This window comes from Ranitomeya variabilis, chromosome 2, assembly GCF_051348905.1.
Source record: "Ranitomeya variabilis isolate aRanVar5 chromosome 2, aRanVar5.hap1, whole genome shotgun sequence".
NCBI classification, from domain to species: Eukaryota; Metazoa; Chordata; class Amphibia; order Anura; family Dendrobatidae; genus Ranitomeya; species Ranitomeya variabilis.
The window spans coordinates 723280355-723857070 of NC_135233.1; the positions used below are offsets into that span (position 1 = coordinate 723280355).

At 44.3% G+C, this 576716-nt stretch overlaps 2 protein-coding genes and 1 long non-coding RNA gene across 3 annotated transcripts; 1 reads left to right on the forward strand and 2 right to left on the reverse strand.

The window, feature by feature from the left end:
- The first annotated feature begins 24432 nt into the window (after nucleotides 1-24432).
- Nucleotides 24433-26077, forward strand: LOC143809871 (uncharacterized). Its single transcript, XM_077292853.1, has 2 exons — nucleotides 24433-25450; nucleotides 25638-26077. The coding sequence occupies exons 1-2, from the start codon at nucleotides 24656-24658 to the stop codon at nucleotides 25650-25652; spliced, it is 810 nt and encodes a 269-aa protein (XP_077148968.1). The 5' UTR covers nucleotides 24433-24655; the 3' UTR covers nucleotides 25653-26077.
- Nucleotides 26078-152822: 126745 nt separating this feature from the next.
- On the reverse strand, nucleotides 152823-157888 carry LOC143807705 (uncharacterized). Its single transcript, XR_013221779.1, has 3 exons — nucleotides 156220-157888; nucleotides 155373-155416; nucleotides 152823-154473 (listed from the first exon to the last, which is right to left on the reverse strand). It is a non-coding gene; the product is annotated as an uncharacterized LOC143807705 (long non-coding RNA).
- A 14758-nt stretch (nucleotides 157889-172646) lies between these two features.
- MAN1A1 (mannosidase alpha class 1A member 1) lies at nucleotides 172647-420741 on the reverse strand. The gene is made up of 12 exons (XM_077289550.1): nucleotides 420033-420741; nucleotides 340937-341033; nucleotides 311322-311437; nucleotides 290013-290093; nucleotides 250832-250926; nucleotides 201485-201608; nucleotides 200059-200152; nucleotides 189344-189459; nucleotides 180496-180715; nucleotides 178257-178429; nucleotides 174629-174744; nucleotides 172647-173557 (listed from the first exon to the last, which is right to left on the reverse strand). The coding sequence occupies exons 1-12, from the start codon at nucleotides 420603-420605 to the stop codon at nucleotides 173431-173433; spliced, it is 1932 nt and encodes a 643-aa protein (XP_077145665.1). The 5' UTR covers nucleotides 420606-420741; the 3' UTR covers nucleotides 172647-173430.
- Between the last annotated feature and the right edge of the window lie 155975 nt (nucleotides 420742-576716).

A 576716-nucleotide genomic window follows, 5' to 3' on the forward strand; every position in this document is an offset into this window, starting at 1 on the left:
TAATTGCCATAATTTGGAAAGTTCACAACAAACATTCAATTTGTGTCTGCTATTTCTATTTTGTAGATTATCAGACTGACTTTTAGTTGTATTTTATTTGGTAGAACTCTTGCACTCACTGTAAAATGAAGCAGGAGACAAGGTCACTAAGTAGGTAATACGTTACCTTAAAAATTACTTTGCCAATAGCGGCAATGACAGTGACTTTCTTCTGAAATTTAGATGTGTTGGGTGAGATCCATTTCTTCATTGCCAAAGATATAAAATTCATTATGTGAACTATGAAAGGAATACAGGTGGCAATTTTAGAAAAGCATGTTTCCGAAATGGACTGATACTTGGCTTCCAAAGAGGTTAATTATAGTGTTTAATTCACTTGGAAAGTCATCCGATTTCAGAAATGCCATTCTATTTAGTGCTTGGACATAAGAGATAGTTACACAAATGTGTTTGTGGACCAGGGAGGTTTTCCGGTCTGAATCACATCAAGTTTATTCAATGCGTAAGGAAAAGTAACAACTCTTTATATCTAAGTATTGTACTACATTTTAGTCCCTTTAACCATTTCACAGATATTAAAGCAATGTGGACAACAGGATTTAAATGACATCATTGACAACGATCAAGGTTAACCGATGAGTTGTCTTGGAAGACGGGGTCCTCCTGAAAACCAGTAGGCTGAGCCATAGAAGAATCGCACTTTCACTATATACTACAGTATGTGATCAACCGATCGCAGGTTCACGTCCCCAAAAGGGAATTAATACAGTGAAAAAAAAATTAAAGATAAAAAGTTTTTAAAATGATTAAAAAACAAAATTATAAAAGTTTAATTCACCCTTCCATGTTATTCATGGATAGAACTTGAATCTATTATAGTCTATGAATCTGTTCAAGTTTCTGTGCAATTTTGTGGACTTGGTGGTCCACACTAAATCATGGAGACATGTCTGATTTTGATCACAGTGATAGATCAACCCTGCTAATGCAAGTCTATGGGTTTGTGAAAAAAAATCAGATGGAATTCTGATTCCATTTGTCTGCTGTCCATTTTTAATGGACTGGTGATAGGGTAAGCTTACATACCATATTTTTTCATACCAGAAAAACTGATGAAACTCTGACTAAACTCTGGTAAAAACTAATAAACTTGCAATAAGGGAACCTGTCATTTCCCAAAAATTATTAATCTGCCAATATGAGTTTAATCTGGAGGTTACTAGCATTTTAAAGCCATGGGGATGCCCCACTGATGGGAGGAAATTAACTTTATTCCTCCTAGCAGCCTCCGGGTTACAGTCACTTAGGTTCGGCCTGACAGACTTCAGTCCCTGCTCAGCATATAGTGAGCAATGGCTGAAAATATGCCCCCGGAAGCAGCTGACAGCCACCCTACACATGTGCTGCAGAGCTGGCTGTCAGTCAATGTGCCATTGCATGCTTACAGTAGTCGCTCGCTGTGGACTGAACAGTAACTGAAGCCACACTGACAAGCTTCTATGACTGAAAGCCGGAGGCTGCTGGGAGGAGTAAAGTTTGTTTCCTTTTGGCAGTCAGTGTGGCTTTAACCCCTTAGTGACAGAGCCAATTTGGTACTTAATGACCGAGCCAATTTTTACAATTCTGACCACTGTCACTTTAAGAGGTTATAACTCTGGAACGCTTTATCGGATCCCGCTGATTCTGAGACTGTTTTTTTGTGACATATTGTACTTCAAGTTAGTGGTAACATTTCTTCGATATTACTTGCGATTATTTATGAAAAAAACGGAAATATGGCAAAAAAATTTAAAATTTTGCAATTTTCAAACTTTGTATTTTTATGGCCTTAAATCAGAGAGATATGTCATGAAAAATAGTTAATAAATAACATTTCCCACATGTCTACTTTACATCAGCACAATTTTGGAAACAAAATTTTTTTTTGTTAGGGAGTTATAAGGGTTAAAAGTTGACCAGCAATTTCTCATTTTTACAACACCATGTTTTTTTTTAGGGACCACATCACCTTTGAAGTCATTTTGAGGGGTCTATATGATAGAAAATAACCAAGTGTGACACCATTCTAAAAACTGCACCCCTCAAGCTGCTCAAAACCACATTCAAGAAGTTTATTAACCCTTTACGTACTTCACAGGAACTGAAACAACGTGGAAGAAAAAAATGAACATTTAACTTTTTTTTGCAAACATTTTACTTCAGAACCATTTTTTTTAATTTTCACAAGTGTAAAAACAGAAATTTAACCACAAATTTTGTTGTGCAATTTCTCCTGAGTACGCCGATACCCCACATGTGGAGGTAAACCACTGTTTAGGCGCACCGCAGAGCTTGGAAGAGAAGGAGTGCCGTTTGACTGTTTCAATGCAGAATTGGCTGGAATTGAGATCGGACACCATGTCGCGTTTGGAGAGCCCCTGATGTGCCTAAACAGTGGAAACCCCCCACAAGTGACACCATTTTGGAAACTAGACCCCTTAAGGAACTTATCTAGATGTGTGGTGAGCACTTTGAACCCCCAAGTGCTTCACAGAAGTTTATAATGTAGAGCCGTGAAAATAAAAAATCGCATTTGTTTTCACAAAAATGATTTTTTCGCCCACAAATTCTTATTTTCACAAGGGTAACAGGAGAAATTAGACCACAAAAGTTGTTGTGCAATTTCACCTGAGTACGTCGATACCCCATATGTGGAGGTAAACCACTGTTTGGGCGCACCGCAGAGCTTGGAAGAGAAGGAGTGTCGTTTTACTTTTTCAATGTAGAATTGGCTGGAATTGAGATCGGACGCCATGTCACGTTTGGAGAGCCCCTGTTGTGCCTAAACAGTGGAAACCCCCCACAAGTGACACCATTTTGGAAACTAGACCCCTTAAGGAACTTATCTAGATGTGTGGTGAGCACTTTAAACCTCCAGGTGCTTCACAGAAGTTTATAACGTAGAGCCGTGAAAATAAAAAAATCGCATTTTTTCTACAAAAATGATCTTTTTGCCTCCAAATTTTTATTTTACCAAGGGTAACAGGAGAAAATTGACCCCAGAAGTTGTTGTACAATTTGTCCTGAGTACGCCGACACCCCATATGTGGGGGTAAACCACTGTTTGGGCGCATGGCTGAGCTCGGAAGCAAAGGAGCGCCATTTGACTTTTCAATGCAAAATTGACTGGAATTGAGATCGGACGCCATGTCGCGTTTGGAGAGCCCCTGATGTGCCTAAACAGTAGAAACCCCCCAAAAGTGACCCCATTTTGGAAACTAGACCCCCCATGGAACTTATCTAGATGTGTACTGAGAACTTTGAATGCCCAAGTGCATCACAGAAGTTTATAATGCAGAGTCGTGAAAATAAAAAATATTTTTTTTTTACAAAAAAGATTTTTTAGCCCCCAAGATTTTATTTTCCCAAGGGTAACAAGAGAAATTGGACCCCAAAAGTTGTTGTCCAATTTGTCCTGAGTATGCTGGTACCCCATATGTGGGGTTAAACCACTGTTTGGGCGCATGGCTGAGCTTGGAAGGGAAGGAGCGCCGTTTTGGAATGCAGACTTTGATAGAATTGTCTGCGGGCGTTATGTTGCGTTTGCAGACCCCTAATGTACCTAAACAGTAGAAACCCCCCACAAGTGACCCCATTTTGGAAACTAGACCCCCCAAGGAACTTATCTAGATATGTGGTGAGAACTTTGAATGCCCAGGTGCTTCACAGAAGTTTGTAATGCAGAGTAGTGAAAATAGAAAATATTTTTTTTTCCACAAAAAAGATTTTTTAGCCCCCAAGTTTTTAATTTCACAAGGGTAACAAGAGAAATTGGATGCCATTATTTGTTCTCCAATTTGTCCTGAGTATGCTGGTACCCCATATGTGGGGGTAAACCACTGTTTGGGCACACGGCAGAGCTCGGAAGAGAAGGAGCGCCATTTTGGAATTCAGACTTTGATAGAATTGTCTGTGGGTGTTATGTTGCGTTTGCAGAGCCCCTGATGTACCTAAACAGTAGAAACCCCCCACAAGTGACCAAATTTTGGAAACTAGACCCCCTAAGGAACTTATCTAGATATGTGGTGAGAACTTTTAATGCTCAAGTGCTTCACAGAAGTTTATAATGCAGAGTAGTGAAAATAAAAAAATATTTTTTTTCCCAGAAAAAAGATTTTTAGCCCAAGTTTTTATTTTTACAAGGGTAACAGGAGAAATTGGACCCCAAAAGTTGTTGTCCAATTTATCCAGAGTACGCTAATGCCCCATATGTGGGGGTAAACCACTGTTTGGGCGCACGGCAGAGTTCAGAAGGGAGTGAGCACCATTTGACTTTTTTAGCGCAAAATTGGCTGTCGTGTTTGGAGACCCCCTGATGTACCTAAACAGTGGAAACCCCCCCAATTCTAACTCCAACCCTAACTCCAACACACCCCTAACCCTAATCTCAACACGATCCATAATCCTAATCACAACCCTAATGATAATCACAACCCTAACCCCAAAACAGCCCTAATCTCAACCCTAACCATAACCCTAATCAAAACCCTAAATCCAACACACCCCTAACCCTAATCTCAACCCTAACCTCAAACCTAACCCTAATCCCAATACACCCCTAACCATAATCCCAACCCTAACCTTAACCCTAATCCCAACCCTAACCCTAATCCCAACCCTAATCCCAAACGTAACCCTAATCCCAAACGTAACCCTAATCCCAACCCTAATCCCAAACGTAACCCTAATACCAACCCTAATCCAAACCCTAACCCTAATCCCAACTCTAACCCTAACTTTAGCCCCAACCCTAACCCTAACTTAAGCCCCAACCCTAACCCTAATTTTAGCCCCAACCCTAGTCCTAACCCTAACTTTAGCCCCAACCCTAACCCTAAATTTAACCCTAACCCTAGCCCTAACTTTAGCCCCAACCCTAACCCTAAGGCTACTTTCACACTTGCGTCGTGTGGCATCCGTCGCAATCTGTCGTTTTGGACAAAAAACGGATCCTGCAAATGTGCCCACAGGATGCCTTTTTTGCCCATAGACTTGTATTACCGACGGATGGCCACACGTCGCGTCTAGGGTTGAGCGACTTTCATTTTTTAAAGATCGAGTCGGGTTTTGTGAAACCCGACTTTGTCCAGAGTCGAGTCGAGTGCAGTCGGCCGATTATCGCTAAAAGTCGGGGATCGACCGAAACACGAAACCCAATGCAAGTCAATGGGGAAGCATTGTCGGCAGTGAGTGGAGGCCAGGAAAACACCTACAGTGCCCATTTTAATGCCAAAAACATCCATTCTTGTTTCTGAAGCTTGTCAATCTTAATTAACTTTATAATAATAGTTGTTCAATGGAATTTGGGGGTCATTTGGCAAAAGTTGTGGGGGGTAGGGCTGGTTCAAGGTTTTAGTGGGCCCAGGAATCGTGGACTACGTCACGGCGGTGGAGCAGGGAGAGGTAAGTATTTCAACGTTGCAAGTGCTGTGATCCTGAGCAAGCAGGGGGGCACACTTGTTCGCATTGGCACTGGCACAGGGCCCCTCAAAGTACAGCGGTGTGTTTGCACGGCGGGGGCGCCTCCCACCAGCAGCGACACTTTTGCGTACTCTGAGGGGCCCTGTGCCAGTGACGTCGCCAATGAGTATGCCCCCCCACCTGATGAAGGAACCTGCACTTTAATCTGCACCTTCCTCTTTGTCCCTGTGTAAGGTGGTATAACATGCGGGAAGGGGAACCTTACTTTCAGCAGGGTCAGATTCTGGCTGTGTAGAGTGCAAGGGGAATGTAGTGGTCTAGGTCAATGTACCAGCAGACTCATCTAGCAGTGGCTGGGCAATGGGCAGGATGAGGAGGAAACAGATATAGGGCCAAAGAATAAAGTAGGCTAAATGCAGTTCAAAATTGGTAACAGGACTAAACAGGCGGCATTGCTTTGTTCAGTGGAGTAGCAAACCCAGGAGCAGCAGACACTGTTTTAAGGGCCCAAACACACTAATAGGCCAAATGCAGTTTAATATCTGATACTTTAGGCCAAAAGCCTAAGACTGAAGCTAAGCTTTATTCAGTTGAGGGCAAACACCAGGGAGGGGCAGACACCGTTAGTAGGCCCTAACCACCAATTTTTAAAAACACAGCACTTAATGAGAGCCAGAAGGTTGAAGCTCAGCTTTATTCAGTTGAGGACAAACACCAGGCAGGGGCAGACACCGTTAGTAGGCCGTAACCAGTGTTGAAGGCCAAATGCAGTTTAATATCTGATACTATAGGCCGAAAGCCAGAAGGTGGAAGCTCAGCTTTATTCAGTTGAGGGCAAACACCAGGGAGGGGCAGACACCGTTAGTAGGCCCTAACCACCAATTTTTAAAAACACAGCACTTAATGAGAGCCAGAAGGTTGAAGCTCAGCTTTATTCAGTTGAGGAAAAACACCAGGCAGGGGCAGACACAGTTAGTAGGCCGTAACCAAAGTTGAAGGCCAAATGCAGTTTAATATCTGATACTATAGGCCGAAAGCCAGAAGGTGGAAGCTCCGATTTAGACAGTGGAGGACAATTTGAATTAGGGACTGCAGACAGACTTAGTGGGCTGTCCCCTGTGGACCATGCATCCACCACATTAACCCATTGCGCCGTAATGGACACGTAATCTTCCGTGGCCATGCCTACAGGTCCATGCGTCTGTTGTCAGGTGCACCTTTGTACTCACAGATTGCCAGAGTGCATGGACAATGCGGTCTTTTACATGCTGGTGGAGGGTTGGGATGGCTTTTCTCGCAAAAGAAGTGTCGACTGGTTAGCTTGTAGCGTGGTACAGCGTAGTCCATCATGGCCTTATTAATAGTAAATAAAATATATAACTAGGCTCTATGAACTTTTAAATAGGTTCCAGGGGTACACGGGCAGCATTGGTGTGGTCAGTGGAGGAGTATTGCAAGTAGGGGCCGCAGACAGGCTATCAAAGGCCTAAAATAACAAACAATAGGCAGGCATGGCAGTTTTAAATCGGTTACATGGATACACAGGCAGGCACTCCAGGCAGCTTTGTGGTCAGTGGAGGAGTATTGCAAGTAGGGGCCGCAGACAGGCTATCAAAGGCCTAAAATAACAAACAATAGGCAGGCATGGCAGTTTTAAATCGGCTACATGGATACACAGGCAGGCACTCCAGGCAGCATTGTGGTCAGTGGAGGAGTATTGCAAGTAGGGGCCGCAGACAGGCTATCAAAGGCCTAAAATAACAAACAATAGGCAGGCATGGCAGTTTTAAATTGGTTACATGGATACACAGGCAGGCACTCCAGGCAGCTTTGTGGTCAGTGGAGGAGTATTGCAAGTAGGGGCCGCAGACAGGCTATCAAAGGCCTAAAATAACAAACAATAGGCAGGCATGGCAGTTTTAAATCGGTTACATGGATACACAGGCAGGCAGCATTGTGGTCAGTGGAGGAGTATTGCAAGAAGTGTCTGATACAGTTAGTACTCCCAAAAAATAAATAGATGTTAATGTCTCGCAAAACAACTATAAATAAAAAAAAAGGGTGGCATGCTTAGGTACAGGGGTGGGCTCATCTGCAGAGTTTATGACAAAGTAATTTGGCAGTAAATTAGTATTTACTGGTGTCAATATAGGACACTGACCCAGACTACTTTAACTAGCATCATAGATGTCAACAAATTGGTATTGTTTGTCAGTGCCAGGCATTGAATGATGTCAGCGCATAGACTAAACATTGGTGGAGCTGTGCGAGATAATTTTGCACGTGGTAGAGCACAGTTTGAGCGGGGGGGGGGGGGACTCTCTTGTGGCCGGCGGTACCGCCCCAGGGCCCCTCATGTTACAACGGTGTGTCTGACGTTGGGTGCGCACCACCACCGCCAGAGACACTACATTGTACTATGAGGGACCCCGTGGCAGTGCCGTCGACCAAAAGCGGGCACACCTACCTCTTCAGACAAACAGCACTGTAACGGGTGCTTGCACCAAGTGGTGAGACCACGGCCCCGTGGGGGGAGTTTTCCCATTGGGGGAGGTGTAAACATGTCGTATGCTGGACAAACAGCTGCTGCAAATTAACAGATTGGAACACTCAGTAAGACCAGTCCACAAGCAAGCAATTTTTATAGGAAAGCTAGGTGTCAGCCGGGAAAGGTGGGGCAAAATAATTTGAAATCCAGGAGTGGTTCATTTTAATGAAGGTGAGATAATCCACATTTTGGGTAGCCAGACGAGTCCTTTTTTCGGTTAATATTGAACCAGCAGCACTGAATACTCTTTCTGATAGCACACTAGCTGCTGGGCAAGCAAGCTCCTGCAATGCATATTCTGCCAATTCAGGCCAGGTGTCTAATTTGGATGCCCAGTAATCAAATGGGAATGACGGTTGAGGGAGAACATCGATAAGGGATGAAAAATAGTTAGTAACCATACTGGACAAATGTTGTCTCCTGTCACTTTGAATATATGCTGCAGTACCTGTCCTGTCTGCGGTCATTGCGAAATCACTCCACAACCTGGTCAGAAAACCCCTCTGTCCAACGCCACTTCTGATCTGTGCACCTCTAACACCTCTGCCATGTAGCCCCCTGCAGCTTGTGTGAGAACCATCACCGGCGCTGTGTGCTGGGAATGCCTGAATCAAACGGTCTACAAGAGTAGCTTGTTTGGTTGCTAATATTTGTTCGAGGTTCTCATGTGGCATAATATTTTGCAATTTGCCTTTATAGCGAGGGTCAAGGATGCAGGCCAACCAGTAATCATCATCGCTCATCATTTTTATAATGCGTGTGTCCCTTTTGAGGATACGTAAGTAGTGTTGAGCATTCCGATACTGCAAGTATCGGGTATCGGCCGATACTTGCTGTATCGGAATTTCCGATACCGAGATCCGATACTTTTGTGGTATCGGGTATCGGGTATCGCAACAACATTAATGTAATAATGTGTAAAAAAGAGAATTAAAATAAAAAATATCGCTATACTCACCTGTCCGACGCAGCCGGGACCTCAGCGAGGGAACCGGCAGCGTTGTTTGTTTAAATTTCGCGCTTTTACTTGGTTACGTGAAGTCCCGGCTTGTGATTGGTCAGGGCGGCCATGTTGCCGGGACGCGGACCAATCACAGCAAGCCGTGACGAAATTACGTCACGGCTTGCTGTGATTGGTCCGCATCCCGGCAACATGGCCGCCATTAACCAATCACAAGCCGTGACGTCACGGGAGGCTGGACATGCGCGTATTTTGAAAAGCGCGCGTGTCCAGCCTCCAGTGACGTCCCGGCAACATGGCCGCCATTAACCAATCACAAACTGGGACGTCACGGGAGGCTGGACATGCGCGTGTTTTGAAAAGCGCGCGTGTCCAGCCTCCCGTGACGTCACGGCTTGTGATTGGTTAATGGCGGCCATGTTGCCGGGACGCGGACCAATCACAGCAAGCCGTGACGTAATTTCGTCACGGCTTGCTGTGATTGGTCCGCGTCCCGGCAACATGGCGCCGTGACCAATCATAAGCCGGGACGTCACTGGAGGCTGGACACGCGCGCTTTTCAAAATACGCGCATGTCCAGCCTCCCGTGACGTCACGGCTTGTGATTGGTTAATGGCGGCCATGTTGCCGGGACGCGGACCAATCACAGCAAGCCGTGACGTAATTTCGTCACGGCTTGCTGTGATTGGTCCGCGTCCCGGCAACATGGCCGCCCTGACCAATCACAAGCCGGGACCTCACGTAACCAAGTAAAAGCGCGAATTTTAAACAAACAACGCTGCCGGTTCCCTCGCTGAGGTCCCGGCTGCGTCGGACAGGTGAGTATAGCAATATTTTTTATTTTAATTCTTTCTTTTACACATTAATATGGTTCCCAGGGCCTGAAGGAGAGTTTCCTCTCCTTCAGACCCTGGGAACCATCAGGAATACCGTCCGATACCTGAGTCCCATTGACTTGTATTGGTATCGGGTATCGGTATCGGATTGGATCCGATACTTTGCCGGTATCGGCCGATACTTTCCGATACCGATACTTTCAAGTATCGGACGGTATCGCTCAACACTATACATAAGGCATAATCCGCCATGTGAGCCAAAGTTCCAGTTGTCAAATCTGCGGTTGTGCTGGTTGGAGGGGCAGTTACAGGCAAATCTACGTCACTTGTCTCCCTTAAAAAAACAGAACCCGGCCTTGCAATGCCACTAATTTCTGTTGGCCCAGGAGAAGCTTCCTCATTCAAAAAGTACTCATCCCCATCATCCTCCTCGTCCTCCTCCTCCTCTTCGCCCGCTACCGCATCCTCTACACGGCCCTGACCAGACAATGGCTGACTGTCATCAAGGCTTTCCTCTTCCTCGGCTGCAGACGCCTGCTCCTTTATGTGCGTCAAACTTTGCATCAGCAGACGCATTAGGGGGATGCTCATGCTTATTATGGCGTTGTCTGCACTAACCAGCCGTGTGCATTCCTCAAAACACTGAAGGACTTGACACAGGTCTTGTAGCTTCGACCACTGCACACCTGACAACTCCATGTCTGCCATCCAACTGCCTGCCCGTGTATGTGTATCCTCCCACAAAAACATAACAGCACGCCTCTGTTCGCACAGTCTCTGAAGCATGTGCAGTGTGGAGTTCCACCTTGTTGCAAGGTCGATGATTAGGTGATGCTGGGGAAGGTTCAAAGACCGCTGATAGTTCTACATACGGCTGGAGTGTACGGGCGAACGGCGGATATGCGAGCAAAGTCTGCGCACTTTGAGGAGCAGGTCGGGTAACCCCGGATAACTTTTCAGGAAGCACTGCACCACCAGGTTTAAGGTGTGAGCCAGGCAAGGAATGTGTTTCAGTTGGGAAAGGGCTATGGCAGCCATGAAATTCCTTCCGTCATCACTCACAACCTTGCCCGCCTCAAGATGTACAGTGCCCAGCCATGACTGAGTTTCATTCTGCAAGAACTCGGACAGAACTTCCGCGGTGTGTCTGTTGTCGCCCAAACACTTCATTGCCAATACAGCCTGCTGACGCTTGCCACTAGCTGTCCCATAATGGCACACCTGGTGTGCAACAGTGGCAGCTGCGGATGGAGTGGATGTGCGACTGCGGTCTGTGGACGAGCTCTCGCTTCTGCAGGAGAAGGAGGAGGAAGAGGAGGAGGGGGGGCGAACGCCTACAGCCAACTCTTTCCTTGACCGTGGGCTAGGCAGAACTGTCCCAATATTGCTGTCCCCTGTGGACCCTGCATCTACCACATTCACCCAGTGTGCCGTGATGGACACGTAACGTCCCTGGCCATGCCTACTGGTCCATGCATCTGTTGTCAGGTGCACCTTTGTAGTCACAGACTGCCTGAGTGCATGGACGATGCGGTCTTTAACATGCTGTTGGAAGGCTGGGATGACTTTTCTAGAAAAGAAGTGCCGACTGGGTAGCTCGTAGCGTGGTACAGCGTAGTCCATCAGCGCTTTGAAAGCTTCGCTTTCAACTAACCGGTAGGGCATCATCTCTAATGAGATTAGTCTAGCAATGTGGGCGTTCAAACCCTGTGAACGCGGATGCGAGGATGAGTACTTCCTTTTCCTAACAAGAGTCTCATGTAGGGTGAGCTGGACTGGAGAGCTGGAGATCGTGGAACTAGCGGTGGTGCCGGTGGACATGGGTGAGTGAGAGAGGGTTGGAGATGGTATTCTTGCCGGTGCCCTACATGCAGTGTTTCCTACTACTAACCTGGTGATTCCCTGACTGCTTTGGCCTGGCGACGAAAGCTGCACAGATACTGCAAGTGGCGCGAGAAATGGTGGGCTTACAGGGAGGGAAGGGATGTAGCGTTGCTGACTAGCTTCATTGGCCGAGGGTGCTGCAACCTTTAGGGACGTTTGGTCGTTAGTCCAGGCTTGCAAATGCATGGTGGATAAATGTCTATGCATGCAACTTGTATTTAGACTTTTAAGATTCTGACCTCTGCTTAAGGTAGTTGAACATTTTTGACAGATGACTTTGCGCTGATCATTTGGATGTTGTTTAAAAAAATGCCAGACTGCACTCTTTCTACTATCGGATACCTTTTCAGGCATTGCAGACTGAGCTTCTTTAACTCTTCTTAACTTCTTGGATGGCCACGCTGTCCTCCAACTGGTTTTGGTTTTGCCACGCGTTTTTGGCCAGATACGGGCCCGGTAGATGGAACCTGTTGTGATGTTGATGCCTGCTGCGGCTCCTCCTCCTCCGCTTCAGAACTACTGCCGCCTGCACCCTGTTCCCCCAATGGCTGCCAATCGGGGTCCACAACTGGGTCATTTATGACCTCCTCTTCTATGTTGTGTGCAACTTCGTCTGTGTCACCGTGTAAGCCGGTGGTATTGCGTTCGTGACGGAGCACCATAGTCTCCGCTGGTTTCGATTCTGCCTCAGTACACTGCGAGGGCAATGTTCTGGTCTGAGTCAAAGGAACAGCATAGTAATCTGGCTGTGGCTGTGCATCTGTGCACTCCATGTCCGATTCAACTTCTCATGGGCATAGCCTGTTAACTGTTTCACTGTGTAACCCAGGAACGGTATGTGTAAAGAGCTCCATGGAGTAACCTGTTGTGTCGACTGACGCATCCTTAACTGTTGTTTTTAGTGAAGGACACAAGGAAGCGACTTGTTCCTGACCGGGAGCATCCACTGACGATGCACTGCTCTGACATTTGGCACTTTCTGAGGAGGAGGCGAAAGAGTTAGAGGCAGAGTCAGCAATGAAAGCCAATACTTGTTCCTCCTGCTCCGGCTTCAAAAGTGGTTTTCCTACTCCCAGAAAAGAGAGCGTTCGAGGCCTTGTGTAGCCAGACAACGAACCTGGCTCAACAACTCGAGACTTAGGTGCTGTACTGCTTTTACCACGACCACCTGATGCTCCACCACCACTACCATCATTACCAGCTGACAATGACCGCCCACGGCCACGACCTCTTCCACTAGACTTCCTCATTGTTTGCAAAACGTAACCAAAGTAACACTATTTGTTACTGTAAAACAACTTATCAGGTGAACTCAAACTTCTGTAGGATTTATATATACCTTTATAGGTGCCTGACACTGAAAGGAAAATCAGGCCCAATGTTACACACTAGGTTTTCTGTGCCCCAATAATTTGAGACAGATGGCACACACAGGACCAGCACTCAAGCAGAAATGCCAATCTTAATCTCCCACTATTTTTTTTTTTTTTTTTTTGGGAGAATTTACCCTAAAAAAAAAAAAAATGGCCAAGTATTACGCAGTGTTTTCGGTGGCACACAATGAGAGACAGATACCACACACAGCAATGGCACGGAGGCAGACTTGCCAATATTTATCTCCCACTAATTTTTTTTGGGGGGAAAAGGGAGAATTTAGCAAAAAAAAAAAAAAATGGCCAAGTATTACACAGTGTTTTCGGTGCCACACAATGAGAGACAGATACCACACACAGCAATGGCACGGAGGCAGACTTGCCAATATTTATCTTCCACTAATTTTTTTTTGTGGAAATGGGAGAATGTACCCCCCCCCCCCCAAAAAAAAAGGCCAAGTATTACACAGTGTTTTCGGTGCCACACAATGAGAGACAGATACCACACACAGCAATGGCACGGAGGCAGACTTGCCAATATTTATCTCCCACTAATTTTTTTTTGGGGAAAAGGGAGAATGTACCCAAAAAAAAAAAAAAAAATGGCCAAGTATTACACAGTGTTTTCGGTGGCACACAATGAGAGACAGATATCACACACAGCAATGGCACGGAGGCAGACTTGCCAATATTTATCTCCCACTAATTTTTTTTTTTGGAAAAGGGAGAATTTAGCAAAAAAAAAAAAAAAATGGCCAAGTATTACACAGTGTTTTCGGTGGCACACAATGAGAGACAGATACCACACACAGCAATGGCACGGAGGCAGACTTGCCAATATTTATCTCCCACTAATTTTTTTTTTTGGAAAAGGGAGAATTTAGCAAAAAAAAAAAAAAATGGCCAAGTATTACACAGTGTTTTCGGTGCCACACAATGAGAGACAGATACCACACACAGCAATGGCACGGAGGCAGACTTGCCAATATTTATCTCCCACTAATTTTTTTTTGTGGAAAAGGGAGAATGTACACAAAAAAAAAAAAAAAAAAAAGGCCAAGTATTACGCAGTGTTTTCGGTGGCACACAATGAGAGACAGATACCACACACAGCAATGGCACGGAGGCAGACTTGCCAATATTTATCTCCCACTAATTTTTTTTTGTGGAAAAGGGAGAATGTACCCCCCCCCAAAAAAAAGGCCAAGTATTACACAGTGTTTTCGGTGGCACACAATGAGAGACAGATACCACACACAGCAATGGCACGGAGGCAGACTTGCCAATATTTATCTCCCACTAATTTTTTTGGGGGGAAAAGAGAGAATTTAGCAAAAAAAAAAAAAAATGGCCAAGTATTACACAGTGTTTTCGGTGCCACACAATGAGAGACAGATACCACACACAGCAATGGCACGGAGGCAGACTTGCCAATATTTATCTCCCACTGATTTTTTTGGGGGGAAAAGGGAGAATTTAGCAAAAAAAAAAAAAAATGGCCAAGTATTACACAGTGTTTTCGGTGGCACACAATGAGAGACAGATACCACACACAGCAATGGCACGGAGGCAGACTTGCCAATATTTATCTCCCACTAATTTTTTTTTTTGGAAAAGGGAGAATTTAGCAAAAAAAAAAAAAAATGGCCAAGTATTACACAGTGTTTTCGGTGCCACACAATGAGAGACAGATACCACACACAGCAATGGCACGGAGGCAGACTTGCCAATATTTATCTCCCACTAATTTTTTTTTGTGGAAAAGGGAGAATGTACCCAAAAAAAAAAAAAAAAAAAGGCCAAGTATTACGCAGTGTTTTCGGTGGCACACAATGAGAGACAGATACCACACACAGCAATGGCACGGAGGCAGACTTGCCAATATTTATCTTCCACTAATTTTTTTTTGTGGAAATGGGAGAATGTACCCCCCCCCCAAAAAAAAGGCCAAGTATTACACAGTGTTTTCGGTGCCACACAATGAGAGACAGATACCACACACAGCAATGGCACGGAGGCAGACTTGCCAATATTTATCTCCCACTAATTTTTTTTGGGGGAAAAGGGAGAATTTAGCAAAAAAAAAAAAAAAATGGCCAAGTATTACACAGTGTTTTCGGTGGCACACAATGAGAGACAGATACCACACACAGCAATGGCACGGAGGCAGACTTGCCAATATTTATCTCCCACTAATTTTTTTTTTTGGAAAAGGGAGAATTTAGCAAAAAAAAAAAAAAAATGGCCAAGTATTACACAGTGTTTTCGGTGGCACACAATGAGAGACAGATACCACACACAGCAATGGCACGGAGGCAGACTTGCCAATATTTATCTCCCACTAATTTTTTTTTTTGGAAAAGGGAGAATTTAGCAAAAAAAAAAAAAATGGCCAAGTATTACACAGTGTTTTCGGTGCCACACAATGAGAGACAGATACCACACACAGCAATGGCACGGAGGCAGACTTGCCAATATTTATCTCCCACTGATTTTTTTGGGGGGAAAAGGGAGAATTTAGCAAAAAAAAAAAAAAATGGCCAAGTATTACACAGTGTTTTCGGTGGCACACAATGAGAGACAGATACCACACACAGCAATGGCACGGAGGCAGACTTGCCAATATTTATCTCCCACTAATTTTTTTTTTTGGAAAAGGGAGAATTTAGCAAAAAAAAAAAAAAATGGCCAAGTATTACACAGTGTTTTCGGTGCCACACAATGAGAGACAGATACCACACACAGCAATGGCACGGAGGCAGACTTGCCAATATTTATCTCCCACTAATTTTTTTTTGTGGAAAAGGGAGAATGTACCCAAAAAAAAAAAAAAAAAAAGGCCAAGTATTACGCAGTGTTTTCGGTGGCACACAATGAGAGACAGATACCACACACAGCAATGGCACGGAGGCAGACTTGCCAATATTTATCTTCCACTAATTTTTTTTTGTGGAAATGGGAGAATGTACCCCCCCCCCCAAAAAAAAGGCCAAGTATTACACAGTGTTTTCGGTGCCACACAATGAGAGACAGATACCACACACAGCAATGGCACGGAGGCAGACTTGCCAATATTTATCTCCCACTAATTTTTTTGGGGGGAAAAGGGAGAATTTAGCAAAAAAAAAAAAAAAATGGCCAAGTATTACACAGTGTTTTCGGTGGCACACAATGAGAGACAGATACCACACACAGCAATGGCACGGAGGCAGACTTGCCAATATTTATCTCCCACTAATTTTTTTTTTTGGAAAAGGGAGAATTTAGCAAAAAAAAAAAAAAAATGGCCAAGTATTACACAGTGTTTTCGGTGGCACACAATGAGAGACAGATACCACACACAGCAATGGCACGGAGGCAGACTTGCCAATATTTATCTCCCACTAATTTTTTTTTTTGGAAAAGGGAGAATTTAGCAAAAAAAAAAAAAAATGGCCAAGTATTACACAGTGTTTTCGGTGCCACACAATGAGAGACAGATACCACACACAGCAATGGCACGGAGGCAGACTTGCCAATATTTATCTCCCACTAATTTTTTTTTGTGGAAAAGGGAGAATGTACCCAAAAAAAAAAAAAAAAAAAAAGGCCAAGTATTACACAGTGTTTTCGGTGGCACACAATGAGAGACAGATACCACACACAGCAATGGCACGGAGGCAGACTTGCCAATATTTATCTCCCTGCAGTAATCTCAGAAAAGTATGACAGGCAGGTATAATAAGGACTGCTGCACACAAAAGTGTGGACAAACACACAAGATAGCTGTGCAGAAAGGAAGGAAAAACAGGATTTGTGCTTTGAAAAAAGCAGTTGGTTTGCACAGCGGCGTACACACAGGCACAGCAACGCAGCTATCAGGGTCAGGGAGCCTTCTAGGGCAGCCCAATGAGCGACAGCGCTGAGGAAAAAAAAATGTAGCTTCCACTGTCCCTGCAAACAAAAGGTGGTGTTGGACAGTGGAAATCGCTACAGCACAAGCGGTTTGTAGCTTTATGTACCCTGCCTATCACGAAGAAGCTGCAGCAACCTCTCCCTACGCTCAGAGCAGCAGCAGTAAGATGGCGGTCAGCGGGAACGCCCCTTTATAGCCCCTGTGACGCCGCAGAAAGCAAGCCAATCACTGCAATGCCCTTCTCTAAGATGGTGGGGACTGAGATCTATGTCATCACGCTGCCCACACTCTGCGTCCACCTTCATTGGCTGAGAAATGGCGCTTTTAGCGTCATTGAAACGCGACTTTGGCGCGAAAGTCGCGTACCGCATGGCAGACCCCACACACACAGGGATCGGCTCGGTTTCATGAGACGCCGACTTTGCCAAAAGTCGGCGACTTATGAAAATGAACGATCCGTTTCGCTCAATCCTAGTCGCGTCCATCGTGCACTGGATCCGTTGTGTTTTGGCGGACCGTCGTCACAAAAAATGTTCAATGTAACCTTTTTTTTGTATGTCGCGTCCGCCATTTCCACGCATGCGTGGCCGTAACTCTGCCCCCTCCTCCCCAGGACATAGACTGGGCAGCGGATGCGTTGAAAAACTGCATCCGCTGCCCACGTTGTGCACAATTTTCACAACGTGCGTCGGTACGTCGGGCCAACGCATTGCGACCGCCCCATACCGACGCAAGTGTGAAAGAAGCCTAAGGCTACTTTCACACTAGCATCGTACTCGGCCCATCGCAGTGTGTCGGGCCAACGTACCGACGCTAGCGTTGTAAGCGCTGCACAATGGGTGCAGCGGATGCTGTTTTTTCAACGCATCCGCTGCCCCATTGTGAGGTGCGGGGAGGCGGGGGCGGAGTTCCAGCCGCGCATGCGCGGTCGGAAATGGCGGACACGTCGCACAAAAAAAGTTACATGTAGCTTTTTTTGTGCTGACGGTCCGCCAAAGCACGACGCATCCGTCGCACGACGGATGCGACGTGTGGCAATCCGTCGCAATGTGTCGCTAATGCAAGTCAATGGAGAAAAAATGCATCCTGCAAGCACTTTTGCAGGATGCGTTTTTTCTCCAACAACGCATTGCGACGGAAGCCAAAAAACGCTAGTGTGAAAGTAGCCTAACCCTAACCCTAAATTTAGCCCCAACCCTAACCCTAAATTTAGCCCCAACCCTAACCCTAGCCCTAACCCTAGCCCTAACCCTAACCCTAATTTTAGCCCCAACTCGTCTCTCCTGCCGGCTGGCAGATGGCAACAGATGGCGGGGCGCACTGCGCATGCGCCCGCCATTTTCTTTCCCGAGGAAGAAGCCGGCCGGCAGGAGGAGACGCAGGAGGACCCAGGGACACCAGTAAGTATGATAGGGTCCCCGAATCCCCCTATTTCTCTGTCCTCTGATGTGCGATCACATCAGAGGACAGAGAATTACAGATCGCTTTTTTTTTTTTTGCGGTCGCCGGTAAACAGTTAATTACCGGCGATCGCAAAACAGGGGTCGGTAAAAACCGACCCAGATCATGTTCTTTGGGGTCTCGGCTACCCCCGGCAGCCGAGACCCCAAAGATCTTCCGGGTGCCGGGCGGCGGGCGCACTGCGCATGCGCTCGCCATTTTTTCCCGGAAAAAAGATGGCGGCGCCCATCGGGAGCCACGAGGAGCACCGGGGGAGATAGGTGAGTATTGGGGGGCTATTGTGGGCCATCGGGGACACTATTTCTTTGTCCTCCGATGTGCGATCACATCGGAGGACAGAGAAATTAAATGGCAAATCGCGTTTTTTTTTTTTTTTGTTGCGACTGCCGGTAAACGGTTAATTACCGGCGATCGCAACTTGGGGGTCGGTAAAAACCCCCCGAATCATGTTCTCTGGGGTCTCGGCTACCCTCGGCAACCGAGACCCCAGAGAAAATCCGACTCTGGGGGGCGCTATTCACTTTTTCCACAGCGCCGTTAATTAACGGCGCTGTGATTTAAATACCCTTAGCGGCCGCCGTTAAAAGGCGTGTCGCCGGTCGTTAAGGGGTTAAAATACTATTATGAACCCCATACCTGCACCTTAATAGAAATTATGCTATTATTCCGAAGATGGACCCCATACCTGCACGTTAATAGCAATTTTTGACATAACAGGTTCCTTTTAAAATATGACCAAAAACACTCATGAAGCTCAGACCATTTTTTGCATACCAGAAAAATCATTGACATCAAAATGAGCCCTTTTCCTCAGATTTAGCAGGACACAGGTGCTGAGATGACCTTTTCATTGCCAGCAATGAAGTACATTCTGTTATCAATACAGCTAAAGGCTGGCAAATAGACAGGGGAAACCAAGGAATAAAAGCCGCTTAAACTCTATTTTTTTTACAGGAATGAAAACATATCCACTAATAAAGTATTTTGCAAATTTTCATAGCTTTCAATGCTGAATATATTTATAAAAAACAGTATGTAAATGTTTAGTTACTCTTTAAGGTCTAATTTGGAGATGTACAAAACATTGGCGCTATATAAATACAATTATTATTATTATTGCCCGTCAATTGCTAAGGTTCTAAAATTGAACAATAAAATAAACCCTTCAATACATTTATTAAGTGACTTTGAAAAGTTATTGTGTGGCTGGGGCATTGCTAGGGTCTTAAAAGATCTGGGGCCCCAAGACCCAAAGTACATGTTTCTCCATAAGACCCCAACCTCATCAATATTTAAATTCTCAGAGGAGCATTGCATGTCCTATATGTCTCCTTACACTGGCTTGAAATGTTCCCCCTTAGACTACCAGTCAGAAGCCTCTCACCTAGCCAAATCATATCTCCTGCTTTGAACCGAGGAGGGACAACACCCTAAAATACGCTAAACCAAAAAGAGGGGCATTATATATATATAAACTCTGCCATAAAAGATAGATAGAGGAACCAAAGGAAAATGGACACTGGAGCTAGATAAAAAATACTCTTAGTTTTTACTGCAAAATATTAAAACAAAAATAGATAAATATTATTGAAGACAAAAAAACAATTTTAGGCCATGTTCACACTTTGCGGTTTTTACCGCGGAACTGCGGCGATTTTGATGCTGCGGGTCCGCAGCAGTTTCCATAGCGTTTCCATTTACATGTAAACCCTATGGAAACCGCAAACCGCTGTGCACATGCTGCGGGAAAAACCGCGCAGAAACGCAGCGGTTTACAACCCGCAGCATGTCACTTCTTTGTGCAGAATCGCTGCGATTCTGCACCCATAGGAATGTATTGAACCGCTTACTTCCCGCATGGGGCTGTGCCCACGTTGCGGGAAGTAAGCGGTTAATGTGCGGGTGGTACCCGGGGTGGAGGAGAGGAGACTCTCCTCCAGGCCCTGGGAACCATATTTGGGGTAAAAAAAAGAATAAAAATAAAAAATCATGTTATACTCACCTCTCGGCGCTGCACGCGGCCGGCCGGTCACAGTTGCTGTGCGAACAGGACCTGCGGTGACGTCGCGGTCACATGACCGTGATGACGCCCGGGTCACATGACCGTGACATCACGAAGGGTCCTTCTCTGCACAGCATCTTTGGAACCGGAGCGCCGCGTGCAGCGCCGAGGAGATCCGGACATCGGAGGGTGAGTATAACCAATTTTTTTTATTTTAACATTACTATTGATGCTGCATATTGCTGCATATGCAGCATCAATAGTATAGGAGTAATCCCGCAGCGGAAACCGCGGAACAAACCGCGATAAATCTGCAGGGATAACCGCAGCGGTTTTGCCCTGCAGATTTATCAATTCCGCTGCGGGAGAACCCGCAGAGGGACGCCGCAAAGTGTGAACATGGCCTAAAAGGTGAGGGATGACATCAAAGTGCCACGTTCAGGCAGGAGGTGTTTTGGGAATATAGACAGTGAGCCAATTTGTCAAACTGAACAATATCAATCAAAGTTGATACATGAAGCAAAAGACTAAATACAATCTAGTCAAGTATATGCGAGAAATTATCCTTATAGTGAGGGTTATATACAGAAAATTATTTAATACCTATCAATAGTCCCAATGATATAATTACAAACATAACCTCCTCTACTATAGTTAGGGCATACGTATATACATAGACATGACGGAGGCTCAAAAAATAAATCAAATCACATCAAAGTTAATTAAGCAAGGTAGATATAGTAAAATGCATAGTGCCATAGCGTAGTACACAATGGAACATGGTATGGCCACAGTTGGCTAATACAGTGCACAATCCCTTAGTGGAAAAACATAAAAAGAATGTACACAGAGGTAAAAGGGCCTGGCATTTAGGGAAGCCCTGCAACCCTATGAAAAACCCTGCATTATATGATATGAAATAAAGTGTATATAGTAATTACTAGCATTTTAGACCAACATGCAACGGACGTGGCCATACCATGTTCCATTGTATACTGCTTATTTTTCTCACTTTACCAACTTAGACTATTTAGTGCTGATACAAAAATATTTTAACACGGGTTGCAATATAACAATATAGTTAAAAAGCCATTGGGGTGAATACTTTGACAAGCCACTGAATAACAACTTATAAGACTAAACACCATGGTAACTCATAATATGACAAAAATCTGTACCATAGGTGAAAAAGGACCAACAAGACCTATCATCAAGATAAGCACATGACACAAGAGGGAAACGATGAAAAATGGTCACACACAATAAATAGAAATGCTATAACCTTTATTAATACCAAACCACAATATTAAAACCAGGTGAGCGGAGGGAAGGTAGTAAAGCACAGAAAACACTGTTATGAAGTTAACAGGAAGGGCGCCACCAGAGATAACAGTCCTACAGGCTTATACATTATCAGAGTAAACAAATAAGCAAAAATAGGAAACAAATAGTAAAAAACTAAATAAACCAAAATAATAACTTGATCCTACTGCAGTCAGGGATACCAAGCCAAGTACCAACTGTTTCACATATAAGATAGGTGAGTGCAAGAACCGCTATAATGCTATCCTAATTGAAATCCCATACCTATCAAACCGACACAGTAGATATTAGTAAAGCAAGGTACCCACCGCACAGAGGACTGTAGTACTGGAGGCGCGCTTCCACCCCAACGCGCGTTTCGGCGATCACACCTTCATCAGGGGGCAAAGACAGTGAGTGCACATGGGTTTAAAAAGCTCCCGGACAGGAAATGAGCAGGTGCAGCGACCAAAATGGTCCGTACGGCAACAGGGAAGAGAGAAACAGTGACCGCATCTGCCGGAAGTGAAGGGGCGTGGCTGTCAAATTGATAACGCAGTAACGTGCAAACCATGACGCAGAAGCGTCAAAAAGAGAACGCATTAACATGGAATTCAGAACGCTCCAGCGTCCAAAACCACAACGCTAACAGCGTCCAAAAACCTCCAAGTAATCGCGAAATTTCATGAACACCATAGCGCCGGCTGCGTCCAATGGGGGTCAAAGGGAGCCGAGGACCACTGGGGCCCCAAGTGGACCACAGCACCCAAAGGTCACCACAGGAACGCTCCGGCGCATAGGAATGGCTAAGGCAGCACCCACAGATATAATAACTGCTAGGTGGAGTCACCACAACCACTAAAAATAGCCCCATTTAATTATACATGGACAAACATAAAACCATAAAATATATAAAGACAAAAAGGGCAGATACCAATAAATGACTAGGACACCAACCACAAACTATACATTGCTTAATCACCTCTATTCGCATAGAAGTACAAGAAGCTCACAGTTAATGAAAACTTAATACATAATCTATACATTGCAAACGAAATGGCAATCACATATATAGATAACAATAATAAATATAAAGAAAACATATATATACAAACAACTATGATTATAAAGACAAGGCTTTATCATAGTGGCCGTGGTCCATTAATCATTAATGCCTTCTGAATCCTTTTCTTTCTTTTTTCCTTTGTTCTCTTCTTTTTATTCTCTTTTTTTCTTATTCACACCGTTAAGGAAATGTCCTCTTCATAACATCGTAATACAAAAATATGGAATATGCCACAGGAAACTACCAGGTCAACATGTGCTAAAAACAACGAGGTAAGTAAAAAACAAGATTAAAAACAAAGAACTAACAGCGTAAACATGCAGATACTACAAGCAGGACCGATAGCAGCATATACACTTAGGAGAGGAGCAGTTGTATTGATACCGATTCTTACAAGAAGGGGGCATAGCTAATATTGTCATTGAGGCCGGTTGGCTGAACTGTGCCCAGAGTCCATATCCATCTTGACTCGACACGGGCCAGCCTCTGGAAGGTACCACCCCCGCGGATCCCTACTTCCAGTAAATCAATCCCTCTAGCCCTGAGAAGATCAGGGTTACAGTTGTGAAAGGTCTTGAAGTGGCGTGGTATTGTTTTAAGGGTGGATGTGTCTTCCACAGTAGCCGCTGCGCCGATGCCCAAGACATGTTCCCGGATGCGTGTTTTTAGTTGGCGGGTGGTCATTCCTACGTACATTTTGTCACAAGGGCATGTGACAACATAGATCACATTAGTACTAGTACAGGTTATTTTTTTCTTTATTTTAAATTCGCGTGATCTATCCCAGTTGGCAAATACGCCAATTCTCTCAATGTTTGGGCATGCGACACAGCGGCCACACGGAACACACCCCACCCGAACCGCCATACTATCAAGAAATGTGGTCCTCCTCTCACCGGTATAATGGCTATGCACCAGGGTATCCCTGAGATTCCTGGACCGTCTAACTGCAATCCCAGCCCTCTCAGGGAGATATCGTGCAATAACAGGGTCAGCCCTCAATACATGCCATGATTTTTGTAGGATATTTTTCATCATCGGGAATTGGGAGTGGTACCTAGTAACAAATCTGACAATATCATGCTCTTGTTTAGCATTGCTCTTATATAGTAGTGAATCCCTCGAGGAGTATTTCGCTCTGTTGAACGCTTTTTTGATACTACGTTTACTATGGCCTCTGGACACTAATCTGTTTTTTAAATCTTCAGCCTGTTCGCAGAAATCCGTCTCAGTAGAACAGAGTCTACGTAGACGGAGAAATTGCCCCGTGGGGACTGATTTAATGACATGATCCGGGTGTGAGGAGGAGGCGTGCAACAAGAGATTGGTAGAGGTGGGTTTCCTGTAAATAACTGTCTGCAGGTCACCATGAACATCTCGTTTAGTCATGACATCTAAGAATTCGATGGCATTGCCATCGAATTTATATGTCAATTTGATATTACTGGTGTTATCATTGAGGGACTTGCACTCACCTATCTTATATGTGAAACAGTTGGTACTTGGCTTGGTATCCCTGACTGCAGTAGGATCAAGTTATTATTTTGGTTTATTTAGTTTTTTACTATTTGTTTCCTATTTTTGCTTATTTGTTTACTCTGATAATGTATAAGCCTGTAGGACTGTTATCTCTGGTGGCGCCCTTCCTGTTAACTTCATAACAGTGTTTTCTGTGCTTTACTACCTTCCCTCCGCTCACCTGGTTTTAATATTGTGGTTTGGTATTAATAAAGGTTATAGCATTTCTATTTATTGTGTGTGACCATTTTTCATCGTTTCCCTCTTGTGTCATGTGCTTATCTTGATGATAGGTCTTGTTGGTCCTTTTTCACCTATGGTACAGATTTTTGTCATATTATGAGTTACCATGGTGTTTAGTCTTATAAGTTGTTATTCATTTCTTGCTGTGTTTTGCACAGGGTTGCTTATAGGCATGGACTTCAGAGCCAAGGAAATAGCTTGGCGTTCACATATTGATCAGGTGTTCGGAGGTGATGTTTCCATCACACAGCAGGCTACCGATCGCAGATGGGAGGAACAAGTTATGGAGCTACAAAATATGGTGATAAAACGGACAAAACTTTGGTGGAACTGTAGCTTTTTGGAAGGGTACCAAAATAGAAAAATGATCCCACGTGGCCTTAGAGTTCGGGTTATCCCTACTTTTCCTGTGGAGGATGCGGCCTTCATTTCGGGTTGGGAGGAGGCGTGCAATAATTGTTCTGGTCAACTTATGAAGTTATTGGGAGATTATAATAAAGGTATCATTGAACAGTTGGATGCATCTATTAAAGTGGCAGAGGAGGAATTGAAAAAATGTGGGACTGTGGAACAACTTGACCTATGCAATAAACAAATTGAGAAATCCTTGGAAAATGTGGTTAAAAAAATTCAAGATACCCAGTCATCCAAAATTGGTAGAGATCGTCATGACTACGAGTGTAAAAGGGTGTACCTGTGGAGAAAAAGTAGACAAGGCGATGGACAGATGAGGCGGGCCCAGTCTCAGTCGTCCATCTCTTCTGTAAGTGATACTTCGGAACGATCTACATCGTCAGTGACCACACGGTCAAGAATGACCACACGGAACCAGAGAGATTTTATGTTTCATCCTTACAGACGAGATGATTCCTCCACGGAACCCCGTAAATATAACAACAAGGTAATTAACCTTAGCTCACATGATTTTACTGACATTGATTTAGAACTATTAGAGAAGGGCCTATCTTTTTCACCTGCAGCACCATTTGATGTATTTGAGGCTGTAAAAGATCTTCACCTCTTTGCCAGATCATTAATTTTCAAAAAATACTTCTTTGATGGTAATCTGGCTGCACTCTTCCCCACAGAGGAAGAACAGATAGCCCTTCGTACTTTGGAAGAGTTGGCAGTTGAACACGACACCCCTGAAGGAGGTATGATCCCAACCTCCATTCGTTCTAGATCTAAAAAATTCCCTCCCCTGTCTTCATGTCCAAATGTAGATTTATTTGTACAATTGGTTACCAAAGATTTTCAGGGAATCCCCAAACATATCTATAAAGATAATTTAACAGCTGAGGAGAGGGGGCGTCTTCGTGTCCTTCAAGATCTTGGGGATGTTGTGTTTAAGCCGGCGGACAAGGGGGGTAACGTGGTGGTGTGGCCTAACTCAATGTATGAGAAGGAGGCCTATCGCCAGTTAAACAACAAAGTTTGTTACAAAAAACTCACGTTTAACCCCTTGTCCGCCTTCTCTAAACAACTTGGTGATATTGTGAAACAGGCTAGAGATGCGGGTACCATTACCAATGAATTAGCATCAGCATTATTGACAGGTGATTCTACAATTCCTACATTCTATCTTCTCCCCAAGATACACAAGGACACAAAGACGCCCCCTGGGCGTCCTATAATATCTGGTAGAGGTAATTACCTCGAGAAGGTAAACCAATGGATCGACTCTAAGCTGCAGCCATTGGTTTTAAGTCTTCCGTCGTATCTTAAAGATACGGGTGAATTCCTGAGACTTATGGATGGGGTCAGTCTCGGGGATGAGGAATTATTAGTTACAGCCGACGTCGAGTCGTTGTACACCAGCATTCGACACTCCGATGGCCTTCGAGCGGTCAAGTTCTTCTTAGATGCATCCAACTCTTCAATTGAAATCAAAACACTTATTTGTGATCTCCTGGAATTTTCTTTAACTCATAATTTTTTTGTTTTTAAGGGGTCCTTCTTCCTGCAGCTCCAAGGAACAGCAATGGGTGCCCCTTTTGCCCCTGCCTACGCTAATCTGTTCTTGGGGCTGTGGGAGAGGGGCCTCTCCCTGCCAGATCATCCGGAGTCAATGTGCCGTGTCCTCTTGTGGACACGGTACATTGACGACATTTTTATGATCTGGCGGGGCCCGTCTACCAGTCTGCAGGAATTTATGACATCCCTCAATGATAACACCAGTAATATCAAATTGACATATAAATTCGATGGCAATGCCATCGAATTCTTAGATGTCATGACTAAACGAGATGTTCATGGTGACCTGCAGACAGTTATTTACAGGAAACCCACCTCTACCAATCTCTTGTTGCACGCCTCCTCCTCACACCCGGATCATGTCATTAAATCAGTCCCCACGGGGCAATTTCTCCGTCTACGTAGACTCTGTTCTACTGAGACGGATTTCTGCGAACAGGCTGAAGATTTAAAAAACAGATTAGTGTCCAGAGGCCATAGTAAACGTAGTATCAAAAAAGCGTTCAACAGAGCGAAATACTCCTCGAGGGATTCACTACTATATAAGAGCAATGCTAAACAAGAGCATGATATTGTCAGATTTGTTACTAGGTACCACTCCCAATTCCCGATGATGAAAAATATCCTACAAAAATCATGGCATGTATTGAGGGCTGACCCTGTTATTGCACGATATCTCCCTGAGAGGGCTGGGATTGCAGTTAGACGGTCCAGGAATCTCAGGGATACCCTGGTGCATAGCCATTATACCGGTGAGAGGAGGACCACATTTCTTGATAGTATGGCGGTTCGGGTGGGGTGTGTTCCGTGTGGCCGCTGTGTCGCATGCCCAAACATTGAGAGAATTGGCGTATTTGCCAACTGGGATAGATCACGCGAATTTAAAATAAAGAAAAAAATAACCTGTACTAGTACTAATGTGATCTATGTTGTCACATGCCCTTGTGACAAAATGTACGTAGGAATGACCACCCGCCAACTAAAAACACGCATCCGGGAACATGTCTTGGGCATCGGCGCAGCGGCTACTGTGGAAGACACATCCACCCTTAAAACAATACCACGCCACTTCAAGACCTTTCACAACTGTAACCCTGATCTTCTCAGGGCTAGAGGGATTGATTTACTGGAAGTAGGGATCCGCGGGGGTGGTACCTTCCAGAGGCTGGCCCGTGTCGAGTCAAGATGGATATGGACTCTGGGCACAGTTCAGCCAACCGGCCTCAATGACAATATTAGCTATGCCCCCTTCTTGTAAGAATCGGTATCAATACAACTGCTCCTCTCCTAAGTGTATATGCTGCTATCGGTCCTGCTTGTAGTATCTGCATGTTTACGCTGTTAGTTCTTTGTTTTTAATCTTGTTTTTTACTTACCTCGTTGTTTTTAGCACATGTTGACCTGGTAGTTTCCTGTGGCATATTCCATATTTTTGTATTACGATGTTATGAAGAGGACATTTCCTTAACGGTGTGAATAAGAAAAAAAGAGAATAAAAAGAAGAGAACAAAGGAAAAAAGAAAGAAAAGGATTCAGAAGGCATTAATGATTAATGGACCACGGCCACTATGATAAAGCCTTGTCTTTATAATCATAGTTGTTTGTATATATATGTTTTCTTTATATTTATTATTGTTATCTATATATGTGATTGCCATTTCGTTTGCAATGTATAGATTATGTATTAAGTTTTCATTAACTGTGAGCTTCTTGTACTTCTATGCGAATAGAGGTGATTAAGCAATGTATAGTTTGTGGTTGGTGTCCTAGTCATTTATTGGTATCTGCCCTTTTTGTCTTTATATATTTTATGGTTTTATGTTTGTCCATGTATAATTAAATGGGGCTATTTTTAGTGGTTGTGGTGACTCCACCTAGCAGTTATTATATCTGTGGGTGCTGCCTTAGCCATTCCTATGCGCCGGAGCGTTCCTGTGGTGACCTTTGGGTGCTGTGGTCCACTTGGGGCCCCAGTGGTCCTCGGCTCCCTTTGACCCCCATTGGACGCAGCCGGCGCTATGGTGTTCATGAAATTTCGCGATTACTTGGAGGTTTTTGGACGCTGTTAGCGTTGTGGTTTTGGACGCTGGAGCGTTCTGAATTCCATGTTAATGCGTTCTCTTTTTGACGCTTCTGCGTCATGGTTTGCACGTTACTGCGTTATCAATTTGACAGCCACGCCCCTTCACTTCCGGCAGATGCGGTCACTGTTTCTCTCTTCCCTGTTGCCGTACGGACCATTTTGGTCGCTGCACCTGCTCATTTCCTGTCCGGGAGCTTTTTAAACCCATGTGCACTCACTGTCTTTGCCCCCTGATGAAGGTGTGATCGCCGAAACGCGCGTTGGGGTGGAAGCGCGCCTCCAGTACTACAGTCCTCTGTGCGGTGGGTACCTTGCTTTACTAATATCTACTGTGTCGGTTTGATAGGTATGGGATTTCAATTAGGATAGCATTATAGCGGTTCTTGCACTCACCTATCTTATATGTGAAACAGTTGGTACTTGGCTTGGTATCCCTGACTGCAGTAGGATCAAGTTATTATTTTGGTTTATTTAGTTTTTTACTATTTGTTTCCTATTTTTGCTTATTTGTTTACTCTGATAATGTATAAGCCTGTAGGACTGTTATCTCTGGTGGCGCCCTTCCTGTTAACTTCATAACAGTGTTTTCTGTGCTTTACTACCTTCCCTCCGCTCACCTGGTTTTAATATTGTGGTTTGGTATTAATAAAGGTTATAGCATTTCTATTTATTGTGTGTGACCATTTTTCATCGTTTCCCTCTTGTGTCATTTGACAAGCCACTGTAGTTCTTAAAGGCAGAAGTTCAGAAGACGGCTCCCGGTCATGCACAGTGCACCTCTGAATCCAGAAAGCGTACACCCGGCTACAAAGGTGCAGTCATGCTGTCGAAATGAGCCGCGCGCATGTACGTGATGTGAAGGAGCTGGCAATGGTGCTGGTTAGGGCAAATTATGTCATCATGCCCACAGGGCAAGATAACATGGAAAGAGGGGAAACAAACGCCCCATCGAAATTTTCCCCTTCACTGGCAAATCTTACAATGGCCCTATGAGAAGAAAAATATATTTTTTCTACTAAGAACCCATATTACGAAAAACTACAATGGATGGGAAGATATATTGATGATTTTTTGTTTGTGTGGCGGGGGAGTGGGGAGGAAGCAAAAGCATTTGTACAGTATATGAATACTAATACTTACAATCTGAATTTTACATATACTGTACATAAAATAAGTATAAAATCAACTTTCTAGATGTTACTTTGTCAAGGGTGAAAGACAAGAATAAAGTTCTCATCACCCCCTTTAGGAAAGACACAGCAATACGATTCTCAGAGCAAGTTCATGCCATCCTGCCCATGTAGTGAATAATATGCCCTAAGGAGAATTTATAAGAACAAGGAGAAGTTGCTCAAATACCGCTGCATTAGATAAAGAAATGGATAAAGTGCAAAAACGTTTAGTGGAAAGTAGATATAAACAAAAAACACTAGAAAAAAATAAAAAAAGAAGTGACACTGGCAAATAGAGATAATCTTATTGCCAATAAAACCAAAGAAAAACTGGGAGACAATAAGAATATCACATTTAGTACACAATATAGCACAGAATATAAATGAGATTACAAAAATCATTAAAAAATATGTCCCCATGTTGAACCAAGATGAAAAATTGAGAAAAATCATAGACATGAACACTATTAGATATGTAGCAAAAAAAGCACCCACAATTGACTCCATGATATCACCAAGTCTGTTTGTAAAAAATCAGGATGATAAAAAGCAGACATGGTTAGGTATAAAAGGTTTCTATAGACGTGGACACACAGTGTGTCTGTGTTGTAGCCAGAGGCGTAGCTAGGGTTTTGGTCCGGGGGGGCGAAGCTTCTGAGTGGGTCCCTAACCAGGTAGCCTTGATTACAACTCTGTGACACGCCCTAATACTGGAGGAGAACCTCAGCAGATGACCGCGCTGTTACTGAAGATAATCTATACATATGATTGTCTAAGGGGTACTTCCGTCTGTCTGTCCCAGATATTCATTGGTCGCGGCCTCTGTCTGTCATGGAATCCAAGTCACTGATTGGTCGCACCAGCTGCCTGTCATGGCTGCCATGACCAATCAGCGACGGCCACAGTCCGATTAGTCCCTCCCCTACAGTCACTGCCCGGCGCCCGCTCCATAATCCCCTTCTCGTCCAGTCACCGCTCACACAGGGTTAATGGCAGAGGTAAGGGGCCGCGGTGTAACGCACTCCATTACCACTGCTATTAACCCTGTGTGTCCCCAACTATTTACTATTGACGCTACCTATGCAGAATCAATAGTAAAAATATGTCATGTTAAAAATAATGAAAAAAAATACAAAACCTGCTATACTCACCATCCGCCGCCTTTCGCGCTCCTAGCGACGCTACGGTGACAGCTCCATGCAAGCGGCAGGTTCCGGTCCCAGGATGGTATGCCCGAAGGACCTTCCATGACGTCACGGTCATGTGACCGCGACGTGATCACAGGCCCTGCAAGAAGGACCTTCCATGACGTCGCTGTCACATGACTGTGACGTCATGGAAGGTCCTTCTTGCAGGGCCTGTGATCACGTCGCGGTCACATGACCGTGATGTCATGAAAGGTCCTTCTGGCATACCATCCTGGGACCCCTCATATATTTATACATTAAAATAAGATCACCCCTTAGTCTTCGTTTTTCCAAACTAAATAGCCCCAAGTGTAATAACCTATCTTGGTATTGCAGACCCCCCAGTCCTCTAATAACCTTGGTCGCTCTTCTCTGCACCCGCTCCAGTTCAGCTATGTCTTTCTTATACACCGGAGACCAGAACTGTGCACAGTATTCTAAGTGTGGTCGAACTAGTGACTTGTATAGAGGTAAAATTATGTTCTCCTCATGAGCATCTATGCCTCTTTTAATACATCCCATTATTTTATTTGCCTTTGTAGCAGCTGCCTGACACTGGCCACTGAATATGAGTTTGTCATCCACCCATACACCCAGGTCTTTTTCATTGACGGTTTTGCCCAGAGTTTTAGAATTAAGCACATAGTTATACATCTTATTACTTCTACCCAAGTGCATGACCTTACATTTATCCTCATTAAAGCTCATTTGCCATTTATCAGCCCAAGCTTCTAGTTTACATAAATCATCCTGTAATATAAAATGGTCCTCCCCTGTATTGATTACCCTGCAGAGTTTAGTGTCATCTGCAAATATTGAAATTCTACTCTGAATGCCCCCTACAAGGTCATTAATAAATATGTTAAAAAGAAGAGGGCCCAATACTGACCCCTGTGGTACCCCACTGCTAACCGTGACCCAGTCCGAGTGTGCTCCATTAATAACCACCCTTTGTTTCCTATCCCTGAGCCAGCTCTCAACCCACTTACACATATTTTCCCCTATCCCCATTACTCTCATTTTATGTAACAACCTTTTGTGTGGCACCGTATCAAAAGCTTTGGAAAAGTCCATATATACTACGTCCACTGGGTTCCCTTGGTCCAGTCCGGAACTTACCTCTTCATAGAAGCTGATCAAATTAGTCTGACATGAACGGTCCCTAGTAAACCCGTGCTGATACTGGGTCATGAGGTTATTCTTCTTCAGATACTCCAGCATAGCATCCCTTAGAATGCCCTCCAGGATTTTACCCACAGTGGAGGTTAAGCTTACTGGCCTATAATTACCGAGTTCAGTTTTTGCCCCTTTTTTGAATATTGGCACCACATTTGCTATACGCCAGTCCTGTGGTACAGACCCTGTTATTATGGAGTCTTTAAAGATTAAAAATAATGGTCTATCAATGACTGTACTTAGTTCCTGCAGTACTCGGGGGTGTATCCCATCCGGGCCCGGTGATTTGTCAATTTTAGTTATTTTTAGACGCCGCTGTACTTCCTGCTGGGTTAAGCAGGTGACATTTAATGGGGAATTTTTATCACTAGTCATTTTGTCTGCCATGGGATTTTCTTTTGTAAATACTGATGAAAAAAAGTCATTTAGCATATTGGCTTTTTCCTCATCCTCATCCACCATTTCACCCAGACTATTTTTAAGGGGGCCAACACTGTCATTTTTTAGTTTCTTACTATTTATATAGTTAAAGAATATTTTGGGATTATTTTTACTCTCTCTGGCAATGAGTCTCTCTGTCTCAATCTTTGCTGCCTTGATTTGCTTTTTACAGAATTTATTTAATTTTCTGTATTTATTTAATGCCTCCTCACTACCTACTTCCTTTAATTCTCTAAATGCTTTCTTTTTGTCCCTTATTGCACCCCTTACAGCTCTATTTAGCCATATTGGTTTCCTCCTATTTCTAGTATGTTTATTCCCATACGGTATATACTGTGCACAGGTCCTATCCAGGATGCTAATAAATGTCTCCCATTTTCTTTGTGTATTTTTATGTCTCAGGATATCGTCCCAGTTAATTGCACCAAGATCCTCTCTCATCCGTTGGAAATTTGCCCTCCTGAAGTTTAGTGTCCTTGTCACCCCCCTACTACCCATCTTATTAAAGGTTACATGAAAACTTATTATTTTGTGATCACTATTCCCCAAGTGACCCCCAACCCTTATATTTGATATGCGGTCTGGCCTGTTGGTTAATATTAGGTCTAGCAGTACCCCCCTCCTTGTTGGGTCCTGAACCAGTTGTGAAAGGTAATTGTCTCTCATAGTTGTCAAAAACCGATTACCTTTGCTGGAACTGCAGGTTTCTGTTCCCCAATCTATTTCAGGGTAGTTGAAGTCCCCCATAATAATGACTTCTCCTTGAGTCACAGCTTCATCTATTTGCTTTACGAGGATATTCTCCATTGCTTCCATTTGTTTTGGAGATTTATAACAAACCCCTATCAGTAATTTATTATTTTTTCCCCCTCCCCTTATCTCCACCCACAGGGACTCTACATTTTCATTAAATTCACCTATATTATCACGCAGGATGGGTTTTAAGGAAGATTTTACATATAGACACACCCCTCCCCCTCGCTTATCTGTACGGTCATTTCTGAACAGGCTATAGCCCTGCAAGTTAACAGCCCAGTCATGGCTCTCATCCAGCCACGTCTCAGATATCCCCACCATGTCATAATTATGCTCCAACAACATTAGTTCTAATTCATCCATTTTGTTGGCGAGGCTTCTGGCATTAGTATACATGCACTTGATGTTACTCTCTGTACCTCTATTCTTTCTTAAATTACTAACTGTTCTAACCCCACCCCCCATGCCACCGCCACCCCCAACTTCCTTATTTGTGCCCAGGTCTCTATCTGCACTATCTTCCCCTCCTATAAAATGAATACCCTCCCCCCAATCCCTAGTTTAAACACTCCTCCAACCTTCTAACCATTTTCTCCCCCAGCACAGCTGCACCTTCCCCATTGAGGTGCAGCCCGTCCCTAGCGTAGAGCCTGTAGCCAACTGAGAAGTCGGCCCAGTTCTGCAGGAACCCAAACCCCTCCTTCCTACACCAATTCTTGAGCCACTTATTAACCTCCCTAATCTCCCGTTGCCTCTCTGGCGTGGCACGTGGTACAGGCAGTATTTCGGAAAATACCACGTTGGAGGTCCTTGCTTTCAGCTTGCAGCCTAATTCCCTGAAATCATCTTTAAGGACCTTCCACCTACCTCTAACTTTGTCATTTGTGCCAATGTGCACCATGACCGCTGGGTCCTCACCAGCCCCTCCCAGTAATCTGTCCACCCGATCAGCAATGTGTCGGACTCGAGCGCCAGGTAGGCAGCACACCGTCCGACGATCCCTGTCTTTGTGACAGATTGCCCTATCTGTTCCCCTAATAATTGAGTCCCCCACTACCAGCACCTGTCTGGCCTGCCCTGCTCTCTTATTTCCCTCCTTACTGGAGCAGTCACTCCTCCGGCTTTCAGAGGACATGCCTGGCTGCAGCAGTGCTACCCCTGTACTGGCACCCCCCTCATCTGCTAACTTAGCAAACTTATTGGGGTGTGCCAGATCAGGACTAGCCTCCCTGGCACTCTTCCCTCTACCCCGCCTTCTATCTGTCACCCAGCTAACTGCCACACTGTCCTGCAGCTCCATCCTACCATCCCCCTCCTCATCTATCCCATTGAGCGTCTGCTCTGTGAGCAGAAGACTCCTCTCCATATTGTCTATGGATCTCAGTGTTGCCAGCTGCACATTTAGATCCAGTATCTGGGTTTCCAAATGCACAATGTGCTCACATCTCGCACAGCAGTATGCACCCTCGACCGGCTGGTCAAGGACTGCATACATGTGGCAATATACTACATCACTGGGCAATATACTATGTGACTGGGCAATATACTCCGTGACTGGGCAATATACTACGTGACTGGGCAATATACTACGTCGCTGGGCAATATACTACGTGGCTGGGCAATATACTACGTGGCTGGGCAATATACTATGTTGCTGGGCAATATACTACGTCACTGGGCAATATACTACATCACTGGGCAATATACTACGTCACTGGGCAATATACTATGTGGACATGCATATTCTAGAATACCCGATGCGTTAGAATCGGGCCACCATCTAGTCTACTATATAATTGTCTAAGGGGTACTTTCGTCTTTCTGTCACGGATATTCATTGGTCGCGGCCTCTGTCTGTCATGGAATCCAAGTCGCTGATTGGTCGTGGCAAAACGCCCACGACCATTGCCACGACCAATCAGCGACGCGCACAGTCCAGAAGAAAATGGCCGCTCCTTACTCCCCGCACTCAGTGCCCGGCGCCCGCATACTCCCCTCCGGTCACCGCTCACACAGGGTTAATGCCGGCGGTAACGGACCGCGTTATGCCACGGGTAACGCACTCTGTAACCGCTGCTATTAACCCTGTGTGTCCCCAATTTTTTACTATTGATGCAGCCTTTGCGGCATCTATAGTAAAAAAAATGTAAAATAATAAAAAAACAAAAAACCTGCTATACTCACCCTCGGTAGTCCGCCGAGTCGCTCGCGCCGGCCGCCATCTTCCGTTCCCAGGATGCATTGCGAAATTACCCAGATGACTTAGCGGTCTCGCGAGACCACTAAGTCTTCTGGGTAATTTCGCAATGCATTTGCTATTTTATTTGGGTCCGCTGCACCCTGTTTGTGCATTTGTATTGAGACCCATTTAGACAGGTAAGCATCTCTGCCTGTTTTTGTAAAAATGTAATATACCTGGTGGAATGCTGTATGTGTAATGTCCAATATGTGGAATGTACCTCGGGCCACTTGAAAAAAAAAGAATATGTAGGCATATTTCAGACTCTACAGGCCAGTTGAAACTAAACAGCTCAGCTGTATCTATGCACTTTGCTAATGTCCATGGGGGGATACATCCCACTTGAAATTCTGTGCTATAGAAAAAGTTTTTAAAGCGCAGAGAGGAGGGGATCAAAGGAGAAAAATCCTGAACAGGGAAAGTTTCTGGATCTTTAAACTCAATACAAGGGTGCCTGTAGGGCTTAACATCAGACCGGATATGGTGTTGCAATATGATTAAGAATATAGTCTCTCAGAGAAAACGCTAGGATCATGGTCATATTTGCTATGTGGAGCCCAAAAATGTGGGGTATTTTATATCATCAGTATGGGTTTGAAAGTGATAGGTGACTAATAATACATAGAAATGCTAGGACCACATTCACATTTGCTACACTTAGGCTGGTTTCACATTTGCGGTTGTGTCCTCAGCTTTTCGGCCACATACATCCGCATCCGTCATGTTTTCCTATCTTTAATGTTGTGGATGCAGGTACATGCGTTTGTATGTTTTCGGCCGCGTTTGACTACGCATGCGTTGTTTCGGCTTGTATGGCTGGGCGCGGCTAACGCAACATGTTGCAATTTTGGTGGACGCCGCCGAACGCATGCGGACGCTTGCGGAAGGAATGCGTCGAAACAATGTATTACAGTCTATGGGAACACAGGCGTACGCAAGCACACGCGTTCGCTAGCGTTTTCGTACGCATGTGTTTTTCCAGCATAAACATGTCTAGACACTGATTAGCCACCCCCCACACAAAGATGGATAAAAAGAATGTGTGGGCACTGGCAGTACACTACTCTACAGGCTTGGAAGCAGACAAACTTGGAAGCAGACTGACTTGGAAGCAGACTGGAACCTCTCCAGAAGAATCACAACTTTGGCTAATGTGAGTATAAAAGCGAATGTCTGTCTGTCCTTTTTTCTATCTTTAGTATGTACTAATTTCTGTCTCTTTTTTTCTTGCAGCATTCATAATGTCTTCTTCCTCGTCTTCTGAGGAGCACCCTGGCCCTGAACGTGCTGGATGGGAAAGTGAAGTGAGTACATTCCCTACTGATTGGTAAGTATTCTCTGTCACATATACACATGTGGTCATTTATTTTTTTCTTATCAGACCAGTTCTTCCACTGCAGCGGAGGCAGACCAGGAGCAGCCAGCACAAGATCAGGTGGCAAGATGGCGTGTAAGTATACTTGACTGATTGTATTTTTTTTGTTTCATGACTATACTATTCATGCCTGTTTCTTATTTCTTCACTTTGCTTCTATCTTCCCTTTTTTGCCTTGACTACTATTTTTTTCTTGACTTAACTTATTCTTTCCTGTTTTCTGTATCTCTTGTTTTCGTTCTTTTTCTTATCTTTACAACATTAATGTCTTTCTTTTCTAGGTTCCAGAATGGGACGAAGACCTCCTCGATAATGACCTTCTAATTTTCCTGGTCGAGGAGCGAGTCCCATTGTGGGACACCTGGGTTCAGCAGCACTCGGACAACATGGTCATCCGGCGGCTGTGGAATGAGGTGGCCTGAGCAATGATGGATGGCTGGGACAAAGCCACTCCATGGGTCCACAAGGAATTTTGTAAGTATTTAAATGTTGTGTGATGAGCCATTCACCTTGGCCGGGATCACACAACTGTGTGTGATGCGATTAAACTCCTCCGAGTTTCTTACATCACACACAGTTGTGTGATCCCGACCGAAAGTGCATTGTGTAAAAATGTTTTGTTTTTTTCACAGTGAGCAAAGTCAGAACCCGTTGGCATTCGATGAAGGATCACTTCAACAAGGACCTTCGTCAGGACAGCCAGTTTCGCAGTGGTGCTGAAGCAAGGATCAGAAAGTATAAATATCATTGCATGCTGGTGTTTTTGAGACCGGTCCTTGCCCAGAGAACGTAAGTATTTTTGTGTTGTATTGTATTGTGTTGTATTCCCTAATCTGTTTTTTTCTAGTCCACAGGAGTTGGTGCTTTTACTCTTGTAAATTTTTGGTACTAATATTTTTCTTTTATTTTCACAGAACCTGGAGTAGTACCCTCGAACCTTGATCTGGAGCCAACAACAGCCACGGACTCGTAACAGCCATCCAACAACGAAGCAGCAAGTGGGCCAGCAACACAGACTGGAGACCAGGAAGCTGGTCCATCAGGTGTTCCCCTGTCCCAGTCCCCTGCCTCTTTTTTTTGCGGCTCTTCCTGCCAGTGGCAGAAGGCCTCGGACAGGTCACTCATGCCCGAGTTTCTTCATTGAGCTCGGTCTTCCAGAATGGCTTAAAGGCGCTGGGAGATAGACTGGAAAGTGGTTTGACTCATTAACACACTTTTCCAGGATGTCAACCAGCGCCTTAACCATCTGGAAGCAGACCTCCAGAGACCAGCACATCATTTTTTTAATCAAATTGAACAGAGCATGTCGGAACACCTTACTCCTGATCTCCAGCTCAATGTCATGCAGGCCTGCAATGTTGCTTACATGCAGGCTATGCAGCAGACTCGGTACTTGCAGCAGTCAGTGGGGGTATTTCCACCTCTGCCAACACAGACATGCTTGACCTCAATACTGAGTTCTGCTGCATACCACTGCACGGCCACCACCATTCCAAGCCCTGCTGGACACCACTACAGCGCCCACACAATGCCGAGTGCTGCTGCACAGTCCACTGCGCCACCACCATGCCGAGTGCTGCTCCTGCTTGGATCTTCACCACCACCGACATGCCGCAGCAATCAGACCCTGGCAGGCCGTCCACCAGCAACATGCCACCTCTGCCAACACAGACATGCTTGATCTCAATACTGAGTTCTGCTGCATACCACTGCACGGCCACCACCATTCCAGGCCCACACAATGCCGAGTGCTGCTGCACAGTCCACTGCGCCACCACCATGCCGAGTGCTGCTCCTGCTTGGACCTTCACCACCACCGACATGCCGCAGCAACCAGACCCTGGCAGGCCATCCACTAGCAACATGCCACAGCAGCAGCACCCGTATCCTTCCAGGCCATCCACCCACACCATGCCACAGCAGCAGCAACTGGATACTGCCAGGCTGTCCACCCGCACCATGCCACAGCAGCAGCACCCGGATAATTTTATGCCGTCCACCAGCACAATCCCACCTGAAGACACCACGCCAACGCTCCCCAGAAGCCAGCAGCGCAGAACACTGGGGAAGAAGAAAAAAAAAATCAGTGGACGCTCGCACTCCCTCCCCCCTCACCTCAAAATGTGTCTGTGATGTCGGGTTTGTCTCTCCCTTCCAGTGTGTCTGTACTGTCCCATGCCTCCACTACCATCCCTGACCTTCCTGACCCCACTACTTTCGTCGACCCTTCCCCTGCAACCCCTTCATTGTCTTTACCCAGTCAAACGTCTCAGCTCAACACACCCCAGTTCCGTCACGTTTCCCCAAGTCGCTGTAGTTAATGTAATATTTTTTTTTTTATAAATGTGTTTTTTTTTTGCCCCTACTATTGTTTGGTTCTTTGTGTTCTGCCGCTGAAAACACACACCGTACACTGACTAAACACACTGTGCCATACACTTTGTGTTTTTGCCGCCTCATATCTCCAAGACTGACACAACTTGAACACTGCACTACAGCTTTGCTTCTTGTGTTTGTCATGGAGCTATGAGTTGTCAAAAACAAATATGACTTTCATTTTCTCCAGCATCTCTTCAGTCTGCGTAATCTATTGGACACAGAATGAAGAGACGATGGAGGTAATACAAGGCATATCTATACTCACCTGGCCAGGTGTCAGAAATAGTGAATTCAGGATGCACAAAACCCAGCATCCTGAATTAACTATTTTTGACATCTGGCCTGGTGAGTATAGATATGCCTTGTATTACCTCCATCGTCTCTTCATTCTGCGACCAATAGATACTGCAGACTTAAGAGACGCTGGATTGAGTCAGAAGTCGCCTACCATAGCACTATGAGAGATAAAGGCGTGTGCACTACTACTGATGGTGCCCGGGTAGGATCCCACACCATGTGACACTAAAGAAAAGAACCTGGCACTCAACTTAATGCTTGTGAAGTTTTAATTGTAGTAGCCAAAAACGTTTCGGTCCTATCATCCGGACCTTCATCAGTTACTACAGGCGTGAGTATAAAGAAAAAGACTATTTACAAATATATACATAACAGTAGAGAACAAAATGCAAAAAAGAAAATATATACAAAGTACCAAAAATACACCAAATATACAACATGTAAGGTGTCACTTCCGTGACAAGGGTCGCTATGGTCGTTCTGATAAGCACCCTGAAGAGACCTTAAAGGGAAACTGTCAGGTTCCATATGTCATCCAACCCGGCAACATTCACATACTGTATGTGTGACTAAATTCCCTGCCTAACCAGCCCTAATGCTATTGAATTAAATCAATATTTATATAAAGCATTTATAAGGTCCCCTTTTCTTATGTTATTACTGCTTTGACTAGTCGATTATATATATATATATATATATATATATATATAATATATATATATATATATATATATATATATATATATATATATATATATATATATATATATATAAAATGAGATTGTCAGCTCACCTCCTCCAGTGGTTAATATGTCCTCCAGGCTGCACGGATCCACTGGGTGAAAGTTGATATGAATCAATAGTTAGCATCCACCAGCGCCTCTTTGGACTAATGATCCCAGGAAATCCAAGATTTCTTAAAACATCTATTTATCTCTTCATATTAAAAACAAGTAACAAACAAGGCCAGGCAGTTTGGATACACATGATTAAAAAAAAAAAAAAGGCACAGAGATCAACATGTTTTGACCCAGGCAGGTCTTAATCATGGAGTTGCATCTGAATGTCTGTTTGGAACCGGCACTGCACCCGGCACTCAGGAGTAGTGTTGAGCATTCCGATACTGCAAATATCGGGTACCGGCCGATATTCACTGTATCGGAATTCCGATACCGAGTTCCGTTATTTTTGTGATATCGGAAATCGGAATCGGAAGTTCCTATAAGTTCCCAGGCGTGTGCGGTGCGTATGGTTCCCAGGGTCTGGAGGAGAGGAGACTCTCCTTCAGGCCCTGGGATCCATATTCATGTAAAAAATAAAGAATAAAAATAAAAAATATGGATATACTCACCCCTCCGACAGACCCTGGACCTCAGCGGTGCAACCGGCAGCCTCCGTTCCTAAGAATGCAGTGAGTGTAGGACCTGCGATGACGTCGCGGCTTGTGATTGGTCGCGTGAGCGGTCACATGAGCGGTCACGTGACTAAACACAAGCCGCGATGTCATCGAAGGTCCTTCACTCTGCATTCTTAAGAACGGAGGCAGACGCTTGCAGCGGTGACAGCCAGGGCTCGTCCAAGGGTGAGTATATCCATATTTTTTATTTTTATTCTTTATTTTTTACATGAATATAGATCCCAGGGCCTGAAGGAGAGTTTCCTCTCCTTCAGACCCTGGGAACCATCCAGGATCATTTCCAGTATTTGTGTCCCATTGACTTGTATTGGTATCGGGTATCGGTATCGGCGATATCCGATATTTTTTTGGATATCGGCCAATCCAATCCGATACCGATACTTTCAAATATCGGAAGGTATCGCTCAACACTACTCAGGAGCGAAACGTGCGGCTCCATGTATTCCTATGTGGCCGCACGCTCCGATCTGAGTGCCGGCAGCAGCGCCGGGTATTAACATGCGAGACTCATCCGAGTTTCACGCAAGTGAGTATGAGCCCTTATAAAGAAGTTCAGGCTTCACAGCTTTTTTCCTTTTTCTTCCAGGGAAAAGGAACCACCTCTTTCCCGTCCAATTGAACTCCTCATCACCTGTTTTATTAGTCTCTATTCTGATTAGTTTAGGCAGTCCTCTTATTCTTATACACAGTTTCATATTATTAATGAATCACCTCTGTACAACAATATAGAAACAGAATTATTAACCTTCACACCAGCTGGAGAGCTTTTATTTCAACCTGGATTTGGATCTAAAGCTGTTTCTTGCCTTTGCGTTTGCTTGTGAGCTACAAAGAAACAGAGAAAGACAGAGAACACGGCATCGGCGGTTTTGGATACACCCCATTATCGAAGTCCGGGAGAGCCGTGGAGCCTACCACACCCTATACAGCGAGCTCCATGTCAACCCGGAGAAATTTGTGGACTATACCAGGATGTCTCAAGAGACCTTCCGGGATTTGCTTGGTCGTGTCCAAGGAGCCATCAGGAGACAGGACACCCAGCTCCGTAGAGCGATTCCTGCTGAGGAACATGTCCTGGTCACATTAAGGTACGTAATATTTGAAAACAAACGTTTGTCATTATTATTGTTCTGCCATGTATTATTTGTTTTTTCCTTTATGTGTTTTGCAAAACCCCATAATAAATATTATTGTTCGTAATTTTTTTATTTCTTGTTTTGGCAGATTCCTGGCTACTGGAGAGAGCTTATCATCGCTCCATTTTCACTACCTGCTAGGAATTTCTACCTTGTCTGGAATAGTTAAGGACACCTGCCGTGCTTCGTGGAACGTTCTCCGTGAAGAATTTATCCCCCTACCCAGCGTGGAAATGTGGCAGGAAATTTCTGAAAACTTCTGGCAAGTGTGTAATTTTGTTACGAAACTGCAGCACAGAACTAGGAGAGATGGGGAAAGCTGACTCTGCACTAAGACTAGGCTGAAACCCTACGATGAAGTGGGTGACCCATTCCTTGCAATAAACCAACCGACGATCCTAGTCTAAACTCAGCGAAGACCTATAGATAAGGGAAAGGAGGTCCCTAAAAGATCTAAGGACTGGGTACAAAAAACAGGTCACCTCCTTATAGGAAACACAGAGAAGGCTGCAGAAACAAACTGAAAACAGAAACAAAAGATAGCAGAACCAGAGATCCCAGAACTGCACAATATCAAACACAGAAAGCTGTCTAAGCACCCAGCCAGAACTCTAGCAGATTAACACTGTTGTCCAGCAAGGAATGGGAGGAAGGTGCTAGGTGGTAATAAAGGGTGATACAATCACCTGACCAAGACAACCCAGCACCAGGGGAAAAAGACCAGCAGCCAGAAAACCACAACAAGATGGCGGATGGTCAAAACAAAACAGATTCTAACAAATTTCATATTAACTCTAGAGTTCATATGAGTTTATGCCACCAGGGGGCGCAGCAAGTCAATGAAGCAGCATTCCATTCATTCCCCAGTTTTTACAGCCAAGGGCTGCTGCACTAGCAGGCTCCTGGCTGTAAATTTATCTAACCCCTTCAGATGGATTTACGGTGGACCAGTATGGGATATGGTTGTTTTTTTATTTTCCTTTTTTTCAGAAAAACGAGGGTCGTCAGTTGGATTGAGCGTACAATAAAGATATTAAAACCCCATGTGTTTATTTATTTCATTAAAATACTTTATTCATAATGTGTGTGTATTTTTAACCCTTTATTACTATTGGATTAATAATGTATAGGTGTCTTATTGACATCTCTCCTTTATTAACCAGGCTTAATGTCACCTTACATTAGCAAGGTGACATTAACTCCTTATTACCCCATGGTCCCTCTCTAGGCTATTAATATCTGCCCTCAGTCACTGGCTTTCCCACTTTGGCGGAGAAAATTGCGCGGGAGACCATGCCAGTTCTTTCCGTGATTTTTCCCTTTATTTTAACTTCTAGAGCTCTCAAATTTTGCACACACTACTAACATTATTAGTGAGGAATATGTAAAAATATAACGGATATGAAATGGTTTACTGTATGTAAACCATGTCTCATATCCTGTCGGGTTTGATAAAGAGATAGCAAAAGCCGGCAACTGAATTACTGGCTTTTAAGCTATCTAGCTCTGTATTAAATGTAAATATATACTGTATATATGTATGTGTGTGTCAATTTTAACCTGTCTGTGTGATTTTTCTGTACACCGTACTGAATTACCGGCTTTTCTATAGAACACCGTTGCGTATTTCTCGGAAGTCACACGCATGGTCCGTGTGTAATCCGTATTTTTCTCGCCCCCATAGACTTTTATTGGCTGATTTTTTGAGCAATACGCTGACAAACGCAGCATGCTGCGATTTTCTCAGCCCGTAAAATACAGCCGAGAAATATACGGCTGATGGAAGCTGCCCCATAGAGAAACATTGGTCTTTGTGCAATGCATTGTTTTTTCGCCTCTCCCTCGTTCGTATTCCTCTCTAGTGTGACCCCGGCCTTATGGTTGGGGATGAGGCCTTTCAGATGTGTGAAAACCTACTGAAACCATACTTCAGTCAGGACTTGAACCACACCAAAAAAATTTTTAACTAGAGACTGAGCAGGGCACAAAGAACTGTTGAGTGTAGCTTTGGGATTTTTGTCTCAAAATGGCGCATTCTTGGAACAGCCATTAATCTAAAAATGGAGACAGTCGATGAGGTTGTCAAAGCCTGTGTGGTTCTGCATAACTACATAATGGCTAAAGAGCGACCCAACGTTGAACTTGATGAACCAGTTTCAAACCCCTTGCCAGATTACCATCATCACCCTCTGTGGTCAACAGTAGAAGTTGCCCAAATGAGGGACCAATTAGCTGCCTACTTGGTTTCTGATATCGGACTTGTGGCATGGCAAGATGGAATGGTTTAATAAAATGTCCTGTTGTGTTTGTGTATGTACCTGTAATGTTAAAATGTTCCTGTAATGTTTTGTGTAACTAAAAAACCTGTTTTGAAACCTGTACCGAGTGTCCTCTGTCTTTAATCAACTCAAATCCACTTATGATGTCAGTGCTATGGTAGGCTAAAGAAAAGAACCCGGCACTCAACTTAATGCTTGTGAAGTTTTAATTGTAGTAGCCAAAAACGTTTCGGTCCTATCATCCGGACCTTTATCAGTTACTACAGGCGTGAGTATAAAGAAAAAGACTATTTACAAATATATACATAACAGTAGAGAACAAAATGCAAAAAAGAAAATATATACAAAGTACCAAAAATACACCAAATATACAACATGTAAGGTGTCACTTCCGTGACAAGGGTCGCTATGGTCGTTCTGATAAGAGTGAGAGTAGACGAACTCGTGTGTGGCTGTATGAGACCGCAGGATATCTGACATGATCGGGCGTGAAACGGATAAGGTATAAGGGTAGAACATACCATACTAGTAGTAGAATGATGGAAGAAAATGACAGCAGTGTCAAAAAAAGCACAGCATGGTCTGCGTCTGTGGTGACATGGAGGAGGTGGTTAGAATGGCATAAAGTGCGCATGCACGTGATGTGAAGGGGTGGTACGAAACATACCTGGTATTGCGCTGTTTAGTAATTAGGCACACTGAGAGGACTAGAGGAGAAAAGGTAAAAGGACCTGGCTTTACATTATATGACGTCACTTTTCACACACTCTGCGTAGGTATACCTATTTGGTATACTAAGGTCTCAGCACGGCCCCGTGTCTATTTCAAGCACGCACTTCCACTTCTCTCCAGACAAGCGGGGATTCCGCGTCTGGACACCAGCACAGCCTATACCAGCGTTATAAGGTAACTTCCCACACCCCTGGCTTTACATTATAGGACGCCACTTTTTGCACACTCTGCGTAGGTATACCTATTTGGTATACTAAGGTCCTTTTACCTTTCTCCTCTAGTCCTCTCAGTGTGCCTAATTACTAAACAGCGCAATGCCAGGTATGCTTCGTACCACTCCTTCACATCACGTGCATGCGCACTTTATGCCATTCTAACCACCTCCTCCATCTCACCACAGACGCAGACCATGCTGAGCTTTTTTTGACACAGCTGTAATTTTCTTCCATCATTCTACTACTAGTATGGTATGTTCTACCCTTATACCTTATCCGATTCACGCCCGATCATGTCAGATACCCTGCGGTCTCATACAGCCAGACACGAGTTCGTCTACTCTCACTCTTATCAGGACGACCATAGCGACCCTTGTCACGGAAGTGACACCTTACATGTTGTATATTTGGTGTATTTTTGGTACTTTGTATATATTTTCTTTTTTTGCATTTTGTTCTCTACTGTTATGTATATATTTGTAAATAGTGTTTTTCTTTATACTCACGCCTGTAGTAACTGATGAAGGTCCGGATGATAGGACCGAAACATTTTTGGCTACTACAATTAAAACTTCACAAGCATTAAGTTGAGTGCCGGGTTCTTTTCTTTAGCCTACCATAGCACTGACATCATAAGTGGATTTGAGTTGATTAAAGACAGAGGACACTCGGTACAGGTTTCAAAACAGGTTTTTTAGTTACACAAAACATTACAGGAACATTTTAACATTACAGGTACATACACAAACACAACAGGACATTTTATTAAACCATTCCATCTTGCCATGCCACAAGTCCGATATCAGAAACCAAGTAGGCAGCTAATTGGTCCCTCATTTGGGCAACTTCTACTGTTGACCACAGAGGGTGATGATGGTAATCTGGCAAGGGGTTTGAAACTGGTTCATCAAGTTCAACGTTGGGTCGCTCTTTAGCCATTATGTAGTTATGCAGAACCACACAGGCTTTGACAACCTCATCGACTGTCTCCATTTTTAGATTAATGGCTGTTCCAAGAATGCGCCATTTTGAGACAAAAATCCCAAAGCTACACTCAACAGTTCTTTGTGCCCTGCTCAGTCTGTAGTTAAACATTTTTTTGGTGTGGTTCAAGTCCTGACTGAAGTATGGTTTCAGTAGGTTTTCACACATCTGAAAGGCCTCATCCCCAACCATAAGGCCGGGGTCACACTAGAGAGGAATACGAACGAGGGAGAGGTGAAAAAACAATGCATTGCACAAAGACCAATGTTTCTCTATGGGGCAGCTTCCATCAGCCGTATATTTCTCGGCTGTATTTTACGGGCTGAGAAAATCGCAGCATGCTGCGTTTGTCAGCGTATTGCTCAAAAAATCAGCCAATGAAAGTCTATGGGGGCGAGAAAAATACGGATTACACACGGACCATGCGTGTGACTTCCGAGAAATACGCAACGGTGTTCTATAGAAAAGCCGGTAATTCAGTGCGGTGTACAGAAAAATCACACAGACAGGTTAAAATTGACACACACATACATATATACAGTATATATTTACATTTAATACAGAGCTAGATAGCTTAAAAGCCAGTAATTCAGTTGCCGGCTTTTGCTATCTCTTTATCAAACCCGACAGGATATGAGACATGGTTTACATACAGTAAACCATTTCATATCCCTTATATTTTTACATATTCCTCACTAATAATGTTAGTAGTGTGTGCAAAATTTGAGAGCTCTAGAAGTTAAAATAAAGGGTAAAATCACGGAAAGAACTGGCATGGTCTCCCGCGCAATTTTCTCCGCCAAAGTGGGAAAGCCAGTGACTGAGGGCAGATATTAATAGCCTAGAGAGGGACCATGGGGTAATAAGGAGTTAATATCACCTTGCTAATGTAAGGTGACATTAAGCCTGGTTAATAAAGGAGAGATGTCAATAAGACACCTATACATTATTAATCCAATAGTAATAAAGGGTTAAAAATACACACACATTATGAATAAAGTATTTTAATGAAATAAATAAACACATGGGGTTTTAATATCTTTATTGTACGCTCAATCCAACTGACGACCCTCGTTTTTCTGAAAAAAAGGAAAATAAAAAAACAACCATATCCCATACTGGTCCACCGTAAATCCATCTGAAGGGGTTAGATAAATTTACAACCAGGAGCCTGCTAGTGCAGCAGCCCTTGGCTGTAAAAACTGGGGAATGAATGGAATGCTGCTTCGTTGACTTGCTGCGCCCCCTGGTGGCATAAACTCATATGAACTCTAGAGTTAATATGAAATTTGTTAGAATCTGTTTTGTTTTGACCATCCGCCATCTTGTTGTGGTTTTCTGGCTGCTGGTCTTTTTCCCCTGGTGCTGGGTTGTCTTGGTCAGGTGATTATATCACCCTTTATTACCACCTAGCACCTTCCTCCCATTCCTTGCTGGACAACAGTGTTAATCTGCTAGAGTTCTGGCTGGGTGCTTAGACAGCTTTCTGTGTTTGATATTGTGCAGTTCTGGGATCTCTGGTTCTGCTATCTTTTGTTTCTGTTTTCAGTTTGTTTCTGCAGCCTTCTCTGTGTTTCCTATAAGGAGGTGACCTGTTTTTTGTACCCAGTCCTTAGATCTTTTAGGGACGTCCTTTCCCTTATCTATAGGTCTTCGCTGAGTTTAGACTAGGATCGTCGGTTGGTTTATTGCAAGGAATGGGTCACCCACTTCATCGTAGGGTTTCAGCCTAGTCTTAGTGCAGAGTCAGCTTTCCCCATCTCTCCTAGTTCTGTGCTGCAGTTTCGTAACAAAATTACACACTTGCCAGAAGTTTTCAGAAATTTCCTGCCACATTTCCACGCTGGGTAGGGGGATAAATTCTTCACGGAGAACGTTCCACGAAGCACGGCAGGTGTCCTTAACTATTCCAGACAAGGTAGAAATTCCTAGCAGGTAGTGAAAATGGAGCGATGATAAGCTCTCTCCAGTAGCCAGGAATCTGCCAAAACAAGAAATAAAAAAATTACGAACAATAATATTTATTATGGGGTTTTGCAAAACACATAAAGGAAAAAACAAATAATACATGGCAGAACAATAATAATGACAAACGTTTGTTTTCAAATATTACGTACCTTAATGTGACCAGGAGACGTTCCTCAGCAGGAATCGCTCTACGGAGCTGGGTGTCCTGTCTCCTGATGGCTCCTTGGACACGACCAAGCAAATCCCAGAAGGTCTCTTGAGACATCCTGGTATAGTCCACAAATTTCTCCGGGTTGACATGGAGCTCGCTGTATAGGGTGTGGTAGGCTCCACGGCTCTCCCGGACTTCGATAATGGGGTGTATCCAAAACCGCCGATGCCGTGTTCTCTGTCTTTCTCTGTTTCTTTGTAGCTCACAAGCAAACGCAAAGGCAAGAAACAGCTTTAGATCCAAATCCAGGTTGAAATAAAAGCTCTCCAGCTGGTGTGAAGGTTAATAATTCTGTTTCTATATTGTTGTACAGAGGTGATTCATTTATAATATGAAACTGTGTATAAGAATAAGAGGACTGCCTAAACTAATCAGAATAGAGACTAATAAAACAGGTGATGAGGAGTTCAATTGGACGGGAAAGAGGTGGTTCCTTTTCCCTGGAAGAAAAAGGAAAAAAGCTGTGAAGCCTGAACTTCTTTATAAGGGCTCATACTCACTTGCGTGAAACTCGGATGAGTCTCGCATGTTAATACCCGGCGCTGCTGCCGGCACTCAGATCGGAGCGTGCGGCCACATAGGAATACATGGAGCCGCACGCTTCGCTCCTGAGTAGTGTTGAGCGATACCTTCCGATATTTGAAAGTATCGGTATCGGATTGGATTGGCCGATATCCAAAAAAATATCGGATATCGCCGATACCGATACCCGATACCAATACAAGTCAATGGGACACAAATACCGGAAATGATCCTGGATGGTTCCCAGGGTCTGAAGGAGAGGAAACTCTCCTTCAGGCCCTGGGATCTATATTCATGTAAAAAATAAAGAATAAAAATAAAAAATATGGATATACTCACCCTTGGACGAGCCCTGGCTGTCACCGCTGCAAGCGTCTGCCTCCGTTCTTAAGAATGCAGAGTGAAGGACCTTCGATGACATCGCGGCTTGTGATTAGTCACGTGACCGCTCATGTGACCGCTCACGCGACCAATCACAAGCCGCGACGTCATCGCAGGTCCTACACTCACTGCATTCTTAGGAACGGAGGCTGCCGGTTGCACCGCTGAGGTCCAGGGTCTGTCGGAGGGGTGAGTATATCCATATTTTTTATTTTTATTCTTTATTTTTTACATGAATATGGATCCCAGGGCCTGAAGGAGAGTTTCCTCTCCTCCAGACCCTGGGAACCATACGCACCGCACACGCCTGGGAACTTATAGGAACTTCCGATTCCGATTTCCGATATCACAAAAATAACGGAACTCGGTATCGGAATTCCGATACAGTGAATATCGGCCGGTACCCGATATTTGCAGTATCGGAATGCTCAACACTACTCCTGAGTGCCGGGTGCAGTGCCGGTTCCAAACAGACATTCAGATGCAACTCCATGATTAAGACCTGCCTGGGTCAAAACATGTTGATCTCTGTGCCTTTTTTTTTTTTTAATCATGTGTATCCAAACTGCCTGGCCTTGTTTGTTACTTGTTTTTAATATGAAGAGATAAATAGATGTTTTAAGAAATCTTGGATTTCCTGGGATCATTAGTCCAAAGAGGCGCTGGTGGATGCTAACTATTGATTCATATCAACTTTCACCCAGTGGATCCGTGCAGCCTGGAGGACATATTAACCACTGGAGGAGGTGAGCTGACAATCTCATTTTATATGTATATATATTTATATATATATATATATATATATATATATATATATATATATATATATATATATATATAATCGACTAGTCAAAGCAGTAATTAACATAAGAAAAGGGGACCTTATAAATGCTTTATATAAATATTGATTTAATTCAATAGCATTAGGGCTGGTTAGGCAGGGAATTTAGTCACACATACAGTATGTGAATGTTGCCCGGTTGGATGACATATGGAACCTGACAGTTTCCCTTTAAGGTCTCTTCAGGGTGCTTTCCCACCTTGCTTCATAGGGCTCATTTCCACATGTGAGACATACGTTCGTGTCTCGCAGGTTAAAGGGAACCTGTCACCACGTTTTTGGAAGATGGGATAAAAATAGCGTTAAATAGGGGCAGAGGTGGGCGTTACATTAGTGTGTGTGTTATGCGTTTATTACCCACCTAAGTTGCCGAAATAACTTTGCAAAGTCTCCGTTTTCGCCTGTCAATCAGGCTGGTCAGGTCGCATGGGCGTTGTCTTCCCCCAGATTTGGCGTAGTTTTCCGTTGGTGGCGTAGTGGTGTGCGCATGCCCAAAGTCCGGAATCCTCTTCCAGGGGATTTAAAATAGCGCGGTGTTCGTTATTGCATTGGTGATCGGTGGGCGCGGCCATCTTCCTTTGGCCGCGCGTGCGCAGAAGCGGCGCTCTGCTGGCCGCGGCTTCAGGAAAATGGCCGCCGCGATATCCATCTGCGCACGCGCGGCATCCCGCGGCCATTTTCCTGAAGCCGCGGCCAGCAGAGTGCCGCTTCTGCGCACGCGCGGCCAAAGGAAGATGGCCGCGCCCACCGATCACCAATGCAATAACGAACACCGCGCTATTTTAAATCCCCTGGAAGAGGATTCCGGACTTTGGGCATGCGCACACCACTACGCCACCAACGGAAAACTACGCCAAATCTGGGTGAAGACACCACGCCCATGTGACCTGACCAGCCTGATTGACAGGCGAAAACGGAGACTTTGCAAAGTTATTTCGGCAACTTAGGTGGGTAATAAACGCATAACACACACACTAATGTAACGCCCACCTCTGCCCCTATTTAACGCTATTTTTATCCCATCTTCCAAAAACGTGGTGACAGGTTCCCTTTAAAACCCTCTTCTGGTGCCGGCACTTGGGAGTGGAGCGTGCAGCCGCACAGCAACACATGGAGCTGCACGCTCCGCTCCCAAGTGCCGGCGCTAGAAGAGGGTTTTAACCTGCGAGACACGGACGTATGTCTCACATGTGGAAATGAGCCCTTATACATAAAACCTGGTGGGTCTGCCAGAAGTTACTGGGAATGTGGGACTGCTCTAAATAAACTTCCATCTGGCATAATCCCTGTTTAAGGGAATTACAACATTTAGATTGATTTGGTAAATGGGAAAAACAGGGCTTGAGATATGTATATCAATTGTATCTGGATGGCCATTTCTGCTCTTTTGAACATTTTAAACAGGAACTCAGTCTGGGAAATTTGAATTCTTTAGGTATTTACAATTAAGACACGCATTGATAGTGCAGAAAAACATCTCCGATATCACTATCTTAACATATACTTACCTTGTAATGTTTTCACATCCTGTTCAGTATGGATCCCAGAATTCCAAGCAGCTGAAGTTCACCGACCGCCATTTAGGGACACCCAAGTAATGGGTGTCTCAATATAGAAATTGCTGGTTGTACCAGCCTCTTGCGCAATACCACCAGTGGAACACCATTGCAACACACACACTGTATATGCCGAAAGCAACAAACAGAGACACACACACACAGTATATGCTGTATGCAGCCTCTTGCGCAGTACCACCAGAGGAACACCGTCACGAACACGCCGCCGCCATGATCAGCCAAATAATTCACTGACCGCCGCCACCTTTGTACAGGAGGAGCGCATGCGCAGTTTTAATGTGACCACCGCTATCTGTCTGCACAAAGATGGCGGCGGTCTGATTTACTGCACCTGTGCAAATTCCACGCAGGCGCAGTGAATCATTTGGCTGATCCGGGCAGCAGATGCGCGACATGTCTACAGGCAGAGGAAGCCGGTCACATTAAAGGGGTTTCCTATGAACAAAAGTTCATTTAAAAAATTGTCTGTGTCTGACCGTGTACGGAACATACCACATCTCCTTGGCAGGGGAGGAAACAAAAGACAATACTGACATTACAGCAGGGGATCACAGAGGATTCATTTTGTCGGGTAAAATATTTCACTGAAAACCGTCTGACATGGCTGAACACCAGGTCTGGATATACGCCTTGTAGCCTGCCCAAGGGCCAACGTTGGGGGTTTATGACAGGTACCTCGCATCGTTGCTGCTGTTATATTATTGAATGACTTGAATAATAATTGCACCTTTAAATTTACTACCTCAGTATAGAATGTAAATTGTTATGATTCCAGTGGCTGGGGATCACAGGAAATACTAGCTAAGTAACTAAACATAGACACGAGCTCTAGGGAGGTGGTAACTGGACTGACCGCAAAACCTGATCCTATCCAAACACACTAAAGGTAGCCGGTGAACATGCCTAAAATCCTGGACGTCTCGACGCAGCCTGAGAAACTGACTACCCCTAAAGAGAAAGCAAGACCTCACTTGCCTCAAGAGAAATAACCCCAAAGATATAGGAAGCCCCCAACAAATAATAACAGTGAGGTAAGGAGAAAAGACACACGTAGGAATGAAAACAGATTCAGCAAATGAGGCCCGCTAATACTAGATAGCAGAAGACAGATAGCGAACTGTGCGGTCAGTAAAAAACCCTACCAAAATATCCACGCTGAGAATTCAAGAACCCCCACACCAACTAACGGTGTGGGGGGGAGAAACTCAGCCCCCCAGAGCTACCAGCAAGCTGGGAAATCACATATTAGCAAGCTGGACAAGAAACATATAGAACACTGATGATCAAAAAATGAACAAAACGGAAACTTAGCTTCTCTTGAAGAGACTGGGAGCAAGGTAGTCAGAAGGAATCAGAATAGCACTGAATACATTGACAGCAGGCATAGACTGAGAGTCCAAGTGAGCTTAAATAGAAAACCAGCCCACAGATAACGAGACAGCTGATGCCAGTCACAAACCTGCAGAAAGACAGCACTCACACAGTACCACTTGTGACCACAAGAGGGAGCCCAGAAATAGAGTTCACAACAGTAAATATGTTGCACTTTAAAATGACGAATATCGTAGTTACTTACCGATAACGGTATTTCTCTGATCCCATGACGGCACCACGGAGAGAGAGAGGGATCTGCCCTCAGGGACAGGAAACCTACAGGTGAAAAAGGCAGTACCTCTCTCCCACATCAGTTGGTTTACAGAGCCTTAACAGAACTTCAGCTATAACTTAAATGTTATCAAACAAAAAAACTTTAATTTTACCTTATCAGAGGCACCGCGAGTATTAAGACTAACTCTTCTTTTTAACATATTTATTAATGACCTTGTAGGGGGCATTCAGAGTAGAATTTCAATATTTGCAGATGACACTAAACTCTGCAGGGTAATCAATACAGGGGAGGACAATTTTATATTACAGGATGATTTATGTAAACTAGAAGCTTGGGCTGATAAATGGCAAATGAGCTTTAATGGGGATAAATGTAAGGTCATGCACTTTGGGTAGAAGTAATAAGATGTATAACTATGTGCTTAATTCTAAAACTCTGGGCAAAACCGTCAATGAAAAAGACCTGGGTGTATGGGTGGATGACAAACTCATATTCAGTGGCCAGTGTCAGACAGCTGCTACAAAGGCAAATAAAATAATGGGATGTATTAAAAGAGGCATAGATGCTCATGAGGAGAACATAATTTTACCTCTATACAAGTCACTAGTTCGACCACACTTAGAATACTGTGCACAGTTCTGGTCTCCGGTGTATAAGAAAGACATAGCTAAACTGGAGCGGGTGCAGAGAAGAGCGACCAAGGTTATTAGAGGACTGGGGGGTCTGCAATACCAAGATAGGTTATTACACTTGGGGCTATTTAGTTTGGAAAAACGAAGACTAAGGGGTGATCTTATATTAATGTATAAATATATGAGGGGACAGTACAAAGACCTTTCTGATGATCTTTTTAATCATAGACCTGAGACAGGGACAAGGGGGCATCCTCTACGTCTTGAGGAAAGAAGGTTTAAGCATAATAACAGACGCGGATTCTTTACTGTAAGAGCAGTGAGACTATGGAACTCTCTGCCGTATGATGTTGTAATGAGTGATTCATTAATTAAATTTAAGAGGGGACTGGATACCTTTCTGGAAAAGTATAATGTTACAGGGTATATACACTAGATTCCTTGATAAGGCGTTGATCCAGGGAACTAGTCTGATTGCCGTATGTGGAGTCGGGAAGGAATTTTTTTCCCCATGGTGGAGTTACTCTTTGCCACATGGGGTTTTTTTGCCTTCCCCTGGATCAACATGTTAGGGCATGTTAGGTTAGGCTATGGGTTGAACTAGATGGACTTACAGTCTTCCTTCAACCTTAATAACTATGTAACTATGTAACTATGTTCACAGTCACATGTGAAGGGAATGTACGGGTGCAGTCATGGGATCAGAGAAATACCGTTATCGGTAAGTAACTACAATATTCTCTTACCCCCATGACGGCACCACGGAGAGAATTTCATAGGGAGGGACCACTGCCTCTAGAACCCTTCTGCCAAATGTGAGGTCTGAAGAGGGGGTCAAGTCTAGTTGATAGTGGAAGGAACATGTGGAAGGAGACGACCAAGTGGCCGCCCTACATATCTGTTCAATTGATGCTCCTGCTCTCTCTGCCCAGGAGGTCGCCACCGATCTGGTTGAATGAGCTTTGACTTCCTCTGGAATGGCTTCATTACTTGACGAATACGAGAGGATGATGGTGTCCCTTATCCATCTCGCAAGAGGGGCCTTCGATGCTTTATGCCCTTTATTTGGACCCTGAAAACACACAAACAGAGCCCTATCCTTCTTATAGTTTTTTGTGGCCGCTAGATATTGGACTAAACATCTCTTAATGTCTAGTGTGTGTAGATGTTCCTCTTTCTTATTTCTGGGGTTTGGACAGAAAGAGGGTAGCGAGATCTGCTGTGATCTATGAAAATGTGATGCCACTTTAGGAAGGTAGGATGGATTGATTTTAAGGATTACTCTGTCGTCTAGTATGCGTGTCAGAGGTGGATATGCTGATAGGGCCTGTATGTCACTAATCCTCTGTGCTGACGTTAGTGCCACAAGAAGGAAGGTTTTGAGCGATATTTTTAAAGAGTTTTGGGACAGTGGCTCAAAAGGTGCTTTAGTTAGTGCAGAGAGAACTAAATTTAGATCCCAGGGAGGTGTAGTATGGTGTACCACTGGTCTAGATCTGGTCGAGGCCTTAATGAATCTTTTTATCCAGCGGTTCCCTGCCAAATCACAGTTGTATAGGGTCCCCAATGCTGCTGCCTGGACTTTGAGCATGTCGTTGCTAAGCCTTTTTCTAGCCCCTTCTGAAGAAATTCTAGTGTCAGAACTCATTTTGATTACCTTTTGTGCATTACTGCCCTTTTCCAAGATGGCGTCTTTGGTCTCATGTGCACTGTGTTTTCCTGCTATATAACTCCACCCCAGCCTTTAGTCTGTGCTAGAGTATTCTGCCTTGCATCCAGCTCCTGACGACTCTCTGGCTTTGCACCTGCACCTGCTCCTGTGAACCTGTGTGGAGATCCTGCTACTCAGCTCTGTGTTTCTGCTGCATACATCGGTTTCCAGTAATCCTCCATCTGGCTACTTGTGTTTGTTTCCATCTGCATTTGCTGTACATGTAAGCTGTTGCTGCTCTGCTTAAACCTGAGACTTTTACCCAGGCCTCCCTGGTTGTGCTAAGATATTATTTGAACTGCCTTATAAGCATATCTATCTGTGTTTGGACTACCAAGGACTTATTCGTGTCAAGTATCCTCAAGAATAATTGTGCTTCATAGACTTTCTGCGTGATTGCATTTTCCTCTGAAGTTTCCTATAGACTGTTAAGCTGCGTTTAATATTTACACCAAGTGTTGTGGACTTGAGTTTCTCTCTGCACCTGTTTGAATCACCGTGTGATAATATAGACTTTACCACTTACAAAACTGTGTCTTGTAGTTGTCTTGTTCCATACAAAGAGTCTCCTGAGTTATCCCTTATAATCTTTACATCTAGCACTTTTTGAATTGGGATTTCTCAGATAAACTGGCACCTTATGCTGATAAAAATCTTTGCCAAACCTTCCCATACGTTCTTGTAGTCACTGGTTTTCTACTTAGCAGGAGAGTGGAGACTAGATTTGAAGAGAACCCTCTCTTGATTAGAAGCTTCCTTTCAAATTCCAGGCCGTCATATGCAAGTTCTTTACTTGCGGGTGATTTACCGGCCCCTGATACAGCAGGTTCAGAATTTCTGGAAGAACAGGGATCTTTTACAGACATTATTCTTAGCCATGGAAACCATGCCCTCTTTGGCCAGAAAGGAGCTATCATGATGACTCTCGCTCCGTCCTCTCTGATTTTTTTCAACACTAAAGGAATTAGCGCCATTGGGGGAAACACATAGGCTAGATGAAAATTCCATGGAATTGAAAAGGCATCTAGGGTTACAGAGTTCCCGCACGGGTCTATTGAACAAAAGGCCTGAGTCTTTCGGTTCTGGTGGTTCATAAATAAATCTATTTCTGGGAGACCCCACAATTGTACTATGCGGTTGAAGACTGCCTGATTCAATTCCCACTCTCCCTGTTTGAGTTGTGTTCGGCTTAGAAAATCTGCAGTTTGGTTCTCCGTCCCCTTGATGTGAAGGGCTGACAGTGACAACAGATTGGCTTCTGCTAATAATAGAATGGATTTTGTTACTTCCATCAGTGTACGAGATCTCGTGCCCCCCTGGTGATTTAAGTAGGCCACCACCACCTTGTTGTCCGATAATACCCTCACGTGATGGGAATGGAGGGAGTGTAGGAAGTGGATGAGTGCATATTTTACTGCTAGGAGTTCTTTCATGTTGGAAGAACCCAGTTTTTCTTCCTCCGACCATGGCCCTTGAGCAACCTGGTTGTCTACATGAGCACCCCCAACCCCAAGGACTCGCATCGGTAGTTAGGGTTATAGATGTTGGCCATACCCATGGAACACCCCTGGTTAGATTGTGTGGATCCACCCACCAAGCTAGGGAATGTATTGTTTGCAATGAGATTTTTGAGTGCTTTTCTAAATCCCCTTTTAACATAGAATCTGCTTCTAAGATCTCCCACTCTAGGTCTCTGGTGTGACTCTGGGCCCATTGGACCACTGGAAGACAGACTGTCATCGATCCCAGTATGGACATTGCTTTTCGTAGAGTTACTACTGGAGACTTTCTGAGTTGTTCTATCAGTTGGACCATATTTGAAACTTTCCCCCCTGGAAGGCGGCATTCTTGCCGGTTTGAGTCTATTATTAACCCCAAGTATTGTTGTACTTGGGTTGGAATGATTCTTGACTTTGCTAGGTTCAACATCCAACCTAGATTTGTCAGGGATGTCATTACTTTGTTGAATTGTTGAGTGCAGTGGAGGGGAGTTTTGCCAACTACCAGGAGGTCATCCAAATAAGGAACTATTAATATGTTTTGCTCTCTTATGTGAGCCATGACCTCTACCATCAACTTCGTGAATACCCTCGGGCTATACTGAAGGGAAGGGCCCTGTATTGGTAGTGCTTTAACTCTCCCTGCATTAATACGGCCACTCTGAGAAATTTCTGGTAGTCTGGGTGTATGGGCACATGGTAGTATGCGTCCTTTAGATCGATGACATTCATAAAACAAGACGGATAAAGCGTTCTCACACATGTCTTTATTGTTTCCATCTTGAAACTCTCCATCACTAGGTACTGGACAAATTTTTTTAAATTTATTATTGTCCTGTAAGTTCCATCCGGTTTCATCCGAAGAAACAGAGGAGAAACAGATGGCTTGGGACCTCCTGTAGGACATTCTTTGCTAAAAGCTTTTGTATTTCCTTTTGAAGGCCGAGCTGTTCGGCTTCTGCTTTCCTTTGCGGTGTCATGACAAAGTGACAAGACGGCATTGTATGAAAAATTAGTTTCAGCCCAATTTTTATTATATTTAGGGCCCATAGGCTCCCTGATATCTCTTCCCAGGCTATAAGAAAGTGTGCCAGTCTTCCTCCCACCTGGGTACCACCTTCATTGGGGTTGTTTTTTGGTGTCAGGCTTGTTGAACAAGTAGCCTTTTCCCTTAAATTTTTTATCGTCCCATCCTTCTTTCTGATTTTTTGGGGGCCTTCTACGCATGAATTTCCTGTTCTGAAAGGACTGTTTATATAATTGGTTAGGGAACCCCGGGAAGGCTTTTTTCTTGTCCCCCGCTTTCTCCAGGATATCATCTAAGGTAGGGCCGAATAGGAATTCCCCCTCACAGGGTATGGAACATAATTTGGACTTCGTTTGTAGGTCCCCCGGCCAGGATTTGAGCCATAAAGCCCTCCTAGCTGCATTTGAAAAGGAAGCAGCTCTTGCCGCCAGTCTCACAGTGTGTATAGATGCGTCTGCTAGGAACGCAGCTGCTCCTTTCATTATTGAGATTGAATCTAGTACTGATTCTCTCGGGGATCTATCTTTTCGTTGTGACTGTAAAATGGTCTAACCACACCATTAACGCTCTGGCGGTACATGTGGCGGCTATAGCTGGTTTTTGTCCCCCCCCAGCGGCTTCCCAAGAACCTTTTAGTAATACCTCAGCCTTCTTACCCATAGGGTCCTTTTAGGGTCCCCATATCTTCAAAAGGTAAAGCAAATTTTGTCGACGCCTTTACAATAGCGACGTCCAGTTTTGGAGCTTTACTCCAGGAAGAACAGGCTGGGTCATCAAAAGGATATTTCCTTTTCGGGGTTAAGAGGACTTTTTTGTCTGGTCTTTTCCATTCTTTTTTTATTAGGGCATGTATTTTATCATTTACTGGAAACGCTCTATGTTACCTTTGTTCCAGACCGCTAAACAAAGTCTTGTGCGTTTTTTTTGGATTTAGTCTCTACTACTCCCATGGTAGTTCTTACCGCTTTTACTAAAGCGTCTGTCTCATCAATGGGAAAGCAATAGCGGCCCCCCTCCAAGAAAGAAGAGGATGATAGAGAGGAAAGCGAACTGTCTGAATTAGAGGTATCACTATCTTCTTCACTGGAACTTGGCTCCGGGGACCTATGCTTCTTTTTTAAACCTTTGGCACTTTTTAACGCATCCTCTACCTGGGACTTAATTAATTGTTTTAAGTCGGATGCGAGTCTTGAGGACTCTTCGGAAATAGTATTCTCTATGCATATGGCACAGAGTTTTTTTACCCACGTAGCGGGCAGTTCTACGGAGCAGATCGGGCATACTCTGTGCCTGGTGTTCACTGTACATTTCTTCCCCTAAAGAAAAACACAATAAAACCCCTTTTAGAAACTGAGCATTCACGAAGATCACTTACCCTCCTAATTTAAGGGGGATAACTGGTTCTGGCATAGGAGTAGCTTCCTCGACTTGAACCGTTACTGGTCTGCTGGATCCACCCGAGCCTCTGCTACGTTGAGATCCTGAGCTGCGATGCTGGGAAGGAGTATCATGCTGTCGCCGCTGCTGCTGCTGCTGCTGCTGACGCTGCTACGGTTGACGCTTTTTTGGCGGGGACTGCAGAATTTCTTCTGCCAGTTGCTCTACCTCACTCATGAGACCTTCCTGAGCACCGGACATCTGTTTTCTGCCCTCTTTTATGTATAAGTAGGGCGGCGCCCCGGAAGTGACCCCTATGCCGAGCATTCTGGGACTACCAGAATGCTTTGTGCCCGGTACACGCATGCGCGCATTCTGCCACCATGTTGCCTTCTGGAGGGAGCACGGCCGTTCCGCGATCCACCGGCCCACCTGCAGACCACGCCGGTGGAGGCGACCAGCTTTAGCCCTGGGATCCCGGGCGCACGCCGGCGCCAGTGGAGGGAGCACACTGGACGAGCAACCATCCATCTGCAGAACCGGCGGTAAGGCACCAGGTGACCGCCGTCGCCTATTACCGGCTGCTAGGTTTTCATGGGGAAGAATCAGACTGGGTCTTTCTTCACTGCTTCTCCCCCTGCTCACGCACAAGGCCCGCCGACCCAGGGAACGTGGCCTTCAAGGAGGAATAGCCATCGTATCCGAAGCAGGGCCCCCCGCTGCCAATAACCGCACAGATGGACCCCCGGCATCCCACGACGATCATGCTGCAGGTTCCCCGTCAGGGACAGGAAACCAAACTGATGTGGGAGAGAGGTACCACCTTTTTCACCTGTAGGTTTCCTGTCCCTGAGGGCGGATCCCTCTCTCTCTCCGTGGTGCCGTCATGGGGGTAAGAGAAAATGTTTATTGTTATTAGACTGTGTCAGATAGTCATAATATGTAGTCCAAAAAGTAACCCTGTAAGGGAATCAAGTAGTGTTTTATATGCGAGATAAAATATGCAGATAGTGTTGAATATTATATTGAGAGATAGTAAATGAGAAGTAAAGTTGATGTTTTGCATTTTTATAAAAAAAAAGCCTTAAAGATAGTATACCCGTAAGGGTAGTCAACGTTCTATAGTATATTATAGTAAAGTTCTATATTCTTGAAAAGTTACTTATACCATGTAAATATGTTCCAACAACTTTCAAGTATCAATTATCTCCCATAAAGGGAAGTGCAAGTTTACATTAATTAACCTGTTTTACCTGTTTACATGCATTTAAAAATGTTGTATGTCTTTTATTTCACCTGTAACTGTTTTCTTTTCCCAGTCCGGGAGTACTGGATTTAACAGGGGGGAGTGTAACATCCCAGGGTCCTGGTTGTTACAGTGGCATTACTTTCCTCACGGGGAGAGTGATGTCATGCTTGGAAGCAAAGGAAGATCTCTTTCACCAGGTAAAACAAGCATACGACATGCTCACACTCCAGGCCAGAAGGGGGAGCTCTGATCCAGCCCTGTTGAGGGCAGAGCAAAGTACTGCAGTGCGCAGGCGCCGGGAAAGGTCAGAGAGGCACTGCGCACTGCAGTACACTCTGCCCTTAACAGGGCAGACAAAGTACGCCTGTGCAGGAGCCGTGACAGGAAGCAAAGAGGACGACCTCGCATGAAGATGAGAGACGCTGGACCCGGACTGCGATGCCCATTGGACCGGACCGCACCGGGACCGCCCCTGGGTGAGTATAATATAACTTGTTTTTCTTATCTTTCAGGTTACATTGGGGGTTTATCTACAGCATTACAGAATGCTGTAGATAAGCCCCTGATGGCGGTGGTCGCAGCTTATAGGCTAAAAATGGGGTGACAGATTCCCTTTAAAAAAATGGCCTCTGCAACTTTGGAACAGAGTAAAACCTGATCAAAAAAATTTATTAGCAAAGCCACAAAAAGAGGACTAAAAATCCTCCAAAATTTAAAGAATTAATACCGCAGATAAGGGGCAGCAGTACTTACCTGCCCAGATCTCAGAACTAATGCACTCTCAGGTTGCAGCAAACTCATGTAGTAAAAATGGCAGCAAGACAGGTGCACAATACTAATGAGAGAACCGCTCACAACCTACCAATTCGTGGAGGGGCTGATTGCTTAGTGATTGCACAAAAGCAGCTTGTATAGGATGCTCTTCACACATAGGTAATGCACAGTATCTGGCTTACAGCCTATTAGTGATGTCCATACTATTAGATTAGGCGGGCTGTCCAGCACTTTCTAAATGCATCCCATGAGAACAAACACCTTAGTTTACAAAGCCAAAAATGCTGAGCTTTGGCTGCACCCTAAAAAATTAAATGCAAAAAAAATAAATAAATAATAGAGGTATTGGTGGATATTTTCTCCAAGTTATGCAAGCTCGCAAACCTGCCTCAAGGGTCCCCTCATTTGCGAGTCCTAACACTAGCAAAGCCACAGAAAGAGGACTAAAAATCCACCAAAAATTCATGAATTAATACAGCAAAAAAGGGATACCGAGAGTGAATTAGTTCTGAGACCTGGGTAAGCAAGCACTGCTGCCCCTTTTTTTTTGGCTGTATTGAAGCCTGATCAAACCTTGAAATGTCCACTCACTGATGTCATCTTTTTTCAGGCTTCCTAGGTGTAAGGAAATGGAAGTCGGTCTCATCTCCATGATTTGTCCTGATATCGTTGTCTTCCCTGATCATTTTCTAGCAGGCTGGTCCCTGAGATGAATAACTGTGCTGAGGCACTTCCAGTCAGGTACATATTGGTACCCACACCGGCACTTGGGGAGATTTGGCTTCAAGGCATTATTTGTTTTCGGCTCAAACGGGGGTCTGGGTACCAGCGTTTTCTCTCTTCTGTGGTGTTGATCGAGCTGGCTTCACCTCTATAAATACGAGCTGGGATGGTGGGGTAAGACACTGATGGTGATGCTGTAGTTCGAACTCCGCCTTCTTCTCCCACTTCTCGATCTCTACCCAGGCGGATGACCCCCATGGTATACCAGCTTTTTCTGCACCACACTTTGCAAAACACCACTTTTTTTTCTACTATGTATAAAGACGATAGAGCAGAATATCTGGCTTTACCATTGCCTGGTTCACATAAACATCGTCTCCGGTTCATTTATAAAGCTATATCCCTTAATAAAAAATAAAGCCTAGAACCCGGCCTTCGGTGCACTGTTCTTCAAAAGTGTCTCTCTTCAGTCCTGCCAGCTACTCTTGTGCTAATGCGTCAGCCTGCATCCTCTCTTCCACATCGGGCATCTTCTGCAGCCATCTAATCCTGGAAGGTTATGGCCTATCAAGAATTGGGCAGTCCCACTCCTTATGATCCCATTTAAACCTTTCGGGGAGAGCATGTCTCTAGGGGAACAGGGGCTGGTAGTAGATTTTCCTCCTTCTCTCCTCCCTCAGCCTCTTCCTGCCGGGGGTGGGACAGACAGCTCAGCAGGGATAAACTGACCTGTGATAGGAATGTACTCCAAGGCTGAAATTCAGTCCTCCATGGGTATCCGGCTCCAGTATACCAGCCTGACCTCATGCTGATAGAGGTTCATCTGTGACTGCAGTGTCATCTCCCACTGGATCGCCATCGTCAGTGGCGTCTCCTGCTCCTCGGACTCAATGAGTACCTTTCCGGCTGTAGCAACTGGGGTGGTAAGATAAATAATGTACTCGTCGGATGATGTCTCCATCTCGGCAATAGTGAACTTGCTAGTGTAGTAGTGTACACTGCTCTTCACTGGAGAGGTTTCGTGTAAGATGGCACCTGCCAGTCACTTCCGCGGTGCAGTTCCCTCTCGATTGGCTCAGTTTTTCCGGCAGGCACACCGATAATGCATCCTGCACCTCTGCTATCACTCCCCATGACTCCGCCTCTGGACACACCGTTTCTTGATGTCTTAAATCTTTACATCTTCATCTCTTAGGCTACTTTCACACTAGCGTCGGGAACAACCCGTCGCTGTGCGTCGGGCCGACGTTCCCGACGCTAGCGTGGTCTCCGCCGCACAACGGGGGCAGCGGATGCATTTTTCCCACGCATCCGCTGCCCCATTGTGAGGTGCGGGGAAGTGCGGGGAGGTGGGGGCGGAGTTCCGGCCGCGCATGCGCGGTCGGAAAAAGCGGACCGTCGGGAGCAAAAAACGTTACATGTAACGTTTTTTTCTCCCGACGGTCCGCTACCACACACCCAAGCGTCGCAAAACGGACGCAACGTTTGGCAATGCGTCGCAAATGCGTCGCTAATGTTAGTCTATGACGAAAAAACGTATCCGGCAAGAACTTTTGCTGGATGCGTATTTTCGGCAAAACGACGCATTTGCGACGTATTGCAGTTAACGCTAGTGTGAAAGTAGCCTTACTCGGTAAGCTGTCTGTCTTCCTGAATCGCGCCTCCTTCTTGGATCCGCACACCTACTCCTTGAGGTCATTGCTTCGGTGGGCTGGACACATTGTTTTTGTGCCTTCAGACGCTGACCACTACCATAATGGGCAGGATCTCCCCTTTTTGGATCATCAGTAGTCACCAACTTAAGACTCACGCTGCTGTCTACCATATTGGGAATCGTTCCGCCATCTTGGAGCTTGCGATGCTGTCCAACATCTTGTTTGCCTTTAAGGTATATATAGTTCTACTTTTTGTTTTCTGCATTTGCCAGGGTTTGTTCCTGCTCCCAGCGCCACTAGAAGGGAAGCCCAGGGCCAGTTGATGTTGGCCAGAACTGAGTTCCCTTCATCCTGAAACCCCTCGTCTAAACAGGAGTCTGACTGGTGTGTGCTGTGCTGTAAGATGCATTCTGAACTCACTTATTGTTCGGGATTCCTTGTTACTTCCCCATCCATGGTACCGGATGCAGTTGCTCACATAACAGGAGCCCTTGGGTCCGGTTCAACCGGTTCGGTTTTGCTGTACAGTTCAGGTACATTCAGCTGCTTCATACATTTTGAGACAGAGTCCTCTTTGATTAATATTCCCATTGCCTGGTGTGCTATCACACCTTGCCTGCATTCTCCCCGACCGGCCCCTGCCTTAACAGCTCCTGTTAACCCTAGCGTCTCCCTTTTTGGCAATCCACCCTGAGGCTTGCCATAGTTTCCTCTGACTTTTCCCCAACTGGCCCTTCTTCTTAGGAGATAATGAGACATGCACTTCAATGCCTCCTCTGGGCCATATGCCAATTGTCCTGGGATATACAGCTCTGGCAAAAATTAAGAGACCACTGCATAATTTTCAGTTTGTCTGATTTTTCTCTTTATAGGTATATTTTTGAGTAAAATGTAAATTGTTCTTTAATTCTATAAACTACTGACAACATGTCTCCGAAGTTCCAAGCAATACATTTTGTATTTATTTTCTGAAAATGAGAAATGGTCAAAAAATAACAAAAAATGCATTGCTTGCAGACCTCAAATTATAAAAACATAAGTTCATAATCATTTAGAAACAACAATACTAATGTTTTAACTCAGGAAGAGTTCAGAAATCAATATTTTGTGGAATAACCATGATTTCTCGGTCTCCCATGACAGCACTACGGAGAGAGGGGATCCGCCCTTCAGGGACAGGAAACCTACAGATAAAAGGGCGGTACCTCTCCCTCGCATCAGTTGGCTTCCTGTCCCTGACAGGGAACCTCTTTTTGGTGGTACCTGTAAGAAGACGCTGTATTCAAAGGACCGGGACCGGACAGTCGGGTTCCGGCAGCGAGGAGGCTCCTGCCGCGGCTCGTCCGGTGCCCGAAGCCGCCATCGCTGGAACCAATGGGGTTCTTCAGGGTGTGCGGGAGGAGAATCACCGCCACTCTTAGGAGAGGAAGGGGCGCTGAGACACCCGGTGCTCCTGTGCCGACAAGCGCACACTCCAGGTGTACAAAGATGGCCGCCACTCCGGAAACGCAGCAGGACTTCCGGGTCATCTCCGGGTCATCTCCGTACACATGTGCAGTAGCTTTTTCTCCCCGGGGGACGTGATGTAGGAGCCGGAAATATGCCGAAGGTGGCGCCAGACTCAAATCAACAACCATGCGTGCACAAACTCGCTGGAAACATGGAGGACAGCGACGTGCAGCAAGAACCAGAGCATCAGCCAAGGCAGCAGCACCATAGGAAGCAGACAGACCCTAAGGGTACCAGGAGAAGTGGGTCTAGCAGTCATTCCACGCAGCGCAGCAGATCTGCTGCAGTGACCAACTCTCCTCTTCAAGAGTTTCCTCTACCAGACCCGGGCCCTCCTCCAGAACCGGTACCTACGTCCACGTCTGAATGGTGAGTGACCTCCGAGAAAGTTCATATTTTGTAATGAAGTTCCTTCTTCTCCCTTAATAGGGAAAGAAGAGGTTGGAGAAAAAGAAAAATAGATCCTGTCCCACCTGTAACAAAGCTTTGCCGGTAGCCTGGAACAAAAAGCTTTGTAAATCATGTATTCAACGGTTATTATGTGAAGAGACCCCCAATTTTGCATCTGAGCTAAAAACGATAATTAGATCTGAGGTTCAGAATGCACTTACATCTTTCAAAAAAGTGAAAGATAAGAAAAAAGAGACGGTATATTCCCACTCTGACCAGTCTTCATCTGAGGACACGGATTCTAACAAATCTAATTCCTCCTTATCTTCCTCCGACGAAGATTCGAGCCGTCACTGCTTCCCACTGGAGGAGGTAGATATTCTAGTAAAAGCAGTTAGAGCTACTATGGGGGTAGAGGATCCCTGACCCGATAGAACGGCTCAAGATATAATGTTCGGTGGTTTGGGGCAGAAAAAGCAGAGAACATTTCCCCTAAATTCCAACGTCCAAACACTGATTAAAAAAGAGTGGGAGAAACCTGATAGGAGAAATTCCTCAGTACCCTCGCTTAAAAGGAAGTATCCTTTCAAAGACGAGGCGTCTACTTCCTGGGACAAGGCACCTAAATTGGATGTCGCAGTAGCCAAGGCGTCGAAAAAATTTGCGCTCCCGTTTGAGGATATGGGTACCCTTAAAGACCCTTTAGACAAAAAAGCGGATACTTTTCTTAAGGGGGCATGGGAATCGGCTGGGGGTAGCTTGAGACCTGCGGTTGCTGTGACATGCACCTCCAGATCTTTAATGGTGTGGATTGACCAATTAGAAAAACAGATTAAAGACGGGTCACCCAGGAATAAGATGCTGGATTCAATCCCAGAGCAGCAGCGGCGTTCCTAGCAAATTCCTCAGCAGACTCTGTGCGCTTAACATCCAAGGCTGCTGCCCTCTCCAACACAGCCAGAAGAACTTTATGGCTTAAAAGTTGGCCGGGGGATCTCCAGACGAAACTAAAATTATGCTCTATTCCATGTGAGGGGAATTTCTTGTTTGGGGAAACCTTGGATGATATCCTTCAGAAAGCTGGAGATAAAAAGAAAGGTTTTCCAAATCTGGGTCCAGCTCCATTCAGACAGTCCTTTCGGAACCGGAGATTTTTTCGCCGAAGACCCCCCAGAGAGCAGAATAAATGGGAAGGAAGAAGAAGAGATAGGGGTTACCTTTTTGGCAACACCTCCCATGACAAAAAACCCTCTAAATGACATTTTCCCTACGGTGGGGGGAAGACTCACTTCATTCCTTCCCACCTGGAAGAAAATATCCAACAATACCTGGATTTTAAATCTAATTCACTCCGGTCTAAAAATCGATTTTCTCTCTTTACCCCCCCAAAATTATGTAGTAGCAAAAACAAGGTCTTCAGCAGCAGAGCAAGCCGCACTAGAAAAGGAAATTATTTCCCTATTACAGAAATCTGAAATTCAGGAGAACTCTCCTCAAGAAATAGAGAAGGGATTTTACTCCCCACTATTTCTAGTGCCAAAACCCGACGGATCTTTTCGAACGATAATAAATCTAAAAACCTGAACAAATACGTAAAATCAAAAATTTAAAATGGAAACAATAAAATCTACCATAAAAATCCTTTTCCCGAAATGCTACATGGTCGTGATAGACCTAACCGACGCATATTACCATGTGCCCATCCACAAACAATCCCAAAAATTTCTCAGGTTGGCGGTCTCCATAGAGGGACAAGTAAGAAATTTCCAATACAGAGCCCTCCCGTTTGAAATCTCAATTGCTCCGCGAGTATTCACAAAAATAGTAGCGGAAATGATGGCCCACATAAGGGAACAAAATATATTAATAGTCCCTTAGGCTACTTTCACACTAGCGTCGGGAACAACCCGTCGCTGTGCGTCAGGCCGCCGTTCCCGACGCTAGCGTGGTCTCCGCCGCACAACGGGGGCAGCGGATGCATTTTTCCCACGCATCCGCTGCCCCATTGTGAGGTGCGGGGAGGGGGGGGCGGAGTTCCGGCCGCGCATGCGCGGTCGGAAAAAGCGGACCGTCGGGAGCAAAAAACGTTACATGTAACGTTTTTTTTTCCCGACGGTCCGCTAACACACGCCCAAGCGTCGCAAAACGGACGCGACGTTTTGCAATGCGTCACAAATGCGTCGCTAATGTTAGTCTATGACGAAAAAACGTATCCAGCAAGAACTTTTGCTGGATGCGTATTTTCGGCAAAACGACGCATTTGCAACGTATTGCAGTTAACGCTAGTGTGAAACTAGCCTTACTTAGACGATTTCCTTATTGCAAGCGACTCGGCTCAAAGTTGCAGGGAACAGCGGGACCGAGTGATAACTATTCTGACGGACTTGGGTTGGCTCATAAATATTAAAAAATCAAAGTTGGAACCCTGTCAAATTCAGGAGTTTCTGGGTCTAACTTTAGACTCCCAGGTTCAAGAATGCCGACTCCCAGTTTCCAAAAAGGACAATATATTGACCATGATAGCAAAAATTCTTCACAACCCCTCCATGACTAAGGAGGGCGATGTCGCTACTGGGCTCTCTCTCTTCATGTCTGCCAGCAGTACCTTTCGCACAATTCCACATGAGAGAGCTTGAATGGCATATACTGGAATGGCAGTCAATACTAAAAAACAATTTAGAAGGTCGCATCATTCTAAATTCCTCAGTTATTCATTCCCTTCTCTGGTGGGGAAAGAATCAGAACCTTTCAAAGGGAATTCCTTCGGTACCAAAAATATCTCGGGTAATAACAACCGATGCGAGTCCCAGGGGGTGGGGGGCTCACATGGAAAACAGAGTGGCTCAGGGAAACTGGACAGTTCAGGAACTATCAGCATCCTCGAACCAAAAAGAACTTTGGGCGGTGCATCGAGCTCTTCTATTTTTTCTAACTTACATTCGAGGACATCTTTTCCAAATTTTTTCAGACAACAAAGTGACAGTAGCATATATAAATCACCAGGGAGGAACAAGGTCTCGGTCACTGATGAGTTCCTCCGCAAAAATTATCAGTCTTGCAGAGGAAAATCTACTATACCTTTCTGCGCTACATATTCAGGGGTCAAACAACAAAAAAGCAGATTACTTGAGTCGAACTCAGTTGAAACAAGGCGAGTGGTCCCTAAACCAATCTATCTACAACCAGATTACAGAAATGTGGGGAACCCCAACAATAGATTTATTCGCCAATTCCAAAAACAAAAAAGTAAACAAGTTTTGCTCACTAAACCCGGAAGGGAATCCACAGGCTCTGGATGCCTTTCTGATTCCATGGACCCACAAACTAACATGCTTTTCCTCCGATTGTTCTGATCCCGGCAGTTATTCGGAAAGTCAGAGAGGACAAAACAAAAATGATCCTTATAGCCCCATTCTGGCCAAAAAGGACATGGTTTTCCTGGCTAAGGATGCTATCGGTCTCAGACCCATGGATCCTACCGAACATACCAGACTTACTACAGCAAGGACCGATCTTCCATCCACAGGAGTCGAATTTACATTTAACAGCCTGGATTTTGAATGGAGACTATTAAAAGAAAGGGGGTTTTCGGACAACTTAGTAGCTACGTTGTTGAAAAGTAGAAAACCTATTACTACTAAAGCATATGGGAAAACATGGAGAAAATTCTTATCTACACTCACCGGCCACTTTATTAGGTACACCTGTCCAACTTCTTGTTAACACTTAATTTCTAATCAGCCAATCACATGGCGGCAACTCAGTGCATTTAGGCATGTAGACATGGTCAAGACAATCTCCTGCAGTTCAAACCGAGCATCAGTATGGGGAAGAAAGGTGATTTGAGTGCCTTTGAACGTGGCATGGTTGTTGGTGCCAGAAGGGCTGGTCTGAGTATTTCAGAAACTGCTGATCTACTGGGATTTTCACGCACAACCATCTCTAGGGTTTACAGAGAATGGTCCGAAAAAGAAAAAAAATCCAGTGAGCGGCAGTTCTGTGGGCGGAAATGCCTTGTTGATGCCAGAGGTCAGAGGAGAATGGGCAGACTGGTTCGAGCTGATAGAAAGGCAACAGTGACTCAAATCGCCACCCGTTACAACCAAGGTAGGCCTAAGAGCATCTCTGAACGCACAGTGCGTCGAACTTTGAGGCAGATGGGCTACAGCAGCAGAAGACCACACCGGGTACCACTCCTTTCAGCTAAGAACAGGAAACTGAGGCTACAATTTGTACAAGCTCATCGAAATTGGACAGTAGAAGATTGGAAAAACGTTGCTTGGTCTGATGAGTCTCGATTTCTGCTGCGACATTCGGATGGTAGGGTCAGAATTTGGCGTAAACAACATGAAAGCATGGATCCATCCTGCCTTGTATGGAGCATCTTTGGGATGTGCAGCCGACAAATCTGCGGCAACTGTGTGATGCCATCATGTCAATATGGACCAAAATCTCTGAGGAATGCTTCCAGCACCTTGTTGAATCTATGCCACGAAGAATTGAGGCAGTTCTGAAGGCAAAAGGGGGTCCAACCCGTTACTAGCATGGTGTACCTAATAAAGTGGCCGGTGAGTGTATCTCCAAAGTGAAAGCCCAGGATGGGCCTTCAACTGTTAAAATACTTGAGTTCCTACAAAAAGGTCTGGAACAGGGGTTGGCGGTTAGTACTCTAAAAGTACAGATAGCAGCTCTGGGAGCACTCTATAATCAAAATATTGCGGCCAATCCATGGGTAATAAGATTTATTAAGGCAGTAACAAGATCAAAACCTTTAGTTACTCAAAAAATACCCTCGTGGGACCTAAACTTAGTCCTCTCTGCACTAACGGGTCCTCCATTCGTACCCATAGACACAATTCCCATAAAAACACTATCACTTAAGACTATTCTTCTGGTAGCTTTATCATCGGCGTGCAGAATAAGTGACATTCAAGCCCTGTCCTCTAACCCACCTTTTACAAAAATATTAGATGACAGAGTCATTCTTAGACCCGACCCAGCCTATTTGCCAAAAGTGGCATCAAAATTTCATAGGTCACAAGAAGTATCCCTGCCGTCCTTTTGCCCAAACCCCAAAAATGAGAAAGAGCGAAACTTCCATAATTTTGATGTCAGAAGATGTCTAGTCCAATATTTAGATTCCACCAGGGAGTATAGGAAGGAAGGCTCTTTGTTTGTCTGCTTTCAGGGTCCCAGAAAAGGATTCCGGGCATCCAAAGGTACCTTGGCAAGGTGGATAAAGGAGGCAATAGCCTTGGCATATTCATCCACGGGGAATACGATCCCGGATAGTATAAAAGCGCATTCCACAAGAGCAGTAGCTACCTCATGGGCTGAGAGATCAGAGGTATCAATTGAGCAAATCTGCAAAGCGGCCACCTGGTCATTACCATCAACCTTTTTTAGACACTATAGATTAAATCTAGCCTCTGTATCTGACTTGACCTTCGGGCTAAGGGTTCTCAAGGCTGTGGTCCCTCCCTAAGCTTAATCTCTGTAATTCTCTCCGTAGTGCTGTCATGGGAGACCGAGAAAATCATAGTTACTCACCGATAACGGCGTTTCTTGGAGCCCATGACAGCACCCGCTTATTCCCTCCCATCACGAGTGCGGTGAGCACTTTTCTTACATATAACTTATTACTTAATATAATATAGGCACAGTGTTCCTCTAATAAGCAATGTTATAATATGTTTTCTCTGTTGTAACTAACCTGAAGATCCTCCGATGCTCTGTAAACCAACTGATGCGAGGGAGAGGTACCGCCCTTTTATCTGTAGGTTTCCTGTCCCTGAAGGGCGGATCCCCTCTCTCCGTAGTGCTGTCATGGGCTCCGAGAAACACCGTTATCGGTGAGTAACTATGACTTTTTTAATCACAGCTTTCATGCGTTTTGGCATGCTTTCCACCAGTCTTTCACACGCTTTTAGGTGACCTTATGCCACTCCTGGTACAAAAATTTAAGCAGTTCTTTGTTTGATGGCTTGTGACTATCCATTTTCCTCTTGATTACATTCCAGAGGTTTTCAATGGGTCTGGAGATTGGGCTGTCCATGACCGGGATTTGCTGTGGTGGTCCTTCATCCACACCTTGATTGACCTAGCTGTGTGGCATGGCGCATTGTCCTGCTGGGAAAAAACAGTCCTCAGAGTTGGGGAATATTGCCTGAGCAGAAGGAATCAACTGTTTTTCCAGGATAACCTTGTATGCGGCTCGATTCACATGTCCTTCTCAAAGATTAACCTGCCCAATTCCAGCCTTGCTGAAGCATCCCCAGATCAAAACCTTGTCGTCTAATGGTTTGACGGAGACCTGGAAAGGTGTACAAGCCACAGTGTCTTGCACCCACTGTGAAATTTGGTGGAGGATCCGTGATGATCTGGGGATGCTTCAGCCAGGCTGGAATTGGCCATCTTGAGGGTGGGCAGAGCCAGAAAAGGGCACGCAGCGATGGAGACATAAAAAGAAAAAGCGTGCAAAGCAAGTCAGTCAGGCGCCGGCTCAGAGCAGTGAAGAGGGCAGCATAGGGAGCAGCAAGCAGAATGGTGAGGAGCGCGCTCTGTTTCCCTCATCAGAGTATCGGCGTGGTGATGGGCCGTATAGAAGGAGCCCCCGTCACCTGCAGAGCAGAGCCGTGCCCGCAGAGCAGAGCCATGCCAGGTGCTGCAGCAGCCAGAGAGAGGAGTGCTCCGTCCGGGGAGCATCAGAGCCACACAGACCAATGACCGCTGTCACGCACACACCCCTCCCCCCATCAACAGCAGGGACCAGAGAGAGCGAGAGAGATGGGCTGTGTGTGCCCAGTGACTGTTATAAAGCCAGGTGCCAGATGCTTCAGGATCATGAGTACCGTGCACGTGCCGCCTGAAAGAGACCGGAAGCGTGACCGTTATTTACATCCCGACCGTACTAGTGAATGTTGGCCCAGAGACTTGTGACCTGACTTTGCCAGCATATGTGAACAGAGCCACGCTGAGCTCATACAGGACTGTGGCCCTGACCGTTAAGTAGCCACTACAGTATATGGACTAGGGGCAGTGGAAGGTACCGGAGACCGACCGCTGTCACCAGAAGACAAGGTATTGTTGTTTGCTGAACCCCATTAGTAAAGATACTGCACTAGCCATTGTCGGCGCCATTGAGTCCTCAGTAGAAGTTATAGTGTGCGGAGCTTCTGACAACTTTGTCACAGGAACTGTTGTTACCTGAGCTGTCATTCTTATTATTGGACTATCCTATGTTCATTGTACCCTTGTTATCCTTGTTTAACCCTCTATCTCCCTGCATGGAGTAATCCCCTGTAAATAAACCTGTTAACCCCTGCTCTGCCTCCCGTCCGTCACTGCATCTCGCAAGCTGCTTAAATTTGGCATAGTCGACAGGATGCCAAAGCCGTGCAGTGTGGAAGCGCTGAGTGAAGTGACATTGATGTGACAAGAGAAGAGTTAAGACAAGTACCACGTATCTTCGCAGTGTCTGCTGACACCTTACTAGGTGAGGAAATTGTTAAAGGGACACTGTCACCCCCTCCAGCCGTTATAAACTAAAAGAGCCACCTTGTGCAACAGTAATGCTGCATTCTGACAAGGTGGCTCTTTTAGTTATTGGTGCAGTTAAAGCCAAAATACAGCATTTTACAATTTCGGCAAAATACCTGTCTTTAGACAGGGAGGCAGGTCCTCACCCCCCTGCTTGAAACGCCACACTGCCGTCACTCAAATCTTCAGGGGCGCCGGGCACCGCCCCCTCAGCGCTGTTTTCGCATGAAATCCGGCGCCTGCGCTGTGTAGTACTGTCTGGTGCAGGCACAGTGAGCTCTGGCCGTCTGACGTCACAGCCAGGCTTGCAGACTGCGCCTGTGCGGCCGCCCTGCTTGTGAATCCCAGCCCCGCACTCTGCATAATGCATAACACACTGCGGGGCTGGGATTCACAAGCAGGGCGGCCGCACAGGCGCAGTCTGCAAGCCTGGCTGTGACGTCAGAGGGCCAGAGCTCACTGCGCCTGCACCAGACAGTACTACACAGCGCAGGCGCCGGATTTCATGCGAAAACAGCGCTGAGGGGGCGATGCCCGGCACCCCTGAAGATTTGAGTGACGGCAGTGTGGCGTTTCAAGCAGGGGGGTGAGGACCTGCCTCCCTGTCTAAAGACAGGTATTTTGCCGAAATTATAAAACGCTTTATTTTGGCTTTAACTGCACCAATAACTAAAAGAGCCACCTTGTCAGAATGCAGCATTACTGCTGCACAAGGTGGCTCTTTTAGTTTATAACGGCTGGAGGGGGTGACAGTGTCCCTTTAAGAGAAAAGAGACTGAAATTCTGGATGTGACTACTTTGATGGATGTGACTGAAACTGCGCTTGGGACTGACAGTGAAGATGGCAGTGAAGGACGCCAAGGAAGAGGACGACAATGGTGGCTCCTCCCTTCATGGGTGTGTCATCCTAGAAAGAGCACGAAAGTGACTGCCAACCATTTCTGACCTTACCATGGTGGGTGTGGCTAAAGAAAAGAGGACCTCGCCCTCCCCTATCAAATGCTGCAAATGGGGGGAGCGATTGGAAGCGACCCCACCTATGAATGGGTGGGGCCCAGAAGAAAATCTCCTGTGTAACTGCGGCAGCCTAGGCCACATTGAATGGAGATGGTGACAGATGGAGGAGGAAAAAACCCGACCTGGACGACTGAGAGGAGTCGCACATGAAGTCCAGACCAACCGGTTCCCTGCGTCTGCAGAGAAGTGCTGCCAGCGGCTGCAGGACCCGGAACGTCAACGGGAGGCGGAAGTGAAAGCCGAGTTGGAACTTCAGTCAACACCGGAGTGTGTAGCCGCAACCATGGAAGAATACAGTGGGCCCGGGAAGAGCGGGGTCAGCGACAGCAAGCAGGAGAGGGTGAATGCACCATCACCCTTGACCCTGGATGGATGGTCCCTGCCTCAGCCCGCCGCTGCAGGAGCTGTTGCCCGATCCCTTGCCCCTGATGACTGTTTGGCGTCTCTACCCCATACCTCGGAGGCCGGGCCTACCATCAGCAAGGCCATGTCCCTGGGGGCCTCGCTCTTCCACCACCCAGTGGAGGGCCCCTTTTCATCCCCTGGGCAGGCCGCATGGAGTGCGGAGGATCACCTGGAGTTATATGCGGGCCTGGAGCAGGCGCAACTGGCCCCCTGTTTCCCGGTTAATGAATGGCCGGGCTTTGCCCCTCTCCTGTCATTGGGGTGACAGAAGGACACGACACCTGCGGCTGCAGGGTCGTCTACTGGCACAACTTTGACAAAGGAGGAATGTAATTTTTTTAAAACGGCATCCACTTAACAGCGGCATGTATCTCGTGATGCTCAACTCCACATTTGGCTTTGTGCCTGTACTCCAGTAGACGACCCTGCATCCGCAAGTGTCGTGTCCTCCTGTCGCCCCAATGACAGAAGAGAGGCAAAATCCGGCCCCAGCGCTTCCTCAGGCAGTGCCCGCTCTGGCCGTCACCCATGGCGAAGGTGTGGAGGAGCCTCGTGCAGCTGCAGAGGAGTCCTATGTGCCTACGGATACAGCAAAAAAGAGAAAAGACTAGACTAATGATGGTATGCACACCCGAAAATTATACAAAATCAGAAAACTTTTATTATTACACCTCAAAAAAGACAGACACAAATAAAACCATTTGAAAGGGCCTAAGATATAGGACCGATAGGCGACACCCCTATATATCACAAATAAAGTATAGTACAACCAAAAAAAGTTGTAATTATAAGCAAATATGCATAATATAATAGGCGGGACAGATATAAATAACAAAATGTCTCTTGCTCATAGGTTAAATAAGTCAAGTCTCCTAGTATGTGCCTACGGAGGCCGAGTGGAAACACAATGTGATGGATAATGTTTTCATGTAATGGGGGGCCAGGGCACAGATACACCGGAGTGTTTGGCCATGACTACTGCCCTGGTCCAGCCCCCTACATTAGTCCTTCCAAACAGGTACAGTATTGATGGTAGATGTGCTGTACTATCTCAGGGCACTAGATGCAGGAAGTTTTCTGTCTTCAAGATGTTTCTGGTGCCCCGGTGACAGACTGCAAAAATTTGGCTTTCTTTGACAGCGTGAGCAGCCCTAGATAATCCACCCAGGCAGGATAATATCAATCGGCAGAAGATAGAACCTATGAGAAAAAAATGTTTAAACTAATGGGACTCCATATTAGAGGAGTACTACTGTGGTGTCACTGTGATAGGACAGTAGAGGAATCTTCTCCATACACAGTTACGGGGTCATTGTGAGTTATCATATATGTAAAAATCCCAACACCGACAGATAACATCTGCTCCACATGAACTCTTCTCTCTGACATCATACAACATGGACCTTATTGTCACACCTCACCTACTTTCCCCCTCTCCTACTTTCTGATTTTTGTTGTTTTTCAGTTTTAGTGCAGAATTCCTTCTCTCCTAAACTGGAGATTCTAATCAAAAAGTCAGAAAAAGATGATGATTATAAACTGCTAAAAGATTAGCTTTATATCTTTTATATAGCTATACAAAAGGATTAATATGCACCTGTAGCTTTTCTGGTGTTTCCCAAATGGTCTACGTCCCCATATTAATATGACATTATGTGCAGCAAGTCAAAGTGCTATAATTATATAATCAGTTAGATAAAACTTCAGTGTAATTTTAAAGCAGACATGTCACCAGGTCAAATGTGTCCAGAATTTACTCTTAGTTTATTCCCAGAAATACCCTGAGTATTCTGTTTTCGTTTTTGTTAAAATCACCCCTAATTGTTCCAAAGATAGGGTCATTTTTATTTAGTGCTAATTATTATGGTCTTTACCATGGGGGTGCAGCTCACATGGTAATAATGCAGAGTAGACTAATTCCACACCCATTTAGTAAAAACCATAAAAATTAGCACAAAAAAAAAATCGATTAACTATGGAACTCAGTAGCGTAGCTACTGGGGGGGGGGGGGCAGAGGGGGCCATTGACTCTGGCCTGGTGCTCAGAGGGGGCCCACCCGGAGCTACGCTACTGTAACTGTATTGGCGTGCTCATCGCGCCGATACAGATACATTCTGCAGCAGAGCAGGGAAAATCGATCTCCCTGCTCTGCCGCCTAGCCGCTATGGGGCCCCTGAGCAGGTGGGGGGCCCAGTGCCAGCAGTGGCCCCCCGCCTGTTATAGCAATGTCAGCTGTATTGGCATCTAGCCATTGCAGCTGACTGCACTGATGAGGGAAGGAGCGCTATGCTCCTTCTCCCATCTTCCCCCTGTCAGCGTCTGACGATGCCGACACTGACAGGGGGTGCGATGGCATTACTGCCCGGCGCCCGTGGTCCGGAGGTCAGCGGGAGCATCGCAGGAGCCAGGAAGAAGGTATTTATTGTTTTTCTTTATGCTGGCTGCCTTATACTACAGAGTCTGCCTGTGGGGGGGTGCTACCTTATACTACAGAGTCTGCCTGTGTGGGGGGGTGCTGCCTTATACTACAGAGTGCCTATGGGGTGCTGTCTTATACTGCAGGGTCTGCCTATGGGGTGCTGCCTTATACTACAGAGTCTGCCTATGGGGTGCTGCCTTATAATACAGGGTCTGCTTATGGGGTGCTGCCTTATACTACAGGGTCTGCCTTAAACTACAGAGTCTGCCTATGGGGTGCTGCCTTATACTACAGGGTCTGCCTACTGGTCCTGTCTTATACTACAGGGTCTGCCTATGGGGTCCTGTCTTATACTACAGAGTCTGCCTATGGGGGGCCATCAAACAGTTTGGGGGCTACTAAGGGGCCAGTATACTGTGTGGGTGGTACTATACAGTGAGGGGTCATTATACTGTGTATAGGGGAGCTGTACAGGGAGGACACTCGGGACATGTAAAGTGGGCACTTATTGTTATAGGGGAACTCAGGTTACTGTGACTATCAAAGGGGCACACAGGGCAATATTTCTAGGGGGCAAAATATGGGCATTGTTTTTTCTAGGGCACTTGCACCCAGCATTACTATATTATAGAGGTTTGCTTTAAAATTTAGAGGGCACAGAGAACCACACAGTAGGTGCAGTAATAGGGACACATTCGGCAGCAGCGGCTCAATATTGGAGTATCAGCAGGATGAGGAGGTTGGGAATAGATGGTGATGGCTGAAAATATGTTGTTTTCTCTGCAGCCGAGATGTGGCTGGAAGAAGTTGTCATGTCGGTCTGGACCAGATGGAAAAGACATGAAAAGTGACGATTCAATCAGAAAGAATGTCAACGGTAAGTCATTATCTGTAACTGTGCTGTGTAGGACTGGTATCTAACACTGACCATATGGCGGTAATATCAATATTGGTCTTTATTAGTGTTGAGCATTCCGATACCGCAAGTATCAGGTATCGGCCGATATTTGCGATATCGGAATTCCGATACCGAGATCCGATACTTGCCGCATATCGGATACCGGAATCGGAAGTTCTCAATTCAAACAGCACGAATTCAGCCAATGAGGACTGATTACAAGTGTGGGCACATCCTGTTCAGCATGGTGGGCATGAAACTACTGGCAAGGCTGTGATTGGCTGCTGAAATGATGTCATGCTGCAGTTTAAACGCCATTTTGGGCTCACTCTGCTGTGAATTCAGTTAGGCATAGGATGCTGTGTTCTGACTGAGGGTCAGTTGAGATAGCGATTTGCTTCTTTGTGCTTTTCCCAGGCTAATTTAGCAACCGCTGTGTGTTCACCTTGCTTTTGCCTTGCAGCGCTGTTTTCACAGCGATCTGCAAGGTCTCTGTGTGTGTGTGTGTAAGTGAGTGCAGCCCACTCTGTAGTCTGTGTGCAGCCATAGCTGGTTGTATCCAGCTCAGGGTGGTTCACTGACTCATACAGTTCTATCCATTCCATTGTCCTTTTTTGCAAATAGTGCAGGCTGCTGCACATTTTTTCAAATAATTCCTATTAGTGGCTTTCCACCCGTATCCAGCTAAATTGTGGAAAAACACTACATAGGATAACGTAGAGGAGGTTTTTGGGGCCTTGCAGCACCGTTTACGGCTGTCTGCACGGTCTCCGTGTGAGTGCAGCTCTGTTATGACCCCAATGGCGAGGGTCTCAGAGGAACGTGGTAGTCTGCAGAGTACAAAAATCCAGCTCATAGGGCAGTGGTAACTGGGTTGACCATATATCTACTCCTAACGCCAACACTAGAAGTAGCCGGGGATCATTCCTACGTTGATTCTAGATGACACGCGCCAGCCGGAGAATCTAGCTACCCCTAGTAGAGGAAAACAAAGACCTTTCTTGCCTCCAGAGAAGGGGACCCCAAAGCTGGATAGAAGCCCCCCACAAATAATGACGGTTAGGTAAGAGGAAATGACAAACACAGAAATGAACCAGGTTTAGCACAGAGAGGCCCGCTTACTGATAGCAGAATAAAGAAAGGTAACTTATATGGTCAACAAAAACCCTATCAAAATCCACACTGGAAATTCAAGAACCCCCGAACCGTCTAACGGTCCGGGGGGAGAACACCAGCCCCCCTAGAGCTTCCAGCAAAGGTCAGGATATAGATTTGGAACAAGCTGGACAAAAATACAAAACCAAAACAAATAGCAAAAAGCAAAAGGCAGACTTAGCTGATATAACTGGAACCAGGATCAGTAGACAAGAGCACAGCAGACTAGCTCTGATAACTATGTTGCCAGGCATTGAACTGAAGGTCCAGGGAGCTTATATAGCAACACCCCTAACTAACGACCCAGGTGCGGATAAAAGGAATGACAGAAAAACCAGAGTCAAAAAACTAGCAACCACTAGAGGGAGCAAAAAGCAAATTCACAACAGTACCCCCCCCTTAGTGAGGGGTCACCGAACCCTCACCACGACCACCAGGGCGATCAGGATGAGCGGCATGAAAGGCACGAACTAAATCGGCCGCATGAACATCAGAGGCGACCACCCAGGAATTATCCTCCTGACCATAGCCCTTCCACTTGACCAGGTACTGAAGCCTCCGCCTGGAGAGGCGAGAATCCAAGATCTTCTCCACCACGTACTCCAACTCGCCCTCAACCAACACCGGAGCAGGAGGCTCAACAGAAGGAACTACAGGCACAATGTACCGCCGCAACAAGGACCTATGAAATACATTGTGAATAGCAAACGACACAGGAAGATCCAGACGAAAAGATACAGGATTAAGGATTTCCAATATCTTGTAAGGCCCAATAAAACGAGGTTTAAATTTGGGAGAGGAGACCTTCATAGGAACAAAGCGGGAAGAAAGCCATACCAAATCCCCAACGCGTAGTCGGGGACCCACACCGCGGCGGCGGTTGGCAAAGCGCTGAGCCTTCTCCTGTGACAACTTCAAGTTGTCCACCACATGATTCCAGATCTGCTGCAACCTATCCACCACAGAATCCACCCCAGGACAGTCAGAAGGCTCCACATGACCCGAAGAAAAGCGAGGATGGAAACCAGAGTTGCAGAAAAAAGGCGAAACCAAGGTGGCGGAACTAGCCCGATTATTAAGGGCAAACTCAGCCAACGGCAAGAATGTCACCCAATCGTCCTGATCAGCAGAGACAAAACACCTCAAATAAGCCTCCAAAGTCTGATTGGTTCGCTCCGTCTGTCCATTAGTCTGAGGATGGAAAGCAGACGAAAACGACAAATCAATGCCCATCCTACTACAAAAGGATCGCCAGAACCTGGAAACGAACTGGGATCCTCTGTCTGACACAATATTCTCAGGGATGCCGTGCAAACGAACCACGTTCTGGAAAAACACAGGAACCAGATCGGAAGAGGAAGGCAGCTTAGGCAAAGGAACCAAATGGACCATCTTGGAGAAGCGATCACATATCACCCAGATAACGGACATGCCCTGAGATAGCGGAAGATCAGAAATGAAATCCATGGAGATATGTGTCCAAGGTCTCTTCGGGACAAGCAAGGGCAAGAGCAAACCGCTGGCACGAGAACAGCAAGGCTTAGCTCGAGCACAAGTCCCACAGGACTGCACAAATGACCGCACATCCCTTGACAAGGAAGGCCACCAAAAGGACCTGGCCACCAGATCTCTGGTGCCAAAAATTCCCGGGTGACCTGCCAACACCGAGGAATGAACCTCGGAAATGACTCTGCTGGTCCACTTATCCGGGACAAACAGTCTGTCAGGTGGACAAGACTCAGGCCTATCAGCCTGAAATCTCTGCAACACACATCGCAGATCCGGAGAAATAGCTGACAAGATAACTCCATCTTTAAGAATACCAACAGGATCAGCGACTCCAGGAGCATCAGGCACAAAGCTCCTAGAAAGAGCATCGGCCTTCACATTCTTTGTACCTGGTAAATACGAGACAACAAAATCAAAGCGGGAGAAAAACAATGACCAGCGGGCCTGTCTCGGATTAAGGCGTTTAGCAGACTCGAGATACATCAGATTTTTGTGATCAGTCAAGACCACCACACGATGCTTAGCACCCTCGAGCCAATGACGCCACTCCTCAAATGCCCATTTCATGGCCAACAACTCCCGATTGCCCACATCATAATTTCGCTCGGCAGGCGAAAACTTCCTAGAGAAAAAGGCACAAGGTTTCATAACAGAGCAACCAGGGCCTCTCTGCGACAAAACGGCCCCTGCCCCAATCTCCGAAGCATCCACCTCAACCTGAAAGGGAAGTGAGACGTCAGGCTGGCACAAAACAGGCGCCGAAGTAAACCGGCGTTTCAACTCCTGGAAAGCCTCCACGGCAGCAGGAGCCCAGTTAGCTACATCGGAGCCCTTCTTGGTCATATCCGTCAAAGGTTTCACAATGCTAGAAAAATTAGCGATAAAACGACGGTAGAAGTTAGCGAAGCCCAAGAACTTCTGAAGACTCTTAACTGACGAGGGCTGAGTCCAATCAAGAATAGCTCGGACCTTGACTGGGTCCATCTCCACAGCAGAAGGGGAAAAAATAAACCCCAAAAAGGGAACCTTCTGTACACCAAAGAGACACTTTGAGCCCTTGACAAACAAAGAATTTTCACGCAAAATTTTAAAGACCAACCTGACCTGCTCCACATGCGAATCCCAATTATCAGAAAAAACCAAAATATCATCCAGATAAACAATCAAAAATTTATCCAGATACTTCCGGAAAATGTCATGCATAAAGGACTGAAAAACTGAAGGCGCATTGGAGAGCCCAAAATTCATCACCAAGTACTCAAAATGACCTTCGGGCGTATTGAATGCGGTTTTCCATTCATCACCTTGCTTAATGCGCACAAGGTTGTACGCACCACGAAGGTCTATCTTGGTGAACCACTTGGCACCCTTAATCCGGGCAAACAAGTCAGACAACAGCGGTAAAGGATACTGAAATTTGACAGTGATCTTATTTAAAAGCCGATAATCAATACAAGGTCTCAAAGATCCGTCCTTTTTTGCCACAAAAAAGAATCCCGCACCAAGAGGGGAAGAAGACGGACGAATATGTCCTTTCTCCAGAGACTCCTTGATATATGAACGCATAGCGGTATGTTCAGGTACCGACAGATTAAACAGTCTTCCCTTAGGAAATTTACTGCCTGGGATCAAATCTATAGCACAGTCACAGTCCCTATGAGGAGGCAGTGCACTGGACTCAGACTCACTGAAGACATCCTGATAATCAGACAAATACTCCGGAACTTCCGAAGGCGTAGAAGAAGCAATAGACACAGGCAGGGAATCCCCATGAATACCACGACAGCCCCAACTTGAGACTGACATAGCCTTCCAGTCCAGGACTGGATTATGGGTCTGTAACCATGGCAGCCCTAAAACAACCAAATCATGCATTTTATGTAAAACCAGGAAACGTATCACCTCGCGGTGTTCAGGAGTCATGCACATGGTAACCTGTGTCCAATACTGCGGTTTATTTGCTGCCAATGGTGTAGCATCAATACCCCTAAGAGGAATAGGATTTTCTAATGGTTCAAGAGTAAAACCACAGCGCTTAGCAAATGAGAGATCCATGAGACTCAGGGCAGCACCTGAATCTACAAACGCCATGACAGGATAAGATGACAGTGAGCAAATCAAAGTTACAGACAGAATAAATTTAGGTTGCAAATTACCAACGGTGACAGGACTAACAACCTTAGCTATACGTTTAGAGCATGCTGAGATAACATGTGTAGAATCACCACAGTAGTAGCACAAGCCATTCCGGCGTCTATGAATTTTCCGCTCATTTCTAGTCAGGATTCTATCACATTGCATTAAATCAGGTGTCTGTTCAGACAACACCATGAGGGAATTTGTGGTTTTGCGCTCCCGCAACCGCCGGTCAATTTGAATAGCCAGTGCCATAGTATCATTCAGACCTGTGGGAATGGGAAAACCCACCATAACATTCTTAATGGCTTCAGAAAGGCCATTTCTAAAATTAGCGGCCAGTGCACACTCGTTCCAATGTGTCAGCACGGACCATTTCCGAAATTTTTGGCAATACACTTCAGCCTCGTCCTGCCCCTGAGACATAGCCAGCAAGGCTTTTTCTGCCTGAATCTCAAGATTGGGTTCCTCATAAAGTAAACCGAGCGCCAGAAAAAACGCATCAAGATCAGCCAATGCCGGATCTCCTGGCGCCAGCGAAAAAGCCCAATCCTGAGGGTCGCCCCGTAAGAACGAAATCACAATTTTTACTTGCTGAGCAGAATCTCCAGATGAACAGGGTCTCAGGGACAAAAACAATTTACAATTATTCACGAAATTCCTAAACTTAAACCTGTCTCCGGAAAACAGTTCAGGAATCGGTATTTTAGGTTCTGACCTAGGATTTCTGATAACATAGTCTTGTATGCCCTGCACACGAGTAGCCAGCTGGTCCACACTTGTAATCAAGGTCTGGACATTCATGTCTGCAGCAAGCATAGCCACTCTGAGGTAAAGGGGAAGAAGAAAAAAAAAAAAAAAAACTCAGAATCTTCTTTCTTATAATCCCTCTTCTGCAATGCATTAAACATTTAATACTGGCCTGGCAAACTGTTATGACCCCAATGGCGAGGGTCTCAGAGGAACGTGGTAGTCTGCAGAGTACAAAAATCCAGCTCATAGGGCAGTGGTAACTGGGTTGACCATATATCTACTCCTAACGCCAACACTAGAAGTAGCCGGGGATCATTCCTACGTTGATTCTAGATGACACGCGCCAGCCGGAGAATCTAGCTACCCCTAGTAGAGGAAAACAAAGACCTTTCTTGCCTCCAGAGAAGGGGACCCCAAAGCTGGATAGAAGCCCCCCACAAATAATGACGGTTAGGTAAGAGGAAATGACAAACACAGAAATGAACCAGGTTTAGCACAGAGAGGCCCGCTTACTGATAGCAGAATAAAGAAAGGTAACTTATATGGTCAACAAAAACCCTATCAAAATCCACACTGGAAATTCAAGAACCCCCGAACCGTCTAACGGTCCGGGGGGAGAACACCAGCCCCCCTAGAGCTTCCAGCAAAGGTCAGGATATAGATTTGGAACAAGCTGGACAAAAATACAAAACCAAAACAAATAGCAAAAAGCAAAAGGCAGACTTAGCTGATATAACTGGAACCAGGATCAGTAGACAAGAGCACAGCAGACTAGCTCTGATAACTACGTTGCCAGGCATTGAACTGAAGGTCCAGGGAGCTTATATAGCAACACCCCTAACTAACGACCCAGGTGCGGATAAAAGGAATGACAGAAAAACCAGAGTCAAAAAACTAGCAACCACTAGAGGGAGCAAAAAGCAAATTCACAACACAGCTCGCCCTGTAGTCTGTGTGCAGCCACAGCCGGTTGTATCCAGCTCAGGGTGGTTCACTGACTCATACAGTTCTATCCATTCCATTGTCCTTTTTTGCAAATAGTGCAGCCCGCTGCACATTTTTTCAAATAATTCCTATTAGTGGCTTTCCACCCGTATCCAGCTAAATTGTGGAAAAACACTACATAGGATAACGTAGAGGAGGTTTTTGGGGCCTTGCAGTGCCGTTTACGGCTGTCTGCATGGTCTCCGTGTGAGTGCAGCTTGCCCTGTAGTCTGTGTGCAGCCACAGCCGGTTGTATCCAGCTCAGGGTGGTTCACTGACTCATACAGTTCTATCCATTCCATTGTCCTTTTTTGCAAATAGTGCAGGCCGCTGCACATTTTTTCAAATAATTCTTATTAGTGGCTTTCCACCCGTATCCAGCTAAATTGTGGAAAAACACTACATAGGATAACGTAGAGGAGGTTTTTGGGGCCTTGCAGCGCCGTTTACGGCTGTCTGCATGGTCTCTGTGTGAGTGCAGCTTGCCCTGTAGTCTGTGTGCAGCCACAGCCGGTTGTATCCAGCTCAGGGTGGTTCACTGACTCATACAGTTCTATCCATTCCATTGTCCTTTTTTGCAAATAGTGCAGCCCGCTGCACATTTTTTCAAATAATTCCTATTAGTGGCTTTCCACCCGTATCCAGCTAAATTGTGGAAAAACACTACATAGGATAACGTAGAGAATGTTTATGGGGCCTTGCAGCGCCGTTTACGGCTGTCTGCACGGTCTCCGTGTGAGTGCAGCTCGCCCTGTAGTCTGTGTGCAGCCACAGCCGGTTGTATCCAGCTCAGGGTGCGTCACTGACTCATACAGTTCTATCCATTCCATTGTCCTTTTTTGCAAATAGTGCATTATTGTTATCATCAAACTGCTAATATTACTGATTTTGCCTCATATTGTCTTTGCCTCTGGTATCTCTGCATCGTCTTGCCCCTTGATGGTTTTAATTGTTGTGGCTTTTAGTGTTTTTAATTTATATATTCTTTCCCTTCTTGTAGTGGCGATTTTGTCATCATTTACATGTCCATCATACATCCCCCTATGGTTGTCATCTGCCCGTGTTGTTCCACATGAACATCTCATCAGCATCTTATCTCTGAAAAATACTAAAAAAGCAAAGAAGGCTTATGTCTAAGGATCTGGACGTATTTCCACCATTAAATACCTTGTGGACTTAATTAACTGTTTGCCCACTATTGCCACTCTGGTTTGAGATGGGTTAAATGTGTGTTCTCCATTGTCCGGATAATGTGTTTATTATATTACCAAGCTGCCGATGTGTATTTCTTTGTATTTGTTGATATGCGCGTGCGCATTCCTCTGCCTTGTCCGGCTCTGTTCCGGGTTCTGGGACCGCCCCTGTCTTGCTCGGTTGCGTGGTGACGGCTAGGCGCCGGCCGCCCCACGTGTCCTGGCAGGCGGAGATGTGTCTGAGGACGCGGCGCTCGTCGGCCTGGTGGGGGGAGCGCATGCGCAGTAAGCATATTTTCATTTGCTCATTACGATCATGTGACTGGCAACCTGTGGTATAAAGGGAGAAATTTTGTACCCCATAAGCCACGCCCCTTGAAAAAGGAAAATCCATTTCCGAAACGTGCGTTGGGGAAGGAGCTGCGGCACAACTACCAGGACATCATGATGGGTAATACATTGCTTTAATATCTCCTAATGTTGCTATATTACATATAGGCACCTTTGTAGCTACAATGCTAAGAAGAGAGGGAAGCTCATGTTAGTGGCTACTAGCTGTTACATGCTAATTATACATCTCTCTCTGACTCCACTCTGGGGTGGTTTTTTCTTTGTGCCTTTATATGGGAATTGTGCAATAGGTATACTACTATTTACCTGTGGGATTGCCCCATACACCCTGGTGCTGTGCCTGGCTCCTATTCTATCTTGGACTATCTGTCGCTTACCTGTAACATTTTTATATCTTTGTACTTATTTAATTGCTCTGTCACATTATGGGCCTTTGTCGTGCTCTTCCAAGCCCTAATTTTTAATACATTTTGTGTGAGTTATTTAACTAATAAAAGGTGTTTAATATATTTTCAGTATCTAGCATGACTCTTTTTCTTTGGTGTATCATATAATTGCGAGTCGCTATTTTCACAATATGCAATTTAGCATATAAAGGCATATATATGCCATACAATACGTATTGAGTAATATGTTTTGGGGAATATGTATACAAATAGTGCAGCCCGCTGCACATTTTTTCAAATAATTCCTATTAGTGGCTTTCCACCCGTATCCAGCTAAATTGTGGAAAAACACTACATAGGATAACGTAGAGGAGGTTTTTGGGGCCTTGCAGCGCCGTTTACGGCTGTCTGCACGGTCTCCGTGTGAGTGCAGCTCGCCCTGTTGTCAGTTCAGCCCCCAAAAAATAAATAAATAATAAAGTTCACCAAACACACCACTTTACAGTTGTGTAGGCCACATTAGCTCATATTAAAGTCTAGTCCACACTTTAGAAAATTAGTGTTTCTTATACCTGTTAGGAGCTGTTCAGGAATAAGCACACTAAGCCGTTAGTACTTTTCTGCTTATCTTTATCAGTCAACCAAGATGAAGAAGGCAGGGAGTAAGGCACGTGGGCGTGGGCGCGGAGCACGGAGAGGATGTGGGGATTCTGTGCCTGCTGCGGGCACCGGTGACTCATCATCACCCAGTTTCAGCAGGGAACAGTCCTTTATGCGCAGCTTTGTCGGAGAGCGCCGTACACCGCTGCTGCGTGAAGACCAAATTGAAGCCATTGTCGGATGGATGGCAGCTAACGCATCGACTTCAATTAGTGCCACATCCTCTCAGACACAGAGCACTGGAGAGCACCCATCTGTCTCTTCACCACCTGCCAAATTGCCCAGGCAGACAGAGAGCCCAGGACAGGAGCCGTCTCTACTTCTGTTCTCTGAATCTCTTGGCTTGGAAACAGGGGGCCAGCCAAGCAGCATTGGAGAAATGGAAGAAGAGGCAGTGTGCAGTGATGCCCAACAGCTTTTTCTCTCAGTCTGAAGAGGCGGGTGGGCCAGTGCCTCCGGTCACCACACCGCAGAACGCATCCGCTGATGACACTCAGGTGCCACTTTCTGGTGCGTGCTGTGCTGCTGAGACTACCCAGGAGGAGCAGTTGGTGGCAGAGGGTAGTGTAGATGATGAGGTCCTTGACCCATCTTGGCGTGAGGGACAGGAAGGTGGTGGGAGCAGCTCTGAGGAAGAGATTCCCTGAACGGGCCAAAGAGGGAGAGGGAGGGGGAAGACTGCGGATCCTGTAGCCTCCGCTTTGGCACCCGTTAGGAGCATGTCTCTTCCAACAGCCAAAAAGGGCGCTCCCAAGACTTGCAGTGCCTGGTCCTTTTTTGACACAGTTGCAGATGACATTTGCTATGTCAAATGCAAGGTGTGTCATCATAAAATCAAAAGAGGGAAAAATGTCAGCAACCTCAATACCTCCAACATGTGGAAACATGTGCGGACCAGGCACGCGGCGGAGTTACAAAAACACACTGAAGAGCTAGGCCAACCAACAGCGGCAGCTACCACCTCTTCAGCTCGTGTTGCCTCTTCCTCTAGCTCACACGCAGCTGGCTCGGCTTCCTCCCAGGATCGCCATGGAAGAACCTCTGGCACTGTTGTCCAGAGACCCACTGTAATTCCACTCGCAGCACCACGTTCCCAGTCATCCTCACACTCCCAGCCCAGTCTACAGCCATCGGTAGTACAGGCATGGGAGAAAAGGCGGCCTTTCTCGGCAAACCACCCACGAGCACAGGCTCTGACTGCAGGCATTGCCAAACTTCTGTCACTGGAAATGCTGTCATTCAGGCTGGTGGAGACTGACAGCTTCCGTGACTTGATGTCATTGGCAGTCCCACAGTACAATGTGCCCAGCCGCTTTTATTTCAGCAGGCAAGCCGTCCCCGCCCTGCACAAGCATGTAGAGGGACACATAAAACACGCGCTACTGAACGCCATCAGTAGCAAGGTCCACCTCACCACCGATGCATGGACCAGTCACCATGGACAGGGGCGATACCTTTCCCTCACTGCCCATTGGGTTAATGTTGTTGAGCCGGGTACAGATCGTGCTAGTGGCACAGGACGTGTCCTGCCCACTCCAAGGATTGCAGGAATCCAGTCTGTACGCATTGACTCCTCCTCTTACACAAGTTCCTCAGAATCATCGCTGCAGGAGCCGTCACAGTCCACCTCCACATGGACCCGTGAACGTTTACCTGTTATGACCGACATGAGCACAACCGTGGCCAAACGTCAACAGGCCGTCTTGAAATTAATTTCTTTGGGGAATCGAAGCCACACAGCGCAGGAGCTCTGGAATGCCATCAAGCAGGAGAGCGATGTGTGGTTTGTTGCAGCGAATCTCCAGCCAGGCATGGTAGTGTGTGATAATGGCTGAAATCTGGTGGCAGCTCTGGGCCTCGGCAACCTCACTCACATCCCATGTCTGGCACATGTGCTCAACTTGGTCGTGCAGAGTTTTTTGAGGGACTATCCGGATCTTGATGCACTGCTGCACAAGGTCCGCCTAGAGTGTGCTCACTTGCGGCGTTCCAGCACGGCAAAATCGCGCATTGCGGCTCTGCAGCGCCAATTCCGCCTTCCGGAACATCGCATCATATGTGACCTACCTACCAGGTGGAATTCCACGTTACATATATTGGAGCGGTTGTGTGAGCAGCAGCAAGCAGTAATGGAGTACCAGCTGCATCAGGCGCAAAGAAGTCGCACTCTGCGCCGTTCAGACTTCACAACCACAGAGTGGGCCACTATGAAGGACGTCTGCCAGGTTTTGCATCCCTTCGATTATTCCACGCGGATGGCGAGTGCAGATGATGCACTAGTCAGCATGACTGTCCCCCTTATCTGCCTGCTTGAAAAATCACTGCAAGCGCTAAGGGATGATGTTGTGGAAGAGGTGGAGGATGAGGATTCACCATTTCCATCATCTTCTGGACAGTCAGCACCACGTGGTTCCTCACAAACGCGTAGGCAGGGGACACTTTGTGAGGAGGATGAGGAGGAGTCAATGGAGAAGGAAGACATCGTTCCAGAGGAGGGAGTTACACAATTGTCCAGTAGTCAGTGTTGTACAGTGAGGGTAGGGTGATGACGAGCGGGCAGAGATCACGCCTCAAGCAGGGGACAGAGTTTCTTGGCCAGTTGGCAGTCTGCAGCACATGGTTGATTACATGTTGCAGTGCCTGAGAAACGACCGCCGCATCGCCCACATTCTCAACATGTCTGATTATTGGGTGTTCACCCTCCTCGATCCTTGCTACCGGGACAACGTACAAAGCCTCATCACACCGTTGAACCGGGAGTGTAAAATGCGGGAGTACTAAGACACACTGGTGAATTCCATCATCGTCTCCAGTCCAACTGAGAGAAGTGCTGCTAGTGCTTTACAAAGCAGCTCAGTGCGTCCAGGCAGTGGAGGAGGCTCTGCACAAAGAGGGAGCAGCAGCAGTGCCTCTGCCCAAGGCAAGACCAGTATGGCCCAACTGTGGCACAGTTTTGTGTGCCCGCCACAAATGTCTACACCATCACAGACAGCTCCAGTCAGCAGGAGGCAACGGTTCCGTCAGATGGAGACAGACTACATGTCTTGCCCTCTTGCTGTACTCCCAGACGGCTCTTCCCCTTTCAAGTTTTGGGTCTCTAAGCTGGATACATGGCCAGAGCTAAGCCAGTATGCATTGGAGGTGCTGGCTTGCCCTGCGGCTAGTGTATTATCGGAACGCGTCTTTAGTGCTGCAGGTGGTGTACTAACAGACCGTCGCATGCGACTATCCTCCGATAACGTTGACCGGCTTACTTTCCTGAAAATGAACCAGGCCTGGATCTCGCAGGAATTTGCCACTCCTCTTCCTGATTAAATAATTGGGTGACTGTCTACAGTATCCAGGTCTCCTGTCTCTTTCTACCACCTGATCTGTAATTCCTGGGCTCCAACACCGCCAGTTGAGGCTCAGAAGTGCCGTCTGCACAGTCAAAACATACGACCCAGTGTTATTGGGTGTCAGTAACATCAGCTGATCCCCAGCTGTGTAGCCGGCAATGTGTCCTGCGACCGCCACGCTGACACAACTGAAATGTAAGGGAACCAGTCCCCCCCCCCAAGGCGTTTGTTACTGAAATAGCCACCTTGTGCATCAGTAATGCTGCACAAGGAAAAGGTAACTATTTTTGTTTAGCTCCTTGCACACGCAGAACTTAACACTTTTAAAGTGTGTCCACTGATACCGTAAAACCATCCCGGAGGTGGGACTTTCCTTTGTAATGTGACGCAGCACACCCGTCATTCCTACCCCCTTAGCGCCGCCTCCTCCGCGTTGTTTAATTCTGTCCCGGAGCCAGCGCTGTTATGTTATCCCTTTTCCAGGCACACTTCGCGGTGCCCGTCTTCTGACATCATTTGGTGTCAGGCTGGCTGCGCCTGTGCGGCCGCGCTGGCCGAGATCCTGCCTCGCAGTGTCTTCTGATTTAATCACACTGCGGGCCTGGGATCCATGGGCAAGCGCAGTGCATATCTTCACCTCAGGCTGCTGTCACTCATCTCCCTCCGCCTTCTTCAGACTGGGCGCCACCAGCTGATCCCTAATAGCATGCCACGGCCGTGACACCGCACAGTCTGAAGAAGCCGGAGGGAGGGGAGTGAGAGGCGAGGATATGCACTGTGCATGGCCACGGATCCCAGGCCCGCGGTGGGATTACATTAGACGACACTGTGAGGTGGGATCTGGGCCAGCGCAGCTGCACAGGCGCAGCCAGCCTGACACCAAATGATGTCAGAAGATGGGCAGCTGTTATGACCCCAATGGCGAGGGTCTCAGAGGAACGTGGAAATCTGCAGAATACAAAAATCCAGCTCATAGGGCAGTGGTAACTGGGTTGACCATATATCTACTCCTAACGCCAACACTAGAAGTAGCCGGGGATCATTCCTACGTTGATTCTAGATGACACGCGCCAGCCGGAGAATCTAGCTACCCCTAGTAGAGGAAAACAAAGACCTTTCTTGCCTCCAGAGAAGGGGACCCCAAAGCTGGATAGAAGCCCCCCACAAATAATGACGGTGAGGTAAGAGGAAATGACAAACACAGAAATGAACCAGGTTTAGCACAGAGAGGCCCGCTTACTGATAGCAGAATAAAGAAAGGTAACTTATATGGTCAACAAAAACCCTATTAAAATCCACACTGGAAATTCAAGAACCCCCGAACCGTCTAACGGTCCGGGGGGAGAACACCAGCCCCCCTAGAGCTTCCAGCAAAGGTCAGGATATAGATTTGGAACAAGCTGGACAAAAATACAAAACCAAAACAAATAGCAAAAAGCAAAAGGCAGACTTAGCTGATATAACTGGAACCAGGATCAGTAGACAAGAGCACAGCAGACTAGCTCTGATAACTACGTTGCCAGGCATTGAACTGAAGGTCCAGGGAGCTTATATAGCAACACCCCTAAGTAACGACCCAGGTGCGGATAAAAGGAATGACAGAAAAACCAGAGTCAAAAAACTAGTAACCACTAGAGGGAGCAAAAAGCAAATTCACAACAGTACCCCCCCCCCTTAGTGAGGGGTCACCGAACCCTCACCACGACCACCAGGGCGATCAGGATGAGCGGCATGAAAGGCACGAACTAAATCGGCCGCATGAACATCAGAGGCGACCACCCAGGAATTATCCTCCTGACCATAGCCCTTCCACTTGACCAGGTACTGAAGCCTCCGCCTGGAGAGGCGAGAATCCAAGATCTTCTCCACCACGTACTCCAACTCGCCCTCAACCAACACCGGAGCAGGAGGCTCAGCAGAAGGAACTACAGGCACAATGTACCGCCGCAACAAGGACCTATGAAATACATTGTGAATAGCAAACGACACAGGAAGATCCAGACGAAAAGATACAGGATTAAGGATTTCCAATATCTTGTAAGGCCCAATAAAACGAGGTTTAAATTTGGGAGAGGAGACCTTCATAGGAACAAAGCGGGAAGAAAGTCATACCAAATCCCCAACGCGTAGTCGGGGACCCACACCGCGGCGGCGGTTGGCAAAGCGCTGAGCCTTCTCCTGTGACAACTTCAAGTTGTCCACCACATGATTCCAGATCTGCTGCAACCTATCCACCACAGAATCCACCCCAGGACAGTCAGAAGGCTCCACATGACCCGAAGAAAAGCGAGGATGGAAACCAGAGTTGCAGAAAAAAGGCGAAACCAAGGTGGCGGAACTAGCCCGATTATTAAGGGCAAACTCAGCCAACGGCAAGAATGTCACCCAATCGTCCTGATCAGCAGAGACAAAACACCTCAAATAAGCCTCCAAAGTCTGATTGGTTCGCTCCGTCTGTCCATTAGTCTGAGGATGGAAAGCAGACGAAAACGACAAATCAATGCCCATCCTACTACAAAAGGATCGCCAGAACCTGGAAACGAACTGGGATCCTCTGTTTGACACAATATTCTCAGGGATGCCGTGCAAACGAACCACGTTCTGGAAAAACACAGGAACCAGATCGGAAGAGGAAGGCAGCTTAGGCAAAGGAACCAAATGGACCATCTTGGAGAAGCGATCACATATCACCCAGATAACAGACATGCCCTGAGATAGCGGAAGATCAGAAATGAAATCCATGGAGATATGTGTCCAAGGTCTCTTCGGGACAGGCAAGGGCAAGAGCAAACCGCTGGCACGAGAACAGCAAGGCTTAGCTCGAGCACAAGTCCCACAGGACTGCACAAATGACCGCACATCCCTTGACAAGGAAGGCCACCAAAAGGACCTGGCCACCAGATCTCTGGTGCCAAAAATTCCCGGGTGACCTGCCAACACCGAGGAATGAACCTCGGAAATGACTCTGCTGGTCCACTTATCCGGGACAAACAGTCTGTCAGGTGGACAAGACTCAGGCCTATCAGCCTGAAATCTCTGCAACACACGTCGCAGATCCGGAGAAATAGCTGACAAGATAACTCCATCTTTAAGAATACCAACAGGATCAGCGACTCCAGGAGCATCAGGCACAAAGCTCCTAGAAAGAGCATCGGCCTTCACATTCTTTGAACCTGGTAAATACGAGACAACAAAATCAAAGCGGGAGAAAAACAATGACCAGCGGGCCTGTCTCGGATTAAGGCGTTTAGCAGACTCGAGATACATCAGATTTTTGTGATCAGTCAAGACCACCACACGATGCTTAGCACCCTCGAGCCAATGACGCCACTCCTCAAATGCCCATTTCATGGCCAACAACTCCCGATTGCCCACATCATAATTTCGCTCGGCAGGCGAAAACTTCCTAGAGAAAAAGGCACAAGGTTTCATAACAGAGCAACCAGGGCCTCTCTGCGACAAAACGGCCCCTGCCCCAATCTCCGAAGCATCCACCTCAACCTGAAAGGGAAGTGAGACGTCAGGCTGGCACAAAACAGGCGCCGAAGTAAACCGGCGTTTCAACTCCTGGAAAGCCTCCACGGCAGCAGGAGCCCAGTTAGCTACATCGGAGCCCTTCTTGGTCATATCCGTCAAAGGTTTCACAATGCTAGAAAAATTAGCGATAAAACGACGGTAGAAGTTAGCGAAGCCCAAGAACTTCTGAAGACTCTTAACTGACGACGGCTGAGTCCAATCAAGAATAGCTCGGACCTTGACTGGGTCCATCTCCACAGCAGAAGGGGAAAAAATGAACCCCAAAAAGGGAACCTTCTGCACACCAAAGAGACACTTTGAGCCCTTGACAAACAAAGAATTTTCACGCAAAATTTTAAAGACCAACCTGACCTGCTCCACATGCGAATCCCAATTGTCAGAAAAAACCAAAATATCATCCAGATAAACAATCAAAAATTTATCCAGATACTTCCGGAAAATGTCATGCATAAAGGACTGAAAAACTGAAGGCGCATTGGAGAGCCCAAAAGGCATCACCAAGTACTCAAAATGACCTTCGGGCGTATTGAATGCGGTTTTCCATTCATCACCTTGCTTAATGCGCACAAGGTTGTACGCACCACGAAGGTCTATCTTGGTGAACCACTTGGCACCCTTAATCCGGGCAAACAAGTCAGACAACAGCGGTAAAGGATACTGAAATTTGACAGTGATCTTATTTAAAAGTCGATAATCAATACAAGGTCTCAAAGATCCGTCCTTTTTTGCCACAAAAAAGAATCCCGCACCAAGAGGGGAAGAAGACGGACGAATATGTCCTTTCTCCAGAGACTCTTTGATATATGAACGCATAGCGGTATGTTCAGGTACCGACAGATTAAACAGTCTTCCCTTAGGAAATTTACTGCCTGGGATCAAATCTATAGCACAGTCACAGTCCCTATGAGGAGGCAGTGCACTGGACTCAGACTCACTGAAGACATCCTGATAATCAGACAAATACTCCGGAACTTCCGAAGGCGTAGAAGAAGCAATAGACACAGGCAGGGAATCCCCATGAATACCACGACAGCCCCAACTTGAGACTGACATAGCCTTCCAGTCCAGGACTGGATTATGGGTCTGTAACCATGGCAGCCCTAAAACAACCAAATCATGCATTTTATGTAAAACCAGGAAACGTATCACTTCGCGGTGTTCAGGAGTCATGCACATGGTAACCTGTGTCCAATACTGCGGTTTATTTGCTGCCAATGGTGTAGCATCAATACCCCTAAGAGGAATAGGATTTTCTAATGGTTCAAGAGTAAAACCACAGCGCTTAGCAAATGAGAGATCCATGAGACTCAGGGCAGCACCTGAATCTACAAACGCCATGACAGGATAAGATGACAGTGAGCAAATCAAAGTTACAGACAGAATAAATTTAGGTTGCAAATTACCAACGGTGACAGGACTAACAACCTTAGCTATACGTTTAGAGCATGCTGAGATAACATGTGTAGAATCACCACAGTAGTAGCACAAGCCATTCCGGCGTCTATGAATTTTCCGCTCATTTCTAGTCAGGATTCTATCACATTGCATTAAATCAGGTGTCTGTTCAGACAACACCATGAGGGAATTTGCGGTTTTTCTATCACATTGCACCGAATTAGGTGTCTGTTCAGACAACACCATGAGGGAATTTGCGGTTTTGCGCTCCCGCAACCGCCGGTCAATTTGAATAGCCAGTGCCATAGTATCATTCAGACCTGTGGGAATGGGAAAACCCACCATAACATTCTTAATGGCTTCAGAAAGGCCATTTCTAAAATTAGCGGCCAGTGCACACTCGTTCCAATGTGTCAGCACGGACCATTTCCGAAATTTTTGGCAATACACTTCAGCCTCGTCCTGCCCCTGAGACATAGCCAGCAAGGCCTTTTCTGCCTGAATCTCAAGATTGGGTTCCTCATAAAGTAAACCGAGCGCCAGAAAAAACGCATCAAGATCAGCCAATGCCGGATCTCCTGGCGCCAGCGAAAAAGCCCAATCCTGAGGGTCGCCCCGTAAGAACGAAATAACAATTTTTACTTGCTGAGCAGAATCTCCAGATGAACAGGGTCTCAGGGACAAAAACAATTTACAATTATTCACGAAATTCCTAAACTTAAACCTGTCTCCGGAAAACAGTTCAGGAATCGGTATTTTAGGTTCTGACCTAGGATTTCTGATAACATAGTCTTGTATGCCCTGCACACGAGTAGCCAGCTGGTCCACACTTGTAATCAAGGTCTGGACATTCATGTCTGCAGCAAGCATAGCCACTCTGAGGTAAAGGGGAAGAAAAAAAAAAAAAAAAAAACTCAGAATCTTCTTTCTTATAATCCCTCTTCTGCAATGCATTAAACATTTAATACTGGCCTGGCAAACTGTTATGACCCCAATGGCGAGGGTCTCAGAGGAACGTGGAAATCTGCAGAATACAAAAATCCAGCTCATAGGGCAGTGGTAACTGGGTTGACCATATATCTACTCCTAACGCCAACACTAGAAGTAGCCGGGGATCATTCCTACGTTGATTCTAGATGACACGCGCCAGCCGGAGAATCTAGCTACCCCTAGTAGAGGAAAACAAAGACCTTTCTTGCCTCCAGAGAAGGGGACCCCAAAGCTGGATAGAAGCCCCCACAAATAATGACGGTGAGGTAAGAGGAAATGACAAACACAGAAATGAACCAGGTTTAGCACAGAGAGGCCCGCTTACTGATAGCAGAATAAAGAAAGGTAACTTATATGGTCAACAAAAACCCTATTAAAATCCACACTGGAAATTCAAGAACCCCCGAACCGTCTAACGGTCCGGGGGGAGAACACCAGCCCCCCTAGAGCTTCCAGCAAAGGTCAGGATATAGATTTGGAACAAGCTGGACAAAAATACAAAACCAAAACAAATAGCAAAAAGCAAAAGGCAGACTTAGCTGATATAACTGGAACCAGGATCAGTAGACAAGAGCACAGCAGACTAGCTCTGATAACTACGTTGCCAGGCATTGAACTGAAGGTCCAGGGAGCTTATATAGCAACACCCCTAAGTAACGACCCAGGTGCGGATAAAAGGAATGACAGAAAAACCAGAGTCAAAAAACTAGTAACCACTAGAGGGAGCAAAAAGCAAATTCACAACAGGCAGCGCTAAGTGTGCCTGGCCAAGGGATAACATAACAGCGCAGGCTCCGGGACAGAATCAAACAACGCTGAGGAGGCGGCGCACGGCGCCAAGGCGGTAGGAATGACGGCTGTGCTGTGTCACATTACAAAGGAAAGTCCCACCTCCGGGACGGTTTAACGGTGTGAGGGGACACATTTCATAAGTGTTTAGTTCTGTGTTTGCAAGGAGCATAATGAAAAGAGCCACCTTTTCCTTTGGCATCCTTTGTGATGCAAAAGCTGGCTCTTTCAGCTACAAACGCCTTTTGGGGGGGTTAAAGGTTCCCTTTCGACTTGCTCCAATCAGGCTTCGGCGTAAACGGTGTTGCTCTGCTCCTCCTGCTGTCCCTGGGCTCCAACACCGCTAGTTGGTGCCTGGAAGTGCTGGATGCACAGTCAACAGTCGCTCCTCTGTTATTGGGGTTCAGTAACGTCAGCTGCTCCCCTGCTGTGTGTGCTGCAATACCTCCTATCTGATCCTCCTGCTGTCCCTGGGCTCCAACACCGCTAGTTGGTGCCTGGAAGTGCTGGAGGCACAGTTAACACTTGCTGCCGTGTTATTGGGGTTCAGTGATGTCAGCTGCTCCCCTGCTGTGTGTGCTGCAATACCTCCTATCTGATCCTCCTGCTGTCCCTGGGCTCTAACACCACTAGTTGGTGCCTGGAAGTGCTGTCCGCACAGTCAACACTCGCTCCTCTGTTATTGGGGTTCAGTAACGTCAGCTGCTCCCCTGCTGTGTGTGCTGCAATACCTCCTATCTGATCCTCCTGCTGTCCCTGGGCTCCAACACCGCTAGTTGGTGCCTGGAAGTGCTGGATGCACAGTTAACACTTGCTGCCGTGTTATTGGGGTTCAGTAACGTCAGCTGCTCCCCTGCTGTGTGTGCTGCAATACCTCCTATCTGATCCTCCTGCTGTCCCTGGGCTCCAACACCGCTAGTTGGTGCCTGGAAGTGCTGGATGCACAGTTAACACTTGCTGCCGTGTTATTGGGGTTCAGTAACGTCAGCTGCTCCCCTGCTGTGTGTGCTGCAATACCTCCTGTCTGATCCTCCTGCTGTCCCTGGGCTCTAACACCGCTAGTTGGTGCCTGGAAGTGCTGTCCGCACAGTCAACAGTCGCTCCTCTGTTATTGGGGTTCAGTAATGTCAGCTGCTCCCCTGCTGTGTGTGCTGCAATACCTCCTATCTGATCCTCCTGCTGTCCCTGGGCTCCAACACTGCTAGTTGCTGCCCGGAAGTGCTGTTTGCACAGAGCCAAACACCTCGCCAATGTGTTAGTGGGGTTCAGTACCATCAGCTGCTCCCCTGCTGTGTATCCGCCAACGTGTCATGCAACCGCCACGCTGGCACAACTAAAACTTAAGGTAACCTGCCCACCCCCCCCCAGGTGTTTGTTACTGAAAGAGCCACCTTGTGCAGCAGTAATGCTGCAGAAGGAAAAGGTGGCTCTTTTAATTATGCTCCTTTCAAAGGCTGAACTACACACTTATGAAATGTGTCCCCTCACACCGTTAAACCGTCCCGGAGGTGGGACTTTCCTTTGTAATGTGACGCAGCACAGCTGTCATTCCTACCCCCTTGGCGCAGTGCGCCGCCTCCTCAGCATTGTTTGATTCTGTCCCAGAGCCTGCGCTGTTATGTTATCCCTTGGCCAGGCACACTTAGCGCTGCCCATCTTCTGACATCATTTGGTGTCAGGCTGGCTGCGCCTGTGCGGCCGCGCTGGCCGAGATCCCGCCTCGCAGTGTCTTCTGATTTAATCACACTGCGGGCCTGGGATCCATGGGCATGCGCAGTGCATATCTTCACCTCAGGCTGTCACTCATCTCCCTCCGCCTTCTTCAGACTGCGTGCCGTCAGCTGATCCCTAATAGCATGCCACGGCCGTGACACCGCACAGTCTGAAGAAGTCGGAGGGAGGGGAGTGAGAGGCGAGGATATGCACTGCGCATGGCCACGGATCCCAGGCCCGCGGTGGGATTACATTAGACGACACTGCGAGGCAGGATCTGTCATGATTCTCAATGGCGAGAGAACATAGCCCAGCATACATGAGAACTAGCTCTTGGAAGATGGAAACTATACTGACCATGAACTAAACCTGCCGCACAACTAGAAGTGGCCGGGTAGCATGCCTACGTTTTTTATCCCTAGATGCCCAGCGCCAGCCGGAGAACTACCTAATCCTAGCAGAGGAAAAGACAGTCCTGGCTCACCTCTAGAGAAATTTTCCCAAAAGGCAGACAGAGGCCCCCACATATATTGGCGGTGATTTTAGATGAAATGACAAACGTAGTATGAAAATAGGTTTAGCAAAATCGAGGTCCGCTTACTAGATAGCATGAAGACAGAAAGGGCACTTTCATGGTCAGCAGAAAACCCTATCAAAACACCATCCAGAAATTACTTTAAGACTCTAGCATTAACTCATAACACCAGAGTGGCAATTTCCGCTCACAAGAGCTTTCAGACACAGTAACGAAACAGCAGCTGTGAACAGGAACAAAATGCAAAATCACACAAGGACAAAAGTCCAACTTAGCTGGGAGTTGTCTAGTAGCAGAAACATGCACAGAAAGGCTTCTGATTACATTGTTGACCGGCATGAAACTGACAGAGGAGCAAGGTTATATAGCGACTCCCACATCCTGATAGGAGCAGGTGAACAGAGGGGATGATGCACACAAGTTAAATTCCACAAGTGGCCACCGGGGGAGCCCAGAATCCAATTTCACAACAGTACCCCCCCCTCAAGGAGGGGGCACCGAACCCTCACCAGAACCACCAGGGCGATCAGGATGAGCCCTATGAAAGGCACGGACAAGATCGGAGGCATGAACATCAGAGGCAGTGACCCAAGAATTATCCTCCTGACCGTATCCCTTCCATTTGACCAGATACTGGAGTTTCCGTCTGGAAACACGAGAGTCCAAGATCTTTTCCACAACGTACTCCAACTCACCCTCAACCAACACCGGAGCAGGAGGCTCAACGGAAGGCACAGCTGGTACCTCATACCTGCGCAACAATGACCGATGAAAAACATTATGAATCGAAAAGGATGCAGGGAGGTCCAAACGGAAGGACACAGGGTTAAGAATCTCCAATATCTTGTACGGGCCGATGAACCGAGGCTTAAACTTAGGAGAAGAAACCCTCATAGGGACAAAACGAGAAGACAACCACACCAAGTCCCCAACACAAAGCCGAGGACCAACACGCCGACGGCGGTTGGCAAAAAGCTGAGTCTTCTCCTGGGACAACTTCAAATTGTCCACCACCTGCCCCCAAATCTGATGCAACCTCTCCACCACAGCATCCACTCCAGGACAATCCGAAGATTCCACTTGACCGGAGGAAAATCGAGGATGAAACCCCGAATTACAGAAAAACGGGGACACCAAGGTGGCAGAGCTGGCCCGATTATTGAGGGCGAACTCCGCCAAAGGCAAAAAAGCAACCCAATCATCCTGATCCGCAGACACAAAACACCTCAAATATGTCTCCAAGGTCTGATTAGTCCGCTCGGTCTGGCCATTAGTCTGAGGATGGAAAGCAGACGAAAAAGACAAATCTATGCCCATCCTAGCACAGAATGCCCGCCAAAATCTAGACACGAATTGGGTCCCTCTGTCAGAAACGATATTCTCCGGAATACCATGCAAACGAACAACATTTTGAAAAAACAGAGGAACCAACTCGGAAGAAGAAGGCAACTTAGGCAAGGGAACCAGATGGACCATCTTAGAGAAACGGTCACACACCACCCAGATGACAGACATCTTCTGAGAAACAGGCAGATCCGAAATAAAATCCATCGAGATGTGCGTCCAAGGCCTCTTCGGGATAGGCAAGGGTAACAACAATCCACTAGCCCGAGAACAACAAGGCTTGGCCCGAGCACAAACGTCACAAGACTGCACAAAGCCTCGCACATCTCGTGACAGGGAAGGCCACCAGAAGGACCTTGCCACCAAATCCCTGGTACCAAAGATTCCAGGATGACCTGCCAACGCAGAAGAATGAACCTCAGAGATGACTCTACTGGTCCAATCATCAGGAACAAACAGTCTACCAGGTGGGCAACGATCAGGTCTATCCGCCTGAAACTCCTGCAAGGCCCGCCGCAGGTCTGGAGAAACGGCAGACAATATCACTCCATCTTTAAGGATACCTGTGGGCTCAGAATTACCAGGGGAGTCAGGCTCAAAACTCCTAGAAAGGGCATCCGCCTTAACATTCTTAGAACCCGGTAGGTAAGACACCACAAAATTAAACCGAGAGAAAAACAACGACCAGCGCGCTTGTCTAGGATTCAGGCGCCTGGCAGACTCAAGGTAAATTAAATTTTTGTGGTCAGTCAATACCACCACCTGATGTCTGGCCCCCTCAAGCCAGTGACGCCACTCCTCAAAAGCCCACTTCATGGCCAAAAGCTCCCGATTCCCAATATCATAATTCCGCTCGGCGGGCGAAAATTTACGGGAAAAAAAAGCACAAGGTCTCATCACGGAGCAGTCGGAACTTCTCTGCGACAACACCGCCCCAGCTCCGATTTCAGAAGCGTCGACCTCAACCTGAAAAGGAAGAGCAACATCAGGCTGACGCAACACTGGGGCGGAAGAAAAGCGGCGCTTGAGCTCCCGAAAGGCCTCCACAGCATCAGGGGACCAATCAGCAACATCAGCACCCTTCTTGGTCAAATCAGTCAATGGTTTTACAACATCAGAAAAACCAGCAATAAATCGACGATAAAAGTTAGCAAAGCCCAAAAATTTCTGAAGACTCTTAAGAGAAGAGGGTTGCGTCCAATCACCAATAGCCTGAACCTTGACAGGATCCATCTCGATGGAAGAGGGGGAAAAAATGTATCCCAAGAAGGAAATCTTCTGAACCCCAAAAACACACTTAGAACCCTTCACACACAAGGAATTAGACCGCAAAACCTGAAAAACCCTCCTGACCTGCTGGACATGAGAGTCCCAGTCATCCGAAAAAATCAGAATATCATCCAGATACACAATCATAAATTTATCCAAATAATCGCGGAAAATGTCATGCATAAAGGACTGGAAGACTGAAGGGGCATTTGAAAGACCAAAAGGCATCACCAAATACTCAAAATGGCCCTCGGGCGTATTAAATGCGGTTTTCCACTCATCCCCCTGCTTGATTCGCACCAAATTATACGCCCCACGGAGATCAATCTTAGAGAACCACTTGGCCCCCTTTATACGAGCAAACAAATCAGTAAGCAGTGGTAACGGATATTGATATTTAACCGTGATTTTATTCAAAAGTCGATAATCAATACACGGCCTCAAAGAGCCGTCTTTCTTAGACACAAAGAAAAAACCGGCTCCTAAGGGAGATGACGAAGGACGAATATGTCCCTTTTCCAAGGACTCCTTTATATATTCTCGCATAGCAGCGTGTTCAGGCACAGACAGATTAAATAAACGACCCTTAGGGTATTTACTACCCGGGATCAAGTCTATGGCACAATCGCACTCCCGGTGCGGAGGTAGTGAACCAACCTTGGGTTCTTCAAAAACGTCACGAAAGTCAGACAAGAATTCAGGAATCTCAGAGGGAATAGATGATGAAATGGAAACCAAAGGTACGTCCCCATGAGTTCCTTTACATCCCCAGCTTAACACAGACATAGCTCTCCAGTCGAGGACTGGGTTATGAGATTGCAGCCATGGCAATCCCAGCACCAAAACATCATGTAGATTATACAGCACCAGAAAGCGAATAACCTCCTGGTGATCCGGATTAACACGCATAGTCACTTGTGTCCAGTATTGTGGTTTATTACTAGCCAATGGGGTGGAGTCAATCCCTTTCAGAGGTATCGGAGCCTCCAATGGCTCCAAATCATACCCACAGCGTTTGGCAAAGGACCAATCCATAAGACTCAAAGCAGCGCCAGAGTCGACATAGGCGTCCGCGGTAATAGATGACAAAGAACAAATCAGGGTCACAGATAGAATAAACTTAGACTGTAAAGTGCTAATTGAAACAGACTTGTCAGGCTTCTTAGTACGCTTAAAGCATGCTGATATAACATGAGTTGAATCACCACAATAGAAGCACAACCCATTTTTTCGTCTAAAATTCTGCCGCTCGCTTCTGGACAGAATTCTATCACATTGCATATTTTCTGGCGTTTTCTCAGTAGACACCGCCAAATGGTGCACAGGTTTGCGCTCCCGCAGACGCCTATCGATCTGAATAGCCATCGTCATGGACTCATTCAGACTCGCAGGCACAGGGAACCCCACCATAACATCCTTAATGGCATCAGAGAGACCTTCTCTGAAAATCGCCGCCAGGGCGCACTCATTCCACTGAGTAAGCACAGACCATTTGCGGAATTTTTGGCAGTATATTTCAGCTTCATCTTGCCCCTGAGACAAGGACATCAAGGCCTTTTCCGCCTGAAGCTCTAAATGAGGTTCCTCATAAAGCAACCCCAAGGCCAGAAAAAACGCATCCACATTGAGCAACGCAGGATCCCCTGGTGCCAATGCAAAAGCCCAGTCTTGAGGGTCGCCCCGGAGCAAGGAAATTACAATCCTGACCTGCTGTGCAGGGTCTCCGGCAGAGCGAGACTTCAGGGACAAAAACAATTTGCAATTATTTTTAAAATTTTGAAAGTGAGATCTATTCCCCGAGAAGAATTCAGGCAAAGGAATTCTAGGCTCAGACATAGGTGCATGAACAACAAAATCTTGCAAATTTTGTACCTTTGTGGCGAGATTATTCAAACCTGTAGCTACACTCTGAAGATCCATTTGAAACAGGTGAACACAGAGCCATTCAAGGATTAGAAGGAGAGGAAGAGAGGAAGGCTGCAGCATAGGCAGACTAGCAAGTGATTCAATTAAGAGCACACTCAGAACTAGAGGGAAAAAAAAAAAAAAAAAAAATTGTAGCAGACTTCTTTTTTCTCTCCTTTCTCAGCCAGTAATTTAACCCTTTTTTTGGCCGGTCAAACTGTCATGATTCTCAATGGCGAGAGAACATAGCCCAGCATACATGAGAACTAGCTCTTGGAAGATGGAAACTATACTGACCATGAACTAAACCTGCCGCACAACTAGAAGTGGCCGGGTAGCATGCCTACGTTTTTTATCCCTAGATGCCCAGCGCCAGCCGGAGAACTACCTAATCCTAGCAGAGGAAAAGACAGTCCTGGCTCACCTCTAGAGAAATTTTCCCAAAAGGCAGACAGAGGCCCCCACATATATTGGCGGTGATTTTAGATGAAATGACAAACGTAGTATGAAAATAGGTTTAGCAAAATCGAGGTCCGCTTACTAGATAGCATGAAGACAGAAAGGGCACTTTCATGGTCAGCAGAAAACCCTATCAAAACACCATCCAGAAATTACTTTAAGACTCTAGCATTAACTCATAACACCAGAGTGGCAATTTCCGCTCACAAGAGCTTTCAGACACAGTAACGAAACAGCAGCTGTGAACAGGAACAAAATGCAAAAACACACAAGGACAAAAGTCCAACTTAGCTGGGAGTTGTCTGGTAGCAGGAACATTCACAGAAAGGCTTCTGATTACATTGTTGACCGGCATGAAACTGACAGAGGAGCAAGGTTATATAGCGACTCCCACATCCTGATAGGAGCAGGTGAACAGAGGGGATGATGCACACAAGTTAAATTCCACAAGTGGCCACCGGGTGAGCCCAGAATCCAATTTCACAACAAGGATCTAGGCCAGCGAGGCCGCACAGGCGCAGCCAGCCTGACACCAAATGATGGCAGAAGATGGGCAGCGCTAAGTGTGCCTGGCCAAGGGATAACATAACAGCGCAGGCTCCGGGACAGAATCAAACAACGCTGAGGAGGCGGCGCACGGCGCCAAGGGGGTAGGAATGATGGCTGTGCTGCGTCACTTTACAAAGGAAAGCCCCACCTCCGGGACGGTTTAACGGTGTGAGGGGACACATTTTATAAGTGTGTAGTTCTGTGTTTGCAAGGAGCATAATGAAAAGAGCCACCTTTTCCTTTTGCATCATTAGTGCTGTACAAGATGGCTCTTTTAGCAACAAACACCTGGGGTGGGGGTTAAAGGTTCCCTTTCAACTTTCTCCAGTGCAGGCTTCGGCCTACACTCTGCTCCTCCTGCTGACCCCGGGCTCTAACACCGCCAGTTGGCGCCCGGAAGTGATGGCTGCACAGAGCCAAACACCTCGCCAATGTGTCAGTGGGGTTCAGCAACGCCAGCTGTTCCCCTGCTGTGTAGCCGGCATCGTGTCCTGCAAACGACACGCAGACACAACAGACCTAAAACTGCCTCCAGTGCCGGCTTCGGCCTACACTCTGCTCCCTCTCCTCCTGCTGTCCCTGGGCTCTAACACCGTCAGTTGGTGCCCGGAAGTGCTGGCTGCACAGAGAAAAACAGCAGCCAATGTGTCAGTGGGGTTCAGTAACGCCAGCTGTTCCCCTGCTGTGTAGCCGGCATCGTGTCCTGCAAATGCCACGCAGACACAAAGCTGCCGCCAGTGCAGGCTTCGGCCTACACTCTGCTCCCTCTCCTCCTGCTGTCCCTGGGCTCTAACACCGTCAGTTGGTGCCCGGAAGTGCTGGCTGCACAGAGAAAAACACCAGCCAATGTGTCAGTGGGGTTCAGTAACGCCAGCTGTTCCCCTGCTGTGTAGCCGGCATCGTGTCCTGCAAACGCCACGCAGACACAAAGCTGCCGCTAGTGCAGGCTTCGGCCTACACTCTGCTCCCTCTCCTCCTGCTGTCCCTGGGCTCTAACACCGTCAGTTGGTGCTCGGAAGTGCTGGCTGCACAGAGAAAAACACAAGCCAATGTGTCAGTGGGGTTCAGTAACGCCAGCTGTTCCCCTGCTGTGTAGCCGGCATCGTGTCCTGCAAATGCCACGCAGACACAAGAACTGAAATTGAAGGGAACCTGTCCCCCCCCAGGTGTTTGTATGTATAACAGCCACCTTGTACAGCAGTAATGCTGCATTTGTACAAGGTGGCTCATTAAGTTACTCTCCTTGCACACGCCGAACACAACACGTCTAAAATGTGTCATGTGTCTCCTGATACCATTAAACCATCCCTGAGGTGTGACTTTCCTTTGTAATGACACGCTGCAACCCCCTTGGTAGCGCTGCCTGTCTTCTGACATCATTGTTTGGCTGGCTGTGCCTCTGCGACCGCCCTGCCCGACACAACGCCCCTCGGTGTCTTATTTATTTTGACTGCGAGGTTGTGATTGACGGGCATGAGCAGTGCATATCTTCGCCTGTCACTCATCTCCTTCCACCTTCTTCAGACTGTACGGCTTCATGGCCGTGGCATGCGATAAGGGATCAGCTGACGCCGCACAGTCTGTAGCAGGTGTAAGGACACGAGTGAGAGGCGAACATATTTACTGCGCAAGGCCATGAATCCCAGCCCCACAGTGTGAATTAAGGAAAAGACACTGCAGGGCTGGGATTCATGGTCAACGCGAACCGCACCGGCCGCCATGAAATGATGTCAGAAGACGGGCAGCGCTAACAGCGCATGGCCAAGGTAGGATTTTTGACAGCTGTGCTGCGTCTCATTAAGAAGGAAAGTCACGCCTCCAAGACAGTTTGACTGTATAAGGGGCTAAATGTTATACGTGTTTCATTCAGCATCTGCAAGATTCAAAACTTAAAGAGCAACCTTTGACTTGTGCAGCATTACAGCTGCACAAGGTGTGGCTCTTCTAGTTTGTAACACCTGAGGGGGGGTTAAAGGTTACCTTTAAAATTGGTTCAATTAGGCTTCGGCCTACACTCTGCTCCCTCTCCTCCTGCTGAGCCTGGGCTCTAACACCGCCAGTTGGCGCCCGGAAGTGCTAGCTGCACAGAGAAAAACACCCGCCAATGTGTCAGTGGGGTTCAGCAATGCCAGCTGTTCCCCTGCTGTGTAGCCGGCATCGTGTCCTGCAAACGCCACGCAGACACAAAGCTGCCACCAGTGCAGGCTTCGGCCTACACTCTGCTCCCTCTCCTCCTGCTGTCCCTGGGCTCTAACACAGTCAGTTGGTGCCCGGAAGTGCTGGCTGCACAGAGCCAAACACCTCGCCAATGTGTCAGTGGGGTTCAGCAACGCCAGCTGTTCCCCTGCTGTGTAGCCGGCATCGTGTCCTGCAAATGCCACGCAGACACAACAGACCTCCAAATGCCTCCAGTGCAGGCTTCGGCCTACACTCTGCTCCCCCTGCTGACCCTTTGCTCCAACCCCACTAGTTGGGGCTCTAAGAAGACAAGCTTGAATAGGTCCCCATCCTGGATCCAGTACCGTCAGCTGGTTCCGGGCAGAGCCTTTGGCTTAGGTGCCTCCCTCTGGGTATCCGAGTTCCACCAACGTCAGGTGGTCCTTGGTAGTGCTTTCAGGCACGGGTACCTCCTGCTTAGTAACCGGGTTCCAGTAACGTCAGCTGGTCCTCGGTAGTTCCATTGGCTCTTGGACCTTCGGCTACCCATCCGGGTTCCAGTACCGTCAGCTGGTTCTCGGCAGTGTCTTTTGCTCTTGTACCTTCTGCTCCCCATCCTGGTTCCAGTACCGTCAGCTGGTTCCGGGCAGAGCCTTTGGCTTAGGTGCCTCCCTCTGGGTATCCGAGTTCCACCAACGTCAGGTGGTCCTTGGTAGTGCTTTCAGGCACGGGTACCTCCTGCTTAGTAACCGGGTTCCAGTAACGTCAGCTGGTCCTCGGTAGTTCCATTGGCTCTTGGACCTTCGGGTAGCCATCCAAGTTCCAGTTCCATCAGCTGTTTCTCGGAATTTTCTCAGCCTTCTTGTACCTTCTGCTACATTTCCAAGTTCAAGACCCTAAAGACGATGACCCGGAAGACCACCCCTAAGATGACGACGACACCAGAGACGACAACCACTGAGATGACGACGACCCTGGAGACGACGACGACATGGGAGACCGAGAAGCAGAAGAACAAGAGGCTGCAGAACAAAGAGCAGAAGAACATTAAGAATAACACTAAATATCAGAGCAAAAGATATTATCTAAATTATAAGCAGAAGACGACTAAGCAGTGTATGTGGGTGAGTCCGTTCCGCCTCGTGGTGCCCCTGGATAAAGCCTGATGCTGCAGGCCAAACTGAACGCGGACAAATCTAACTGTTTTGTGACAGGCAGAACGGAAGGTGTAATCTTCAAACTTTTATAGATAACAACTACGGGAATGCCTGTCACAAATAAGAATATGATGAAGAAGTTGAATATGAAGAATAATAGTTAAATAAAAAGAATATGAACAATGTAACAAAAAAAAATTGTAGGTAGAAGATGAAGAAGATGATGAGTAAGGTGAAGAAGAACTTGATGTCAAAGATGCTGATGATGATGAAGAAGAAAGTGTGGGAGAAGTAAAAAAGAGGGTGAAGGGCGTGGAAGTAGTGAAACATCAATATCTGACAAAATAAAAAAAATCTTAACATAGTCAATATCTTTGTAACTCCGAACGTCTTAAAAAAATAATTAAAATTCCTGCTATTCTATTTGATTGGGCTAAACCTCTATGCCTTTAATGTCTCCGCCACCTCCCCAATACATCCTACATTATTCTTAGTTGTTTTCCTTCATGTAGAATGAACCTACAAGGAAAGAAAGGGTTTATTTTAATTCCGATATTTTCACCCCATTGACTTGCATTGGGATCGGGTATCAGTATCGGCGAGATCCGATATTTTGCCGGTATCGGCCGATACTTTCCGATACCGATACTTTCCGATATCGGAGGGTATCGCTCAACACTAGTCTTTATATAGAGATTATTTTCAGTAATAATATCGTTGTTATCTGCTGAGGTCCTCCTCCACTATTAGGGTGTGTCACCCAGTTGTAATCAAGGTTACCTGGTTAGGGGCCCACTCAGAAGCTTCGCCCTCCCCTGAATCAAAACCCTAGCTACGCCTCTGCTGGAACCATATGGTGGATTTTAACAAATCAAAAAATGGAATACTCAGATGGGTAGCTGAAATAAAGTAAGCAATTTTCTCAGCATTCATGTACAGATTCACATTACACTTTTGTATTATAGCTAGTGATGGGTGAGCACTAAAATGCTTGGGTGCTTGTTGCTCCAGGGTAATGACTTGTATATGAGGCAAAATAAATAACCAAAAACAAAAATGCTCCTCCACACCTTGGGCTCACATGTAGTGTTTTTGACCCTTGTTTGAACTTTAGCATTGCTTTCAAGCAAGACAAATGAATTCACTTGGAAATGTCATTTTAACATTTTACAACCTTAGCTGGCCTTGTGGTGTGTGTGTGTGCGTGCGTGTGCGTGCGTGCGTGCGTGACACATCATCAGACACATCCTGTTTCATTTATGAAGGAGGGACCTAAAGTCACAAAGCCTATTTTTATAGGGCCATCAGCTGGCCTTTACTATTCATCCATCAGCCGGCATTGCTTTGTTGTTCCCATTATTAAACAGTGGGTCTCCTCTACTGTTAATGCCTATGCAGTGAGTGGCAGGGCTGCCAAAAATTAGGACGCACCGCAATACCCCTTTGAAGAGATGTACAGGAGGGTCTCCTGAAAACAATTTTCTCGTTATTTTGAAGTGGTTCCCCCATACTGTTTGCCTATGCAGTGAATGGAAGGCCTGGTCAACATTTAGATGCACCCCAATGCCCCTTTGAAGAGACATACAGTAGGGCTACCTGAAAGCAATGATCCCATTATTAGGAAGTTGGTACTCCCATACTGTTTGCCTATGCACTAAATGCAAGGTCTGCCCCAAATTTAGACGCACCCCAATACTCCTTCGAAGAGACCTACAGGAAGGCCACCTGAAAGCAATGTTCCCATTATCAGGAAGTGGGTCTCCCATACTGTTTGCCTATGCAGTGAATTGCAGTGTTGAGGCTGAAGAACCTGCAGTCGAAAATTGCAGTGTTGAGGCTGAAGAATTAGCAGTGTAAAATTGCAGTGTTGAAGCTGAAGAACCGGCTGTGGAGCATTGCAGTGTTGAGGCTGAAGAACCTGCAGTGGAGAATTGCAGTGTTGAGGCTGAAGAACTGGCAGTGGAGAATTGCAGTGTTGAGGCTAAAGAGCCTGCAGTGTAAAATTGCAGTGTTGAGGATGAAGAACCTACAGTGGAGAATTGCGGCGTTGAGGCTGAAGAACCTGCAGTGGAGAATTGCAGTGCTGAGGCTGAAGAACCTGCAGTGGAGCATTGCAGTATTGAGGCTGAAGAACCTGCAGTGGAGAATTGCATTGTTGAAGCTGAACAACGTGCAGTGGAGAACTGCATTGTTGAGGCTGAAGAATCTACAATAGAGAATTGCAATGTAGATGGTTTCCTGACGGTGTTTTAAAGGGTCGCCGAGAGGGAGAAACTGCTGCCAGAGCAGTGGGAACAGGTACTGTTGCCATACTTGATTGGGGAACCTCAGAAAGCATACTATGATTTAGCTTTGCGGGATGCTAAAGAGTATGGCAAGCTAAAAACCTAGATGCTTGCACGCTTGGGGGTAACAATGACTCTCAGAGCACAGCACCGTCGACCGTATTACTGGGACAAAGCACCGCGCTCCCAGATGTTTGACCTGTTGCACTTGGTTCAGAAGTGGCTGCAGACAGAGTCCTCTACGCCTTCGCCGATGGTACAAAGGGTAACGATGGACCATTTGTGCACTCCCTGCCGAGGCCCGTACAGACTTGCATTGTCCAGGGTGATCCCCGGAATGCCGATGAACTGGTCAGACTAGTCGAGAGATACCAGGGGATGGAAGGTTCCGTGGGTAAGCAGTCCACTCCATACTGGGGGTCCCAACAGGTGGATGAGGCCCAAAAGGGGTTGGAGTGCCCATACTGTTTGCTTATGCAGTGAATGCAAGAGCTGCCACAAATTTGGATGCACCCCAAAACCCCTTGGAATAGACGTGGAGAATGGCCTCATAAAACAATTTTCCCAATATTAGGAAGTGGGTTTCCCATAGTGTTTGCCTATGCAGTGAATGAAAGGGCTGCCAAAAAATTCAGGCGCACCCCAGTACCCCTTTGACGAGATGTGGAGGGCTTCATAAAAAATGTTCCCATTAGAAAGGAGCGGGTCTCCTATACTTGTAATGCCCATGCACTAAGTGTATGGGCTGACAAACATTTACCCCTGGGGGTATACATGAACATACTGTATAACCTATTTTTCTGGCACGGGCAACATAAACACCCTTTAAAAAAAATTATGTGGGTGTTGGATCACGGACCACGGTCACCTTGATGATCTGGTGGTGTAGGATGAGGAGGAGGACAACAGCATATAGCCAAAATCAGGAAAAAAATATACCCATGTGTGGGTGTGAAGAGGCGCATGGAAATAGACCTCCCAAAAAACACTGGATTTCAGTTTATGTTATGCTGCTATCATTCGGTGGTGTTGAGAAGTCTGGCCCAATCCAGTCCTTGTTCATTTTTATAAGAGTCAGACTGTCAGCATTTTCAGTTGTCAGGCGGATGTGCTTATCAGTTGTCATACCACCAGCGGCACTAAATACCCGCTCTGACAAAACGCTAGCGGCAGGGCATTCCAGGACCTCAAAGATGTAGAGAGCCATTTTATACCATGTGTCCAGCTTGGATACCCAATAATTATAAGGCACAAAGGAATCACAGAGGCTGTTGGTATGGTCAGCAAGGTACTCCCTCAGCATCTTCCAAAACTTTGCACTCCTTGTGAGAGTATCCCGCGACTCGGGGCCAGTGTGATGGGAGGGCCTGAGAATACTCTTCCAGAACTTTGCCAGTGTTCCCCTGCCTCTGCTGGATTGGAGATGTCTCTCTCGCCTGTACTCCTTGGTTGTCCAATGCACTGTGATCTCTGCCATCAGCATTTTCAGATAGGAATTTTTTTTAATAGTTCCGCAACAAGGGCTCTCTGGTACTGCCCCATTTTAGTAGACATCTGAATCTGGAATAAGAGATAGAAAGTTCTCCTTGCAGCATGGGTCTAGGAGTGTCATCAACCAGTAATGAATGTCACCCAAAACGAGGGTCATGGGAAAAGCAGTGTAACAAACTCAGCCGTGCGTGCCAGACCACTAACAGGCAAGACCTCCTAAAGGACAACTGACCATGCTCTGCTCCTCCTTTTCCTCCTCCCTGTCCTCAAGCCATCCACGCTGAACAGACGGTGTGACAGTTGTGCAGGTAGTACCGTCTATAGCGCATGAAACTAGCTCCTGTTCTTCCTCTTCCTCATTGTCACCCAATCCATGTTGGGATGAGATGAGGCTGGTCTGTGTGTAAGCGCCCTGTATGGTTCTTTGCTCCATCTCATCGTGCTCTGCCTGCAATGCATCCTCTTTGATTGTGAGAAACAAAACCAATCACCAAAGCAACGGATACACCAATGAGACCAGATGGATCAATAATATGCTTTTATTAATATCTAGCAGTGATACAATATATTAAAAATGTTAATATTAAAATACAAAAAAAGTACAAAATATCATAAGAAAGTGTGTGGCATGAACGGTATATATAACAATAAATATCCAAGTACCCACAAGCACAGTAAAAAAATCACATATAAATCTGTGCAAGGTATCCCCAATTTCCTGAGAATTTTAATAAAAAAAACAATAAAAATCAAGTGAAAAAATTAATAAAAACTTCAAATTATTGTGCAATATGTGTAATATGTGCCAAAAAATGCTAAGGTGCCAATAGAAAGGGAAGTTAATATTAAAGAGCAGGGTATATCCTGCCCTGCACAGTGCTAAAACCACAAGGTGCTAAGTGCTTAAAGAAGGATTCCCAGGAAACTCCAAATTATGTGTCTGATCAATATTACCTGGGGTACAGTACCATCCAGCGTACACACACACGCCCGACGCGCGTTTCAGAACTAAATTCCTTCGTCAGGGGGTGGTGTTATAGAGCGCACTACATGTGTTTATATAGTGCGCGCCGAGATCACCCAGTGAATCAGAACATTTCCGGGTCAAAGTTGACCTATGTGACCTTCGCCGATGATGTCAGCCTGGGCAATGTCGGCGCGTGCGCGGCCGGGTGAGTCATGAACCACCAAACCCCCACACCGCGATACCAGACGTACGGGATGGTAACCCGATGTTGCCAAGGTAATCGCACTGCAAGAGGCAGGAGATCCACGACGCGGGCCGCGCATGCGCGCTGACCAGGACATCAACCATGGACGGTGCAGGAATATACAAAGAGATTTTAAACATAACCTCAACTAATTTTAGAACACTACTTATGTCTCAGTAATCATATTGCACATAATTAACGAAGCAGAAAAAAGAAAAAGGAAGAAAAAGTAGTTGGAATCCCAGATTAAATGTACTGTGCTACATAGTGCGCTATAAATAGGATACAGCAATATTAATATCCCTCACTATGTATATCACAAAATCCATAATCCAAAAAGAAGATCTTCTTCTTGTTTTTCACGCAGTTCAATTTTGTTGTCACCTACAGACCGGGGTCTAAAAACACTAAGGCAGATGCTCTGTCCAGGTGTTTTCCGGGGGGAGAACCTCGGGAGGATCCAGTACCCATCCTCCAAAAGGGTGTTGTGGTTTCGGCTCTCACTACCGAGGTGGAGGCTGAGATTGCTGAGGCTCAGGAGGAGGTACCATCTGAGCTTCCTATCAACAAATCTTTTGTACCGCTTCATCTCCGCATAAAGGTTTTGGCGGAGCATCATGATGCTGTCCTGGCTGGCCACTCAGGGGTTAGAGGTACCTTGGAGTTGGTGTCACGTCGGTTTTGGTGGCCCAAGATCCGACAGGACGTGGTCTCATACGTGTCAGCTTGTACCACGTGCGCTAGGGCTAAGACGCTTCGCTCCCGTCCTGTTGGCACACTACTTCCTCTTGAGGTACCTAGTAAGCCATGGACGGAAATCTCCATGGATTTCATCACTGATTTGCCCTCATCAGCTGGAAACACGGTCATCTTGGTGATTGTTGATCGGTTCTCAAAAATGTCGCACTTTGTGTCTTTGCCTTCGTTGCCTAACGCTAAGACTCTGGCGCAGGTATTTGTGCAGGAGGTGGTCAGACTTCATGGAGTTCCGTCTGACATCGTGTCTGATAGGGGGTCTCAGTTTGCGGCAAAATTTTGGAAAGCATTTTGCTCACGGCTGGGGATCAAGTTGTCTCATTCTTCGGCGTTTCATCCTCAGTCAAATGGTCAGACTGAGCGTATGAACCAAAATTTGGAACAGTACTTACGCTGCTTTGTCTCTGACAATCAGGAGGAGTGGTCTACCTTTCTTCCTTTGGCTGAGTTTGCCATCAATAATCATCGCCAGGAGTCATCTGGGGAGTGTCCGTTTTTTTGTGTTTACGGGCTACATCCTCAATTTTGTACTTTGAGTCAAAGGGGTTCTTCCGGCGTTCCGGAGGAGGACCGCTTAGGAGCACAATTGTCGTCAGTCTGGAGGAGAGTTAAACAGCGCCTGTTGAGTGTGGGTGCTAGATACAAACGTGTGGCTGACAGTAGGCGTGTGCCAGGTCTGGACCTGAGTGTGGATGACTGGGTGTGGTTATCCACAAAAAACATAAGACTCAAAATTCCGTCCCTTAAATTGGGTCCACGGTTTATTGGTCCATTTAGGGTCACCACCGTCATTAACCCAGTAGCGTACCGATTGGAGCTCCCTACGGTGTATAAGATACACAACGTGTTCCACAGGTCTCTTCTGAAGAGGGTGGTGGGTTCTGTGGACGCGGCGCCTATGCCATCTCCAGTCTTGGTGGATGGCAACCTGGAATTTGAAGTCTCCAAGGTGGTTGACTCTCGTGTAGTGCGCCACACTTTACAGTACTTGGTACACTGGCATGGTTATGGGCCTGAGGAGAGGTCCTGGGTACCAGCCTCAGACATTCATGCGGATCGGCTGATCAGGTTTTTTCATCGTCGTCATCCGGACAAGCCGGGTCCTATAAGCCGTGAGGGCCCTGGGGTCCCTCGTAGAAGGCGGGGTACTGTCATGTCGGACGCTGTTCAGACCAGGTCATCCGACAGACAGCAGTAGTTCCACTTTTGACCACTATTTGCTCATTGGCGTCGGCTAGATTTTGTCTAGCTGTTCTGGGGTTAATTTACCTGATCCTCGGATTGGAGGCTGGGCCATGCCCATTGCCTTTTTATAGTTCTCCTGATCATTGGGTGTCACCGATTATAGCTTCTGTCTTGCACATTTGTTATCTCGGTCTGGAGTGGAGAGCTGGTCGTTGGAGTATCGTTGCTGGTGGTGTATTTTCCCTTGTCTTATTTACTCCTTCCTATATTTGTGTTTATTTTGCTCTGCACATTTAAAGTGTATTCCTGAGTGACTGCAGCATGATGTATATTTTCCTTTATCCTTGTCTGTGCTAACTGTGGGTACTGGTGTATTGCATTCACTGGGTGGAGGGCGGAGGTTTCCAGCTCAGGGTTGTATCAGGAGGCAGGGTGAGGTTCGAGGCCTGAACATGCACACCATCAGTGTAAACTTCAGGTAGAGGGCCAGTCAGTATTTCCCTACTCTTAGGGAAATTGCAGGGGCCCGGGTTATAAGTCCTCGCCCACCTAGTCTCTCCGTGACAGTACGTGTGTGAGCTCACCGAAGCATATTAGCTTCAGCACAGCCTGTTGCCACTTGGCTGTGGCAGTGCTTCCAGCTTGTGACTGATGTGGTCATTTCTGAGTTGGAGGCTGAAGAGGAGTAGGAGGAGGTGCAGGAGCTATAGACTGTGGGGGCGACCCTGATTGACCTAGGGCCCACAATTCTCGGCATTGGGAGTACGTGTTCCCTCCCATGGTCCGACTGGGTCCTGGCTTCCACTATATTAACAGAGTGTACCGTCAGCGAGATGTAGCTTCCCTGCCCACAAGTACTTGTCCACATGTCTGTGGTTAGGTGCACTGTCCCAGTAATTGCATTGTTGAGGGCACCGCCCACCACACTACTTCTTCCTGCCTGTTGGGGTGCTACGCCTCCCTCCCCCTGTGTGCTACTGTCCTCCCTCTGCATGTTCTCTTGCCAGGTTGGGTCAGTTACTATATCATCCACCACCTCATCTTCCACTTTCGCACCCTGGTCCTCCTCCTGACTTTCTGGCAATTGTATCTCATCCTCGTCCATCTCTTGTGACACTTTCCCATGGTCACCTTTGTGTGACAGTGGATGCTCAAATATTTGTGCATCACCACATGCAATCTCCTCTTGCCCCGCTTCAAGTGAACAGCGCTTCAGATTGTCCAAGTGTGGAATCAGTTGTCTCCGGGCACTCGGCATGGTGACAGGAAGGAGGATCAGGGTGAGGAATATGTGGTCCAAACTCATGGCTACTGAGACTTGACCGTGTGGAAGGCAGGGTGTTGGTGGTGGTAGCAAAGTGACTGGAAGCATTATTCGCTATCCAACCAACAACCTTTTGACACTGCTCTGGGTTCAATAGTGGTGTACTGCAGTCCCCTAGTAATTGGGACAGGAAGGTCTGGCAAGATGTGGGTGTTTGTTGTGGCACAATTTCAGCTTGCCAACGGCCTCGACCTCTGCATGCACCATTGCCATCACATACAGTTCCCTCTCCCTTGCCACGTGCCTTGCCCATTTTAAATGGAGGACAATATTTTCCATGTTCACTACAAATGGCTGAATTTGGAGTGAACTTATGTGATCAATGTGTCGGACAAACCCCAGTTTTAAACATCTGGCCTGCAGGTAACTATTTTTATCAGCAAACTGATGTCAATAACTTCACTAACACATGGCAGAAAAATTTAAATGGAGGCCAGAAATGGCAGAATTTTGAGCACAATTATATGTGATCCATGTGACGGACAAACCACAGTTTTAATGAGATGGATTTTTTGTGCTGTAATATGGAAAGGATCTGGCTGTATTCTGCAGTGCCTACAAGCAAATGCAGCAATAAAACTATGTTCTCAGGATTGCTTTTTAAGCAAATAATCAGGATTAAGATCCAAAAACATTATTCCTGGCCCCTGCTACCTAGGGCTATGTCTATAAATATCTGTCAAAGCAGCAGCAGACAGAACTGGCTCTTGCTATATGCACTGCAGTCTGTCACTTACACTGCCTGCCTGCCTAGCACTGATATCTATGCAGCTGGATTAGTCCTCAGAAGGACTGTTTGTTGAGATGGATATATGCCTAATATATTGTGGTATACCTACACTAACTAAGATACACAAGCAAATCTCTCCCTACATCAGCAGCATCTCTCCCTATACTGCCTGATTCAGGAGTAGACTGTGATGTCCATGGCGGTGCGAGGTCTGATATAGATGCTGATGACGCTGTGCGGCCAGCCAATCACTGCAATGTCATAACCAACATGGCTGCGGCATTACAGTTTTGGCAGACAATCCCTGCATGTTCATTGGCCCTCTAAAGAGCGCCAAACATGCAGGGTGGGGATCCAAGCACCTGCAGAGCAACCTAGGAAATTTCCAGCGAGCTCTGAGCATTTCGAGCAGTGAGATGCTTGTGCGCGTACTGCGTCGTGGCGAGCATGCTTGCTGATCATAAACTGTGAGCCATAACTTTTTTCTGTTAATGGAGTTGTATGTGACCTTATTTCTTACAGGACAAGTTGTAGTTTTCATTGGTACCATTTTGACATACATTCAACTTTTAAATCATCATTTATGTGAGACAAAATTAATGAAAAACAGCTATTCTGTAGTGTACTGAGCAGAATAAACAATGTCAAAGTCATACATCAGGTTATTATAGATGCAGTGACATGCATTCTGTTTTTATGTTTTATTACTTTTTGCACAATAAAAACCCTTTTAAAATATTTATGTATGCATTGCTTATGTTAATTTTATGGTTTGGGTCATTATGGCAATACCAAATATGTCTAGATTATTTATAATTTATCAGTTTTTCCAATAAAATCCAGGGTTTTTAAAAATGTTTGTGTTTTCATATTCTAAAAGTCCTATTTTTTTTCATCAACGGAGATCACAGAGTTTGTTTTTTATTTTTGAATGGACAGTAGATTTTTATTGGAACAATTGGTGGTTTCATGTTGCTTTTTATGCACTTTTTTTTTTTCAGGTGAGAAAAAAAATACAGTTAACCAGGCAGGATAAATGACATATTAAATTTAAGGTTGCATCATTACAGATAATGCAATGCTAAATACATTGCTCAAAAAAATAAAGGGAACACTTAAACAACAGGATATAACTCCAAGTAAATCAAACTTCTGTGAAATCAAACTGTACACTCAAGAAGCAACACTGTTTGACAATCGATTTCACATGCTGTTGTGCAGATGGGATAGACAACAGATGGAAATTATTGGCAATTATCAATAAAGGAGTGGTTCTGTAGGTGGGGACCACAGACCACATCTCAGTACCAATGCTTTCTAGCTGATGTTTTGGTACCTTTTGAATGTTGGATGTGCTTTCAAACTCGTGGTAGCACAAGATGGATTCTACAACCCACACAAGTGGCTCAGGTACTGCAGCTCATTTAGGATGGCACATAAATGCAAGCTGTGGCAAGAAGGTTTGCTGTGTCTGTCAGCGTAGTGTCCAGAGGCTGGAGGTACTACAAGGAGACAGGCCAGTACACCAGGAAATGTGGAGGGGGCCATAAGAGGGCAACAACCCAGCAGCAGGACTGCTACCTCAGCCTTTGTGCAAGGAGGAACAGGAGGAGCACTGCCAGAGCCCTGCAAAATGACATCCGGCAGGCCACAAATGTGCATCTGTCTGCACAAACAGTTAGAAACTGACTACATGAGAATGGTCAGAGTGCTCGACGTGCACAGATGGGGGTTGTGCTCACAGTCCAACACCGTGCAGGAAGCTTGGCATTTGCCACAGAACACCAGGATTGGCAAATTCGCCATTAGCGCCCTGTGCTCTTTACAGATGAAAGCAGGCTCACACTGAGCACATGTGACAGACGTGACTGTCTGGAGATGCCGTGGAGAGCAATCTGCTGCCTGCAACATCCTTGACTGATTTGGCAGTGGGTCAGTAATGGTGTGGGGTGGTGTTTCTTTGGAGGGCCGCACAGCCCTCCATGTGCTCGCCAGAGGTAGCCTGACTGCCATTAGGTACCGAGATGAGATCCTCAGACCCCTTGTGAGACCATATGCTGGAGTGGTTGGCTCTGGGTTCCTTCTAATGCAGGATAATGCCAGACCTCATGTGGATGGAGTGTGTCAGCAATTCCTGCAAGATGAAGGCAATGAAGCTATGGACTGGCCCGCCCGTTCCCCAGACCTGAATCCGATTTAATACATCTGGGACATCATGTCTCGCACCATCCACCAATATCACGTTGCACCACAGACTGTCCGGGAGTTGGCAGATGATTTAGTCCAGGTCTGGGAGGAGATCCCTCAGGAGACCTTCCGCCGCCTCGTCAGGAGCATGCCCAGGCATTCTATGGAGGTCATACAGGCATGTGGAGGCCACACACACACTACTGAGCATCATTTCTTTGTTTTGAGGCATTTCCACTGAAGTTGGATTAGCCTGTAATTTGATTTTTCACTTTGATTTTGAGTATCGTTCCAAATCCAGGTCTCCGAGAGATATTAATTTTGATTTACATTGATAATTTTTATATATTCGTAAAGAAGGAAAGAAGGCACTCATCGATCTGAAATTCCCAAGTTTTTATTACATCTTCATTAGAAATTCTGACTGACCCGTAGAAGCGCAAGCACAGCACGAAACGGCTGTCGTCTGTTTCTGTTCACAACAGCTTTTTCCTCACTCTCCCGGCCATGAATTTTTAATGAAGATGTAATAAAAAGTTGGGAATTTCAGATCGGTGAGTGCCTTCTTTCCTTCTTTATGAATACAAGTGGATTACTATGTTTTTTCTTGAAGAGCACCCGTGACCCTGAAGTACGGCTGGTAACTAAGACTATTGAAAAACACTGGTGATAACAATTCTGATAACCTCAGCATTTCAGGCAGTGCCGTCTATTTCTGTCTCTTTGGGCATTGATAAATTGATCATTTTTAAGTTTTATTGCTCTCAACGCTTTCCAGTATGTAGTGAATAAAGATTTGCAACTGGAATATTTTGTTTAGTGATATCTAGGATGAGGTATTTTAGTGTTCCCTTTATTTATTTGAGCAGTGTATGTATAGTTTTTACTTTTTTTTTTACTATAATAAAGGATTTGTAAAAAAATTATGCCCTTTTCTTTTATTAACTGTTATGTCATGGGATATCAGGTGATATTGACCATTGAATCTAGTGGGTTAAAGGGATGGGATTAATCCCAGGACCAATCCTGGCTGTTACAGTTTACTCGCACTGCTGAAAGTGCTCCTCAGATTACACCATGCAAATGCCATATAACGTATATACTTGTGTATAAGCTGACCCCAGTATAAGCCAAGGCACTTAATTTTGCCTAAAAAAAAGGAAAACTTATTGATAGTTTTGAGCCACCCCCCTAGTGTTCGAGTTCGGTGTGGTTCATCGAATTGGGGTGTGTTCGACGAACACCATCGAACCCCATTGAAGCCAATGGCAGGCAAACACAAACACATACAAACGTCAACATTGACGCGGAACCAAGTACAGTACTATATACTGTACGTCCTTTGATGAGGCAATCAGGCTGGTCAAGAAGTTGGGAAGGGGCACCCTAATGGCCAAAACAGACATTGAGAGGGCTTCCGGTTACTACCTGTGCCTCCGAATAGTGTACGCCTATTGGGCTATTTCTGTGAAGGAGCATACTACATAGATTGCTGTTTGCCCATGGGGTGCTCCATATCCTGCTCACTATTTGAGGCGTTTAGTTGCTTCCTCAAATGGGTCTTCATGGACGTTTCTAAGGGGGCACATATTATCCATTACCTCGACGACTTTTTATACCTGGGCCCAAAAGATTCCCCACAGTGTGAATACACGCGGTAGTCCACCTGTGAGAAGGAGAGAGCTGGAGGGAGAGCGGACACCCCAGAGCCGAGGGGTTAGATTGAGAAAGGAAGAAGGTGGTGTAGCTTGCTTCATGGGTGGGGTACTCTGCTGAGTAGCAGACACTGCTACTAGGCCCAAAGTATTGCTTGGGCTAGATGCAGTTAAAAATTAGTAATTAGATTAACAGGCAGTGTAGCTTGCTTCATGGGTGGGCTACTCTGCTGACTAGCAGACACTGAAGCTTTGGAGCAGACCTCTGTATCCAAGGCCATAGTATGAGTAAACAGCTCTGCAGACTCAACCATCTGTGTTACCCCAAGCCATAGTGTATGTAGTTTCTAAAGGATAAAAGGTGGAGGGGAGCGACCCCATCCACCTGGAATTGACGATGCTAACGTCATATAAAACACAGCAAGGGGACTCCAAAAAGAGTCTCCATTTTTTCCAAAAATTGGGCCACAGACACCACTTAAGTGGCATCAATTTCGCCAGAGTTTCTTAAAATGGTTGGTGAGGTGATTTTCAAAAATCATCAAGCTTTTAGTCTCCCAAGGATGACACAGGGGTAGAAAAGTCCTTGCGGATCCAGGATTTGTTCATCTTGATGAACGTTAGTCTGTCTACATTGTCACTGGACAGCCGCGTTCGCTTATCTGTCAGCACACCACCAGCAGCGCTGAATATACGTTCAAAGAGAATGCTGGCTGCGGGACACAACAAGATCTCCAAGGCGTGAGTGGTGAGCTCAGGCCATTTTTCCAGATTGGAAGCCCAAAATGAGCAAGGGTCCAGTTCCACAGTCATGGCATCGATGTTAACTTGGAGATACTCCTGTATTATCCTCTCTAGGTGTTGGCTATGTGTCAGACTTCTTGTCTCCTGTGGCCTTGCAAAGGATGGTCTAAAAAATTCTTGAAATGATTGGAAAAAATTGCTGTTAGCACCAGATACGATGTTACGGTTACAGTTTGAGTGATGACAGTTTGAGTGATGACTCGACAGTCCCACGGTTGGCACGTTAGAACTCAGATTCACTACGTGCACCACTGGTGTTTTGTGGAAAAGCAGATGTAAGATTCTGTAACAGTCTCTGCTGATACTCCTGCATGTGTGAATCCCTTTCTATGGCAGGAATTATTTCGCCAAATGTACTTTTGTACCGGGGATCTAAGAGTGTGGCAACCCAGTAGTCGGCATTACTTCGGATTCTGACAATCCGAGGGTCATGTTGCAGGTAGTGCAGCAAGAAGGCACTCATGTATCTTGCGCATCCAGGAGGACCAAGTCCTTGTTGTCTTGGTGGCGGCGAGGTGAGAATCATGCTTCCTTCCTCTACCCTCTCCCCCCAACCTCGCACAATAGAAATTTGATCAAGGTCTCCCTCATCTGATGAGTCTTCCATGCCCAGCGCCAGTTTGTCCTCCACTTCTTCCTCGGCTCCTGCACCTTCCTCAACAGTTTGGCTGCTACCATGCGCCCTCGGTAATCCCTCTCCCCCACCCTCCAATGCCAGCCGCCTTGGTGCTGCCGACCATCTGGACCTTGGAGATATGATCCCTTCCACATACGACTCCTCCTGTTCCTCCTCTTGTCCCACCACCTGACTCCGAATACTGTTTAAGGTGTGCTCCAGCATGTAAATGACCGGAATAGTCATGCTGATAATGGCATCGATAGCACTAAACATCTTCGTCGCTATTTCAAAACTGTGCAGAAGGGTGCATAGGTCCCTGATCTGAGACCACTCCTGCAGCGTGATTTGCCCCACCTCTGGATCTCGTTGGCCAAGGCTGTACGTCATAATGTATTGCACCAGGCCTCGTCCGTACTGCCACAGTCGCTGCAACATGTGCAGAGTTGAATTCCACTGTGTGGGCACATCGCATTTAAGCCAGTGAACTGGCAGGCCCAACGACTTCGGTAGAGATGTAAGTCGTTGAGCTGCCGGATGGGAATGGCAGAAGTGAGCACACAGTGACTGTGCCCTCTGCAGAAGCCCATCTAGTCCGGGATAGTGGGATAAAAATTGCTGGACAACCAGGTTCAAAGCTAGCTTCACAGGCGGGCTACTCCGCTGATGTGCAGACACTGCTACGGAGCCCAAAAATATTTACTTGGTTAGGTGCAGTAAAAATTTAGATACACAGGCGGTGTAGCTAGCTTCACAGGCGGGCTACTCTGCTGACGATAAGACACTGCTACTAAGCCCAAAACAATTTACTGGGTTAGATGCAGTAAAAATTTAGATACACAGGCGTTGTAGCCAGCTTCACAGGCGGGCTACTCAGATGACTACCAGACAATGCTACTAGCCCAAAAGGATTGGCTGAGCTAGATTACACCAAATGCTGTGACAAACACTTTTACAGCACTGGCACAGACCTAACTGGCAAAAAGTGCTATGAACTGCTGTAACCCACTCTGAAAAGGGCTGATATTACAACTAGTCCCGACTCCCTAAACCTATCTCTCTCTATCTAACTGCAAATTCGCTAGCAAAAAAACACTCTTAGACTGTATAGCGCTAACAGCAGCAGCGGTGCCGTCTAACACTAAGCTGCAGCAGTGTGGAAATGGTGGCGACAGGGAAAATGGCTGGTTCTTATAGGGCAAGGACATGTGACATACACAGCCAATGACACATGCCCTTGCTTGTGTGCATCACATGCACTTTGCTGTGTGTGTGTGCACTGCTGATAGGCTGAGAGACTGCACCGCCCAACTGTAAATGCGGGAAAGAAAATAAAAAAAAAAGGAGATAGGCATTATTGCAGCACAGATCTATCCCCTGCCCCCCCCCCCCCCCCACACACACACACACTATACACTGAAACAGTCTATTAACATTGATAAACAGTTTTAATGTGAAAATCAAGTTATGCTTTTGGTGAACGAACAGTTATCGAACAAAAAGTCGAACAGCCTAATTTTAAGCAAATTGTTCGAGTTTGTCGAATGACTCGAACACCGCCCAAAACAGCTCGAATTTGAAATTGGCGAACAGTTCGACTCGAACACCGCTCATCTATACTTATTGACTCGAGTATAAGCCGGTTATGCACTGTCCCCTAATTCCTATTTTGGTATGCATGGTACCTCATCTCCATCCTTGTATGCATGTCTTCTTATCCCCTTCCTTGTATGCATGGCTCCTTATTCCCATCCTTGTATGCATGGCTCCTTATTCCCATCCTTGTATGCATGGCACCTTATTCCCATCCTTGTCTGCATGGCTCTTCATCCCCAATCCTTGTATGTATGGCTCGCATGAGAAAAGCATAAAAAAAACAAAACCTCCTACTTACCTTCCCTGTGCGCCCTCACAGCATTTCATACCAGTGCCAGCAACTCCTGTGGCTGAGCAATCACATGTCCCTGCTCATTTAGGTAATGAATATTCACGTCTCCATGCCTATGAGAGTGGAGAGAGGTGAATATTCATTACCTTAATGAGCAGGCAGCCCTGCTGCTGCTTTGAACCCAGCAACTGCTGATGACACTGTGTGTGTGCTATAAGAGAAATTAATGTTCACTGGAAGTGAAGTGAATATTCATTTCTTTTTAGCAGCGAGCACAGCCTTTAGCTGCAGCAGCCGGCTTCTGCCTCCTGTCGCCGCTGCTCCTCCGCTCCCCCTTCCCTGCCATCTTCTGGGACTATTACTTGTGTATAAGCCAAGGGGGGCATTTTCAGCACAAAAAATGTGCTGAAAAACTCAGCTTATACAAAAGTATATACAGTACGGTATGTATGCCACTTTAAGATAACAGCCTGCTTGGAGTACAGAGTAAGAAGGGCTTGAACAGTAATTATACTTTTCTTTTTTCACAAATTAATAGTGGACTAAAAAATAAGAAACTTTGCATGATACCTTGGAGAAAAATGTCTCTTTCCCCACTAATCTGTCCCTTCTTCCTGCACCCCCAACCCTTACACTAATCACATACTCTCAAAAACTGCTCAAATCTTGTCATGGGGTTTCCACAACAGAGAGGACCTAGAATACCATGATGTCTGATTGTTCCCACTCCTGCTTTGAGAACAAGCACTATTTCATTTTAATGTTTATTTCTTCTGGCAAAACAGGGGTTAATCAGCCATGTTGGAGAGCCCTGAGCTCGCAGCTGAGCTCAGTTATCAACTCCCATTCCCTTTATAATCCGGGCTCTGATGCAAATCCTTGTCAGAGCTAGCATTTGCTGCATGGCTTTGGGAGGAAGAGTGTAAATATAAGGAGTGTTGAAGGAGTTATCTGTGACTGTTGCGTGGTTTGTATGTGTGGTAATTCCCTTCCCTTCTTTACTTTTGTCTATTCCCCATTTCCCGGTGCATTCCTCTGTTATATGTGAGTGAATATTTAGTATGCCTGAAGTTTTCTGTTAACCCTTGTTTGTTGGTTTGGTGTACTGCGGTGCACAATAGCATAGCGTGCCTCTTCCCTGGGTGGGGGAAGAGAACAGATGGAGGGATAACTCTGGAGATAAGACAAGGGTGGAGGCCTCAGCATCTTCACCCTCAGAAGTATCCTGGGAAATAGGGTGAGCTAGGGCGCCCCCTAGTGGTATGGTCATGGAAGGAGCCCCTAGTCCCGGGTCACCTGACAGCTGTGTTGTGACAAATCTGTCTTTAGTGAGAAACCAATTTATAGCTGCTGTCTATAAACATCTATGGGGAAAGGAACTAGAGGGAGACAGAAGAACAGATACACACAACATAGGGAAGTTGCTGCATCTTTAGCGACTATTTCACTCTGGGGCACACCCACAACTTATTCTAAAACTGAGAGATGCACATTAACTTAAGAACCTGGTGATTTTTAGATTCTTTGCACTGTTGCTTTTTTCTTCCCTTATTTCAAGACCAATACATTTTTTTTTATCTCTCTTCCAACACAGCCATATTAAGGCTCGTTTTTAGCGGCTCAAGTTGTAGTTTTGAATGGCACCACTGATTTTACCATACCATCGCCTGGAAAATGGAAAGAATTTACAATGACAAGTGCTAAGTCGTAGGAATTACCTGGTACCATGATTTCCTCGGTCAGTACAATTATAGCAATATCAAGCTTTATTTATTTTTTTTTATTGGCAAGGGAAATTGAAAATTCCTAAAAAGAAAAAAATTGCTGGTGTGGCCATTTTTTAGTGACCTGTAAGGGTATGTGTCCACGTTCAGGAAACGCTGCGTTTTTGACGCTGCGTTTTTCCGCAGCGTCAAAAACGCAGCGTCCAGATGTTACAGCATAGTGGAGGGGATTTCATGAAATCCCGACTCCACTATGCGTTAAAAAACGCATGCGTTTTTGCCGCGAAAACGCACATGCGGTGTGTTTTTTCAAAACGCAGCATGTTGCTACAATGAGCAAAACACGCAGGCACACCGCAGGTGACCTGCCAGTGACCTCAGGTGCAGTTTTGGTCAGGATTTTACTTGCATAAAATCCTGACCAAAGCCTGAAGCAAGCCTGAACGTGGACACATACCCTAAGGGTATGTGTCCACGTTCAGGATTGCATCAGGATTTGGTCAGGAATTTTCATCAGTATTTGTAAGCCAAAACCAGGAGTGGAACAATTAGAGGAAAAGTATAACAGAAACATATGCTCCACTTCTGCATTTATCACCCACTCCTGGTTTTGGCTTACAAATACTGATGGAAAATCCTGACCAAATCCTGATGCAATCCTGAACGTGGACACATACCCTAATGGGTTTTTTTTTTAGTTGATTCTACTGTGTGTGAGGGCTTTTTTTTTAGCATGGTTGGGAGAGGGGAGGCTAGGAGCTCACCACACTTATTAGGTGGTGTCCATCCGGTGGGTGCCATATCCGCTGGTGATTACAGCCATAGTGAAAAGAGGAAGAGGAGTTCATTGGCAGAGCCAACCAAATAGTAAAATAGAAACTTTTATTAGATGAAATTAAAAATTGTTAAATACAAGTCCTCGAAACCTGATGTTTCTGGTGTACGACGACACCCTCACTGATAGCATTTGCACTTACCTCCTATGTCCTACCATATATACCAGTCTTCATATGCCAATTAAATCAATTAGGATAATTAGAGATAGTCAGCTGCGCCAGTCTGGTGTAATGAAAAAACAAAATAAAGTGATATCCAACAAGAGGAGTTAAACTGGTCCTAAATAGGTAAAGTTGGAATGGAAAACAAAAAAATTATGCATACTAAAATCTGTAAATATAGATAAACAATAGATGTAATATAGATGTAAAATAAATCATTTCTAATGTTCATACCGTGAGGAAACTTGGTGTCTAAGCGTAGCTTCCAGAAAGCCTCACGTAATGACAAATGTTTCTGCAAATTGCCCCCTATATTGGATAATCAATCCTCTCAATGCAAAAAAAGGAAAGTTGGGAAATGTCACCTTTATGTGTTGTGGTAAAATGTTTTCTCGCACCTGAATAGCCTGCACTATTTTTGCTAACATTGGAAATGTGTTCACCTATTCTATTAATTTCCTCATAGTATATCCTATGTAGTAAAGATTACAACTATTACACTGAATGCAAAAAACTACATGGCTGGATTCACAGTTTATAAAAGAATTGATCCGATATTGTGTGCCTTGAGATAAATGGAATATGTGTTCTGTGTTCCGCTGCATCTGTTATTAGAACATTTAAAGAAACCTGTAATGGAGAGCCACAATGTTGAGGTTTTAGGGCTATAGAGTAGACTGGGAAATAAAATATCACCAAGAGAGCAGCCTTTTCTGGCTCTAAATTTGCACTCTGCTTCATTGATGCTACAAAGGGTATTATCCTGATTCATGAGAGGTAAAAACTTCAAGATTATGTTTTTGATGGTGCTGAATTGGGGACTGTATGCAGTTGAAAAGATAACTGTAGAGGGACACAGACACTGAATGAGATACCTGGTTTTCATTATCTCTTCTATACTACGCCCCCGTAGTGGGGAGATGACCATCTGGATGATCTAGTGGATGCATGGGAGAAGGTCATGTGGAAAGATGAGACCAAAATAGAACTCAAGAAGAAAAAGGATGAGTACAACCCCAAGAACACCATCCCAACCATAAAGCATGGTGAGGGAAACAACAGACTTTGGGGGTGCTTTTTTTGCAAAGGGTACAGGGCTACTGCACCATATTCAAGGGAAAATGGATGGGGTCATGTATCACAATATTTTGGCCAACAACCTCTTTTCCTCAGTAAGAGCATTGAAGATGCCAGTGCAACTAAGGAGTGGCTCTGTAAGAAGCATTTCAAGGTCCTAGAGTGGCCTAGACAGCCTACAGGCCTGAACCCAATAGAAAATCTTTGGAGGGAGCTGAAACTCAATTTTGTACAGCAACAGCCCGGAAACCTGAAAGATCTGCAGAAGATCGGTAGAGAGGTGTGGGCCAAAATCCCTGCTGCAGTGTGTGCAAACTTGGTCAAGAGCTACAGGAAATGTCTGACCTTTGTAATTGCAAACAAAGGTTTCTGTACCAAATATAAAGGTCTGTTTTTCTTTTGTATCAAATACTTATTATATGCAATAAAATGCAAACTAATTATATAAAAATCACACAGTCATTTTCTGGATCTATTTTTTTTAGATTGTCTCACAGTTGAAGTGTACCTGCAATAAAAATTACAGATCTCTCCATTCTTTGAAGGTGGGAAAACTTGCAAAATCAGCAGTGTATCAAACACTTCTTTTCCTCACTGTGTATATGTTTATGGGGAAAAGCCAGGCCGGACTGAGTTAATAGCCCTTCAGGTCTTAATTAGATGCACCTGGCAACCTTTGACTAAAAAACAGGAAATGGGATCATCTCGTGTCAGTGAGCTGAAGGTTGAGCAGAGTGAAATTTGTTAAATCTGGGGAGTGACCAGCCAAAATGTGAGTTGTAGCTGGGAGAGAGACAAGCCAGAGTCTCTGAAAGGAGGCTGCAAGGGTCAGCTATGAAAGCTGAATTCCTACAATAAACTAACAGTCGGTAAAATAAGTATTGCACACATCACCAATTTTCTAAGTACATGGTTTGTGAAAGTATTCAACCCCCCCTTGACTTTTTACCTATTGTGTTACATTACAACCTGTATTTAATATTTTTGTAATCCGATTTGTGTGTGATGCATCAGCACGAAATAGTCTAAGTTGGTGAAATAAAGTGAGTAAAATAAAGGCATAAATTAAACTTATTGGATCAAATAACTAAAAATTGTAATTTGCATATGTATTCACCCCTTTTTGCGATGAAGCCTCTAAAAATTTCTGGTGTAAGCAACTACCTTCATAAGTCACATGCTTAGTGATAGGAAGTCCACCTGTGGGCAATCTAAGTGTCACATGGTCTGTCAGTATATACACACCTTTTCTAAAAGGTCACAGAGGCTGCAACACCATTATACAAGAGGCACCACTACCCAAACTACACCAGGAAGACCAAGGAGATCTCCAAACAAGTCAGGGGCAAAGTTGTTGAGTAGTGCAATCTCTGAAGATACCCGGGAGCTTCATCAAATCCATTATCATCAAATGGAAAAGAACATGGTACCACAACAAACCTGCCAAGAGAGGAACATCAACCAAAACTCTCAGCCTGGGCAAATAGGGCATGAATCAGTGAGGCAGCACAATGACCAAAGGAATCCCTGAAGTAGCTGCAGAGTCCGAAGCAGAAACTAGAGTATTTGTCCATGCAACCACAATAAGCTGTATTCTCCATAGAGCCAAAGAGGTGGCCTTTATGGAAGAGTAAAAGACGTGTGAAACTCCTCAAATGTATGGCGGAAGTGCTGTGGTCAGATAAGAATTTTTTTTAAACTTTTTGGCCATCAAGGTAAATGCTGTATCTGGTGTCAAACCAACACAGCTCATCACGCCAAGAATACCTCCCAATAGTGAAACATGGTGGTGGCAGCATCATGCTGTGGGGATATTTTTCGACAGCAGGGACAGGGAAAATGGTCTGAGTCGAGGGGAAGATGGACGGTGAGAAATACAGGGATGTTATTGAGCAAAATTTGTTTGTCACTGATTTGAGACTGGGTTAGAAGTTCACTTTCCAGTAAGACAATGGCCCAAAGCACACTGCTAAACACACAAATGGTTTAAGGGAAAACATGTAAATGTTTTGGTGTGGCCTAGTCAAAGCCCAGACCTTAATCCAATTGAAAATCTGTGGCCAAACTTGTAGATTGCTATTCACCAGAGGAAACCACCTAATTTGAAGGAGATGGAGCAGTTTTGCCTCGAGGAATGGGCAAAAATACCAGTGGCAAGATGTGGAAAGCGCATAGAGACTTATCCAAAGCAACTTGCAGCTATAATAGCCTCAAAAGAAGGCTCTTTAAAGTACTGAGTTTAGGGAGGCGAATAATTGTGCACAGAAGTTTTCAGTTATTTTGTCCTATGTGTTGTCTGCTTCAAAATAAAAATAAAACCAAAGGCTCATGGTTGTAGGCATGTTCTTTACATGAACTGCAAACCCTCAAAAAAACTGTGAAATTCCAGGTTGTGAGGTAGCAAAACACGAAAAATGTCAAGGGGAGTGAATACTTTTGCAACCCACTGTGTATGACACTTGAATAAGTATAAAACACATGAAGAAAAGGTACAAAAAGCCATGGAAAGTCATGACACAAGCTGAAATCTATCAGAATTAGGAAGCAATCCTGCTATTTAGTGAAAGATAATATCAGCTGGTTCAATTGATAGCCTATAAAATGGTGTCTCATTACCAAGGTGCCACACACGAAAAATAAACATCTAATGATGGGTAAAACGAATGAGCTGTTTCAAGACCCCGAAAGTCACAATCTGGTGGTCATCCAGAGCCCACTCATCTGTGCTTCTTCGTACCATCCAGGACACACATGAAACTGGTCAAAATAGTGGCTCGGCCACATGGTAAGTGAATGGCTAGGCTGCCATTTCCTACCGTTTCCTCTATGTAAGCATTATGCAAGAAGGCAAAGACGGTAAGTACCAGGTGAGCACCGAAGTATGACTTTTTGTGAATTGTAAAGGGTGAGAATTATTTCTTGCATTTATTTAAGGCGGCATAAGGCATGTCAGAAATCACTCCTATTCCCTGGGTACTCCACATAATTTAATAGAGCTAAAGCACCTATCATGTTAATGAATATACTTTGTTACGACAGTGACGGATTCTGTTCACATTAATGGTTTATAACACTTTGTAATTGGTATAAATTGAATTACATATTTTCAGGTTATGAACCCCAGCTTTGGCTGCATGCGACTGCCCATTGGTGGGCTATTTCATTTATTTTATTTTTTATGGTTTATAGTTTCTTTTATTATATCATATTAAAAATAGAGATCAATTTCTAAATTTAATAAAATAGCTCAGGGCTGCCTCAATAGGATACATTTATATTAATATTCTATGAATGATTAATTGTTCTATTAACAGTTCATGGCCCACACTCTGGTGAATCAGAGGTAATAGGTTCAAATCCCATCAGAGGTATCTTCGTTAATTTAGAATTTTAATAGAATTTTAGAATGTATGCATGTCGACATTCATTATGAATAATTCAGATGCAGAAACAAATGAATTAATAATGGTATCGTGCAAAATGACAATGGCAGATCCCTTTAAAAAAAAAAAAAAAAAAAAAAGTCAAATGATCAAAATATTAGTTAAAAAACTAAACTGCCATTTTTAAAACTAATGTCAAAATAATCCCATTTCAATGACCTGCAGATAAATTAAATTGCCATCACAGAGCAAAACAAATTGTTATATATGATCCGTGCTCGCTTTACACAAAGCTTAAAGAAAAAAAAAATCAATGTGACCGAGGCACCAGGTCCAGTTGGGCTATATCCAAAAGTAAAGGAACTCAGTTATTGCTTTGCTGCCCCTATACATAATTGTGATTGTCAGCACAGTTTTACTAAAGTGAGAAGTTGTCAAACTAACCTGATTCGTTTTTATGAAGAGGTGATTAGAAGCCTGGACAGAAGGGTAGCTGTGGATGTAGTGTTTTTGGACTCTGCAAACGAGTTTAAGAGTGTCCCACACAGATGCCTAATGGTAAATTAAGGTCTATAGGTTTAGAAAGTAAGGTTTGTAATTGGATTGAAAACTGGCTGAAAGACCAAACTCAGAAAGTTGTGGTTACTGGCTACTACTCTGAATGGTCTCCGGTTTTATTCTGGGTACGCCAAGGATCAGTGCTTATTTAACTTATTTGTTAATGATATGCAAGACTGGAATAATAAGGTGTTGTTTTTGTAGATAGCACAAAACTTTGTAGTTTAGTGCAGTCTAAGTAGGATGTTCATTATAGGCTGATTCGGACAAACTGTGTTAACATCATCTGCCACATTGTTAAAGAAATGGTTAAAATCTGATCTTCTGAATACATATTGATTTTCCTGTGGTTATCATCTGTGTCTCCATAAGCATTCTTTTCTCTTAAGATTGAGTAGTGGTTGACTTTGGCCGGACGGAGAACTATGGCTGTACAAGGAGACCCCCAGTACATTGTCTTTTTGGGAGGTGTATTCCCCATCCATCTCTTCACACCCAAGGTTATACGCTTCCTGATTTTGGCTATTTCGTGTCCTCCTTCTCCTCATCCTCCACCATCACTAGAACGCCATTTTGAACGTGTTCTGCGATGCTACAGCCAGTCTATTTTTTTCAAGGATGTCTATGAAAGGGGTAGTGGGGTGCGTCCTAATTTTTGGCAGCCCAGACACTCACTGCATAGGCAATAACAGTATAAGAGACCCACTGTTTAATGGCCCTTTAAGAAAATTAGTGCCCCCTGATGCACCTCTAAATATAGGCTCTGTGACTTTAAGAGTCCCTCCTTCATAAATGAAACAAGATGGGTCTGCTTATGTGTCACACACCACATGGCCAGCTAGGAGGGTTAAATGTTACAATGGCAATTCCCAGTGAATGCATTTGTATTGGTTAAAAGCAATGCTAAAGTTGAAAAACTCATCACAAATGCTGTGTCAACATAGCCCAATGTCAACATAGCCCAAGTGGTGGAGGAACATTTTTGTTTGAGGTTAATTATTTTGCCTTATATACAAGTCATTACCCTGGAAAGGATGCACCTTAACATATTTCCCAGCAAAATTCATTTGGGTTTCAGTTTTGTATGTTTTTAGTGCACTTGTAAAAATGGCGTGAAACTCTGACAACATTGCTTACAGCTGTGACCTAGGAGTCAGAAATGCTTCCAGAGACATTTGCCATGATGTTTCCGTGTCATTTGAGCAGTGTTTCCATCATTTTCAGATGGTTTTAGACTTTAAAAGGACCCCCGGGAGGATTGCGGTAAAAATGCTCGGGTCTCCCATAGACTTACATTGGGCTCGTTGTTCTGTCCGAGTACCCGCGTATTACAAATTGTTCGACCCAAGTAACGAGCACCAGAGCCTTAGTGCTCGCTCATCACTACACATCATGTATATCTTCACATGGACATCATACACACACCGTGCATACCATCACAGGGACATCATACACACACTGTGCATACCATCACATGGACATCATACACACACCGTGCATACCATCACATGGACATCATACACACACCGTGCATACCATCACATGGACATCATACACACACCGTGCATACCATCACATGGACATCATACACACACCGTGTACACCAGTAATCGCAGTTCTTTTGAATAGACAGCCTGGCATCATGTCACATGTACATCACACTACAACAATGACATTGTGGCAATCAAGGGGGGAGTTGGGAATGCTGTCAGGTAAGAGGTGGTTCACAGGCGTCCTGTCCAACACAGTACTGTTGTTTTACTAGTAGCTGTATCACCCCTACTCTGGAACCCTCTACCACAACACATCAGACTCTCGCCTACCATCGAAATCTTCAAAAAGAACCTGAAGACCCACCTCTTCCGACAAGCCTACAACCTGCAGTAACCACCGATCGACCAAACCGCTGCATGACCAGCTCTACCCTCACCTACTGTATTCTCACCCATCCCTTGTAGATTGTGAGCCTTCGCGGGCAGGGTCCTCTCTCCTCCTGTACCAGTTATGACTTGTATTGTTTAAGATTATTGTACCTGTTTTTATTATGTATACCCCTCCTCACATGTAAAGCGCCATGGAATAAATGGCGCTATAACAATAAATAATAATAATAATAATAATAATAGTAGCTGAAAGATGGATGATCAGTCCTGGAGGAAAAGTAAGATATATTACAAAGTTTCATGTTTTCAAGTGTACAATTGATTTATAAAGTAAAATATAAAATTACAGTTACTCTTTAAATTTTAATGTAAATGCATGTAGATTTACTGATATCCTTGTGATGAAAATTAAACTTAATCCCTTCACGACATCCACTGTACATGTACGGCGCAAGTCGGAAGCGGATGTATGGAGCGGGCCCGGGATGAGCTTGCCCCATGCTCAGCAGGTAATGGCTGTGTGTTACAGCCAGGACTTGCCTCTTAAATGTTGTTGTCAGACTCTTGACAGTGACATTAACAGCGTGCTGGTATGGGGGCGTGTCATTCTAAGCGTCCATCGAAGCACCCATGATGTGTGGGTCGCTAATGGTTGCTACTAGTGACATTATTTACAAATTACCATAGGCAAATAATTCCTAATATTCCAGAATATAAAAATTAACTTTTGTTTATTCTCTTTATATATGTGGAATTAAGTGATTGATTAAAATCACATATAGTGTGATGGTCAACTTCTCCCTTATTGAAGGAGATACAGATCAAATGAGTATATACCGTATTTTTCGGACTTGAAGACACACCAGACCATAAGACGCACCCCAAATTTGGGGTGAAAATTGCAGAAAAAAAGATTTTTTATAAGATGGGGGTCCGTCTTATTGTCCGAATTTACAGTATCTTACCTGAGGGCCGGCGGTGGCAGAGCAGGGTCACAGGAGGCATGGTGTCGGCAGAGGTGGGGTGATGCAGTACGGTGTGCACCTGAGCAGGGTCCCTTCCAGCTTAGGTGGGCGATGCCACAGCCTGGTGTTCATGGGGGGTTGCAGCAGTGGTGTGGCGACGGCAGAGGTGCGGGGATAATGAGCGGTATAGCGTGAGCAGGGACCCTTTCACAGGTGAGGTGACGCAGGGGCCCGGTATCCAATGTGAGCAGCAGAGCTGGGTTAATTACCGGTTTCTCGGTGGCAGCGGCCATCTTCCTGAGGCCGCGCATGTGCAGATGGAGTGCTCTGCTTCCCGGGGCTTCAGGAAAATGGCCGCAGGAGGCCGCGTGTGCGCAGATGGAGATCGCGGCGGCTATTTTCCTGAAGCCGAGATCTAAATCTGCGAACTCGGCTTCAGGAAAATGGCCACCGCGATCTCCATCTGCGCACGCGCGGCCTCCCGCGGCCATTTTCCTGAAGCCCCGGGAAGCAGAGCACTCCATCTGCGCATGCGCGGCCTCAGGAAGATGGCCGCCACCACCGATAACGGCATGATTCACCCGGCTCTGCTGCTTACCGGGCTGCTTCGTCACCTCAACTGTGGAAGGGACCCCTCTCACGCCATACCCGCTCACTGCGCCTCCTCATCCCCGCACCTCTGCCGCCGCCACACCACTGCCGGTAAGCCTGTATTCCAACTATAAGATGCACCCCCCATTTTCCCCCTTTTTTGGGGGGGAAAAAGCGCGTCTTATAGTTGGAAAAATACGGTACTTCTGAGGAAGATTGGCCCAAAACGCGCATCAAGGGGTAACACTGACGATCTGTGGTTCTGGGTAATTATACTTGCTGCTTACCATGCACTGACAAGATGATCATATGTTTTGCTGGGTACTTTTGGAACATGTTTCCAGCAATGTTCTTGCTAGTAGTTTTTCATGTACATTGATACATAGATTGATATAATTTTAGTCTGTAAGCACTCACCTAGATGAATCTCTTAATACCTCTCAGAATGTATCTGCTTATCCAATGTAGTGGTTTATTTCTCTGTTGCAGACTGTACTGTTACAACTGTCCTTTATAGGAATTTATTTCTTTATTGATATTAGTATATGCAGATCAAACCACTTTTACTTATCATATTATACCTTACTCTAACTGATTGTAATAAATAAGGTTGTACTGTATTTTTTGGACTATAAGATGCATTTTTTTTCCCCAAATTTTTTTGGAAAAATGGGGGTGCGTCTTATAGTCGGAATATACTTAAAAATACTGTGGTGGCAGCAGGAGTCGGGCGATTCTGTGGCAGTCCCGGTCCGACGCTGCCGGTCGATGATCACACTCCCTTCCCAGGCTGGTGCGGCTGTTGCATCAGGTTCGGCGGTGGTGATCTGTGGTGCAGGGGGCTACCCTGGCATTTTGTGAAAGCCCGGAGGGCCCTGCACATCCATTTCCACGATGCGGTGGACTCCAGGAAAATGGCCACCGGGGGCAGAGTATGCTCAAATTGAGATTTCGGCAGCGAGATCTTGTCTCCTGAAATCTCGGGACAAGATCTCAATCTGAACATGCGCTACCCCTGGCGGCCATTTTCCAGGAGGCCACCGCATTGCAGTATTGGATGTGCGGGGGCCTCCAGACTTTCACAAAATGCTGGCAGAGCCCCCTTGCACCAGAGTACCACCGCCAAACCTGCCCACACCAGCAGAGCCTGCCCACACCAGCCTCACCTGCTCTGGATGGGATTTCCCCAGAGGCCTCTGCACCAGCCTGGGATGGGAGTCATATCGCCGGACCACCGAACACCCCTTGTGACCATGCTCCACCAGCGCTGCCGATCCCCCCCGGTAAGCTGAATTCAGACTGTAAGACGGATCCCCATTTGACACATTAATTTTTTTCCCTATTTTCCTTCTGAAAATTTGGGGTGCGTCTTATGGTCCGGTGAGTCTTATAGTCTGAAAAATACGGTATCTACTAAGAAGGATGATTCATACCTTTAGTCAATCACCTATTCCTGTATATGATACAGACATTTCCTGTGTTAGATAGCACATAGATATTTTGATGCACTAATTTGAGCATGGGTTAGATCTAAGTTAACTCCTTACATGCAGCTGTATATGATATTAACCATTTAAAATCTATAGCGAACACATTTCTGATCAGTGTTTTCTTGTTTCTGTCTAGGTAGTTGGCATCTCTATGTAATTTATATGTTTTTATCCTTTTTTGTGTCAATAAAATGTATTCATATATTTTTGAGAAGTTGTTGGAGGACCCTTTTTCCTTGTAGGTTGTTCTAGCTAGTAATGGGCCTCCATGTTACTGCCCAAGGGCATCGTAGGTTCACTTGCATATTTGCGGTCACATGATACCGGTAGTGGAGAATCCTGACAACGCTCGATGTGAGAATTCATAAGTCTCAGGTAAAGTAACTTTTGTGCCAAATCTGGATAACCACTTCAATATATTTGTGCAAATTATATACCTCACTATAGGCACAAACTGTTAACTGAGCTTTGAAAGGCAATGTTTGAAGGGTATCAGTTACTTTTCTGTATTTTTCTTAGGTAATCAGAATAATCTTATAGTTATAAAAGTGATCAATTCCACTGATTCATTCTAACACCTCTACATACCGCAATTTTTAAGTGATGCATGGTTACTGCCCACTTGCTATCTTTACTAAGACCAAAATTAAGGAACCCAGCTAAGAAGTACTTCATGTATACATAAGGGAACAGTAGTTACTATGCAATCTGGCAGTCCATGAGACACGAACAGAAGTGTCACACAGGTTTAATGTGCTGGAAGATAAAGAGACAAATTGCCTTACTCATGCTTCAGCTATTGGAAGAAAGTGTAATGCAACTTTCTGATACATAGCAGGCAACAAAAGGAGCATCACATCACAGAACGTGGACACAGGCAGGAAAACTATGTTCAATATTATGTGGTATAGGAAAAAGGTTGTTGTGTAAGATCAAAGCACAAAGATTATTTTTCATTCATCGGTTTGGCTGCAGACTATCAGTATGACTGAGGGAGCATACTTGTGTGCAGCTTCCTTTTGATGTGAAGTGTATTTCAAGGATATGTTCCCACCACGGGCAGGCACCAACAGCTTGGACCCCCCCCTCCTTTTATTGTGACCAAGCTACAAATTATATATACTGTGTATATTTATTAGTCTCCTCTTATGTACAGTGGCTACGGAAAGTATTCAGACCACTTTAAATTTTTCACTGTTTCATTGCAGCCATTTGGTAATTTCAAAATAGTTCATTTTGTTCTCATTAATGTACACTCTGCACCCCATCTTGACTGGGAAAAAACAAATGTAGTAATTTTGGCAAATTTATTAAAAAAAGAAAAACAAATATCCCATGGTCATAAGTATTCAGACCATTGCTCAGACACTCATTTAAGTTACATGCTGTCCATTTCCTTCTGATCCTCCTTGAGATGGTTCTACTCCTTCATTGGGTTTCCTCCGGGTACTCTGGTTTCCTCCCACATTCCAAAGACATACTGATAGGGAATTTAGATTGTGAGCCCCACTGGGGACAGCAATGATAATGTAAAGCGCTGCGGAATATGTTAGCGCTATATAAAAATAAAGATTATTACAGTGCATGTCAGACCATATGAGAATCATGAGGTCAAAGGAACTGGCCAAGGAGCTCAGAAACAGGCAACAGGCACTCTATTTCTCCTCTAATTTCTCTTTTGTCCTGCTGTAAGTTACCCCAGGGTAAGGGATTGGATTCCACTGTAGCAGCAAGGGCTTCTTTTATGCTCCATATTTCTGCCCTAATTTCCCGCATTTCCTGCCGTAATTCGTGGGCCCACTCTGGCTCTACTGCGGGTAGGGTAGGTACTTAATTGCTCCGTACCATCCCTGCTAGGGCCGCCACCCCCTGTTCCTGCTCTTGCACGAGCGCCTCCGCCCCCACTGCTAAGGTGGTCATATGTGGGCTAGTGCGCAACAATTCTCACAAAGCCTAAGAACCGACAAACTAATCTCTCAAGATCAGGGGGTCCCACTCATGGTGACCACATATTCCCTCTTAGCAATGTGCGCACACACCTCCTGTAACGCATTGATATAATGCGACTCCGTCTCCCCTTCACACTGAACGCAGCCAAACGCATCCGCAGCTCCCCATCAGTGGGGTCCCCATGCATCTCTTCCAGGATCTGCACCACCTTTTCCAGCATTTCCCGCTTATGTGGAGGGTGAAACATAACGGAATACTTGGCCTCATTGTCTAGGGTCATCAACGCTATCTCTGCCTGCAGTGCAGGGGCCATGGGGTGCATCCGCAGCATGCTCTTCACCCTTTCAGTCCAGTCCCACTACATCATGTTGCTCCCCGGGAACTTTGGGAGATTACTAAGCATCGCCCCCAACGGCAAGCTGAACCTGGGGTACGCATAGTGGACTGGTCTACAGGGTCTATGTCCAAGGACTGCATCTTGCGGACTATGCCAAATGTAACACAGGTACTTGGATGCAGTGACAGAAGTGTGGAGCAGGGCTTACTTACTTAATTAACAGTAAAACTCCTCTCCGGGAGATAACAAGGAAAAAGGGATGCAGGGTAAACAGTACAACGGATATTCAACTATACAGTCTTTATATCAGGTTTAACTTATCGTAGCTCCGTTACTCTCTAGAGGTGATGAGATACCGGTGGAGGCCGGTGCAGCATCTTCAGGCGTCCTCGCCCAACACACGGTCTCACTTCTGGTGGCAGGAGGCGGTCACCGATTTTGCCCTCTGAGCCCCTAGTCCATCTAACTGTGAAGCTCTACGCAATATTCCAATCAGCGTATGTGCCTCTGAACAGCCACTGTCACCTGGATGTCCACACTGCAATGCTCTGCCCGGTGTGTGTCTCCCTGCACGCCTGCTGGTACTTGAGTCTTTACTGCACCCTTCCTGGATCTGTGCTCTGCAGTCGGGAGCCTTTCCGAACAAACTCCCGCTCGGCTACGTTCCCCGGGTCCTTACTGCACCCGACCCTTATCGCTGCTCGCGGCGCAGGTTCTCTCTCACTCAGCCCTCCGGCCGGAAGCCTTTCTCTCTTCCAGCACAATCCTCCTTATACTCCCCTGACTCACCACACCCCCTCTCTGCAGGTCATGGGTCTCCATCCTCAATTTCCTTCCCCCCTGCAACGGGAGGTTTGGCCCCAGCAGTTCCGGACCTGGCGCTTCAGCACCACTTGCAACCTGGTTCTCTCTTCTACAAGGGTAGTTTGTTTCTTTTGATGTGCCCAGGTTTCACACAATTGAAGCAGATTGGCTTATGCCTATAGTTCTCATCCGAGGCTGCCTGGAAATTGACTCCTATCCTCTCTGCCCATCTCCCCTTCTATCTTTTGCACTTGCTTGAATGGATTCTACTCCCTTTGCAACTTTTACTAGACCCCCTGGACTCATCCCCCTCCATTCTGGTCGGGACAGTAACAGATCTATCCTGATCCTATTAATGAGTCCATCTATAAATGGTGAAGTCAGTATCTTCGTCTCCAAAGAGTTATGGGCTGAAAATCCCATGTCAGACCAAAACCAACTGTATTGCAGTAAAATATGTTTCAACTGTTTTGTCTTGTGTGTAACGTCAGTCAAAGTCACGGATTGTTCCATCTGTTTTTCTTCCACCCACTTCTCTGGTCAGATTATACCTGATGTAGCCTAGTGTCCAGGAGTTGGCAAGCACTTTACTTAAAATGATGTGTTACATCACGTCTCCTGCCTTTGCTTTAGGGTCCCTTTCCACTTGCGAGAGAAAAAACGGTCTGTAATTTGGACCGAAAATACAGATGTAACGTATGCGATTGTCATGCGAGTGCAACGCGATTTTTAATCGCATCATCCGTTTTTTGTAATCGCATCATCCATATTACTGTCCGATTTTTACGCACCGGTGTCCTTTGAAAAGCCGGCAAATCAGTGCTGTGTACAGTAAAATCACACTGACAGGTTAGAATAGAATAGATATATACACATAGAATGTGTATATATACATACATACATATATATATATATATATATATATATATATATACACATATATATATATATGTCAGTGACACCTATATATGTATATTTATATTTAATGCAGCGCTAGATAGCATAAAAGCCGCTAATTCAATTGCCGGCTTTTGCTCTCTCCTTCACAAACCCGACATGATATGAGACATGGTTTACAGAGGGCGCCTCACCGCAACTCAAGGTAACTACAGGTCACCCAGCTTTCCTTTCAGTACCCGGGGGTTTACAGGCATGAGCGAGTGCATTAGCACTGCTCCTGGCTGTAAAATGATTTAACCCCTTCAGATGGATTTACATCGTGGGACATAACGGAAGGTATGGAATATTGTTGTTTGTTTTTTTTACTTTGTTAAAGAACGAGGGTCTTCAGGTGGATTAAGAGTCTAATAAAATATTACAACACCCTGTGTCTTTATTTCATTAAAATACTTTGTAATAATGTGTGTGTTTTATTAACCATTTAGTACTATTGGATTAATAATGGATAGGTGTCATAATTGACACCTCTCCATTATTAATCTGGCTTAATGTCACCTTACAATAGCAAGGTGACATTAACCCTTCATTACCCCATATCCCACCGCTACACGGGAGTGGGAAGAGAGTGGCCAAGTGCCAGAATAGGCGCATCTTCCACATGTGCCTTTTCTGGGGTGGCTGGGGGCAGATGTTTGTATCCAGGGGGGACCAATAACCATGGACCCTCTCTAGGCTATTAATATCTGCCCTCAGTCACTGGCTTTACCACTCTGGCGGAGAAAATTGCGTGGTAGCCCACGCCAATTTTTTTCCGCCATTTAACCCTTTATTTTAGCAGCTACAGCGGCCAAATTTTGCACATACACACTACTAACATTAGTGTTGTGGAATATGCAAAAAAAAAGGGGATAGGAGATGGTTTACTGTATGTAAACCATGTCTCATATGTCGGGTTTGTGAAGTAGAGAGCATATCATTTTAAGTAAAGTGCTTGCCAACTCCTGGACACTAGGCTACATCAGGTATAATCTGACCAGAGAAGTGGGTGGAAGAAAAACAGATGGAACAATCCGTGACTTTGACTGACGTTACACACAAGACGAAACAGTTGAAAAATATTTTACTGCAATACAGTTGGTTTTGGTCTGACATGGGATTTTCAGCCCATAACTCTTTGGAGACGAAGATACTGACTTCACCATTTATAGATGGACTCATTAATAGGATCAGGATAGAACTGTTACTGTCCTGACCAGAATGGAGGGGGATGAGTCCAGGGGGTCTAGTAAAAGTTGCAAAGGGAGTAGAATCCATTTTTTATCGGATTGCACTCGTCCGTTTTCCTCGCAAGTGGAAAGGGGCCCTTAGTCAAAGCTTCTAAATACCTCCAGGTACAGTCATAGGTCACAGGTATCTGCTGTCGGGCTCCTTTCAGGGTCTGGGAGCTGTTTTAGCATGGCCAGCTGGTCCCCTAGGCTCCATGGACGGTATTCAGTCAATAACCTCCCTTGTGTCACCCCTACCCCACACCAGTTTGAGTATCTCATAAGAGGTCAAGGTCTCACCCTTCATTTTGCCATCATTTGCCAGCTGTCCTGTCTGATCCAGGGTAGTCATTTTTGCAGCACTGGGGGAGGAAGCGTCTAGTCCTGCTGTGGGGAATCTGTTTTTATGACATGGGTCTTCGTGTACAGTGGGTACATGTGGGCAGTACGTTCAGTATTTGTCGGGTATACACCTTTTGCAGTCTTATGTCAAGGACAACTACAGGCAAATCAAGTGTCTCGGCAGTCTGAGTTCTGTTTTCCCCAGTTCAAACATGTCCATCCTGAAGATTCATTGAACGAAGTAGGCACTTGAGGAATTGTGCTGGCAACAAGACTTCTCGAAGTGGTAGTCAGTTGAATTGCTTTTCATACAGATGATAACACTTATCGTCAGTTTTAACTGCTTTGTAACCACTCATCTTCACATCCTTAGAAACTTTCAACCAACTCTAGGTGCGGTCCTCCAAGCCGTGATCTTTCAACTATCCACCATTATTCAGTATAACTCTTTCCCATTTAACATCACTTAGAAAAACACTCAAAAGGCATTTTTGCCCTCCAACAACTTTACACTGCACTTTCTTCTCTGCTCTTAACTATTTGATAGGTGTTCCAACAATTTTATTCTCATCCACATCTTCTTCCTTCTGCAGGTTGTTTCCCATCTTGCTCTGTTCTTTATTTCAGCACGAAATCCTCTACTGAAAACGATTGCACAGTACTATACTCTTATTCCGAATTCTCTACTTAAGCACAGACTCATTTACTAAGCACAATACTCATTTCAGACTCTCAAACAAGGCAAACCACTCCAGGGATATGGTACCCTCTTTCTACCTTTTCTCGTCCTAATATAACTCTAATTCCATCTGGCTCAACAGGGATCGGAAGGAGAAGTTTCTACCCTTAGATCACAACCAATGAATAATTTCTATGGGGTGGGAATCCATAGCTAAGCTATTGTTTTACACACGTTACAGACCATCCACAAAACCAAAACATGCTAGTGGAGTTAAAAACAACACATTCTAACAATAGCAAAGTCCTGGGAGAACAGCGTTATGTACTCACACATCAATTCTCTTTTTATACAGGATAACTAACTGGACTTCATATACAACTCACCCTGTCTTAGTAAACTTCATCAGGAAGGAACAGATAAATTGTAAGAAAAAGTTGCTTACCTTGCTGTTTGTGAGCAGCCGCTTTATCTGTCCATTCTGGAAGACATCAATCAAAAGTAGTCCGGATGGAAGTAGTTGCTGTCCGGTCCCTGTTCTGAGACGCCAAATCTACTGTGGGTGTAACAGGCCCACCATAGTTGATGTGCAAGGCTGGATTAGAGGTGTTGTGACGAACGAGCTTGGAGAATCAATACAGTACACGCACACACGTAGTGTCTATCATAACATTCCACTTTAATTAAATGCAGATGGGGTTTATACACACCTCCCCGGTAGAAAGGGCTTTATGCCAACAAGCAACTGTTTTATGGGATGCAGAGATAGTTGTGTCTGGTTCGATCCACAATCTCAAGGACCTGGAATGTGTAGGGGGAGGTTTCTGTGCAATAGTGCTGCGTGATAGATTTAGAGCATAAAATGGGGACTGTGAAGACAAAATGGATCCAGATTTCCCACAGCCCCATAGTGAATAAATAGAACACCAGTTGAGCATGAACATTGCTGCTTCATTCTAACAAGGGTAGACGTACCCAAATTTGACAATTGTTGGGGGTCTCCACGTTCCACTTTCATTACTTCTTTATACAGGAGTTCTGTATAAAATATAGCATCAGAATATGTGGGTCTACATTTACCACCTATATTGCTTATTTATGTAGAATTATAAAAAAAAATTACAAATATTCCTCCAACAAAAGACAAACCTTTTCATGTAGAATAAAAGACTTTATTCACAATAGAATTTTACAAATATAATTCTTATAAATTGTGCATTTTTATCTATTACATAACCCTAAACTTTTAGATTCATATAAAGGTGAAATGTAAAAAATAAATTTCAATACATAAACATATGGTGCCACTACCAAAAATGATTTGCCAATAAGAAAAAAAAAAATCAATATAAAAAAATGCCTCTTGTAATTTTTGTTTCAAATCGACTTACACATTTATAATGGAACATATCAGATTCATTTCAATAACAGGAATATTGAGGGGGGGAAAAAGTTTTATGAAACAGAGACTAGATCTTAATGCCATTCTGTTGCCAACGTAAAGTTTGAAACAAACGACTAACATACTAGATCTGAAGTTTGACAATTTGCTGGATAAATCGCATTTTACTATTCGGAAATCTTGGCTTTGTACGTGGGAATAATCTGACCTGCAGGTCTGTGGGAAATTTCAGATTTTCGACAACTTACCAATTGCACTTCCATAATCTATTGGAGCATCAGCAGACCCTTCATTAGAAAGTGCATTGAAAGGAGAAGACAACAGCATCAGTACGCCTAACAGTTCCAGCAGTGAGAACATACCATCATGTCCTACGAAGGAATTGCTGCTATATGAACTGTGGCATCAATTTAAAAGATTTGGCCATAATGACGTCCTCGCCACTAGTGATGAGCAAATATACTCGTTACTCGAGATTTCCCCAACACGCTCGGGTGTCCTCCCGAGTATTTTTTTAGTGCTCGGAAATTTAGTTTTTATTGCCGCAGCTGAATGATTTACATCTGTTAGCCAGCATAAGTACATGTGGGGGTTGCCTGGTTGCTAGGGAATCCCCACATGTACTTATGTTGGCTAACAGATGTAAATCATTCAGCTGCGGCGATGAAAACTAAATCTCCGTGCACTACAAAAATACTCGGAGGACCCCTGAACATGCTCGGGAAATCTCGAGTAACGAGTATATTCGCTCATCACTACTCACCACGCTTCATTGTACAGTGAAAAGATACTCCATTATTAATTAGAAATAATAGCTGCTGCTGTTTTAGGATTTTAAAGACTGCTACTTGTTATGCCAGATGATGAAAATAAGGCATTTGTGCTTGCCATTTGGTTTTCTGTTCACGCTGAAGCAAGAAACCCATATTATAGTTGGCTTATACTACACCAAGGCTCGTGGAGAATACAGGGCTGAATGATGGATTTGTATTGTGAAAGGTTTCCCTAATAGGATGGGATTTACTTCTACTAAGTGTGTAAGACAGAGCAATAAAACCGCGGTGTACCACAAACCTGCGGATAAGGGGACACTGATGTCACCTAGGCTTGCGCCACTCATCAGAACTACTGTGAGATGGGACATGAGCAGCTAGTCCATGAGGGTATGCCAGAAAAGCGGGACTGATGTGATCGAAAGCATTCCGCCATTGTAGGAATTAGATTGGTAAATGGGAGCGGTTTTGTAGAAAAAAAATTGTATTTTCCAGCAAAATATCATGCCTGTTTTACAATTAATTGCCACTGGGACAGCACACCGCTGCGGTTTTCCTGGTGCTACACCCGTAATTCACTGCTGTGCCCTCTCGCTTTAACCCTTAGGATATATTCACACATTGGATTTCGGTGCAGAGAAAAAAATGCAGAGTGGTGGCAGAAAAACTGCTGTATACAATACGTGCCTTTGTTTTTTTTGCATAATTTTTACTTGCGATTTTCACATGTTCATTAGAAAAGTGCTGCACAAATACTGAAAGAATTAATGTGCTGCCTATTGGGAAAAAATCAGAAGGGCTCAAAATAAGCATGGGGAAAAAAACCAAAAAGACAGTGTATGTATGATATTTCAGAATTCTCATTGATTATGTTGGTACTGTAATACGCCAAGTATTGTACGCACCAGGTAAGCCGAGTAAAAAAATGCAACGTGTGAACATACCTTTATGGAACCTTCATATATGCTGCTTGTAGGGTCTGGGAATAAAAAGAGGAAAAATAGCTTCTGAGGATATTTTTGTTACATATGAGGTCACACTAAATTTGTCATCTGGACTAGGTCTTAATGAGTATTGAAAGCTTTTTATCTTTTTAAAAAAAAAAAAAAAAGTAATGAAAGAGCAATGCAGAATATTGGAATAAGTATGGCAGGGGTGAATAGTGGAGTACAATCACATACCACTTCCACCAGTCAAAATAAAATGTATGGCATGACAAATGTTTACATGGATGTGTCCACCATTATCTTTTCCCAAATATTGTCATGGACCCTAGTTTCTCACAATACAAAGTAAAGGTAACCAGTGAAAAAACAGTAAAAAAATTACAATCTTAAACCAACACTGGAAAACCCCCACTGTTGATGAATGTATGGCACGATTACACATGCGCCTATATAACAGTGGAGTTTTCTGTTGGTGCAAAATTTTCATGTGGGCCCAATTAAAAGTTTTATCATGACATGACATTAAAGCCCTGAACAGGCTGTAATTCCCATTACAACCACTAGGAGACCATCTATAACAAACGTCCCCTGAATGAGTCTTGACTCTTCAGAAATCATGCGTTTCTTTTTAATGCTGGTCATCTCCTGCCGCTCATTGCTGGGTATGGTGAGCCTAGAGGAAAGGTAAGCAGCCATACAATAACAGCTGGGGTTCCACTTCTGGGGCTGTCACCTGTCGGGAATTGGCGGTCACCTGTTTACACTCCATAGGAAGAAGTGAGGTGGCCAAACATGGATGCAGCAGTCTTCAGTAAAGCAGTGTTTCATAACTGTCATATAGTACTGTGGAAAATACTACACACATGGAGGGTCAGCTCTTCCTGTGGATATGCAATAAATGACATTTTAATAATCCTTTAAAGGAGTACCTTGGTAGAACTTACACGTTAAAGACTGGTGCAGGGCTTGAGGAGAGGGGAATAGGGGCTGCACAGAATGGCTACCCACCCAGGCTGCATGGTTGTGCAGTTACGCTCTGAAGGGATTAACACAAATAACGATATAGTTATACAGTGGGTACGGAAAGTGTTCAGACACCTTTACATTTTTCACTATCTCATTGCAGCCATTTGGTAAATTCAAAAAAGTTCATTTTTTTCACATTGATGTACACACTGATCCCATCTTTACTGAAAAAAAAATGTAGACATTTTTGCAAATTCAATGAAAAAGAAAAACTGAAATATCACATGGTCATAAGTATTCAGACCCTTTGCTCAGACACTCATTTGTCACATGCTGTCCATTTCCTTGTGATTCTCCTTGAGATGGTTCTACTCTTCGTTTGAGTTCAGCTGAAAGGACTTGAATTGGAAAGGCACACACCAGTCTATATAAGACTTCATAGCTAGTGATGAGCGAATATACTCGTTACTCGAGATTTCCAGAGCACGCTCGGGTGTCCTCCGAGTATTTTTTAGTGCTCGGAGTTTTACTTTTTAGCGCCGCAGCTGAATGATTTACATCTGTTAGCCAGCATAAGTACATGTGGGGATTCCCTCGCATCCAGGCAAAAAACACATGAAGGACTCCCAGACTATGAGAAATAAGATTCTCTGGTCTGATGAGACGAAGATAGACCTTTTTGGTGATAATTCTAAGCGGTATGTGTGGCGAAAACCAGGCACTGCTCATCAACTGCCCAATACAATCCCAAAAGTGAAACATGGTGGTGGCAGCAACATGCTATGGGGGTGTTTTTCAGCTGCAGGGACAGGACGACTGGTTGCCATTGAAGGAAACATGAATGCGGCCAAATATAGAGATATCCTGGATGAAAAGCTCTTCCAGAGTGCTCTGGATCTCAGTCTTGGCCGAAGGTTCCCCTTCCAACAAGACAATGACACTAAGCACACAGCTATAATAATAAAGGAGTGACTTCAGAACTACTCTGTGACCATTCTTGACTGACCCAGCCAGAGCCCTGACCTAAACCCATTTGAGCATCTCTGGAGAGACCTAAAAATTGCTGTTCACCAACGTTCACCATCCAACCTGATGGAACTGGAGAGGATCTGCAAGGAAGAATGGCAGAGGATCCTCAAATCAAGGTGTGAAAAACCTGTTGCATCATTCCCAAGACGACTCATGGCTGTACTAGCTCAAAAGGGTGCTTGTACTGAATACTGAGCAAAGGGTCTGAATACTTATGACCATGTGATATTTCAGCTTTTCTTTTTTAATAAATTTGCAAAAATTACAACATTTCTCTTTTTTTCAGTCAAGGTGGGGTGCAGAGTGTACATTAATGAGAAAAAAAATGAACGTTTTTGAATTTACCAAATGCTGCAATGAAACAGAGTGAAAAATTTAAAGGGGTCTGAATACTTTCCGTACCCACTGTATGATGCGATTCGAGCCCTGCTGTAATCTGGCACAGATCACATTTCTGTTTAGAATGCCAAAGGCGAGGGATTGTTACAACTAACGACCAAATAAAGTTCTGAACTTTGTTCAACGACCAGCGATATCACAGCAGGATCCTGATCGCTGCTGCGTGTCAAACTAAATGATATCGCTTAGCCAGGACGCTGCAACGTCACGGATCGCTAGCGATATCGTTTAGTGTGAAGGTACCTTTAGGCCTTATTCAGGCATCAGTCTATTTCTGCATAAATTTGTTTTCTTCATTCATTGAATTTGTGTGTGTGTGAGAAATGTGCCCATGGTTCTTGCACAGCTCAGCTACAACACTTCTTGAGAGAAGACAGACATAGGCAGCTACAATTTACAGATCTATTGCTTTTTCTTTGTATTTTAGATCAGACCTATAAGTGTGATGAACAAGTATTTGATGAAAGACACACTAGTTATGACATTCCAGTGTTGGGCAGATTTCCATGTGTGACCCTCTTCTCCCCCAAAAATTACACTAATTAAAAACAGAACAGATGAGACAAAATATCTGGTCTTTAGACATAAAGGGGATGGGATCTGCACATTTTTTCATGTTAGCAATTAAAGCACTGAAAAATTATTTATAATAGGTTGAAAATGGCTATGATAATGAAAAACCCCAACACAATATCAAGCAAAAAAAAAATGAACGCATAAATGTATCACTGCCTTACAATGGAAGTTGACGTGTGGTTTTAAGTAAGGGTCGGCTACATATACACTCACTGGCCACTTTATTAGGTACACCTGTCCAACTTCTTGTTAACACTTAATTTCTAATCAGCCAATCACATGGCGGCAACTCAGTGCATTTAGGCATGTAGACATGGTCAAGACAATCTCCTGCAGTTCAAACCAAGCATCAGTATGGGGAAGAAAGGTGATTTGAGTGCCTTTGAACGTGGCATGGTTGTTGGTGCCAGAAGGGCTGGTCTGAGTATTTCAGAAACTGCTGATCTACTGGGATTTTCACGCACAACCATCTCTAGGGTTTACAGAGAATGGTCCGAAAAAGAAAAAAAATCCAGTGAGCGGCAGTTCTGTGGGCGGAAATGCCTTGTTGATGCCAGAGGTCAGAGGAGAATGGGCAGACTGGTTCGAGCTGATAGAAAGGCAACAGTGACTCAAATCGCCACCCGTTACAACCAAGGTAGGCCTAAGAGCATCTCTGAACGCACAGTGCGTCGAACTTTGAGGCAGATGGGCTACAGCAGCAGAAGACCACACCGGGTACCACTCCTTTCAGCTAAGAACAGGAAACTGAGGCTACAATTTGTACAAGCTCATCGAAATTGGACAGTAGAAGATTGGAAAAACGTTGCTTGGTCTGATGAGTCTCGATTTCTGCTGCGACATTTGGATGGTAGGGTCAGAATTTGGCGTAAACAACATGAAAGCATGGATCCATCCTGCCTTGTATGGAGCATCTTTGGGATGTGCAGCCGACAAATCTGCGGCAACAGTGTGATGCCATCATGTCAATATGGACCAAAATCTCTGAGGAATGCTTCCAGCACCTTGTTGAATCTATGCCACGAAGAATTGAGGCAGTTCTGAAGGCAAAAGGGGGTCCAACCCATTACTAGCATGGTGTACCTAATAAAGTGGCCGGTGAGTGTATATATACATATATACATACACATATATACATATACTATGTATGTATGTATGTATGTATGTATGTATGTATGTATGTATGTATACATACATACACACACACATATATATACACACACACACATATACATACACCCCATCTTCATCCAGTTGAGTGAGAGGATTTTTCTCACCTCTTATCCGTGTGCTGTCCATATACAATCAGCAGCTAGTAATCTTTTACAGGACCATTTATCGTTTCCTATGCTACAGAATGGTATATGCCGACGGTCCTTTTGGCATCTGATTTTTTTCTCACTCTGTCCAATTTCGGATTGAAATCCTAGCATGCCGAGATTTTTATTCTCATGCCAATTACAGCGGAGAAAACAAAATACTGGGATGTGCACTGGCTCTTTGAACAACATTAGTCCATGTGCAATCCGATAAAAAATCCCAGATATACGCCAGTGTGAGCGAACCCTAAATATGAGGCTCTGAAGCAGCTAGAGATGGTCTCTTACAGAGCTCTTTTTGGAGGGGAAGCCTTTCTGCAATTTTTACAGATGGGGACACTGGTGGAAGAAGCAGGCTGAGGCAGAGAGGGAGAGAAGTTTTTTTTTTTCTTTTTTAAACAACCATTATACTGCAATACTAACACAACAAGGATAAAAGGGCTATATAAAACAACTACAACCAAAAAAAAGTGAATTCACACATGGCGTTTAACAAAAACAAAACATTTTTTCCTATAAAAAAAATGGCAAAAACTGCTAAAGCATTTTAGAGCTTTATTTTGTATTGTATTTGTGGTGGTGGTTTTGATCTCACATTACAAACCATGTGATTATAAGGGGTTTATCCAGATTTTTTTTAATGTGGGCCTAAAAACTGATCAGTAGTTGCTAACAACCTGCCTGTTCTACCTGGCGCAGGCTGGCGATTCAGTTACTCGTTAGATCTGCTCTTCTTCTTCTGGACTGTTCTGTCAAAGGGGCGTAATTGGCGACGTCCTGCTGATTGAAAGCCTGGTCCCTACAGTTAGGCTACTTTCACACTAGCGTCGTGCACTGCACGTCGCTATGCGTCGTTTTGTAGAAAAAACGCATCCTGAAAAAGTGCTTGCAGGATGCGTTTTTTCTCCATTGACTTGCATTAGGGACGCATTGCCACATGTCACAACCATCGTGTTGCGTTGTACCGTCGCCACCAAAAAACGTTGCTTGAAACGTTTTTTGGTGTGTCGTTCCCGTCTTTTCCGACCGCGCATGCGTGGCCGGAACTCCGCCCCCGCCTCCCCGCACCTCACAATGGGGCAGCGGATGCATTGAAAAACAGCATCCGCTGCCCCTGTTGTGTGGCGCATTCACTGCTAGCGTCGGAACTACGCAATTCGTCGTGCGTCGTCCAACGCTAGTGTGAAAGTAGCCTTAGGTAGTGTGGAGCTGGCTGTCAATCAACAGGGTGTGACTGCCAACATCATGCTAACAGAGCGGAGACACTGCTCTGTTGACGTGAGGTCAGCGGAAGCCACTGTTTTGCTGACAGGAGTGGCTTATGACTAGAATTGAGCAAATATGTTTGGAATCGGTCGCTGAATCCGAATTTGCCATATTCGTGCTGAATTTATGTTTCACGATCAATTCCTAACATATTCAGTTATTTTTAACCTCCATTGACTCCAATGATGTTCGCCAAATTTAGCAAAAACAATATTTGCCGACGATCGTAATCGGAACTGAATTTTGAAAAATTAGCTAAACTCTACTTATGAGCGATCAGTGCCAGTGCAGATCGGCGCTGGCACAACAGGCGAGTAGGTAGCAACTAACTGACTGTTCGTACTTAGCTCCACGGTAAAAAATTAAATAGTCCAAGATAACCCCTTAAGCAGAATCTTTAAGTCACACAAATCTATAAAATCACATTACTTGGAATGTAATGTAAAAAAGGCCAACTACACAATGTAGAAAAAAAATGTTTTGTTTTTTTTTTAAATTCCAAAAACATGCGTGCGTTAAGGAAGTCTTGAGGGTATGTGCACATGACTATCATGTTGGCAAACCCACAAGGAAGACACTAAGACATCAGTGGATTTGGGCTTCCCCAAGAGCTTGTTTGCTTCTGACCCTTCTTTTTCAGCTTTTTACACTGTCTTTGGATCATCTTTTGTACTAGTGGTTCCCAGCCTTTTTCCCTTCAAAAGTGAAGAAACCGCTCTCTGTGAAGCTAAAACACTGGAACAACGCTCAAGTCAACACCCAGGCATCTTTTGAGCTTTCCAATTGACTTATATTGTCAGTATACACCATCCGCTAAGTGGACAACTCCTTGAGAATTGTCAGCTCAATTATTTTAGCCGTTTGGCAGGTTTTCAAACCAGAAGTGGTTATAAGATGCTCCAAAGTCTAAACATATGAACGGCAGGTCGTTTTTACATAGAAACGTAGATGTCCATTACTTTGAGTGTTTTCTGAGCTCTAGGACCCACCTGAAAAAAGCCGCATATGCACATACCCATAAGAGTTCAAATGGTGTTTACAGTGTCTGGCTAGACATGGCATGCAGGACGCCTCACAGATGCTTACAGCTTCCAATGTGAAAGTGCTGGTGTAATCAGACAGGCATTTAAAAGCGAATGTTCAACCCAGACCATCAACTTTTTTTTTTTTTATGGGTTCAAACTTTTACATTAATTTCTTAAAGTGGTATTCCAACCCCATAAAACATTTTAAATACTGTTTACGATGGTACAAAGTAACAAAAGGAGCAATACCCATTTTATTAATTAATCAAGGCTGTTCTGGTTGAAACACATCCATGGTACCTTAGTGGAGAGGATACTTGGCTTTATTGATGACATGGCATGTTAAAATGTGGCCGCTGCGCCATTGCTGGCCGTAGTGGTGACCTATCGACACCACTTTCAGTTAGTCTGGTGCGGAGCTTCAAATCCCAGCGCATGTGTTATGTACATGAATTTGGAGCTTCACATAAGAAAAATACAGCAGTGATGGCTTTAAAGATATATTACTGAGAAGATAATCCGCAAAGTATATGAATGCAAACTGCCAAAATAAAGGTGGCATTTCACTCAAAGAGAAGAAAAAGATTATTGCTTAACCCCTCCCTTACATGGTGATTTTCCATTTTTGCACTTTCATTTTTTCTTTTCCTTCCTCCAAGAGCCATAGCTATTTTTATAGCCACACGAGGGCTTATTTTTTGCATGGAGAGTTGTAACTTTGAATGGCATGGTTCATTTTATCATACAATGTACTGGGAAGCGGTGAAAAAGTTCCAAGTTCAGTGAAGTTGCCCAAAAACCACAACGCCACAATGGTTTCTTGGGTTTTGTTTTTATGGCATTGATTGTTGGGTAAAATGACTTGGAAATGTCATTGCTCACCAGGTCAGTACAATTATAGTGCTGTACCGTTTTATGAAGTGTTGAAAATATTTTTGCATGGGTCGCCATTTTTCAGTAAGGGTATGTGCGCACTTTAAGTATTTAATAAAGATATTTCTGCTGAAACGTTGGCAGGAAAAAGGCATAAAATACACTTGTATTTGCCGACTTTTCTCCTCCCATTCCTTAGTATAAGTGAAAAACGCTGCAGATATACACTCACTGGCCACTTTATTAGGTACACCTGTCCAACTTCTTGTTAACACTTAATTTCTAATCAGCCAATCACATGGCGGCAACTCAGTGCATTTAGGCATGTAGACATGGTCAAGACAATCTCCTGCAGTTCAAACCGAGCATCAGTATGGGGAAGAAAGGTGATTTGAGTGCCTTTGAACGTGGCATGGTTGTTGGTGCCAGAAGGGCTGGTCTGAGTATTTCAGAAACTGCTGATCTACTGGGATTTTCACGCACAACCATCTCTAGGGTTTACAGAGAATGGTCCGAAAAAGAAAAAAAATCCAGTGAGCGGCAGTTCTGTGGGCGGAAATGCCTTGTTGATGCCAGAGGTCAGAGGAGAATGGGCAGACTGGTTCGAGCTGATAGAAAGGCAACAGTGACTCAAATCGCCACCCGTTACAACCAAGGTAGGCCTAAGAGCATCTCTGAATGCACAGTGCGTCGAACTTTGAGGCAGATGGGCTACAGCAGCAGAAGACCACACCGGGTACCACTCCTTTCAGCTAAGAACAGGAAACTGAGGCTACAATTTGCACAAGCTCATCGAAATTGGACAGTAGAAGATTGGAAAAACGTTGCTTGGTCTGATGAGTCTCGATTTCTGCTGCGACATTCGGATGGTAGGGTCAGAATTTGGCGTAAACAACATGAAAGCATGGATCCATCCTGCCTTGTATGGAGCATCTTTGGGATGTGCAGCCGACAAATCTGCGGCAACTGTGTGATGCCATCATGTCAATATGGACCAAAATCTCTGAGGAATGCTTCCAGCACCTTGTTGAATCTATGCCACGAAGAATTGAGGCAGTTCTGAAGGCAAAAGGGGGTCCAACCCGTTACTAGCATGGTGTTCCTAATAAAGTGGCCGGTGAGTGTAAAACCGCTTCAAATTTGCAAGGAAAAAATAAGCAATGTGTGTATGAGACTTAAAGGGCCACTGTCACCCCCTCCAGCCGTTATAAACTAAAAGAGCCACCTTGTGCAGCAGTAATGCTGCATTCTAACAAGGTGGCTCTTTTAGTTTTAGGTTCAAGTATACCCCAAATAAAGGGTTTTGATACTTAGCCACAATACCGGTCTTTAGCCAGAGAGGCGGGTCCTCACTCCCCAGCTTGAACCGCTACTCTGCCGTCACTCCAATCTTCATGGGCTTTCGGCGCCGCCCGCTCAGCGCTGTTTACGTTTCAAAACCGGCGCCTGCGCTGTGTAGTACTGTGCTGCGCAGGCAGCTCTGGCCGTCTGTCGTCCCAGCCAGGCTTGCAGACTGCGCCTGTGCGGGCAGTGCGGCCACCCACCTTTGGAATCCCAGCCCCGCAATGTGCATAATGCATAACACAGTGCAGGGCTGGGATTCCAAAGGTGGGTGGCCGCACTGCCCACACAGGCGCAGTCTGCAAGCCTGGCTGGGACGTCAGACGGCCAGAGCTTACAGCGCCTGCGCAGCACAGTAGTACACAGCGCAGGTGCCGGTTTTGAAACGTAAACAGCGCTGAGGGGGCGGTGCCGAAAGCCCATGAAGATTGGAGTGACGGCAGAGTAGCGGTTCAAGCTGGGGAGTGAGGACCCGCCTCCCTGGCTAAAGACCGGTATTGTGGCTAAGTATCAAAACGCTTTATTTTGGGTATACTTGAACCTAAAACTAAAAGAGCCACCTTGTTAGAATGCAGCATTACTGCTGCACAAGGTGGCTCTTTTAGTTTATAACGGCTGGAGGGGGGTGACAGTGGCCCTTTAAGGAATGGCATTCAATTTGCTGGTACTAGAAAATCCCTTAGTTTTTGTGACAACACCACGTGAAAAAAACCCAACAAAAACAGCAATTAACGTTTTGTACATACCCTAACACTTTTACATTGTGGCTGGTGGAGCTGGATTTTGCATGACAAGCTGACTCTTATAGTGATATAATTTTGGGGTAGATATGACATTTTGAGATTTGAGAGCTACTTATTGCATTTTTTTTTGCAGCATTACGGTGACCAACCCACCCCCCCCAACAATTCTTTATTTTATTCTCATTATGGCATTTACCATTTGGATTAATTAATTTTATCAGAAGGGACTCTTACAAGAATAGGAATACAACATGTAATTTGTATTTCTTTAATTTTTAATAGGGGAATTTGTTTCTATTTTATTTTTTACTTTAAGTGGTTAACAGAGGTGGGCAGAGATTGGCTTCACCCGCTGCTATTAGAGGCAGATCCTGGCTTTGTATCACAGTCATTGTCGGACAGCAATGATGCAATCTCAGTTTCTGAACTTGCATCAAAGACTGGGACCCAATTTATGACATAATAGTCATATGTCGGGAAGAGGTTAACTCAGTTTTTAAGCTACTGTAATGTATTTTTTAATTGCCTTTTACTAAAATTCTCCATATCACCATTTAAAAAAAATACAAGAAAACAAAAAAGATCTTTCACACTGGACAATAAGCCAAAGACTAGACCTCTGATTCTGTACAGACACTGTTTAGTATTCATTACCATTACAGACCAGATTAAAATGACAGATTACAGCTCTACGTACAGCTGATAACGCAGCACCACAATATGTGATTGTCACAGCTCACCCTCCCCGCCTCCCTTCACAATGACCTTTGTCCATATCAGAAGTTTCCTACAAAGCGCTTCTGTATCGGTAAATTAATCAAAGTCATTCTATCCTTGCCTATGACCATGTTGCTGCTGAACTTTATAAACGAATCTAATATTAGGGTCAAGTGGCCATTGGGAAATTTGCATTAATTAAAAAAAAAAATATATATATATTTTAAAATGTATTTAACACATAAGGGCTCATTCAGACGTCAACTGATGGAAGGATATAAAGCTACTCGTATAAAACAGAGCACATGGATGGCATCCAAGTGCAGACCAATTTTTTCACAGGCCTATAGACTTGCATTGGTGAGTGCGAACCACAGAGTCTACAAAAATAAATGTTGTGAACAGCAACATAGATTATAATAGGTACAAGTTATATTTGTGAAAAACATGGCTAGAGTTTGTAATATTTGACAAAACTGATGTCTGAATGCTTCCCAAACCCGATTTAAAGAAATCATTTACTAATGATACATTCTTGTTTAAGAGTAGTCAGAAAAATAGAGTTTCAGCTATAGAGAAATGGAATTCAGGTGTTTGGCAAGCGCTCGCTCAGCACCCTGTACTTCCACAACAGGAAAGAGTAGTGGTTTGGTTACATTAACCACCTCAATACTCCAGGTCAAACTTGTGATTTTGCTTTGACATAGTGGAAACCCAGTATCACAGTGAAGCCCTAGCCTTAAAGGGTAACTCTACGTTCAAGTACCTTTTCAGAATTAGCTGTTGTGTGTACATGAGGAATAGTGCTATCTTTGGCCATCTATATATATAATTGTCTAAGGGTTTTTCTGTCTGTCTGTCTGTCTGTCTGTCCTGGAAATCCCGCGTCTCTGACCAATCAGCGACGGGCACAGTATCGACGTAGATGTCATAATGGTTGCCATGGCGACGATGATGTCATAAAGGTTGCCTCGACCAATCAGCGACGGGCACAGTCTGCCGCGAATTCTGGAATCATCATTGTCCATATACTACGGGGACATGCATATTCTAGAATACCCGATGCGTTAGAATCGGGCCACAATCTAGGTATATAATAAGTATGCTCCATCTTGACCAGTTCCCCTCTGCAGGCTCTCTCTCAATTTGCAATTAACCGAGCTGGGAGGAGGCTAGTTGCTATGATCTCTCCCATACACTGCTAAGAGATGGAATTGATCCACTTTTGCTAAGTGTGGAGAAAATTATACTGCAGAACTGAGCAATGTAGATGTGAATCCAGCTGAGCAGTGTAGATGTAAATCCAGCTATGGTGGGAGGTGACAGACTTGACAAGCAGAGGAAACAAAGCTCAGCACAATTTTTCTCTTTTCTTATTTTGCATTGAGAAAGACTGAGTTGAGTTTTTTTTTTTTTTTTTTTTTTTTTACTCCAGAAGGGATGACAAGTTCAGATCTCTCCGACTGTAATATTTCCAACGTTTCGTATAATCACCTATACTATTGATTTATGCAAAATTTGTACACTTTGCCTCATCTGTTTTCATAGACTATGGTGATTTAGTCTATATTATTTTTAAATTAAACACTAGCGGTAACATAACTATTTTTATTGCTTATGCTACCTTCATGTATTATAGAGAAAGGAGGTATAATCCCTGCTTTAGTAGCTGCATCTACCGGTCCAGTCTTTATTTCTATGAAGCATATCAATATCACTTATGCTTACTCAATGACACTAACAAAAGTTAATTGAAAGGAGAAATTTCCTTAAGGCTATGTGCACACGTCTGGAATTTCCGCGGAAATTTCCACGGCAGTTCCGCAACTGTGCTGCGGGTAAAACGCATGCGGAATTGGCATGCGGTTTCCCGCTAAACACTAGTGTTTTACAAGATTAAATTAGCTTGCAGAATGCTAGCGTTTTCCAAGTGATCTGTAGCATCGCTTGGAAAACTGACAGGTTGGTCACACTTGTGAAGCATAGTGTTTGACAAGTGTGACCAACTTTTTACTATTGATGCTGCCTATGCAGCATCAATAGTAAAAAGATCTAATGTTAAAAATAATTAAAAAATAATAAATCGTGATATTCTCACCTTCCGGCGTCCCCGGCAGTCATCCCGTTCCGCGCGATGCTTCGGTTCCCAATAATGCCTTGCGGCAATGACTTCAGACGACGTAGTGGTCTCGTGAGACCCAAGTCATCACAGGTCATTGCCGAAAAGCTTCACTGGGAACGGAAGCATCGCGAGGAGCGGGAACGCTGTGAGGGACGCCGGAAGGTAGGAATATCATGATTTATTATTTCAATTCAATTTTTTTTTAACAATTATATGGTTCCCAGGGTACACCCTGGGTACCAACCGCACATGATCCGCTTACTTCCCGCATGGTGGGCATAGCCACATGCGGAAAGTAAGCGGGTCAATGCATTCCTATGTGTGCGGAATCCCCGCGATTCCGCACAAGGAATGAACATGCTGCGTTTCCACCGCGAAAAAAAATGCAACATGTGAACAAAAATTGTGGATTGCATTCTAATAATAGGATGCTTAACCTCTTCCTGACCTCGGATGGGATAGTACGTCCGAGGTCAGATCTCTTGCTTTGATGCGGGCTCCGGCGGTGAGCCTGCATCAAAGCCGGGACATGTCAGCTGTTTTGAACAGCTGAGATGTGCCCGCAATAGCAATGGGTGGAATAGCGATCCACCCGTCGCTATTAACTAGTTAAATGCCGCTGTCAAATGCTGACAGCGGCATTTAACTACTGCTTTCGTCCATCGGGCCGGAAATGAGCGCATCACCGACGCCGTCACATGATCGGGGGTCAGCGATGTGTCGGCACAGTAACCAGAGGTCTCCTTGAGACCTCTATGGTTGCTGATGCCGGCTTGCTGTGAGCGCCACCCTGTGGTCGGCACTAGGGTTGAGCGAAACGGGTCGATCATTTTCAAAAGTCGCCGACTTTTGGCTAAGTCGGCGTCTCATGAAACCCGATCCGACCCCTGTGCTTGTCGGCCATGCGGTACGCGACTTTCGCGCCAAAGTCGCGTTTCAATGACGCGAAAAGCGCCATTTCTCAGCCAATGAAGGTGAACGCAGAGTGTGGGCAGCGTGATGACATAGATCCTGGTCCCCACCATCTTAGAGAAGGGCATTGCAGTGATTGGCTTGCTGTCTGCGGCGTCACAGGGGCTATAAAGGGGCGTTCCCGCCGACCGCCATCTTACTGCTGCTGATCTGAGCTTAGGGACAGGTTGCTGCCGCTTCGTCAGAAGCAGGGAGAGCGTTAGGCAGGGTCCACTAACCACCAAACCGCTTGTGCTGCAGCGATTTCCACTGTCCAACACCACCTTCGGTGTGCAGGAACAGTGGAAGCTATTTTTTTTTTTTTTTCCCCTCAGCGCTGTAGCTCATTGGGCTGCCCTAGAAGGCTCCGTGATAGCTGTATTGCTGTGTGTACGCCACTGTGGAAACCAACTGCTTTTTTCAAAGCACATATCCTCTTGTTCCTTCCTTTCTGCACAGCTATCTTTTTTGTTTGTCCACACTTTTTATTTAATTTGTGCATCAGTCCACTCCTATTGCTGCCTGCCATACCTGGCTTACATTACTGCAGGGAGATAGTAATTGTAGGACAGTTTTTTTTTTTTTTTGTTTTTTTTTTGTGGGAGATTAAGATTGGCATTTCTGCTACAGTGCCATCCCTGTGTGTGCCATCTCTCACTGAGTGGGCCATAGAAAGCCTATTTATTTTTTCCGTGATTTGTGTTCTAAAATCTACCTCAACACAGAAACACTACATCAATCAGTGGGAGAAAAATATTGGCCTCAGTCAGGGCTTGTGTGCCACTGCTGTGTGTGCGCTATCATTCAGTGGGCTATAGCAAGCCTATATTTTTTTTTTTTTTTTTTTTTTAATATTATTTGGTTTCAAAAGTCTCCCTGAAAAAAAAAAAAAACCTAAAAAAACAGTGGGAGAGTAATATTGCCCTTTCAGCTTGTGTGCCAGTCTTGACTCCTGGGTGTGCCACCTCTCTCCCTCTCATTCAGTGGGCCATAGAAAGCCTATTTATTTTTTTTTTTAAATATTATTGGGTTTCTAAAGTCTCCCTGAAAAAAACAAAAAATACATAAAAAAACAGTGGGAGAGTAATATTGCCCTTTCAGCTTGTGTGCCAGTCTTGACTCCTGGGTGTGCCACCTCTCTCCCTTTCATTCAGTGGGCCATAGAAAGCCTATTTTTTTTTTTTTAATATTATTTGGTTTCTAATTCTCCCTGAAAAAAAAAAAAAAACCTAAAAAAACAGTGGGAGAGTAATATTGCCCTTTCAGCTTGTGTGCCAGTCTTGACTCCTGGGTGTGCCACCTCTCTCCCTCTCATTCAGTGGGCCATAGAAAGCCTATTTATTTTTTTTTTTAAATATTATTGGGTTTCTAAAGTCTCCCTGAAAAAACAAAAAATACATAAAAAAACAGTGGGAGAGTAATATTGCCCTTTCAGCTTGTGTGCCAGTCTTGACTCCTGGGTGTGCCACCTCTCTCCCTTTCATTCAGTGGGCCATAGAAAGCCTATTTATTTTTTCCGTGATTTGTGTTCTAAATTCTACCTCAACACAAAAACACTACATCAATCAGTGGGAGAAAAATATTGGCCTCAGTAAGGGCTTGTGTGCCACTGCTGTGTGTGCTATCTCTCATTCAGTGGGCTATAGCAAGCCTATTTTTTTTTTTTTTTTTTTTTTTTTTAATATTATTTGGTTTCTAAAGTCTCCCTGAAAAAAAAAAAAAACCTAAAAAAACAGTGGGAGAGTAATATTGCCCTTTCAGCTTGTGTGCCAGTCTTGACTCCTGGGTGTGCCACCTCTCTCCCTCTCATTCAGTGGGCCATAGAAAGCCTATTTATTTTTTTTTTTAAATATTATTGGGTTTCTAAAGTCTCCCTGAAAAAAACAAAAAATACATAAAAAAACAGTGGGAGAGTAATATTGCCCTTTCAGCTTGTGTGCCAGTCTTGACTCCTGGGTGTGCCACCTCTCTCCCTCTCATTCAGTGGGCCATAGAAAGCCTATTTATTTTTTTTTTTAAATATTATTGGGTTTCTAAAGTCTCCCTGAAAAAAACAAAAAATACATAAAAAAACAGTGGGAGAGTAATATTGCCCTTTCAGCTTGTGTGCCAGTCTTGACTCCTGGGTGTGCCACCTCTCTCCCTTTCATTCAGTGGGCCATAGAAAGCCTATTTTTTTTTTTTTAATATTATTTGGTTTCTAATTCTCCCTGAAAAAAAAAAAAAAACCTAAAAAAACAGTGGGAGAGTAATATTGCCCTTTCAGCTTGTGTGCCAGTCTTGACTCCTGGGTGTGCCACCTCTCTCCCTCTCATTCAGTGGGCCATAGAAAGCCTATTTATTTTTTTTTTTAAATATTATTGGGTTTCTAAAGTCTCCCTGAAAAAACAAAAAATACATAAAAAAACAGTGGGAGAGTAATATTGCCCTTTCAGCTTGTGTGCCAGTCTTGACTCCTGGGTGTGCCACCTCTCTCCCTTTCATTCAGTGGGCCATAGAAAGCCTATTTATTTTTTCCGTGATTTGTGTTCTAAATTCTACCTCAACACAAAAACACTACATCAATCAGTGGGAGAAAAATATTGGCCTCAGTAAGGGCTTGTGTGCCACTGCTGTGTGTGCTATCTCTCATTCAGTGGGCTATAGCAAGCCTATTTTTTTTTTTTTTTTTTTTTTTTTTAATATTATTTGGTTTCTAATTCTCCCTGAAAAAAAAAAAAAAACCTAAAAAAACAGTGGGAGAGTAATATTGCCCTTTCAGCTTGTGTGCCAGTCTTGACTCCTGGGTGTGCCACCTCTCTCCCTCTCATTCAGTGGGCCATAGAAAGCCTATTTATTTTTTTTTTAAAATATTATTGGGTTTCTAAAGTCTCCCTGAAAAAACAAAAAATACATAAAAAAACAGTGGGAGAGTAATATTGCCCTTTCAGCTTGTGTGCCAGTCTTGACTCCTGGGTGTGCCACCTCTCTCCCTTTCATTCAGTGGGCCATAGAAAGCCTATTTTTTTTTTTTTTAATATTATTTGGTTTCTAATTCTCCCTGAAAAAAAAAAAAAAACCTAAAAAAACAGTGGGAGAGTAATATTGCCCTTTCAGCTTGTGTGCCAGTCTTGACTCCTGGGTGTGCCACCTCTCTCCCTTTCATTCAGTGGGCCATAGAAAGCCTTTTTTTTTTTTGGTTTTTTTAATATTATTTGGTTTCTAAAGTCTCCCTGAAAAAAACAAAAAAAACATAAAAAACAGTGGGAGAGTAATATTGCCCTTTCAGCTTGTGCGCCAGTCTTGACTCCTGGTTGTGCCACCTCTCTCTCTCTAATTGTGGGCCATAGAAAGCCTTTTTTTTTTTTTTTTTAATATTATTTGGTTTCTAAAGTCTCCCTGAGAAAAAAAAATAAATAAATTAGGTGGGAGATTAATATTGACATTAGTGCTTGAGTGACAGTCCTGCGTGTGTGTCATCTCTGTGATTTTGTGCCACAGAAAACAGAGTGTGTAACATTGTGCCTGATTTTCCTTGTGGTCTCACCAACCTGTTAAGGGATATTGAAATCATACTGAAGTTATAGCTCACCGTGTAAGTTGTTTGATAGCAACAAATAAAGTTACTTTGGTTAAGATTTTAAAACAATGAGGAAGTCTGGTGCAAGAGGTCGTCGTGGGCGTTCATTGTCAGCTGGTAATGATGGTAGTGGTAGTGGAGCATCAGGTGGTCGTGGGGATAAAAATATTCCACCTAAGTCTGGAGCTGTGGAGCCAGTTTCGTCGTCAGGCTACACAAGGCCTCGAACGCTCTCTTTTCTGGGAGTAGGAAAACCGCTTTTAAAGGCGGAGCAGCAACAGCAAGTTTTGGCTTACATTGCAGACTCAGCCTCTAGCTCTTTTGCCTCCTCTTCCGAAACTGGTAAATGTAAAAGCAGCGCGTCGCTTGTGGATGTTCACGGTCAGGGACAAGTCGCTTCCTTGTCCTCCTCAGCAAAAACTACAACAAGAGAGAAGGATGCAGCAGGCGACACAACGGGTCACTCCATGGAGCTCTTTACACATACCGTCCCTGGCTTAGAAAGTGAAACATTTAACAGGCCATGCCCATTACAAGTATATTCTGACATGGAGTGCACTGATGCACAGCCACAGCCAGAGTACTATGCTGCTCCTTTGACTCAGACCACCACATTGCCCTCTCAGGGTACAGATCCACAATCAGACCCTGATGAGACTATGTTGCCCCGCCACGAACGCTATACCACCGACCGACACAGTGACACAGACGAAGTTGCACACGAGCTCGAAGAGGAGGTAATAGATGACCCAGTTATTGACCCCGATTGGCAGCCATTGGGGGAACAGGGTGCAGGCGGCAGTAGTTCAGAAGCGGAGGTGGAGGAGGGGCCGCAGCAGGCATCAACATCGCAACAGGTTCCATCTGCCGGGCCCGTATCTGGACCAAAACGCGTGTCAAAGCCAAAACCTGTTGGAGCACAGCGTTGCCATCCGGTTAAAGCTCAGTCTGCAATCCCTGAAAAGGGATCAGAGTCTAGGAAGAGTGCAGTCTGGCATTTTTTTAAACAACATCCAACTGATCAGCGCAAAGTCATCTGTCAAAAATGTTCAACTAGCTTAAGCAGAGGTCAGAATCTGAAAAGTCTAAATACTAGTTGCATGCATAGACACTTAACCACCATGCATTCTCAAGCCTGGACTAACTACCAAACGTCCCTCAAGGTTGTAGCACCCTCGGCCAATGAAGCTAGTCAGCAACGCAACATCCCTTCCGTCACTGTAAGGCCACCATTTTCCGCACCACCGGCAGTATCTGTGCAGGTTTCTTTGCCAGCCAAAAGCAGTCAGGGTCAGGGAATCACCAGTTTTGTAGGAGGAAATATTGCATGTAGGGCACCGGCGGAAACAATACCGTCTCCAACCGTCTCTCAGTCTGCCATGTCCACCGGCACACCCGAAAGTTCCACGATCTACAGCTCTCCAGTCCAGCTCACCCTACATGAGACTCTGGTTAGAAAAAGGAAGTACTTATCCTCGCATCCGCGTACACAGGGTTTTAACGCCCACATAGCTAGACTAATCTCGTTAGAGATGATGCCCTACCGGTTAGTTGAAAGCGAAGCTTTCAAAGCCCTGATGGAGTACGCTGAACCACGATACGAGCTACCCAGTCGACACTTTTTTTCCAGAAAAGCCATCCCAGCCCTGCACCAGCATGTTAAACAGCGCATCGTCCATGCACTCAGGCAATCTGTGAGTACAAAGGTGCACCTGACTACAGATGCATGGACCAGTAGGCATGGCCAGGGACGTTATGTGTCCATCACGGCACACTGGGTGAATGTGGTGGATGCAGGGTCCACAGGCGACATCAATTTAGGGACAGTTGTGCCTAGCCCACGGTCTAGGAAACAGTTGGCTGTAGGCGTTCGCACCCCCTCCTCCTCCTCCTCGTCCTCCTGCAGAAGCTACAGCTCTTCCACAGAACGCAGTCGGCCAACCACTCCATCGGCAGATGACACTGTTGCACACCAGTTGTCCCATTATGGGCCAGCTACTGCCAAGCGTCAGCAGGCTGTATTGGCTATGAAGTGTTTGGGCGACAACAGACACACCGCGGAAGTTCTGTCCGAGTTCTTGCAACAAGAAACGCAGTCGTGGCTGGGCACAGTAGATCTTGAGGCAGGCAAGGTAGTGAGTGATAACGGAAGGAATTTCATGGCTGCCATCTCCCTTTCCCAACTGAAACACATTCCTTGCCTGGCTCACACCTTAAACCTGGTGGTGCAGTGCTTATTGAAAACTTATCCTGGGTTCTCCGACCTGCTCCTCAAAGTGCGTGCACTTTGCTCACATATCCGACGTTCGCCTGTACACGCCAGCCGTATGCAGACCTATCAGCGGTCTTTGAACCTTCCCCAGCATCGCCTAATCATAGACGTTGCAACAAGGTGGAACTCAACACTGCACATGCTTCAGAGACTGTGCGAACAGAGGCGTGCTGTTATTTATTTGTGGGAGGATACACGGGCAGGCAGTAGGATGGCAGACATGGAGTTGTCAGGTGTGCAGTGGTCGAAGATACAAGACATGTGTCAAGTCCTTCAGTGTTTTGAGGAATGCACACGGCTGGTTAGTGCAGACAACGCCGTAATAAGCATGAGCATCCCCCTAATGCGTCTGCTGATGCAAAGTTTGACGCACATAAAGGAGCAGGCGTCTGCACCAGAGGAAGAGGGAAGCCTTGATGACAGTCAGCCATTGTCTGGTCAGGGCAGTGTACAGGACGAGGTAGCGGGCGAAGAGGAGGTGGAGGACGAGGAGGATGATGGGGATGAGTATATTTTTAATGCGGAAACTTTCACGGGGGCACAGGAAATTGGTTGCGTGTCACGGCCGGGTTCTGGTTTTTTGAGGGACACAAGTGACGTAGATTTGCCTGCAACTGCCCCTCAACCAATCACAACCGGAGATTTGACAAGTGGAACTTTGGCCCACATGGCGGATTATGCCTTACGTATCCTACAAAGGGACACACGCATTACGAAAATGATGAACGATGACGATTACTGGTTGGCCTGCCTCCTTGATCCACGCTATAAAGGCAAATTGCAAAATGTTATGCCACATGAGAACTTGGAACTAATATTAGCAACCAAACAATCAACTCTTGTTGACCGTTTGCTTCAGGCATTCCCAGCACACAGCGCACGTGATCGTTCTCACACGAGCTCCAGGGGGCAGCAGACTAGGAGTGTTAGGGGTGCACACATCAGAAGTGGCGTTGGACAGAGGGGTTTTCTGACCAGGTTGTGGAGTGATTTTGCTATGACCGCAGACAGGACAGGTACTGCTGCATCAATTGAAAGTGACAGGAGACAACATTTGTCCAGTATGGTTACTAACTATTTTTCATCCCTTATCGATGTTCTCCCTCAACCGTCATTCCCATTTGATTACTGGGCCTCCAAATTAGACACCTGGCCAGAATTGGCAGAATATGCATTGCAGGAGCTTGCTTGCCCGGCAGCAAGTGTCCTATCAGAAAGAGTATTCAGTGCTGCAGGGTCAATATTAACCGAAAAAAGGACTCGTCTGGCTACCCAAAATGTTGACGATCTAACATTCATTAAAATGAACCACAACTGGATTTCAAAATCTTTTGCCCCACCTTGCCCGGCCGACACCTAGCTTTCCTATGAAAAGCTCTTGCCTGTGAATTACTTTTCTAATGTCTAATTTGCTGCTGCAGATTGTACAGCATACGACATGTTTACACCTCCCTAAATGGCCAAACTCCCCACACGGGGCCGTGGTATCGCGACTTGGCGCAAGCACCCGTGAGACTGCTGTTTGTCTGAAGAGGTGGGTGTGCTCGCTTTTGGTTGACGGCATTGCTACTGGGTCCCTCATAGTACAATGTAGTGTCTCTGGCGGTGGTGGTGCGCACCCAACGTCAGACACACCGTTGTAACATGAGTGGCCCTGGGGCGGTCCCGCCGGCCTCAAGAGAGTTCCCCCCTACCCCAGCTCAAACTGGGCTGTACTACGTGCAAAATTATGTCGCACAGCTCCACCAATCTTTAGTCTATTCGCTGACATCATTCAATGTCTGGCACTGACAATACAAATTTGTAGACATCTATGATGCAACTTAAAGTAGTCTGTGTCTGTGTCCTATATTGGCACCATTAAATAGTTACTGCCAAATTACTATGTCAGAAACACAGCAGATGAGCCCACCCCTGTACCTAAGTATGCCATCTTTTTTTTTGTTTTGGTTGTTTTGCGAGACATTAACATCTATTTATATTTTGGGAGTACTGGGACAGACACTCCTTGCACTACTCCTCCACTCAGCACCAAGCTGCCTGCCCGTGTATCCATGTAACCGCTGTAAAACTGCCATGAGCCTATTGTTTGTTATTTTAGGCCTTTGATAGCCTGTCTGCGGTCCCTACTCCTCCACTGACCACCAAGCTGCCTGCCCGTGTATCCATGTAACCGCTGTAAAACTGCCATGAGCCTATTGTTTGTTATTTTAGGCCTTTGAAGCCTTTCTGCGCTCCCTCCTTCCACTAGTCCTCCACTGACCAGACCACTGCTGCCCGTGTACCCCTGGAACCAATTTTAAAGTGCCTACAGCCAGCCCATTTTATTGTGTTAGGCCTTCGAAGCCTGTCTGCGGTCCCTCCTTCCACTAGGCCTCCACTGACCAGACCACTGCTGCCCGTGTACCCCTGGAACCAATTTTAAAGTGCCTACAGCCAGCCCATTTTATTGTGTTAGGCCTTCGAAGCCTGTCTGCGGTCCATACTTCCACTAGGCCTCCACTGACCAGACCACTGCTGCCCGTGTACCCCTGGAACCAATTTTAAAGTGCCTACAGCCAGCCCATTTTATTGTGTTAGGCCTTCGAAGCCTGTCTGCGGTCCCTCCTTCCACTAGGCCTCCACTGACCAGACCACTGCTGCCCGTGTACCCCTGGAACCAATTTTAAAGTGCCTACAGCCAGCCCATTTTATTGTGTTAGGCCTTCGAAGCCTGTCTGCGGTCCCTCCTTCCACTAGGCCTCCACTGACCAGACCACTGCTGCCCGTGTACCCCTGGAACCAATTTTAAAGTGCCTACAGCCAGCCCATTTTATTGTGTTAGGCCTTCGAAGCCTGTCTGCGGTCCATACTTCCACTAGGCCTCCACTGACCAGACCACTGCTGCCCGTGTACCCCTGGAACCAATTTTAAAGTGCCTACAGCCAGCCCATTTTATTGTGTTAGGCCTTCGAAGCCTGTCTGCGGTCCATACTTCCACTAGGCCTCCACTGACCAGACCACTGCTGCCCGTGTACCCCTGGAACCAATTTTAAAGTGCCTACAGCCAGCCCATTTTATTGTGTTAGGCCTTCGAAGCCTGTCTGCGGTCCATACTTCCACTAGTCCTCCACTGACCAGACCACTGCTGCCCGTGTACCCCTGGAACCAATTTTAAAGTGCCTACAGCCAGCCCATTTTATTGTGTTAGGCCTTCGAAGCCTGTCTGCGGTCCATACTTTAAATACTCCTCCACTCACCACCAAGCTGCCTGCCCGTGTATCCATGTAACCGCTGTAAAACTGCCATGAGCCTATTGTTTGTTATGTTAGGCCTTTGATAGCCTGTCTGCGGTCCTTACTTTAAATACTCCTCCACTCACCACCTAGCTGCCTGTGTATCCATGTAACCGATGTAAAACTGCCATGACTGCCTACTGTTTGTTATTTTAGGCCTTTGATAGCCTGTCTGCGGCCCCTACTTGCAATACTCCTCCACTGACCACAATGCTGCCTGGAGTGCCTGCCTGTGTATCCATGTAACCGATGTAAAACTGCCATGACTGCCTACTGTTTGTTATTTTAGGCCTTTGATAGCCTGTCTGCGGCCCCTACTTGCAATACTCCTCCACTGAGCACAATGCTGCCTGGAGTGCCTGCCTGTGTATCCATGTAACCGATGTAAAACTGCCATGACTGCCTACTGTTTGTTATTTTAGGCCTTTGATAGCCTGTCTGCAGCCCCTACTTGCAATACTCCTCCACTGACCACACCAATGCTGCCCGTGTACCCCTGGAACCTATTTAAAAGTTCATAGAGCCTAGTTATATATTTTATTTACTATTAATAAGGCCATGATGGACTACGCTGTACCACGCTACAAGCTAACCAGTCGACACTTCTTTTGCGAGAAAAGCCATCCCAACCCTCCACCAGCATGTAGAAGACCGCATTGTCCATGCACTCTGGCAATCTGTGAGTACAAAGGTGCACCTGACAACAGACGCATGGACCTGTAGGCATGGCCACGGAAGATTACGTGTCCATTACGGCGCAATGGGTTAATGTGGTGGATGCATGGTCCACAGGGGACAGCCTACTAAGTCTGTCTGCAGTCCCTAATTCAAATTGTCCTCCACTGTCTAAATCGGAACTTCCACCTTCTGGCTTTCGGCCTATAGTATCAGAAATTAAACTGCATTTGGCCTTCAACTTTGGTTAGGGCCTACTAACGGCTTCTGCCCCTCCCTGGTGTTGTCCTCAACTAAATAAAGCTGAGCTTCAACCTTCCGGCTCTCATTAAGTGGTTTTAAAAAAAAAAAAATTGGTGGTTAGGGCCTACTAACGGCTTCTGCCCCTCCCTGGTGTTGTCCTCAACTAAATAAAGCTGAGCTTCAACCTTCCGGCTCTCATTATGTGGTTTAAAAAAAAAAAATGGTGGTTAGGGCCTACTAACGGCTTCTGCCCCTCCCTGGTGTTGTCCTCAACTAAATAAAGCTGAGCTTCAACCTTCCGGCTCTCATTATGTGGTTTAAAAAAAAAAAATGGTGGTTAGGGCCTACTAACGGCTTCTGCCCCTCCCTGGTGTTGTCCTCAACTAAATAAAGCTGAGCTTCAACCTTCCGGCTCTCATTATGTGGTTTTAAAAAAAAAATGGTGGTTAGGGCCTACTAACGGCTTCTGCCCCTCCCTGGTGTTGTCCTCAACTAAATAAAGCTGAGCTTCAACCTTCCGGCTCTCATTAAGTGGTTTTAAAAAAAAAAAAAATGGTGGTTAGGGCCTACTAACGGCTTCTGCCCCTCCCTGGTGTTGCCCTCAACTAAATAAAGCTGAGCTTCAACCTTCTGCTCCAAATTACCATTTTAAAAAATGCAATAGGCTTTTCCGGCCTACTAAAGGTGTCTGCCCCTCCCTGGTGTTGTCCTCAACTGAACAAAGCTGAGCTTCCACATTCTGGCTTTCGCCCTATACTATCAGATATTAAACTGCATTTGGCCTACTAGTGTGGTTAGGCCCTTGAAACAGTGTCTGCTGCTCTTGGGTTTGCTACTCCACTGAACAAAGCAATGCCGCCTGTTTAGTCCTGTTACCAATTTTGAACTGCATGTAGCCTACTTTATTCTTTGGCCCTATATCTGTTTCCTCCTCATCCTGCCCATTGCCCAGCCACTGCTAAATGAGTCTGCTGGTACATTGACCTAGACCACTACATTCCCCTTGTACTCTACACAGCCAGAATCTGACCCTGCTGAAAGTAAGGTTCCCCTTCCCGCATGTTATACCACCTTACACAGGGACAAAGAGGAAGGTGCAGATGAAAGTGCAGGTTCCTTCATCAGGTGGGGGGGCATACTCGTTGGCGACGTCACTGGCACAGGGCCCCTCAGAGTACGCAAAAGTGTCGCTGCTGGTGGGAGGCGCCCCCGCCATGCAAACACACCGCCGTACTTTGAGGGGCCCTGTGCCAGTGGCAATGCGAACGAGTGGGCCCCCCCTGCTTGCTCAGGATCACAGCACTTGCAACTTTTAAATACTTACCTTTCCCTGCAACACCGCCGTGACGTAGTCCGCATTTCCTGGGCCCACGAAAAACTTGAGCCAGCCCTACTCCCCCCACAACTTTCCCCCAATTCCTTATGCCCAACTATTATTATACAGTTAATTAAGATTGGCAAGCTTCAGAAACAAGAATGGATGTTTTTGGCATTAAAATGGGCACTGTAGGTGTTTTCCTGGCCTCCACTCACTGCCGACTATGCTTCCCCATTGACTTGCATTGGGTTTCGTGTTTCGGTCGATCCCCGACTTTTAGCGATAATCGGCCGACTGCACTCGACTCGACTCTGGACAAAATCGGGTTTCCCAAAACCCTACTCGATCTTAAAAAAATGAAAGTCGCTCAACCCTAGTCGGCACTCATAGCAAGCCTGTAATTCAGCTACATAGGAGCGATCTGATGATCGCAAAAAAATTAAGCCCTCACCCGACCCCAGATCAAGAAAAATGGAGACGCTACGGGTATCAGAGAATCGCGCAATTTTTTTTTAGCAAAGTTTGGAATTTTTTTTACCACTTAGATAAAAAAGAACCTAGACATGTTTGGTATCTATGAACTTGTAATGACCTGGAGAATCATAATGGCATGTCAGTTTTAGCGTTTAGTGAACCTAGCAAAAAAGCCAACCAAAAAACAAGTGTGGCATTGCACTTTTTTTTGCAATTTCACCGCACTTGGAATTTTTTTTCCTGTTTCCTAGTACATGACATGGTAAAACCAATGATGTCATTCAAAAGTAAAACTCGTCCCGCAAAAAATAAGCCCTCACATGGCCATATTGACGGAAAAATAAAAAGTTATGGCTCTGGGAAGGAGGAGAGCGAAAAACGAACACGGAAAATCCCGAGGTCATGAAGGGGTTAATGTATGCGTTTTTTTCCCGCGGTTTTCTAGCAAAAAAAACCGCGAAAAATCCTGAACGTGTGCACATAGCCTAAAAGCTTAATATAAACAACTAGACAATATCAATGGGGGGATTAACAGCTAAGCATTTGGTTTCAGTAGAGTGGTCACTGTAGTCCACGAAATGTGGCTATGAAATTCCCTAAATGTCCAGCATGACCTTAACAGATAATGTGGTTCCCAAATAAACAGAAAATAACCTCATAAACCTGGTTTACAAATCACATGAACTAGTCTATGAAGGACAAGCGACATATTGCCCTAGGAAAATAATCTGAATATTTTATTTTGTCACACCTGGATTGTCTATAGATCAGATATTATAGATATATATAGATAAATCTAGTCTTATCATCAAAATACTTTAAGAACAGCTTCATTGGACAGATTAGATGGCTATTAATTTAACACAGATTAAAAACAAAAACGTAGGGCCACTACCAAAAATAGAGTTATGTCTGCATGAAACAAAGTCACTTCTATAGCTCTTCTCCTAGAAAAGCAATCTTTCAAATATTTTACCAAAGAAAACCCGCATAAGAGGAAGATGTCACAGTTACACAATTTGTCTTCTGCGAGCTTCAGACAAATCAGATTCACATATAACTGGAAAGGAAAAGAAGTCGCTCTTTATACTAATCGTTATGGCTTTTTGCAACATGGCAAAATATTACAGCTTAAAGCAGACAATCTCCTCACAGAGGAGGAAGGATCTTTGCAGTCAAATGAAAGGAAAGAAGAGTCGGTAACAAAAAGTGCAGACTGTTCTATTCTATATGGCGAAGGATGGCGGTGTATCTCTAATGGAATGCCCAAGAAGAAAAGGTGCTTTCTATTCACAGTCATTGGTGAGATCACGAAGGAATGGCTCTAGAATCACTCAGGAATCGGTAATCATGACAGACTGCAAAATGTCGGTTCACAAAAAATGATTGATCGACATGAAGAAGAGAGTTTAGTCCTGGATCTAAGAAAGAAAACAAAAGATCAGACTTTTGCAGGAATGCAGTGAATTTCCGGTATAAAAAGCCATTTGTGTCCCTCTCATTTCTCTATGCTTTCTATCGTTCTGTCAGCCTTTAGGATAATGGGCAGTGGATGTGCCTCAGTATTGAAAATCCAATGTTCTAATGGAAGAAGGTCGTCCTCGGAAAATAATAAGTAGAGATACCTGGAAAGGCAAAGCAAGGTACAAATAATTAATATTCACTTTTACATGCATCATAGAGAATCATTTACAAACAGTGACTGCTTGAAACACTATAATTAACACTATAATTAATATGTATACTGACCGGCCTGATCTCGGCCGGCTCAGAGTGGTCAAGGACCTGCCAGCTATTTTGGTGTTTCGCATCAACAGAACAGCTCTTCATCTATCAGTCTGCTCTGTCTATGGGGCTTCACTGCCGATTGAAAGCCTTCTCCTCGCAGTTAAGTAACGGAGCGCTGGCTGTCAATCAGCAAGACATTGCTAGTTAACATAGCAAAGCGGAAGAGAAGGAGCTGCTCTGTCGACGTGATGTCACTGGAAGCCGCAGGAGCGGTCCATGACCACTCTGAGCCGGAAAAGGTCGGCTCCTCGCAGAATAAGCCTCTAGTTTTTAACCCCTTTCCGACATGCGTATAATTACGCCACATGTTGGACTCCCCCTGTTTTGTGCGAGCTCCGGCGCCGAGCCCACACCTTTTCCAGGCACATGACAGCTGATCTATACAGCGGACATGTGCCTGCAACAGCCGCGGGTGGAATCGCGATCCTCCCACAGCTGTTAACTATCTAAATGCCGCTGTCAATCTCTGTTACATAGCTTTATCTTATCGACAATTATATAGCGGTAGCAATAAATAGAAAACTGCTAGATTTTCTTTGCACTTTAAGGGTAATATATCAAAGAAAACAATAAGGCAAGCTGTAGCAATAGCTAAAGAATAAACAGGTTAAAATTACAATTTAATGAAAGGCTTGCACTTTAATAGCATCAATACTCAAAAAAATGAGTCGTTTCCAAGTATGGAAGAAAAAAAACATTTATAATAAAACATAGCTGACCTCCAATTAAAATTACTGCATAAAGCTTGTACTGCCAGCGCACACTGGAGTCAATTGCTTCACATTATTCAACCCTTTGATTCTCTAGTGTCATCAAACATTATGAGAATGTCAGGAGTGTTAATGGCCTGTGCTCATCTGCGCCGCTGCTTAACGGTAATTGCCCTCTTGATCACTGTCCGTACTTACTTGAGTGTCTCCGCAAGGTAAAAACTTTGCTGCACATCATCATGATTGGGATGGGTGGCATAGACATCTTTAATGCCAGAATAGCCTCCTTCCACTCTGCAGTACTTTTCCAATGCCTGACAAGCACAAGAATACAATCACGTGAATCTACTGTCAATGTTTCGATTAGCCTGCAAAATCCAATTACCTTGCACATTTCTGCCAATTGAAAGCACCTTGTCGCAAAGAATATGGGCAAGGTTTCAATTTACCAAGACAGATAAGAGGGAGAAGAAGATGTATGCGGCTTCAGCTTGGGCAGCGAGACAATTAACATTGCCAGGTTTCAGTGACACTTTGGATTTACAGCTGTACATATTAGGGCATTAGTATAATAAGATTCGCTGAGACGCATACAACCTCCTTCTTAAAAACCTCATTTTAAAATCCTGAATCTTAATTTATGCACATGCCTATTACTGAATATTTTCTGGAATTATTATCTGAACGTCTACTTTGCACTAAAACATCACTCCAATTTCATTCAAGACAAGAACAAACAATGGGCGAGTAATCTCCCCCCCCAAAAAAAAACTTTGAAAAGTCACAATTTTTGGTGCAACTCAGGGCTGTGATAACATTTTTCAACTTTTGGCGTTCACTGTACTGAGGAGGAGCAATAAGTGTGACACATGTGCCATGATCCTGCTTTTTGCCATACACCAAGGTAAAGAAGAGAAAACATGACAAACAGAACGCATGAGAGTAGGGCTTCCTTATATGCTATGTGGCCCATGCTTAGCACTGAACTATAGACAAGTGTGTCCTAAATGCAGCCATCTGCAAGGCATTGGATATTGCAGTATAAAACACGGGCAAACTGGGTTCTCGAATAAAAAAGGGAAAGAATTGGCAGAAATACTAGCAAACAATAATCAGTGAAATGAATAGGCGGCCATTCTTCCAGCAGGAATCCTTTTATGTGTGCGACTTCCAATCAGCATGAAATATTAAGTACCCCAGAGGAAAGCTCTTGATTTGTTGCCTTTTCAATTAGAAATTACATTAAATAAATCTAATTGAAATGTTACAGGGAATTGATTTCATAGCAATAAAGTTGAGTGTTCAAAGGTCTTGTCATTTGGCTGATGTAACGTACATTCAGAGAATGAGGTCTTCCTATTTTCACATCACATTAAAACAGGGACGATGAGAATGGCAAAGCGCTGATGATAAAGAGGTGATTTTCAGCAATCAATACTTCCACGGACAAGAGAAGAGCCGGTCACATCTCTACCTAGGATTAGCATTCATCCGGCACCTGCAGCAGGGCCTACTTATCCATGTCTATCACTCAGCCCTGATCAAAAGTGCTAAACCAGCGGCGTTCAGCTGTGTCACGCCGTGCTATATACGTGGGGGGAGGCGGAGGTGTTGCCCACGGTCCCCCCTTGGAAACACATTGTTACAATGTATTTGATGAGCGTTATTAGTCACAGAGTTGTGTTCTGCCCAGCCACAGACGGTTGATAAGGGCAGGTAGGGTTAATAGTTGGGAATAGCACTGAGTGCTACTAGCGGGAACATGTGGATTTGTTAGACACAGCTGGACCCTACAGAGAATGCAGACACTAGATTACAAACTCGGGCTCTATGTACAGTGCTGGAAGCGTTAGCAGCGCTCATGTGATCGTCAGGTGAGGGCAGGGAGCAGGAACAGTTGGATCCTAACAAACCTGCAGGATGTTTTGGACTACAAGACACATTTTTCCCCCCAAACTTGGGAGTAAATGGGGGTGCGTCTTATAATGTAGCTTACCATGAGAGGGGCGGTATGGGGTGTGGTGGTGGTGGAGCAGAGTCACTGCTGTAGGTAGCCGGTGGCGGCAGAAGTGGGGCAATGCTGCAGGCTCTGGGCTAGAAAGGGGGGTGACCCGGTAGTACGAGACCAGAGCAGGATCCCCGCTGCACACATTAACCTCACAGTGGGCTCCAGGAAAATGTCACTGGTTGTTAGTGCATGCGCAGTTTAGATCTCTCAACAATGAGCAGAGATCTCAATCTGCACATAGTCCGCCTCCAGTAAAATGGCGCTAAAGACCGCCGGGAGATCAATGTGCTCAGTGGGGACTCCGCTCCTGCCTTGCACCGATGGGACACCCCCTCCTCCTAGGCCACGCCCCACTCCTGCCGTCAAATACAATAAATGTGACCCTGCTACTGCCTCCTGTGACCCCGCTCCACTGCCACCAACATTTGGACTGTAAGACGCACCTATGACCCCTGAAATGCCACATACTAATGACAGGTGAAAAATTCTTGTTTTCCTATTTTCCTCCTCTAAACTTGGGGTGCGTCCTAGGGTCCAACAGTCAAAAAATACGGTACATCTATGCTGAGCATCTAAGAGGCACAATTTGCCGCCTATAACTGGAGCTATATACCAATGCAGTTACAGGTGAAATCAGATATATAAAAAAGGATTTAAAATGTTTAAATGCCCACCCAAAAGTCTTATGGTGGGCACAATGTGTGAAATGTATAAATGAGTAAAAACAGGGTAAAAAAATAATACTGCCAAGGTTAGTAGCATTGTTTCTGTCAGAGAAAAAACCCCATGTCTGATATGTAAAAATAATTGTTATACATGGGGAAGAAATTTTATATTTTACTTGTCTTTTATGTTAATAAAAAAAAAAAATGAAATGTGCATTTCCTTTTATTTCCCCCGATAACACCAATATGAAAATGCCAAAATTAGAAAGTAAAAAATTATTTGTTCAAGATAACATTTTAGAGCTCATAAAACTTGAAAATGTGCCTTGTCAGGAATTTTAGAAGGGGTGGGGGGGATGTATGCCGGTCCTGAACTGGTGAGCTGGTCAATCTGTCAGCAGGTTTTTGCTATGTAATCTGAAAGGAGTATGAGGTAGGGACGGAGACCCTGATTCCGGCAATGTATTACTTAGTGAATGCGGAGCTGTATATGATGCCAACAGCAGCACTGATTGGCAGCTTTCTCTGGATGGGGCATGGTGGGACCAGGAGTCAGGGGACATCTGGTCAGCTAATGAATCTCCTGCTAATAAAATACGGATTGTATTGAAACAGCAAAACACAGCCAAGTGACACATCGCTGGAACCAGGGTCTCCGCCCCAACATCATGCTGTTCTTAGATTGCATTGCAAAACCCTGCTGACAGGTTCCACTAAACAGTGGATAATAAAGCATAGAATAAAGTTTACTACCAGAAAAAGGGCAAGACACATTTCACTGGTAACCTTTAAAGGATAGGGACACTTCTGGGGGCAAAAAATATTTCCCAAACATTTCACTGTTGGATTTCTGTTTTTCTGAGATTCTGAAGGAAAGCCTGACACACTGCTTGGGTAGGAGCACTGTATATTAGAAAACCTAGCCTAATAATTCTGCAGGCAGCAATAGAGTAACACAAAAGGCCACAGAAGACAAAGTGCAACATTTTTATTAAAATCTGGCTAAACTTTTTTTTTTCCTAGCTAAAATTGCACGTGTATATATAAAAAAAAAACAAACAACAAAACAAAACAATGCTCTAAAGAAAACCATCATATTTTACTTTTTTTTTCTCTTTTGGATCACATTTTTCGTTTAAATTAGCTTTCTTACCTGGACGGCTTCCCAACCCCACTGCCGGTATTTTGGGTCATGTGTGAACCTCCACATGTACATGTAGGTTTCGATCACTTCGGGACGCAGAATGTAATATTTTTCGTTTTGTCTTGTTGCGATAGCTTCTACCCCTCCGTCAAACCTGAAGGCCTCAGGTCCCAGCTTCATTGCTAACCAGGATAGAAGAACAATTCGATAAAATCCAACCAACTTTACGATCTGTATTGGCACCACTGACACTACTGACCCACTTCACACAGAAAACCCCAGTAAGTGTAGGATTGCACACAGACAGGACAGGCCACCAATATAATGGGCATGTGCCCACGATGTCTCTTGTAGCTGGGTACATTCTGCAAGCAGCATGAAAAAGCGCTAAATAAACAGGAAAAAGAACGAACATATGCACAGAAATGTAAAAATTACTTGCACGCATGTTCAGTTGTTAGATCTTAGTTTAACCACTTCAGGTTTCCAAAGATGCAAATCAGTTAAAGAAGTGACCAGGCCACGCTTCACGTGGGTCAGAAATGTTACAAAAATGGGACAAAAAAATATAATGAAAAAAGGTTATCAGCGTTTTGCTCCTAAAAATGTGGAGCTTTCACATGGCCCCACAGACCGCCTATTTGTCTGAGGGGGCTGAGAAGTGGGCTACCACAAATCTACTATTCGGTTATCACATGGATAGGCCACCAATGCACAAGTCAAGGAAAATGTCTAGTGAGCGACATAAGAGATTTCCAAACACTATTAATAATAAATAATATAGTAATAAATGCAAGCCACACCTATCATTCCCATTAAATTCATAAAAATGAAATACTATATGATCACATGGACAGGAAATGCTGGGCATTTTTTTGCTATGAGCTATATAAAGCATAAGTGTTAGCTTAGTATTACAAAAGACAAAATCAGTTGCTTATATATGTACTATATCATAGTATATGTCTACATAGGATTATATATGTAACAGTATTATGGGCTCTATATGGTAGTATCTCTACTGTACTATAAATGTAACAGTATTATGGGAACTATATGGTAGTATATCTCTATGGCACTATATAAGAAAAATGATCATGGGCTCTATATTGCAGTATATATCTATATGGTTCTATATATGTAACAGTATCCTGAGCGCTGTATGGTAGTATATATCAATATGGTATTAAATCTAACAGTATTATGGGCTCTATATGGTAGTATGTCTATATGGTACTATATTAACAGTATTATGAGCTCTACATGCTAGTATATCTATCTGGTACTCTATATGCAACAGTATTATGGGCTTTATATGGTAGTATATCTCTATATAGTATTAAATATGTAACAGAATTATGGGCTTTATATGGTAGAATGTGTCTATATGGTACTATATACGTAACCATGTTATGGGCTCTATATGGTAGTGTATGTCTATATAGTACCATATATGTAACACCATTATTAGTGATGAGCGAATTTACTTGTTACTCGAGATTTCTCGAGCACGCTCTGGTGTCCTCCCGAGTATTTTTTAGTGCTCGGAGATTTAGTTTTTTTTCGCCGCACAGTTGTAAATCATTCAGCTGTGGCGATGAAAACTAAATCTCCGAGCACTAAAAATACTCGGGAGGACCCCCGAGCGTGCTGGAGAAATCTCGAGTAACAAGTATACTCGCTCATCACTAACCATTATGGAAACTATATGGTAGCAGAGGGCTATATTGTACTATATATAACAAGATTATGGAAACTATATGGTCACATCTCTATATAGTACTATAAATGCAACAGTATTATGGGAACTATATGGTAGTATATGTGTTGTAAATTTTATTTAAATGCAAGAAAAACTGTGGAAAAGCTGAGTGAAGGGCGAGTTTTCTTTGCTTCTTGCCCAGCGCCCTTTTTTCTCTAATACAGGCATGAGCTCATAGCTAAACATGATATTGCGGTAGTCCAAGAGGAAAGGCATTAAAATACCAGATATTGAATTCAATGAAGTCATTGAAGTCTGGAATAGAGTTCACCTTTACTACATACTTGACAGGAATAAAATAGTTTTTACATAGAATTACAATTGAGAAGGTATTAATCTCTCGTTATCTCTTTGTATAAAAAATTTGATAATACCTAATGTTGCCAGCAGTACTAGGCAGTAGTGATTAATACAGATACATATTCTTCAAAATGTCAAAAATGTTGTTTTCCTCCTTTCCAACAGAATATTACAAATATTACGTACTTGTTCTATCATAGGACTCGTGGCATGTCCTTGCAATCTCCGCAGCCAGTTCAATATGGTGCCCAGTTTTGTCACTTGGTGCTCCATCTGCTCCAAGGGCAAACATGCCACCGGCAAAACACGTCAGATGTCCCATTTTGTGCTCCAGAAGACCTCCTTTCCATTCAGCAATATACGTTAATCCATTGCTTGATTTACGTATTAAATGAGTCTCAATTGACTTTATGAAAGCAAAGAAAAAACAATTTTGAAAAGAAAAAAAAAAAAATCACAATAAAAAATAAACATGGCACAACGTAACATGAACCACCGCTAGATTTCAAATGAACCACACGTTTGAAATACTGTAGTCTACATGTCCCTAAAAAGTGTCTAATAACCATGTACAGTATCTAAAACCATTAGAAGACTATGATGTCCTACTGCTTCCTCAGATGCCATATTACAGAGGTAATCTACCCCAGAAGGCGGAATACCTCACTAATAGTACCTTGCGGATACACACGGTGCCTAAAACTCTTCTGGCTGAACTTCGGAGACTCTGCATACCTTGCTGTGCCACGTGCATGAAGCCTAAAGTAGAACCCTGACCAGAAGAAATGCACTTCACTATAGCTATTGTGATGCACAGGGGCATGAGAATGAAAGAGACACTAGTCTAACCTCCAAGTCATCCCTGCCGCATGCAAACCACCCTGACTAGCATTGGTCCATCAGATTCATGCTGCCTGAATCCGCGTTATGGTAATCATGCAAGTTCTACTCTAACAAAGCAGCATGTCTGAGAAAACATACTTTGAGAAGCCGGCCAGAAGACTAGTCAGAGGCAGGTCCCCAGAGGCTTTTTCCTGCCGCAATCCTCTAGACCAGTGTTTATCAACTCCAGTCCTCAAGGCTAGAGATGAGTGAATTTGCTCAGGTTCCCGCTTATTCGGCAAGCTATAACTTGATCTGTTGGTGGCTCTTTAGGACTGGAGTTGAGAAACGCTGCTTTAGACTATCAGGTCTCCCAATGTCTTTGTTTAAGGATACCATTATTAGGATTGGGGCAGAGCGAACCAACCAGGGTCCAGCCTCGAATTAGTCACGCTCCTAGATATTCAAAGTATGTTTTACCTGAAATAACACCTTGTTCCAGAGTGAAACATACACGGCTGTAATACCGAATCCAGACCCTGGGTCATGCAGATGACAGGTTCCCGTTAATATTTATTTGTGGCGGTAAGGTGTTCTGGTTAACTATTACTAGGGAGAAGAACCTTCTGCAATAACTGGTTTATTATTGAATGGTCTTGGTAGCTTTGCTTTCTCTCTAAGGTTTTGTTTTGGTATGTGATGTTTTCTTCGGTTGGGTGCGAGTCATATACTGTAAGCGTTTGTAACCAATGAGAAAAAAAAAAAGAAAAAAAAGAATGACATCTGTAATATTTTTTTATCCATCACTTTGAATATTGATAGCCATATGGTATAAAACAAATGGATACATTAATTTACCACTAAAGACATTACTGCCTAATAATTGCATGTTCTTAATGACTATAAACACCAATTACATATATAACAAGTTAGTAATTGTGATAAATGTGCTTGGTCCTACAGCTATCCTTTTAACGAATATAGCAGCTTTAAGATAATCAGTGATATTACTGTAATCACGTAATAGAAGACTCTTAATACCGTTATTTTGCATGTTTAAAAATATAGCTGCGCTTATTATTTTATAAAAAAAATTATGGGAACATCAGCAGCAATTAAGCGCTTTGCTAAAAATTCATTCCCAAATTTCTGGCACCAGTCCTGACAGATGAAATCATCATCATAAGAAAATACAATCAAATATTTATATTTTGCATATGAAAAAGTTGCAGATAATACACTAAAACAGATCAGTGGTATTGCCCGAGTCACCGCGGTATTGTGCCATGATTAATTGACGCATGTGGACACAGATTTTAGCGCATACTAATGAAGTGCTGTCAGCACAGAAGAAACGTCGTGCCAGGAAAGATGACTGCTTAATGAACACGTACAGCGTGTGTGGAGAAGATACAGGCACATTACCCTGCAGAATAATTGTAGCAATTCATTCTGTGTATCTACTCACTTTCCAGAAATAAGGGATGCAAGAAAGGAAATCACAGTCCCCTAACAATGGATGGACACCTACTCCACAACATGCAGGAACGCCAGATCTGCCTGCATTGTTTTCCATCAATCACACAATATCATCACCGTCTCATGCCTCCTGCAAATAGGCGAATGCAATTATTTGAATGATGCATTAGCCATCAATTGCTATTATTAATCTATTCTTTTCTGCCAATGTTCTTTTTCCATCACTGAACTACCAGGACAAAAACACTATAGCAGGCACTGTGAAAGACGACAATGCGTCCTTCTATCTGAAACTAAGGTTAGCAATTATAGATAAGTAGACAATACTGGAAGCCAGGTAAGGTATTATTAGGGAACGCAGCATTTTGTTCAGAATCTTGGTAAACACTGTGATCTTTCGTAACGACCCTTTATCGACACTAGCAACATACTGAAAATCATACTGTTTAGAACAAAACAGAAGAGAAAATAAACATTTTTATTTTTCATGCCAAATGGTTCCAGTTTGTCAAGATTCAGTAGCTGAGAAAATATTACAGGTGTTGGTTGTTGATTACAAACTGAAAAGAATCGGAATGTCCAGGGCTTTTAAATCATGTATCCAATTCAACATGAAAAATTTGTTGAGGTCCTCTTTAAAGGGCCACTGTCGCCCCTGAAGAGAAGAGTGACGGCAGTTGGGAGATTGATAGAGGACGATTCGGACCGCCTCCAGGTACAATATCTGGTATTTGTGGCCAATTTTTAAAACGCTGTATTGAGGTTATAAATGAATCAAAAACTAAAAGAGCCACCTTGTTAGACTGCAGCATTACTGCTGCACAAGGTGGCTCTTTTAGTTTATAACGGCTGGGGAGGGGGGGGGGGGGTGACAGTGGCCCTTTAATAGTGGCTGCAGAGCAGAAAAAAACAAACAAACAAACCAGTTTTATTATCATTTTGCCTCTCCATTGGAGAGATATTATTAAGCAAAGTATTTGGTACCTAATAAGTTAACTTTCGTTAAGGCAAAGTGGGTGCCCCATTCTACCCCATAGCTTAGAGCAGGTTTCTCACTGTGAAGCATATGTGAGCAAATCTGAGTGTCGTTAGTGGCACCTTTGAGAGCTTTCAACTCTATACAGGCAGTGTGGCAGGGAGAGGGTCAGTACAGCAGAGTTTAGCCGTGTCACATTACAAACCATTCGATTAACTCTCCTCTCATGGACTGCCAAAAGACGAAAGCTCAGTGGTGTTCGCAATGACATTCTGGTCTGCTCTGTTCACAGCAACTTGTAGTAGCCCTGCAGTGAGCTTAGGCTGTCAGTACATGCCTCACAGTGAGAAAACTGTTCTTTCTCCAGAGTGTTGCTGACTGCTTATGAGAGGACAATGTCATACAGGGAGGAAGAGTATATGCCCCTGTGAAAACGTTCTGATAAAACGCACTTGGACTTAATGAAAATTAACTTATTTTGATTGCCAATATCATTGCAATGAAAAGGAAAAAAAAAAAGTTTTATTTTGCTTTGCAGTCGCTATATTGTTTGTCGGTCGAGTACAACAGGAAAAGTTTTGGGAAAAGGTCCTCTTTAACCCTTTCTTTCACGCAATCTCCTTAAAGTATGCTAAAAATCCAAGACCATATAATTATTATTTCCTTCAAAGTGAGTCAATGATTGTAGAATATAGTTTTCTACAGAAATGGTGTAATGGTGTACAATAGAAAGACTTCTCCAATACAGATTATGTCAATGGTTGAGTCACTCATCTATAATATGTCGGAAAAAGCCTTCTCGGAAGCAACGCTCTTTGGATTGGACTAGCAAACTATGGCTCAATTTAACTTCTATTCATTCAGTACGGTGTATCCTTAAAGGGAACCTGTCAGCAGGTTTGTGCAAAGTAACCTACACACAGTGTCAGGTCGGCGCGTTATACTGATTAAAATGATACCTTGGTTGCTGAAATCAGTCTTGTGGCTGTTTCTTAATCTTTACTTTTGCGTTAATGATATACTTGTGCCCTAAGGTGGGGTTGGTGTATGTGGTGCTCTGATTAGATATTCATAGTGCAGACTGCTGACAGGTCATTGCTCACTCAGTGACCCGTCCCCTAGTTTGCATAAGGAATACCATCACATACTGAAGAAAGAGACAAAAAAAGCTTCTGCAGTTAGGTGCCAGTCTTGGCACCTGCTCTGCAGCATAATCACATGGTTACTGTGCACTTAATCCCTTTTGCAGATTTACTTGAGTGAGGTAAAGAAAAGAGCAATTTTGAAAATGGCACTGCCATGCCTGCGCAGTAGCAGCTGTCGGCTTGTATAGATCCGATAGCTGCTGTTGCGCAGGCGGCGCCATCTTGCTGGAGAAGAAAAAAAAAAACATGTCCTCCACCAAGATGGCACTGCCCACGCCTGTTCAGTAGCAGCTCTAGGAGATATTGCGCAGTCCTCTTGGTGGAGGACATTTTTTTTCTTCTCCAGCAAGATGGCACCGCTGGCTAAAATAAGCGGTCTCTTGAAAGTTAAAGGTTGCCCATAGGCTGCGTCTGGTATCACAACTTTGAAAATACATGCTAAAAAACAAAACAAAAAAAAACCATTTTCTTCACATGCTTTGGAAACCGATAACTTTGCAATACACTTTCTTGGGCAAATGCGAAGTAATGTAATTGAATTGGACAATTGGAAGCAACATGTAGCCATTTTCTGTAGGCAATGCCTACCAAAGTGAGAGGACAAGAACTCATTAGCGATACCCAGTTCAAACTTCCATTTCACAACTGAAAGGTCTAATGTTTGTTTTTCAGGAGAAATAGGTCACGGATGCTCAGTAGGTAGATAAGGAATTGGGAAAGTTGAGGAGAGAGAGGAGACAATCTATATGTGCAAAAATTCTAAGATGCATACATGTGTTGGGTGAATAAAAAAAGCAATAAAAAGTTTTCAAACCCTCTGTAGGGAACAAAATACTGTGTCTCCGATTCATCACAGCTTTTACGCCAGAACACTTGCCAGTCCTTAGGTATCCATGGTTCTGACCACTGATATAGTGACAGTTAGCCATTAGCCAGTGGTCGTAATCGTGGATACCAAAGGTCCTACAATGCCTGCACATGAGGAAAGAGACATGGCGAATCAGAAAAACTATACTATATTTCTAATTGGAGGTATTTGCTAAAAATATTACACCTACTACACATGTCGGGATAGGATCATGGAGATGGGAAAACCCCTATATCCTCCTGTTGGCCAGCCAGTTCTATATTGAATGGCACCTGTGAATTTTCTAAGCCAGGTGAGATTGAAGGGGTCCACCTGCATATGCTGGGGATTGTGCTGGAAATAACTTTCCAGGTATACACTTCTACAAACGAGATTAATTGTCTAAATTAGCATCAATGTGCCTTCTTTGACATGAGCTGCGGGGTTGACATGTTTCTGAACAATCTTTACAAATTATCTGATGAGGAGCTTCTGAATGTTATTTGCCCCCTTGGCAATTTTCATCTGATGAAATCCCTAGGGGTATGTTCCCTCGTCTCAGATTTGTGACAGAAATTGCAGTAATGAAAATCAATTTAAATACTTTACCTGTTCACAGCTATTACCCATTTACAGCCTGCAGCTGGGCTTCATAGGAAACTAGTGATTTTAACCCCTTCACCCTCGGTCAACACCATTGGTTTTACCATATACTGTACTGGAAAATATGAAAAAATTCCAAGTTTGGTGAAACTGCAAAAAAAAAAAGTGCAATTCCACAATTTTTGTGTTTATTTGCTCACCATTCTCGCTATATGATACAAAATCACCTAGGAATAGGATTCTCCAGGTCAGTATGTGTATGCAGATACCAAACGTGTCGGTTTTTTTTCCCCAGTAGTGAAAAAAGATATTCGGAAATTTGTATGAAAAAATATACGGTAGTTTTGCTTTGTCGAGATTTTCCGAAACTATAGCGCCTCACAACCCCCCATTCCCCCCCCCCCCCGAATCCTTTCAGTGCCTCCGGTGTCCCTGAAGCCTCCTGCATACCCCCAGTCCTGTCCCCGTGGTCGTCGTAGTCTTCCTCCGGTAAGAAAATGGAGGTCGCATGCCGAGATCTGCCGGCCGGCACCAAAAGGAAATTTTTCCTATTGGTTCATTTTGATCACTGTGATAGACCCTATCACAATGATCAAAATAAAAAAAAAATATTAAATCAAAACCCACTGTATCACCCCCTTAGTTATGTAAAAATAATAAAATAAAAAAAAGGTATTTATTTCCAGTTTTCCATTAGGGTTAGGGTTGGGCTAGGGTTGGTGCAGGGGGTAGGAATAGGGTTGGGGCTAGGATTAGGGTTGTGGTTAGGGTTATGGTTGGGATTAGGGTTGCGGGTGGGTTAAGGTTGGGATAAGGGGTGTGTTGGGGTTAGGGTTATGGTTAAAGTTGGGATTATGGGGGTGCCAGTGATAGTTCACACTTTCTGGTTTGGTGTTGATGAATTTCTGTGTTTGGAGTAGGTGGTTGGAGAGTTGTTCTAGCGATTTCTGCATGGTGTTGGTTTTGAAAGTTTATCCTCATCCTCTCCCATTTGGTTTTGCCTTCCTCTTTCTCCCGTTTCCCACTCTGTTGTTTTTGTGAGTTTATTTGTAGGATTTTAGATTTCTTTTTTCCCTGTCTACCCCTGTCAGTGTGGTTAATATAATCCTATACACTCCGGCCTCAACTCCTTGGGTGGTGGAGGGAACAGATGAGGGTTAAGAAAGGAGCATAGCAAGGTACGCGATCCCGGCATCTCCACCTTCCGGGGTAACCCGAGGAACAGGGATAGCCTAGTGCTCCCTCTAGTTCAAGGGATCAGGTAGGTGCCCACAATTCCCACGTGACTTCTGCGAGGCTCAGACTCCGAATCCCTTGTCTGTCTTGATAATTGAGCTTGCAGCTGGAGGTGAGGAAATAGAGGTGGCTGCAAATGTGTGACATATGGCAATTATCGAAGCACTCATAGACCCTGCTGTATCAGACATATAAGGAATATCCTGTGGATGTCATAATTGCCCAATCTGTATTTTGAGACAATTATGGCATATTCTATCAATAGGTCACTAATATTCTATATTACCGTGTTTCCCAAAAATTAGACAGGTTCTTTTTTTACTGTGAAAGATGGGTTAGGGCTTATTTTCAGGGAACGTATTATTTTTTGTCCAATAACAACAATCCACATTTATTCTTGAACAAAAAAATAAATAAACTTAACATTTATTCAAATTAATCATATCACCACACACACACACTGCACATATATACCCATGTATATACACACATACTGCACATACATACACATGTATATACATACACACATACGGTATATATCTGCCAATCTCCTCTTCAGTTCTTCTAGACTCCCGCAGTTAAAGGGCCTTTGATGACATCATGGTCATATTACTGTGATATCACCAAAGGTCCTCAAGAAGTCTTAAGGTACCTTCACACGAAGCGACGCTGCAGCGATAGCGACAACGATGCCGATCGCTGCAGCATCGCTGTTTGATCGCTGGAGAGCTGTCACACAGACCGCTCTCCAGCGACCAACGATGCCGAGGTCCCCGGGTAACCAGGGTAAACATCGGGTTGCTAAGCGCAGGGCCGCGCTTAGTAACCCGATGTTTACCCTGGTTACCAGCGTAAAAGTAAAAAAAACAAACAGTACATGCTCACCTGCGCGTCCCCCAGCGTCTGCTTCCTGACACTGACTGAGCTCCGGCCCTAACAGCACAGCGGTGACGTCACCGCTGTGCTTTCACTTTCACTTTAGGGCCGGCGCTCAGTAAGTGTCAGGAAGCAGACGGCAGGGGACGCGCAGGTGAGCATGTACTGTTTGTTTTTTTTACTTTTACGCTGGTAACCAGGGTAAACATCGGGTTACTAAGCGCGGCCCTGCGCTTGGTAACCCGATGTTTACCCTGGTTACCAGTGTAAAACATCGCTGGTATTGTTGCTTTTGCTTTCAAACACAACGATACACAGCGATCGGACGACCAAATAAAGTTCTGGACTTTATTCAGCGACCAGCGACATCACAGCAGGATCCTGATCGCTGCTGCGTGTCAAACGAAACGATATCGCTAGCGAGGACGCTGCAACGTCACGGATCGCTAGCGATGTCGTTTCGTGTGAAGGTACCTTTAGCCTTGGATAGAAACGCTGAGGGCCACTAAGAGTGGGGGCCATGGGCAGCTGCCCAGATTATTCCTCCTGATGCCGTCCCTGACTATAAGGAAGGTTTATTTTTGGAGCAGGGCTTATATTTCAAGCACACTCCAAAAATCCTGTAAAATCATACTGGGGTTTATTTTCAGGGTAGGTCTAATGTTTGGGAAAACACGGTAGACATGCCCCATCTCCTTTAAAGTCATTCCCAACTCACAGTTAACTTTCTCAGGCATTTATTGCGTGCATTCTACTATCTACCTATATGTAAGAAAATCACGACCACCACACTCACCAGGGTTTCTATTGAAGCTCCAATAAGCTTTTTTCAGAAAGATATATTTCCATAAACAGATTATTACTTTATTTTACACTTTCTTGCCTAACTATAGGAAAGATGTTGTGGTGTAAAGCGGATCTTTTTCTGTACTGGCTCCCATGTAGATCTCTTTGCAAACTACTTCAACAGCAGCAAGTCCTGACTAAATCCATAGTTTCATGCTGTTACACAATAAAGTGGGTTTTCATTAAGATTTGAGATTCATTTACCTGAACAGCATCGTAATACAACTTCTTGGCGTCTTCATCAGTTTTGTCAGACATCAGCCATGCCTTCAACAAATATTCATAGAAACTATCTCCAAGGCCTCCCACAGATACATGGTCTGAAAAGAATAAAAAAAACACATCACAAGTTTAAAAAAAAAAAAAAAAAAAAAAAAAAAAAAAAAAAAGATTCAGAACCATTTTAAAAAAGAAAACTACACAAACCCGGTCCATATGCCTTATGGGAAAATATGAAGTTCATGGAGTGGTGGGTCTTCATCTAGGGCATTATAACTTTTCAGTTGCCCCATATTGATTAAGAAATACATATTAGCTTGTTAGTTGGGGTCTCTAAGCAATAGGGGTCTCTAGTTGCACATTTCCTTATTTTTCTTCTGACTACTACCTTAGGTATAAAATACAGGTCAAGCAAGTAGCACAGTTCCCCATTTTCCACCACCCCAAACCGTCTTTATGGTAATGCAGTCTCTGAAAGATGTGTCATCCTGTCCTTCATTTATGCAATCTGTTGCTCTCTGACTGAAAAATTGCTATTATAATACATATGCAAATTAGGCTGAAGTGATCTGAAGGGGCCAAATCACTTACCAAGCCTCTGCCTTCCCAGTGTTCTCTGTATACACAGTCAGTGAGCTTTTAGACAAGTAGATGGTGGTACAAATTGGGGAATAGATCTAGGGAGGTAGTGGCTCGGGAAGTGCTCAGATCACACTATGAGCACATCAGCCTCATTGCTAAATTTTCAGTGGGAGAAAAGATTGCATAAATACACGGAGGGTGGGACGGACTTATTTATGTTTACCCCTTTAACTTTATTAAAGACATCTTAATACTAGTGATGTGCGAGTATACGCGTTGCTCGGGTGATCTACGAGTATTTGTTATTGCTCGGAGATATAGTTTTCATCGCCTCAGTTGCATGATTTATGGCTTCCAGATACGCTGAATACATGTGAGGAATGCCTGTTTGTTAGGGAATCCCCACATGTATTCAGCGTATCTGGAAGCCGTAAATCATGCAACTGAGGCGATGAAAACTATATCTCCGAGCAATAAAAAATACTCGGAGGTCACCCGAACGTGCTCGGGAAAACCCGAGCAATAAGTACACTCGCTCATCACTACTTAATACCATTGCATATTTTAATATAGAATATTGATAAAAACTAGAGCAGCCAATTAGACCGACCCCACAGACTGATAGAAGTGACAGAGAAAGCACCCAACTCAGTCTATCCACCTAGATGCTATTATTGCTTTTTACTGCTGCAACAAGGAAGTTATGCAGCAGCACCATCCCAGCCGGGTCTTATGTAACCTCTGTGGTATAGTACAGTAGTGTTCAGCAGTACCATCCCAGCCGGGTCTTATGTAACCTCTGTGGTATAGTACAGTAGTGTTCAGCAGTACCATCCCAGCTGGGTCTCATGTAACCTCTGTGGTATAGTACAGTTGTGTTCAGCAGTACCATCCCAGCTGGGTCTCATGTAACCTCTGTGGTATAGTACAGTTGTGTTCAGCAGTACCATCCCAGCTGGGTCTCATGTAACCTCTGTGGTATAGTACAGTAGTGTTCAGCAGTACCATCCCAGCCGGGTCTTATGTAACCTCTGTGGTATAGTACAGTAGTGTTCAGCAGTACCATCCCAGCCAGGTCTCATGTAGCCTGTGTGGTATAGTACAGTAGTGTTCAGCAGTACCATCCTAGCCGGGTCTTATGTAACCTCTGTGGTATAGTAAAGTAGCGTTCAGCAGTACCATCCCAGCCGGGTCTCATGTAGCCTGTGTGGTATAGTACAGTAGTGTTCAGCAGTACCATCCTAGCCGGGTCTTATGTAACCTCTGTGGTATAGTACAGTAGTGTTCAGCAGTACCATCCCAGCTGGGTCTCATGTAACCTCTGTGGTATAGTACAGTAGTGTTCAGCAGTACCATCCCAGCTGGGTCTCATGTAGCCTGTGTGGTATAGTACAGTAGTGTTCAGCAGTACCATCCCAGCTGGGTCTCATGTAACCTCTGTGGTATAGTACAGTAGTGTTCAGCAGTACCATCCCAGCCAGGTCTCATGTAGCCTATGTGGTATAGTACAGTAGTGTTCAGCAGTACCATCCCAGCTGGGTCTCATGTAACCTCTGTGGTATAGTACAGTTGTGTTCAGCAGTACCATCCCAGCTGGGTCTCATGTAACCTCTGTGGTATAGTACAGTAGTGTTCAGCAGTACCATCCCAGCCGGGTCTCATGTAACCTCTGTGGTATAGTACAGTAGTGTTCAGCAGTACCATCCCAGCTGGGTCTCATGTAACCTCTGTGGTATAGTACAGTAGTGTCCAGCAGTACCATCCCAGCCAGGTCTCATGTAGCCTATGTGGTATAGTACAGTAGTGTTCAGCAGTACCATCCTAGCCGGGTCTTATGTAACCTCTGTGGTATAGTAAAGTAGCGTTCAGCAGTACCATCCCAGCCGGGTCTCATGTAGCCTATGTGGTATAGTACAGTAGTGTTCAGCAGTACCATCCCAGCTGGGTCTCATGTAACCTCTGTGGTATAGTACAGTAGTGTTCAGCAGTACCATCCCAGCCAGGTCTCATGTAGCCTATGTGGTATAGTACAGTAGTGTTCAGCAGTACCATCCCAGCTGGGTCTCATGTATCCTCTGTGGTATAGTACAGTTGTGTTCAGCAGTACCATCCCAGCTGGGTCTCATGTAACCTCTGTGGTATAGTACAGTAGTGTTCAGCAGTACCATCCTAGCTGGGTCTTATGTAACCTCTGTGGTATAGTACAGTTGTGTTCAGCAGTACCATCCCAGCTGGGTCTCATGTAACCTCTGTGGTATAGTACAGTAGTGTTCAGCAGTACCATCCCAGCCAGGTCTCATGTAGCCTATGTGGTATAGTACAGTAGTGTTCAGCAGTACCATCCCAGCTGGGTCTCATGTAACCTCTGTGGTATAGTACAGTAGTGTTCAGCAGTACCATCCCAGCCAGGTCTCATGTAGCCTATGTGGTATAGTACAGTAGTGTTCAGCAGTACCATCCCAGCTGGGTCTCATGTATCCTCTGTGGTATAGTACAGTTGTGTTCAGCAGTACCATCCCAGCTGGGTCTCATGTAACCTCTGTGGTATAGTACAGTAGTGTTCAGCAGTACCATCCTAGCTGGGTCTTATGTAACCTCTGTGGTATAGTACAGTTGTGTTCAGCAGTACCATCCCAGCTGGGTCTCATGTAACCTCTGTGGTATAGTACAGTAGTGTTCAGCAGTACCATCCCAGCCAGGTCTCATGTAGCCTATGTGGTATAGTACAGTAGTGTTCAGCAGTACCATCCCAGCTGGGTCTCATGTAACCTCTGTGGTATAGTACAGTAGTGTTCAGCAGTACCATCCCAGCCAGGTCTCATGTAGCCTATGTGGTATAGTACAGTAGTGTTCAGCAGTACCATCCCAGCTGGGTCTCATGTAACCTCTGTGGTATAGTACAGTAGTGTTCAGCAGTACCATCCCAGCCAGGTCTCATGTAGCCTATGTGGTATAGTACAGTAGTGTTCAGCAGTACCATCCCAGCTGGGTCTCATGTAACCTCTGTGGTATAGTACAGTAGTGTTCAGCAGTACCATCCTAGCTGGGTCTTATGTAACCTCTGTGGTATAGTACAGTTGTGTTCAGCAGTACCATCCCAGCTGGGTCTCATGTAACCTCTGTGGTATAGTACAGTAGTGTTCAGCAGTACCATCCCAGCCAGGTCTCATGTAGCCTATGTGGTATAGTACAGTAGTGTTCAGCAGTACCATCCCAGCTGGGTCTCATGTATCCTCTGTGGTATAGTACAGTTGTGTTCAGCAGTACCATCCCAGCTGGGTCTCATGTAACCTCTGTGGTATAGTACAGTAGTGTTCAGCAGTACCATCCTAGCTGGGTCTTATGTAACCTCTGTGGTATAGTACAGTTGTGTTCAGCAGTACCATCCCAGCTGGGTCTCATGTAACCTCTGTGGTATAGTACAGTAGTGTTCAGCAGTACCATCCCAGCCAGGTCTCATGTAGCCTATGTGGTATAGTACAGTAGTGTTCAGCAGTACCATCCCAGCTGGGTCTCATGTAACCTCTGTGGTATAGTACAGTAGTGTTCAGTAGTACCATCCCAGCCGGGTCTCATGTAATCTCTGTGGCATAGTACAGTTGTGTTCAGCAGTGCCATAATGCAGGCACACTTAATCCTCAACTGCTGGTAAACACCTGTGCTTAGGAGGATAACAGTGGATCAATGTTCAGGGACCTGTTTAAAAGGTGTGTATAAAATCACTTCGAGCTAGTCGAGATGACTATGTATTCTATCATCCGAGAAAATCCGGTCGAATATGCAAATCAGAGTGTGATCATAGTTTGATACGATTTTCTTGGATGATGAACCGATGGAGAAACAAAAATCTCCAACTTCTGACAGTTTGTGTAGGTCTGACTGCACTCAGATGACATTAGAGTGAAGTCTGATGATTTCCAAACACTCATTAACTAGTTTAGCTGAGTGCGATCCCAATATCGGATCAAACTCTGACTAGCAAAGATTTTTATTAGGACAGACTTGGTCCGAGGAAAAAACGTGTACGTCCTTGCTGGTGTGCACTTGAACCAAAAATATGACCATGTTCACGAGTCCTTAATATGTGTTTTAACATTAAAATCAACTTATTTTGGTGTGATCCAGCCAATAAAGAAGTCCCCAATCAGCAGGCCAGGTCCAGTGGACAACGTTGCACAGAGACACAGGGCAGCAATCATGGACGAACATAAAGGAAGCTACAGTATCTGGTCCTTTAAAATCTTTAATTTTAGATAGGTCTCATGTAATTCACAAACAGTACACACAGCATTTAAACTGCAGGCATGCAGGTCTTTAGTAATAGTGTCACCATCGCTAGGACAAAGGGCCGGCGTGCCTGAAACACATTGGCTTTATTTAATGATATGAATCCTAAATAAAATTCAAGATTTTCAAGGACCAAATGCTGGCGGGAGCTTCTTTATATTCTACTGTATGCTAGCAAATACTTAATTGAAAAACAGGTGCAAACTGAATATTACATTTTAAGAAGGAAAGGATAGGAGAAAATCGGAAAATATTTAAGATGAGCATATCACATTCAGACATAAGCGATCATATTCAGACATGCTGCCAACTCCGATGGGAAATCAGGTATATTCCATCTTTCTCCTACACCGCATCTCTCGCTGCTCACCTTAGATGGCAGTCTTCAATTTACAAGGCTTTAAAGGTGACCTGTCTGCCGATTCACCCTAGCAATGTCTGCCGTCCTGGCCTAAAACTGCTTGAAATATCGTAAACTTTTTGCACGACTCTTAGTTGTGCAAGAATGGTGACTTAATGTGTCTCCGCCTTTCCTGGTGAACTCCATCAATTGTAAGAAAGGCAGGCATCGCTCGCCCAGGACCGGGGTCAAGCACATCTGAAAGATGCACCACATTCATTAAGAAACATGCACTTCATATATTTTTCAAATCCAACGTGATGGGCTGCTGACAATAAGCATGGCTGTATGGTGACAGGATACCGGCGTTAACCATCAGTCTGCCCCATAGAGTCTGATCAGCCCGCATGAACCGGTCTTTAACCCATTCGTTGTGTTGCAGGAGGTAGATTGACATTCTGCAGCTTTGTTTCCATGGACAGTATTCTCACTTTTGATGTGTACAAATACAATCTAGTATAATAAATAATTGATATTAACCCAAAATACCTATATATTATCTGGAAGTAGACACCTGGCACATTGTACATGTAGGCACCTTCATGCAATTTTACTGCTATTAGAGACTAAAAATGAGACCTAAACAGAAAGTTAGATACAGCACAACTGCTTAAAATAAAAGTTTAAACTGGTTCAGAATAGGGACATTTTTGTTTATTTCTTACGGGGGAAAGGTTATTGATATTTTTTTTATTAATAAGTTTTATTTACTTTTTACCTATTATAGTGATTTATCATTTATTTGAAATATTGTGGCCCCCAAAAGCTCACAAAACATTTGGGAGGCATTTCAACATTTAAATACTATATAAATCTGATTTCCCCTATAACTGGGCTACTATACTTGCACCAGTTACAGGAGAAATGCTGCCTCCACAATAGAACTGACCGGGTGTCTCCTAGGACACAGCAGCTCCTCTCCTCCATCCATAAACCCAACGATCACATTACCACCGAGTCAGGAGGACAAAGCACTGTTCGCTGTACACACAACTTTGAACAAGCTAGATGGTCTCTGCCTTCACTAGGTGGGCTCAGCTGTGATAGCCAGCTACCAACTCCCACATTATTGTCTGCAGGGTTTTACAACATCACTGCATAACAGAACGGTGCTAAAATTAGTATTTTGTATATGAAAATTAGGTTCACAAGTGCATTAGTGGGTGTATCAGTGCACCTGAAGGCTATGGCTCCACTTTATTCCCCACGCTGGTGATGCCACAACTCCTTGATTAATAATGGAGACAGAAGCGCTGCTGCATAATGTCACCTGATGCTCTCTGCTGTCAGTCAAGAAGAAGATGGTGATATTGTAAGGAGGTGACAGGTTCCCTCATCTGCCCCCTCCTCCACATGGAACCTATGCGACCTCCTTTTTTAGATAAAACTTGTATATGGTTGTGAAAATCTGTAATGTAATGTTGTGTTTGCAAAGTGTGCACTGCCATATGTTGCACCCAAAAGTTATACATCGTAATGTATTCCTGTATTACCCCCTATGTTATGGCATATAATGTATGTGATTTGCTCTGTACCTGCTAAGCCTGTACTTATGTTAGAGACAGGGATAGTAATAGGTTAAAGAAGTGGGCTGGGTCAGCAGCAGAGAGGGGGAAGGAAGCTGCTGTCCCAGTCAGAAGCTCGGTATGTTTGCCCAGAGCAGACATGCTGAAGAGACAGGGCACTGCCAGACTCCCGAATTGGAGAGATCTGTTGGACTAAAAAGTACTTAAAGGGAACCTGTCACCCCCAAAATCGAGGGTGAGCCAAGCCCACCAGAACCAGGGGCTTATCTACAGCATTCTGGGATGCTGGAGATAAGCCCCTGATGTATCCTAAAAGATGAGAAAATGAGGTTATATTATTCTCACCCAGGGGCGGTCCCGGTCCAATGGGCGTCGCGGTCCGGTGCCTCCTATCTTCATCAGATGACGTCCTCCTCTTGTCTTCACGCTGCCTTGTCTGACCTTTCCCGGCGCCTGCGCAATGCAGTACTTTGCCCTCAACAGGGCAGACAAAGTATGCCTGCGCCGGAGCGTGAAGACCAGAAGAGGACGTCATCCTATGAAGATAGGAGGCTCCGGACCAGATCGCGACGCCCATCGGACCGGATCGCCCGCCCAGGTGAGTATAATCTAACCTCTTTTTCTCATCTTTTAGGTTACATCGGGGGCTTATCTACAGCGTTCCAGAATGCTGTAGATAAGCCCCTGATGCCGGTGGCCTTAGCTCAACATCGATTTTGGGGGTGACAGGTTCCCTTTAAGGACTCAAGGATTTAAGAACTGCAACACGGGTCTCCAAGACTTTGAAAGGGGTTTTAAGCACCCAGATCCCAGAGAGTGGACTTCTGTGAACTGCGGCCATTGTGGGTATGACCATAGCAAGTGTCTAGTAGAGCAGAAAGCCAGTGTTGGAAATGTCTCTTGTCTACATCTCCTCATCGTTCACTGAAAGTTATTTCCCTGTTTGAAAACGGTTGCTTTCTTGGACTCATTGCCTGGACTACAGTGACCAGAGAAGAGAAGGTAATTCTTAGGGAAAAGTTCAGCCCTGTATTGCATGTACAAGGGGCCAGGGGTGCTCGCTGACTGTATGCTCAGTGGACTCTGTCTGTGAACTGTGCCTTTAAATAAAGCGGCCATAACTACCCCCCGGTCCAGCTTGTTACAATATAATGGCAGGAAGAAGTGAAAAGGACTCAAACTGCAAGTGCAGGATACACCCACTTGTCAGTCTAATTTGCAAATTACTAAAAAATTAGGCATCTTTCATAATGTCTTCCAATGGCGCACTTCTGCTTGTGCAGGAGTAGTGGTGCTGACAGGTTCCCTGTAAGGGTTATACACACAAGTCTAGGGGACGCAGACCCCCTCCCATAGCTGAGAATCCAGAGATGATGGCACATACTGGAGGGAAGCTAGAGCTGTATTCCAAGAGAGAACGTCCCTGCATCTAACGAAAACATACGCAGAGCAGACTTTGAAATGAAGGTTTCCTATTGTGTGCGTCTTAATATACATCCACCCACCACTCGGGATTAGCTGAATGAGAGCCTCATGAATGCCGAGCTGGCTTTCCCTTAGAATGCGCTCTCCAGGATATATAGTGTAAATGTGTTCTCACACCACCTACACTGCTGCGGAGCATATCAGCAGCCATGTATAGGCATATGTGGGAAGATTGTAGCCACCTGACGGGAGGCAGAATCAAGGCTTTAAATGACACAAGTGTAGTTAGGAACGCAAGTTACAATCTGTATAGTGAAGGCTGAAGAAACCTCAATTCAGTGACCTTAACAACTTCCTTGGCGCCAAAGCTACAGTGGGACCTCAGGAGCTTATGTCGCAAAGCAAAAAACATCCCCATGTGCCATACTCTTTCTAAATTAGGGGACCTTGTAAAGTCTGGCATCTTGTTAGATGAACAAAGAATCTTTATTAGTCCCTTAGTTACTGGTCACAAGGCAGAAACATTTCTGCTGCAGCAATTACTTTTCTGAATAAGGATATATATTTAAGAGAGACAAGGAGTGAATAAAGGCACAAAAGTTTGCTTTGTTAATGCTCTGTACTTTTCATCCCTGTGTATTCTGGTGCTCTGTGTGACTCATTATCTACGAGTGCAGACAGCCAGAGAGCCTTCACAATGTCTTGTTACAGTGGGAGATCATCATTCAAGGCAAGCAGTGTCTACAGGCTGGGAAGCAAATGAGACGACTGGCCAAGCCTGGACATATTAAAGACTCTCAAATTGGATACATCATTAAATACATCCGAGTACAATACTTCTACACCCCAGCCTGGACTGGCCAACTGGAACACCGGGGAATCCTCTGGTAGGCCCCTTGGCAGGAGTCGGCCTCCCACCTTCCTACATGAGCACAATACACCTGATTCACTATGTGCGGATAAAAGCAGCAGCTCACCTCTATCTAACAAACTTCTCAGTGTTACATAGAAGCAGAGGTCAATTTATGAATGAAGTCCATGTTTGCCTGCAGTAAAGGTTATTGCTGGGCCCGTGTCATCTCTGCCCAACACACCTTTTAAAGGGAATCTGTCACCAGGTTTTTGCCTGATGTAGAACAAAGACCCAGATTATGGCCATGTATCACATATTGGGCTGTTTGCTGTAGTCTTGATAAAATCACTGAATGAATTACCAAGAGATTATCACTAGCGGACTAGTAAACCTTCTGCCATGTAGTTCTCCATATTAATGAGCTCTGTATAACCTTGCCCCCACAACAGATTTGCAGCTTTCTGCCTATGCACAGGTGTGGGCGAGGTTATACAGAGCTCAGCATACAGAGAACTGGTAGATCTGCACACAGCTCAGTAAGTGATATATTATTGAAATTAGGATCTCCGCCCCTACATCTTGCCATTCTCAGTTGGGGCGGAGAAAAAAAAAAATCTTGTGATAAATTCCCTTTAAGATCATTTAACTCCTTTATCCCCTGGGAATTTTTAGTTTTTGCGTTTTCTTTTTTTGCTTCCCTTCCTCAGAGAGCCATAACGTTTTTATTTTCCCGTCACTATGGCCGTGTGAGGGCTTGTTTTTCGCGGGACGAGTTCTACTTTTGAACACCACCATTGGTTTTACCATATAGTATACAGGAAAATGAGAAGAAAATTTAAAGGGCGGTGAAATTGCAAAAAGTGCAATTCTACTTTTTTTTTACCATGTTCACTAAATGCTAAAACTGACCTGCCACTGTGATTCTCCAGGTCATTACGAGTTTGTAGATACAAAACATGTATAGGTTATTTTTTTTTACTCAAGCGGTGAAAGCAAAATCCAAAGTTTGTAAAAAAAATAAATAAATAAAAGCCATTTTCCGAGACTCTTCGTGATCTCGGGTTGGACGAGGGCTTATTTTTCATGTGCCGAGCTAGCGTTTTTATTGGGCTCATTTTGGTGTACTTAAGATCTAAAAAATGCTCATCTGCCATGAGCACCAATCTGCAGGGCGGCGCTCATAGCAGTTTGGCAATGACAACCACAGAGGTCTCTTGCACCCCAGGATGTCATGCCAACCCATCGGCGACCTGTGGTCATGGGTGGCGAAGGGCGGGTTTATGACGAACTTCCGTTGCTGGCATGTTAAATGCTGCTGTCGGAACTTGACAGCAGCATTTAATATGTTAATAGCTGGGAGTGGATCGCGATTCCACCCGCAGCTGTTAGGGGCACATGTCAGCTAATGAAATGGGATGTGATAAAAGCTCTAGAGGTGTCCGAATACTTTTGTCCATATGGTGTATTTTGCATTTGCTGCCAGATCTCATTATCAGTTTAGAAGTAGTAATTTGACAAAGAATAGTTTTATTTTGTGCATTTTTACGTAATTACATGTAATGGATTATGTATAGAATATGCGATTATCATATTTTCTAATTAGCACCAATAATTAGGCAACACTTACGTTGTCCCCATTGGCCACTGCTGGGATTCAGGTAGTTGGGATAAAGCCCCTGTGGTTTATCCAGTCGACTTAACACTTTTCGAATGTTCATTACCTAAGATAAGCATTGGGATTTGGGTTCGTTACCAACAGCAGAGTCAAGTGTTCTGGAACAGATACAGTATGTCTAGTAGAATACATGGACTAGATGCTACAGACACAGACATTACGCATTCAAAAGAGATCTGTTTTCCATACAGTCAGATTTTACAATTATTTTTCTTAATTCCTGTGGGGAACACATAGCGAACTGCTAGGCACTAAATAAGGGGTGAACAAAAATCATACCAGAAGAGGCCAAGCATCAGAACTAGTAAAAGGAACGCATCAAGTATATTTTACATAAGTGCACAAGTATGCAATGTAGCCCTAATATAGCTATAGGGCTAAGTGTCCAAGTGCCATTTACCTCCTCCCTGGGGTCTGCTAAATAGAATTGCTGGGTCTAAAACATTACGGAATTTTCTGCGCTAAATAAATGGTACAATAAAGGGAAATTCACACAAGGCAGATCTGCTGCATACATTTCTGTGACTATCAGTTCTATTGATTTTGATAAAGCTGTTACGGTGGCAAGAGCATAAATTTCTGCAGGTTCCAGGAACTAAACATTTCAAGTGTAATAAAATGGTGAACAAAAATGCAAATCCGCCATATTTTTGTTTTTACAGCATTCGTTATTCAGGAAAAATGGGAGTATGATCCTTCAGGTCAATACGAGTGCAAATATACCAGACAAAGGGTTTGTTTAATTTTATACATTACTGAAAAAAAAAAATCTGAACTTTATGAAAAGAATAAAGCACAATTTGTTTCTTTTTTTTTTTTTTTTTTAAACCAACCGCAGTCAGGGGACACTGGTTTCCAGAAGAAAACCCCCTTAATCAAGGTGTAGAACCACCCTACTAGAGAATGACGACTCTCGGCAGGCACTACTCTTTCCTATTGTCACAGTGTGCAGATGTAGAAACCTTTAAAGTGAACCTGATACATGCAGTCTAATCCATGGGCATCATGTATGAGCTGGACGATCTTCAATTCTGAAACGCAGCCATGTTTCAGAGGAGAACATGCTTTCGAAGCTGTCGGGACTGAGCTGCACAGGAGACTAGTTAGCTAGGTGGGTGCCTAGGGGCTACTCCCCACCCGCTGCCCTGATGGACACGTATCTGCCCATGTTTGCCACAGGCAGCATCAGCGGACAGGATCACTTTAAAGCTATTAAAGAAGGGCGGTAAAGTTACAGTAGACAACGAAATGTTAAGTAGGCAACATCTAGACAATGTGATGAAAATGTTACTCTATTACATGTATAAACCTTTAGAGGAGATCTAGCTGAAAAGCTAAACATCTTGTGTTTTAATTTACAGTCGCAGATCGTACTTACCTTCTCAGCAAAAAGTGGATTTCCAGATACTTCACTTAAGTGTATAAACTCTAGGTGCAGGGTTCCAAACTCAGCCAAGATACTGCTGCCTCCAGAAGCCCATGGCCAATTCCGACCGATCCCACTGAAGAAAACCAGGGAAAGAAATAGTCAGAGCCAGATCTCCATATTAAAAAAAATAAAAACTGTAGTCAAATCAAAGAACCCATACTTACATAAAATGTATAATGGCATTTAATGCAGAAATTGGCAAAATTATGTACAGTATTACATGAATACGCTGCAAATGCGCTGTAGCTACAACACAAGCACAGTGCACTTACACCTGGGCTTTCATATATTACTGTAGGCAGCGCTGGACAATGTCTACATATTCTGCATGGAAGGAAGTTGCCAGCACAGATGAAGAGCCCAGCACAGATGAATCCTATACTTCCCAGTTTGAGGCTGGGGGGGGGGTTTGTGTTGTCTTTATTATGGGATCCTAACTAATAGATATCAAACTTTTGCTGGCAGGTAAAGTCCAAACATGAGGCACTTTGCATTTCCCTTGATCAAAGCGCGGTGTGTGTATGTGTGTGTGTGTGTATATATATATTATATACGGTATTTACATTTACACACACACACATACACACAAACACACACACCCAGCACAATGCAATATGACATTCACACTTTTTTTTGTTCAAGTACAAGGATGTGAACAGAGCCTACGTGTACGTTTAAACGACATGTAATCAGATTAGTGGTTGTTTAATGGGCTGTTTAGGCAGGCTGATCGTACTTTCTTACGCAAAGAGTGATCAATAATACAATTGTTTTGTGCACACAGAACATGATGTCCTCGGCAAAACATCACCTGTTTACCCAGAACAAGGTGCTTAAAAATTACCTGATGAACAAGCAATTTGCTCATTCGTTGAGAGATTGCCAGCTGCTTTAGAAATGATTACAATAAGTCTGTTTAAATGGGCCTTGTACAGGACAGGAATAACCACCATAGAGGAGAAGCGAATTCTACTCAAATATTGCAAAAATCCGCATTCACCAAAATGTACGGTAGATTTTTTTGCAATTTACTTCTCCACTGATTTAGCAAAAATGGTGGTTTGTGTTTTAAAGGGCCATCAAAAGGATGAAAAACAACAAATAAAAAATTACGGTAATTATAGTTGCCTCTCCAGTTCCTCATCCTAAATTCTCATCGTCGCAAGCACGGAAATTGCCAGACCTCTAGTGCTAGGACAATTATGGACATGCAAGGTCATGGTGCACGTCATGACCTAAAATACGCTTGCGCAGAACTCCCATGGGCCTTCTCAAAGTCGGAGGTCCTGGGACTCTGATAAAAAGATATGGCAATGATCAGGTGAGTCACTGGTCACTGTGAGTGGTGGGGTTGGAGAGGTGAGCGGGAAACTAAACATAATTTTTTTTATTTAAACATTTTAGGTTCATTATGCTCTGTGGTCTGGAGAGACCCCAGCGCATAATAAGCGACATTAATTTTGCGAAGAACAGTTTCCCTGCAAATCAAATTTCCCAAGAAAATCTGCAGAAACAAGCAACATTGAATTCTGCAAGATCCACTCAGCTCTACTCCCCACTTCTTGGAAGTAATAAGTGTAGTCCCTAAGACAACATATCGCTACTAGAGATGAGCGAATTTGTTTGACTCCCTCCTTATTCGGCAAGCTACAGCGCTTGCCGAATAAGCCGCAGAGGGAACCTGGATCGCTCCTGCTGATCACCGATCAGCTGTCAGGCGCCGCAGCTTCATGTGTTGCGGCTGTTTCACTATCTCAACACATGCCTGGAGAACCTGTTTGTTGGGCTCTCCATGCATGAGATTGAACTTGCGTTTCATATTTTTCCACTTTTTTAAAAACTTTTTACTGTATTTATTACTTCCTTTAGGGGACTCGAACCTGCAAACTGTCTGATTACTTATGCTATATGAAAAAACAGCAAAACAAGGCAGAGATGCTTACCTGCCTAGGCCTCCAAACAAATGCACTATCAGGATGCAGTGGACCCATGTGGTCAAGATGAAAAAAACACAGGTGCAGCATAACCGATGAGGCAGCCACTCACGGCCTACCAAACTAATGGAGGGGGTGGCTGCTTGGCACATTGCTGCACATAAAAAACTTGTATGTGGCGCTGTTCACACAATGGAGATGCACAGCATCCAGGCAGGCCTAGTAGTGACACCCTTCTATTAGATCAGGCGGGCCTGCCCAGCGCTATCCAAATGCACCCCATGTGAACAGACACCACAGTTTACAAGAGAAAAATGGGCCCAACTGCACCCCGAAAAAAAGTGCAAAAAACACATAAAAAAATATATTTTTATGTGAGGTATTAGTTGATATTTTGGCCAAAATAAAGAAGCTCATGACCCACGTCAAGGGTCCCCACGCTCATGAGTCCTAACTCTAAAATAGCTAAAAGCACAAAAAGAGGATTCAGAGATCCTCCAAAAATGAGAAAAAACAGCAAAACAAGGCAGAGATGCTTACCTGCCTAGGCCTCCAAACAAATGCACTATCAGGATGCAGTGGACCCATGTGGTCAAGATGAAAAAAACACAGGTGCAGCATAACCGATGAGGCAGCCACTCACGGCCTACCAAACTAATGGAGGGGGTGGCTGCTTGGCACATTGCTGCACATAAAAAACTTGTATGTGGCGCTGTTCACACAATGGAGATGCACAGCATCCAGGCAGGCCTAGTAGTGACACCCTTCTATTAGATCAGGCGGGCCTGCCCAGCGCTATCCAAATGCACCCCATGTGAACAGACACCACAGTTTACAAGAGAAAAATGGGCCCAACTGCACCCCGAAAAAAAGTGCAAAAAACACATAAAAAAATATATTTTTATGTGAGGTATTAGTTGATATTTTGGCCAAAATAAAGAAGCTCATGACCCACGTCAAGGGTCCCCACGCTCATGAGTCCTAACTCTAAAATAGCTAAAAGCACAAAAAGAGGATTCAGAGATCCTCCAAAAATGAGAAAAAACAGCAAAACAAGGCAGAGATGCTTACCTGCCTAGGCCTCCAAACAAATGCACTATCAGGATGCAGTGGACCCATGTGGTCAAGATGAAAAAAACACAGGTGCAGCATAACCGATGAGGCAGCCACTCACGGCCTACCAAACTAATGGAGGGGGTGGCTGCTTGGCACATTGCTGCACATAAAAAACTTGTATGTGGCGCTGTTCACACAATGGAGATGCACAGCATCCAGGCAGGCCTAGTAGTGACACCCTTCTATTAGATCAGGCGGGCCTGCCCAGCGCTATCCAAATGCACCCCATGTGAACAGACACCACAGTTTACAAGAGAAAAATGGGCCCAACTGCACCCCGAAAAAAAGTGCAAAAAACACATAAAAAAATATATTTTTATGTGAGGTATTAGTTGATATTTTGGCCAAAATAAAGAAGCTCATGACCCACGTCAAGGGTCCCCACGCTCATGAGTCCTAACTCTAAAATAGCTAAAAGCACAAAAAGAGGATTCAGAGATCCTCCAAAAATGAGAAAAAACAGCAAAACAAGGCAGAGATGCTTACCTGCCTAGGCCTCCAAACAAATGCACTATCAGGATGCAGTGGACCCATGTGGTCAAGATGAAAAAAACACAGGTGCAGCATAACCGATGAGGCAGCCACTCACGGCCTACCAAACTAATGGAGGGGGTGGCTGCTTGGCACATTGCTGCACATAAAAAACTTGATAGTACCTGATAGTGCATTTGTTTGGAGGCCTAGGCAGGTAAGCATCTCTGCCTTGTTTTGCTGTTTTTTCTCATTTTTGGAGGATCTCTGAATCCTCTTTTTGTGCTTTTAGCTATTTTAGAGTTAGGACTCATGAGCGTGGGGACCCTTGACGTGGGTCATGAGCTTCTTTATTTTGGCCAAAATATCAACTAATACCTCACATAAAAATATATTTTTTTATGTGTTTTTTGCACTTTTTTTCGGGGTGCAGTTGGGCCCATTTTTCTCTTGTAAACTGTGGTGTCTGTTCACATGGGGTGCATTTGGATAGCGCTGGGCAGGCCCGCCTGATCTAATAGAAGGGTGTCACTACTAGGCCTGCCTGGATGCTGTGCATCTCCATTGTGTGAACAGCGCCACATACAAGTTTTTTATGTGCAGCAATGTGCCAAGCAGCCACCCCCTCCATTAGTTTGGTAGGCCGTGAGTGGCTGCCTCATCGGTTATGCTGCACCTGTGTTTTTTTCATCTTGACCACATGGGTCCACTGCATCCTGATAGTGCATTTGTTTGGAGGCCTAGGCAGGTAAGCATCTCTGCCTTGTTTTGCTGTTTTTTCTCATTTTTGGAGGATCTCTGAATCCTCTTTTTGTGCTTTTAGCTATTTTAGAGTTATGCTATATGAAGCAACACCACAGTTTGAACTTAAAGAAGCTCCTTGATGACAACCATGGAGGTCTTCAACAGACCTTTAGATGTCATAGCAACCTATCAGCGCCCCACGATTGCGTCACACGGGTGCCGATATGTGCATCACATTAAGCTTCCATATGCCGGCGTGCTGTTAATGCCACTGTCAAGAGTTTGACAGTGGCATTTAAGTGGTTAACAGTTGTGGCTGTTAAGAGGCAGATCCTGTGTCACAGCCATTATCTGCTGGGTATGGCTGCAGACTTGTGCAGAACTTGTATGGCATGTGTCAGTAAGGGGTTAAAAGATGTCCAGAAAAAAAAAATAATCACAGACTTTTTTTTAAGAAGGACAAATGGGAAAATCTAACGAATCCTCAATAAACAGTGATATATGCCTACTACCCAGAATACTAGGATCATGTATGATCTGCAGAATGTGAATTACTTAGGATCATTTCTAGTGTTCATGATTATCATATTTTGATGGGCTGTTCAAGAATGTATGGATGCTTGGCAACAATCCTTTAGAAACGTTAAATGATCTCTATTGCTGTACCTAGATAGATTTCATATGCCAGACACTTCGTTATTTTAATGGATGGACTGTTTCAAACACTGACTAAAACCCAGGACCTTGATATGAGTGATATATTTGATTGGGAAACAAAGATGCGTAAACATCTGTAAGTTGTGTATGGGAGACATCATAGCAGGCAGTCTCCTCCCACCAGCTCAGTGTCAACTGCAAATAAAGAGATCGAGCCTGCAGTGGGAAAAACCTGAAAAAGCAGAATATGTGACATATTAAAAACTAAAATGAATGTTATTGCTCTCTTACATACCAGTAATACAATTTATTATGAAAAGTTACCCTTTAGGTTTTGCAAAGCAACTGATTGTAATCAACTTTTAGAATAAGCTTCTATGGAGCTGTTGTATTTTAACATGGGATCAACTCAAACTTCCTACATTATCAGTTACTACATGATTTTGTTAGCATATTTCTATTTTCTTACATCACAAAAAAATGGTATTATGTAAATGGATGGCTAGACAATAGTCTAGTTATTGCTGTCTTAATTTATGGCTCTGCGTTAATGTGGTAAATATACTGTGTATTTAGACAATGGTGAAGACTCAAGATATAAACCAAGCTCTCCGATTACCACATGCGTAGCGCTAAATAATTTCACAATAAAACAACTGCTTTGTATGATAACAGAAAGAGCTCAATTGCAGTGTTTTGCCATGGTTCAGCTCTTATAAACTCATTCTTACAAAACTGGGAAATGGGCCAATTTAAATCACGTAAAATATTCCGAACAGCTTATTACTTACTACTTGTTGCTTTTCAGTGCTGTTTATGTATTTTATAAACCATAGGAAAGCTTTAAATTCCAATTTCAGTTTTTCTGCCAAATCGACTTAATGAGGGATATCTTTGATGACAAAGTTTGGGCACCCGATATCGGCACCTGCTGACTTCGCTCTGAATATCGTAAAATAACGCAAATATTAAAAAGACGTTTTCCACTTTCAGGAAAGTGGAACCCATGTGCTGTAAAATGCCTAAAATAACAAGCAGAAGTACTCGCCCTCCCAGGGTACAGTACTGGGTTCCACGTTGCGGCTCAGGTCAGAGTTGTGGTTACATCATATTACGCATCACTGCTGTAGTCAACCCACAAGCTCAGCGGCTTCACCAAGGTACACACAAGTCGTTGACCTCAGTCATTGGTTACAGCGTTGATGTGCGCCGTCGGTGGGACGTGTCAGTTGCAGCCAGGACAAAAACCTGAGCAGCTATGGGAGCCAGCGCACAACCAGGGTTTTTGTTATTTTATTGAATTTATAGTTCACTTTTCTGAAAGTGGAAAACCCCTTTAACAAGCCAAACAGTAGGTGGTAAGAATAATCTCAAGCAACTGTTTATGGCAGCAACAGTGTTGTAACAAAACATAAATAAGAAGGGAAATTCCAAAACCCCCCTAAAAAATTATATACCGTATATTACACCACTAGATGGTGGCCCGATTCTAACGCATTGGGTGTTCTAGAATATGTATGTAGTTTATTTATGAAGTTTTCAGAATAATGCAATTTATACACAGGATTCGGACAGCCGGGCGCGACCAATTAGCGAAGCGTGGTTCAAATTCCGCGCCAATTTGCGGCCGGACTGCACCTGTCGCTGATTGTTTGCGGCCGGCCGGGCGTGACCAATCAGTGAAGCCAGGGCCTGCTCCAGGTGTGAGAAATATATATATCATGTAGATCTCACTTGCATGTATACTCCTCTATAATCATATATACTCATATCCACAGCTAATATATTACTCAGCTAGTTTATAATCAATGGTTAAAATGGCTGGCATAAACTGATATAAGCCAGACAGATTGTATGGGGTTTTCCATGCAAAAGCGGAACAACGCCAGATGTACTAAGTGCTGATCAGATGTCTCAACTCTGTCCTAGATGCAGAAAGATGCAGAGAGCTCAATTTTAGTTGCTTAATCAGCATTCATATGTGCATTAATCACAATATTCCATATATGTTTAGATAACCAATGACAGGGGAGCTAGACAATATGGTAATTAACTAACCACCCCTAACCACTCCTTTCTATATGCAATTATAAAACTATGTATGTACAATAAAGTATCAGTATTGGTGGAATGTTATTGACACAACAATAGTGTGCAGTCTCATTCCTTGAGCGCTCAAAATACTCAAGTCTTATTGGGAACGGCCGCAGCACACACAGGGATAAGTTTATCCAATCCAAATTTCCATATCAAATGGCGCCCACCGCGAGGCGTGGACGAAACATACGGGACCCTGCTGACCGGAGAGACAAAGGTGTTGGCCACAGCCTTGGTTCACGGGACGGAGACTGCGCAGCTCCATAAGTAAGGTAAGAAAATGTTATCATCTTACATGAAAGTCCCCTGTGCCCAGTCCGGGTCTATACCTCTTGCCGGTCAGGTGTGGTCACCACCGCATTCCCAGGTAGTGTAAAAAGTCCAAAGCCTGTATCCAAACCCTGGGATATAAGTCAAGGTGTCTGCTGTGTGCCGTGTATGTGTTCTGTGTTTGTGTAAGATCCATGAGAAAAGCTGGAACGGTGACTGTTTTGTTTGTGGTGGCTGGGTAACAGACGGCAGGAGGTCAAATCGCTTGATAAGCTATCACAGATTCCCATGCAGCAGGAGGGACATGTAGTCCCATGTTCCAGGCTCGGATGGTGATGGCTACGGGAATCTGTGGCAGCCCTCTAAGCTGGCGGAAAGTCAGGACGACCGAAGCGGAGGGTGATAGAATTTCCCGGGCATATGCGTGCCCAGTGCGATTGATAGTTGTCTGGTCCCAGAACGGCCTGCACGTGTCACAGAATAATAAAGGGGCATCTCCCGGACGTCTATCTGTTTCTGCTTGAGTCATGTATCGCTGCTTTAAGAGCATACAATTGTAAAAGAAAGTTTTTTTTTCTCTTTTCTGAACTTCCCCTTTTCCACTCTGCTAGCAGAGATATATATACATTGTAAATCACACTGTCACATCTTTTTTTTTCCTGGCTGTTTCTGCAATGCAGACTATGGTGTAGCTATTTGTGAAGTAGTGAAACAAATTGTTTCTATCGTTTTTGATGCGACATACGTGATTTTAGTGACATTGGATACAATAGCATAAGAAAAGGGGAAGTGTGTGTGTCTGACTGCATTGAGCGCAGAGAGAAGGAAAAAAAAATATATAGCTTTTTTTTTACTCTTTACTCTTGAACGTCTTTATTCTGGTTTTTTATATTTTTTTTCAAGTTTTTTTTATTAAGTTTTCCTTCAATCTCTACCTTTTACTTTTTTTAAAAAAAAGTTTTTTCCTTTTGTATCGAAATTTTGAGTTTTTGATCGTGTACTAGGTTTTTGATGGTTTTCTGTTCTTTTGGGGTTTTTTTTTGGAGTTTTTATATACTAATTTTTAGAAGTTTTTGCTGGTTTTTTTCCTTTATTTGTTTTTTTTATTTTGGTTTTTGCCATGGGGTATAAGGTGGCCCAGCAACAGGAGGGTCTTACTTCCTGATGAGAAAACAGCCCCCCAGATAGTGGCAGAACACGAAGGTGTTAAGTATGTGAAATTCATAAGAATGGCATGAGGTAGAAAGGAAAATAAGGGAAGTTAGCTGATGTTAAATTGCAGAATACTAATACATGGTATGAAGTAGCAGCAGAGCTTACATCATTTGGGTGGTACAGAAAGATATGTGAGAAAACCAGGAAGTGATTTTTTTGTGTGTATAAGACGGGAGATATTGGATCTGCGCAGTCTGCTCTCAGCAAAATCCATGGTATAGGGAGTTATTTTTGCACAGTATGTGGCGCGCCCCATCTCTCCCTACAGGGAGAAGGCATCATTACTCCTCTCTGTTGTTCTTGTTCTTCTCTATCCTCCTTTTTCTCTGTCACTCTTTCTCTCATTCTTCTCTCTCACTCTCCTTTCCTCTCCTCTTTCTCCACACTTTTCTCTTATCTCTCTCCTCCTTCACCACTCCCCCACCACACCTATCTCCTCCTTCTCCCCACCCATCTCCACTCCTCTCTTCTCCTTCTCTCTTCCACACCTCCCATCTTCTCCTCCCTCTGTTCCTCCTTCCTCCATCTCCTTCTCCACACCTCTTCCCTCCTTTTTTACTCCCTTCAACCAATCCTCCTGTTTTTTCTCGCTCTCTCCACCTCCTTCTGCACACCCTGATTCTCCCAGTTTCTCTTTACCACACCTTTCTATCTCTCTCCATCTCCTCATTCTCCTTCTCCACACCTCTTTCCTCCTTCACTCACCTCTTCCTCCCATACTCTTTTCATCAACCCCTCCTCCTTCCTCTTCTTCTTCTGCTGGGCCAACGCCCAATTCAAACAATGTGGTGCTTACAGCACAAGGTTCCCCTTCTATGTCCCTGGCACAATCCAGCCATTGCCAGTTGTGATATCGGGGAAAGAAGGTGAAAATCCCCCTTCACACAATGCAGTGGGCAACCCCCAGACACATCAGGCAGCAGACAGCTCAGCCCTGGGTGCAGAGGGGGGAGTAATGACATCACCATTTGTTGATAATGTACAATTTCAGCACCGGTCAGAGCTGCCTACATTCACAACAACATAGAATTACAAGCCTAATCCATCACAGCTTCAGCAAGGGGGGAAACATCCTCACACAAAAAGGCAACTTCTAAGTCCAATATCAGCCAGTGTATGACCCCAGTACACGCTATCACAACTATTCCTCTGATGAAGATGAAGAGGGAACATCATACATGCTGTCCAGTACTAGAAAAAGAAACCCACAGGCACCGAGAGCAGGGGCAGATAGAGGCACCACCATTACACTATGTGCACTGCACTTCAAGTCAGGTGACAATCTTCCAGACCCAGTCCCATGCCATTTTACCGAAGAATATAGCAGAACTAGCGAACATATGCAGTCACCTGGAATGATCTCTGGGCCATGGATGGAAATAGAAGCAGGGGATGCACTCTGGCCAATCATGAAGGAACAATTCAAACTTCCAGCAGAATTAGATGTACACGCTTGGGAGTCAGGGCCACAGTTAAGTGAACAGCTCAGAGTGTGGGCCAAAGGCAGATTGGCAGGACAAGCCCTCAGCTTACATCACATGAGCCAAGACAAAACAGAGTCTGTAAAGAAGTTTCATGGCAGAGTAATGCAAGTATTCCAAGACTTGGGCTTCACCATTCAAGATCAGATACACAGGCAAATGTTGGCACAGGCCTTTGTGCATGGACTGAGACAGCCAATCAGGAAACCACTGATAGTGGTTAGGCCTGAGAACAGGTCAAAGGCAGTGGACTGACTCAGCAAAATGGTTTATGTGCGCCTAGGAGACTGTTTATTGCCGATTGTCGCCAAAACTGCCGCCATCATAGCGCCACAAAGAGCGCAAAGAAGGAAACAGGTGCCGCGCTGCTGAGAACGCCGGAAGGGGAGCCAGAGGTGAAGACGCTGCAAAGTGCCGAGTGACACGCCGGAAGAACCGCTGCAGACTCCAGAGAGGAGACACCGACCTCAATAAGGTTAGCAAAGTGGAGAAGCTATGTCAGACCAGGGGGAAGAAGTGATGGCAGATGTAGCCGCAGCCCCTGTAATGCCCCAAGACCTTGGGTTGGATGCAGCCGCCGGTCTCATGGCACCCCCAGGCCTCGCCACGAATGCACCTGCAGGCCCCATCTTACCACCGCAGCTTCAATCAGCAGGCCGGACCCCGCTGCCGATACAGTACCCATCATGCCGTTGTCCACAGTAGCCAAAGGGATTGAGTCCCAACCAGGGGTGCAGAAGACAGCCCCTCTCATGGTGACCACAGGAGAAACAGGTCAAGGAAGAAGTGCAGAAAGCAGTGAAGTACCCCGTCCATAGGACAGAGGCAAGCAAGCCAGGTCCGCAAGACACTACACTCCTGACATGTAAAACCCCATCTGCAGGACCAATACCTCAAATTACCCTTAAAGTGGATGGCGTTGTCAGATCTTTTTTTCTGCACACCGATGCAGCCAGAAGTGTGATGACACCTATGGAACTCGCTGATCTCACCTGCCTATCAAAATCCTCTGTGTCTCGCATGGGCATTGATGTTCAAATCAGACATTCTCAGCTTACAAAGCCACTGAGAGTGTGCACTCAGCCAGGACACTCTATCCTGTCCCAGTTTGTGGTGTTAAGGACCTTCCACTCAACCTGCTGGGAGCGAACCTACTGCAGAAGCTGAAGGCAACCACAGAGTTCCAGGAAGATGGGACAGTGACACTTTCTTCATCCCTGACCCAAGAAGAATCATGTTGGCGGCCCTACAAGAACTTTAAACAACCGATGAGGCCTACCCCAAGGAGGTACTGGACATAGTACCAGAAAGTCTATGGTCTAAGGGACCCCAGGACGTGAGAAAACCTCAAGTTGCCCCAGTACGGGTGTCACTCAAGCCAGGTACCCCGTACTCTCGTAAGGCCCAGGCCAGGCCTAGAGTCAAGCTGCCTCTGACCAACTGAAGGTCTACTTGGAAATAGGAATCATTGTTCCTTGCACATCGCCTTGCAATACCCCGCTTTTCCCGGTCAAGAAAAAGACTGAAAAAGGAGAGCCAGCCAAGTTCAGAATGGTACATTACCTGAGAGCTGTGAATGACGCCACGGTGTTTGAAACTGCAATTATGCCGAATCCACACACTCTGCTCTCAAATGTGCCTGCCACAGCAAAAGTGTTCACAGTGACCGACCTGGCTAATGTTTTCTTCAGTGTTCCCCTTCGCCCGGATGACCAGTACCTGTTTGCCTTAACGCACCAGGGGGGACACCACACATGGACAGTGATGCCACAGTGGGCCCAGAACAGCCCTTCACAGTTTACCAAAGCAATGTCCACAGTCCTCACCAACATGCATGCTTTGAAAAAGAACTCATTGTTCGAAACGCGTAGCCTGCTGCTACTCATTCTCCTGCGAACCATGTCATTGGACTTTGGATTTTATCCTCAATAAATTTTGATATTTTTGGAAGCTGGATTATTTTTTCCTGTTTGCCTTACTTGGTCTAGTTTCGTATTGCAGAGCCTGGATCCCTGATGCCTCAGTCCTAATGCAGCCTCTGTGTGAATACGTCAGCGTGACCCCGTTCCTCCTGACAGATGCAGCCTTCAGCTCGTTCAAGAAGTTAAAAGGTACTGCAGTCTCAGCGCCAGCACTAGGCCTACCTGACTATGAGAAGCTATTCCGTCTCCACCTGATGGAAAAAGAAGGCCTTGCTACTGGAGTCCTGATGCAGCTTCAGGGGGGGAAGCAGGGACCTTTGGGCTACTTTTCAGCTTGTCTGGATCCAGTTGCAAGGGGAGCCCCTCCTGCATGAGATCAGCATCACTCTTGGATGTCCATTGGAAATCCTGGCTCTGCATGACATCTCAGCAATCCTCAACCAAACCCAGCCAAAACATCTCTCCACCGCCAGGCATCTTCGCCTCCAGTGCTCTCTACTCCTGCCCGACAATGTCACCAACTGCAGATGCACAGTCCTCAATCCGTCCACTCTACTCCCACTCCCAAGGGGGGAATACAGATATGGATCCTCAGATAAAAATTCTGATCAAAATCTGCAAGATACCTTCCGCAGGGATCTAAATTTGCTCTGGACGGATGACCATGATTGCTTCAGCATCATGAAACAAGAAAACAGCAGGACTACCCAAGGTGGCAGAAGAGCCACTGACCAACCCATAGTTGATCCTCTATGTGGATGGCTCCAGATTTGCAGATGATGAAGGAAGATTCCACATGGGTTGTGCAGTGACCAGCAATCAAGAGATCCAGGGTCCAGAAGTCTGCTGCCTAGTCTGTCAGCCCAGGAAGCAGAACTGATAGCGCTAACGAAGGCCTACCAGATGGCAGAAGACAAGACTGCGGAAATGTATAAGGATTCGAGGTACTCGCATGGCATAGCACATGACTTTGGGCCCATCTGGGCTGCAAGGGACTTCATCACAGCAAGCGGAACAACTGTGAAGCATCATGGAGCCATTAAGGACCTGCTGAACGCACTTCAACTTCCAAAAGTGGTGGCAGTACTAAAAGTCAAAGCGCATGGAAAGCTAAACACAGTAGAGGCACGAGGCAACAACATGGCGGATATGGCAGCCAAAGAAGTCAAAGGAAGACAATATGGAGAAGTTGGAGAGGTCGTAGAGCCGGATGGCTACTACAGGACGGCTGAAGACAGGAAACCTGACAAGATGACATCCTGGGATCTGCTCAAAAAAGCTGCAAGAGCAAGCCCCAAAGGACAAGAAGGAATGCTGGATGCAGAAGTGAGCAACACATGAAGGAAGGGTATACTCAATGGACTACAAACCCTGTTTACCCCGAAGCATATACCCTATCGGGGTCCAGTGGCCACATGGACCCACACACAGATTAAAGACACAGATGAATGATCTGATTGGTGCTTACTGGTTCGCTCCAGTGATCCCCACCCTAACAGCCAAGTTCACTAGCAGCTGTCTGACCTGCGGCAAATGCAACCCTCGAAGAATGGAGAAAGTTCCCACCCATCATCTTGCCAGACCACTGTACCCCTTCCAGAGGATCCAGATAGACCACATCGAAATGCCGCCAAGTGGAAGATTCAAATATGCCCTTGTGGTCGTCTTCTCAGGATGGCCAGAAGCTTTCTCAGTGAGGAACCAGTCAGCAAAGACTACTGCAAAGAAGCTACTCAGAGACGAGGTATGCAGCTATGGGGTCCCAGAAGTGATAGAGAGTGACCAGGGATCCGCATTCACAGCAAATCTCACACGAGAGATCTGGTCAGCAGTAGGGTCAGACTTAGACCTACACACTCCCAATCACACTACTCAGTGTTAGGCACACTCCCAGAGGCCCAGAAAAGCAGTCACCATATGAAATTTTGTTTGGGTCTAGTCCCAGGTTAGGGGTATCCTTTCCCTCAGTAGCTGACTATGTAATATGATACTTTGCTTATTATTTTCATTTAATTTGTCTTAAATGAAAAAACACAAGAGAATGAAGCAAAAAGCAAAACATTGATCATTTCACTCAAAACTCCAAAAATGGGCCAGACAAAAGTATTGGCACCCTCAGCCTAATACTTGGTTGCACAACCTTTAGCCAAAATAACTGACCAACCGCTTCCGGTAACCATCAATGAGTTTCTTACAATGCTCTGCTGGAATTTTAGACCATTCTTCTTTGGCAAACTGCTCCAGGACCATGATATTTGAAGGGTGCCTTCTCCAACATGCCATTTTTAGATCTCTCCACAGGTGTTCTATGGGATTCAGGTCTGGACTAATTGCTGGCCACCTTAGAAGTCTCCAGTGCTTTCTCTCAAACCATTTTCTAGTGTTTTTTGAAGTGTGTTTTGGGTCATTGTCCTGCTGGAAGACCCATGACCTCTGAGGGAGACCCAGCTTTCTCACACTGGGCCCTACATTATGCTGCAAAATTTGTTGGTAGTCTTCAGACTTCATAATGCCTTGCACACGGTCAAGCTGTCCAGTGCCAGAGGCAGCAAAGCAACCCCAAAACATCAGGGAACCTCCGCCATGTTTGACTGTAGAGATAGTGTTCTTTTCTTTGAATGCCTCTTTTTTTCTCCTGTAAACTCTATGTTGATGCCTTTGCCCAAAAAGCTCTACTTTTGTCTCATCTGACCAGAGAACATTCTTCCAAAACATTTTAGGCTTTTTCAGGTAAGTTTTGGCAAACTCCAGCCTGGCTTTTTTATGTCTCGGGGAAAGAAGTGGGGTCTTCCTGGGTCTCCTACCATACAGTCCCTTTTCATTCAGACGCCGACGGATAGTACGGGTTGACACTGCTGTACCCTCGGACTGCAGGGCAGCTTGAAATTGTTTGGATGTTAGTCGAGGTTCTTTATCCAACATCCGCACATTCTTGCGTTGAAATCTGTTGTCAATTTTTCTTTTCCGTCCACATCTAGGGAGGTTAGCCACAGTGCCATGGGCTTTAAACTTCTTGATGACTGCGCACGGTAGACACAGGAACATTCAGGTCTTTGGAGATGGCTTGTAGCCTTGAGATTGCTCATGCTTCCTCACAATTTGGTTTCTCAAGTCCTCAGACAGTTCTTTGGTCTTCTTTCTTTTCTCCATGCTCAATGTGGTACACACAAGGACACAGGACAGAGGTTGAGTCAACTTTATTTTCAACATGTCAACTGGCTGCAAGTGTGATTTAGTTATTGCCAACACCTGTTAGGTGTCACAGGTAAGTTACAGGTGCTGTTAATTACACAAATTAGAGAAGCATCACATGATTTTTCGAACAGTGCCAATACTTTTGTCCACCCTCTTTTTTATGTTTGGTGTGGAATTATATCCAATTTGGCTTTAGGACAATTATTTTTGTGTTTTTTCATTTAAGACAAATTAAATGAAGATAATACCAAAGAATGTGTGTTTGCAATCATTTTCAGGAAGAAACTGAGAATTATCTGACAGATTTGCAGGGGTGTGAATACTTCTGGCCATGACTGTATCTGTATGTATGTACATATATATATATTTTTTTTTTATTAAAAAGAGGGGCTGGACTTGCTCTACCAAACACAATTAGGAAGCATATAATGATTTGTGTTTATTGTGTTTAAGATCTAAATGTGTTTAAGATCATCTCCAAACCAAGACATGACACAATCTTACAACCACTGACTGATACAGTGGCTGGCGAAAGTATTTATCCCATTTGGCTTTTTACCTGTTTTTTTTACATTACAACCTGTGTTTAAATATTTTTGTAATCCGATTTGTTTGAGATGTATCAGCACTAAATAGACTAAGTCAGTGAAGTGAAGTGAGAAAAATAGGAATAAGTTAAAGGGAAGGTGCTATCAAAAATTCTTTTTTTACAGCAATTGTAAAAATGTAAAGAATTAATGTTTCAATTTTCTTAAAAAATATTATCATTTGTTTATAATTTAGTAAAATATGAAAAATAATTTGAAAAGTTTTGGAATTTCCACTTTTAAACACTAGGGGGAGGAGCTGCTGAAATTTCAGAAAAACCTAGTGTACAACTAGCTCACATTACTGCACTGCAGTAATTATGGGCGGAGTCTGCTGACCTGTGTGTGATGTCTCCTCTCCTCCCCTCCTGGGTGTTTGCTAAGGGATAAGAGACGATGAGATTCAGGAACACAGTGTGCAGCCATTTTGTTGGTGACTGCAGAGTAAGGCTGCCGTCACACTAGCAGTATTTGGTCAGTATTTTACCTCAGTATTTGTAAGCCAAAACCAGGAGTGGAACAATTAGAGGAAAAGTATAATAGAAACATATGCACCACTTCTGCATTTATCACCCACTCCTGGTTTTGGCTTACAAATACTGAGGTAAAATACTGACCAAATACTGAATGTGTGACCGCAGCCTTATACTGACAAGTAGACCGTCACCGAGGATGGCAGGCAGCAAGGATTCTGGGAGATATATGGTGGAGGGTGACAGCAGCACAGAGTATTTCAGGAGAGCAGTGTGCTGGTCTATGGGGGCCCCCTGTTTGGTGCGCGGAGCGGCCAGGGATTGTACATAAAGCGCTGTCTTTTATACACATGGATGGACCGTCTGCTCCACAGAAATCCAGGAAACATTTCTGCGGATTGATGACCTGTTCTGATCCAGACTTTGCATGCAGACCCCATTCCCCTCCTCAGATTCTGTCTTCTCCATCCTGTCCTGGCGATGTGTGAAAGCAAGGCGACAGGCGCAGTCTGGGGTGACGCTGGGAAGGAAATGTAGCCATATAGTAACGATAAACATTCCCCTGACTGCACCTAACTGGAGGTCATGCTGCCCCCTCTATTACCCCAGACCCGCGTGCAGGTGCTCAGCCAGAACCATCCTAGAATGGGTCCGCTTTCTGAAGATAATACTGCCATAGTGTTCTCACTTAATATCGCCATATAGATCACACACAATAATATCAAATAGATCACACAATACTGTCATACAGTTCTCACATAATACCACCATATAGATCACACATAATACCGCCATACAATTCTCACCTAGTACTGCCACATAGATCCCACAATCTAGTTCTCATATACCACCGTCATATAGTTTTTACATCATTTCACAACACTGATCAAACATAATACCGCCATATAGATCACATATAATACCGTCACATAGATCACACAATACTTGGTGGCATAATGTGTGAATATATATATATATATATATATATATATATATATATATATATATATATATATATATATATATATATATATATATATACACTCACCGGCCACTTTATTAGGTACACCATGCTAGTAACGGGTTGGACCCCCTTTTGCCTTCAGAACTGCCTCAATTCTTCGTGGCATAGATTCAACAAGGTGCTGGAAGCATTCCTCAGAGATTTTGGTCCATACTGACATGATGGCATCACACAGTTGCCGCAGATTTGTCGGCTGCACATCCCAAAGATGCTCCATACAAGGCAGGATGGATCCATGCTTTCATGTTGTTTACGCCAAATTCTGACCCTACCATCCGAATGTCGCAGCAGAAATCGAGACTCATCAGACCAAGCAACGTTTTTCCAATCTTCTACTGTCCAATTTCGATGAGCTTGTACAAATTGTAGCCTCAGTTTCCTGTTCTTAGCTGAAAGGAGTGGTACCCGGTGTGGTCTTCTGCTGCTGTAGCCCATCTGCCTCAAAGTTCGACGCACTGTGCGTTCAGAGATGCTCTTAGGCCTACCTTGGTTGTAACGGGTGGCGATTTGAGTCACTGTTGCCTTTCTATCAGCTCGAACCAGTCTGCCCATTCTCCTCTGACCTCTGGCATCAACAAGGCATTTCCGCCCACAGAACTGCCGCTCACTGGATTTTTTTTCTTTTTCGGACCATTCTCTGTAAACCCTAGAGATGGTTGTGCGTGAAAATCCCAGTAGATCAGCAGTTTCTGAAATACTCAGACCAGCCCTTCTGGCACCAACAACCATGCCACGTTCAAAGGCACTCAAATCACCTTTCTTCCCCATACTGATGCTCGGTTTGAACTGCAGGAGATTGTCTTGACCATGTCTACATGCCTAAATGCACTGAGTTGCCGCCATGTGATTGGCTGATTAGAAATTAAGTGTTAACAAGAAGTTGGACAGGTGTACCTAATAAAGTGGCCAGTGAGTGTATATTATAATATCTCGGCATAATGTGTGGTCTTTCTGGGAGTATTGTGTGATAAATATATATAGCGGCATTATACGTGATCCATATCGTATTGTGCTGCTCTAGGGAGGTCACAGAGACATATGGTGGAAGGAGCAGGGTGACAGGAGCACAGAGTATTTTAGGAGAGCAGTGTACTGGTCTATGGGGGGGAGGGTGTGCTCACACTCACACGCTCCCAACTGTATACTTAGCCTTTACTGGCTATTAAAATGGGGGACACCCCCCCAAAAAAAGACGTGGGGCCCCCTATAATTAATAACCATCAAATACTATGCAGACAGCTGCGGGCTGACATTAATAGCCTAGGAAGGGGCCATGGATGCTGTCCCCCCCAGGCTAAAAACATCAGCTCTCAGCCGCCTTTTACATGCGCCTTTTCTGGCGCTTTGCCTGGCAATTTCCACTTGCCCTGTAGCAGTAGCAAGTTGGGTTCATATTTGTGGGGTTAATGTCACCTTCATATTGTCCGGTGACATCAAGCCCACGGCTTAGTAATGGAGAGGCGTCTATAAGGCACCCATCAATTACTAATCGTATAGTTGTATTGTAAATAAAGACTCGGCCAGAATAAAGTCCTTTATTAATCATTTTTAAACCATACCGAACGCATAATCCTCAACTCCCTCATCTCCCACAACAAAAATAATAAACCACATTGAGGAAAGACACGCGGGGGGGAGAGGAGTGCATAGGAGAGGATTAGATACTGACTGCTGAGCCGTGTATCTAATCCTGTCCTGTGTGATACCAACTGCTGAGCCCTGTATCTAATCCTGTACTGTGTGATACTGACTGCTGAGGACACAGGACTAGATTAGCTACACAGGACTAGATTAGCTACACAGGACTAGATTAGCTACACAGGACTAGATTAGCTACACAGGACTAGATTAGCTACACAGGACTAGATTAGCGAGGCAGGTAGCAGTGGTACACAGAGGCAGGTAGCAGTGGTACACAGAGGCAGGTAGCAGTGGTACACAGAGGCAGGTAGCAGTGGTACACAGAGGCAGGTAGCAGTGGTACACAGAGGCAGGTAGCAGTGGTACACAGAGGCAGGTAGCAGTGGTACACAGAGGCAGGTAGCAGTGGTACACAGAGGCAGGTAGCAGTGGTACACAGAGGCAGGTAGCAGTGGTACACAGAGGCAGGTAGCAGTGGTACACAGAGGCAGGTAGCAGTGGTACACAGAGGCAGGTAGCAGTGGTACACAGAGGCAGGTAGCAGTGGTACACAGAGGCAGGTAGCAGTGGTACACAGAGGCAGGTAGCAGTGGTACACAGAGGCAGGTAGCAGTGGTACACAGAGGCAGGTAGCAGTGGTACACAGAGGCAGGTAGCAGTGGTACACAGAGGCAGGTAGCAGTGGTACACAGAGGCAGGTAGCAGTGGTACACAGAGGCAGGTAGCAGTGGTACACAGAGGCAGGTAGCAGTGGTACACAGAGGCAGGTAGCAGTGGTACACAGAGGCAGGTAGCAGTGGTACACAGAGGCAGGTAGCAGTGGTACACAGAGGCAGGTAGCAGTGGTACACAGAGGCAGGTAGCAGTGGTACACAGAGGCAGGTAGAAAGTGGTACACAGAGGCAGGTAGAAAGTGGTACACAGAGGCAGGTAGCAGTGGTACACAGAGGCAGGTAGCATCGGTACACAGAGGCAGGTAGCAGTGGTATATAGAGGCAGGCAGCAGTGGTATATAGCGGCAGGCAGCAGTGGTATATAGGGGCAGGCAGCAGTGGTATATAGAGGCAGGCAGCAGTGTTATATAGGGGCAGGCAGCAGTGGTTTATAGAGGCAGGCAGCAGTGGTATATAGGGGCAGGCAGCAGTGGTATATAGAGGCAGGCAGCAGTGTTATATAGGGGCAGGCAGCAGTGGTAGGTGCATAAGAAAATAAAAACCCTGTACTTACCTTCCGTCCTCTCCCAGGAAGTGCTGAGTCATGTTCAGGGCAGAGCAGTGTGACGATCTCCCTGCTCTGCTCTGAACAGGTCGGCAGTGAGCAGTAATTGCAGCCTGTAATGTAATACTAAGTACAGGCTGCAATCACCGCTCCTCGCTGCAGATACTTACTCGGCCCCTTGCTTCCCAGCAGCAGCTTCTCCCTGGCAGCTCTGCCATCGCACGCACTGAGCTGTGTCTGCGATGACAGAGGAAAATAAACAAAATGGCCGCGATCTCCTCTCACAGCTGTGACGTAGCAGCCCAGTGGGCGTGCCCAAGTCACAGCTGAGAGGCAGGAGGAGATGCGGTTGGAGCCCGACTGCAGTCTCCTATGCCCATGGCTGCCGTAAGTGAGGTGTGCAAGTGTCGTTCCCAGACACTTACACCCACACTAATGAAAATGGCGGCCTCCAGTGGTGAAAGTAAAAGTGAATAAATAAAAAAGTATGAAAGTAGTACATTTACTTTTGTATTAAAAATAATTGATTATATAATCAATAATTATTAATACAAAAACTAAAATCACGGCACCCTCCCTTTAAGTTTTTTCGGATCAAAAAACTAAACATTGGCATGTGCCTATGTATTCGCCCCTTTTACTATAAAGCCCCTGGCGCAAGCACTAACCTTCATAAATCTCATGCTTAGTGAAAGGTAGTCCACCTGTGTGCAATCCAAGTGTCACATGGTCTGTCAGTATCTACACACCTTTTATGAAAGGCCACAGAGGCTACAAAACCATTAAGAGGCACCACTAACCAAAGGACACCAAGAAAAAAGTAGTTCTCCAAACAAGTCAGGGACAAAGTTGTTGGAAGCTCAAGTTCAGACTGTGTTAAAAAATGTCCCAATCTCTGATAATCTCCCGTAGCGCCATCAAATCTAATATCATCAAATGGAAAGAACATGGTACCACAACAAGCCTGCCTACAGAAGAGTGCCACAGACCAGAACTCAGCATGGGCAAGAAGGACATTACTCAGAGGCAGCACAGAAACCAAAGGTAACCCTGAAGGACCTGCAGAGTTCCCAAACAGAGATTGGAGTATCTGTCCATATGACCATACTAAGACGTACATTCCAAAGAGGTGGCCTTCATAGAAGAGTGGCAGAAAAAAGCCTTTACTTACACAAAATTGTAAGGCTTGTTTTGAGCTTGCCAAAAGACATGTGGGAGACCAGCCAAATATATGGAGAAAGGTGCTGTGGTCAAATGAGAACAAAATTGAACTTTTTGGCTATCAAGGTAAATGCTATGTCTGGCACCAAACCAATACTGCTCATCACTTCAAGAACACCATGTTTGTTTTTCGGCAGCAGGGACAGAGAAAATGGATGGTGCAAAATACAGGGACATTCCTGAGCAAAATCGGTTTCAGTCTGTCAGTGATTTGAGACTGACGGAGGAGGTTCACTTTCTAACAAGACAAATACCCAAAGCACACTGCTAAAGCAACAGACGAGTGGGTTAAGGGAAAATGTATAAATGTTTTGAAGTGGCCTAGTCAAAGGCCAGACCTTAATCCAATTGAGAATCTGTGGTCAGATTTGAAGATTGTGGTTTTAGAGGAAACCATCCAACTTGAACGAGCAGTTTTGTCCTTAAGAATGAGCAAAAAGTCCTGGACTTCAAGATCCGGTTTCTAAACTCAATGAAGGTATGAGGTATCCTGTGGATGATTGGAGATTGTGCTAACACTACTTCAATTTGATTGCTTTACTTCTATTGGGCGCACACGTTTGCAGTGAAAGATGTTCTCCGTTATGGAACGTCATAAGAATTTCATTGGAGGAATAAAAGGTCTCAAATGGCAAAATGTTTGGGACAATAATCCATTTTCCTTAAACTGAAAGACATGTGTGCTCAATAGGGTTTCCACATTTCTAATTTGCACACCGGACCGTCGTCTCCAATCACCCACAGAGCACAGTTCTTGCCTTTTTTTTGCAGTCTCAGACAATGAAGTGGAGGCAAAGCGTGTGCTTCTCCACTCGATCGAAGGGATCAGGAAGTTATCCCCAATCCAATGATTGTTTGGGAGGTGACATTTTTTGCTTTTATTACATCTTGCTCTGCATTTTACATTTGTGTTCAATTCCTTAAGCTGTGACTATAATAAATATTGAGTGCCTTATGACACATTTAACCAATTATTAACATATGCAACATAAAGTTCAGGAGCATTTTAGCTTTAATGCTTCCAGTTTTTCACGACATCACTGTACAAAGCATTATAACAGACTTAAACGGAATAACATCCTTTGGTTGAACTGGATGGACAAGTCTATGCACAACCTAGATACAGTTATATGAAAGTTTGGGCACCCCTATTAATCTTAAGCTTAATGTTTTATAAAAATTGGGTTTTTTGCAACAGCTATTTCAGTTTCATATATCTAATAACTGTTGGACACAGTAATGTTTCTGCCTTGAAATGAGGTTTATTGTACTAACAGAAAATGTGCAATCTGCATTCAAACAAAATTTGACAGGTGCATAAGCATGGGCACCTCACCAGAAAAGTGACATTAATATTTAGTAGATCCTCTTTTTGCAAAAATCACAGCCTCTAGTCACTTACTGTAGCTCTTAATGAGTTCCTGGATCCTGGATGAAGGTATTTTTGACCATTCCTCTTTACAAAACAATTCCAGTTCAGTTAAGTTTGATGGTCGCCGAGCATGGACAGCCCTCTTCAAATGATCCCACAGATGTTCAATGATATTCAGGTCTGGGGACTGGGATGGCCATTCCAGAACAGTGTAATTGTTCCTCTGCATGAATGCCTGAGTAGATTTGGAGCGGTGTTTTGGATCATTGTCTTGCTGAAAGATCCATCCCCTGCGTAACTTCAACTTTGTCACTGATTCATGAACATTATTGTCAAGAATCTGCTGATACTGAGAGGAATCCATGCGTCCCTCAACTTTAACAAGATTCCTGATGCCGGCATTGGCCACACAGCCCCAAAGCATGATGGAACATTCACCAAATTTTACTGTGGGTAGCAAGTGTTTTTCTTGGAATGCTGTGGTTTTTTGCCGCCATGCATAACGCCTTTTTGTATGACCAAACAACTCAATCTTGGTTTCATCAGTCCACAGGACCTTCTTCCAAAAAGAAATTGGCTTCTCCAAATGTGTTTTTGCATACCTCAGCCGACTGTTTGTGGTGTGCTTGCAGAAACTGCTTCTTTCGCATCACTCTCCCATACAGCTTCTCCTTGTGCAAAGTGCGTTGTATAGTTGACCGATGCACAGTGACACCATCTGCAGCAAGTTGATGCTGCAGCTCTCTGGAGGTGGTCTGAGGATTGTCCTTGACTAATCTCACCATTCTTCTTCTCTGCCTTTCTGATGTTTTTCTTGGCCTGCCACTTTTGGCCTTAACAAGAACTGTACCTGTGTTCTTCCATTTCCTTACTATGTTCCTCACAGTGGAAATTGACAGGTTAAATCTCTGAGACAGCTTTTTGTATCCTTCCCCTGAACAACTATGTTGAATAATCTTTGTTTTCAGATCATATGACAGTTGTTTTGAGGAGCCCATGATGCCACTTCAGAGGAGATTTAAACAGGAGAACAACTTGCAAGTGGCCACTTTAAGTAGCTTTCCTCATGATTGCAGACACCTGGCTATGAAGTTCAAAGCTCAATGAGGTTACAAAACAAAAAAAAAGTGCTTTAGTAAGTCAGTAAAAAGTAGGTAGGAGTATTTAAAACAAGAAAATAATAAGGGTGCCCATACTTATGCACCTGTCAAATTTTGTTTGAATGCAGATTGCACATTTTCTGTTAGTACAATAAACCTCATTTCAAGGCAGAAACATTACTGTGTCCAACAGTTATTAGATATATGAAACTGAAATAGCTGTTGCAAAAAAACCCAATCTAATATTTAATTGCCTAGAATACTACTTCCTGCAATTTGTGCCAACTTCCGTGGCTTTGTCCGGAGCTAATGTCCGGAGCTAATGTCCGGAGCTAATGTCCGGAGCTAATGTCCGGAGCTAATGTCCGGAGATAAGTGACGTCACCAGTGTCCTACACCCAGGCAGAGCACAGGGGCCCCAGGCAGCATATGGGGCCCCAGGCAGAGCACAGGGGCCCCAGGCAGCATATGGGGCCCCAGGCAGCATATGGGGCCCCAGGCAGCGCACAGTGGTCCCAGGCAGAGCACAGGGGCCCCAGGCAGCCTATGGGGCCCCAGGCAGAGCACAGGGGCCCCAGGCAGAGCACAGGGGCCCCAGGCAGCATATGGGGCCCCAGGCAGAGCACAGTGGCCCCAGGCAGAGCACGGGGCCCCAGGCAGAACACGGGGCCCCAGGCAGAGCACAGGGGCCCCAGGCAGAGCACAGGGGCCCCAGGCAGAGCACAGGGGCCCCAGGCAGAGCACAGGGGCCCCAGGCAGAGCACAGGGGCCCCAGGCAGCATCTGGGGCCCCAGGCAGCATCTGGGGCCCCAGGCAGAGCACAGTGGCCCCAGGCAGCATATGGGGCCCCAGGCAGAGCACAGGGGCCCCAGGCAGCATATGGGGCCCCAGGCAGAGCACAGTGGTCCCAGGCAGAGCACAGGGGCCCCAGGCAGCTTATGGGGCCCCAGGCAGAGCACAGTGGCCCCAGGCAGAACATGGGGCCCCAGGCAGAGCACAGTGGCCCCAGGCAGAGCACAGGGGCCACAGGCAGAACATGGGGCCCCAGGCAGAGCACAGGGTCCCAAGGAAGCATATGGGTCCCCAGAAAGAGCACAGGGACACCAGCCAGCATATGGGGCCCCAGGCAGCATATGGGGCCCCAGGCAGAGCACAGGGGCCCCAGGCAGCATATGGGGCCCCAGGCAGAGCACAGTGGCCCCAGGCAGAGCACACACCAAATCGGAGGCCGAGGGGCCCCGCCAACCAAATCGGAGGCCGAGGGGCCCCGCCAACCAAATCGGAGGCCGAGGGTCCACACCAACCAAATCGGAGGCCGAGGGGCCCCGCCCACCAAATCGAAGGCCGAGGGGCCCCGCCCACCAAAGCGGAGGCCGAGGGTCCCCGCACACCAAATCGGAGGCAGAGGGACCCCGCCCACCAAATCGGAGGCCGAGGGGCCCCGCCCACCAAAGCGGAGGCCGAGGGGCCCCGCCCACCAAAGCGGAGGCCGAGGGTCCCCGCCCACCAAAGCGGAGGCCGAGGGGCCCCGCCCACCAAATCGGAGGCCGAGGGTCCCCGCCCACCAAATCGGAGGATAAGGGGCCCCGCCTACCAAATCGGAGGCCGAGGGGCCCCACCAACCAAATCGGAGGCCGAGGAGCCCCGCCCACCAAATCAAAGGCCGAGCGGCCCCGCCCACCAAAGCGGAGGCAGAGGGACCCCGCCCACCAAATCGGAGGCCGTGGGGCCCCGCCAACCAAATCGGAGGCCGAGGGTCCCCGCCCACCAAATTATTCTTACATTTGAATAAATAAAGTATATATGGATTCTAGACTCCCGATTCTTTAGAATCGGGCTGCCATCTAGTTTATTATAAAACATTAAGCTTAAGATTAATAGGGGTGCCCAAACTTTTTCATATAACTGTATATAGTATATCAAACTATGTACACAAACAAATGTGCAGATGGTACTGTTCAACAGTGCTGGACCCAGTTAGAGCAGGAGTGAGATACTGTACTCAGACTAGCTAATAAACCTCCCCGGGGTCCATCTATTTATATCTCGGCCAATACACACGAGTTCTGCATTATGCTCTGGGAAGATGGCCTCTGGTAATTATCTTGGTACGGTGAGCCATGCCTCACATTGTCCTATTGTGCAGAGTATCAGCTAGCTGGCAGCTGTATGCTTCATCACAGCAGCAGACAAGTAGCATCGCGGAAGAGGATGCTGGCAGCAATGGACGACGCCAGTACCGCTCCTCTTATGTTTTCTATTGCGGTCATCCTGAGATCGCACTGCCGCGGCATACAGACACTTGATACATTCTGTCTCATACAGTGTGGAAATAGAGAAGCCACATGTTTATTAGGAATAGGCAGTATAAATCGGTAGACACTTCAAATTCAACAATGAGCTGGGATTACTATTTGCATACACAGAAAAAAAAAATCCTCATTACCCACAAGACTTTCCAGCAGCCACAGACTCCATGGCACTTACACAATGTATCACAACATATAAGGGGCACTGAATAATGGAGGATGCCAACTGGAGCCATGCTCACAACCTGAAGTCATCCACTGCTCAGATTTCACCTCGGAAAGTTTATTATACTGATCGTTAGAAACTATATTTGGACAAATTGCTCAGTTATATATGATTATTAATGCTTTTCATTGTAAAGAGCACGCACAGGAGTAAACAAGGATTGATACACCAATTAGAAAGCTTACCATTACCGTCTGGATGATGAACGTTTAGAAGTAAGATGCAACCACTGATGGATTATGTATGTGACAGTTTAGGAGCCTGGGGTATTCCTGAGCAAAGCACTCTCCTAGTCTGTCCCTGCCCATAACGACTGATGGACTGCGGTGTATACAAAGCCAAATGTCAATCACTGCCAGATACACGCTCATCAATCACCGCTATGACCGCTGAATGGATGAGCTCTTCTTGTATGATGTTAGGCCTCATTCAGATGGGCAGCTAATCAGAAGACAAGCATTCATAGAAACGCTCCTTGCAGATCATTGCCCCATGCATCGAAAAGAGTAACGCAAGCAACCAAACAGGTGAAACACTTGTTCATCAAGTGTGATTATTTTAAAGCAGGCATAAAAATATTCAGTATTGACAGCACATAACAGTCGATGTTCTGCCAATAAACAAATGTTATGAGCACAGAACGATCATTTTAACGATCGCTCTGTGCCCAAAAAGTGTGGTCGGCGAGTCTAAGCGGGTCATTATAGGATTGTTCCATGTAAACCTGGTATAAGCGCTGTGCTGTATGCATTAACCATTCAGAGCTCTCCCCCTGCTGCGTCCCCTCCGCTTGCACTCAGAGAGATGTTGCAGCTATATTACCCTCTAGCTAGTTTCCACATGCTGTTTTTACTTTGAAGAGGCTTCTGTCATTTACAGGAACACTGCAGACACTGAACAGGCACTATGGGCTCTCAGAAGGTGAAGAACATGGCTCTTTTCTCTATTGGGTTCTAGAGCAATGCTTTATGGACTTACATATACTTTTAATTTATGAATAGCAAAGTGATAAGCTGGCTTTAACCCCTTCATGACCGGAGGTACTTTTGAACGATACCATTGGTTTTAACATATCGTGGACTGGAAAACAGGAAAAAAAAATTCAAATTGCGGCGAAATTGCAAAGAAAAGTGCAATTCCACAGTAGTTTTTGTTTTGCTTTTTTACCATGTTCACTAAATGCTAAAACTGACCTGCCATTATGATTTTCCGGGTCATTACAAGTTCATAGACACCAACCATGTCTAGGTTATTTTTTATCTAAGTGGTGAAAAAAAATTCCAAAGTTTGTTAAAAATAAAATTGCGCCATTTCCCGATACTCGTTGCGTCTCCATTTTTCGGGATCTCGGGTTGGGTGAGGGTTTATTTTTTGCGTGCTGAGCTGACGTTTTTAAAGATACCATTATGGTGCCGATACGATCTTTTGATCACCCGTTATTGCGTTTTAATGCAATGTTGCGGCCACCATAAAACCGTAATTCTGGCATTTTGACTTTTTTTTCCACTCAGACCGTTTAGCAATCGGGTTAATTATTTTTTTTATATTGATAGATCAGGTGATTCTGAAAGCAGCAATACCAAATATGTGTATGTTTGATTTTTTTATTGTTTTATTTTGAATGGGGCAAAAAGGGGGGGTGATTTGAACTTTTATATTTTTAAAAACTATTTTTTTTTTTTTTTTTTTTTTACTTTTGGCATGCTTCAACAGTCATGGGAGACTTGAAGCTGTCATAGCCCGATCGCCTATGCTACATACAGGCGATGATCAGATTGCCTGTATGTAGCATAATTGCTGACTTGCTATGAGCGCCGACCACCATCTGGTTGTCATGCCAACCCATGGTCATGTGACAGGCGCGAATGGGTGGGATTTCCGGCGCACTTGCCGGAAGAGCGTGTTAAATGCCGCTGTTAAGAGTTTGACAGCGGCATTTAACGGGTTAACATTTCCTCCAGCAGCTGTTAGCAGCACATATCAGCTGTTCAAAACAGCTGATATGAGCCAGAAAAGTTGTGAAGCTCACCGCAGGAGCCCATATCAAAGGGAGGGTGTCCGACATCGGCGTATTATTTTACGCCCGATGTCGGAAAAGGGTTAAAGCACCAAACTAGTTTTTTTTATTGCAGTGCTGAAGTGGTGTCACTAACGTAAATTCCCTGTCCCTAACATTATACTTACCAGCAGCCGTGTTTAGCTGTTCAGTGCCGCTCCGGTCGTCTTCTGCAGGTTGTGACCTTCCGGATTGCTCCAGTGCTTGCTGGGTGAGCTGGAGTTCACTTTTCAATGTAAGTCTATTAGAGCGAGAACACAGCCAGATCGAGCCTCTCAGACACCTACACAGAGCCTCTGACAGTTATCTCTTACTTCTGGTCAGTCAGAAGTTGTGGTCACGAGGTGGGGGGGGTGATCAGATTCGGAATGGTGCCAGCTTAAGACTCGTAAATACATATTAGGGGCACGGAACTTGCATTAGTACCACCAATCCAGCACAGTAATAATAAAAAAAAAAAACTCAGTAAAAATCATACCCGTTTGAAATACCATAGCCAGACTCAATTCATTCTGCTTGTGGTTCAAGCAGCAAGAATCAGTTGTGAGTTAAATTTTAAAGAGGTTGTCTACTTCAACAATGATGACCTATGAATGGGGTAGGGCATCAATATCTGATTAGTGGGGAGAAACACCCGGCACCATAGGTGGATTACAATAGGGCAATCTGAGCTACAGCCCAGGGCCCGAGAGGGCCCATGGCCAGATTGCCCTCATTATAATGTATATCCCAGCAAGGAGCTTTCCTGGCGCTCCGCTTAACGTTCATACTGTATATAAAGGATATGGGGGCACATGCTGTATATAGGAGTCTATGCTGGGTCTTACTAGGCAGTTATTTGGGGGCTCCCTGTATATAATCAGCTATGGGGGGCTCACTATCTAGGGAGCCATGTTTAGGGTCATACTGTACCTAGGAGGCTATGTGGGGGGCTCATACTGTATCTAGGTGGCTATATGGGGGTTCATACTGTATATAGGAGCCTATATTGGACTCATACTGTATATAGGCAGCTATGTGGGGGGCTCATACTGCATCTATGGAGCTATGTTCGGAATCATACTGTATCTGAGGCTATATGGTGGCTTATACTGTATGTAGGGGCTCATTGTATGGAGGCTATATGGGGCTCATACTGTATATAGGCAGCTATGTGGGGGCTCATACTGCATCTATGGAGCTATGTTCGGAATCATACTGTATCAGGCTATATGGTGGCTTATACTGTATGTAGGGGCTCATTGTATGGAGGCTATATGGGGCTCATACTGTATATAGGCAGCTATGTGGGGGCTCACTGTATTTAGGGAGCTATGTGCAGGCTCATTTTGTATACAGGAGGCTATATGGGGCTCATACTGTACATAGGCTGTGGGGCCGATAGAATATAAAAAATATATATAATTAATGTTAATATTGATCAGAATTAATTTAAACCTATTGGTGCAGCCTCCACAGTAGTCACGGTCTCTCATGTGTCCCTTGGGAAACTTGATCTCCCACCCCTAATTTGTATAGCAATATGTTATGCATAGTACTACGCACAACACTATCTGTCATTTTCCATCTACACCAGAGCCCTTGTGCGTTACTCACATGACCTATCACATGATCTATCAAGGGTATTATGTGACATGTAATGTGTCACATCGGGTAACTAGGGAGCCCACACCTTCTAAACTGCCAAGGGCCCTGGCTACTCAATCCACCTCTGCACCCTTGCTGATCAGCTGTTCTGTACTGGCAGGTGCTGGAAGTGCTCAGTTATGGAGTTGCGCTGTCTACTGAAAGTAGCTGTGGCTGGGTTCAATTTAACAGGGGGCGGATGTGCAGTACCTGGGAGAAGCCACTATCAGTAGGCGGAGTAGCTCCATAACTGAGCACTTCTGGCTGTCTCTGGCACAAAGAACAGCCCATGGGCAGGGGTGCAGCACCCCCACGATCAGACATTGAAGACCTATCCTAAAGATAGGTCATCATTGTTAAATTAGTGGAAAACCTCTTTAAATCCCTCTATGCACAAAACCAATGAAAATAAAGAAAGAAAATATTTGGTGAAATGTATGATTAACCATTTGGTCACATACTTGAGATTTTGACCATCACAATAATTTGCAAAGCAACTATTGTTCAAGCTGCAATAACTATATTGTGTCTGTAGAAATCCCGACATTTTATAGATTGCCGATTTGAGTGGGTTCTGCAGAATGTAATAGTTTCTGGTTGTCTAGTCATATTTCTCAGACTTGCTCTCAATCCTAAAACATGCAATTCCTTTTAATATTTAAAGAGTTTGCATATGCTCACAAAAAGCTTTTACACTTCAACATGCACACAGACAATGGACTGTCAATAGTTTATGTATATACTGCTGCATGAAATTCTCATCTATGAAGGGTTTCCAGGTTTTCTATGGAATCAATTAACACAATCTTGACATTTACTATTTATAGATAAGCAGAACTAATTGGAATGACAACCCTCTTCCATAAGCCATAGAGAAATGATTATGCTATAGCCTTGCTGAAAGCTCCCCTCACCCTACTAGATAGGACAAACCGTTGTACAGTTTCACATTTGCATGGGATCTAAAGGGTAAGGTTTCTCACGGGTGGAGAGTGTCAAGCCAGGCTTGACATGTCAGAATGAGGAGACTTCTATATGCCATGCATGCTCCTCTGGAAAATGAAATATGCAAATTTGCCTTTATGCAAATTGAGAGGAAGAGGACTTGAACTCTAGTGCCACCTATTGGAAGTAGCAATCGTAAAAGTCAATATCAAACCTTGCATATATGACTAAGGATAAAAGTCAAACTAGAATCTCAATTTGCTGCAGACAGAGTTTCGGGATAATTGCCCATTCTCAGCGCAAGGTATGAGATTTGATTTGGCTAGGTGAGAAACTTAGGTTTGGCACTTGCAATAGGTAGCATTAGAGTTCAAGTCCTCTATGAAGAGGCAATTTGCATACCTTTGATAGAATAAATATATATATATATATATATATATATATATATATATATATATATATATATATATATATATATATATATATATATATATATATATATATATATACCTACCTATAAAGATATAGTCAGATACCGTACATCTTTTGCCTGAGGACTTAAAAGTCAGAATCAGGCTGTCATCACTAGAGTGTATACAATTGCACATTCCTTTATTTATTCCAACTGCATCAAAAACTGTGTATAAAATCAGGCTCCAGTATCCACTGCTCAGACGTAATGAAAATGGTCAACAACAACAAAAAAAAAATATGATAACATGATTTTAATAAAACTGGTCCTATTTAGAGGTAGGAGACTACAAACATTTATTATTATTATATCATTAATATAAAAAGTTAAAGCACTTCCCAGAACTGCAAGGAAAAACAAAAAACAAAACTGCAGGTTCATTGGAGAAAACTAGAAAATTTAACGTGTAAAGCCTGCAGAATGGAGTACAACACAGGCTATTATTAAGGATTCCTAGAGAATAAATAATGCAATATATGCAAAATCCTTAGCTTTTCATAAGGAGTATGGAGTGGACACTTTTCTAGTAAGACATGATATGCAAGTCATGTAAACTCGTTTGCACGGGATGGGTCATTCATCTAGGGATCAATTCTAATTGCCATGGTGAAGTTGTTTTTCCCGGAGAGAACACCAGTTTTTTTTTTTTTTTTTTTTTTTTATAGGCTTCTACATTGCTTTTGGAGAGGAAAAAAAAATAAAATAACAAACAAAATAACAAAGTTCACGGCCCTTACATCCCGGGGAAAAAAAAATGTTATTGCGAGGTCAGGATTTAGCATGAAAGAGAAGAACATCAATCTTTAGACAAAGACAACCACTTACCATTATTCATGCCCGCCATACCTTTTACACACAACACGATGCCACCACCTCCGTTACCATGATACGCACACACAAAACAAATGACATAACCCCAACAAGATCTAATGGAAATTACTAGGACAGAGCTTCTCAAACTGTGCGGTGACTTGTTATTTTTCCTTTTCCATTAGCCATGCAACATTTTTCAGTCAACGTGGTCAAATAACTAATTTTTCGAGGGACGAGTTTTTTGTTTTTTTTTATCTATTTTCTCTCCCAATGTAATAATAAATAATAATAATCTTTATTTTTATATAGCGCTTACATATTCCGCAGCGCTTTACAGGTTGCACACATTATCATCGCTGTCCCCGATGGGGCTCAGAATCTAAATTCCCTATCAGTATGTCTTTGGAATGTGGGAGGAAACCGGAGTTCCCGGAGGAAACCCACGCAAACACGGAGAGAACATACAAACTCTTTGCAGATGTTGTCCAAGGTGGGATTAGAACCCAGGACCCCAGCGCTGCAAGGCTGTTGTGCTAACCACTGCGCCACCGTGCTGCCCTAATGTACTGAATAATTAAAATATTGTGGTGAATCGGTTAAAAAAAACCAAAAAAACATAACACCACAATTCCCCCTATGTTTTTGTGTTTTTACGATGCTCAATGTGCAGGAAAAATGACCTGGCACTAGAGAGAATTGATTGGAAGGACACTGGACACCGCTATTCTGTGCTCGCTGGGCGGGAGCCATTCGACCCTTCCCCTCCTACCTGCCGACATCTCCGGAGTTTCAGTGTTGTTTCTCTATACAGCATTTTCTGTACACGTTAATGTTAGTTAAAGCCAGAACTGTCAAAATCTAACATGACAGGTTTTTGTTTTTTTTTAATCTTTTTATGCCTTTATTTTTTTGTTACTGGAAAAAGCAGATGAACCAAACTTATATTTTTAAAATCTTCAGTCCCTTTAGAAGACTTGAACCTGCAATCATTTGATTGCTTATTCTATATACAGAAATATTACAAGCAAAGCTTAACAAATGTACCAAGATGGTTGCGATGGTGGGCTTCAGCAGGTCCCCAGCTGCCATAACTTATTGGTTCCTGGAAATGCATTGCAGAAGTGATGCACAAGTGCACCAGTCCATTTCAATGTCATGGTCAGACACAGACAGCAGATTAGAATGGTTAAATCGTAGGGATCGTAACTTGTTCTGGTCAATGTTACAGGCAGATGCTGGCTTCATGACAAAGTGGGCATCTGCAGGGTATGGAGCGGGCTCAGCTCCGGAGCCTGCTCCATACATCATCTGTTACTTAATACTTACCGGTAACTGATTTCCCAGAAAGTTCTATTTCCCCAGAGCTGGAACATAACAGTCTAAGGTTACAGTCATGCCATATAAATCAAGCCCACCCAAATTGACCCATTACACCGACTGCTACAAAAAGAGGGTTCTTTATTCTTCTAGCCTTCATTGGGTATTTTAAGTGTCTTTGCTTTATGGGAAAGCACAGCAGACTGACTACGTGGGTCCAAGCATCCAGTAAAGAGTCAACCACGTAATTATTTTTTATATTAGGAACACAGGGGTGAGGGATGTGGTTTGGTGGCATCCATTAAATGTGCATGTCCAAAATGTCAATTTTTGATAATAAAGTCCCTTTAAATTCTTTGACTTCTGTCTAGCAATGATACAGGAATGTCCCATGAACCTATGCAAGAAGGAAATCTAAACCAAGCTATCTACAAAGGACCCATGCAGTGAATACATATCTACATAAAGGTAATGCACGGTTTGATTTTAGGCTTAATGGTCTTCCAAAATGGCTTCACTAAGCTCAAGAATCCAAAATGTAATTAGCCAATTGACCCCATCCATGTGAACTGCTGAAAGAATTACTCCATGTATCAATTATGATAAAGAGGACTAAATTAATTGATTAGAAAACCGAATGATTTAATGAAGAAAAACAGGCAAGGAATGAAGACGTTTTTGCCGCGTAACATTTTCCAGCTGTGAGCTGGTTAGAGCTGCAATCCTCAACAATTCCCACTGTTTGCTAGTTATGCACGCAGCTCCAAACCAATATGAAGTCATTGTGAAATGCAAATTTGTAGCATTAAGAAAGTTCATTACTTTGTAGGGATAAGTGCACTTACAAATCACAAACAGATCAGTCTGAGAATGCCAGGCAGTTTTCAGATAATTACGGACATTTAAAGAGGAGATGTGTAACTAGAGATTCCGGTAAATAACTGCACTGATGATAGAAGGGTTTTTTTCCGCTGCAGATGATCTGAAGGTTTAAACAATTATTTTTGTGACATGATAAATGGTGCAGAGAACAGAACATTTTACCAATTTGTGAAGATACAAGTGCACCAGTGAAGGCTTAACGGATATGGAAAACCATCAGCTCAGCTCTATAGGAAGACATTGGAAAAGACATTCCGGATCTTATTTCCCATGAGCCGGAAGTAGCATGTACTCAAGAAACACAGCTGTTGCCCATTTTACTGACGTCTGTCTGCAGCCCTGTGAGCAAAATAAAGTGCATTTTACTGCCGCTCCTCCTGCTTTCCTCTGAATTTGCAGGATCATCTACAAGTATCAAGCTGAGCCCCGCAAGACATGGTTATTATCTGGATAGATTTTCTTTGACCTTATTTTTCCTTGTAACTGGGTTTGGTGGTAGTGCCAGCATTTTTTGTTTGGTCCTTATTTCCCATGAAATTACTACAAACCCATAAAATTCCTTATGGATTTAAAAAATATACAACCTTTTTATAGATTATTCAAAGCAGCAACTAAAAAATGAAAGACCGCCAACAAATAATGATATAATCATTTTAGCTTTTTTTCTTCACTATTAGACAATTTACATTGAATGAGGTCAGTGACTATATAGTTTATTGCTTTAAAGGGAATCTGACAGCAGGTTATTGCTATATAATCCGAGAGCACCATTTTCAGTCATTATCACTAAAGGACTAGGATAGGTGTGCCTCCTAGTCAACCCACGCCCCCAGCACTGATTGGCAGCTTTCTCTTACAATGTACACAGGAAGCTGCCAATCAGTGGTGTGGGCGGGGTTATACAGAGCTCAACATCTGAGCTCTGCTAGATCTGCAGCAGAGAAAACTGATTCCATCACAACTGCAGCACCCAGTAAACTAAGTAATACATCACTGAAATCAGGGTCTCTGCCCTTACATCATGCTGCTGTCAGATTACATAGCAAAAACCTGGTGACAGATTCCCTTAAATTATATAAAAACATGAGTCTGGCCATACACATCAAATCAAAGTAAAAAATGCTTTAATTCAACATCCTCAATCCTGTGTTTCCCTGGGAGATGAGTAGTGCGCGCCATTGACGCCTACCAGCAGCTTCTCACCTTGTCCACTTTACTATAAACATGCATGTCTGATAGAGCTAAATTATGCAGAATTATGGAAAGGATGGGCAGATATCTACTGGTCAGGTCTAGAATGCATTCATCTCTTAAATTAATATTTAAAGGGATTATTCTGGAATGTTTTTTAACTTTGCCTCAAAGCTAGTGAGATCATTTGAAAATAATAAAATAATCCATATAGTAGAGAAGAAGGTCGGCCCTACTCCCAAAAACAGGATAAACCCATTGGGACAGAGTCTGTCTACATGATTGGTGCACAAAATCGGAGAATGTTCAATATTCTTTATAAATAATAAAATAACTGGTATTAACATAGTAAAAACCCCTGCCTTTCCGGTGGTCCTGCTGGTAGTTAACAGTCTTGCAATGATTACATTGTGACCATGCACATATGACCGCTGCAGCCAATCACAATCCTAAGAGGCAATCCCTGCTTGGGTAGATGGAGAATGACAATGATTGACTGCTGCAGTCACTTGCACATGGTAGTTATGTCATCACTGCAGGACAGTTAATAAAGACTACTAGTGATACAAACAGTAGAGGCGTGAGTTTATTTTTTCACACTCCATGCTAGAAAATGTACTTTTTAGACATCTGCATAATCTAATTTCTTGTAAATGTTTTTGTAGTATTACAACCCAAAATAAAGTACGGAAAGTTACTAAAGCAAAAACACAACAAAAAATAGGTGCCTTACAAGTTTTATAATACATAGAAATAGACAGATCTAAAACAGATGAATGAAGATTGAATACTAGTGTCTGACTGACAGCAAAGTAAAGATAATCTCATCTGCCATGAGCACTGCTACATTAACTTCTTCGTGATGCAGCCATGTTTGGTTTCCACTTTTTTTTTTTTTTTGGAGTTGGAGGCATACTATTGCACTGTCACCTCTGCTGTACTGCCCCCCTCAAATGCCTGTCTGGATATGTGTCAGTAACCACACTTATATCTGCTGTGCTCACATCAACTTGTACTTGCGCCGTAGTGAGTTCAGGTTGTCTGTACAATACCTCACACGGGAGTAACCTGCCAGTGCAGTATACCTAGGGAGTGAAGTTTTATTATATCCTGCTCTAGTCTCATTGCAGAGCGATTACAAGTTGCTGTGAGCAGAACTGACATGACTGTGATCGGTTACTGACACCTTAGATTTCGCTTTCGGGCAGGAAGTGTGGAGGTAAAAAAGGCAGTACAGCAAAGGCGACCATGCTGTGAGAGGAAAAGAGCAGATATCAGGTTTTGTAATGTGACAGAGCTAACCTCGGCTGTACTTCCCCTCCCCCAACATGGACTGATGGAACCTTACTGTTAGTCATATGTGCTCCATTCCCAGCACTTTCTAATAATGCCCGAGGTCAGTGCAGGAGACCATACTGTCATTGCTGCCTACTTATGATTTGGTAAAGTCATACAGAGGGAACAAGTACGTGGAGAAGCAAAAATCCAGCAAAAAATCCTTAACTTTTATTAGAACATGTTGAATTATAGAAGAAAATCCATCCAACACCATGAGAAAAGTAAACACGTTTCAAACAGGCTTATGGGGCAATGACTAATGCCTGTGTGAAGACCCTTTCTACATGACTTAACATGTTCTAATAAAAGTGAGTTTTCAAAGATCCTTTAGCTGGAATTTCGCTGCTCCTTGGATTTTGCAGTACTATATGCCTCCATGCAATTGGAGTCCTTTAATCTTCAGGTGAGCTGACCTTCTCATTTCTGAATTACAAGCCCCCTCAGTGTGAACTATCTGATAACACCCACTCAGGGCTTAATGAAAATTAACTCATTCAGAACCAAATACTTTGATTAATAATATATGTGCAAGGGAGAGGCGAAATAAAAAAAAATATATTTCTTTCTGCTCTGCAACCTTTATTACAGTACATTATGTGCCCGGATAAGCATTAAAAATTTGGTGAATAGTCCACTTTAAATCACTGAACTTTGGTTCCAATAAAACTGAAATGGCAGTAGTAAACAAAAAAGAAAGACAAAACCCAAACAAACCCCAAAAATGTCCAAACAGGCTTTTCACATTTCAAAAGGAGTGTCTTATGATCCAAGAAGGAAAAAAAAAAAACACCAAAAAGTTAAACTGAAGCTGGTATAGCTAGCATGCAAAATAGTTAATTAAAGCAATTAATAATACTCAAAAAAAGCAGGTTTTCATGAAATCACAGTAAAACAGCATGCAGACCAATAACCGCAGTAAAACGACAGAAGAGATTTGGCGTTGTCTAACGATGAATATATCAGGCCTGGGGGCTATGTAACCTTTATAATATACAAGGCAAGTTGATTAATGCGAACATAGTAAAACAATAAAGCTCAATTTTAGTATAAGTAATATAGCTCAGAGGGTTTGAAGTGTGTTTATGGTGAGCAAATTACTGCACTGTAAGAGTAGTTTAGAGCTTCCTTCTCTATTGGCCGAAGTAAACGTGACAAAATAGAACTAATTTAAAACGACTATATCCCAATGAGAGATGAACGGAACTATACAGATTGCAGAACGTGATTTGCAGTGTTTATGCCCATATTTTTATTCCATGATGGATTGCTAAATATCACGCAACTGCCTGCTGATATGATGCCTAACACTCAAAATCTTTCATTGTTGGGTTGCGAGATCCTATGAAGTTGTAGCCTCTAAATAAAATTCAATTTTCTCAATAAAAGTCAGACAGCCAGCCAATAGAAAAGACAGAAGCAAACTGGGGCCTGCAGGCAACATCCGGCCCTTTGGTTCTGGTGGTTCTGGTCCAGCCCAGGTCAGGCAAAAGGCTGGAACTTAATGTAACATGACAGTGTTCTCCGTAGCATCTCACTGTGCACCTGACCTGCGTAAAAATGCCACTAAAGGCCCTTAGACTAATCATCTGTGAACTCGTAATGACCTAGAGGAATCATAATGGCAGGTCAGTTTTAGCATTTAGTGAACATGGCAAAAAACAAAACAAAACAACAATTGTGGAATTGCACTTTTTTATGCAATTTCACCACACTTGGAATTTTCTGTCTTCCAGTACACTATATGGTAAAACCAATGGTGTCGATCAAAAGTACAACTCATCCTGCAAAAAGCAAGCCCTAAAACGGCCATATTGAAGGAAAAATAGAAGTTACGGCTCTGTGAAAAAGGGGAGCAAAACAAAAAACAAAAAAAAGAAAGTTCCAAGGTGGAGAAGGGGTTAAGTTTCCACTTCCAGCATCCCACAGTTTTGGCTGCAGCCTGATGTAAACCGTATCTGGTGAGGGATAACCCTAGCTCCATCACAATGTTTACTAGCTGCTCCCAGGAATTCCAATGTATAGAAGCACATCTACATTACTTCGGAACATTCATAGTGTAGCGGAGAGGCACTTCTCCACTAACTACCTTGTTTACATCCAGCCACAGCTGATAAGTGGCGGTGCTGGGTGCTTTACCCCACCAATCTGATATCCCAAAACAGACTTTAGATAGCTATTGGCTGAACGATGATTTGAAGCTCTTTATGCGAGAGGACAGCCGCTGCCAGACATCTCTGGGGCCCGAAACACATTAGGTCATTGGTCAAATCCAGTGATGACCGCAGCTTTGGCTGAGATTAGTCTAGTGTGTATAGAGGACTTTAGGATACAGTTAGGTCCATATATATTTGGACAGAGACAACATTTTCCTAATTTTGGTTATAGACATCACCACAATGAATTTTAAAGAAAACAATTCAGATGCAGCTGAAGTTCAGACTTTTAGCTTTCATTTGAGGGTATCCAAATTAAAATTGGATGAAGGGTTTAGGAGTTTCAGCTCCTTAACATGTGCCACCCTGTTTTTAAAGGGACCAAAAGTAATTGGACAATTGACTCCAAGGCTATTTCATGGACAGGTGTGGGCAATCCCTTCGTTATGTCATTCTCAATTAAGAAGATAAAAGGCCGGGAGTTGATTTGAGGTGTGGTGCTTGCATTTGGAAGGTTTTGCTGTGAAGTAAACATGCGGTCAAAGGAGCTTTCCATGCAGGTGAAACAAGCCATCCTTAAGCTGCGAAAACAGAAAGAACCCATCCGAGAAATTGCTACAATATTAGGAGTGGCAAAATCTATAGTTTGGTACATCCTGAGAAAGAAAGCACTGGTGAACTCATCAATGCAAAAAGACCTGGGCGCCCACGGAAGACAACAGTGGTGGATGATCGCAGAATAATCTCCATGGTGAAGAGAAACCCCTTCACAACAGCCAACCAAGTGAACAACACTCTCCAGGAGGTCGGCATATCAATATCCAAATCTACCATAAAGAGAAGACTGCATGAAAGTAAATACAGAGGGTTCACTGCACGGTGCAAGCCACTCATAAGCATCAAGAATAAAAAGGCTAGACTGGACTTTGCTAAAAAACATCTAAAAAAGCCAGCACAGTTCTGGAAGAACATTATTTGGACAGATGAAACCAAGATCAACCTCTACCAGAATGATGGAAAGAGAAAAGTATGGTGCAGGCGTGGTACAGCTCATGATCCAAAGCATGCCACATCATCTGTAAAACACGGCGGAGGCAGTGTGATGCTTGGGCATGCATGGCTACCAGTGGCACTGGGTCACTAGTGTTTATTGATGATGTGAGACAGGACAGAAGCAGCCGAATGAATTCTGAGGTATTCAGAGACATACTGTGTGCTCAGATCCAGCCAAATGCAGCCAAACTGATTGGTCGTCGTTTCATACTACAGATGGACAATGACCCAAAACATAAAGCCAAAGCAACCCAGGAGTTTATTAAAGCAAAGAAGTGGAATATTCTTGAATGGCCAAGTCAGTCACCTGATCTCAACCCAATTGAGCATGCATTTCACTTGTTAAAGACTAAACTTCAGACAGAAAGGCCCACAAACAAACAGCAACTGAAAACCACCGCAGTGAAGGCCTGGCAGAGCATCAAAAAGGAGGAAACACAGCGTCTGGTGATGTCCATGAGTTCAAGACTTCAGGCAGTTATTGCCAACAAAGTGTTTTCAATCAAGTACTAGACATGAACATTTTATTTAAAATTATTTAATCTGTCCAAATATTTTTGGTCCCTTTAAACACAGGGTGGCACATGTTAAGGAGCTGAAACTCCTAAACCCTTCATCCAATTTTAATGTGGATACCCTCAAATGAAAGCTGAAAGTCTGAACTTCAACTGCATCTGAATTGTTTTGTTTACAATTCATTGTGGTAATGTCTATAACCAAAATTAGAAAAATGTCTCTGTCCAAATATATTTGGACTTAACTGTAGGTCACCAATATCATAAATACCATTAGTGGTAAACAGCTGTAACACTTTGTTAAAAAATTCAATGCTTGCCTGAGACAGAATGCGCTTACTGCATACGAGTTCATTATAAGCAGTATTTAATAAATCCCTGCATTACTTATAGCGGTGTCTCACATTTATTATTTATAAACTGCTACTCTGGTCCATAAGTCGTAGTAGACATTAAAGCGGATCTCTCACCCACTGGGACTAATATAGAGGTAATACAGGTGATAGAATTGTTCCAATTGTTCTACCTGTGTGCATCATAGCTGCGGTCTTGTTGTTGAAACATCATCTATTAATCTGTTATATTAAATCAGTTCTTCCTAGTTCTGGGGTGTGCGGTGCCCTCAAACTAGTCCAGTGAAATCTGACCTCCAATATGGCGCTTCTTTCCTTCTGAGCTGTGCACTGTGCCTCAAAAGTGGTTTTGGATCACATATGAGGAATAGTTGTACTCCAGAGATATTGCACAACAAATTTGGGGGTCCATTTTTCCCTGCTATCCTTGTTAAAATGAAAATATTTGGGGCCAAAACAGTTTTGTGGGATTTTTTTTCTTTCGTTTTCACAAATCAACGTTGCAAAATTCTGTGAAGCACCTGGGGATTCGAGGTGCTCACCACACGTCTAGATAAATTCCTTGAGGGGTCTAGTTTCCAAAAAGGGGTCACTTGTGTGGTTTTCCACTGTTTAGGCATTCCAGGGGCTCTCCAAATACAACATGACACCCACACAAAAATCCATCAAAGTCTGTGTTCTAAAACATCACTCCTTCCTTTCTGAGCTCTGCCGTGCCCTAAACAGCAGTTTTCCCCTACATATGGGGTATGAAAGTACTCGGGAGAAATTGCACAACAAATTCTATGGTGCAATTTCTCCTGTGACAGCTATAAAATGCAAAAATATGGGCTAAAAACATTTTTTTGTGGAAAAAATTTGATTTGTTTTATTTTCACTGCTCAATGTTCTAAACCTTCTGAGAAGCACCTGAGGGTTTAAGGTGCTCAACACACATCTACACTCACTGGCCACTTTATTAGGTACACCTGTCCAACTTCTTGTTAACACTTAATTTCTAATCAGCCAATCACATGGCGGCAACTCAGTGCATTTAGGCATGTAGACATGGTCAAGACAATCTCCTGCAGTTCAAACCGAGCATCAGTATGGGGAAGAAAGGTGATTTGAGTGCCTTTGAACGTGGCATGGTTGTTGGTGCCAGAAGAGCTGGTCTGAGTATTTCAGAAACTGCTGATCTACTGGGATTTTCACGCACAACCATCTCTAGGGTTTACAGAGAATGGTCCGAAAAAGAAAAAAAATCCAGTGAGCGGCAGTTCTGTGGGCGGAAATGCCTTGTTGATGCCAGAGGTCAGAGGAGAATGGGCAGACTGGTTCGAGCTGATAGAAAGGCAACAGTGACTCAAATCGCCACCCGTTACAACCAAGGTAGGCCTAAGAGCATCTCTGAACGCACAGTGCGTCGAACTTTGAGGCAGATGGGCTACAGCAGCAGAAGACCACACCGGGTACCACTCCTTTCAGCTAAGAACAGGAAACTGAGGCTACAATTTGTACAAGCTCATTGAAATTGGACAGTAGAAGATTGGAAAAACGTTGCTTGGTCTGATGAGTCTCGATTTCTGCTGCGACATTCGGATGGTAGGGTCAGAATTTGGCGTAAACAACATGAAAGCATGGATCCATCCTGCCTTGTATGGAGCATCTTTGGGATGTGCAGCCGACAAATCTGCGGCAACTGTGTGATGCCATCATGTCAATATGGACCAAAATCTCTGAGGAATGCTTCCAGCACCTTGTTGAATCTATGCCACGAAGAATTGAGGCAGTTCTGAAGGCAAAAGGGGGTCCAACCCGTTACTAGCATGGTGTACCTAATAAAGTGGCCGGTGAGTGTATATAAGTTCTCTGAGGGGTCTAGTTTCCAAAATAATGTCACTTGTGTGGGATTTCCACTGTTTAGTCACATCAGGGGCTCTCAAAATGGGACATCGTGTCTGCTAATTATTCCAGCAAATTTTGCATTAAAAAAGTCAAATGGCGCTCATCTGGGGTATCGACATTCTCAGTAGAAATTGCAAAACAAATTTTGGGGTCCACTTTGTGGGGGGGGGGGGGGGGGGTAAAGATGTAAGCAAATAGTACGCTTTGCTTACTAAATAATTGCCTCTTTTAAAAATAGTAATGATTAAAAAAATTGGCATCAAGTCACTAGTCTAAAATCTTGGAACCAAGCCACAAGGATATGTTTGGCAATCAGAAACTTTAGTAAACCTATGTTTCTATACAGAAACTGGACTCAATTTGTGTCATAAAAAATTCTCATTAAAAACAATTGTATGTGTAATTTATAACAAATGCAATTTATTTTAGGGTCTCTGACAAACCAATCCACATGACACCCAGTACCAGAATGACCTTCAGGCATCCGGAGCGGCTAGATTTACAGAAACAATTAAGACAATGTTGGTAGGAAATGGCTTTTTAAAGATGTCTAATAATGGACGTTTCAAGAGTTTTGAGGACAAATGCAATTAGAAATGCCATAAAATGGAGAAAGGTAAAGTGAAACATTCATTTAGCAACAGACCGATTTAATAGCTTTGCTTATATTACTGCCAACTTGTCTGCCAATGCCATACTGTTAAGTCCTCAAGTGGTTCAAAATTAAATTTGGCTGCTGGTTTTAAGTAAATTGTAATTGGAAAATCTAAGTAGTAAAATTGAATTAGTTTAGATATTTTGGTATATATTTAAAAGGACATTATACATAAACATTCAGAGGTTCAGGAAAGGAAATAATTGGCACTGCGGAATTTTTTTTGCTTACATCCGAATCTAGAAAAGTGAATCATTACATCTCTTTCTAGTCCGGAACTTCAGGCTGTGTGCACAAGTTGCGTTTTTTTCGCTATAAAAAACGCATACATATGCATCCCATCAATTATAATGCATTCTGCAATTTTTGTGCACATGATGCATTTTTTTTCCCTGCGAAAAAACGCATTGTAGTAAGAAACGCATCATGTTAATTAATTTTGATGATTTTTCTCGTTTTCCCCGCTATTTAATGCATTAGGGAAAAACGCACAAAAAATGCACAAAAAAACGCATCAAAAATTGCAAAAAAAAAAAATAACACGCGGATTTCTTGCAGAAAATGTCTGGTTTTCTTCAGAAAGCAAATTGCCTCTTCTTCAGGAATTTTCTGCAAGAAATCCTGATGTGTGCACATACCCTAACAGTGTAGCTCTAGCATCACATAGAAATACATAAAATTCACACTTACTTCTGTATGGTCCATGCATGTGCCAGGAAATGCTCCTAATGCAAGCATTGTATATTGATGGATTACACCGCTAATATGAGTTTGGTGGGGGTTTAGCACCTGGCACCCCTACTTGTCGGTTGATGTCCACTCCATGTATGAGGTGAAACAACACACCCCTGTCCATTGCTTTGAGGCCTCTCTGGAGTACTGTGCTTTCTCGCACTATTAAGTGAAGTGGACACTAAGCAATGAATAGGGCCCACACATTATCTAAGCACCCCCCCATACACGAGACCAATGTCAGCTTAACCCGCTGATCTTGTACAGTTTTGGCCGCTACTCTAATGTGCATGGAATCCTCAGACGATTGTCAGGGAGCTAAGGATTTGGAATGTCAGGCTTCGGACTGCCGATCCTCATTCATACATGGGTGTTAAGCTCAGACTACAAGGAGACCATAAGATAAGATCCTATTCAGCCATAATCTAATCCACTAAGGCCATTGTCTGCTTCATACTGGGAAATGTATGTACGTGAAATTAGATTAGTGGAATAGATATATGGTGTGATTCCGTGAAACTGGAGCTGGACAGAATGTGAAGACCACCATTGTTTGCCCCACTTTATAACTGGCACCAAAAACAAAAGCACTTCTCACAGAGCCCAAATCTCACCACTAGTGTGTCCTAAAACTTTCTAGGCACTCATTAAAAACCATTGTCCACTATCAAATCTACTACACGTTTCTGTACTAGAACTAGATTTATTTGTGCACAGCTCAACGGTGGTTAATGGATGTGAAATTATTAACTCAAGTAAGGAGTCAATAGTAATTTTGCATGAAATATATATATATATATAAACACCTATGTACACATTAGTAAAATATATCCTATTAAGAAGAAAGGAACGTACAGTATCAGCCTCTCACGCCGTGACCAGTCATCTAAACACAATGGCCTCCTGCAGTGAAGCATAAAGAGGTCTGGGTATTGTCATGGACACTTCCGTATGGACAATAATCAGGCATTTATCTTTTTTCTTGGCTGAACAGATGAATAAGAATACATATCGCTGGATCTGCACAGGTCAATATTGCCAATTCCCGAATACAGAGTTTTAAGCTCACAGTTTGGTGAAGTCTTCCAGGGTCTCAGGTTTTGTGATTTATGGTTAGTTACTGCACACATGTAGAAAGCTATACTCCTATCCCCAGAGGAAGCAAAGTTTTTCCTTGTCATCTTGTGGGATGAGGAACACACCAAAATGCTTTGCAATTTTTACAGTACATAGAATAAGAGACTAACTTTTAAGATGACCTCTCACCACATTTTTCATGGTAAACTGGCTACACTATAATAAAATAGACAGTCATTACATACACTGCTCTGCATTATCTGTGATTACAACCCTTGGCACAAATTATGTAATCCCTGGCCTTGGAGGATGTTCATTCAGTTTAATTTTGTAGAAAAAAAAAGCAGATCACAGACATGGCACAAAACTAAAGTAATTTCAAATGGCAACTTTCTGGCTTTAAGAAACACTAAAAGAAATCAAGAACAAAAAATGTGGTAGTCAGTAATGGTTACTTTTTTAAACCAAGCATAGGGGAAAAATTTTGGAGTCACTCAATTCGGAGGAAAAAATTATGGAATCACCCTGTAAATTTTCATAACCAAAAACAACACCTGCATCAAATTAGATCTGCTCATTAGTCTGCATCTAAAAAGGAGTGATCACACCTTGGAGAGCTGTTGAACCAAGTGGACTGACATGAATCATGGCTCCAACAGGAGAGATGTCAATTGAAACAAAGGAGAGGATTAGCAAACTCTTAAAAGAGGGTAAATCATCACACAATGTTGTAAAAGATGTTGGTTGTTCACAGTCAGCTGTGTCTAAAAATCTGGACCAAATACAAACCACATGGGAAGGTTGTTAAAGGCAAACATACTGGTAGACCAAGGAAGACATCAAAGCGTCAAGACCGGAAACTTAAAGCAATATGTCTCCAAAACAGGAAATGCACAACAAAACAAATAAGGAATGGGTGGAAACTGGAGTCAACGTATGTGACCGTAATTGACTGCCGAATGGGATTTACATACAGAAAAGCTAAACGAAAGCCATCATTAACACCTAAACAGAAACAAACAAGGTTACAATGGGCTATGGAAAAGCAATCGTAGGACTGTGGATGACTGGATGAAAGTCATATTCAGTGATGAATCACGAATCTGCATTGGGCAAGGCGATGCTGCTGGAACTTTTGTTTGGTGCCGTTCCAATGAGATTTATAAAGATGACTGCCTGAATAGAACATACAAATTTCCACAGTCATTGATGATCTGGGACTGCATGTCAGGTAAAGGCACTGGGGAAATGGCTGTCATTACATCTTCAACAAATGCAAACGTTTATGTTGATATTTTGGACACTTTTTTTATCCCATCAATTGAAAGGATGTTTGGGGATGATGAAATCTTTTTTCAAGATAATGCATCCTGCCATAGAGCAAAAACTGAAAATATTCCTTGAAAAAAAGACACATAAGGTCAATGTCATGGCCTGCAAATAGTCCGGATCTCAATCCAATTGAAAATCTTTGGTGGAAGTTGAAGATAATGGTCCATGACAAGGCTCCAACCTGCAAAGCTGATCTGGCAACAGCAATCAGGGAAAGTTGGAGCCAGATTAATGATGAAGAGTACTGTTTGACACTCATTAAGTCCATGCCTCAGAGACTGCAAGCTGTTCTAAAATCCAGAGGTGGCACAACAAAATACTAGTGCGGTTTTGGGAGTATTTTTTGGTTTCTGTATATTTCATGATTTTCATGATTCCATAATTTTTTCCTCAGAATTGAGTGACTCCATAATTTTTCCCTATGCTTGATTAAAAAAAGTAACCATTACTGACTACCACATTTTTTGTTCTTGATTTCTTTTAGTGTTTCTGAAAGCCATAAAGTTGCCATTTGAAATGACTTTAGTTTTGCGCCATGTCTGTGATATGCTTTTTTTTTAATACAAAATTAAACAACTGAATAAACATACTCCAAGGCCGTTGATTCCATAATTTTCGCCAGGGGTTGTACAAGTGCAAGGAGAGCTGTGTGTCTGGGATAGATGTAAGGTGGTGTATAATGCCACAGCCATTCTCTACTCCAGGCACTGGTCATCACAGTTGGTTCCGGCAAGGAGATCGGTGTGCCTTGGTTAGATATGTCAGTCTTAGGCTACTTTCACACTTCCGTTTAGTATCCGTCACAATGCGTCGTTTTGGGAAAAAACGCATCCTGCAAATTTGCCCGCAGGATGCATTTTTTTCCCATAGACTGGTATTGCCGACAGATCGCGACGTATGGCCACATGTTGCGTCTGTCGTGCACTGGTTGCGTCGGGTTTTGGCGGCCAGTCGTCTGGGAAAACCGTTCAAGGGAACGTTTTTCTGTACGTTGCATCCAGTTTTTAATATTGTGCATGCCCAGCAGGAAATATCGCTCGCACTCTTTCCTCACCCAGAATTCTGACGGAAATGTGAAAGGACACACTTCCGTCGGTACATCGCGCCGACGCTTTGTGACGGGCGACTACCGACGGAAGTGTGAAAGTAGCCTTAGGCCTCTTTCACACTTCCGTCTTTCAGCTCCCGTCACAATCAATCAATTTTTGAGAACGCAGGATCCTGCATTTTCTCATAGACTTGTATTAGTGACGGATGGCCATCCGTTTCATTCGTCGTGCACTAGATCCTGCGTAAAAAAATGGTCCATCGGGCAGAGAAAACGTTCAGAGGAACGTTTTTTCTGCACGTTGGAAAATCGGTCAGCGACGCATCCTACGCTGCCCATCACTGGCTACAATGGAAGCTTATGGGCGCAGGATGCGTCGCTGACTGTGAAAAGCAGGAATCCAGCGACGGGTCCCGTCTTTTCAAACTTAGCATGCGTGGAAGAATTTCTTGTCAGGGAAATTCTTTCTCGCTTGCTCTCTTTCTCTTTTTACTATTGATGCTGCCTATGCAGCATCAATAGTAAAGATATAAAGGTATAAATACAAAAAAAAAAACTAAACGCAGATTCTCACCTACCGACGTCCCGCACAGCGTCACCGATGCTCCCGGCAGCTAGCTTTCCTAGAAATACATTGCGACTTCTCGCGAGATTTCACAATGTATTACTAGGAACACTAGCTGCCAGGAGCATCGCTGCGCAGGACGCCGGTAGGTGAGAATACTGCGATTTTTTATTTTTTTAACCTGGTTTGTGTTGTGTATGCGTTTTCGCAGCGGAAAACTACTGCGACGACGCATACACAACAGGTGCACATAGCCTCGACGGGTCCGTCAGAAAGACGGGCCCAGTGCACACGTTTTCCACAATCTGCACATGATCAGTCATTTCAACGTCTTGACGGATCCTGTGCAGATTTGGAAGACGGAAGTGTGAAAGAAGCCTTACCAGACCACACATTGGAAGCCGGTTCTGATTTTCTCTGGGGGATCATCATCATGCAGGGGAAAAGTAAACTGCCCCCAGAGAAGAATCTCAGCTAATGCCCCCTTAGTTAGAGAGGAAATTAGCATATAAACTTTACAAGCCAATATTTCCACAGTGGAGATAAAAAAAAACAAACAAAAAACGTGTAATTCGGATCACATAAACCACGTTAGCATGATGTGGTCAGATAAGAATGTAAAAAATGGTGACAGGTCTTCTTTAAACAGTTTTCGCTAACTTACTACATTGAGAATTCTGAAATGTACATGGCGAAGTACAAACGTTAATGTCTCAAGTACCCATCATTCCTAATATCATGACAAGCAATTCTAGCACTCTAGATCAGCGTGTAGCATAAAGACACTCACTTAACATCTACCACCTCAATAGAAAATTCCACTGGCAGATTGCTCAAGGGCTACTAGAATAATTTCTGGCAGAGTGAAAACCGTCTTACTTTTCAACTCACTTTTATAGTTTTCTAATAAAACTAGATAAAAGGAACCTTATCCAATACAGAAAAAGAAATAAACAGAGATAAAATTAAACAAAATATACCACACAAGCATAAAACACACATACATGATTTACCTCTTCATGTTTAAGAGCGCCCAAGGAATTCCAGTCGGTGTATTGAAAGCAGGCAAAAGTTTCTCTCCAAGTTCTACTGCTTTTCTTCTAAATATCTATTAAATAATAAAAACAATCTTTCAGGTGCTTGTATGGCATCCAATAAGCACTTTCTACAAATGTCAATAGAATTACATTTTAAGATGAATTTATATTCCCCCAAACCTCTATTTAATGCCATAATCTAAACTATTTTCTAACAAATTGAATTAAACATTGAACTAAGAATTCCCTTTTATCCCGTAATTACACTATTTACTTGCTTATGTTTCCCCCCCCCCCCCCAATTCTTTTGATGACGCTCTGTTTAGAATCCCAGTGCGTGCTGGGATATTTAAAGTGTCATCAGGGTGAAAGGCTATGGTCAGTGCTGCAAAACCCTGCACCCTCCCGGAAACGACGAGTCTTGATTCAGGGGCTGGGCTAGTCCCTGCAAACTATGCACTATGCACAATGACAGCGCACGCTCTGTTGCCAGCTCAGATCAGCAGTAAGAGCTGGCATCAGAGTGCATTGTCAGAATACCCAGCGCCACCCCTGCAAGTGATGTCATTGGTCTCTGAACGCCGGGTATTGTGACACCTCATTTTGTTACAGACTCCAGTCAGCAGTCATGAGAAGGTGCGGTTATTGTGCACATTGCACAGTGTACATCACGAAGTGACTAGCACAGCCTCTGTAACGAGCGTCACGGATAATGCTTTGTTTCAGGGAGGCGGTAGGGGGCTGCGGTAGTGACAGCAGATTCTGCCCCCTGATGACACTGAGCATACCAGCATGCACTGGGATCCTTAAATGAAGCATACAAAAAGTGGGGAAAATTTTTAATTTTTTTAATTTTTTTTGATTCCAGTATATTAGAAAATAGTTTATATTATGCCATTAAATAGATGGGGATTTTGGAGGAAATGTAATCGGGAGTTTGTACCACCCCTTTAGCTTTTAAAACATGTTTGTGCGAATCTTACACGTATGTAAATTGTGCAACCTCTGACCATCTGTCTTAGGCCGGGGTCACACTTGTGAGTGCAATGCAGGAAACTCGCACGAGTCTCTCGCATCAATACCCGGCACTCGGGACCGGAGTTTTCGGCTCCATGTATTTCTATGCAGCCGCACGCTCCGGTCCTGAGTGTCGGCGGCAGTGCCGGGTATTGATGCGAGAGACTCGAGCGAGATTCTCACATTGCACTCAAGTGTGACCCCGACTAAGAAAAAAGTGTATGAGACAGAAATGAGTCACTAAGAAGTAACTGAGAAGAATGGCTCCAGCAAAGACCGATTTCATGTTAACTTCTATTGTAATGTGTTCTAGTACAGTTCATAGGTGTCATGTAATACTACAGCAAATTGTGCCGCCTCCTACAGGGAAATAATCAGAGATATATCCATATGGGGATGAATCTAATCTACGATCAGCTTTCTTGAGACAATCAAGCTATATAGCATGTGAGGCAACTTAAATGCTCACTGTCCTTTCAAAAATCTTTGCATAAATTAATAGTACAAGAATATGTTGCATTTTATAGTATATCTTCTCAGAAAAAAACATGACCCCTTGCAACTCTTCTTAATGTACTCTCCATGAGTGATAACAAGTAGAGGCACACAGGTAGGCAGATCACTGCTGCACTCTCTAGTAAGTGTTGATCTCACCCCAGAGCTGGATTCAAAGTTACTTTGCTCAGTAATGCTGTACAATGTGCTCCATGCTGCTGTATAGCTTCTGTCTGTGCACTATACAGGAGAAAAATAATAGCAGGATTCCTTCTCCATTTACAGTGTATGGGAGATACAATAACCGCTAATCTTCAGCAACCAAAATCCCCCATACACATTATATACCTATGGTTTGGCTGGCAGCCACCTCAACCGCCTCTCGCGTACACAACAGTGCTCTCCTGTGCGTCTTGTGGCAGTTTGTTCCATAGACATTTCCCCAGTTGTATGGGGTTCCCATACACACTAGGCTCAACCAAACCTAAATCTAATGTACATGGGGGGCTTATCGCAGAACTGAAAATCAGAGCGAGAGCCTGAATAGGAGAAAACTGGTGACAAATGCTGGATACAAGTCCTATATTGGGCTGACAATGGTGTTCCTTATGTGCACACATGCCAACTTATTCTGAAAAGTTATGTGAAAATACTGGTATAGTTTACAGGGAACCTATACGCATGCAAGTTATATTACCATATTGTAGGCAGCAGGAATCAGGGACAGTCTCCTTTAATACAAGAACCCATGTTTTACTCTGAATCGTGGCAGTGATTCCAATAAAACACACTTTAAAACAAGGAGACTATGCATTCTAGAAGTCTGGAAATCAAGCTACTCGTACGTTCATGTAGAATTTGCCTGCATTTGTAAAGAACAATTGTGATGGCTATTCAACCGTAAATCATGTGAAAATTCACTTATATGGGTAATTTACCATACAGTATCCGTGTAGGTAAAATATTAGCCTGCAGGCTACTTAGCGCAGATAACCAATAAGATGGACACTTTAGCAAACACACAACTGTGAAAAACTGAAGTTATGTTTCAGCAAAGGGATCCTGGAATTGTGAAGAGCTGAAGCACGTTGTCAAGTTGTACATAGACAATAATTAATGTGTATTTCCATCGTACTGCACAACCATTTTAATAAATGAGACCCTTTTTATTGCATGATGCAGGCAGCCTTAGAAGAGTTATAAAATTATGTTGAAAGCAGGCCATAGAGAAATGCATGATTTAATGAGTTGGACTATATCCATATGTATGAGCTCCCGAGCCAGGCAGCCCTGGGCATTCATGTGTTATTGAGCTACAACAAACTAAATAAATTTAAGAAATAAAATTAAGAAGTATCATGAAGTCGCGAGATTTTATGTTGGACTATAAAACAGCACTATGTGGCAAGCTGAAAAAGGTGCTTCACTTGATGAAAGTCATACTGAAAGCTATGGCCCTGTCCATATAAAACTGCAAACACATCCAGTGTACGGCATACGTCAGGCGTTTGTCACAGCCTCTATAACAGCGGCAATTGTCTTTTTCATTTTAGGAAAAATTTGTATTCCCCATTAAATAATTCTCAGACATCCTATTCCCCTTATCAAGAGGTTTGCACCTACACCGTCCGATATGGTCATCATGGATCGGATAGTGTGGTACACCCCACAACTGCTCTCACTTATCCATCTATTCATTTTCTAGGAGGAATAACGGGAACAATCCAGAATTATAGGAAAAGATGTTCCAGAATTGCTGCATCACGGAGAATACAATCATGTTTCAAAACAAATATCTGAGGAGAGCGGACAGGTACTCTCTAAGGCTAAGCTCACATTAGCGTTCGGGGGCTTTGCGGAGGGCTGCGCAAGTCCTCTATTAAGCCCCGCCTACTTCCGCATACATCCTGCGTACCTATCTAACATTGGGTACGCAGGACATGTGGATGTATGCAGATGCATCGTTTTGATGCACCTGCTGGCCACATGGGAACGCAACAAGTTGCATTCTCGTGCGGTCAGCGGACGCATCAAAATGACGCATTCACATGTCGTGCGTACCCAATGTTAAATATAGGTACGCAGGACACATGCAGAAGTATGCAGGGCTTAACGGACGACGTACGCATCCCTCCGCAAAGCCCCCGAACGATAATGTGAACCTGGCCTAGTAGATACATCACTCTTCATTGCTAGGAACCCAAATAGCAAGGGTTCATACCATTCGGGTTCTGCTGATAATAGTCAGAAGAGGATAAGCTTAATGTGCCATTCTAACATTTTAAATCATGAAATCCAGACTTGACCAGTCATAAGTCTATGTGATTCATCATAACAGTAAGTCACAGCTCAAGGGAGTGTCAGCAGAAATGACAAATGTTCAAACCAAGCATAGCCGCCTGGTGCACCCCTGGTATGACGAAACAGCTCAGTGCACCTTCCCACCCACTTGTTTTCCCTGTATCGCCACACCTCTTTGATGGACAGCTCTGGCAGAAATGGGAAGGTGCAATGAACTGTTCAGCTATGCCAAAGGTGCGCCAAGCTCCAGTACATAATTTTAACAGTCATTTTGTGCCGACAGACTAACTTTTTTGTCCTGGTGAAACACCACTTCACCAAAACCATACCATTGGTAGCGTTTCTACATATGCGCCATATGACATTTTTAACATACAAAGTAACAGTTTTGAAGGCTGAAGGGAGACTAAGTCCATCTAGCTCAACCCATATCCTAACCTATGTTGATCCAGAATAAAAAACTGCCGATATTGTACGTCTGCAAATAGTACAGAAAGGCAACAATATGGTTTTACATGTGAAGATGTGAATAAATAATTCTATCAAAAAGAAAACCAATGTAAGCTTTCACATTAGGCACACTGATGGAACTAGACAGAACACTAAACAAGATGCATTACTTTCAGTGCAATGTTCAGCGCCATCTCCCAAAACGCCAAACAATCTGTCAGTAAAGAAAAAAAAAATGGATAAAGACAGACAATTTCGCTTTCATAACAGTTTGTTAAGGAACCTTAGCACCAATGATTCAATAGGTTTGTATTCACTTTGTTCCCAAAACACATGAGAATGTTTGCAAAGAACAATGCTAAAGAGCAACATGCAATCCATCTTCTTACGTGTGTGGCATAAGTGGAACCCATGTATTCATTAATTGGTGGGTCCCATTGCATATTGTTTGTTTGTGTATATGACACATAGTATATATACATATAATGTATACAGTGGCAGGTCTAACTTTTGCCATCAGAGCAGATTCAATGTATCAATTCTTCTAGGGACATGTACAGTTTTTGAGCGACTTGGCAGGGAGGTTGTTTCAAACATCTTGGCAAACAAACCACAGATATGTGAATGTAGCTTGTGCAAGTTCTTCTGTCTCCAAGTAATCCCACACAGACTCGGGAGATTATGAGATGAGGTTGTGTTGGGCCCATGTCGTCACTTCCAAAACTCCTTTTTCTATTTTATCAAAAAATACCGTAGTTTTTAATGACTTTGGCTGTATGTTTGGGGTAATTATTCCGCTGTAGAATAAATTCAGAGCCAGAAGTCTCTCCGATGGTATTACTGATGAATTAGTATTGGCCTGTATTTCTCAGCACTGAGAACACCATTATTCTTGACCAAATGTCAACTCTACTCTACTTGCTGAAATGACGTTACAAACTTGCAAGGAAGCTCCATCATGCTTAACGGTTGCCTGCAGGCAATCACTTAGTGCTATCTAGCCCGTGGGAATCAACTTGCCGTCTGTTACAGACAAATATTACACATTTTGAATCCTAAAGTCCAGAGCACCGGCTGCCATTTTTCTGCACCCCAGTTCCAATGTTTTCGTGCAGAGCCGATTTGCTTGGCCTTATTTCAATGTTAAAAGGTAAGGTATGTGGCCACAATTCTGATATGAAGACTGCTTCTAGCAAGGCGTCTCTGAACAGCAGATGGTTGTAGCTTGGTATCACTGACTTATGCCAACTCTGGGCTGGTGGCACTGCTGGACATCATCTGATTACAAGAGAAATAAGCACCATGTGTCTAATCTGCTGCACTAATCTTCCTTGGCAGACAACACCGTGTCTATAGTCCCAAACACTGTCCATCTCGGGTACGGTCACACAGGTCAATTTTGATCGCTACGACGGCACGATCCGTGACGTCGCAGCGTCGTATGATTATCGCTCCAGCGTCGTAGACTGCGGTCACACTGTGCAATCACGGCGCTGGAGCGATGCCGAAGTCCCCGGGTAACCAGGGTAAACATCGGGTTACTAAGCGCAGGGCCGCGCTTAGTAACCCGATGTTTACCCTGGTTACCAGCGTAAACGTAAAAAACAAACACTACATACTTACATTCCGGTGTCTGTCCCCCGGCGTTCTGCTTCTCTCCACTGTGTAAGCACCATAGCTGGAAAGCAGAGCGGTGACGTCACCGCTGTGCTCGCTTTCCGGCCGGCAGGCGCTCACAGTGCAGAGAAGCTGAGACGCCGGAGGACAGACACCGGAATGTGAGTATGTACTGTTTGTTTTTTTTACGTTTACGCTGGTAACCAGGGTAAACATCGGGTTACTAAGCGCGGCCCTGCGCTTAGTTACCCGATGTTTACCCTGGTTACAAGCGAACACATCGCTGGATCGGTGTCACACACAACGATCCAGCGATGTCTCAGCGGGTGATCAAGCGACGAAAGAAAGTTCCAAACGATCTGCTACGACGTAGGATTCTCAGCAGGATCCCTGATCGCTGCTGCGTGTCAGACACTGCGATATCGTAACGATATCGCTAGAACGTCACGAATCGTACCGTCGTAGCGATCAAAATTGCACTGTGTGACAGTACCCATCAGACAGAAGGACTTGTCCAAGCCTCAATCTACAGAAGATCTGCGTTTCGTTTTCCAAGATGTTTGAAACAACTTCACTGTTGAGATACTTCAAAAACTGTGTGCAAGTGTACCTGGAAGAATTTGTGTTTTGCTGCTGCTTTGAAGGCAAAGGATGGTCACACCAAATATTGATGTGATTAAAATTTCTCTTTGGTTCACTTTTTTATTAAACAAAATGCAAACTATAATAAACTTATTTTTGAAAGCATTGTTACTTGCTAGCAGTATTCCATCACCGCCGTCTATATCTTTTGTACAGTACGGTTTATTCCTTCTATATCAAATTATCCACACATTCCTAATAATAACTAAAATTTACTGCTTTTTTTTTTTTTTAATTTTGAGAATTACAATTTCCCCCCTGAAAATTAATCTAATATAAGGGGTCTATAGTCTGAGATTGTATCGCAGCATAAAGGAACATCTTACAAACTTGTGATTTTTTTCACCTAATAGACATACATTTATTTCCATATTCTCTATTCTGCAAGTTTTTAAATTGCACTTTTCAAAACCAATCTGAAGGCGGCTTCAATTGGCAGAAATTGCATTTTCCATCTCTAAAGCGTCTCTATGCCTCTGAATGTTAATGCTTTGTGATTTACAATATTATGAAATGATCATAGTGACCATCTAGTTCTTAATTGTACAGTTTAGTGTCACCTATCTACTTATGCACTCCATTATTAAAAGTGCATTCGAGGAATAATTAACTATGTACAGGTCAATGGTTGCTCATTTAAATGGCCTGTTTACAGAACTATCTCCAGCATTAAAAAAAATAAATAAATAAGAAGTTATGGAAATGATGAACCCCCAAAGAACCCAGATGTTGTCATCGCGTCTGTGAAAACTTACTTGGAGGGCTGGAAGGTTCTGTACAACCCTACCTCAACCAAAGAATCTGTGGTTAGTTCTCCAAGATGTTTGGAACAATTTCCATACAGAGTTCCTTCAAAACCTATGTGCAAGTGTAACTAGAAGAGTTGACGCTGGTTTGAAAGCAAAGGGTGGTCACACCACATATTACATTTGTTTTAAATGTATCTTTTTTTCATTCACTTTTCATTTTGTTAACTGATAAAAATAAACTATTAACACTTATTTTTGGAAACTCTTACTTTAAATTTTAAATTTTTTTTTTTACATACAACTGCCTAAAACTTTTGCACCTGCACATTAACTCAATACCTATTGGAGAGTTGGCCTTGTCCTACATTTGTCAGTATCGTGCATTTGGGGTTATGGCCGCCCCTGAGCTGTACACGCTTATCCACTCATTTTTCCCGAAGAGGCTTTAATTAGAGGGATTTTCTCTTTTCAGTTCCTTTGAGGCTTGGTTAGGTACACAGAGGATGAAGTTAAAAGATTTAGGGTCCATCCAGTGAGAGCACCTTGTTCATGGCTTATACATTTTCTGATCAAAAAAGTGTAAACTAAACACCGCACATTATTTAATGTGCGTAACAATAGTGGAATTTATGTATACATTAATTGTAGGGTGCTGATGCATATATCACATGCAGCCATGTCTGTAGCTACATTCTTAGAAAGCCGGACATAGGACACACACACACACACACACACAGCAGCCTTACAAGAACCTATACGTGAAATCACAATCTAAATATACAAGTGGGAAAACTTGCACAATTGGTGGCTAACTAAATACTTTTTTTCCGCACTAAGTGAGCACAGATTCCCTAGGTAGACATATGCAAGAGTAGTAACACAAGAAGCGAGAGCTTGGAAAATTGCGTAATGGCAGAATACCCAAGAGTCTTTAATATTGATTAAGTGCCAGCCTGGAACGTAGCCTGCACTATCCAGGCCATGTAGCAGCTGAAACTATTCACAATAGTCAATGGATCAATATATTGAGATCCGCTAGTTTTGAAGCAGGGTGGATTGATTTAAATCACGCCGATTTAAATCATTATTTAAATCACGATTTAAATCAAAAGATTTTTTTCTATTTAAATCGGATCGATTTAAATCATGATTTTAATCATGATTTAAATCACTGATTTATATCAAAAGGTTTTTTTTAATATAAATCACGATTAAAATGAGAAGTGAGAGCAGTGCGCATGTGCGCCCATAGTTACACGGACGAAACTAGGGGCAACGATCTAACGCCAGGGTGAGGGGGGGACCCCAAAGTAAGTAAAAATCTTTTTTGTTTTACTATATGGCAATAGGTAGGTGTTTAAAAGCAGCATGTCTTAATTGTATAAACTATTAATAGCCTCCACATTTTGTTCATACTGCCCCTTTAATTCCACACTTCTAGCTTGGTTTCACTTTTGGTTTAGTTTCTTTTTCCATTCAGTTGACATGCCCAAACTTGTTGGATAGTCAGCATCCTACAGAAACCTCTGGAAGAGCATGGCATTGTGAATGTTACACATATACAGCCTTTATTCTACTGAGTTAAACAACTCAGCTTTATCTCATGATGGAAGAACCTTTGGATGGTAAAATATTTTCCTCAAAAAGCAGTTTATTGAAAAAAATCCGATTTAAATCAAAAAAATCCGATTTAAATCAAAAAAATCCGATTTTTTTGATTTTTTTAAAAAAACATTGATTTTTATCCACCCTGTTTTGAAGGCCAACAAGGTAAAATGGAAATGGAACTAAATCATGCTCAATCTAAATGAATAATTAAAAAAACAAACAAACAAAAAAAAACTAATGCCACTTAGCAAAAAGGATATGCAAGGCACACTTACATTACTTGTAAGACTATATGTATTGATTACTCACCTTAGGGAAAACCTGTGAGAAGCACGCCAACAGCCCACTGCTGCAGTGGAGGAATAGCAATGTATACAATATATCACAAGGGTATTCTAGTGCCCACTGGACAGGTGATCCTTGTTAGATTGTTGTGGCTCTCACCGATCACCAGAATGGAGGCTATGTTCTTTCCCAGCTAGACTGTGGCCATGGAGAGCTGAATGTGGAGAATGTGCCCTGCACCTGTATTTATTACCTATGGGAGCGACAATGCAGCACTCGGCTATCTTAGTCAACACCATAGACTTTGAATTGAACAGCAGTGTACATACTGTACATCACTAGGCAATCCATTCAACTCTCCATGGCCATGGTCTTACGGTTAGCGAAGGATGGCGGGAATATGAGTCAAGATAAAATCACTGCATTAGGCCTCATTCACACGTCCGTAAAAAAAAAAAAACACGTCAATTTATCATCAGGGGGTCATCAGTGTTTTTCATGGATAGATAAATAACTTACAACGCTTCTCCTATACTTTGCAATGTTAAAAACAGACGGCACACAGATGCCATGCGTGTTTTTCATGGAATCAGACATGTATTGGCCCTTACCCATTCTGCTGGAAAAAAACAGACATCTCTGTGTTTTGCACGTACACACGGTCCTTGTAAAAACACAGACACGTGCACAGCAGCATAGGTTATAATGGGTACATGTGATATCAATGAGTACAAACATACCACACGTACTGGAAACATGGACGTGTGAAGGAGGCCTCGCATAGAAAGGTCACACATTTTGATGAACATGGCAGTATCAATCTCTCCATCACCTATTGTGTAGATACGCAAAACATACAGTATCTAGTGTTTTCTTTATCCATTACCAGCAATATAAAGAAACAATAGGTGTTTTCATTTTGATTTCCATCCATGGACACAAGTATTTAGACAACTACAATTCCTCTTGTAGTGTATAGGAAAAAACAGTGTAGATACATTTTGATAGACACATACATGTTCATGGATGTGTCCTGTGCAGCCAGAACACCAAACGCTTCATTTTCTGAATGTTTAGAATCCTTCCCACACGGACACAGATAGACCTGCCCCAAAATATTTTAAACAGTAATTTAAGGAGGTAGACAAGTGAGAAGACACACAGTTAGTGCCCCACAGAGGGGCTGCAAGCGAACACAGCCATCTGCTGCTCAAAGACAAAAGAGAAAATGAAAGCAGAAAGAATTGCATTAGTAGGAACTCAAGAATGAAGTGCATGTTCCCATCGGTAAGAGTTTGAAGGAAACACCAAATCAGGTGATAGCTATGGCGCAGTCGGTAAGTATAAAAGGCCCAGGAGGGAGAAGTTGGCCCCCAAACCTGTACCAGGAGGAAAGTGTGGTACAGCGAGCTTGATTACAGCTGCCATTACGAAAGACACCAGAGACACCAGACCTGAATAAACGAGCAGAGCGACCAGATCTGGGTAAAGACACGACAGAGACCAGAGCCGGGAGAACAGAACCAGGGAAGAGACAACTAGGCCACAGCAGAGCGACATTCATGTAAGTTGTCATTTCCAGTACAGACATACGGTATAGAGTGGGGGCCGGGGCCATGCTTCAGGGAACGGAGGCAGCTAGGGAGACAAGAGGTACAGAGTAACTCACCAACCTGGGACTTGCGTTCTAGCGGGTTAGGGCCTGTGTAATGTTTTGTGTTGAGGAATTAGGACTAAGATATCACGGACAATAACAGTTATTCAACAGTAATAATAGAGTGTAAAAAGCATTGTGTCAATGTCCTGTTTATCTGAATTATTGTATTCTTCTTGTAACGTAACTTCTTTTATTTTCACAGTTTGCGCTATCCCGATATTGTGCTGAAGGCACCTCTTTGGTCGTGTTAATCGAATAAATAGCTGTTTGTTTAACCCCTTAATCCCATATGACGCACTATCCCGTCAAGGTGACCTGGGACTTAGTTCCCAGTGACGGGATAGTACGTCATATGCGATTGGCCGCGCTCACGGGGGGGGGAGCGATGATTGCGGCCGGGTGTCAGCCGACTATCGCAGCTGACATCCGGCACTATGTGCCAGGAGCGGTCACGGACCGCCCCCGGCACATTAGCCTACGGCTCACTGCGTGCTTCCCTTAGACGATCGGTACAAGGCGATGTACTCACCTTGTACCGAGCGTCTCCTCCCTGCAGTCCCCGGATCCAAAATGGCCGCGGGGCTGCATCCGGGTACTGCAGGGAGTACTTCCGGGTCCACAGCAGGCGCTGGTAAGCCTGGAGCGCTGTCAGTCAGATCGCTGATCTGACAGAGTGCTGTGCAAACTGTCAGATCAGCGATCTGTGATGTCCCCCCTTGGACAAAGTAAAAAAGTAAAAAAAAAAAAATTCCACGTGTAAAAAAAAAAATATGTTATTCCGATAAATACATTTCTTTATCTAAATAAAAAAATAAATAAAAGTACACATATTTAGTATCGCCGCGTCCGTAACGACCCGACTAGTTAACCCCTTCAGTGAACACCGTAAGAAAAAAAAAACGAGCCAAAAAACAACGCTTTATTATCATACCGCTGAACAAAAAGTGGAATAACACGCGATCAAAAAGGATGGATATAAATAACCATGGTACCGCTGAAAACGTCATCTTGTCCCGCAAAAAACAAGCCACCATACAGCATCATAAGCAAAATAATAAAGTTATAGTCCTCAGAATAAAGTGATGCCAAAATAATTATTTTTTTTCTATAAAATAGCTTTTATCGTATAAAAGCGCCAAAACATAAAAAAATGATATAATTGAGATATCGCTGGAATCGTACTGACCCGACGAATAAAACTGCTTTATCAATTTTACCAAACGTGGAACGGTATAAACGCCTCCCCAAAAGAAATTCATGAATAGCTGGTTTTTGGTCTTTCTACCTTACAAAAATCGTTAGAGACAACTTATAAAAGAACAACCCAATCTAAAAATAGTATTTGCATAAATAACCATAAATATGATGATATTAATTCACCAGGGTGTCTTTTACAGAAAAAAGTGGAAACCACTCAAACCAAGGATCAAACCCAATCACCAAAATTTGGATATACCAGGAAGACCAAATAGGATTAATTAAATCTTTATTAAACAGTGATACAAAATATAAAACAATTAAGATTAAAATTACAATATATCATACAAAAATGTGCAGCACGGATGGCATATGACAATAAATATGTCGATACCCACATGCACAGTAACAAAAAATTGCTACATATATATTATGTGCAAGGTAATTGCTCTCATATAGAGATATACTAATTCCTGAGAATAAAGTGCAACTGAATATATAAAAAATATAAAAACTTAATAAAAACTCCAAATACTAGTGCAAATATGTGCAAAAATGCTGCAGTGCTAAAGGAAGTTAATATTAAACCGCAGGGTATTAAATCAGCCCTGCGCAGTGAAGACAGGATCACAAAAGTGCTAAGTGCTCAAAAGGGAAAGTTCCCAGGAAAAAATTGCGAATGATACTACCTTGGGGTACCCTGCCTGACCAGCATACACACTTGCGCCCGACGCGCGTTTCGGAAACTTAATTCCTTCGTCCCTATTTGGTCTTCCTGGTATATCCAAATTTTGGTGATTGGGTTTGATCCTTACAAAAATCGGAATAAAAAGCGATCAAAAAATGTCATGTGCCCGAAAATGTTACCAATAAAAACGTCAACTCGTCCCGCAAAAAAAAAAAAAGACCTCACATGACTCTGTGAACCAAAATATGGAAAAATTATAGGTCTCAAAATGTGGAGACGCAAAAACTTTTTTGCTATAAAAAGCGTCTTTTAGTGTGTGACAGCTGCCAATCATAAAAATCCGATATAAAAAAAGCGATAAAAGTAAATCAAACCCCCCTTCATCACCCCCTTAGTTAGGGAAAAATAATAAAATTAAAAAAATGTATTTATTTCCATTTTCCCATTAGGATTAGGGCTAGGGTTAGGGTTAGGGTTGGGGCTAAAGTTAGGGTTAGGGTTGGGGCTAAAGTTAGGGTTAAGGTTGGGGCTAAAGTTAGGGTTAAGGTTGGGGCTAAAGTTAGGGTTAAGGTTGGGGCTAAAGTTAGGGTTAAGGTTGGGGCTAAAGTTAGGGTTAAGGTTGGGGCTAAAGTTAGGGTTTGGATTACATTTACGGTTGGGATTAGGGTTAGGGGTGTGTCAGGGTTAGGGGTGTGGTTAGGGTTACCGTTGGGATAAAGGTTAGGGGTGTGTTTGGATTAGGGTTTCAGGTAGAATTGGGGAGTTTCCACTGTTCAGGCACATCAGGGGCTCTCCAAACGCGACATGGCGTCTGATCTCAATTCCAGTCAATTTTGCATTGAAAAGTCAAACGGCGCTCCTTCCCTTCCGAGCTCTGCCATGCGCTTAAACAGTTGTTTACCCCCACATATGGGGTATCAGCGTACTCAGGACAAATTGCACAACAACTTTTGGGGTCCAATTTCTTCTTACCCTTGGGAAAATAAATAATTGGGGGCGAAAAGATCATTTTTGTGAAAAAATGATTTTTTATTTTTACGGCTCTGCATTATAAACTTCTGTGAAGCACTTGGTGGGTCAAAGTGCTCACCACACATCTAGATAAGTTCCTTCGGGGGTCTACTTTCCAAAATGGTGTCACTTGTGGGGGGTTTCAATGTTTACGCACATCAGGGGCTCTCCAAACGCAACATGGCGTCCCATCTCAATTCCAGTCAATTTTGCATTGAAAAGTAAAATGGCGCTCCTTTCCTTCAGAGCTCTGCCATGCGCCCAAACAGTGGTTTACCCCCACATATGGGGTATCAGCGTACTCAGGACAAATTGTACAACAACTTTTGGGGTCCATTTTCTCCTGTTACCCTTGGTAAAATAAGACAAATTGGAGCTGAAATAAATTTTGTGTGAAAAAAAGTTAAATGTTCATTTTTATTTAAACATTCCAAAAATTCCTGTGAAACACCTGAAGGGTTAATAAACTTCTTGAATGTGGTTTTGAGCACCTTGAGGGGTGCAGTTTTTAGAATGGTGTCACACTTGGGTATTTTCTATCATATAGACCCCTCAAAATGACTTCAAATGAGATGTGGTCCCTAAAAAAAAATGGTGTAAAAATGAGAAATTGCTGGTCAACTTTTAACCCTTATAACTCCCTAAGAAAAAAAAATTGTGGTTCCAAAATTGTGCTGATGTAAAGTAGACATGTGGGAAATGTTACTTATTAAGTATTTTGCGTGAGATATCTCTGTGATTTAAGGGCATAAAAATTCAAAGTTGGAAAATTGCGAAATTTTCGCCAAATTTCCATTTTTTTCACAAATAAACGCAAGTTATATCAAATAAATTTTACCTCTATCATGAAGTAGAATATGTCACGAGAAAACAATGTCATAATCGCCAAGATCCGTTGAAGCGTTCCAGAGTTATAGCCTCATTAAGGGACAGTGGTCAGAATTGTAAAAATTGGCCCGGTCATTAACGTGCAAACCACCCTCGGGGCTTAAGGGGTTAAATACCAATCTCCTCATTGTCTGCGCTCTGGCATCTGGATACCTGTTAACAGTAATCTCAAACCTTCATTATGGACCTAATGGAAGTATGTAACCTGCTGTATAAAAAGTCAAATACCGGTAATAATTAATATGCTTTAATTAAAATCGGCTTAGTTTTATAAATTAAATAAATCCGAACTGCCATTTCAGCGCAGCGCATAAACTGCAGACACGTGTAAGAGCTCTATACGTATGATGCAATTTGTATTTCTATTAAACGCCTGGATTGCATTAGAAAAAAAAAAAATCAAGCAGGAAAAAAAAAAATATCCAGCAGTATGCAAACAATACAGAGAAAAGGTCATCATTATTTAGACTGTATTGCAGAAGACAGCAGCTGCCTGTTCTGTGCACAATCCCCAGATCCGCTGGTAATCGCAAGCATCTTTTATCACATACCCTTTGCTAAGCTTGAAGCATCTGGTTCCCAATTTTCCTATTACATTTCGCTCTGTGTATGGAACAGAAACTAGAGCAGCAAATAGTCATTATATTCATGTGAGCTCAAGTATGAACAAAAGGTAGCACTTTGCATATAAACTATCGTGTGTCACAGACAACTTGTGAGCGCTGATTGGCAGAAGCCCGCTGCACACAACAAATAGGTACTCAAATGCTAGACTGTAATTAGGCGCTCATCACAGAAATCACTGGGCGCACAAGGCTTGTTCTTGGTCTCATAAATCTGACTCTCTTAATTCTAGCACTTTTTAGTGCTTTAGAGTCATGACATAGTGAGCAACCAGCATTTACACCAGTGTGTTGGACCCATAAAAAACAGGTGACTACAAATGAACCAATACTTTTCCAAATCAGCATGGGTTTGGAGCATAGCAGTCATTTAAAGGGCACAGCAAAAGCACCACATTAATTTTTGGAGTAACTGGTCTAGTACCATTCTGGGGAAATAATGTAAACGTTTTGACATTTTTGGCAAAAGCATCATGAATGATGCGGGTCCCACCTCCTGTGTGGGGAGGGACGAGTGGGGGCAATGGGATGTTTCTCATCTTTTGAAAGCCAAAGTAAATGTTTGCAGCCACCACAAAGAGAAGGCGGAAAAGAGATGTAGCCACAGATCATAATTTTTGTACTAGAATTTTTTTTTTGTTAAAGTATGGTTTACAGTCCAGTGGCAACTTCCTATAACCAAGGTGAACACTGACCCAGGGTCCTTCCTGATCACAGAGAACTGCCCGACACTGATCTATCCGATCAGAGAAGGCCAGGAGAGGAAGTTACCAGGACCTGCATATACTAAATGTGTAGGGTGTGTGTGCGCAGGGCTAAGTGTGCATTTACTGTGTAGTGTGTGTGCTACAGAGTTTACACAATGTGCGTGCTGTATAGCGATATATAATACACATGCTGCAGAGAAACTGTAAAAGATCTACCTCCATATTCTGCAATAGTGCATTAAAATTTGTGATATTGACCCATCCACTTTACAACGCTAGTGAAGTTTTGATTATAGTAGGTACTTTGTTTTACCTATTTTCTGTTGTATAACCTGGGTGTGTCTTATACTTCAAAAATACAGTATTGGACTTTGCTTTCTCCACTTTTATCTACAGGAGTTGCTACAGAGCAGGGGATAGCAGAGGTGTTTAGGGAGATTTCCCAGATGGCAGGTAAGGGAATCCACCATTAAGGACTTCTACCAGCCTTCTGTAGATACGCTGGGTCTATGACAAATGTCTAAAACAGGTAAACCCCTTTAAAAGTCAAGAACCGTTTTATATAACTAAATCTTTCATGAAAAGAATTAACACAATATAGCATAGCAATATAGCAATCAGCATGTGACGGCATGCAGCGGGAAGATTTAAGATTAGCATACAGGTATCTAACTTCATGTCATAACACCAGTGTGATAAAAAAAAATAAAAAATGGAGCTTGGTGATGCCACTTGTCCAGAGATGTCAAACAGCTAGCCCCAGTAATTTAATTCCACATCTGAAGTAGTGAACAAAATGTACTTATTGCAGCAGTGAAATCCCAGCTGGGCTCATCCATTACAGCATCTTCATTCTGATTTAAATGTAAATCTAAGTGACAGTAAGGCCCTTAGCTTGGGATATCATTCGACTGTCACTTACAATCCATCTCGTCCAGATTAAGGTGGCAGTGGCATATACTTTCTGGGATCATGCGGTTATTTTAGTAATCAACAGATGTCAAGGTTTTCTAGCGCTGTACAAACCCGTCAGGATAAACTGTATTCTCTACAGTAATGTCTTCAAAAGAAATCTAATATAATAGAACACAGTGATTTATTTTGCATTCTCTACCCTATGATACCATGCGTACACAAAGTCAGCTAGCCTCTTCAGAGAGGAAGAGGACAGGAGTTCTAGCGCCATTAGAAGTAGCAATCCTAAAAGTCACTGACTCTTTAAAGGGTGTTTCAGGGTGTTTGCCTCTCAAAACCCTTTGCCTTTGAAGAGGCTATCCACATCTTTACATTTCCAGTAGTCTCACCCTTTGTAAAGACCATAAAAATCAGCAATAAATAAGAAAGACCATCTTTCTGCAACTTTACGGCAGAATTATCAATAATGAAAAAAAATAAATAAATCAGGGAATCATCAAGAATAAAATAAGAGCAAAATCTGTCTAGATTTGATCTGGTGACCGATCTTCTTTAAATGGAGTCTGTCTTAAAGTGACTTTTTTTCAGGCGGTATGTTCCCTATAAAGCTGCTTGGTTTGAACAAACAAACAAACAAAAAAAAAAAAACAACAACAGATCTTTAGTGTTCAATTCATTGCTTTGCCATAAATCATAATTTACTCAGATATGCTACAGAGGCATTCTATGCACCCCGAATGTGGCTGAGCACATTCCCAGATCCCCCACCCACATCTATCGCGACCCTCCTATTCCTCGATTGGCAGCTAGGCTTTAAAGGAGCAAGAGGAGTAAAAGATGGAGAACAAGTAGGTGGGAAGGAGCACTCAACCACACATTGGCATTTTTGAATAAAGCACAATTTCTGGAAAATGCAGCAATTAATTCGGACATTAAAAAGGTATTTTATTTATTAGAGCCATGTCCCTACAAGGTGTTGTGCTCGATTTTAACAGTTATTTTGTGCTGCAACATGTCCATTATGTGTAATATATCATGATCCTTGCAGCCTGGAATAGGAATGGATATATGTTTGTATATCCAGCAACGAAGAAAGAAGAGGCAGCACTCACCGATCCTCTGAGACAGGTACCTTTATTGTCTTACAATAAAAACTTCACGGCCGGGGGTGCTGGTGTACAGCCTGACAGGAGCGAAAGGGCCGTTGTCAGGCTTGCCGCACTCCGTACACCAGCACCCCAGGCCGTGAAGTTTTTATTGTAAGACAATAAAGGTACCTGTCTCGGATCAGTGAGTGCTGCCTCTTCTTTCTTCGTTGTTGGATATACCGGCATGTGTTTTCGGCTATAGCACCCGTGATCCGGCGGCCATACTCCCAATGCAGGTGGACAGGCTAAGCTATTATCAGAAGCGGTGGTGCGGTCAGCTGTGCTTCTTTCAGATTGACGGATACATGTTTGTGCCTTCACCGACATCCAATTTAGCCATAGCAAATGAAGTTACACATGGGCAAACAAGTTAGCCATAGCAAACCAATTTTACCCATATCATTTTGCACATACAGATTTTCCACTTTTGCGAAGGTGGACTCCTCGGTAATCCTTACAGGATAACTAGCTTTAATTAATTAGTTTGGTGGTGCTTAATAAGATTTGTATCTACGCTCTGCTCAGCCAATGCTTACAGGAGTCTTTTGCATCTAGTAATTCAAGCAGAAAAGGAGTCTAGTTTTAAAAAATTGCATGGGCATTTAAAAAAAAAAAAAAACAGCAGTAAAAATGCATAAAAAAAAAATGTTCAAGATGTGCAAACCCTTCTCTGATCACCATGGATCTATAGCACCCAAAATCAACCAACGGTGAACTGGGAGACCCTGGTAGTAGTAGTGCACTCGCTCTAATGCAAATCCGCAAGTGTACAAGTAACTTATACTTTGCTCTCTATTATAAAGGTGGGTCCTGAACAGGATACTCCCTTCCCCAGATTATGTGCACATGGAATGGGGGGGGGGGGGGGGGAGGGGGACCTTTTTTTCTTGCTCTAAAATAGGTTTGAGATCAGAAAACATCTTTTAGTAAATGAACCAGGTTTAGAAATCTTTGTTTTCTAATTCTTGTGTGAGACTAAGTACTAGGGGTTTTTTTGTGCTCCCCAAATGGTATTCAATTCAAATCTATAGTGGTCTCTATAGACGGGAATAAAATATACATTTTTATATGTAAAGATAGATCACAATGGTTCCATTTCTGGGCCTGGAGCAAGACATACGATGGTAACTATCCCAATTCCTACACAGATTATTCTGGCATTAATGTGAGCAGTGCAGAATAATGATTGCATGATAGAAGTGCTGCAGAACTTGAGGCATTCCTACCCTACAGACCGCCAGCTATTATGCTATTATACATCTGTACATCTTTCCATATTAATATCGGTCTTCTGCAGAATCAACAGTAGGTGGCGCCTCTTAACAGATTTCTCCTCTGACTTGGCAGCTCAGGAGAAAAGCTTTGTAATATATAAATCATTTCTTTATAAAGACCCATAAATATTGTTTAGTTGACAGTTTCTCCCTAAATAGGAATGGTGTGGTTTAACTTTATTTTTTATGGCACGGAAATCTATTGAAATAGTTTCTGCATTAAACACTTATCTCATCTATTTGTACCTAACTTTTACAAAGAAAGCTAGTAAGAAAAAAAGACAGATCTGCAAAATGTTCTCTTTGAACGGATGTCTACATTATTAAAAGCAATGCAATATAAAGTAATGTTGGCCGAGCAAATGGGAAAGCCTCCTCCTTATGTGCCGATGAGATTCAGGCCGAAGCTGGGGGAGATAAAGGCTTCCAGCTGTCACGTTGGGAAATATCTGTGCGATAAACAGAACATCTCTTTTCCCATGGCCTAAAGTCCATTTTTGTGGAGCATATCAGTCTCTTGAATGTTATGCTCACATTTCTGTATACAAACAGTTTGATCCTCCCCATTATACCAAACCCAGATAGGTTTGTGCATCCAGGTCAATGGTGTTGTTAAAATGACTATTTGTAATTTTATACATTTATAACACCCTTATAAACCTCAGTGAAGGCCATTTACACAGGAGATGCTGCAATTAGTTTGTGGGAGTTTTCCGCCTACGATAATGAACAAAACGTTAGATGTGGCTATAATGAAGTCATCAGCATAAAACTTAATACTAATTAGCCAATTATGAAGTTGGACACTGAGCTGGGAGCTACAGACTTCACTACCCCGCTCAGCCCTCGCTCTATAAGGCTACGTTCACATTTGCGTTGTGTGCCGCAGCGTTGGCGGCGCAACGCACACCGCAAACAAAAACGCAGCAAAACGCATGCACAACGCTGCGTTTTGCGCCGCATGCGTCCTTTTTTTGATTTATTTTGGACGCAGCAAAAATGCAACTTGCTGCGTCCTCTGCGCCCGGACGCGGGCGCCGCAGGGACGCATGCGGCGCAAAACGCAAGTGCGAATCATGTCCATGCGCCCCCATGTTAAATATAGGGGCGCATGACGCATGCGGCGACGCTGCGGCGCCGACCGCAAATGTGAACGTAGCCTAACAGCGTTCCCCAACTCCAGTCCTCAAAAGTCACCAACAGGTCAGGTTTTCTGGATTTCCCATGTATTGCCCGGGTGATAATTTCAATACTAAGGAAATCCTGAAAACATGACCTGTTTGGCTCTTGAGAACCGGAGTTGGTGAACACTACCCTATACACTACATGAAGATGATAGCACATGTGGATCTCCTTCCATCTGGTTGGCAAGGCTGACAGTTGACAATATTTCTCCTTGGCAAACCTAGGATGTCTTCATAAAAGTATATAATTGATAAATAAAGACTTCCACGAGCCACACACTGTTACATAGAAGACCTGTATGAGTAGCCAATTGTACACCAGCCATTCGATGTGTCACCTGCTAAATACCTCTACCCTGACTAGCCTGTTTAGATATACATCTTTTCAGCTCGGAATATTCATGGAGTAACACTTATATTTTTGGCAGATATCTATAATACAGCACCAATGGTGTTTAGAGATAAACTGAACGGTATACATCGAGGAATGCACGTATTCTGCAGCTCATGCACATGAAATCCTGTACTGTCCTGAACATTAACCTAACGCCATGCAAAGGTAGTGTAGTGTAATGTTCCCACATAGAGGATGCAAGTAGCACATATGCCTGAGTGAAGTGCGTTCCTAACAGGATCAGGTTTAGCCAACCCGAGCCATGCGTGGTACAGATGGATTGTCCTCTCTTAAGTAGCCGTCTCTTCAACTTCCTGTGATACGGGCTGTTTAATCCAATCAATACTCTGACTGATGAGAAGAATCCATCTCTAGACCATGCTCGTTTCCCCACTGCAGGCATTATATTCTTAGAATGGCACATTTTCTAATATTTGGTGAATTCACATGGAAGGCAGAGGACAGTGGGCATACAGGACAAGTGAAGCAAGGAAAACAAACAGCCAAATTAGTAATCACTCAACAGGGTGAACAAATGAAGGCAAATAAAGCTTTAAAGAGCGGCAAGAATAAATGTGTGACGACCCTAGAAGACTGTACGGTGCAGAACAGACGGCTGCTGCCGCCCAACACCACGTAATAATCAGATATCGGCATACAGTTCATGTTTGCATGCTGATCAGTCTACAAATACAGATGAACATGAGATGGGTAGAATGTTCAGCCCTTGTCCTTGTGTAGGCTAAAAATCACTTAAATCAATCAACAAAGGGAATCAGTAGGTTTTTGCTGTGTAATCAGAGTTGGATGATAAAAGGGACAGAGTCTGAATCCAGCGATGTATCACTTACTGGACTACTTGGTGTAGTTTTGATAGTTTCCCTTTTTCTCTGCTGTAGATATAGCAGAGGTCAGAATGCTGAGCTCTTTATAACCCCGCGCACACAACTGACTGGCAGCTTACTGTGTGCATTGCCAATCAGATTAGCTGGACTGGTTTGCACACAACACCTAGTCTGGCAGCGATAATCTCCTGCTGATAAAACAAAAATTGTATTGAAACTACAGCAAGTAACATCCCAGGAATCAGGGTATTTGCCCCATCAATCAGGGCTGTGGAGTCGGAGTCAGTTTTGGTTGGAGTCAGTAGAAATGTACCGACTCCAGCTTTAAAAAAAATGTATTAATATTTCATAATTGAACTTTCATATGAATTTTATAAATGTTACTCAAATATATATGTTCTATCAAACTATGAACAACAGTGATAAGCAGTTCTGCTGGAGATAGAGACATTTCTTACTTCTTGTGTGTCACTGTTCTCCACTGCCCTTATCTAATCTTATACTTGGTTAACCTCATGGTGCCCCAACCCCCCTACTTACAATGTATGAAACTGAAAGTGAAAATGTGTTGCAAATTCTTAGTAGTAAAGCTCCTCCTCTAGACTAGATGTTTACTAGGTGTGCGTCTTCCAAGCATCTCACAGCTGCTACTCAGAAGTGGAAGACTGTAAGAAGTATTATCCTTTCAACAAACTTTGCATCAGTTAACTGTGAGTACATGAGGAATAACAGTATTACTGACCACTATATCAGTTGTACGACCTGGCAATAATTTTGTACAATTGTTTTTAGGAAAAATAATTGTCATTTGGATTGTGAATGCAGAATTAAAAACCTGAGAATGTCAAAGAAGCGTCACATTAAATCAGCTGTATTTGAACATTTCACCATCACTCAAGATAGAAAACATTATGTCTGTCAGTGTATGACAAATGATCCAGACGAAAACAAATGCTGTGAAGCCAAGATGAGTGCATATTCAGGCAAAGATAAAAATGCTCCTACCAGAGCTTCTAATCTAAAGAGACATTTACAGCGCTTTCATCCAGAAGTACTGAAAGCAGTGGATGAGAAAGACTGCATTCAAACCAATGAACCAGTGCCCAGCTCTTCCAGCCAAACAAAGGAGCAGAGAACTTTGCAGCCATCAGTTTCAAGATATTTTGTCAGTGACAAAGTTACTGTGACAATGACAGTAGATACATTTAAAAACAGATCATAGAGCTTGTTGTAAAGGATAGTGTGCCTATTTCATTATTTTCACGACCAGCTTTTGTGTGTCTGAATGGGGAAATGGCCCGCAAGCTTGGTGTTTCTCTGGAGAGAGAGTATTAGAAAATTAGTAATCAAAGAAGCTTTTAAACAAAAGGAAGAACTTAAAAAAATTCTCAAGGGACGCTTTCTATTTCTTAAAATGGATGCCTGCACACGTCACAGAGTGAACTATTTTGCCATCAATGTCCGATTTGTTTGTGACAAAAATGAAATAGTTACCAAGACATTGGCAGTAAGAGACACCAAAGCTCATCACACCAGTGTGTTTCTCCAGGTCTTGGTGGAAAAGGTTCTGCAAGACTATGAACTTAAAGAGCAAGTTCTTTCTGTCGTAACTGACAATGCTTCAAATATGATAAGTACTATTAACCCCTTAATCCCATATGACGTACTATCCCGTCGAGGTGACCTGGGACTTAATTCCCAGTGACGGGATAGTACGTCATAGGCGATCGGCCGCTCTCCCGGGGGGAGCGCGGCCGAGTGTCAGCTGATTATCACAGCTGACATCCGGCACTATATGCCAGGAGCGGTCACGGACCGCCCCCGGCACACTGCGATCAAACATGACCGCAGTGTTCCGGCGGTATAGGAAAGCATCGCGCAGGGAGGGGGCTCCCTGCGTGCTTCCCTGAGACCCCCAGAGCAAAGCGATGTGATCGCGTTGCTCCGAGCGTCTCTTACCTCCTATCCCTGCAGGCCCCGGATCCAAAATGGCCGCGGGGCTGCATCCGGGTCCTGCAGGGATTACTTCCGGGTCCAGTGCAGGCGCTGGTAAGCCTGCAGCGCTGTCAGTCAGATCACTGATCTGACAGACTGCTGTGCAAACTGTCAGATCAGCGATCTGTGATGTTCCCCCCTGGGACAAAGTTCCACATGTGTAAAAAAAAAAAAAAATCCTAAATAAAGAAAAAAAAATATATATATTATTCCCATAAATCCATTTCTTTATCTAAATAAAAAAAAAAACAAACAATAAAAGTAAACATATTTAGTATCGCCGCGTCCGTAACGACCCAAACTATAAAACTGTCCCACTAGTTAACCCCTTCAGTGAACACCGTAAGAAAAACAAAAAAAATAGCCAAAAAACAACGCTTTATTATCATACCGCTCAACAAAAAGTGGAATAACACGCGATCAAAAAGATGGATATAAATAACCATGGTACCGCTGAAAACGTCATCTTGTCCCGCAAAAAACAAGCTGCCATACAGCATCATAAGCAAATAAATAAAAAAGTTATAGTCCTCAGAATAAAGCAATGCCAAAATAATTATTTTTTTCTATAAAATAGCTTTTATCGTATAAAAGAGCCAAAACATAAAAAAATGATATAAATGAGATATCGCTGTAATCGTACTGACCCGAAGAATAAAACTGCTTTATCAATTTTACCAAACGTGGAACGGTATAAACGCCTCCCCCAAAAGAAATTCATGAATAGCTGGTTTTTGGTCATTCTGCCTCACAAAAAAAAAGAATAAAAAGTGGTAAAAAAACGTCATGTGCTCGAAAATGTTACCAATAAAAACGTCAACTCGTCCCGCAAAAAACAAGACCTCACATGACTCTGTGGACCAAAATATGGAAAAATTATAGGTCTCAAAATGTGGAGACGCAAAAACTTTTTTGCTATAAAAAGCGTCTTTTAGTGTGTGACAGCTGCCAATCATAAAAATCCGATATAAAAAAAACGCTATAAAAGTAAACCAAACCCCCCTTCATCACCCCCTTAGTTAGGGAAAAATAATAAAATTAAAAAAATGTATTTATTTCCATTTTCCCGTTAGGATTAGGGCTAGGGTTAGGGTTAGGGCTAGGGCTAGGGCTAGGGTTGGGTCTAGGGTTGGAGCTAAAGTTAGGGTTAGGGTTGGGGCTAAAGTTAGGGTTAGGATTACATTTAAGGTTGGGATTAGGGTCAGGGGTGTGTCAGGGTTAGGGGTGTGGTTAGGGTTACCGTTGGGATTAGGGTTAGGGGTGTGTTTGGATTAGGGTTTCAGGTAGAATTGGGGAGTTTCTACTGTTCAGGCAAATCAGGGGCTCTCCAAACGCGACATGGCGTCCGATCTCAATTCCAGCCAATTCTGCGTTGAAAAAGTAAAACAGTGCTCCTTTCCTTCCGAGCTCTCCCGTGCGCCCAAACAGGGGTTTACCCCAACATATGGGGTATCCGCGTACTCGGGACAAATTGGACAACAACTTTTGGGGTCCAAGTTCTCTTGTTATCCTTGGGAAAATAAAAATTTGGGGGGCTAAAAATCATTTTTGTGGGAAAAAAAGATTTTTTATTTTCAAGGCTCTGCATTGTAAACTGTAGTGAAACACTTGGGGGTTCAAAGTTCTCACAACATATCTAGATAAGTTCCTTGGGAAGTCTAGTTTCCAATATGGGGTCAATTGTGGGGGGTTACTACTGTTTGGGTACATCAGGGGCTCTACAAATGCAATGTGACGCCTGCAGACCAATCCATCTAAGTCTGCATTCCAAATGGCACTCCTTCCCTTCCAAGCTCTGCCATGCGCCCAAACAGTGGTTTCCCCCCCACATATGGGGTATCAGCGTACTCAGGACAAATTGGACAACAACTTTTGGGGTCCAATTTATCCTGTTACCCTTGTGAAAATACAAAACTGGGGGCTAAAAAATAATTTTTGTGAAAAAAATATAATTTTTATTTTTACGGCTCTGGATTATAAACTTCTGTGAAGCACTTGGTGGGTCAAAGTGCTCACCACACATCTAGATAAGTTCCTTAGGGGGTCTACTTTCCAAAATGGTGTCACTTGTGGGGGGTTTCAATGTTTACGCACATCAGGGGCTCTCCAAACGCAACATGGCGTCCCATCTCAATTCCAGTCAATTTTGCATTGAAAAGTAAAATGGCGCTCCTTTCCTTCAGAGCTCTGCCATGCGCCCAAACAGTGGTTTACCCCCTACAAATTGTACAACAACTTTTGGGGTCCATTTTCTCCTGTTACCCTTGGTAAAATAAAACAAATTGGAGCTGAAATAAATTGTGTGAAAAAAAGTTAAATGTTCATTTTTATTTAAACATTCCAAAAATTCCTGTGAAACACCTAAAGGGTTAATAAACTTCTTGAATGTGGTTTTGAGCACCTTGAGGGGTGCAGTTTTTAGAATGGTGTCATACTTGGGTATTTTATATCATATAGACCCCTCAAAATGTTTTCAAATGAGACATGGTCCCTAAAAAAAAAACAGTGTTGTAAAAATGAGAAATTGCTGGTCAACTTTTAACCCTTATAACTCCGTAACAAAAAAAAAATTTTGGTTCCAAAATTGTGCTGATGTAAAGTAGACATGTGGGAAATGTTACTTATTAAGTATTTTGCGTGACATATCTCTGTGATTTAAGGGCATAAAAATTCAAAGTTGGAAAATTGCGAAATTTTCAAAATTTTCGCCAAATTTCCATTTTTTTCACAAATAAAAGCAAGTTATATCGAATAAATTTTACCACTATCATGAAGTACAATATGTCACGAGAAAACATTGTCAGAATCGCCAAGATCCGTTGAAGCGTTCCAGAGTTATAACCTCATAAAGAGACAGTGGTCAGAATGGTAAAAAATTGGCCCGGTCATTAACGTGCAAACCACCCTCGGGGCTTAAGGGGTTAAGCTAATGAATGAGAGTAATGATGGTGACCAGCAGCTAGAAGAACATTCTGGGTCCACAGACACAGAAATGTTTGAAATAGAGGAACACAGTATTGTAACTGAGGAGCAAACTGAAGTTGCTTCAGATGAACAGCAACATGATAGTTTAGATGATCTTGTTGAAAACTGTGTCAATACGTTCTTTCATTCATCACATGCGCTGTGTTGTGCATACCGCTGCAGCTGGCTATAAGAGACAGTCTGCAAGAAGGACATGCTGCTGCACTGATTAGCCAATTTTCTCACCTTGCCACTGTTGCCAGAACCCCTAAAGTTGACTCAATTTTGAAGAGACGTGCTGGAAAAGGGGCAATTATTGATCAAGCCACACGATCGGGCAATACTTACTTAATGATTCAGCGCTTGGTTGAACTGAAAACCTTTCTTGTAGACATGGCTAACCCTCAACTGACGCTAAATGAAAGTCAGTGGAATCAGGTGACTGAGCTGGAAAAATTGCTAGAGCACCCATTTACAGTGACTAAAAAATTACAAGCAGAGGTCTTAACTCCAGGTATTTTCTTAAAGGAGTGGAAGAACCTGATGTTTCGCCTGTCCCAAAGAGGAGGGTTAATTGCAAGTGGCATTGCTACATCAATGAAACGGAGAAAGGAGCTATTATTATAAAATAACATTCTTTTGGCAGCTGTTTATGTAGACCCAATCCATCGGATTCTTCTAGATGATCAACAGCTAACTAAAGGAAAAGAAGCTCTGTTTGAAATAGCAGTAAGGATGAAAGGGTTGCAGAACAGTCAGGAGGAACAAGAAGAATTTGGTCATCCTGCCACATCTTCACCCTCATCAACTGATGAAGAATTTAATTTCGAAAAATATTTGGATCACAAGGACCGTGCAAAGCGTTCCCGCATAGAAGAGTCATCCCTATCGAAGAACACAGCCAGTACATTTCAGCAGAATTTTTCATGTGCACTAAAAGAAATTGAAAAATTTGACTGTTCATCAAAAATAACAGTGCAACAAGCGATTCCTCTGTATCCTGACATTGTCAGAGATGTTGCCCGAGTGGTTACTGCTTTGTCACCAACCCAAGTTAGTGTAGGAGAGGTTGTTCTCTGCTCTCAAAATAATTAGATCAGATTTGAGGGCATCCATGAAGGAGGATCTGACAGAGGCAATACTTTTTCTGAGGACAAATTTATAGATTTCTTCTTATTAACTGCATAAGTGTTTATTGCATCTTTACTTACAAGAGTTTAGAAAAGTTTATAAAAGTTATTTGCTATATTCTAATAAACATAGAGCAAAAACTAAGTGGTCTGATTACTTATATGATGGTGAGAAACAGAATAAGCACGATGTTAATATTTTACAACAGTAAATATATTGTTACGAATTGGCCATTTATGAAGGAGTCGGAGCCGGAGTCGGAACTTGTGGCTTACCGACTCCACAGCCCTGCCCATCATGCTGCTTTATGATTAAATAGCAAAAAATATGTCCAGTGCACAAGATCCCAAAGTAGCCGCGCTTTGAACGCAGCGCAGGTTTGCTGCGTCCAAAGCGCCGTCTATTGAATGCAGGTGAATCAGCATGTGTTCACTGAACCGTGCGGATTTACCACATTCAATACATTGTACAGGTGAAATTTATTTTGTGGAGGCTCGCGTCTCTGCAGGAGAAATTGACATGCTGCGGTCTGGAAAGATGAGCCGCATGTCAGTCTCCGCGGGTGATCAACAGGCGTATGTGGAGGCATAGTGGACATGGGGTTTCTTGACATCCCATCCGCTATGCTGTAACATCTGGCCACTGCGGGTTTGATGCTGCATAAGTACGCAGCGTCCATCCCACAGAAACTCTAGATCGTGTGCACATACCCTCAGGGAAGCTCATGGTTTTCAAATGGATGAGGGAAAAAAGAAAGTTTGTGTCACATTGTGTTATGATTAATTGGAACCTAATAACTTCATTTTCCATCATCAACCAAAGGTTCTGCTTTATAGGCCAGTGTGCCACAATTCCATTGATGTCTCTTAGGTATGGCTCTGTTTTGCCATTATTGAGAAATCTAAGATTTATTTTTAAGTATGGTGCTGCTCTAGAGCACTGAGCATCTGTAGTGTTCAGAAATGGATTTAGAACAACCATATCTCACAGAAGAGCTGTCCTCCACTGTCACTTACCCAGTGTAGGACAAAGATGGACAGAAAGATCAGAGGAGACAGTGACTGCAAGCACAAACTCCCAACAGTGCACTTGCAGACAAACATGCAGAAAGATAAGCAAAATGGTATCAATGGAATTGTGGCACACTACTTTGATTTTTAATGAGTGAATAAATATTGCTGTGTTTAACAAGACGCAAAGGCAAGTACAGGACATAACCTGCTGAAAAGATGTGTGGATAAATGTTTTTTTTGTTTTTGTTTTCGTACTATAAAAACCAGGAGCCCCAAACTGTTATAGGTCAAATATAGCTAATGATTTACCCATTATGTATGGACATTGCCTAATAAGTATATGACAATCATTTCCATTAGCCTCATTTTAACTGCCAGTAACGTGTTTTTTAAATTAAATACCAATTTATTTTATTTATTTATTTTTTTTATTGCCATGACCTGTCCAGTGCCACTGTTACACAATAGCAAGGAGCAGGACTACATATTCAGGTAAAAAAAAATTAATTCCAATAATTTCAATTTTTAATACATTTACATTTGTAACATGCATTATTTCTGAACTTTCCCTTAAAGGGAACCTGTCACCCCCAAAATCAAAGGTGAGCTAAGCCCACCGGCATCAGGGGCATATCTACAGCATTCTGTAATGCTGTAGATAAGCCCCCGATGTATCCTAAAAGATGAGAAAAGAAAAGTTTAGATTATACTCACCTGGGGGGCGGTCCGATCCGATGGGTGTCGCGGTCCGGTCTGGGGCCACCTATCTTCATCAGATGACGTCCTCTTCTGGTCTTCACGCTCCGGCACAGGCGTACTTTATCTGCCCTGTTGGGGTCAGAGCAAAGTACTGCAGTGCGCAGACGTAGGGAAAGGTCAGAGAGGCCCAGCGCCTGCGCACTGCAGTACTTTGCTCTGCCCTCAACAGAGCAGACAAAGTACGCCGGAGCCGCAGCGTGAATACCAGAAGAGGACATCATCTGATGAAGATAGGTGGCCCCAGACCGGACAGTGACACCCATCGTAACCGCACCAGCAGTGGGGACCGCCCCTGGGTGAGTATAATCTAACCTCTTTTTCTCATCTTTTAGGATACATCGGGGGCTTATCTACAGCATTACAGAATGCTGTAGATAAGCCCCTAAAGCTGGTGGGCTTACCTCACCCTCGATTTTGGGGGTGACAGGTTCCCTTTAAGTCCTAGAGAGTAACAAATTGAAAAAAAAGCCATACCATGCAGCGTTTTAAATTTAAAACCTTTTTTGTGTCTTGGCTTTGTTTAAACATTATTAATGGCATATGATTGCACCGGTTCTTTAACCTCTTCTTGTGCTATGACTTACTATTACGTCATAGAACAGGTGCATTGACCTGACAAAGGAATTCAGCCCGAACCACACAAATCAGATGTAGCCTGGGGTGGGCTACACACCCATCATTTGCCTCCAACACCAGTTGCGAGCTCTGATTGCAGCTAACTGGTTACATGCCGACGTCCGTCACCAACAGTGGCATTTAAACAGTTCAATCCTGTTGAGGCCTCATCCCTGCCATGTTGGTAGAACAGGCAGAAGATCGTGATTAAGGCAACATACTGCAGTAGTGGAGTATCAAAATTTTCACAGATCACTTTTAAAATAAAATAATAAATAATAATAATAAAAAAAAAATATAAGCATATTCGGTATTGCTGCATCCGTAAAAGTCAAATCAAAATCTAAAATAGTTTAACTTGTATGGGAAATATCACAAAGAAAAATAAATAAATCCACCAAAATCACTGATTTTGGCACTTCACCACTTGGAAAGAAATGCAATGAAAAACAATCTAAGCATAGTAAATATACCGAAATGATACCAATTAAATCTAATGGCACACAAAATTCTAGCGCTCATAGTACAACGACCCGTGGAAAAAAAAAAGTTATGTCTTAGAAAATGGCACTGAATCTTTTTTTTTTTTTTTTGTTTACAAAGTTAAACAATATTTCTAGCCATTCAAAAAGTAAAAAAAAAACAAAACAATGTACTGGTATATATGGTATTTGTAATGAACATAACACACTCACAGGTAACTGAAAGAGGGAAGGCCTACTACAGGGAGAAAGACCGTAGCCGCACAACTCAGATCTGGCTCCTTGAGGGTATGTGCACACGATCAGGAATTTTTGCGATAAAAACGCATAAAAAAACGCTTGGATATGCATCCTATCATTTAGAATGCATTCCGCAATTTTTGTGCACATGATGCGTTTTTTTCCGTAAAACGCATTGCGGGAAAAGAAGCATCATGTTCATTCTTTTTGCAGATTTTTTGCGGATTTCCCATCGTTTTGGAGTGCAGGGGAAAAAAAGCAAAAAATCAGCAAAAAATGCGTCAAATCCGCAAAAAAACGCATGCAGAACTCCTGCGGAAAACCTCAGGTTTGTGTCAGGAAAATTTTGCATGCATTCCGGACGTGTGCACATACCCTAAGGCTATCTGCACACGTTGCATAATTGCAGCGGAAATTTCCGCGGCAATTCTGCAACTCCTGCCGCGGGAATATCGCATGCAGAATTGGCATGCATATTCCCGCAGAAAACTAGCGTTTTGCAAGCATAATTAGCTTGCAGAATGCTAGCGTTTTCCAAGCGATCTGTAGCATCGCTTGGAAAACTGATTGACAGGTTGGTCACACTTGTCAAACATAGTGTTTGACAAGTGTGACCAACTTTTTACTATTGATGCAGCCTATGCCGCATCAATAGTAAAAGATAGAATGTTAAAAATAATTTAAAAAAAATAAAAAAAATGGGTATACTCACCTTCCGCAAACAGCCGATCTCCTCAGCGGCTTCCGTTCCTATAGATGGTGTGTGTGCAGGACCTTCAATGACGTCGCGGTCACGTGACGTCATCGCAGGTCCTTCACACACACCATCTATAGGAACGGAAGCGGCCACGTGCACCGCGGAGAGGCGGGAAGACTCCGGGGCCATCAGAAGATGAGTATATCACGATTTTTTATTTTAATTATTTTTTTTTTAACAATTATATGGTGCCCAGTCCGTGGAGGAGAGTCTCCTCTCTTCCACCCTGGGTACCAACCGCACATGATCCGCTTACTTCCCGCATGGTGGGCATAGCCCCATGCGGGAAGTAAGCAGATCAATGCATTCCTAGGTGTGCGGAATCCCCGCGATTCCGCAAATTTATGCTGCGTTTTTTTCTGGAATGCGATTCTGCTCAGGAAAAAAAATGCAGCATGTGCACAAAAAATGCGGATTGCATTCTATTAAATAGGATGCTTAATGTGAGCGTTTTTTTCGCGGTTTTATAGCGTTTTTATAGCGAAAAACACACAAAAAATCTGCTACATGTGCACACAGCCTAAAGGCCAGGGGTATTTCAGTTTTTTTGGTTCTCTTCTTCCCAGAGCCATAACTTTTCTATTTTTCTATTAAAATGGCCATGTGAGGATTAGTTTTTTGCGGGACAAGTTGTACTTTTGATTGACATATGTTAAAACCAATCATGTACTGGAAAACGAGAAAAACATTTCAAGTGCAGTGAAATTGCAAAAAATGCGTAATTCCACAGGTTTTTTTTTTGTTTTTTTTTTAAACATGTTCATTAAATGCCAAAACTGACCTGCCATTATGATTCTCCAGGTCATTACGAGTTCACAGACACCAAACATGTATAGTTGTTTTTTTATTTAAGTGGTGAATTTTTTTTCAAATTTTGTAAAAAAAAAAATAAAAAAAAATGGAACCAATTTCTGAGACCTGTAGCGTCTCCGTTTTTTGTGATATGTGGCTGGGTGACTGCACATTTTTTGTGTGCCGAGTTGACGTTTTTATTAATACCATTTTGGTGTAGATATGATCTTTTGATCGCCCGTTATTGTATTTTATTGCAAAATAATGGTAACCAAAAAAACGTAATTTTGGAGTATTTCATTTTTATTTAGTTACGCCGTTTAGCTATCGGGTTAATATTTTTTTATATTGATAGATTGGGCGATTCTGAACACGACAATACTAAAATATGTATTTTTTTTATTGTTTTATTTTGAATGGGTTGAAAAATATTTAAATTGTTTTATTTTATTTTTTTACTTTTTGCATGCTTCAATAGTCTGGAGACTAGAAGCTGCAATACTTTGATCGCCTCTGCTGCACACAGGCATTGATGATATTGCCTGTGGGGAGCAGAAATGATCACTTGCTATGAGTGCTGACCACGGGGCGTGGAGAAAGCACATTCATGTAGGGTAGAGAGGAAAAGCTAAGGGAAGCCAAAAGTAAAATGGAAAAAAAGTATAATCTCCTGTAAACCTAAAGAGGTGAAAGGAAGAGGTACTGGGAAGGAAAAAAAATGACTCACTGCATAAATTCAACTGGTGTTTACCATGCAAGGTAAATCCCTTAGCTGAAAAGCTGGAACTCCTAAACCCAAGTACACCTATAGGTATAGCCAGCAAGGAAGTGCAGTGAAGGATGAACATATAAAACCCAACCCATAATGTCATAGGGCAAACCAAAACTGGAAAATTTAAAACACTTTGAGTGAAGCAAAGAAGAGGAAACAGACAATTGAAATCGTCAGCATTTGGACAGGAAAGAAAAGGTAACAGATCAGTAGACAGGGGACCCGACCATGCAGTAGAAAGTCAGAGGATCAAATCCACAAAACGTGCAGGGATAGTATATTTGCAATCATACTGAACATAATAATCATATAACCACATGATTTATACAAAACTAGCGCTGAAAAAAAAACCTGACAGAATTGAGGGTTGGTTTTTTTTCAACCTTTCACTTTGGATTTTTTTCTTTATTTTTCAGGACACTATATGAAATTAAATTGTTTTAACAAAACAAACATCCTGCAAAAAAAACAAACAAATCACCACAAAGCAATGTTGACAGAAATAAGAAAAGTTAAGGTTGTTTAAAGGGAAGGGGGAAAAAAAAAAAGCACAAAAATGAAAGTTGGATGCGTTCTTAAGATGTTAAAAAGAGGACTTAATGCAGCCTATTTTTCAGCTTGTGTAATATAAATGCATTGCTAGAAGCAGTCCATTTCTTTTGCAGCTTACAACCATCATTTGGAAATCAATACACAGTTTAAGGTTTTGTCATGCTTACACAGAAGAAATGATTTAGGATTCTAAAACTGGAGATCCACGATGTGATTGTGAAATTAACCCAAGTGTGTGACAAGGATAATTAGGTTATGTTGTGTGCCCTTAAATCTGTCCGCTCCAAAACGATACTGATTTGAAAGCGGCTCCCGACACTGCCATCAACCCTTTCGGGGAGAGCCGACATCTGTTCATGCAGCACCTGTCACCTCAGATGACAGACCACTTCCGATAAGCTATTCTCCTGTCTGTCATTCATTACAAAAAATGACAAAGGAGGAACATTGTCACATACTACAAATAAAACTAAAAAGTGTACCAAAACCTAGGGTTTATTTCTACACAACCTATTTATGCCAGGTTTGCATTCTATGCCATGAAGTGAATGAAAACCTTTATGTGGCTTGCTAGCTAGACTGGTTGTATTAGTGACCTTGTAGGAAAGTAAACCCCATGAGTGCCCATCCGAAACACTACAGCAAGTACAATGGATGTAACATATGCAATATTCACATACAAGGCAACTTCGCTCCAAAAATGGCCATCTTTTATTGCAACCCCTAAAGAGCGAGCAGATTTGTTGCATTTAAAGGGAATCTGTCAGCAGATTTTTGCTGTTATCTGAGAGCAGCATGGTGTAGGGACAGAGACCGTGATTCCAGCAGTGTGTCGCTTACTCGTCTGCTGTCATTTTGATATAATCATTGTTTTCCTTGGGGCAGATCTAGCAGTGCTCAGAATGCTGAGCCCTGAATAACCCGTCCACACCACTGCATGGACAAAGCTGCTAATCAGAGGTGGAGGCAGGGTTACACAGCATGAGGACTAGGAGGCACAAGACACCTATAGTGATAATCTCCTGCTCATAAATCACTAATTTTACTGATAATACCACAGACCAATAAGTGACACATTGCTGGAATCAGGGCCTCAGCCCCTATATCATAGAACTCTTACATAACATAATAAAAACCTGCTGACAGATTCCCTTTAAAGAACGTTAAGGCTGGATAGGATATGCCAGAACTCTCCTAGGTAGGACAACAGACAGCTGGTCTATTTAATGTGCCATTTAGCATTACAGGTAGTCTGTCCAGTTTTCATAATGGGGAGCTCTTACCAAGGACACATTATCGTAACCGATTCCCTTTCTATTGTATTTGCTCCAATGTCAGTCATTTCAAGTAAATGTTAGGACAACCTTCAGAAAATCTGCAGGCAATGAGCATTTTGCTGCAATCCTGCATGTAAAGCTGGTAAACAAACTGTACTGTGACCAGCACATACACAAAAGGGGAAAATCAAAAAGGGAAGAAATAGCAATTTTAGTTTTTTTTTTTTTTTTTTTACCATATTCTGCATTGTAAAGCTTGTTTATTAGATTTTGATATACACCATACTCATTGATATGTATTGCTTCTCTGTTATTGTCATGTATCTTACATCTTGGAAGTCACAAACTGAATTGCCCTATCAACAAAAACCTGATTGTATAGCAAAAGCCTTGTTTTGTAGCAGATCAGAATAGTGAAGGGCACCGAGATCTTCTTGCTAGAATGGGAAAGGCATCTTTCTTCCTCCAGGCCACTGTCAGATATAAGTGGAGCAGCCAAAGAGTATTGCACAAACCAAAAATTATTATGACAGATTTCCTCCACTGATGTTTGGCCAAAAGGGAGCGTTTTACTGGAGGCATCTTATTGTCTGTGTACAAGGGCTGGGTAGGAGGAACGTGCAGATCGCTTCATAGGAAGACTAGCTTCTTCTGCCTTCAACATTGTTGCTAGAGAACTAAAATAATGAGTTGGGAATAAAGCTTTGCTTGAGAAAGTCATGAAAAGCTTCTGCAAGTGCTGAATAAATCCCCCCGTCTGAATCCGGAGATCAGTGCCAATGGAGGCAATTGTTGGAATAAAAGTTTTTGACTAGCAAATGATCCAACACCACAAAAAAAGAGATTAGACTGAGTAACACCACTTAATAGGTGATAAAGGGAATCTGTCAGCAGGTTTTTATTCCCTCATCTGACAGCAGCACAGTGTAAGAAGAGAGATCCCGAAAGCTAACCCATCCCACACCATAGCATTTTGTATACAATGTCTATTGACAGCGAGCTGCTTATCAAAGGGTGTGGTTGGTCCAGGGCACATGGGAGCTGTAGTCCGGGCTGTGATAATCTCCTGCTGATAAAACATTAATTCTATGGGAACATCAGCACACAGCCTAATAAGTGACATCACGGAAATCTGTGTCTCAGCCCCCACTTCATGCTGCCCTCAGATTCCATTGTAAGAATCTGCTGACAGATACCCCTGAAGACCACCAAACAGCTGCACAATCCCTGTCCAATTGGACAACGGACAATTTGGTGCTACTCTATGGCACCAAATGGTCCCCAATGGTATATGCAGTTACAGTCTGGGCCCACATAATTCTATCAGCATCTTAATACGGATCCATATAATCAAAACTAGAATAGAACGGGTTGCAGGAGGAACTAGATTGGGTTAAAGGGGTTGTCTAATCCAGTGATCCAGCCAGCATCAGCGCAGCGCTTGCAAAAATGTGAACTCATTGCCTAGGAAACTGGCCACCTCTGATAAGACTTCAAAAGCGGCCGGTAACCTAGGCATTGTGCAGTTAACTACAAGTTTATAAATCCTTGCACATTTTTTTTAAAAAGGTAATTTGTAGAGATTATTACAGTTTAGACAACCCCAAGTATGCTGAGAACACACTACGACAAAGCTTTACTTGGCCATCTAATTGACAAGTAGTGATGTGACAATTCCATTTCCATGGCGCCTCTTCCCTTCTGAGATTTGCATTGGGCCTCAAAAGTAGTATTGTCCCACACAAAGAGTATTGGCGTACTCAGGAGAAATTGCACAACAAATATGGTGGTGTATGGTGCAATATCTTATGTTACCCTTGTGAAAATAAAAAAAATTGGGGCCAAAATAAAATATTTGTGGGAAAAAAAAAAAGTGATTTTTTTTCATTTTCACGGCTCAACGTTACAAACTTCGGTGAAGCACCTGGGGATTCAATGCGCTAGATAAGTCCCCCGAGGACTAGAAATTTCAGTGAATAAGGCGCTCACCGCACGTCTACATAAGTTCCCTGAGGGGTCTAGTTTCCAATATGGGGTCACTTGTGGGGGATTTTTTTTTACTGTTTAGGCACAACATGGGCTCTCCAAAAGGAACATGGCATCCACTAATTGTTCCAGAAAATTTGCATTCAAAAAGTCAAATGGCGCTCCTTCTCTTCCGAGCTCTGCTGTGCGCCCAAACAGTGGTTTTACATCATAGTATTGGCATGGTCAGGAGAAATTGCACAACAAATTTTGGGGTCCATTTTTCCTGTGACTCTTGAGAAAATAAACAAAAATTTGGATCTAAAGTAAATTTTTTGTGGAAAAAAAAAAAAAAAAAGTTAAAATGTTCATTTTTTTTCTCATATTTCAAAAACTTGTGTCACACACCTGAAGGGTTAATAAGCTTTTTGATTGTGGTTTTGAGCACCTTCAGGGGTGCAGTTTTTAGAAGGGTGTCACTTTGTTGGGTCTATATGATAGAAAATACCCAAAGTCTCTTCAAATGTGAGCTGGTCCATAAAAAAAAAAAAAAAATGGTCTTGTAAATTTTGTTGGTAAAATGAGAATTTTTTTTAATCAACTTTTAACCCTTATAACTTTCTAACCAAAAAAAATAAAAGTTTAAAAAATTGTGCTGATGTAAAGTAGACGTGTGGGAAATGTTATTCGTTCACTATTTTGTGTGACATTTTTCTGATATAAGGGAATAAGAATTCAAAGTTTGAAAATTGCTAAATTTTCGCTAAATTTCCATTTTTTCACAAATAAACGCAAGTCATATCAAAGAAATGTCATCACTATCATGAAGTACAATATGTCACGAAAAAATCTCAATCAGTGGGATCCGTTGAAGTGTTCCCGAGTTCTTGCCTCAAAGTGACACTGATCAGAATTGTAAAAATTGGCCTGGCCATTCACGTGCAAAGCACCTTGAGGCGTTAAGAACAGAATCCACATGAACGACAACTCGTGGCTGAGGTGTCCCTGACATGTTCTTAGAACCAATTTCTGTAATGCTTTTCAAAGATAAAATTATTTAAGCAGCATTATATATTACGGTGCACACAAAAGACCATTGTCAAAGGTGAACGGCATCATTCTGAAAGATTATTACACTGTGAAACAATTGTATCCTCATGTGGGTGGACGGCCCGAATGAAATTGTAATAATGTTGAATTCTGATAAAATAGAAAGCTTTTAATTAGAATTTACTGAGTTTCTTTGTGTTGGCATATTAATTAAGTACTTTCCCTTTCTATTTTTTTTTTTTCTTTAAAAGGGGGGGATCTTTTTATTCACTTATTAAATGCATCTATTTTGGGATTTATTAAAAATTAAAGATGTTGCCCAATTTGGCTTTTACAGGCTCTGTCCCTGCACATTCAACTCTAATGAAGACATAAAAAACGTTAATTTCCCTGTGAGACCATCATAGCAGACTGAATGACAGATTCCCAGTTAACTCATTCCGCAGCCAGCATTAAATAGTACCACACAGACTACAGAAGGTAAACTCTGCAAAATGTTTTTAAGTAAATTCAATTACAGAAATGTTTTTTTGCTCCAATTACATGCATTTAAGCAGAAAACAAAATTGCCCCTAAAGATGGAAAATGTCTTTACTTATATGTTAAAAAGAGTTGTCCTAAGAATAACAGTCAGCAGCTATTCACAGGGTAGACAATAAGTGCCTGATTATTGGGGGTCTGACTGCTGGGACTCAACAAGAACATAGCTCCGGAATCACCCGTTTGACTAAAGCGGTAGTCAAGAATGCTTATTGCCTCTCCATTCAAAGTCTGTGGAACCGCCAGAGCTCGCGGGACGCTGTACTTCTATGCTTTAGTCGGATCTGGCAGCATCAGTCGCCAGGTCAGTTGTTTTCAAAATTCAACGGATTGCGACTGATGGCAAAAAGCTGATGTGTGAAAGGGGCCTTAGCCATGTAAGTGGTCGCTCTTGCGCCAACCTCTTTTACAATTGCTGTAACTTACTAAAATTACAAAAAATTTCCATGCATCCTTATGTTAACTGAACATCAGTACATTAGACCCTATTCTTAAAGGGGAACTTTCTTCCTGGGAACTCTTCACTGTTTGAAAAAGTATAGTAAACTCAATTCTTACCTCTTCTCCGGAAAGGTAATATGCGGATAAAAGGCCACCAACAAATCGAATGTTTACTTCAAAGACCGACACCTCAGCATTCTAGAGGAGAGAAAAACAAGGAATGTTACAAGAACCTATATGATTACAGATCTGCATCAAATCACTTGTCTCTAATTATTGAGAATTGGTGAACACCGCAAATATGAACAATTAGTGATTTACCTCACGCAAATTTAAAATGGCCACCACCATTTCATACACTGCAAAAGATTATAGAGGGCAGAGAAGGGCTCACGTGACCACGGACATGGCAAGACGAGTTTCACTATAATATCATATAGTATAGCACCGCCAATTAGGTGGGACTATCAAAGCCTGTATAAAAACATCAGGAGGGCGATAATGTCACGATCGAGGCTGGCATGCAGCGCTGTTGTTGCCTGCGATAATATAATGACTTTTGCATCAGGGACTCCTGTGCTTGACGCCTTGGTCAGTCTCATTTGACCTTTGTGGTCTTCGACCTTATGCCTTTGCTGCTTTACTTTCAGTGTCATTGGCTTACTTTTTAGGAGGAACCATGTTGGCATTGATATTTGCTTTTTAAAGGGGTTTTACCCACGAACAAAAGATTTCATTATAAAAATTGTCTGTGTCTGACCGTGTACCGAACATACCACAGATCCTGACCAGGGGAGGAAGCAAAAGACAATACTGACAAAGCAGGAGATCGCAGAGGATACATTTTGTGAGGTAAAATATTGTTTTAAAAGTCAGTGAAACATTTTACCTCACAAAATGAATCCACTGTGATCCCCTGCTGTAATGTCAGTATTGTCTTTTGCTTCCTCCCCTAGCCCAGGAGATGTAGTATGCTCTGTACACGGTCAGACACAGTCAAGTTTTAAAATGAACTTTCGTTCGTGGGAAAACCCCTTTAATGTGACCGGCTTCCTCTGCCTGTAGACACGTTGCGCATCTGCCGCCAGGATCAGCAGAATGATTCACTGCACCTGCGCGTAATTCGCACAGGCGCAGTAAATCAGACCGTCGCCATCTTTGTGCAGACAGATAACGGCGGTCACATTAAAACGGTGCATGCACTCCTCCTGTACAAAGATGGCGGCAGTCAGTGAATCATTCGACTGATCCCGGCAGCGGTGTGTTCGCGATGATGTTCCGCTGGTGGTACCGCACTCGTGAGTGTGCGAGTGTGTGTGTGTGAGTGAGAGTGTGAGTGTTGCATACAGCATATAGAGTGTGAGTGTGTGTGGTGTGTACGGCATATAAAGTGTGTGTTGCGTACGGCATATAGTGTGTTGCGAAGGTGTTCTGCTCGGGGGTACCGCGCAATAGGTTGGTACCAGCAGCAGTTTCCATATTGAGACACCCCTCACTTGGGTGTCCCAATATGGCGGTCAGTGAACTTCCTCCGCGTGGAATTCTGGGATACAGTGACATCTGGACAGAACAGGAAATTAATACATTACAAGGCAATTATATAAAATAGATAAAGCCCAACTCTAACCCTAATGGAAATACATTATTTTTATATTATTTTTAGCTAAGGGGGTGATAAAGGGGGTTTGATTTACTAGTTTTAAAATTTTGATCACTGTGATAGACCCTATGAACCAATAGGAAAAATCTCCTATTGTCGACGGCTGGCCAATCTCGGCGAGCACACTGCACATGCACCCGCCATTTTCTCCCAGAAGAAGACGCCAGCAGCCCAGGGGACTTCACGGGGGGTCGTCGGACCCTATTTCTCTCTCCTCTGATGTGCGAGGAGAGAGAAATTAAATGGAAAAATATACCCTTATTCCTTCGCGTCGTTAAAAAGGCGCTGTGGCATAAGAACCCTTAACGGCCGCCGTTGAAAGGCATGTCGACTGTCGTTAAGTGGTTAAGTTGTAAATTCTGGGGTCTTTTTTTCACCATTTGCATAAATTAAAAACGTTAAGCGAAATCGACATAATGTAAACAAGTAATTTTCCCCTTCAGAAACAAATTGATAAAGAAATCTATGAAACACTTGAAACTTTTTAATGGAACATATCAAATCTATTTTTTTTTCTGTTGACCTTTCAAAACTTCGTAAATATTAATTTTGAATATTTTAAGATGTGCGCTTTTTAAAATGGGGCAATTTGTGTGGGGCATCTAATATATCTGCCCCCCAAAAAGCACTTGAGAACTAAAATCGACCAGGAAAAAAAAAAAAAAAAAAAGAAAAGAGTAAAAAAGGTTATTGAATGGCCCATGAGAAAATGAACAGCACATAGATGGCATCTTTCACGTTTTCACGGACCATTAGACTTGCTTTGGCAAGTTTGATCCAACTCTTGGATTAACATTGGACATTTGTCTATGATTTTGTGAGGAACCCTAGGGTCTGAGGGGAAACAAAAATATATAAGTTGGACATGTTCCAGAATCATAGGAACAAGTGCTATCCATGAGAAATGCGGACAGCACTCATGAGAAAACCAGACGTCTGAATGAGCCCTTATAGCATAGACCCATCAAGTCAAGTGTTAATTTTCGCTTCTGTTTGGAAAATGCCAGTATACCAAACATCTTTACATTATGACGTCTAACCAAATTTGGCAATTTACTATAATTTCAAAAGCTGTTGTTCTTAAAATTGGAGATAACTTAGGAGGATAATCCACACAGAGTTAATTGAAATCCATTGAAGATTAAATACAGAATACAAAGCTTTGGCGCACTTCTATAGCCTTAAAATGGACACTGAATTTTTTTTTTTTTTTAAGAGAAAAAAAAAAGATAACTGTGCAATTAACTATCACTTAACAAATCTTACAGTGAAATGAGAAAACTGAAATACAATTACCTAAAAGAGACAAGTTTGATTCTGGTACAACTGGGTGGCATGATAATGAAAATATACCGTACTGTGAATTCCAAAACATGAAATATTAATGGGCTCAAATTAAAATATGCACATATCAATTTACACTGGATTTCCATACAAAACCTCTTTTGAAAGCAAATTATATTTAAATAAGAAGAAAGCTACATTGTAAAACAAGACTAAGATAAAGGAACACACAGAACGCAGTCAGGCTTAAAGAATGGGCAAGGTTCCCAAATAATAAGAACACATGTAACCTAGAACAATGAGTTTATAAATCTAACTGGGTGCCCAGGAGAGGCGAGCAAATATATTCGGATTCGAACGCCGAATATGAATTTGCCATATCTGTGCCATGTTGCTACCCTATTCGTGCCGAATTTATGTTTGATGATCGGTTCCGAAAATATTCGGTCATTTCTGCTCCCATTGACTCCAATGACGTTCAGCGAATATTGCAAAAACAATATCCCCCGCCAACTGCAATCAGAACAAAATTTTGAAAAATTTGCTTAACTCTTGTGGCCAGCTGATTGCTCTTTGGTCACAACAATGGCTAGTTGCATTTCAAATTTTGTCATGCACAAGCTTAACGCCTCCCCTTGTTTGATCGCTGGAGCCCGCACCTTTTCCGGCACATGACAGCCGATCAGATCAGCTGACATGTGCCCGGCACAGCTGCGGGTGTGGGGAAATCACAAATCACCCGCAGCTGTTCACATGTTAGAAGCCGCTGTCAAACGCAGGAAGCGCGTCATTACCTCCTCCCATCGGCACCCGTATCACATGACCGCGGGTTGCCATGACATCCTGGGGTCAGCAGGAGACCTTTATGATTGTAATTGCTGGATCGCTATGAGCACCACCTGGTGGTTGGCGCTCAGAGCAAGTGAGCTACATAGAGCAGGGCTGCAACCTTGCTCTACGTAGCAGAGGCGATCGGACAACTGCAGCTTCTAGTCTCCCATGGACACTATTGAGACTAGTAAAAAAAAAAAAAAGTTTTTAAGAATATATATATATATATATATATATATATATATATATATATATATATATATATATATATATATATATATATATATATATATACACATACATATACACATACATATACACATACATATACACACTCACCGGCCACTTTATTAGGTACACCATGCTAGTAACGGGTTGGACCCCCTTTTGCCTTCAGTACTGCCTCAATTCTTCGTGGCATAGATTCAACAAGGTGCTGGAAGCATTCCTCAGAGATTTTGGTCCATATTGACATGATGGCATCACACAGTTGCCGCAGATTTGTCGGCTGCACATCCCAAAGATGCTCCATACAAGGCAGGATGGATCCATGCTTTCATGTTGTTTACGCCAAATTCTGACCCTACCATCCGAATGTCGCAGCAGAAATCGAGACTCATCAGACCAAGCAATGTTTTTCCAATCTTCTACTGTCCAATTTCAATGAGCTTGTAGAAATTGTAGCCTCAGTTTCCTGTTCTTAGCTGAAAGGAGTGGTACCCGGTGTGGTCTTCTGCTGCTGTAGCCCATCTGCCTCAAAGTTCGACGCACTGTGCGTTCAGAGATGCTCTTAGGCCTACCTTGGTTGTAACGGGTGGCGATTTGAGTCACTGTTGCCTTTCTATCAGCTCGAACCAGTCTGCCCATTCTCCTCTGACCTCTGGCATCAACAAGGCATTTCCGCCCACAGAACTGCCGCTCACTGGATTTTTTTTCTTTTTCGGACCATTCTCTGTAAACCCTAGAGATGGTTGTGCGTGAAAATCCCAGTAGATCAGCAGTTTCTGAAATACTCAGACCAGCCCTTCTGGCACCAACAACCATGCCACGTTCAAAGGCACTCAAATCACCTTTCTTCCCCATACTGATGCTCGGTTTGAACTGCAGGAGATTGTCTTGACCATGTCTACATGCCTAAATGCACTGAGTTGCCGCCATGTGATTGGCTGATTAGAAATTAAGTGTTAACAAGAAGTTGGACAGGTGTACCTAATAAAGTGGCCGGTGAGTGTATATATATACCCGGGCTTATTCCTGAAACTGCTGGAGAGCGGAATAGGAGGAAAGACCTATGATGTCATCAAAAGCTCCTACACCGAGAACCGCTGCAGCGTGAGTGTGAACGGCAGAAGAACGGCTTATTTCCAGCAGAACCGCGGGGTCAGACAAGGCTGCAGCCTAAGTCCAACACTCTTCAACATTTACATCAACGAGCTGGCTACCGTCCTGGAATCCTCCTCAGCACCAGGTCTCACCCTCCACGACACGCAGGTGAAATTCCTGCTGTATGCAGATGACCTGCTGCTGCTGTCACCAACCGAGAAAGGCCTCCAGGACAACCTGAAAATCCTAGAGAAATTCAGCTCCACCTGGGCTCTACCGGTCAACCTAAAGAAAACCAACACCATGGTGTTCCAGAGGAGAAAGAGAAAATCAGACCAGCACCCATCATTTGTCCTCAACAACTGCGACCTCACAGGAACGGACAAATATACCTACCTGGGCCTAGAGATTCACCGGTCAGGGAGCTTCAAACAAGCCATAGAGACCCTGAAAGACAAGGCCTGCAAAACCTTCTATGCCATCCAAAGGAAACTCTACCATCTGAAGCCACCAGTGAGGGTCTGGCTAAAAATCTTCGACTCCATCATCGCCCCAATCCTCCTGTATGGCAGCGAAGTCTGGGGTCCCCACACCTACCCAGACTGGTCAAGGTGGGATTCCAGTCCAACTGAAATATTCCACCTGGAATTCTGCAAGCACCTTCTCCAAGTCCATCGGAGCACCTCCAACAGTGCTTGTCGGGCCGAGCTGGGCAGATTCCCTCTACACCTAACAGTTCTAAAGAGGGTGCTGTCATTCCGGGCTCACCTGCATATGAGCAATCCAAGCTCCCATCACCATAAAGCCCTGACACATGTAGGTGAAACAGAAAAACCAGAACTCTCGGAACAGCCAAGCCAAACCCAACCGGACCAGAACACCAATCACAACAACCTGACAAAAGCCGGAATCAGGAAGATGGCAGACGAAGGCCAGGAGAGGTATGTCAGTGACTGGAAGAATGATATCAACAACTCACAGAAACTGATCATGTACCGGAGCCTTCAGAGAGACTACAGACTGGCTCCATATCTGGAGAAACTCCCGGACCCCAGAGATCGCAAGATCCTGAGCCGATATAGACTCAGTGCCCACAGTCTGGCCATCGAATGTGGCCGACACAGGCAGAGCTACAAGCCCAGGGAGGAAAGACTGTGCCAACACTGTGATCAGGAGGCCATAGAGGACGAAACCCACTTCTTGCTACACTGCTCCAAATACTCAGCAGTGAGGGACACTCACTTCAGGAGACTCTCCGATCTCTTCCCGGACTTCATCACCATGAAGGAGGAAGAGAAAACATATATCCTGCTGGGAGAAGAAGAGAGAGCAGTGGAGATAGCAGCGCGGTATGTGAGCGAATGTCATAGACTGCGAGAAAGACAGCCATGATGCCATGGACTATAGCCCCCACAATGGATCTGCCCCATCCACCTCCCCTATGCCATGGACTATAGCCCCCACAATGGATCTGCCCCCATCCACCTCCCCTATGCCATGGACTATAGCCCCTACCCTGGATCTGCCCCCAACCACCTCCCTATGCCATGGACTATAGCCCCCACCCTGGATCTGCCCCCATCCACCTCCCCTATGCCATGGACTATAGCCCCCACCCTGGATCTGCCCCCATCCACCTTCCCTACAGCTCCTACCCAACATCCCCACAGTCCCTATTCCTATTGCCTCATACACTTGCTTTGGCAAAACTGATGTGTGTTTGGTCCTGCCAATAAAGCTTATTTGAAATATATATATATATATATATATATATATATATATATATATATATATATATATATATATATATATATATATATATATATATATATATACATATACACACACACACACACATATATATATATACATACATACACACACACACACACACACATATATATACATACACATATATACATACACTAGATAGTGGCCCGATTCTAACGCATCGGGTATTCTAGAATATGCTTGTCCCCGTAGTATATGGACAATGAGGATTCCAGAATTCGCGGCAGACTGTGCCCGTCGCTGATTGGTCGAGGCAACCTTTATGACATCATCGTCGCCATGGCAACCATTATGACATCTACGTCGACACTGTGCCTGGCGGCCTCGACCAATCAGAGACGCGGGATTTCCAGGACAGGACAGACAGACAGACAGAAAAACCCTTCGACAATTATATATATATAGATAAAGTTCAAATCACCCCCCCACCACTTAAATAAAAAAAGAACCTAGACATATCTGGTGTCTATGAACGCGTAATGACCTGCAGAATCATAATGGCAGGTCAGTTTTAGCATTTAGTGAACCTAGTAAAAAAGCCAAGCAAAAAACAACTGTGGGATTGCACTTTTTGCTTGCAATTTCACCAGACTTGGATTTTTTTTCCCATTTTCTATTACACAACATGATAAAACCAATGGTGTCATCAAAAGTACAACTCGTCCCGCAAAAAACAAGCCCTCTCATGGCCATTTGGACCAAAAAAAGAAGAAAAAAAAAGAAAAAAAAAAAAAAGGTATGGCTCTAGGAAGAAGGGGAGCAAAAAATGAAAATGTAAAACCGAAAATACCCCTGGTCGTTAGGGGGTTAAAGTGGCTGTCCACTACAATCTCCGCACTTAAAGAAGCACTCACTATATTATTAAGTAAATGTGTGCCTATGTAGATGTAATGTAGCGCGAGTGTATTCATATACTCACCTACCGCTGCTTTCTCCGGTCTCCATCACCACAATGCGTGTTCTATGCTCTATGTGAGCCAGAAATTGAGTTTACTACGAAAGCCTCATTCTGACGCTTCATAGACTTACATTGTGAAATACATTTCGGGGTCATGCTGCGCTCTGGGTGGCCCGGCCAGTCTGCTGAGCGGTGACGTCCTAGAGAAGAAGAGAACGGCGCTGGACACCGGAGAAAGCAGCGGTAGGCGAGTACATTACATTCATGTATACACATATTTATGAATAAAAAAAAAAAATTGTGAGAATGTTTCATTCCTTCTTGGCTCCATAGAAAACAAAAAACACCTTTACTTGGTCCCGCAGAGGCATGGTTCCTGCAATGTCGGCGTTGCCATTCCTGCTGGGGGACGTGACATTGTTGGCTCATGTGACAGTGACTGCTGATCGGTTTCAGTCTTCACCATGTCATCACAGCAGTCGTCCACTCTGACGGAATATTGAGAAGTGACAGATGAACAATGTCTTGTCACAGATCCTGACAACAATGTCTCCTCAGCTGCCAGGAACAGCATGGCAGGATACCACAACAGTAATGAATCCAACCACGCACTGCCCATGCCATGCAGTTTGGACGGAACTATACCAATATAGGGATGGATCATTATCAGCCGGAACACCGTTGTGCCATGCTACAGAGGACTTCAGCAAGCCAGTAGCATTCTCCCTGTAAGCACTGCCCACAGACGGCGGCACAGCAATCCATACCCATGTGCACAAGCCCTTAATCCCAGTATTACGTAGTCAAAAGAACAGAAAAACTTCCTGAAACTTTCTGTGAAAAGATCAATCTCATACAATAAACTTTTCTTTTAAAGAGGAAAACGGTCGCTGGGAAGCTTTGATTTTGAAATACTCAATGATATATGTAAAGTGTTTATTCTGCGGAAAGTGAATTCTAAGCGCTTAGTTGTGAGCTACTCAGGTGCCACAAGCACTGCACCAATCCCTCTGGTACAGCTTCAAAGGGTTCTCCTACTTTACTCACCTAGTCATTAGGGGATATTAAAACGTAACCTAGATGAACAACAGGGGATCTCAATCAAGCTTTGGAATAGCACTGAAGAACCAGGCAAGTCACATTTTAAAGTAAAGTAACTGTTGCTGAAAGCTAAAGTCTCACTAATATATTGCTTGACACGGCTTTAAGATCTGCAGACACTACTGCCATCGCTTAGGTTAGAAAGTCATGGCCACTGAACATGGATCCATTTTACCACAAATCCTAAAGGATTATTAATGGACCTGATCATTTACACAAACTCCATGAAGGTTACAATATTTTTTACTGCGATAGAGCTGAACCCCTTGAAGACTCGCTCATTTTTGGTGTTTGTGCTTTTGTCTTTTCCTTACCATTTGCAAAGGGCCATAAGTTTTCTTTATCTTTACATCATATGAGGGCATGCTTTTTTTCTACACAAGTTATAATCTTGAATGACACCATTCATTTTAAAGGGAATCTGTCAACCCATTTTTCACCTATAAGCTAAGGCCACCGGCATCAGGGGCTTATCTACAGCATTCTGTAATGCTGTAGATAAGCCCCCGATGTAACCTGAAAGATAAGAAGAACAAGTTAGATTATAGTCACCCAAGGGGCGGTCCGGTCCGATGGGTGTCGTGGTCCGCGTCCAGCGCCGCCTATCTTCTTACGATGACGTCCTCTTCTTTGCTTCCTGTGGCGGCTCCGGTGCAGGCGTACTTTGTCTGTCCTGTTGAGGGCAGAGCAAAGTACTGCAGCGCGCAGGTGCTGGGCCTCTCTGACCTTTCCCGGCACCTGCGCACTACTTTGCTCTGCCCTCAACAGGACAGATAAAGTACGCCTGCGCAGGAGCCGCGACAGGAAGCAAAGAAGAGGACGTCATCGTAAGAAGATAGGAGGCCCCGGACCGCACCGGGACCACCCCTGGGTGAGTATAATCTAACTTGTTTTTCTTATCATAAGCATAAAAAAGTTAAAATCACCCCACTTACCACCCCCCATTAAAAATAAAGAAAAAAAAAAAAACATGGTATCGCCAGGTTCAGAAAACTAATCAAAATATGAAAATAATTACAGTACCTGATTGGTAAAAGTAATTCACGCCACCAAAATTAAGGGTTTTTCTTGGTAGCTGCAATACCACAAAAAATGTAATAAGTGATGATATCTATCCTAAAATGGTATCAATAAAAACTTACGGTAATTTCGCCTCGCAAAAATAAGCCATTATATAGCTCTATCGACCAAAAAATGAAAACGTTACAGGTCACAAAAAATGGTGACAACCCCCAAAATCTTTTGCAGACGTCTGAATTATTTTAACCACTAAAAAGAATAAAAACTGGAAATGTTTGGTATCACCATAATCATAATGATGAGCAGATTCCTATTGTGATGTCATTTTTCCCCAAAATTTAACTGTAAAAACAATAACCAAAACAAGTACAAGTTTTCACAGTATCTCAGTATTTCACTTGGATTTTTTTTCAGTTTCCAATAGACTGTGTGGTAAAATTGTGTAATTCAAAAATACAACTCGTCCCGCAAAAAAACAAGCCCTCATGTCTATGTGGACAGGAAAAAAAAAAGTTACGGCTCTGGGAAGGAGAAAAGATGAAAATGCAAAAATGCAAGTTAGTAATGTTGTGAAGGGGAGTACATATGTTTTGATCACGATTTATTATATTTTTTTCATGATTGTTATAAAAAAATGGCAATTTTGGGGTTTGTTTTTCTTGTACTGGAAATGTAAAGGAAAAAATACATAAATTTTAGATTTTGATAGATCACACTTATGAAAACAGCGATAGGAAAAATGAAAATGTATTTGTTTTTGTTTATTTCAACTGGGAAAAACGGATGATTTGAATTCTAATGTTCTTTAATTATTCTTTTTAATACATCTAAAGGAACTAGAACCTGTGAATATTTGTACTATATACTGTAATAATTCAATATTTCAGTATACAGTTCTAATCACAGTTGAGTTTGAGTCCCCGCGGCTGCATGTCTCGCGGCTGTTCGACAGCAGAACATACACAGGAACTGCCTAACAAACAGGAAATCCCCGCATGTGTTATGCTGTTGAACAGACCAGCGACATGCAGCCGCGGGGACTTGGGAACACTGAAGGCACTCCGTTAGCATATGAGCATGCTCGGATCACGCCTTATCCCAGCACATTCGCTCTTCACTAGTCCTTGTCCCCTCTCTGATGTACCGAAGGAGTGGACCTTGTCTATTGACTACTGGGCACCACACACTTTTTGCTTTGCTTGCCCTTCTTACATGCACAATTCCTTGAGGAACAGTGGCACCCTAGCATGTCACACTAAAAAGGAGTGGTGAGGGGGGGGGGGTGAGAAAATGGAGGCACAAATTGAAAATAAGATTTTAAGGGAATCTGTCAGTAGGTTTTTGCTATGTAATCGGAGAGCATCATGGCATCATTCCAGTGATGTATCTTACTGGATTGCTTGGGGTAGTTTTGATAGAATCCCTGTTTTCTCCACTTTAGATGTAGCAGTGCTATGAATACAGAGCGGTTTATAATCCCAACCACACTTAATTGGTAGTATAACTGTAGGTTATACAGATTAGCTGGACTGCCTCACATGTGACACCTACAATGATAATCTCCTGCTAATAAAACAGTGATTGTATTGACACTACAGCAAGCTGCTGATCAAGGGAAAGTGCTAGAATCAGGCTCTCTGCACCTATATTATGCTGCGCTCAGATTAAATAGCAAAAACTGCTGAACACTTCTCTTTAACTTCTTTTAGACCTAAACCTTGGAGAAGTAATCTATTCTTTGTCTAAAATTGGTGGACAATAAGCCCACAGTATGTGAACCACAAAAAACTCAGTAAAATGAACTCCTGGTAAATGTAGAAGACTAGGAGTCTAATAACTGGCGGTGATCTATGACCAGCCTTCAGAGTATAAATGAAAGTATAATGATATTTTCCCATACATTCTAGTCTGACAACACGGAACATTTGGAGAATACACGAGTGTTGGAGAAGCTACAGCTTGCATACTGGGAAATACTTTTCCCCAAGTGAAATGTAGACTCATTTTCACACCAGCAGAAATTTCATGGTTGATTTACAAAGCTGCTGGAAGGTATTAAACAATGACAAAAAACATTAAAATCATAGGAAAATTCACCAATGACCGAGGACTAAATTAATTCACATTACCCTGCTTACTGTACCAACACTTTAGGGCACTTCTGATTATAAGGCTTCATACACTCCAGGGGGAGATTTATAACTCTTGGCAACTTCATATGTGCAAACTATTAAACACAGACTAATTGCTGAACAGAGGCAGTCAGTGGCCGGCCGCTCGCTCCAGTATGAAGGCAGGCCGCAGACAGAAAGCGCTGCGTGCCTGGTCTGCGGGGAGTTCTACACATCATACAAGACTGCAGTAATTTAGCACCACAGCCAACAGAAGAAAAAGTGATGGGACCACATTCATGTACACATTTCATCTAAAAGCAGAGGTAGAGATTTGATTTTAGAAGTGTACCCCACAACGTTCGGAATCACATAGGCACACCACTACCTAATGCATAAGAATGTGCAGCAAACAGTGTATTACGGCCCGGCACCACTTCATTCCGGCCCCCTCCGCAGCTCATTTGCTTTTAGTTTTGCTTCTATCAAGAGCAGACAGAATAGAGAGAAAGCAGTGAGAGAAAAGAGAAGCCGCTGCACGCAGGTCCGCCAGCTTCTGCCTCCGCTAATTGATGACAAGCGTGAGCGAGAGACGCACACAGAATACAATGCGCACACGTGACAGCTGCTGTAATAGGAGGCAGCGCTGGCATTACAAGAGCTTGCCCTTCAAATACAAAATGCCAAGTATAGGGTTCAATGGAACATAGAATAGATCTACAAAACCTGATCAAAATAAACTGGTTTCTGCTTATTTGTTCCCTTTATTATACAAAAGCAATGCCATCTGCAAATTAAAAGATCTGCGCAGATTCAATTATTTCCAGAGCAGGTAGACAAAACGCTTATTATAACTGATGATCATGAATGAAGAGAACAGGAGATCACGACATTGGGAAAAAAAGAACAGAAAAAGCAGCTTTTGCCCAGATGACAACTTACGGTAAATGGATTTTTCAGCTCACGCCAGTTATGGCGTAACTACTGGATATGTGATATGGCTGCGTTCACACACAGCTGTCAGAAACCCTTTATCTTGCAGGGAAACCACTGCATCACCTGGAAAACCCATAGGTCATTAGGTGAAAAAGAGGTTTCCCTGCAAAAGGAAGTGATTTTTCAGGGCAACAATGGAACGGCTGCAGCGGCACATGGCGGTTGGGGTTTTCAGCAGCAGCATGAGTCAATGATCTTAATTGTGTGCCCTCACCATACTTTTTGTGAAGAACTGGAACTACTTAAAGTCTTTCTGTTAAAGAAAAAATATAAAAAATAATTATAGTTTAACCCCTTCATGACCGAGCCTATTTTGGCCTTAATGACCTTGCCGTTTTTTGCAATTCTGACCAGTGTTTTTTTATGAGGTAATAACTCAGGAACGCTTCAACAGATCCTAGCGATTCTGAGATTGTTTTTTCGTGACATATTGGGCATCATGCTAGTGTTAAATTTAGGTCGATAATTTCTGAGTTTATTTGTGAAAAAAACAGAAATTTGGCGAAAATTTTGAAAATTTTGCAATTTTCACATTTTGAATTTTTATTCTGTTAAACCAGAGAGTTATGTGACACAAAATAGTTAATAAATAACATTTCCCACATGCCTACTTTACATCAGCACAATTTTGAAAACACATTTTTTTTTGCTAGGAAGTTATAAGGGTTAAAATTTTACCAGTGATTTCTCATTTTTACAACAATTTACAAAACCATTTTTTTTAGGGACCACCTCACATTTGAAGTCTTTTTGAGGGTTCTATATGGCTGAAAATACCCAAAAGTGACACCATTCTAAAAACTGCACCCCTCAAGGTGCTCAAAACCACATTCAAGAAGTTTATTAACCCTTCAGGTGTTTCACAGCAGCAGAAGCAACATGGAAGTAAAAAGTGAACATTTAACTTTTTAGTCACAAAAATGATCTTTTAGCAACAATTTTTTTATTTGATGTTGTCCAATTTGTCCTGAGTACGCTGATACCTCATATGTGGGGGTAAACCACTGTTTGGGCGCACGGCAGGGCTCGGAAGGAAAGGAGCGCCATTTGACTTTTTGAATGAAAAATTGGCTCCAATCTTTAGCGGACACCATGTCGCGTTTGGAGAGCCCCCGTGTGCCTAAACATTGGAGCTCCCCCACAAGTGACCCCATTTTGGAAACTAGACCCCCCAAGGAACTTATCTAGAAGCATAGTGAGCACTTTAAACCCCCAGGTGCTTCACAAATTGATCCGTAAAAATGAAAAAGTACTTTTTTTTCACAAAAAAATTATTTTAGCCTCAACTTTTTCATTTTCACATGGGCAACAGGATAAAATGGATCCTAAAATTTGTTGGACAATTTCTCCTGAGTACACCGATACCTCACATGTGGGGGTAAACCACTGTTTGGGCACATGGTAAGGCTCGGAAGGGAAGGAGCGCCATTTGACTTTTTGAATGGAAAATTAGCTCCAATCGTTAGCGGACACCATGTCGTGTTTGGAGAGCCCCTGTGTGCCTAAACATTGGAGCTCCCCTACAAGTGACCCCATTTTGGAAACTAGACCCCCAAGGAACTTATCTAGATGCATAGTGAGCACTTAAAATCCCCAGGTGCTTCACAGAAGTTTATAACGCAGAGCCGTGAAAATAAAAAATAATTTTTCTTTCATCAAAAATATTTTTTTAGCCCAGAATTTTTTAATTTTCCCAAGGGTAACATGAGAAATTTGACCCCAAAAGTTGTTGTCCAGTTTCTCCTGAGTACGCGGATACCCCATATGTGGGGGTAAACCACTGTTTGGGCGCACGTCAGTGCTCGGAAGGGAAGTAGTGACATTTGAAATGCAGACTTTGATGGAATGGTCTGCGGGCGTCATGTTGCATTTGCAGAGCCCCTGATGTGCCTAAACAGTAGAAACACCCCACAAGTGACCCCATTTTGGAAACTAGACCCCCCAAGGAACTTATCTACATGTGTGGTGAGCACTTTTAACCCCCAAGTGTTTCACAGAAGTTTATAACGCAGAGCCGTGAAAATAAAAAATAATTGTTCTTTCCTCAAAAATTATGCTTTAGCAAGTAATTTTTTATTTTTGCAAGGGTAACAGGAAAAATTGGACCCCAATAGTTGTTGCCCAGTTTGTCCTGAGTACACTGGTACCCCATATGTGGGGGTAAACCAGTGTTTGGGCACACGTCGGGGCTTGGAAGGGAGGGAGCACCATTTGACTTTTTGAACGCAAGATTGGCTGGAATCAATGGTGGCGCCATGTTTCGTTTGTAGACCCCTGATGTGCCTAAACAGTGGAAACCCCTCAATTCTAACTTCAACGCTAACCCCAACACACCCCTAACCCTAATCCCAACTGTAGCCATAACCCTAATCACAACCCGAACCCCAACACACCCCTAACCACAACCCTAACCCCAACACAGCCGTAACCCTAATCCCAACCCTAACCACAACTGTAACCCCAACACACCCCTAACCCTATCCGTAACCCTAACCACAAGCCTAATCTTAACCCTATTTCCAACCCTAGCCCTAATTCCAACCCTAACCCTAAGGCTATGTGCCCACGTTGCGGATTCGTGTGAGATTTTTCCGCACGATTTTTGAAAAATCTGCAGGTAAAAGGCACTGCGTTTTACCTGCGGATTTACAGCGGATTTCCAGTGTTTGTTTGTGCGGATTTCACCTGCGGATTCCTATTGAGGAACAGGTGTAAAACGCTGCGGAACTCGCACAAAGAATTGACATGCTGCGGAAAATACAACGCAGCGTTTCCGCATGGAATTTTCCGCACCATGGGCACAGCGGATTTTGTTTTCCATAGGTTTACATGGTACTGTAAACCTCATGGAAAACTGCTACGAATTCGCAGCGGCCAATCCGCTGCGGATCCGCAGCCAAATCCACACTGTGTGCACATGCCCTAACCCTAACCCTACCCCTAACCCTAGTTCTAACCCTAACCCTAGTGGAAAAAGAAAAAAAAATTTTTTCTTTTTTTTATTATTGTCCCTACCTATGGGGGTGATAAAGGGGGGGGGTTATTTATTATTGTTTTATTTTGATCGCTGTGATAGAACCTATCACAGCGATCAAAATGTACTTGTATCGAATCTGCCGGCCGGCCGATTCGGCGGGCGCACTGCGCCCGCCATTTTGAAAGATGGCGGCGCCCATGGAGAAGACGGACGAGCACCGGGAGCCTCGGTAAGTATAAGGGGGGGGGGGAGATCGGGGCACGGGGCGTCGGAGCACGGGGGGTGGCATAGGAGCACGGGGGGAGCGGATAGGAGGACGGGGGAGCGGAGCACAGGACGGAGGGGACTACGGGACAGATCGGTGGCTTGGGGGGGCGATCGGTGGGGTGGGGGGGCTCACATCAGGGTTTCCAGCCATGGCCGATGGTATTGCAGCATCGGCCATGGCTGGATTGTAATTTCACCAGTTTTTTTAGGTGAAATATTACAAATCGCTCTGATTGGCAGTTTCACTTTCAACAGCCAATCAGAGCGATCGTAGCCTCGGGGGGGTGAAGCCACCCCCCCTGGGCTGAAGTACCACTCCCCCTGTCCCTGCAGATCGGGTGAAATTGGAGTTAACCCTTTCACCCGATCTGCAGGGACGCGATCACTCCATGACGCCACATAGGCGTCATGGGTCGGATTGGCACGGGTTTTCGTGGCGTCATGGGTCGGGAAGGGGTTAAAATTGCTGTTTGTAGGGGGGTTTTGTAATTTTTTTTTTTAATGTTTCATATCACAAGCTGCATTTAAAAATAAATTTTGAAACTGCCATGTTAGACTCCTATTCCCTGTTCTTGCAGAAGACTTTTCAGACGTCTCATTATCATCACAGACAGAACAACAATGACAAGCATTCACAATAAATCATGTCACAACGTCCCCCCTCTCCTTTCACAATGACCTTTACACGTGCAAATTGGATCCTTTAATGCAAATGGTAGGGTCAAAGTGTATATGTAAACAATATACATATTTTGTGTGTATATACACTTTGACCCTATCCTTTGCAATAAAAAAATCTAATTTGCATGTGTATAGGTCATTGTGAATGGGGAGGGGACGCTATGACATGATTTATTGTGAATGCTGGTCATAGCCATCCTGTCCGATGATAATACATACAAATACACATTTTCTTTGCATCATTTCTTATTTGTATCCAAGAAAAAAAATATATATAAAATTGACATGAGCACTTGTTTTGATTTAATTTTTAATGGGGCAAAAAGGGGGTGATTCAAACATGGTGTTTTACATGTATTTGAAATAAATAAATAAATCACTTTTTACTGTATTTCATAGTCCCCTTAGGGAACTTCAAGCTGAGATCGTCTGATCTTATAGGCCCCTCAAAGTAACTTAAAAATGTAATTTGGTCCCAAAAAATGGTTTTGTAAATTGTTATAAAAATGAGAAATAGCTGGCTACCTTTTAACTTTTAATTTACTAAGAAAAAAAATGATGTTTCAAAAATTGTGCTGATGTAAATTAGACATGTGAGAAGTGTTATTTATCAGTTTCAGTAACAACGCTGATTTAAGGGAATACAAATAAAAGGCTTGAAAATTGCCATATTTTCAAAATTTGCATATTTTTCCACAAAAACGCAAGTCACATCGAACAAATTTTACCATTATCATGAAGTATATTATGTCACGAAAAAAAACAATCTCAGAATCAGTGGGATCCATTTAAGCGTTCCTGAGTTACTACCTCAAAGTGACACTGGTCAGAATTGTAAAATTCCAGTCTTGGAGGAAGGCTGCACTAAAAAGTGGCCAAAACTTCACAAAAAAAAAAAAAAAGAAAAACCGGCACTAGAACTCACATACCTCCACGCAAGCATAGGATTCAGCTTGCGGCAGGGTGGATAAAAATCAATGTTTTTTAAAAAAAATCAAAAAAATCGGATTTTTTTGATTTAAATCGGATTTTTTTGATTTAAATCGGATTTTTTTCAATAAACTGCTTTTTGAGGAAAATATTTTACCATCCAAAGGTTCTTCCATCATGAGATAAAGCTGAGTTGTTTAACTCAGTAGAATAAAGGCTGTATATGTGTAACATTCACAATGCCATGCTCTTCCAGAGGTTTCTGTAGGATGCTGACTATCCAACAAGTTTGGGCATGTCAACTGAATGGAAAAAGAAACTAAACCAAAAGTGAAACCAAGCTAGAAGTGTGGAATTAAAGGGGCAGTATGAACAAAATGTGGAGGCTATTAATAGCTTATACAATTAAGACATGCTGCTTTTAAACACCTACCTATTGCCATATAGTAAAACAAAAAAGATTTTTACTTACTTTGGGGTCCCCCCCTCACCCTGGCGTTAGATCGTTGCCCCTAGTTTCGTCCGTGTAACTATGGGCACACATGCGCACTGCTCTCACTTCTCATTTTAATCGTGATTTATATTAAAAAAAACCTTTTGATTTAAATCAGTGATTTAAATCATGATTAAAATCATGATTTAAATCGATCCGATTTAAATAGAAAAAAATCTTTTGATTTAAATCGTGATTTAAATCATGATTTAAATCGGCGTGATTTAAATCAATCCACCCTGGCTTGCGGACAGATTGCTTCTTGCACCGAAGACTCATAGATGCATGTGAACACCCCAGCAGATGAGCTCATTCAGATATGCAGGGCAGAAGATGAAGGGTGGCTCTCCGTGGACACTGATCGGTGAAAAAAACCTTCTTTATTAGTTGAAAAAAAAAAGTCATGAAGGCGGGGTAGAGCGGGTGACCGTGCAGACTACGGCCGTTTCGTGTATGCACTACGCTTCTGTGATGAGGGAGCAGCCGCCATCTTGGATACGGGCATACTAACAGATTGGCGTGACTCCATTTTGTCCCCTATCAATCCACCTGGTCACACATCTGCAGGGATGAGCGCTCCTGGCCCCCACCTTTTCTCATGAATAACCCCTTCATGACCTTGGGATTTTCCGTTTTTCCGTGTTCGTTTTTCACTCCCCTCCTTCCCAAAGCCATAACTTTTTTATTTTTCCGTCAATTTGGCCATGTGAGGGCTTATTTTTTACTTTATTTTTTTACTAACCTGCCATTATGATTCTCCAGGTCACTACGAGTTCATAGACACCTAACGTGACTAGGTTATTTTTTACCTAAGCGGTGAAAAAAAATTCCAAACTTTGGTAAAAAAAAATAAAAAAATAAAAAACTGCGCCATTTTCCGATACTCGTAGCGTCTCCATTTTTCATGATCTGGGGTCGGTTGAGGGCTTATTTTTCTGCATGCCGAGCTGACATTTTTAATGATAGCATTTTGGTGCAGATACGTTCTTTTGATCGCCCGTTATTGCATTTTAATGCAATGTCGCGGCGACCAAAAAAACGCAACTCCGGCGTTTCAAATTTTTTTCTCGCTACGCCATTTAGCGATCAGGTTAATGCTTTTTTTTTTATTGATAGATCGGGCGATTCTGAACGCGGCGATACCAAATATGTGTAGGTTTGAATTTTTTTTATTGATTTATTTTGATTGGGGCGAAAGGGGGGTGATTTGAACTTTTATATTTTTTTTTTCACATTTTTTTTTTTACTTTTTTTTTTTTTTTTACTTTTGCCATGCTTCAATAGCCTCCATGGGAGGCTAGAAGCAGGCACAGCGCGATCGCCTCTGCTACATAGCAGCGATCTGATGTTCGCTGCTATGTAGCAGAAAATCAGGTGTGCTGTGAGCGCCGACCACAGGGTGGCGCTCACAGCTGCCGGGGATCAGTAACCATAGAGGTCTCACGGACCTCTATGGTTACTATTCTGAAGCATCGCCGACCTCCGATCATGTGACGGGGGTCGGCGATGCGATCATTTCCGGCCGGATGCGGTAGTTAAATGCCGCTGTCTGCGTTTGACAGCGGCATTTAACTAGTTAATAGGCGCGGGCAGATCGCGATTCTGCCCGCGCCTATTACGGGCACATGTCAGCTGTTCAAAACAGCTGACATGTCCCGGCTTTGATGCGGGCTCACCGCCGGAGCCCACATCAAAGCGGGGCTTCTGACCTCGGATGTACTATCCCGTCCGAGGTCAGAAAGGGGATAAAGTTCCTTTTAGTATGGTAATGGACTGAGCTCAGTGTAGCAGGCAGAAGGTACTTCAAAGCTCAATGAGGAAGCCACACCAGCAGGGGACAAAGAGGCACCTGGGGGCTCAATTAAAGCACGCATGTCAAGTGGCCACAGGATACACGTCTACTGTGGCCTTCCAGTCAAACCATCTCCAACATGGAATCATGAATTACGGACGCATCATCCGAGGTACCGGCTCATAAAAAATATCCCCCTTGCCCTAAATAAATTGTGCATCTGACAGTGCAACTCCCGGGTCCGTGGGAGTTCTGAAACCTGAGATATAGAGATCAGCCTCCGACAGCGACCGAATGGGTCCAGGTTTGATCCCTATACGACTGGCAGAACAAACCTCATGCGCTGGTACCACCCGTGTATTGATCCGATCACCCTGAGAGCAGTTATCTCATTTATTAGATATTGGAATAAATCTTGCAGGAATGCTGAGGGGTGGAGATTGCTAGCCTACCCAGTTACAGGGGGGAGGGACACGGAAGGTTTAAGAGCTGAGGAGAGTGACACACACAGAAGAAGACGACTAACTGAGGAACTACGAAAGAGGGCAGGCCAGTCAGAGGGGGGCAAGCACACGCTTTCTGGGGGCTGCCCGGCAACTAAGCTGTCTACCTGTGGAGCGCAGAGCCCCCCCGGCTTGCACAAGTGACGTTCAACCTGGTAAATTGACCTCCAGCTTTATACCTCTAAGCCTTGTATTATTATTGTTATATTTTACTCTGACTATCTCTTGATAGATTTTAACTGTATATTTCTTGTAATTACCTAGTGCGCCCTTAAGGCAATTAAATCTTAAATTAATTTTGGGCTGATCCTTTTACTCTGATTGTGAATCTTAGAATACCCAGTGTGGGTAACGGGGCAGTCTCCCCGGCGGCCATTTGCTCTAGGTGCAGTTCCCTTATTGACCTGAGAGACAAAGGGGGCGCCGGAGAGCTGTGCCTGTGTAGTGACGTCAAGGATTGGGGACGTGGGAGGAACTGGGTGTCCTTCACAGCTTCAATAAGCCCAGGTAAATAATAAAGAAGTTTTTTTTCACCGATCAGTGTGCCTTCATCTTCTATCCTGCATATCTGAAAACTTCACAAAGAATGACCTTGATTACCTAAATATTAGCTAATGCCAAACATGTTCCACTTGTTAAATTAAAGACAGTGTTCAAACCCTTTAAACACAGACTAAAATATATTGGATATCATACATTTAACTTTGGACCAAACATATGCAAAAGTGGACTAAATGGAAACCATTAAAGACGTGCGTTCAAACTCACCACATTGAAATCTAGATTCTTCTCCACCCATTCTTTACCATCCTTGAACTCATCCATCATTCCCATTATGAACAAAGTATCAAGAGAATCCACAATTGTTGCTCCTTGGATGTTACCTGAAAAAATTATACATTTTATAAATCAGGGGGAAAAAGGCACATTAAACAAATTTTTAAGATATTTCACAATATTTCCTTCATCTAAAGTGATGATACAATAATACAATTCAGTAGCACCATCACTGTCACAGGATGGGGCAGGCTTTTGGAAGTTGTCAAGGTTTTTTTTTTTTTTTATTTTATTTTATTGTGTTTTCAGTTTCTTTTATTTGTATCTTTTTTTCCTGTCTAATATACATAAATATGTACATACACATACATGTGACGACACAGCGTTTAATCTTAATTATGGCAGACGTATTTTCCAGTAAGTCTGGAGACCTAAGCCACTGTTAATAAAAGCCTGAAAGTTGACTAAAATTGATGCCTGTTGAATTGTTTAAAGGGAACATGTCACCCCCAAAATCAAAGGTGAGCTAAGGCCACCAGCATCAGGGGCTTATCTACAGCATTCTGTAATGCTGTAGATAAGCCCCCGATGTATCCTGAAAGAGGAGAAAAAGAGGTTAGATTATACTCACCAAGGGGCGGTCGCGGCCCGGTCCGGGGCCTCCCATCTTCTTACGATGACGTCCTCTTCTTGTATTCACGCTGCGGCGTACTTTGTCCTGTTGAGGACAGAGTAAAGTAATGCAGTGCGCAAGCGCCGGGCCTCTCTCACCTCCACAGGGCAGACAAAGTACACCTGCGCCGGAGCGTGAATACAAGAAGAGGAAGTCATCGCAAGAAAATGGGAGGCCCCGGGCCAGACTGCGACGCCCATTGGACCAGAACCGTACCGGGACTGCCCCAGGGTGAGTATAATATAACCTCTTTTTCTCATCTTTCAGGATACATCAGGGGCTTATCTACAGCATTACAGAATGCTGTAGATAAGCCCTTGATGCTGGTGGGCTTAGCTAACCTTCGATTTTGGGGGTGACAGGTTCCTTTTAATGGCTGCTGTTTACCTATTATATCAGCTCCTACAGTTCATTGTTGCGCTATCCTTGGGGGACAAATTGAACAATCAATGTTTGGTAATATGTTGGTTATCCATTGTTTCAGTCTATGCAGCTTGTGGTCCTGCAACATTAAAAGACAAAACGATGAATCTATGAACAACAAGAAATGAGCTCCTGCCACCGTCCCTCAATGCTGCAGAAAAATGCTTGAATAAAGCTATGAACTATAAAAGGGGGATCTGCCTTAATTTCCAGTGAGACTCTCAGGACTCTGAACATTTTTTATTACCTTTTTGTGCATTACTGCCCTTTTCCAAGATGGCGCCTTTGGTCTAATGTGCACTGTGTCTTCCTGCTATAAAACTCCACCCCAGCCTTCAGTCTGTGCTAGAGTACTCTGCCTTGCATCCAGCTCCGGACCTCTGGTGACTCCCTGGCTATATACCTGCTCCTGTGAACCTGTGTGGTCATCCTGCTACTCTGCTCTGAGTTCCTGCTGCATACACCAGCTCCAGTAATCCTCCATCTGCTGCTCGTGTTTGCTTTCATCTGCATTTGCTGGACATGTAAGCTGTTTCTGCTCTGCAAGAACCCGAGACTATTATCCAGACCTCCCTGGTTGAGCCAAGATATTATTTGAACTGCCTTATAAGCATATATATCTGTGTTTTGGACTAAGCTAGGACTTATTCGTGTCAAGTATCCTCAAGAATAATTGTGCTTCATAGACTTTGTGTGATTGCATTTTCCTCTGAAGTTTCCTATAGACTGCTGAGCTGCATTTGATATTTGCACCAAGTGTTGTGGACTTGAGTTTCTCTCTGCACCTGTTTGAATCACCGTGTGATAATATAGACTTTACCACTTATAAACCTGTGTCCTGTAGTTATCTTGTTCCACGCAAAGAGTCTCCTGAGTTATCCCCTATAATTATTACAGGATACTCAAGTCTAAAAGAAAAAAAAAGGAGACTGCTGGAACAATGACTGCAGAAAGCAGACTAGAGCAGGTGTTTTCCATAATTAGATCACTGCAGAAAGATGTGGAAGGTCTACAAAAGAAGTTTGGAAGCTATGAACTCAATCAACAAGTGTTTGGACAGAATTTGCAGGACTTAAGCACCCGCGTGGCAGCCCACGTTTGGAAGCTATGAACTCAATCAACAAGTGTTTGGACAGAATTTGCAGGACTTAAGCACCCGCGTGGCAGCCCAAGAAAACAAACTTGCTGGCATACAGTCCCTGTATGGACGGACTTTTCAGGACATAAGCACACAAATAGCTGCGCAAGCGACTTTTCCCTCTGGGCAACCACCACCAGCTAGCCCACCTAAGTTGCCCCCATTCAGATTTAATGGTGATCACGACAAATTTCGTGGCTTTGTGAATCAATGTATGCTATATTTTGATGTGCATGCTGACCATTTTCCTAATGACAGATCCAAAGTATTGTGTGTAATAATGCTGCTGACTGCACGAGCGCTCGCCTGGGCGAATCCGATGATGGAGTCTCGTGATCCATGGTTAAATAACTTGGATGATTTCTTGGTTGCTATGGCATTAATGTTTGATGATCCTAATTGCCGTGCAACCGCTGAATCTGCTTTATTGTCTTTACGCCAGGCAAAACGTTCTGTTATTGAGTATGCTACTGAATTCAGGAGATTAGCGGTAGATACCAATTGGGACAGTTATGCACAATTGCCTATTTTTAAAAGGGGTCTGTCTAGTATTGTAAAAGATGAACTAGCTTGCTCTGAGTCACCACAAGAGCTAGAGACATTTATACAGCATTGTGTGTGCATTGACATTCGCCTTACTGAGCGTAGGCAGGAGAAGTTTGCTGCATATAACCGTATTTCTAACTTTTCCCTTCCTTCCAAAGAGCCTGCAGGTAGAGGTGCCCATGCAAATTGATTCCGTTCAGAGGCGCGAGATCAATGAGCGCCGGGAGCATCGCCTTCGTGAAAGTCTATGTTTCTACTGCAGCCAGTCTGACCACTTCTTGATCAATTGTCCTAAGTGTCCTAGACGGCCTAACAAGGTGCTAGCAGCAGTAGGGGAGTATGACAACTGTGATGATGCATCTGATATCTCTAAATGTAGCCTGCCTTTAAACGCTGTATTCCATTCACTTTCTATGACTTCACCCCCCCCAAGGAGCTTAAGGAAAAGAACTCTCACTGTTCTCTCCCTATTAAGATCCTGTGTTCAGGACAGTGGATTTCCAGTGCAGCTATGATTGACTCTGGTGCAGGTGGCAATTTCATGGATATCGCATTTGCCAAGGAACATGGTATTGAAATTCAGCAAAGAGCCTCTCCAATTACCATGGAAACAGTGGATGGGTCACCTTTAATCTCTGGGCCTGTGGATCAGGAGACCGTACCCCTTGAAATTTTGTTGGAGCCTAATCATCAGAAGCAACTTTCTTCCTTGCTAATTTCTTCTCCTCATTTTCCTGTGATTTTACGCATTCCTTGGTTGCGTTCTCAGAACCCAATTATCAACTGGGAGACCAAGGAGATTATCTTTCCAACAAGGAGCAACTCAGCTTTAACAGAAGCTGTCCCTGAGTCCACAGCTACAGAACCACATGTACAGATATTTTCTCTACCTCCAGCATATAAAGAGTTCTCTGACATCTGTAACAAGAAGAATGCAGATCAGCTTCCTCCACACAGGCATTATGACTGTCCAAATGAGTTGCTTCCTGGGGCAGCTATTCCATTTGGTAACGTATACCCTTTGGCGGCACCTGAGCTTCAAGCCTTAAAGGAGTATATTGATGAAAATCTGGCCAAAGGCTTCATACGTCCTTCTTCCTCACCAGCAGGGGCACCTATGCCTCTGTACAAATCCCTAGTTAGACCGCACATGGAGTACTGTGTCCAGTTTTGGGCACCGGTGCTCAAGAAGGATATAATGGAACTAGAGAGAGTACAAAGGAGGGCAACAAAATTAATAAAGGGGATGGGAGAACTACAATACCCAGATAGATTAGCGAAATTAGGATTATTTAGTCTAGAAAAAAGACGACTGAGGGGCGATCTAATAACCATGTATAAGTATATAAGGGGACAATACAAATATCTCGCTGAGGATCTGTTTATACCAAGGAAGGTGACGGGCACAAGGGGGCATTCTTTGCGTCTGGAGGAGAGAAGGTTTTTCCACCAACATAGAAGAGGATTCTTTACTGTTAGGGCAGTTAGAATCTGGAATTGCTTGCCTGAGGAGGTGGTGATGGCGAACTCAGTCGAGGGGTTCAAGAGAGGCCTGGATGTCTTCCTGGAGCAGAACAATATTTTATCATACAATTATTAGGTTCTGTAGAAGGACGTAGATCTGGGGATTTATTATGATGGAATATAGGCTGAACTGGATGGACAAATGTCTTTTTTCGGCCTTACTAACTATGTAACTATATGTAACTATCTTTTTTGTAAAGAAGAAGGATGGGACCCTGAGACCCTGTGTTGACTATCGGAAACTCAATAAGGTAACCGTACGAAACAGTTACCCTTTGCCTCTGATTCCCGAATGACTTGGAAAGAGTCCGCCATGCTAAGGTGTTCTCTAAACTGGACCTTCGTGGGGCTTATAATTTGGTGCGTATTCATACAGGGGATGAGTGGAAGACAGCATTCAGATGCCGGTATGGACACTTTGAATATTTAGGGATGCCCTTCGGGCTTTGTAACGCCCCTGCAACGTTTCAACACCTTGCTAATGACATTTTCAGAGATTTGTTGGACCAGTTTGTAGTGATCTATTTGGACGATATATTAATCTTTTCTGACTCTCTACAGGAACATGAAGAACATGTCAAAACTGTTTTAAGACGTCTGAAAGAGAACCATCTGTATATTAAGCCGGAGAAATGCGAGTTCCATTGTTCTGAGATACAGTTCTTAGGTTATATCATCTCTCCCCAGGGGCTGAACATGGAATCTGGTAAGATTCAGGCTATCCTTGACTGGCCGGTACCCAAGAACGTTAAGGAGGTCCAACATTTTATTGGTTTTGCAAATTTCTACAGACGCTTCATTCGAAATTTTTCTGATATTGTCCGTCCCATTACTTCCTTAACAAAGAAGGACTTTTCCTTCTTTGTCAAGGAAGTAATGGGACGGACAATATCAGAAAAATTTTGAATGAAGCGTCTGTAGAAATTTTTGATGTGGTCATCACAGGCTCAAGAAGCTTTTGATCGGCTTAAGATCTGTTTCACATCAGCACCGCTGTTGATACACCCAGATCCAACACTTTCTTTCATTGTGGAGGTGGACGCTTCTGATAATGCTTTGGGGGCTATTCTGGCATGTGGTTCAGAGATCGACGTATCTACGTCCCTGAGGTCGTCCGTCTGCAGATCCTCAAGTTGGTACATGACTCCAAGTTGGCTAGTCACAGGGGGGTACAGAAGACACAAGAGTTCCTGAGCTGATTCTTCTGGTGGCCAACTTGCCTGAAGGATACCAAGGACTATGTTCTCTCTTGCGAGGTATGTGCTCGTTACAAGACTCCTCATGTGGCACCTACGGGTCTTCTACAACCATTACCTGTTCCGTCCCGCCCTTGGGGGTCTACATCAATGGACTTTATTGTGGAGCTGCCTACATCGGGGGCATGAATACAATCATGGTGGTAGTCGATCGCCTGACTAAAGCTACTCATTTTGTTCCGTGCACCAGCCTCCCCTCAGCTAAAGATACAGTGAACTTGGTTATACAGAATGTCTTTTGGTTGCATGGGGTTCCGGATGAGATCATCTCTGACCGTGGAGTGCAGTTCACTTCAAGATTCTGGAAGGGGTTTTGCTCTGCACTCAATAATATTAAGGTCTGTCTCTCTTCCGCTTACCATCCCCAGACAAATGGTCAGACTGAGCGTACCAACCAGACGCTGGAACAATATCTAAAGATGCTATGTCAGCCATCTCCAGGATGATTGGTTGGAGTTGCTGCCGTTAGCCGAATTTTCATAACACAATTCTCAGAGCGCCTCCACTAAATTTACACCTTTCTTTGCCAATCTGGGTTATCATCCGTGTATCTTACCTAGGTCTCCATGTAATTTTCCGGTTCCGGCAGTGGAGGAAAGACTGACTGCGATGAGGCAAAATCTGGAGGTTCTGAAGGAATCCCTGACCACAACTGAAGAACGTTATAACAGATCGGCTGATAGATTCCGTAAACCTGCACCCATGTTCAAGGTAGGAGATTCCGTGTGGTTAGCCACTAAGAATCTGAATTTGAATGTTCCTTCACAAAAACTTGGACAGAAATTCATTGACCCTTTGAAGATCAACGGTATTGTGAGCTCTGTGGCCTGCCGGCTGAAGCTGCCTAGGACTATGAAGGTACACCCAGTTTTTCATGCATCTTTACTAAAGCCTGTATCTCCTAATACCTTCCAGGGACGTGTTGTGCCACCTCCGCAGCCTGTGGTGATTGATGGGCAAGAACAATTTGTGGTGGAGGAAATTATTGATTCCAGGATTCGCAGGAATCGGCTCCAATATCTGATAAGATGGCAGGGATATCCCCCTGAGGAAGACTCTTGGGAACCTGTGGAAAACATCAATGCCCAACAGAAGATTTCTCGTTTTCATCAGAGATTCCCTGAGAAACCAGGTCCAGGATCGTCCTGAGGCCGCTTCTAAGGAGGGAGTAATGTCAGGACTCTGAAAATTTTTTATTACCTTTTTGTGCATTACTGCCCTTTTCCAAGATGGCGTCTTTGGTCTCCTGTGCACTGTGTCTTCCTGCTATAAAACTCCACCCCAGCCTTCAGTCTGTGCTAGAGTACTCTGCCTTGCATCCAGCTCCTGACCTCTGGTGACTCCCTGGCTATATACCTGCTCCTGTGAACCTGTGGGGTTATCCTGCTACTCTGCTCTGAGTTCCTGCTGCATACACCAGTTCCAGTAATCCTCCATCTGCTGCTCGTGTTTGCTTCCATCTGCATTTGCTGGACATGTAAGCTGTTTCTGCTCTGCAAGAACCTGAGACTATTACCCAGACCTCCCTGGTTGAGCGAATATATTATTTGAACTGCCTTATAAGCATATCTATCTGTGCTTTGGACTAAGCAAGGACTTATTTGTGTCAAGTATCCTCAAGAATAATTGTGCTTCATAGACTTTCTGAGGGATTGCATTTTCCTCCAAAGTTTCCTATAGACTGCTGAGCTGCATTTGATATTTGCACCAAGTGTTGTGGACTTGAGTTTCTCTCTGCACCTGTTTGAATCACCGTGTGATAATATAGACTTTACCACTTATCAAACTGTGTCCTGTAGTTATCTTGTTCCATGCAAAGAGTCTCCTGAGTTATCCCCTATAATTATTACAGAGACTTAAACAACAGCCAAAGGAATACAGATTTGATCCACTGATCATCACTGAGCACATGGTGACATTTGGAGCACCCAGGTTGGGACAATGACATCAACTGGCCACATACCTCAATAAACTGTCAACTTCCCAAGTTTGCCACTACTTCCTCTATGTGGGTGCCCACCAAAAGCAGGGTGGTAGTTGGTTCTTGAAGCCCTGAAGTCACAGCTGCCCAAATCCCGATGAGCCAGCGGAAGTGAGAGTCTCTAATTTGCAAATCTTGTGTATTTGAGGGAAATGCAATATAGGTTATTACAGATTCGTGTCTGTTGGAGGTTCAATAAAGTATTGCCACAGTTTTACCCTCACCCTGTGTTGTCTGAGTACTAGTCTGCCCATGGGAAAGCAGAGTGGACGTTCAGCAGGATGAGCCCTGGTCCATGCAGTCTTTCTAAAGACAGCCAGGCCAGCAGAGCACCCACTGACAACCGTGCCTCCACAACACAAACTCTCGTCATAGATCCTACAGACCAAGCAGACCAAGGAGGTGGGACAATCAGATGTACTCAGGGTACATACAGTGGCTTGCGAAATTATTTACAACCCTTGGCATTTTCCATGTTTTGCTACCTCACAATCTGGAATTTCAGTTTGAGGGTTTGCATCAGTTCATATACAGAAAATGCCTACAAATGTGAACATTTGGTTTCCTTTTTTGTGAAGCAAATAAAAATAGCACAAAATAACTGAAAACTTCAGTGTGCATGACTATTCACCACCGTAAAGTCAGTACTTTTTAGAGCCTCCTTTTGCGTCAATTACAGCTGCAAGTAGATTTGGATAAGACTGAGCTTTCCACATCTTGCCACTGGGATTTTTGCCCATTCCTCAAGGTTCCAGTTCTTTCAAGTTAGATGGTTTCCTATGGTGAACGGCAATCTTCAACTCTGACCACAGATTCTCAATTGGATTAAGGTCTGAGCTTTGACTAGGCCACTCCAAAACACTTACATGTTTCCTGATAAACCACTCTAGTGTTGCTTCAGTAGTATGCTTTGGGTCATTGTTTCGTTGGAAGATGAATCTCCATCCTAGTCTAAAATCACTGACAGACTGAAACCGGTTTTCCTCAAGAATACCCTGTATTTCGCACCATCAATCTTCCCCTCTACTCTGTTTGATTTCACGGTCCCTTCTCCCGCAAAAAACATCCCCACAGCATGATGCTGCCACCAACATGTTTCACTGTGGGGATGGTATTATTGGGGTGATATGCTGTGTTGGTTTGACACCAAACATAGTGTTTACCTTGATGGCCAAAGTTCAATTTTGGTCTCATTTGACCTCCGCACCTTCCTCCATACATTTGGGGAGTCTCCCACATGCCACTTGGTGAGTCTCCCACATGCCACTTGGTAAACTCAGAACGAGCTCTACAATTTGTGCGTGTAACTAAAGGCTTTTTTCTACCCACACTTCCATAAATGCCACCCCTACGGAGTATACAGCTTATTGTGGTAGTATGGACAGATACTCCAGTCTCTGCTTGGGAACTCTGCAGCTCCTTCAAGGTTACCTTTGGACTCTGTGCAGCCTGTCTGATTAATGCTCGGGCTGGGTGTTTTGGTGGGCCGCCCTCTCTTGGCAAGTTTCTTGTGGTATCATGTTCTTTCCATTTGACGATAAAAGATTTGATGGTGCTCTGGGGTATCAGAGATTTGGATATTTTTTTTTTTATTTTTTTTTATAGCCTAACCCTGACTTTAACTTTTCAACAACTTTGCCCTTGACTTGTGTGGCAATCTCCCTGGTCCTCATGGTGTTATAGCCTCTGTGGCCTTTCAGAGGTGTGTATATACTGACTTATGACCATGTGAGACTTAGCTTGCACACAGGTGGACTACCTTTTAGTAAGCATGTAACTTATGAAGGCAACTACATGCACCAGAAATTTTTAGAGGCTTCATAGCAAAAGGGTGAATACTTATACACATGCCAATTATTAGTTATTTGATGCCATAAATTTAATTTATGCCTATATTTTTCTCACATCACGAACTCTGACTGTTTAGTGCTGTTGCAAGACACAAATCGGGTTACAAAAATATTTGAACACAGGTTGTAATTAACAAAATGAGTAAAAAGCCAAGGGGGTAAATATTATCAATATGAATAACACTAATATTTTTCCTTTCAGTCTCCTACTTCAAGTTTTCACTTTACTGGAAAATCTATTTTAACGTAAAAGTTGTAGTAGTACTGTCAAAGGTGGTGTGCCAAGAGAAAAAGCAGCCATACGCCGAATTGAGGGAGAGCTCTACTCATTTTATTATTAATAATAAAGTTTTGAATGAACCTAAGATATCTAGCCTTTGCTACCAGAATCTTGAATTGTTTGCAGATATGTATACAAAGCATACTAAGCAAGCAATAATTTATAGGTGTTCCCCCACTGCCTAAAAATAAAATTCTACAGTGCCTACAAGTAGTATTCAACCCCCTGCAGATTTAGCAGGTTTACACATTTGGAATTAATTTGGCATTGTGACATTTGGACTGTAGATCAGCCTGGAAGTGTGAAATGCACTGCAGCAAAAAAAGAATGTTATTTCTTTGTTTATTTTTTTTTTTTAAATTGGGAAAAGTTTTTTCAGAGGGTCATTTATTATTCAACCCCTCAACCCCCCAGAATTCTGTTTGGTTCCCCTAAAGTATTAAGAAGTAGTTCAGGCACAAAGAACAATGAGCTTCACATGTTTGGATTAATTATCTCTTTTTCCAGCCTTTTCTGACTATTTAAGACCCTCCCCAAACTTGTGAACAGCACTCATACATGGTCAACATAGGAAAGACAAAGGAGCATTCCAAGGCCATCAGAGACAAGATCGTGGAGGGTCGCAAGGCTGGCAAGGGGTACAAAACCCTTTCCAAGGAGTTGGGCCTACCTGTCTCCACTGTTGGGAGCATCATCCGGAAGTGGAAGGCTTATGGAACTACTGTTAGCCTTCCACGGCCTGGACAGCCTTTCAAAGTTTCCTCCCGTGCCGAGGCCAGGCTTGTCCGAAGAGTCAAGGCTAACCCAAGGACAACAAGGAAGGAGCTCCGGGAAGATCTCATGGCAGTGGGGACATTGGTTTCAGTCAATACCATAAGTAACGTACTCCACCGCAATGGTCTCCGTTCCAGACGAGCCCGTAAGGTACCTTTACTTTCAAAGCGTCATGTCAAGGCTCGTCTACAGTTTGCTCAAGATCACTTGGAGGACTCTGAGACTGACTGGTTCAAGGTTCTCTGGTCTGATGAGACCAAGATCGAGATCTTTGGTGCCAACCACACACGTGACGTTTGGAGACTGGATGGCACTGCATACGACCCCAAGAATACCATCCCTACAGTCAAGCATGATGGTGGTGGCAGCATCATGCTGTGGGGCTGTTTCTCCGCATCCATGGGAAGATGGATAGCACGGCCTACCTGGAGATTTTGGCCAAGAACCTCAGCTCCTCCATCAAGGATCTTAAGATGGGTCGTCATTTCATCTTCCAACAAGACAACGACCCAAAGCACACAGCCAAGAAAACCAAGGCCTGGTTCAAGAGGCAAAAAATCAAGGTGTTGCAGTGGCCTAGTCAGTCTCCTGACCTTAACACAATTGAAAACTTGTGGAAGGAGCTCAAGATTAAAGTCCACATGAGACACCCAAAGAACCTAGATAACTTGGGAGAAGATCTGCATGGAGGAGTGGGCCAAGATAACTCCAGAGACCTGTGCCGGCCTGATCAGGTTTTATAAAAGACGATTATTAGCTGTAATTGCAAACAAAGGTTATTCCACAAAATATTAAACCTAGGGGTTGAATAATAATTGACCCACACTTTTATGTTTAAAATTTATAAATATTTAACTGAGCAACAAAACTTTTTGGTTTGTAAGATTTATGCATCTGTTAATAAATCCTGCTCTTGTTTGAAGTTTGAAGGCTCTAACTTATTTGCATCTTATTAAACCTGCTAAATCTGCAGGGGGTTGAATACTACTTTTAGGCACTGTATGTGTACACAAAAGCATTCAATACATTATATTGATTTCTCTATGTAAGTGCTCTTGGCTGTGGACTGACGGGATAATGTAATGAGCATATTTGTACAACTTCCTCTAATAATCAATTAAAGTAACAAGTGTCCGGATATACGGATTATTCGACATTTTCTTTAAAAAGGAAAGAGCGCACTTAACCTAGGCCACCAAGGATATCCCCGGGCATTAACCATGTTCTGATCCTTCCCAGGAGACGTATACAATACGATTAGAGAATGTGCATTGCATATATTGTTGCATGTGCTCATCTAGAAGACTTGTTAGAAGTTGAATCTAAGGGGACAAGGTAGAACTAGGTACATGACATCTTTGTGCCATTTCAGAAGATACACATTTTATTTCCAGTAGATTTACAGAATTCTTTCAAACCATTTCTGTTTTATAAGAGTAACCGTATAATGAATACTGCATTGGCAGAATACACAGAACTTATCAAACTATCAAAGCAATCCATATTGTAAAAGACTGGCAGAGAAAACTGGGATGTCAGTGCCTGGCTGGAGAGTCAAAAGGGGTATGTGCGCCTTGTGATACTGACATTTTCTCCCTTTGCAACCGTTTAATTTAGCAGCAGGGCTGAAGCAGCATTAAAAGTGGTTATATAAGAACAGGAAAAAATTACGGCTTTCCTGCAGGAAAAAAACAAAACACAATCTTATCAATCAGCTGTGTCTGGTATGACAGCTCATGATCAATTACTTGAAGAAAAACATCTGTGTATTTTTAAATAAAAGGGTATCTGTCACACCGGAAATGTAGTCAAATCTGTAGGCATCTGTTAAAGGGCAATAGAAACAAAACACACTTATATAAAGTAGTGTAGGAAAAGTTTAAAGGGTTCTTTTCAAGTTGTGGCTTCAGCAGCATACATCTGAACAGACCTTCACTTCCTTGTCAGCTAGTTGAAAGTGGGCTGTCCCCATTGAGTGACAGTTCTGATTCAGTAGCTTCGTCCCACTGCTGAGCCTATGTTACTGTATCCCGAACTATCTTGTCAGCGAGTCTCATCAACAAGCTGTACACTATGTAGGATAAAAGCTCTGTTGGGCAGGAGAATGGCAGCAGATTGAAAACTGCCTTATTTTCATGCTGATTTAACTATACCAATTTCATAACATGAGAATACCACTTTAAAGTATAACCTGTAATTTATTGGTATAAATCTCATTTTGATCATACGAGTCCAGGAGGTAGTACTTCTCAATGATCGAAATAAATTAGCAAACATGCAGAGATAAATAGCTGTCACTTGTAAATGTAAAAAAAAACAAAACACTACATACTTACATTCCGGTATCTGTCGCGTCCCCCGGCGTCCGCTTCCCTGTACTGTGTCAGCGCCGGCCGTAAAGCAGAGCACAGCGGTGACGTCACCGCTCTGCTTTAGGGCCGGCGCTTACACAGTGCAGGGAAGCGGACGCCGGGGGACACGACAGATACCGGAATGTAAGTATGTAGTGTTTGGGTTTTTTTTACATTTACACTGGTAACCAGGGTAAACATCGGGTTACTAAGTGCGGCCCTGCGCTTAGTAACCCGATGTTTACCCTGGTTACCCGGGGACTTCGGCATCGTTGGTCGCTGGAGAGCTGTCTGTGACAGCTCTCCAGCGACCACACAACGGCGAAACAGCGACGCTGCAGCGATCGGCATCGTTGTCTATATCGCTGCAGCGTCGCTTAGGCTACTTTCACACACAGCATATTTGCTGCGTATTTTTACGCGCGCGTATTTTGCTGCTGCTTTACCTGCGTTTTTTTACGCAGGCAAAAAACGCAGCTGCTTTCACACACTGCGTTTTTTGCAGCTGCGTTTTTTTCAGCATTGTGTACTGAAAATAAAGTTTGTTTGAAAAAAAAAAAAAAAGGGGAAAAAAAAAAAGAGTCATTGAGGTCATTTCCTGTCTTTATGACTCGGAATACAATACACACTGGAGTTAACATCATGTCGATTCTGCCAGCTGCAATGGCCTTGAGCCAAAGACGCCTCAGCAAGCGGAACAGACATCAGCTGGGGTTTACTAACCCCACTGTCACTAACCCCAGGTTACTAGGGCAGGCGTCAGTCAGACGCCCCCCCTCGTAACCCTGTACGGTAAGGGTATGTTCACACGATCCTGATTTCAATCCTTTTTTTTTCAGGACAAAAACCGCAGCTCTTGGCAGAAAACGCAGGTGCATTTTTGGTGCGTTTTTGATGCGGTTTTTAGTGCGTTTTTTTATGCAGTTTTCTCTGCAGATTGTCTGTGTTTGACACAAATAAAGCTTTAACTGCAGTGGGGGAAAAAAAAAAAGAAATGATGTAATTTCCTTGTCCAACCCTTTTCTTCTTCCATCCTCCATTTTGGGACTAAACACCAAAATGAGTGGACGTGTTTTGAATGACAGCGCTCCGCAGAGTGCTGAGCGTAGGCCAGATCACAGCCCGCGGATCCAGCTCTATCCAGCTATTTAAGTCTACGTTCACATTTGCGGTCTGCGCCGCAGCGTCGGGCGCCGCATGCGTCATGCGCCCCTATATTTAACATGGGGGCGCATGGACATGCGTCGCACTTGCGTTTTGCGCCGCATGCGTCACTGCAGCGCACGCATCCGGCCGCAGAGGACGCAGCAAGTTGCATTTTTGCTGCGTCCAAAATCAATCAAAAAAAGGACGCATGCGGCGCACAACGCAAATGTGAATATAGCCTAAGTGCCACGTATTTAAGTGCCACGTATTTCTTTGCCACGTATCACGTATTTCAGTGCCACGTATTTCAGTGCCACATATTTCAGTGCCACATATTTCAGTGCCACGTATTTCAGTGCCACGTATTTCAGTGCCACGTATTTAAGTGCCACGTATTTAAGTGCCACGTATCACATATTTCAGTGCCACGTGCCACGTATTTCAGTGCCACGTATCAAAGTGCCACGTGCCACATATTTCAGTGCCACGTATCAAAGTGCCACGTGCCACGTATCAAAGTGCCACGTGCCACGTATCTAAGTGACACGTGCCACGTATCAAAGTGCCACGTGCCACATATTTCAGTGCCACGTGCCACGTATTTAAGTGACACGTGCCACGTATCAAAGTGCCACGTGCCACATATTTCAGTGCCACGTATCAAAGTGCCACGTGCCACATATTTCAGTGCCACGTGCCACGTATCAAAGTGCCACGTATCAAAGTGCCACGTGCCACATATTTCAGTGCCACGTATCACGTATTTCAGTGCCACGTATTTAAGTGACACGTATCACGTATAAGTGCCACGTGTCACGTATTTAATTGCCACATATTTAAGTGCCACGTATCAAGATTTTCCATGGAGAACAGACACATCCAGAGATATGTCTGCTCTCCACGGCTGCAGCAACACACTGACAGGAGCCATAGTTCCTGTCGGTGTGTCACTGCGCATGCGCGAGCGAGTTTACCGGCGGTCATTGACCCCGGCACTCTCGCTTAACGGCAGTGCTGCGTGGGAAAGTTCAACGCAGCTGTACTGCTGTTAACCGAGACGCCGGAGTCATTGAACTCCGGAACAGTACGCGATACACTGCCAGGAGCTTCGCTCCTGGCAGTGTATCGCCGGAGAGCAGGGGATCGGCGTGGGACGCTCGTTTTATGGATTCTGCGGACAGGGAGTATGGATTTGGTTTATTATTTTTGGATTTTTTCCTGGAGGATCGAGGGCTTCGCCTACAAGTGTGCTGTTGGTGAGTATATACTCTGTGTTATGTGTTGTATGTACTGTGTGTCATGTATGTGTATTGTGTGTAGGTGTTTTGTGTAACTTTACAATTGTGCTAAGTCGCCGGACACAGGGACAACTCTCCCATCCTAATACCGGATGGGAGTAGTAGTCCCATACGGCGACTTAGCACAGTGGTGGCACTAGCGTCGCATGGGGACACGCACACACACACACACACACACACACACACACACACACACACACCAAATCGATCAGCAGCCCCACGTTTAAGGACTCCATGCTGCTTCACTGGGGGGCGGGGGCTTCCCTCTTCCTGTCCGACGTCACGTCCGGTCCTGGGTGTCAACCCCTCCGTACAAAGACGCCGACACCCAGGACAAAGGCGCTGTGTGTGGACGGTAATATGGGGCCCTAGGGGGATACGCAGACACGCCGCTGCGTAAAGAATTGACATGTCAATTCTTTTTACGCCGGCGTGTTTGCAGACAAAAGCGCCGCGTTTTTTTGCGGTGTGTCTGAACGGCAAAGTGAATTTCTCATTCACTTTGCCGGCAGACGAAAATGACATTGCGCATTTTTGAAAAGCGCCCGCAAAATAGCGCTCAAAAATGCGCTATGTCTGAAAGTAGCCTTAATGTGACGGTACCTTTAGTAGGCCACCCATTATATTCGTAAGAAAAAAATACGAAGAGGCCCCCCTACATGAAGGGTCTGATGATTGTTCATGCACTGCCCATGGGGAGAGCAGGAAAAGCTGTTGTCAAACTTATCTGGCAGGGTACTGTCTGCATAACAGAAAGATAGGCCAAACCAAAAAAATAAATAAATAAATAAATAAGAACTGCCCTATTCTCCCCTCCCACAAGACCCTATAAAGAACTTAGATGGCTGTCTGATCCCACACTCATCCAACATGTAAGCTATTTAGACCACTAAATTACAAATAAGGTTGTGTAGTGACAGATTTTTTACATCAGTCTGCTGTACAACATGCTCTTCCTGATCTATAAAGGACTGCCAGTACATGAGGCTTCATTTTCAACATGACGGGATTGGTTTATTACAACACTTGTAAAGGAACATTATGGAGGACAAGGTAAGCCTGAAGGGAAGAGAACTACTATACTACAGATTTTTTCCCCGGCTAATAAAGAGCAGGAAAAGTTGTTATGTCAAGAGGCTTTCAAATAGTTCCATCTACAAGGAAAACCTATTTAACAACATCAAGCATCCTATACAGGTCCTTCTCAAAAAATTAGCATATAGTGTTAAATTTCATTATTTACCATAATGTAATGATTACAATTAAACTTTCATATATTATAGATTCCTTATCCACCAACTGAAATTTGTCAGGTCTTTTATTGCTTTAATACTGATGATTTTGGCATACAACTCCTGATAACCCAAAAAACCTGTCTCAATAAATTAGCATATTTCACCCGTCCAATCAAATAAAAGTGTTTTTTAATAACAAACAAAAAAACCATCAAATAATAATGTTCAGTTATGCACTCAATACTTGGTCGGGAATCCTTTGGCAGAAATGACTGCTTCAATGCGGCGTGGCATGGAGGCAATCAGCCTGTGACACTGCTGAGATGTTATGGAGGCCCAGGATGCTTCAATAGCGGCCTTAAGCTCATCCAGAGTGTTGGGTCTTGCGTCTCTCAACTTTCTCTTCACAATATCCCACAGATTCTCTATGGGGTTCAGGTCAGGAGAGTTGGCAGGCCAATTGAGCACAGTAATACCATGGTCAGTAAACCATTTACCAGTGGTTTTGGCACTGTGAGCAGGTGCCAGGTCGTGCTGAAAAATGAAATCTTCATCTCCATAAAGCATTTCAGCCGATGGAAGCATGATAGCTAGCTGCATTGACCCTGCCCTTGATGAAACACAGTGGACCAACACCAGCAGCTGACATGGCACCCCACACCATCACTGACTGTGGGTACTTGACACTGGACTTCAGGCATTTTGGCATTTCCTTCTCCCCAGTCTTCCTCCAGACTCTGGCACCTTGATTTCCGAATGACATGCAAAATTTGCTTTCATCAGAAAAAAGTACTTGGGACCACTTAGCAACAGTCCAGTGCTGCTTCTCTGTAGCCCAGGTCAGGCGCTTCTGCCGCTGTTTATGGTTCAAAAGTGGCTTTACCTGGGGAATGCGGCACCTGTAGCCCATTTCCTGCACACGCCTGTGCACGGTGGCTCTGGATGTTTCCACACCAGACTCAGTCCACTGCTTCCTCAGGTTCCCCAAGGTCTGGAATCGGTCCTTCTCCACAATCTTCCTCAGGGTCCGGTCACCTCTTCTCGTTGTACAGCGTTTTCTGCCACATTGTTTCCTTCCAACAGACTTACCATTGAGGTGCCTTGATACAGCACTCTGGGAACAGCCTATTTGTTGAGAAATTTCTTTCTGGGTCTTACCCTCTTGCTTGAGGGTGTCAATGATGGCCTTCTTGACATCTGTCAGGTCGCTAGTCTTACCCATGATGGGGGTTTTGAGTAATGAACCAGGCAGGGAGTTTTTAAAAGCCTCAGGTATCTTTTGCATGTGTTTAGAGTTAATTAGTTGATTCAGAAGATTAGGGTAATAGGTCGTTTAGAGAACCTTTTCTTGATATGCTAATTTATTGAGACAGGTTTTTTGGGTTATCAGGAGTTGTATGCCAAAATCATCAGTATTAAAACAATAAAAGACCTGACAAATTTCAGTTGGTGGATAATGAATCTATAATATATGAAAGTTTAATTGTAATCATTACATTATGGTAAATAATGAAATTTAACACTATATGCTACTTTTTTGAGAAGGACCTGTATATGAAAAAAAAGACATGACATCATGAGTCCCCAGATATGAAAGTTTAAGATTTGTTCAATTTGGAAATTCACAATCAAGAAATAGTAATGGCAGACACCAACAGCGATTTTTAACAAATAAGGGCTGGACGATTTCCTCACTACCCACAACATTGTGGGTTACAGATAATTTAATGACAAAAAATGTACAGTTGGTGGAGAAAGGTTGAACTTGATGGACCTAGGTCTTTTTCAACCTATGTAACTATAGAAAGAGGTGGCATTATATCAACATTAAGCTATGTTCACATGTTGCGTTTTTCCTGCGTTTTTTTTTTTTTTTTTAATGCAGGCAAAACCTGCTCCCTTGGCTGTAAAGAAGCCGCTTAGCCCTGATTTTTCTGCACCAAAAAAGCAACAAAGCCCGATACCCGAGTTATTGCACTTACTCATTGATTACCATGGGTATAAAAAAAAAGCTGCAAAAATGCTGAAATTAGTGACATGCTGCAGTTTTCAAAAAACGCAGCAGTTTACCAATTGAGTCAGAAAAAAGCCAAAACAATGTGCGTGCGTGAGATTTCTGAAATCTCATAGCTTCTTCTGGTCCTGTAAAATATAACAAAACAATTTGCATGAAAAAAAAAAAAAAAGCAGAAAAAAAGCACTCCCAAAAAACGCAAAGTGTGAACATAATTACACTTGCACAGGGATAAGACTGTCAGCAACTGCTCCTGGCCTGAAAAGCTGCATCTGTGCCCCCTCTTCTGTAAGCGTATGCTCTTCTGAATAAATGAACTTGAGGGGTGTCCCTACACATTAGGCAGGTCATTACAGATCCTTTTTAGGGATATGAAGAGTCATTTGATACCAAACAACCCCCTAAAATTCTTAATCCCTTTATTACTATGCCCTTGTTTAGAAGGACCACCAGTGCATAGAGTGGGAAAAATGTGCCCAGCACTAGTTCCATCAGTGCAGGCAACATCAGCATATGTTCTGCAGCTCTATTTCAATGGGCAATTTAAAAAAAAAATAGTTTAGAGAAAAATGATGAGTCTACAAAAAAAAAACAAAAAAAAAAAACAAAGCGAACAATAAAGAAAAATGCAGAAAATACATCTGTTGATAAAACCCAGGGAAACCCATAAAGTTTTCATAAGCAGCACTTTCCATTAGCCATTACACAACTCCTAAAAGCAGTGTGCTCCTATGAGAGCTATTTCAGATAGATTTGTGCTGAAAGAACAATTCTAATTCTGCATTTTCTCAAAACTAATATTTACAGAACACAGCTCTGAGCTCAGTTCTATATAAATGGTTCTGTTAGGGGAAAAAAGTACAATAACCAATAGTTAATGAAAGGTGCTGCAAGACGTGGGCGCTGACTGGAGTCCTAAAAGGTGCAAGGTGTCATCCGAGTCAAAAGATGGGTCTGTGAAATCACTTAGGACCCCATTTCTAGTGATCGGTGGGGGTTATATCCCATAGTTGGGAAACTCCAGCATATGCACTAGTGCTGAGCCATTATACTCAATAAGAACATAGAACATGTGGTCCAGACAATAAGACATACTAATCTGAAGGCTATTTTCGGCACAACAATACTTTCATGGAATCCATCCATCCATACATACATACCTACATAATGTGCTGGCACACTAATTAATAAATAAATGTGTTTGTTACATATGAATCGTAAAATACTTCATTAACATTTTTATTTCAATCAAAACTGTAAAAGCCATCCAGGAGAAGGTGTAAATTTATCATGATAGCACTAACTAATGACGGACTCTCCATGTGCCCAGACTTCATGCGAACTGGGCAAGAGTTGGGGGTCCAGGCTTGGCTCTTAATTAAAACTTTTTAGTGAAAGATGGTGGATGTGGGTGCACAGTTCAGGAGCAGGCCACACACCCCAAAATAAATCATTAAAAAAAAGTCTTGCACAATTACAGTGTTAAATTAATACACTGATCAAATATTACATAGGTTGACCCCGTTTCACATGTCCTAACTCTTCTTAACAATAAACAAGACAAAATAAGACACCTGTGCTAAAAGCCTTCAGAAGGACAGACTATGGGAGGAAACAAAAGCTGCAAACAGGTATGATGCACACCCTGTCGAACGTGTGCAAACTTAAATAAGATACAGAAGAGATCATAAATAGGTATATACCCTTTGAGCTAGTATGCCCTTCCCAGGAACATGTAGAACCCACAAGTGTGTCAAATTGCAAAAAACTACTGTATGTATACATCAACAGCAAAATAGGTATATATGTAAGTGAACACCAATAAAAAAAAAAAAAAGTGTATCTGCACTGTACACTGAATATCAACCTAGGGCACCGCTACGGGGACCAGGTTTGCCCCTATTTAAGTCAATTTGTGTATGGGAATATGGGAACACCATACCATCATCGCTATTGGCAAAATGCAGTCAAACCTAGCCCTGTGTTGGCGGTTTATAGACCATCATCTTCATCTGGAAAGGCTGGGAAGAATCTCTCTTGCCCATTATTGACAAGATAAATTCAAATCAAATGAACTTTTTCTCAAATTTAACCTCACTTACAGCCAGTCTACTATTAATTTTCCTGATCTGAATATTTTTCTACAGAATCATTCCATCTTCACCAAACGCTACCATAAACCTGTGGATTCAAATAGCTATATTAAGAATCCCTTACTGACCGCCCCAAATTAGTCTTTTGAAGGGCTAAAAATATAGGAAACTTTATAGAACATACAGTTAAGAACCCCAGTTAGTGGCACTGAAAAAGGAGGATCTCTTATTTGTTATCACCTTGGACTCAACAACTTGGGCCAATTTTTTAAGTGTTTGGTTTGTTTTAATTGGATTTTGCTATGGTTGTAAACATGTCTCCAAAAGCTATAGAAAACCCTGCAATGAGATTAACAACTACACCAGGACAGAGACTTCAAATTGGGCCATATTACCTGCCATACTAAAGGCATTAAATACGCCATCATTTGCCAGTGTGGGAAAATATATGCATGCCGTACAATAAGAAGGCTTCAAGAGCAGATAAGACAACGAGTACATCATCAACATCAAAAGGGGTTTTAATGGCCACCTCTCTCCCAACATTATATTATTAAGCACCACTGTTCTTTTAAGGGTACCGTCACACTAAGCGACGCTGCAGCGATAGCGACAGCAATGCCGATCGCTGCAGCGTCGCTGTTTGGTCGCTGGAGAGCTGTCACACAGACCGCTCTCCAGCGACCAGCGATGCCGAGGTCCCCGGGTAACCAGGGTAAACATCGGGTTGCTAAGCGCAGGGCCGCGCTTAGTAACCCGATGTTTACCCTGGTTACCAGCGTAAAAGTTAAAAAAACAAACAGTACATGCTCACCTGCGCGTCCCCCAGCCTCTGCATCCTGACGCTGACTGAGCTCCGGCCCTAACAGCAGAGCGGTGACGTCACCGCTGTTGCTTTCACTTTCAGTTTAGGGCCGGCGCTTTAGTGTCAGGAAGCAGAGGCTGGGGGACGCGCAGGTGAGTATGTACTGTTTGTTTTTTTAACTTTTACGCTGGTAACCAGGGTAAACATCGGGTTACTAAGCGCGGCCCTGCGCTTAGTAACCCGATGTTTACCCTGGTTACCAGTGTAAAATATCGCTGGTATCGTCGCTTTTGCTGTCAAACACGGCGATACACGGCGACCTAGCGACCAAATAATGTGCAGACCTTCTAGCAGCGACCAGCAATTTCACAGCGGGATCCAGATCGCTGCTGCGTGTCAAATACAGCGATATCGCCATCCAGGTCGCTGCAACGTCACGGATTGCTGGCGATATCGCCTAGTGTGACGGTACCTTAAGGGAGCAAACTTCTTGGGTCTGGAGACTATAGTTCGGTATTGGAGCGGCGGCAACTTTATAGCACGTATATCAAGGGTAGAATCCAAATGGATTTTTAATTTGAAATAATTTTACACCTAGTGTCCACAACCACGGCATAGAACTTTTAGCCTTTAATTAAACCTTTATGTAGCACTTCTAATGTGGTCTGTAGTTTTCAGAAACTCGTAAGGACTAGGACTGGTGGATTGCACCAGCTTCCGTATTCCCAGAAAGGTTTAATTTAAGAGCTACAGGCCTCCATACACATTAAACCAATGTTGGTTGAAACCTCAGATATTGACTATTTCGGACGACAGTCTAATGTATGGGTACGCTGGTCAACTAAAGGTTGGGGGAGATGTCGATTAGACATATCTGATTGTTATGTTAATCGCATTATTCTCATGGAGATAAGCCACCGGCTGACAAGTCAGCCGTCTGATTTCTCATCAGGACAATAGGCGCGCATGGCTGATCGAGCACTCTTGTATGAGAGTCGGCTGAGATGGCTGTCGGCCAAGCGATAAATTGCAGGACAGCAATATAAATGTGTAGTATACTTAAGCCTACACATTAATGAAGCTTTTCCATCTCATTCCCAGTTCATATGGGGTCTGTTAGCACATGGAGAGGCAAATGATTAGCGATAGGGCCCATTCATATGAAGTGTCATGAATGGATGACTATGTATTCATCAATAACAGTGTGCGAGTTCAAGCAGACTTTGGTTTTGGTCAATTTGACAAAAAAAAGATTAAATGTGAACACAAACATCTAATTTCAAACTTTGTCATAAAAAGCATTACGATTTTTTGATATGTGAATTAATGCCAACAAATGGGACAATACAATTACTGGAGGCCACTTTCCAAAAGGTTTGTCATAAGTTTATTCTATGCTTACACTGTCTTGGTCATTTAATACTAGAGCAAATTTTCTCAATCCCCAGAATTGACTTACAACCTAGCTCTACAGGCATTACAGTGGTTTAGCGAAGATACTGTATGTCAATGCACCAATAATAACATCATTGTCCTATAGTTAAGAAAACAAGGAGGAAGACATGCCAAACTGAACCAGGTTTCATTGTAGGGAGCATTGTTTTCTTGTTTTATTACTCCTTCATGACTCTTAACGCATTCCATCACATCTTTGACAATGCGCTTGAAGCATTTGTTCCACATTATTACTCTGCACTGATTTTGACTTGACGGCAGTAATAACATTAGATTATTGGAAGGCATTCATTGCAGGCAGCGCTCCTTCAGCTGCGGGATACACATTTAAAACCCTGCTGAAATTGTTACAATACGAGCAAACAGGACAGCACATAGTTAAGAATTAAGATATGCTAGTAACATGGATACTAATAAAATATTGTAGCGTCCAATAAAACCGAGGCTAAAGTGATTTCTTTTTACAATTCTAAAGATAAAAAAGAAATTTGAAATACTCAAATAGCAGATGAAAACTAAAGAAGTCACTCCTAGGTTAAATTCTGGAACATTGACTGACACCAATGTAAAACCAGAGGTTTTTATAGAAAGTGAGTAGAGGTGCATGTCCTTACTCTGCACCTTCCTTGGCCTCCATTCTAGACCATTAAGCCTTTAAGAACAGCCACTTGAGACTCAATTACCCAAAGGACACAGGCTCGCTGTCCCCAATAACTTATTATTTGATAGGCAAGGAATTTCTCAAGGGTCACTCTGTATTCAAGCAGTAATTGACTCCTTTTGTAATCAAGCAGCTAAAGGTACCGTCACACTAAACGATATCGCTAGCGATCCGTGACGTTGCAGCGTCCTGGATAGCGATATCGTTGTGTTTGACACGCAGCAGCGATCAGGATCCTGCTGTGATATCGCTGGTCGGTGATTAAAGTTCAGAACTTTATTTGGTCGTCAGATCGCCGTGTATCGTTGTGTTTGACAGCAAAAGCAACAATACCAGCGATGTTTTACAATGGTAACCAGGGTAAATATCGGGTTACTAAGCGCAGGGCCGCGGCTTAGTAACCAGATGTTTACCCTGGTTACCAGTGTAAAATGTAAAAAAAACAAACAGTACATACTCACCTTCGCGTCCCCCGCCGTCCGCTTCCCACACTGACTGAGCGCCGGCCGTAAAGTGAAAGCACAGCACAGCGGTGACGTCACCGCTCTGCTGTTAGGGCCGGCACTCAGTCAGTGCAGGAAGCGGACGCCGGGGGACGCGAAGGTGAGTATGTAGTGTTTGTTTTTTTACATTTTACACCGGTAACCAGGGTAAACATCGGGTTACTAAGCGCGGCCCTGCGCTTAGCAACCCGATGTTTACCCTGGTTACCCAGGGACCTCGGCATCGTTGCTCGCTGGAGAGCGGTCTGTGTGACAGCTCCCCAGCGACCAAACAGCGACGCTGCAGCGATCGGCATCGTTGTCTGTATCGCTGCAGCGTCGCTTAGTGTGACGGTACCTTTAGGCTTCTTTCACACTTCAGTTGTTTGGCGTCCGTCTGCTCTGACATAGTGACGGATCCGTCACAATGGTTGAGAAAACTGTTCTAACGGATCCGTTTTTTTGACTGATACGTTACTTGGGGGTTGTCTGGGAAAAGTATCTACTTTTTGGAGCATGCGCAGTTGAAAAAGCGGATTGGGGCGACGGATCCGCTGAAATGACGGTCGCGACGGATCCGTCGCCCATAGGCGGCCATTCTATGGAATGGTGGACGTGACGGATCCGTCGCGAACCGCCATTTCGGCGCAGACAAAAAACTTTATAATGTCCGTCAATGTCTAGATGACGTCCGCCAAATCTCGACGGATCCGTCACATGGCGGATGGAACGGACGACCATCCGCCACAATCCGTCGCTAATGCAAGTCTTAGGGAAAATAGCGAATCCGCCAAAAAAAAAAAAAAGGCGGATCCGCTATTTGAGGAATATGGCGGTTTCAGACTGACGCCAAAAGACTGAAGTGTGAAAGAGGCCTTAGAAGGCAAGGCAGTGAGCCCCTCTCCATGTTTGTCAGCTCTACTGTTCTGATACATCAAGGTGTTTGGCATTAAACGAGTCGGTGGAATTATAAATTAAGGCAAAGATGCGTTGGGTAAGATCTGGATCAAAATTGGTATTCTTTGATTCAGGGGGTTATAATCCATTGATGGACTGCAGCACAGGCGTTGATTAAGGTCATAGTTTTAATTGACACAGGACAAAACTGGTGACAGGTTCCCTTTAACATGCACATTATGCCCCACACACACACACACACACACACACACACACCAATCTGTACAATTACTAACAAGCAAGAAAAAATACTTTACAAACACTTCAGTGTACAGTTAAGAGCCCTATAAGTCCAGAGTCCCCATAAGCAGCAACAAGCATCATGTAACAATTCAGTTATGAAGTATACACATTACACCCAAGCAATTAGAGCAGTACAACTGCAGGGAACAAGAGAATGGAGATTACCCCATTATTAGTAAAGATCATTATTTTGCTTATAGAGCGGATAGACAACAATGTTCACAGACCGTAAAAGGGAATCTCTCAGCAGGATTTCACACCCCAACTATTGTTATATACATTTGTAGCTTTTTGAAAAGACATGTCTAGCAATGCTTTAACTTGTGATGAGCAATAAGGTGTTATCTGAACACGCTCGGGTGTTATCCGAGTATCTTTGGCGTGCTTGAATAATATGTTAGAGTTCCCGTGGCTGTTAGACAGCGGGGATTGCCTAACAAAAGGCTGTGAATCATGCAGCCGCGGGGACCTGAACATATTATTCGAGCACGCCAAAGATACTAGGATAACATTATCTGAGCATCTTCGCTCATCACTACTTTTAACTAGACAGTTTCTGGGAGGCGTTGGGCAGAGAATAGATCTGGAGTGAACGCACAAATAGCTCTACAACCTCATTGGCATATCAATTCAAACACTGATTTCTCAGTAATGAATAAATGGACGGGCCAGGTAAAGTTATTTGTCAGTAAGAGCTACATGCACATATATAGTTATGGGGTTAAATCTCATTGACAGATTCCGTTTAAAAGTAAATCTGCTTTTCAAAAGAAAGTCACATCTTAAAAAGGCATTTACACTACATAATAGTAAATGGGTGTTGCTGAAAGCGCTTGTTTCACAATCTTACCGTGTAAACAGGTTGCTGAATTCCCGATGAATTCGCAAAACGCTTGTTCATCGGGTGAAGTTATCTTTTGTGCAGCACAAAAAATAATTATATTGTTTCTGTTGTGCATTGTCCTGTGTAAACAGGAATCGCACTGCCGAGAACTACGCCAGCCTATGTGCAATGACTACTGTAGCGTACAAAGCGCAATTCACATAGTTTGCTTTGGTCTGCCTGTGAAGACAAGCATTGAAAAGACCACCCATGAGTGAAAGTTCACCGACAGATGTATCGCGCCACCGGTCTGTGCAGAGACCCTTAACTTACATAAAGTTACAACTAGTGAGTGCAAGTGCTATTAACTCGGGTTGACTAGGGTGCTCGGGTATGCACAGAGTATCGCGGGTGATTTAGTGACATGTTCATCACCCTGCGGCGGTACACAAGTTTGAGAAATTAAGAAACATCCCTAAGAGAATAGTAAAAGTAGAGCATATCAGTAGCAATCTATAAAAAAATGTATATACTTTAAAGTGTGGTATTTATTTTACTCACTAATATATTGCCAATAATTCCTTCCCTTTCCGTTATGTCCACTGATCAGCATTCTGTTTAGGGTATGTGCACACGGAGGGCCCGATTCATCATTGCATTTCCACTAGTTTGTTTTACCATGAATACCTCAGTCATACTTGATTTTTGACAAATTCACCAAATGATTTGCCCCTTTTTCTATGCTGCCTTTTGAGGTTTCAGATTCTTGAAACGTGACTTTTCTAAAAAAAAAGTCTCAATTTGGTGCAACTCTTCAAGGTTCCCAAAAAGGTGGTTTTATGTATGCCAGTTATTTTGGTGTATTTTTGCAACATGTTGCAAGACGTGCAATTTTTCCAGCTGAGCAGTCACAAAACCAGTTAAAGTCAGAGAAAAAAGGAATTTGGGGTTGTGTGTAAACTCCATGAAATCGTATAGTTCCATTTTGATGAAAAGTCAGCAATAACCAAAAGTTGGAAAAACAAAAAAACAAATGATTAATTGCTGCTCGACTCTTTTAGAAGAGTTCTAGAGGTTCCAGGCTACAGTAAAATAGCGCCACCTCCTATACCTTGGGGCTGCTGGATTTGCTGTGTGTAAGTGTTGTGCTCTGACACTCATACCAGCAAGTAAAAATAGTAGGCCAAAGTTAAAAAATTATAAAAGGAAAAGAAGTACACCATTCAATTCCAAACACCAGAAAAACTTTTTTTACTCATTCCCTTTAAGTTCTGTTTAACTCTATTGCAGAGCTATAGGTGCCTCCTTGTGCTGCTGTACAATGCTGTGTTGAGTGTTACATTTCATTTTCAGTGGAGAAAGCTTTATACACAGGGAATTACAAAATAAATGCCACCATAGGCAGCATGGCGGCTCCTTCAATTATGAGTACGGTTGCTTTGCAGGATCAGCGTTCTGGATTCAGATCACACCAAGAACGAGGCGTTTGTATGTTCTCCCCATTTGTATGGGTTTCCTCAAGGTTCTCTGCTTTCCTCCCACACTTCAAAAACATACTGGGGGAATTGATATTGTGCCACAATGGGGACAGAGATGATAATGTCTGTAAAGGGCTGCGGAATTAATGGCGCCATATAAGCTGACATAATAAAGCATGGGCATAAGGCTATATAGATCTATCACAATACAGAAAACTACAATCCAGCGCCTACAGAAAAGTTAAAAAGAAAATAATTACTTTATTCAAACTTCATTACAAAACATTCTATAGATCGCAAAACGTGCTGGATTTCAAACTACTCCAGTTACTAAGCATTTAAGCCATTTATGGAATGGAGTTTCATTGTTTGTTGGTGCTGGATTATATTTTTTGTTCTATGCCGAGTCAGCTTGGTGTGTCCGTGCATCGTAGTATCTACATAATATCAGTACCCAGAGCCGATTGTATCCAGTTTGCATATGCATGCCTTATGACAATATACAGGGTCAGGGAATGGTGTTCTAGCTACTGTAACTAGCGGTTTAGCGTATCCTCCATCGCTTAGTCTCACGCAAGGTCTATGAAGAGCACACGAACATGTCATGATTGAAAAACAAGTGCGAGAAATGTAATCACTGAGCGTGGTATTAATCGGATAAGCTGTGCACCTGCAAGTGGAAAACTTCAGGAGGGTTTTCTTGCAGATTTTATAAAGCCTTCGAATGTGTCACACTGGTAGAGCCAAGATGTGCTCCTTCTATAAGGAAAACATGAAGTTGTGTTCCCAGTAAAAAACCTCAGGGCAAAGGAACAGTAAACATGAAGAGACATCTGCAAACAGTGATCACTTCCTGTTATGTCAATGATTCAGTGAGTGCTTCAGTAACATGACTTTCCAGAACACTGACGGATGAAAGTTCTCCATTGTGTGGTGGGAAAAGCCTTCATAAATCTGCAGAAACTCCAATACTCGCAGAAAGTAATTACGGTACATATTTTACAGACTTTTAAAGGTTACTGAGAGCGTAAACTCCGGATTTTTATTTGCTCTCCTGGTATGAAAATAAAAACTTGCAGACATAATATTTCATTACGTGGTGATATTAAAAGTATGAAAAATATCGTACTTTGCTGCCTTTTAGATCCAATCCTAATGTGCGTGTATGGAGGAGTACTTGGGGGAAAGGGCTTTATTTCTCGTTCTCCCACCTGAACTTGAGGCTTCTAATCACTCCGTGACAAATGACATTTCAACTCCCATGTCTCATAATGGAAGACTAACAACGGTACTAAAGGGCATATTCGCTTATTAAACCTAGCTCTTATTTCTTCCGTAAAACTGGTGCTAGAGACTGGGGATTCGAGTTGGAGGACACGGAATTTTGACAGGATCTGCTGATAACCGATTCTGCGGTGCGGAGATACCACCACCACGTGGCCTTGCTGCAACGTTTGCACGGTCTTTTCAGTGGAGTGGTGTTTACTCTGCTAAATCAGCACCCAAAATCCGATCTGACTTCTAGGTCCCTAAGGCTATGTTCACACCTTGCTTTTTTAACCTTTTTTCTGCAGGCAAAACTGCATACAAAAAACAGGTATTGCTGTGTTTTGGGTTTCTTTTTGCTGCGTATTAGAAGTGTCATTTTATTACAGTAGTGTTATACTGTGGCTATAAAAACAGCAGTTTTCCAAGTCAGTCGGGAAAAAAAAAAAAAAAAGTGTGCACGAGTTTCTGAAATCTCAGCTTTTGCTGGTACTGTAAAAAGCAGCTTTCAACTTGTATAAAAACAGCAGCAAAAAATGCAACATGTGAACATAGTCTAAGGTTTATGTCAGTGGTATTTTTGAAAAACTACAGCCTGTGCTGTTCTTTATCACTAAATTATCAAACAGCAGATGGAAAAGCCAAAAAAACAAAAAAAAAACAAAACAGCAAAACAAACATGTATAAAAAACCCCCCCACTAAAAACAGATTAGAGAAAAAAAATCTAAGCCCAGTTAACAAGCTGGTTATGGAATTTTAGGCTTGTATGTATCATTATAATATGTAAAAACGCCGGTCACCACTGCTCATTCTGAAAATACTGCATTAACTTTCTACAGTGGAATTTACTTACCAAATAAATTACTTGAATGCCCTTGTTTTTGGATAGGTTTCAGCTCATTTAATCCCCATGCATTTCGCTTATAATTATCCCAGGCAAATTTCATCATCTGTGTAGGAAAAAAGGGAAATGAGGTTAAAAAACATCAAAAGGTACTTTTAAGATATTTTGTTGTGCAAGACTCTTATAAATTCATTACTCTGCAGAATCTCAGGATCATCAATAACAAATGACAGGACCGCAAGTCACTGCTAAGAAGCAGTGTAAATAGGGCATAACGAACCATAGAAACCACTGGGTGCCACCATACAGCCTTAGGCTTCATTCACACGTCCGTGTTTAAAAACGTAGGTGAAGACAATGGTACTGATTTCGGTTATTACCATCAGTGTGTGGTCAGTGTACAGTCCACGTGTCCGTTATTACCATCAGTGTGTGGTCAGTGTACAGTCCACGTGTCCGTTATTACCATCAGTGTGTGGTCAGTGTACAGTCCACGTGTCCGTTATTACCATCAGTGTGTGGTCAGTGTACAGTCCACGTGTCCGTTATTACCATCAGTGTGTGGTCAGTGTACAGTCCACGTGTCCGTTATTACCATCAGTGTGTGGTCAGTGTACAGTCCACGTGTCCGTTATTACCATCAGTGTGTGGTCAGTGTACAGTCCACGTGTCCGTTATTACCATCAGTGTGTGGTCAGTGTACAGTCCACGTGTCCGTTATTACCATCAGTGTGTGGTCAGTGTACGGTCCACGTGTCCGTTACCATCAGTGTGTGGTCAGTGTACGGTCCACGTGTCCGTTATTACCATCAGTGTGTGGTCAGTGTACAGTCCACGTGTCCGTTATTACCATCAGTGTGTGGTCAGTGTACAGTCCACGTGTCCGTTATTACCATCAGTGTGTGGTCAGTGTACGGTCCACGTGTCCGTTACCATCAGTGTGTGGTCAGTGTACGGTCCACGTGTCCGTTATTACCATCAGTGTGTGGTCAGTGTACAGTCCACGTGTCCGTTATTACCATCAGTGTGTGGTCAGTGTACAGTCCACATGTCCGTTATTACCATCAGTGTGTGGTCAGTGTACGGTCCACGTGTCCGTTACCATCAGTGTGTGGTCAGTGTACGGTCCACGTGTCCGTTATTACCATCAGTGTGTGGTCAGTGTACGGTCCACGTGTCCGTTATTACCATCAGTGTGTGGTCAGTGTACGGTCCACGTGTCCGTTATTACCGTCAGTGTGTGGTCAGTATACGGTCCATGTGCCCGTTATTACCGTCAGTGTGTGGTCAGTGTACGGTCCATGTGTCCGTTATTACCGTCAGTGTGTGGTCAGTGTATGGGCCATGTGTCAGTTATTACCGTCAGTGTGTGGTCAGTGTATGGGCCATGTGTCCGTTATTACCGTCAGTGTGTGGTCAGTGTATGGGCCATGTGTCCGTTATTACCGTCAGTGTGTGGTCAGTGTATGGGCCATGTGTCCGTTATTACCGTAAGTGTGTGGTCAGTGTACGGTCCGAGTGCCATTTTTAAACAGATGGATAATGACAAAGCTTCCTGAACACTTTGCAATGTTCAATATGGGCAGCACACTGATGCTGTACGTGTTTTTCATACATTCACTTATCACCCGCGATACCAGAGAAAAATAGACATATCTCTAAGTTTTGCACACACACAGTCCTTGAAAAACGGGACATGTGAACAGTCCCAGATATTAGAATAGGTGCAAGTGGTATCTGTGATAGAAAACAGATACGACACATACGTGTAATATGGACATCTGAACGAGGCCATATTAGTCCCCTGCAGATCTGTAAAGAGCCATAATACGGCGCTCAGTGGGCACTGTAAGTCAGCAATGCTTCTAGGTATTATCACTGCTCTAAAAAGGCTTCAGGATTTTTTTCCAAGTGGACAGTGACATAAAAAAAAAAAAATCTGTATGAAATTAGACAGGTACACATGTTCAATAAGGTGGCTTCCCTATTCCAGCTCCATAGGATGCAGAGATAAAGGCTATATTTCCACATCTGGGTGCTGGCCATTATTACCTCAGACACCACACTGACACAGACAGTTTCATTGATTCATACAGACATCAGTTTTAAAAAATGGATCTATGTCTCCTGTCCATGAGACAAAAAAAATCCCCAAAACGGATGATCATCAAGACAACGTAAATAACACGACGAAAAAAAAATTCCTTTTTGCACTTACGTAAAGATAGAAATTGATGTGCGATTTTAGCCATAATTCAGCCATGTGCATAACGCTGTAATTTACACGATTAGTTGAAATTCTCATCACCATGGATTTTTGCCCTTATGTTTGCCACAATCCCCATGTGGGTGTTTTTAAAAAGGTTTTCTTTAAGAATTCTTCTGGTATAAAAATATCTCATGTTAAAATGCTCATGTTAAAATGTGTAAGAAAAATTTGAAATGTTCCAATCACTGGAAAAAAAAAAAATGTGATTTTATAGAATTTATCGATCATTACTTCTGATAACTTGTGCTTTGTAACCGTAACCGGTTTCTTTTGCCCACAAACCCATGAACTCAGATAAGGAACAACACCTGTCCCAAATGACGCCTGATAAATTGGTTATATAATATGTGGCCCTCCACCGATCTTATTCCATCCTACGTTAGCTGCTCCGGATCGCAGGATAACTAACATTAACTATTCATGAATCACCCTTTATCACGGGACTAAAGAAAAGCCGGCCATTCCCTTCCAATATTGTAGCCGTTTCCCGGCTACTCTTCCTAATCAAAAACCTCATACATATGCACGAACAGGTTGTCCAAGCGTGCATGTGTTGACTACATGGAGAATAAGGGAAGGTTTACACAGCACAATCAAAGAATACAAGTCAATAGGGAGTCAATTAGTGGCATAAATACCAAGGCAGACTAACGTTTTATGGACACAAAGATCGTTATTATGATCAATCTGCGCACATAGAATATTGTCGGAGTCAGTAGCACATTACCTGTTTACACAGAGCTATCTGCTGCCGTCAAGTGATTATTACACCTACTAAGAGGGAGTGTCCCCACAGAATGGCTGTGCAAACCAAGAAGTGCTTAATGCATCCTTGCCGTGGCCAAACAATAAAGTGCATCTTCCCAACTACTTGTTTCCCCCACTCTAACCCCCTTCCTACCCTCTGATTGACAGCTCTGGCATTATAGACCCAAAGAAGGGTGGAAACCGGTAGGTAGAAAGGTACATTTAAATCTTTGGCCACCAAACTTGTATCGAGTGCCTGTGGTTGGTTTGAACAGTCAGTCTGTGCTTACAAATTCATTGCACCGGACGAACAAGTGTTTTGCTTGTTAGTCAGGCGATTGCCAGGAACCATCAGTCCTATGTACACCTGATTGTAGATGACTTGTCTAACAAGGCCATAAGCCGCTACCTTCTCTTATCCAATAGATGGCCTCCCAGACGCTAAGCAGATCCAGGAGTGCACTTATAGTAGATAATTTACGAACGAGGATTCATATAAGAGCGTGCTCCCAATTATCCATTATCTTAGATATCCAACGATATCCAAGCACGGTCCAATGTTCACAGACTGTCAGAAAGGCAAAGGCGAAGAAACTTTTGTCCTTTAATTTCTCCATGTATGAGAAAAACTGATGACACTGGGACCACGCTCTGATCAAAATAATCCATCCATTTTCTCGTAAGTGAAAAAAAAAAAATCAGAAGCGTGAATGAGCAATTACTAGGGACAGTATTGATAATGTCTGTAAAGCGCTGCAGACCATGTTGGTGCTATAAATATATGCAAACAGTGGGGGTCAGCATTATTGCCACCCCTTCATTTTTTTCACAGACTGTACAATATCTTCAGCAATAATAGGGAATGTATCAAAGTTATAACCTCAGGATTTTTTTTTTTGTTAACTCCTTAATGACCTGAGCTTTTTTTTGTTTGTTTTGCGGTTTCATTTTTCGATCCCCTCCTTCCCAGAGCCATAACATTTTCAGATTTCTGTCAATATGGCCATGGGAGGGCTTATTTTTTGCGGGACGAGTGGTACTTTTGAATGATACCATTGGTTTTACCATGCCGTGTACTAGAAAAAGGGAAAAAAATTCTAAGTGCTGTGAAATTGCAAAAAAAGTGCAATCCCACATTTGTTTTTTGTTTGGCTTTTTTGCTAGGTTCACTAAATGCTAAAACTGACCTGCCATTATGATTCTCCAGGTCACTATGAGTTCATAGACACCAAACATGTGTAGGTTATTTTTCATCTAAGTGGTGAAAAAAAATTCCAAACTTTGCTTAAAAAAATAAAAAAAAAGTGCAGTTTTCCGAGACACGTAGTGTCTCCATTTTTCGTGATCTAGGGTCGGTTGAGGGCTTAATTTTTTGTGTGCCGAGCTGATGTTTTTAACTATACCATTTTGGTGCTGATACGTTCTTTTGATTACCTGTTATTTCATTTGAATGCAATGTCGCGGTGACCAAAAAAAAAACGTAATTCGGGAGTTTTGAATTTTTTTCTCACTACGCAGTTTAGCCATCAGGTTAACCTGTATTTTTTTTGTTTGTTTGTTTTTTTAATTGATAGATCGGCGATTCTGAACGCAGCAATACCAAATATGCGTATGTTTGATTTTTTTATTGTTTTATTTTGAATGGGGAAAAAGGGGGGTGATTTCAACTTTTATTTTTATTTATTTATTTTAACTTTTGCCATGCTTCAATAGCCTCCATGGGAGGCCGGAAGCTGGCATAGCCTGACCAGCTCTGCTACATAGGAGCGATGCTCAGATCGCTCCTATGTAGCTGAATTACAGCATTGCTATGAGCGCTGACCACAGGGTGGCGCATCAAAGCGGGGGTTCTGCCATCAGACGTACTATTCCGTCCGATGGTAGAAAGGGGTTAATGGTCCAAAGTAATCCAACGATAAAAACATTGGTTTTTCAGCTTACATGTTGCAATTTCAAAGACGCACAATAAACAGCATGTGCAGCAATAAAGGCACCCCTAATTAATACCTGGCTGCACACCCTTTGGTATTGATGACTGCTTCCAATCGTTTCTTGTAGCCATCTATAAGCTCCTTGCACTTCTCCGCTGGTATTTTCTCCCACTTTTCCTTTGCAGTTTGTTGAAGCTCTTGAATGTTTGCAGGATTCTTTTTCCCAATGGCAGATTTCAGCTCATCCCAAAGATGTTCAATGGGATTGAGGTCCGTACTCATACTCATACTCGTACTCATTGCTGGCCATTTTAAAACACTCCATTTGTTTTCTTTTTCAACCATTCCTGTGTACAGTACTTTTGGATGTGTGATTTGGGTCATTGTCTTGCTGGCAGACCCATGATCTTTGACCCAAACCAAGTTTTCCTGCACTTGGTAGGACATTTTAAGCTAAAATTCTCCGATTTCATGATTCATGCGATATGCTCAAGGCCTCCAGTACCAGATGCAGCAAAGCAACTCCACAGTATTGTGAATCATCCACCATGCATAACTGTTGGTTGGGTGGTGTGTTCCTTATAAGCTTCATTGTGCAGTCTGTAAACTTGCTTTGCATAGTCAAAAAGCTCTATTTTTATTTCATCTGTCCACATAATTTCCCAGAAGTATTTTGGTTTTTCAAGGTACTCTTTGGTAAAGATCTGTTATTACCAGTACTTCTTATTTCTTTTCTTCAGCAATGGTTTCTTCATTGGCCTTCACCCATGAAGCTCTACATGGTTTAGCATACTGTGTATGGTACTTGTTGAATCCATGACCCCAGACTGTTCCAGGCTGGCCTCCAGGTCTTTGGATGTTTGATGTGGGTTTTCCACTATTCGCACCAACCTTCGAAGACATCTTTTGTCATTTTTCCTCTTTATCCCAAATCCAAGGAGGTTCTTGACACTTGGCAAACTTCTCAACATTGCACACTGTTAAAACTGGGATACCAAGGTCTTTGGAGATGGCGTTATACTTATTGGAAGTCTTGGGTTTGCTAACAGTAGTTCTGATATCCTCAGACAGCTCCTTTGTCTTCACCATTATGACAAAGCAACAAGGCCTACCATGTGGCTTTTTAAAACACGTAAGTCATCATTTATTGGCTAATTCATGTCGCATGGACACCAACCATCACAGGTGATTCTCATTTGTGATTTACCACAGGGGGAGTCAAAATGTGTTACCATACTCATGTAATGTAATGGCTGCCAATACCAGTGTCGCAGCTAGCATTAGGTTTTTCTATTTTTCTCTCCCATTGTTTTCTGTTTTACATTGTTTATCATTTGCGCCTTTGTATTTAACATGAGTGCTCTATGCAACAAAAACATTCATGCGATTAATTTTTTTCAGGAGCTATTCTACATATTGTACTTACACTTCATGGGTGCCAATAACATTGAGAAGGACTGTACATAATTATCATTATCTTTATATAGCGCCAACATATTCTGCAGCGCTGTACAATACACTAGATGTTAAAGTGCTTGCACTGTTTGCATGGAGTGACTACTTCCCAGGTCTTCCTCAATGCGGGTCCACACATGGGAGTGAGTGGCACTGTCGAGTATTGGGGGTGAGGGGCAGGGGGTTTTGGCAAGTGGGGAATAAAAATAAGTGTAGTAGTGGTTCCCAAATCTATCTACATAATCATCTAAAGGGTACTTCCGTCTGTCTGTCTGTAACGGAAATCCCGCGTCGTTCATTTGGTCGCGGCCTACTGGCCGCAACCAATCAGTGGCAGGCTCAGTCCAGCCGCGAATTGGCCCCTCCCTACTCCCCTCCAGTCAGCGCCAGTGTATCGCCCCAACCCGGACCAACTTTTTACTATTGATGCTGCCTATACACTGCGTGGCCCGTTTTATACACTGCGTGGCCCGTGTTATACACTGCGTGGCCCGTGTTATACACTGCGTGGCCCGTGTTATACACTGCGTGGCCCGTGTTATACACTGCGTGGCCCGTGTTATACACTGCGCGGCTGTCCGTTACGTGGCCGTGCTATACACTGCGTGGCTGTCCGTTACGTGGCCGTGCTATACACTGCGTGGCTGTCCGTTACGTGGCCGTGCTATACACTACGTGGCCGTGCTATACACTACGTGGCTGTCTGTGCTATATACTACGTGGCTGTCTGTGCTATATACTACGTGGCTGTGCTATGTGCGACATACATACATATTCTAGAATACCTGATGCGTTAGAATAGGGCCACCATCTAGTTCACAATAACTGTAAATACTCCAAGCTAAGCAGGACTTTTTCAGTCAATAACTCCAGTGTCTGCTGTCTGCCATATTGATCTCATTGATGCTTATAACAGCAGACAATACTTGATCCGCATGCATTACATTTGGGAACAGCTTTCAAACCACATCAGCCTTATGTGGAAAGCTGGGGATAAGATTGCAAAGTGTCCAGAACCTACATCCTGACTTACATGAGGATACTGCAAATCCATTACAAACTTCTGCTGAGGCACAGTAACCTTGGTAACCATAGTAACCCTTTCCGCTTGTGAGGCAGGAGATTGTGTTTCAGTTTAATGTTAGATCTCGTGATGTAATGCTTAATGCAGTTTCTACCTGAACCATTAATAGCCAGCTGCCCTTGACTCCACGTCTTAAGGCTGACAGAAGTTTACACTAATGTATGGACCAGTTTATAGACTCTGGCCTCAGACATTTTTATTTTGCCAGCTTCTCCCCACATTCAGTATTTGGTCAGAATTTTCCATCAGTATTTATAAGCCAAAACCAGGAGCGGGTGAGAAAGGTAGAAGTGGTGCATATGTTTCTATTCTACTTTTCCTCTGATTGTTCCACTCCTGGTTTTTGGCTTATAAGTACTGAGGTAAAATACTGACCAAATACAGAACATGGCTTTATAGTGAAAATGGACAGCACTTGTATAACATTATGAGCTGGACGTTACTTTGTCACAAACCTATTGATGTGAATGAGTGCTTTAGCCTTCAATGAAAAACCGGACTTCTTTAACCCCTTACAGCCAAATGCAGTTTTGACATGAGAGAGCGCTATTTTTCAAATTTGACATGTGGTTTTCAAGTTGAACCACAATTTGTCTTTTTTTTTTTTCAAATGTATTTTACAAAATATATTTTTTTCATGGACCTATTTAACATTTTAAAGTAAATTTCATTCTTTCAAAATGGTTTCTTTAGAGCTATATTTTTCATTTCCACAATGGGTAGCAGGCGACAATGCACCCCACAATTTACCAATTTCTCCTGGACATGTCAGTACTAGTGTTGAGCATTCCGATGCCGCAAGTATCGGGTATAGGCCGATACTTGCGGGTATCGGAATTCCGATACCGAGATCCGATACTTTTGTGGTATCGGGAATCGGTATCGAAACAACATTAATGTAAAAATGTGTAAAAGAGAATTAAAATAAAAAATATTGCTATACTCACCTCTCCGACGCAGCCTGGACCTCACAGAGGGAAGCGGCAGCGTTCTTTGTTTAAAATTCGCGCGTTTACTTCCTTACGTGAAGTCCCGGCTTGTGATTGGTCGCGTGCCGCCCATGTGGCAGCGACGCAACCAATCACAGCAAGCCGTGACGTAATTTCAGGTCATTCAGTATTTTAAAATTACGCTCCGGCTTTGTGATTGGTTGCGTCGAAGTCACATGGGCGACGCAACCAATCACAAGCCGTGACGTCACGGGAGGCTGGACACGCGCGCATTTTAAAATGCGCGCGTGTCCAGCCTCCCGGCTTGTGATTGGTTGCGTCGCGGTCAACCAATCACAAGCCGGGACGTCACGGGAGGCTGGACACGCGCGCATTTTAAAATGCGCGCGTGTCCAGCCTCCCGTGACGTCACGGCTTGTGATTGGTTGCGTCGCCCATGTGACTGCGACGCAACCAATCACAAAGCCGGGACGTAATTTTAAAATCCTTAAGGACCTGAAATTACGTCACGGCTTGCTGTGATTGGTTGCGTCGCCCATGTGACTGCGACGCAACCAATCACAAAGCCGGAGCGTAATTTTAAAATACTGAATGACCTGAAATTACGTCACGGCTTGCTGTGATTGGTTGCGTCGCCGCCACATGGGCGGCACGCGACCAATCACAAGCCGGGACTTCACGTAAGGAAAGAAAAGCGCGAATTTTAAGCAAACAACGCTGCCGGTTCCCTCGCTGAGGTTCAGGCTGCGTCGGAGAGGTGAGTATAGCAATATTTTTTATTTTAATTCTTTCTTTTACACATTAATATGGATCCCAGGGCCTGAAGGAGAGTTTCCTCTCCTTCAGACCCTGAGAACCATCAGGAATACCATCCGATACTTGAGTCCCATTGACTTGTATTGGTATCGGGTATCGGTATCGGATTGGATCCGATACTTTGCCGGTATCGGCCGATACTTTCCGATACCGATACTTTCAAGTATCGGACGGTATCGCTCAACACTAGTCAGTACCCCATATGTGGTCGGCATGTACTGTTTGGGCACACGGGAGGGCACAGACAGGAAGAAGCGCTTTGGCTTTTGGAGCTCTAATCTAGACTGTGGATGTTACATTGCACTTGCAGAGCCCAGCACGGATTGAACACGCAGAGACCCATCACACATGATACCAGTTGTTTTTTTTTCTTTTTTAAACTTGCACATTTTAGGGAATTAAACTCTGGGTATAGTGACCATTTTGGACCCACAGTGGTTCTTAAAAGTTGATCACATTATGATGCTTGATCCCCCCAATTATTTCATTAACAGCTGTAAAAGGAGAAAATGGATGCACAATTTATAAAGCAGTTTCTTCCAAACAGCAGCAATATTTATGTGGTTGCAAACGACTGTTTGGACACATACAAGACTTAGGATAAGGAGGAACATTATTTGGCTTTTAGTGCAAATATTTGGCTATAACAGTTTGTGCGACTTGCAGAGGCCACGAGGTGCCAAAACAGCAGATCACTGCCAAAAGTGACCCAATTCTGAAAGCTACACCTTTCAAGTTTTTTCTCCTAAATAAATTAAATAATGGGACAGTATTACAGATCAGGCTGACAAAATATTAAATGTTTACATAAAAACATTGGTTTCAAAAGGCAAAACATTTATGTTATTTTAGTACTGTATTCTGCACTTTTTTTTTTACTTAGACTGTCTATTGTACATGAGCTTTCACTTCCCTGCGTGCTCAGTGCTTAATACCCTGCAATACTTTTGCATTGCGGGGTATTAGATATTAAATCTGCCAGTTTTAGGGGGCAATCACACAGCCATATAAAATCTGACAGAGATGGGAACGCACTGTGCGGACTGGCCGGGGGCTCTTCCGACCCAAGCATGACAGCTTCACGTTTCTCTCTGCCGGTCAGGACAGCCACTAGCCAGTCGGTGCATTGTGTATGGCAGGTAACCAGAACGCATTGCCCGCTACGCCAAACATTTACAGTGGATGTCAGGAAGGGGTTACAGAACAGTCTCAAACAGTCCCATAAACTATAATGGCTATGTCTTCTGTTCAGTTCTTCAATACAAAAAGTGAAACTCATTATATAGAGTCATTACAGATTGATTTCAAGTGTTTATTTCTGTCAATGTTGATTATGGCTCACAGGCAATGAAAACCCAAGTGTCATTATCTCATTAAATTAGAATAATTTACAAAAAACCCTGCAAAGGCTTCCTAAATTTTTAAAAGGGTCCCTTAGTCTGTTTTGGTAGGCTCCACAATCATGGGGAAAACTGCTGACTTGAAAGAGGTCCATAAGACAGTCATTGACACATCCACAAGGAGGGTAAGCCACAAAAGTTCATTGCTAAAGAAGCTGGCTGTTCACAGAGTGCTGGATCCAAGCATATTTATGGAAAATTAAGTGGAAGAAAAAAAGTGTGGTAGAAAAGGGTGCACAAGAAACCGGGATAACCGCAGCCTTGAAAGGAATGTTAAGAAAAGGCCATTCAAAAATTGGGGAGAGATTCACAAGGAGTGGACTGCTGCTGGAGTCATTGCCTCAAGAGCCACCACAAACAGACATATCCAGGACATGGGCTTCTAGAGTCACATTCCTTGTGTCAAGCTACTCATGACCAGTAGACAATGCCAGAAGTGTCTTACCTGGGGCCAAGGAGAAAAAGAACAAGACTGTTGCTCAGTAGTCCAAGGTGTTTTCAGATTGGATTCATTTGGAAATCAAGGTCCCAGAGTCTGGAGGAAGAGTGGAGAGGCGCACAATCCAAGCTGCTTGAGGTCTAGTGTGAAGTTTCCACAACCAGTGATGGTTTGGGGAACCATGTCATCTGCTGGGGTAAGTCCACTGTGTTTTATCAAGACCAAAGTAAGCACAGCCGTCTACTAGGAAATTTTAGAGCACTTCATGCTTCCCTCTGCCGACAAGCTATTTGGGTTTGAAAATTCATTCTCCAGCAGGACTTAGCACCTGTCCACACTGCCAAAAGTACCAACACCTGGTTTAAAAACAACAGCATCACTGTCCTTGATTGGCCAGCAAACTCACCTGACCTTAACCCCAAAGACTCAACAATGCAGATGAGCTGAAGGCTGCTATCAAAGCAATCTGGGCTTCCATAACACCTCAGCAGTGCTACAGGCTGATCGCCTCCATGCCACGCTGCACTGATGCAGTAATTGATGCAAAAAGGAGCCCCGAGCAAGTATTGAGTGCATTTACTGATCATACATTTCAGTAGGCCAACAGGTCGCATTTTAAATTAATTTTTCAAGCTGGTGTTATAAAGTATTCTAATTTACTGAGATAATGACTTTTAGGGTTTTCATTGGCTGTAAGCCATAATCATCAACATTAACAGAAATAAACACTTGAAATAGATCACTCTGTTTGTAATGACTCTACATAATTTAAGAGTTTCACTTTTTGTATCTAAGAACTGACAAATTAACTTTTTGATAATATTCTAATTTTGTGAGAAGCACCAGTATATAGATGTAATATGTATGTCTGAATAAGGCTTTATATGTCATGCCTAAGGTGGGGTCATATTCCTTAAAGGGAACCTGTCACCCCCAAAATCGATGATGAGGTAAGCTCACCGTCATCAGGGGCTTATCTACTGCATTCTGTAATGCTGTAGATAAGCCCCCGATGTTACCTGAAAGGAGAAAAAGAGGTTAGATTATACTCACCCAGGGGCGGTCCCGCTGTGGTCCTGTCCGATGGGTGTCTCAGGTCCGCTCCGGCGCCTTCTATCTTCATTCCATGACGTCCTCTTCTGATCTTCATGCCGCAGCTCCGGCGCAGGCGTACTTTATCTGTCCTGTTGAGGGCAGAGCAAAGTACTGCAGTGCGCAGGTGCTGGGCCTCTCTGACCTTTCCCGGTGCCTGCGCACTGCAGTACTTTGCTCTGCCCTCAACAGGACAGAAAGTACGCCTGCGCCGGAGCCGCGGCATGAAGATCAGAAGAGGACGTCATGGAATGAAGATGGGAGGCGCTGTACCGGACCTGAGACGCCCATCGGAGCGGGACCGCCCCCAGGTGAGTATAATCTAACCTCTTTTTCTCCTCTTTCAGGTAACATCGGTGGCTTATCTACAGCATCACAGAATGCAGTAGATAAGCCCCTGATGCCGGTGAGCTTACCTCACCATCGATTTTGGGGGTGACAGGTTCCCTTTAAAAACAACAGGATGGATTTCTTGCAATTAAAGACTACCTTGCTTTCCTCCAAAGGAGCTCACTATAAATTTTGCCTAACTATTCTCCTACCATTCATACAACTATGTGAATGAAGCAAGTTTCTTATAAAAGCTGAGTGGCCACCAATATGATCAACCGACTTTCACTGGTGCAAAAGTCTAGTTAGGTAATCACCACATAGCAGCTGATGGAAGAGGAAAACTCCAGAACCTTAAACGATCATTTTCCATTAAACGTAGAAAAGCTGAAGGTGTGTATTGACCCTGCGCTCCCATATAAACTTTATTAGAAAAGGTTCTGCAGAGATAACATTTATCATTAAAAGTCCTCATTTTGATTTAATTAAAAAAGGACACGTTTGATAATTATAACGGTGTCCGGCGGAAGCTGTGGGCTGCATAACTGCACCAATAAAAAAAAAAAAGGAAGTTAGCCATGTGACAGAATTAAGGAAACTTGTTTTATACGGATCAGCGGGGCATCTGTAGGGGGGTTACTTATTTAGCACTCTTTGTTCAGCTCCTATTTAGCCGCACAGAAAGGAGCCAACATGGAGTCTGTAGTTCCCTTTTGTCACTATTATTAGAGAGAACCATTAAAAATAAGCTATTGGTAAAAAGGGAATCATTTAAATTCACAAAACATCACATTGCAAACCGGGGCTAACTAATTGTGAAATGCTTTGGATTATTCAGAATTTCAGCATGAAAGAAGGATCCCCACTGGCTAAACATTCTTGCAAGCATCAGGTAAGGCATATACTATGACAGGAAGGTTTTTAATATGTACAGGTTAAAAAAATATTTCAGCGTAAAAGGAAAATTGAAGAACGTGGGTGCTTTTAGACAGGCCTTACATTTCAGACGAGCTCTCATATTAACGCTCTAGGTTTCAAAAAACTACAAATTCCAGCATTGTCCCCACAGCTAGAAGGCTTAAAGTTGGAAACGCACCACATCTGGAGACCACTGTGTAGACTATAGATTAAAGAGAACCGGTCATGTCCCTAAATGCCATGAACCTGCAGATATATGGTTAATAGCAGACAAAGCTGTCCAGTCACCACACCACTAAAATTAACTTCATTCCTCCTAGAAGCCACCGGCTTTCAGTCACAGAGGTGGCCCCAGAGACCCTTCAGTCAACACTCGAAATGCAGTGATTGGCGAGTGTAAGGACACCATGGAACTTAATAGATCGCTCTGCAGCGCATGTGTGCAGCGCGAGTGGTCAAAGTACCGGGGTGTGCTTACTGCCGCTCATTTTTTCCTAGCTGCTGCGCTTTCAGTAAGACGGCCAAATAGCATTGTAATGCCAGTAACCTTGCAGATTAACAGTGTTTGGGGAAGGACAGGTTCCATTTAAGGTTACTCAACATTAGAATAATTTCCTATTTTGCTTTAGACTCCTCTGCACATTACATGGAAACTGTCTCAGCGTTCCAGTGGGACTTGGTCATCCATCCTGCGATATATAGAGGCTTGTACATAATTGGGAAAGAGGAGTTATTGGCATTTCTATTTCTATCCTTCTGATTTCAGGGAAAATAGGCCACTGCCAAAAGGAGTCCTGGCAGCCACATTCTCCTCTCTCCCCATTGAAAACACATAAACATCCACTCTTGTGGATGGTGGTGTTGGGAAACCATGTGGCACATGGTTGTTCCAACAATTGTTCTCATGTGTATGGGCAGCTTCATGTTTGTATGATTTTAACCTTTAGGTTATCTTATCCCTTTTATCTCTTACCAGCTCTTTTCTTTCAAGCCACCTGGACCTGCAAAAGGCTCTTCTATACATATATTGCTTATGACTTCTAAATGGAAAACTTTAGCTTCACTCCGTCCGCTTGTATACAGGATACGCTGCAGATCGAACATATCCAAGTAATGAGGAAAACAATAATGACCTGTGAAGTATTTCAAGCACTTACGTCTCTGTGCATAGATGTGTCTTTAAAAAAAATTGAGTACGGTAGCTACAACAGAAACAAGCACATTTTTAGATCTTATCTCACAAGAACTTAAGGTTTGACATCACAATTCCTCTTCCTGGCAATCCAATGCATCTCACTGCTGAGGCTTTGCTGCAATAGTTACAAGCCTATTCAATCATCTGTTTGCAAATCAGCAGCAAAACAGTCTGTGGCTCAAATGCATTACAATCAATCAGCACAAGTAAATAATTTGGTATAAATCCTGGTTGTTACAGGGAATCTGTCAGCACAAAATGACTGATCAAACCAAGCACAGACCGTAGTTCAGGGCACCGTACCACATACTGGTTTTGCATCCATCTCTACCCTCTGCTTTCTTGATTGACAACATTGGCAAAGAAGGGTTGATATCGCCTGAAAACAAGTGAAACAATCACTTGTGCATGGTTTGAACATCTACATTGGACAAGTGTATACATCGTTAGGTGTGAAGAGTCAAGAATCGCTTTTTGACATCAATAAAATGAAAACAACTTTTCGCCACCTAGTCTGTCATCGCTTACTAAAGGCTAGAGCAATTTTAATATACAGGTCCTTCTCAAAAAATTAGCATATAATGTTAAATTTCATTATTTACCATAATGTAATGATTACAATTAAACTTTCATATATTATAGATTCATTATCCACCAACTGAAATTTGTCAGGTCTTTTATTGTTTTAATACTGATGATTTTGGCATACAACTCCTGATAACCCAAAAAACCTGTTTCAATAAATTAGCATATCAAGAAAAGGTTCTCTAAACGACCTATTACCCTAATCTTAGGAATCAACTAATTAACTCTAAACACATGCAAAAGATACCTGAGGCTTTTAAAAACTCCCTGCCTGGTTCATTACTCAAAACCCCCATCATGGGTAAGACTAGCGACCTGACAGATGTCAAGAAGGCCATCATTGACACCCTCAAGCAAGAGGGTAAAACCCAGAAAGAAATTTCTCAACAAATCGGCTGTTCCCAGAGTGCTGTATCAAGGCACCTCAATGGTAAGTCTGTTGGAAGGAAACAATGTGGCAGAAAACGCTGTACAACGAGAAGAGGTGACCGGACCCTGAGGAAGATTGTGGAGAAGGACCGATTCCAGACCTTGGGGAACCTGAGGAAGCAGTGGACTGAGTCTGGTGTGGAAACATCCAGAGCCACCGTGCACAGGCGTGTGCAGAAAATGGGCTACAGGTGCCGCATTCCCCAGGTAAAGCCACTTTTGAACCATAAACAGCGGCAGAAGCGCCTGACCTGGGCTACAGAGAAGCAGCACTGGACTGTTGCTAAGTGGTCCCAAGTACTTTTTTCTGATGAAAGCAAATTTTGCATGTCATTCGGAAATCAAGGTGCCAGAGTCTGGAGGAAGACTGGGGAGAAGGAAATGCCAAAATGCCTGAAGTCCAGTGTCAAGTACCCACAGTCAGTGATGGTGTGGGGTGCCATGTCAGCTGCTGGTGTTGGTCCACTGTGTTTCATCAAGGGCAGGGTCAATGCAGCTAGCTATCAGGAGATTTTGGAGCATTTCATGCTTCCATCGGCTGAAATGCTTTATGGAGATGAAGATTTCATTTTTCAGCACGACCTGGCACCTGCTCACAGTGCCAAAACCACTGGTAAATGGTTTACTGACAATGGTATTACTGTGCTCAATTGGCCTGCCAACTCTCCTGACCTGAACCCCATAGAGAATCTGTGGGATATTGTGAAGAGAAAGTTGAGAGACGCAAGACCCAACACTCTGGATGAGCTTAAGGCCGCTATTGAAGCATCCTGGGCCTCCATAACATCTCAGCAGTGTCACAGGCTGATTGCCTCCATGCCACGCCGCATTGAAGCAGTCATTTCTGCCAAAGGATTCCCGACAAAATATTGAGTGCATAACTGAACATTATTATTTGATGGTTTTTTTGTTTGTTATTAAAAAACACTTATTTGATTGGCCGGGTGAAATATGCTAATTTATTGAGACAGGTTTTTTGGGTTATCAGGAGTTGTATGCCAAAATCATCAGTATTAAAACAATAAAAGACCTGACAAATTTCAGTTGGTGGATAATGAATCTATAATATATGAAAGTTTAATTGTAATCATTACATTATGGTAAATAATGAAATTTAACACTATATGCTAATTTTTTGAGAAGGACCTGTATAGGCTATATGGCCGTGCATGGCTGAGGCAAGCGATTGGCTGCAGGACAGACTGATGAGGAGGGCCCGCATTGGTCTTTTAGAATTTTATACAGTTTGCCAACTTTGGTTCAATATTTTAATAAGTCAGAAAACAGGGACCCCATCAGACAACATGAATCAGAGCCTGTCTGCACACTTGCAGCAAGGTATATTTTTCTCTGAAACACTTTGGCATTTTTGGAGAAAATATAGTTTGCAGCCCCTGGCCGTCTTCTCTGCACTTCGCTCAAGGCGATTGAGAGGTTTCTCCCATTTGTACATGGAGGAAAAACCAGTCAATCACATTGAGTGGTGTTGGGAAAATCCAGAGCCGGCAGCACCTAGTCTCCTGATGGTCACTAGATTGTTTCAGAGAAAACATACCTGGCAGCAATTGTGCAGCCAGGCTCCGACTCATGCTGCCTGTGCTTTGGGTGAGCGTGACTCAAGGACAGGTTCACTAAGCTAGGAGAGAGTATGTGCAAGTGTCAATTTAGACAAGACTATATTGATTTTTTTTTGTTTATTTTTTTAATTAAAGGGAACCTGTCAGCTGTTTTGGCCAACATAAGATACAGCCACCACCTTTCAGGGCTTATCAACAGCATTCTATAATGCTGTAGATAAGCCCCAGATCCGACCTGAAGATAAGAAAAATAAGTTATTATTATTCTCACCCGGGGGGCAGTCCAGTCCGATGGGTGTGGCAGACCAAAGTACTGCAGAGCACAGGTGCCGGGAAAGGTCAGAGAGGCCCGGCGCCTGCGTACTGCGCTCTTCCCTCAACAGGACCGATAAGTACGCCCATGCAGGAGCGCGATGCCGGGGAGCGATGAAGCAAGCAGGAGGGCGGCATTGCAAGAAGATGGGAGTCCCCGGACCTACGACACCCATCAGACCGGACCGCACTGAACCGTCCCCCCCCCCCCCCTCCCGAAGGTCAGTATAATAAAAGTTTTTTTCTTATCTTGCATTATTATGGAATGCTGTAGATAAGCCCTGAAAGGCAGTGGCCATATCTTATAGCGGCCAAAACTGCTGACAGGTTCCCTTTAAAAGGAATCTGTTCCCACAAGTGTTTACAGGTTATTAACTGCTGAAAACAGTCCTCCCTGTGTGTCTCCTATCAAATGCCTTGTTGTTGAGAAATCTTCTTTTATCACTTTATATAAATGACCTCTTCCAGGCTCTGGGGAGGATCTTGCCTGAAGATAACTCTGCCTCCAGAGCATATTATACATGAAGGTGGAGTTACCAGTGTGATGTGTAATGGCTGCTCTCCTGATCTCACTGCAGAGCTGTGTGTGAGTATAACTGACATCTGCAGGTTCCTCTCAGTTTCAGCTTCCATCTCACAGTCAGAGACGTTGCAATATTGTGGCAATACAGCAAAACTCAGACAGCTGCAATAGATGACAGCTCATGTCTACTATTCTGTGTTTGTTACTTGACTCACACTGGTAACTCCCCTTTTATACATATATATAAAAAAAAAAAGTTCTGGAGGCAGAATTATCTTCTAGGTGACATCCTCCCCATAGTCTGGAAGAGGTCATTTACATATTCGAAAAACGTGGATTTCTGTGGAATACGAACGATATCAGATTGGAGATATCAAGGTATCATTTTATTCGGTTTCCTATGACCTATATGCCCATATAGATGCCATACCTAGGTCCATAAAGTTCAACCATTGCCCCCCAATTGTATATTTCATGATTCTAGCTATAGAGTCTCTTTAAATTATTTTCCCAATAAGAGCTTTCAATATTTTCACATTGAATGACAGGTACAATAATCCCCATTGACCAAAAGTAGTTCATTAAATAGGGCATGTAATTAAAAACAGGAGGAAGCCTCTCACACCCCAGACAAGACAAAGAAAAGACAAGGGAAAGATGGTAAGACGCCCGAGCAGTCGCTGCTGTGCTGAAAATGATGAATAAACACAAAGCTTAATCATATTTTTCTCCTCTATGAAGGAAATGCTCCACTAGCCCAGGATTTGGAAAGGAGCCTACCATTTTACTTGGATAGGACTCTGTGGCATTCCAATTAAAATAACTAATTAATTTGATTAACTAGAACATTTCTGTGAGATCATTTGCCATTTTCCACTATTTAATGGTTTTCGACCGTGCCATCTAATATACATGGCTCCTGTTTTCAGAAAGCGTTCTGGCATTTCTAAATTCAGGTCATTATCACTGCGAAGATCTGAACAAAGTACACTGCATGCTACGCAGGTATCTCTGCCTGCCTCTAGGTGTCGCTCTTGAAGCAAACAAAATGATATTGTATATTAAATGCAGAAACCTGTAGGAAAATCGAAAGCCAAAAACAATCGAGTGCAGTTACTCACAATCTATCCTATCATGCAGAGGCCAGAAAGTGCAAAGTTCACATCCACATCCTCTTTTTACAGAATCTGATGCTTATAAAGAGAAACTCATTAAATCATTACTACAAAAATCATATCTTTGATATGAACTTAATTTATATTTTAGATTCAAGACTTTAAAATTCTACTTTGTAGGAAAATACTTAATGTCAGCATGAATAATCCCACTGCAACATCAGAAAGAGAATTCCCTTCATACTGACTGCAATAGAGAAGGAAACCAGGAGTGAGTGAGGGCTGATTGTGTAAGAGGTCTGCTCCACATAGGAGAAAGTCAATCTAGTGGGGATTTAAGTAGAGCCTGTAAGCCTTCCTAACCTGATTATGACATCACTGGGCTTCCAGGCTGCCTAATGCCTTACCTGTCAAACACTGAAGCCTCCGGATCTCACAAAACTGCCATGTGAAGGTTTTAGGGCATAAATAACAGAGTAAACACCCAGGAGAGATCAGGGAAAGGAGAGTTCCTTTAGAGAAGGCGCATGGCCTTATGAGGATGTGCCTGGGGCAAGCAGGAAAATGTTGCCTTCAATGCACTTCATTCAGGCCTGAAGACACAACTTGACCTTGACTGTCAATTAAAGCTTTGTGGTATTTTATGTAGAGGTCACACTGCAGTACACAAAATAGTGTAACCCAAGAGTCCTAGTCTGAAGAAAAGGCTTTTCAAGGCGCTTTCCACTAAGGTTATATGTTCTTTTGGCCTGAGGAGTGTAATAAAAAGAAACACTTTCTCCCCAAGTAGGGAGCTCCTGCACTCACAGCTGTCACCCACATCTGATGGGGAGGATGGCTGGGCTCACATGATGGCTGCAGCCAATCAGTGTCAGTAGATTGGCTGCAGCCGTCCCATTCCCCGCCTGAGTGAAGAATTACTCGCAGCCATCATGTGACGCTGCCGTCCACTGCCCCCAATGTTGATGCTGGCAGCTCAGCAGAGGGTACAGATGCGGATGAGTAGAGGAGCAGCATTCCTTAAGAAGGAGCACCGTTTTGTCTTTAATGTTGTTACAGCCCCTGGGCTAACCAAGCTTTACCAAACACAAAGTTAAAAGGGATTTTCCATAAGGAAAGGAACCATACACTTTGTATTGTGGCTCCTTGTATGCATGTATATGGGATTTATACAGGTCACCTTTACAACTAAGATCGGTTCCGGTCATCCCAATGGGGTGGATTAGGTGGCAAACATTGATTTCTGCTTGTCTCAAAGGACATTGAATAAAAAATATTGGCAACAAATCCGCAGCATGCAAACGTTCCTGTGCCTAGGGTGCTACAGAAACTATTGCTTGGATACAAGAAGAAGGTTAGGCAGATCATTCCGGATTGCTCCAGGTAGGCTGTATATGGGACACTCATGCATTTCTTTTTGATATCCCGGATAATTAACCCCTTCATGACCTTGCCGTTTTTTGCAATTCTGACCAGTGTCCCTTTATGAGGTAATAACTCAGGAACGCTTCAACGGATCCTAGCGATTCTGAGATTGTTTTTTCGTGACATATTGGGCTTCATGTTAGTGGTAAATTTAGGTCGATAATTTCTGAGTTTATTTGTGAAAAAAATGGAAATTTGGCAAAAATTTTGAAAATTTCGCAATTTTCACATTTTGAATTTTTATTCTGTTAAACTAGAGAGTTATGTGACACAAAATAGTTAATAAATAACATTTCCCACATGTCTACTTTACATCAGCACAATTTTGGAAACAAATTTTTTTTTTGCTAGGAAGTTATAAGGGTTAAAATTTGACCAGTGATTTCTCATTTTTACAACAAAATTTACAAAACCATTTTTTTTAGGGACCACCTCACATTTGAAGTCAGTTTGAGGGTTCTATATGGCTGAAAATACCCCAAAGTGACACCATTCTAAAAACTGCACCCCTCACGGTGCTCAAAACCACATTCAAGAAGTTTATTAACCCTTCAGGTGTTTCACAGCAGCAGAAGCAACATGGAAGTAAAAAATGAACATTTAACTTTTTAGTCACAAAAATGATCTTTTAGCGAAATTTTTTTTATTTTCCCAAGGGTAAAAGGAGAAACTGGACCACGAACTTTGTTGTCCAATTTGTTCTGAGTACGCTGATACCTCATATGTGGGGGTAAACCACTGTTTGGGCGCACGGCAGGGCTCGGAAGGGAAGGAGCGCCATTTGACTTTTTCAATGAAAAATTATCTCCATCGCTAACAGACACCATGTCACGTTTGGAGAGCCCCTGTGTGCCTAAACATTGGAGCTCCCCCACAAGTGACCCCATTTTGGAAACTAGACCCCCCAAGGAACTTATCTAGAAGCATAGTGAGCACTTTAAACTCTCAGGTGCTTCACAAATTGATCCGTAAAAATGAAAAAGTACTTTTTTTTCACACAAAATTTCTTTTAGCCTCAATTTTTTCATTTTCACATGGGCAACAGGATAAAATGGATCCTAAAATTTGTTGGGCAATTTCTCCTGAGTACGCCGATACCTCATATGTGGGGGTAAACCACTGTTTGGGTGCACGGCAAGGCTCGGAAGGGGAGGCTTGCCATTTGACTTTTTGAATGGAAAATTAGCTCCAATCATTAGCGGACCCATGTCGCGTTTGGAGAGCCCCTGTGTGCCTAAACATTGGAGCTCCCCTACAAGTGACCCCATTTTGGAAACTAGACCCCCCCCAAGGAACTTATCTAGATGCATAGTGAGCACTTATAACCCCCAGGTGCTTTACAAAAGTTTATAACGCAGATGTTATGACCCCAATGGCAGAGGGTCTCAGAAATATTTACTAAGTCTGCAAACACAAAAACCAGCTCATAGGGCAGTGGTAACTGGGCTGACCATATATCTAATCCTAGCACCACAAATAACAGCAGCCGGGGAACGTGCCTACGTTGATTCTAGACGTCTCGCGCCAGCCGGAGAACTAACTAACCCTAGAAGGGAAAAGAAAGACCTTTCTTGCTTCCAGAGAAAAGACCCCAAAAGTTGGATACAAGCCCCCAACAAATAATAACGGTGAGGTAAGAGGAAAAGACAAACGTAAGAATGAGCTAGGTATTTAGCAAAGAGAGGCCCACTAGCTAATAGCAGAATATAGTAAGATAACTTATATGGTCAGCAAAAACCCTATCAAGAATATCCACGCTGGAAATTCAAGAACCCCCGAACCGTCTAACGGCCCGGGGGAGAACACCAGCCCCCTAGAGCTTCCAGCAAGGTCAGTAATCACATTTAGTACAAGCTGGACAAAAATGAGAGCAAGCAAATAACCCAAAAAACAAAGAAGCAGGACTTAGCTTAATTTAGCACGAACCGAGACCAGCAGATAGGAGCAAACAGAAAGGATCTGATTACAACGATGCCAGGCACTGGACCAAGGATCCAGGAAGTTTATATAGCAACACCCCTGGACTAACGGCCCAGGTGGGTGCAAACTGAGGGAAGAAACTCCCAGAGAAATATCACTAGTAACCACAAGAGGGAGCCAAAAAGTCTAATTCACAACAGCAGAGCCGTGAAAATAAAAAAAAAATTTTTCTTTCCTCAAAAATGATTTTTAGCCCAGAATTTTTTATTTTCCCAAGGGTAATAGGAGAAATTGGACCCCAAATGTTGTTGTCCAGTTTGTTCTGAGTACGATGATACCCCATATGTGGGGGTAAACCACTGTTTGGGCGCACCGCAGGGCTCGGAAGGGAAGGCACGCCATTTGGCTTTTTGAATGGAAAATTAGCTCCAATCATTAGCGGACACCATGTCGCGTTTGGAGAGCCCCTGTGTGCCTAAACATTGGAGCTCCCGCACAAGTGACCCCATTTTGGAAACTAGACCTCCCAAGGAACTAATCTAGATGTGTGGTGAGCACTTTGAACCCCCAAGTGCTTCACAGAAGTTTATAACGCAGTGCCATGAAAATAAAAAAATAATTTTTCTTTTCTCAAAAATGATTTTTTAGCCCACATTTTTTTATTTTCCCAAGGGTAACAGGAGAAATTGGACCCCAAAAGTTGTTGTCCAGTTTCTCCTGAGTACGCTGATACCCCATATGTGGGCGTAAACCACTGTTTTGGCACACGTCGGGGTTTGGAAGGGAAGTAGTGACGTTTTAAAATGCAGACTTTGATGGAATGCTCTGCGGGCGTCAGGTTGCGTTTGCAGAGCCCCTGATGTGCTTAAACAGTAGGAACTCCCCACAAGTGACTCCATTTTGGAAACTAGACCCCCAAGGGAACTTATCTAGATGTGTGGTGAGCACTTTGAACCCCCAAGTGCTTCACAGAAGTTTATAACGCAGAGCCGTGAAATTAATAAATGTGTTTCCTTTCCTCAAAAATATTTTTTTAGCCCAGAATTTTTTATTTTTGCAAGGCTAACAGGAGAAATTTGACCCCAAAAGTTGTTTTCCAGTTTCTCCTGAGTACGCTGATATCCCATATGTGGGGGTAAACCACTGTTTGGGCACATGCCGGGGCTCGGAAGGGAAGTAGTGACGTTTTGAAATGCAGACTTTGATGGAATGGTCTGCGGGCATCATGTTACGTTTGCAGAGCCCCTGATATGCCTAAACAGTAGAAACCCCCCACAAGTGACCCCATTTTGGAAACTAGACCCCCCAAGGAACTTATCTAGATGTGTGGTGAGCACGTTCAACGCCCAAGTGCTTCACAGACGTTTACAATGCAGAGCCGTGAAAATAAAAAATCATTTTTCTTTCCTCAGAAAAGATGTTTTAGCAAGCAATTTTTTATTTTCACAAGGGTAACAGGAGAAATTGGACCCCAATATTTGTTGCCCAGTTTGTCCTGAGTACGCTGGTACCCCAAATGTGGGGTAAACCACTGTTTGGGCGCACGTCGGGGCTTGGAAGGGAGGGAGCACCATTTGACTTTTTGAACGCAAGATTGGCTGGAATCAATGGTGGCGCCATGTTGCGTTTGGAGACCCCTGATGTGCCTAAACAGTGGAAACCCCTCAATTCTAACTTCAACACTAACCCCAACACACCCCTAATCCTAATCCCAACTGTAGCCATAACCCTAATCACAACCCTAACCCCAACACACCCCTAACCACAACCCTAACCCCAACACACCCGTAACCCTAATTCCAATCCTAATCCCAACCCTAACCCTAATCCCAACCCTAACCACAACTGTAACCCCAACACACCCCTAACCCTATCCGTAACCCTAACCACAAGCCTAATCTTAACCCTATTTCTAACCCTAGCCCTAATTCCAACCCTAACTCTAATTCCAACCCTAACCCTAAGGCTATGTGCCCAAGTTGCGGATTCGTGTGAGATTTTTCCGCACGATTTTTGAAAAATCTGCAGGTAAAAGGCACTGCGTTTTACCTGCGGATTTACAGCAGATTTCCAGTGTTTTTTTTGTGCGGATTTCACCTGCGGATTCCTATTGAGGAACAGGTGTAAAACGCTGCGGAATCTGCACAAAGAATTGACATGCTGCAGAAAATACAACGCAGCGTTTCTGCACGGAATTTTCCGCACCATGGGCACAGCGGATTTGGTTTTCCATAGGTGTACATGGTACTGTAAACCTGATGTAAAACTGCTACGAATTCGCAGCGGCCAATCCGCTGCGGATCCGCGGCCAATCCGCTGCGGATCCGCGGCCAATTCGCTGCGGATCCGCGGCCAATCCGCTGCGGATCCGCAGCCAAATCCGCACTGTGTGCACATGCCATAACCCTAACCCTACCCCTAACCCTACCCCTAACCCTACCCCTAGTTCTAACCCTAGTTCTAACCCTAACCCTAGTGGAAAAAGAAAAAAAAATATTTTCTTTATTTTATTATTGTCCCTACCTATGGGGGTGATAAAGGGGGGGGGGTTTTATTTATTATTTTTTTTATTTTGATCGCTGTGATAGAACCTACCACAGCGATCAAAATGTACTTGTAACGAATCTGCCAGCCGGCAGATTCGGCGGGCGCACTGAGCATGCGCCCGCCATCTTGGAAGATGGCGGCGCCCAGGGAGAAGACGGACCGACTTCGGGAGGCTCGGTAAGTATGAGGGGGTGGTGGGGGGGGGGGTGGATCGGAGCACAGGGGGGGGGATCGGAGGACGGGGGAGCGGACAGGAGCACGGGGGAGCGGACAGGAGCACGGGGGAGCGAACAGGGGGACGGAGGGGGGTACCGGACAGAACGGAGGACTGGGGAGGAGATCGGGGCGGTGGGGGGGGCCAGAACATGATTTCCAGCCATGGCAGATGCTATTGCAGCATCGGCCATGGCTGGATTGCAATATTTCACCATTTTCATAGGTGAAATATTGCAAATTGCTCTGATTGGCTGTTGCACTTTCAACAGCCAATCAGAGCGATCGTAGCCACGTGGGGCAAAGCCACCCCCCCTAGGCTGAAGTACAACTCCCCCTCTCCCTGCAGATCGGGTAAAATAGGAGTTAACCCTTTCACCCGATCTGCAGGGATGCGATCATTCCATGACGCCACATAGGCGTCATGGGTCGGGAAGGGGTTAAATAAAAGGGGTCTTCCCAAGATAGTATGTCATTGTCAATGAAGGTATAAATAACTGATCTCCGGGGTCGGAAGGAAGGGAAAAAAAAAATAAAAAAATCGAGGTTCTGTAGAGACCCACCCAAATGAAGTGGAGGTCAATAAGGTATAAACCTCAGCTCCCTCCATTGTCTATGGAACTGCTTAAGATAAAGTACCATTTAGGAAAAAAACAAAAAACTTTAATTCAATTTTCTTGAATTACTAGGCAAATATTTAGTTGCAATTTCCTATTGTTTTCTTAAGAAGATGAGTGAGGAGACAGCGATGAGAACAGTTTAATGACTCTTCAGATAACACTTCTGCATATTGTGAAATCTGCTTACTAATAGACACCAGGGCAAGACAAGTTAGATCTCTTACATGGTCATTGGGAAACCGCAGAGACTGAAGTTAAAGGGGTGGTCTGAGACGCATTATTATTGCAGTATAGATTTGAAGATAATGCATACGTTTATGCTCACCCTCCCCAGGTCCGATGCTGCCCAGCTTTTTGTTGGCGAGCTGCTGCAGCACATCATGATAGGAAAAGAATACGATACAGGTGTAGATGGCATATGTCGCTGAGCCCTGTAATGGGCTGAGGAAGACGTGCAACCTAGATATGACATCTTCACTGGGGAGGCAGCGCTGCAACTGGGAGGGCGATTATAGTGGAGTTTGGTATTTTCTACACCTGAAAGCCTACGCTGAAATGAAGATTAATCCCAAACAACACCTCTGTGCAGAAACCTGAACAACAAATGAATGAGCTGTCCATTGTATTCAATATTCATCGATTCAAGCAGGCTTTCTATATAAAAAATGGTAAGATACCGGTACTTATTTTCAAATGTTAGAGTCTTTCGTGAGGACACTATATTGGAAGCATGCACTTGGTTTGTCTGTAGGAAGTGCAGCACGGTGTGTGCTTGTTGGGTTATGGGCAAGTATGCCATGATTCAATCATCAACTTTCATTCCTTCATCTTCACCCCCCTGAAGATTTACGGTAATTTACAGTTGGTTCCTACATTCAGACCTTTCTCCTGGGTAACCCTGTTGGTTAGGTGTACTTAGACTGCTGCCTTCACTAGCTATCACCTGTCAGTGTGGCTTCGTTCATATATGGATTTCTCCTCCAGCCTGAAAAGGTGCTTGGGCTGATTATTAAAATTATGGTTATTCCGATCAGGGACATTTACGGCACACTGACAGTGTCCACCGAAGGTCTGAGAAATAAATACATGCTTATCTGCCTAAAATAGGGACACTTTAAAAAGCTATGGATAAAACTGGTATACTTGTGTCTAGTACAGGATCAGAGGAGGAGAGGGCAGTAAATGAAACTGATAATAGGGGACAAAATATACGGTAATCCTACACTGCATCCTATGGGCTCGTAACACTGACCACTATGCCTTGATTGCCTCGTCAAGCTGCCTATGAACAGATACAGACATGTAAAAAATAGGGTGCTTTTTTCCTCTATAAATATATTCCATCTCTTGTTCTGTAGCAATAGACCGGTCTCTGATGTTTCTGAAGTTGGAGAAATGTGAGTAGATAATGGTCATCATCATTTTACAGTGAATGTAGCCAACAGCTTTCTATCAGAAGTATGGGTTACAGACATAATAAAATCTCAAGGATTATAGTTGGCCAATGTGTCCAAAACAATGTTGGCTTTCAGTGATGTTTTGGTAAGCTGTCCAGAGGAAAAAAATTAAAAAGTTGGAAACCCTGCCCATACCAACGCCAGCCACAGAGCACCTTCTATGCTTGGCAGTCACACACACAGTGATTTGCAGGGTGCATGCATCCCCAGCCACAAGTTGGGCACCTCTCAGGGGTCAGATATCGAGATGTGTGTAATTTCTATAGCTTTATAACATCCTCATTGTGTATAAGTCATCAGGGTTCAGTGTCAGATTATCATCAGTATTAGACAGGAATTATTTGCATCCAGAACCAGCAAAACCAGACAAAGTCGATCTTCAAACAAAATCATTGCTACTCATCCCAGTACCAACTACACAGCAAATGTAGAGCCGACATCATAGATTTTAGATCTTTTCCTTGTAGGGTTAAAAAGGACAATGACCAAGAGCAGGACCCCACACTGGGTTATTAGCGGTGGCTGTCCAACCAGGCTAGTTCTCACTATAGAAAGAGTTATACACATACTTTTATAGACATATAGAGAAAATGGCAAAAAGAAAAAAAAAAAAAAAAAAAAACCACCTTACAGGAATCCATCTTTTACAACCAAATTTTTATTTGATTTTGAAACCTGTACATCTACTGCTACTGCTTTATTTTGTTTCATGTCCATTGTATAAAGTGCAGAAAATTTTATATATTTAAACTGGGTATTTTCTCTGTGAACAAGTGGAAAAGGCCCATTTGACAAAGTAAAAAAAAAAAAAAAATTGCTTAAGGGCTTCAGAAGACTCCACTGGTAGACAATCTTAGGACAAATATAGAAAAGAAAAAATACACTTATTCTTTTGATGAGCATGAGGTGGGTGTGAACGAAGACTTACAGGTTAACCGGATTGGCTGAAAAGGACAACTGTGAGCAGTATTTTGAGCTGCATTTGGTTGTATTTTTTGTCTTTTACTGCATCAAAATTATAAAGTCCTAGTAAATAATGAAAAAAATAATTGCTATGGCTCAGTCAAATAGTGTTTGCGATTTCTGTAAAGGAGTTACAGAAGTATGAGTTACAGAAATAACTATGTACAAGAAAAATATGAAAACATGAAAAAGCTTGACAAGTAGACTACACGAGCTCTGTGCCTATTCTCAGAAACAAGTTCTTCTACATGTGCATGGAATCCGGATGGTCAGGAAAAACACATGATGGTAATGGACCACTGGAGACTACATAACTCTGTCTATGCTCTGTAAAAAGGCGAAAAGGTTTCTGCTTTTTATCTGCAGACAATATACCACTGTGGTAACAAATAATTACAGGTAGTTCCGTTTCCAGGAGCTGGGTATGCCCAGCATTAGATTCTCTTAATACTGAAGAACACTGATTTTAATAGAGTCTTATGTGTGTTCAGCATCTAGATTTAGCCATTCTGAGAAATTGCCCGGATCTGAGATTTCATAAACATGGCAGAAATAGAGCCCCAATTGTCCATAGGCTCAGCAACAATAGCAGACACGGGCTATGAACAAAAGTCACCACAGTCACTCAGTTCTAATGTCAAAGACATTTAACCTCAATAGAAAAGCACAATGAGTAGGCAATATCTAAATCTAGATTTATTCATGGAAGAGCCCTTTAGAGTCTTAGTGCATATAACCTTAATGTGGCTCACAGTCAAACACTATGGTTGAATTCAGACTTCCATGATCATGGTCCATACACAAACAGCAATGAATGCTCTGACTGAGTCTATTGATCTTCCAGCCTTAGGGTATGTCTCCACGTTCAGGATTGCATCAGGATTTGGTCAGGATTTTCCATCAGTATTTGTAAGCCAAAACCGGGAGTGGGTGATAAATGCAGAAGTGGTGCATATGCTTCTATTATACTTTTCCTCTGATTGTTCCACTCCTGGTTTTGGCTTACAAATACTGATGGAAAATCCTGACCAAATCCTGATGCAATCCTGAACGTGGAGACATACCCTTAGGGTATGTGTCCACGGTCAGGTTTCCTTCAGGCTTCGGTCAGGATTTTATGCAGGTAAAATCCTGACCAAAAATGCACCTGAGGTCACTGGCAGGTCACCTGCAGTGTTCCTGCGTGTTTTGCTCATTGTAGCAACATGCTGCATTCTGAAAAAACGCAACGCATGTGCGTTTTTGCGGGAAAACGCATGCGTTTTTTAATGCACAGTGGAGACGGGATTTGATTAAATCCCCTCCACTATGCTGTAACATCTGGACGCTGCGTTTTTGACGCTGCGGCTCAGCGCTGCATCAAAAACGCAGCGTTTCCTGAACGTGGACACATACCCTTAGACCTCGTGCACACATTCAGTATTTGGTCAGTATTTTACACCAGTATTTATAATCTAAAACCAGGAGTGGGTGATAAATCCAGAAGTGGTGACGTGTTTCTCTTTTCCTCTGATTATTGATAAGCCAAAATCAGGAGTGGATCACTGATGTAAAAAGAATGAATGTGCGGACGTGGCCTTGGGGTACGTTCACACAAATTGCATTTTCGGTCCAAGACCAGTCCTTCAAGAGGACCGACCTCACACGGACTGCACCCACACCAATCTTTGTCAATTGAGCTGTTCAGAGTTTTTATAATATGGGTCACATGTATACGGACCATCAAACCAAATCCTCACTCCTCTCTCCCCCTGTACATAGAATCTCATCAGCAGCAACTGCCATCTCCTATCTTGGCAATGTAAAATCTGTTACACTGAATACAGAATTTACCTGTAAATTGAGACTCTTGAAAATGAATGATCAGTCATGGAGGAGAAAGAAGCAGATAAATTACAAAGTTTCTTCATATTTTCATATGTACTATTAATTTATGAAATGTTTTAATTTTTTCAACAGTTACTCTTACAACCCTTTAAACTAAGAGTCTTCCCAACATGATGGTTTTTAATTAATACCAAAGTCCTCTCTACCCCAACGAAATTAATATGAACTGCAAGCAATAAGCCCAGCACAATAGAGTTACTGATGCCAAAGACCAGTACACTATAATGTGCCTTCGTAATGTGGCTGATCGGACAGATATGAATTTGCTGAAAGGTACCGTCATCTAACCTTCTATAAAGATGTTTAGCAAATCTTCAAGATATGAAGATAACCAAATCTTGGATCAATATATCCTTAAATTAAATCCTTAAAAATAATCCAAGTGCCCCGTCCTTCCTTAAAACTGTGAATAGGATGGGATTCTGCTGGATACCGGAGCACATCTGTGGGGGTTAGACTCTTTCTAAAGTGTCAGGTGTGCACTGACGTATCCACTGCCATCATACAGATACACAAAGAGGATCATTTAGAAAGGAAATTGACAGCTTTGTTGTCATTATGTAAATGCCACCCTTACTTAGAAGATACATCATGGCATAATCTTCCCAGCTGATGTCAGATTAACCCAGCCAGTAACCGCAAAATGCACACAAAAAATAAATATGTATACAGAAAATGCTCCTGAGATTTAAGCCAAGCCTTAAAAAAAGGGCCATATTTCATCACCTGCAGAATTACAGGTCCTTATTGTTACATCTGTATTGCCAAGAAATGTATTTGTAGCCTGCTTACACAGACTGCCTGCCGCAGACAGCACATAGACGGAAAGAACGTGACAAATGCCGTAGCAAGGATCATTAGGAAAAGATTTTAGCAGTAAGAAGTCTTAGGGACGTGTAAGGGATGAAAACGCAGAATAGAAAACCTCAGCTAATGCCCATCTTGGCAGGGCTCGTATTTGCGTCTAGTGTTACATAACCCCGGCTCATCTTAAATCACAAAATATTTGCTTGTACAAAACTCTTTTCTAGTCTTTAACCACTAGGGGACATAGTACATTCAATTATGTCCCTTCTCAGGTACAAGTGTATAGAGAGAAACACTCCACATACGGTGGTGGGTGCCAGCTGTGATAGGGTATGTGTCCACGGTGAGGTTTGCTTCAGGCTTTGGTCAGGATTTTATGCAGGTAAAATCCTGACCAAAACTGCACCTGACGTCACTGGCAGGTCACCTGCGGTGTTCCTGCGTGTTTTGCTCATTGTAGCAACATGCTGCGTTCTGAAAAAACGCACCGCATGTGCGTTTTTGCGGGAATTCCGCATGCATTTTTTAATGCACAGTAGAGACGGGATTTCATGAAATCCCCTCCACTATGCTGTAACATCTGGACGCTGCGTTTTTGACGCTGCGGCTCAGCGCTGCGTCAAAAACGCAGCGTTTCCTGAACGTGGACACATACCCTTACACAGTCAGCACTCTGCTTTTAAAAGCAGCGACTGGAGCCAACATGAATTGCTGGTATTTTAAGTGGTTTTACCAAGAACAAAGCATATTTTAATCAATAGATCTTGGAATAATAATTTACACAACTGGAGGTGTTAAATAAAATATTCCTGTGCTGAGATAATCTTATAAATGTGCCCCTGCTGTGTACTGTGTAATGGCCGTGTCTGACCGTATAGGGACATGGTCTGATGATCATACCACAGCTCCTGGGCAGGGGGGGAACAAAAGAGAATACAGACAGGATAGCAGGGGATCACAGTGGATAGTTTTTGTGAGGTAAACAGGCAGGGAAATGTTTTACCTCACAGAAAGAATCAGCTGTGATCCCATGCTGTCCTGTCTACATCTTCTTTTGCTTCCCCCCCGAATGGCGTAACGAGAAAAAAAGTCAAAACGCCAGAGTTCGGTTTTTTCGGTCACCGCAACAATACATTAAAAAGCAATAACGGACAACTAAAAGATCGTATCTGCACCAAAACGGTATCTTTAAAAACATCAGCTAGGCAATAAGCCTGCTACATGGAGATGCTACAGGTCTCGGAAAATGGGGCAATTTCATTGCTTTTTTTTTTTTTTTCCTCACTTAGAAACATAACATGTCTAGGTTCTTTTTTATCTATGAACTCGCAATGCCTGGAGAATCGTAACAGCAGGTCAATTTTAGCATTTACTGAACCAAATAAAGAAGCCAAACAAAAAACAATTGTGGAATTGCACTTTTTTTGCAGTTTCACCAAACTTAGAATCTTTTCCTGTTTTCCAGTACACAATATGTTAAAACCAACGGCGTCATTCCAAAGTACAACTCGTCCAGCAAAAAACAAGCCCTCACATGGCCATATTGACCAAAACAAAGTTATGGCTCTGGGAAGAAGGGGAGCATAAAATGAACACGCAAAAAAAATATAAAATACCTCTGGTAATGAAGGGGTTAAAGGGAACCTGCGTGCCCCCCCCTTTCGGCAGCACTAAGGCTGCATTCTGTGAAGGTGGCCCTTATGTTTTTGATCCCTAATAACGCTGAAACGTTCACTTGTATAAATTGCGTGCCATACCTGTATTGAGTCCAGGGAGTACGTTTTCTCCCCCTGACTCAGCCGCCTCGCAGCCGTCCATCATCCCACCGGGCGCCATCTCTCTGTCTTGTGCCGTCACTGACGCCAGCGCTCTCATTTTTCGGGTATGAGCGCGCTGCCCTGGAACTTACATCAAGTGATGTAAGTAGATCGTGCCTGCGCAGAGCGCCAGATTCCCAGCCCTGCAGTGTGAATAAATCAGAACACTGTGGGGCAGGATCTTGGGCTTCCGATACACGCAGGTGCGATATCAGTACATCAGCTGATGTGAGTTCCAGGGCAGTGCGCACGACGCATACCTGAAAAATGAGAGCACAGCGCAGGTGACGTGAGGAAACAGAGGAGGTGGAGCCCGGAGGCCAGAGCAGGATGATGGACGGCTGCGAGGAGGCGGTTGAGCCAGGGGGAGAAAACATACCCCCCGGACTCAATACAGGTATGGCGCAATTTATAAAAGTGAATATTTCAGCGTTATTAGGGATCAATAACATAAGAGCCACCTTCACAAAATGCAGCCTTAGCGCTGCAGGTGGTGTCTCTTAAGGCTGAGTCACACATAACGATATCATTAACGATATCGTTGCAACATCACGCTTTTGGTGACGTAAGCAACGATCCCGCTAACGATCTCGTTATGTGTGACAGCGACCAACGATCAGGCCCCTGCTGGGAGATCGTTGGTCGATGGGAATAATCAGGACCATTTTTTGGTCGCTGATCACCCGCTGTCATTGCTGGATCGGCGTGTGTGACGCCGATCCAGCGATGTGTTCACTTGTAACCAGGGTAAATATCGGGTTACTAAGTGCAGGGCCGCGCTTAGTAACCCGATATTTACCCTGGTACCATTGTAAAAGTAAAAAAAAAAAAAAAAAAAAAAAAAAAAAAAAAAACAGTACATACTCACATTCTGATGTCTGTCACGTCCAAAACACCAAAACTGCCTGTGTTCTACTTACAGTACATATCTTGTGACTTTTTGCCTGGGGTTTTCGCTTTTTACTTTGTGCACTGTAATAAATGTACTGGCTTTCCGGGTAAGCTTTACTTATTCTCCTGCATTAGTAAATTGATTTGGAGCTTCCATACTCAGGGGCTGGTTATCAGGCATTTTTTTTTTTTTCCCGAACCTAAATATATATCCTGCACTGGTGATAACTGCCAGCTCACGGTCATCAGACAAAGCACTGGGTATATGCACATTTCTTTGCGTTAAAGAAAGTAGATTATTTACAGAGTGAGACTTCGACTATATTGACATGTAGCAGATAGGTCAAATCATGGGGCAAAATAGTCATCTATTACCATTATTCAGAACAGCCATGTTTCTTTTAGAGGTTTAAACAAGCAAAAAGGCAAAAAACGTAAAACAAAGATGACAAAGTGGAGATGAAACAACACAATACCAGGAAAACGGGAAACTGACAAATGAACAGGAAACTAGAAGTGCAAATAAATAGCAGGAAATTCTGAATGCCAAATGTAACATGCCAACAATAGACTGCCAAAATAGGTGCACTCCATTCTGTGAGGGAAAGGAACTGTAAAAACATTAAGAGAAAAGCAAATGTTGGGTCAGATGGCCTTTCAGATAGAGGGGACTGTCTATACATCAATGTAGATGTAAAGAGAAATGAAGACTCTTTACTGCACAGCGTTGTTAGTCCTAAGGGCTGGTTGTGGTATCTGTCTGATCAAGTGATAAGTAAGGTAATCATCTGGGTCTGTCATAACAGGAGTTGAGATCAAGTGTCACATATCCAAATTTATGTTTAGACCTCCTCAAGGCTGTGTTCTCTAAAATGTCTCTCAATCAAACACCCCATCACCTTAATCCTACCCCATCAATTTTGGATGTTTGTTGGGGATTTGGCAGCTAATGTGCCTAACAAATATGTGCATTTACACAAAGTCAAGAATGTTAGCCCCCCCGCGTAAACCTGAAAGAAATATAGCGGGGGTCTCATGGCCTCATGGACCCTGTCATTTAATATGACTTTCTGTCAGAAGAAAGGTCAAATAAAGGTCAGGTCAGTCATCTCTGAAAGTGTGACACTGGTTTTATCCAGTTTTTTCTGGTATGTTTGGCAGCTATTGTAACGGTTTTCTATTGGCTGTTAGCAGCTTTGCCGCTCTTTTTTTGAATATATAAACACCTGTTTTGTGGTATCTGGTCATTCTGTCAGCGGAAGAAGATAAAGAAGACACATACCCCAGGATGGAGAATCTCCTGCAACAGCTCCTGACTAGAGCCGACGGCGAGGATGGAGCGGACTGGCTGAGGCAGTGTCTGGCTATGAAACCTATCTTAGCGCCTGCCGATGCTGTCCCTCATCCTCCAGAAGATACCCTTCGGTCGCCGTGTCAAGCCTCTCCGGTCCTGCCGACACCCACCGCTTCAGGGAGGCGCAGGAGGCAAAGGACCCCATACTCTCCGAAGTCGCTGTCGCCGCCTGCTTCCAGCCGCAGTGTCCAAGAAGGAAGAAGGAAGTCACGGCGCCGCCCTCCTCAGAAGTCTCGCAGCCCAGCGCGAGACTTCCACAGCCAGCGTCATGACAGAGCGCCGACCGCCTCATCTGAAGTGGCCGGGATGTCTTCAACACACCGCAGCCGTAAAAGCGCTGCGGTGTCATTGGATTCTACAACAGCGGTGGCTTCTGCAGCTGCGGTCCAGACCACCGGTTCGGGAGGACCCCCTGTCGTCACACTCAGAAGAGGATGAAGAAATGCCGCTTTCAGGAGCTTCCCATATGAGCTTGCCCAACATGGAGGGCTCGAGCTCCAGCTGCTGTATGGAGCAGAGAAACGACCAGCATTCATCAAGGGGTGAGACTTTCAATGTCCCTTTGTCTGTTCCACACTCACATTTAAAAGACATCATAAAGAAAGTGTTAGCTGAAACTTTAAGAGAAGCTATCCCCCCCCCCCTTGCTGTCACATCAGCTGTACACAGTGCTGCAATTTCTGACATTTCATCAGCTAACACCGCCCCTGTTAACTCTTTTAAAGAAGCTCTGACATGCGAACTGTCTCCCTTAGGATTCCATTTAAGCCCTTCTGTTAAAGAGCTTATTTGGAATAATCATTTAGTCGATATTTTTTCTTTACTGCCTAGAAAGGACCAGCTTTCAAAATCCGAAAAGAATGATGAGAAAGCTGATTTAGATGAATTTAAACGCACCAACTTTAAATCTTTCAACAACTGGGTGCAAGCTTTTTCTATTTTTGCTGCAGTTTTGGGTGAAAAATCTCCCCATCTCTGCAACAAGTTATTTCAGCCCCCTTCTAGTTCAAGTAAACGCGGTGTTTGTTTCGCTTTCAACGATTCCTTTTGTAAGTGGAACAACAACTGTAGATTCCGCCATGAATGCTCGTTCTGTGGTAACTCACACCCTATGTCTAAATGTTTTAAGTAACAAGCAGGTCAACAGTCCTCAGGTAAGGAGCCTAATTCAAAAAGCACAGACGCCAGTGATTCTGGCAAACATGTCAGTATGCCTAAGCAAATATCCCGACCAGGGGACCAGTGAGCTGCTTTTTAATGGTTTTTCAGAATGATTTTTTATCCCACAATTTAAAGGGGCGGGCTGTTCTGTTGTTCCTAATTTACCCTCTTTAAAGGCTCACCCTGAGGCAGCTAGGGATAAAATTATTAATGAAATTCAGCTAGGCAGAGTTTCAGGCCCTTTTTTAACCCCGCCGTTTGTTAATTTCCGTATATCACCATTGGGTATTGTACCAAAAAAAAAAAAAAAAAAAAAAAATGATGAGGGCTCTTTCCGGCTAATTCACCACTTATCATATCCGCTGGGTTCATCCATGAACGATGAAGTGGACAAGGCTTTATGCTCCGTGTCCTATTCATCTTTTGATTCTGCATTAGAAATCCTCAAGAAAATTGGTTTTAATGCTTTAATGTCCAAGTCAGATATTAAGTCTGCTTTTAGACTCCTTCCTGTTCACCCGTGCGGTTTTAATTCTTTAGGTTTTTATTTTGATGACTGTTTTTTTATCCAAATGTGTGAGCACTTCGGTGTTCCTATTGCTCACAGAAAAACAGTTGGTCCATCTAGATCTATCGAATTTCTGGGAATCACTCTTGATTATCAAAAAATGGAATCTGACTTCCTGATGAGAAAATTTTTAAACTGCGCATTGCGTTATCAAATTTTTTAGCCAAGAACAAGGTCACTCTTAAGGAAATTCATTCATTGTTAGGTCTATTGCATTTTGCGGTTTGCGTCATTCCTACAGGTCGGGCTTTTTGCAGAAGTTTATAGGATGCCACTTAAGGTGTATCTTCACCTCATTCGCATGTTAGTATCCGTTCTGACCTAAAGGAAGACGCTAGAATTTGGCTCTCCTTTTTGTCAGAGCATAATGGCAGATCTTTGTGGCAGTCATTTTTTGTCTCTGGCGATTCTTTTCCCTTTCTTTTCACAGCGGATAGCCAGCGTGGCTTCAGTATTTTATTTGACTCCCATTGGATGTCCATCCTGTGGCCAATAAGTTGGGTGTCTAAGAAAGTAACTTCAAACGTAATGGTGTTGGAACTTTTTTCTATTTTTGCAGGAATATTAATTTGGAGATCACTAATGCAGAATTCCAGGATTTTACTCCTTTCCACTAACCAGGCAGTAGTTGTTTTTATTTATTTATTTATTTATTTTTTTTCTATCAACACGTTATCTTCTAAAAATACTTTTGCTGCCAGAATTTTGAGACAATTGGTTTTACAATACCTGAAAGCAAAGTTGGGAAAGAGCAAATTTCTTTTCATAACTGACTCTTTACAAAATCGTCAGTGGTCGAATTTTTTCCTGCAGGTTCCCAACGTGGATTCGGAAGGACCCTCTTACCCCTTTCAATTTGGGACATGATTGCACTCTGATACAGTATTTTATAAAAAAATTAAAAAAAATCGTTATCTAACAGATCATGGGCTGACTATTCGGCTGCATGGCTGAATTGGAACCATTTTTGCAACCTACATTATTTTGACCCAACAGTTTCTAATCCGGTAGCAGCACTAAAGTTTGCTGAATCTATAGTACAAAACGGTTTGTCTTACTATGCAATAGCGAAATGCCTAGCAGGAGTTTCATTTTTCCTTAAACTTTCTGGCAGTATTGCTTTAACTTTTTCCAGTAAAGCAGTTTTTAAAAGGCTTTAGGAAAACCAATTTTATACCTGACTCGAGACGACCTATTTCCCTGTCTTTATTGAAAGAATTGTGCTCCTGTCTCATCCACGTTTGTGTAAATTTTAAGGAAGCCTTATTATTTAGCTCTATTTTTTTCTCTGTCCTTTTTTGGAGCACTTCGCGTTGGTGAGGTGGTTTCTGTTAAGAAATCGGAGCCTTCGGGACTCATGATTTCGGATGTCCAGATTCATGAGTAGTTTTTTTTTTTTTTTTTTTTTTAATTATTTTATTTATAAGAAAATTAAAGACAGATTAATTAGGCAGGGGATCTAGGTTGAAAATTAACGCGATCCATGTCTCTATCATTTGCCCTGTTGATAACACGGCAAATTGGATTAAGGTCAGACCTATGGGACAGGGCCCATTATTCATTCATAGAGATTTTTCTCCTGTTACTGTCTTTCAATTTAATTTTGTCCTAAAGAAATGTTTACGCTTTTTGGGTAAAAAACACCTTAAAATCACATCTCATTCGTTTAGAATCGGAGCAGCTACGGAGGCCTCTAGGGCCGGGCTTTCCGATTCAGGGATAAAGGACATGATCTGTATGACTATTAATTATTGGTTTTCTTTCAGGTCCGCTAGTCATTTGGATAGTCGGACATTCTTTTATCTTCTGGGCCAGGAAGAGGGCCAGCCAACGATCTTATGCTGAAAATTTATCCTTTAATCCTTCTGATATTCAGGTTTGGTGGCATGGAGTTCGCGGCTTGAAATGGCATTGCCTGGTTGCTGAAGTGAAGAAATGGCTAATTAAATTTCCTTCCCCTGATTTAATTATATTTCATGTAGCTGGGAATGATCTCGGAAAAATCAGGACTCTTGACTTATTATCGGCCATTCGATCCGATATTATTTATCTTAAGCAAATTCTGCCTGATTCAAACTTCGTTTTTTCAAGATTATTCCCAGACTTTTGTGGCACGACAATCAATTTTCTTTTTTAGATAAAATACGGAGAAGGGTCAATAAATCCATGGAAAAAATTTTTTCTTTTAATTTCAGGGTTTTCATTCCGGCATTTGGATTTGGAGGGTTTTTTACCGGGCCTTTATAGGCCTGATTTGGTTCATTCATCTGATATTGGCCTTGATATTTTTAATTTGGACCTACAAACTATCATTGAAAAATGGCTGTGTGGTTTGGGGGGGCCATGTCTCGCTGAGTCATGGCCTTGTGGGAAAATCACCCATGTCTGGGTGGATTGGTTTATTGGAAAAGTTTGGTACTTTGGTTTTATAATTTATGGAGTTTATTTATTGGTGATTAATTAATTTATGTAACCCTAAATAAACTACACGGCCATTTTTATCCACAATTAAAGCGTTTTGTGTTTTTATTGTATGAATGGGTTCTATGAGGCCATGTTAGCCCCCCCGCGTAAACCTGAAAGAAATATAGCGGGGGTCTCATGGCCTCATGGACCCTGTCATTTAATATGACTTTCTGTCAGAAGAAAGGTCAAATAAAGGTCAGGTCAGTCATCTCTGAAAGTGTGACACTGGTTTTATCCAGTTTTTTCTGGTATGTTTGGCAGCTATTGTAACGGTTTTCTATTGGCTGTTAGCAGCTTTGCCGCTCTTTTTTTGAATATATAAACACCTGTTTTGTGGTATCTGGTCATTCTGTCAGCGGAAGAAGATAAAGAAGACCCCACCCTCCCTCCCCTGAATTCTTGTAATTTTACTGTCGTGTAGTTTAATTGTGGGAAAATCACCCATGTCTGGGTGGATTGGTTTATTGGAAAAGTTTGGTACTTTGGTTTTATAATTTATGGAGTTTATTTATTGGTGATTAATTAATTTATGTAACCCTAAATAAACTACACGGCCATTTTTATCCACAATTAAAGCGTTTTGTATTTTTATTGTATGAATGGGTTCTATGAGGCCATGGTTTTGCACATCCAATATAGTTCCTTGGTGTCGGATAATAATTGGGCATTAGCATCCTTGGATGCGCCTAAGGCCTTTGATTCTCTTGAATGGCCCTTTTTGTCAGCATGTCTACAGAAGTATGGCTTTGGAGATAAGTTTCTAAGGTGGATCAATGTATTATATATGAAACCTAAGGCGCGTATAATTATAAATAGCTCCATCTCTAAGTCCCTCTCATTATCTAGGGGAACTCGTCAGGGGTGCCCCCTCTCGCCGGCTCTATTTGCTCTTGCGATAGAGGCATTGGCAATACGTATGAGATCCTCCCCTGATATCAAGGGCATAGATATAGCGGGTCGGGTGGACACCATCGGCTTACATGCCGACGATATGGTGATATTTATGGATAAGGCAGAGGAGACACTACCAAAAGTGATTGCTACTATAGATGTCTTTAGTAAATACTCCGGCCTGTATATAAACTGGGACAAATCTGCTCTAGTGTCCCTCTCTTGTACCCCAATGCCAAATCTTGAAACTTTGTCCTTGTTACCTGTCGTGTCCAATTTCAAATACTTGGGTATCTATATGTCCCAAAGTAGTAACTCTGATCTACGACTCAATGTCTATCCATTATTAGTTAAATCCAAATTTGCATCCAGGAGCAAACTCCCACTATCTGCTGCGGGCCGTATTAACCTAATAAAAATGATTTTACTCCCGAAACTCAGTTATTGCCTTCAACATAGTGCAGTACCAGTACCTAAGTCCCTCTTTATAAATTTAAATTCCCTAATCACTTCCTTTATATGGGGGAAATCTAGGCCCAAACTTAGATTGTCTGTTTTGCGGAGGCCTAAACAGGGGGGAGGAGCGGCATTACCGGATTTTGTTCTATATTACCTGGCCGGGCAAGCTAAAGCATTGGTTACGTGGATGCCTGGTGGTTGTCTTCCTAACTCTGAACATCATCTGTTTCATTCTGCTCGGGTGGAGTGTCCACTGAGCTTTTTAGAATCAGAAAAAATAAGTACCCCTCACCCACTGCCCATGCTTCGATTGGCACGATTGGTCTGGAGACAAATCAAAAAGGTTGTGGGATTTACAGATATTATTGCTGAAATGCCCCTTTGGAAAAATAACTACTTTCCGACGCTGCTAAATCACCCGTCCACTGATTTTTGGGTGATGCATGGTGTTACCTCGGTAGAAGATTTACATGACCAGGGGACCTTTGTGTCCTTCGAACAATTGCAGTCTAAGTACGATATTACAAGATCCCAATTTTTTTGTTTCTTACAATTAAGATCAGCTTTCCAGTCGTATATGAGGGGGGTGGACATAGGCCGCACAATTTCGTCTTTACCTCTGATAGGAATCTTCAAATCCCAGGGACCCCAGGGCCTTATTTCTTCTTTATATACCTATATGTTGTCAGTAGGGACGGGATCAATTATAAGACTCATTAAAGGGAAGTGGGAGAGACTCATCCCTGAAGTACAAGAAGAAGAATGGGAGGAAATTTTAGAGTCCCCACTTACAGTATTCCCCGTCGGTTAATAATAGAATGACACAACTATATATAATATATCAATTGTATTTGACTCCCATACGGCTTTTTAAGATGGGTCGACTTCACTCCTCAGACTGTCTGCGTTGTCATTTACCAGACGCAGATTTTATCCACATGATGTGGAGTTGTCCTATTATCCTTCAGTATTGGAAAGAGGTGACATCTCTACTTTCACCCATAGTCGTACCTCCTGTTCCCCTTGAGCCATTAATTTGTCTATTTGGGGTGTGGGACGAGAAGGCTTGGGGTCATCATGTTGGGATTTTTTTACGGGAGTCACTCTTTATGGCAAGGAAGGTGGTTGCAATGCGGTGGATGGGAGGTTCATGCCCCTCCCTCAGAGCCTGGGTTGAGCTTGTCAATTCGGTCATACCATATGAACGTACGCTATACCAAAACAGAGGATGTCCAGGTAAATTTGAGAAAATTTGGAGCGGATGGAACTCCTCTCACCTCACTTTGTAAATTTCTAGTTAACTGTATTAGTGCAAAGTGTCAAATTTCTCTAGATGTTACGCAAAGGAGGATGCGAGCTTATTGTCAAGTGGTAGAAAGGTAGTTAGTAGGATATAGTTGTAGTTCTAGTTTACTGACTAAACTTTCATGACTCCATGTTAGGTTTGTACGGTCTGAATGGAGGAAAAGATATGTTGAGCATAAATTGTGATTTTCAGTCATGCATACAATGTACATGTTCCACATTGACTAATACTAATGAATGCAAATATGTATATTGTATATTTCACTTTATGGTTAATAAACAAATTAAAAAAAAAAAAGGAATGGTTTTGCTCACAAATATCTTCATCCTCTGGTTCTCGGCTACTATAGTTGAAGGCAAATCCACCGTGAAACTGACAAAGTGGCACTCCATCGTTTCGGTGCAAACAGTAATCTACCGTACTTGTCAATATGATGTTTTTTTAATTATCAAATTAGGAAATAGATGTTTAATCTCCACCTGAACCTGTTGCTGCTGACCGCTTCTGTCACCAGGCACGGCACTATTCTTTTAGCGGATAACAATGGAGGAGACGTCACGACCACAGGCTCTGTCCAGCAAGAGATGCTAGTGTAACCACTCAGCCTGGTAGCATGGGTGTGTGTTTTTTCTCCAGTAATCACCTCACTGCTGTGGCCAATGGGACAGCACAGCATGCTGGGAGCTGCCAGTTATAGTTTATACTTGCTCTGGTTCTCTTCTGAAATTCAGCTCTGATTCAGCCTGTTTAATGCCAGTTTTAGACATTGCCTAGTGATTGTGTTTCTGTCCCTGACATCCTGGTATTGATGCAGCTTTCCAACCACCCTCTGTAGGCTCGCTCCATCATCCAGCACACAATGCGTTGACATAACCCAGAGGCCCCAGTGTAAGTCAAGATCTATGCACAGAGGGGTTAAAGAGTGAATACCAGGGCAAAACCAACCGGTAGAAGCCCCATTAAAAGCTGCCAGGCTACCAAGCATAATGGCCCGTTAATTTAACCCCTTCACCCCAGAGCCTGCTTTCACCTTCATGACCAGGCTAAATTTTACAATTCTGATCAGTGTCACTTTATGAGGTAATCACACTGGAACGATTGAACGGATCCCACTGATTCGGTGATTGTTTTTTCTTGACATATTGTACTTTATGATTGAGGTAAAATTTCTTTGCTATCGACATTTGGCAAAAAATTTGGAACATTTTGCAATTTTCAAACTTAATTTTTATGCCCTTAAATCAGTCACACAAAATAATTAATAAACAACATATCCCACATGTCTACTTTACATCAGCACAATATCTAAACAATTGTTTTTTTGTTAGGAAGTTATAAGGGTTAAAAGTTAACCAGCAATCTCTCATTTTTCTAACAAAACATTTTTTTTTTTTACGGACCATATCACATTTGAAGTCACTGAGGGGTCTGTATTACAGAAAATACCCCAAAGTGACACCATTCTAAAAATTGCACCCCTCAAAGTGTTCAATACCATATGCAAGAAGTTTATTAACCCTTCAGGTGCTTCACAGGAATTTTTGTAATATAGAAGAAAAAATGAACTGTCACAAAAATGTTATTTTAGACTCAAACTATATTTTTGCAAGGTTAACAGAAGAAAATGGACTCCAAAATTTGTTATGCAATTTCTCCTCAGCATGCTAATACCTCATATGTGTATGTGTGTGTGTGTGTGGGGGGGGAAACCACTGTTTGGGCAAACGGCAGGGCTCGGAAGGGAAGAAGCGCCATTTGGCTTTTTGAATGTAAAATTAGTTGGAATAATTAGCGGACGCCATGTTGCGTTAGGAGTGCGCCTGATGTGCTTACACAGTGGAAACCGCTCACAAGTGACACCGTTTTGGAAACTACACCCCTCAGAGAACTTGTGTAGATGTGTTGTGAGTAGAGTTGAGCGAATTTCTTCGGGTCCCCGGAGGAAACCCACGCAAACACGGGGAGAACATACAGACTCCTTGCAGATGTTGTCCTTGGTGGGATTTGAACTAACCACTGAGCCACCGTGATCTAACCAACTTGCTACTGTCTGGTGACGATCTCGTCATGACTCTGGCGGGACACCATGGCAACGATCTGGACCCCACAATGATGTTGCAGGGTCTCCGATCCGAGAGCAGAGGGGCTTTCTCTAAGCCTGCTCTCTAAATGCTTTGATCGCACCGATGAGAGCATTTAGGGGGTTAAAGCGCCAGGAGTGGTGCGAGCACCACTCCTGGCACTGAGAGCCGGATGCAGAGTGTCAGCTGTCAGAATCAGAATGCAAAGCCCCCTGTGTGCAGGCGATTACGTATATATACTGCACTGGTCGGGAAGTCCGTTCCTATCATGACGTATATTTGCTGCAAATGTTGGGAAGGGGTTAAAAGCAACTTATTCACAGAGAAAATGCCAGTTCATCTGTTTCGCAGTGTTTAACAAAATACCATGTTTTAAAGCCTAAAAGTATCCAGCAGAATAAAGCAAAGGCCACTGCACAAAACTAAATATTTGAAAATCGACTAATTGGTGCTTACATTTTTATAGTGCGAAATGTGGTAGGGACACTCTTTCGAGAACTTGGGGCCCCATTCATTGTACACACCCATTCTTAACAAAAGGGTGGTTTGGAGTTTGATGTACTGAATTCATCAAGAGGCGAATCTTCTGTGCGGCGTGTACCTCTGAGTCTTGCCACAAATGCTACTCCTTTAGGGACAGGAGTAACATTTCTGGCATAAAAAAATGCCCCATTACAGCTTCGCTTACTTTGGTTGAGATGCCCGAAAAGGCCAAAACTTGCAAAAAACTTAAGGTGTTTTATGCCGTTTTTTTTTTATTTTTGCGTAAACACTTGGAGAATGTCAGCCCCCCCCGCATAAAACATATGATAAATATGGCGGAGGTCTCATGTCCCCAGAGACCCTAATTATCATCTTTATTTATATGTATTGGGTGTTTAGGGGTTAACGTTCGGTCACTCTTGCGTTACGTTCTTTTAATAGATATGGTTCAAACTGGTTCTGGGTAGTTTTTTGCGCGCTTTTTTACCACTTTTTCATTGGCCGTTGGAGTATTTGGTGGTCTTTTTTGAATTATATCAACTCCGGGATCGGTATTATTCCCTCATTCTGCTGGCACAAGAAGAAAGAAGAGCCCACCCTCCCTCCCGTTATTTATTCTTTCCATTTGTCGTGTGGTTTTATTTGTAGGGAAAAATCACTCATTTTATGGGTGGATTTGGTCATTTGGAAGTTTGGAATTTTGGACTTATGATATACGGAAGTTTATTTATTGGATAATTTTACAAGTATTTATGTAACCCAAAATAAAACCTCACGGCCATTTTTATTCCACAATTAAAATTGTCTATGTGTATTTATTTATTGAAATGGGTTTTATGGGGACATGTAACGCCGAGGCCCCAATTCATTAATGTCAATTTGCTTCTTCACTTCCAGGAGGAACAATAGAAGAATACCACAATACAGAGCTTTATCTGAAGATGTTCCTAAATTGCAGACAGGTTGTCTGACATACTATGTCTAACTGCTTGTGATCAGATTTATATTCTATTCTCGCAGCGTACACTTGCTGCTGTCTCAAAAGGCAGTATACACCCATCTGTGAAAAGGTGATTTGGCACGGCTAATTCTGACCCCTGGGATTACCTCCTCTTGGAGAGCCAATGAGATTGTGGTTCGCATTAGTCAGATACATAGCTCAGCAATATAGAAATACTATAAGCGCATTAGAAATAATTGCGGAGCCAAGCATGCTTCACACCCCCACAACCCATTTCAAGAACAAAACAATTAGGAGTTGAAATTCAACTTATACCATATCACCTACAATGCACTGGAAAACTATGGAATCGAGCCAAACAGCCTCACAAAAATATATATATATATTTATTTATTTTTTTTTTTTTTTTGGGGGGGGGGGGGGCACATGTAAAAAGATGACAAATAAGCACCCAGAGAAGATTAAAACCCATCAACACTTGGGGGCACAAAACACGTTACGGTAATTTATAACAGCAGCATAAATTCATGCAAAGCAAGACAGAGCTCTAGTGCCCTGCCGTTTGGCCGCGGCTGGAGCCAATATAGGGACTGTGTGACTGGCGCCTCCCGGGAACCTGCGCTGCTCTCGGACCATGAATTTTGTTAACTTCCTACGTATCTTGCACTTTACCAGCGATAAGCGGAGGCTGCCGGAGTATGAGCGTGTCTGGAGAGACCTGGACCCTAACATCATGTGGGACATTCTCGGGGAGGTGGGGGATGGAGCCTACAAGGCTAAAAACAAAGAAACATGCAAAGCAAGGCAGACCAGAACAACGCAGCGCAAGTAAGGACATTAGTCAGCCAGACGTATATCGCAATCCATAAATGCAGGTCAAGTTATACCATATTGTAAGAGTGTCCTGGCACCTCACCCTCCAAATCTCTAGAGACCTAAGGGGCAACATTTCTACTTGTGGAGAGTGACAAACCAAGCCTGGCATGTCGGAGTGAGGAGTCTTAAGCCATGCATGCTTCTCTGGGAAATTAAATATGCAAATTGTCTCTTCAGAGAGGAAAAGGACTAAAACTCTAGAGCCACCTATTGGAAGTAGCAATCCTAAAAGATAATATCTACTCTTTAACAAGACTTGCAAATTGACTTAGGATAAAAGGGTAGAAGATGAAATTATACCTGCCTAGTCGTCGTTTCCACCACATGTCAGGAAAGAGTTGGCCCCATAAACATAAGCTGGTCTTGCCGATATGGGGAGGCCATAATTTCCTCTCCATTTGACCAGAACAATTATGGCATACAATGCAGAAACCACGTATACAGCAGAAGGTGAAGGAGAGGTCTACGTTACAGTAAGCTGATCGTCCATATATTTGTATGCTTGACGCATATCTGGCTCTATATAGCTATAGACAAAGCGCTCATCTCAAGAAAACCATCTCTTACTGCCACCTGTTGGACGCTTCTGATGTGTGCAGTCTGCTATCTGAGGACAACCCAGAACAAACATTGAGTAGCGACATGTTAATTCATATTACTGACTAAAGAACGCTCCCCCGAACAGCAGAAATCGTGCAAAAAGAAGAAGTAGCTTTGAATACTTCATTTTTCTGATAGAAAAAGGCCTCCATATAGCTAGTAAGTGGTGCAGATGCAACAGATATAATTTCCCTTGAGGGCATAGAAAAGTAAGAAGCCTTCTTTGAAGTCACTCTACTAAAACTTTGATGGAAGGAAGTAAAGAGACCTGGCTGCCTGATCCAAACAGTGTATTTGGCAAAGAAAACTGAAGAAAATCCCACTTGAGCTCGCACAACTGGCAGCCATTTACAGAAAATGATTTTGTGCCTTAAAGGCAACAATTAATAATTCTGCTTAGTCTTATGACAGTCCTTCATACTGGAACTCAGGGGACATTTGCACAGTAACAAACAGAAAAAGCTGCTGACTTTCTTCAGATAATTCCGCCATGCTTCCTGGGGCTCCGGTATGACATTGCTACATGGGAGAGAATAATCAGTGCAGCAATTAGCCTCACTTTCTGCAATAACTAGCCAGAACCTGCCGCTATTGAAAGAAAATTGGAGAACTAATCGTATCAAAGCGAGTTCTCGTCAAAACTCGGAATATTTACCACTGGGAGGCTTCAAGAAAAACTCTGCAAACATTTAAAGAACGCAATGAAGTCATCTTTACACCCTGTAGGCTGTGTATGCAGGATGGGACCAAACACAGTGACGGCAGCAGAAAGCACCATCAGCGGTAATGGCGGCACACTGTTGCACCAAACACTCGCACGCCCTCAAAGGGACTGTCAGCACAGAATGACTGTTCAAACCAAGTACAGGTGACATTTACCTCTACTTTTTCGATTCACGGACAAGGTCCTGTTAGAAAACTACAATTCTTCTGGCAAAAGTCTAAGCCCTCCTACAGCTACACCAACCATAGGAAAGCAGTCATGCAAGACTGAAAAGAATAGCTGCCATCGTTTCTACATCGACATCAGGCAAGACAAAGAAGAGACACTTGTCATGTGCTGGAATTTCCCCATTTACCACAATGGTGACTCCCCATGGGAATTCAGAATAGCGTGATGAAAGGATTCCAGTACATCAAAATCAAGTCAGAGTCTGACAAGCATTTTATTGGCAGCCACAGACTAAATCAATTAAAAACGGCTGAATTTTCACTGGCTGCTGCCCAAAACCTGTTCCACAATTAGATTAAAAATGATCAAGTGGCTTTAAGGCATTCATAAATTACACACTACAGAGAAGCCAGTATGTGCGACAACACAGCAATACCGAGCATGCACAAATGTGAGCACCGCCAAGATATGGGTTCCCAGATTACGGTATTCTACTACGGCCAGTACTAGAGAATCCCCAGCTCTAATGCTGCATAACTGCTGATAAAGCCTGCATTGTACTGTGAGGGTCTGCTCTAGGAAAAGCTCAGAAAGGGAGTAGTCACCAGGGATTTACTACCCATCTGCATAATGTAGGGGTAGAGACCCTGATTCCAGCAATGTGTCACTTATGGAGCCACATGCAGATCTGCTGCAGATCTAACAGTTCTCTGAATAACCTCACCCACACCACCGATTGGCAGCTTTCTACCCATGGACGTCAAATTTGCAACAAAAAAAGTGCAATTTCACAATTGTTCTTATATTTTTATTTATCATGTTCGCTATATGGTAAAACTGACCTGACCACATGATTCTCCAGATGAATACGAGCACGCAGATAAGCAAAAAAACAAACAAAAAAAAAAAACCGCTATACATGTTTGTTAAGTAATGAAAAAAAGAAATAGGAAGTTTGTATAAAAAAAAATATATACACAGCTTTTGTCGCCATTTTCACGTTTTCATTTTTCAGGATATGGGGCTGTGTGGCACCCCGAGCCAACGTTTTCACAGATACCATTTTGGCGTAGATACAATGTTTTGATCGTCTCTTATTGCAACTTTGTGGTAACAAAAAAAAAAAAAAAACATAATTTTGCCAGTTTTAATTTTTTTTCTCCTCATTATGCCATTTACCGATCGGATTATTTTATATTTTGATAAGATCGTGCTTTTAAAAAAGCAGCAATAACAAACGTGTATTTTTTGTGTTTTAATTCTACTGGAAAAATAGGGGGAGACTTGAGAGTGTCGGCGTTTTTCAATTTCTTTAATATTTTAAAACCTTATTTCCTTTTTTTTTTTTTACTGCATTTTAACTCCTTCACCACCGTGGATTTCCCGTTTTTCCTCCTCTTCTACCCAGAGCCAAAACTTCTTCATTTTCCTTCATTATGGCCATGTGAGGGCTTGTTTTCTGCGGTACGAGTTTAACAACCCCTTTAGTTTTACCAAATAGTGTACTAGAAAACTGGAACAAAATTCTAAGTATGGTGAAATTGCAAAAAAAAAAAAAAGTGCAATCCACAATTGTTTTTTGGACTGTGTTTTTTTTTATTTTTTTACCATGTTCAGTGCTAAAACTGACCTGCCATTATGATTCTCCAGGTCATTACAAGTTCGCAGATACAAAACATTTATAGTGGTTAAAAAAAAATATATCCAAAGTTTGTATATTAAAAAGCACTATTTTCCGATAAGCGTAGCGTCTCCATTTTTTGTGATCTGGTGCTGGGTGAGGGCTTATTTCCTGTGTGCTGAGCTGACATTTTAATGGATACCATTTGGGGTAGGTACGATGTTTTGATCGCCTGTTACTGTATTTTATTGCAATGTGGCTGCGATAAAAAAACCCTTAATTCTGGTGTTTTGATGCAGTGATTATTTACATACATACATAGATCAATTTTGGCAGAGAAAGAAGCAGATTTCTCTGATAAGATATTAAAAGGTTGCTCATTTTCACATGTACTATTTATTTATGAAACACTAAATAAACATGACAGTTCATGGGTAGATCTATGGCAAAAGGGTAGAGCGGTATTTTACCACTGGCTTGATCATGACATGCTGAGATCCTGCAGCCCAACCGTATAAAACGTCAAGTAAAATGCACTTTTTTTTCCTAAGCCTATAGGATATATACATTTTTAATGCCCTTTTTGGCAAGAAGCCATTTTGAACTAACATTGGGGAAAAAAATGCAGTTCACCGCTGAGACAATTGAAGAGGTGCACAACAAAACAAAATACTAAATTGTGTAGCATGAATGAGATTTCAGAAATCTAATTTTGCTGTTACTGTGCAAAAATACATTATTTTTACTATAGAAATACATGGTGAAAAAAAGCATAAAATACGGGTGAAGCAGCGCTCTCCAGTAACATACATCGAGTGCTTAACTGAATGGGGTGTGAATTTAGCCCAAGTTGCCTCACAGTGCAAGACACCACACCTAGGACTCGTGGTTTTATCTTAGACATGGTATCCATTTTTTGACACACAGATACTGACCAATTTACGTCACGGTGAATGCTGAATAGTGCTTTTGTCACGTTTTTATTAAAAAAAAAAAAAAAAAAGCTGCAAAGTTCTTACCATTCCGACTATAAAAAAACGGACAGCACATTGATGGCAATGATGAGGCAATGGTGAGAGAAGACAAGCAGGTGGGAAGGTGTATATGAATGACTGGCCCCGCTGTGAAGCTCCGAGAGCCTGCATTTGGTTTGCCGAGTCTCTAACCACTAGACCCATATCAAAAGTTTCTGATTTTCTGCATGCATTTGCCAAGCGGCTTTTTTATCTTTTAGGCTAAACTGACTACTTTTGTGTGTGTGACAAACTAAGCGTTGAGACCAAATGATAAAAATTGAATATGAGTCAATATCTGATTTTACCCAAATACTGTAATAATTATTATTGCTAAAACTGTCAGTACACAGCCCAAATATTTTTTTGCAGATCTAGAAAGACTTCATTTTCTTCATTCTATGCTCCTCTGGAACACAAGGAAGTGACGGCTGCTGGCGGCAATGCTTTGTATTCAGAGGAAACATACCTTGGTGAGTCATTTGTTTGTGGTGAAACCTTCTGCCAGGTATGCCGCCTCATGTTACCAAGCTGCCTGTAAAACATCAGAGTCTACTGAAGACAAAAGACCCTTGGCCTGGATCACAGAATTCAGTTTATAGGGGTCTCCGCTTTGGACAATCACTGCTCTTTATGTGGGTCTTATATCACAAAATGCAGATATAGAAAAGAGACCGGTCACAGGAGCGCAGGATGTTATGGTTTGTGTATGGAGCGCTAGCAGCAGTCCCAGGAAGGGGGAGGTAGGCACCCAAGTCCCCGCAGCTCCAGGCGTGCAGATATAGAAAAGAGACCGGTCACAGGAGCGCAGGATGTTATGGTTTGTGTATGGAGCGCTAGCAGCAGTCCCAGGAAGGGGGAGGTAGGCACCCAAGTCCCCGCAGCTCCAGGCGTGCAGATATAGAAAAGAGACCGGTCACAGGAGCGCAGGATGTTATGGTTTGTGTATGGAGCGCTAGCAGCAGTCCCAGGAAGGGGGAGGTAGGCACCCAAGTCCCCGCAGCTCCAGCCGGATACCCCCAATGGAGGATATTGCGTGCAGATATGCCGTCTTCTTCAGGTGCATATTTCAAACATCCACCTGAAGAAGACGACGTATGCTGTTGAAACGCGTTGTGGTTTAACCCAAACTGGTGTCGGTGTCCTTCATCCTGCGCTCCTGTGACCGGTCTCTTTTCTATATCTGCACGCAATATCCTCCGTTGGGGGTATCCAGCTGGAGCTGCGGGGACTCGGGTGCCTACCTCCCCCTTCCTGGGACTGCTGCTAGCGCTCCATACACAAACCGCTAACCACTGCTCTACAATTGTATCACAAAATGTAATTTTACTTGGACCCTGAGGGATCCATTTCAATGACCATAAGGCACTACCAAGTGAGAAATGACATTACCCAATAACTTAAAGCAATGCGCAGTCTGTACAACGCTGTACAGGACAGGTTCTCCTGGAGTGAGAGGCACTCTGGTTCACAGACTCACAAAAAGTAAGCGGCAGGCAGGGTGATGTAGATGCCCACGTCCCTACAGAGGCAATATGGAGGAAAAGGGGTCTAATGAATCACGTCAATTTCATCAAAGTTTAACCCCTTCATGACCTTGCCGTTTTTTGCAATTCTGACCAGTGTCCCTTTATGAGGTAATAACTCAGGAACGCTTCAACGGATCCTAGCGATTCTGAGATTGTTTTTTCGTGACATATTGGGCTTCATGTTAGTGGTAAATTTAGGTCGATAATTTCTGAGTTTATTTGTGAAAAAGCGGAAATTTGGCAAAAATTTTGAAAATTTCGCAATTTTCACATTTTGAATTTTTATTCTGTTAAACCAGAGAGTTATGTGACACAAAATAGTTAATAAATAACATTTCCCACATGTCTACTTTACATCAGCACAATTTTGGAAACAAATTTTTTTTTTTGCTAGGAAGTTATAAGGGTTAAAATTTGACCAGTGATTTCTCATTTTTACAACAAAATTTACAAAACCATTTTTTTTAGGGACCACCTCACATTTGAAGTCAGTTTGAGGGTTCTATATGGCTGAAAATACCCAAAAGTGACACCATTCTAAAAACTGCACCCCTCAAGGTGCTCAAAACCACATTCAAGAAGTTTATTAACCCTTCAGGTGTTTCACAGCAGCAGAAGAAACATGGAAGTAAAAAATGAACATTTAACTTTTTAGTCACAAAAATGATCTTTTAGCAACAATTTTTTTATTTTCCCAAGGGTAAAAGGAGAAACTGGACCACGGATGTTGTCCAATTTGTCCTGAGTACGCTGATACCTCATATGTGGGGGTAAACCACTGTTTGGGCGCACGGCAGGGCTCGGCAGGGAAGGAGCGCCATTTGACTTTTTCAATGAAAAATTGGCTCCAATCTTTAGCGGACACCATGTCGCGTTTGGAGAGTCCCCGTGTGCCTAAACATTGGAGCTCCCCCACAAGTGACCCCATTTTGGAAACTAGACCCCCCAAGGAACTTATCTAGAAGCATAGTGAGCACTTTAAACCCCCAGGTGCTTCACAAATTGATCCGTAAAAATGAAAAAGTACTTTTTTTTCACAAAAAAATTATTTTAGCCTCAATTTTTTCATTTTCACATGGGCAACAGGATAAAATGGATCCTAAATTTTGTTGGGCAATTTCTCCTGAGTACACCATTACCTCACATGTGGGGGTAAACTACTGTTTGGGCACATGGTAAGGCTCGGAAGGGGAGGCGTGCCATTTGACTTTTTTAATGGAAAATTAGCTCCAATCGTTAGCGGACACCATGTCGCGTTTGGAGAGCCCCTGTGTGCCTAAACATTGGAGCTCCCCTACAAGTGACCCCATTTTGGAAACTAGACCCCCCAAGGAACTTATCTAGATGCATAGTGAGCACTTATAACCCCCAGGTGCTTCACAGAAGTTTATAACGCAGAGCCGTGAAAATAAAAAAAAACATTTTCTTTCCTCAAAAATGATTTTTAGCCCAGAACTTTTTATTTTCCCAAGGGTAATAGGAGAAATTGGACCGCAAATGTTGTTGTCCAGTTTGTCCTGAGTACGATGATACCCCATATGTGGGGGTAAACCACTGTTTGGGCACACGGCAGGGCTCGGAAGGGAAGGAGCGCCATTTGGCTTTTTGAATGGAAAATTAGCTCCAATCATTAGCGGACACCATGTCGCGTTTGGAGAGCCACTGTGTGCCTAAACATTGGAGCTCCCGCACAAGTGAACCCATTTTGGAAACTAGACCTCCCAAGGAACTAATCTAGATGTGTGGTGAGCACTTTGAACCCCCAAGTGCTTCACAGAAGTTTATAACGCAGAGCCATGAAAATAAAAAATAATTTTTCTTTTCTCAAAAATGATTTTTTAGCCCACAATTTTTTATTTTCCCAAGGGTAACAGGAGAAATTGGACCCCAAAAGTTGTTGTCCAGTTTCTCCTGAGTACGCTGATACCCCATATGTGGGGGTAAACCACTGTTTTGGCACACGTCGGGGTTCGGAAGGAAAGTAGTGACGTTTTGAAATGCAGACTTTGATGGAATGCTCTGCGGGCATCAGGTTGCGTTTGCAGAGTCCCTGATGTGCCTAAACAGTAGGAACTCCCCACAAGTGACTCCATTTTGGAAATTAGACCCCCAAGGGAACTTATCTAGATGTGTGGTGAGCACTTTGCACCCCCAAGTGCTTCACAGAAGTTTATAATGCAGAGCCGTGAAAAAAAAAAAATGTGTTTCCTTTCCTCAAAAATATTTTTTTAGCCCAGAATTTTTTTATTTCTGCAAGAGTAACAGGAGAAATTGGACCCCAAAAGTTGTTGTCCAGTTTCTCCTGAGTACGCTGATACCCCATATGTGGGGGTAAACCACTGTTTTGGCACACGTCGGGGTTCGGAAGGGAAGTAGTGACGTTTTGGAATGCAGACTTTGATGGAATGGTCTGCGGGCATCATATTACGTTTGCAGAGCCCCTGATATGCCTAAACAGTAGAAACCCCCCACAAGTGACCCCATTTTGGAAACTAGACCCCCCAAGGAACTTATCTAGATGTGTGGTGAGCACGTTCAACCCCCAAGTGCTTCACAGAAGTTTACAACGCAGAGCCGTGAAAATAAAAAATCATTTTTCTTTCCTCAAAAAAGATGTTTTAGCAAGCAATTTTTTATTTTCACAAGGGTAACAGGAGAATTTGGACCCCAATGTTTGTTGCCCAGTTTGTTGTGAATACGCTGATACCCCATATGTGGGGGTAAACCACTGTTTGGGCACACGTCAGGGCTCGGAAGGGAAGTAGTGACATTTGAAATGCAGACTTTGATGGAATGGTCTGTGGGCGTCACATTGCATTTGCAGAGCCCCTGATGTGCCTAAACAGTAGAAACACCCCACAAGTGACCCCATTTTGGAAACTAGACCCCCGAAGGAACTTATCTAGATGTGTGGTGAGCACTTTCAACCCCCAAGTGCTTCACAGAAGTTTATAACGCAGAGCCGTGAAAATAAAAAATAATTGTTCTTTCCTCAAAAATTATGTTTTAGCAAGTAATTTTTTATTTTTGCAAAGGTAACAGGAGAAATTGGACCCCAACAGTTGTTGCCCAGTTTGTCCTGAGTACACTGGTACCCCAAATGTGGGGGTAAACCACTGTTTGGGTGCACGTCGGGGCTTGGAAGGGCGGGAGCACCATTTGACTTTTTGAACGCAAGATTGGCTGGAATCATTGGTGGCGCCATGTTGCGTTTGGAGACCCCTGATGTGCCTAAACAGTGGAAACCCCTCAATTCTAACTTCAACACTAACCCCAACACACCCCTAATCCTAATCCCAACTGTAGCCATAACCCTAATCACAACCCTAACCACAACCCTAACCGCAACACACCCGTAACTCTAATTCCAACCCTAATCCTAACCCTAATCCCAACCGTAACCCTAATCCCAACCCTAACCACAACTGTAACCCCAACACACCCTTAACCCTATCTGTAACCCTAACCACAAGCCTAATCTTAACCCTATTTCAAACCCTAGCCCTAATTCCAACCCTAACTCTAATTCCAACCCTAACCCTAAGGCTATGTGCCCACGTTGCGGATTCGTGTGAGATCTTTCCGCACGATTTTTGAAAAATCTGCAGGTAAAAGGCACTGCGTTTTACCTGCGGATTTACAGCAGATTTCCAGTGTTTTTTTGTGCGGATTTCACCTGCGGATTCCTATTGAGGAACAGGTGTAAAACGCTGCGGAATCCGCACAAAGAATTGACATGCTGCGGAAAATACAATGCAGCGTTTCTGCACGGAATTTTCCGCACCATGGGCACAGCGGATTTGGTTTTCCTTAGGTGTACATGGTACTGTAAACCTGATGGAAAACTGCTTCGAATTCGCAGCGGCCAATCCGCTGTGGATCCGCGGCCAATCCGCTGCCAATCCGCTGCGGATCCACTGCCGATCCGCTGCCGATCCGCTGCCGATCCGCTGCCGATCCGCTGCCGATCCGCTGCCGATCCGCTGCCGATCCGCTGCGGATCCGCGGCCGATCCGCTGCGGATCCGCGGCCGATCCGCTGCCGATCCGCTGCCGATCCGCGGCCGATCCGCTGCGGATGCGCTGCGGATCCGCGGCCGATCCGCTCTGTGTGCACATGCCATAACCCTAACCCTACCCGTAACCCTAACCCTACCCCTAGTTCTAACCCTAACCCTAGTGGAAAAAGAAAAAAAAATATTTTCTTTATTTTATTATTGTCCCTACCTATGGGGGTGATAAAGGGGGGGGTTTATTTATTATTTTTTTATTTTGATGGCTGTGTTAGAACCTACCACAGCGATCAAAATGTACCTGTAATGAATCAGCCAGCCGGCTGATTCGGCGGGCGCACTGAGCATGCGCCCGCCATTTTGGAAGATGGCGGCGCCCAGCGAGGAGACGGACCGACACCGGGAGCCTAGGTAAGTATAAGGGGGGGGAGATCGGGGCACGGGGGGGGGGGGGCGTCGGAGCACCGGGGGGTGACATAGGAGCAGGGGGGGAGTGGGCAGGAGGACGGGGGAGCGGAGCACAGGACGGAGGGGACCGGACCCCATAACGGAGCACTGGGGGGGCGATCGGTGGGGGGGGGGGGTCACTTCAGGTTTTCCAGCCATGGCCGATGGTATTGCAGCATCGGCCATGGCTGGATTGTAATATTTCACCAGTTTTTTAGGTGAAATATTACAAATCGCTCTGATTGGCAGTTTCACTTTCAACAGCCAATCAGAGCGATCGTAGCCACGGGGGGGTGAAGCCACCCCCCCTGGGCTGAAGTACCACTCCCCCTCTCCCTGCAGATCGGGTAAAATAGGAGTTAACCCCTTCACCCGATCTGCAGGGACGCGATCATTCCATGACGCCGCATAGGCGTCATGGGTCGGGAAGGGGTTAATGGGCTGTTCACATATTCGTATTTATTTGTGGACCAGGAATCTGCAAACAAACTATGGAGACATGTCCTTGTCTGAGGCAAGGATTAAAATCACCCAGACGTCCATGGGTCTGTGAAAATCATAGACAACGCACGGATGGCATCAGTGTGTAATCTGTGCGCCATCACCAATTAACATTATAATGTATAGAAGAATATATGTATTTATCCCTACATGAAAATCACTGATAAAAATTGACACATGGACCAAACACTGCTGAAAATCTGATCCAAAATGCTGATGAAATGGTTATTCTGCGCATGTGAAATATCAGAAGTCTGAATTGGCCTATAACTGTGCTGATACATAATAGACAACACTCACTAACATATGCCCAAACGGTCTACTCGGGAGCTAGAAAGGGAACCGGTGCGAGTAATACACTCCATTGGCGCCCATAGTGACTGTCCAGTGAGAGGCCCACTCCGCCACTTTAGGACAGCTATGCTCCAGAAAAAACTACTTCAATCGTCCCTTTTTGGCTGACAATACTTGCCATAGGTTTTCATGTATCAAAGTATCTGCCAGACTGCAACAATTAGGCCTCATTCAGAAATTTGATTTTTTTTTCGCATGAAAACAGACTATTTTCAGTGGTTCATTTGTTTTCGCCTTTCAGCAGTGTTTGGTCAGTGTTTCATCAGCGATTTTCACGGTTTAAAAAAAAAAAAAAAAAAAAAGTATAAATTGCTAAATTTCTCCAATTCATGATGATGTTAACACGGAGGATAATGTGCGCCATTAGTGATTATCACAGACCCATACATTTATGTGAGTAATTGATCAGGATCAAAAATGGACACGTCTCCAATTTCTACGTGGAAAAATGGTCTGCAAAAAAACAAGGACACGAAAAACTTCATAGAGTATAATGGGTACATGTGAAAACCAGGGATAGAACACATACTCAAGTACGTCATCTGAATTACATTACCGGTAATTCCGAACATAGTTCAGTCCTGATGCCAGGTCGTGTAACCCTTATCTTTCGACTGAACTTTTCTAAGCCGGTTTATGACCACATCAAACTACAGAGCCTAAGTCACCATGACTATGAATGGAATCCAGCAAATATGGATTTATTTGCTTGTATAGAACCATTAATTCCGCAGCGGTTTACAGACATTATTATTACTGTCCCCATTGGGGCTCACAGTCTAAATACCCTATACCGAATGTCTGGAGAGGAAGCGGGAGTACCCCGAGGAAACTCACACAAACATGGGGAGAACATACAAACTCCTTGCAGATGTTGTCCTTGGTGGGATTTGACGCAGGACCCCAGCTCTACAAAGCAACAGATATATCCACTGAGCCACCGTGCTGCTAATCATAACCACTTGTTCACTAGGTTTATGACAGACACTCATTTCAGCAGTCACAGGAGAGGCCATGGCAGTAGTGGTTATGTGAAAGATGGACATGACATTGCTGTAGAACCAGCGGGACCACCACAGCAGCAGATTGGATCTGTAACTTTGTATTTCATTCCATTTACAGCTGTCTTTCCCAAAATGAATACATTGTGCCTCTATCTAAACTAAAAGAGAAAAACCTTCACTTGTACCATATCAACAAGTCAGAGCTCACCTTCCATTTCTTATACTGCTTTTGAAAAGTTAAATGTGACCACTGATCGGTTGTTATGAGCACAAGACCAGTTATTCTATAAGACCACGTGCACACATTAAGCATTTGGTCAGTATTTTACATCAGTGTTTGTAAGCATAATAGAAACACGGGCACCACTTCTGCATTTTTTATCCTACTCCTTACAAATACTGGTGTAATAACAGTGGCTTGTGAATGTATTCACCCCCTTGGCTTTCTACCCATTTTGTTACATTACAACCTGTGCTTAAATATTTTTGTAATCCAATTTGTGTGTGACACATCAGCACTTAGTCTGAGTTCGTGAAGTGATAAAAATATAGGTATAAATTAAATTTAAGGGATCAAATAACTAAAATTTGGTATGTGCATGTGTGTTCATCCCATTGGCAATGAAGCCCCTAAAAATTTCTGGTGCAAGCATACACCTTCATAAATCACATGCTTAGTGAAAGGAAGACCACTGGTGTGCAAGCTAAGTGTCACATGGTCTGTCAGTATAAACACACTAGTGTTGAGAAAAAGTGCTTGGATAACGTGTCATCCAAGCATATTTTAGTGCTCTGCGAATATGCTGGAGTCCCTGCGGCTGAATGTTTTGGGGCAGTAGACAGACGCAACACATTTGCCTGTCAAGTTTGCCAAAAAACATTTGGGAGACTCTCCAAATGTATGGAGAAAGGTGCTGTGGTCAGATGAGACTAAAATTGAACTTTTTGGCCACCAAGGTAAACACTCTCTGCCGCCAAACCATCACATCTCATCACCCCAAGAACATCATCCCCACAGTGAAACAATGGTGGAAGCATCATGCTTTGGGGACTTTTTAGCAGCAGAAACAGGGAAAATGGTCCGAGTTGAGGTGAAGACGGATGGTACGAAATAGAGATATTCTTGCGCAAAACCTGATTGTCCGTCAGCGATTTGAGACTGTGATGGAGGTTCAACTCCCAAAAAGACAATGACCCAAAGCATACTGCTAAAGCAACACTCGAAATGTTTTAGAGTGGCCTAGTCAAAGCCCAGACCTTAAACCAATTGAGAATCTTTGGTCAGACTTGAAGACTGCTGATCAGTAGTGATGAGCGAATATACTCGTTACTCGAGATTTCCCGTGCCCGCTCGGGTGTCCTCCGAGTATTTGTAAGTACTCGGAGATTTAGTTTTCAGCGCCGCAGCTGAAGGATTTACATCCGTTAGCCGGCTTGATTACATGTGGGGATTCCCTAGCAACCAGGCAACCCCCACATGTACTTATGCTGGCTAACAGATGTAAATCATTCAGCTGCAGCAAGAAAAACTAAATCTCTGAGCACTAAAAAATACTCGGAGGACACCTGAGCGTGCTCGGGAAATCTCAAGTAACGAGTATATTCGCTCATCACTACTGATCACCAGGGGAAACCATCTAACTTTAAGACTTTAAGAAGCTCGAGCAGTTTTGCCCTGGGGAATGGGTAAAAATCCCAGTGGCAAGATGTGGAAAACTCAGAGAATCGCTGCAAAAGGAAGCTCTACAAAGTACTGACTTTAGGGGGTGTATAGTTATGCACACTGAAGATTTCAATTACCGTATTTTATCCCATTTGTTGTTTGCTTCACAATAAAAAAGAAAACCAAAATGTTCATAGTTGTAGACATGTTCTTTACATGATCAACTGATGAAATTCCTCAAAAAAACTGAAATTCCAAAGTTGTCAGGTAGCAAAATTCAAAATACCAATGGAAGGTGAACACTTTTGCAAGCAACTGTACATTCATCTCCTCCCAGAGGTGATGACAGCTAATCAGTGGGGGTGCTTGGTATCGGACCCCCACCAGTCTGATATTGATGACTTACCCTGAAAACAGGTTATCAATATAAAAGTGGTGGAAAAGCCCTTTGTTTCTCAGAGAATATGAATGGAGATGCAGACTTTAATTTACAGTAGCATGCCAGAGTGTATGAATATATAAATATACATACACTGCCAGCATCCACTTGAACGACAAGAGGATATCTACAATAATTGCATTGTCAAACTCCATTAGAGAATGAAATGCCAACATCTGAGAATTGCCTTCACATCAGACTAACTACTGGAATACGCTGTGTGCTGGTGACCTTTAGACTGCATGCGTCTCATCCATGTCATATGAAGCAAACCGAATACAGTGGCAGAGCATTTCTGAAAGGGTTACTTGCCGTTATCTTTTGTTCTACTGAAAAAATGCTCAAAAAGATAATTTCACTATAAGGCTATGTGCACAAGCTTAGGAATTATTGCGTTTTTTTTTGGCTATAAAAATGCGATAAAACCGCGAAAAAACGCATACATTAAGCATCCTATTGGAATGCATTCCGCATTTTTTGTGCACATGCTGTGTTTTTTTCTGCAGCGGAATAGCATTCCGGAAAAAAACGCAGCATGTTCATTCCTTGAGCGGAATCGCGGGGATTCCGCACACATAGGAATGCATTGATCCGCTTACTTCCCGCACGGGGCTATGCCCACCATGCGTGAAGTAAGCGGATCATGTGCGGTTGGTACCCAGGGTGGAAGAGAGGAGACTCTACTCCAGACCCTGGGAACCAAAGAATTGTTAAAAAAAAAAAAAAAAAAAATTAATGATATTCTCACCTTGCGGCGTCCCGTGCAGCTTTCCCGCTCCTCGCGATGCTCGCGTTCCCAAGGATGCTTTGCGAAAATGACTTGTGATGACGTGCAGTCTCGCGAGACCGCTAAGTCATCTGGGGTCATGCCGCAAAGCAGTACTGGGACCGGAGCATCGCGAGGAGCAGGAAAGCTGCGCAGGACGCCGGAAGGTGAGAATATCACTTTTTTTTTTTTATTATTATTATTATTTTTAACATTAGATCTTTTTACTATTGATGCTGCATAGGCAGCATCAATAGTAAAAAGTTGGTCACACTTGTCAAACACTATGCTTCACAAGTGTGACCAACCTGTCAATCAGTTTTCCAAGCCATGCTACAGATCGCTTGGAAAACAATAGCATTCTGCAAGCTAATTATGCTTGCAAATCGCTAGTGTTTAGCGGGAATATGCATGCAAATTCCGCATGCGATATACCCGCGGGCAGGAGTTGCAGAATTGCCTCATTTCCGCGGCAATTCTGCAACGTGTGCACTTGGCCTTAAACTAGTAAAAATGTATTTAAAGAAGCACTCAATATATATTTTTTAATAAACTTATGTATAAGTGGATGTTATGCGAGTATATTCATATACTAGTCCTCCTCCAGGATCCAGTGCCGTTCGCTGTTCTTATCAGTGACGTCACTGCTCTTCAGACTCTCAAGCTCACTCTATGCGTGAGTCGGAAGTCGCTTTATGATTCTTCATAGACTTACATTGTAAAGTGTCACTTTTGGGTCAGGCAGCGCAGTGTGACCCCAGAGAGCCTGCGGAGGAGTGACATCACTGAAAAGAGGAGCAGAACAGCATTGAGTATACGAATACAGACATACTTTAATATGAGGTTTTTCCAGCTGATGGACCTGAAGAAAAAAACTACGAAGTACAAAGCAGAAGCACTAGAACGTGGGTGCAAAGTTCAGGGAAAGTAATCCATAGGCACTATTAGTTCCTTGCTAGGCACTTTATATAAAAAAAGTGTCTAGAAAAGGGGGGGGGGGCCCAACTAAAATTTCTAGACTAAAGTCAGCGAGCCAAAAGGTGGCACAAGTCTAAATGTCAAACAAATCTCTCAATGTGTGCTAAAGCTGTCACTCAGCAGATTTATGTGTAAAAAAAAAACAAACAAAAAAACCTAAGGGCGCGTTTAGAAGAAAGAAGAAAACAATCGGCCCATGTGCGCTACAGACCACACACTGACTCATATCTGCTGTGCCAGAGCACATGGCCTATTTTCCAAAAGGCCAGAAATAAGGAAAATTGCAGCACTACTTTGTTTTGTTTTACAGACCACAATAATGCATGCAATGAAAACGCAACTCTTGCTCCCATCTGCAACGTGCCCGAAGCCAGTCGTGTCCGTATTTTGTATGAACCGATGTATGGGTTACAGAAAACAAACTTATTCATATAGAATAATAATTTAAAAAAAAAAAAAAAAAACAGTTGGCAACAAGTCTGAGACGAGGGAACATACCCCTAGAGATTTTTGCAGTTCACAATTGCCAAGGGGGCAAACAACCTTCAGAAGCTCCTCATCGGATTACTTGGAAAGATTTTGCAGGAATATGTCAACCCCGTAGCTCATGTCAAAGAAGGAACATTGATGCTAATTTAGATGTAGAAATGTATACCTGGAAGGTTATTTCCAGCACAATCCCCAGCATATGCAGGTGGACCCCTTCAATCTCACCTGGCTTAGAAACACATGGAACATTCACTATCCAATATAGAACTGGCTGGTCAGGTGAAAAATTGCATATTTCATGCTTCACTTACATACTATCCGCTTACAAAGATTTAGAAAGTTTCTAACCCGGTGCTCAGAATATAACCAAGTCATGGTACTGCTCTTCAGAGTCTCTTAAAAAAACAGATTTATTTTCAAACTAGTTTCTTCTATGTTGAAAGCCTCATGCAGAAAGCTGCCATGTACACAGCGTCTGCGAGTGGCAAGATGAGTGCAAAACAAATATAGGTGTCACATCATCAGCTAGCTTTTGGCATTTCTGACCGAAAAACTTTTTCTCCAAGTGGAAATTTTTGGCTTAATGTGAAATGTTGCCGAAACCCCATTACAAAAAAAAAAAAAAAAAAAAAAAAAAATCAAGAAAAGCAGATTTCATGTGAGTTTAAAGGGAACCTGCCACCCCCAAAATCGAAGGTGAGCTAAGGCCATCAGCATCAGGGGCTTATCTATAGCATTCTGTAATGCTGTAGATAAGCCCCCAATGTATCCTAAAAGATGAGAAAAAGAGGTTAGATTATACTCACCTGGGGGCGGTCCCGGTACGATGGGCCTCCCATCTTCTTACGATGACGTCCTCTTCTGGTCTTCATGCTGTGGCTCCGGCACAGGCGTACTTTGTCTGCCCTGTTGAGGGCAGAGCAATGTACTGCAGTGTGCAGGCGCTGGGCCTCTCTGACCTTCCCCTGCGCACTGCAGTACTTTGCTCTGCCCTCAACAGGGCAGACAAAGTACACCTGCGCCGGAGACGCAGCGTGAATACAAGAAGAGGACGTCATCATAAGAAGATGGGAGGCCCAGGACCGCGACGCCCATCGGACCAGAACCAGACCGGGACCGCCCCTGGGTGAGTATAATCTAACCTCTTTTCCTCATTCTTCAGGATACATCGGGGGCTTATCTACAGCAATACAGAATGCTGTAGATAAGCCCCTGATGCCGGTGGGCTTAGCTCACCTTTGATTTTGGGGGTGACAGGTTCCCTTTAAGACGGTATAATACAGTCACAAATGTTTGTTTTTTTTATTTGAGTGTCTCAAGGGTGTTACGAATGGTAAATAAAATGCTACTACAATGACATCAGAAAATGGCCTCACTTGTTAATTTTGTTTTCATTTAATACACAAAAATGGAAAAGGTCTTCGTGGCATTGAGCAGGTGGGTATCCCAAATATCTAAGTTCATGCAGCTACTTGGCATGAAATATGAATATCTTATTTCAGGCTGTCATTTACTGGCTCTGTATTATAAATTGCAGTACATGTTCTCAGTAATTGCTTAAGGGTTTTTGGTGCATGTATCTAATCACAGATGTGAACAGCAGCTAGTGAAATAGTTTTCTACAAGCCTTCTAGTTATTTAATAAACAATGGAACAACTGGACAGACAGACACCATTATTTCTGCCCAATGGAAGTCATGGGCAGGTTGCTTCCAAATGCTCAAGGGGAGAAAATCAGGGCGAATTGTGGCATTTTTAACTCACAGCAAAAATGAAATATGCCTTTCGGGAAAAAAAAGAAAAGAAAATCATAGTTAACAGATATCCACAACTATGTTTAATGAATTGTAGAGCAGTTGGATTTAGGTTTGTTTCATTCAATAGTTAAAAAAAAAAAAAAAAAAAAGCGCTGTACCAGAAATGCACCTTTTAGGCCATGTTCACACTTTGCGGGTGACCTCTGCGGGTTCTCCCACAGCGGATTTGATAAATCTGCAGGGCAAAACCGCTGCGGTTATCCCTGCAGATTTATTGCGGTTTGTTCCGCGGTTTCCGCCTATACTATTGATGCTGCATATGCAGCAATATGCAGCATCAATAGTAATGTTAAAGGGCCACTGTCACCCCCCCCCCAGCCGTTATAAACTAAAAGCCACCTTGTGCAGCAGTAATGCTGCAGTCTAACAAGGTGGCTCTTTTAGTTTTTGATTCATTTATTACCTCAATAAAGCGTTTTAAAAATTGGCCACAAATACCAGATATTGTACCTGGAGGCGGTCCGAATCGTCCTCTATCAATCTCCCAACGGCCGTCACTCTTCTCTTCAGGGGCGATGGTCGCCACCCCCTGAGCGTTGTTGCTTCTTAAATCCGGCGCCTGCGCTGTGGGTGCCTGCCTGGGGCAGTCGCAGTCTTCATTGTCAGTCACAGCTCAGACGCAGGGTGCCTGACTGCGCTTGTGCGCCCACCCTGTTCCTGAATCCCCGCCCCGCACTGTGTTATTCATTATGCACAGTGCGGGGCTGGGGTTCCTGGGCATGCGCACTACGCTTGTCAGACGCTCCCCCGGTCCCCCGCCTTCCAGCGTTGTTCTTTGTGGCTGTTCAAAACATCGGCAATGAAACCTGTATATTCCGGCAATGCTGGAAGGCGGGGGACCGGGGGAGCGTCTGACAAGCGCAGTGCGCATGCCCAGGAACCCCAGCCCCGCACTGTGCATAATGAATAACACAGTGCGGGCCCCAGGCAGGCACGCACAGCGCAGGCGCCGGATTTAAGAAGCAACAACGCGAAGGGGGCGGCGACCATCGCCCCTGAAGAGAAGAGTGACGGCAGTTGGGAGATTGATAGAAGACGATTCGGACCGCCTCCAGATACAATATCTGGTATTTGTGGCCAATTTTTAAAACGCTTTATTGAGGTAATAAATGAATCAAAAACTAAAAGAGCCACCCTGTTAGACTGCAGCATTACTGCTGCACAAAGTGGCTCTTTTAGTTTATAAAGGCTGGGGGGGGGGGGGGGGGTGACAGTGGCCCTTCCCTTTAAAATAAAAAAAAGTTTATATACTCACCCTCTGACGTCTCGATCTCCTCGGCGCTGCACCCGGCGGTCCGGTTCCAAAGATGCTGTGCGAGAAGGACCCTTCGTGACGTCACGGTCATGTGACCGCGACATCACCGCAGGTCCTGTTCGCACAGCAACTCTGACCGGCCGGCCGCGTGCAGCGCTGAGAGGCGAGTATAACATGATTTTTTATTTTAATTCTTTTTTTACCCCAAATATGGTTCCCAGGGCCTGGAGGAGAGTCTCCTCTCCTCCACCCCGGGTACCACCCGCACATTATCCGCTTACTTCCCGCAACGCGGGCACAGCCCCATGTGGGAAGTAAGCAGAACAATGCATTCCTATGGGTGCAGAATCGCAGCGATTCTGCACAAAGAAGTGACATGCTGCGGAATGTAAACCGCTGCGTTTCTGCGCGGTTTTTCTCGCAGCATGTGCACTGCGGTTTGCGGTTTCCATAGGGTTTACATGTTAATGTAAACGCAATGGAAACTGCTGCGGATCCGCGGTAAAAACCGCAAAGTGTGAACATGGCCTAAGGCTATGTACACAGTGCATTTTTGATGTGTTTTTTTTTTTCCATGCAGAAATGGTCCAAAAAACACAATGGAATCCTTATGCAAGGTAATTCAATCACAATCCTAAAATGTTGTGCACATGATCAGTAAATTTCCGTGCATTTTTTTCTGCCGGATGTCAATTCTTTGTGCTTTTCTGCAGCGTTTCCACACCCATTGACTTCAACTGAGGCAGTCAAATCTGCAGCAAAATCGCAGGTATAAAAATGTTTGCTGATTTGCTGCGAATTTGCTGAGTTTTTGAATTGCGTTTTACCATCAGTGTTTCCCAGCATGGGAAACACCGGCACGGTGGTTCTTATCGGCAGTAACGCTACCGCCAGTAAGACTTGTCAGATGTCAGCGTGATCCCACAGCTGACTGACCCGCAGCGGTACCTGCGGTAAAAAGCTTGGTGTGGGCCGATGAGACTGCTGCTCCCATCGGGCTGTCTGCTTTCACTGATAACAGAAGCCGCTGTATCATCTGCGGCGCCTGGGCTCACAGTTTAAAAAAAAAAAGGAAAATTCCACACATTCACATAAAAATAAAAAAAACATCATACTCACATAACACCAAATCCCCAACACCCTCATCTCCTAGAAATAATGTAAAATAATAAACCAACATATAGTGTCTGCCATAGTCCAGGTAATTCCAAGTGTCCCATGGCGATCTCACGTATAGAACAGTCACATCGGGAGTTGTGACTGCTCTACTCGGCCACCGGTGATACACTGACAGGAGATAATCGCTCCCGCAGTGCATCACTGAGCTACGGTGAGAGTTCACCGGAGTTCATCAGCTCCGGCGCTCTCACTTACGGCACTGCTGCGTGAGCGCTTTCCCACGCAACGGTGCCGTAAGGGAGATCACCAGAGCTGATCAGTTGATGAACTCCGGTGAACTCTCACGGCAACTCAGTGATACACTGTCTTTGAGAGCAGACACATCAGTGACTGCTCTCAAAGTGAACAGGACCGTCATGGAACATTATGGATCATCTTTTCTGCGGACAGGCGAGAAATATTGTGGTTTATTTTATTTTTGTTGCAGGAGATGTTGTTGTCGGTGGATTAGGCGTTCGGTAAGTATGGTTTAATTAAGGTTATTAAAGGAGTCTCATTATTTCAAATAAAGGACCTTGCTCCGGGTATGTGTGTTTTTATACAATATCACTATGGGGTTACTAATAGATAGATGTCTTATAAACGCCTCTCCATTACTAACCTGTGAGCTTGATGTCACCCAACAAAAAAAAGGTGATAACCCCACAAATATGAACCCCACTTGCCACTGATACAGCGCAAGTGGGAAGAGTGAGGCTAAGCGCCAGATTTGGCACATCTTATAAATGCACCTTTTCTGGGGCAGCTGAGAGCAGAGGTATTTATTCTGGGAGGGGCCAATATCTATGGCCCCTTCCTAGGCTATTAATATCAGCCTGCAGATGTCTGCATAGCCTTTGCTGGTTATTAATTATAGGGTTGTTCCACATTTTTTTTTTGGGGGGGGGGGTACCCTCATTTTAATAGACAGTAAAGGCCAAGTATACAGCTGTGAGTTGATATCAATAGCCTAGGAAGCTCCATGGGAATTACCCCCTTCCCAGGTTATAAACATTGGCCCCCAGCCGTCGGCATTCCCTCTGCTGGTTATTAAAATAATTATGTGGGAGCCCACGCAATTTTTATATATATATATTTTTTTTTAATTAACAGTTGCTGTCTAGTTACATCCTATGTGCGTTTTTTCGGTTAATGATCGTACATAGGCTGGTGACAGTGTTTGTGTGTGTTTTTGTGTTTACTTATCGGCTTAGTAATGAGGGTGTCAGGGCGACAACTTTTCATTACTAAAGGTACCGTCACACTCAGCAACTGTGCAAAGAGAACGACGACGATCCGTGACATTGCAGCGTCCTGGATAGCGATCTCGTTGTGTTTGACACGCAGCAGCGATCTGGATCCCGCTGTGCCATTGCTGGTCGGAGCTAGAAGTCCAGAACTTTATTTCGTCGCCAGGTCGGCGTGTATCGTCATGTTTGACATCAAAAGCAACGATGCCAGCAACGAGCATAGGGGGCGTCGCAGCGTCTCCTTCTAGCCAGTCGGTACACTCCGGCTGTTTGACATGGAGCTAACAACCAGCGAGAACGAGAAGTGAGTCGCCGTTACGTCACTGGATCGCTCCTGCATCGTTCTGGAGCTGCTGTGTTTGACGTCTCTACAGCGACCTAAACAGCGTCGCTTCAGCGATCTATTTTAGGTCGGCTCGTTGTCTATATCGCCGCAGCGTCGCTGAGTGTGACGGTACCTTACACCTAGAGCTACTTGTCAATGACAGCTGCTGCCCTAATCCCATTACCCTGATGCCACACTGCATCAGGATGAAAAAGGTGGTGTTGAGCTAAGAAATTACATCACAAAACTTAAAAATATCTTAATTTAACTCAAAAATGCCTTCATTGCTGTATAAGAACGCATGCAAAAATTAGCTTTTTTTGCTGCAGTGTTTTTCCTGCCAAGAGATGCAGAAACCTTGCAGAAATTTCTGCAAGCAAATACTCAATGTGCACACATAGCCTAAGGCCTGTGTACAAGTTGCAGATTTGTCACAAAATCTAAAGGGTTTCCTGATGCCAGCAAACTGAAAGTGAATCCTGAAGTCTCATGCACACGCTGCTTATTTGTGACTTGCAGATTTGGTGCAGATTTAAATCTGCCACATGTCAATTCTTTCAGCGTTTTTGCTGCAGATTTCACTCATACTAATATCTGGATAGGATAAAATCTGCACCAAAAACACACATTTTGGCAGCTGCATTTTCCCTGCCAAGAGATGCAGAAATTTCTGAACCAAATACTTAACGAGGGCATATACCCCAAGGAAGAAATCCAGCGAAAACTGACCAAGTGAATGGTTGGAATTAACCTTTTACCATGGGTATATTTTACAGGTCAGGACAATAATGCTGTACGAGGACAAAGACTGAATTGCTGCTCAGTAACCATAAGAAGGCATAAAAGGGTGTCACCATTAAACAATGGATAATGGATACTATGAACACCTTAACGAAACCTGAAACTACTACAAAGGGAAACAAGGGATACAATAACGTAGCTATTCATTTTACTGGGAGTAGCCAATTAACAGATTGTGTTGTTAGACACATTTCACAGACCACACTGATCACCAAGACTTCCAAAGTCTAATCAACTGGACGACCAGGGGAACATGAGACCACAGGGGATTACACGTTTACGGACACTCTGAACTGCCCTTATCCAGCTACACACATAGGGTTTTGCTCGGTAATAAGAAATTGTAGCCAGAATCACATTTGGTAATCCCTTCGCAATACATGCACCACTGCCGTGGAAATGTAACATTACATACCGGCCTATCAAACCCTTGGGCCTCACTCACACGTCAGATTTTCTCACATAGAAGAAAAATAGACTGATTGTTTGGATCAAACTTTGATCATAGTGTGGTCCAAGCGTACTCTGTTTTTTTTCTTCGATGTTCGAGAAAAACAAAGTTTCTCCACCAGCTTTCTGACAGTCCATGAAAATCAGACAGCACCTGGATGTCATCTGAGTGCGGTCTGATTTTTTTCATGGACCCATAGACTTGCATCGCCAATTTTGATCTGACCCTTGGTCAAAAACCAGACATGCCTCCGCAATTTTCTGCTGACCGCTTGGCCCATGAAAAATTACAGACACATCAATGACCCATAGACCATCACAGGTATGAATGCCATGGATCGCACCCGTACAAGAATATCAGACATCTGCATGAGGCCTTACAGTGCGGAAGTGTGTTCTGGAACTCCGGAGGATTCCTTAGGGGGCCATGTGTTGCATTAAGACAGTATCATTGGGCACAGCCTATGAGGACACATTTTGAGATTTGAACATAGCTTGCATTTTCCTGGCACAACATAAAACCATGAAAGTCAACAGAAATATTGACCGCTATGGAAGCCTGCTCATTGTGCTTACAGTCAGGGGTCAAACTGAGCAACCATGGATAATTTATCCAAGAAACCCTTTTACCAGGAGAAATGTGAAACTAAATCAGTAGCTTATTGGATGTAGCCACTGTTCTAGCAATTAAGCATCACAGACAGCAGAATGCAAGAGCCAGTCTCGGGTTTAGTTTTACATCAAAGCAGTATTTCCAATTAACCCAATGAACAACTTCTAAACATAAGAAGCGGAGTGAACTAGGGGGAGGAGGTACATTACAGTTAGATAAGCTGCCACCTCTACAGACAGAAGTGGAGAAGTTTTATCACATTCTTGGAGCAGCATTCTTCATGACATCTCCATCTGTGGCAAGTGAAAGGTCACAGGCTCGCACAACGTAAGGAGCGGCTTATAGCTAATGAAAACATTCAGAGAACTATTCTACAGGAAGTAATGACAAGAGGTCTACAACTGTCCTCCAACCCACCACCTGCTCAACACGGCTATCTGACAGCTACTCCACATAGGGAGCCACAGTCATCCAGTGCTCAGCAGGGCTCCTGGTACAAGTGCTGAAGGCATCTACAGGCTCCCATCTACCACCCGGAGGCACACAGTGCCCTGCTGGCCTTCGCCAGGGTGATATGCAGTGGCATAGTATACATAGGGTACAAATTAAACTGGAGTAAATCCAACATGCATGTACAAGGGCAGCCCTGGGATATCGGATATATGCGGCTAATGTGTGAACTTAAACAATACCTGACCCTAACAAAGTGTGAAAATAAACAATGTTCACCAACGGTACCGTCACACATTGAAATTTTCATCGCTGCGACGGCACGATTCGTGACGTCGCAGCGTCGTATAATCATCGCTCCAGCGTCGTAGACTGCGGTCACACGTTGCAATCACGGTGCTGCGCTCTGCTCTCACTTTCCGGCCGGCACTCAGAGCAGGAAGCAGACGGCAAGGGACCTGAAGGACACCGACGGGTGAGTATGTACGGTTTGTTTTTTTACGTTTACGCTGGTAACCAGGGTAAACATCGGGTTACTAAGCGCGGCCCTGCGCTTAGTTACCCGATGTTTACCCTGGTTACAAGCGAACACATCGCTGGATCGCTGTCACACACAACGATCCAGCGATGTCAGCGGGTGATCAAGCGACGAAAGAAAGTTCCAAACGATCTGCTACGACGTACGATTCTCAGCAGGGTGTCTGATCGCAGTAGCGTGTCAGACACAGCGATATCGTAACGATATCGCTAGAACGTCACGAATCGTAACGTCGTAGCGATGGAAATTTCAATGTGTGACGGTACCCTTAGTGCACTGCCTAGGTGTTAGGTAAACTATGACTGACCAATGCAACACCCCTCCCCCCCCAGCTTTTCATTAACTAAGAACGTTTTTGTTCAGAGTAGTCATTCTTTCAGACAAAAAAAACAAAAAACAAACACCTTCTTTCCAGTAAATAATTTGATCAATTTGCCCTTTATTTTCCCAAAAATGATTTATGGTTGGAATCACATACGTCCTGCATTGGTGGCCTTACACCTTGCATTGTTCATGCTTGCATGGTGGAAGCAAAACTGAATTTTGGGATCCTGAAAAATGCATAAAAAAAAACACTGCAAGAAAAGCAGCAAAACCTGCCTTTTCTCTGCAGCTTTTTTACTGCCAATAGATCAGGCTTTAGCTGCAGAAAATAAGCAGTGTGTGAACATAGCCTAAAGCTCAACCAATGGCACAAACGGTGTCCTGTCCTACTCAGATGTTGCAAAAGGATTAGTGTCCTGAATGTTACAACATATTCCTGCAATTTAATCTGTACTAGAAATGGAAATATGGGCCCGGATTCACCAAGGACGGCGGTTTTCACAGTGTTCTTGATGAGGCGGGCTTGCTAGTGTCAGACGCCCCCATTTCATTAATGAATGTGGTGCATCTGAATAGTGACATGCTCCGCACCATAAACCTTTTTCCAGTTGGAAACTGGTAAGAATTGTGGCATAGGGAACATGCATCATAAATGTAACGAGTGGGTTTGACATGCCACGTCCCAGTGCTGCCAAAAAAAAGTTAAAGGGAACCAGTCACCCTTTTTTTTTTTTTTTTCGATTTGAGATAAAAATATGGTTCAATTGTGCCTGAGCTCTGCTTTACAGCAGTACCTTTCATATCCCCCGATTCCCAACCTTTGCTTATAAAATACCTTTGAAATCGCTCAGTTTTCGTATGTAAATTACCCCGGTCTGGTCCGATGGGCGGAGCCTATTCGCTGTTTCTCTTCCCGCTCCTCGGCGTGCTTGACGTAACGAGATCTGTGAATAGCACAGATCCCATACAGTTTCTGCGTGTGCGAATTGAACTGGCCTCTAGCACCTGTGCAGTATGCTTTGCCCAACTGTGGTCACAGCATAAAATCACTATTCTGCATGCGCCGGCAGTTTCCATGACGTTCTGTGCCCCGGAAGTCTTGCCATGCAAGGGAGCATAGAACGTCATGGAAACTGCCGGCGCATGCGCAATAGTGATTTTATGCTGTGACCACAGTTGGGCAAAGCATACTGCGCAGGCGCTAAAGGCCAATTCAATGCACACGCGTAGAAACTGTATGAGATCTGTGCTATTCACAGATCTCGTTACATCAAGCACGCCGAGGAGCGGGGGGAGAGACTGAATAGGCTCCGCCCATCGGACCAGACCGGGGTAATTTACATACGAAAACAGATTACAAAGATATTTTATAAGCAAAGGTTGGGAATCGGGGAATATGAAAGGTACTGATGTAAAGCAGAGCTCAGGCACAATTGAACTATATTTTTTATCTAAAATCGAAAAAAAAGGGGTGACGGGTTCCCTTTAAAGCGGTTATCTGGTCCAACATGAAAAGTCTGAAGTCACTTTGTGCGACTGCAGACTTTTGAGTCCTCCCAGTGCGTGCCTTGTGTGCAGCGAGGACTCGCCGTTCTCTGCCCCGGGAAGGGCAGTCAGGTATGTGATATGCATACTCCCGGGTAGCACCTGTCTTGTGGGCGCAGCCTCTCTCAGTACAAGTGGATTGGCGAGGTTGCGTCCCATCTAGCGGGCGTGGTGCCACCAATACACTTATACTGAGCGAGGCTGCGCCGACTAGATGGGTCCTACCAAGGAGTATGCATATTGCATACCTGACCGCTGTTCCCGAGGCAGAGGACAGCGAATCTTTGCAATGTACAGTGCGTATGCTGGGGGAATCACCTGCGTTCAATAGCTGGCAGCGATTTGGACACAGAGGACATGTACTGCGTCCAAAGCACTGGCAATGACTAACCGTGGGCACATACCCATAGGCAGTCACTGATACGCTACATGTAAAATATCTCTGGCACACTTTGGGGCAGATTTACTTTAAAGTAGAAGAAAAATAGACAAGCCTGGCGGAATGTGTGACAAATTTATCCCATAAACACACACTCCAATGTATTGGGTGCATCCTGCTAATAGCCTTTTCACTTTCTTATGCCACCTCTTGACTCATTTACACAAGTATGTGGCACAAAAAAAAAAAAAGTTTGTTTTTAATAAATGTACTGCATTTTCAGACTCCTCTTAGCCACACGCCCTCCTTTTCTTGACATGCTACAAAATTGTCAAAAAAGGGAACATATTCGCATACTAAATACTCTACTTTTGTGGTACAATTTAGGACTAACGCTAGTGTAGCACCTCCGTTATTCTTCCTGAAGCGGTACAGATAAATAACCAATCGGGTGTGTCACTACATAGTCTAACATGGAAAGCACTGATTGGACAGCATCAGACCCCCAACTGGCAACACCTACTTGTCAAATCCACATCTAAATTTGCTGTAGGACTAAGGCTATGTTCACATCTTGCGTTTTTTGCTGCACGCAAAACCATCTCTTGGCAGTAAAGAAGCTGATAACATAAAAACAGGTTTTAGTGCATTTTTGTTGCACCAAAAACCCAGAAAAACCAGATACCTGTGTTTTTGCGGCGTTTTTGCACTTACTCATTACTTTCTATCTACCCTACTAAAACGCTGAAATTAGCGACATGCTGCAGTTTGCAAACACGCATCAGTTTTCCAATTCAGTCAGAAAAAAAAAAAGATGTGTGCGCATGAGATTTCTGAAATCTCAGACTTTGCTGGTACTGTAAAACACCTAAAAATCGCAACGTGTGAACATTGCCTAAAGATAGCCGAGACACCAGTGCATTGACACCCCCCTTCCTTTATGCCATGGGTAACTGGACCCATATAATGGAATTGGTCTTCTGGATAAACCCTAAAAACCTGACTGATTTTGGGAACATGGAGACCTCTTATGGTTACATCATCTCTATCTAGTACTTGGGGAACTCTATAAATGACCACTATTTGGTCCGAACTAATTGGTGTTTTTTACTATTTGTTTTATGTCATAATGTATCTATCTAAAGGGTAAGCCACAGAAGAGTTATCATTGAGGCAGGGGTATATTCCTAGGGTCCGTATAGGGTTCTCCTCGAACCTACTGACCTGCTCCATGTCTCTAATTGCTGATATTGTGGCTCTTTCATCCGACCAACATAACTCTGATAAAGCTGTTCATATGATCGTATCATTTGATTTGTGCTTATATGATCATGTTGTGCATGTTACTTCCTATTGAGAATAACATTGTTACATTGGTTTCCTATACATGGGAATTTTCAAATGATTTGACTAATTAATATTTTAATATTATAGGTGATGGGTCTCTGGTTACAAACTAATAGAAGAACGGCTCATCGTATAACCCCAGAATAGTTGTTTCAATTCACAGTTTGTGCCACATGGACAGCTAATTGGCAGGAATGAACTTTACTCGCTGCTCTCTCATTTTTCCCAATAACTAGGAATAGTTAGGGAACAATTTTAATTACTGACTCATTTATATGCGCACAGATAAAATTAAATGCGATTTTGCATTTTTCTAATAGCTTACTGAGGAGGAAACCTGCAGGCTAGCTGCGTTATAGATTGGGCATGATCATTCGGTAACCAGTCCTGGGCAGCGTTCTCACAGATCATAGTGATTTTATTCCTGCAGGACCATAGGGATGGCGGACCCCTAGGGTGGTCATCCTGATGAGTGCTGGTACATGTCACTATAGAATTCTTCCTAGTACATGTTAGGCTGTACCCACGCTGCTAGTAACTTCTATTACTTTACATTTATCTACCCTTTTCCATACATAAATAAGGCATTCCTCCCAAAGATCCTGCATAGGGGTCTTCTAGTAACGAAGGCTTGTATATTCCTGTTTTGTTGCTTGACACCTAGTTTGCTGTTCTCTAACTCCACATGTTCACAATGCCGAATCCAGGACAGGGCAATAATATGTCCTAGTGGCCACCTGGCTGTAGTAGCCAATCACTGGTAATGGTAGTGATGGTATGGACAGCACATCACTGCTACAGCCAGAACTTAGCAGCCACCCTCATTATTCTATAGATCTCATATCACTCCATATTGCGTTCAATGGCAACCAGTTTTTTTTGTTTGTTTTTTTTTGGGGGGGTGGGGAAAGGAACAGATAAACCATGTAAATTGGAGCATCCGTCCTAATCCGGCCCCCGCATCAGTGATCCAAGACACAAAACATTATATCCCCTTTTAGGACTTTATTCTTAAACCCCCTCCCCTTCTGAAAAGGCAATAACCAACGGTTCTTAAGACTAAAGAACGCAGAGTAGTAGATTTCTTGAGGGAGGAGGAGAAAAAAAAAAAAGAAGGCCTCACTTCACTTCTACCTGGAAATAGACCCTAAATCAATGGCAGCAAGTAAATCTTATGGCTTATAATGGGAAGACATAAATCAGAGCAAGAAGCCGCTGTCTGCAGCCTGCGTCTCAATGTGTAGAGTACAAGCACTAATGTATCCATTATACTTTCTGTTAGCGCTTATATAGGATGTATAGGACAGAAACCTATGGCAGAGAAGTCACGCTATTATCATTAGAGTTACAAAGCGATGGCGGTAGAAGAAGCAACCACTCAAAGCTGGAGCAAGAAGACAAGAAAGTAATATAAACCCCTCCAAGGTGCCTCCAAAAAGCCACTAAATCTCATTTTGACAACTTGGCATTCAAGCAGGACTAGATTCAGCCTGAAGTAACAATGCCATGGAGAAGAGCGGCCAATCCAGAGACCCCCCCCGGGATCATTCATTACTTCACTGCGGCCACTCCGGCTAATGACCAGGGTGCACAGATCACAGCTCCGGCTTCGGACACGCTACCAGATTGACTTTTTCTTAGTAGCCAGGCAAGAGAATACAACTTAAAAATCAATGACATTGACTACCTGGCTTCTGGACCGCCTGGTTATTAAAAGGGAAAAAAAAACAACTAAAAATCAGGATCTCAGAAGGAAAAGGCCAAGACGCAGCTCAAGGAACCTTTGCACCTTAGTTCTCATTACATATGATTGGCCATGTGACTGATAGTACAAGTCCTTCTGGTCATGTAGCCACTGGTCTATCTCTACACAGGTGCCATCTCTAAGGGGGTAGGCAAACCCTGGGGGCATCCTGTGGGTGAGGGGGGGGGGGGGGGGGTGTCATACTGTGAGGGCACTGGCCAAAGGAATTGCCCCTTTTTCTTTGGGATGAAGACCATTAATGAAGCAAGAGAATGATGCTGCTGTACAACCAAAGCTGCGGGATGGATATGAGAGAGGGGGGCACAAGGACCCCACAGCAGCTCCCTGAGATGCCAGCTAAGGACTCTGCTGTACACTGGCACGGTGCCCTCCTACCCACATGGATCAGCAGCAGCCAACACTACAGGACTGGACTCCCATCTGCTGTGCCACTAATCTGATAGACACCTCCTCCGCACCATGTGTGACCTATCATCCCTCCATGCCCTACTGTGTGAGGTGTGCAGTGATCGGCGGCAGCGCTCTCACCTCCTCTGCACCATGTGTGACCTATCATCCCTCCATGCCCTACCGTGTGAGGTGTGCAGTGATCGGCGGCAGCGCTCTCACCTCCTCTGCACCATGTGTGACCTATCATCCCTCCATGCCCTACCGTGTGAGGTGTGCAGTGATCGACGGCAGCGCTCTCACCTCCTCTGCCCCATGTGTGACCTATCATCCCTCCATGCCCTACTGTGTGAGGTGTGCAGTGATCGGCGGCAGCGCTCTCCCCTTCTCTACACCATGTGTGACCTATCATCCCTTCATGCCCTACTGTGTGAGGTGTGCAGTGATCGGCGGCAGCGCTCTCCCCTTCTCTACACCATGTGTGACCTATCATCCCTTCATGCCCTACTGTGTGAGGTGTGCAGTGATCGGCAGCAGCGCTCTCACCTCCTCTGCCCCATGTGTGACCTATCATCCCTCCTGCCCTGTATAACATGTGCAGTGATCAGCAGCAGCGCTCTCACCTCCTCTGCCCCATGTGTGACCTATCATCCCTCCTGCCCTGTATAACATGTGCAGTGATCGGCGGCAGCGCTCTCACCTCCTCTGCACCATGTGTGACCTATCATCCCTCCATGCCCTACTGTGTGAGGTGTGCAGTGATCGGCGGCAGCGCTCTCACCTCCTCTGCACCATGTGTGACCTATCATCCCTCCATGCCCTACTGTGTGAGGTGTGCAGTGATCGGCGGCAGCGCTCTCACCTCCTCTGCACCATGTGTGACCTATCATCCCTCCATGCCCTACTGTGTGAGGTGTGCAGTGATCGGCGGCAGCGCTCTCACCTCCTCTGCCCCATGTGTGACCTATCATCCCTCCTGCCCTGTATAACATGTGCAGTGATCGGCGGCAGCGCTCTCACCTCCTCTGCACCATGTGTGACCTATCATCCCTCCATGCCCTACTGTGTGAGGTGTGCAGTGATCGGCGGCAGCGCTCTCACCTCCTCTGCACCATGTGTGACCTATCATCCCTCCAAGCCCTACTGTGTGAGGTGTGCAGTGATCGGCGGCAGCGCTCTCACCTCCTCTGCACCATGTGTGACCTATCATCCCTCCATGCCCTACTGTGTGAGGTGTGCAGTGATCGGCGGCAGCGCTCTCACCTCCTCTGCACCATGTGTGACCTATCATCCCTCCAAGCCCTACTGTGTGAGGTGTGCAGTGATCGGCGGCAGCGCTCTCACCTCCTCTGCACCATGTGTGACCTATCATCCCTCCATGCCCTACTGTGTGAGGTGTGCAGTGATCGGCGGCAGCGCTCTCACCTCCTCTGCACCATGTGTGACCTATCATCCCTCCATGCCCTACTGTGTGAGGTGTGCAGTGATCGGCGGCAGCGCTCTCACCTTCTCTACACCATGTGTGACCTATCATCCCTCCATGCCCTACTGTGTGAGGTGTGCAGTGATCGGCGGCAGCGCTCTCACCTCCTCTGCACCATGTGTGACCTATCATCCCTCCAAGCCCTACTGTGTGAGGTGTGCAGTGATCGGCGGCAGCGCTCTCACCTCCTCTGCACCATGTGTGACCTATCATCCCTCCATGCCCTACTGTGTGAGGTGTGCAGTGATCGGCGGCAGCGCTCTCACCTCCTCTGCACCATGTGTGACCTATCATCCCTCCAAGCCCTACTGTGTGAGGTGTGCAGTGATCGGCGGCAGCGCTCTCACCTCCTCTGCACCATGTGTGACCTATCATCCCTCCATGCCCTACTGTGTGAGGTGTGCAGTGATCGGCGGCAGCGCTCTCACCTCCTCTGCACCATGTGTGACCCATCATCCCTCCAAGCCCTACTGTGTGAGGTGTGCAGTGATCGGCGGCAGCGCTCTCACCTCCTCTGCACCATGTGTGACCTATCATCCCTCCAAGCCCTACTGTGTGAGGTGTGCAGTGATCGGCGGCAGCGCTCTCACCTCCTTGATCTTGTCCCGCTTCTGCTGCACGGCGGGGTCCGCAGGCTCCTTGCCCACCACGCCAATGGGCTCCTTGAAGGGCCGGAGGGTCAGCCTGCCCGCAGCCGTCACCCTGCCCTGTGCCCGCAGCCGGTCCTTGTCGCTCTGGATGTCCCCCTTGATCTGCTCGGGCGGCCGGTTCAGGGTGTCCTTGGCTTCCCGCAGCACCCGCTCATGCTCCTCCCGGATCCGGGCCAGGCGCCCCCCGTCCTCCTCGTCCTGCGGTCCGGGCCCCAGCGGGGTGCGCTGCGGAGGAGGCTGCGGAGGCTGCTGGAAGAACACCCCACTCAGCAGCTTGGGGGAGTCGGGGAGGAAGAAGATGGCCCCGAAACACAAGGTGATAAAGCCGCTGAACACCAGCAGCAGCACGAACTTCTCCGTGAGCCGGAATCCGGAGAGCTTCCTCCCCGCGGGGCCCAGCCAGCTCAGCCCGGACACCCCGCCTCCAGGGGCCAATCCGCCCGGCCCGCCCCCAGCTCCGCTCCCCGACCCCAGCGGGGACACACTGAACGGCAGCAGACTGCCGACCGGCATGACCGCAGCCCGGCTCCGCCTCAGGTGAGCGCACCAAGTTCACCGCTCAGTCCCGGAGCGCAGCCGTGAGCAGCGTGTTCTCCGCTCCGTCCGGAGTCTTGCTGCCACTTCCCGGGCTGTTTGTCAGAGTTTATCGGAGGGGAGGAGCGAGGGAAGTGCGGGAGGGGGGAGCCCGCTGTGTGGGAATCCCTGCTTCTCGTGAAGGTGGAGGCAGGGCCGCTCACTCCCCCAGCCCCGGGGCGGGGAGCACTTGCCAGGTGACCGCACACACTGTACACACACATCCAGTCATTCCGCTGCCTCTACCCGGCACTGACGGAGCCCCGGGGCAGCAGTACAGGCGCTGGAGAGTCTCCGCCCTCCCGCACAGGCCACGCCCGCGCCTGCCTCCTATTGGCTAGAGATGAAAGCCTGGCAGAGAACAGGCGCCGGCTCACGATGGGTTGTAAGCGGCGCTATGCGCGGGGGCTCACTGTGTGCGGGGGGCTCACTCTGTGCGGGGGGGCTCACACACCGTGCGGGGGGCTCACTCTGCGGGGGGCTCACACACCGTGCGGGGGGCTCACACTCTGTGCGGGGGGCTCACACGCGGTCCCCTCACAGCAGCAGCCCCGGCGCACACAGCGCGGCATCACCGGGCTCCGGCACATGGAGCTGCTCCGGACTCTGCGGCGCCGTGTCTGCACTGTGCAGTAAATGGACGTTGTACACACAGACACAAGCTGTATAGCTGCACACCTACTGTAGAGTACTGTAGCCCTGTGCCCTCACCCTGGTATACTGTAGGTGCGTGTCCTGGCACCTAGGTACTGTATAACTGCGCCATTCAGTAATATGTGCATCCTCACACCTAGTGTACTGTACAGCTTAAAAGTTTACATACCCTGGCAGAATTTTTGCTTTCTTGTCTTTTTTTTCAGCGACTATAAACGGTAACACCTAAACTTTTTCTCTTTTTAAATCACAATGACAGCCCAAAACATCCAAATGACCCTGATCAAAAGTTCACATACCCCATTTCTTAATACCGTGTGTTTCCCCCTCTAACATCAATGACAGTTTGCAGTTTTTTGTGGTAGTTGAGGATGAGGTTCTTTATTTTCGCAGATGGTAAAGCTGCCCACTCTTCTGGACAAAAAGCCTCCAGTTCCTGTAAATTCCTGGGCTGTCTAGCATGAACTGCGCGCTTGAGATCTCCCCAGAGTGGCTCAGTGATATTGAGGTCAGGAGACTGAGATGGCCACTCCAGAACCTTCACTTTGTTCTGCTGTAGACAATGACAGGTCAACTTGGCCTTGTGTTTTGGATCGTTGTCATGTTGGAAGATCCAAATATGTCCCATGCGCAGCTTCTGGGCTGATGAGTGCAAATTTGCATCCTGTATTTGCTGATAACGTGCCTTTGTATCTCACACTTCCCCAAAACATCAGTGATCCACCTCCATGCTTTACAGTAGGAATGGTGTTCCTTTCATCATAGGCCTTGTTGACCTCTCTCCAAATGTAACGTTTATGGTTGTGGCCAAAAAGTTCAATTTTGGTCTCATCACTCCAAATTACCTTGTTCCAGAAGTTTTGAGGCTTGTCTCTGTGCTGTTTTGCATATTGTAGGTGAGATTCTTTGTGGCATTTGTGCAGTAATGGCTTTCTTCTGGCGACTCGACCATGCAGCCCATATTCTTCAAGTGCCTCCTTAGGCTGTGTGCACATGATGCAGAATTGGTGCAGAATTTTCTAAATCTGGATCTTCTGGCAGAATCCGCAGCTGCGTTTTTTACACGTTTTTGATGGGGGTTTTTGCGCGGTTTTGATGCGTTTTTTGTGCGGATTTTCTGCAGATTTTACCACTGCGGATTTCTATTAATGGAGGGGTGCAGAAACGCACAAATAAGTGACATGCACTTCTTTGAAATCTGCAGCGGATTTTTCTGCACCATGTGCACAACTTCTTTTTGCACATTGATTTACATTGTACTGTAAATCACAGTGCAGATCTGCATCGTGTGCACACAGCCTTATTGTGCATTGGAGAATGATTGAAATAGGGAGCACCACAATGGACAAAATGGTAAGGTGAACACAATACCTATATCTACATCAGGTAGAATCAGAGTATTTGGGGGGGAATAGGGAGAAAAGCTACCTGTTATCATGTGCACACTACCAATGATAAATAAAAGTATGCAATTATATTAGACACAAAGCATCCTGGGTAGCCCAGGCCCAATATTGCCCCACAATAAATCAATAACTGAGTGCATATGATGTCCTATCCACAAGTCTCCTGTAACAACATGAAGCAGAGAATAATTATTCAACAATATATTTCTATGAATGATGTGGATAATTGCACAAAACCGTATATGTCCGTGATAGATGGTACCTTAGGGCATGAACCCAAAAAAACAACCAGTGAGCACAAGGAATGTTTGTGGCCAGAGAATAGCATGTAACCATTTACGCAGCAGAAAATGGCGTGAACATGACATGGTTACTCTATCTACAGTAGTATAATCTGGAACTTAACTAGGCATAAAATGTAATCCAACCACAATGGGGAATACAATAAAGAAAAATAGCCACAATAAGAGCAATGCCCAATGAGGTAATGGCCTCACAATGTGTCCAGAGAAATGTCCAGGCCAGGGTTACCTACATATGACTGGCGTCTGGAGAACAGGAAGCCTGGGGTCTTCCAGGTCGAGTTGGGGGCGTATATACAGCATTATAGAATGCTGTATATAAGCCCTGAAAGGCGGTGGCCGTAACTCATATCAGCCAAACCTGGTGACAAGTTCACTTTAATGATAATTATGGCTTACGGCTAATGAAAACCCAAAAGTCATTATCTCAGTAAATTAGAAAACTTTATAACATCAGCTTCAAAAATGATTTTAAAATCTGAAATGTTGGCCTTCTGAAATGTATGTTCAGCAAATGCACTCAATACTTGGTCGGGGCTCCTTTTGCATCAATTACTGCATCAATGCGGCGTGGCATGGAGGCGATCAGTCTGTGGCACTGCTGAGGTGTTATGGAAGCCCAGGTTGCTTTGATAGCAGCCTTCAGCTCATGTGCATTGTTGGGTCTGGTGTCTCATCTTCCTCTTCACAATACCACATAGATTCTCTATGGGGTTAAAGTCAGGCGAGTTTGCTGCCAATCAAGCACAGTGATACTTTTGTTTTTAAACCAGGTATTGGTGCTTTTGGCAGTGTGGACAGGTGCCAAGTCCTGCTGGAGAATCATATTTCCAACTCCAAAAAGCTTGTCAGCAGAGGGCAGCATGGAGAGCTCTAAAATTTCCTGGTAGACGGCTGCGCTGACTTTGGTCTTGATAAAACATAGTGGATCTACCCCAGCAGATGACATGGCTCCCCAAACCATCACTGATTGTGGAAACTTCACACTAGACCTCAATGGATTGTGTGCCTCTCCACTCTTCCTCCAGACTCTGGGACCTTGATTTCCAAATGAAATCACTGAGCAGCAGTCCAGTTCTTTTTCTCCTTGGCTCAGGTAAGATGCTTCTGGCGTTGTCTATTGGTCCTGAGTGGCTTGACAAAAGGAATGTGACACTTGTAGCCCATGTCCTGGATACGTCTGTGTGTGGTGGCTCTTGAAGCAATGACTCCAGCAGCAGTCCACTCCTTGTGAATCTCAACCAAATTTGTGAATGGCCTTTTCTTAACAATCCTTACAAGGCTGTGATTATCCCGGTTGCTTGTGCATCTTCTATAACCACACTTTTCCCGTCCACTCAACTTTCCATTAACCCCTTCCCGACCTGTGACACAGCGTATGCGTCATGAAAGTCGGTGCCAATCCGACTTGTGACGTATATGCTGTGTCACAGAATGATCGCGTCCCTGCAGGTCGGATGAAAGGGTTAACTCCAATTTCACCCGATCTGCAGGGACAGGGGGAGTGGCTTCGACCACCCGTGGCTACGATCACTCTGATTGGCTGTTGAAAGTGAAACAGCCACTCAGAGCAATTTGTAATATTTCACCTATGAAAAGTGCTGAAATATTACAATCCAGCCATGGCCGATGCTGCAATATCATCGGCCATGGCTGGAAACCCTGATCTGCCCACCGCCACCGATCTCCTCCCCAGTTCTCCGTTCTGTCCCGTACTCCCCTCCGTCCGCCTGTCCGCTCCCCCGTCTGCCTGTCCGCTCCCCCGTCCTCCTGTCCGCTCCCCCCGTGCTCTGATCCCCCCCCAGTGCTCCGATCCACCCCCCCCGTGCTCCGATCCCACCCCCTCATACTTACCGAGCCTCCCGGTGTCCGTCCGTCTTCTCCATGGGCGCCACCATCTTCCAAAATGGCGGGCTCATGCGCAGTGCGCCCGCCGAATCAGCTGGCCGGCTGATTCGTTCCAGGTACATTTTGATCATTGTGATAAAACCTATCTCAGTGATCAAAATAAAAAAAATAGTAAATGAACCCCCCCCTTTATTAATAAAATAAAGAAAATATATATATTTTTTTTCCCATTAGGGTTAGGGCTAGGGTTAGGGTTAGGGTTAGAACTAGGCTATGTGCACACGGTGCGGATTTGGCTGCGGATCCGCAGCGGATTGGCCGCTGCGGATTCGTAGCAGTTTTTCATCAGGTTTACAGTACCATGTAAACCTATGGAAAACCAAATCCGCTGCGCCCATGGTGCGGAAAATACCGCGCAGAAACACTGCATTGTATTTTCCACAGCATGTCAATTCTTTGTGCGGATTCCGCAGCGTTTTACACCTGTTCCTCAACAGGAATCCGCAGGTGAAATCCGCACAAAAAACACTGGAAATCCGTGGTAAATCCGCAGGTAAAACGCAGTGCATTTTACCTGCGGATTTTTCAAAAATGGTGCGGAAAAATCTCACACGAATCCGCAACGTGGGCACATAGCCTTAGGCTATGTGCCCACGCTGCGGACTGGTGTGCGGATTTTTCCGCACTGTTTTTGATAAATCCGCAGGGCAAAAACGCTGCCTTTTTCCTGCGGATGTATCGCGGATTTTCCACGGTTTTTGTGCAGATTCTACTGCGGTTTTACACCTGCAGTTTTTTAATATGGAGCAGGTGTCAAACCGCTGCGGATTCCGCACAAAGAATTGACATGCTGCGGAAAATAAACCGCAGCATTTCCGCGCATTTTTTCCGCAGCATGGGCACAGCGGCTTTTGTTTTCTATAGGGTAACATGGTACTGTACATTGCATGGAAAACTGCTGCGGATCCGCAGCGTCAAAAGCGCTGCGGATCCGCAGTAAAAACCGCAACGTGTGCACATGGCCTTAGGGTTAGAATTAGAGTTAGGGTTGGAATTAGGGCTAGGGTTGGAAATAAGGTTAAGATTAGGCTTGTGGTTAGGATTAGGGTTAGGGGTGTGTTGGGGTTAGGGTTGTGGTTAGGGTTGGGATTAGGGTTAGGGTTGGGATTAGGGTTAGGGGTATGTTGTGGTTAGGGGTGTGTTGGGGTTAGGGTTGTGATTAGGGTTATGGCTAGAGTTGGGATTAGGGTTAGGGGTGTGTTGGGGTTAGTGTTTGAGTTAGAATTGAGGGGTTTCAACTTTTTAGGCACATCAGGGGTCTCCAAACGCAACATGGCACCACCATTGATTCCAGCCAATGTTGCGTTCAAAAAGTCAAATGGTGCTCCCTCCCTTCCGAGCCCCGACGTGTGCCCAAACAGTGGTTTACCCCTACATATGGGGTATCAGTGTACTCAGGACAAACTGGGCAACAACTATTGGGGTCCAATTTCTCCTGTTACCCTTGTGAAAATAAAAAATTGCTTGCTAAAACATCATTTTTGAGGAAAGAAAAATGATTTTTTATTTTCACGGCTCTGCGTTGTAAACTTCTGTGAAGCACTTGGGGGTTCAAAGTGAGTGCTCACCACATATCTAGATAAGTTCCTTGGTGGGTCTAGTTTCCAAAATGGGGTCACATGTGGGGAAGCTCCAATGTTTAGGCACATCAGGGGCTCTCCAAACGCAACATGGTGTCGTGTCCGCAAATGATTGGAGCTAATTTTTAATTCAAAAAGTCAAATGGCGCTCCTTCCCTTCCGAGCCCTGCCGTGTGCCCAAACAGTGGTTTACCCCCACGTGAGGTATCAGTGTACTCAGGAGAAATTGCCCAATAGATTTTAGGATCCATTTTATCCTGTTGCCCATGAGGAAATGAACAAATTGAGGCTAAAATAATTTTTTTGTGGAAAAAAAGTACTTTTTCATTTTTACGGATCAATTTGTGAAGCACCTGAGGGTTCAAAGTGCTCACTATGCATCTAGATAAGTTCCTTGGGGGGTCTAGTTTCCAAAATGGGGTCACATGTGGGGGAGCTCCAATGTTTAGGCACACAGGGGCTCTCCAAACGCGACATGGTGTCCGCTAACGATTGGAGCTAATTTTTCATTCAAAAGTCAAATGGCGCTTCTTCCCTTCCGAGCCTTGCCGTGTGCCCAAACAGTGGTTTACCCCCACATGTGAGGTATCGGTGTACTCAGGAGCAATTGCCCAACATATTTTAGGATCCATTTTATCCTGTTGACCATGTGAAAATGAAAAAATTGAGGATAAAATAATTTTTTTGTGAAAAAAAAGTACTTTTTCATTTTTACGGATCAATTTGTGAAGCACCTGGGGGTTTAAAGTGCTCACTATGCATCTAGATAAGCTCCTTGGGGGGTCTAGTTTCCAAAATGGGGTCACTTGTGGGGGAGCTCCAATGTTTAGGCACACAGGGGCTCTCCAAACGTGACATGGTGTCCGCTAAAGATTGGAGCCAATTTTTCATTGAAAAAGTCAAATGGCGCTCCTTCCCTTCCGAGCCCTGTCTTGCGCCCAAACAGTGGTTTACCCCCACATATGAGGTATCGGCGTACTCAGGACAAATTGTACAATAACTGTTGGCATCCAATTTCTCTTTTTAACCCTGGGAAAATATAAAAATTGTTGCTAAAAGATCATTTTTGTGACTAAAAAGTTAAATGTTCATTTTTTCCTTCCATGTTGCTTCTGCTGCTGTGAAGCACCTGAAGGGTTAATAAACTTCTTCAATGTGGTTTTGAGTACCTTGAGGGGTGCAGTTTTTAGATTGGTGTCACTTTTGGGTATTTTCAGCCATATAGACCCTCAAACTGACTTCAAATGTGAGGTGGTCCCTAAAAAAATGGTTTTGTAAATTTCGTTGTAAAAATGAGAAATCGCTGGTCAAATTTTAACCCATATAACTTCCTAGCAAAAAAAAATTTTGTTTCCAAAATTGTGCTGTTGTAAAGTAGACATGTGGGTAATGTTATTTATTAACTATTTTGTGTCACATAACTCTCTCGTTTAACAGAATAAAAATTCAAAATTTGAAAATTGCAAAATTTTCAAAATTTTAGCCAAATTTCCATTTTTTTTCACAAATAAATGCAGAAATGATCGACCTAAATATACCACTAACATGAAGCCCAATATATCACGAAAAATAATTCTCAGAACCGCTAGGATCTGTTGAAGCGTTCCTGAGTTATTACCTCATAAAGGGACACTGGTCAGAATTGCAAAAAACGGCCAGGTCATTAAGGTCAAAATAGGCTGGGTCATGAATGGGGTTAATATGCTAGGATACAGCACTCTGTGAACAGCTTCTTTATCAATGACCTTTTGTGGCTTACCCTCCTTGTGGAGTGTGTCAATGACTGCCTTCTGGACATCTGTCATGTCAGCAGTCTTCCCCATGATTGTGGAGCCTACTGAAACAGATTAAGGGACCTTTTAAACGCTTCAGAAGCCTTTTCCGGTGTTTTTTCTTAATTACTGAGATAATGACCTTTGGGCTTTCATTGGCTGTAAGTAGTGATATGTGAGTGTACTTGTTGCTCGGGTTTTCTGCAGCACACTCAGGTGATCTCCGAGTATTTGTTAGTGTTCGGAGATTTCGTTTTTGTTGACTCAGCTGCATGATTTATGGCTGCTAGACAGGCTGAATACATGTGGGGATTCCCTAGCAACCAGGCAACCCCCACATGTAAAAAAACACCATTGGAGGAAAACCTCCACTAAACTAAACAAAAAAACACCAGAACACAGGCAGGGATGCTTACCTGTTCAAGGCCTTGGAACAGGTAAGAACCCCCACATGTACTCAGGCTGGCTAGAAGCCATAAATCATGCAGCTGCGGCAAGGAAAACTAAATCTTCGAGCAGTCACAAATACTCGGAGACCACCCGAGCGTGCTCCGGAAAACCTGAGCAACGAGTACACTCGCTCATCACCAGCTGTAAGCCATAATCATCAACATTAACAGACATAAATACTTTAAATAGATCACTCTGTTTGTAATGACTATATAATATGTGAGTTTCACTTTTTGTATTGAAGAACTGAAGTAAATTAACTTTTTGATATTCTAATTTTGTGAGAAGCACCTCTATATGTGCGTCCTAACATTACTGTACTGTATAGTTGCACCATAGCACATAGTATACTGTATACCAGCATTTTCACACCTAGTGTACTGTATACATGGACCATCACATCTAGTATACTCTATATGTGCGCCCTCACAGCTGGTTTACTGTATATGTGCACCTTCACACCTAGTATATTGTACATGTGCGCCCTCACACCTGGTTTACTGTATATGTGCACCTTCACACCTACAATATTGTATACGTGTGCCCTCACACCTACTATACTGTATATGTGCGCCCTCACAGCTGGTATACTGTATATGTGCGCCTTCACACCTACTATATTGTATATGTGTGCCCTCACACCTAGTATACTGTATATGTGCAACCCTCACAGCTGGTATACTGTATATGAGTCGCCCGCCAGGGCCGTGGGGTACTCGGTACCGGGTCTGGTACTTAAAGGGGAATGTCACGGTGGCGGCAACCCGATCCGTGGCCCTGGGCACCCATGTTAAAGGGAATGTCTTTAAAGGGGTTTTGAATAAAGTTTGTGATCGTGACGCCACCTGTGGTATTCGGTCAGTGGGGACCGACGCTGCTTAAAGGGGTCCTCTGGGGTGATGATATTGCAGCTAAAATGGTATAACATCCCACAGGTGAAGTAGGTCCCCAGGGCTCCAGGTGTATAGATGAGGATGGATAGTGGTGCAGTAAAGAACGGAGGACACAGATTTGCAGTCTCTTTACCTGGTTTACTGAAGGCTTCAGACAACCGCATTCAAGGGCACCAGATCACAGGTACAGGCAGGGTCCGGCCGGATTGGAAGCAAGTTCAGAATCCCCTTTACCAGGTGGAGTTAGAAACCTTCTTATTAGCGCGGTGATGTTATAGTCCCTTACTGCCTATGGCTTCTGGCAAGGTCCTCACAGTTCTCTCTGTACTCCATAAAGGTGGGACACAAACCCGTAAGACAAGTGACTCGAGCCTTTTTATAGAGACTCTCTCACGACCCGGGCTCTATGCACCACTGTGTCTCCTGGGTATTAGGGTGGACAGGTTACGTGTAGTTCAGCTGTCCTGCCGATTTCTGCTGTAAGTCTTAGAGTCCCTCACAACCTCGGTCTTCCGGCTACCGGTATCTGCGCAGGAAGATAGCTCAATTGCAGCTGTCCTCCCCTGGTGTCACTCGCCTGTGCTTCGCTCTCCTGCACGCTCACTTTACACTGTTCTTCCTTCTCTGTTTCCCTGTCCAGGAGCTGCAGATCTTTCTCATGGCTGCACGGCCCATCACATGTCTCTCTTCTTTCCGCCAGGAGCTGCAGACCCCCACGTCTGCTCAGCTATTCTCCTATCGTACCAGCTCCGCCTCAGCTGAAGTTCTGTGACAAGCTCCTCTCTGGCCTTCTCTCTCTCTTCCTACGTACTCACTGACTCACTTTCCCTCCTAAACCAGAATGTATAAATAGGGAAGTTCCCCTGAAAACCAGGTTCAGAGCTCCCCCTTCTGGCCTGGAGTGTGAACATGTTGTGTGCACTGTGATTACCTGATAGAAGAGATCTTCCCTTGCTTCCAAGCGTGACATCAATCTCCCCATGAGGAAAGCAATGCCACTGTGACAACCAGGACCCTGAGGCATTACATATGTGTGTGTCCTCACAGCTGGTATACTGCATATGTGTGCCCTCACAGCTGGTATACTGTATATGTGCGCCCTCACAGCTGGTATACTGTATATGTGCGCCTTCACAGCTGGTATACTGTATATGTGCACTCTCACAGCTGGTATACTGTATATGTGCGCCTTCACAGCTGGTATACTGTATATGTGCACCCTCACAGCTGATATACTGTATATGTGTGCTCTCACAGCTGGTATACTTTATATGTGCACCCTCACAGCTGGTACACTGTATGTGTGAGCCTTCACAGCTGGTATACTGTATATGTGCGCCCTCACAGCTGGTATACTGTATATGTCTCACAGCTGGAACACTGTATATGTGCGCCCTCAGAGCTAGTATACTGTGTTTGTGCACCCTCACAGTTGGTACACAGTATATGTGCACCCTCACAGCTGGTACACTGTATATGTGCGCCCTCACAGCTGGTATGCTGTATATGTGCTCCCGCACAGCAAGTATACTGTATATGTCTCTAACAGCTGGTATACTGTATATGTGCGCTCTCAGAACTGCTATACTGTATACCTTCACCCTCACAACGGTCTTATTTTGTGTCTTTCAGTTTCCTTTGAGTTTTTAACTGGTTGTTTAAGCTCTTAATCACTATAAACATGAACAGGGAAGTTCTGGGGTTGGGCTGTCAAGTTTCGTGCCTGACAGCAGCACAATTTCCTCGATGCTTAACCCCTTCATGCCGCGGCCCTTTTTCGTTTTTGTGTTTTCGTTTTTCGCTCCCCTCCTTCCCAGAGCCATAACTTTTTTATTTTTCTGTCAATATGGCCATGTGAGGGCTTATTTTTTGCGGGACGAGTTGTACTTTTGAACGACATCATTGGTTTTAGCATGTCGTGTACTAGAAAACGGGAAAAAAATTCCAAGTGCGGTGAAATTGCAAAAAAAGTGCAATCCCACACTTGTTTTTTGCTTGGCTATTTTGCTAGGTTCACTAAATGCTAAAACTGACCTGCCATTATGATTCTCTAGGTCATTACGAGTTCATAGACACCTAACATGACCAGGTTATTTTTTATCCAAGTGGTGAAAAAAAATTCCAAACTTTGCTTAAAAAAAAAAAAAAAAAAAAGTGCCATTTTCCAATACCCGTAGCGTCTCCATTTTTCGTGATCTGGGGTCGGGTGAGGGCTTATTTTTTGCGTGCTGAGCTGGCGTTTTTAATGATACCATTTTGGCGCAGATATGTTCTTTTGATCGCCCGTTATTGCATTTTAACGCAATGTCACGGCGACCAAAAAAACGTAATTCTGGCGTTTCGGATTTTTTTCTCGCTACGCTGTTTAGCGATCAGGTTAATGCTTTTTTTTAATTGATAGATCGGGCGATTCTGAACGCGGCTATACCAAATATGTGTAGATTTTGTGTTTTTTTTATTGTTTTATTTAGGATGGGGCGAAAGGGGGGTGATTTAAACTTTTATATTTTTAATATTTTTTTCACATTTTTAAAAACTTTTTTTTCCCACTTTTGCCATGCTTCTATAGCCTCCATAGGAGGCTAGAAGCAGGCACAGCCCGATCGGCTCTGCTACATAACAGCGATCATCAGATCGCTGTTATGTAGCTAAAATGCAGGTGTGCTGTGAGCGCCGACCACAGGGGGGCGCTCACAGCCACCGGCGATCAGTAACCATAGAGGTCTCAAGGACCTCTATGGTTACCTTCCTGACTCATTGCCGACCCCCGATCATGTGACGGGGGTCGGCGATGACGTCATATCCGGCCGCCCGGCCGGATGCGGTAGTTAAATGCCGCTGTCTGCGTTTGACAGCGGCATTTAACAGGTTAATAGTGGCGGGTGAATAGCGATTTCACCCGCCGCTATTGCGCGCACATGTCAGCTGTTCAAAACAGCTGACATGTCGCGACTTTGATGTGCGCTCACCGCCGGAGCGCACATCAAAGCAGGGGATGCGACATGCGCTGTACATGTACGGCGCATGTCGCGAAGGGGTTAAACCTTAACTCATTGATGATGGGAGCATTTTATAGAGTGTCATAGCTGTTTTATTCCTTTGCAGTGCTCCCCAACTCCGGTCCTCAAGAGCCACCAACAGGTCAGGTATTCAGGATTTCCTTAGTATTGCACAGGTGATGGAATTCTTGCCTTTTCAGGTAATACAATTATCACCTGGGCAATGCTAAGGAAATCCTGAAAACATGATCTGTTCGCTGCTCTTGAGGACTGGAGTTGGGGAACACTTCCCTAGGGTGTGCAGGCGTTCAGGAATTAGCAGCGATTTGAACGCAGCACATGTCTGCTGCTTCCAAAGCGCTGCAGTCTATTGAGTGCAGCTGAATTTGCATGTGTTCACTGAACCGTGTGGATTCTCCGTGTCCAATATATTGTACGGGTGACATTTCTTTTGCGGAGGCTCGCAAGATAAATAGACATGCTGCGGTCTGGAGAGACGCGCCGCATGTCCGTCTCCGCGGGTGATCCTCGGGCGTCTCTGGATGCATAGTGGGCATGGAATTTCTTGAAATCCCATGCACTGTGCTGTAACATCTGGATGCTACTGGTTGGACGCTGCGCAATTATGGAGTGTCAAACCCGCAGCATTTACTAATCATGTGCACATACCCTTAGTGGCCGCTTTGGGGCCTTTGAGTCTGGGTGACCCGTTGCCAATGTCGTCACCTGGCTCTCACATCCCTGCCTGGCATTTCACTTTCAAAAATAATGATAGAACAGGGAGTCATCAGCTATTTGTTCTATTTTTCACTCTGAGGCTGAGCGCTGACACTTTAGCACAGCGGGCTCGATCTTGTCACTACATTGTGCCGGGTGTATGGAACTTCAGAACACATGCTGCAGAGCCTGGAGCAGTGTAGTGAGGTAAGTAGTTATCTCTTTTCTGAATTAATTTTATCAATGACTAGTTCTGTGCATACTGTGTGCAAGACATCTTTGGGACCATCTTACCGTGTGAAGTCGGATGTGTGGCAATCAACAGTAAGTGGGTGTACTGTGTGTGGCACCCCAGGAGTTCAGGTACGACAGTGGTATTGCCTTCCTCTTGGGGAGGGTGATGCCATGCCTGAAAACAAGGAGGATCCCTTTGACAGGTAATCTTACATGAAACACTTTCTGACTCCAGGCCAGAAGGGGGAGCTCTGAAAACGGTTTTCAGGGGAGCTTCCCTAGATTATATACATTCTGGTCTGGAGGAGGAGTTAGTCTGGTGCAGACAAGGAACAGTGAAGGAGCACAGGATAAGTCAGGAGCTAGAGTAGAGCTGCGAGTGGGCTCTCTCTAAGCTAGAGCACAGAAACTGGGCACCGGGAGTCTGAGGCTGTGTGCAACTACGAGTCCCATGGGAGAACCGGAGGGCAGGAAATTGGAAGTGACTTGTTCACATTTCACCTGAGGTACAGCAACATCCAGAGCCCGGAGTCACTGTGGAAAGAGACCCCAAGGAAACAGCTCAAGTTGCCTACCGTGCAGGCACTGTCCCAGGACAGGAGAGAAAGAGGACCTTGTCAGGAGGCCGCAGGCAGCAAGGGACTAACATTCAGAGCATAGTGGAAGGCTCCCAATCTGACCTGACAAAGGGGGATCAATTCATTTCCAGGCTGCCTGGACTCCACCGTCACTTGTTGCCAGTACCCTGGACTGAGACTGTCTACCAACAGTAAACCAGGTAAAGAGACTGCAGCCCTGTGTCCTCCGTTTATTTCCAGCACCACACCATCTTTGTCCAAACAAACCAGGAGCCCTGGGACCCAACTTCACCTGTGAGAAGGGATACCATTTTTGCTGCAGAACTATCACCCCCAGAGGACCCCTTTAAGCAGCGTTGGTCACTCCTGACCGAGTACCACAGGTCGCATCACGAACATTTCCTATTTTACAGACTTTATTCAAACCCCTTTAAAGACCGTCCCTTTTACTTGGGTGCCCAGGGCCAATACCGGGTCGCTGCCACGATGACTACCCCTTTAATAATGACTGGACCCAGTACCGAGTACCCTACAGCCCTGGTGGGTGTTCCAACTTGGCGTCACAAACAGGATTCATGGCCTGACATCGCGGGGTACTGTGTGCCATAGACTGCATTGAATTTGTATGTAAGCCGCCATTGCTGCGCCGCATGGAGCGCGAGAAGGAGGCAGGCCTTTCGTGGGCGGAGCCTGGAAAAAGAGCACGAAGAGGAAACGGGTGCCGTACAGAGAGATCCGCAAATGAGGACGCCGTAAGCCCCGGGAGGAGCACCGTACCGAGCGCAGGAGGAACCGCTGCAGACTCCGGTGGTGAGAGGTAAGACGTCAGGCCTGATTGAAGTTAGCAAGGGGAAAGGGGATATGTCCGACCAGGAAGGGTTTTTGGCGGCGGTCGCAGCCGCCGCCCGCATGACGCCACCAGGCCCCGCAGCGGACGAAGCCGCAGGCTCCATGGTCCAGCAGACCCAGCGGTGGCCGTAGCCCCTATGAACCGGCCAGATGCAGACACAGCAACAGCTCCTATAGCTGAGTGACTTTAAAGAAAGGCTCTGCAGCCTATTTGAAGTATACCCCCTGATGGAACTTTAAAAGGTCAGTATTCTAACTGGTCAACTACTGTAATTGGCGCAGCACAAAGGGAGGTAAAATTCTGGCCGGATATTGAAAAAGGAACTGTTAAGCAGATATTTGTCTAACTTAAAAACACTTTTGACACCCGCAAGGCTGCAGAAATTAAGATGAGGTTTTTCGGGTGAAAACAAAGAGCACAGGATAGCATACGGGACTATGCCCTTAATCTCCAGGAGGCACTACCGGCCATTAAACAGGTTGACCCTAACAGCGTGCAGGATGGGGACAAACTATTAAAGGAGCAGTTCATTCAGGGACTCCTGTCCAGCACCCTCAGGACACAGCTGCTCATCCTGGCCTTGCAAAACCCTGACCAGGACTTTGCACATTTTAAAGACAGGGCCATCCGGGTGCTGCATTAACCACCGCCCAGCTGCACAGTGCCCCTAGTCATCCAGCAATCACGTACCACCTGGAGGTGGCATCCTTTCTTCAGGCCCCATTGTGGCCGACGCACAGATCCTGGACGATGATTCCTCAACAAAACTGCACCTCCAGGTCCAGGAACTGACTAAAAGCACAGCTGCACTAGCCAGAACCGTGCAGTCCCTGCAGGAGTCTCCGAAAGAAAAGATCCAATTGGCTTCCAGTCCCCTGGCGACGACAGAAGAGGAACCCATCGATCAGAGGAAGAGACAATGACCGCTATCATCAGGATGGACGACCCATTTGTCGCCGCTGCAACCAGGCGGGACACATTGCAAGGTTCTGCCATTTAAACGAGCGACCCCTGGGCAGAGGGCCAACCCCCAGTTGTAGGATGACCAGGAGGCCCACAAAGCTGGCGAGCCAAGTACGTCAGAGAATGACCGATCCTCCCCATTGTGAACGACGGTATCCCGATGAACGCTTTACTGGACACCGACTCTCAGGTGACAACTATGCCTTACATTCTCTACAAACGGTACTGGGCTGACTCTGATATTACCTGTGGCCCAGATAGTAATTTGACAATAGTAGCCAGTAATGGTTAGCCTTTGCCACAGGTGGGGTACAAGGAGGTAACCATTAAGGTGATGTGGGTAGAATTGAAGGCCCAAGGACTGGTTATTGTCGATATTGACCAGCGAGAATGTATGTCAGGACTCTGAACATTTTTTATTACCTTTTGTGCATTACTGCCCTTTTCCAAGATGGCGTCTTTTGGTCTCATGTGCACTGTGTCTTCCTGCTATAAAACTCCACCCCAGCCTTCAGTCTGTGCTAGAGTATTCTGCCTTGCATCCAGCTCCTGACCTCTGGTTACTCCCTGGCTATATACCTGCTCCTGTGAACCTGTGGGGTTATCCTGCTACTCTGCTCTGAGTCCCTGCTGCATACACCAGTTCCAGTAATCCTCCTTCATCTGCTGCTCGTGTTTACTTCCATCTGCATTTGCTGGACATGTAAGCTGTTGCTGCTCTGCAAGAACCTGAGACTATTACCCAGACCTCCCTGGTTGAGCTAAGATATTATTTGAACTGCCTTATAAGCATATCTATCTGTGTTTTAACCCTTGGTAAAGGACACACCCAGCTTCATTCAGGACACAACTGACCTATTGAATAAACTATCAGCAATAGGTCCTCTACCAGAAGGAACCATCCTGGCCACCATGGATGTGGAATCTTTGTACTCCAATATCCCACACCAGGATGGATTAAATGCCTGCAAATTCTTCCTGGAAAACACAGGGACTGATGCAAATTCTGTGGTGAAACTTATAAAATTCATCCTCACCCACAATTACTTTGAGTTTGACAAGAAGATCTATCTACAGGAGACTGGCACAGCAATGGGAAGTAAAATGGCCCCACAGTATGCAAATCTGTTCATGGCCAAGCTTGAAAGCGACTTTTTGTCCTCATGTCCCATCAGGCCTCTGGCGTACTACCGCTACATTGATGACATTTTAATCATCTGGACGGAGTCTAAGCCACAGCTAAAGACGTTCCATGAACAGTTTAATCAATTTCATCCCACCATCAACTTGACACTCAACTACTCCTGCACTGAAATTAACTTTCTGCACACCATCATTAAGCTGCGGAACATTAAAATAGAGACATCACTGTATCAGAAGCCAATCGACCGTCCATCATACCTTAAATGGGACAGTTTCCATCCAAAACACATAAAAAACTCCATTGTCTACAGCCAAGCCATCAGATACAATCGTATATGTTCCAACCCAATGGATAGGGATGAACACCTTGGTCGCCTCAGAAAGACCTTTCTGAATCAGGGCTACCATCCAAGAACAATTGAAAACCAGATCACAAGAGCCACCAGAATATCAAGGAATCACCTGCTACATTACAAAACTAAAGAAGAAAATAACCGGGTACCTCTAGTAGTTACCTACAATCCAAATCTGGAGGCGCTAAGGGGAGCTGCACGGAAATTACAACCTTTACTGCAAAAAGATGCCCGCTTACAATCGATTTTTCCAGACCCCCCACTACTGTGTTTTAGGCAACCCCCAAATCTAAGAAGCATCATTGTCAAGAGCTCCTTGTCCTCTCCAACAGCTGCAGGTACTTTTCCTTGCAACCAGAAAAAATGTAAAACCTGTCCATTTATAATGACCACGGACAAGATAAAGATCCCCAACTCACATCAGGACTACAAGATACCAGGTACATTCAGCTGCGTCACTTCTTATGTGGTATACCTAATTATTTGAACTAAATGTCCAACTGGGGGTCTGTATGTGGGGGAGACAGGGCAGAAACTGAGAACAAGGATGAACTCTCATCGCCATACAATAAGAGAAAAAAGAATGGATCTACCTGTGGCAATACATTTCTGTCTCCCAAATCATAACATTATGGACATGAAATTACTTGTATTGAAAGGTAATTTCAAAGCACAGAGAGACAGGAGAGTCTGGGAATATAAACTGATGACGACCTTTGACACTCTAAATGCAGGAATGAATGTGTCACACGGATTTATGTCTTTTTACATCAACTAACTACAACTAAGGAACTTGCCCATCAGACCATGTGGGGGTCATCACAACAGACCCTAATCACAGGACAATAAAACAATCCTTATCTAAGAATTGGCCCAATATTTATGGACGTAACTGTTTATCACCCATGGTAATTCTGCTTCATGTCACCTGGCTTATCCATGGTTTTTTTTCCCCTCTCCCTTTGTTTTTTTTTTTGTTTTGTTTTTTCCTATACTATGTTGTGCATAAATATGTGATTCTTCAGAATTTGTTTTAGTCTTTGCCTGATGAAGAGACGTATGTAGTCTCGAAAGCTTGCAATTTGTTACCATCTTTTCAGTTAGCCATTAAAAGGTATCAACCACTGAGGACTCTCAATTCTAAATATTTTGGACTAAGCAAGGACTTATTCGTGTCAAGTATCCTCAAGAATAATTGTGATTCATAGACTTTCTGCGTGATTGCATTTTCCTCTGAAGTTTCCTATAGACTGCTAAGCTGCTTTAATATTTACTCCAAGTGTTGTGGACTTGAGTTTCTCTCTGCACCGTTTCAATCACCGTGTGATAATATAGACTTTACCACTTATAAAACTGTGTCCTGTACTTGTCTTGTTCCACGCAAAGAGTCTCCTGAGTTATCCCCTATAATTATTACAATGTAACCCTATGTCATAGGTACTAATGTCATAGAAAACTGAATTGCCGAGGTTATTGTCTTTTTACAATAGGTGGCCGAAACTGCTGGTTCCAGTGAGCAACGTGTCCTGCAAAAAGAAATCAGAGCACTGATGCAGAGACAACAGGTAGGATTGTCTGGTGGAGAAGTTGAATAAGCGAGAAAACGGCCGCACTCTCTCGGGTTATAGCTTGCAAAGTGGTGTATTTATTCACATGTGTTTGACATTCAAATATATGTACACATACAGCAGGATAAGAAAAAAAAAGTGACGTTTCGACCCAGTTCCGGGTCTTTCTCAAACTGCAAGTAAACATAAAATACAATTAGTGTTTATGTACATAGAGCATAATGCGTGAAATTAATGAGGGGACTCATGGAATTTTTATTAGTGATTACAGTTGTATATATAGTTGTAAATATTAATTTCACGCATTATGCTCTATGTACATAAACACTAATTGTATTTTATGTTTAATTGCAGTTTGAGAAAGACCCGGAACTGGGTCGAAACGTCACTTTTTTTTCTTATCCTGCTGTATGTGTACATATATTTGAATGTCAAACACATGTGAATAAATACACCACTTTGCAAGCTATAACCCGAGAGAGTGCGGCTGTTTTCTCGCTTATTTGACTGGTATTGGGTTCTTCCCAAGTACAGCCTGCACCACCTGATTTGCTGAGTGTGCTCCATTCCCTTGAATTTGGTGGAGAAGTTGGCCGTGTCAGTGAGTGATCAGATCCCCATTTCAATACCCCCCAGGAGTGAAATGTTAATCTGGTGTCGGGCAGCAATAGGCCTCAGAGGTAAAGACTGCCAGGCCCTGGTAGAACCTGTGTATTAAGATAGTAGGCCCACCATCCTGACAGCCAGAGGGATGGTTGATGTCCGCAAGGGGAGGGTACCAGTACGTGTAATTAATTGTGGGTAGAAAGAGGTCCACTTAACCAGATATACCACACTTGCTAAACTGTTCATTGTTAATGATGCAATGCAAGCAACAGAACCCTTGGTCCCATCCGACCAGGCAGAGGACAATGGCTCTGCAACACAGTTGGTGGATTGGTGCCAGAAGGTACATGTGGGCACTGATTCTACCCCTTCACACCAAAAACGGGGCTTACTGGGTGGTCCATGAGTATGAGCGGGTATTCAGTAAGCACCCACTAGATTTGGGGCAGGTAAAAGGGGTTCAACAACATATCCCCACTGGAGGTCATCCGCCCATTAAAGAGAGGTACCAGCCTGTACTTCCAGCTCGCTACCAATGTGCCAAGAGTATGTTACGAGAGATGAAGGAGGCTGGGGTAATCAGAGACAGTTGTAGCCCTTGGTCAGCTCCATTAGTACTCGTTAGAAAGAAGCATGGTACAATGAGCATTGAAGAGTCGTTAGCTGCATTAAAATCTGCTATTTCTTCGCCTTAGATCTCACTAGTGGGTATTGGCAGGTTCCCGTGGCAGAGGAGGATAAAGAGAAGACAGCCTTCACGACACCGATTGGCCTCTCCGAATTCAACTACATGCCGTTCGGACTTTGCAATGCACCAGGGACGTTCCAGAGGATGATGGAGTGCTGTCTTGGGCACAAGAATTTTGAAACCGTCCTGTTGTACCTGGATGATGTCATCGTCTTCTCCAAGACTTATGAAGACCACCTGAATCACCTGGCTGAGGTGTTTGAAGCTCTGTCTAACTTTGGCCTGAAGGCAAAGCCGTCCAAGTGCCACCTGTTAAAGCCCAAAGTACAGTACCTGGACCATGTGGTAAGCGCAGAAGGAGTGGCACCAGACCATGACAAGGTCACCGTGATCAGGGACTGGCCGAAACCCAGCAACATCCATGAAGTACGGCAGTTCCTCGTGTTGGTAGGCTGTTATGACCCCAGTGGACAGGGTCTCAGAGGAACGTGTAAGTCTGCGAGATTCAAAAATCCAGCTCATAGGGCTGTGGTAACTGGGTTGACCAAATAGCTACTCCTAACGCCAACACTAGAAGTAGCCGGGGATCATGCCTACGGGGATCGCTAGATGACTCGTGCCAGCCGGAGAATCTAACTACCCCTAGGAGAAGAAAACAAAGACCTCTCTTGCCTCCAGAGAAAGGGACCCCAAAGCAAGATACAAGCCCCCCACAAATAATAACGGTGAGGTAAGAGGAAATGACAAACACAGAAATGAACCAGGTTCAGCAAAGAGAGGCCAGCTTACTAATAGCAGAATATAGCAAGATAACTTATCTGGTCAACAAAAAACCCTATAAAAATCCACGCTGGATATTCAAGAACCCCCGAACCGTCTAACGGTCCGGGGGGAAAACACCAGCCCCCTAGAGCTTCCAGCAAAGGTCAGGATACAGATTGGAACAAGCTGGACAAAAAATACCAAACAAAACAAAAGCAAAAAGCAAGGAAGCAGACTTAGCTTGAAATACAGGAACCAGGATCATAGGACAAGAGCACAACAGATTAGCTCTGATTTCAACGATGCCAGGCATTGAACTGAAGGTCCAGGGAGCTTATATAGCAACGCCCCTGAACTAACGGCCCAGGTGAGGATATAGGAAAAGACAGAAGCTCCAGAGTCAAATCACTAATGACCACTAGAGGGAGCAAAAAGCAAAATCACAACAGTACCCCCCCCCTTAGTGAGGGGTCACCGAACCCTCACCAGGGCGATCAGGACGAGCGGCGTGAAAGGCACGAACTAAATCGGCCGCATGAACATCAGAGGCGACCACCCAGGAATTATCTTCCTGACCATAGCCCTTCCACTTGACCAGGTACTGAAGCCTCCGCCTGGAGAGACGAGAATCCAAGATCTTCTCCACCACGTACTCCAACTCGCCCTCAACCAACACCGGAGCAGGAGGCTCAGCAGAAGGAACCACAGGCACAACGTACCGCCGCAACAAGGACCTATGAAACACGTTGTGGATAGCAAACGACACAGGAAGATCCAGGCGAAAGGATACAGGATTAAGGATTTCCAATATCTTGTAAGGACCAATAAAACGAGGTTTAAATTTGGGAGAGGAAACCTTCATAGGAACAAAGCGGGAAGAAAGCCACACCAAATCCCCAACACGTAGTCGGGGACCCACACCGCGGCGGCGGTTGGCAAAGCGCTGAGCCCTCTCCTGTGACAACTTCAAGTTGTCCACCACAAGATTCCAGATCCGCTGCAACCTATCCACCACAGAATCCACCCCAGGGCAGTCAGAAGGTTCCACATGACCCGAAGAAAAACGAGGGTGGAAACCAGAGTTGCAGAAAAACGGCGAAACCAAGGTGGCGGAACTAGCCCGATTATTAAGGGCAAACTCAGCCAACGGCAAGAAGGTCACCCAATCGTCCTGATCAGCAGAGACAAAACACCTCAAATAAGCCTCCAAAGTCTGATTAGTTCGCTCCGTCTGTCCATTAGTCTGAGGATGGAAAGCAGACGAAAACGACAAGTCAATGCCCATCCTACTACAAAAGGATCGCCAGAATCTAGAAACGAACTGGGATCCTCTGTCTGACACAATATTCTCAGGGATGCCGTGCAAACGAACCACGTTCTGGAAAAACACAGGAACCAGATCGGAAGAGGAAGGCAGCTTAGGCAAAGGAACCAAATGGACCATCTTGGAGAAGCGATCACATATCACCCAGATAACAGACATGCCTTGAGACACCGGAAGATCAGAAATGAAATCCATGGAGATATGTGTCCAAGGTCTCTTAGGGACAGGCAAGGGCAAGAGCAACCCGCTGGCACGAGAACAGCAAGGCTTAGCTCGAGCACAAGTCCCACAGGACTGTACAAATGACCGCACATCCCTAGACAAGGAAGGCCACCAAAAGGATCTGGCCACCAGATCTCTGGTGCCAAAAATTCCTGGGTGACCTGCCAACACCGAGGAATGAACCTCGGAAATGACTCTGCTGGTCCACTTATCAGGCACAAACAGTCTGTCCGGTGGACAAGAATCAGGCCTATCAGCCTGAAATCTCTGCAACACACGTCGCAGATCTGGAGAAATAGCTGACAAGATAATACCATCCTTAAGAATACCAACCGGTTCAGCGACTCCAGGAGCATCAGGCACAAAGCTCCTGGAAAGAGCATCGGCCTTCACATTTTTTGAACCTGGTAAATACGAGACAACAAAGTCAAAACGGGAGAAAAACAATGACCAGCGGGCCTGTCTAGGATTCAGGCGTTTAGCAGACTCGAGATACATCAGATTTTTGTGATCAGTCAAGACCACCACACGATGCTTAGCACTCTCGAGCCAATGACGCCACTCCTCAAATGCCCATTTCATGGCCAACAACTCCCGATTGCCCACATCATAATTTCGCTCCGCAGGCGAAAACTTCCTAGAGAAAAAGGCGCAAGGTCTCATAACAGAGCAACCAGGGCCTCTCTGCGACAAAACGGCCCCTGCTCCAATCTCTGAAGCATCCACCTCAACCTGAAAGGGAAGCGAGACATCAGGCTGGCACAAAACAGGCGCCGAAGTAAACCGACGTTTCAACTCCTGGAAAGCCTCCACGGCAGCAGGAGCCCAATTAACCACATCGGAGCCCTTCTTGGTCATATCCGTCAAAGGTTTCACAATGCTAGAAAAGTTAGCGATAAAACGACGGTAGAAGTTAGCGAAACCCAAGAACTTCTGAAGACTCTTAACTGACGAGGGCTGAGTCCAATCAAGAATAGCTCGGACCTTGACTGGGTCCATCTCCACAGCAGAAGGGGAAAAAATGAACCCCAAAAAGGGAACCTTCTGTACACCAAAAAGACACTTTGAGCCCTTGACAAACAAAGAATTTTCACGCAAAATTTTAAAGACCATCCTGACCTGCTCCACATGCGAGTCCCAATTATCAGAAAAAACCAGAATATCATCCAGATAAACGATCAAAAATTTATCCAGATAGTTCCGGAAAATGTCATGCATAAAGGACTGAAAAACTGAAGGGGCATTAGAGAGCCCAAAAGGCATCACCAAGTACTCAAAATGACCTTCGGGCGTATTGAATGCGGTTTTCCATTCATCCCCTTGCTTAATGCGCACAAGGTTGTACGCACCACGAAGGTCTATCTTGGTAAACCACTTGGCACCTTTAATCCGGGCAAACAAGTCAGACAACAGCGGCAAAGGATACTGAAATTTGACAGTGATCTTATTTAAAAGCCGATAGTCAATACAAGGCCTCAAAGATCCGTCCTTTTTAGCCACAAAAAAGAATCCCGCACCAAGAGGGGAAGAAAACGGACGGATGTGTCCTTTCTCCAGAGACTCCTTGATATATGAACGCATAGCGGTATGTTCAGGTATCGACAGATTAAACAGTCTTCCCTTAGGAAATTTACTGCCTGGAATCAAATCTATTGCACAGTCACATTCCCTATGAGGAGGCAATGCACTGGACCTGGACTCGCTAAAGACATCCTGATAATCAGACAAATACTCCGGAACTTCCGAAGGCGTAGAAGAAGCAATAGACACAGGCAGGGAATCCTCATGAATACCACGACAGCCCCAACTAGACACTGACATAGCCTTCCAGTCAAGGACTGGATTATGGGTCTGTAACCATGGCAGCCCCAAAACAACCAAATCATGCATTTTATGTAGAACGAGAAAACGTATCACCTCGCGGTGTTCAGGAGTCATGCACATGGTAACCTGTGTCCAATACTGCGGTTTATTTTCTGCTAATGGCGTAGCATCAATACCCCTAAGAGGGATAGGATTTTCTAATGGTTCAAGAATAAAACCACAGCGCTTAGCAAATGAGAGATCCATAAGACTCAGGGCAGCACCTGAATCTACAAACGCCATGACAGGATAAGATGACAGTGAGCAAATCAAAGTTACAGACAGAATAAACTTAGGATGCAAATTACCAACGGTGACAGGACTAACAACCTTAGATATACGTTTAGAGCATGCTGAGATAACATGTGTAGAATCACCACAGTAGTAGCACAAGCCATTCCGGCGTCTATGAATTTTCCTCTCATTTCTAGTCAGGATTCTATCACATTGCATCAAATCAGGTGTCCGTTCAGACAACACCATGAGGGAATTTGCGGTTTTTCTATCACATTGCATCACATCAGGTGTCTGTTCAGACAACAACATGAGGGAATTTGCGGTTTTGCGCTCCCGCAACCGCCGGTCAATTTGAATAGCCAGGGACATGGTATCATTCAGACCTGTGGGAATGGGAAAACCCACCATAACATTCTTAATGGCCTCAGAAAGGCCATTTCTAAAATTAGCGGCCAGTGCACACTCGTTCCAATGTGTCAGCACGGACCATTTCCGAAATTTTTGGCAATACACCTCAGCCTCGTCCTGGCCCTGAGACATAGCCAGCAAGGCTTTCTCTGCCTGAATCTCAAGATTGGGTTCCTCATAAAGTAAACCGAGCGCCAGAAAAAACGCATCAATATCAGCCAATGCCGGATCTCCTGGCGCCAACGAAAAAGCCCAATCTTGAGGGTCACCCCGTAAGAATGAAATAACAATTTTTACTTGTTGAGCAGAGTCTCCAGACGAACAAGGTTTCAGGGACAAAAACAATTTACAATTATTCCTGAAATTCCTAAACTTAAATCGGTCTCCTGAAAACAGTTCAGGAATCGGAATCTTGGGTTCAGACCTAGGATTTCTGGTAACATAATCTTGTATACCCTGCACACGAGCGGCAAGCTGGTCCACACTTGTAATCAAAGTCTGGACATTCATGTCTGCAGCAAGCTTAAGCCACTCTGAGGTAAAGGGGAAAAGAAAAAAAAAAAAAAATGAGAGAGGGGAAAAAAAACTCAAAATTTTCTTTCTTATAATCCCACTTCTGCAATGCATTAAACATTTAATACTGGCCTGGCATACTGTTATGACCCCAGTGGACAGGGTCTCAGAGGAACGTGTAAGTCTGAGAGATTCAAAAATCCAGCTCATAGGGCTGTGGTAACTGGGTTGACCAAATAGCTACTCCTAACGCCAACACTAGAAGTAGCCGGGGATCATGCCTACGGGGATCGCTAGATGACTCGCGCCAGCCGGAGAATCTAACTACCCCTAGGAGAAGAAAACAAAGACCTCTCTTGCCTCCAGAGAAAGGGACCCCAAAGCAAGATACAAGCCCCCCACAAATAATAACGGTGAGGTAAGAGGAAATGACAAACACAGAAATGAACCAGGTTCAGCAAAGAGAGGCCAGCTTACTAATAGCAGAATATAGCAAGATAACTTATCTGATCAACAAAAAACCCTATAAAAATCCACCCTGGAGATTCAAGAACCCCCGAACCGTCTAACGGTCCGGGGGGAGAACACCAGCCCCCTAGAGCTTCCAGCAAAGGTCAGGATACAGATTGGAACAAGCTGGACAAAAAATACCAAACAAAACAAAAGCAAAAAGCAAGGAAGCAGACTTAGCTTGAAATACAGGAACCAGGATCATAGGACAAGAGCACAACAGATTAGCTCTGATTTCAACGATGCCAGGCATTGAACTGAAGGTCCAGGGAGCTTATATAGCAACGCCCCTGAACTAACGGCCCAGGTGAGGATATAGGAAAAGACAGAAGCTCCAGAGTCAAATCACTAATGACCACTAGAGGGAGCAAAAAGCAAAATCACAACAGTAGGCTACTACAAAAGGTTCATTAAGGACTTCACTAAGATAGCCGCACCCCTGCAAGAACTGTTAGTGGGCCAATCCCAAAAGACCAAGAAGAAGGGTCCTCCGTTTCTGTGGAACAACAGGCTGGAAGGATTCTTCACTCGGCTGAAGTTGGCTCACACGGGAGATGAGGTAGTGGCCTACCCTGACCATGACCAACCATTTGTACTCTACACAGAAGCCAGCAACATGAGATTGGGAGCAGTGCTGTCCCAGCTGCAAAGAGGCAAAGAAAGAGTAATTGCCTACGCCAGCAAGAAGCTTTGTCCCACTGAAAGGAACCCCGAAAACTACAGTTCCTTCTAGCTGGAGTTCCTCGCCATAGTCTGGGCGGTAACAGATCGTTTCAAACACTACCTACCCTCAGCAAAATTCACCATTTTCATGGACAACAATCTGCTGACCAACCTGGAAACGGCAAAACTAGGTGCATTGGAGCAGCGATGGATGGCCCGGTTGTCCAACTACGACTTCACCATTAAGTACCGTGCGGGACACAAGAATACAAATGCCGATGCGCTGTCCAGGATGTCCCATTTACCAAAGGTGGGAGAAGACCTGGAAGCACTCGAAGAGATTGAGTTACCAGCCTTCCATTGCCCTGGGGCGACTCAGTATTTCCATCTTGTGAGGAACAAGCGTAATGACAGGCGAGAAGCCAAGCTGAACCCATTGCCCCACCACAGATGGGCAGAGACGCAGGATAGTGACCCAGAAGTCCGTCTGGTAAAAGAGCTGCCAACACAAGCCGATTGACACCCTGGTCCAGATGCTCCAAAAGAGACTCAGCAGTTGTGGAAAGAGAAGGGCAAATTGTTTATCTATGACGGTAAGCTGTGTTGGAGGACTATCGACCCACGCACTCACGAGCTAGTGTGGCAGTCCCGAGACAAGATGTGCCAATGGTTTTGGAAATGTACCCCTATGGATCAGGACACTTCGGATGGAAGAAGTTAGAGGTCTTACTTCGTGGGAGGTTCTACTGGATTGGCATGAGAAGAGCCATTGAAAAGTGGTGCCGAGAGTGTGGCCTATGCAACCTGCGCAGAAAGGACCGTGACAGCCAAAGGGCTCCCCTACAGCCCATAGTCATCAAACAGCCACTTGAACTGGTAGCTTTGGATCATGTGAAGCTAACCCTAAGCCGGTCAGGCTATGTCTATGCTTTGACCATAGTGGATCATTACTCCAGATTCCGGGTAGTCGTGCCTGTTAAAGACCAAACAGCGAAGACAGCAGCCAAGGCATTCCAACACTTTTGTCGACCACATGGTTACCCTGAAAAGGTACTCACCGACCAAGGCCCAGCCTTTAAGGCAGAAGTATTCCAGGAGTTCTGTAACCTGTACGGATGCAAGAAGATCAGAACAACGCCGTACCACCCACAGACAAATTGTATGTGTTAGAAGATGAATCAGGTGGTAATTGACCTGTTGAAGACTTTGCCTTTGGAAAAGAGACACTTATGGCCAGAGAAGTTTCCGGACTTGGTAGAACTGTAAAATCATATCCCAGTGAATTCCACCAACTGCACTCCAGTTTACCTAATGAGAGGAAGACCTAGCAACTTACCTGTTGACCTTGAAATGGGAGTCCTAACACCAGAAACAACCTCACCAGATGCAGGCTGGGATACTGAGCGACAGCAGAAATACTGCCAAGTACAAGAATGAGTGGAAAGAAGTCTGTCCCAGGCAAGACAAAGACGAGAAAGAAACTATAATCAATGTGTCCCAGAAATTCCCTTGTCACCAGGTGAACAAGTTCTAAAGCAGAAAAGAAGGATGCACAAACTTGATGACCAGTGGGAAGCAGAACCATATACCATTTTACCCTCAAACTTTGATAACACTAAAGTGTGTCTCATAAGCAAAGATGGAGGACAAACCTCGACTGCGGTGTCAAGGGATAATCTTAATTCATGACCCAGCCTATTTTGACCTTAATGACCTGGCCATTTTTTGCAATTCTGACCAGTGTTCCTTTATGAGGTAATAACTCAGGAACGCTTCAATGGATCGTAGCGGTTCTGAGATTGTTTTTTCGTGACATATTTGGCTTCATGTTAGTGGTAAGTTTAGGTCAAAAATTTTTGCGTTTATTTGTGAAAAAAATGGAAATTTGGCAAAAATTTTGAACATTTTCACATTTTGAATTCTTATTCTGTTAAACCAGAGAGTTATGTGACACAAAATAGTTAATAAATAACATTACCCACATGTCTACTTTACATCAGCACAATTTTGGAAACAAAATTTTTTTTCGCTAGGAAGTTATAAGGGTTAAAATTTGACCAGCGATTTCTCATTTTTACAGCAAAATTTACAAAACCATTTTTTCAGGGAACACCTCACATTTGAAGTCAGTTTGAGGGGTCTATATGAAAATACCCAAAAGTGACACCATTCTAAAAACTGCACCCCTCAAGGTGCCCAAAACCACATTCAAGAAGGTTATTAACCCTTCAGGTGTTTCACAGCAGCGGAAGCAACATGGAAGGAAAAAATGAACATTTAACTTTTCAATCACAAAAATGATCTTTTAGCAACAATTTTTTTATTTTACAAGGGTAAAGGGAGAAACTGGACCCCAAACATTGTGGTTCAATTTGACCTGAGTACACTGATACCCCATATGTGGGGAGGAACCTTTGTTTGGGCGCACGACAGGGCTCGGAAGGGAAGGAGTGCCATTTGACTTTTTGAATGAAAAGTTGGCTCCAATTTTTAGCGGACACCATGTCGCGTTTGGAGAGCCCTTGTGTGTCTAAAGATTGGAGCTCCCCCACAAGTGACCCCATTTTGGAAACTAGACTCCCCAAGGAACTTATCTAGATGCATAGTGAGCACTTTGAACCCCAGGTGCTTCACAAATTGATCCATAAAAATGAAAAAGTACTTTTTTTTCACAAAAATGTTCTTTTAGCCTCAATTTTTTCATTTTCACATGGGCAAAAGGATAAAATGGATCCTAAAATTTGTTGGGCAATTTCTCCTGAGTACACCGATACCTCATATGTGGGGGTAAACCAGTGTTTGGGCGTACGGCAGGGCTCGGAAGGGACACCATGTCACGTTTGGAGAGCCCCTGTGTGCCTAAACATTGGAGCTCCCCCACAAGTGACCCCATTTTGGAAACTAGACCCCCCAAGGAACTTATCTAGATGTGTGGTGAACACTTTGAACCCCCAAGTGTTTTACAGAAGTTTATAATGCAGAGCCGTGAAAATAAAAAAATCATTTTTCTTTCCTCAAAAATGATTTTTTAGCCCGCAATTTTTATTTTCACAAGGGTAACAGGAGAAATTGGACCCCAAAAGTTGTTTTCCAGTTTGTCCTGAGTACGCTGCTACCCCATGTGTGGGGGTAAACCACTGTTTGGGCACACGTCGGGGTTCAGAAGGGAGGGAGCACTAGTTGACTTTTTGAACGCAAGATTGGCTGGAATCAATAGTGGCGCCATGTCGAGTTCGGAGTCCCCCTGATTTGCCTAAAGAGTGGAAACCCCTCAATTCTAACTCCAATACTAACCCCAACACATCCCTAATCCCAGTTCTAACCATGACCCTAATCACAACCCTAACCCAACACACCCCTGACCACAACCCTAACCCCAACACACCCCTAACCCTAATCCCAACCACAAGCCTAACTCTAACCCCAACACACCCCTAACCCTAATCTTAACCCTATTTCCAACCTGAACCCTAATTCCACCCCTAACTCTAATTCCAACCCTAAGGCTATGTGCCCACGTTGCAGAATTGTGTGTGGATTTTTCTGCTCCGTTTTTTAAAAATCCGCAGGTAAAACACTGTGTTTTACCCGCGGATTTCCAGTGTTTTTTGTGTGGATTTCACCAGCGGATTCATATACAGGAACAGGTGTAAAACGCTGCGGAATCTGCACAAAGAATTGACATGCTGCGGAAAATACAATGCAGCATTTCCTCGCGGTATTTTCTGCACCATGGGCACAGCGGATTTGGTTTTCCATAGGCTTACATGGTACTGTAAATGTGATGGAAAATTGCTACGAATCTGCAGCGGCCAGTCCGCTGCGGATCCGCAGCCAAATCCGCACCATATGCACATAGCCTAATTCTAACCCCAATTCTAATCGTAACCCTAACCCTAATTGCAGCCCTAACCCTAATTGCAACCCTAACCCTAGTTCTAATCCTAACCCTAGTGGAAAAATAAAAATATTTTCTTTATTTTATTATGTTCCCTACCTATGGGGGTAATAAAGGGGGGGTTTATTTATTATTTATTTTATTTTGATCACTGTGATATGATCTATCACAGTGATAAAAATGAATGAACGAATCTGCCGGCTGACAGATTCGGCGAGCACACTGCGCATGTGCCCGCCATTTTGGAAGATGGCGGCACCCATGAAGAAGACGGATGGACACCGGGAGGGACACTGGAGGTCAGTAAGTATGGGGGGGTGGGATCGGAGCACGGGGGAGCGGACAGGAGGACAGAGGGGAGCAGAGGACAGGACAGAGGATGGGGCGGTGGATCGGTGGCAGTGGCAGGGGCAGATCAGGGTTTCCAGCCATGGCCGATGATATTGCAGCATCGGCCATGGCTGGATTGTAATATTTCACCAGTTTTCATTGGTGAAATATTACGATTGCTCTGATTGAAAGTGAAAGGTCACTTTCAACAGCCAATCAGAGCGATTGTAGTCATGGGGGGCGAAGCCACCCTCCTGGGCTCAAGTACCACTCCCCCTGTCCCTGCAGGTCAGGTGAAATTACAGTTAACCCTTTCACCCGACCTGCAGGGACGCGATCCTGCCACATAGGCGTCACAGGTTGGATTGGCACCGACTTTCATGACGCCTACGTGGCGTCACAGGTCAGGAAGGGGTTAAAGTATGCCCTGACCAACTGAGAGACAGGGAAAAAGACCCAGGTACTCCTCAACCCACGGAAGAAGAAGAAAAGAGAATCCATACCGTTCTTGGAGACTTTCCCCAGTCATGGACTCAGGTCAATCAAGCGATAGTGGTGCCTTTTTTGACCTTTTCCCTGTTGGAAATACCAGAAGGAGATGTGACCCAAATCCGTCCTGAAACAGAAGAGACTCTACCCCAATGGACTCAAGCAGCAGATGTCACACCAGCATTGGAGCAAGAGAATCCACCCCCTGCTATCGGTGAATCTGTCATGCCCACAGTGAGCAGCAGTACTCTTAGGAGATCAGGTACACCTGTGCTACCTAGAATCCCTAGTAGCGTAGCCATCAGAGAGCGCATAACACCAGCAATAGCAAGCCTAGTGAATCTGGTCAGATCACCCTCAGTGCCTGTGTTGCGTAGATCTACCTGTAGTACCCAAGGTCAGATCCCAGCCTGTTACAGGGACTAATAATGTAAAATGTCAATAATTAGTGTTACCTGTTTAAAAATGTTTGCTCATACTTATTGAAAATCTTAGATGGACAATAGGGTAATGGACTGTGAATTTCCCAAAAACTTTACTGGTAAATAGTTGGCACCATCAAGGTGCATCTTTTGGTTCTACCCACATTGCCAGCTTGGATAGGGCCTTGTTTGTCCCTAAGACCGAAGAAAAACCGTTTGCCGTGGCCGAAGACCAGGTCTAGATGTTATGTCTTGTAGCCCGCACAATCCTACGTTGGGGGTTTATGACGGGTCCCCCGCATCAATACTATGGTTTATGAGCAAGGACACCCTGGCATAAAACCAGTCGTACTTAAATAAATTCAATTTTGCAACGTTTAAAGCAAAGTGCCTCTCGTAGGGGAAGAAAAAGTTTGTACCTGTTTAAACCCGTTGAAATGTTTCAAAAACCTTGGCACATTTCCTAACCTGTATTGCTTATGTTTTCCTTTCCCAGTCTAGGAGTACTGGATTCAACGGGGGGGGGGGAATGTGGCACCCCAGGAGTTCAGGTACCACAGTGGTATTGCCTTCCTCTCGGGGAGGGTGATGCCGTGCCTGGAAACGAGGATCCCTTTGACAGGTAATCTTACATGCAACACTTTATGACTCCAGGCCAAAAGAGGGAGCTCTGAACCCAGTTTTCAGGGGAGCGTCCCTAGATTATATACATTCTGGTCTGGAGGAGGAGTTAGTTAGTCTGGTGCAGACAAGGAACAGTGAAGGAGCACAGGAGAAGTCAGGAGCTAAAGGAGAGCTTCGAGTGGGCTCCCTCTAAGCAAGAGCGCAGAAACCGGGCACCAGGACCCCAAGGCTGTGTGGAACGACAAGTCCCATGGCAGAACCGGAGGGCAGGAAATTGGAAGTGACTAGTGATGAGCGAATATACTTGTTACTCAAGATTTCCCGAGCACTCTCGGGTGTCCTCTGAGTATTTTTTTTGTGCTCGGAATGTTAGTTTTTATTGCGGCAGCTGAATGATTTACATCTGTTAGCCAGCATAAGTACATGTGGGGATTCCCTAGCAACCAGGCAACCCACACATGCACTTATGCTGGCTAGCAGATTTAAATCATTCAGCTGCAGCAATAAAAACTAAATTTCGGAGCACTAAAAAATACTCGGAGGACACCCGAGCGTGCTCGGGAAATCTCGAGTAACGAGTACATTCGCTCATCACTAGAAGTGACTTGTCAACATTACACCTGAGGTACAGCAACATCCAGAGCCCGGAGTTACCATGAAAAAAGACCCCAAGGAGACAGCTTGAGTTGCCTACCGTGCAGGTACTGTCCCAGGACAGGAGAGAAAGAGGACCTTGTCAGGAGACCATAGGCAGCAAGGGACTAACATTCAGTGCATAGTGGAAGGCTCCCAATCTGACCTGACAAAGGGGGTTCAATTCAATTCCAGGCTACCTGGACTACACCGTCACCTGTTGCCGGTACCCTGGACTGAGACTGTCTACCAACAATAAACCAGGTAAAGAGACTGCAGCCCTGTGTCCTCCGTTTATTTCCGGCACCACACCATCTTTGCCCAAACACACCGAAAGCCCCGGGGACCCGAATAATATTGCACGCCTCACTTTTCAGTTTTTGAATTTCCACAAAAATTTAAAATAGCCAATAAATTTTGTTCAACTTCACAATTGTCTTCCACTTGTTGTTGATTATTCACCAAAAATTTACATTTGGTATCTTTATGTTTAAAGCATGATATGTGGGAAAAGGTTGAAAAGTTCCAGGGGGCCACATACTTTGTCAAGGCACTGTATATTGGAAAATGGAGTGGCTATCAGTGCACAGCTTAGAGCCTTTATGCAGGGAAGCCTCCAAGAGCTCTCAACTGAGCAGATTAACCCCAGCACTGGTAAAATAAATTTACAACGTTTAATGTGAAGGTGAAGTGCTTCTAATCAGTGTCGGAGTAGGAGAAAACAGATGCTGCCGTCTTCTGGCTCCTGTCTGTTGCGGCAAACCCGTGAGAATACACCTCCTTCTGAGAGTGATCTCTGGAAACTCAGAACTGGGTTTATCAGGGTGTGCTACGTGAAAAGACCGAATCATCTTGGTCGCATGGGCGTCAGATGCTGGTACCCACATCCTCTCTTCAGAACCATATCCCTTCCAGTGTTATAGATAATAAAGCGACCAATGAATGAAGTGAGAATAAATGAACTTGGCTATTTGAAATTCTAAATTTCCATCCACAATGACTGGAGATAGTAGTAACGGTGATGGTACTGAGGACGCAATGTCTTTTTTGAGTAGAGCTCAATGAAGCACATTATGAATTCTAAAAGTGAAAAGCAAGGCGGAATGCTACGGGATTGACAACGGCCACAATCTTAACCCCTTTCTGCCATTGGACGTACCATTCCGTCCATGTGGGGTGGGCCCTAATTCCCAAGGACGGAATAGTACGTCCAGCACGATCGGCCGTGCTCACGGGGGGAGCGCGGCCGATCGCGGCTGGGTGTCAGCTGCCTATCGCAGCTGACATCCGGCACTTTGTGCCAGGAGCGGTCACGGACCGCCCCCGGCACATTAACCCCCCGGCACACCGCGATCAAACATGATCGCGGTGTGCCGGCGGTACAGGGAAGCATCGCGCAGGGAGGGGGCTCCCTGCGGGCTTCCCTGAGACCCCCGGAGCAACGCGATGTGATCGCGTTGCTGCGAGGGTCTCCTACCTCCTATCCCTGCAGGCCCCGGATCCAAAATGGCCGCGGGGCTGCATCCGGGTCCTACAGGGATTACTTCCGGGTGCCGTGCAGGCTGCAGATGAAAGCTGCAGCCTGCACGGCTGTAAGTGAGATCGGTGATCTGACAGGGCTGTGCATGTCCCCCCCTGGGACAAAGTAAAAAAGTAAAAAAAAAAATTCCCACATGAGTAAAAAAAAAATAAAAAAATTCCTAAATAAAGAAAAAAAATATATATTATTCCCATAAATACATTCCTTTATCTAAATTAAAAAAATCAAACAATAAAAGTACACATATTTAGTATCGCCGCGTCCGTAACGACCCCACCTATAAAACTATATCACTAGTTAACCCCTTCAGTGAACACCGTAAAAAAAAAAAAAAACGAGGCAAAAAACAACGCTTTATTCTCATACCGCCAAACAAAAAGTAGAATAACACACGATCAAAAAGACGGATATAAATAACCATGGTACCGCTGCAAACGTCATCTTGTCCCGCAAAAAACGAGCCGCCAAATAGCATCATCAGCGAAAAAATAAAAAAGTTATAGTCCTCAGAATAAAGCGATGCCAAAATAATTATTTTTTCTATAAAATAGTTTTTATCGTATAAAAGCGCCAAAACATAAAAAAAATGATAGAAATGAGGTATCGCTGTAATCATACTGTCCCGAAGAATAAAACTGCTTTATCAATTTTACCAAACGCGGAATGGTATAAACGCCTCCCCCAAAAGAAATTCATGAATAGCTGGTTTTTGGTCATTCTGCCTCACAAAAATCGGAATAAAAAGTGATCAAAAAATCTCCCGTGCCCGAGCATGTTACCAATAAAAATGTCAACTCGTTCCGCAAAAAACAAGACCTCACATGACTCTGTGGACTCAAATATGGAAAATTTATAGCTCTCAAAATGTGGTAATGCAAAAAATATTTTTTGCAATAAAAAGCTTCTTTCAGTGTGTGACGGCTGCCAATCATAAAAATCCGCTAAATAACCCGCTATAAAAGTAAATCAAACCCCCCTTCATCACCCCCTTAGTTAGGGAAAAATAAAAAAAATTAAAAAATGTATTTATTTCCATTTTACCATTAGGGTTAGGGCTAGGGTTGGGGCTAGGGTTAGGGTTGGGGCTAGGGTTGGGGCTAGGGTTAGGGTTGGGGCTAGGGTTAGGGTTAGGGTTAAGACTACAGTTAAGGTTGGGGCTAAAGTTAGGGTTAGGATTACATCTACGGTTGGGAATAGGGTTGGGATTAGGGTTAGGAGTGTGTCTGGGTTAGAGGTGTGGTTAGGGTTACCGTTGGGATTAGGGTTAGGAGTGTGTTTGGATTAGGGTTTCAGTTATAATTGGGGGGTTTCCACTGTTTAGGCACATCAGGGGCTCTCCAAATGCGACATGGCGTCCGATCTCAATTTCAGCCAATTCTGCGTTGAAAAAGTAAAACAGTGCTCCTTCCCTTCCGAGCTCTCCCGTGCGCCCAAACAGGGGTTTACCCCAGCATATGGGGTATCAGCATACTCGGAACACATTGGAGAACAACTTTTGGGGTCCAATTTCTCCTGTTACCCTTGGGAAAATACAAAACTGGGGGCTAAAAAATAATTTTTGTGGAAATAAAATATTTTTTATTTGCATGGCTCTGCGTTATAAACTGTAGTGAAACAATTGGAGGTTCAAAGCTCTCACAACACATCTAGATGAGTTCCTTAGGGGGTCTACTTTCCAAAATGGTGTCACTTGTGGGGAGTTTCTACTGTTTAGGTACATTAGGGCCTCTGCAAACGCAATGTGACGCCTGCAGACCATTCCATCTAAGTCTGCATTCCAAATGGCGCTCCTTCCCTTCCGAGCCCTCCCATGCGCCCAAACGGTGGTTCCTCCCCACATATGGGGTATCAGAGTACTCAGGACAAATTGGACAACAACTTTTGGGGTCCAGTTTCTCCTGTTACCCTTGGGAAAATACAAAACTGGGGGCTAAAAAATAATTTTGGGTGAAATTTTTTTTTTTTTTTATTTTCATGGCTATGCGTTATAAACTGTAGTGAAACACTTGAGGGTTCAAAACTCTCACAACACATCTAGATGAGTTGCTTAGGGGGTCTACTTTCCAAAATGGTGAAACTTGTGGGTTTTTTTTACTGTTTAGGTACATTAGGGCTCTGCAAACACAATGTGACTCCTGCAGACCATTCCATCTAAGTCTGCATTCAAAATGGTGCTCCATCCCTTCCGAGCCCTCCCATGCGCCCAAACAGTGGTTCCCCCCCACATATGGGGTATCAGCTTACTCAGGACAAATTGGACAACAACTTTTGGGGTCCAATTTCTCCTGTTACCCTTGGGAAAATACAAAACTGGGGGCTAAAAAATATTTTTTGTGGGAAAAAAATGTTTGTTTTATTTTTACGGCTCTGCATTATAAACTTCTGTGAAGCAGTTGGTGGGTCAAAGTGCTCACTACACCTCTAGATAAGTTCCTTAGGGGGTCTACTTTCCAAAATGGTGTCACCTGTGGGGGGGTTTCAATGTTTAGGCACATCAGTGGCTCTCCAAACGCAACATGGCGTCCCATCTCAATTCCTGTCAATTTTGCAGTGAAAAGTCAAACGGCGCTCCTTCCCTTCCGAGCTCTCCCATGCGACCAAACAGTGGTTTACCCCCACATATGGGGTATCAGCGTACTCAGGACAAATTGTACAACAACTTTTGGGATCCAATTTCTTCTCTTACCCTTGGGAAAATAAAAAATTGGGGGTGAAAAGATAATTTTTGTGAAAAAATATGATTTTTTATTTTTACGGTTCTGCATTATAAACTTCTGTGAAGCACTTGGTGGGTCAAAGTGCTCACCACACCTGTAGATAAGTTCCTTAGGGGGTCTACTTTCCAAAATGGTGTCACTTGTGGGGGGTTTCAATGTTTAGGCACATTAGTGGCTCTCCAAACGCAATATGGCGTCCCACCTCAATTCCTGTCAATTTTGCATTGAAAAGTCAAACGGCGCTCCTTCCCTTCCGAGCTCTCCCATGCGCCCAAACAGTGGTTTACCCCCACATATGGGGTATCAGCGTACTCAGGACAAATTGTACAACAACTTTTGTGGTCCAATTTCTTCTCTTACCCTTGGAAAAATAAAAAATTGAGGGCGAAAAGATCATTTTTGTGAAAAAATATGATTTTTTATTTTTACGGTTCTGCATTATAAACTTCTGTGAAGCACTTGGTGAGTCAAAGTGCTCACCACACCTCTAGATAAGCTCCTTAGGGGGTCTACTTTCCAAAATGGTGTCACTTGTGGGGGGTTTCAATGTTTAGGCATATCAGGGGCTCTCCAAACGCAACATGGCGTCCCATCTCAATTCCAGTCAATTTTGCATTGAAAAGTCAAATGGCGCTCCTTCGCTTCCGAGCTCTGTCATGCGCCCAAACAGTGGTTTACCCCCACATATGGGGTATCGGCGTACTCAGGACAAATTGTACAACATCTTTTGAAGTCCATTTTCTCATGTTACCCTTGGTAAAATAAAACAAATTGGAGCTGAAGTAAATTTTGTGTGAAAAAAAAGTTAAATGCTCATTTTTATTTAAACATTCCAAAAATTCCTGTGAAACACCTGAAGGGTTAATAAACTTCTTGAATGTGGTTTTGAGCACCTTGAGGGTTGCAGTTTTTAGAATGGTGTCACACTTGGGTATTTTCTATCATATAGACCCCTCAAAATGACTTCAAATGAGATGTGGTCCCTAAAAAAAAATGGTGTTGTAAAAATGAGAAATTGCTGGTCAAATTTTAACCCTTATAACTCCCTAAAAAAAAAAAATTTGGTTCCAAAATTGTGCTGATGTAAAGTAGACATGTGGGAAATGTTACTTATTAAGTATTTTGTGTGACATATCACTGTGATTTAATTGCATAAAAATTCAAAGTTGGAAAATTGCGAAATTTTCAAAATTTTCGCCAAATTTCCGTTTTTTTCACAAATAAACGCAGGTAATATCAAAGAAATTTTACCACTATCATGAAGTACAATATGTCACGAGAAAACAGTGTCAGAATCACCGGGATCCGTTGAAGTGTTCCAGAGTTATAACCTCATAAATGGACAGTGGTCAGAATTGTAAAAATTGGCCCGGTCCATAACGTGCAAACCACCCTTGGGGGTGAAGGGGTTAATAGGACCGATGAACCTTAATATTCCTCTAGGACAACCACACCAAGTCACCAACACACAAGCCCGGACCCACCAAATGTCTCCGAGCAGCCACACTCTTATATTCGGACCCCATCTTCACTAAATTATCAATAACCCCTTGCCACACAGAAGTAATTGATGATGAAAAATTTTCTTCTTCAGGTATTCCAGAAGAATAATTCCTATTAAATTAGCTGAACTGAGGATGCAACCCATATGCCCCTAAAAACGGGACTTACCAGTAGACTCATGACAACGATTATTTACCACCAATTCAGCTAGAGGTAAGTAGGTAACCCAATCCTTATTCTCAGACACAAAACAAGTAAGATAAGTCTCAAGATTCTGGATAACCCATTCTGTTTGCCCATTACACTGTGGGTGAGATGCTGAAGAGAACGACAGGTGGATCCCCAAACGAATGCATAATGCCCTCTAAAATTTCTAAATAAACTGCACCCCCCTGTCAGACACAATATCAGTAGGGATCCCATATAATTTTACAATCTCCCTGATGAAAATTTGCGCCAAGTTCTTGGCGTTGGGTAAAGCGGGTAGCGCAATAAAATGTGACATTTTACTGAATCCGTCCAAGACCACCAAAATTACAGTATTACCTGCCGACACGGGTAGATCAGTGATAAAATAGACCGATAAATGAGTTTAAGGTCTACTGGGAATCGCTAATGGTTGGAGAGACCTAGATGGACGAGTATGAGTATGAGAGGTTTTAGAACACAGACACTGCAGGGGGCTACATACTCCTGGACATCCTGATGTACCCCTGACCACCAAAAACACTGAGTAAGGCCAGTTTCACATTTGTGGTTGTGTCAAGAGCGTTTCTGACGCATACATCCACATGCTTCTTGATTTCATGTCTATTACATTGTAAACACAGGTACATGCATTTACATGTGTTCGCTTATGCATGTGTCATTTCACGGTGTGCAGCTGGGCGCGGCTAACACATCGTGTTGCAATTTTTGAGGCGGCAAATTTCTGCCGCTTTACACATGTGGATGCTTGTGGAAGGAGTGAGTCAAAACAACGCATTGCAGTCTATGGGAATGCATAGGAACGCAAGGACATGCGTTCGTTTGTGTTTGCATACGCATGTGTTTTCTGAGCAAACAAGGAATCCCATGAGAAGCGCCCATTTGGCGTGGCTTGTGTCAAGGACATTCTCCTTAGGCTGCCGTCACACTAGCAGTATTTGATCAGTATTTTACATCAGTATTTGTAAGCCAAAACCAGGAGTGGGTGATAAATGCAGAAGTGGTGCATGTTTCTGTTATACTTTTCCTCTATTTGTTCCACTCCTGGTTTTGGCTTACAAATACTGATGTAAAATACTGACCAAATACTGCTAGTGTGACGGCAGCCATAGACGTAGATTCACAGCCACAAACAGTTTACCTAACAGACAGGCAGCAGGGGCATCCTGCTGAGCGTCAATAACCTCTTTTCAAAATTGGAGCATATAGACACAACAACCACCACTTTTTTTGTAGTATAGCAACCGGTTCACAATTATCTCCACCCCCAGGAAAACAACGAGATAAGGCATTCACCTTAAAGGGAACCTGTCACCCCCCCCAGGCGTCTGTAACTAAAAGAGCCATCTTGTGCAGCACTAATGCTGCATTCTGACAAGGTGGCTCTTTTAGTTATTGTTCGTTGCACTGCAGAAATAATCGCTTTTGAATTTGGTCTCTCATACCTGTGAAATTGCCAGGGAGGCAGGTCTTTCCCCCCTCATCCAGACACAACCCAGCCATCACTCTGCGAGAACGGCACCACCTCCTCGGCCTTATTCAGTTGTCCAGGCGCCTGCGTGGTCATATTCTGCCTTGGGCATGCGCAGTTCGTGCTGTCAGACAACTGACATCACTTGATGTCTTGTTTACTGCGCCTGCGTGCATGCGCGGCCTGAGATCCCACTGCGTGCATTATGTGTGTGTATTATTAACCCTTTACTACTATTGGATTAATAATGGATAGGTGTCTTATTGACATCTCTCCATTATTAACCAGGCTTAATGTCACATTACATTAGCAAGGTGACATTAACCCTTTATTACCCCATATCCCACCGCTACTCGGGAGTGGGAAGAGAGAGGCTACGTGCCAGAATAGGTGCATCTTACAGATGTGCCTTTTCTGGGGTGGCTGGGGGCAGATGTTTTTAACCTGGGGGGGCCAATAACCATGGTCCCTCTCTAGGCTTACAGGGATTACATACGGAGGATGACATGCGTAAAGTACGTAGCCACACCCTGCCTACGGACTGTTTGGGGAACATTTCTGTGTATTACGCCTGTAAAAAACAAACCGTATTTCCCTACGCTAAGTGTGACCCCGGCCTAAGTCATGCAAGTCTCGTTAACCCTTTCACGACATGCGCCGTACATGTACTGCGCATGCCGTGAATCCCCCTTTGATGTGGGCTCCGGCGCTGTGCCCACATCAAAGTCACGACATGTCAGCTGTTTTGTACAGCTGACATGTGCGCGCAATAGCGGCGGGTGAAATCGCTATTCACCCGCCGCTATTAACCTGTTAAATGCCACTGTCAAAAGCAGACAGCGGCATTTAACTAAAGCTCCCGGCCGGGCGGCCGGAAATGACGTCATCGCCGACCCCTGTCACATGATCAGGGGTTGGCGATGTGTCAGGACAGTAACCATAGAGGTCCTTGAGACCTCTATGGTTACTGATGCCGGCCTGCTGTGAGCGCCCCCCTGTGGTTGGCGCTCACAGCACACCTGCATTTCAGCTACATAGCAGCGATCTGATGATCGCTGCTATGTAGCTGAGCCGATCGAGTTGTGCCAGCTTCTAGCCTCCCATGGAGGCTATTGAAGCATGGCACAGGTAAAAAAAAAATGTTTTTAAAAATATGAAAAAAATGTAAAAAACATAAAAGTTTAAATCACCCCCCTTTCGCCCCATCCTAAATAAAACAATAAAATAAAAAAAAATCAAACCTACACATATTTGGTATCGCCGCGTTCAGAATCGCCCGATCTATCAATAAAAAAAAGCATTAACCTGATCGCTAAACAGCGTAGCGAGAAAAAAATTCAAAACGCCGGAATTACGTTTTTTTGGTCGCCGCGACATTGCATTAAAATGTAATAATGGGCGATCAAAAGAACGTAATTATTAAAAACATCAGCTCGGCACGCAAAAAATAAGCCTTCAACCGACCCCAGATCACGAAAAATGGAGACGCTTCGGGTATCGGAAAATGGCACTTTTTTTTCTTTTTTTTTTTTTTAAGCAAAGTTTTGTATTTTTTTTCACCACTTGGATAAAAAATAATGCATCGCCCCAGAGTCCTGGTCGTTGCAGTACTGTGGCTCCGCCGCTAAGGGGGGCTATGGTACATCTGATGGCACTGAAGGAGTTCATCTGACCAGGTATCACATACACCAATACATTTCCCAGTCTGGCCTCCAGGGGGAGCTAAGGATACTATTCATTAGGCCACTCCTCACAGTCTGGTAAAACTGGGGGTTAGGCAGGAAGTTAGGTAGAACGCTGACTGGGTTGGAACCAGGCAACACCTTGTGGCAGAGGGTGTTGTAGGGGAAGATTCGGTAGGGTCCCTGTCAGGGGTGGGATCCTGACAGAGGCCTGGCAATCAGAGAGAAAGCTACGGGACCGCGCCTGCACTTCATAGCGGCGGTGCCCTAAGAAAGGACAAGAAGCGAGATTTATTGTGCTGAGTGAGAAACGAGATCAACGCAACAGGGAGAAATACCAGTAGGAGTCGTGCTGTTAGACCGAGGCAACATCCTACTGAGGCGTAAATAACCGGTGGTCAGAACGCCGAGGAAGTACAGAGCTCTAGGCATTACTTCAAACCAACGGCAGGACAGAGAGCTATAGGCTGGCTGTCTCACCTACATCACCTACGCAGACATAGGGGGCAACCTTTGGAGAGGGGCGACTCTAGGGTCCCGGAAGAGCTCCGAGCCTTCCCGTCATACGGGTGCGTCCTACCATAAGATCTGGGGGACGAGAATAAGAAGAACATCAGAATTGAGTTGTTGTGAGGGAACACGAGGAACAGACACAACAGTTGTGGGGACTATCCCGTAAGCACAGCAGGGGAGGACCACAACACACAAGCGCTAGAAGGAAGGCACAGATTTCCACCTGCAACGGGAACTCTGGAGGTGCCATCGGACCGGCCGGACTTGCGCAGCCCGGTTAACCGTATTCCGGACTGAGGACCCAGAAGCCTTCAGTAAAGAGGTAAATAGACTGCAACCTTGTGTCCTCGTTATTAACTGCGACCGGCACTACACCGCACCATTACCACCATCCACATCTATTACTGTACGCCCCTCAGCAGGGTCACGGACCGGGTCTAGCCACCGTGACAACCCCAGAGCAGAGACTCAGAGGCCCGGTACCGGGTACCCCTCGGCCCTGCGGCAGTGGGGGCGCTACAATAACCTAGACATATTAGGTGTCTATGAACTCGTAATGACCTAGAGAATCACAATAGCAGGTCAGTTTTAGCATTTAGTGAACCTAGCAAAAAAGCCAAACAAAAAACAAGTGTGGGATTGCACTTTTTTTTTGCAATTTCACCGCACTTGGATTTTGTTTCCCGTTTTCTAGTAAAAGACATGGTAAAACCAATGGTGTCGTTCAAAAGTACAACTCGTCCCGCAAAAAATAAGCCCTCATGTAGCCATATTGACAGAAAAATAAAAAAGTTATGGCTCTGGGAAGGAGGGGAGTGAAAAACGAAAACGCAAAAACGAAAAAGGGCCGCGACTTGAAGGGGTTAAAGGGTGGGTTGTGACTTGTAGGATCGCTACTTCCAACACGTGGCGCTATATAGAGTTCAAGTCCTCTTTCTCTCTAAAGAGGCAATTTGCATATAGTACTTACCGTATTTTTCGGACTATAAGACGCACCGGACTATAAGGCGCACCCAGGTTTTAGAGGTGGAAAATAGGGAAAAAAATATTTGAAGCAAAAAAATGTGGTAAAATATTTAATAACATACTATTATATGTGGTGTTATTACATATAATAGTATGTTATTATGTTGGAAGCTGCGGGACCAGTGTGGTGTCTGTGAAGTACTATATGAAGATGCTGGAGGGTGAGTATAAGAATGGGGGTACAGGGCTTATATTGAAAGCACCACTCCAGAACTGCAAAATAGCACTGGAGTGCTGCTTTAAAATCCCATGGGAGAACTATAACTCCCAGCATGTCCTGCAGATCCTATGACATGCTGGGAGTTATCGTTCACCACAGGAGTGGCAGAGTGCTTTATTGTGTATTGTAAAGACTAACCTCTTAATTGTGGCAGCCAGCCAGCCTGTGGTGAGGTAAAAGCATCCCATGACTGCACACACAGAGGCCTCCCTCTTGTTGCCTCTCCACAGCACAGGTTATGAGGAAGCTGCAGATTCTAGTGGAGAGCCTGAAGGACCTGTGATGATGTCAAGAAGAGGGAGGGCTCTGAGCTGCCATGTGATGCTCCAGCCCGCCCACTCCTGACATCACACAGGTCCTGTTTGTGCACAGCACTCGGCATCCAGGCATGGCAGGCAGGTATACAGCGATCTCCTCTCCGCTCTGGCCCCTGCTGCTGCTGCCTCCTCCACAGGACACACAAATCTCCCTAGCTGCTGCAGGAATCAGCGCTGAGGAAGCCATGCGTGTCCCTGCTTAAGTGCAGTATTCATTTGCTGCTCCCCTCACCGCTCAGCTGATCGGTGGGCGGGGAGCCGCCAATGAATATTCACTGCACTTAATCATCGGGACCACATGGTTTTCCCAGTGCTGATTCCGGGCAGCAGGGACATCCTGAAGTGGGATAACAGTGCGATCCCACTCACTGCTGCCCCCCTCCCCACATTCTACATCCCTACCATAAGACGCACCCACACTTTCCTCCCAAATTTGGAGGAAAAAAAAGTGCGTCCTATGGTCGGAAAAATACGGTAACTAAGTCACGTGTCAAATCCAGTTAGTCACAAAAGTAATAGTACAATAGTCAATGTTGTATAAGTAAAAAGATAAGGAGGATTGCACAACCATACATGAGTTGTCGAGCTCTGAAGGAAAAAAAATCCAGCTGAGAGCATTCACTAAGTATGGACACCCGCTCTTGATCCAAGGAACCCACTTGGAAAAGTAACAGCAGTCAAAGTAAATGAGAACAGCATCCAGTCCAGGTGAAGAAATTCAAAGATGCTTTATTCTGCCATGGGTACGTTTCGACCTGTAGTAGGTCTTTTTCAAGTACTTGATACAGACAATGAGCCCACATCTTTCCTGGCACATGTCAGATGTTTTTAACAGCTGACATGTGCCTCTAACAGCCGCAGGTGGAATTGCGATCCAGCCGCAGCTGTTAACCTGTTAAATGCCTCTGTCAATCTCGCATTAAACTTGCGCTTACCGGAAGCGCAACGAAAATCCCGCCCATCGGTGACCCCGTGACCGATGGGTTGGCATGATGACCAGAGGTCTCCAGCAGACCTCTTTGGTTGTCATTGCCAGATTGCTATGAGCGCCGCCCAGTGGTTGAAGCATGCAAAAAGTAAAAAAAAAGTTTTTAATAATATTAAAAAATACAAAAGTTCAAATCACCCACCTTTCGCCCCTTTCTAAATAAGGCAATAAAAAAAATCAAATATACACATAATTGGTATCAAAATAAAAAAATAATTAACCTTATCGCTAAACGGCGTAACGAGAAAAAAATTCAAAACGTCAGAATTTAGAGTTTTTTTGTCGCCGCTACATTGCAATAAAATGTAATGTAATAACAGGTAATCAAAAGATCGTATCTACACTAAAATGGTATCAATACAATGTCTGCTAGGTGCATTAAAAATAAGCCCTCACCCAGCCACAGATCACGAAAAATGGAGACGCTACAGGTCTCGGAAAATGGCGTCTTTTTTTTTTTTTTTAACCAAAGTTAACCACTTAAATAAAAAATAACGCAGACATGTTTGGTGTCTATGAACTTGTAATGACCTGGAGAATCAATGGCAGGTCAGTTTTAGCATTTAGTGAACATGGTAAAAAAAAGAACAACTGTGGGATTGCACTTTTTTTTGCAATTTCACCGCACTTGGAATTTTATTTAATGTTTTCCAGTATATGATATGGTAAAACCATTGGTGTTGTTCAAAAGTACAACTCGTCCTGCAAAAAACAAGCCCTCGCATGGCCATTTGTGAACGAAAAATAAAAAAGTTATGGCTCTGGGAAGAAGGGGAGCAAATAACGAAAACGCAAAAACGAAAATACCCCCAGTCATGAAGGGGTTAAAATACAAAATGTAACAAAAAAAAAGTAAAAGCATTGGAACAGATTAGAACTGATAAAATCTTTTGTCATTTGAATTTGCCAGCTGCAATAAATGTTTCCAGAAAAACTGTTAAAAAATTCCTGTAATGGTATGTGCACACGTCCGGATTTCTTGCAGAAATATCCTGAAGAAAACCGGAAATTTTCTGCAAGAAATCCGCATTTTTTTTTTTGCGTTTTTTTTCCGTTTTTTTCGCGTTTTTTTTAGCATTCTGCAAGCGTAATTAGCTTGCAGAATGCTAAAGTTTTCCAAGCGATCTGTAGCATCGCTTGGAAAACTGACTGACAGGTTGGTCACACTTGTCAAACATAGCGTTTGACAAGTGTGACCAACTTTTTACTATAGATGCAGCCTATGCAGCATCAATAGTAAAAGATAGAATGTTTAAAAATAATAAAAAAAATAAAAAAAATGCTTATACTCACCCAGACGATCTCCTCAGCGGCGTCCGTTCCTCTTCCTATAACTGGTGTGTGCGCACAGGACCTTCCATGACGTCGCGGTCATGTGAGCGGTCACGTGAGCGGTCACATGACCACTCACGACCAATCACAAGACAGTGACGTCATCACAGGTCCTTCACCGCACACCAGCTATAGGAACCGAAGCAGCAGCATGCAGCGGTGAGGCGGGAACACTGCGGGGGACATCGCAGGTGAGTATATCACTATTTTTTATTTTAATTCTTTTATTTTTGACCAATTATATGGTGCCCAGTCCGTGGAGGAGAGTCTCCTCTCCTCCACCCTGGGTACCAACCGCACATAATCTGCTTACTTCCCGCATGGTGGGCACAGCCCCGTGCGGGAAGTAAGCAGATCAATGGACTCCTAGGTGTGCGGAATCCCCGCAATTCCGCATTTTTAATGAACATGTTGCTTTTTTTTCCGTGATGCGATTTTTTCGCGGAAAAAAATCGCAACATTTGCACAAAAAATGCAGAATACACTGTAAATAATAGGAGGCATATGTTAGCGTTTTTTTCGCGTTTTTATCGCGGTTTTATAGCGGAAAAATCGCGAAAAAAACGCAAAAAATCCTGAACGTGTGCACATACCCTCAGTCTATGAGAAGCATTAAAATTTCCTGCACATGAGGAGAAAAATGTACCTGTCTAGGCCTGTGGTCTACGCCAAAAATAAATAGTGACCATCATTTTAACTTGTATAGCACACATGAAAATAAAAAAACTGCTTCTTTCTGATCCAGAACTGATCATTTATTTTAAAATTGTCAATTCGCTGGTACAATTTGTCTTCGGTGAAGACAGATTGTTGCATTACTGAGATAAAATCTTAACAAAATTAACTTTCGTGTCCTATGTAGAAGAGAAGGGTGAAGAGGAGAAGTTCTGCTTCTGGCTCCTCTCTTCTCCCCCTCCCTTTTTATATAGAATCTTTTCAGTAGCAACTGTCATCTATCTCAGTAATATAACAATCTGTCTTCACTGAATACAGATTTTATCCTGGGCTTCAGAATTTTGATAATAAATGATTAGTTCCAGGAGTATGAAGCAAATTTCTCTGATAACATATATTACAAAGTCTCTTGCAATCTATTGATTTATGAAATAAAAATTAAAGGAACGATTACTCTTTAACCCCTTTACGACATGCTTGACGTCTGAGACAGCACCAGTCACAGCAGTCACAATGGATGGGGTGATCGCAACATCACCTCTTCTGATTAATCCCTTTGGCGCTGATTGGCTGATCAATAGTTTCTCAGTGCCAAAGGGGTTTATCTAAAATAGTGATCACAAAAAAATAATAGTAATTAATACAGATTAGCTTTATAGGTAGGGAGGTAGTGTATTAGAGTAGCAAACATCACAGTGTTAGTGACGTTCGATTTTCTCTTAGAAAAAAAATTGCAGTTAGTACAGAGTAGCTTTATAGGTAGTGAGGTAGCGTATTAGAACAGCGGATATCGCTGTGTAAAGTGAGCCAATTTTCTTTTAGAACAAAAAGTACAGAGTAGGTAGGGAGGTAGCAATTTTTTTTTGCAAAAAAAATTATCATCAGGTAATTTCTTAGCTAATGCATTAGGTGAGCATAAGTCACAATGTTAGTGACGTCCGTTTTCTTTTGCAAAAAAAGAATAGCACAGAGTAAATTTATATCTAGTGCATTAGGGTAGCGAACGTCGCAGTGTTAGTGATGTCAGTTTTTCTTTTGCAAAAAAAAAATAGTTAGCACCGAGTAAATTTTTAGCTAGTGCATTAAAGATGCGTACGTCGCAGTGTTAGTGACATCCATTTTTCTTTTGCCAAAAAAGAATACTTAGAGCCAAATACATTTATAGCTAGTGAATTATTGGAGCATACGACGCAGTGTTGTCCGTTTGTCTTTTGCAAAAAAAAAGAAAGAATAGGTAGCGCCAAGCAACTTTACAGGTAGGGAATTAGTGTAGTGAACATGAATGTGATTTTTTTTATGTACTGATTTTTCTTTTCATTTTTTCTTCCAAGTGTTTCTTCTAAATTTTTACTTTTTTATCCACTTTTTTTTATCTCTACTTTTTATAATAAATACACAAGCCCCACACAATGCATGTGTAAAAACACCACTTACACATCCCCAGTGTTTTGAAGAATAAAAATAAAAGCGGCCCATTTGTCAAGCAGACGCTATTCACCAGAGAAGGCATACGCTTTCCTTGCTTCCAACATGGATTCAGGCAGTGAGGAAGATCCCACATTCCTCTATTTCTCTTCCTCATCTAGTGAGGAGGGACCCCCAGCAAGGGGCCCTAGGACACAGGCAACCCCTTCCGGGAAGCTCAGGAATCCAATTTGATGCTAGATGCCACACAGAAATCGACTCTTCCAAAATCTTTTTCATCAGGGAATTAAGAAATCTTATGGTGGCCCAGACAAATTTGTATGCCCATCAATTCCACATTGCCTCAGTTTCCTGTGAAGCACCTGAAGGGTTAATAAACTTCAGCAATGTGGTTTTGAACACCTCGAGGGATGCAGTTTTTTGAATGGTGTCACTTTTGGGTATTTTCTGTGATATAGGCCCCCCAAAGTCACTTCAACTGTGATGTGGTTCCTAAAAAAAATGGGTTTGTTAATTTTGTTGGAAAAATGAGAAATCGCTGGTTAACTTTTATCCCTTCTAACTTCTTAACAAAAAAAATTATATTTCAAAAATTGTTCTGATGTAAAGTAGACATGCGAGATATGTTATTTATGCCTTATGTTGTGTGATATAACTCTCTGGTTAAAGGGAATAAAAAATAAAGTTGAAAATTATGAAAATTTCAAAATATTTGCTAAATTTCCGATGCGCTCAAGAGTTATTATCTCATAAAGTGACAGAGGTCAAAAATGGCCAGGTCAGGAAGGTGAAAACAGGCTTTAGGGTGAAGGGGTTAAACAATGATGCATTTTATAAATGGTACACGCAGGTACCTGGACTTGATTATTTTCATCCATTTTTTGTGTCCTAGGTATCCAGACAAGCAAAGTTTCAGGGTTCTGTTATTCGAGTGATCACCCTCTCCATCCATGTGACTTAGTGCCAACAGATGCCACTGTTGAAGGAAGAACGTGTACTGGAGAATGTATGGGGTTTGACTAAGGTAGATGGCAAAATGTGCGTCAGGGTGGATGCATCCTTGTCACAGTCACTACTGACCTTCATACAGCGACAGTATGAATAAGACCCTGCCAGGGTCGAAATGTTAATTTTTTTGTCGATAAATTTCCTGCACCTTCTTCCATATCAGTGCCTTTGTCTTACTATGTGTGAAATAAACTTTATGCAAATGTTCATCAATGCGGTGATTCACTACTACTTCTTTCTTATTGAAGACATCCGTGTAAGGCCAGTATGCAGACGTAAGACCCAGGAGATTAGATAGTTTCATCTGGGGCCGCACAGGATGTACAATGTACAAGACACTTTTCGCGGCAAAACTGTTCCCATTGGAGCACCTCTCCAGATCTCCAGTCCAGGACTGGTTCATGTACACAAAGCCACAGAAGGCCCAGGAGAAGAGGGTGCAACAGCCCTGGAAGTACATAGAAGGGAATCTTCTCAGTGTGTAACATTCCTATATGGAGCTCCACTTACTCGGTGACCACATGAACGGCTTACAACAGAACCCTCTCATCGACAGATAACACTAACAAAGGTTTCTCAAGGCATTGAACAGTAATATGGTACCAATCTATCACTTCTTGCTGAATTAACTTCCCGCTGCATTGGAATATAGGTAAGCTGTTTGAACAAAGCATGAACCTCTACAAGATATTGATGCCATCAGAATCAATGGTGGAGAGGAATCAGTTTTGCTCAGGGAGACTTCTCCTACCGACCCTAAGCTTTCATGTTTCCTGACATACGGAGCAGATGTTCAATGCTACTGCAATAGTAGCAGAGTTCCTTGGCACGATGGTGTCTCTAGTGTCCTACTTAAGACAGTCGAGCTCCATGAGTGCAGATGTAGTAGTCAGCATAGATGGCCAAGTAATAGGCGGCCTTTGAAAAGTCAAGGCCAGACAAAGCGATTTCTTTTCATGTGCAGTCTCTATAGAATGTTCATGAAACCTGAGGTCAATACAGATGGTCATCTTTAGAAAGGTCATGTTTAATTCTTTAATTCTTCCAGATAATCCCTCCTAGAATTCCACCACCTGTGCTTCATTATTCCAGCCAAGTTCAGAAGACAGAGTGCAGAACTGGACTGCATATTGGCCTACGATCAGGCTACCCTGACGCAGTCTGAGGAGGGAAGAGGCTGCAGAAGTGACACGGCCCAGCTCGTCGAAGACCTTGCACAAAATCTCCAGGAAAGCCTGCAAATCCCAGGTCACCAGATCACCTCTTTCCCATAAGGGATTGAGCCATGTCTGGGCTTCTCTCCCTAAGTGAGACATTAGAAATGCAATTTTAGCCTGATCTGAGGGGAACTGTTGGACCAGCAGATCATAGTGCAGGATACGCTGGTTAATAAACTGATGGCACTGCTTGGGGTTCATGTCGAAACATGACAGTGCAGACATACAGCATGTCCTGATACAGGCTGGGTAGTAACGGTCCGGCTGCTGCAACTTGGACTGGAGCGACTGACATCACCGTGTACAAACGAGTGTTCTCTGTCCACAGACAGGACAGGATTTTGTCCTGCTGATAACATTGGACATCACTTTGAATAACTCAGAGAGTGGAGAGGTCCTGGGATCAGTGGGGTCCATGGCCTGAGAAAACTGTCATGCTTGTGGAACGCTGACCCACAGCGCCATGGCTTGTGGAGAGTCTGGAGGGGCGTAACTGAGCGACCTCCTGTGTTTTCACAAGAGTACCTGATGGTGGGGTTAGACTTGGGCCCAGGTGGATGCCAGGCGCTACTCCAGGACAGATCCCAGTATAGCGGCAGCTGACCTCATGAGTCAGGACAGTAGAACGGGCTACGAGCCCAATGCAGTACCAGATGCAGAGGTTATAGATGTAGCCACTTGTTCAGACAGGATGGATACCAGTACTGGTACTGGCATCATGGGATTTAGGCCCAGGTACCACCGGAGCGGTTTCAGGGTTAGATACCGCCGGAGCGGTTTTGGATTCAGGTACCACCAGAATCCTTTCAGGTTTAGGTACCACCGGAGCAGTTTCGAGTTCAGATACTACTGAAGTGGTTTTGGATTCAGGTACAGCCAGAGCGGTTTTGGGTTCAGGTACCGCTGGAGTGGTTTCGCATTCAGTTGCCGCTGTAGCGGTTTCAGGTTCTGATAAGGCACAGACAAGACGGCTACAGGAAAGCAGAACTGGTACTGGTACAGATTAAATCAGACTGGTACTGGGACCTGATAACTAGCTAGCAGCTTGTAGACTGAATAACTACAATTGTTGCTCAGTCACCTCCCAACAAGTGAAGGTGTCTTAAGTATTAAGCTATTGGCTGGGGACACATTAGAAGTGTGCCCTAAGCACTCTGCCAGAGAAGCTGCGTGGTGCTCGCAGACCCTGAGACACTGAAGACAAAGCAGGAGACACAGCAGGGCGGCCTGAGCAATACGTCGGCGTCCCTGTTCGTTGGGAGGAGCAGAGACATGCTGGGATGCAAGTGTTACAGGAGCCCAATTCACTCCATGACAGAAGTTATGTCGCTTATCCATGTTATGTAAATAAAAGCTTATAACCTGACTTTAAATTCATCCATTGGTTGTATAAATTATTCTTTTGAAAGCTGAAACCCTCCAAAATGTGGTTTAGGTTAAGAAAATAAATCGGCATCAATGCAGAAATACTGATCAGTTAATGGACACAGAATGGTCAGATGTTGGCAAGACAAAAGTTTTGTCGCCCACAGAAAGTAATATTGTTTAATAGTGATATTCAAACAAATAATTACCGTATTTTACGCTTTGTAAGACGCACTTTATTTCCCCCAAATTTGGGGGGGAAATGTGGGTGCGTCTAACAAAGCGGATATACCGCTTACCATTACAGGCTGGGATGAGGGGGTGTCCGCCGCTGCTACCGCCCGCCGCCGCTGTCGCCCGCCGCCGCTGTCACCCGCCGCCACTGCCGGGGTTGTCCGCTGCTGCCCCGGGTGATGCTGGAGGCTCCGGTGCTGCGGGGGGCTCTGGTGACATTTTGTGAAAGACCAGAGCCCCCCGGCAGTTCGTCCATGGGTTCTAGTATGACTAACTCCTGGAAAATGGCCGCCGGAATCTCGGGAGATGAGATTTCAGCACTGAGATCTCATCTCTCGAGATTCCGGCGGCCATTTTCCCGGAGTCAGTCATACAGGAACGCATGGACGAACTGCTGGGGGCTCTGGTCTTTCACAAAATGTTGCCAGAGCCCCCCGCAGCACCGGAGACAGCCCTGGAGACAGCCCTGCAGCACCACAGCCCCCTGCAGCACCAGAGCCCCCTGCAGCACCAGAGCCCCCTGCAGCACCAGAGCCCCCTGCAGCACCCCTCATCCCAGCCTGCAGCACAGCAGCCCCCATGCAGCACCGAAGCCCCCCTGCAGACCCCATCATCCCAGCCTGCAGCAATGCTCCACTCCTGCCTCCAGCAACGACCCTGGGACCCTGATCCACCGCAGCCACAACCCCTGGTAAGCAATAAGACGCATGGATTATAAGAAGCCCCCTCAATTTATTAAAAAAAGTTTTTTCCTATTTTTCTCTTCAAAATTTGGGGTGCGTCTTATAATCCGGAGCGTCTTACAAAGCGAAAAATACGGTAACTTAAAATACAAATATATGTGGCATATCATTGGTGAATGAAGTTGTGGTGCTATTAGAGTCATATTTAATATTTTGTGTGACTTCCATGAGCTTGAAGGACTGCATCCATGTGGTTCAACAATGATTCATACAATTTATTAATGAAGTCATCAGGAATGGCAAAGAATGCAGTCTTACATGCCTCCCAGAGTTCATCTAGATTCTTTGGTTTTGTCTTCCAAGCTTCCTCTTTCATCCTACCCCAAACATGCTCAATGATGTTGTATCTCAACTCCTCTATGTTAATTCCAGCATGGAACTGCTGGAACGCAATTTTTACAAGCGGTGGAATGCACATCCATTGTGTTCCGGTATGTCACTTCCAGTTCAACAGCACTCACCCATTGGCCGCTAGCGAATTAGACCCGCCCTACTCCCACATTTAACCACAAGTGGGATCCCGCCTCCTTAGACTTGTGGTGGATTCCTCATCCGGTGGCACGAATACCCGACTCACACGCACAGACCAGGTATTACCGCTATTCCCGCACTCTTATATAGGGCGGCACGCTTTACCTCTATCTATAACGAATGTTATCACTCTATTTGCAGTTTCCTTTTCTGCTCGCTACCGGCTCCCGTTGTAAGTACTCCTTCCCTTTTTATATACCTCATACTACCCACACTGTTCTCACTGGGCTATATTTCTCTCTGTAGACAACGCCTAGCACATCCGGACTTTCATTTGAGAGGCACATACCCCACATGCCCAGTACAAAACGGTATGTGTTACACACCATACTTGGGTGCTACATTTTACTATGTCTAACTATACGTGAATCTTCCCATCCATTCATCTGTTCCTATGTAGGATTGTGCGACGCTGTTGGCAATGTCTATATGTTTATCTGTAGTTCTTGATATATGTTGCAATGACCATTTTTTCTGCTGTGTATATACTTTGTTTTCATTTTTTTCTTATTTGTTAAACCCATGTACTATACTATCTTATATCTATTCAATTATTGTTGTAGTTACTGAAGAAGCTATTTGGACCGAAACGTTTTTTGTGTACTACAATAAATTTTGTCTCAACGCATCTAAGCTGAGTGCTAGCCTTACATTTATTACATTGATGGTTTGGGAACCTAACCTTAGCACCACCTCATAGCTGTGCTCACAGTGTTTCTTTGTACGCTGACATCTTCAGCGTGACCCCGTAGTGCTCTGACCGACAGTGACATTACCGTCGTTCAGAACTGCCGCACTGGTGTTTGTCGCACTGTCACACAGATGAAAGCATGGGAAACACTATAGGAAATCCATAAAAATGCAAGCAAAAACTCAGCAAATCTGCAAATATTTTTATACCTGCATTTTTGCTGCGTATTTGACTGACTCAATTGAAGTCAATGGGTGAAAAACGCTGCAAAAATGCACAAAGAATTGACATGGTACGGATTTAAAAGCAGCACAAATTCGGAAAGGGAAATTACTGATCATGTGCACAGCAGTTCAGGATTCTCATTTACATAGCTAGTATAAGGATTCCCTAACGTTTTGGGGCGAATTCTGTGTGGAAAAAATGCCGCATAAATGCACAGTGTGCACACAGCCTTGGAAAAGAAAAAAAATCTTCTTGTTGGCTTCTATTATAAAGTATTGAGTGTATTCTCAGTGGAAAATGGCAGAAGAATGTATGCTTCTCTTTTAACCGCTTGCCGTCTTTTGAAAGTCTGACGCGTTTAAAAGAAGTTCAAAAGCCTGAACACAGGAACAGCAAGTCATTTTTACATTGAAATGAATAGGTTTATTATTTAAAGCATTTAGTATGGACTTTTATGTTTTCTGTGTGAAACTTATCAGAAAAAGATGCTGTGGGAACATGCCCTAGAGGTATATGCACATGATATTTTTCCCAGGTGTCCGATAATCATGAGGTTCTCAAGCAGAAAGAGACCTGTCATGTCGTTTTTAGCTATTAAGCTGGCCCCAGTGTGGTGTTAGTGATGCAATGTGCATCACTAACATGTTTTTGTCAAAGAAAAGCTCCAAGTATTGTTTAAAAAACACTTCATATTGTTAGGGGATTCCCTCACGTACCTTTTCTTTCAGTCATAGGGGTGGCAATTTTATTTTTTCAGTGACGGATCAGTATGGTTTTGAAATTATAGACACGCACAGGATTGCGATTGATTGCCATGACTGGCCTGATGTAACAGAAACCATGTAGCAAATCTTGTGCTTGTGGACTGCCCATCCGCTCCCCCATCACAGTGAAGGGGACACAGCGGCACGCATAGCACACAAAGAAAGCAAGTTCCCACTCAGGTCTGTCATCTGTTAACAGAAATATACAGGCTTCCACTTTACTGGTAGCACAAATGCACTGTAAAAGTGTTATAGCTCCTCAACCCCAAAAAGAAATTCAGCAAATTCTGCACTCCCAAATCCAAATGCCCCTCTCCCTCCTAAGCCCCACAGTGTGCCTATACCACAATTAGCGTCCACATGTTTGGCATTTCTGTAGCTATGAGAGCCTACCTAATTTTCAGGTGCATGACTCCAGAAACATGAGCTGGGCACTACAACACACTGGGAACTGCAATGGCAGTTTTCAATTTTCACTCAGCAACATCCACTACTGCTTGTTTCTGAAAAACACCCATGGAATCAAAATTATCACTGCACATGTAGATAAATTCCCAAATGGGTATAATTTCCAAAATGGGCTCACTTGAGGGGGATTCTGCTCTTTTAGCACTTAGTGGCTTTGTATATGAAGTCCACAAACTATTCTAGCAAAATCTGCGCTCCAGGAGGGAAACAGCACTTCGTCCCTCCCAAGTCTTGCCATGTTGCAAAACAGTACTGTACAGCCACATATGGGGTATTTTCACACTCAGCAGAAATTGTGTGACACATTTGTGTGCCACTTTTACCCATTTCCCAGTGTGAAAATGTAAAATATAGGGCTAAAATACAATTTTGGTGGTAAAAATGTAATTATTTTCTGCACTGCACAGGGGTATAAAATTACGTGACACACCTGTGGTGTCAACATAATTACTGCACCCTTAGATGAATTCATTGAGAAGTATAGTTTGTAAAATGGAGTAACTTATGAGGGGGTTCTGCTGTTCTGGCACCTCAGGGCTTTACCAATGTGACATGGCATCCTCAAACCAGTCCAGCAAAAATCTGAACTCCAATATGGCGCTTCTTCACTTCTGAGCTTTAAACTCTGCATCAGAAGTAGTTTCTGACCACATATGAGGTATCAGTGTACTCAGGAGATATTGAACAACAATTTTGGGGGTCCATTTTCTCCTTTTACCATTGTGAAAATAAAAAAATTGAGGCTAAAAGAACATTTTTGTGGGGAAAATGGATTTTCATGGCTCAATGTTATACACTTTTGTGAAACTCCTGGGGGTTCGAGGTGCTCACCACACATCTAGGTAAATTCCTTGACTGGTCTAGTTTCCAAAATGGGGTCACTTGTGGGTTGGTTTCCACTATTTAGGCATATCAAGGGCTCTTCAAGTGCGACATGGCACCCAAAGAACATTCCATCAAAATCTGCATTCCAAAACATAATTTCATTCTTTCTGAGCTCTACCGTGCTCCCAAACAATAGCTTTCCCCACATATGTGATATCAGCGTACTCAGAAGAAATTTCACAGCAAATTTTGGAGTTCCATTTTCTCCTGTTTCTCTTTGTGAAAATAAAAAATTTGGGCTAAATGAAATTTTTTTTAATGACTCAACATTATAAACTTCTGTAAAGCACCTGGGGGTTCAAGATGTTCACCACACATTTTGATAAGTTCCCTAGTTTCCTAAATGGGGCGAATTGTAGAGGTTTCCACTTTTTAAGCACATCTGGGGCTCTCCAAATGTGACATGGTGTCCTCTAATGATTCCAGCAAATGTTGCATTCAAAAAGTCAAATGGCGCTCCTTCCCTTCCGAGCCTTGCTGTGCACCCAAACAGTAGTTTTTCCCATTTTTTTGTGGGAAAAATGTGTTTTTTTATTTTTAAGTCTCAATATTATAAACTTTTATGAAACACTTGGAGGTTCAAGGTGCTCATCACACATCTACATAAGTTCCCTGAGGGGTTTAGTTTCCAAAATAGTGTCACTTGTAAGCGATTTCTACTGATTAGGCACATCAGGGGTGTCGGAATGCGACATAGTGTCAGCTAATTATTCCAGCAAATTTTACATTCAAAAAGTTAAATGGCAGTCCTTCCCTTCCGAGCCCTACCGTATGACGAAACAGTGGTTTTCCCACACATATGGGGTAATTGCATGCTCAGTAGAAATGGCACTACAAATTTTGGTGTCCATTTTTTCCTGTAAACTTTGCAAAAATAAAAAAAATGGGTCTAAAGTAAAATTTTTGTGATGAAAAGTTAAATGTTAGTTCTTCTCCTTCCACATTCCATTAATTTCTGAGAAGCACCTGAAGGGTTAGTAAAGTTCTTGAATGTGGTTTTGAACACTTTGAGGGGTACAATTTTTAGAATGGTATCACTTTTGAGTGTTTTCTGTCATATACAGAGTGGGCCATGTATATGGTTGCACCTAAATAAAATGGAATGGTTGGTGATATCAACTTTCTGTTTGTGGCACATTAGTATATGGGAGGGGGAAAACTTTTCGAGATGGGTGGTGACCATGGCGGCCATTTTGAAGTCAGCCATTTTGGATCCAACTTTATTTTTTCCAATGGGAAAAGGGTCATGTGACACACCAAACTTATTGAGAATTTCACAAGACAAACAATGGTGTGCTTGGTTTTAATGTAACTTTATTCTTTCATGAGTTATTTACAAGTTTCTCTTTGTTTACAGCCATTGACATGTAGCAGAGGTTAACACGTGATAACAAATGCAAGGTCCCTAAAAAATGGTTTTGTACATTTTGTTTGAAAAATTAGAAATCACTGGTCAACTTTTAGCCCTTATAATTTCCCAACTTAAAAAATTGTTTCAAAAATTGTGCTGATGTAAAATAGATGTGAGAAATGTTATTTATTAATTATTTTGTGTGACATTATTATTATTATTATTTATTTATATAGCACCATTGATTCCATGGTGCTGTACATGAGAAGGGGTTACATACAAGTTACAGATATCACTTACAGTAAACAAACTAACAATGACAGAGTGATACAGAGTGGCGAGGACCCTGCCCTTGCGGGCTTACATTCTGCAGGATTATGGGGAAGGAGACAGTAGGTTGGGGGTTGCAGGAGCTCCGGTGTTGGTGAGGCGGTAGCTTTGGTAGTGATGAGGAGGCAGCGGGGTCAGTGCAGGCTGTAGGCTTTCCTGAAGAGATGAGTTTTCAGGTTCTGTCTGAAGGATCCGAATGTGGTTGATAGTCGGATGTGTTGGGGCAGAGCGTTCCAGAGGATGGGGGATATTCGGGAGAAGTCTTGGAGGCGATTGGATGAGGAGCGAATAAGTATGGAGACATATCTCTCTGATTTAAGGGCATAAAAATTGAAAGTTTGAAAATTGCAACATTTTCCAAATTTTCATGAAGTTTCTGATAGTTTCACAAATATCGAAAAAATTTTACCACTATCATGAAGTACAATATGTCAGGAGAAAAAAGTCTCAGAATCGGTAGGATCCATTGAAGCATTTTAGAGTTATTACCAAATAAAGTGACACCAATCAGAATTGAAAAATTTCGCCTGGTTAGGAAGGTGAAAACAGGCTTTGGCGTGAAAGGGTTAAGCTTACACAAGTGAAAGTGTACCTATGTGTAAGGCTTCTTTCACACTAGCATTGGCACGGGGCCATCGCTATGCGTCGGCCCGACGTGCCGACGCGCGTTGTGAAAGTAATGGCCGACGTGGGCAGCGGAAGCAGTCTTACGACGCTTCCGCTGCCCCATTGTAATGTCCGGGAAAGAGGGGGCGGAGTTGGCCGCGCATGCACAGTCAAAAGGCGGACACAACGCGCAAAAAAAGTTACATGTAACTTTTTTTGTGCTGACGGTCTGCCAAAACACGACGCAACAGTGGCCATACGTCGCAATGCGTCGCTAATGAAATCTATGGGTAAAAAACGCATCTTGCAGACAACTTTGCAGGATGCGTTTTTTCTCATAAACGACGCATTGCGATGTATTACAAACGACGCTAGTGTGAAAGTAGCCTAAGCTGTGAAACAGTCTCCTAAGACCCAGAGGTACAGAAATTCCAAAGGTCTAACACATAGCAAGTGTTGCTATATAAATAAAGTCAGTAATCTGATTGTGAAAAAGTTTCTGTAGATTGTTTGGACTTCAGTCCAGAGTGGTACAATAGCTGAGGCTACATATGCGGTGTGCAACTTAGAGGATCTGTCACCAGGTCAAAAGTGGCTTGTGTTTGTTCTTATTGTATGCTCACTGCTTCCCTGATTATTCAGATTTTTTCCGATGCACTATTTGGTTACAGAGATATGGCCCTTTTTATTTAGCGCTGCTGTTGATGGTGTTTGGACATAGGGTAATTAAGCAGAGGAGCCTAAATACATGAGAATCCTGTGAACCATGCCCACTATAGAGACCAAAAAAAATTAGCACTAAATAAAAAAATCATATTTCCAAAAATAGATGGTAGATTTAAGAAACAAACAAAAAGGGGAGCAGCGAGAATAAAATAAGAACAAAAAATGTGCACTTTTGAACAGAAGTGACAGGTTCCATAAAACCAGTCACATCAGGAAACCATAACTGGGTGCATTTTGTGACACAGCCTCGAGAGCGTTAATGACCAGCAGATAATGGGAGAGTGGCTGCCTGTTGGCCTCTTTGTCCCAGTGATATAAATTGGCTGATGGAAGAGGTTTCCCTCCCACTGTATAAAATTAGGAGTAAAATGCTATATAATACATTGCAAGTTATAATGATGTCTAGGTTCACATCTGTGTTGTGCTATTATTTCAGGAAAATGACATAAATGCAACTGCACTTATTTTAGTCAACAGTGTCTGCTGGGCACCAATGACAGATGGCATTACATTTTTCTTCTATAACAAAACTGAAAATGAAATTCTTCATACAGATGTGAATATAATTTGTGCAAAGTTGAAAGGGTTTTCCACTACTGGACAACACCTTCTTAAAGAATACACAAACAGTACATACCGGTAGTTACATAAGTTGAAAAAAGCCCTAGGTCCATCAATTTCAGCCTTTCTTTACCAATTTTACATTACATTTTCTAATAATTTTGTCCACCATGGAAAGTTATGAAACTTTGCAAATAACTTTATTAGGGTATATGTCTGCATTACTATTAAATGTTTTTTATTCAAGTGGCTTTCCCAAGTATGTTGATCAGCTAATATTTTTTGTACTCTTGTGTTTAATTAACACTATGTATACTCACTTTTTACTGCACTTGTTGCTTGTATATGTTTACTGATAAACCATTTTTCTGCTATGATATGGATTGAACATATAAGTATACAGAATTAATAATATACATTGGAATTTACATGCTACTGTTTTCTTCCAAACATTGATGTGCAACATTGTAATATTTCTGTCATACTTTACAACATGTCCATACTAATGTTGGTTTCTAGGATCACACACCCTTTTCTATCTGTGGTGCTTCACTGTTTTAAACATATCTTGGTGAATAAACCTTATCTCTTTGTAACATTCTGTAGATCTTGTTTTGATGTTTGGTTTGGTATATATTTTTGACAGTAATCATATAGGTGTATTAAGAATTAAATCCCCTGATAAAGCAATTTCCAAAGTTTCATAACTTTTCATACTAGTTAAAATTATATACATAAATAAAGTTTAGTTACTCTTAAATTTTTAAAAGGCCTCATGTAAAATAAATTAAAAATATACTCTCCACAAGGTCTGACGCCGTGACACGGTGCTGCCATCGGAGGAGCATTACTTTACATCGAAGTGAGTATCTGTTTTTTTATTTTATGTGGAGCTCTATAGTATTTAAGAAGGTATTATCTAGTACTGAACAATCCCTTTAAAATGGTCTGTATGAAGATAAAATTGACTTGTGTTACTGTTGTTGCAAGTTAAAGGGTGGTTGCCACTAAATTTTGTGTAAGTGAGTGGCTAGTTGTCACAAGAACACAAAGAGGAGCTATGCGGAGGTATACAAAGTCACTGATAAGTTTCTAATAAAGCAAGGCACCAACAAAGAGGGAGTAGCGGCAAGCTTAGGAAACTTACAGAGTCCATTGAGGTACATGGCTAGGTGACCTGATTGTTCCAACCTGGGTTCTCCAAACATCTCCATGGGTTCAGTGATAGGCAGTGATCAAATCTGTATTTCTTCAGTTGGAGCCATGGTGCCTTGGCTACTGTCCTCTAGTGTCTATCTGTAGAAGGAGATAGTTTTCTTTTTATACCCACAGCTATCTTTGAGGGCATTATCCACAGGTTTAGGGGAGGTGAGAGAAGATAATCTCTCATTGTTTGAGTGTTCTATTAAAGGGAACCTGTCACCCCCAAAATCAAAGATGAGCTAAGCCCACTGGCATCAGGGGCTTTTCTACAGCATTCTGTAATGCTATAGATAAGCCCCCCGATGTATCCTGAAAGATGAGAAAAAGATGGGCATCACGGTCCTGGGCATCCCATCTTCTTACGATGACATCCTCTTCTTGTATTCGCGCTGAGGCTCCGGCGCAGGTGTACTTTGTCTGCTGGGAAAGGTCAGAGAGGCCTTGCTCTGCCCTCAACAAGGCAGACAAAGTACGCCTGCGCTGGAGCCGCAGCATGAAGAGAAGAAGAGGAAGTCATCCTATGAAGAAAGGAGGCTCCGGACCGGACCGTGACGCCCCCCCAGGTGAGTATAATCTAACCTCTTTTTCTCATCTTTCAGGATACATCGGGGGTTTATCTACAACATTACAGAATGATGTAGACAAGCCCCTGATGCTGGTGGGCTTAGCTCATCTTTGATTTTGGGGGTGACAGGTTCCCTTTAATCTGCATATTTTGTCCTTCAATGCTTGCAGAACAACAAGCTGCATAGACTTATACAATAGGTAATCAGCAAGTATTTACAAAATTATTAAATATCGATTGTTCAATTATCCTGCGCCTATGTCCCTCAATAATAGCTGAACAATAAGCTGCAAGGATACAATAGGTAGTCAGCAACATTCAATAAATCAACAAACATGAATTCAACCTACAACAAGAGTCAACAATCAGACTCATATAAACAATGTCTGTTTATCTACTGTCGTCACATTGTGTACTGGAACAACACAAAAAAACAGAGGGAAAAAAGGCAAATTGGACATAATTTCACACAAAACCCCTAAAATGGGCCAGGTAAAATTGTTCGCACCTTTTCAAAATTGTGGGGAAATAACTTTGTTTGAAGCATGTGATGCTCATTCAAACTCACCTGTGGCAAGTAACAGTTGTAGATAATATAAAAATCACACCTGAAATCAGATGAAAAGGGGGAAGTTGGCTCAATCTTTGTTTTGTGTGCCTCACTAAGCATGGGGAACAGAAAGAAGAGAACCGTCTGAGGACTTGAGAACCAAAATTGTTGAACAATATCAACAATCTCAAGGTTAGTTCATCTCCAGAGATCTTGATATTCCTTTGTACACACACAACAGAATTAAGAAGTTAACAACCCATGCCACTGTAGCTAATTTCCCTGGATGTGGATGGCAATATATGGGGCCCATTACACTGAATGGAACAATATATGGGGCCCATTATACTGAAAGGAGCAATATATGGAGTTCATTATACTGAATGGAGCAATATATTGAGTGCCAAATTTGCTGGAATAATTGGCGGATGCCAGGTCGCATTTGGAGAACCTCTGATGTGCCTAAACAGTGAAAATCCCCCACAATTGACACCATTTTGGAAACTAGGCCTTTCAGGGAACTGATCTAGATGTGTGGTGGGCACATTGAACCGTCAGGTGCTTCACAGAAGTTTATAATGTTGAGCCGTAAAAATAAAAAAAGTACATGGATATCCCATATGATGGAGAAAACTACTGTTTAGGCGCACGGCAGGGCTCAGAATGGAAGGAGCGTCATTTGACTTTTTGAATATAAAATTTCCTGAAATCAAAAGCAGACATCATGTCCCATTGTGGAGAGCCCCTGATGTGCCTAAACTGTGGAAATCCCCACAAGTGACCCCATTTTGGAAACTAGACCCCTTAAGGAATGTATCTAGATGCATGGTGAACACCTTGAACTCTCAAGTTGAGCCATGAAAATTAAAATAAATCCCCTTTTTTCCCACAAAAGTTTTATTTTGGCCCCATATTTTGCATTTTCATAAGGTTAACAGGAAAAACTGTACCATACAATTTGTTGTGCAATTTCTCCCGAGTATGCCGAAACCTCATATGCAGGGCTGCCACTAGGAATTTCGGGGCCCCATACTGCCAAAATTTTTGGGCCCCCTTGAGACTCCACCCAGGCTCCAATCCAGCTCCTCCTCCATCCTTCTAACCTTCCGCAGTCCCACCACACACTCTTGAAAAGCTCAACTTCTCCACCACATCCTCATCAAACAGATATTAACAGTTCCCATCAAACTCCAGATCACATTCATAACCAGCAGCTTTTGTTCTGGCCAAAATAATTTTTTAGCCGCCAAAACGACACGGTAGACTCTTTTGGCTGGACCCTACTCTACTCTAACCTATTAAATTTAAATATATTTTTATGTATTTTTCTTTAAGAGAATGAGTCACAATTTTTTTAAATGACCATTAATACAACATATAAGGGACAAATACCATGACACCATGACCAGACCACATGTTACCACCACATAGTGACCTATAATACCACATACAAGGGACAAATGCCATCACACCATGACCATACCACATATTACCACCACATAGTGACTGTATGCTACAATTCTGATCATTAATATAAAAAACAAAACACAATACTAAGTGACATTATACACCGAAGCTCTATACATAGCATACAGTGTCAGTGTACAGGTAATACAGTGATCACTGGTGACATACACAGGAACTGTGTATATAGTTTCAGTGTATAGATGATATAGTGACCAGTGGTGACTAGTGTTGAGCGATACTGTCCGATACTTGAAAGTATCGGTATCGGAAAGTATCGGCCGATACCGGCAAAGTATCGGATCCAATCCGATACCGATACCCGATACCAATACAAGTCAATGGGACTCATGTATCGGACGGTATCCCTGATGGTTCCCAGGGTCTGAAGGAGAGGAAACTCTCCTTCAGGCCCTGGGATCCATATTAATGTGTAAAATAAAGAATTAAAATAAAAAATATTGCTATACTCACCTCTCCGACGCAGCCTGCACCTTACCGAGGGAAGCGGCAGCGTTCTTTGTTTAAAATTTGCGCTTTTCTTTCCTTTACGTGAAGTCCCGGCTTGTGATTGGTCGCGTGCCGCCCATGTGGCCGGGACGCAACCAATCACAGCAAGCCGTGACGTAATTTCAGGTCCTTCAGGATTTTAAAATTACGTTCCGGCGTTGTGATTGGTTGCGTCGCAGTCACATGGGCGACGCAACCAATCACAGCAAGCCGTGACGTAATTTCAGGTCCTTCAGGATTTTAAAATTACGTCCCGGCTTTGTGATTGGTTGCGTCGCGGTCAACCAATCACAAGCCGGGAGGCTGGACACGCGCGCATTTTAAAATGCGCGCTTGTCCAACCTCCCGTGACGTCCCGGCTTGTGATTGGTTGCTTCGCGGTCAACCAATCACAAGCCGGGAGGCTGGACACGCGCGCATTTTAAAATGCGCGCTTGTCCAACCTCCCGTGACGTCCCGGCTTGTGATTGGTTGCTTCGCGGTCAACCAATCACAAGCCGGGAGGCTGGACACGCGCACATTTTAAAATGCGCGCTTGTCCAGCCTCCCGGCTTGTGATTGGTTGATCGCGACGCAACCAATCACAAGCCGGGACGTCACGGGAGGCTGGACAGGCGCGCATTTTAAAATGCGCGCGTGTCCAGCCTCCCGGCTTGTGATTGGTTGATCGCGACGCAACCAATCACAAGCTGGGACGTCACGGGAGGCTGGACAAGCGCGCATTTTAAAATGCCCGCGTGTCCAGCCTCCCGTGACGTCACGGCTTGTGATTGGTTGCGTCGCCCATGTGACTGCGACGCAACCAATCACAAAGCCGGGACGTAATTTTAAAATCCTTAAGGACCTGAAATTACGTCACGGCTTGCTGTGATTGGTTGCGTCGCCCATGTGACTGCGACGCAACCAATCACAAAGCCGGGACTTCACGTAAGGAAAGAAAAGCGCGAATTTTAAACAAAGAACGCTGCCGCTTCCCTCGGTAAGGTGCAGGCTGCGTCGGAGAGGTGAGTATAGCAATATTTTTTATTTTAATTCTCTCTTTTACACATTTTTACATTAATGTTGTTTCGATACCGATACCCGATACCACAAAAGTATCGGATCTCGGTATCGGAATTCCGATACAGCAAATATCGGCCGATACCCGATACTTGCGGTATCGGAATGCTCAACACTAGTGGTGACATTATACACTGGAGCTCTGTACAGAGTATACAGTGTATAGTGTCAGTGTACAGTTCACACACTGACTCACCAGTGACATCTCTAGCTGAAGTCCTTCATCTTTGCTTTTCTTTTTCATGCAGCACAGACCTCCATCACTTGCATAAAATAGCACAGTTACATAGAGCACGGCTTCCAGAGCACATTCTTGTCTTTTTCCCTTTCTTTTACACAACACATTTGAATATAGATATGCACCCAGCATTAATACATAATTGGTTATTATGCAACTCATCATTCCAAGTCTAAATTATAATACGCCACTGAGCCCCTTCTAGCTATACATAGCCACTTTCCCCACCTAATAAATATATAAATTAATTAGCACATGTACTCTTTCCCACAATTCATTACAAGTCACTGCATACTCAACGCCCCCACCTCCCGCTCCCTGACTCATTATATTTACATGCCCCTTCCACCCCAATTCATTGTCATGTCTTCTCTCTCCCACCCTCTATTCATTATCAACAGCTCTACCCCCCCGCATTCAATACATCATTTACTCCCCCACCCTCAAAATTAATTATTATTTGCTCTCCCCACCCCCCACCTTTGTTTCAATTGCTGTCCCTCTTCCCTCACTCTCAATTCATCATTTGCAGTCTACTGTCCCCTCCCCTACTTCATCATGTGCAGTACCATTCTCCCCACTTCATGTGCAATCCCACTTTAACCCTCCACATCATCATGTGCGGTCCTTTAACCTCCCACATCATCATGTGCAGTCCTCCTTTAACCCCCTCCCCACATCATCATGTGTAGTCCCTCTTTAACCCCCACATCATCATGTGCAGTCCCCCTTTAACCCCCTCCTTAAATCAGCATGTGCAGTCCCACTTTAACCCCCATCATGTGCAGTCCCCCTTTAACCCCCTCCCCACATCATCATGTGCAGTCCCCTTTACCCCATGTCATCCTTTGCAGTTCCTTTTAATCCCCCACTTCATGTGCAGTCCCCCTTTAACCCCCTCCCCACATCATGTGCAGTCCCCCTTTAACCCCATCACATCATCATGTGCAGTCCCCCTTTAACCCCCCTCCCCACATCATCATATGCAGTCCCATTTACCCCATGTCATCCTTTGCAGTTGCTTTTAACCCCCACTTTATGTGCAGTCCCCTTTTAACCCTCCTGCCCACATCATCATGTGCAATCCCCCTTTAACCCCCTCCCCACATCATCATGTGCAGTCCCCCTTTAACCCCTTCTCCACATCATCATGTGCAATCCCCCTTTAACCCCCTCCCCACATCATCATGTGCAGTCCCCATTTAACCCCACATCATGTGCAGTCCCCCTTTAACACCCTCCCCACATCATCATGTGCAGTCCCCTTTACCCCATGTCATCCTTTGCAGTCCCCCTTTAACCCCCACTTCATGTGCAGTCCCTCTTTAACCCCCTCACATCATCATGTGCAGTCCCCCTTTAACCCCCCTCCCCACATCATCATGTGCAGTCCCCCTTACTCCTTCCCCCGTCATGGGCAATTCCTCCTCCTCCTCCCCTCACCCATTTAATTCATTTTGTACAGAAAACAAAAAAGTTTTGCATACTTACCTCACAGTCGCTCCTCAGTAGCATGGCCCTGCCTCCAGCATCTGGAACATGTCGGGCGGCGCATACGTGATGATGTCATCGCGTACGCGTCACCACCTGACACAGAAGACTGAGGGAGCAGGAACCGCCGTCAAGGTAAGATGGCCTTGAACAGCTCCGGAAAAGCTCCCAGACACCAGCGCCGACGTGTGCGCCACAGTGCGCAACACTTTGCTGCATGATGGGGCCTGATGAACAGTAGCACATAAGTGAGGCGCCGGACCTGCGGGCCCCTCTGCGTGTCGCTGTTCACCGGGCCCCATACAGCACTAAGGGCAGTAATGCCCTGATGGTGGCCCTGCCCATAGGTGGGGGAATACTACTTTTGAGGCATAGTGCAAAGGTCAGAAGGCAAGCGGTGCCATATTGGAGTTCAGATTTTGCTGGAATGGTTTGAGGGTGCCATGTCACATTGGCAGAGCCCCTGAGGTGCCAGAACAACAGAAACCCCCTATATGTGAACTCATTTTACAAACTACACTCCTCAATGAATTCATCTAGTGGTACAGTGATCATATTGACACCACATGTGCCTCACAGAATTTTATACCACATGTTGTGCCAAAACAGCAGAACCCCACATAAGTGACCCCATTTTACAAACTAAACCTCTCAAGTGTGTCACAGAATTTTATACAATTGGGCAGTGAAGAAAAATAACTACATTTTTACCAACAAAATCTTGTTTTAGCCAGAGATTTTACATTTTCACACAAGAAGTGGGTAAAAATGGCACCAAAATTTGTCCCACAAGTTCAACTGAATGTGGCAATAGCCCATATGTGGCTGTACAGTACTACTTAGTCATATGGAGAGACTCGGGAGGAATAGAGTGTTATTTGCCTCCTGGAGCACAGATTTTCCTAGAACAGTTTGCAGACTCCATATACAGAGCCCCTAATTGCTAGAAGAGCAGCTATACCCCTACGGGAATTTATCTAGAGATGTAGTGATGATTTTTACTCCATGGGTATTTTACAGAAACAAGCAACAATGAATGTTGCTGAGTGAAAATTGCAAACTGCCATTGTAATGACCAGTATGCTGCGCTGTAGTAACCAGTACGCTATAGTCACCAGTACGTTATGCCCAGCCCGTGCTTCTGGAGGCATGCACCTGTAAGTTAGGCGGGCCCTCATCTCTTCAGAAACGCCAAATGTGGATGCTATATATGGTTTAGGTACACTGTGGGACTCAGAAGGGAGGGGGGCATTTGGATTTGAGAGCGGAAAATTTGCTGAATTTCTTTTGACAGGTGAGGAGCAATTTAGCTTTTCCAGAGTCTTTGTGCTACCAGTAACGTGGAAGCCCCCTATATTTTCATTAACAGATGACAGACCTAAGTGAGAGCCTGCTTTTTTTTGTGGATTGAGTTGAAGCTTTTATTGGGAATATTTTACAAAATGTTTGGGATCACATTTATCCGGTGCTCTACGCTGACCACTTACTTTGGGGTTTCCATCTAAATCTCTGAGTGACATGACAGAGGAAAACCCCCAAGGGATGCATACACTATAATGAGGCAGCAGAGTTACTCTGGACTCCATCTGGCCTCTGTTCAGGGGTGTCCTTTTTTCAGAAGTGCGCAAAACTGTGACTGACAGCACTTTTATGCAATCCTAAAAGGGCGGACACCGCCGGATCACAGGTCAGATGATGTCCACATTGCCTCCATCTGCTTCGTTGTAGGGAATTTTCCGCCAGAGGTTCCATCTGAATCACTTATTTCAGAGATTTAGACTGAAACCCAATGTAGGTGCTCAGCGCGGAGCGCAGGATAAATGTACCTTACTGAGATCGTTGGGAGGCAGAATGAAAAAATCAACAGCAGGTGAAGAATTGGTTTTATTTTTTTTTTTGCTGTTCCTTATGCAGTATAAGTGATTAGGCGACTTCATTCCTCAGGTTGGTGCGGTTACAGCGATACCAGATTTATATTGGATTTTTATGTTTGGCTGCTATCACCCACACTAAAAGATGCTTTTTAATGCAGAAAATAGTTATTAGGGGTCAAGTTCCCATCTCTGCACAGGGTGAATCTCGAGCCATTTCCACTGCGGTCTCCCATTCTTCTCCTGCCGCAGTGGAGTCTGCTCAGCGGAGACATCGGTCCCAGCACCTCGCTCAGTCTGACTCTGTACAGAGAGTTGCTGCTGCTTTTCCTGCTTCTGCCATTGAAGTCAGTGCTGGGCAGCAGCGAGCAGATGCTTCTGGGACTAAGTCCTGCTTTTCTCATTCTGAGCATGCCCAGTGTAAGATCTCTCAGTGGAGATCGAGGGTCACATGATCAGACACTGCAGCTAAGGTCCTGTAGGTGCTCACGCTCTGTGGCAGCCTCTCATTGGTCCTTCCAGGGAGGTCCTGTACGTGCTGCAACTATTTAAGGCTCGCATGGCCGCACGGCCATGCGCTAGTATTGCTCTTTATTTATGTACTTTGCGCTAGTGTGGTCTTGTATGAGTGTGTTCAGGGACCCGGCTGAAATAAGCCCCTAGAATGCTGGCACCTCCGGCGAGGAGTTTGTATGCTTGGGTATTCAGGGATCTGGCCGAAATAAGCCCTTAGAATGCTGGCACCTCCGGCGAGGAGTTTCGTGTGCATGCATGACCACTGACTGCTCTTGTTTAGGCAGTTAGCCTGTGCCTCTTTGGAGTCTAACAGGGCGCAGTGCTTTGAGTTCACGGCTGCTCTGTGAAGCAACAGAGTTAGTTAACACCGCCATTTAGTTCCGCTATTTGCTAGCAGCAGGTTCTCCTGCACGGTGGACCCTGGGCTGCGAACGCATCTGTCATAATAAAATCTATATATTCATTAGGTGCGTTCCGCTAGCCCTAACACAATACTAGCGCCAGGGTCTGGCTAGTAAATGGCGGACATACAGCAAACTTTGCGGTATATCCAGCAGCTGGAGGGTAGGTTGGCGGCTCTCGAGAGCTCAACCTCAGCTGTGGATATTTCCACAGTTGCTGTACAGGCTGCTAGCGTGGCTGCAGCAACCTTGTCCACTGCCACCCCTGTTCCGACATTTTCGCCCCTCCCGCTGCCAGAAAAATTTTCTGGAGAAAGCAGATCTTGTAGAGGATTCGTGAGTCAGTGCTCTATTCACCTCGAGCTACTGGCTGCACGTTTTCCCACAGAGCGGGTTAAGGTGGGATTTATTGTGTCCCTCTTGTCGGACAGGGCGTTGGAATGGGCTACGCCGCTGTGGGAGCGTGATGATCGTGTGGTGCAGAGTGCTCCGTTGTTTCTGAGCACTCTGAAACAGGTCTTCCTATGACCTCAAGTCACCCATGATATGGCGCTCCAACTGCTGGCATTAACTCAGGGTGAGTCCTTGGTCAGCCAATTTGCCATCCTTTTCCAAACTTTAGCTTCAGAGAAGGAGTGGTCGGATAAAGCCCTTATCCCCATATTTTGGAGGGGGCTGGCTGATCATGTTAAGGACGCTCTGGCCACTAGGGAGATTCCAGCCACACTGGAGGAGTTAATAACTGTCTCTACCCATATTGACATCCGTTTTCACGAGCGGAGGTTAGAGCGAGTCCAGTGTAGGCAGAGGTTTCGGCTGGCTCCCAGCTTCGCCAAACCTCTGGAAACTCCGGTCCAGGTTCCTGAGTCACATGAGTCCAGGGAGGTGTCTCGAACGGGTTCTAAGTCCCGGACCGCTTGGGCACCCAAGGTCTGTCATGTTTGTCAGCAGTCTGGACATCTTGCCACCAGATGTTCCCAGTGGTCGAGGAGACATCAGCCTCTAGTGGTAGTCGGTGGAGGTACACTAGATACGGCGACGTTTGCCTCAAAATTGTCCTTTAAGGGGACAATTATTATTGGCTCATCTTCCCACTCAGTAAAGCTCTGCGTGGATTCTGGGGCAGAGGGCAATTTTATATCTTCCGCCTTCGCCCAACGGTGAATGGGTCGACACTGCCCTCACAGATAACTCACCAGACCATTCCTTTTAATTCTGTCCATGTCGCCATCCCATCAGGAGACAATATCTCTGCTCATCATACCTGAGGGAATTGATGAGGTCCTGTTGGGGATATCTTGGTTACGGTACCGCTCTCCACATATCGAGTGGTCCTCAGGCAGAATTTTGGGATGGGGTGAGTCTTGTGAGGGTAGGTGTCAAAGGGAGTGCGTTCAGGTTGCTACTACAGAGGTACCCGCAGATCTATCCTCTCTCCCCAAGCAATACTGGTCTCATGCGGACGTGTTCTCCAAAAAGGCAGCGGAGACCCTTCCGCCTCACCGCCCCTATGACTGTCCTATTGACCTCTTGACTGGTGCTGAGCCTCCCCGGGGTCGAGTTTATCCGTTATCTCTCCTGGAGACGGAGGCTATTTCTCAGTACATCCAAGAGAATCTGGCAAGAGGGTTCATCAGGAAGTCAGTGTCGTCTGCTGGGGCTGGGTTCTTCTTTGTTCAGAAGAAGAATGGGGAACTGCGTCCATGTATAGACTACAGGGGTCTTAACGCCATTACCATTAAGAACAAGTACCTATTACCCCTGATATCTGAGCTTTTTGATAGGCTACGGGGAGCAAGGGTATTTACAAAATTAGATCTGCGGGGTGCTTACAACCTGATTCGCATCCGTGAGGGGGACGAATGGAAGACGGCTTTTAACACCAGGGATGGGCACTATGAGTATCTGGTGATGCCCTTCGGGCTCTGTAATGCCCCAGCCGTTTTCCAAGACTTTGTGAATGACATCTTCCGGGATATGCTTACCACCTCGGTCGTAGTTTTTCTGGATGATATTCTCATCTACTCTCCAGATATTGACTCCCATCGGAGAGATGTTCGCAAAGTCTTTGACCTCTTACGGGCAAACTCCCTCTATGCCAAGTTGGAGAAGTGTGTGTTTGAGCAGGAGTCCTTGCCATTTCTTGGTTATATCATCTCTGCCCAGGGTTTGGCTATGGATCCTGCCAAGCTACAGGCTGTGATGGACTGGCAGGAACCCCATTCTCTTAAAGTGGTGCAGCGCTTTATGGGGTTCATTAACTACTATCGACAGTTCATTCCACACTTCTCAACTTTGGTAGCTCCCTTGGTTGCCCTTACCAAGAAGGGAGCAAATCCCAAATTGTGGTCTGAGGAGGTCTCCAAGGCCTTTAATTCCATAAAGTCACACTTCGCTAGCGCTCCCATCCTACATCGCCCCGATGTAGACAAACCATCTATCATGGAGGTGGATGCCTCATCTGTTGGTGCTGGAGCAGTCCTCTTCCAAAAAGATGCTCAGGGTCGGAAGCATCCTTGCTTCTTCTTTTCTAAGACCTTCTCACCAGCAGAGAGGAATTATTCCATCGGGGAAAGGGAGTTGCTGTCCATGAAGTTGGCTTTCTCGGAGTGGAGACATCTCTTGGAGGGAGCTCGTTTTCCTTTCCAAGTCTTCACAGACCATAAAAATTTGGTGTACCTGCAGACAGCCCATCGGTTAAATTCTCGCCAGGCTAGATGGTCCTTGTTCTTCTCCCGGTTCCATTTCACCCTCCATTTTCTTTCGGGGGAGAAGAACATTCATGCCGACGCTCTCTCTCGCTACGTTGTGTCATCTGTGGAGGAGAAAGAGGAGCCTCGGCTTATTGTCCCCACTGAAAGTCTGAGAACCGTAGATCCGGTTTTGCTAGAGTCTGTGCCTCCGGGCAAGACTTTTGTACCCATCAGTTTGCGACCGGCGGTTCTCTCGTGGGCTCATTCGTCCAGGGTGGGTGGACATTTTGGGACAAAAAGGACATCTGAGCTGTTGGCTAGGATGTACTGATGGCCACATATGGTCCGTGATGTCAGGGATTATATTCAGGCGTGTGTCTCCTGCGCCAAAGATAAGTCTCCTCGACAACGGCCAGCTGGGTTACTCTATCCATTGCCGGTGGCAGACAGGCCCTGGGAGATGGTCGGGATGGACTTTGTGGTGGGTTTGCCCAAGACTCGGGGCTGTACCATCATTTGGGTTATCACTGATCATTTTTCCAAAATGGTGCATTTGGTGCCGCTTCCACGGTTACCTTCGGCACGGGCCTTGGCAGCGTTGTTCATAAAGCACATCTTCCGCCTACTCGGTATGCCAGACAAAATTGTCAGTGACCGGGGTCCCCAGTTTGCGTCTCGGTTCTGGAGAGAGCTTTGTCGTCTTCTCAGCATTGGGTTAAATCTCTCTTCCACATATCATCCCGAGACGAATGGATTGGTAGAGAGGGCCAATCAGACCTTGGTCACATATCTGCGACATTTTGTCTCCGCCAGGCAGGATGACTGGGCATCCTTGCTGCCGTTGGCAGAGTTTGCGCTGAACAATGCGGTAGCCGACTCCACTGGACAAACCCCATTCCTCCTCAACTATGGTCAGCATCCGCGGGTACCTGTGCCTATGCCCGTGTCTTCTGCCGACTCCAGGGTGGCAGACTGGGCTGTGGAGGCACGGGATATTTGGGACCACACTCAGGATGCCATTCAGGCCTCCAAGGAGATAATGAGGTCCTCCACCGATGCACATCAGCGCCCCGCTCCGACCTTTGCTCCTGGCGACTTAGTGTGGCTCTCCGCCCGTAACATCAGGCTGCGTGTTGAGTCCACTAAGTTTGCACCTCGCTACTTGGGTCCTTTCAAGGTCCTCGAACAGGTTAACCCTGTGTTCTATCGTTTAGCCCTTCTGCCAAGCCTGGGTATCACCGACACCTTTCATGTGTCCCTCTTGAAACCTGTATACATGTCCCGATTTTCCGAGTCATCTGCCGGGACATCAGGTTCGTCTACAGACGATTACGAGGTGAACGCTATTTTGGGGTGCAAGGTGGTTCGTGGCAAAAAATTTTATTTGGTGGACTGGAAGGGTTACGGTCCTGAGGATAGGTCCTGGGAGCCTGCTGAGCGCATTCGGGCTCCACAGCTCATTGCTGCCTTCGAGCGTAGCGAGGCCCAAGGAGGGGGGGTAATGTTAGGGGTCGAGTTCCCATGTCTGCACAGGGGGAATCTCGGGCCATCTCCGCTGCGGTCTCCCATTCTTCTCCTGCCGCAGTGGAGTCTGCTCAGCGGAGACGTCGGTCCCAGCGTCTCGCTCAGTCTGACTCTGTACAGAGAGTTGCTGCTGCTTTTCCTGCTTCTGCCATTGAAGTCAGTGCTGGGCAGCGGCGAGCAGATGCTTCTGGGACTAAGTCCTGCTTTTCTCGTTCTGAGCATACCCAGTGTAAGATCTCTCAGTGAAGATCGAGGGTCACATGATCAGACACTGCAGCTAAGGTCCTGTAGGTGCTCACGCTCTGTGGCAGCCTCTCATTGGTCCTTCCAGGAAGGTCCTGTACGTGCTGCAACTATTTAAGGCTCGCATGGCCACACGGCCATGCGCTAGTATTGCTCTTTTTTTATGTACTTTGCGCCAGTGTGGTCTTGTATGAGTGTGTTCAGGGACCCGGCTGAAATAAGCCCCTAGAATGCTGGCACCTCCGGCGAGGAGTTTGTATGCTTGGGTATTCAGGGATCTGGCCGAAATAAGCCCTTAGAATGCTGGCACCTCCGGCGAGGAGTTTCGTGTGCAAGTGCAGAGTCCTGGTCATTGCAGTACTGTGGCTCCGCCGCTAAGGGGGACTATGGTACGTCTGATGGCACTGAAGGAGTTCATCTGACCAGGTATCACATACACCAATACATTTCACAGTCGGGCCTCCAGGGGGAGCTAAGGGTGCTATTTATTAGGCCACTCCTCACCGTGTGGGTAAACTGGGGGTCAGGCAGGAAGTTAGGCAGAAAGCTGACTGGGTTGGACCAGACAACACCTGATGGCAGAGGGTGTTGTGGGGGAAGATTCGGTAGGGTCCCTGTCAGGTTTGGGACCCTGACAGAGGCCTGGCTACAAGAAGGAACGTCACGGGACCGTGCCTGCTCAGCATAGCGGCGGTGCCCTAAGAAAGGATCAGAAGCGAGATATATTGTGCTGAGTGAGAAACGAGATCAAAGCAAGAAGGAGAATACCAGTAGGAGTCGTGCTGTAAGACCGAGGCAACATCCTACTGAGGCGCACAACCGGCGGCCGGAACGCCGAGGAAGTATTCATATATCTAGCTCCAGGCAATACTTCAAACCAACGGCAGGACAGTCAGTCATAGGCGGGCTGTCTCACCTAAATCACCTATGCAGTCTTGGGGTGCAACTTGTGGAGAGGGGCGACTCTAGGGTCCCGGAAGAGCTCCGAGCCTACCCGTCATACGGGTGCGTCCCAACCATAACACCGGGAGGGACTGAGGATTAGCAGAACATCATCTAATCGAGTTGTTGTGAGGGAACACGAGAAACAGACACAACAGTTGTGGGGACTTTCCGTAAGCACAGCAGGGGAGGACCACAACACATAGCGCTAGCAGGTAGGCACCGATTTCCACCTGCAAAGAGAACTCTGGAGGTGCCATTGGACCGGCCGGACTTGCACAGCCTGGTGAACCGTATTCCGGACTGAGGACCCAGAGACCTTCAGTAAAGAGGTAAAGAGACTGCAACCTGGTGTCCTCGTTATTTACTGCACCGCACCACCACCACTATCCACAACCATCATTTACTGCACGCCCCTGAGCAGGGTCACGGACCGGGCCTAGCCACCGTGACAACCCCGGAGCAGAGACTCAGAGGCCCGGTACCGGGTACCCCTCGGCCCTGCGGCAGTGGGGGCGCTGCACATGCATGACCACTGACTGCTCTTGTTTAGGCTGTTAGCCTGTGCCTCTGTGGAGTCTAACAGGGCGCAGTGCTTTGAGTTCACGGCTGCTCTGTGAAGCAACAGAGTTAGCTAACACCGCCATTTAGTTCTGCTATTTGCTAGCAGCAGGTTCTCCTGCACGGTGGACCCCGGGCTGCGAACGCATCTGTCATAATAAAATCTATATATTCATTCAGTGCGTTCCGCTAGCCCTAACAATAGTTTTGCACCGCCACATTTTGAGATCTATAATTTTTCCATATTTTGACCCACAGAGCCATGTGAGGGCTTGTTTTTTGTAGGACGAGTTGACATTTTTATTGGTATCATTGAACAGATTCATTGGCAGAATGAACAAAAACCAGTAATCAAGGAATTCATTTATTTTTTTGGGGGTTTATGCCGTTCCTTGTGTTGTAAAATTGATAAGGCAGTTTTATTCTTTGGGTCAGTACGATTACAGCGATACCTTATTTATATCCTTTTTTATGTTTTGGCGCTTTTACACAATAAAAACTATTTTATAGAAAAAAACAATTATTTTTGTATCGATTTTCTGAGAGCTATAATTATTTTATTTTTCCACTGATGGAGCTTTTATGGTCGCTTCTTTTTTCAGGATAAGATGACGTTTTCAGCAGAACCATGTTTATTTATATCCGTCGTTTTGATCGCATTTTATTCCACTTTTGTTCAGCGATATGATGATAAAGCATAGTTTTTTTCCTTATTTTTTTTATGGTGTTCAGTTGTTCACTAAAGGGGATAACTAGAGGGACAGTTTAATAGGTTGGTTCGTTGCAGACGTGGCAATACTAAATATGTGTACTTTTATTGTTTATTTTTTTAATACAAATATTTATTCATAGGTGCAATATCTTTTGATTTTTTATGATTATTTTTGATTTTTTTAAATATATTTACAATTATTTAAAAAAAAATTGTGTTACTTTTTTGAACTTTTTTAATTTGTGCCACTATGGGACTATTATTTTTTTGCAGGTTGATCGCTTGTACAGCATGGGGATGCAGCAGCATCCCCATGCTGTATAAACTGTCAGCTCTGCAGTGATAGAGAAAGTTGATGATCATGCACTGCACATGATCAGCAAGTTTCCTAGCTTTGGTGACTTGGATGTTGTCATAATGACATTGGGTCACCATGGCAATGATTTGGACCCCGCATCACGCCACGGGGTCTCTGATCCAAAGGCAGAGGGGCTGTTAACCCTCTGCCGCTCCCGTAATGCTGCAATTGCATTCGATTTTGGGGAGCATTTTGGGGATTAAAGTGCCGAGAACAGTGTGTGACTGCTCCTGGCACTTAGTGCCGGGTGTCAGCTGTCAGAGTCAGCTGAAACTCGGCGGCGATCGCCTGGGCCCCACCCGTGTGCTTGAGCAATCAAAATGAAGTAATAATCTATCCCTGGTCAAATAGGCCCAGGGCACATGGACGGATTATTACGTCAAATGTCAGAAAGGGGTTAAAGGGACCCACTGAAACTCCTTCGTTGGGGCCCAGGAAAACCTGGATCTTGCCCTGCCTTCAAGTTCTCAACAGGATTTAGGTCAGGTGAAAAAGGGACCATGTCGTTATTCTTTTATCTGTAAGGCCTAATCGGTGGATACTTAGATTCATGTAATGGAGCATTGTTATTGCTTAACAATCATGGTTTTATTGAAAGATGCAGACTTTTTCCTGTACCACTGATTGAAGAAAGTGTCTTCTAAAATCTGACAATAGGTTTGGAAGTTGATTTTGAGTTAATCTTCAACCTGAAAATGTCCAACTACCTCATATTTAATAATACCAGCCCATAACAGTACCTCACGTCCACCTTGCTGGTGTCTTAGTCAAAGTGGAATTCTGTGCTTATTACAGATCCAGCCAGAGGCCCATCCATCTGGTCTGTCAAGAGTCACTCTCATCGCATCAGTCTATAAAACCTTTGCAAAATCTGTCTTCAGATAGTTCTTGGCCCAATCTTGACACTTCAGCTTATGTTTCTCATTCAGTAGTGGTCACCTTTCTTTCCTCAGCCATGTCTCTGAGCACTGAATACCTTGTACTTCTGGGCTCTCCAGGTAGGTTGCAGCTATGGAATATGACAGCACTGGAGGATAATGTGTTCTTGGTCGCTCAACACATGATTCTTCTTAAACCATTGGCAGTTAATGTGCGTCTTTTTATCTCAACATTTTTGTGACCTTGTTGACTGCGAAGCAAAACGTTTGATGGTTCTAATATCCTAGCAATTTCAATAATACGGCATCCCTCTGTAATACTTTTAACAATTTTTGCCATTTCATAGTTAGTTAAACCTATTTTTTGGCCCATTTTTCCTGCGGAAAACAAGTTGCCTAATAATACTGCACACCTTGGTAAAAGGTGTTGTATCCTTAGGCCTCACACTCCGTCATTACACAAATACACATCACGTCATCGGCTTCATCCAATAAGTATTCAAGTTTATACAGCTTGGAGATTAAAAATTTGCATAAAAATGATGATAATGTCAAAATACTCACTTGCCTAATAATTATGCCCACAGTATATTTACCTGCAGATTACAACTATATCTATAGGTAAATAGCTTTTCTGGACGTGACTCAACTCCATATCCAATAGATAGGTACAGAAGTTAAAACCTAATTATGATTCAATGAAACTGGTTTAAAGTAAGCTTTTCATTACAGTTATTAATAAATGTCAATTCTGGGGCCGATATGGGACCCTTTACGCTTTGCATATATCCAGGTCCTAACTACCTACAGGCATAGTAGCTTGACAGTAACTTGTCTATCTTACTTTTTCACATGCATGAAATATTATATGCCTCATGGAAAAGAAATTCATGTACTATGTCTTTTTTCCATATTGCTGAATTCTGAACAGGGCAAAAATGTGTTACACACTACTAAAAATAGTACTTGAGATTATGGTGATTAGCATGTTTATGGAATTGTTCCAAAAGTGAAAAATGTGGAATGGAGAGTTACAATTAACCCACAAGCTACTTTGGATTTTGCACATAAAATGGAACAGCAAGCACAAGTTTAGGAATCTTGAACTGGATTTCTGCCTCCTTTTGCTATGGGCATGAAGACTGTAAAATTTGACTTCACTTTATCTGAAAATAATCTATCAAGACTAGTGACGATGGCTGTGACCAGGATAAATAGAGAAAAAGTATGTGAACAAGTATAACAATGGGATTGCTCTATTTATTACCTATGCACAGGTAAATACTGTATATACTCCTCAACAGTAAAATGACAACAAGAAGGAAAATTAGTGCAATTATGGAAATCACAGGACTGAGACTTGTTAATGAAATGCAAATAATGAAAAAATAATAAACAACATTTCCAAAACATCTTGATTTATTTACTGCAGAAATACATGCTTGGCATGCTATCACAGAGATTATTAATGGTTGTCTGAGGAATATTCTGACACGCTAATCTCACTTGGGTACACAAATCATCAAGATCTGCTGCAACCAGCTAACTTCCAATTGCCGACCAATGACATCTCAGATGTGCTTGATAGGAACCGTTTTTCAAAAGACCTGGTCAAGATACTGTGAGCAGCCTGTGTGGCCTAAATATAAAGCTGGTGAAATAAATATTGAATACGTCACCATCACCGATTTTCTAAGTAAATATATTTCTAAGGGTGCTATTGGCATGAAATTCTCACCAACAACCCATTCAATCCACACAGGCAAAGAAATCAAGCCACAGATGTCCATAAATTAAGTTATGTTTAATAATGAGAAAAGACACAGGGAAAATCATTGAACGCATGAAGAAAGGGGATGCAAAAAGCCATGGAAAGTCATGACACCAGCTGAAATCTATCAGCAATTAGAAAGCAATCCGGTCACTTAGCAAAAATTATATCAGCTGGTTCAACTGATGGCCTATAACAAGATGACTAATTACCAAGATGCCACACAAGAAACATCTCATGATTGGTAAAACCAGTGAACAGTCTCAAGACCTTTACAACCTTATTGCTGTAAAACATACTGATGACAATGGTTACAGAAGAATTTCTAAACTACTGAAGGTTGTGTCCCCATGCAAAAAGTATGCCCTTCTTTGTGCAATAATTAAGTCCCCTTTGTGCTCCCATACAACAATTTGCCCCCCTTGCCACTTTACAATGTCTCTGTTGTATTTCCTCCAGTACAATAATTATGTCCCTTTTGTGCCTCTATTCAATAATTATACTCCTATTTATGTATCTATGCAATAATTATACCCCATTTGCATCCCAAACAATAATTAGGGCCAACTTTGTGCCCTGATACTATAATTAGGGCCACCTTTATGACCCTATAACATTTTTCCCCTTTTGTGTCCCCATACGGTAACAGTGTCCGCTTTGTAATATCTGAAATAGGATTTAGGCATACCCCCTCCTTTACAGTCCAGGGCCCTTGCACCACTAGAAATGCAATTGTTATGCTGTTGCTTCTAAGTACTATAGTTACTTGGCAGGAATGAGTGGAATAACTCTTACAACAAAGTGCTCATTAAAATTGGCTTTTGTGTTTAACTTTTAGAAACTACTAGTTAAATTAGTTATGTTGAGCTAATTAAATTTTACTTGTTTTACTGGTTTATTGCTAACAGCAAACTGTAAATTATTTCAAATAAACCTACTTTGCAATGGAGGTCGAATAATATTGATTGCAACTGCAGTTGCAAAACGAAAGAACAGTTACCTGGAGTTCCCTTTATAGTGGTATTCCCATCTACAAGTTCCTATCCCAATATGTAGTAGGTGTAATAATAATAATAATATTAGCAAATACCTCCAATTAGAAATGTAGCATAGTTCTTCTGATTTCCTGTCTCTTTCCATGGTTATGACCATAGTGTTCGTAACCATGGATACCTAAGGTCCTGCAATGCTTGCACATGAGGAAAGAGACATAGAGAATCAGAAAAACTACATTCCTGAGTGATCCTGACTAGCCTAAACTCTGACTTTTCATCAAGCTAATCTAATTGTAGAATTCAGCTTATGCTTCTGTGCACTCTCTGCACTTGTACAGTACCCTGCTTGACCGATTTTACCTTCTGCCATCTACATCTATATACCTCACTGTGTGGTTTTACAACATTGTTAGCTGTTTCTAGCAAAACTCAACTCCCCTAAACTCTTATGTAGCAGAGCTGTTAATAGCTAGACAATGCAGTGGTGTGTTTGTTGCCAGTTGCTGAGAGATCAGAAAGCAGTTCTGTTGATGCATAAGGATAATTTTCTGTGAAATGCATCAACAAACCAGATGACTGACTCTCAGTGTCATGGTTAGGACATGGTTAATGTCCTGTTCTCTCAGGGTTAATTTTGCTGGCCTCTCTTTGGATCTGGTCGGGGTATTTATACTCACTCCAGATTAGGATTCCCTGTCAGCTATAGTTTTGTCTTGTCTGTGTGTCTGACCCCTGGAGTGTGTGCTTGGTTTGCAATTGTATTCCTTGCTCTCAGTGCGTTACTCTGCACATTTGTTCTTTTGGATTTCTGACCTCTGGCTTCTCTTCTGACAATCCCCTGTCTCCCCCCTTTGATACCTCGTGATCTCTGGGTTCTGATCTTAGCTTGTTTGACTACTCTCCTGTGTGTATCGTGTCCTCTGCATCCCAGCGTCTGGCTCAGCCCCTGACCTCCTCCCACTCTGTCACATGGTTCAGGTCCTGTTTGTTACCTGTTAGTAACCCGACACCTTACTCAGCTCCCTTGCTGCTGTGTGCAGCTCTCCCGTTAGCAGTAATACCAGGGAGTTGTGACATTATAGCTGACTGTACAGTCTTTCCCTGGTGGTGGGGTGTTAGTATTTTATGAATCCGGTACAGGCTCTCACGGGGCAGGTTAATGAGCTCTCCCAACTTATGCAGAAGCTATCCATGGAGCAGCATGTCCTGGTCCATTCGCACCAACAGGTGCAGAGAGATGTGGCAGGTGCTTTACAGGGGTCTGCTCCGTTGGGGTTCTGGGATGGGGGCCTCTCTGATGTATCTCTAGCGGACCCCGAGCCACCACCGAGCCACCAGTAAAGTTACCCGACAATTTTTCCGGAGATAAAAAATTGTTTAGGGTCTTCAAGGAGGGATGCAAGCTGTTTTTTAAATTGCGTTCCCGGGCCTCTGGAAATGAAAGACAGAGGGTGGGGATTGTAATGTCCTTGTTAAGGGGTGCCCCACAGGCATGGGCTTTCTCTCTCTTCCTCTGCTGCTGAACGTATGTCTGTGAACCTGTTCTTTGAGGCTCTGAGGCTCATTTATGATGAGCCTGATAGAATGCGTCTGGCAGAGGATATGGTTATGAGTGTGACACAGGGGAGGCACTCCGCTGAATGGTTCTGCTCAGAATTTAGATGTTGGGCAGCCGAAGAATCTTGGAACAATGCTGCCCTGAGGGGGTTGTTCTGCAAGGGCCTGTCTGACCGTCTCAAGGACGCTCTGGCACTTCATCTTCCTCCTGATACCCTGGAGGATGCCATAATGCAGGCAGTCCAGATGGACCGGAGACTCCATGCTAGAGGAGTGATGCAACAAGAGACTTCCTTGTACTCCAAATTGTGTGACACTGCAACACTGCACCTGTATCTGAGCCCATGGAGATTGGGTCAGTCTCGGTTGTGGAGAAAGAGAGAAGGCACTGTAGACCCAACCTACAATGCTTTTACTGTGGAGCCTCTGGACTCTGGAAAAGGAACTGCCCCTCCTGTCCTTCAGTGAAACCGTCAGAGAAACGACTGGGTCTGGGCAACAATCGAGGAGGTTGTCCAGACTCCCAGGTAAATTTTTTTCTCGCTTGCAAAAATTGTGCTCCAGGTGGAATTGGAACTTGCTGGCCATCCTGTGGTGACCACCGCCTTTGTTGACTGCAGTTCCTCCATTAATCTGATTGATGCCCAAGTTGTGACTCGTAATAAGATAGGGACAGTCAGGCTGAAAGACCCTGTTAAAATTGTGGCTGTTGATTCATCCCCTCTTACCCGGTATGGAATTTGTTTCAGGACTGGTGTCTTTTCTCTGAAAGTGGGTTCCACTCACGTGGAAAAATTAAGGACTGGACTGGTATTGGGGATGCCCTGGCTGCAACGCACAATCCTGTCATTGATTGGGTGGTGGGGGAACTCACTCAATGGGGGTGTAAAGATAATGGTCCATGTTGTAATCTGGGATCTTTTGTTACCTTGTTACCCTGGTAAATTCTTTATCTGTGTCATCTGTTGGTCTGGAGGGTATTCCGGAGTACCTGAAGGACTTTGAAGACGTGTTTTCCGAAAGTGAGGCTGAGGTGCTTCCACCACATGAACCTTGTGATTGTGCTATTCTTTTAGTCCTAGAAACCAAATTACCCAAGGCTTGTCTGTACAATTTGTCCGGGCCTGAGTGCCAAGCCATGAAAGAGTACATCACAGAGAGCCTCCGCAAGGGGCATATTCGGCCATCTGTCTCACCCGTGGAAGCAGGGTTTTTCTTTGTGAAGAAAAAAGATGGTGGTTTGCGACCATGCCTCGACTTTCGGGAACGGAATAAGATTACTGTGAAGAAAACGTACCCTCTTCCTCTGATTCCCGATTTATGTAATCAACTCACGAGGGCCAAATGGTTTTCTAAGCTTTACTTATGAAGGGCTTATAACCTTATAAGGATCTGGGAGGGAGATGAATGGAAAACAGCGTTTCTGACGACTGATGGGTTGTTTGAAAATTTCGTTATGCCCTTTGGTCTCACTAACACCCCTGCTGTTTGCCAGAATTTCATTAATGTTGTTTTTTTACTTGATTGGGCGCTATGTGGTCATTTACCTGGATGACATATTGATATACTCAGAGGACAGTCAGTCACACTTACACCATCTACGTTCAGTTCTTATGAAACTCAGGGAGAACCATTTATACGCTAAGCTGGAGAAGTGTTCATTCTTTATGAAAGAAATGTCTTTTCTGGGTTTAATTATATCAGGGGAGGGATTCTGCATAGATTCGGGAAAGGTTCAGGCCATTTCAGATTGGGTGCAACCTCATGACCTGAAGGGTTTGCAATGATTCATGGGCTTCACTAATTACTATAGGATGTTCATTAAAGGGTTTTCGCAGGTGGTGAAACCCTTGACAGACCTCACTCTCAAAGGGACAGATGTAAAAAATTGGTCTGTGGCCGCAAAAATTCCTTCCAGACACTGAAGAAATGTTTTACTTCAGCACCCGTGTTGATACAACCCAATCCGTCAAGACCTTTTATCGTGGGGGTCGATGCTTCAGAGGTGGGGGTGGGAACTGTGTTGTCCCAGGGTCCATCCACCCTTACTAACCTTAAACCCTGTTCCTTTTTCTCTAAAAAATTATCTTCCGCCAAGAGAAATTATGACGTCGGCAACAGGGAATTGTTGGCAGTTAAATTGGCCTTCAAAGAATTGAGACATTTTCTGGAGGGGGCTGTTCATCCTACTACGGTCATCACTGATCATAAAAACCTGGTCTATCTCGAGTCCGCTAAGAGATTGACCCCCAGACAGGCTCGGTGGGCACTTTTTTTCTTGATTTCATTTTACCATTACGCTCCGACCAGGGTCTAAAAATGTAAAGGGGGATGCCTTATCCCGACGTGATTCTGTGTCCCCTCCAGAACCTCTTTCCTCCATTCTTCAAATGGGAGTGGTTGTGGCAGAAGTCTCATCTGAGTTACAGAGACAGATTTTGGAAGCACAAGCTCCCAGGAATGTACCTCCAGGTAAATTGTTTGTACCCGAACATTTCCATCTCACACTCCTGCAAGAATTTTATGATTCTGTGTGAAGTGTTCACCCTGGGATTTCAGCTACCGGGGGGGGGGGGGGGGGGGGCAGTAGGTAGGAGTTTTTGGTGGCCCTCTATGGGTACTGATATCAAAAGGTTTGTAAATACTTGTGGGGTGTGTGCTCGCTCTAAGAGCTCTCACCGGCCAGGGAATTGGTACCTTTGCCAATTCCGGATAAACCATGGACACACCTGTCCATGGACTTTATCACTAATCTTCGGTCTTCCAAGGGAAACTCAATAGTATGGGTAGTGGTTGATAGGTTTTCAAAGCAAGCCCACTTTGTGCAGTTACCTGTATTACCTTCTGCTGAAACCTTGGCTCGCTTGTTTATACAGCACATAGTCCGGTTGCATGGGGTACCTGCAGGGCCGGCTCCAGGTTATTGATGGCCCCAGGCGATAGAGTCTCAGTGGGCCCCCCCTTAACACATACCATGATTCATGATGCACAGATACATCAGAGAAAAATAGGTATAGTACAATGCCAGATTTCACTTCTTACATAAGTGATAGCTATTGTAAATTCTACAATACCATACAGCAGAGGGGCTTTATATAAGTCAACCCCTTATATGTCAATTTTTATGACCTACTGCCTCTTCTTCCTCTATTACCAGTAGGCATTTTATTATTAGCTGAACTTGCTGCAAAGAAAAAACTGCATACATTGAATATGACAATTTTTTAATGTAGAACTTTTTAAAGTAAACATTAAAAAGTATTAAAGTAGAACATTTGTAAAAGTGCAAAATGGGTAGCATATAACACAGCCACGTAGTATATAGCACAGCCACATAGTATATAGCACAGCCACATAGTATATAGCACAGCCACGTAGCATATAGCACAGCCACGTAGTATATAACACAGCCCACGTAGCATATAACACAGCCATGTAGTATATAACACAGCCACGTAGTATATACCACAGCCCACGTAGTATATAGCAGAGCCACGTAATATATAGCACAGCCACGTAGTATATAGCACAACCACGTAGTATATAGCACAGCCACGTAGTGTATAACACAGTCCACATAGTATATAACACAGCCACATATTATATAACACAGCCCACGTAGTATATAGCACGGCCATGTAGTATATTGCACAGCCATGTAGTATTTAACACAGCCACATAGTATATAGCACAGCCACATAGTATATAACACAGCCCACGTAGTATATAACACAGCCATGTTATACCGCATACAGCAGAGGGGCTTTATATAAGTCAACCCCTTATATGCCAATTTTTGTGACCTACTCCCTCTTCCTCAGTTACCAGTAGGCATTTTATTGTTAACTAAACTTGCTGCAAAGAAAAAACTGCATACATTGAATATGACAATTTTTTAATCAAAAACTTTTTAAAGTAAACATTAGAAAGTATTAAAGTAGAACATCTGTAAAAGTGCAAAATGGGTAGCATATAACACAACCACGTAGTATATAGCACAGCCACATAGTATATAGCACAGCCACATAGTATATAGCACAGCCACGTAGCATATAGCACAGCCACGTAGTATATAACACAGCCCACGTAGCATATAACACAGCCATGTAGTATATAACACAGCCACGTAGTATATACCATATACCAAGTATTAAAGTAGAACATCTGTAAAAGTGCAAAATGGGTAGCATATAACACAGCCATGTAGTATATAGCACAGCCACATAGTATATAGCACAGCCACATAGTATATAGCACAGCCATGTAGTATATAACACAGCCCACATAGCATATAACAGCCCACGTAGCATATAACAGCCATGTAGTATATAACACAGCCACATAGTATATAACACAGCCCACATAGTATATAGCAGAGCCACATAATATATAGCACTGCCGCGTAGTATATAACACAGCCGCGTAGTATATAACACAGCCACGTAGTATATAGCACAGCCACGTAGTATATAGCACAGCCACATAGTATATAACACAGCCCACATAGTATATAACACAGCCACATAGTATATAACACAGCCCACATAGCATATAGCACAGCCATGTAGTATATTGCACAGCCATGTAGTATATAACACAGCCACATAGTATATAGCACAGCCACATAGTATATAACACAGCTCCCGTAGTATATAGTATAGCCACGTAGTATATAACACAGCCCACATAGTATATAACACAGCCATGTAGTATATAGCACAGCCACGTAGTATATAACACAGCCACATAGTATATAACACAGCTCCCATAGTATATAGTATAGCCACGTAGTATATAACACAGCCCACGTAGTATATAGCACAGCCACGTAGCATATAGCACAGCCACGTAGTATATAGCACAGTGTTATGACCCCAATGGCAGAGGGTCTCAGAAATAGTTACTAAGTCTGCAAACACAAAAACCAGCTCATAGGGCAGTGGTAACTGGGCTGACCATATATCTAATCCTAGCACCACAAATAACAGCAGCCGGGGAACGTGCCTACGTTGATTCTAGACATCTCGCGCCAGCCGGAGAACTAACTACCCCTAGAAGGGAAAAGAAAGACCTTTCTTGCCTCCAGAGAAAAGACCCCAAAAGTTGGATACAAGCCCCCAACAAATAATAACGGTGAGGTAAGAGGAAAAGACAAACGTAAGAATGAGCTAGGTATTTAGCAAAGAGAGGCCCACTAGCTAATAGCAGAATATAGTAAGATAACTTATATGGTCAGCAAAAACCTTATCAAAAACATCCACGCTGGAAATTCAAGAACCCCCGAACCGTCTAACGGCCCGGGGGGAGAACACCAGCCCCCTAGAGCTTCCAGCAAGGTCAGGAATCACATTTAGTACAAGCTGGACAAAAATGAGAGCAAGCAAATAACCCAAAAAACAAAGAAGCAAGACTTAGCTTAATTTTGCACGAACCAGGACCAGCATATAGGAGCAAACAGAAAGGATCTGATTACAACGATGCCAGGCACTGGACTAAGGATCCAGGGAGTTTATATAGCAACACCCCTGGACTAACGACCCAGGTGGGTGCAAACTGAGGGAAGAAAATCCCAGAGTCATATCACAAGTAACCACAAGAGGGAGCCAAAAAGTCTAATTCACAACAGCACAGCCCACATAGTATATAGCACAGCCACATAGTATATAGTACAGCCCACATAGTATATAGCACAGCCCACGTAGCATATAACACAGCCCACATATCATATAGCACAGCCATGTAGTATATAGCACAGCCCACATAGTATATAACACAGCCCATATAGCATAGCCATGTAGTATGTAGCACAGCCCACATCTGCCCCCGAGAATGGCCCCACAGTCCAGTACTCACTGTTATAGTAAAAAAAACCACACACTTCTCATCTCTCCTCGTGCCCGCGCTGCTCCCTGCTCCTGCCTCAGCGGCTGCACTGCCTGGCACACAGTGAGTGCACGATGATGTCATTGTGCACCCGCAGTGTCAGAGGCAGAGCGGGGAATGATGGGAGAGGGAGCATCAGCTGACATTCTCTCCTCCATCATTGCTTTGAATTGTACCAGCCGACGCCGGTATAGTTCAATGCGGCGGAGGTGGGGGAGCCGGCACTGGCGGTAGGTGGGCCCGCCTGCCTCACAGGGGCCCTATAGTGGCTGCGTGATGTGCCACTAGCTGAGGTCCCCTGGGGGAGTTGGGGCCATAGGCAGCTGCCTGCCCCTAATGCCGGCCCTGCCTGCAGGGGCCCCCCGGAGCCTCAGTGTATCGTACCGTGAATGGGCCCCCCCATCTCGCCAGGGCTTCGGTACTTGCCCAGGTGCGCCGGGGCTGATGCCAGCCCTCATTACCTGTGAATGTGGTGTCTGACAGGGGTGTGCAGTTTGTGGCCAGGTTTTGGAGGGCTTTTTGTAAGAAGTTTGGGGGTTACGTTGTCTTTTTCCTCTGCTTATCACCCGGAATCCAATGAACAGACTGAACGCACAAATCCGTCGTTGGAACAAATTTTGAGACGCCTGGCCTCTTCCAAAGAGGGGGACTGTTGTGAGGTATTGTCCATGGCATAATTTGCGTTCAACTGTCGTATTAATCAGTCTACTGGTAAATCTCTCTTTCAGGTCAATTATGAGTTTGTTCCACAGTTTGGAGAATTTTCTCGCATGGATTCTGGTTGCTCTGGTGCTGAGGGTATGGTACAACAGTTAAGAACCCTTTGGAGGGAGGTTCAAGGGAACATCTCCAAAGTCCAAAACAGTGCAAACATTTTGTGGACAGGAGGAGGGGTTCAGCTCCTGTGTTGGCTGTGGGGGAGAAGGTGTGGTTGTCTACCCGTAACATCAAACTTAAGATACCGTCTATGAAGTTGGGCCCCAGGTTTATAGGTCCATACAAGATTGTAGAGGTGATCAACCTGGTGGCCTATAGATTGCAGTTGCACACCTCCTTCAAAATATCTAATGTCTTCCACAGGTCCCTATTAAAACTTTTGCGGACGGTTAGAGAAGATTCCTCATCCAATTTTCTGCCAGTGTTAGTAGAGCGTCAGCTGGAGTATGAGGTAGGGCGCATCATTGATTCACGGTGGGTGCACTGGGGGCTTCAGTATCTAATCCAATGGAAGGGATATTCCATTGAGGATCAGTCATGGGTTCCAGCCAGTTCTGTGAACGTTGATCGACTGATGCGGGCTTTTCATGCCAGATACCCTGAGAAGCCTGGAGGTCCAGTAACCCACCGTTAAGAGGGGGGTACTGTCATGGTTAGGACATGGTTAATGTTCTGTTCTCTCAAGGTTAATTTTGCTGGCCTACCTTTGAATCTGGGAGGGGTATTTATACTCACTCGAGACTAGGATTCCCTGTCAGCTATACTTTTGTCTTGTCTGTGTGTCTGACCCCTGGAGTGTGTGCTCGGTTTGCAATTGTATTCCTTGCTCTCCGTGCATTACTCTGCTCATTTGTTCTTTTGTCACAAAGAGACCGGGTTTCTTGTATCCGCGCTGACCACACAACGATGGAAATGTTCTTAAAAGCTTTATTCTGCCAACGCGTTTCGTGGCAATCTGCCACTTCCTTAGGGCCAAAAGTTTTACAGTATCTGTTTACAGCAGTGGTTTTATAACAAAACCTTCATAGCATCATAATTACAAGCAAAAAGACATCACTTCCTGTGAAAACGCCCCCTCCAATGTCAGAATGTCATAAAACAGTTACGATGACTTTATTTCAAAATCTAAACTCTGATGAAACACATTATCCACCTAAACAATCAGACTTTAATAAAAAAAAAATATATATATATATAAAAAACTAATGATCACTACATATTATTATTTTTTTCTGAAAATTGGAGTTAGCAAGAATCAAACTCACAAGTTTTGGGCAAGCCAGACCGCTTAGGGCTTTCCGTTACCATCATGCTATCTCTCCACTTGTTTAGAATGGTTGAGGTTTTATACAAAACCTTCATGATATCACAAGCAAATAAAAATCACTTCCTGCGAAAATGCCCCCTCCAATGTCGAGGTGTCACACGACAGTCACAATATCTTTATATCAAAGTATAACCTCTGCTACAGTCAATCTTTGATTTAAAACAGTGTATAAAACCTATAATCAATATATATTAAAATTTTATAAAAATGACATGGATAGACTCAAACCCATAGGTTTTGGGCAAGGTAGAACACAAGGTAGAACACCAAAGACTTCCCATTACCATTATACTAAATCTCCATTTCGGGGAAATGGATGTGTGATTAGGAAATCTGTTGGGCCACTAGGGACAACAAACCATAAAGGATAAAGCTAAAAAAAGATCTACCAACTCATTAAGACTTTTTGGATAAATAGTATCTAATTTGTATATTCAATACACTTCTCTCTTATTTAGACACTGTAATCTATTTGGGGTATCCGCTGGTACATGATCTATAGGTGCTACTTGTATTGGGGCTTTTTTGCCATGTTTTTCAAAGCAATGTCGAGACAAGCCATGTTTCAGATACCCCTTAGAAATATTGTGTCTATGTGAGTTCATCCTTAGATGTAGAGGCTGTGTAGTGTATTCCACATATTGTTTCCCACAGCAACAATCAATTAGGTAAATCACAAAACTGGATTGGCATGTTAACCTAAATTTAATGTCATATGCTCTATCACTATCATTGGCAGATTGCCACGAAACGCGTTGGCACAATAAAGCTGTTAAGAACATTTCCATCGTTGTGTGGTCAGCATGGATACAAGAAACCCGGTCTTCTTCTTCCTTCTTTGTGACATTGGTATCCATGGGAGTCTGCAGCGACCACTGTTTCCTTTCATATCCTGCAAGGGGTTGTGACCTTTCACAACCTGTAAAGGTGAGATCATGTACCACATATTGTCATCCAAATGATCACTTTTTTCGCCCTTTGTGCGCTCTCTTTCCTTAATTCCTTTTCATTTGTTATTTTGGATTTCTGACCTCTGGTTTCTCTTCTGATAATCCCCTGTCTCTCCCCTTTGGTACCTTGTGATATCTTGGTTCTGATCTTAGCTTGTTTGACTACTCTCCTGTGTGTATCATCTCCTCTGCACCCCAGCATCTGGCTCCGCCCCCCCGACCTCCTCCCACTCTGTCACATGTTTCAGGTCCTGTTTGTTACCTGGTTAGTAACCCGGCGCCTTGCTCAGCTCCCTTGCTGCTGTGTGCAGCTCTCCCTGCAGCAGTAATACTCGGGAGTCATGAGACTCAGAAAATGGCAGCCATCACAGTTTAACACCTCTCAAATTTGAAAAACTCTAATTCTGAGGAATTTCTGAAATTCCATTTTCAAATTATTTGCAGTAGAGACTTATTAGACAGGCATGTTTTCCTGCTATTCTTGCATCAGAACTCATTTTGTCAAAAGCCAAAATTAATGTTCTGTAATTAAGGGAACCTGTCATGTCAGGATTCCCTTACTAGGGAAAGGCAGAGAGGGATGACCCGTACAGACCATATAGAAGAGACTGTGGAGTACTGGCTCTGTCCATGGAAAGAATTCCGGAAGCTCTGTGTAATCCCGGGTTGATCCAACCGGTAGAGGTATCTGGATGGTTCCGTGAGGAGAGGCTTGATCAGTCTGCAGTGGAATCCAGAGTGTCCAGAGGGATCCAGGATAGGGAACTGCCAGCAGAGGATTCTGAGGAGACAAAGGTAATAGTAACAATGCAAAGTAACAGTCTACAAATCGCAGAGCACAGCAAAGTGTGGCCTGAGCAGGAGGCAGCGATCCTACAGAATGAACATGTTGCCCAGGCACCTCCCTCAATGGGAGGTTGCCTTTTATGCACAGAGCATCACAGCACAGACAGCCCTAATAAAGAACAGGTGCCCTGCTGCTTTAAGAATGTGCAGGAAGTGGGGCGCGCCTCCTATGAGCATTTCCAGGAGACCTGCCAAGGGGATGCAGGTTCCTAGCAGAGAAAGGAGCCGCCAATCGCCTGGAGCCACGGACAAGGTAAGCAGTACCAGTGGTGCTGCGTGATAGGGGCCGGTCTCCCTGCACAGTCGAGATCGAACCCGCAGCAGGGACAGAGCGGGTGAGGTGCATAGCGTCGTGTGATAAGCACCGGTCTCCCTGTCCATGAGAGACTGGGCCCACGGCTGAGGGCATGATAGCTAAATGTTATAATTCGCATTCAGATTGTGTCTATGTTGTAGGTATCACTCAGTTTTAAAAGGAGAAAACAATATTACAAAGCTCTGAGTTCTGGTCATGGGGTCAGGAAGCATTACTGAGAAGTCACGATTGTTCTCTCATCATGTCCACTGTTCCGTTGATTGATGTCATGCTCAGCACATTCTGTTTTAATTGTACATAAGGCAAAACTGGTACTATATGATACAAATCAATAGATTCACTAATCAAGTTCAATCTTTTGACAAAACATTTATTTTTTTATTATTTGGACATCTCTGAAAGTAAATAATAGAACAGATTTTCACTCCTTTAGGCCCCCTTCACACGTCCATGTTTCTGTACGTGTAGCGTCCGTTTTCACACGTACCGTAGACAGGTACATATGCACACCCATTATAAATGAAGTGGGGAACGAGGGAAAGTGACGGGGAGTCTTTATTTCATTAAAGTATTTGTGCGTGTGTGTTGTTTTTTATTACTGGTTTGTTAACTAGGGGTGTCAGATAGACACATCTCCATTAATTACAGAAGGGCTTGACGGCAGCTGTGTTTTTGGACAATTCACTGCTGACATCAACCCCAAAAACCATACCCCTGATTGTCAACGTACCAGGGCAATCGGGATGAGACAAGGTGTAGCGCCAGAATTGGCGCAATCTCATGTGAAGCTCCACTTCTGATGTGGTATTTTTAGGCTGGGAATGGCCCAATAACCATGGACCTTCTGAGTCTGATAATGTTACCTGTCTTCATTACCTTTGCTAGTTTCAAAAGATAGGGGGTCCCCATGCCATTTATTCATTTAATTATTTAATTAAATTATTTATTCATGTGGCTTCATAGAAAGCACTGCAAGCTATCTACCTATCTAACTAGTATATGTTTATCTAATGTAGCTAAAAAAAATCTAAAAAATAGAGGCAGCACACCATATAACCAATGCAAAATAACTGATATTTAATAGCCCATGAGGGCGACGTTTCGGTTAAAAACTGAAAACTTTTCTCAAGGCTTTCTCATTTTTTAACTAAAACATCGCCATTAAATAACACCTATTTTTATTGTTTATATGGTGTGCTGCCTCTATTTTTTGAGATATATTGAAGAGTTATATTGAACAAGATATATTTTTTTGAGATACAGTATATTCAATGACAAACCGATGCCAAATGGATAACCCACATGTACACACAGATAGCACACTGATGACTAACGGATTGAAAAAACGTACACACGGATGTTATTAAAAAAGGATATGAATAGTCAAAACAAAATGTCCCACACGGACGTATTTTAATGCCAACGTGTGAAGGGGACCTTAGGCTAACTGAAATCTAGCGAACAGAGCATCATTACAAAATAATATATTTCATAAATGTTGTGCCTGATTACCATTCTATTCTATAGAGATCATTCTTTCGCAAAAGTCTGTTACGCACATGCCCTGATCTGTTTGATTTTCTGGTGCTCCACGACAGCCTTTGCAAGCAGCCGAGCATGATCCATGTGTTGTATTATTAAGGCTCCCTAGTGACACACTTGTGATCTTGGTATTGCAAGACTTTCTAGTAACTCTTTTAGTTTTCTTTGCGCAGTTCCAGTCCACATTCATCAGTACTTCTGCTTGTCTGCGGTTTACAGTAATCATGCTACCTATCAGTGATCTTCAGGACTACACTTAGGGTACTGTCACACTCTGCAACTTTCCAACGATCACGACCAGCGATACGACCTGGCCGTGATCGTTGGAAAGTCGTTGTGTGGTCGCTGGAGAGCTGTCACACAGACCGCTCTCCAGCGACCAACGATGCCGAGGTCCCGGGTAACCAGGGTAAACATCGGGTTACTAAGCGCAGGGCCACGCTTAGTAACCCGATGTTTACCGTGGTTACCAGCGTAAAAGTAAAAAAAAAAAAAACGTACATACTCACATTCCGGTGTCCTTCAGGTCCCTCGCCGTCTGCTTCCCGGACTGACTGAGTGCCGCCTGTTGTGGATTCTGTTTGCGGGCTCCCTCTGGTGGTTACTGCTGGTACTGGGTGACTTTGGTGGGTTGCGGCCTTTGGTTTCCATCTGTCCATCAGAGGCTGGGTGTTTCCTATTTTACCTGGCCTTTCTGTCATTTCCCTTGCCGGCTATCAATGTGTTCAGATGTGCTCTGTTTGGTTCCTGCCTACCTGCTCCCAGATCTTTCAGGATAAGCTAAGTGCTGATTTTTAGTTGTTTGGTTTTTTGTCCAGCTTGCTTAGAATGTCTCTTTGTTAGCTGGTTGCTCTAGTGGACTGAGGTTCTCCCCATGTGCCATGAGTTGGCACATGGGTTCTTGTAATCTCAGGATGGTTTTTTTGATTAGGGTTTTTTGCTGACCGCTCAGTCCCCTTTTGTGTCATTCTGCTTTCTAGTTTTCAGCGGGCCTCTATTTGCTAAAGCTGTATACATCATCTCTATGTGTGTGCCTTCCTCTCATTTCACCGTCAATACATGTGGGGGGCAACTATACCTTTGGGGTTAATTCCTCTGGAGGCAAGTGAGGTCTTTGTTTTCTCTGCAGTACTAGTTAGCTCTTAGGCTGGTGCGTGGCGTCTAGAACCAACGTAGGCACGCTCCCTGGCTATCTCTAGTTGCGTTTGTCAGGCGTAGGGCAGCGGTCAGCCCAGGTTCCATCACCCTAGAGCTCGTCCGATATTTATTATACTTTGCTTATCCTGTGCTATCCCTAGCCATTGGGGATTCATGACAGCCGCCGTAAAGTGAAAGCAGATCACAGCGGTGACGCATCGCTGGATCGCTGTCACACACAACGATCCAGCGATGACAGCGGGAGATCCAGCGACGAAAGAAAGTTCCAAACGATCTGCTATGACGTACGATTCTCAGCAGGGTCCCTGATCGCTGCTGCGTGTCAGACACAGCCATATCGTATGGATATCGCTGGAACGTCACGGATCGTACCGTCGTAGCGACAAAAGTGCCACTGTGTGACAGTACCCTAAGATGCCTGCGGTTTCCAATATCAACCTGCCTCAGGATTCCTGGACGTCTTGCTGGCTATCTGCGGCTTCCAAGATATTAGACTTTGTCACTCCGGAGTATTGTCTGATACCTGTTCCCTGTCTTCTGGGACCTCTACTACGTTCCTGCCTGCAGTTATCAGGATGTCTTCCTGGCTGTGTGCGGCTTCCCTGATATTAGACTTTCTTGTCACTCTGGAGTTGTCTGCTACCTGTCTGTGGCTCCATGACTCCTCCTGTTTGTCAACATTCTATAGTACCCGTCCGAGATGTTCAGCAACCCTAATACCTGTTCGAGGACTAGAGTAACCCTGCTACATGTCCGAGGACTAGAGTAACCCTGTCACCTGTCTGATGACTACACAAACCCTGCTATCTGTCCTATAACTACAGAAACACTGCTACCTGTCTGAGGATTACAGAAACCCTGCTACCTGTCTGAGGACTACAGAAACCCCACTACCTGTCTGAAGACTACAGAATCCCTGCTACCTGTGTGAGGACTAAAGAAACCCTGCTACCTGTCCGAGGAATACAGCAACCCTGTAAATCTTAAGATAAAAAACTGTGAGTGACGCTACAAAGCACAGGGCGGTACTCCTGCTGCGGGTATAACAATCACCACCAAAGATTGTAAAAGTGAAACTAACTAAGATAAATAGATGTTTGCATCAAAATATGCATTCATCAATATCCGCGCTTGTGTTCCTGCCTCTAAGATAGGACTGTGGTACTCCAATAAACGTGAGGTTGTATGAGTAATCAACCACACCTCATAGGATAAACACTTAGAAGTTCAATGTCCAGTGCACATGATCGATGTACATGCAGTACTGATATAAATAAAATTCTTACCCCTGTCAGAGGTCCACAGGGCAACTGGTGAGGGACATGTAGAAAGTCTTGCTGTATGAAAGGAATCCAGCAGGTACTGATCCGCTGCCTTGGCCGGTGGCAGTCCGTTGCTCCTGAGTGGACCACATGCAGCAGCATCTCAGCAGAAAATAAGTTCCCCCTAGTGCGAGCGGTGCGTTTGCAGGACCTGTGTGCCGGGGTGAGCAGCGTGACTGTAAATCTGTCTGTGGCATTTAGTATCTCTGCCATCTGTAAGTGGTTTCCAGGAATTTATTAAACTTTTAGTTTGTATTCTAAGAGTCCATGTGCTCTATCTGGCTGCACCAACCCCATGACACGTGTGCCCACCCAGTTCTTGGACTTAGAGGGCCCATCTCACAGAATGAGCCTGACATACAGTGCCTTGCGAAAGTATTCGACCCCCTGGAACTTTTCAACCTTTTCCCACATATCATGCTTCAAACATAAAGATACCAAATGTAAACTTTTGGTGAAGAATCAACAACAAGTGGAACACAATTGTGAAGTTGAACGAAATGTATTGGCTATTTTAAATTTTTTGGGAAATTTAACTTAATACTTAATACTTTGTTGCCCCAACCTTTACTGCGATTACAGCTGCAAGTTGCTTGGGGTATGTCTCTATCAGTTTTGAACATCGAGAGACTGAAATTCTTGCCCATTCTTCCTTGGCAAACAGCTCGAGCTCAGTGAGGTTTGATGGAGATCGTTTGTGAACAGCCGTTTTCAGCTCTTTCCACAGATTCTCGATTGGATTGAGGTCTGGACTTTGACTTGGCCATTCTAACACCTGGATACATTTATTTGTGAACCATTCCATTGTAGATTTTGCTTTATGTTTGGGATCATTGTCTTGTTGGAAGACAAATCACCTTCCCAGTCTCAGGTCTTTTGCAGACTCCAACAGGTTTTCTTAAAGAATGGTCCGGTATTTGGCTCCATCCATCTTTCCATCATTTTTAACCATCTTCCCTGTCCCTGCTGATGAAAACCAGGCCCAAACCATGATGCTGCCACCACCATGTTTGACAGTGGGGTTGGTGTGTTCAGGGTGATGAGCTGTGTTGCCTTTATGCCAAACATATCATTTGGCATTGTTGCCAAAAAGTTCGATTTTGGTTTCATCTGACCAGAGCACCTTCTTCCACATGTTTGGTGTGTCTCCCAGGTGGCTTGTTGCAAACTTTAAACAACACTTGTTATGGATATCTTTGAGAAATGGCTTTATTCTTGCCACTCTTCCATAAAGGCCAGATTTGTGCAGTGTACGACTGATTGTTGTCCTATGGACACACTGTCCCACCTCAGCTGTAGATCTCTGCAGTTCATCCAGAGTGATCATGGGCCTCTTAGCTGCTTGATCTCCTTGTTTGAAATGAAAGTTTAGAGGGATGGCCGGGTCTTGGTAGATTTGCAGTGGTATGATACTCCTTCCATTTCAATATGCTCCTTGGGATGTTTAAAGTTTTGGAAATCATTTTGTATCCAAGTCCAGCTTTAAACTTCTCCACAACATTATCACGGACCTGCCTGTTGAGTTCCTTGGTCTTCATGATGCTCTCTGTGCTTCAAACAGAACCCTGAGACTATCACAGACCAGGTGCATTTATACGGAGACTTGATTACACACAGGTGGATTATATTTATCATCATTAGGCATTTAGGACAACATTGGATCATTCAGAGATCCACAATGAACTTCTGGAGTGAGTTTGCTGCACTGAAAGTAAAGGGACCGAATAATATTGCATGCCCCACTTTTCAGTTTTTGAATTTCCACAAAAATTTAAAATAACCAATAAATTTCGTTCAACTTCACAATTTTGTTCCACTTGTTGTTGATTCTTCACCAAAAATTGACATTTGGTATCTTTATGTTTGAAGCATGATATGTGGGAAAAGGTTGAAAAGTTCCAGGGGGCCGAATACTTTCGCAAGGCACTGTATGTAACAATGTCTATGTTTTCACTCAGTGGAAGAGTTATTACATCATGTTTATAACATGTTTACATCTTCAGTGCATTTACCAATAAATTGCAACGGTCTCATAATAAGTTAGATGTTATCGCCATGGTAGTTTTAAAGACATTTGTTATCTAACTGCAGTGTAGATGTAATCCTGACCTTTGAAATGCAGGAAGTCACAATGTTGCACATATCTGTCTATATGAGAAATATTTATCTCCTTAGAGATAATCTATATGTAGGAGAGTAATGACAGTTGAAACAGGTACTGAGAATCCACCTGACAGGTCTGATCATGCTTCGCAGCTATTTAGGTATGAATTTAAATGATTAATTTGAATAGTATAAATTGCTAGGATTTGTGAATATTTTAGCTGGCTGAATTACCCATTGCAGGCTGAGAATAATTGACGATGATGCTGTGGATTTAAAAAAAATATTTCTCTACTCATAACTTCTGTCTTTGATCTAAAATTCTGTTTTTAAAATTATTGACAGTTCCCTGTTGCAAAATTTCACATATATTTTATAATTATTAACAGTTATAACATTTGGTACATTAAGCAGAAAAGTGCTGCTGAGTACTCACAGCTACATAGCAAGCAGGGCCGGCTCCAGGTTTTCATTGGCCCTGAGCGAAAGAGTCCCGGTGGGCCCCTTTAACACATACCACAATTCATAATGCACCGATACAGCAGAGAAATATAGGTATAGTACAATGCCAAAGATTTCACTTACTTCTTATATTACATGAGTGATAGCTATTGTACATTCTACATTAGCTCAGAAACCGGACAGTATAGTCCTCTATACAGAATAATGAGCCCCATAGATTGCTCCAAACAGAATGAGCCCCATATATTTCTCCAAACAGAATAATGAGCCCCATACATTGCTCCAAACAGAATAATGAGCCCCATATTATGCTCCAAACAGAATAATGAGCCCCATATATTGCTCCATACAGTATAATGGGCAGCACGTAGTACTCCATACAGAATAATGAGCCCCATATAATGCTCCATACAGTATAATTGGCACCACATAGTCCTCTATACAGAATAATGAGCCACATATGTTGCTCCATACATAATTGACCCCATATAATGCTCCATACAGTATAGTGAGCCACATATAATTCTCCAAACAGTATATGATGGGCCCCATCTATTGCTCCATATATAATGAGCCTCATATAATGCTCCATACAGTGTATGATCTGCCCCATACAGTATACTGAGTCCCATATCTTGCTCCATACAGAACGGGCCCTGTTGTGAATTTGGATTCTGGGCTCCCCCGGTGGCCGCTTGTGGAATTGGACTTGTCATCCTCTTTCCTGTTTCACCTGATTCCATCAGTAGTGGGTGTCGCTATTTAAGCTCATTTCTCTGGTGGTTTCTTGCCGGTCAACAATGTTATCTGATGCCTCTCAGTGCTTGTTCCTGCTTCTGACAACTACTAGATAAGTTGGACTTTTGTCCATGTTTTGTTTTGCCTATTTGTTCCAGTTCACAGCTGAAGTTTTGTTACTGTGTCTGGAAAGCTCTCGTGGATCAGGGATTGCTACTCTGGCGTTATGAGTTAATGCCAGAGTTTAAGGTAATCTCTGGATGGTGTTTTGTTAGTGTTTTTCTGCTGACCATGAAAGTATACTATCTGTCTTCTGCTATCTAGTAAGCGGACCTCAAATTTGCTAAGACTATTTTCCTGCTGCGTTTGTTGTTTCATCTGAACTCACCGTCATTATATGTGGGGGGCTACTGTCTTCTTGGGAATATTTCTCTAGAGGTGAGCCAGGTCTTATATTTCCCTCTGCTAGCTATTTAGGTCTTAGGCCAGAGCTGGGCATCTAGCGATAAATAGGAAATGCTACCTGGCTATTTCTAGTTGCGCGGCAGGCTTAGTTCATGGTCAGTATAGTTCCATCTTCCGAGAGCTTGTCCCTCTATAGGCTTGCTATGATCTCTGCCTGCAGAGATCATGACAGTTTGACCGGCCAATAAAGTGTTAAAGACCCAGGTTGAGAAAGGAGAGTGATAAGAAGTCTGCTGGAATTTTTTTTTTTTTTTTTTTTTTTTTTCCTCCAGTCTGCCTTGCTGCAGTCTTTTTTCTCTCCCTCCTCCTAATCTCTGTATGCTCTGTGTGCACCTGACAATAATGGATCTCCAGAGTGTAACTGCGGGTTTGAATAATCTCATCACGAAAGTACAAAATTTACAAGATTTTGTGGTACATGCTCCGGTATCTGAGCCGAGAATTCCTTTGCCGGAGTTCTTCACAGGGAATAGAGCTAGCTTCCAGAATTTCCGAAATAATTGTAAGCTTTATTTGTCCCTGAAGTCTCGTTTAGCTGGAGACCCTGCTCAGCAGGTTAGGATTGTGATTTCCTTGCTCAGGGGTGACCCTCAAGATTGGGCCTTCTCATTGCCAGCAGGGGATCCTGCGTTACGCGATGTGGATGCGTTTTTTCTGGCCTTGGGCTTGCTTTATGAGGAACCTCATTTGGAACTTCAGGCAGAAAAAACTTTGATGGCACTATCTCAGGGGCAAGACGAAGCTGAAGTTTTCTGCCAAAAATTCCGTAAATGGTCTGTGCTTACTCAGTGGAATGAGTGCGCCTTGGCGGCAACTTTCAGAGAAGGTCTCTCTGATGCCGTTAAGGATGTTATGGTGGGGTTCCCTTTGCCTGCAGGTCTGAATGAGTCCATGACAATGGCTATTCAGATTGATAGGCGTCTGCGGGAGCGCAAACCGGTGCACCATCTGGCGGTGTCTATGGAAAAGACGCCAGAAAGTATGCAGTGTGATAGAATTCTGTCCAGGAGCGAGCGACAGAATTTTAGACGGAAGAATGGATTGTGTTTCTATTGTGGGGATTCTACTCATGTTATATCGGCATGTTCTAGGCGTACAAAGAAGCTTGATAAGTCTGTTTCCATTGGCACCATTCAGTCTAAGTTTATTTTGTCTGTAACCCTGATTTGCTCTTTGTCATCCATTGCCACGGACGCCTATGTTGACTCTGGCGCCGCTCTGAGTCTTATGGATTGGTCCTTTGCCAATCGTTGTGGTTTTGATTTAGAGCCTTTGGAGACTCTTATTCCTCTGAAGGGGATTGACTCCACCCCATTGGCTAATAATAAACCACAATACTGGACACAAGTAACCATGCGTATCAATCCGGATCACCAGGAGATTATTCGTTTCCTGGTACTGTATAATTTACATGACGATGTGGTACTGGGATTGCCATGGTTGCAGTCTCACAACCCAGTCTTGGACTGGAGAGCAATGTCTGTGTTGAGCTGGGGATGTAAGGGTATTCATGGGGACGTACCTTTGGTTTCTATTTCGTCGTCCATTCCCTCTGAAGTCCCTGAGTTCCTCTCTGATTATCAAGACGTCTTTGACGAACCCAAGCTTGGGTCGTTACCTCCGCACCGTGAGTGCGATTGTGCCATAGATTTGATACCGGGTTGTAAATATCCAAAGGGTCGTTTGTTTAATTTGTCTGTGCCGGAACATGCTGCTATGCGGGAATATATAAAGGAGTCTTTGGAAAAGGGACATATTCGTCCATCTTCTTCTCCCTTGGGAGCTGGGTTTTTCTTTGTCTCAAAAAAAGACGGCTCTTTGAGACCATGTATTGATTATCGGCTTCTGAATAAGATCACTGTTAAGTATCAATACCCATTGCCATTGCTTACTGATTTGTTTGCTCGTATAGAGGGTGCTAAGTGGTTCTCTAAAATTGATCTTCGTGGGGCGTATAATTTGGTGCGGATCAGGCAGGGGGATGAGTGGAAGACCGCATTTAATACGCCCGAGGGCCACTTTGAGTATTTGGTCATGCCTTTTGGTCTTTCTAATGCCCCTTCAGTTTTCCAGTCTTTTATGCATGATATTTTCCGCGATTTTCTGGATAAATTTATGATAATATATCTGGATGATATTCTGATTTTTTCTGATGACTGGGACTCTCATGTCCAGCAGGTCAGGAGAGTTTTTCAGGTTCTGCGGTCTAATTCTTTATGTGTGAAGGGGTCTAAGTGCGTTTTTGGAGTCCAGAAAATTTCCTTTTTGGGGTATATTTTTTCTCCCTCTTCCATTGAGATGGATCCCGTCAAGGTGCAAGCTATTTGTGACTGGACTCAGCCCTCCTCTCTTAAGGGTCTTCAGAGATTTTTGGGCTTTGCCAACTTTTACCGCCGATTTATTGCTGGTTTTTCGGATGTCGTTAAACCACTGACTGATTTGACCAGACAAGGCGCTGATGTTGCTAATTGGTCCCCTCATGCTGTAGAGGCCTTTCAGGAGCTTAAGCGCCGTTTTGCCTCTGCCCCTGTGTTGCGTCAGCCTGATGTGAATCTGCCTTTTCAGGTTGAGGTTGACGCTTCGGAGATCGGAGCTGGGGCAGTGTTGTCGCAGAAAGGTTCCGACTGCTCCGTCATTAGGCCTTGTGCTTTCTTTTCTCGCAAATTTTCGCCCGCAGAGCGGAATTATGATGTTGGGAATCGGGAGCTTTTGGCCATGAAGTGGGCGTTTGAGGAGTGGCGCCATTGGCTCGAGGGGGCTAGGCATCAGGTGGTGGTATTGACTGACCACAAAAATTTGATTTATCTTGAGACTGCCAGACGCCTGAATCCTAGACAGGCGCGCTGGTCTTTATTTTTTTCTCGCTTTAATTTTGTGGTGTCATACCTACCGGGTTCTAAGAATGTTAAGGCAGATGCCCTTTCTAGGAGTTTTGACCCGGACTCTCCTGGTAATTCTGAACCCACAGGTATCCTTAGGGAGGGAGTAATTTTGTCGGCCGTTTCTCCTGATCTGCGGCGGTCCTTGCAAGAGTTTCAGGCGGATAGACCGGATCGTTGTCCGCCTGATAGACTGTTTGTTCCGGATGATTGGACCAGCAGAGTCATCTCTGAGGTACATTCTTCTGCATTGGCAGGTCATCCCGGAATTTTTGGTACCAGGGATTTGGTGGCAAGATCCTTCTGGTGGCCTTCTCTGTCACGAGATGTGCGAGTCTTTGTGCAGTCATGTGACGTTTGTGCTCGGGCCAAGTCTTGTAGTTCTCGGGCTAGCGGACTGCTGTTGCCCTTGCCTATTCCTAAGAGGCCTTGGACACACATCTCGATGGATTTTATTTCAGATCTGCCTGTTTCCCAGAAGATGTCTGTCATCTGGGTGGTCTGTGACCGTTTCTCTAAAATGGTCCATTTGGTTCCTCTGCCCAAGTTGCCTTCTTCTTCTGAGTTGGTTCCTCTGTTTTTTCAGAATGTTGTCCGATTGCACGGTATTCCTGAGAATATTGTTTCTGACAGAGGTACCCAATTTGTGTCTAGATTTTGGCGGGCATTCTGTGCTAGGATGGGCATAGATTTGTCTTTTTCATCTGCTTTTCACCCTCAGACTAATGGCCAGACCGAGCGGACTAATCAGACCCTTGAGACATATCTGAGGTGTTTTGTCTCTGCTGACCAGGATGATTGGGTTGCTTTTTTGCCATTGGCAGAGTTCGCCCTCAATAATCGGGCCAGTTCTTCCACCTTGGTGTCCCCGTTTTTCTGTAATTCGGGGTTTCATCCTCGATTTTCCTCCGGTCAGGTGGAATCCTCGGATTGTCCTGGAGTGGATGCGGTGGTGGAGAGATTGCATCACATCTGGGGGCAGGTTATGGACAATTTGAAGTTGTCCCAGGAGAAGACTCAGCGTTTTGCCAACCGTCATCGTCGTGTTGGTTCTCGGCTTTGTGTTGGAGATTTGGTGTGGTTGTCTTCTCGTTTTGTCCCTATGAGGGTCTCTTCTCCTAAGTTTAAACCTCGGTTCATCGGCCCTTATAGAATATTGGAGATCCTTAATCCTGTTTCTTTCCGTTTGGACCTCCCTGCGTCCTTTTCCATTCATAACGTTTTTCATCGGTCGTTATTGCGCAGGTATGAGGTACCTGTTGTACCTTCAGTTGAGCCTCCTGCTCCGGTGTTGGTTGAGGGTGAGTTGGAGTACGTTGTGGAGAAAATTTTGGACTCTCGTGTTTCCAGACGGAAACTCCAGTATCTGGTCAACTGGAAGGGTTACGGCCAGGAGGATAATTCTTGGGTCAATGCATCTGATGTTCATGCTTCTGATCTTGTTCGTGCCTTCCATAGGGCTCATCCTGGTCGCCCTGGTGGATCTGGTGAGGGTTCGGTGCCCCCTCCTTGAGGGGGGGGTACTGTTGTGAATTTGGATTCTGGGCTCCCCCGGTGGCCGCTTGTGGAATTGGACTTGTCATCCTCTTTCCTGTTTCACCTGATTCCATCAGTAGTGGGTGTCGCTATTTAAGCTCATTTCTCTGGTGGTTTCTTGCCGGTCAACAATGTTATCTGATGCCTCTCAGTGCTTGTTCCTGCTTCTGACAACTACTAGATAAGTTGGACTTTTGTCCATGTTTTGTTTTGCCTATTTGTTCCAGTTCACAGCTGAAGTTTTGTTACTGTGTCTGGAAAGCTCTCGTGGATCAGGGATTGCTACTCTGGCGTTATGAGTTAATGCCAGAGTTTAAGGTAATCTCTGGATGGTGTTTTGTTAGTGTTTTTCTGCTGACCATGAAAGTATACTATCTGTCTTCTGCTATCTAGTAAGCGGACCTCAAATTTGCTAAGACTATTTTCCTGCTGCGTTTGTTGTTTCATCTGAACTCACCGTCATTATATGTGGGGGGCTACTGTCTTCTTGGGAATATTTCTCTAGAGGTGAGCCAGGTCTTATATTTCCCTCTGCTAGCTATTTAGGTCTTAGGCCAGAGCTGGGCATCTAGCGATAAATAGGAAATGCTACCTGGCTATTTCTAGTTGCGCGGCAGGCTTAGTTCATGGTCAGTATAGTTCCATCTTCCGAGAGCTTGTCCCTCTATAGGCTTGCTATGATCTCTGCCTGCAGAGATCATGACAGGGCCCCATATGATGCTCCATACAGAATGGGCCCTATATAATACTCCTTACAGAATGGGTCCCATATAATGCTCCAAAAATAATTGGCCCCATAAGATGCTCCATGTATAATGGGCCCCATATAAGGCTCCATATATAATTGGCCATATAAAATGCTCCATATATAATTAGTCCCATAAGATGCTTCATATATTATTGGCCCCATATACTGCTCCATATGTAATTGGCCCCATATACTGCTCCATATGTAATTGGCCCCATAAGAAGCTCCATATAGAATTGGCCCCATAAGATGCTCCCTATTAAATTGGCCCTATAAGATGCTCCCTATAGACATGGCCCCATAAGATGCTCCCTATAGAATTGGCCCCATAAGATGCTTCATATTAAATTGGCCCCATAAGGTGCTCCATATATTATTGGCCCCATAAGATGCTCCCTATATTATTGGCCCCATAAGATGCTCCATATTAAATTGGCCCCATATAATGCTCAACATATGGGCCCCTTCTGATGGTCCCCATATATTGCTTCAAATATATAAAAAAGAATGAAATACTCACCTCTCGCTGCGTGTCGCTGCTCTGCTCTGGACTCCTCACCGTCGGCATCTTCCTGCTCTGTGCTGCGACTGCTCAGGCAGAGGGCGCGCACTGGTGACGTCATCACGCCCTCTGACCTGAACATCACAGTCAGAAGATGGAAGACGCTGCAGCGCTGGAACCGAGAGAGGTAAGTATCGCAAGTGCCGGGGCTCGGAGCAGGCGTGGGGTCCACTCGTGGGGGCCGGCACTATAGCACGCCAGTGTCCCCGAAGGCGAGTGGGCCCGCTGCCTGCTCAGGGCCCCAGCACTTGCCCGGGTGTGCCAGGTGCTGACGCCGGCCCTGATAGCAAGAATGAAAATACAGAGAGGTAGAAGATGTGGGTGACACACAGATGAGCGTACAAAAGAAAAGGGAAATCTTCCATGGATCTTGGTCCAGTTAAGGCCCCCAAATGCATGCACTGGCAGCTGGTCTCCTGACCCGAGCATGACCCCCTCATAAAAATATATGAAGCGGTCATGATTGGTACAATGCATACATAAAAATGGCCAAAAAATGGCTCACATTACCCCTCCACAGAGAGTGAGAATGCTAGTCTAAGAAGAGGTTTTCATAGGTACCCATTCAGATGGAGACATTTATTCTCAGCGAGGAAAGGAAAGCATAGGACCTGGTATAAGAGAGATGCCGTAAAGTGGCTATCAGGTACACATAAAATTGGCCATTTTTATGCGCTAAACGCTCTCATTTTTCATATTTCTAGTGCAGTAATGCAGTTCAATTTTTGTGTTTCATGTTTGCATGTTTCAGCGCTGCAGTGTGCTGCCTTATTTGCTTGACTATATAAGAGTTGGTGACTCTAGGTTCAGCACCTGTTCACACTTAGTCTATGTTTGGATGTGACGGTCAGTTTTTTCAAATGTATTATTTAGCCTTCTGTCCGAGCACTCCGCCTCCTAGCCACAGGTGTTTTAATTGCAGCATGTCCATTACCCCTCCACAGAGAATGAGAATGCTAGTCTAAGTAGAGGTTTTCATAGGTACACATTCAGGTGGAGATGTTTATTCTCAGCGAGGAAAGGAAAGCGTAGGACCTGGTATAAGAGAGATGCCTGTCATGATCTCTGCAGGCAGAGATCATAGCAAGCCTATAGAGGGACAAGCTCTCGGAAGATGGAACTATACTGACCATGAACTAAGCCTGCCGCGCAACTAGAAATAGCCAGGTAGCATTTCCTATTTAACGCTAGATGCCCAGCTCTGGCCTAAGACCTAAATAGCTAGCAGAGGGAAATATAAGACCTGGCTCACCTCTAGAGAAATATTCCAAAGAAGACAGTAGCCCCCCACAGATAATGACGGTGAGTTCAGATGAAACAACAAACGCAGCAGGAAAATAGTCTTAGCAAATTTGAGGTCCGCTTACTAGATAGCAGAAGACAGATAGTATACTTTCATGGTCAGCAGAAAAACACTAACAAAACACCATCCAGAGATTACCTTAAACTCTGGCATTAACTCATAACGCCAGAGTAGCAATCCCTGATCAACGAGAGCTTTCCAGACACAGTAACAAAACTTCAGCTGTGAACTGGAACAAATAGGCAAAACAAAACATGGACAAAAGTCCAACTTATCTAGTAGTAGTCTAGAAGCAGGAACAAGCACTGAGAGGCATCAGATAACATTGTTGACCGGCAAGAAACCACCAGAGAAATGAGCTTAAATAGCGACACCCACTACTGATGGAATCAGGTGAAACAGGAAAGAGGATGACAAGTCCAATTCCACAAGCGGCCACCGGGGGAGCCCAGAATCCAAATTCACAACAGTACCCCCCCCTCAAGGAGGGGGCACCGAACCCTCACCAGATCCACCAGGGCGACCAGGATGAGCCCTATGGAAGGCACGAACAAGATCAGAAGCATGAACATCAGATGCATTGACCCAAGAATTATCCTCCTGGCCGTAACCCTTCCAGTTGACCAGATACTGGAGTTTCCGTCTGGAAACACGAGAGTCCAAAATTTTCTCCACAACGTACTCCAACTCACCCTCAACCAACACCGGAGCAGGAGGCTCAACTGAAGGTACAACAGGTACCTCATACCTGCGCAATAACGACCGATGAAAAACGTTATGAATGGAAAAGGACGCAGGGAGGTCCAAACGGAAAGAAACAGGATTAAGAATCTCCGATATTCTATAAGGGCCGATGAACCGAGGTTTAAACTTAGGAGAAGAGACCCTCATAGGGACAAAACGAGAAGACAACCACACTCTTCCCCCTGCCTGATCCGCACCAAATTATACGCCCCACGAAGATCAATTTTAGAGAACCACTTAGCACCCTCTATACGAGCAAACAAATCAGTAAGCAATGGCAATGGGTATTGATACTTAACAGTGATCTTATTCAGAAGCCGATAATCAATACATGGTCTCAAAGAGCCGTCTTTTTTTGAGACAAAGAAAAACCCAGCTCCCAAGGGAGAAGAAGATGGACGAATATGTCCCTTTTCCAAAGACTCCTTTATATATTCCCGCATAGCAGCATGTTCCGGCACAGACAAATTAAACAAACGACCCTTTGGATATTTACAACCCGGTATCAAATCTATGGCACAATCGCACTCACGGTGCGGAGGTAACGACCCAAGCTTGGGTTCGTCAAAGACGTCTTGATAATCAGAGAGGAACTCAGGGACTTCAGAGGGAATGGACGACGAAATAGAAACCAAAGGTACGTCCCCATGAATACCCTTACATCCCCAGCTCAACACAGACATTGCTCTCCAGTCCAAGACTGGGTTGTGAGACTGCAACCATGGCAATCCCAGTACCAAATCGTCATGTAAATTATACAGCACCAGGAAACGAATAATCTCCTGGTGATCCGGATTGATACGCATGGTTACTTGTGTCCAGTATTGTGGTTTATTATTAGCCAATGGGGTGGAGTCAATCCCCTTCAGAGGAATAAGAGTCTCCAAAGGCTCTAAATCAAAACCACAACGATTGGCAAAGGACCAATCCATAAGACTCAGAGCGGCGCCAGAGTCAACATAGGCGTCCGTGGCAATGGATGACAAAGAGCAAATCAGGGTTACAGACAAAATAAACTTAGACTGAATGGTGCTAATGGAAACAGACTTATCAAGCTTCTTTGTACGCCTAGAGCATGCTGATATAACATGAGTAGAATCCCCACAATAGAAACACAATCCATTCTTCCGTCTAAAATTCTGTCGCTCGCTCCTGGACAGAATTCTATCACACTGCATACTTTCTGGCGTCTTTTCCATAGACACCGCCAGATGGTGCACCGGTTTGCGCTCCCGCAGACGCCTATCAATCTGAATAGCCATTGTCATGGACTCATTCAGACCTGCAGGCAAAGGGAACCCCACCATAACATCCTTAACGGCATCAGAGAGACCTTCTCTGAAAGTTGCCGCCAAGGCGCACTCATTCCACTGAGTAAGCACAGACCATTTACGGAATTTTTGGCAGAAAACTTCAGCTTCGTCTTGCCCCTGAGATAGTGCCATCAAAGTTTTTTCTGCCTGAAGTTCCAAATGAGGTTCCTCATAAAGCAAGCCCAAGGCCAGAAAAAACGCATCCACATCGCGTAACGCAGGATCCCCTGCTGGCAATGAGAAGGCCCAATCTTGAGGGTCACCCCTGAGCAAGGAAATCACAATCCTAACCTGCTGAGCAGGGTCTCCAGCTGAACGAGACTTCAGGGACAAATAAAGCTTACAATTATTTCGGAAATTCTGGAAGCTAGCTCTATTCCCTGTGAAGAACTCCGGCAAAGGAATTCTCGGCTCAGATACCGGAGCATGTACCACAAAATCTTGTAAATTTTGTACTTTCGTGATGAGATTATTCAAACCCGCAGTTACACTCTGGAGATCCATTATTGTCAGGTGCACACAGAGCATACAGAGATTAGGAGGAGAGAGAGAGAAAAGACTGCAGCAAGGCAGACTGGAGGAAAAAAAAAAAAAAAAAAAAAATTTCAGCAGACTTCTTATAACTCTCCTTTCTCAACCTGGGTCTTTAACACTTTAGGGGCCGGTCAAACTGTCATGATCTCTGCAGGCAGAGATCATAGCAAGCCTATAGAGGGACAAGCTCTCGGAAGATGGAACTATACTGACCATGAACTAAGCCTGCCGCGCAACTAGAAATAGCCAGGTAGCATTTCCTATTTAACGCTAGATGCCCAGCTCTGGCCTAAGACCTAAATAGCTAGCAGAGGGAAATATAAGACCTGGCTCACCTCTAGAGAAATATTCCAAAGAAGACAGTAGCCCCCCACAGATAATGACGGTGAGTTCAGATGAAACAACAAACGCAGCAGGAAAATAGTCTTAGCAAATTTGAGGTCCGCTTACTAGATAGCAGAAGACAGATAGTATACTTTCATGGTCAGCAGAAAAACACTAACAAAACACCATCCAGAGATTACCTTAAACTCTGGCATTAACTCATAACGCCAGAGTAGCAATCCCTGATCAACGAGAGCTTTCCAGACACAGTAACAAAACTTCAGCTGTGAACTGGAACAAATAGGCAAAACAAAACATGGACAAAAGTCCAACTTATCTAGTAGTAGTCTAGAAGCAGGAACAAGCACTGAGAGGCATCAGATAACATTGTTGACCGGCAAGAAACCACCAGAGAAATGAGCTTAAATAGCGACACCCACTACTGATGGAATCAGGTGAAACAGGAAAGAGGATGACAAGTCCAATTCCACAAGCGGCCACCGGGGGAGCCCAGAATCCAAATTCACAACAGATGCCGTAAAGTGGCTACCAGGTACACATAAAATTGGCCATTTATATGCGCTAAACGCTCTCATTTTTCATATTTCCAGTGCAGTAATGCAGTTCAATTTTCGTGTTTCATGTTTGCATGTTTCAGCGCTGCAGTGTGCTGCCTTATTTGCTTGACTATATAAGAGTTGGTGACTCTAGGTTCAGCACCTGTTCACACTTAGTCTATGTTTGGATGTGACGGTCAGTTTTTTCAAATGTATTATTTAGCCTTCTGTCCGAGCACTCCGCCTCCTAGCCACAGGTGTTTTAATTGCAGCAGGTCCATTACCCCTCCACAGAGAGTGAGAATGCTAGTCTAAGAAGAGGTTTTCATTGGTACACATTCAGGTGGAGATGTTTATTCTCAGCGAGGAAAGGAAAGCGTAGGACCTGGTATAAGAGAGATGCCGTAAAGTGGCTACCAGGTACACATAAAATTGGCCATTTTTATGCGCTAAACGCTCTCATTTTTCATATTTCTAGTGCAGTAATGCAGTTCAATTTTCGTGTTTCATGTTTGCATGTTTCAGCGCTGCAGTGTGCTGCCTTATTTGCTTGACTATATAAGAGTTGGTGACTCTAGGTTCAGCACCTGTTCACACTTAGTCTATGTTTGGATGTGACGGTCAGTTTTTTCAAATGTATTATTTAGCCTTCTGTCCGAGCACTCCGCCTCCTAGCCACAGGTGTTTTAATTGCAGCAGGTCCATTACCCCTCCACAGAGAGTGAGAATGCTAGTCTAAGAAGAGGTTTTCATAGGTACCCATTCATATGGAGACGTTTATTCTCAGCGAGGAAAGGAAAGCGTAGGACCTGGTATAAGAGAGATGCCGTAAAGTGGCTACCAGGTACACATAAAATTGGCCATTTATATGCGCTAAACGCTCTCATTTTTCATATTTCTAGTGCAGTAATGCAGTTCAATTTTCCTGTTTCATGTTTGCATGATTGGTACAATAGACCCACGGCCAGTATAGGACTCGTAGGCCAAAGGCCCACCAGTAATCAACTCCAGGGCCCCACTGTTCAGCTACATGCAAATATGAAATTATCCTCAATCACAAATTTATATCACTATGAATTGAGTAGATTGTTAAATTAATAAGATGCTGATTTTGTCTGTACATAGTGATACAAGTTTATTGTGATAAGTACTGCTCATATGAGAGGGTGGTGGCCCACTCTTGCACAGGGGCCCACCGGAGGATTCTCCTATGGGCCATTCTAAGCCTGTCCACAGCCAGTCCATGCATTTCAGTCCATGACCAAACTGAGATCCATGGATTTATGCATTAGTCCTGAGGGTTGAGAGTCCCTTATAGATAGCACAACACCTGTTCCAGGGCCTAGGTGCACCAGTGCAATTTTACGACTCATAGGCTGGGTTCATATGGTGTTTGGGCCATACGTTGCTAACTCCATAGAGGTTTCTGTTTGGTGTAACCCCTCATAGGGCTACTCACTTTAATCCTGATGAAGGCACTGACATGTGGCTCAAATGCTATGTGTACATGCCATTAGAATGCCAAATATAAATGTCACATGACTGTAGTTAAGTATCCCAGGGCTAGGGACTCCTTCCCTATCCCTAAAGCTAGCTATCCCTGCCCCTGTGGTATCTTCTAATGGTGAAGATGCCTGAGCCATGTAACTTGCTGTGCTCCTGAATCAGCCACCCTTATCCTTCCCCTCACCCATCCAGGGAAGTGGGGAATAGTTGAATGTAAGAATACCCAAACCAGACTAACAAGGGAAGACGAACAAGGATAAATGAAAATACCAATCATACAAAGTTACACTCATAAACAGCAGAGTGGAACACCGGGAAGCAAAAGGAAGGAACAACTAAATAGGAGAAATTGAAGTTATGCATACAAATAAATCACCAAACAACAGTCTTTAGATCAACCCTCCAAGCTTCTACTCAACAAACACTTCCAACTCCTCACCAGGCATTATAGAACTAACACTGGCAATTCTGATTGCCAGAGGTGAGTAAGTATAGCAGAGTGAAGTGGCTCACACTGAGCAGCTGAGATCATCAAAGCAGGAATCAATCCGTTCAGAGGCTCGGTGCAAAGTTCCTGAGGATGACATGGAGGCCTTCATCACCATCTTCGAGCGCACAGCAGAGCGGGAGAGCTTGCCAACGACCCAATGGGCTGAAGTGGTGGCCTCCTTCCTGACAGGAGTTGCCCAGAAGGCCTACTAGATCTCAGTCGGGACGATGCCCTGGACTATGAGAAGCTGAAAGGTGAGATCCTTGCCCAATTGGGGGCTAATACATATGTGCAAGCTCAACAGGTTTTCCAATGGTCTTTTGTGGAGACTCGTCTCGTCAGGTCTCAAGCATATGACTTGCTGCAGCTGGTTAAAAAATGGCTCAAGCCTGAGACCCTAAATCCTTTCCAGGTGGTAGAAAGAGTGGTGGTCAACTGGCTGGTGAGGGTTCTGCCAGCAGCCATACAGCGTTGGGTGGGATAAGGGGACCCGGGCACTCTGGACCAGGTGGTAGGACTGATTGAGCGGTATACAGCCACTCAGGACTTTATACGAGACACTGCTCTACATCTCTGCTATCATGCAAGGCAATGCCAGCTCAGGAGCCTGGGAAAAGTCCACAACCCTTCACTGGGGCCAATCCAGGCCGAACCCGTACTGAGGGGCATCCTGAAAGGAGAGTGACAACAGACCTGTGTCCCCTAAATCGGCCCCAAGGTCCCCTCGTGTCATAGCTATTAAGTGTTGGCAGTGCCAAGGGCCCGGACATGTGGCTGACAACTGCCCCCTAACAACTGAACCCATGAGCTGCAGGTATACTCGTCGAGTTTCTATGTACGCCCAGCCCATCTGCACTACAACTACAGGCACCGCTAGCAGCGAGCCCCAACTGTGCCAGGTATTCATCAGCGGGTACCAGACAGAGGCTCTCTTGAACTCTGGGAGCTTAGTGACTCTGGTCCATGGGTCCCTTGTTGCCAGAGACAACCCTAATGGACAGTTGCTATACAGGGTGGATAAAATCTGGGATGAGGTGGTGAAACAGTTGGTGGTGCCCCAATCCTACCGTCGGGTGGTGCTCGAAATGGCTCACACCCACATGCTGGGAGGGCACTTGGGGGCCAAAAAGATGCAGGAGCACATGCTGCAGCATTTTTTTTTGCCTGAGATCTATGCGGAGGTCCAGAGGTACTGTGTCACGTGTCCGAACGTGCCAACTAACCTCACCCACCATGAACTACCAGAGTCCATTGGTACCTCCGGCCATCATAGAGGTACTCGTTGACTGGATAGCAATGGATCTGGTAGGGCCTATCGTGAAATCCGCCCATGGCCATCAACATATCTAGGTCATAGTGGACTACGCCACACAATACCCAGAGGTGATACCTCTCCATCACACCTTGTCAAAACTACTAACCCGCAAGTTATTTGCCATGTTTTGTCACCTATGGATCAGGGGACTCTTTTTATGTCCAAGGTGACCAAGGAGCTATGCAAGCTGCTCCGGATCAAACAGCTACGCACATCGGTGTACCACCCACAAACCGACAGGTTGGTAGAGAGGTTTAACAAGACCCTCAAAGCCATGCTCAAGAAAGTGGTAGCCAAGGATGGGAGGGAGTGGGACATGTTATTGCCTTATCTGATGTTCGCTGTTTTGAGGTACCACAGGTGTCCACAGTTTCACCGTATGAGCTGTTGTATGGCAGGCATCCGAGGGGACTGTTCGATGTAGCTAAGGAGTCATGGGAACAGGAGCTAACTCCGCATTGGAGCATATGTGCAGGACCGGATTACGGCAGTACAGCCCACAGTAAAAGAGCATCTCATGGATGCCCAGGCTGCGCAGAGCCGCACTTACAATAAAAGAGCCATGGTCAGGAGCTTTAAAGAAGGGGACCGGGTGTTGGTACTAGTGCCCAAGTGGCCAAGTGGCAAGGGCCATATGAGATACGGGGGAAGGAAGGAGAAGTGAATTATAGAGTGTTACAAGCCGGAATAAGGAAACCTGAGCAACTATACCATGTCAACCTGCTAAAAGCCTGGAAGGACCGGGAATGTTTAGTCATGGAGGCGACTCCGGTCATACCAATAGGGGTCCCTCTGGCACTGGCCAAGGACACAGCAGGGGGTCAGGTTAAAATAAATTATGCTCTCACCAAACAGCAACGGTGGGAGGCTCGGGTTCTGGTGCAGCGGAATACGGACATATTCTCAGAGCTGCTGGAGCGGACCTCTGTGATACAACATGACATTGTCATCGAGCCCAGGGTAAGGGTACTGATGAAACCGTACCGAGTGCCAGAAGCTTGAAAGCAAGCCATTGCGGCTGAAGTGAAGCAAATGCTTCAGTTGGGAGTCATTCAGGAGTCCCAGAGTGAGTGGGCCAGCCCCATTGTCCTAATTCCAAAACCAGATGGATCATTACGCTTCTGTAATGACTTCAGAAAATTAAATGAGGTGTCAAAATTTGATCTCTATCCCATGCCACGGGTGGACGAGCTAATTGAGAGACTGGGGGAGGCCCAGTACTTCACCATTTTCGACCTCACAAAAATTTACTGGCAGTTTCCATTAACAGAGTTGGTGAAAGAAAAGACCGCTTTTATAACACCAGAGGGTCTCTATCAATATGCTGTCTTGCCTTTTGGGTTACATGGAGCTCCGGCTACATTCCAGAGGCTGATGGACATAGTGATTGAACCCCATCGGAAATACGTGTTGGCACATTTAGATGACACAGTCATCTTTCGTGCAGATTGGAACACCTACCTGTCCCAGGCACAAGTAGTGCTGGAGTCTCTCCGAATCACCGAGTTAACAGCGAATCCAAAGAAATGTGTTATAGGACTCACAGAAGCCCGGTACTTAGGTTACGTGATCGGGCGCGGGGTTATCAAACCCCAAGTAAACAAGATCGAGGCCATCTAAAACTGTTGAGTACCAAACAGGTGAGGGCATTTCATTGGGTACTATCGCCAGTTTATACCCAATTTTGTGGGGAAATCAGCACCCCTAGCTGACTTGTTAAAAGGTAAGTAGCCAGTCATGGTCCGGTGAAATCCTCAAGCGGAGGAAGCATTCCAGTCCTTGAAGTCAGCGTTGTGTGGACAGCCGGTCCTCATCATCCCCAACTTCAAGGAAACGTTTATTGTGCAGACAGATGCCTCAGAGGTAGGTCTGGGAATGGTGCTGTTGCAAGAGGTGAATGGGGATGAGCATCCAGTCACCTACTTGAGCAGGAAACTGACCCCGGCAGAGAAAAATTATAGCGTAGTGAAGAAGGAGTGCTTGGAGATTAAATGGGCCTTGAAGTCCCTACGCTACTATTTGCTCGGGTGTCAGTTTCGTTTGGTAATGGAATGCTCAGGTCACCAGATGGTTCCTGTTCCTACAAAACCTTAGTTTCTCAGTGGAACATCGGGTGGGCAAGTCACAGGGAAATGCAGATGCCCTGTCACGGGCTCCCTGTATGGTGACAAATATTCAACCCCACAAGTTTGAACAGAGGGGGTATGTGAGGCAGTGGCCGGTGTTATATGCGAGGGTCGCTACGTGTCCCCTAGGATTTGCAAAGAAGCATATTGAGGCCGTGAGAGTGCATTGCAGTCACAGGCATAGCTGAGATTGCAAGGCAGAATAGAAGTAGGTGTTGATCTTGGGCGAGCTATTTGTCCAAGGCAGATTTAACAAAACCTGCTCTGGGCTTTTATTTTTGAAACGGCCTACGGGATGGTAGTGGGGCAGTCCGTTTCCTCCCACGGCCCCGGGATTTCCATGTGGCCGATGCCCACAGGTTCTTTTGCTAAAAACCCCTGCAACAGAGGGTTGGTTGTGTAAATTTTGGTCTTGCAAGCACGTAGAGAAGAAGGCTCTGCAGAGATAAACATGTGTGAGGCAACACCGGGCCAAGTGGAGCCAAAAGGTCTGTCACTCTCAGTGTACACGGCGGTGCAGTCGCCCACGGCAAAAGGTCACGGACTATTTCTGTTTTCCCAACTGCGATCCGGAGGATCCCATTTATTTTCTATTTGTGAGTAGGCTGAATATTAAAAGACACTTTACTTTGAACTTTTCCTGGGTCACTACCTCATCAATGCACAGTATGGATACCGCTGCACCACATACCATGGAATAAATGGAATGGTGCTATAATAATAAATAATAATAATAGTGCAGGAGTATGTGGAATCAGACACCATGGTCTTCTGGCCCCTCTCTGTCGTGGTAAGCTCGTGACAATAAATGTACAGTTTTAGGAGTGAAATGATTCTAAGAACCCGTTCATCAAGATGACTTTGACAGGAGTTGAGTGTTTTGGGGATTCATACAATATCCCCTATTTAACCATACAGTGCAATGATACAGATTTTAAACTAAACTCCAGTTGCCTTTTTTTATGTTGGTGTCCATTTGTGCTATTTTTTTTTTATAAATGGGTCCATCTTTTCATTAGGGCAAATATTGTAGTTTACATTTTTGTACACATCTGAAAAGTAGCCACTACTCTAAAAAAAAAAATCACAATTAAATACGTTTCCAGTCTGTTTCAGGGATTCAGTGGGAGCCCCTGGCAAAGTTATAGACACACTGTTTCTGTAGTCCAGACCATATGTCCCATAGAGATAGATATTCTCTTATTAGCCATTCATATCCCTTTAAGTGAAGAAAATTGAACTTTTTGTAAATGTTATCGATGAAAGTGGTTAAAAAGTCTGGACAATTAAGGTGTATAAATACACAGATTACAGACCATAAAGGCTAATATAATAAACTAAGTGTCATACTTTACAGGCAGATTGTGATCCATTGTGTTTAGCTTAATAATACACTACACAAAAGAACATGGACACAATCTTAAAATTAGCTTGGAGGGAAAATCACAGACAATGCAAGAAAATATTTTTTTTTGCTGAATACTAGTTAATACTCGAAACAAACTTCTAGCAGATGTAATTGAGAAATCCAAAGTACATTTAAAGGGAATCTATCGTTAAGATTCATGCTGCCAGAATTACGGGCAGCATGAATCAAAAGCCCATCTTTGCAATTTCATCCGGGCATGATTAACTCTGAAATGTTGCGGGGTTTCAGAGAAAACTAAGTTTAAAATGCTGACTATAGTGTATATGAAGAGCCTTGACTAGTCCTCTGCAGAGTCCAGCTGGCTTGTCCCTGCATTGCTTCCGTTGATTGACAGGTATCTCCCTATGAACACACATGGCAGAGACCTGTCAATCAACTAAAGTGGGACCGCATGAGACTAGTCAGGTTTCTTCTTATATTCCGAATTTTCAAACTATGTTTTTTTTTTTTAAATGCTGCAGCATGTTTCAGAGAAAAGAATACCTACTGCATTTGTGCAGCCGGGGTCTGATTCATGCTACCTGTGGATCTGGCAGCATGAATCTAATGACAGGTTCTCTTTAATACCTTCACGACTTTTGATGTTCATGCACGTCAAAAGTTGTCCCTGTCTTTGATACAGGCTCGCATGTTGAGCCTGCACGTTTCCCCACACTCAGTGGTTGATTTAATCAACCATCATGTGTATTTAACAATGACGGATGGAACCACTGTCAGTTTCTGGCAGCGGCATTTAACACAGTGAGCACCTCGTTCCACGCTACCATCGGCACGTCCATGACATGATCGCTGGGAATCGATGGGTTGTCATGACAGCCGGGGGTGCCTGTCATAATATTCCTCCTGTGAAAGCCGGCGCGTGTTGGGCATTCATAGGAAATCGTGATTTTTGTCTATACATAGCAGTGAGGAGGATGTACTGCTATGTACAGCACAAGCGATAAGACAATCACAGCTTCAAGTTTTTAAAAGTATGAAAAAAACAAAAGCCTAAACCTCCTTTTTGCACCAATAAAAATAAAACAATGAAAACTTTTTTAAAATGTGCATATTTGGTACCGCTGCTTTTATAAAAGTCTATTCTATCAAAATATAAAGTAAAGTAATCAGATCTGTAAACGGTGTAATGAAAAAAAAATGCCTGAAATACGTTTCTTTTTAACATGTCCTATCAAAACATTGTATCTACCCAAAAATGGCATAATTAAAGCATCACCTCAGGGCACAAAAAAATAAACTCTCACACAGCTCTGTATCCCGAAAATTGAAACTGTTACGAGTCTTGGAAAATGCTATTTTTCTTACAAATTTACAAATTTTGTTTTCACCACTTAAATAAAAAAAAAAATATACATTTGGTATCTAGATAGATAAATAGCAACTTCCAATTGCACTGTCCCTCAGCAAGATGTAAAAAAGGTCAGCTCACCAGTGTGCTGTACACCTAGTCAGTGGAGCTCCTCCGCACGGAGCCGCCCCAGTCTAAGACGTAGTCAGAATAGCAAAGAAGAATAGGGGATTGTCTCCAGCGATGAACGACTCCATTTGTCAGATAAAAACTTAGCTTTTAATCAAGTCCACTAAAACATGTAACCAGTGTAGGTAACAATACCAGATATTCCACACATATGTAAAAAACCAATACGTTTCAGCATCTTTCCTTAATCAACAAGATGTACTTAGAACCTACGCTTCGTAGGTTCTTAGCGCATAAATTGGCCAATTCATGTGTGCCCATCAACCACGGCAAGGTGACGCTTCTCTGATGGGTCCTATCATAACCCTTCCCTATTCTACTGAATACTAAAAATCCCACAATAATAGACAAACATGTCTCTCCTGGGCTGCAAGCCTACTATTTGAACGGGCTCTGACACGACTCCTCCCATTGACCTGCAGGTGTTCTCAACCAATTCTACTTGTCCATTCAAATTGTCACATTTCCTCTTTCATTGGCTGTCTGTGATGTATTCATGATGCGCAGTGACATGCGCAGTGAATATTCAGGGACGCCAAACTTGGCATCCATGCTAGCTCTTACATGAAATATAGCAATGCATACCTGGTTATTTGAAATCCAATAATGTTTACTGTCACAGCTGCATCAATTGAGCAATTGAATGTAATCAATGCATTTCGAGAGTATGGCATATGTTCACTAAGCACTTTATAGCACATGCACTTTGGTCTGATATATGGCTGTTACCTTTATTACACTGGTGATGAAATAATGTATGTCATTGCTCTTTTTATGGAAATTGTTGTAAATTGAGATTGATTAGATCACCCCTATATATACTTGTTTGAATGATAATTTCACTGCTTGAGAAAGGCTCAGTTGAGCCGAAACATCGCCACACCATGTGGGTCTGAATTATTATTATTATTTTTATTTTTTTATATAGCACTATTAATTCCATGATGCTGTACATGAGAAAGGGGGTTACATACAGAGTAATGAATAAAATCCATTAACACTTGGAAAACTAATGAAGTGCTGCCTTCCTTTTTTGTTTCTATCTATCTATCTATCTATCTATCTATCTATCTATCTATCTATCTATCTATCTATCTATCTATCTATCTACAGTGGGGAAAAAATATTTAGTCAGCCACCAATTGTGCAAGTTCTCTCACTTAAAAAGATGAGAGAGGCTTGTAATTGACATAATAGGTAGACCACAACAAAATTGAGAAAACAAATCCAGAAAATCACCTTGTCTGATTTGGCAAGATTTATTTAGCATATTATGGTGGAAAATAAGTAACGTATATACTCGAGTATAAGCCGACCCAAGTATAAGCCGACCCCCCTAATTTTGCCACAAAAAACTGGGAAAACTTATTGACTCGAGTATAAGCCTAGGGTGGAAAATGCAGCAGCTACCGGTGAATTTCAAAAATAAAAATAGATGCTCCATACCATTCATTATTGCCCCATAGATGCTCCATATAAAGCTGTGCCATATATAATGCTCCATACCATTGATTATTGCCCCATATATTATCCATATATAGCTGTGCCATATAGAATGCTCTGCACCCTTCATTATGGCCCCATAGATGCTCCATATAAAGCTGTGCCCCATATACAATGCTCTGCACCGTTCATTATGGCCCCATAGATGCTCCATATAAAGCTGTGCCATATATGCTCTGCACCGTTCATTATGGCCCTATAGATGCTCCATATAAAGCTGTGCCATATATGCTCTGCACCGTTCAGTTTTGCCCCATAGATGCTCATTATAAAGCTGTGCCATATATGCTCTGCACCGTTCAGTTTGGCCCCATAGATGCTCATTATAAAGCTGTGCCCTATATGCTCTGCACCGTTCAGTTTGGCCCCATAGATGCTCATTATAAAGCTGTGCCCTATATGCTCTGCACCGTTCAGTCTGGCCCCATAGATGCTCCTTATAAAGCTGTGCCCTATATGCTCTGCACCGTTCAGTTTGGCCCCATAGATGCTCATTATAAAGCTGTGCCCTATATGCTCTGCACCGTTCAGTTTGGCCCCATAGATGCTAATTATAAAGCTGCCCAATATGGAATGCTCTGCAGCGTTCAGTTTTGCCCCATAGATGCTCCACATAAATCTGTGCCATATATAACGCTGCTGCTGCTGCAATAAAAAAACAAAACACATACTCACCTTTCTTGCTTGCAGCTCCTCAGCGTCCCGTCCCGGTGTCTCTCCGCACTGACTGATCAGGCAGAGGGCGCCGCGCACACTATATGCGTCATCGCGCCCTCTGACCTGAACAGTCAGAGCGGAGAGACGCCGGGAAGATGGAGCGGCGCCCGGCGTGTGGATCGTGGAGAGGTAAATATGCGATACTTACCTGCTCCCGGCGTCCCGCTCCTTCCCCCGGACAGCTGGTCCCCGGGTGCCGCAGCCTCTTCCTCTATCAGCGGTCACCGGCACCACTGATTAGAGAAATGAATATGCGGCTCCACCCCTATGGGAGTGGAGTCCATAGTCATAAGTTTAATGAGCGGTCCCACGTGACCGCTGTACAGGGGAAGAGCTGCGGCACCCGAAGACAGTGTGACGGGCAGGGGGAGCGTCAGGATCGCCGGGACTAGGTAAGTATGCCTCAGCGCCCTCTCCCCCTCACCCGCCGACCCTGCCGCCGACCGTGACTCGAGTATAAGCCGAGAGGGGCACTTTCAGCCCAAAAATTTGGGCTGAAAATCTCGGCTTATACTCGAGTATATACGGTATTTGGTCACCTAAAAACATGCAAGATTTCTGGCTCTCACAGACCTATAACTTCTATAAGAGGCTCCTCTGTTGTCCACTCATTACCTGTAGTAATGGCACCTGTTTGAACTTGTTGTAAGTATAAAAGACACCTGTCCAAAACCTCAAGCAGTCACACTCTAAACTTCACTATGGTGAAGACCAAAGAGCTGTCGAAAGACACCAGAAACAAAATTGTAACCCTGCACCAGGCTGGGAAGACTGAATCTGCAATAGGCAAGCAGCTTGGTGTGATTAAATCAACTGTGGGAGCAATGATAAGAAAATGGAAGACATACAAGACCACTGATAATCTCCCTCGATCTTGGGCTCCACGCAAGATCTCACCCCGTGGGGTCAAAGTGATCACAAGAACAGTGAGCAAAAATCCCAGAACCACACAAGGGGACCTAATGAATGACCTGTATAGAGCTGGGACCACCGTAACAAAGGCTACCATCAGTAACACACTATGCCGCCAGGGACTCAGATCCTGCAGTGCCAGATGTGTCCCCCTGCTTAAGCCAGTACATGTCCAGGCTCATCTGAAGTTTGCTAGAGAGCATTTGGATTATCAAGAGTACTGGGAGAATGTCATATGGTCTGATGAAACCAAAGTAGAACTTTTTGGTAGAAACAAAACTTGTCGTGTTTGGAGGAGACAGAATGCTGAGTTGCATCCAAAGAACACCATACCTACTGTGAAGCATGGGTGTGGCAACATCATGCTTTGGGGCTGTTTCTCTGGAAAGGGACAAGGACAACTGATCCGTGTACATGAAAGAATGAATGGGGCCGTGTATCGTGAGATTTTGAGTGCAAACCTTCTTCCATCAGCAAGGGCATTGAAGATGAAATGTGGATGGGTCTTTCAGCATGATAATGATCTCAAGCACAGCACCAGGGCAATAAAGGGGAGTGGCTTTGTAAGACGCATATGACGGTCTTGGTGTGGCCTAGCCAATCTTCAGATCTCAACCTAATAGAAAACCTTCAGAGGGAGTTGAAAGTCTGTATTCCCGACGACAGGCCCAAAACATCACTACTCTAGAGGAGATCTGCATGGAGGAATGAGCCAACATACCACCAACAGTGCGCGCCAACCTTGTGAAGACTTAGAGAAAATGTTTGACCTCTGTCACTGCCAACTAAGGACATACAACAAAATATTGAGATGAACTTTTGTTAATAACCATATACTTATTTTCACTATAATTTGAAAAATAAATATTGCCAAATCAGACAAGGTGATTTTCTGGATTTGTTTTCTCAATTTTGACTCTCATAGTTGTGGTCTACCTATGATGTCAAATACAGGCCCCTCATCTTTTTAAGTGGAAGAACTTGCACAATTGGTGGCTGACTAAATACTTTTTCCCCTCGTATCTACAGTATCTATCTATCTATCTATCTATCTATCTATCTATCTATCTATCTATCTATCTATCTATCTAAAGCTGGAAACATTCTTAGAGCAAACTAGATGGATGTTTCTATATTTCTAGTACATACTTTCTTTATCTTTTGAACTTTATCTGTTATTGTCCTAATATCACTATATCCTACTTCCTCTATTGTAGGCCAGACAGTCTGTTTTATGAGATGTAGGTATGCTAAGTATTTCCAACCCTACTATTAGTGGATGGGAGTGGAAGTAAAATAAATGGTAAATATGCTCCTCTAGCCATTATCAGAGACTTTCTATAAATCATACGAACCATTCAGTATTTTGACATTTATTACTAAGTTTGTTACTATAGTTAATATAGAGTTCACATTTCTTTCATATTTTTTTGTAAAGTCACGTGAAAGTAATTGTTGCATGAGTATGCAGAGGAACAAAACATGTTTGTTTACTGCTTTTCTTAGCGCTAAAGCAAACCTGTCACCAGGTTTGGCCGATATAAGATACGGCCACTGCATTTTAGGGCTTATGTACAGCATTCTATAATGCTGTATATAAGCCCTTGATCCGACTTGAAAGATAAGAGAAAAAAGTTTTATTATACTCACCCAGGGGGCAGTTCGGTCCGATGAGTGTGGCAGGTCTGGGACCGGTGCCTCCCTTCTTCTTATGATCGCCGTCCTCCTGCTTGCTTCATGGATCCCTAGCATCGCGCTCCTGCGCAGGCGTACTTATCTGCCCTGTTGAGGGCACAGCAAAGTACTGCAGTGTGCAGGCGCTGGGCCTCTCTGACATTTCTCAGCGCCTGCGCACTGCAGCACTTTGCAATGCCCTCAACAGGGAGGTGCTTGGAAGTGAGACGGAAGGAGCAAATGGAACAATATTCACATTTAAAATTACCTTCCAGTATGCTAGTTTCCACCCAAGTCAAAGATTCCATTTTAATGCGATTATGCACGAGCATATCTTTTAGATTGATTGTATGCTGCTAGAGACCAAAGGTCCCTGTGCAACTATCTCCGCAATCTCTTCTTCCTTTTCTAGCATGTGCCAATTCTTGTTATTGCTGCCCTGATCTGTTTATTCATGGAGCCATACGTAAAACTGAAAATAAATCTTTTGCCTTTATTGCCTACATTTGCATTCCTTTTTTTGATTGCACCTGTCTAATTATCTTCGGGGGGAGTATTGGCGAGGGCTGCATATAACAAAGGTTCTGGATAGCCCCTATCTAAGAATCTTTTATATAGATCCAACAATTGTTCCCTACAACAGACTGGATTGCTATTGATTCTTTTGAGCCTCAAGAACTGGCTATAGAAATTCCAACTGTAATCCACCAAACTTAGATGTAAATTTCATGTTCATAGTGTTTGATACATTCAGGCAGTCCACAAAGGTGTGCAATAATTCCTGAGATCCATCTCACACCATGAAGATGGCGTCCACAAATCTGATATAAAGCCTGATATATTTCAAGACGGGATTCTCTAAAGTATATAAATATTTTTCTGCAAACACAGCAAGGAACAGGTTGGCGAATGTACATGCTACGGGAGTACCCATCGCTGTGCCTACCTGTTGCAAATACCATGTGTCTAGAAACTTAAAGGCATTATGCTTTAAAATAAATTGAATCCCCCGCATTCAAAATCAATAAACTCAAAGATCTTATCTGTGCTAGATAGTACCACACTAATAGCCTCCACCCTCTCTATCTGCGGGATCCTGGTGTAAAGATTTTCTACGTCTATCGAGACAAGTGAAAATCCAGCCTGCCATGAAAATTCTCGTAAGGCATCCTGAAATTCATTCGTGTCTTTCACATAAGAAGAAATCTCCTTCAATAGAGGGCGGAGTAACCAGTCCATGTACTGGGACAGGGGTTCCATAAGTGATCCTATCCCAGATACAATAAGATGTTCCGGGGACATGACAGGGACTTGTGGACTTTAGGTGTATGGTACAAATGCGGTTTACGGGGGAATTCAGGCAATAATTTTTCTGCCTTTTTATAAGAAGGGATTCCTTTCTTGACCTGCTTCCTGAGGAATGTACAGTTGTGCTCAAAAGTTCACATACCCAGGCAGAATTTTTGCTTTCTTTGCCTTTTTTTAGAGAATATGAATGACAACACCAAAACTTTATCACCACTCATGGTTAGTGGTTGGGTGAAGCCATTTATTGTTAAACTACTGTGTTTTCCTTTTTAATTCATAATGATAATCCAAAACATCCAAATGACCCTGATCAAAATTTCATATACCCTGGTGATTTTGGCCTGATAACATGCACAGAAGTACACACGAATGGGTTTGATTGGCTACTAAAGGTTACATCTTCACCTATGAGCTGCTTGTTTGTAATCACTGTGCGTGCATAAAAGCTGAGTGAGCTTCTGGGATCCAGACTGACTTGCATCTTTCATCTAGCCACTGATGTTTCTGGACTATTAGTCATGGGGGAATAATTGCCAACAGATCTACGTGAAAAGTTAGTTAAACTGTATAAAACAGGAAAGATATAAAAAAAGATATCCAAGGAATTGATAACGCCAGTCAGCAGCGTTCAAACTGTGATTAATAAATGGAAAAATCAGGGGCGCTGTAAAAATAAAACCACAGTCAGGTAGACCTGTAAGCATGTTACAGGATGCAGTGATGGACAGGAGGCAGAGCAAGGGCTAAGAGATTTAATAACGGGAATACTCCACGCAGGAAGGTAAAGGGTTGAAACAGTGAATTAAACAGTATAGATGGCAAAGGATATTGGGAGGTAAAGAATAACGGCTGTAGTAACGGCAGTTCCTGTGAAGCACTTGTGTCAGAACTTCCTCAAACTAACTCCTGCTGGGAACTCAATAGTGTCGGCAACGGCTGGCATGGTGGTTTTTCCAGGAAGGTCCTGTGGGCATCAATGTCCCGTCTTCTGACGGCAGTGGTCGGTCTTCGGTACCTTCCGCTGAGCCTAGTCCATATGGTACAGTGGCTGATAAGGGTGCGGGTCATAGTACTGTATGAGCCCAACATGACTCAGCAAATATAAACTGGAAAAATCAGGGTCTCCCGTGAGCAGGAAAGTATATGCTGGTAAGTCGCGCTGCTTCTCTGGTGGGGTGTTGCATCCGATCTCTCTGGCAGCACGCACACAGTACTCACTGGCCCGGAACGTTCAGCACATTGCTCCGTGGTGGTCAATGGGCACCCTGCATGTCTTTCTTCTGGCTTTTTTAGGACAAAGCGGACGCCAACAAGGAGGTCAAAGAAGAAGGGACGCAGACCACCAGATGACGCTCCGATCGAAGGTAGTAGTCCAAACATAGTAGTTAACATATCTGACTATTCTCTTTCTCCTGCTGAACTTAGAGTCCTTAACATGGGGCTATCCTTCTGCCCCACACCCAGATGGGATTCCTTTAATCTAGAAAAAGACCTTCACCGTTTCTACCGTAATGTTAGACTCAAGGTACACTTTGATGACAAACCTCAACCTACTGCTAACACACTTGGCACTATACCGAATAGGGACACTGGCCCCAAAATCACAATTGACACCCTGGGCCTAAGTAATCCTAGTAGCTTTATGCCACCTAAAACCAATCATGCTGTTGAGACTTTTATTGACTCACTGTAATAATTATAGGGGATAATTCAGGAGTAGTGTTGAGCGATACCTTCCGATATCGGAAAGTATCGGTATCGGAAAGTATCGGCCGATAACGTCAAAGTATCGGATCTCGCCGATTCCGATACCCGATCCCAATGCAAGTCAATGGGACGAAAATATTGGAATTAAAATAAACCCTTTCTTTCCTTGTAGGTTCATTCTACATGAAGGAAAATAACTAAGAATAATGTAGGATGTATTGGGGGAGGTGGCGGAGACATTAAATGCATAGAGGTTTAGCCCAATCAAATAGAATAGCAGGAATCTTAATTTTTTTTAAAGACGTTCGGAGTTACAAAGATATTGACTATGTTAAGATTTTTTTTATTTTGTCAGATATTGATGTTTCACTACTTCCACGCCCTTCACCCTCTTTTTTACTTCTCCCACACTTTCTTCTTCATCATCATCAGCATCTTTGACATCAACTTCTTCTTCACCTTATTCATCTTCTTCATCTTCTACCTATAATTTTTTTTTTTTTACATTGTTCATATTCTTTTTATTTAACTCTTATTCTTCTTCATATTCAACTTCTTCATCATATTCTTATTTGTGACAGGCATTCCCGTAGTTGTTTTCTATAAAAGTTTGAAGATTACACCTTCCGTTCTGCCTGTCACAAAAGAGTTACATTTGTCCGCGTTCAGTTTGGCCTGCAGCATCAGGCTTTATCCAGGGGCACCACGAGGAGGAACGGACTCACCCCCATACACTGCTTAGTCTTCTTCTGCTTATAATTTAGATAATATCTTTTGCTCTGATATTTAGTGTTATGCTTAATGTTCTTCTGCTCTTTGTTCTGCAGCCTCTTGTTCTTCTGCTTCTCGGTATCCCATGTCGTCATCGTCTCCAGGGTCGTCGTCTCCAGGGTCGTCGTCTCCGGGCTCGTCGTCATCGGGGTGGTCTTCAGGATCATCATCTCCAGGGTCGTCGTCTTCTCAGTGGTTGTCGTCTCTGGTGTCGTCATCATCTTAGGGGTGGTCTTCCGGGTCGTCGTCTTTAGGGTCTTGAACTTGGAAATGTAGCAGAAGGTACAAGAAGGCTGAGAAAATGCCGAGAAACAGCTGATGGAACTGGAACTCGGATGGCTACCCGAAGGTCCAAGAGCCAATGGAACTACCGAGGACCAGCTGACGTTACTGGAACCCGGTTACTAAGCAGGAGGTACCCGTGCCTGAAAGCACTACCAAGGACCACCTGACGTTGGTGGAACTCGTATACCCAGAGGGAGGCACCTAAGCCAAAGGCTCTGCCCGGAACCAGCTCACGGTACTGGAACCAGGATGGGGAGCAGAAGGTACAAGAGCAAAAGACACTGCCGAAAACCAGCTGACGGTACTGGAACCCGGATGGGTAGCCGAAGGTCCAAAAGCCAATGGAACTACCGAGGACCAGCTGACGTTACTGGAACCCGGTTACTAAGCAGGAGGTACCCGTGCCTGAAAGCACTACCAAGGACCACCTGACGTTGGTGGAACTCGGATACCCAGAAGGAGGCACCTAAGCCAAAGGCTCTGCCCGGAACCAGCTGACGGTGCTGGAACCAGGATGGGGACCTATTCAAGCTTGTCTTCCTAGAGCCCCAACTAGCGGTGATGGAGCAAAGGGTCAGCAGGGGGAGCAGAGTGTAGGCCGAAGCCTGCACTGGAGGCATTTGTAGGTCTGTTGTGTCTGCGTGGCGTTTGCAGGACACGTTGCCGGCTACACAGCAGGGGAACAGCTGGCGGTGCTGAACCCCACTGACACATTGGCGGGTGTTTTTCTCTGTGCAGCCAGAACTTCGGGGCACCAACTGGCGGTGTTAGAGCCCAGGCTCTGCAGGGGGAGCAGAGTGTAGGCCGAAGCCTAATTGAACCAATTTTAAAGGTAACCTTTAACCCCCCCTCTGGTGTTACAAACTAGAAGAGCCACGCCTTATGCAGCAGTAGTGCTGCACAAGTCAAAGGTTGCTCTTTTAATTTTGTTCCTTGCACAAGCAGAATGAAACACGTACAACATTTTGGCCCTTATACAGTCAATCTGTCTTGGAGGCGGGAGTTCCCTTTGTAATGAGACGCAGCACAGCTGGCAAAAATACCACCTTGGTGCTTGGCGCGGCCTACTGAGCATCGCATTTTTCTGTACAGGAGTCTGCGTTGTTGCGTTATCCCTGGGCCATGCGCTGCCAGTCTTCTGACATCATTTCATGTCGGCTGGTGCGGTTCGCGATGCCCATGAATCCCAACCCCGCAGTGTCTTTACAGTGTTTCACACTGCGGGGCTGGGATTTGTGGCCTGGCGCAGTACATATGTTCGCCTCTCGCTCGTGTCCTTACACCTGCTACAGACTGTGCGGCGTCAGCTGATCCCTTATCGCATGCCACGGCCATGAAGCCGCACAGTCTGAAGAAGGCGGAAGGAGCTGAGTGACAGCCTGGTGAAGATATGCACTGCTCATGCCCGTCAATCACACCCTCGCAGTCAAAATAAATAAGACACCGAGGGGCGTTGTGTGGGGCAGGGCGGCCGCAGAGGCGCAGCCATCCAAACAATGATGTCAGAAGAAGGGCTGCGCTACCAAGAAGGTCGCTGCGTGTCATTACAAAGGAAAGTCACACCTCAGGGACGTTTTAATGGTCTCAGGGGACACATTGTAGACGTGTTCTGTTCCACGTGTGCATGGAGAATAAGTTTATGAGCCACCTTGCACACATGCAGCATTACTGCTGTACAAGGTGGCTGTAAAACATACAAACACCTGGGGGAGGGGCGACAGGTTCCCTTCAATTTCAGTTCTTGTGTCTGCGTGGCTTTTGCAGGACATGATGCCGGCTACACAGCAGGGGAACAGCTGGCGGTGCTGAACCCCACTGACACATTGGCTGGTGTTTTTCTCTGTGCAGCTAGCAGTACCGGGCACCAACTGGTGGTGTTAGAGCCCAGGGTCAGCAGGAGGAGAGGGAGCAGAGTGTAGGCCGAAGCCTGCACTGGCGGCAGCTTTGTGTCTGCGTGGCTGTTGCAGGACACGTTGCCGGCTACACAGCAGGGGAACAGCTGGCGGTGCTGAACCCCACTGACACATTGGCGGGTGTTTTTCTCTGTGCAGCCAGCACTTCGGGGCACCAACTGGCGGTGTTAGAGCCCAGGCTCTGCAGGGGGAGCAGAGTGTAGGCCGAAGCCTAATTGAACCAATTTTAAAGGTAACCCTTAACCCCCCCTCAGGTGTTACAAACTAGAAGAGCCACGCCTTATGCAGCAGTAGTGCTGCACAAGTCAAAGGTTGCTCTTTTAATTTTGTTCCTTGCACAAGCAGAATGAAACACGTACAACATTTTGGCCCTTATACAGTCAATCTGTCTTGGAGGCGGGAGTTCCCTTTGTAATGAGACGCAGCACAGCTGGCAAAAATACCACCTTGGTGCTTGGCGCGGCCTCCTGAGCATCGCATTTTGCTGTACAGGAGTCTGCGTTGTTGCGTTATCCCTGGGCCATGCGCTGCCAGTCTTCTGACATCATTTCATGTCGGCTGGTGCGGTTCGCGATGCCCATGAATCCCAGCCCCGCAGTGTCTTTACAGTGTTTCACACTGCGGGGCTGGGATTTGTGGCCTGGCGCAGTACATATGTTCACCTCTCGCTCGTGTCCTTACACCTGCTACAGACTGTGCGGCGTCAGCTGATCCCTTATCGCATGCCACGGCCATGAAGCCGCACAGACTGAAGAAGGCGGAAGGAGCTGAGTGACAGCCTGGCGAAGATATGCACTTCTCATGCCCGTCAATCACACCCTCGCAGTCAAAATAAATAAGACACCAAGGGGCGTTGTGTGGGGCAGGGCGGCCGCAGAGGCGCAGCCAGCCAAACTATGAAGTCAGAAGAAGGGCTGCGCTACCAAGAAGGTCGCTGCGTGTCATTACAAAGGAAAGTTACACCTCAGGGACGTTTTAATGGTCTCGGGGGACACATTTTATACGTGTTGAGTTTGACGTGTGCAAGGAGAATAACTTAGTGAGCCACCTTGTACAAATGCAGCATTACTGCTGTACAAGGTGGCTGTTATACATACAAATGCCTGGGGGGGGGACAGGTTCCCTTCAATTTCAGTTCTTGTGTCTGCGTGGCTTTTGCAGGACACGATGCCGGCTACACAGCAGGGGAACAGCTGGCATTGCTGAACCCCACTGACACATTGGCGAGGTGTTTGGCTCTGTGCAGCCAGCACTTCTGGGCCCCAACTGGCGGTGTTAGAGCCCAGGGTCAGCAGGAGGAGTAGAGGGAGCAGAGTGTCTGGCGGCAGCTTTGTGTCTGCGTGGCATTTGCAGGACACGTTGCCAGCTACACAGCAGGGGAACAGCTGGTGTTGCTGAACTCCACTGACACATTGGCGGGTGTTTTTCTCTGTGCAGCTAGCACTTTCGGGCGCAAACTGGCGGTGTTAGAGCCCAGGGTCAGCAGGAAGAGCAGAGTGTAGGCTGAAGCAAGTTGAAAGGGAACCTTTAACCCCCCCCCCAAGGCGTTTGTAGCTGAAGGAGCCATCTTGTACAGCACTAATGCTGAAAAAGCTAAACTTAGCTCTTTTAATTATGGTGCTTGCAAACGCTGAACTTGACACTTATGATATGTGTCCCCTCACACCGTTAAACCGTCCGGTAGGTGGAACTTTCATTTGTCATGTGAGGCAGCACAGCCGTCATTCTTACCCCCTTGGCGCCGTGCGCCGCCTCCTCAGCGTTGTTTGAATCTGTCCCGGAGCCTGCGCTGTTATGTTAGCCCTTGGCCAGGCACACATTTTGCACTGCCCGTCTTCTGACATCATTTGGTGTCAGGCTGGCTGCGCCTGTGTGGCCACGCTGGCCAAGATCCTGCCTTGCTGTGTCATCTAATGTAATCACTCTGCGGACCTGTGATCCATGGGCATGAGCAGTGCATATCCTCGCCTCTCACTCCCCTCCCTACGCCTTCTTCAGACTGTGCGGCGTCACGGCCGTGGCATGCTATTAGGGATCAGCTGATGGCGCACGGTCTGAATAAGGCGTAGGGAGATGAGTGAGAGGCGGAGGTTAAGATATGCACTGCGCATGTCCATGGATCACAGGCCCGCAGTGGGATTAAATCAGAAGACACTACAAGGCGGGATCTCGTCCAGCGCGGCCGCACAGGCGCAGCCAGCCTGACACCAAATAATGTCAGAAGACGGGCAGCGCAAAATGTGTGCATGGCCAAGGGCTAACATAACAGCGCAGGCTCCGGGACAGATTCAAACAACGCTGAGGAGGTGGAGCATGGCGCCAAGGGGGTAAGAATGACGGCTGTGCTGTGTCACATGACAAATGAAAGTTCCACCTACTGGACGGTTTAACGGTGTGAGGGGACACATTTCATAAGTGTTAGGTTCAGCATGTGCAAGGAGCACCACGAAAAGAGGCACTTTTTCCTTTTGCATCATTACTGCTGCACAAGGTGGCTCTTTCAGTAACAAACGCCTGGGGGGGGGGTACAGGTTCCCTTAAATTTAAGTTGTTGTGCCTGCGTGGCGGTCGCATGACACGTTGCCGTATACACAGCAGGGGAGCAGCAGGCATTACTGAACCCCACTAACACATTGGCGAGGTGTTTGGCTCTGTGCGGACAGCACTTCCAGGAAACAACTAGCGGTGTTGGAGCCCAGGGACAGAAGGAGGAGGAGGTGGAGGAGAGAGGAGGGATTGCCACACACACAGCTGGGGAACCGCTGACGTTACTGAACCCCAATAACAGAGGAGTGACTGTTGACTGTGCGGACAGCACTTCCGGACAACAACTAGCGGTGTTGGAGCCCAGGGACAGAAGGAGGAGGAGGTGGAGGAGAGAGGAGGGATTGCCACACACACAGCTGGGGAACAGCTGATGTTACTGAACCCCAATAACAGAGGAGCGACTGTGGACTGTGCGGACAGCACTTCCGGACAACAACTAGCGGTGTTGGAGCCCAGGGACAGAAGGAGGAGGAGGTGGAGGAGAGAGGAGGGATTGCCACACACACAGCTGGGGAACAGCTGACGTTACTGAACCCCAATAACAGAGGAGCGACTGTTGACTGTGCGGACAGCACTTCCGGACAACAACTAGCGGTGTTGGAGCCCAGGGCCAGAAAGAGGAGGAGGTGGAGGAGAGAGGAGGGATTGCCACACACACAGCTGGGGAACAGCTGACGTTACTGAACCCCAATAACAGAGGAGCGACTGTGGACTGTGCGGACAGCACTTCTGGACAACAACTAGTGGTGTTGGAGCCCAGGGACAGAAGGAGGAGGAGGTGGAGGAGAGAGGAGGGATTGCCACACACACAGCTGGGGACGAGCTGACGTTACTGAACCCCAATAACAGAGGAGCGACTGTTGACTGTGCGGACAGCACTTCTGGACAACAACTAGCGGTGTTGGAGCCCAGGGACAGAAGGAGGAGGAGGTGGAGGAGAGAGGAGGGATTGCCACACACACAGCTGGGGAACAGCTGACGTTACTGAACCCCAATAACAGAGGAGCGACTGTTGACTGTGTGGACAGCACTTCCGGACAACAACTAGCGGTGTTGGAGCCCAGGGACAGAAGGAGGAGGAGGTGGAGGAGAGAGGAGGGATTGCCACACACAGCTGGGGAACAGCTGACGTTACTGAACCCCAATAACAGAGGAGCGACTGTTGACTGTGCGGACAGCACTTCCAGGCACCAACTAGTGGTGTTGGAGCCCAGGGACAGCAGGAGGAGCAGAGGAACACAGTGTAGGCCGAAGCCTGATTGGAGAGAGTCGAAAGGGAACCTTTAACCCCCCCACAAGGCATTTGTAGCTGAAAGAGCCAGCTTGTGCAGCACAAAGGATGGAAAAGGAAAAGGTGGCTCTTTTCATTATGCTTCTTGCAAACACAGAACTAACCACTTATAAAATGTGTCCCCTGATACCGTGAGACCGTCCCGGAGGTGGGACTTTCCTTCGTAATATGACGCAGCACAGCCGTCATTCCTACCCCCTTGGCGCCGTGCCCCGGCTCCTCAGCGTTGTTTGATTCTGTCCCGAAGCCTGCGCTGTTATGTTATCCCTTGGCCAGGCACACTTAGCGCTGCCCATCTTCTGACATAATTTGGTGTCAGTCTGGCTGCGCCTGTGCGTCCGCGCTGGCCGAGATCCCGCCTCGCAGTGTCGTCTAATGTAATCCCACCGCGGGCCTGGGATCCGTGGCCATGCGCAGTGCATATCCTTGCCTCTCACTCCCCTCCCTCCGGCTTCTTCAGACTGTGCGGTGTTATGATCCTAGTGGCTTAGGATCACAAATCTAACCAGCTAAGTAGAAAATAATAGGACGAGCTCTGGGGATGTGGTAACTGGACTAACCGCAAACCTGATCCTAACCGCACACACTATAGGCAGCCGTGGAACGTTTCCTGAAATCCTAGACGTCTCTTCACGGCCTGAGAAACTGACTACCCCTAAAGAGAAAGTAAAGACCTCACTTGCCTCAGAGAAATCCCCCAGAGATATAGAAGCCCCCCACAAATAATAACGGTGAGTTAAGAGGAAAAGACAAACGCAGAGATGAAACAGGTTAAGCAAATGAGGCCCGCTAACGCTAGATAGCAAAAAATAGCAAGGGATCTGTGCGGTCAGTAAAAAACCCTATGCAAAAATATCCACGCAGAGAATGCGAGAACCCCCACACCGACTAACGATGTGGGGGGAGCAACTCAGCACCCCAGAGCACCAGCAAGCAGGGAAATCACATATTAGCAAGCTGGACAAAAACTCATCATATACTAGGAAACATCTTGAACAAAGATGAGCAAAAATAAGCAAACAGAACTTAGCTTCTCTTGGAGAGACTGATAACGGATGTAGACAGGAGCAATCAGAATAGCACTGAATACAACGGCAACAGGCAAGGAATGAAGGACCAGGTGGATTAAATAGGAAACCTAACTAGCAGATGACGAGACAGCTGATCCTGCCAGAAACCTGCAAAATAACAAAAAGAGCCACCAGGAGGAGCCCAAAGAGAGAACTCACACAGTACCACTCATGACCACAGGAGGGAGCCCGGAAACAGAGAACACAACAGTACCCCCCCCTTGAGGAGGGGTCACCGAACCCTCCCCAGAACCCCCAGGGCGATCAGGGTGAGCCACATGGAAGGCACGAACCAAATCGGCCGCATGAACATCAGAGGCGACAACCCAGGAATTATCCTCCTGACCATAGCCCTTCCACTTAACCAAATACTGAAGCCTCCGTCTTGAAATACGAGAATCCAAGATCTTCTCCACCACGTATTCCAATTCTCCCTCAACCAGCACCGGAGCAGGAGACTCAACAGAAGGAACCACAGGCACCACATACCTCCTCAACAAAGACCTATGGAACACATTATGGATGGTAAACGATGCCGGGAGGTCCAAGCGAAATGACACAGGGTTGAGGATTTCCAAAATTTTATAAGGACCGATAAAACGAGGTTTAAACTTAGGAGAAGAAACCTTCATAGGAACATAACGAGAAGACAACCACACCAAATCCCCCACACGAAGTCGGGGACCCACACAGCGACGACGGTTAGCAAATCGCTGAGCCTTCTCTTGTGACAACATCAAATTGTCCACCACATGGTTCCAAATCTGCTGCAACCTATCCACCACAGAATCCACCCCAGGACAGTCAGAAGACTCAACCTGACCCGAGGAAAAACGAGGATGAAAACCAGAATTACAAAAAAAAGGCGAAACCAAAGTAGCTGAACTAGCCCGATTATTAAGGGCAAACTCGGCCAATGGCAAAAAAGTCACCCAATCATCCTGGTCAGCAGAAACAAAACATCTCAAATAAGTTTCCAAGGTCTGGTTAGTTCGCTCGGTTTGGCCATTCGTCTGAGGATGGAAGGCCGACGAAAAAGACAAATCAATGCCCATCTAAGCACAAAAGGACTGCCAAAATCTGGACACAAACTGGGATCCTCTGTCAGACACAATGTTTTCAGGGATGCCGTGCAGACGAACCACATTCTGAAAAAAATAACGGAACCAAATCGGAGGAAGAAGGCAACTTAGGCAAGGGCACCAAATGGACCATTTTAGAAAAACGATCACAAACCACCCAGATGACAGACATTCTCTGAGAGACAGGGAGATCTGAAATAAAATCCATGGAAATATGTGTCCAAGGCCTCTTACGAACCGGCAAAGGCAAAAGCAAACCACTGGCACGAGAACAGCAAGGCTTAGCCCGAGCACAAATCCCACAGGACTGCACAAAGGAACGCACATCCCGCGACAAGGAAGGCCACCAGAAGGATCTAGCCACCAAATCTCTGGTACTAAAAATCCCAGGATGACCCGCCAACACTGAAGAATGGACCTCGGAAATAACTCTGCTGGTCCATCTATCTGGGACAAACAGTCTCTGATGGACAACGGTCAGGTCTATCTGCCTGAAATTCCTGTAACACCCGTCGCAAATCTGGGGAAATGGCAGACAAAATTACCCCCTCTTTGAGGATACCAACCGGCTCAGAAACTCCAGGGGAGTCAGGCACAAAGCTCCTAGAAAGAGCATCAGCCTTCACGTTCTTCGAACCAGGAAGGTATGAGACCACAAAATCGAAACGTGAGAAAAACAACGACCAACGAGCCTGTCTAGGATTCAACCGCTTGGCCGACTCAAGATAAATCAAATTTTTATGATCAGTCAAGACCACCACATGATGCTTAGCTCCCTCTAGCCAGTGTCGCCACTCCTCAAATGCAAAGAGTTTACAACAGTAAGGTGTCACGGCCGTGGCATGCTATTAGGGATCAGCTGACGGCGCATAGTCTGAAGAAGGCGAAGGGAGATGAGTGAGAGGTGGAGGTGAAGATATGCACTGCGAATGCCCATGGATCCCAGGCCCGCAGTGTGATTAAATCAGAAGACACTGCGAGGCGGGATCTCGGCCAGTGCGGACGCACAGGCGCAGTCAGGTTGACACCAAATGATGTCAGAAGAGGGGCAGCGCTAAGTGTGCCTGGCCAAGGGAGTACAGCAAGAGGGCAAGACATGTAGTCTGTCACCATCTGACGGAACCGTTGCCTCCTGCTGACTGGAGCCGTCTGTGATGGTGTAGACTTTTGTGGCGGGCACACAAAACTGTGCCACAGTTGGGCCATGCTGGTCTTGCCTTGGGCAGAGGCACTGCTTCTGCTCCCTCTTTGTGCAGAGCCTCCACCACTGCCTGGACGCACTGAGCTGCTTTGGAATGCACTAGCAGCACTTCTCTCAGTTGGAATGGAGAAGATGATGGAATTGACCAGTGTGTCTTGGTACTCCCGCATCTTTCGCTCCCGGTTCAACGGTGTGATGAGGCTTTCTACGTTGTCCCGGTAGCGAGGATCGAGGAGGGTGAACACCCAATAATCAGACATGTTGAGAATGTGGGCGATGCGGCGGTCGTTTCTCAGGCACTGCAGCATGTAATCCACCATGTGCTGCAGACTGCCAACTGCCCAAGAAACGCTGTCCCCTGCTGGAGGCGTGATCTCTGCCCGCTCGTCATCACCCCACCCTCGCTGTACACACTGAGTACTGGACAATTGTGTAACTCCCTCCTCTGGACGGATGTCTTCCTCCTCCATTGACTCCTCCTCATCCTCCTCACAAACTGTCCCCTGCCTACGCGTTTGTGAGGAACCACGTGGCGCTGACTGTCCAGAAGATGATGGAAATGGTGAATCCTCATCCTCCACCTCTTCCACAACATCATCCCTTAGCGCTTGCAGTGATTTTTCAAGCAGGCAGATAAGGGGGACAGTCATGCTGACTAGTGCATCATCTGCACTCGCCATCCGCGTGGAATAATCAAAGGGACGCAAAACCTGGCAGACGTCATTCATAGTGGCCCACTCTGTGGTTGTGAAGTCTGTACGGCGCTGACTGCGACTTCTTTGCGCCTGAAGCAGCTGGTACTCCATTACAGCTTGCTGCTGCTCACACAACCGCTCCAACATATGTAACGTGGAATTCCACCTGGTAGGTAGGTCACATATGATGCGATGTTCTGGCAGGCGGTGTCGGCGCTGCAGAGCCGCAATGCGCGCTTTTGCCGTGCTGGAACGCCACAAGTGAGCACACTCTAGGCGGACCTTGTGCAGCAGTGCATCAAGATCCGGATAGTCCCTCAAAAAGCTCTGCACGACCAAATTGAGCACATGTGCCAGACATGGGATGTGAGTGAGGTTGCCGAGGCCCAGAGCTGCCACCAGATTTCGGCCATTATCACACACTACCATGCCTGGCTGGAGATTCGCTGGCACAAACCACACATCGCTCTCCTGCTTGATGGCATTCCAGAGCTCCTGCGCTGTGTGGCTACGATTCCCCAAAAAAATTAATTTCAAGACGGCCTGTTGACGTTTGGCCACGGCTGTGCTCATGTCGGTCGTAACAGGTACACGTTCATCACGGGTCCATGTGGAGGTGGACTGTGACGGCTCCTGCAGCGATGATTCTGAGGAACTGGTGTAAGAGGAGGAGTCAATGCGTACAGAATGGATTCCTGCAATCCTTGGAGTGGGCAGGACACGTCCTGCGCCACTCGCACGGTCTGTACCCGGCTCAACGACATTAACCCAATGGGCAGTGAGGGAAAGGTATCGCCCCTGTCCATGTTGACTGGTCCACGCATCGGTGGTGAGGTGGACCTTGCTACTGACGGCGTTCAGTAGCGCGTGTTTTATGTGTCCCTCCACATGCTTGTGCAGGGCAGGGACGGCTTGCCTGCTGAAGTAAAAGCGGCTGGGCACATTGTACTGTGGGACTGCCAATGACATCAAGTCACGGAAGCTTTCAGTCTCCACCAGCCTGAATGACAGCATTCCCAGTGACAGAAGTTTGGCAATGCCTGCAGTCAGAGCCTGTGCTCGTGGGTGGTTTGACGAGAAAGGCCGCCTTTTCTCCCATGCCTGTACTACCGATGGCTGTAGACTGGGCTGGGAGTGTGTGGATGACTGGGAAAGTGGTGCTGCGGGTGGAATTACAGCGGGTCTCTGGACAACAGGGCCAGAGGTTCTTCCACGGCGATCCTGGGAGGAAGCCGAACCAGCTGCGTGTGAGCTAGAGGAAGAGGCAACACGAGCTGAAGAGGTGGTAGCTGCCGCTGTTGGTTGGCCTAGCTCTTCAGTGTGTTTTTCTAACTCCGCCGGGTGCCTGTTGCGCACATGTTTCCACATGTTGGAGGTATTGAGGTTGCTGACATTTCGACCTCTTTTGACTTTTTGATGACACACCTTGCATCTGACATAGCAAATGTCATCTGCAACTGTGTCAAAAAAGGACCAGGCACTGCAAGTCTTGGGAGCGCCCTTTTTGGCTTTTGGAAGAGACATGCTCCTAACGGGTGCCAAAGCGGAGGCTGCAGGATCCGCAGTCTTCCCCCTCCCTCTCCCTCTTTGGGCCGTACGGGGAATCTCTTCCTCAGAGCTGCTCCCACCACCTTCCTGTCCCTCACGCCAAGATGGGTCAAGGACCTCATCATCTACACTACCCTCTGCCCCCAACTGCTCCTCCTGGGTAGTCTCAGCAGCAGAGTACGCACCAGTAAGTGGCACCTGAGTGTCATCATCAGCTGATGCGGCCTGCGATGTGGTGACCGGAGCCACTGGCCCACCCGCCTCTTCAGAGGAAGAGAGAAAAAGCTGTTGGGCATCACTGCACCCTGCCTCTTCTTCCATTTCTCCAATGCTGCTTGGCTGGCCCCCTGTTTCCAAGCCAAGAGATTCAGAGAACAGAAGTAGAGACAGCTCCTGTCCTGGGCTCTCTGTCTGCCTGGGCAATTTGGCAGGTGGTGAAGAGACAGATGGCTGCTCTCCAGTGCTCTGTGTCTGAGAGGATGTGGCACTAATTGAAGTTGATGCATTAGCTGCCATCCATCCGACAACGGCTTCAATTTGTTCTTCACGCAGCAGCGGTGTACGGCGCTCTGACACAAAGCTGCGCATGAATGACTGTTGCCTGGTGAAAGTGGGTGCTGATGAGTCACCGGTGCCCGCAGCAGGCACAGAATCCCCACGTCCCCTCCCTGCTCCGCGCCCACGCCCACGCCCACGTGCCTTACTCACTGCCTTCTTCATCTTGGTTGACTGATAAAGATAAGCAGAAAAGTACAAACGGCTTTGTGTGCTTATTCCTCAGCAACTCCTCCTAACAGGTAGAAGAAACACTAATTTTCTAAAGTGTGGACTAGACTTTAATATGAGCTAATGTGGCCTACACAAATGTAAAGTGGTGTAACTGGTGTGTTTGGTGAACTTTATTATTTATTTATTTTTTGGGGGCTGAACTGACAACGGATAGAGCTGCAGTCACACGGAGACCGTGCAGACAGACGTAAATGGCGCTGCAAGGCCCAAAAACCCTCCTCTACGTTATCCTATGTAGTGTTTTTCCACAAATTAGCTGGAGACGGGTGGAAAGACACTAATAGGAATTTTTTGAAAAAATGTGCAGCAGCCTGCACTACTTAAAACAAAATGAAAATTGATTTTACGGTATGACGCAGTAAAGAACCCTGAGCTGGAGACAACCAGGCTATGGCTGCTCACAGACTACAGGGCGAGCTGCAATCACACGGAGACCGTGCAGACAGCCGTAAACGGCGCTGCAAGGCTCAAAAACCCTCCTCTACGTTATCCTATGTAGTGTTTTTCCACAAATTAGCTGGAGACGGGTGGAAAGACACTAATAGGATTTTTTTGAATAAATTAGCAGCAGACTACACTACTTGAAAAAAAAAAAAAAAAAGAACAGTATGAGGCAATGAACCACCCTCCCTGAACTGAATACAACCAGCTATGGATGGCCTATGTGGCTGCACTCAGACTAGAGAGTGGGCTGCACTCACACACACACACACACACACACAGACCTTGCAGATCGCTGTGAAAACAGCGCTACAAGGCAAAAGCAAGGTGAATAGTAGGTGAACACAGCGGTTGCTAAATTAGCCTTTGGAAAGCACAAAGAAGCAAATCGCTATCTCTAAACTGTCCCTCAGTCAGCAAACAGCGTCCTGTCACTAACTGAATTCACAGCAGAGTGATCGCAAAATGGCGCCAGCGACTTTTAAACTGCATCATGACATCATTTCAGCAGCCAATCACAGCCTTGCCAGTAGTTTCATGCCCTCCATGCTAAACAGGATGTGCCCACACTTGGAATCATTCTCATTGGCTGAATTTCTGCATTTTGAATCTTGGAACTTCCGATTCCGGTATCCGATACGCGGCAAGTATCGGAATCCCGGTATCGGAATTCCGATACCGCAAGTATCGGCCGATACCCGATACTTGCGGTATCGGAATGCTCAACACTACTTACGACCCGTACAAGTGCATACCAGCACGAAACGGCCGTCGTCCGGCTTGTTCCACACAAGACTCTCCTGCCTCTATTTTTAATGTGATTCCAAATAAATAGGACATTTTATTGGGATAGAGAGTGCCACCCTCATTCAAATTTTTTATATAAATATGAATTTGACAGAATATATACAATTTTCAGTATGATTTTCAACTTCATTACTTGCATTAATGCCATAGCGTCCACCATTACTATTTCACCATCAATAGTTTATTGTTTCAACACTTTGCCCTGTGTGAACTCATTATGTGTCTTGACCCAATATACTAAAAAACAACTTACGGTATCTTCATAGAGCTGAAGTGAAAAAATTAAAGAAGATGATACACAGCAAAGAGAATGGATACTACCTCTGAAGTCATAATCACAGCCTCAAGAATCAGGAAAATAAGCTGGATATAATGTGCCTGATTCATCAAAGGTTTTATACCTGTATTCTGGCATGAAAAGCATTGAAAAGTTGCACTATGGTGATCTGATCTTGATGAACTGGAGCCAAAGTCCTCAAGAGAATATTTGGATAGCTGCTGTTTTATTTTTTATTGCTGTTAACTTGATAAGTGAAAAAACAGAGAATTTGTTGCTAGGCTGCTACCTTGTTAATTTCTGTTTCTTAAACTGAATCTGTCATCAGGTTTTGCTACCTAAGCTGAGAGCAGCATAGTTTAGAAAAAAGACACTGATTCCAGCGATGTATCATTCACTGGTCTATTTAATGTAGTTTTTATAAAAATCATTCTTTTATCAGCAGGCAATAATCACTAGAGGACTGGTAAACCTGCTGCTAGGTTGACCAACCATGCCCATGTAAGAGGAAGAACAAGGTCAGGTATACCTTTCTCACACCGGTTCCGGAACTACCGGGACTGTCACCAATGTTGCAGGGGGGAAAACTTTCAGACAAGGACCGACCCTTGCATGTGACTGTGGTAGGCGGGGCCAGGTTTAAAAGCACTGCGTGTGGGAAAAGAGACAGAGTCGAGGTGGGGAAGCTACGCGGACAGTCGGGTGCAGTGTTAACAGTGACTTCAGAGCATCCCTTGAGCACAGGCCAACTTGACAGATCCCCTGCGTATCGGTCTACTGTAAGTGGACGACAGGCTGCCAGTTTCCCGCTAACCTCCACACCAGGAGGTGACTCTGAGTTGAAACCAGTGACTGTAACGTGCGCGCAGCGCAGTGAGAAGCAGGTGACTAGGCCAGAGCCCTTCAGCCAGGTACCTGTGTACACCACGGAGTGAGGCTTTGTTTTGACGGTACTATGTACTGGACTGAGCACAGCGTTTGGTGTTCGGGAGTTCAGGAGCACTCCTGCACATCCTTCAAAGACCCGTCACCCACTCCGTGGCTTGGAACCCCGTCCTCTACAGACACCTCTGAGACTTCACGTGCCGCTGTTGTCGGTGCCACCTGCCACCTTTGGAGAACCGAGATGCTGCAATCAAGAAAACTACAGACTGATCAGTGTTATTGCCTTTGCTTCTTCATATCGAACTATCATTCATCCCTCTCCCTTCCTAGCTCCCAGTTCTGCCCTACTCCCTTACACACCTCCTGGGTCCTTACACTCCCTGCGCAGAGTATACGTATTGTTAATAAACCTGTTAACTCTTGATCTGCCTCCTGTCCGTGACAGCCTCTCATGTTCCTGCGATTTCTACACCCGCAACACTGATTGGCAGCTTTCTGTCTATGCGCAGTATGCACAGAAAGCCAATCAGCGGTGTGGCCGGGATTATACAGCACTCAGCATTCAGAGAACTGGTAGATCTACAGCAGAAAAAAAACAGCTTGTAATTAAACTACAACACCCAGTAAAGTTAATGATACATTGCTGGAATCATGCTCTTTGCCCTCAGATGGGGTAGCAAACATATGGCGACATATTCTCCTTAAAGAGTGCCTACCTCGTCCTTTTTTTATTTCTATTTTTAATTGCGGTACTCATATTTTCCACAAAATAACAAATTTGGAGTTTATTTTCTTAGAACTTTGGAGGCTTAAAAGCCGACCCTTTATCAAGGGTATTGCATTAGTTTTGTGCAAAAATGTGTGACATCTGATTTGACGCAACTCCTACCACTTTCAAAATATGTTGTAATTCGCGTTAACTTTTAAGATAACATTTAAGCCAGATTTATGAATTGTGAAAAGCTGCAAGCTCACTCCTATTGGGGGATGGGGTAAATAGTGGAGAATCAGTTTTAGGCAGAAAAGTTTTAGTTAAAGATACTCCCGATTTATCAAGTATTGTATGAAATTCCTTCTGAATGTTATTGAATAAATTGACGACTTGGTGATCCCATTATCAAATGGGTGTTTCTACATACTCTGCACATGTCAGCTCGGTCTGGATACCGGCAGAAAGAACAGGGCTGCATTCCTATTTGGTAACAGCTGGTTGTCAATTTACCATATACTGAAATGTTTAGGAAGAGTTCTAAAGGAATAGCATAAAGCAGAGGCGTCTAACAATGTTCCTCAAAGAAGCACACAGTTTTTGGCCTCTTAATATATTGCAGCCATCATATTATATGGCACTGTGTACTTACAATTGCTCATTTTGCCTTTCTACTGAACTAATTCTTCTCTTTTTTCTGCTCTATGTAGAAACAGGAAGTCTCTTGTTCCTGCAGAAATCATTCCCCTCTTCAAATCCTGACCCAGCTGCTGCCTCATCTCCTCTGCCAAGGATTTTGCAGTGACTGATGACTCATACAGGGAAAATTGACCTCCTGTTTCTGGGGCGCCCGCTAGCGGAGCGGCCCCCAGACGCAGGGCAGCGGGGTACTCGGTACCGGGTCTCTCTCGGTTCTGGGGATGTCACGGTGGCCTGACCCGGTCCGTGGCCCTGCTAAGGGGCGCCCAATCAAAGATGTAGGTGCAGGTGTAGGTCGCAGTAAATGACGAGGACACAGGGTTGCAGTCTCTTTACCTCTTTACTGAAGGCTTCAGAATCCGCAATCCAGAGCACTGCTAACAGGGCTGGCTGAGACAGGCCGGTCCGAAGGCACATCCAGAGTTCCCTTTGCAGGTGGAAATCAGTAGCCTACCTACTAGCGCCTGGGTGTTGTAGTACTTCCCTGCTGAGCACCACGGGATAGTCCTCACAACTGTCGTGTATGTTTCTGTTCTTTCTCTCCGTCCCCCAGATGATATGGATAGGACGCACCCGTATGACGGTGTAGGCCTGGAGACCCTAGAGACGCCCCTCTCCCACAATTGCCTCTTGTCTTCATTAGGTGATTAAGGTGAGGCAGCCAACCTAAAGTGCCCTGCCGTTGGTTTGAAGTAATGCGTAGAGCCTAATATTTCCTCGGCGTTCTGGCCACTGGCTACGCGCCTCAGAAGGATGTTGCCGATCTCAGGGCACGACTCCTTCTGGTTCTATCGCCTTTGTGCTGTGATCTCGTTTCTCATTTCTCCACAATATACCTCGCTTTGTGTCCTTTCTTAGGATGCCGCCGCAATGAAGTGCAGGCACGGCTCCGTAACGATCTGTCCTTTTGCTAGGCCTCTGTCAGGATCCCACCCCTGACAGGGACCCCCCTGAATCTTCCCAAGTAACACTCTTCTCTCACTAGATGTTACCTGGGCAAAACCCAGTCAGCTTCTCCCTAACTTCCTATCCAACCCCCAGTTTTACCAGAGTGTGAGGAGTGGCCTAATACATAGAACCCTTTGCTCCCCCTGGTGGCCAGAGTGTGAAGTGTAATGTGTGACTGTGATACCTGGTCAGGTGAAGTCCTTTAGTGCAATCAGACGTAACATCACTCCCCTTAGTGGCAGAGCGACATTACTGCAACAACCAGGACTCTGGGACGCTGCACTAGGACCATGGGGTACTTGGAACCGGCCCCAGATCTTAAAGGGATCTGTTACAGTGGCAGTGACTCGGTCCGTGGTCCTGGGCATCCAAGTTAAAGGGAAGGACTTTAAAGGGGTTGTTTTATAAAGAATAAAGTTTGTTCGTGACGCCACCTGTGGTATTTGGTCAGGGACGACCGACGCTGCTTAAAGGGGTCCACTGGGAATGATGGTACTGCAGCAAGGATGGTATGGCTTCCTACAGGTGAAGCTGAATCCCCAGGGCTCCCAGTGTAATAGGGACAGGTGGTAGATGGTGTAGAAAGAATCAGAGGACAGAGGGCACAAAGTTGCAGTCTCTTTACCTTTTACTGGTGTAAGGCAGCCACAGTCCAGGGTACAGATCACAGGTGATGGTAAGGTCCGGCCAGCTTGGAAGCAATTCAGAAATCCCCCTAGCCAGGTGGGGTTGGAAGTCTTCCTCTCTGCGCTGTGTTGTAGTCCCTTGCTGCCTTAGGCCTCACACAAGGTCCTCACTTTCTCTCTGTCCCTTTTAGTAGGACACTACCCGCATGGCAGGCAACTCAAGCCTTTTTACAGGTGTCTCTAAGGCTACTTTCACACTAGCGTCGGGAACAACCCGTCGCTGTGCGTCGGGCCGACGTTCCCGACGCTAGCGTGGTCTCCGCTGCACAACGGGGGCAGCGGATGCATTTTTCCCACGCATCCGCTGCCCTATTGTGAGGTGCGGGGAAGTGCGGGGAGGTGGGGGCGGAGTTCCGGCCGCGCATGCGCGGTCGGAAAAAGCGGACCGTCGGGAGCAAAAAACGTTACATGTAACGTTTTTTTTTCCCGACGGTCCGCTACCACACGCCCAAGCGTCGCAAAACGGACGCAACGTTTTGCAATGCGTCGCAAATGTGTCGCTAATGTTAGTCTATGACGAAAAAACGTATCCAGCAAGAACTTTTGCTGGATGCGTATTTTCGGCAAAACGACGCATTTGCGACGTATTGCAGTTAACGCTAGTGTGAAACTAGCCTCAGTATGACTCCGGGCTCTATGTTTTGCTGTGCCTTTGGATGTTAAGGGTGGGCAGGTGACCTGCAATCTCCTGTCTGCCGGTTTCTGCTGTGGGACATACAGTTACCCCCACAAGTCTTCTTGCGCTTCAGTGTGGAGGAAGCTCAGTCACAGCTCCCCTCCAGCACTTTACTTTGCCTATGCTTCTGCTCCCCTATCAGTCTACTATAGACTGCTCTGTTTCTCTCTCCTTCCAGGAGCTGCAGCACCAGCTTTCCTCTCTCAGACTCTCTCTGTCTGCTTCCTCTCTCCTCTGTCCCTCTGACAGACTGACCCACTAACTCCTCCTACAGCCAGAATATATAGGGAAGTTCCCCTGAATCCGGGTCTCGAGCTCCCCTTTCTGGCCTGGAGTCAGAACAGTGTTGCTTGTACTTGTTACCTGTTAAAGGGATTCTTCCTCACTTCCAAGCATGGCATCACCCTCCCCGAGAGGAAAGCAATGCCACTGTAACAACCGGTTTCCTGGGATGTGAGATAGCTGCATGTGTTGGGGGACACTCGCTTAGCAAGGGGATTCAGTCACACAGGCACGTTTTTCTCACAGAACAGTCTATGCAGTTTATTATGGCATCATAAACCGGGTCATGCACAGTTCATTATAAACTTCATAGAACACAATGGGCACCAACAGGTGACATTAAGTTGCAGCTTTAACTTAGATACTTCTTATAAGGCTTTAACTCACAGTTCACTAAACATGCCGGACTTCTTACTTTGTCCAGTTACCATGGGTGACCGTATGCTGAACAGTTCATCAATATCCATGGAACACAACAAGCACCAACAGTCTGTTCCATTGGCAGATACTTCTCTGCCCTTATGATAGCCCCCTTTCCCGGGTGTTACCTTTCTGGAGCTCCTGCTCCACACACTGACCTCCTGTCAGTCCTCTCTCCTCCAGGGAAACTGCCAAACTGGGATCACCAACTTCCCTGGCAGGCACACATCAGTTAGTCCAGATCCTCAGATGGGCTGTAGCTCCCCCAATGCAGAGCCGTTGCTCTTCAGGAAGTCCTACTCCCAGGACTTCCAACACAGGCCACTGCGTGTGCTGTTCAGGATGTCCGTCCCAACCTGGGACCGTCCAACACGCAAATCTCTCAGTGCTCTTTATCAGGGATCCGATCCTACTCCCAAGATCTCCCAATACACCAGTCTTCCAGATCCACGGCCTCTCAGTGCGCTGTTCAGGGATCCGGTCCACACACAGGACCTCTCAAAACACAAGCCATCCAGCAACACACTCTCCATTACAGAGAGCACAAAGACCATTACAGACTCCATTTCAGAGACCACAGGAACCATGTGACCCACACCCTGGTCACATTATCATGCTGTAACCTCTCCTATAGATGGGAGGTGTGTGTGTGGCTAGTTAGACCCACCCAGCTCTCAAACTAGCCAGTAAGCCTCCCTTCACAACCATACAAACATATGTGGGACTACAGGTCCCAGAACAACAACATTACTTCAGGCTTACCGCACAGACTCCCTCTGCGACACATATCGACAATTTACAATCCTGCCGGTCACTATCTCAGTATCACCATTATAACCACAGATACGCCTCCATGCATATCCTGACCCCCTAGCTGCAACAGGGGTCACTGTATCACAGGTGTTACATTTCTACATAGAGCTTTGAAGGATTCAGTCTGTTTTTAATCACGTGATGTCACAGACCTAATAAAAAAGAGAAGAATTAGCAGGGTAGAAAAGCAAAATGAGCAATTGTAAGTACACAGTGCTGTATGATATGATAATTGCAATATATTAAGAGGATACAAAGGCTTCTTTAAATGTAATTTCTTGGGTAATCCATTTATTTACTAGAATACATGTCAGGAGAGGTGAAAGGTCTACTTTACAATGTACAGTTGGCATTAAAGCCAGTAAACAATCTGCCAATATCACCACTCCACCATAGTGTCAGCCTCTTTCATTATACGTCTGGCCTGTGCGGGTAACTGCGGATTACATGACACTTTTCTGCTATTGGCACCAATTGCGACATAACGGTATTTCTAAACTCAAGGTCTTTGTGATATAAAACAACTAACATGATCTGACCTTTTCCAGCAGTATTTGCTGAATGTCAGACACCAGCATTGCCGGCTCTTCACAGCACTTCCAGGCAAATAGTTTTAAGAAGGCTTTTAATATCAGTCTTAATTCTCAGTAGCCCTACACATATAAGCCAGTTGTCAGAAAGCTCTTATTTTAGTCAAAAAAATTTGATTAAATCATAAAAGAGTTTAGCTGGACAACAGTGCTGAGTCTTTAACAAACAATTTATCAGCAGTTTTCATTGGACAGGATGCAGAACTTCCTATGACTATGCCTTGCATGTATAGCAGTATGCGACATTACAAGCAGTCATTATTTTATATGTTATTATTATTATTTATTTATATAGCACCATTAATTCCATGGTGCTGTACATGAGAAAAGGGGTTACATACAAAAGTTACAGATTCCGTTTACAGTAAAGGAATTTACAATGACAGACTGGTACAGAGGGGAGAGGACCCTGTCCTTGCGGACTTACATTGGCATATGATGTGTCCTGTTTAGTGTTGAGCGATACCTTCCGATACTTGAAAGTATCGGTATCGGATAGTATTGGCCGATACCCGAAAAATATCGGATATCGCCGATACCGATACCCGATACCAATACAAGTCAATGGGACTCAAGTATCGGAAGGTATCCTGGATGGTTCCCAGGGTCTGAAGGAGAGGAAACTCTCCTTCAGGCCCTGGGATCCATATTCATGTAAAAAATAAAGAATAAAAATAAAAAATATGGATATACTCACCCCTCCGGCGGCCCCTGGACCTTACCGATGTAAGCTCATGTGACCGCTCATGCGACCAATCACAGGCCGCGACATCATCGCAGGCCCTAAACTGAGGAGTTTAGGACCTGCGATGACGTCGCGGCCTGTGATTGGTCGCGTGAGCGGTCACATGAGCGGCACGCGACCACTCACAAGCCGCGACGTTATCGAAGGTCCTAAACTGCTCATTCTTAGGAACGGAGGCCCCCGGTTACATCGGTAAGGTCCAGGGGCCGCTGGAGGGGTGAGTATATCCATATTTTTTATTTTTATTCTTTATTTTTTACATGAATATGGATCCCAGGGCCTGAAGGAGAGTCTCCTCTCCTCCAGACCCTGGGAACCATACACTGGGAACTTCCGATTCCGATTTCCGATACCACAAAAGTATCGGAACTCGGTATCGGAATTCCGATACCGCAAGTATCGGCCGATACCCGATACTTGCGGTATCGGAATGCTCAACACTAGTCGTGTTGTTTTTTGAGAAGTTATAAGGATCACTTCAAGCATTAAACCATAATCTCTGGAACACGAATCCTAAAAGCATAAAGTGTCTCCCATGGTAATTGCTAGGGTTGAGCGACTTTTGCTTTTTTAGGATCGAGTTGGGTTTTGTGAAACCCGACCTTCTCGAAAGTCGGATCGCGTGAAATCGGCCGATTCTACTGTAAAGTCGGGTTCCGGACCGGAACACGAAACCCAATGCAAGTCAATGTGGATTTTTTTTACATTTACTTAATCTCTCTCTCTCTCTCTCTCTCTCTCTCTCTCCCCTCTGTGCAAAGCATATGTTGTGTTTGACTGCGGAAATCACTGCAGCCCAAATGGTAATATGGCTCTATGACGCCGCAGAAACCAGGCCGGAACCTATGTCATCACGCTGCCCACACTCCTTAATTGGCTGAAAAAATGGCGGGGAAGGCGTCATACAAAACGCGACTTTGGCGCCAAGATCGCCGACCACGTGGCCGATCCCACGCTGGAGTCGGGTCGGGTTTCACGAAACCCGACTTTGCAAAAAGTCGGCGACTTTTGAAAATGAACGATCCGTTTCGCTCAACCCTAGTAATTGCATCTGTGTCTTCCTGAGGCAAAATTACCTATAATGGGGGAGGTTTGCTTCTCATTTATCACCTTTCTGCCCTAGTGCAGAGGTTCATGACCCTAAATAAGTGTTTCAGAGTATATTTGTAGAGTTTTAGATGGTGAAAGTGGGTGTGCAATGTAGTTCTGTAAGGATATAGGTTAGGTGTGTATTATCATGTTACATGAAAACACAAAGCACCTGGATCCCACTAATACTGTGGCTTCCTCTGTGCTAAAATCTCATTATCACAATGACCTAATTGAAGAGTAAAAGCAGTTGAAGCGCCCCCACACCGCCGCAGGGCCTAGGGGTACCCGGAGCCGGGCCTCTGGGTCTCAGTCCTGGGGTTGTCACGGTGGCTAGACCCGGTCCGTGGCCCTGTCTGTCAGTGGGGGACGTCCGGTAGAATAAGTGATGATGATGGTGCAGTAACGGTGGTGTAGCGGTGCAGTTGTGGGGTGCAGGTCGCGGTAAATAACGAGGACACCAGGTTGCAGTCTCTTTACCTCTTTACTGGAGATCTCTCAGTCCGCAGTCCAGAATACGGTTCACCAGGCTGCGCAAGTCCGGTCGGTCCGATGGCACTTCCAGAGTTCTCCTCACAGGTGGAAATCAGTGCCCTCCTTCTTAGTGCTATGTGTTGTAGTCCTTCCCTGCTGTGCTCACGGAAAGTACCCCACAACTGTTGTGTCTGTTTCTTAAGTTCCCTCACAACTCGATTCACTGATGTTCTTCTCGTATTCCATCCCTCCCTGTTATTCAGGTTGGAACGGCACCCGTTTGTCAGGTAGGCCTGGAGTTCTTCCGGGACCCTAGAGACGCCCCTCTCCCGCAATTGCCCCCCAAGACTTCATAGGTGATATGTGGTAGACAGCCCGCCTTAAACTGACAGCCCTGCCGCTGTTTGGAGTATGGCTTGAAGCTGTATGCTATTCCACTCCCTCGGCGTTCCGGCCACCGGTAATGCGCCTCAGTAGGATGTTGCTCCGGTCCTACAGCATGACCCCTACTGGTATTCTCCTTTTTGCTTGATCTCGTTTCTCACTCAGCACAATCTATCTCGCTTCTAGTCCTTTCTTGGGCACCGCCGCTATGCTGAGCAGGCACGGTCCCGTTACGTTCTTTCCAATGCCGAGCCTCTGTCAGGATCCCACCCCTGACAGAGACCCTACTGTCTCTTCCTCCACAACACCCTCTGCCACAAGGTGTTGCTTTGTTCAATCCAGTCAGCTTTCTCTTCTAACTTCCTGCCTGACCCCCAGTTTACCCACTATGGTGGGGAGTGGCCTAATGAATAGCACCCTTAGCTCCCCCCGGAGGCCCTGCTGTGAAACATATTGGTGTCTGTGATACCTGGTCAGATGAACTCCTTCAGTGCCATCGAACGCACCATGGCTCCCCATAGTGGCGGATCCACAGTACTGCAACGACCAGGACTCTGGGGCGCTGCACTCCCCCCTGGTTAAACACAGTACTCCGGGACTGGGAAGAAAACAACAATACAGGTTAGCAAAAAGACATACAATTTTCGTTGAGTGCAAAACAATAAGTATACTTGAACAGGCTTCCCTTTATGGGAGGTGAGGACACTTTAACGTTACAAACATAATTAAATATCATAGCAACAGGCTACAATTAGCTCTCATTACCCAACCGGGTATTCTACTAGGTGCAAACATTATTGACCAATAATTTAACTTTGCCTTTAAGGATATACACTCTTAATCCGCTAAAGACCTTCCTATAATCACATTATAAGGTATTTTAACTTTGCATTCGCCTTCTTTGGAATCTGCAGGACCGCCTGCCCTAACGGCACCAGACCTACTGCCTCTCCTTTCTATTACAGGACCGCCCCGTTCAGCCAGGGCCTACTGCCTTTTCAACTACTATACACAGTATAGAACATAACTTTTCTTTCAGTTTGAGAACACTGAGCCGGCTCTACTTGGCTCCTATAAGGACTCACTCACTAACCCCTACGGGTTCACTTTCTGTCCTTAGTAACACATTATTAACTTTCTATGGGGACTCAGGGTTTACCTTCTATCCTCACCTTCGTTATTACTTCCTTTCTTTCAACTATGCAGGACTCTAATTCCTCCCCTACGGGCTCTCTGCATCTTTCTTTTTAAAGAACATTATCTAGGTTTCACATTTCAAACAGATTAAACACACATAACACATAACTTTTCTTTATGCAAAAACAGTTACATTTCTTCCAGAGCATCATCATATTACTGTTCTAAAACAGTATCACTTTTCAAGTTCAGGTCAAACATCCCCTTTAAGAGGGGATCAAGTCTTTCTGAGGTAGCTCGTCTTCTCAGCCTACCAGTCTTTGCTCAGCAAAGGTTCCAGAACGGTATCTTCGCAAAGAGTCTTTAAGTAAAACCAGTAGAAAGCGCCTTTAAGAAGGTGCAAACTATTTACAAGAAAGTTTGGATCATGCACTGTTCATGATTTCTCAGTTTGTAAAACTTGTGCAAAACTGGTAGGAAAAGCAAACAATAGGGATCCCGGGTCAACTAAGGGATCCATAAAGAGTTAACCCTGAGCGGGTTTAGCAGCAAACAGTTCACAAACAGTTAACGGGAAAACTATTTACATTTTCAGGTTTCCGAGGTTTACTCTTGCTCAGGTGGCCTTGGCCCCTGGCTCCCGGCTAATGTCGCACCAGTGTCACTGGTGGGTCTTCCCGGTGCAGTCAGACCGCTTGATGCCTGAACCTGAAGACGGATCCTAGCTGCCAGCTCAGTTGCTGCAATGACATGTGCGGTGGCAATGTTGGTAAGCTCTGCTACATTTGGTTCAATCACAGCTGAAGTAGTAGATGACACTCTCTCAGGTCCACGTCGGCGAACGTTACGGGCACACCCTTCCTGGGCACTCCGATGGCGGGTATCTCCTGACCGTACAGGCTTCAGACCCTGGTTCACGGCTGATGCGGCGGGGGTTTGTCCCATCTCTTTCCAGTCTTTCCATTGGGAAATCAGGCACTGTTTATATTGCTCCCAAGTGAGCACGGCAATGGCGTGACCTCTTCTCCAAACCCCATTCGGCTCAATCCGGGGGGCCTCCCACCGGAGAATCACTCCCTCCGAGCTCACATCTAGGAACTCTCCCATTGCGGTCGGTGGCGGGGGTACCAGACCCTTCATTACTTCGAGGGATGATGCCACCATTCCCGCCATCAAGAGGCAGCTACTGTTGTGAGGGGGGTCGGTCGCGGGAGCGGGATCGAGCGGGGAGGCAGGGGTATCTTCCGTACCTACACCTGATGTGGTTCCACCGATGTCGATCTGGTCCATTGACGAGAACGCTGGAGTCGGCCGCAGCCCGGACCGCGGCTCCTCCGATGCGGTCCCCGAACGCTGTTCCGCTCGCTGTGGTTCCTCCTCCGCTGACTCCGAGGCCAGGATTGGGGGACTCGGCTCCGCTATCTGTTCCAAAGGCTTCGGATCCGCCGGCTGTAGAGGACACGGGTCCACCTCTAGTGAACGAGGGTAAGCCGGGACTGCTCCTTCCCCGTCCCGGCACTCGCTGTTCTTCATCATGATCTGCTGATCGGTGGCAATGCATGCATCTGACTCCGCCATTTCTCCGAGGTCGGGCTTCTTCATCACCCGCTTCCCGCCGTTGCAAATCAGGAGGTTGTCCTCTGCTTTGGGGCAGGTCATCTCCTTGCAGCCAGATGCGCAGGGGGCGGTATCCATTTCTCGCGCCATTCTGGTAGTCTCCTCCCATAGCACGCCCTCCTTCTTCTCCGAAGTAGCAATGGCGGCGGCTTTTGGCGGGAACTTCTCTTGGTCAATGGTAGCACACAGTCTTTGCAATAAAGTACAGTTCAAGCACAACAAATCACAGTTCCAAGGCACACATGACCTGATTCTTCAGGCTTAAGTAGATCCTGTTCGTGACGCCAAGTTGAAGCGCCCCCACACCGCCGCAGGGCCTAGGGGTACCCGGAGCCGGGCCTCTGGGTCTCAGTCCTGGGGTTGTCACGGTGGCTAGACCCGGTCCGTGGCCCTGTCTGTCAGTGGGGGACGTCCGGTAGAATAAGTGATGATGATGGTGCAGTAACGGTGGTGTAGCGGTGCAGTTGTGGGGTGCAGGTCGCGGTAAATAACGAGGACACCAGGTTGCAGTCTCTTTACCTCTTTACTGGAGATCTCTCAGTCCGCAGTCCAGAATACGGTTCACCAGGCTGCGCAAGTCCGGTCGGTCCGATGGCACTTCCAGAGTTCTCCTCACAGGTGGAAATCAGTGCCCTCCTTCTTAGCGCTATGTGTTGTAGTCCTTCCCTGCTGTGCTCACGGAAAGTACCCCACAACTGTTGTGTCTGTTTCTTAAGTTCCCTCACAACTCGATTCACTGATGTTCTTCTCGTATTCCATCCCTCCCTGTTATTCAGGTTGGAACGGCACCCGTTTGTCAGGTAGGCCTGGAGTTCTTCCGGGACCCTAGAGACGCCCCTCTCCCGCAATTGCCCCCCAAGACTTCATAGGTGATATGTGGTAGACAGCCCGCCTTAAACTGACTGCCCTGCCGCTGTTTGGAGTATGGCTTGAAGCTGTATGCTATTCCACTCCCTCGGCGTTCCGGCCACTGGTAATGCGCCTCAGTAGGATGTTGCTCCGGTCCTACAGCATGACCCCTACTGGTATTCTCCTTTTTGCTTGATCTCGTTTCTCACTCAGCACAATCTATCTCGCTTCTAGTCCTTTCTTGGGCACCGCCGCTATGCTGAGCAGGCACGGTCCCGTTACGTTCTTTCCAATGCCGAGCCTCTGTCAGGATCCCACCCCTGACAGAGACCCTACTGTCTCTTCCTCCACAACACCCTCTGCCACAAGGTGTTGCTTCGTTCAATCCAGTCAGCTTTCTCTTCTAACTTCCTGCCTGACCCCCAGTTTACCCACTATGGTGGGGAGTGGCCTAATGAATAGCACCCTTAGCTCCCCCCGGAGGCCCTGCTGTGAAACATATTGGTGTCTGTGATACCTGGTCAGATGAACTCCTTCAGTGCCATCGAACGCACCATGGCTCCCCATAGTGGCGGATCCACAGTACTGCAACGACCAGGACTCTGGGGCGCTGCACTATCACTGTTTCTCTCCTGTCCTGAGCTTTGCATTTTCAAGCTTTAATATATTGCACTCTTAGTTCAATGCATAGTTCTAGTCTAAATTGTGGATATGAAACATTTGTGGCCTGCATTCATGTAATCCTGAATATGGATTAAAACATTAAGGGGAACCTGTCAGCAGATAATCTGTGAGCAGCATGATATAGTGGCAGAGACCCCGATTCCAGTGATGTGTCACTTGCTGGTCAGCTGTCATTTTGTTACAATCACACTTTTCTCTTTTGCAGATGTAGCAGTGCTCAAATGCTGAGCCCTGTATAATCTCGCATACACCACTGGCTGCTTTTTCTATATACTATACGTTGGCAAAGAGCAGTTAATTAGTGGTGGGTTCATGGTTATACAGAGCAGCTGATTAGGCGGCACGGGACACTTAGTCCTGTAGTGATAATCTCCTGCTGATAAAACACTGATTTTATTAAAACAGCAACACACGGCCTAGTAAGTGGAATGTAGGGTCTCAGCCCCTACATCTTGTCAGTCTCAGATTACGAAGCAAAAGCCTGCTGACAGATTCCACTTATCCATGTAAGAATATTTCAGGTGGTCATCTGGATAGGGATTAAGGAAAATCTGATAGATTATTATTATTATAGATTTACATAGCACCATTTTTTCCATGGCGATTTACATGTAAGAAGTGGCAAATATAGACAAGCACAATAAAAATGAGCAATACAAGGCACACACAAGTACAGAAGAAGAGAGGACACTGCCCGCAATTACTCACAGTCTAAAGGGGATAGACACACTAGGAGAGGGTAGAGCTGGTCATGCAGCGGTTCAGCAGACTAAGGATCACTGCAGATTGTAGGCTTGTCAGAAGAGGTGGGTCTTCAGGTTCGTTTTGAAGGTTTCTGTGGTAGGCGAGAGTCTGATGTGTTGGGGTAGAGTATGGGGGAAGCACTGGAGAAGTCTTGTATGCAGTTGTGGACAGAAGAGATAAGAGGGGAGTAGAGAAGGAGATCTTGAGAGGATCGAAGGTTGCGTGTGGGTAAGTACCGGGAGACCATGTCACAAATGTATGGAGAAAATAGGTTGTGCATGGCTTTGTATGTCATAGTAAGGGTTTTGAACTGGAGCTTCTGGACAATAGGAAACAGTGAAAGGGCTTGGCAGAGAGGAGAGGCTGGGGAATAACAGGGAGACAGGTAGATTAGTCGGGTAGCAGAGTGTAGGATGGATTGGAGT

What these genes read in the sequence shown, in the direction of transcription:
- LOC143809871 (XM_077292853.1), top strand. Translation starts at nt 24,656, where the DNA reads ATGGTGTTTAGTCTTATAAGTTGTTATTCATTTCTTGCTGTGTTTTGC.
- MAN1A1 (XM_077289550.1), bottom strand. Translation starts at nt 420,605, where the DNA reads ATGCCGGTCGGCAGTCTGCTGCCGTTCAGTGTGTCCCCGCTGGGGTCG. An exon ending in GCATTCAAGTAATTTATTTG is followed by an intron (nt 311,438 to 340,936) that starts GTAAGTAAATTC and finishes TAATTTTTTCAG; the next exon opens with GTAACATCCAAGGAGCAACA. An exon ending in CAGTGGCCAATGGGGACAAC is followed by an intron (nt 189,460 to 200,058) that starts GTAAGTGTTGCC and finishes TATTCTTTTCAG; the next exon opens with ACCATGTATCTGTGGGAGGC.